At 36.8% G+C, this 481344-nt stretch overlaps 1 protein-coding gene, 1 non-coding gene and 2 pseudogenes across 11 annotated transcripts; 1 reads left to right on the forward strand and 3 right to left on the reverse strand.

Annotated features, from left to right (window-relative positions):
• The first annotated feature begins 114849 nt into the window (after positions 1-114849).
• Positions 114850-367001, forward strand: Rapgef2 (Rap guanine nucleotide exchange factor 2). Of its 10 annotated transcripts, none has more exons than XM_077803436.1 (31): positions 114850-114956; positions 203372-203442; positions 209156-209212; positions 223999-224082; positions 255019-255094; positions 256952-257119; positions 259518-259535; positions 313709-313840; positions 322795-322972; positions 328126-328262; positions 328913-329071; positions 335189-335341; positions 335638-335802; positions 336733-336840; positions 336938-337141; positions 337235-337343; positions 338055-338301; positions 346188-346345; positions 347133-347373; positions 349369-349752; positions 350942-351153; positions 351242-351365; positions 351959-351982; positions 353009-353232; positions 354792-354998; positions 357199-357351; positions 358084-358206; positions 359441-359666; positions 360144-360703; positions 363262-363567; positions 364949-367001. In XM_077803436.1, the coding sequence occupies exons 1-31, from the start codon at positions 114888-114890 to the stop codon at positions 364972-364974; spliced, it is 5103 nt and encodes a 1700-aa protein (XP_077659562.1). In that variant the 5' UTR covers positions 114850-114887; the 3' UTR covers positions 364975-367001. The 10 variants fall into 10 exon arrangements, with proteins under 10 accessions (XP_077659562.1, XP_077659563.1, XP_026251744.2 ...); XM_026395959.2 differs by having other exon boundaries at positions 114851-114956; positions 358084-358158; XM_077803437.1 differs by lacking the exon at positions 259518-259535.
• On the reverse strand, positions 129546-141015 carry LOC144257298 (heterogeneous nuclear ribonucleoprotein M pseudogene; annotated as a pseudogene).
• LOC144257281 (large ribosomal subunit protein eL30 pseudogene) lies at positions 316249-316728 on the reverse strand (annotated as a pseudogene).
• Positions 367002-471178: 104177 nt separating the features above from the next.
• Trnaa-ugc (transfer RNA alanine (anticodon UGC)) lies at positions 471179-471251 on the reverse strand. Its single transcript has one exon. It is a non-coding gene; the product is annotated as a tRNA-Ala (tRNA).
• Between the last annotated feature and the right edge of the window lie 10093 nt (positions 471252-481344).

Below are 481344 nucleotides of genomic sequence, written 5' to 3' on the forward strand. Positions count from 1 at the left end.
TTCTAGTGTTTCTTCATCCTGCAGCAAGTTTTCTTGGACATTTCATCCTCTTTTCACAAACTCAAGCCCTCATTTGCCAAGAATGAAGTTGGCTGCTCTTCGGTTAATAAAAATTAATAAATAAATCCATCCCATTTTCTATCTTCTTTGAAGTTTTCCTTCATGTCTGGGCACCAACTCTAGCAGGATGACTTTTAGCTATAATATTTAAAAGGAGCTGTTGTTATCTAATGTTGGTCATAATCCCTAACTCTTGCTCTGCTGTAGTAGCTACATTGTCATGGGGAAGGAAATGTACCATGAAAATCTGTATCATGAATTATGATTCCACATTTCTTTATTTTTGTGCCCTGGAAAAACTATGATTTTAAGGACAGTAGGCAGATCCAACTTCTACTCTCATCTCTCTTTGTCCTCAAATTACTTGCTCACTTATCTCTGAAATGCCATCTACAGTTAGAAATGTGGCTGTGGAGATTTCATTTTTGTTGTTTGTTTGTCGTGTGTGTGTGTGTGTGTGTGTGTGTGTATGTGTGTGCACGCATGTGCTGGGATGAAGCCCAGGGCCTCCTGCACGTTAAGCAATGAGCTACAACCCCAGGCATGAACGTGGTTTCAAACCCAATTAGTATAGGTAGAAACTTTTGCATTAAGATAATGCTGGTTTTGTGATCTGGGGAAATTTATCCAACTTCTGTGTTTCCACCTCCAAATCTGCTAAATGAAAATAGTGTTGCCTATGTTATAGCTTTATAGGAAGGAGAGAAGAGAATGCATTTTATACTCAGCTGAGAACCTCGAATATAATCCATACCTAACGGTATTATATGGGTTCATTTTGTTGTTGTTGTTGTTGTTTTTTAACTTGAGACTTTGTCTTACCTTTTGTTTCTTTGTTTACATCTTGGGAGCTTTCACTAATTAATGATTTATTTCTTACTGTGAATGGAATTCAAATCCTTTCTTCAGAGTTCTTTAAGATCCAGGGTCAGCAAACAGATTCTTCTTTTACTCTTCTACCCAACCATTAAAAAAAAAACAAAACCATTCTTTGCTCATAAGCCCTACAGAAAGAGGTTGCAGAATGAATTTGATCCAGGAGCTCTAGTTTGTCAATCTTACACATAGATGGTAGGAAGATGGTGGTCACTGAGCAAGTGGATGCCAGAGGCAGGAAGGAGCACAGGTAAGAGGATCTGGGAGGGTTTTCAATAAACTTCACCTCCTTCCAACATTTGAAAAAAGGCCCCAGCTGAAATGTGTAAAAATCTTATAGAGAAGGAGAAAATCCCATCTCTGAAACAAATGTCTCTTTCCAACATCTTCTCTGCATTTTCATTGTCTCATTTAATTTGTTCTTTTGCTGATTTCTTCATTTATTCAACAAATACTGTGAACAGACGCTGTCTGTCAGGCACGGTTATGAGTGTGGGGAATCTAGCAGTGCATGAGGTGCTGCCTTCAGAGAACTGACATTCTCTTTGAAAGACAGGCAAGAGAAGCAAATCTTCCTTCATTACCTTCTTCTGAAAGACTAAAACATCCTCCTATTTAGTCTAGGTTCTGTTTTTTCTCCTTTATAATCCATCTTCCAGGGCTATATATGCAACTCAGTAGCAGCACACTTGCCTAGCATGCACAAGGCCTTGGGTTTTTGATCTCTAGTGCCCCCCCCCACCCTCAAAAAAAAAAAAAAAGTCTACTACAGTTTGCACAAAGGCCTTAAACTTTTATTATTATCAAGACAAATTTTACAAAGATTATTGAGATTATTGTAAATGCTTCCTTTTCTTAAACCATCCTAAGTCAATATGAGACACCCAGCACATTGCCTTCATAGTAGCTTCATTTAATTTCTGTTTTCTTCTCTATATCATATTTAATAGGTCTGCTCTCCATTTGTGAGCTTCCAGAGAATAAGGACTATTATCTTATTTATCTCTGGTCATTCTTAATTGCCAGCACAGTGCTCTGAACATAAGAGATCCACACAAGAAATACATGTTGAATGGATATAGCAAATTGTTAATTGAACAAATGAATTAGAGAATTCCATCATAAGACTGAAGATATATAAACTCATGTTGGAAAGATGTAAGTGCTGTTTTAAATATCTAATGAGCCATTTAATTTTCAGAATTGTCTTAAATTCTTCTATTCTGGACTTTAAGGTAAGACCCCAAAGGGTAAAATCAGAAGAACTGCTTTTCACTATGTTCAATCATTCATTCATTCACTCATTCATTTATAACATTAACTTTACTAAGCCCTAATTCACATATCATCCATTTTTGTCCAAAAAATCATAAAGACTTTAATATTGCAATTGTGTTCTAAAATGTGTGAAGACAAACCAAGAATGACTTAACAATGAATTTCATTTGATATTACTGAAATAATAATACAAGCACTATCTGATTATATACAATCTGAAAATAATACTTCACCAGAAAACAACTAAAATGTTAATGCCAGCTACCAGCCAAAATGGCTTATGAAGTAGTCAAAAGAACTTAACCACTGTGTTAATCAACTTTCCATCCCTGTGACCAAAATACCTCACACAATCTGGAGGAAGAAAGATTGGTTTTTGGCTCATGGTTTCAGAGGTTTCAGTTGATGGTTGGGGCTGGTTCCATTGCTTTGGGCCTGAGGATGAGACACAACATCCTGGTGGAAGACATAGTGGAGGAAAAGGGCTCAGCTCATGGCTGCTAGTAGGCACAGCAGGGGTGTGTGTGGGGGAATCAGGAAGGTGGGAGGGGGCCTGGCACAAGATACAGTCCTCTAGGGCACACTGCCCATGACCTACTACATTTTCCACCACCTCCCAGTAGTCTATTCATCTATCTATGGATTAATCTACAGATGAGGTGAAAGTCCTCATGATTCAGTGACTTCCCAAAAGCCCGACTCGGTATTAGGGACCAAACCTTCAACACAGAAGATTTTGGGGGACACTTCATATCCAAACTATAATAACAACCCTCCAGAGAGTCTGGTCCATATCCACCTAACCTTGACTTACCAAGTAACCATCAATTAAAAGTCACAAATTTAGGTGGTGCATGCCTGTAATCCCTTGGGAGGCTGAGACAGCAGGATCACAAGTTCAAAGCCAACCTCAGCAACAGTGAGGTCCTAAGCAACTCAGTGAGACCCCATCTCTAAATAAAATATAAAATAGGGCTGGAGATGTGCTCAGTGGTTGAGTGCCCCTGGGTTCAATCCCCAGTACCAAAAATAAATAAATAAATAAATAAATAAATAAATAAATAAATAATCACAAATTCTTTTAAAATTATTAAGACTTTTAAACCTTCTAGATGTGCTGTATATTTTTAAATTTGCAAAACAACATATTTCCGTAGTTCTAGGCCTGTGATTATCAACTAGGGGTGATTTTATCATTCAGGGGTCCCTAACAACAACCAAAGACATTTTTGGTTATTACAACTGGGGATGTTTGCTCCTATGGTTCAAGGATGGTACAAAATACTCTACTACACACAGCAAAGTTTTCCTCCCTCTAACACAGAATTACCTGGCCCCAAATGCAATAGTCACAAGGTTAGGAAACTGTTTTAAATAGTCTAGAGCATGATACAACACGAAATACCATCTATCCAACTGACTGACTGCTACATGTTGGTGTCATAATATTTACCCAATGATAGCAAGAAGGCAGTATAGCTGCAACATTATATAGGCATTGAGAGAACATAGAACTAAAATAGAATCCCAACTAATTCTAACAGATCCAAACTTAAGTTGTTAACTATGAAAATAATATTGGCTGGGGCTGAGGGTGTAGCTCAGTGGTAAAGTGCTTGCCTAGCATACACTAGGCCCTGGGTTCAATCTCTAGCATTGCAAAGAAAACAGAAAACAAAGATGCATGTTTATAATACTGGTAACTTCTCAGAGTTTTTGTGGGATATTAAATTTTTAAAAAGTTTTTAAGAGCTTAGAACAGAGGCTGGAATTCAGTGGAATCACTGGCATAGTACACATTAGTGAGGAATGTGTCTTTCAATATGGAACCCAATATTAACAGAAACTAGTTTTCTTACAAAGCTAGCAATTTACATTTGCCAGCTCCATCTTCTGGACATAAAACATTCCTGTTGCAAAACCTGCCTCTTCTAGAGCCATGCCATTAGCTTGTTGTGATTTAGAAAGAGTCTTATCTTCATCTGACAGAAGCTCCGCATTCTATCTGTAAGCCCACTTGTGCTCTCAGATGAGGTGATTCTTTCTAGAGTCGAGGGGATGATTCAAGATGCTTTTCTACAAGTCCTCTTTTCAGGTGTTAATGAGAAAAGTGATTCCTGAAATCCTTCCCGTGAGCCATGCTTCAGAGAGGAACTGTCCCCACTATCCTGAGACCTGCTCTTTTGACCTATAGTGGCCTCTGTCCCAAAAAAAGATGGGTACTTTATATCCCAATTCCTTTTTCTCTATAGGGAACCGAAATTCAAATGACAGGGTTTTCTCATCTGAAACCAGAGGCCAGAGGAAGTAGAGCAATTACTTTCAGTTCCTAAAAACAAAAGACCTGTCAACCCAGAATTCTATATCTAGTATTTTTTCAGGAAATTAGGGGGAAATAAAATACATTTTCAGACAAAAAAAAATTTCAAATCATTTGTCACTTAGTAAACTAAATGTTACAGAAGTTCTCAGAGATAAAATGTTAAAAGAAAAAAATCTTGGGGCAGCAAGACAGCAGAGAGAAGGACAAGAGAAGGACAAGAGCTCATAGTAATGTTACTTCATTCTATAATATTGCCTCATGAGGCCAATCCTACATCTCAGTGACCAAAATGAAATATACCAAGGAAATAAATCAAAAGGAATCACATGGAATGTGAAAATGGGTATTTTTAGTAAATACATTTTGATAATCTGTTGACAAACAACGGCATAATTTGGCCATTGCAGATATGCAGTGCAGAACAGCTTGTCAGGGGAATCAAACCCAGGCACAGGTCAGAGGACAGTGCTGGGAATGTGGAACTATGAAATGAACTCTAATGGGCATATCTGACACATGTAGGTAGGGAGCAAGAGAGGACAATGTTAGAGACGAAATGCCTCAAGTCCTCATGTGAATAAACCTCTCCAGCTCTAACACTGACCACAGGATGGACTCGTGGACTGGAAAATTTTTAAATGCTACACTTAATCCAGTCAGTGCAATCACGCAATGGGTCCAACTGTTGACAAAACTGAATGACGTGGCTTGTCAAGTTTCTGAATGAGCCAAATAAACATTAGGCAGAAACTTCCTTTATGTACATGCATTAGGTTTTTTTTTCTCAAATGATAAACCTGTTTGTGGGTTACCTGAGTCACAGTTTCTAGTCAGAATGCTTCCGATACTATAAAGGGATTAATCTAACAATAAGATAAGTGATATGATAATCATGCATTGAATTATAGATTGGGAGTTGGAGTTATAAAGTATTAGAGAATCCAAGTGATGGCCTATGCCTGTAATCCTAGCAATTTGGGAGGCCGAGGCTAGAGGATCGAAAGTTTCAGGTCAGTCTCAGCAACTTAGCAAGACTCTAAGCAACTTAGTGAGACTCTGTCTCAAAATTAAAAGTAAAAAGGGTTGGGGGTGTAGCTCAGTGGTGGACAGCCCCTGAATTCAATCCCCAGTACCATAAATAAATACATAAATAAATAAATAAATAAGAAAGAATACACATAATGCTTATGCACATTTCAACCAATAGTTCAAATAATATTAGCACCTTATTAAGTGCCTAGTGCTAATTCAGTATGAACAAAGATCAATATGACATGGCCCCTGTTTTTCTGGTTTTCCGTACAATCTAAAAAGGACCATGCTTATCTTCTTTAGGACACATTTTCTGCTCTTTATAACAAACATTTATTTATTGTTTGATCTGTTTCATGCACATGCTGAGATTTCCTAGATGTTTCAGGAGTGCATGTTTCGTCTGCTTGTCAAGCCAACCCCTTTAGGAATTTGCACTATCCCAAGCTTAAGCTTGGTGTTATAGTTTGGATATGAGGTGGCCCACAAAAGCTCCTGTGTTCGAGCAGAATATGAACTGGTCAGATTATGAGAGCTCTTTGAACTTGAATGAACTGTACACAGGTGGGGTGTGGCTCCAGGAAGTTAGGTCACTGGGGATGTGACTTTGGGGTTTATATTTTATCTTTGGCTCCTTAGTGTTCTTTCTCTGCTTCCTGAATGTCATGCGCTGAGCACCTTCCGTCTGTCCTACCCTCCTGCCATGATGCTCTGCCTCATCTTGGGCCCAGAGTGGTGAAGCCAGTCAACTATGGAATAAGACTTCTGAGACTGTGAGCCAAAATAATCTTTTCCTCCTCTAAATTGTTCTTGTCAGGTATTTTGTTCACAGTGATGGAAATATGACTAATATGTTTGTTAATATTTGTTTTTAAAAAAGGACTACTTTATACCACTAATGTTGCTTATGCAATCCAAAAATATAAAATCCCATGTTTTTCTAGGTGAGTAAAGAAAGAAGGCAGGATTCAAAACTTTCTACAAATTCCAGGACTCCTTCTACTCAGAAAATAAAACTGATTCATTATCCTGATAAAACTTTACAACCAGGTGGCTCTTGACATATCTGTCTCACCAGAAGAGGAGATCCAAGTAGAAAATAAATCACGTTCTAATATTGTTTTTGACTGAGAATCTTTCTAGTATAAATATGCATAATAGAGTCTTTTTTGTTTGCTTGTTTTTGCAAGACTGGGGACTGAAGGCAGAGGCTCACAGTCTGGCCAAGTACTCTACCATTGAACTGCATCCTCAGCCCTTTTGATTTTTTTACTTTTTATGTTGAGACAGGGTTTTGCTAAGCTCCTCAGGCTGGCTTCCAACTTTTAATCCTCCTGCCCAGCCTCTCAAGTAGCTGGAATTATAAGTGTGTGCCACCACCACATTGGGAGTAATCAATTTTACTCTAAGATACTCTCATCATTCATGTGTCAGGGCTCTCGACATTACCATTAAAAAACAAAACAAAACAACAACAACAACAAAAAAAAAAACAAAGATTCGACATCGCCATAAAAAAAGATACACACACAAAGACATGTGTGTGTAAGACTAATAAAAGTATGTGTAAAACTAATAAAAGTAAAAGGAAATTTATTGCAAAATGGATTAAATAATAAAGGAAAATTGTGTTATATAATAAGATACTCTGGCATAGGAGGAATCCAGTGTTGCTTAATTCAGGAGCTCGATGATGGTTTCAGAATCATGAGTTCTTTCCACCCAAGTGTGCTGCATCCTCTGAACATGAGGTTGTCTTCAGATGAGCTCCCTTTGAGGTCCAAAGCAGGCCATCACAGTGCCAGCAACCATATGCAGATACAAAAACTTGCAACAGGGTGTGTGTGTGTCTGTTTTGTGGTGCTAGGGATCAAACCAGGACCTTGCACATGCTAGGCAAGTGCTCTACCACTGAGCTATGTCCCCAGGCCGGTACATCTGTTTTTAATCAGCAGAGAAGCACTTCCTAGAAAGCCCCAGATAAATTCCTCTCTCATTTCTGCCAGAATTGAGTCATTCATCACTTCCTAAAACCAAACACTGGCAAGAAGATTGGGATTTCAGTGACTAGCTTGCATGAATCAGGATTTTAATCCTGAGTCATGTGAGGTCAATGTAGATACCCACATAAAATGGAGGCTCTCTAAAAAGAGAAAGGTACACCAGCTTCTGGATTACAGCTTCCAATCATAAAAGAAAACACTTCATGGGAAACACACTCACATGGAATGAGTTTGATTCTACTTTTCAGTCCATTTTTAAGACCACATGAAGCTCAATGTAGTGGTGCACACCTGTAACCCCAGCTGCTTGGGAAGCTGAGGCAGGAGGATTTCAAAGTTCAAGGCCAGCCTCAGCAACTTAGGGTGACCCTGTCTCAAAATAAAAAGAGCTGGAGATGTGGCTTAGTGGTAGAGCACCCCTGGGTTCAATCACCAAGACCACAAAAACAATAAAATATGAAATTATTTGAAGTCACTAATATTTTTCTCCTTTGGTTCTTAATTGTTTTGCTAAAATATAGTTTGTTTGCCATTTGTACTATGATGCTTGAGGACATGTATTTCTATTATAATAATACAGAGACATCATCTTTTCCAAATGCAAGGGAGAGAGCAATTTAAAGATGTTCCTCAATAGTTGAACTCTATGATCTACAGGAAAAGCCACTAGACTTTTCTGTAAAACAGGACCAGAAAAATGCATATTTCAAGCGTACGGGCTAGACCATTTCTGTTGCAACTACTCAACCTGCCACTGTAGAACTAGAGTAATCAAACACAGTATTTAACTCAATAAAACCTAACTTATGGACACCGAAATTAGAATATTTTTTGATGTGCTTGGGATGGAACCCAGAGCCTTAAACATACTAAGCAAACATTCTACCACTGAACTACATTCCCAGCCCTAAAATTAGAAATCTGTATTCTTTACACAGGTGACAAATATTATTCTTTTAATCTTTTCCATAAATTAGAATGTGAAAAACTATTTTTAACCTTTCAAAAACAGGTGGCAAGCCAGATTTGGCCTAGGAGGAAGAGTTTTCCTAATCTCTGATCTAAATAAAGTGTTTGTCATATTTACAATTTATCTTATACTCTTATACCTCTCTCATGCCTATTTAAATATTTTTTTAAGTTGTAGATGGACACAGTACCTTTATTTTATTTATTTTTATGTAGTACTGAGGATTGAACCCAGTGCCTCATAAGTGCTAGGCAAGTGCTCTGCCTCTAAGCCACAACCCCTCATGTATATTTTAGATACGAAGCTTCTCTGTGTTCAATAGTTGACAACCTCACTGCAAAAATAAATATTTTATTTAATGCACAATTTTGCAGACTCATGAAAGAGTCTACTTTTTATAAACTTTATTTTTACCTTTTTAATATTTTGTTGAACCACATGTAGAATGCATGCATGTACTCTACACTGAGCTACATTTCCAATCCAGAGTACACTATTGTTTTTTTAAGAGTACATTTTAAATTGCCTAATAATGTCCTAATGAAGAGTATTGTTTTATTCTACTTTTCTGGTGTCAGTTTGACCTCATCTAATTTCTGACTTTGTGATAATTCGTTTTCTTTCCAGAGTTGTCTTAAGTGACCAGTGAGAAGATGCAAATATAAAATGGATTTGTCAATGCAATAAAAAATTAAAAAGTGGAGGGATACTAAATTACACAAAGAGATTGGAAATAATAACATGGTAAGAATTGAATTGGTTTCATCCACACTGGAAAGAGCTGAGAAGGTGTCTGCATTGCTCCTTTGCTACCCTGAATAATGATAGTAATTACCACCTAATCCAAAGAGAAAAACATAACTCACAGAGGACTGAGTGGAAATCGTTCTCTAAATTCTCCACTCTGTGGTGATAGGGGTTTAAATGTACCATTGACTTAATACTAGCTTTGCTTCAAAAAAGAGAAAAGCAAAGAAATTTACCACTTTAAACACAGGCTTCAATAGTAAAGAGTATCGCAATTACCCACAAGTTAAAATGTAATTTATTAAAATGATACTTTTTAGCCTAAATGAAATATGGCAGGCAATTCCCTTCTCTACTCCCTGGGTAAATAGTACATAAGAAAAGACTTATCTGTTTCTAAATGGCAGTAAGTGATTTCAATTTATGCCAGGGTAATTTACACCAGCTAAGTGGCATTTTTTAACCTTGTATATTATGTAATTAACAAATAAAATGACTAAAACTATGCTATAAGAAAAACATAGGTAAACCTGCTACTTGGTTACATTTAATTGTAAAAAGCAAGTACGCACAAGTATTCTTTAAATTTTTTGGTATCCTTTTTCTAGCACTTTCACCCTTCTTTTCTCAGCCAGGGGACTGGGTGTGCTTCCAGATCATTAGGAAGATTGAAATGAAATGGCCTTATTCATTCCAAGAATGGATTTCACTATGCTGCAGCACTTTAGATTTTAATATGGATTTGTGAACAGATGAAGTATCAGGTGGATAAAACCACATGACATCAGAGATTTATCAAATAATTTAAATTGCCTTGTCAGTCCATATCTGAATATCCTTACTTTGAAGATCTAATTTTCCATCCATGTGAACAAAACCTTTAGGACCAACTTACTAGTGATAGAAGTGAAAGTAAGGCCTGGTGGTGCACACCTATAGTCCCAGCTACTTGGGAGGCTGAGGCAGGAGGATCACAAGTTCAAGGCCAGCCTGGGCAACTTAGTGAGATCCTGTCTCAAAATAAAAAGTACAAAGGGCTATGGATGTAGCTCAGTGGTAAAGCCCTCCTGAACTCAATCCCCAGTACCCAAAAAAGAAAAAAAGAACACTTGGACAGGGAATACAGCACTTGGATTTTGGTCTTAGCCTTCCTGCCTTTGATAGACAGGACCTAGCAAAGATATGTCATCTTCCTTGGCTAAACTCAGCTTCTTTCTTTTTTAATTTTTAAAAATTTTTTTTAGTTGTTGATAGATCTTTATTTATATTTGTATGCACTGCTGAGAATCGAACCCAGTGCCTCACACATGCCAAGCAAGTATGCTACCACGGAGCCACAGCCCCAGCATCTCAGGTTCTTTTTTAATGGTCTCATTGAGGTATAATTGACACACAAAAAACTGCATATATATAAAGTGTATAATCTGTACATTTTTACATATATGTACACACATGAACAGAGTTGCTAGATAAGATACAGGATGCCCAGTTAAATTAGGATTTCAGATAAACAATGAATCATATTTTTAGGTTAAGTTTATCCCAAACATTACATGGTTTATACATATACTAATATTTTTATCTGCTATTCAAATTTAACTGGGTACCCTCTATGTTTATTTCCTAAATCTAGTGATCCTGTCCTTGGAACATCACTACGATCAAGATCAAGAATGTCACTCCCAAAAGTCTTATTATGACCATTTGTAAATCTTCTCTGATTCTTTGCCCTTTTTTCTATGTCTATGCATGGGAACTTTTCTACTCTTTGTTAGTATAGTTTGTATTTCTAGAATTTGACATAATAGCATTGTACGGTATCACTCTTTTTTGTTCAGCTTGTTACATTAATTTTGAGATCATCCATATTATAGCATGTACCAATAGTTTATTACTTTTAGTTCCTGAGTAATATTTCATTGTATGAATACTCAACAGTATGTTTACCCATTTGCCTCTTGATGGATTTTTGGGTTATTTACCACTTGGGGTTGTCACAAATAAAAACTGTTATGAATATTGAGTACAAATCTTTGCCTGGGGGCTGGGGTTGTGGCTCAGCGGTAGAATGCTCACTTAACATGTGCAAGGACCTGAATTCGATCCTCAGCACCACATAAAGATAAATAAATAAAATAAAGGTATTGTGTCCAACTACAACTGGAAAACAGATATTAAAAAAAAACTTATAAAAAATCTTTGCATGGACATATACTTTATAAATACCTAGGAGTAGAATGGCTGAATCATATGGTAGGTGTATTAATTTTTTTAAGAAACTTCTGAATTGAACCAATTGTTCTCAAAAGTGATTGTGTCAATTTACATTCCCAGCAGCAGTATATGAGAGTTCTACTTCCTCCACACTTTTGCCAACACTTGGTAGAGTTGGTCTTCTTAACTTTTTCATTCTAATAGGTGTATGGTGTTGTGTTAATCAGCTTTTTCACTGCTGTGACCAAAAGACCCAACAAGAACAATTTTAGAGGAGGAAAAGTTTATTTGGGGCTCAAAGTTGCAGAGGTCTCAGTCCATAGACAGACAACTACATTGCTCTGTGCCCAAAGTCAGGCTGAATATCATGGAGGAAGGGTGTAGAGGAGGAAAGCAGCTCAGGGCATGGCAACATGGAAGCTTAGAGAGATCCGTTCACCAGAGAAAAAATCTAAACCTCAAAGGCATGCCCCCAATGACCTACCTCCTGGAGTCACACCTTACCTGTTTACAATCACCACTCAAATTAAGTTATGGCTTTTATAACCCAATCATTTCACCTCTGAACTTTCTTGCATTGCCTCACACATGAACTTTGCAGGGACACAACTGGTGGTATTTCCTTGCAGTTTTAATTGCATTTCTCTAGTGACCAATCAGGTTAAGCACCTCATGCTTACTTTTCACTCGTGTATCTTCTTTAGTGAAGCTTCCAAATTTGTGTCCATACACACACACACACACACACACACACACACACTCACACACACTCACAGTGTTTGTTAACTGGTCCCTGTGTGAAAATATATTTCTTACTGTAGGCTGCAGTCAGAAAAGTTTGAAAGCCACACTGTAATAATGACCTAAATTATTTTTTCCCATCTTGGGTCCCTTGGTTGTACTCATCGATCACATCTATGCATTCAGTATTTCCCACTTCTTCAATTTCCATTTTCCTCTAAAGCTTCATTCTCCATGGAAGCACATTTTTGATCACCCCAGGAAACCATTGTTTTCTCTTTCTTCAATTTTTCCTTCTTCTGTCTACGATAGAGGGAAATGATGAAACATTTTATTTCTCCCCACCAAATTTCTATCACTCTCCATGTATAATTCACACTCTGGCCTTTCCCTCAACATTTTTGGGGTTTGCACTGGTTTATAGCAAACCAATTCCTGGTTCATTTGTTTTGTTTTATTGAGAGGCATCATGATGTGGAAAAAAAAAAAAAGAGAATGGGCCATAGTTCACCTGAATTCTGTATCACAATAGGCTTGTAACTTTCATCAAAATACTTTTGTTCTGAGATTCCTTTTCTTTACCTGAAAAGTGAAACTGTAGCTAACAACCTCATACACTTATTACAAGAATGAAGCAACAGTCTGGCTCAGTAGTGCACCCCTGTAATCTCAGCTACTTGGGAGCCTGAGGTAGGTGGATCAAAAGTTTGAGGCCAGCCTGGGCAACTTACTGAAAAAAAAAATAAATAAAATTAAATAAAATAATAAAAAGGCTCAAAATAAAAAAATCAAAAGGGGTTGGGAGTGTAGTTCAGTGGTAAAGCACCCTTGCTGGGATGGGGAGAGAGATAATTAAGCAAGATATCGTTTTTTAGTACGTGTACTTCATGTCTGGTTCTATACCTGGCATATATTATCATAGCTATTATCATATTACATACCTTCTAATCATTCCTTTTTAGGAATTCTAGGAGTGGCCCTACCAGATTATACATAATGATATTTGGGCATCAAACTTGGTGGTTCTATTTTTCCATGGTATCACAAATTTCATAAATTCACTACTTTTGTTTATACACAGTAAGTTTCTAGTTGTTCTTCAGTATAATTAATCCATTATTATTCGTCTTAATATTAATTATGCAACCCCATATTGAAGCTACCAAGTCAAGAATGTTTAATTAATACTTCCTTTCAGAAACTTAGTTAAAAAAAAACATCAGTTGGGGTGTTGAATATTTGGATGTTTCAAGATGATGTTAACCTGAGCTTTATTTACTTTTTGTGTTGTTGGGGATCAAACGCAGGGCCTTATGCATCTAGGCAAGCTCTCTAACACTGAGCCCCAGGCTAGCCTGGGCTTTATTTAAGGTCTACAACTGCAATTTCCAGTAGCCATTAGCCACATGTGACTCTTAAGTACTTCATATGTGGATAACCAAATTGAGATGTGCTCTAGTAAGTAAAATACAACCAATTTCAAAGACTTCATGCGAAAGAAATAGTACAAATTGTTCTGTTAATATTTTCAATATTGATATTATGAAATAATAATTTAAATATGTTGAATTAAACAACATACATTATTAAAGTTATTTTTCACTTGTTACAAAATTATCTCATCTGTTTAACTTTTTTTTTCCTTTTAATGTGACTCCTAGGAAATTTTGTACTATGTATGTAGTTCAAATTCTGTTTCTCTTTAACAGTGCTGGTCTAGAGTTTAGAAACTGAAATTCTATGATATATGAAGCTGGTGGATAATTATAACTGTGGCTCAGTAAGATTTGAAAAACTTGTTACAATGGTAGCAAGGGCTAGGTGTTTAGCATAAAATTGGCTAAAGAGTCAGAGGTAATATAGAAGAGATCATTCCGAAGACCAAAATGAAACTAATTTGAGCAACCACATTTATGCCGCAGGAAAGCCAGTGGCTTTAACTTATAGATAAATATCCCAAGCCTTACCAGTGCAATGTAATTTTCAACTTGTTACTCATCCATGAAACAGGCCCCCCAGGTTTCTGTAGCTAATTGCTCACAGTAGGATGCCTTCTAAAGTGAGATTGCACTCCCTCCAGTACATTTTGCACATGCCATCATCCTGAGAATTTCTAGTTTTTTTTATTATTATTCAACCTAATATTCATTTTTGGTCATATTAAGGCTTTGAACAAAACAACTGAGCGTGAAAGATGAATTGTGTGAAATACTAAGTGACAGAAACCCCCAGGATTTGTTTTGGTTGTGATCAAATGGTTACAAAATAATCTTTAAGTTTTTAAGTCAGAGCAATCATAGGCTGATAATAACATAATAATGATACATATATTCAAATATGTCTTACATAGCTATAAACCTCAGGGAATCACAGATGTTAGGAAATCAGACAAACATTGATAATGTCCACCTGTAGTGAAAGAGGGCTGAAGTTCTCTGTTTGAGAAACATAGCTCAAAAGAAGAATCTTCTCATCTTCCAACAAGGATAATTTAACTTCCTCCTTTCATATTTATATCCCTTTATTTCTCTCTCTTGCCCGATTGTGCTGGTTAAAATTTCAAGTACTATACTGAATAAGAATGGTGAGAGGGTTACCCTCTGCCATGCATTTTCCTATTTTTTTCTTTTTTCCCCTCTTGGCTTCGCCCTTCTTTTGATTTCCCTGTGCTCCCTTTTCTGGACCCCAGTCCAACCACCCGAGCATGAACAGCACGTGCACCACCAATGAATGATTTATGATGGTGAGTTTCTATGGGGGAAAAAAAAATAGGAAATCACCATCATCTTAAAACCTGAAGGCAGAAGTAGGATGCTGGGTTCAGCAAAACCAAGCTCTTCTAAACTAGTTTGGACACCATCTTGACCTGAGTTTGCCCTCCACTCTCATTTTTAATTCATTTCCACAGTAAAACTCCTGCCTATGCCATGACAGTTTACAAGTTCCATGGCAACCTCCAGAAAAAAAAATAAAATTAACGTGGTCAAACAAGACTGGGAGACAAGACTCTCGGAGATACAGCAGTGACTTCCTGAAGAATTCATATGTGTGTCCCCCCACCCTTTTAGTGGGAGAGGGGTCCAGGGATTGAATTCAGGGGCACTCAGCCACTGAGCCACATCCCCAGCCCTATTTTGTATTTTATTTAGAGACAACGTCTCACTGAGATGCTTAGCACATCACCATTGCTGAGGCTGGCTTTGAACTCTTGATGCCCCTGTCTCAGCCTTCTAAGTCCCTAGTATTACAGGTGTGAGCCACCTTGCCCAGCTGTTCTTCTCACTTATTAATCAACCTGACCCTTCCCATTTTATGAAAGTACATTACTCCTTTGTTGGCTAGAGGCAGGGCACTGACCTAAGAGCTCAGCTCCCGGTTCCTCCCTTCACTGCCCCAAGGACCTCTAGTGGGATTATTGATCTGCTCTAGAGGGTTAAAGAACTGAGATTTTGTTCCATGGAAAATGAGTAACAAATAGACACCCACCCTTGTCTTGTTCCTGATTTTAAAGAAAATGCTTTTAGTTTTCCCCATTCAAACCCCCAGTATAATACTGACTATGGGTTTGTCATATATAACCTTTAAGTTGAGGTTGGTTTCTTCTATTCCTAGTTTATTCTAAGCATTTATTTGAAGGGGTGTTGAATTTTATCAAAGGCCTTTTCTGCATGTATTGAGATGATCATGTGATTTTTATCTTTGATTCTATTTATGGGCTTGTATGATGCTTATTGATTTGCATATGTTGAACCATACTTGCTTCCACGAAATGAAATAAACTTGATCATGGTATATGATTGCTGCACCCTTTTTATTTTTTATTTTGAGACAGAGACTTGCTAAGTTGCTGAGGCTGGCTTTTTTTCTTTTTTTTTTTTGCATTTAGAGGTACAGAATTTACTTCAACTATTAAGGAGTGAGGTAGACGTTACAAACTGAAGCTTGTACATGTGCCAATCTTACTAACATCACTTGAGCACAGATGCATGTAGATACATATTGACGTCCAGTGCCTCAGGGTGGTGGCGTATCTTCTTTTAGTGTCTTAACACTTATGAGCTTGTATTTGACGTGAGGGGCATTTCAGCAAAGCTTTACACCAGGTTGGATGGAGTGGTTCACACTGTAATCCCCATGGCTTGGGAGGCTGAGGCAGGAGGATCCCGAGTTCAAAGCAATTTCACGATGCCCTAAACAATTCAGCAAGATCTTTAAGAAGAAGTGAACAAAACTCAGGAAGCTATAAAATCACTATATGTCAATGTGGTGCATCACTTTTGTAGCTCACAATATTACTTGGACAAGTAATATTTTCATGGTATAAAAACACCCCAGAGCACTTTGCACCATATTTATTCGTTTATGGCTCCTTTGGAACTTAAATTCTAGGACAAGGCCTTTAATTTTTTCAATGTTCTAGCCCAGTGACTATGGTGGGCTGCCGGAAGACACCAGCACTTGACAATCCCTGAGGCTGGTTTTGAACTTGAAGATTTCTTACTTTCTTTCTTTTTTTCTTTTTTCTTTTTTATTTGTAGATGGACAGAATATCTTTATTTATTTATTTTATGTGGTGCTGAGGATCAAACCCAGTGCCTCACACATGTGAGGCAGATGCTCTACCACTGAGCTACCACCCCAGTCCTTGAACGTGAAGATCTCTTGAGTCACTGGGATTACAGGCAGGCCCTTCCATGCCTGGCTATAGACGATCTTTTCAATGTGCTATTGAATTTGATTTGTTAGGGTTTTATTAAGAATTTTTTCATCCATGTTCATATTAAGGCTATTGGTCCATAATTTTCTTTTTTTGTTGTTATGTTATTATCAGGTTTGGGTATAGAGTAGTACTGATTTTGTAGAATGAATTTGAAAGCATTCTTTCTATTTTATGGGCTAGTTTGAGGAGCATTGGCATTAATTCTTTAAAACTCTGGTAAAATTTAGTAGTGAATTAGTTTGTTTCTGGGCTTGTCTTTTTTTTTTTTGGAGACATTTTACTGCTACTTCAAATCATTGCTTGTTGTTGATCTATTTAGTTTTATTATGAACTCTTGATTCATTTCCATAGGTCTTATATTTCCAGAAATTTATCCATTTCTTCTAGATTTTCCAATTTATTGGTATATAGTTTTTAAATATTTTCAGTTGTAAATGGACACAATACATTTATTTATTTATTTATTTATTTATATGTGGTGCTGAGGATTGAACCCAGTGTCTCACACATGTCTCTACCAGTCAGCTATGATCCCAGCCCTCAGTGGTATCTTTTGTAATAAACGCTTTTTTATCTCTAATTTTATTTATTTGGATCTTTTCTCTCTTTATTTTGGTTGGTTTAGCTAAATGTTCATAAATTTTGTTTATCTTTTTAAAGAACCAAAGCTTTGTTTCATTGATCCTTTGTACTGTATTGTTCTTTTAGTCTCGATTGCATTTATTTCTGCCTGAAATAAATAAAGATGACCTAAAAGTGAAAGAGGGAAGAGGAAGTGGAGCTGGAAGGAGGGGGTGCAAGGGAATAGAAGGGAGGGTGGACGTGATCAAAATATTATATGTGGACGTAGGGGAACACCACAGTGAAACAGTTAACTGGTATAATTACTGTGTATAAATAATTATAATAAAAGAGCAGAATTAGGGTTTGTAAGCTATTATGTTTAATTTTATTAAGTCAATACTTATCATTACTTTCTCTAGAATGCCAGAGTTGTTCTATGAAAGTATCGATGCTGGTGGTGTGTTCTTTTTTTAAAAGAACATATTTAAAAAGAATATATTTAAAATATAGTGATTATAACATAATAATAATCATGTGCCCAGTGCAGTGGTGCAGGCCTAAAATCCCAGCAGCTCAGGAGGCTGAGGCAGGAGGATCAAGAGTTCAAAGCCAGTCTCAGCAAAAGCAAGTCACTAAGTAACTCAGTGAGACCCTGTCTCTAAATAAAATACAAAATAAGGCTGGGGATGTGACTCAGTGGTAGTGTGCCCCTGAGTTCAATTGCCAGTGATGATGATGATGATGTGATTGTTTCCAGTAAATTATTTTAAAGAAATGCTATGTTGGCAATAATTAAGAATTCGAGAAACAATAAATGTTGGTGAGGATGTGGGGGTAAAGGCACCCTCACATTCCTGGTGGGACTACAAATTGGTGCAACCAATCTGGAAAGCAGTATGGATATTCCTCGGAAAACTTGAAATGGACCCACCATTTGATCCAGCTATCCCACTTCTTGTTCTATACCCCAAGGACTTAAAAACAGCATACTTCATTGATGCAGCCACATCAAGGTTTATAGCAGCTCTATTCACAATAGCCAAACTGTGGAACCAACCTAGATGCCCTTCAATACATGAATGGATAAAGAAACTGTGGTATATATACACAATGGAATATTACTCAGCACTCAAAGAGAATAAAATTATAGCATTTGCTGGTAAATGGACAGAGTTAGAGAATATCATGCTAAGCAAAGTAAGCCAATCCCCAAACACCAAAGGCCAAATGTTTTCTCTGATAAGTGGGTGCTGATCCATAATTGAGGGGGAGGGCATGGAATGAGTGGAGGAACTTTGGATTGGCTAAAGGGGAGGGTAAGGAGGGGAGGGGGCATGGGGTGGAATGAGATGGATATCATTACCCTAGGTACACGTATGTTTGCACGGATGGTGTGATCCTACTTTGCGTACAACCAGAGAAGTTAAAACTTGTGCTCCATTTGTGTACAATGAATTGAAGAGCATTCTGCTGTCATGTATAACTGATTAGAACAAATTAATTAATTAATTAATTTTTAAAAAGAAAGAAAATAAATGCTATTTTTAAAGTTTCCAGGATATTATATGGAGATTATCTGATATATGACTGCTTCATATTCCACAGACACATTGATAATAGGTATCAAATACCTATAACTGTGACCATTTTTAAAAAATCTGTAAAGTGGAGACAATAATATTTATACCACAGAGTTTCATAAGGTTAAATTAAATAATTTATGTAAAGAATTTATGGGCTGGAGTTGTGGCTCAGTGGTAGAGCACTCACTTAGCACGGGAGAGGCCCTGGGTTCGATCCCCAACACCACATAAAAATAAATACGTAAAGATATTGTGTCCAACTACAACTAAAAAATATTTTTTTAAAAAAGAATTTATAATAGTGCCTATTTTAAGCAAGTCAGTAAATGTTACATAATGAGAAGGAGGATGAACTGGTATATACATTCAACATGAACTGGTACATACATTACTCATCTATGGTCATGTTCTTGTTTTAATTTTAAGACACATTTATAAAATGAATCAAATGTTGGCTATTTATTTGAGCAATTGGCATATGAAACCACAGTTCATTGTCTGCTTTAATCCAAGAATGCATTTTATTTCCTGAATTCCATTCTTTCAACACATTAAAATTGAAAAAATATTTCTGTGGTTATGTTGCCAGGACTCAAGAAATATTCATTAAAACCATGAATGAAGTAAATCTGAGAAATATTGCATTAGACATTAGATCATCCAACATTTCCTTTCTGCCCTGCGTCTACAGCATAAGTTTACTGGCAAATGTCCAACAACTGGCTCTCCAGGGGAAAAGGAAGTTTTAGCATTTACTAGTTTTTATGGTATAAATATTCCCACCATGGCCAATTTCAAACTACCAATGTAATTTCACTGAATATAAAGTTGGAAAGAGATGCTGTTAATAATTGACTCTGTCAAGCAGGTGTAAGCCGACTCCCACACGCTACTCTTACAAACACTTTCCTGATTACAGCATGGTTCATTCATTCATTATATCACTGGTTCTCAACATGTGCTCTACTGACTTATTACATAAGCTCACCCAGGAATTTATTAAAAGTACAAAAATCTTAGGCTTTACCCACCTTATGTCTCGAAAACAGAAACTCTGATTGTGGGACCTAGCAATCTGAGACTTAACAATTCCTCTAAGTGCTTTTAATGTGATTTTAATTAAACCATAGCATCATACTATTGCAGTTGGTTCTGAAAGGGTGGACATGCCAACCTAGCAGCTTACATCATTAATTAGTGTACCAAGACTAACAATGCTGGTGTTCTGATTCTTGTTTATTAATAATTTTAATTGGGTTATTTTATTCATTTACTTATATGTAGTGCTGAGAATTGAACCTAGTGCCTCACACATATGATGCAAGTGCTCTACCTCTGAGCCACAACCTCAGTCCATGGTGTTCTGATTCTTAAAAGCATTGAATTGTGCACTGTAAAATTTCGAGTCATATATTTCTGGGATCACACATTGCTTGCCATGTTCATTGCAGCACTAGTCACAATAGCCAAGAAATAGAAACAACCTGTGTCCATCAACTGATGAATAAATAAAGAAAATGAAGCATGTACATGCAATGGAATACTATTCAACCGCACACACACAAAAAAAAAGAATGAAAGCCTTTCATTTGCAACAACGTGGATGGAACCAGAGATCATTATGCTAAGTGAAATAAGCCAGGCAAAGAAAGACAATTTCCGAGTGATCTCACTCATATGTGAAAGCTAAGAAAGTTAATCTCACAGAAGTTGAGAGTAGAATGGTGGTTACCAAAGGCTGGGGAGAACAGCAGGAGATGGGGAAAATCTAGGGAAATAGATACTAAGTTAGATAGAAACAAGAAGCTATTGCACAGTAGGATGAATATAGATGATATTAATGTACTGCATATTTCAAAAGCTGGAAGAATTTTGAAGGTTTTTGCAATAAAGAAATGATAAACGTTTGAGGAGGTAGATAAGCTTAACCTGACTTAAACATTCAATGCACACATGTATTGAAACATAGTATTGCCCAGTTAACATGTGAACTTTCATGTTTTATATATCAGTTAAAAATGAATTTAATTAAAAGGAAAAGAAAAAGGATATCAAGATATTGCTCTTGGGGGTAGGAAGGTAATTTTATGTTCAAATGTTCTCATGTTTTGGTTGCTGTTGAGAAGCTCTGAGAAGGGGCAGTTGGGAGCTACTGGCTGTGATCTCTGGTGACTTCTGCAGTGGAGACCCTGGGCAAACTTCCTGGGCTAACATTGACACATGTCCTGCTAACCCACTTGTCTTACTAGTTGATTGTTTGGAAGTCACATTAATGCAACCCCAAATTCATTTATACCCTCCACTGTATGGGCAGAGAAGTACATAGTTTCCGGCATGTTCTGGAACTTTGGACTGGTGCATCCTATAAAGGTCAATCTGGTGCCCTAGGTAGGGTTCTACCCCAGCACAAGTTCATCCAACTGCCAAAATATCTTCAGTAACAGCAGCACATTTTATTTTTGGACATGTCTAACTTCTGTTCCATGCTTTGAACTGTAATCTGGCTTCCTGTACAATTCATGAATGGGTCTGAATTCTGAATTCTAGTTAAAAATCTCTCATTGGATGCCATTTCAGATACTAGGAAGACTCACACTAGGCTCTTTTGCAAATCAGGCTTCTCCACTGTTTTCAGGTGTTCTTTATGTAATATGTTTCTAGGGCTCCATCATCCTTCCTCCTGATGCTCTTCAATTTATAAGTATTTCCCTTTAAAATGTGGCATGCACAACTCGAGTCAATGCTACGATATGGTCCAATCAAGGTAGAATCTGTTTGTTGAACACAGAGCTCTGTGATTATGTTAGTTCTGTCAACAACTGTGCTAAACTCTGGGTACATCTTGAGTTTATGATCAGCTACAAACTCCACACCAAACAATTACATAAGGCCTACTCCAATTGTTGATTATTAGCCATAAGTGTAAAGTTCATATTTATTCCTATTAAATTACAACCTTGTTTGGGGGATCTTTGCTTCTAAAAGAGCAAAATCCATTGTAATTCAAATTGTCATCTAATTTTTCACTCTTTCTTCCTCGTTGGTTTTCACCTTTAGCACATCTCTCTCTCTCTCTCTCTCTCTCTCTCTCTCTCTCTCTCTCTCTCAAACCACTGGCAAAAGTATTGAACAGGACAAAGTAACTCCTGCTCCTCTCTTTCAATCAATTAATAACATTAAAGGTTAAAACTTGAATGAAATGTCTAAGTGAAGTACAGTTAAACATAGACTTTCAGTTGCCAATTTTACTTTCCTCTGACTTTCAGCTGACATAGACTGAGAAATGAAAATCTGCAACCCCTGTCAATAATTCCTAGGAAACATTTAGGATGCCTAACAAGTATTTGATATTTGAAGTATAGATCCCCATTCTCTGCTGTGTGCAGAAGAAGATAGCTTGAGAATAGCACAGAATAATTTAAAGGCTGTTATGATTTGGAATTAATTGAAGAATTTTGAGAGTTATACTATAATGATAACCAGTATGAAAAAATTTAGATATTTTTGCACTTTGAGGAATTTTGTGTTTATAAAATAGTTCTTCACATGGCTTCTTAATTCTATTAAAATAATTACAAAGAAAAAAATATTAAAAGATCTTTTACCTAACACAGAAGAAATCTATTAGTAGCTAATTACGTGAAATGTGAAGCTAAAAGCCAATAACATCATGATCACAAATACCACAGTTCAATTCAGGCGTGGTCTCTGAGATGACATCTCATCTGATACTTTCGGAGCATCCAGAGAAAAAAGATTAGAAAATGTGCTTTCAGCAGACAGAGTGGAGGCACTGTGGGAGGGAGGGGAGTGACTTTTTTGCTTTTATACATGAATAATCCTTGCTAAACTAGCACCATTGCATGTGGATTGGTTCACTTTGGTTTTTTTTTTTTTTTTTTTTTTTTTGGCACTGCTGGGGATTAAATCAACAGTTTCACATTCACACATGCTAGGCAAGTGCTCCACTTACTGAGAAATACCCTGAGCTCCCTTGAAATAAATTTTGATAAATTTATTCTGACATAAAATGGTACCAATGATCCTACTTATTTAAACTTCCCCTTCAAAAACAGTCTTGTGTATTATTGTATTACTGCTTATAGGAAAGCAAATTAACTTTACAAATTTAAATATGCAGTCAATAGGCCCCCTTCTATAATTATTACTCAGTAACCACAGATTTCTCACAATAACCAAAATATCATATTTAAATGTCCTTAAAATGAGAGATTCTAAGAAATTGGAGCTCTGGTGCATTGCTGGTGGCAACATTAAGTGGTACAACTGCTATGGAAATTGGTATGCATTCCTCAAACAATTAAACAGAGAGATGACTTAAGACCTAGCAATTCCATTTCTCCGTGAATATCTGGAAGAAGTAAAAGAGAGGACTTGAACAGATATTTGCTCACCCAAGATCCTAGCAGCATTATTCACAATGGCCAAAAGGTATGGAAGCAACTTGAGAGTCCATTGACGGATGAATGAATAAACAAAATGTGGTACCGGAATATCTATTAGTTTGCAAAGGTTGCCATAGCAAAATGCCACAGACAGGGTGGCTTAAACAACAGAAATTTATTTTCTCATTTTGTGGAGGCTGAAAGTCCAAGATCAAGGTGTTGTCAGAAATGATGTCTGTTAAATCCTCTCTGCTGGCTTGTAGAAGGCCACCTTCTTGCTGGGTTCTCACACAGCCTTTCCTCTGTGCATGTACAGATAGAGAAAGCCCCGTGTCCCCTCATCTTTTTATGGACACCATTTCTAACAGATTAAGGTCCCATTCTTGTTACCTCATTTAACATCAATTACTCATAAAAGTCCAAGTACAGTCACATTGGAGGCTGGAGTTTCAACCTAAGAATTTGGGGTCAGGGAAGAGGCGGGGAATTCAGTCCATAACAATAGGCAATGGAATTAGACTTAAAAAGGAAGAAAATTCTGACACATGCTATGATGTGGATGAACCTTCAGCTCATAATACTAAGTAAAATAAGCCAGTCCCCAAAGGATTCCATTGATGTGAAGTTCTTAGAGTTCTCAGATTCACTGAGAAAGAAAGTAGAATGGTGATTGCCAGAAGTTGGCAGGAGGGAAAAGTGGAGAATTAGTGTTTAATGGGTGCAGAGCTTCAGTCCTGCAAGACAAAAAAGTTCTGGAGATGGATGATGGCTACACAACAATGAGAATGTCCTTAATGCCATATCTGTACCCTTGAGAAGGGTGAATTGTGTGTTAGGTTTGCTTTACCACAATATTCAACAAATGAGTAAAGCACTCTCAGATTATACCATCCATACTTTAGTGTGTGACCCCACAGAGCACTCATTCTCAATGGATCTATTTCTCCTAAAGCAAAAGGGAACACCCACACTAACCATGTTGCCATGTTGTGCCTTCAGGCTACAACCACCAGCCTGAGCCCCTGGTTTATGCTTTTATCGTGTTGTCTTTTCAAAGGCATTTGATGGGTATTTCATCATTTGCCTTTCCATACAATCTTAAATTTTTGGTGTGAATTGCAGCTTCTTTTTTTGCCCATGTATCATCACAGTGATGATAACTAAATTATAAATTTACTGAATTACGGAAAATCAGTTTGGGGACTTTCAAGTCCTGAAAGAATGTAAATGATTTAACCATATTGTCAGATGTTAATTGACTCTAAAAAAGCAGAAGTGGAAAGTCCCAGCCTGATTATGTCTTCTGTTTCTTTCCCTTCCTTGACTAATGTTCAAAAGTACGGAATGCCTGGGTCCTAACACACAATAAATATTTGTGAATAAATGAATACATGTGTGTAGGCAAACTATAAAAAGAATTCCCCACAAACCAGTCATGTGCAGACCGAGAAGCATCACATTTTGGGATAGTATTACATTATGGCAAGAATAATTTCCCTTCTAAAATACAGTTGATAATTTTCCATGTAGACAGAATTATTTTTCAGACACAGCAAAACATTTAGAAGTGAAATTTGATTCCATATCACTTAGTCCCTTCTGTAAATCAAAAAACAAGAAAAACTGGGGCAACTTCTGCATATCTGTCTTTTATGCCTTTACAACAGATTTTAATGCAAATGTTTCAAAATTTGCTAGACCAAGAGAAGAGAAAGAAGAGAACTGGGACAAACAAATTTAGATTTTGCAATGTTTTGCATTGGAATTTATACATAAATATGAATAATGTATATTTAACACTGACATTAAAAAACCTAGAATTTTTTTGCAATTAGAATGAATGGTTATAACTGTTTAAAAATTGTATTAAGTGATTACTCCATGTATACCATTATTACATTGATGGATCAGGAGAAGGCAAAAGGATATGGGTCCATCTCTCAAGGTGTATATAATCTATTAAAAAAATAGTCCTTTCTTTTTTTTCCTTCCTTCTTTCCTTTCTTTTGTGTTAGGGATTGAGCCCAGGAACACTACCACTGAACTACATCCCCAGCTGTTTTTAATGCCTGTTTTTTGTCTGCCCCTCCCTCCCCCAAACAAAAAAACACCAGTCTCCTCCTCAAACCTGAAATCCTCCTACCTCAGCCACCTGAGTAGCTTGGATTACAGGAGAGAACCACAGTCCCTGTGGATAGTTTTACCTGCTACCTGTAATCCCAGCCATACTGGAGGCTAATGCAGGAGTTTTGTAAGTTCGTGGATAGCCTGGACAACTTAATAAGACCCTGTCTCAAAATAAAATAAAAAAGGCTGGGGATGTGGCTCAGTGGTAGAGGGCCCCTGGTTTAATTCCAAGGGCTGGGGTGGGGGGGCAGGTGAAATCCCACAGTCAAATACATGTGAAAGGTGGGGTTGACAGTTTGTTAAATTTTTTTATATGAGAAATAGAATATAAAGCAGATTTCCAAAATCACAGCCAATCCATTAACTAGACCATTATGACATGCTATATTCTTATAAGAAAATCTCATAGTTCTCTACCTGCTTCAAAAGCTGATCATTGCTGGGCTGGGGTGTAGCTAAGTGGTAGGGTTCTTGCCTAGCATGTGATAAAGCCTTGTAAAAAGAAACAAAGAACTCTCAAAGGTAGTCCTTGCACAGATGAACAAATTAAAGTGATGACCCTGGACCAATTAGCTGAACTCTCTATAGCCCACTTATCATTCTGTTCACAAATTATATATATATATATATATATATATATATATATATATACACACACACACATATATATGTAGATAGATAGGTAGATAATTACATTTGCTTCATTGGGATGTTACTTTTCTGTATTAATTATTGTTGAGAAAAATGCAACCATTTCAAAATCACATATCTTTTTCTAGTATATACACACACACAGGGGATTCTGGGTCTTTTGTTCTCTTGGGGAGGCTCTCTAGATTGGCATCTCTTCTGTTATTTCTCCACCGTTTCTTTGGGGTTTCCTTGCGGCTGCAGCCTGGCTCCCTCAAGTTTGTTTGCCAGCTAAAAAGGCTAAAGTGGGGAGTCTTACTGTGCTTTCAATTTTGCCTTTTTTCTGAAGTCTATCCCCCCCACAAAGAGGCTGGGTGGGCAACAGCTGAGCCCCTGGAGGAAGGGATGGGTGAGATGCCTTCCCTTTGAACTTTCGGGGATTTGCTCCCATTGCGACTCACAATGCACCTGCAATACTTAACACTTTTCCATTTCTACTAGAAAGCAAATCTGCCTCTTCCAAAGGAGCATAAGTAATCAACACCCTGGTCAGCTCTGTGGGGAATGACGGGAGAGGAGGGGCCTGGGTGAATAAAACATGGATTGGATGGGAGGCAGCAGGTGGAAGCTCTTTATCTGAATTCTGTTTCTGTATGTTAGTCTCAGCAGTCCTTTAAAGTGATTTTTTAAAAATAAATCATTGAGAAAATAATGTTAGAAAAATTGGGGATAGAAAGGAAGGTACTACAGAGGACTCCTTTCCATCAACATACCCTATTCCACACAAAGAAGAAATAAGCAAAATTAATGAACAATTATGTGTTCCTTCTACATTGTCCTTTTATGCTAGGATAATTATTGACCCAGTTTAGGAATAAAAAGTTATCTAGAATGACTCGCTGGATAGGAGAACAATCAGTCAAACATGTCAGTTAGTGCCTATGCATAGTAAGATAAAGAAAAACGCCTGAGACTGCAAACTTCTCAAGGACTTGAGGACTTGTCAATCAGTTTAGTCCTTTATACTTGCTTTTTAGTGTCCTTTGTGTTAGGCTGGTCTTGGTGCTGAGACTGTATATGTCTTCTCTCCCTATCCTCCAAAGCAGGAACCAGCAAAAAAAAAAAAAAAAAAAAAAAAAAGAGAGATAGTCCCAACAGTTTTGGTCTCCCAGCTAGAGCTGCCCCCAAATAGGCAGCTTCACAGAACTCTGCCTGTGATGTACCCACTGTGGACAGTCTACCAACACCAACTTCCAGGAAAATGATTGAGATGCTGGGAAACAGGCCATAGGCTAGAACCAACATGGACTTGAAAATGGTTAGAGAGGGAGTCTTGGTCCCTGAAGATAAACAGAGAGGTAAGACAGAGCAAGCAGTGGCACTAAAATAAGAATCACACAAATCACAAATCATACTATATCTGTTTCAGCTGTGGCTTGGGGTGTTCAGGACAGAATCAAAGTGGGCTTGCTTTAAAGTTGTATGACTAACTGGAACACAGTTAGCTACACCCATGTAGCTCTCTTAACTCCTCCAAACTCCCAAATTGGGTGAATTCCAGTGGCTTCTAGTAAAAGCTGGTGCCTTTCAACCTGGGGTTTACCACCACCTGGTCTGACATCAGGGAAGCTGGAGAAGGAAGTGGAGGTTGCTGTGGGCATGACTGTAGTCCCCAACCACAGGGTGAGCCCTGCACACCAGAGACAGTGTGCTTGCCGGCAACTGCACCTGTGGCCTGCACCAGCCTTCTGAGCACAGAAATAATACATCTGCTGCTTCACTTCTGCCTTCCAAACCTCACAGAAAATGTTTCCTGTGGCCCAGACTATTCTAAAACTATATGGGGAATGGGATTCTGGGAATTGTAGTTCCAACTTAGCTCACATGACAACACAAAACTACCCTGTTCAAGTCATGGCAGAGAGTTCAGTTTAGCAATATTACTACGTTCTTCTTCTTACTTGTCCTTTATATGGATTTGACTCTAGTGTTAGGCAATATATATCGATCAATAATAGGAACTGAACAGATAGCTTATCATTGAACAAGGCAAAGAATATATTAAAAAATGAAAGATTTTATTTTAATTTTTGCCCCTAAGCAAGTAAAACAGTTCAGAATGTCCCCCTTGCAAAACTTAAGGACATCCCTGAATTACTGAGAACAATCTAGGATAACTTCAGAGCCTCCTTGGGTTTATAATGAACTCAACACATGGGCTTACGTGAGTTATCTTTAGTCAAGAGAAAAGAAAGAAAATAACATGGACCAACGGCCATGAACCTTAAACCCCAAATCATAGGGCAGAGATTCTCAGTCTCCCACATTGACTTGAAATTGAAGTTTCTTCACACTGGAGTTCACCCTTCATAATGTTCCATGAGCAGCAGGGAATTGTTTATCAAGGAATGATTAATGAGGTCCTTGATAACATGTAGATGCACATAAATAGCTTCTTACATTATAGTCTTCACATAAAACAAATCCACAAGGACACACCATGTTTCCACAGCATGCCCCCCAGAAGCAGATGTAGAGTTCACACAGCATTGTGCAATTTACTGCGGATTTCTCATTTCAGTCTTTATCTTCTGAGTGGTTATATGTTTAGGTCAATGATAAGCTTCTTTCACTTATTTTCGGCTCAACCCAAGGGAGTCTAAGATACTCCCTTTTTTTTGAGAAAAGGGAAAAAAACAATCTCTGAGATACGAAAGCGAGAATTTTGTTTGTTTTGTATCCATGCAGACAAGGCATCCCTCAGGGCATTTCTGAATCTCAAAGGGTTTGTGTGTGTGCTCGGCGCCTGCCTGCACACCCTGGAGGAGGGTGGCTATAGGGAAGGTGAGCATAGTTCAACGGTGGATCTTGTGTTCTAAGTGGCTACAGAATCCTCAGAAAAGGAAATTAATGTGATCTGCCACATCAATTCCTAATATTGTGAGATTACAGGTTTGGGAGGTTTTTTTTTTTTTTAAACATCTTTATTTAGCTCACATGACTAGCATATCAACTTTGTTCTGTTGCCATTTTGTGGAAAGAAGGCAGTGATAGCTACTTAACTTATAAATTGAGCTTTGAAAGACTCTAGAAATCTTTAAAGGAAAGAGATGTGGGAGGTATTTTTCCTTGCTCATAGCAGAGAATTTATCTAACTGAATGCTATCAGCATTTATTCACTAATCTTCCCTTAACTTCACATGGCTTTGTTTGCATAAGTTTTGACAACTCAGATTGCTAATTATCCTGTCATCAGTGCTATCATTCATTGAGGCTGAAAAACAGATTTCCTTTTCATATAATCATTTTGAAAAATAGTACAATGCATACTAATTTGAATTATACAAACATTCCCATCCTTTTCTTTTTTTAAAAAAAATATGGGCTTTTAAATTACTTTTTTTTTTTAATAAATGGTTAAAAACCAGGCACAGTGGCACACACCTGTAATCTCAGCTGGGGAGGCTGAGACAGAAGGATCACTTGAGCCCAAGAGTTTGGAGCCAGACTGGGCAACATAGCAAGACTCCCACTTCAAGGGGGAAAAATAGAATGAATGAATGAAAGAAAGAAAAAGCCTCTGATCTTAGAGGTAAATTGGATCTTGAAGAGCAATATTAGGTTTGGGGACTGCAGCTTAGGGATAGATCATTTGCCTAGTATGCGCATTGCCCTGGGTTTAATTCCCAGCACTGAAGCAAAAAAAGAAGAAATAGAATTGGAGCATGTGGGAGCTTCCAGGAGCAGAACATGTAGAGTTCCTATTGCTCTCAGATCTGCTGACTTTCCCACAATGTGACACATGTAAGTTATTTTCCTGGTAGGTTTTTTTTTTTTTTTGGTGGTGGTGGTTGGGTACCAGGGATTGAACTCAGAGGCACTTGACCACTGAGCCACATCCCCAGCCCTATTTGTGTATTTTATTTAAACACAGGGTCTCACTGAGTTGCTTAGCGCCTTGCTAAATTGCTAAGGGTGGCTTTGAACTCTCGATCCTCCTGCCTCAGCCTCCCAAGTTGCTGGGATTACAGCAACTGTGCCTGTGCTATCATGCTTGGTTTGGTGTGCTTCTTTACCATACAGGTTTCACAGTTCCAGAAGAATTAGCTCAGAATTTGGAGTACAGGGCCAGGCTTGACATTCATCAAAGTCTCCTGTAAGTGGTTGTTAGAAAAATTACATTTGGAGGATCAGTGCCCTAGATTTGGAATTGTGGTAAGTTCTAAGTTGCCTTCAGGGAAATTCTGATGGTTAATTCTGTGTTAAGTTGACTGGGCTAGAGGATGTTCAGATAGCTGGTAAAATATTGTTTCTGAGTATATCTGAGAGGGTGTTTCCAGAAAAGATCAAGATTTGCGTAGGTAGACTGAGGAAAGAGGTGCTTTCACCAATGTGAGTGGGCATGATCCAAGCTGTTAATGCCCCAGAGGGGGGCGGGGAAACTGGTGGTAGAAGGGTAAACTTGTGGAACTACATCACTGATTTCTGGTTCTCCAGCTTACAGACACAGATCACGGGATTTCTCAGCCTCCCTAATCACTTGAGCCAATCTCTCACAATAAACCTCTTTTTGTATATCTACATTTATCCTCTGTTTTTCTAGGAGATCATGACTAGTACAGAGAGTTCAGTGTTACCCATGATAGAAAGTCACAAAGGACCCAGAAACTGGATGTGGCTCACATTTTATAGCACACTGTCGTTTTTTTTTCCCCTGGGTTGCTACCTCCTCTCCCAGCCATGCACTGGTGAGTTCTGATCACTGTTCAGTGAACCTGGAAGCTTCTACATTTGTTCCAGCCATGTAGGCTTGCTGGCCCTGCCCTCAGGTCCCCTCTTCTCTGTTTCTGGGGTGGTTCACTTGACTGCCAAGACAGAAATAGAGCAGATCTCCCCCCCCTCCTCCAGGAGGAGGTTTCCTAAGGTTGTTGTAGGTACTTTTCAGAGCCAGGGTCAGGCATCTTCCTGATTAGGGACTCCATCCTGCTCAGGCTCTGCTTGTAAATGGAGTAGTTGGACTCCTTGGGGCATTAGGTTCAACCTTGAGACCAAGCAGAAGTCACCAGTCTGCTCATTTCTTCCCCTCAAGTCATTACATCTTCTGCACTCTTGCAGTTTCCCCAGAATTATCTCTATTTTAGAAGGTGCTGCCCCAAACACATGATCTGTCCAACGTGATGATTTAATATATGCTTTCATGCCATTTTTCTTGAGGAAGCGGATAATCATCTATCCACCTCAGCCTTTTTCTTGGGGTATATTTTTTCCACAAGGTGATATTGGTGGTCAAAAGGGCCTTTTAATAGGCACTGTGAAAGGGTTTACCTTTTCTGAGATAATTGCTGGCAATTGGCATTAGCAAGAGAGTGAGGCACTTTATCCTTTATCACTTGCTGTGAATGAAATTGACTAGGATCCTACGCAGCAGGTGTCAAGGGTAAAATGCTTCCTTGCCAGAGTTCAGCATGTGCTTTTCTCTTCTTGCAGGAGAGGGAGGAAAGGAAAGGGAAATGAACTGAAGGTAAACAAAGAGACACCCATAGTAAAAGATTTTCCACTACAACACCCTAATGAGATCTTTCTATTCTTCCTGACTATAGAATGACACTTTTCAACCAAGATTATATAAACTAGTGAGTAAAGTTTATAGGTAGAATTCTAAAATCTGCCATCTTTCCAGAAATTTTTTTTTGGGGGGCGGGGATTACCAGGGATTGAACTCAGATGCACTTGTCCCCTGAGCCACATGCCCAGCCCTATTTGTGTATTTTATTTAGAGACAGGGTCTCACTGAGTTGCTTAGCATCTGGCTAAATTACTGAGAGTAGCTTTGAACTCGTGATCCTCCTGCCTCAGCCTACTAAGCTGCTGGAATTATAGGCATGCACCATTGGGCCCAGCCAGAAAATATTTTTAATGGAACTTGTTTTTCTTTAATTTTATTGAGAGCAGGTTTACAGGAAAACCCAAAAGGCAGGTTGAGAAATTATTTTGTAGACTCGGGAGACTGAGTTTCCAAAGGATCCATGTTTTCAAAGCCAGCCTCAGCAACTTAGTGAGGTCCTAAGCAATTTAGTAAGATCCTGTCTCAAAATAAAACATAAAAAGGGCTGGGGATATGGTTCAGTGGTTAATTGCCCCTGGATTCAATCCCCAGTATTCCCTTAAAAATATATATGTATTATATATATATATATAATATATATATTATATTATATATATGTATTATATATATATTATATATATAATATATATATATATATATTGTGTGTGTGGGGGGGTATTTCATTACCAGCATGACAAATAATTTCATCTTCAAGGCCCTGTAGCCAGAAGTTTACTTGCATTGCTAGTGATATCTATCAGATGACAACAGTTAACACATATTGGAGCTTACCACATCCCAAAATGGCAAATACTCTGCATGCATGAACTCACATAAACTCCCAGCCACACTATGGAGTAGATATTTTCCTGTTTAACGGATAGTAAAACTGAGGCACAGAGGTGCAGTTAGATTTTCCAAGGTCACAACTATAAGTAAATGGTAGAGCCAGGATTGTTTAGATCCTTGCTACAATGTGTGGTTCCTGAACCAAAAGCAGTCTCACCTGGGTGCTTGATAGATGTGTAGATTCTCAGGCCCACATCAGACCTTTGTAATCAGAATCTGCATTTTAATGAGACTGCCCAGGTGAATCATATCCACATTAAGGTTTTAAAACCACTTACATAATCTTAGATTATTTCTTCCTCTACCCTTTAAAAACCTACTTATGACTTCAGACAAAGGGAAACAAAGTACACTTTGTTGGTTTTTTAAGAAAAAAAGAATGGGCAGGGCATGGTAGTGCATGTCTGTAATCCCAGTGTCTTTGGAGATTGAGGCAGGAGGATTACAAATTGGAGGCTAGCCTGGACAATTAGCATGACCCTGTCTCAAAATTAAAAATCTTTAAAAAGGGCTGGGGATGTAGCACAGTGATAGAGGGCTTACCTAGCATGTGCAGGGTCCTGGGTTGGGGTCTCCAGCATCACGAAAGAGAGGTGGGCGGGGGGAGAATGGGATTTTAACATTATTTTCCTGTCCTGTCCTTTTCCCAGCACCTCCCTCTCCCAGATCATCATCTTCAAGGGAAAAATTTTTTTTGAAAACAGTTGAATTTATATGAAGTAGGTACTATTGTACCCAAATTATAGTTAAGAAAATTATATTCAGAAAGCTTAAGGGAGAAAGCCAAAATTGATGTCTAATTTTCAGTTTTTCATCTTAAAGCAGGAACATCATTTTCATCTCTATTTCTTATTAGGTAACACAGTGCTTAGCACACAGAAAACAGTCAATTAATCTCTGTTTTTTTTTTCCACCCTAATGATGAGCACTTCACCTTGATTTTAAAAAGCGATAATAACAAAACCTACAAAGCATCAAGTTTGGAAAATTAAATCAAGACAAGAAGACAAATTCTCGTCCCTTCATCCTAGCTTACATAATAAAGGTGCTTGTTGTTCTCAAGAAAAAGAGATAATAATAATAATTTAAAACAAAAAGAGAAGTACTTGAGATTAAGACGAAGCTTTTTGTTGGGAACCCTCTTCTACAGGTTGTTTAAATGCTTTTCAAAGTAATGGCAACAAATCATATTGGTAATCATTTGGGTGGTCAACAATTTAAGGTAGGATTGATTTGAAATTGCAGGTACCTTGGATAAGCCCTTCATCCCAGCCTTATCTTACATGACACACACTTTCATCAAAATAATAATGTATCATGTAAGAACAATGCACGGTGGAAAATGAATAAGGACTGCATTAGGCCTGCCACTCTTGGTATCCTGGTAGGATTACCTGACATCTAATAGGCCCTTAGAAAGTAAATAAGTCAATGCAGCTGGATGCGGTTAAGCAAACTATGCTCCATTATCTTATTTTACATAAATGCTCATGTATTCCATCACAAGAACTTTTCCAACTAAGCTTTATTTCTTTCTTTTTCTTTTTCTTTTTGTGGTTCTAGGGATTGAACCCAGGGCCTGGCTCAGGCTAGGCAAGAACTTTGCCGATGAATACAATCCCAGCCCCTTGATTTTTTTATTTTTATTTTATACTATTGTTCTTGGTGCTGAGGACTAAACCCAGCACATGCTAAGCAGGAACACTGAGCTAAACTTTCAGCTTCTACATGTTTTGGGGTTTTTTTTTTTTTGGTAGTGGGGATAGAACCCAGGGGCACTCGACCACTGAGCTGCATCCCCAGCCCTATTTGTATTTTACTTAGAGACAGTCTCACTGAGTTGCTTAGTGCCTTGCTTTTGCTGAGGCTGGCTTTGAACTCGCAATTTTGCTGTCTCAACCTACTGAGCTGCTGGGATTACAGGCACACGTCACCACGCCCACCTCCTACATTTTTATCCTATCTGAATAGACCAACAATTTATGGTAAGGATAGATGTAAATCACAGAACAAATTATGAGTTGGCAAATGGCATGTTATGACAACATAATAAAATGCAGTTTAAAATAAATTAAAAAATATATAAATAAAATGCAATTTGGCCAACCCAATGTTTCAGTATCATTAAAATGTATAAGCTTTTGTCATGAATTAGTATTTAAAAATACATAGTAGTTCTGAGACTGGAGCTGAATTTGCAGCAGCATGGCTATTTTATTCTTTCTTTAAACAGGAAACCACTGGCAATTCAGTGTGAAGTCATTTTCTATTTTTAAAATAATTGAATTTGAGACATGACTATTAGTGTGACAATTTCACAGGACAAAAAAATGAGATGAATAAATGGATCTGAAACCCAGACTAATGGAGCAATACTTTTCAAAATTATGTATGCATTTATGTACTTGTCCTACCGCTTACAGTTTCATTCATCACATTGGTTTTCGCCATTTTCAATTGTAATATCCTCCTAACAAAAATCCTGTGCTATGACCACTCCATTATAAGGTGAGGTTCTGCAATATTCCTGGTTTTCATAATAACTACTTTTAGCAGATATATTATGGCTGACTATGTACGTTAATATTTTTATTTAGATACTAACCTGGATAAAATGCACATAAATACACCGCAGAAACAAGGGACAGACAGAGGTTCCCATTCTTTCTGATTCAGGCTTTATGAATCACTTAACTTCTATGAACCCATCTGGAAAATGTTAGGTTGAATTAGATTATCTGTTATTATGGCTTTTTATTTTTGTACTTTTTAGGTGGAGTCTTGATGTGTTGCCCGGACTAGTCTTGACCTCTTCAGCTTAGGTGATCCTTCTGCCTAAGCTTTCAGAGTTAGGTGTTGGCACTATAGGTGTGTGCTAACAGACCTGCCTATGTGCTCTTAAAATGTCCTATATTTATTATTCCACAAGTATCCTGGACCAAGTGGAAATTCATGAAAGATTTTTTTTTTTTTTAAAGAGAGAGTGAGAGAGGAGAGAGAGAATTTTTTTTTAAAATTTTTTAGTTCTCGGCGGACACAACATCTTTGTTGGTATGTGGTGCTGAGGATCTGAGGATCGAACCTGGGCCGCACGCATGCCAGGCCGCCACCGCTTGAGCCACATCCCCAGCCCTCATGAAAGATTTTGATTGATGTATTTTTTAGGGCCTGGGGTACAGCTCTGTGGTAGAACACATGCTTAGCATGTGCAAGGCCCTGGGTTCAATCCCCACCACCACACATACACACAAAATGTAAATTTTAATAAATATAATTTTTTTTAACTTTAAAACTATGTAGGACCTGGAAATGGGTCCTACACTTATATGTATATAGATGTTTCAAAAACATATAAACATACTGTAAAATATTTTTTAAATCTCTTTATAATTTTGTTTATAATATTAGATTTTCATAGTAAAATGGTAGATGTGGCCAAATTTCAATAATTGTTAAACATGGCTGACAGGTAAGTGGGAGTTTTTTGACATGTTATAAAAATATTCATAATGAAATGTTCAAAAGCTGAAGGGAAAAATAATTTATACATACTTCTTCAAAAGAAATAAAAGTGATTTTTTAACATATGGGGGGCTTTAAATACATACATATTGTTCATAGTATTTTATATAATCCTTCAAAGCTTTTGTCATTAATAAAAGTTAAACAACTATTTGTTCTTTTCATCTGTTAATTCTGTTCTTTGCAAATATACCACAAGAAAATAACAGAAAAAGGAAAAAAAAAGTATGCTAAAATATTCATGTGGCTTTATTAATGACAGTGAAATTTGGAAATTAAATATAAAATGTAGGCGAATATGAAGCTGATTATTATACAATGAAAGACCATAAATCTATCAAAGGGACAAGAATCTGAACCATGTAAATACATAACAAATAAACACTGACAAAAATTAAATTTTAAGTGTCAATTAAGATTGTTTTATAGTTGCAAATGAGAGAAAACCCAACCTAAATTGACTGAGGATAAAAGAAATTTTTTAAAAAATGGACAGAATGCCTTTATTTTATTTGTTTATTTTTATGTGATGCTGAGGATCCAACCCAGTGCCTCACACATGCTTGGCAAGCACTCTGCTGCTGAGCTACAACCCCAGTCCAGGCAAAGAGGAAATTTATTGGCTGATGGAAATGACAAATGTAAGAGGCACAAAAATTGTTTCAAAATGTATCACAGACTTAAATGAAAACACAGACTTCTAGAAGAGAACACAGGAGAAACAATATGAAAAGCATAATCTATGAGAGAAAAACTTGATGTTGCATTTTATTAAAATTAAGAACTTTGGTCTTTGAAGGACTACAGTAGAGGATGAAAAGACAAGTAGCTGACTGGGAGAAAATTTTTGCAAAACAAGGACTTGTGTATGCAAAATCTACACAAAATTTGTAAAACTTGGCAATAAGACAGTAAAAAAAAAAAAAAAACCCATTATATAAAGGACAAACATGAATAGATACCTAACCAATGAAAATATACAAAAGGCAAACATACTCAACATTGGTTATTAGGGGACTGTGAATTGAAACAATGTGATTCAACTACACACGGATTAGAATGATTGAAAGTAAAAAGAGAGAGAGAGAGAGAGAGAGAGAGAGAGAGAGAGAGAGATACCACATGTGGATAAAAATGCAAAGCAACAAGGACTCTTCTTTGTTGCTAGCGGAAGTGTAAAATGGTATATCTAGTTTGGAAAGCAGTTGGGCAGTTTATTATGAAGCTAAACATATAATCTACCAATCACACCCCTAGATATTTACCAAATTGATTTGAAAACATGTGTAGACAAAAGCGTGCACATGAAAGTTTATAGAATTTGTTTTTCACAATTGTCCAAAACTGGAAGCAACCAAGATGTCCTTCAATAGGTGAATGGATAAAGAAAATTGTGGCATATCTAGACAATTAAATATTAATTAATAAAAACAAATGAGTCATCAAGCCATGAAAGATATGAAGGATCATTGAGTTCTTACTGATGAGGGAAAGAAGACAATCTAATAAGACTCCATATTTGATTCTGGGTCTATAATATTTCTATGGTTTGGATACCAGGTGTTCACTGAAAGCTCCTGTTAATGCAGGAATGTTCAGAGGTGAAGTGATTGGATTAATAGAACTGTAACCTAATCAGTCCTTCCTAGTTTGGAGTAACTGGATGTTAAGTATGGGCTGGTGGGGTGGGCAGGAGGGCATGGGTCACTGGGTATGCCCTAGAAGGGTTCATCTTCTGTGTGGCTACCTCCCTTTTCTCCCTGGATGCCATGAATGGAGTAGTGCTCATCTGCCACATCCTTCCACCATGAGGCTCTGTCTCACTTTGGGCCCAGAATGATGGGGTAGGCTAACCATGGACTGACCCTCTGAAACTGGGAGAAAAAATAAGCTTTCCCTCTTCTAAGTTGTTCTTATTAGGTATTTTGTTCACAACATCAAAAAGCTCATTAATGCAGACATTCAGGAAAAGTGAAAAAAGTCAGGCAATCAGGGGAGAAAAGAAAGGAAAAAAATAAGTGAGGCACAGGATATTTTTAGAGGAATGAAACTATTCTGTATGATTGTACAGTGGTGGGTACATGTCCTTATGAATTTTCAAAAACTCCTTTACTTTATAGCACAAATAGTAAGCTTAAATGCATGTAAATTTTAAAAATTATTTAGGAGGTTGGGGGACTCCAGGAAGTATTTCAGACTAAGACAAGAATATACAGACACAGACTGTGACTGTGACTATATTACAAATGCACTAAACAATTTTGTTAAAGGAGCAGGGGGGAAAGTTGTTGACTTAAATAACTTAGGAAACGAGTGCAGTATGTAAGACTAAAAGCCAAAGGAATTGCAAGTAAGCACTGTACTCAAGCTGGTAAAGATTTTTCCCAAAGTGTATATGAATTACTAACTCTGATGGTACTGTACATGAAGACTTTAAATAAATAAGTAAATGGATGGTATATAGGTAGGAGTCATATTTCTTAATACTGGAGTGGGGCTTTACATATAAGCAAGGGGAAGAAGCTAGAATGATTCATAGAGATATGGATTAGAGTTGGGGACATGATCAAAAATTCACCTTGAACTTAATATAGACACTGATGGTTACACTTTGGAAATTTTATAGATTTGCATATACACATATATTTCCTTGCTCTGTCAGTTGAGAAGGCCTAAAGGAAACAAGAGTACGGTAGCAATTAGCACATCTTGTGTACAGACATGGGTTTCTAATCCATTCTCCAATAAAGGAACTAAGGCTCTGGGAGAAATGGCCACTTCTAGCACTGGGGCAAGAAATACACAAATGATCTTGGAGAAACTTCTAGTACCAGAAAGTAAGGAAGTGCTACCCCAAGCAAAGCAGATAAGCCAACCCACATTGATGGGAATACATTAAAGGGACATAGGAGAAAACTGACAGCTCTCAATGCACAAAGCTGCAACAATTTCCAACAAAATTGGTCAATCAGCATTGATTATAGCTCTAACAGAACATGAATATCCAGGAGTTTGTACTGATATAAACGATTAAATAAATTAATAGGATAGAAAGGACAATTCTCTCATGCAGATTATTTCCAGATATCCTGGAGATATATATATATATATGCTCTATCCTCAAGGAAAAGAAGCAAAACTCCCTCTCCTTAAGTATAGGCTGCCCATGGCAACTTCCTAAGAGCACAGTAGAGAAAGAGAAGAAAAAAAATGACCTTACAATGGAGAGACCCAACAAATACCATGTCAGCTAGGGGATCAAGTCAAAATCAATAGTCACAGATCATATTGACAGTACGTTTCTATGACATGATGAAAATGGCACTTTACCTCTATGATCTTTCTCCCAAAAAGTCAAAACCCCAATTTTTTTTTAAAGAGAGAGTGAGAGAGGAGAGAGAGAGAGAGAGAGAGAGAGAGAGAGAGAGAGAGAGAGACAGAGAATTTTTAATATTTATTTTTTAGTTCTCGGCGGACACAACATCTTTGTTGGTATGTGGTGCTACCACTGAGCCACATCTCCAGCCCCAAAACCCCAATTTAATCATAAGAAAAACAGCAGACAGATCCAAATTGAGAAGCATCCTACAATATACCTGATTAGTATTCCTTCAAAACTGTCAAGGTCATCAAAAACACCAAAAAGTCTGAGAAACTGTCAAAACCAAGAGGAACCTAAGGAAATATGACAACCAAATGTTACGCAGCATCCTGGAGAGAATTTTGGAACAGAAAAAGGACATTAGCTAACACTAATATGAATAAGTATGCATTTTAGCTGATTTTATCAATATTTGTTCATGAATTGTAACAAATGTGCCATAGATGTAGCAATTAAGGAATGCTGGGGGGTTAGCTCAGTGGCACAGTATGTGTTTAGCATGCACTAGGCTCTAGTTTCAATCCCCAACACCAAGTAAAATTAATAATAGTAATGATAACTGAGGAAACTGTGTGTGGGGGATATATTAGAATGCTCTGTACTAACTTTGTAATTTTTCTGTAAATATACTTCTCTACAAAATAAAGACTATTAAAAACAAGTCTCAGAGGTAGGGGAGGTCTCAGATGTAGTTTATTTCAGGACTCAACACCCAGATCCTCTCCTTGACTCTACTTCTTTCAGATTGGCTCCTACGTAGACTCCATTTGTTCCCAACCTCTATGTGGTTTTTAAGCAACTTCAGACACAAATTATCACTGCCGTTTAGCAGTGAGAGTAATTTTTTTTTTTTTTGGCATACTTCTCATCTTTGAGTCCAGTTGGGCCTGCTTGGCCTGACAAGGGTCCTGTGCCCATTAGAAGCCCTTCTGTCCAGGGAGATGAAGTGTAATTGGCTTAGTCAGAGTCATGTGCTCCATCTGTTCCAACACAACCCAAGAGTTGAAATAACCTTCTTTTAAGCAGACTCTCTGTGGGAAATGGGTGGTTTTTCCAAAGTTGAGAATATTACAAGAGCAAAGTAGATGAGATAGGTAATGATCAACATAAATCACAAATACCTACCATAAATATACATTTTATTATCTTTCTGTAATATTATAAAATATGCTTATATTTTGGAAAATAAAGAAGATAAGATGAAACTTAGTTTATGCCTTATGGACTTATCACAATTAGTCATATTCTAGTTTTTATTTAATCATAATTTCACACACATATACGGCCCAAATTATTTAAATTGAAAGATAAAGTACATAGGGCTGGGGTTGTGGCTCAGTGGTGGAGTGCTCACCTAGTATGCACAAGGCGCTGGGTTCGATCCTCAGCACCATATAATGTAAAATAGAGATATTATGTCCACCTAAAACTTAAAAATAAATATTTTTTTAAAAAGGAAAGATAAAGCACAGACCAACAACTTTATTAGGTTTAATGCACATCATGCTCAAATTTTTTTAATACCTTTATTTTGTTTATTTGTTTTTATGTGGTGCTGAGGATCGAACCCAGGGCCTTGCACACATAGACGAGCACTCTATCGCTGAGCCACAACCCCAGCCCCCATGCTCAAATTTTTAATCAAGCAAATATATCAAGTTTGTATGATACAAGAGGCTTAAAGCACTTATGAAAATTTGATTAAAAGTAAACTTTTTACTAACATCAAGGAGTTCTCCTTACACAAACCAAAAATGTCATGCTAATAAAAATGCAAAAATTGGCTCAGATATTTTGGCAACTTCAATAAAGATGTATTTATGGCAACAAGATACCAACACCAAACCAAATGAGCATAACCAGATAAACCCATGTAAATAAACACATGTAATTATTTCATTATTACCTCCCTTATATGAAAATCATAGAAGTGAGAGAGAGAAAAAGTTCAGTTCCCTCTGTGAGTATGTATACCAAGACTCTGTTTACCTGAAAAAATCATCCGTCTTCCCACAGTTGTAGATATTGGCTCCCGGTATGTTACAGATGCCATGGCTATGGTCTTAATTGTGCCAATGGAATTTCTTTCTCAATTTCTTCAGACTAATTAACCAGCACTAGTTAGAACCAAAGACTGTAGTTCTTGCTCTCCCTGTCCATGACATAGGCTGGGTGGTTGCTAAGGACTCTATGAGAACTTCTAACAGAGTTCTAGTATTCCAGTCTCCAAGAACAGTCAGATACAGACAGCAGTGACATTTCAGAAACTGCATTCAATGACTTTTCTTTGTCAATGTTGAGTTAGAAAAGACCTGTCCACAGCTCAATTCACAATAGCTAAGCTATGGAACCAACTTAGGTGCCCTTCAACAGATGAATGGATAAAGAAAATGTGGTACATTTATACAATGGAATGTTACTCAGCCATAAAGAAGAATGAACTTATGGCATTTGCCAGTAAATGGATGGAACTGGAGACTATCATGCTAAGTGAAATAAGCCAATCTCAACAAACCAAAGACCAAATGTTCTCTCTAATATGCGGATGTTAACTCACAATAGGTAAGAGGGAAGAGTTGGTGGGGAGAGGGGGAGTTTCATGGGATTGGACAGGGCAGAGTTGGGGGATGGGAATGGGAAGACAGTAGAAAGAAATGGACATAACTTTCCTATGTTCATATATAGGAATATACCACAAGAGTAACTCCACATTATGTACAACCACAAAAGTGGGAAGTCATACTCCATGCATGTATGATACGTCAAAATACATTCTACTGTCATGTACAACTAAAAAGAACAAATCAAAAAAAGGAATGTATACTAAAATACTAAAAAATACCTACTATTTTGGACTTCACAATTACTCTATTTTATATTTTTATATGTTCTCTCTAAATATCCTATTAATCATGTTATTAAAAATAATGTTTAAACACCCCATTCCCATGACTTGTTTTTACAAGTCAATTACTTTGTTTTCTCTAAAATAAACACCTTTTTAAAAATTACATTCTTATTTAAAGCACTTATAATTTTCCTAATTGCTGAGATTAGCACATTGAGTATTGAGAAATTTCTTAACTTTAATACTCTTTTCCCCCTGTATATATTAGGACAAATTCTCCTTTATTATATTAAATAAGTAGAAGTTATTCATGTTGATTCATAGATGAGCAAAATATAAGCCACTAACTTTTGAAACCATTACATTATTTGGACCTATGGGGAACTATTCAATCCATGGGAAAGGTAATCAGCTAACTAGAACCCTTAGGACTTATTTAAGAGTCTCCAGATGTTTAAAACATGAGTGATTGACCTTCTCACTACTGTTTAGGTCAGAGTTTTCAGGCCTTCCCAAAAGCTCATTTCGTGGAAATTCTTTTCTCTTCAATTAATATACTAAAACTAAATTGGAAGGAAGATAAAAATCAACAAATTATGCTCAACTTACCTTAATTTTCCCCCTTTATTATCTGTAGGATTCTGGCTGATGATCTGTTTTGTTTTTTACATTGGAATCTGAACAAAGTATTGTTAAATTGATGTTTATATCCATGGAATGTCGATCCACAGCACATCTGCATAATGGAAGAGGTGGATACCCATTAATTCCTACAAGGGCATCTTCCAAGCTCAGAATGGAGACCTTGACATAGGAAGGAACATTTTGTTGCCTGGCCAGGACCCTATGAGCAATTTAGTTTGGATTTTCTAGAAACCTCTAATGGAAACATCCTGGTGTGTTTTATTTATTCTGCTGAAGCTTAATTACCTCTAGAGTATATTTCTTAATTTCTCTTGGTATCTCCCTTCATTATGAATGTCCCCACTGTCTTAAACCATTTGTTAGCCTGTTCTTACAGAAGATCTCATGTATGATACATTGATAGAATGTTAAGAATAAAAGTCAATGTTGGACTGGGGATATAGCTCAGTTGGTAGAGTGTTTGCTTTACAAGCACAAAGCCCTGGGTTCAGTCTCCAACACCACACACATACACACACACACACACAAAGTCAGTGTTATCATCAAGTGAAAGAAAGAAAGAAAGAGAGAAAGAGAGAAAGAGAGAAAGAGAGAAAGAGAGAGAGAGAGAAAGAAAGAAAGAAAGAAAGAAAGAAAGAAAGAAAGAAAGAAAGAAAGAAAGAAAGAAAGAAAGAAAGAAAGAAAGAAAAGGAAGAAAGAAGGAAAGGAAGAAGGAAAGAAAAGACCTGTGCAGGTATTAATCTTAGATCATGCTTCTATCCCAGATAACCTGGAAGGTTCAATCACAAGTGTTTTTCGACATTCCATAAAGAATGTTCTGCAGGGATTCATGTAGGCAAAAACAAAACAAATATATATATATATATATATATATATATATATATATATATATATATAATATTTTATATATATAATAGTTTATATATATTGCACATAAAATAACAAAAAACAAAATCTGCAAACCATGGTTAAATACATTTGAAAATCACCAGTCAGATGAAATGCAAAAAAATTACATTAATAAAAATGACAATTTTATATATATTTCTTTCTAGCCTCACATTCTAATACTTCCTCAAACACACTCTACTTTGGTCATATCAATTTATTTGTGGCTCCCAATCCCTGCAATGCTCTTTCATTCTTCTGAGCCTTTACACATACAATTTGCTCTTCTTGTAATTTATTTATACAAATACTTCTTGTCCTCTGAAAGCCAATGCCCACATCTCTTCTTCCGGGAGGATGTCTGCAGATCTATGTAAGTATTTTCTTCTTCATTTGTCTTTAACCTCCATAGCATTGTGTTTAGATCTTTCTTTTGAACTTATCACTTAGTTTTAATTGTTTATTTATTTATTGGTTTTGTTTTGTTTTGCAATGCTGGAGATCAAACCCAGGGCCTTGCACATGCTGACCTGAGCTATATTCCCAGTCCTCTATTTGTTTTCTCTACTTTCTCACCAGACTCTGACTTCCAGAAGGTCATGATAAAAACATCTTCATTTATATTTAAATTTCCAAAGTCTTGTATGCAACAGATAGCTAATAAATGTTTATGGAATGAATAAATCAATGAGCAGGTAATTCTAGCCTGCTTAGAAACAATATCAACTGCCTGATAATCCATTAAATATCTGAAAAAATAATTTTGAGCTCACTAAATATATATATATATATATATATATATATATATATATTTTTTTTTTTTTTTTTTTTTTTTTTTTTTACTGAAACGTGTAATACTTTTGGTCTGTTGAGAACTACATAAAAACAAAAATACTACATTAACCACAGCGAGCTTTACTAGTATGGTAGGCAGAGAGATGCCTACCGACGTCCCCCTTCAAGGAAGAGCTTGTATCCCTACTGCAGGGAGGGCTGTCTCTGGTTATCAGCTCCCTCACAAGGGCTGCAGCTGCAGAGAGCTGCCTCCTCTGTCTGAGGTTAAGCCCTTCTGGCACAGTCTGTGTCCAGTGACCAAGTGAAATGGGGGTGGAGGCAATCATTCCAGGTAGCTATGGGAAACTTTTTCACCTCCTCGACAGTTTTTGTTGGGTCCCCCAACCCAACTTCTTCCTCAGCTCAATACGTCTTCCTCCCCTTTTCCTTCACATGGGTATAACTGTAATAACCATCTTGCCTCCCTCACACTTCCAGAGAACCTGACCTGAGACAGACAGCGTAGACACATACGCAAAAATGTACACAAATAGCACTTCTCTCCACCTTTCCCCGGCTTTTCTCCACCCTTTTGACCACTCCACCCTTCTAACGGGAAGCAGATTCTGTTTCTCCCATGTGGGCAACAAGGTCAGTCAGTCCTTGTGGCGTTCTTGATCATCTTTGGTCCTGATCCTCATCACACTCTTCTTTATGTGCAGAAGCTTCTGTAAGCTTTTTTATAATTAGGTGAGCTAATTATAATTACTATAGTCAAGGGCTCTGTATAGCTAATTGAAAGCATCCCTCTCTGAAAATTCCCTATTTGTGTGCTGGAACTCCCATCTTCCAAGGCATCTAGGTTGCAAAGTTCTTAGTAGAGGAGAGGAATCTGTTCATTTGAGTATGTCAGTTGTTGCAGTTTTGTTGTTGTTGTTCATCAGAGACACGGGTCTTGCTATATTACCAGGCTGCCTCCAACTCCTGGGCTCAAGTGATCCTCCTGCCTCAGCCTCCTGAATCACTGGGATCACAGATGCACACCAATGTGCCCTGTTGGCTTGTGGTTTTAATGATGCTGGAAAGAGAAAGGAAGGAGGAACCTTTTTCATAACTTAAGCAGAAAAAAAAAAGGAAGTCTTGGCTTTTGAGAGGGGACCTCTCATTAACCCATAATGGGAAGTGTAGTCTTCAGCCTCACAGGCTTAGGGTTAGCAATTCTGAGAGCCAAAAGAAAAAAAAGCTAAAAGAAATAGAGGAGAGAAACCAGAATTAGTTTTTCTCTACAAGAATATTCCACCAACTCGGTACATATTTAGATTCATTTGGGTTTCTTCTGTTTCACTGTTTTAGAAACTTAAAAAAAATAATTTTATAATTAAGGAAAATATTTACGTTGTTTATAAGTAAAATCCTCAAATAAAAGATATTTAGAGAAATCTAGTGTTTATCCTTGTTAACTCCATTTGCTCTCCTTTTTCTTATAATATTTCAAAAAATATAGCCACATATGCATTTATGATCATATCCTCACTTTTCTTAAAGAAATGGTGGAACAAACTTTTCTACCTTGTTTTTTTTTTCTTTTAATACATTGGAGATCACTCTGTAGCATTATGTAAAGAATTCTCTCTCATCTGTACAAAATGGTTAATTCTATGCATTTACTATAATTTATTTAACCAGTCCACTACTAATTATCATTTGAGGTATTTCCAATTTTTCGTTATTTTAAATAGTGCTACAAAATATAGCTTTCTGCAGTCTCCTATTTTTTGCAGACATCTTTGGAATAGACTTCTAAGAGGGATATTGCATATATAAATTGGAAAGGCATATATAATTTTACTCAGTATTGCTAACTCCCCACCAATGGCTGTACCACTTTGTAGTTCTATTCACAATACCTAAGAATGGCAATTTGCCTATTTTCACTGGTAGAATATATTGTCAAACTTTCTGACTTTGCCAATGTGATCAGTAAGAAATGGAAGCAAAGTAACCTACATTTCTCTCATCAACATCGTTGAAAATCTCATATGTTTAAGGGCTATTAGTATTATTTTTATGACTTTTTGATCTGTGTAGCTTTATCGCTTGTGTGTGTATGTGTGTGTGTGTGTGTGTGTGTGTGTGTGTATGTGTGTGTGCGCTTTAAGGTACTTGAAACTGAACCCAAGGCCTCATGCATGCTAGGCAGGCTCTCTACCACTGAGCTATACATCAGCTCTGTTTCTTGTGTTTTTCCTATTGGGTTTTGACTTTTTCATATGCTACTTTTAAGAGAAATTGCATAGGACTTTAACCCTAGCTACTCAGGACACTATAAAGCAAGAGAATTGCAAATTCAAGGCCAGCCTGGATAACTCAGACCCTGTCTCCAAATAAAAAATAAAAAGGACTGAGAATATAACTCAATGACAGAGCACCCCTGGGCAAATCCAAATACTTAAAAAAAAAACAGTGAATGAGCTAACATTCTAAAGAAGGACAGCAAACACATTGCAAATTACAATAAAATGTAATAAGAGTAATGACGGTTATAATAATATATTTAATAAATGGCTATTTTGTTCACAGAGTGGTGGTGCCTGAGATGGAAGGGGAGAGGCTCACAGTGTGGGAAGGCTAGATTTCTTTGAGGTGATATCTGAACAGTGTTTTCAAGAGTGAGTAGAAAATAGGCAAAGGGAGAGAGAGCCAGAGGGTGGGGTGGGCGGAGAAGGCATTTTAGGCAAAGGGAACAGCTTGAGCAAAAGGCTAGAGGGGAGGAATCACCAACAGCGCAGTACATGGCAAAAACACAAGCTGAGCACTGCTGCAGTCGTGACCAGGACTTTCCCTCACTGTGACAAAACCTGAGACAGACCAACTTATAAGGAGGAAAGTATTATTTTGGCTCACGATTTCAGAAGTTTCCGTCCATGGTCCGTTTTGCCTCATGTTTTTTGAGCCTGTGGCAAAGCAGAACATCATGGTGAGGAGTGTGCAGCAGAACAAAGTGGCTTACCTCATGGTGTCTGGGAAGCAAAGAGAGACAGGAAGGGGCAGGATCCCAGTGGCTCCCTCAAGGGCACCCCCAATGACCTAACTTCCTTCCATTGAGTGGAGAGTGGGCTTGAGGAGCTGCCTGGTGTCAGGGTAGTTTTGAAGTCGTCTGGGAAAGCCAAGATGAGGATGTGCACCTGAACCAAGTCCTAGGTGACAGGCAGGGAGAGACTCTTTGGGATCACGCACGTGCTGAATAGAGGCTGTAAAGAGTAAGGATGACCTCAGCTTCTCAGCTTGGTTCGCTGGCAAAATAAGACAGAGAAAGCAAAAGAGAAATAAAACTGAGGCCAATAAATAAAGTGATAGTATTAACTTTAATTAAAGCAATGAAATTAACAGGGTGTAGATTAGTTGAAATTAAAGTCCAAATGGTTATAAAATATTGTGACAGTTACTGAACTCATTTTTAGGGATCAAATATGGTCTCCTCCCTTGGCCACCAAATGCTTTTTTGTTTGTTTGTTTTTCTCCCCAGTACTGGAGATTGAACTCAGAGACATTCTACCACTGAGCTCCATTTTTTTTTTTTTTGAGAGCATCTCATTAAGTTACTGCAACAGACATTGAACTTGCAATCCTCCTTGACCCAGCCTTCTGAGTTTCTAGGATTACATGGCTGCACCAGATGCATTTCTGTTTGAGAAGATCACTGTTGTTAATGAATCCATAGTCTCTTCTAATGAAACTCAGGGTTTGACACAAATAAAATTGTGCTGTTATCTTGCTCTAATAAGTTAATAGCTATTTCAGAGTGAAAAATTACACTGAAGGTTGATGCAATCGTCCTTTAAAAATACCATTTAACACCAAAAACATTCACTGGAGTAAAGATAGCCTATTCAACAGATGGTGCTGGAAAAATTGGAACTCCACATGTAACAAAATGAAATTAAACCCCTATTTCTTACCCTGCACAAAACTCAACTCAAAGTGGATCAAAGACTTAAGGTACTAGAACAGAGACCCTACGCCTAATAGAAGAAAAAGTAGTCCTAAATCTTTACCATGTCAGCCTAGGATCTGATTTCCTTAACAAGACTCCTAAAACACAAGAAGTGAAATCAAGAATCAATAGATGAATGAATAAAAAAAAATGTGGCATTTATACACAATGGAATATTACTTAGCAATAAAAGAGAATAAAATCACGGCATTTGCAGGTAAATGGATGAAGTTGGAGAAGATAATGCTAAAGTGAAGTTAGCCAATCCCAAAAAACCAAATGCCGAATGTTTTCTCTGATATAAGGAGGATGATTCATAGTGGGGTAGGGAGAGGGAGCATGGGAGGAATAGACAAACTCTAGATAGGGCAGACGAGTGGGAGGGGAAGGGAGGGGGCAGGGGGTTAGAAATGATGGTGGAATGTGATGGTCATCATTATCCAAAGTACATGTATGATGACATGAATTGGTGTGAATATACTTTGTATACAACCAGAGATATAACAAATTATGCTCTATATGTGTAATATGAATTGTAATGCATTCTGCTGTCATATATAAATTTTTAAAATTAATTAAAAAAGAAAAAATGGAATTTTATGAATTAAAACCAAAAAGCTTCTTCTAGGTAAAGGAAACAATCAATAATGTGAAGAGAGCCTACAGAATGGGAGAAAACCTTTACCTCATGCACCTCTGATACAGCCTCTCCAGGAAATATAAAGAACTCAAAAAAACTTAACACCAAAAAAAAAACAAAAAACAAAAAACAAATAACCTAATCAATAAATGAGCTAAGGAACTGAACAGACATGTCACAGAAGAAGCAATACAATCAATCAACAAATATGTGAAAAAATGTTGAACATCTCTAGAAATTAGAGAAATGCAAATCAGAACTACTCTAAGATTTCATCTCACTTCAGTCAGAAAGACAGTTATCAAAAATACAAGAAACAATAAGTGTTGGCAAGGATATGGGGGAAAATGTACACTCATACATTGCTGGTGGGACTGCAAATTGGTGCAACCACTCTGGAAAGCAGTATGGATATTCCTCGGAAAACTTGGAATAGAACCACCATTTGACCAATCCTTGGTGTATGCCCAAAGGACTTAAAAATCAACATACTACAGTGACACAGTCACATCAAAGTTTATAGCAGTTCGATTCACAATAGCTAAACTATGGAACCACCCTAGGTGTACTTCAGCAGATGAATGGATAAAGAATGAAATTATGGCATTTGCCAGTAAATGGATAGAGTTGGAGAATACCATGCTAAGCGAAATAAGCCAATCCCCAAAAAAACAAAGTCCAAATGTTTTCTCTAACATACAGATGCTAATTCACAATAAGGGGGTGAGCAGCTAGGAAAGAACAGAATTGTTTTAGATTAGGTAGAGAGGCGTGAAGGGAGGGAAGGGAGAATGGGGGAAGGAAGTATAGTAGAATGAATCAGGCATTATTATCCTATGTACATATATGATTATAAGACTGGTGTGATTCTACATCATGTACAACCAGAAGAATGAGAAATTATCCTCCATATATGTATGATGTGTCAAAATGCATTCTATTGTCATGTATAACTAATTAGAACAAATTTTTAAAAATCAAAAAATAAATACCATTTTAACATTTGGGAAAGAATCAAGTTACGTATTTTAATGACATGAAAATGACACAAACTAGAAACTTTTATGATACAGTGCTGATCTACATTTCCAGATGAACATAGGTCAGAATTTACTAAAATTATGTAATATTCAGATATCCTTTTACTTGGGCTAGGGTTGTAACTCCATGGTAGAACACATGCTTAACTTTAAAGAAGGCCCTGGGTTCAGTCTCCAACCTGCCTCCCCACAAAATATGGCTCAAATATTCTCTTAGTAAGCACACTTTGCAAATTGGGAAGCTTTGTGAATCATATATGAGTGATTTTGCCTATTACTTTTTCTTTCTTTTCTCTCTTTCTCTTTCTCTTTTGTGTGCATGTGTGTGTAGTGCTGGGGAATGAACCCAGAGCCTTGTGTATGCTACACAAGTGCTCTACACTGTGCTACACACCCAGTCCTTTCCTGATACTTTTCAGTCCCAAATACTTTCATGCAATTCCTGTTTTCAGGAAATAATCTGAAAACATACCAAATAAAGTCACAGACTTGGTCTCAAATCCCAACAACCCTTCAGGTAACATTGGCAAGTTGCTTTCTTATACAATGAAAATTACTGTGCTGACTTATAGGCAAATGGGATATAGTATGTAAAGTGCTTTTTGCTGTCCCTAGCACATGGTATAAGGTCAATAAATTTACCTATAATATTAGTCTCATCACTGTCTTCTTCATCCTTTACCCTATTCTTTCCTGAGAAGATACATTAGACTAGGACACATTTAAATTGTGACCACCATCACTATACTTCTTATATTTGGATATGCAAGGCCAGCTTGGGAAAGGATCTGTAGTCTTTCTTCTCCTCCTTTAGCTTTAATTCAAATATTTGCACCCAGAGTAGAGGATTGCTAATCCCAGCCAGTCCAATCAACTCAGTTCCCCACAATCACAGTTAATTAATTGGGGATTAGAAAACATATAGGTGTTTTCTATAAAAACACAGTGTTAGAAAATTAAAACTACAAAATATTTCAATCACTATTTAATTACCCTAATTGCTATACTATCCATTAAAAGACAGTAAACAATTTAAAGCAGGTGTTATAGACGCGGTGAACAGTCGTATCTCACAAATGTGTGAATTATTATTAAACATGACCTTAGCTATGACAGATATTGAGCTGTTCATTTTTCCCATGAGAGATCTGATACAGGAGGTTAGTTGAGGGCTAACCAAAGATACTTGATCCCTCAAGAGGAAGGTCTAAGGACCCAATGATCCTGATTCTCAGTTCAGGGTGCTTTTCTCCCTATTTTTCCTTACAAAAGTACCTGTCATCTCTCTCTCTCTCTCTCTCTCTCTCTCTCTCTCTCTCTCTCTCTCTCTCTCTCTCTCTCTGTGCTGGGGATCAAACCCAGGGCCTTATGCATGCAAGGCAAGCACTCTACCGACTGAGCTCTATCCCCATCTCCCCTGTCATCTCTTTTCTCATTCATGGTGCTGTGGCTATCAAAAGCTCTTGGCAAAATGAATGTCTAGCAAATGTGGTTTGATGGCCATACTGACAAGAAGAATAAAAAAAAAAAAACCTCTTGGCATTTGCTCTAATGGTCTTTCTTCTGACACACAGTTAAATTTTCTGGCAAAGTCTTTTTCACTAATCAATGAGCAAATCTAACTGGGCACTTTCTGTGTGCCAGACACTGTGCTAAACACTTCCCCAGAATTCTTGTTATCTGCACAATAATGGTACGACATAGAGTTATTACTCTGATCTACTGGCAAGGTGAGTTCCACGGGTGAGTGTCAAAGTTTTGTCTTATTGTATGTCCATGACAGAGAATGTTGGTCCCCGAATCTGACTATTTTTGAGTCTTTGTAACTAAAACATAATTTTGATCTTTAACAAACATGTTTTTCAAAATGCTATTTTAACATGATTGAATTTTCCGTATGATCATGGTTAGAAACTTATTCCCTCTATGAGCTTTTGTAACTTCCCAGCCTGTGAGTGCAAACGAGGTGACAATGACATTCAATCTTAACTTTCCCACCCTTGTAGCTACAGGAAATCAACTTCCTTCCAAATTTTGTTGTTTTTTTTTTTTTTTCTATCTACCAGCACAAATCTCTGTGGGGTCCCAAATGCCCAGATTTCCTTTTCTATTCTCCTGTAAGATGTTCTGCAAGTATTTTGGCTTGTTTGGTTTGGTTGGGTTGGGGGTTGTTCGTTGATATTGTGTTTTTGTTTTGGTGCTGAGGAGTGAACCCAGAACCTTGCTCATGCTAAGTATGCGCTTTACCATTGGGCCACACCCCCTCTCTTCACGCATCACCTTGGCTACTATTCAAACATGTTTACTTAAACTGGTGAAGCGCCTCTCCACACTAAACATTGGTCAGATTGAAATTGCTCATCTCTTGTCACAGCTCACTAATTGCCACTGGGTTCTTAGCTACCATTCCATTCCTGATACTACCTTTCTGACTTAAGACTGTCTCAACAAGAAGGGAAGCAAGACCCTTCCTCAGTGAGATGCTTCCTTATAGGGTCACCATCACTTTCTTGGGCTCCAAAGGGCAACCCAAGTATGAGCTGTAGCTCTTTGAGATATTTAAGAAGCATAGTGCTGGCTGGTGGGGTCAGGTGAGGGAGTTTTGATCTGGAAACTCCTCCACTCCAACCCCCATGTCTTTTGTAGAATCCCCTGAGCCAGGCCATACTTTCTCCTTGCTCCTGTGCAGTTCTTTCTCGTTCTAGGAGAAATCTACCTGTAGAAATTTTCTCTCCTCCTTTATCAGCTCCCTGTTTTCTATCCCAGTCTAGTTCATCAGACATTTTTCCAAGAAACTCCCAGTGCTGAAACTTTGAAAGCAAGGAGTGCAATTGGCTGCCCAGAGGGAAGCAGAGAGGGGATGTTTCCTGAATACACACCCCAAAGCAACCCTTCTGACCTTAAATTGAATGACATCTAGAATGGATGCATATTCTTTCATACGCTCTTCAAAAATCCTACGCTCTTTGAAAATGCTTCCTTAACATCAATGTCTGAAGTTGATGTCCTGTGTTCATCCATCTTCCTGACACTAAGCATAATTTACAACAGTCTATGATCCAGGATTTGTTTTAGTTTCAGGCTACTGATGTTGCCATGAGAAGACAAAATTTTCTAATATTTGCCATTCATTGCCATGCCGTAGATGAGCATTTAAATGTATGGAAATTGATCCCTAAAGAGAATGATAATTACAAACATAAAATTTACTTGAATTGAATTATAAATTAATTTATTTTTTTAAAGAGAGAAGAGAGAATTTTTTTTAGTATTTATTTTTTAGTTTTCAGCGGATACAACATCTTTGTTTGTATGTGGTGCTGAGGATCGAACCTGGGCCGCACGCATGCCAGGCGAGCGCGCTACCGCTTGAGCCACATCCCCAGCCCATAAATTAATTTATAATACGGACATTTGGACTAGTCTTAAGGAAAAAAACTCTGATTTAAATATCTTTTTTTTTTTTAGCAAATTCAGTAGGATTTCAATGGGAAAATGAATTTTATTCTTGTATATTTAATTAGGATTTTTATTTTTTATTATTTATTTTTTTTAATATTTATTTTTTACTTCTTGGCGGACACAACATCTTTGTTTGTATGTGGTGCTGAGGATCGAACCCCGGCCGCACGCATGCCAGGCGAGCGCGCCACCACCCGAGCCACATCCCCAGCCCAAATTAGGATTTTTAAAAAACTTTTTATTTAAACTCTAATATCATATATAACATTTTACAATGTTCTTTTAAGAGGCCAGGAACATTTTGAGCAGAGGAACATGCTGACATTTGGGAAAGAAGGCACGAGTCTGGGACCTTCCTGGTACTGGAAATAAGACCATCGCCTCCCTTCCACCACACAACCTAGATGGGAGAAGTTCGAACAAAAGCAGGTTAAAATGTCATGTAATAAGGACAAATATGGTTATGGTGAGGAATTAATCTGAGGACTCTGGAACTGGAGGGAAAATAGCAAGATGAAAGAGATGAGCCCAGGTAGAACAAGGCGGTGAGGGAAGGGCAGCAGGGCACTGAGGGAGACTGTCATGAGGATTTCTCTAGGCTGCAGGAACCCAGGAAACCTGAAGAAAAGTCTAATTTAGGAAACGCAGAATTTTAAGTTATTTATTCCTCTTTTTATTTCTATTTTTTTCCTTGTTGTGGTGCTGGGGATCAAACCTACTACCTCAAGAATGCTAGGCAAGTGTTTTACCACTGAGCCACATCCCAGTCCTACTAACACATATTTAAAGGTAAAAATGGGGTAATAAATAGCACACAGCATTTCATTTGAAGTTGTAGCAGTGCACATCGGCAGGAAACCTGAAAATTTCAGATGTAGGCATTTGACATTAACATATAACAATTACCCAAACAAGAGGGTAGGCCCAAATGACCCTTTGTTAATTATTTAAAAATAAATTGTTTTATTATTATAAAAGTTTAAGTACTCAGGTATTTGACTGTTTAATCATCCAGATTCTTAACCCCAACCTTATCAATCTACCAGAGCTCAGGAATTTTCACGTTGATGAAATCATAGACACATTATTTATTCTGGAGGACTCACATTCTTAATATAAGTTGAAAAAAAAGTATTCTTATAACAGCTAATGCTGATTTTCTCTTAGGCGGAAAACTTACTTTATTATTTATAAGTTATTTAAAGTAAAGAAGGAGAAGCCCTTAGGGCATGGCCTAAAAGGAGCTGGCAAAACAGAGATAGTTTTAAACCATTCCCCCCAAAGAGGTAAAAGGAATGTGGAGATGAGGAATAGCAATCAGAGATAGAAAGGACTGGAAGGATAAGTAAGAAGGCAGGTTGAAGAGGACGGTAGGCAAGGACTGCACAAGAAAGGGGTATTCATTATCTATTGCTGCATAATAAATTATTGTAAAACTTAGTAACTTAAAACAACAAACATGAGGCTGGGGTTGTGGCTCAGTGGTAGAGCGCTTGCTCGCATGTGTGAGGCACTGGGTTCGATCCTTAGCACCATATTAATAAATAAAATAAAGGCATTGTGTCCATCTACAACTAAAAATTAAGAAAAAAAAAGCATTCACTATTTCTAGCTTGGGGTCTTTCATGAAGTTGCAGACAAGAGGCTGAGGCCTTATGTGAAGATTCAGTGGGCATGTACCTGATTCCAGGTCACTTATATGGTTGTTGGCAGGATTCATTGCCTTGTGGGATACTAAACCATGGTGTGCCTGTCCATAGAGCATCTCAAAGTTGGCAGTGGCTTCCTTGAGATGCAGAAAGTAAGACAAAGCACTCAAGAGAGAAGTCATGCCATTTTGTCACCTAATTGAGAGGCAAAATACAACTAGTTCTGCCTCATTCTATTTGCTAGAACTGAGTCACAAAACCCAGCTCACACTGGAGGGAAAGACATTATCCAATGTGTGTATGCGATTCATTCATGAATGCCACAGGACACAAGTATAGGAGGTAGGATCACTGGGGACCATTTAGATGTAGGCTGCCTGTTGCAGAGAGCCAATGAGAAATCCTCTTGTGTGGCTGGGGGAATTTAATGGTGGGGATGTTGAATAGTAAACTCTATACAGCTGCTTCATTCTCTCCAGCATCCAAATTGACTTTTGTACCTCCCAAGTGCTGAAAGATGACCTATCCTTAAAAGAGGAATGATGGGGTAGGGCTAGTGATAGGGATTTGGAAGTTATCCAGCCTTTAATATGTGCTTGTCTAATTCCAGTATTCTCTGAGGCCTTTTAGAGCATTGAACTTTTAGTGATAAAGAGTTCTTGGGGCTGGAGTTGTGGCTCAGTGGTAGAGCGCTTGCCTAGCATATGTGAGGCACTGGGTTAGATCCTCAGCACCACATAAAAATAAATTAAGTAAAGGTATCATGTCCATCTACAATTAAAAAAAAAGAGTTCTGTTAGACCACTTATATTATGGAAACTAGCATTTTATAATGTTAAACATATTATTCAGGTTTTCCTAAAACAAACGCCTACTCTTGTGTATTTTTAAAAGGTTTTAAAAATATTTTTTAGTTGTTGATGTACCTTTTTTTTTTTTAGTTTATTTATATGTGATACTGAGGATTGAAGCCAGTGCCTCACCCATGCTAGGCAAGTGCTCTACCACTGAGCCACAACCCCAGCCCTGCATTTTTAAGTTTTTTTAAACAGCTATTAAAAGTAGTTTGAATTATTGACAAACTGAGTAATCAACTAAGGAATAAATTTATTTATTTTTTTTTTTAAAGAGAGAGTGAGAGAGAGAGGGAGAGAGAGAGAGAGAGAGAATTTTTAATATTTATTTTTTAGTTCTCGGCGGACACAACATCTTTGTTGGTATGTGGTGCTGAGGATCGAACCCGGGCCGCACGCATGCCAGGCGAGCGCGCTACCACTTGAGCCACATCCCCAGCCCAGGAATAAATTTATAAAGTTAGTTAATCCTAAACCAGGCACAGTGGCACACACCTATAATCCCAGTGACTCGGGAGGTTGAGGCAAGAGGATTGCAAATTAAAAGCCAGCCTCAGCAATTAAGCAAGATCCTCCGCAACTTAGTGAGATTCTGCCTCAAAATAAAAAATAAAAAGGACTGGGAATTGAGCTCAGTGGTAAAGCACCCCTCGGTTTAATCCCCAGTACCAAGAAAAATAAAATGAATCCTAACAGAAAAAGAAAAAAAAAATCTATACATACACATACCTATATTTATTTATTTGTCTGTACAGGCTCATCTATTTTCGCTATATATGTATACATATACACAGAATATATATAATAATATGAATATGTATATATTATATACATATACATATTATATATATATATATATATATATTCTCTATATGCATACATATAGAGAAACACATCCTGCCCCTCTACCATAGTACCACCCATGAACCCTGAAGCCTCATGCCTCATGCATGCTAGACAAGCACTCTGCCATTCAACTACATCCCCAGCCCACCCAAGCACCTAAGGGACACTTTTCTTGCTAATTTTATATTTTTAAAATTTCCTCTGATTCTTTATATTTTATCTGACTTTGTTAAGGGGAAATTTTACACAAGATTTTGAATAAGAAACATTCTTCTCATTCCTGCCTGGTTCCCTTACTTGGCTGATTACATTTTATCTACTAATGCTTATCATCCATACTTAGAAAGCTGAGTCTCCATCAGCTCTCTATCTTGATCCCTTTATCTGCTGTGATACAAAGTCACATTACAACAGATTCTCGGTAATCTGAAAAACACCAAGATGCTCTTAGATAACTAAATACCCCAAGTAAAGTAGAATTCCCAGCATAACAAAACAAGCTCTGGGAAAGAGGAGAGAGGGTTGAGAAGAAGAAAAAGAAAAAAAGAAAAAAAGTAAGGCTGTCCAGCCCCAGATCTTTGGAAAGGGCTGCTCTCGGGGGTCTATAGAACCCAAGGGAGGAGAGGTCAAGAAGACGTCTTGCCTGCTGCTTGGCATTCTGAGACTTTGACCTTAGTCATCTGAGAATCTGTGTGTTCAGAAATTATTAAACCGAGTAAGAAGACAGGGTTTCCAACATGAGAACCGTGTAGCCACAGGACTTGGTAAGCACGACCTAGAGAAAAGCTCAGAGGAAAAGTAGAAGGGCTCCCATCCCCACCATTTAGAGAAGAGGCTACTTACCGTGGGGTGTGCTTACCTTCCCTCTGAGATGTTCGTTTATTCTCAGATGCTTTCTGCAGTCTGTAAAAGTACTGTTTTGCCTTTCCCTGGGCCACCTGAACCAACTTAAACATCGGATAGTCTCAGGCCGCGCCCAAAGCACAGCATTTGAGAACAGACGTGGCCTCTGTTTCAGACGAAGTAATTGACCATTTTGCACAACCACAGAGTGGGGGCGGGGGCGCCAGGGGAGCTTTCCTGAGCCTGTGCCGGTCTCGTGTTGCAGCCGGGCCACTGGCTCCTGCGCTGGGTGCGCTGGAATGTCTGGCCCGGGAAGTGCAGTGAAATGCCCTCATTGTGCCGCTCGCCCCGCGCATGTGTTCCCACGTAGCACATTCAGAATGCTCAGTTCCCTGGAAAATGTTCTAAAGAGGTTTCACAGTATTAGGCTTTGTCTTCTCATCTTTCACAAAGGCAGTCAGCCCTCTGTTCAGAAAGGGCTTTCCCTTCCATAGGCATTTCTCTTGGCGCAGAGCCACGTGGACGTGAGTTACCGCCATTGAGCTGCAGGGGAGAGGAGCCTAACCACGAGCAGGGGAGGGGACACCTCATCAAGACCCAGGAGGACCAGGGATTGAAATGACGACTTACAAAAATATTGTCAAAGAAAGTTATTCACAACGATAGCTAATGATATTGTTTTTGAAAACCCGAAATAATTAACCAAATGGGCAGAGTTCAAAAAATGACTTAAAATCAGAATATAGGGCTAGGCATGTAGCTCAGTGGTAGAGTACTTGCCTAGCATGTGGCAGGCTCTGGGTTGGGTCTTTAGCACCACAAGATGATAATAAAGTCATAAAATAAAAGAGTATGAAAACGGGCTTTTAGTTAACATAATGTGATTTGAATGACTTGAAATACAAGTGTCAAGCTTGGAGTGTAGTTGAGTAACAGAGCACTTATCTGGCCCTTACTAGAGGCCCTGGGTTCAGCTCCCAGCAGAGCCAAATAGATTTAACAACACTAATAAATAAATAAATGAATAAATACTGAATGTTGAGGTTATGTCAGATACATTAATGTTTACAAAAATTAACAATCACTGATTTCCACGAAAGAAAAGAATTTTCTGACTATTGTAAGTTTACAAAAAAAAAATGACAGGGATTTCAGAGAAGTCACTGTCAAGAAAGAGAAAGCAGCATCATTTGTCCCATTGAAGTGGATTCTATATTCAACACAGATTAGCTTATTTTCTAAAATTTGAATAAACAAGAAAACCCAGCTGAGCCAATTAAGCTCTTTTTAGTTCTCTTCTTTCTCTCCACTCGAGTCTCAAACATTTTTACTGATTTTCTCAAAGCATCAGAACACCTTTAGAAATGGTTGAGAAGAGGTAAGAAAGCAGCTTGAAACAGACAGATGAACACAAGATTCACAGAGAGTGACTAAAAGATGGTGTGCAAACCCAGTGCTGTTTTTCTTTTAGTTGAAGAAGGGAGAGTGGAGTCCAGGGCCTGAAGTATGCTAGGCAAGTGCTCTATCCCTGAACTGCAAACTGCGCCCCAGTGATATTAAACACAGCCACTGGGTTGATTTGGATGTAGGATTTTCAGTCAGCTTCTCTTGAAAATGTTTATTCTTCTGAAGGTTCTGAATTTTTCTGATTCTTTGGGAATATTATTCAACTGTTTCTCTCTCTCTCTCTCTCTCTCTCTCTCTCTCTCTCTATATATATATATATATATATATATATATATATATATATATATATATATATGTCATGATCTACTTTTCAATGAGTTAAGAGCCACATGAATTTTATGTTTGTCTGGAAAATAGAGTTGAACTTCCACAGATGTCCTGGAGTCCAAATGCATACTACATTACATCCCTGATATATACTGTCACAGAAGGGACCAAAAGTAAATTTCATATTAGGTAAGTCTTGGTAAGAAATGAGCATAAAGCTCCACAGTTATAAGGTAATCCTTTGGTAAGACATCATCAAGTGACTTAGACATTACTATGATGACCATAATGATAATGCATTAATAGAAGAACTTCCTGTGTCCACGTACTCTGGCCTGGGACTGCTCTTTTTGACCATGCTAGGGAAGCAGTGAAAATAAAGTGACCAATGACATTAATCAAACCTGTTTTATTTTGGCAGCATTCAGAATTAATTCTTCTCACTGGGTGGCACTACCACTGTTCCATTTTATTTTTTTGCCTGTTTGTGCTGACAACCCCTGTTAGGCTTGAGAAATGGGGTGTGACTCTCTAACTTTAGTATTTAATGGGGAGAGAATGGAGAGAGAGAAGTGTGATAGCATTTTAACAAATGTGTAGGAAGTTTCTGATGGTAGGAGTAGAAAACTTAAAAAAGGGAGGTTGGAAAAGAAGGGGAATGGGGTGAGAGAAAAGATCACTGTAACACAGAAACTGAAATCTCCAGCTTACATTCAGGTAGGCTTAAGATTAAATAAATACAAACACCTTCTTATTGTTTAACATCTGGAAGATGTTCCTAAGAAAGTGCTATTCTTTGCATTTTCTCACAGAAACATAAAAACGAAGTGGGGCTGTATATCAGAGTAGCAGAGTTTTAATAAATGTGGTTTGAATTATGTTCAGATGGATGCAAAGTGATGTTTTCTGGGAGAGGTGTCTAGTACATAGCTGTTTTTATTGCTTGAAACTTTAAGATTTGATATGGGCTTTTGAGGGGAGCTTCATCCTTCTTAAAAATCTAATACCAAGCTGCTCAGAAGAAAGGATTATGTCTGCCATTTCCCATAACTCTCCCCACAGTGCCTGGTACTTTGTACACAACAGGAACTAAGAAATATTGTGTCTAAATTACTGAAGTATCACATCTAAAGCATCTTCATTACCACATGCAGACCAAAAGGAGACCATTTACACAATGGTTATTTCCAAAATCCCTAGTTACTAATTAATGCAATTTTATCTAACATGAGACATAACATTTATTTAGAACAATAACAGTGATATCTTTTATTCTGTCATTCTCATTCTGCCATTTTTTTTATTCTTTAATAGCAAAATCATTTGCCTTTTATGCATTACTCAAGTTTTTGCTCCCAGCACTGTAAAACTGTCTACAGTGTCAGAAAAAAAATGTGTCAAGCTCTGGTACCCAGCTGGGTGCTGAAATACAGCAAGCCGTGGACAAGCTTATCACTTTTTTTTTTTTTTTGTAGCCTATTACTCTCCATTCATTACTATTTAATATTTTCTAAGAGTGCTGTCAGTTCCCATCCTTCCTTTTCTCTTCTTCACAGACAGCTCTGGGGCATGGTATCCCCCCATCCTTGTTTGCTCCTCCCTACCTTGCCCACACTTCCATCTACTTACTATCTGATTCGCCTCAGTTCTAGATGCTTAAAAAAAAAAAAAAAAGCATACTGCAAGTTTCCCTTGCTACCACTTTATTTCCCAGGTCCCCCACCAAAAATTGAAGATGACTCAGAGGGAGATTGACAGAAAAGAGATGACAAATCCAGGGGCAGCCATTCAGATCAGGTGAAGAGTCAGATGCAGAGAAAAGAGGAGGAAGGTAGCATGGACATCAGCAACATCACTTTTGTACTCTCTCTGGGACAACCCTGGAGAGAGCCAAGCACGCAGATACAAAGCAGAAGGCTCACACTGCTAGGCATGTGCACTAAGTTTGTGCAATGTTTGGATTTCTTTTCCTTTTCAAATAAACTAATAATAAAATATTAGATTTAATCTATTAATATAAATGTCTGACTTCTCTTAAAAAATTAGAATACCTAGGTCCACATTTCTTCATGACAATAATTGGCATGAGCTGAGTGGATTGATCCCCCCCTGAAAAAAAAAATAAAAACAGCACAGAGCTCTTGTACACAATAGATGTACAAGATCCCAGATGCCAAAGACTCTGCAGCTAGCCAGTTGTGCAGGGTGAAACAGACTGAAAATGATTTTAAAAAGTTTGAGGCTTAGAAATTATTAAATAAATGAAATATGAGCCTTCATCTTGTCTGAAAACGGTTTAGTGATGCTGCTGTCTGTCATCATGGGGTGATCATGAGGATCAAATTTTTAAAAAAGGTTTGAGTGGAAGTACAAAGTCTACTAAGTTGCACATCTAGTTTTCTTGGTCATTTTTTGCAGTTAGCATTAACTACTGCTTGTGCTCTCTTTCAAAATACAAATTTGCATGACTGGCCTGGTTAATATATTGAGTCACGAGTGTATAATAGTACTTTTGAGAACACAAAGATGGATGTGGACCATAGCCATGGAAACCAGCACCTTAAATCCTTGAGTTCCCTAGCCCACAATTTCCTGTTTTTATTGCTTTCAGGGGTCTTTTGTAGTTCCTGAAAGTTTGATGTGTTTGTGTCTGAGTTCCCTTCCCCCGCCATCCCACCTCATCATTTAATGCCACTCCTGGGATACATGGACCATACTATTCCCTTCTCAGTATCTATTCTTTTTTTTTAAGTTGTCAATGGATCTTTATGTATTTATATGCAGTGCTGAGAAATGTTTGCCTTACACGTGCTAGGCAAACGCTCCACCACTGAGCTATGACCACAACCCCTCAGGATCTATTCTAAACAGACTGAATCATGGGTAGAGCTGGAATAGATCAGCAGGGATTTTCTTTCTTCCTTCCTTCCTTTCTTTTTTTTTTAATTTTTAATTTTTTTCTTTCTTTCTTCCAATTGGAAACAAATTTATACTTCAGAAATTCTTATTCTAATCAGCCTATCATTTCAGCTTAAAAATTCCTTTTTTTTTTTTTTTTGACATACTGGGGATTGAACTCAGAGGCAATTTATCAATGAGCTATGTCCCCAGGCCTTTTAAATTTTTTTTATTTTGAAGATACAGTCTTGCTAAATTGCCCAGGCTGGCCTTGAACTTGAGATTCTCCTGCCTCAGCCTCCTAAGTCACTGGAATTACAGGCACCCACCCGCACACATGGCAACAATTTCTTTAAAATTCATATCACAAATTTCTGATGTTTCTGAGAAGCCAGGATAAGGTCTACATGTTCCTCAAACCCAGTGTAGCTCTCAATCCAGACCACATGGGGAGCCTTTTCCTCAGTGACCTTTGTGCTAGCATTTGTATCCACTCCTTTTCTCTCTGGCAGATACACATTCCCTCTGGGCACATGTTTGTGTGTTTTATATATAAATAAAACACATATATAAAACAAAATATACAAATAAAACATATATATATATACACATATATATACATATAACACCATATTGTTATATGAAATTATATATATATATATATTGGGGGGTGTACACACACACACACACACACATATATTTTTTTATTTTTGGTACTGATGAGATGCTTAACCACTGAGCCACAATCCAGCCCTTTTTATGTTTTATTTTGGGACAGGGTCTCACTAAGTTGCTTAGGGCCTCACTAAGTTGCTGAGGCTGGCTTTGAACTTTTCATAGTCCTCCCTCAGCCTCCAAAGTTGCTTCGATTACAGTCATGTGCCACCACCTAGCTGTGTTTAACATTCTTTACTGAAGAGTGAGCAGTTATCGAGAAGCATTAAACCCATAATAGAAAACAGCTTGAAGCATAGATTTTCAAAGTGCTGTTCCTGAAGGATGGCTGCCATCCCCTCTGGCCTGCTTCTGTCCTTCTCCAGTCAGGTTGCTAAATCCCTCTCCCCTTGTTAAGGTCCTCAGTACTTGTTGCCTTTTTTCCTACCCTGCTTTCACCACTTCTACAGAAAATGCTTCAAATCGTAATAATCTCTACAGCATATGCTCGGCTCCCACTGGAGTCAGCTTTTTAATCATTAAAGACAATATTGAGCACCCCAGGCAGAAGCAGCTGTATTTAACTGATTCCACTAGTGCAAGGCTTCAGCAGAAAAATTTGCATGAAAAAAAAGTCTTATTACCCTCCCCCAGTACACACACACACACACACACACACACCCAGAAAAGGAAAGTTTGTCTAAAGATCATCTTTAAAGATTTCAAAAATGTTGTAGACTAATGTCAACATTTGGATGTTTTTGGTATTTTCAGAGGGATCCTGAGGCTTTGAGATCTCCTTAAAGAAGGGCACACTGTCAGAATTAACCGAAGAATTCAGTTAGAAGTAAAAGCATGCATTGAACCCCTACTATACATGTATCAGTGCACGCACAGATGCATGGGGTGCTCTATAAGTGTTCTGATGACGCCAGAAGACCCTTCTTATAGTCCCCCTTTTAAGAACTTCCAAATACCACAGAAAGCTGAACCATATGAATTAAACTCAGATTCCAGAAGTTTGCATATTTTCAGTCTCTGTTACCATACACACACACACACACACACACACACACACACACAAATGTGAAGGGTGAGGTTTATATGGTGAGCTTTGGTATCAATTATGTTCTGATCAGGTTTTGAATTTCAGGGTGGATACCAGAGACATAGCGGGGATCTTTCTTCCCTCTCCCCCAGGATTGTGCAAATTTCAAGTGAAGGATAAAGAAGGCTTTTTCTGCAAAGCTTGGCTTCCAGCTCACAATGTAAATTTATGCCACTGATATAGAACAATACGCTATTCACACCTGTGTCAGACAGGGGAGGAGCCCCTTGTCTCAGCCTCAGTCCTTACCAGTTCACAATGATAACCAACGTCCCAGCACCTCCCCCCTCTTCTCCATCCTCATTTCCTTCTTCACTCCCAAAGGTATGTTGTATTTCATTGGAAAGTGCTTAGAGACCTACAGTAATATTCACTATATAAATAATAAATGGAAGGCAATAGAATTGGAATAGTCCTGGACCCGTAACTTTGGCTTACATCCCAAAACAGATTTAGACATGCAAAAGCTGCTGCTTTGACAGGGTGGTTTCCCCCCTTCTTCCTCCTCTAAAACTCATTTCATTTACTTACTGGGATTTTTTTGTGCCTGTTTGGAGCCTAATAGAAGTCCACAGCCTTCTGTCTCTATTGTTCTCACTTTCTGCGTTCACTGTGGAATGTAACTGTATATGAAATATGATGAGCGAAGGCAGAGGAAGGGAATAAGCATGTGGTACTATAGCATAGGATTAAACCAACAATACTTTGCTTACTTTGTGCCAGGTATTGTGCTAGGGTGACTGAGGTAGGAATACAAAGAACTTTGGGGCACAGCTCTGTTTCCAAAGGATGGGGCTTCTGCAAACTGATCTCCTCTGGAAAGGTAGTAGTAGTGGCACACAAGAAGTTCATTTCCATTGGGGAGATCAAATTGGAAAGCTTTCCTACTTAGGTTTCAGATGGGATTTTGGAGCTGTGGAGAACAAAAATTGGATGGGGGGGGGGTGGGAAGAATGATTCAAGATACAGAAACAGGAAAGCAATAGGTAGGTGTGAGGATCCGTGGCTGGTGAGGTAACAAAGATTGGGCCCAGATAAAAGAGAAAAGAGAGAAAGGAATTTATATTAAGGAAAGCTTTCATTCTGTGCTGGGCCCTTTCAAATGAATTTTCAGCTAATCTTCTAAACAGCCTTGTAAACCTGATAAGCACAGATAAGCAAGTTGCAAGGTTATGTTTTTTTTTTTTATTTAGCACATGGGTGTTCTTGAACCCAAGTCCTCTCGTGGGCAGCCTGGGCACTACCTTGGGTAATGTGGTTTCATGTATACTTTCTATTTCCTCAGATTCAAAACTTGGATTTGGAATTTATCTGTGGACAACTGGAGCCAGGGAAAGATTTTTTTTTTTTTCCAGTAAGGGAGAAACACATTCAAATCAGAAAGGAAAGAATCATGTTTAAAACATGCAGTTTGTATGGAAACCAAAGAGCCTCTTGCAAGGAGTGCAGATGGGACAAACCAGGAACAGTGATTTTCATTTACTGACTGCCCTTTCAATATACCTGATACCTGAGAATCTGATATAAGGTCTTAGGTCATTCTCTAACAATCTGCTATTAAGATGAGTTTTTTAAAAGTGTATTTTCTGCATTAGTTGAGATGATTTCCCCCCCTATATTTGGTTCCCAGATGATTAATTACATCAAAGACAACTATTCCATACTTAGTGCAAATTAAAATCACAAGGGCTGGAGGTATAGCTCAGTGGTTTAGCATGTGTTTAGCATGTACAAGGCCCTGGGTTCAATTCCAAACACACAATAAAATAAAATCACTGAAACATTCAGAATTTGAGCCCTCAGGCACAACTCATAGAGAATCTGAAGAATTGGAAAAGTAAATTGATCAATAATTTCAATAGTTAGTTTTTGGAAATTTAGATTAGGACACTACTTTAATTGGAGAAAACTATGTGCCCCAATATATTCATTATCTCATTATGCGGTAATTCAAAATGCACCAGAATGGCCCATTCATTTATGAAATAGTGTTGATTTATTAAAATGAATATTATCAGCACCATGTCAGAATATGGAAATATTTATGATGTAATGATTTATGAAAAAAGGAGAGTAAACAATTATAATAGTTAAAAGTCAGCATATGCATTAGTAACTATAGGAGAGTAAAGTGGAAAATGACAATTGTATTGGTTGGGCTTCTTTTTAAAAAAATTAAACTTCAACTGACACATAAAAATGTAGAAATTGTACATATTAATGAAATAACAATATTTTGATACATGCCTACGTTGCATTTTTAAATCAGGGTAAGCGTTTATCTCCTCAAACATTTGTCATTTCCTTTTTTGGGGGGCTACCAGGAATTGAACTCAGGGGCACTTGCCCACTAAGCTACATTTTTTGTGTGTTTTATTTAGAGATAGGGTTCACTGAGTTGCTTAGCACCTCACTTTTGCTGAGGCTGGCTTTGAATTCGTAATTCTCCTGTCTCATCTTCCTGAGCTGCTGGGATTACAGGCATGTGCCACTACCCCGGCTCAATATTTGTCATTTCTTTATGACAGAAACTTTAAGATTCCTTTCTTCGAGCTTTTTGATGTGTGCAATTTGTTATTGTTGTCTATGTTCTCTCTCCTGTGCAAGAGTACCTGAGAGCTTCTTGTTTTTGTTTTTTGGTAGTGGGGATTGAACCAAGGCTGCTTAACCACTGAGCCACATCCCAGCCATTTTTATATTTTATTTAGAAACAGTGTCTTGCTAAGTTGCTTAGCACCTTGCTAAATTGCTGAAGCTGGCTTTGAACTCACAATCCTCCTACCTCAGCTTCCCAAACCATTGAGATTACAGGAGGATGCCACTGTACAGCTCTTGTTTCTATATAACTTAATGCTTGTTTTTTTTTCTTTAATTCTTATTAATGTGTTCTGGACATTTTCTAGTGGCATTATTTTTTAAATGCCATGGTTGCAGGCAGAAGTAAATAGGGTGAACAGGAACAGAAACCCATTACTAAGAGCAATACTAGACAACATAACTGACGGTTTTATGCTAAGTTACTAGCAAAACAATACAGTTTTTTCCTTTGCTCTATTTTACCCTTGATCATGGAGTATTCATACTGTTAAACCAGAAATATTTGCTATTGAATAAAGGGAAGATGTGGAATTTCTTTACTCCTTTTTAAAAACATAAATCCCCACCAGGTGTGGTGGTACATGCCTGTAATCCCAGAGGCTCAGGAGACTGAGACAGGAGGATGGAGTTCAAAGCCAGTTCAGCAAAAGTGAGGTGCTAAGCAACTCAATGAGACCCTGTCTCTAAATAAGATACAAAATAGGGATGGGAATGTGGCTCAGTGGCCGAGTGCTCCTGGGTTTAGTCCCTGGTACACCCTCTTCACCAAAAAAAAAAAAAAAAAAAAAAATATATATATATATATATATATGTATATATATATATATATACATATATATATATATATAAAATAAAGAAAACATTTGCTTTATGTATTTTTTTGATTATCTATGTCTTCATCTGTCTGAATAGGTTTAAGAGCAGCTCTACCTAAAAGCAAAGAAATGGATAAGAGTGTTAAGGTCTCTTTTGGTTTTACAATCTATGACTATGGTTCTAGAAATGCACAGCTATTACAGTATAAAGAAAATAAACCACTACAAAGAAAATAATGGAAACATGGTAAAGTGGTGTATTTTTGTTAAAAGCATAATTATAATATAGAGAACAATATGCCTTTTTTATTTTAACTGGCACATTTATAAAAATGCAACAATACAGGAATGACTGAAATAATAACTTGAATAATATTTTACAAAGAACTTTCATACCCATTATCTTTACAGTTTTACATAAAGTAAAATACTGATCCACAAATTGCTGATAATACCCTTAATTTGCCTTCCCACTTTAATTGGAGGGTAATCATTACAACAAAAATATAGTAGCAAAAAAAAGTCTAAGTGCAAATGCCATTGTGATAGGTACTTTGCAAAATAATATATCTTGAACATAGATACAGTCTGAGTTTATGCTCTAAAATGGAAGGTATAAATGTAGACATAAAGCACAGCTTGATAAAATGAAAAAAGAAAAAAAGACAATAAATAGCATGAATTGAAGTTTGTTGCCAGTAGATGCATGTGAGATGCAGATACAATACAAGGTGACAGACAGGTCCCTGTGTAGTAGAAGCCTATCAAAGCCTATCAAAGTCTACTGTTGGTCACAAATGACAGAAACCCAAGTTTGCTGAGGTTCCATATCCTAAATATGTGTATGTGAATCTAGGAGTGATAAAATACAGAGTCAAATAACTTTCTACTACAGACAAATATAGACCTTGATAGGAGTTGATTTTAAAATGTCAATGAGTTTTGCAAAACCATCCATGGGGTATTGGAAGGGAGAAAATGTTGAGCAGGGAGGAAAGACCATCACAGGATTAGTTGTTAAGACATGGCAAACTGGCTCCTAAAAGATGGGACAAGGGAATTGGTGTATCATGCACCTGTAATCCCAGTGACTTAGGAGGCTGAGGCAGGAGAATTACAAGTTTGAGACTAGCCTTGACAATTTAGCATAATATTCAACAACTTAGCAAGACCCTGTCTCAAGACAAAAATTAAAAAGACTCAGGGTGTCACTCAGTGGTAAAGTGCCCCTGGGTTTAGTTTCCTGGTACCAAAACATAAATAAAATAAAATAAACAAATATATTAAAACACAGTGCACACATACTAGATAGGACAAGGAGCTGCAGTAGTATAGTCTCTCCCCGTGAGAGCCATGTAGAAGCTGAGGGAACTGTGCTCAGCTCTAAGAGCTGATCCTAGAGATTCTTTTGGGTAAGAGAGGTACCCTGGCAGGCATGTGACTAAGGTGAAGCAACAGGGATCCCATCAGGTGAATCCTGCCTTGGGCAGGATGTTCAAACTTTAGGCAAGCCTGACTGTGGACCACAAGGCACCAGCCATTAAGGGGAGGGGGCAAACTAATTTCCTGTAGGAATCTAATATATTTTGAAGTTTCCAAAACAGATTTCCAGTATTATCAGTCAGGTCCGATTAAGAAAATGAACTCAGGAGTGAAAGACTTGGTGAGGAGTCCAATCACCAGGATGAGACAAAGCAGGACGCCAATTCAGAGACCTAACGAGGAGAGGAGGGATGCGGCTCCCCAGTCAGTCTGAAGTTAATACTGAGCTCTAGATGGGGATCTTTGGACTTGCTGCCAACATCAGGAACTAAAGCAGAGCTAAGCCCAGAGTGATGTCCATGGCCCCAGCTGCTTTGGTGGATCCACTATCATTGGAGCCAGAACCAGAAGCCTGAAAGTTAGAAATGGAGAGCAAACAGGAATAACCATATTCTCCCAGACATTGGACGTAGGTCAGTGCTGTAGTTGGATCTGAAATGTTCCCCCAAAAAAACATGTTTTAAAGACTTATTCCCCAGTGCAGTACTATAGGGAGGTGGTGGAACCTTTAAGAGGAAGGGTCTAGGGGGGAGTTTTATGTCATTGGAAGGTACCTTTGAAGAGGATTGTGGGATGGTGGTCTCTTTCTCTCTGCCTTTGGCTCTCTGGCTGCTATGCAGAACACACATTCTGCCCTGACGTACTGTTTCACCATGAGCCCCAAAGCAACAGGGCAAATAGACCGTGGACTGAAACCTCTGAAATGTATTACTCAAATTTATTATTTCAAATAAATAATAGGCCTTTCTCCTTTTCAAATGTATTATCCCAGGTATTTTGTTAATGTAATGGAAAACTGACATCGTCAGCCACAATGGTGACTTGAACAAGGGATAGTAGGCAAAGATAGTGTAGCCCAGAAAAGATAAAGCATCTTTTATGGAAGAGACTGTTAACACTTACAAATTTTAGGGACTTTGTTGCAGGCAGAAGAAAGATGAAGACCACAGTGTCATCCTGGGATTTGATCCTGTGCAAAGTGAACCAAGAGATTCCCCTTCATAGAATAGAATTAAGCATATGTTACATCTGACTACTGACTATGGTGGACAAGTTGGAGGGAAAGAAATATTGAAAACAACCACAAAAAAGCATGGTACCCTGAAGTTGGGCCTCTGCTAGGAGAATCTCAGCACCCTCACCTCACATGCCCTCAACTGTGAGAGCTGGACCCGGACTATATTTTCCTTCCCTCTCTCCATCATAACCCAGAGGCCTCAGCCCTTCTTCCAGAGCACACAGACACTTGCCTCATCCAGAAACCAGGGACGCTGCTGGCCCTTGGTTGCATCCTGGTGTATTGGTCAATTTTTGTCACTGTGATCAAGATATCTGATAAGAAGGGAAATATTTTAGAGGAAGAAAAGGTTATTTTGGTCTCATGGTCTTCAAAGTTCAGTCGATGATTGGCCAATTCCATTGTTCTAGGCCTGAAGTGAGGTAGAACATCATGGAAGAAGAGCTTGGTAGAGGAAAGCTGCTCAGATCATCCAGGAAACAGAAAGAGAGAAGAAGGGACCAGATAGAGTCCAGGCCAAAACCCACCTTTCTTCAGTTACCACCCACTAGTCCATTTAAATAATTAATCCAGCAAATGGATTAATCCACTGATGAAGTTACAGCTCTCATCATCTAATCTTTCCTCCGCTGACCATTGCTATATGATCTAACAAATGAGCGCTTTGGGTACATTTTTAGGTCCAAATCAAAACACCTGGGACCCAGCTTTAGGGTGGGCAGGGAAAGATGTGGTAAAAGGTATCCCATTTGTCCCTTTAACTAAAGTAATGGTTTACTTTAAAGTAATGGTTTACTGTGTCAGTTCTATCATTTCAAGGTTTGCTTGAAATGATAGAACTGACACAGCAGGAACACCATGGAAACTGAGGGCATTGCTCTGGGAAAATTGCAAATGTCTTATCCTTGATGGGACAGCATAACCTGGTCAAGGGATGGAGTCGATATCAGCAGCTTCCCATATTGGTGGTAGAGAGGTTGGCAGTGACCACAGAAACCAGAGCAGCCCTTGTCAGCCAGAGCAGCAGGTGGCAAGACTGGTATGTGCAGAGAGATCTGAACCTCAGTGAAATAGAACTGGCTGCCAAGAAGAAACAGGTCTAGCCTGGCACAGTGTCATATGCCTGTAATCCCAGTGATTTGAGAGGCTGAGGCAAGAGGATCACAATTAGAGCGCAGCCTCAACAATTTAGTATCACCCTGTTTCGAAATTTAAAAAAAAATAAAAAGATCTGGGGGTGCCACTCAGTGCCAAAACACCTCTGGGTTGAATCTCCAGCACTCCCTTACAAGCACACACAAAGAGAGAGAAAGAAAGACAGGTCTACCTAGAGACCCTGCCAGAGAAGAGAAGGAGGCTGGTGAGTCCACTGTGAGAAGTTAAACCAGAGTCCATTTTCACTATCTTTAAAGCATCTTCATATGATGCTTAACAATGGAGATACATTCTGAGAAATGCATCATTAACTGATTTTGTCATTGTGTGAACATCTTAGAATGTACTTGCTGCAAACCTAGATGACATATCCTGCTAGACATCTAGGCAAAATGGTCTAGTCTATTTTTATGTATTTATTTATTTTTATGTTTTGTTGTTGTTAAAAACTAAGACACACATATTTGCCTAAGCTTAGCCAGGATCAGAATCCTCAATAATACCATCTTCCACCTCTCCATCCTGTCTTCTGGAAGATCTTCAGGGCCAGTCACATGCATGGAGCTGTCGTTTACCACAATCGCAATGCTTTCTTCTGGAAGATCTCCTGAAGGATCTGCCTGAGGCTATTTTATAGCAACTTTTTTTTTCTAATAAGAGGGACAATAAATACAAAAAACAGAAACAGTCATTTATCATCATCCTCAAGAATCATATATTATACATAATTGTATGTACTCTAATTTTACATGACTGGTAGCACAGTAGGTTTGTTTATACCAGCATCAGCACAAACATGCGAGTAATGCATTTTGCTAGGACATTATGACACACCTATGATGTCACTAGGCTATAGGAATTTTTCAGTTCGATTATAATCTTGTGGGATCATTGTATGTACAGTTCACCATTGATAGAAAAAATATTATGCATCACATGACCAGTTCTCTCTCCCTCATTCTCTCTCTCCCTCATACTCTCTGGAGATTGAACTCAGGGCTTTGTGTATGCTAAGCAAATGTTCTGCCTCTGAGTTATATCCCCCCTCCCCACAGTCCCCTGCCAAACTGCTATAGCTCAGAAATAAAGGTTTGTATGGGTTTCTACCTAAGAAAATTGGCCCTAGATCCCATATTAATTGCTTTAGTATTTGTCCTTTATTATTAATATGAAGATTTATTTTAAAAACCTACCATATGCTAATCATTATGATAGGATAAGGTATTTACATATGTGAAAAACAATGTAACTATCCCCCTTTGTTGGCAAAGGAATGGATCTTAGGAAGATTGACTGTGGTCTGTCTGAAACCCAGATCTAGTGCCTAATTTCCAAAGCCCAGCTTCCCCTACATTCCTTCTCTCTCTCTCTTTTTTTTTCTTCTCGATTTACTCTGTAAAGTGTGGCATCTCAACTCCTTGCTGCTTCACTCCTTTTGACTAGTCTTGAAAACTGCTTGTGACCCCTGTCTATGTTATTGCTCCATTTGTCTTTAGTTCATTCAGGCTGGTTGCATTTTAAAATGGTCCATCCCCCCAAAAAACAGTTGATAAAAATGTATCAAGGCATTATTACCACTTGGTTTAAGTTTAGCTCTATCTATGACTCAACCCCACAAATATAATTACAGAATAAGAAGGGTAGCTTTGCAATGCAAAGCTCCCATGCTTTAGTGTTAGAGACCAACAACAACAACAACAACAAAAAAAAACAGAGCAAAAATAGGAGGTTTACAAGATGTAATGAAAGCTTCACTGGCTCAGGAGGTTATTTGGCTTCGTTGTGTTCTAAAAATAAATAGAGAGGGTGGTATTTTCTGTGTGTGTGTGTGTGTGTGTGTGTGTGTGTGTGTTTAATTGAAGTTTATTCCTCAAGCTTTAGTTGCCAGTGGCTTATTTAGGTACTTACAGGGGTAATGTCAAAAGAGTGTTAACTTTGATAACTATGTATTATTAATGAGTTGATGAATAAGTAATGAATAGCAAGATGAACAATGAATGTTTTTGAATCAACAAAATTGGCTTGAGTAGCGGTTTAGAATAGTGATTGATGCTTGGGGCGGGGGGCGAGTCACTGGTTTGCATTCTTCTTATTTTATGGGGGCAAAAGAATCACGTGGAACCAGAAAACTGTATTCGATTATTTAAAAGTGCTTCAAAAGAATCGTCAGTAAAATATTTCTAAAAAGAAACTTATATGGAAACAAAAGCCATTTTTTTGGTAGCTTCATTGCAGTTCTCTCTCAATGTCCATCTTAGCATTTAAAAGAAATGTCTCCATTTCTTCCACCTTATCCAGTTTAGGAAAGTAGCAAGCCAAGAAGGGCTAGAAAAATTACTAAGGGAATTCACTTATCCAATATGGGTAATTTTCTTGGAATTCTTCATTGTTTCTTGTTTGAAAGAAATACAGATGCATATGTTTGTCTTCTTAATCTTACTTACAAAATAGTGACTGACAAGATTGTATAAAAATTATCAGTCGCTTTTCATGTTAATGTTTCCCTAACATATATAATATTTATAGTTTCTCTCACATTTTGAAATTTATGAAAGCTACATTAATTATATATATACACACATTATATATGTGTGTATGTATCTGTATCTATATATCTATATATATCCTTTTCATTACAATGCCTTAGTCTAATTCCATTGAGACTAGTCTGTTTCACCTGTGAAGTTATATAGATTTTTCAAATCAAGTTTCACATATGGAAAGGATACACGTGTGTATTGAGGTGATAAAAGTAAGCATTGATTAGCTCTCAAATCACATTAATGTAACACAACCTTGGAATTTCTATTTGGTTCCATACCTTTGCATCAATAATGCATGCAGTTATTTGCAAAGAGAATTTCACATTCCCGGGCAGAGCAGTGCTGGGGAAGAGTCATTTGGTCAGGGGACCTTTTACAATGTTTCACATCACACCTATTGGCATGAACTTACATAAATTTTCCCTTTTATTCTGGAAGGCCCCTGAGCAAACATCTTATTAGATTCTCTCTAAGCAGATTTTCTTTTTTCCTTTTTGTGTGGTTCTGGGGACTGAACTCAGGGCCTCATCTCATGCTAGGCAAGCATTCTACCACTGATCTATACTCCCAGCCCTCAGATTTTATTTTAGAATTCACAGCTAATTTTTTTTTTTTTTTAATACTAGGGATTGAAACCAAGGGTACTTTAACACTGAGCTAAGTCCCCAGCCCTTTTTCCATATTTTTATTTTGAGACAGGGTCTCATTCAGTTGCTGAAGCTGGGCTCAAACTTGCAATCCTTTGCTGCAGCCTTGTGCTGGGATTACAGGTGTGCACCACCGTGCCCAGCTCACAGCTGATTTTGAGTATTTGACAAGGAATAAAGATCTACCAGCAGCACCTGTTTTGGAGAGAAGGGGTGAAATGGAATCTATTCTTTACCTTCTAAGTAAGTGTCCTGAATATCTCTAAACAAGTTCTTCAAAACAAACTTTATAACATGAGGAAGAATATCTATTTATTATTCTTTGTTTTGTTTTGTTTTGAATTTTTTTTTCTTGGTATTGAGGATTGAACTCAACTCCTGAGCCATATCCCCAGCCCTATTTTATTTAAAGATAGGGTCTCACTGATTTGCTTAGCGCTTTGCTTTTCACTGAGGCTGACTTTGAACTTGCAATTCTTCTGCCTCAGTCTCCTGAGCCACTGGGATTATAGGCATTTGCCACCAAGGCCAACTCATTATTGTTTTATAGTAAATAAAACTGAGATTTTAAAAATCATTTATTTACCTAACTGGTTTTTAAAAAAGCTATTTTTCTCCATCCACATAAGCTTTATAACAGTTGAGGGTATTTGTATTTTAAAGGCTAACTACAGTTGCTTTCCTTCTTCTTTTGACCTGGTTGGAAGTAAAATTATGACATATCAATATGTACTTAGAAATAATTTAACTTCAAAGGGAATCTGCATCTTATATTCATTATAATTCAATAGGTTTTCAATGAAAACTTATCAAAGATATTAAAAAATAGAACTATTAGTTTATTAAAACACTGTGAAACATAGAAATCCCACTGGGGAAATTGGTTTGTATTGTCTTCTATGAGTTTCATCAGGTGATGAAAAATCATTTCAGAAAAAGATTGCTTGAAAATACTGGATTTAGGGAGTGTAGCTCCGTGGTGGACCACTTGCCCAGTACATGCAGGGTTCAATTCCCAACTCTTCAAAAACAAAATCAACAGCAATAACCAAACACAACCAAAAACAAACAAACAAAAAAAAAAACAGAATTTTAAAATAATGTTGATCTCAACATTTGTTGAAGGAATGAATCATTACTTCTTTAGTGGAAAAAAATGCTATGTCTAAATAAACAAGATGCAAACAATGCCTGTACATAGGTTATATATCACTTATGTAATCAGAATACCATTGACTTATGTCACTCATATAATAGTGAATTGTCCCCAGATCAATCTTTATGTTGCTACTTCTAGATTTCACCACATCCTCTGCTTCCCACAATCAAAACCAACATCCTGCCTGCTTTTCCCAAAACTGAAACTCTCTTATTTTCCTGTCTCCATATTTTCTGGCAAATTTTTCTCAGTTTCTAACTTCTACCTAATGAGTATACTTATAATAACTCCTAATACCAGTCCGATAGGTTTCTAGGACAATTGTATTGGCATGGTTAAAAATGAGATCAAGGGGTCTGGTGTTGTGATTCAGCGGTAGAGCACACTCACCTAGCATGTGCGGGACCCTGGGTTTGATCCTCAGCACCACATAAAAATAAATAAAGTAAAGGTATTGTGTCCAACTACAACTAATATATACTATATATATATCAGGGGCTGGGGTTGTGGCTCAGTGGTAGAGCACTCGCCCAACATATGTGAGGCCTTGGATTCGAGACTCAGCACCACATAAAAAAAATAAATAAATAAATAAAATAAAGGTATTGTGTCCAACTACAACTAAAAAATTTTTAAAATTTTTTTAAAATGAGACCAGAAGGCCAGACATGGTGGCACATGCCTGAAATCTCAGTGACTCGGGAGGCTAAAGCAGGAGAATCACAAGCTCAAAGCCATTCTCAACAATTTAGCAAGGCTCTAAGTGTGAGAACTTGTCTTAAAACAAAAATAAATAAATAAAAAGGCAGAGGATGTGGCTCAGTGGTTAAGTGTCCCTAGGTTCAATCCATGGTATGGGGGGTGGGTGGCTTGGACCAGATGGTTGGATGTGGTGGCACACACCCATAATCCCAGTGACTCAGGAGGCTGAGGTAAGAATATCACAAATTCAAAGTAAACCTCAGCAACTTAAGAAGATTCTAAGCAATTTATTGAGACCCTGTCTAAAACTAAAAAATAAATTAAAAGGACTATGGACATAGCTCAGTTGTTAAGCACCCCTGGGTTCCATCCCTAGTACTCCCCTGACAAAATGAGACCAGATTATTAAACAATCAAAAATTACTAAATAATTTCCCAAACGAACCATTAGATAACACTTTAAGTTTTTATTACTACATGTTTAGTATAACTCTGTCCCTCATAACTCTGAGAGTTATGCAGGTTATATGCAACAAGTGACTATAAATCTTTTCTTCCACCTCTATATGTTTTGTTCCTCTTCTCAGAACAAGGTAGTTGCCATAGAAACAATGACAATGACTATATTCAGCTAGGAATATTTGCTGTTATATGAGCCACATGTTATGTACAGCTCTTTCCTTCCTTCAAAATAAGACAGACAAGGACTGGGATTGTAGCTCAATCAAGTAGAGTGCTTGCCTAGTATGTGTTGGGCACTGGGTTTGATCCTCAGAACCACATAAACATAAATAAATAGAACAAAAGTATTGTGTTCATCTACAACTAAATTTTTTTTAATGAGAGAGATAATCTGAAGACTAACATTCTTTTTTTTTTTTTTAAAGAGAGAGTGAGAGAGGGGAGAGAGAGAGAGAATTTTTTTTTAATATTTATTTTTTAGTTCTCGGCGGACACAACATCTCTGTTGGTATGTGGTGCTGAGGATCGAACCCGGGCCGCACGCATGCCAGACGGGCGCACTACTACCTGAGCCACATTCCCAGCCTGAAGACTAACATTCTTAAAATATTATTTTATGCTTGCATTAATTCTCAGGATCATATATTGAGATTTTGCCATAGATGCCAGATGTTATTATCTCCAATTTACAGATAAAGAAACTGAGGCTATAAGATGTTAAATTACTAAGTATCACTTCTATGATTTGAGTATAGTTTAAGTGTGTCCTCCAAGTGTTCACGTGTTGAAAGTTTTTGTTTGTTTTGAGATAAATGTCTCTCTATGCTGCCCAGGCCAATCTCACACTACTGGTCTCAAATGATCCTAGCCTCCAGAGTAGTTGGGACTACAGTTGCATGCCATCACACTCATTTGTGTGTTGAAATTTAATTCCCATTGTACAATATTAAGAGGTAGAACCTTAATCTGACTATAGTGGTTCAATGTGAGACATTTGGGAGCTAATTAGGGTTAGATAAGTTATGAGAGTAGCACTCCCATGATTGAACACTGGTAGCTTTATAAGGAAAGAAACTGGAAGAGAAAGTCACACAATGGTGCTCTCTGGATCTTGCCATGTGATTGCCTGCAGCAACCCAGGACATTGCCAGCAAGAAGACTAACACTAGATATGGCCTCTTGGATCTCCAGAACCTTAAGCCCAAATAAATATGACTCTTTTCTTTAAAACGTATTTAGTCTGTTGCTTCAGTTATTAGCAACAGAAAAATGAACTAATAAAATCACTAATACTGGTATTCAAATTGACCGAGTCTGACATCACAATCTTCTCTACTCTATAGCCTCCAGTCATTAGTCGCTCTACATGTATTTTTTACTTCCTTCATTGTCCATTTCTTTCTCAATTTTTCTAAATAGCTTCCACTTTATGATCCCAAAGAATTGTCTGATTCAAAATTCTAAAATTATTTTAGCAAAGTTTAATTTTTGAAGCCCTCCAAAATCCCATTATATTTTACATAAATTTTAATTCACCAAAATATGATATTTAACTTGAGAAAAATTTTTGATAAAGCATCTATAAATGTTAGACAACTGATGTATATTTGATTTATAAGCGAGATCTGCAGAAAACAAAAATACACAAAATACAGAGTAACGAATATAGGAATTGTGGGTGCAAAGAGTTGCTGGTACAAGAAGGGAAATGTGCTTTGCTATATTTGGGGGTATGGATTTGAATTTCCCCATGATATGAGGCCTTGGGCCTTGTGATTCTACAAGACAAATAACTAAAATTAATACCTCTACATGAATACAGGACCATCAAAAGACAGTGTCCTTAGTAGAAGTATGGACTTAATTTTTAAACAAAGAGATCCAAAAGTTTTGTAAGGATAATTGTAAGTTAGATCCCCCCCCCAACACTTTCTCCAAGTGTTATTCCCACTAACACTTGGAATCAATAAATAAATTTTCAGCTTGGACCCTGAGTGCCAGCTCTTATCCTGGTTTAGGATTTGACTGTATACCAGAGGTGGCAACATTTTCTCTAATGAGCCAGCGAGTAAATCCTGTCAGCTTTGTGGGCCAGTCTCTGTTGCAACTGCTCAGTGCTGTCATTGTAGGGTGACAGATGCCATAGAAAGATGTAAACAAATGGGCATGTTTATGTTTCAATAAAACTTTATTTACAGTGGGGGCTGGGGATATAGCTCAGTTGGCAAAGTGCTTGCCTCACATGCACAAGGCCCTGGGTTCAATCCCCAGCACCACCAAGAACAAAAACAAAACAAAACTTTATTTACCAAAATAGAGGGTAATTTGTCAGTTCACACTAACTACATGAACTGGGGGCCCACAAGGAGAACTATTAATATAAAAACTTGTCCTATTCAATGATAAAAGTAGAGTTCCTGGATGAAGGAAATACAACCCTGTTCTGGAGGAACATTGTTAGCTGTGGATGTGAAGAGTTCCCTTGCTAAAAATGAACACATGTCCTTGATATAAACCATACCAGCTAACATTCTACCATGCACAAGAGCCAGTAGACACGATAGGAGGGTTAGGGTTCCCAAGATCTTCAGATAATAAAACTATTAGAACCTATAGAATAAATATAAATATGATTAAGGGCATTGAAGAAAGACTCTAAATTATGGGGAAAAGAATGAGTCAATGAAAAACCAATGTAACTTTGGAAGAAATCAAATAGAACTTCTGTGCATGGAAAATAATAGTAGCTGAAATTAAATATTGATAGAAGTGTTAAACATTAGAAGAAAGATTTGTTAAATTGGAAGTTAGTTCTGAGGAAACTACCCATAATATAAGAAAGACGAAGAGATAAAAAACATAAATGATTGAGGCTGGGTTGTGGCTCAGTGGCAGAGCATTTGCCTAGCATGTGTGAGGCACTGGGTTAGATCCTCAGCACCACATATAAATAAATAAATAAAATAAAGGTATTGTGCCCATCTACAACTAAAAAATATTTAAAAGAAAGAAAATATAAATATAAATTGGAAATGGAGAAAAAAGAAAAGATCTAACTTACAACTATCCTTATAAAACTTTTGGGTCTCTTTGTTTAAAAATCAAGAAAATGGGAAGAATACAATATTTTAAAAGATAATAGCTGAAAAGGTTTAGAATTGCTTAAAGTCAAAATCCTCAAATTCATGATTCTCAGTGAGCCCTGTGCAGGAAAAATAAAAAATACATTTTAGTAAGATTTCAGAACTAAGACAAAGAGATGGTTTTAAAGTAATTGGTGAGGGGCTGGGGATGTGGCTCAAGCCTGGCATGCATGCGGCCTGGGTTCGATCCTCAGCACCACATACCAACAAAGATGTTGTGTCCGCCGAAACTAAAAAAATAAATATTAAAATTCTCTCTCTCTCTCTCTCTCTCTCTCTCTCTCTCTCTCTCTTTCTCTCTCTCTCTTTAAAAAAAAACAGTTAAAAAAATAAAGTAATTGGTGAAAAAGATATTACCTACAAAAGAATAATAATTGTAATGACACCAGACTTCTGAATTATAACAATAGAAGCCAAAGACAATGGAATAATAATTTCAAAGTAGTAAGAGAAACTATGTGTCAGAATTCTGTATCATGTTGAAGAACCATTTGAGGGTGAGAAAATAATTTTTTCAGATCATTTAATACTGTGGATCATTTTATCCTTCTTAAAGCTCTCCCTTTTCCTTTCTACATCTCTGAAAATCCACTTCCTCATAATTATAATTCTGTTATTTTCCTCCTAATTGTGAACATTCCAAGGAAACTTATTCTTGGCTCTCTGCTATTCTTCATTGTTTTCAATTCTTTGTGACTTGCTGATCTGTGTTTCTTTTCCCTTTATCTCACTAAAAATTCAGTCCTGGATCATGAGGCAACAGGAAATGTCCAGTTGATTGTATGGCTAAAAAGTGTTTAAAGTAACATTCATTAATTTCCCTATGTCTCCTTGCTGCTACACTGGCTGACTTAGGTATCTTTTCCAATGTCTCATGTGTGTTTTTGCAATATTTTTTGTAGTGCTGGGGATTGAACCCAGGAATCTTGTGTACTATGGGCAAGCTCTGCTACTGAGTCATACCCCCAGCCCTCCAATGCTCCTATGTTCAATTCCATCACTATATATAGTTACCTAAAATTAAAACTTTTGAGTTATTTCCCCCTTTTTCCTCAATTTCCTGTATCTAAACTGTTACTACAGCTTATTAAATTTAGTCAAATTTTTAAAATTTACTTTTGTTATAACTTCATTTAATCTAGGTATTTTTTCTCTGTATTCCTGAACAGCTCAACTACCTTCTCATTAATCTCCATTATTCTGTTGTCCTCCTCTGATCCAGTCTTAAGACTGTTGCCAGGTTGCTAACATATCATGCTCTTCTTCGTATTCACTTCCTTTGGCTTTTATTTTTCTTAGGTAAAGTCCAGCTTTATCTCATTGGTGTTGAAAGGCCCCTATATTCTGTGCTTGTAAGGTTTGCTCATGGATGAGGCAGTTTATTAACCCAGTTTTATTTGTTCTAATGTTTCTTGTTGGAAGTTATCACCTGTCTGGCAACTTTTGGCTTATTTCACTTTTTTTCCATCCTTGAGTACTGGGGATTGAATCCAGGGGTGCTTTACTGCTGAGTTATATTCCCAGGCCTTTGTATTTTATTTTGAATCATGGTTTCAGTAAGATGGCCTTGAACTTGGAATCCTTCTGCCTCACACTCCCAAGTTGCTGGGACTACAGGTATGTGCCGCTGTACCTGGCCAGCTTCTTAAACTTTTTGAGGAAAGCTTCCAGAGCTCTGATAAATTCCTGCTGTCTTACATCTTTTATTGTAACTCTAGACATGGTGCAGCTTCCATGCTGGGAGCCAGGGAACAGGGGTGTGATTATAGTTTGAACCCACTTTATTAATGTCAGAGCTCTCCAGCATTCCCCTTATCTACCTCCCATATCTTAGTCTAGATCATTCTGCTTGTCTTCCTCACCACATTTTTTTGTTTCATGTCTTGTCTCTCATTACCACAGAACCTAGTTTTGCATTTAACAAAGGGATTTAAAGAATAAAGGCTTTATAGGAACTCTGTGCATGTGTGTACAACACCTTTAGCTAAGTGCAAAACCTGAACTTTCAGGATGCTTTAGTATAAAGGATTTCTGAAAAGTTGGCTGCCTAAAAGAAGGGAAAGTGGAGACTTTGTGGCCTCTCAAAGCACAATAGAGTTTATCTCTATTCCTCTATTGTCCTGAGTTTAGTGTCTCAAGTTTCTAACTAGATTGAATGTCCTTGAAGATTTTTTTTAAATGTCTTTCATCATTTTTACATCTTTTCCCCCTTTCTCTGTATGGAATTTCAAATACATAGAAGGTATTCAATAAATTCTTTTTTTTTTTTAGAGAGAGAGAGAGAGAGAATTTTTAATATTTATTATTTTTTAGTTCTCAGCAGACACAACATCTTTGTTGGTATGTGGTGCTAAGGATCAAACCCAGGCCGCACGCATGCCAGGCGAGCGTGCTACCGCTTGAGCCACATCCCCAGCCCGGTATTCAATAAATTCTGGTTAGTTCATAAATAACTGGGCAGCGTGTTCTAGTATTCTAGCATACCTCAGTGAATCTTCCACTTGAGCTGAGATGCAGCCTTTAGAAAGCTGCCTTTTTAGAGCTAATAATGGTACATCTCTAAGCAGACCTCTCATCTCCTGCATCACCTCCAACCTTGCTCCCTCCTAAAATGCATTTCCTGCTAATAAAAAATTAAATCCTAGCTCTGGCTTCTTTTACTTTCTCTAGAAATGCTTTTGAAATTAAGCAAAGGTGGGGGTCTTTAGGAAGTGTGGATTTATGTTTTTATTTTCTATTAAACATTAATGCACTTGATGAAATATCAGCATTTTTCTCATATCTTTTGGAAACTTTTTTTTTCAGTATAAAGATAATATATATATGTGTATATTTACTTTTTCAGTAGTGTTTTCCCCCCAATTCCTTAAGATGAAGATATCTGAGATATTTACTGCAAAGCAGAGTTTTTGTTTTGTTTGTATTAGTACTGGAGATTGAACCCAGGGACACTCTACCGCTCAGCTACATCTCCAGCACTTTAAAAAATAAAATTATTTTGGGATAGGATCTGGCTAACTTGCTGAGGCTAACCTTGAACTTGCAATCTTCCTGCATGAGCCTCTGAGTAGATGGAATTACAGACATGTGCCACCACACCTGGCTCAAAGTAAAGCATTCTTGACTAGCCATTTATATGTTGTCTCCATCCTGTTGTTAGACTTAGACATGACAAGAATGGCACCTGTCTCTTAAAGTCTACTGAAAAATGTGGAACTTTAAAATCAGGGATTGTATATTTACAGAGAATTCAGTATGTAATATTCTAAGCACGTTATTCTAAAAGAAAGCAGTAACTGGTAACCCCTCATGAAGCACCAGCCAGGAGGTAGAACAGTGTGTGTGCGTGTGTGTGTGTGTGTGTGTGTGTGTGTGACAACAACTAATCATGACAGAAAGACTCAGATGGGGAAAAGGACAGATGGTTCTTGTTACACTCTGCCCCTAAGTAGAAGTATCATTTCCTACCAGAAATAGAATGTGATAAAAAAATGTGTGAGAGAGAAAAACATCATGAGATAAAAATCTACAGTATTTTGTGCCATTAAATTGTTTAAACCTACCTGTAATGATAAGTACATTTAGAATACAGTGAATACCGTAGAGTAAAATTAAAAACTTTGAGCATAATAAATATCAATAGTCATCATACCACACTGGCAAAGATTGAATGTAAATATGCTTAAGTTATTTTTAAGGGACATGCCACTATCACTGTTATATTGTCTCGTGTAATCTTGATTATTCCATTCCAAGCTTTAGTTACTTTAATCGTTCACTGAACTTTCCTGAGTGATGATTAAGTTTAATTGCCAGATGACCCCCTAGGTATTTTCAAATGTAAAGCTGTCTGTATGGTTTGTGTATGGTTTGGCTCTGGAATGTTCCCCAGAGTCACTTGTGTGGAAGGCTTGGTCCCCCATGCTGCCATGTTCAGAGGTGGAGCTTTTGAGAAGTGATTGGATCATGAGGGCTCTCACCTGTCAGTGGATTAATTCATTGATAGCTGAATGGTCTGCTGGGAGAGGGTAGAAACTGTAGAAGGTGGGGCACTGTTGGAGCAAGTAGATTATTAAGAGTGTGTCCTTGAGGACTGTATCTTGTCCCAGGTCTTTTCCTCTCTCTCTCTTTCTCTTTCTGCTTCCCAACCGCATTGAGCTGACAGCTTTGCTCTGCCATGCCCTCTGCCATGATGCTCTGTGTCACCCCAGGCCCAAAGCAATAGAGCCAGCTGACTATGAACTGACACCTCTGAAACTGGGAGTCAAAATAAATCTTTCCTCTTCTAAGTTGTTTTTTCAGTCATTTGTCAAAGTGACAGTTTGAAAAAGCTTTAAATTGTTAATATCGGGCTGGGGATGTGGCTCAAACAGTAGCACACTCGCCTGGCGTGCATGTGGCCCGGATTCGATCCTCAGCACCACATACAAACGAAGATGTTGTGTCCACCAAAAACTAAAAAGAAAATAAATTTTAAAATTCTCTCTCTCTCTCTCTCTCTCTCTCTCTCTCTCTCTCTCTTTCTTAAAAAAAAAAATTGTTAATATCAACCAGATAATAGAAATGGTGAATATTTTGCAAACTTTGCAGATATCTCTTACCTTCTTCACATATAAGTTGCTTTTTTAATTAAATCCATTTTTTAACTGGTACTTAAAAGCATAAAAGTTATGCATTGTAATGAGGTATATATGAGGATTCAATAAAAGTATTTATTGTGCAATGTTTAAACATATCTATGTCCTCAAACATTTACTATTTCTTTATGGTTAAAAAGCTTCCAGAATCCCTTTTTTGAGTCTTCTGGAATATACAATGTATTATTACTACCTACAGTCACCCTACTGTGCAATAGTGCTGCAGGCTGCCCGGCCCCGGGCCGAGCGGGCTGGCTGAGCTCCGATCCTGCCGCTGTGCTGCTGTCGCCGAGCACTGCCTGCCGCACCCCTGCTGAGCGCTTCCCTGCTGGGCTGTCAGTGCACGCCGGCTTGCAATCTTGCAACCCGGTTGGGCACAAAAACACAAGCCAGTCAAACTGAGACAAAGTTTTATTTTGTGAGAGGCCGTGTGCGTCCCCTAACAAGTGGGTCCACCACGTGTGTTCTACCTGAGGGGGGGGGGGCTCCACTTCCCCAGGAACACCCTCCTACCATCCTTTCCCAACCAATGGGAACTCTCCCATTACAAGAGTGACATGAGTAACCTGAGTCCCGAAACGGGCCCAGGTAAACAGCAGGAGACAATTAGCATATGAATGTAACTTAACATAATCATAATTTGAATGGCTGGCTGGCAGTCACTAAACCCAAAGGTGCCTGTATCAATATTTTTGCTGTGGCTCCTAGCACAATAGCACACTGGAACTTCTTCCTCCTAACTCTAAATGCATAATATGGCAATATGTAATATAATACAGTACATGGAGAACAACAGTACTACATAAAATGTGAATATATATATGTGTGTGTGTGTGTGTGTGTGTGTGTGTGTGTGTGTATATATATATATATACCCATATACTCAGAATTTCTGAATTTCCAGTGTGCTGAGAAATAAGAGTGATAACTTTGTGTCAGAGAATATACATTTATAGGGTGATTATTTGTTTTCATGAATGTTCTAGAAGGAAAAGTTGCCAAGAAAAGACTCATCTTCTAAGAATGCTTGATGGCATGCTGCAACCATTCTTTCTGGGTCCACGCCAGGCCTTCGTGGTCAGCCATGATGATGAGCTCTACTGGCAGCACAGTTTTCAGAAAGAACAATATAAACAGATTCCATTTGTTGCCTATGGATTGGTTCCAAGGAACATTTTTGTTTTTGGATGATCAAAGCATGGTCTGATAGGCTAAGAATGCAATAATTGGTATAATTAGCCAATAATTTTGCAGCAAAAAGTTATTAGTGACTGCTAGCTTCTTTGCATGCTAATGGGCTTTTTTTGGGGGGGTGCTTTTGAAGTTTAACATTTGAACAATATATCTCAGAGTTATTCTGGCTTTAGTTGTTAGAATAATATAAAGGAGTTTGTGTTTAGGTTATGTCATCAGAGATTCCTTTGAGGTCACTGGGAGAACCTGTGTGTGGTTTCTGGAATCTCAGTTAATGTTGCCCAGAGTGAGTTTGTCCTTGAGGACAAAGGGCAAGAAGAGCAGGAGCAGCCTTAGATCTGCAGATTCTATTATTTTCACATTAAAAAAAAAAAATTTTTTTTTAAACACCTGCTACCTCTGACAGTAGAAAAGCAACACAGCTATTTCTTTTAAATGAAACCAAACATAGGGTACTAATGACAAACTCATTGTGAAAGAAAATGAAGCAATTATGTGGACTTGGGCCCTCCCCTAAATCCTGAAAATTAACTTATGAACATCCCTTTTATGTGAGTCATGGCCTCCTTCCTGTTAACATTTTCTACCTTTTAATTCTTTTCCCTTTTGTTGCTGTGAGGGAAGGAATTCTTTTCTCCTGTTGGCTCAGAAGAGAATGGAGGATTCCACTCCACTTCCCACTGGAGGTGGGGTGGAGGGTAATGTTAAAAAGTAGGGAGCTATTCCAGCACTCTGGGTTGCAGTGAGAATATCCCCATTCTCCCACAGGACTTACAGGGAACTAGAGTTCTATATCTGTTCTGAGAGTAAAAACAGAAATTTGTAGATTGAGGACAACTTAGATTTAGATGTCTTCCTTATCAAGACTCCCTTGGAGAGTATTTTTTAATATTCCCAAGCCTCCTTTTGGGGTTGTTTTTCCATCTTGTCTTTCCTGTTATAGTGTTCCAATGAAGATCACTGTTTGCCTTACGAATTGTTTTTTCAGTGTCCCAAGTTCTTCAGAGAAACCACTTCACCAGTAATAATACAAGTGCTCTGAAACTGAACTTAGAACTTTAGGGAAGAGATGTGTTTTGATTAATAAGTACAACAAAAAGGGATAAGTTGTGCTATTTCTAAATGTAGAAAGGAAAATGACTATTAATACTTGTGGACCATTTCCTATTGCTTCAAAGGTCTTGTTAACCTCACAATGGTGCTGCCAGGGAAGTGGGCAATGAGTATTGTCAATACATATTCAAATTGTTGTCATGGAGGATGCCCTGTTGGTGACCCATGGTACCTTTGTCCTTTTTGAAATCCACACAATGTCACACTAAGAGTGAGGCTATTTTGTTTAGGAAGAATAATTTTTTCTTCTATTATTCTACCTTGCATTTATTCAGGATCTCTTGAACTAAAAATAAATAAGTAAAATTCCACAATGAGTAAGATAGCCAAAATACTACTATTAATCATTGACATTTAACCAGATTTTTTTACTTCAAAAATGAGAAGAGTCAGGGTGACTATAGTTCCAACTCTCAGGAGGTTGAGGCCAGGAGTTCAAGAACAGCCTGGGCAACATAGGAAGACTCCATTTCAAAAAAGAAAGGAGAGAGAGAGAGAGAGAGAGAGAGAGAGAGAGAGAGAGAGAGAGAGAGAGAGAGAGAGATCTCCGCTCTCTGCATATCCCACTTTCCCAATCTAGTCATTTTCTACTGCAGGAAATACTTTGGACTAGGAATGTTTCCAAAATGTGTCCTGAAACAAATTGTATTTCAGTGAAGGATTTGTAAAAACTCCTGGTAATAAAAGTCTCATTGATTCTGATGCACATATGGGTCAGGACTTTTCTGCCTTTCTTCCCAGCATCACAGAATTCTTTAAAACAATTGGGATTCAGATCTTACAAACATATCCATTTTCAGTTTTGCTATTATTTTAACCAGTACTTTAGTCAATTTATAGAAACTCCAACTAGTTTGAGCAAAAAGGGAAAATACTTCGCTGCTGCTACAACAGGATACCATGTACTAGGTAATTTATAAAGAAAAGAAATTTGTTTCTCACAATTCTGGAAGCTGGAAAGTCCAAGATCTAAGGGCTGTATCTGGGATGGGCCTCTTGCTACTCTGGTGTAGGGTATCACACAGAAAGGAAAAGCGTGTGAGCTAGAGAGAAAATTTGACCCAAAACATCCTTTTTATCAGAAACCCATTCCTGAGATAACTAACCTATTCCCACAATAATGACATGAATCTGCCAATCATTTCATAAAGGCTCCACCTCTTCATTGTGTTCCAAAGGCAATTAAATTTCAACTTGGGTTATGGAGGAGACCTTCAAACCCCAGCAACACTATGTATGTACTGTATGTTTGCTCAGATAATGGTAAACACAGCTACAGAAGACAACTTCAAGGACCAGGGGCTCAGGTGAGCACTGGTCACCATGACTTCAGGACCTTCTTTCTCCTCAGGGCCATTTTTCTGTCTTTCCTACCTGTCTGAGCTCCAAACTTATTTGATGAGAGGAAGTATGGCTACTAAGAGTACCAAGATTACATTTATCTGCTCTTTGTGCAAGAAAATGAGAACCCCTTTACTTCTTTTTTTTTTTAAATATTTTTTAGTTGTAGTTAGACACAATACCTTTATTTATTTATTTTTATGTGGTGCTGAGGATTGAACTCAGTGCCTCACATGTGAGAGGCAAGCGCTCTACCACTGAGCCACAACCCCAGCCCCCCCCCTTTACTTCTAAATGGGGAATTTCTGGATGGAAAATCCTGGTGAGTCTAGTTGTGATTGCAACTTCACCCTGTGAGCTAATTACTACTCTACTAGTAGTACAATTGTCCCACCATGGTCCTGGGGTGGTTGCCCCAGCAAGGCACACTAGAATGGGGTATGTTTTGCAATTCCAAAAGAAACAGGAGGTTGACAGAGAAAAAAAAGATATTAAAGCCCAGAGGCAGATGATATTATCTATACAGTCTGTTTTATCATTTCTGTTAAAAATCTATACCAACCAGAGGGTCATGGGATCCTCATAATGTGAGCTAACACAAAACACTCATATTGGGTAACTGGAGGAGAACTTAATACAGAGACTATTTACAAGGGTACAAGGAAAATGAAGGGAAACCACAGTGATGCAATTCCCTGGGGCTAGGACCTTCCCAGGCCTAAATCTGGTCAAGAATGCAGCCCAGTTTCTCTCACAGTAACACCTTAGGGAAGGATGTGGAGAATGAGCTGTCCTCTCTCCCCCATTTCCAGCTTTGGTGCCCTATTGTCTGGACCTGTCCAGATAGCGGCGTACAAGTGAGTCTGCTGATGTAGTTCTTACAGGTCAGCCTACCACTGCAAAACCAGACTGAAAATGTCCAGCATGACCTTATGTACCAACAGACACACACTGTTACAGAAACAACTGTGTGAGCTGAGGATGTAACTTAGTGGTAGAGCATTTGCCTAGGTACGTGTAAGGCCCTGTGTCTGATCCCCAGCGCATATGCATAGGCTCACACAAAACCTGTGCAATTGAATATCAATAGAATCCTGTAAATATGATCATTTATGTAACTATGTCAATGAAATTATTTTGTTATTAAAAGGTTAACTTAAGTCATCAAGCATTGACTAAACAAAATAAAAAGGCTATTACTTCCCTCTAATGTTTTTTGTAACCACACTTTATTTTTTGTTTGTTTTTGGTACGGGAGATTAAACCCAGAGGCATTTACCACCCAGCTACTTCCTCAACCCTTTTTATTTTGAGACAGCCTTGATAAATTGCTAAGACTGGTGTTGAACTTGTGATTCTCCTGTCTCAGCCTCCCAAGTGACTGAAATTACAGGTATATGCCCCACTTTCAGTATTAAAAACAAATATTATTGCATTACATTGAATCATTTTGTAATTATGTTTCCATATTGATGAGACATTTCAAAAGTTCTTCAAGATGGCCTAGAAAAAAATTTTAAAAGACAGGGTGACATAGAGAGAGGTTAACTTGGACTTGAATTCTGTGAGAACCTTGATCACTTTAACTTCACATGTGCCCACAGTGGGTAAAACAAATCAATCATATGTGTGGATGAGGTATGTCATAAATCAATATTCTGTAAATTCCACCATGCATAAATCACTGACATTCAAATTATTTGATCTAATTAAAATAGTAGTAACTATTAAGCAGAGTATAAGATGACTTCCTTTTTTAAGTTCTAAAAGCTGTTTGGTATTTTATAATAAGTGCTTCATGTTTGCAGTTATGAATATGCACTACCACTGGCTAATTCTAAAAATTTTGCTTCATTGTTGATAGTAGAAAAAAACCTGGGGGGCTGGGGATGTAGCTCAAGCGGTAGCACGCTCGCCTGGCATGCGTGCGGCCCGGGTTCCATCCTCCAGCACCACATACCAACAAAGATGCTGTGTCCGCCAATAACTAATAAATAAATAAATATTTTTTAAAAAAGAAAAAAACCTGGTATGTTAGTCAGCTTTTTGTCACCATGACAAAATACCTGAGGAAATACATTTAAAGAAGGAAATATTTTATTTTGGTTCAGAGTTGCAAAGCTTTCAGTCCATGATCAGATGGCTCCATTGCTACAGGCCTGTGGTGAAGCAGAGGATCATGGTTGACAGTTTGGTGGAGCAGAGGTATTCACCTCATGGAGACCAAGAAACAGACAGAAAAGGACTAGAGAAATTCCCCAAGAGCATGCCCCCTAGAACAGTTTCCTTCAACTAATTCCCACCTCCAACAGTTTCCTCCCAATAGTTCATTCAGCTACAAATCTAATGGATTTAATCTATTGATCAGATTAGATTCCCCATGATCCAATCATTTCCCAAATGCCCTACCTCTAAACATTGCTACATCAAGAACCAAGCCTTCAACACACAAGCCACTGGGTAACATTCCAGTTTTAAACCATAATACCTGGCTAGTGAAACTACTATAATCAAGTGGTTAAGCTGGGGATGTAGTTCAGTGGTAGACAAGTTCAGTGGTAGCTAGCATGTGTGAGGCCTTGAGTTCAATTCCCAGCACTGGGTTAAAAAAAAAAAAAAAAAAAGTTTTTGCCACTAGCTAACTTTTAAGCTTTTAAACCAATAGATGCCTTCTAGTTACTTTAATGGAAAGATGGTATGATGATAACATTTACAGGGTTCTATGTACTATGTGCTTTACATGTGTTAATTATTTCAATGGTTATTGCCCCCATTTTACAACTCAAGAGAAGGTTATTAAAATCACACTTCTAATAAGTGCTAGAGGCCATTTTCAAATTTTGGTCTGTGTCATTCCAAACCTTGTCCAAATGGAAAAGGAATATAGACTCTCAATAGGTTGTGCTCCTGACCCATGATTTTGATACTGGTAGATATATTTATGCTGATATTATATAGTACAGAGTAAATTATAATTAATTTCATTGCTTTGAAAATTTTTATTATTTTCATTATAATTACTTCTCATTATTTTTGTAGTTGTTCTAATTTCTATTAGTTGAATTATTATTAGAATGTCCATGGAACAACCAGAATACTAAGAAAAAAAAAGCCTTTAAAATAGTGTTCTTATTTAAGTCTCTGAACCTAATACATGGTTACAATTTAAAATATGAGAAATGCAGGAGTTAAATCCAATTGTCTATTTTTTTTTTAAAGGACATCTGGGCATGTAACTCACTGATAAAAGTATTTGTCTTTCATGTGTGAGGCCCTGGATTTGATCCCAGTATTGAAAGAAAAGAAGGGCATATAAATAGTGACAAATAATTTAAATAGGTTCTTTTTAAAAAATATTTTTATTGGTTGTATTTATTTATTTGTATGCGGTGCTAAGAATCAAATCCAGTGCCTTACTTATGATAGGCAAGCTCTCTACCACTGAACCACAATCCCAGCCCCTTAAATAGCTTTTTTTTTTAATACTTTTATTTATTTTTCTTAATCCTCTCAGTTTTCTGCGGACACAACATCTTTGTTGGTATGTGGTGCTGAGGATCGAACCGGCCGCAGGTGCGCTAGGCAAGCGCGCTACTGCTTGAGCCACATCCCCAGCCCTTAAATAGCTTCTTAAAATACGTTTTTCTCAGGAAGCTTTTTCTATAGTGGAGTCAGGGTGTTCGCTTCTCTGGTTTTTAATCCAAAGTTAAAGTTTGGGAAGAGTTTTTTTTTTTAATATAAATTATTCTCATTATTTAGTAAGTTGAAATGCTATTGAAACAGCTGTATTAAGTAAAGTGCATAATCTTGGGGCTAGGATTGTGGCTCAGAGGTAGAGCGTTTGCCTAGCACGAGTGAGGCACTGAGTTTAAAAATAGAATAAAGATATGTGTCCATCTATAACTAAAAAAAATAAATATTAAAAAAAGAATGCATAATCAAAATTTTCTTTCATAGTCACTAAATTATTAAAACAATTCTCACATTAAATAGACTTATATTGCTACAGAAGACCAAAGTCTTCTTTGCTTAATCCACTTAAGACTTCATATTTGGGGCTGGAATTGTAGCTCAGTCGTAGAGCACTTGCCTAGCATGAATGAGGCACTGGGTTCTATCCTCAGCACACATAAAAATAAAAGATTGTGTCCCATTCACAACTAAAAAAATATTAAAAAATAAAAAAGACTTCATATTCAAACATGAGATAAAGAAATCTTAAATTACCTAAAAAGAATCTCTTAAGTGACAGAGGGCTGACTAATACAATGGAACACAACAAAACAAACCAACAAAGGGAGACCTCCAATCTAACCAAGTAATATCCTGTCAATTAAGCCACTTAGAAATGCAAACTAGTGCTATTGTGGTAGCAAGCAGGTGAAACTTTCGTTTTCTTTTTCATTTATGGAAGAAGGGATGTCATCAGGAGTATTGTTATTCAATTAGTATCTAAGAAAAAAAATCAAGCTTACCTTTAAAAATTATATTGGAAATGTGGAGGTAAGTACAGGCCTGGTGAGACAGATATTTGGTAATTAAATTTTAACTTTGATTTTTACTTCAGGTTTTTTGTTTTGATTTGTTTTTCTGCTGTACTGGAAATTGAACTCAGGGCCTTGCATATATTGTAAGCAAGCTCTCTACCACTGCACTATATCCGAAGATGTTTTTATTTAATTTGAGACAGGTCTTGCTTGGTTCATGTGGCTGTACTTGAATTTGGTATCCCTGCTTCAGCCTCCCAAGTAGCTGAGATTATAAGTATGCACTGTCATTACCTAGCTTTTCTTCCTTCCTTCCTTCCTTCCTTTCTTTCTTTCTTTCTTTCTTTCTTTCTTTCTTTCTTTCTTTCTTTCTTTCTTTCTTTCTTTCTTTTTTTGTTTTGTTTTGTTTTTGCTTTAAAAATTAAGTAGAAAGTAGGGAGAAAAACTAGAAGGAACAGAATATGAATTGTTTTTGTTAAATGAAGTTTCCAGTTATTATAAATTTTATTTCATGATTCCTGTCAACCATGAGCATGAAGTTTGCTTTAAATTCCAGACTGGTTGCTGGTCTGATAGTAGGTTTCCCGTAAATATCTGTTAAATAAATGAATTCCTGAACAGCCAGCAGGAAGCCAGAATAAAACAGGATGGCACTGTCTGTAGTGGCACAAGCCTATAATCCCAGTGGCTCAGGAGCCTGAGGCAGGAGGATTGTGAGTTCAAAGCCAGCCTCAGCAACAGTGAAGCACTAAGCAACTCAATAAGACCCTGTCTCTAAATAAAATACAAAATAGGACTGGGGATGGGGCTCAGTGGTCGAGTGCCCCTAAGTTCAATTCCCCTACCCCAAAACACACACACACACACACACACACACACACACACACAACAGGATGGCACTGGTTCTTTATCAATTTTTGCATTTTCAAGTGCCACAGCTGGAAGTTCCTACACGGATCCCACCCTAAATGCAAATAGTGTCCCAGCTAAGAGGCACCAGGGGCTTTAAGCACCTACTAAAATGCAGACTTTTTTTTTTTCAGATATTTTCTTACAACAAGTATTTTATTTAAATTGGTTAGAATTTTTTTTTTTTTTTTTTTTTTTTTTTTTTTTTTAGCTGAGTGAATTTGTGAGAACCTTCCAAAGCCTGGGTAAGACGTGGATAATGGCTGAGGGTGAGAAGGAGAGGAAAGCTCCAGAACAGTCTGGCTTAGACACCAAAGGAAAAGCAGGAAGTAAAAAACTAAACATATTACTTTATGTTAGTCAGCTTTTTGCCACTGTGACCAAAATATCTGACAAGAACAACGTAGAGGAAGAAAAATATATCTAGGCTCAAGGTTTCAGAGGTTTCTGTCCATGATGAGCCAGCTCCATTGCTGTGGATCTGAGATGAGGCAGAACATCACGGCAGGAGGGCGTGGTAAAGAAAAGTTTCTCAGTGCATGGCAGCCAGAAGCAGAGAGAGAGAGAGAGAGAGAGAGAGAGAGACAGACAGACAGACAGACAGAGAAAGGGAGACAAACAGAGAGGAAGCAGCTAGGGACAAGAAGTACCTTCCCACATAACTCAAACATTAGCTATTTCCCTAAACCAATATTTTCAAGTGATGAACTAATTTGTTATTTAAAAACCCACTGGACACATTAAAATTTGTTATGGTCCCTCACCAAATTAGTATGTAGAAATCTCACCCCCTGCCCATGTGATGTTATTAGGAAGCAGGGCTTCAAGGGAGGTGATTGAGTCATGAGAGTGGAGCCCTCTTGAATGGGATTAGTGCCCTTAGGAAAGGGCTTTCTTGCCCCCTCTATCCCCTGAAGACTTGACCAACAAGAAGGTGCCATTTATTTATTTATTTAATATTTATTTTTTTAGTTATATGTGGACATAGTATCTTTATTTTTTTATTTTATTGTTTTTTTAATGTGGTGCTGAGTATCAAACTCAGAGCCTCACGCATGCTAAGCGAATACTCCACCGATGAGCCCCAGCCCCAGCCCCAGCCCCCACGGCCCCTTTTTATATTTTATTTAGACACAGGATCTAGCTGAGTTGCTTGGGGCCTCGCTAGTTTCCTGAGACTGGCTTTGAACTCATAATCCTCCTGCCTCAGCCTCTGAGCCACCACCATAGCAAGCTATTTGTGTATCTTGATGTGCAAAAAGATTATATATTTTCCCTCTGGTATCTACAAGCATACAGTCTGGAAAAGATACCTGTGAATAGGCAGGTATCTGATACATGGGCAACAAAAATTTACTTGAGTCTTGAACTAATTCATAAATGGCAGTAAATTTTTGTGACATAGAGTAAACATAATAGAAGATTAGGATTGGAAAACCATTGTAGATAAAAAAGCAATGGAGGAAGTTTTACAACTTTCCTTAAATAGCTTTGAGATAGGATTTTATTAATATCTGATTGAAGAGCCATAAACACATGTACACATATTTACATATGTTCATATAAATATGTTTTAAACTTTGACAGAAATAAAGCAGAGACACTCCTTCAGCCCTATTTCTATTTCTACATATGTCTATACATACTTTTCTTTTTCTTTTTTCCAACTAGGAAAAAAGATCCTTGCATATGTTAGGCAAGATCTCTACCACTTAATCACAGCCCTAGACCAATATCTTTTTAAACATACTTTATATGCAGACAGAGGGTCTGGGGATGTGGCTCAGGCGATAGCGCACTCGCCTGGCATGCATGTGGCCCCGGTTCGATCCTCAGCACCACATACAAAGATGTTGTGTCCGCCAAAAAATGAAAAATAAATATTGAAATTCTCTCTCTCTCTTTAAAAAAAAAGTTTATTTGTTTATTAAAAAACAGAGATATGAAAAACTGTGTTCTATATGTGTAATAAGAATTGTGATGCATTAAAAATAAGATTTTATTTTTTTATTAAAAAATAAAAGCAATTTAAAAAAAATTGGGATATCATTGTAAAATCAGGTTTGGACACTCTTTTTTATTCTTATTAAAAAAAAGTGTCCAAACCTGATTTTTAAATATATTGATAGCATATGTGCTTGTTATTAAATAATCTTAAAAATGTGATTTTTTAAAAAAAAATTTAAATATTTTATTTTTTAGTTGTAGATGGACACATATCTTTATTTTATTTTTTTATGTGGTGCTGAGATCAAACCCAGGGCCTTGCGTGTGCTAGGCAAGCGCTCCACCACTGAGCCACAACCCCAGCCTGAAAATGTGATTTTTAATAGTGTAGTGATGTCATGCCTGTAATCCCAGTGGCTCCAGAGGCTGAGGCAGAAAGGATGATGGGTTCAAAACCAGCCTTAGCAACTTAGCAAGGCCCGAAGCAATTCAGTGAGACCCTGTCTCTAAATAAAATATAAAAAGGAGCTGGGGATGTGGCCAGTGGCTAGGTGCCCCTGGGTTCAATCCCTCGTACAAAAAAAAAAAAAAAAGATGTGCGAATAGTTGAGTACAGTGATGCACATCTATGATCCAGTGACCCAGGAGGCTGAGGCAAGAAGATTACAAGTTCTAGGCCAGCCTCAGCAGTTTAGCAAGGCCCTAAGCAACTTAGTGAGACCCTGCCTCAAAATATAAAGTAGAGGGCAAGGACTGGGGCTCAGGGGTAGAGCATTTGCCTCATGCTTGTGAGGCACTGGGTTCGATCGTCAGCACCACATAAAAATAAATAAATCAAGATATTAAATATATATTATTAATAAATAAATAAGTAAATAAAAAGTAGAAAGGCTGAGGATGTAGTTCAGTGTAGAGTGCCCCTGGGTTTAGTACTCCTTACTACCAAAAAAAAAAGTACTACAAAAAAAGAAATTTGTGTGGTATTCTGTTCTATTACTTTCATAGAATTCATTTTATTAAACCCTTTATTATTGAATATTTGGATTGCTACTACTTTTGTATTATTGTAAACAGTGTTGTAGGTAACTCTTCTTTACTTACAACCAATTTCTACAAGTGAATGATAAGTCAAGAAGGGTTCAAAATTCTACATGTCTAAAATGTTGGAGTCTAGGGCTGGGGTTGTGGCCCAGGAGTAGAGCGCTTGCCTAGCATGTGCGAGGCCCTGGGTTCAATCCTCAGCATCACATAAAAATAAATAAATAAAATCAAGGTAGCACGTCCAACTAATATTAAAAATAAATATTTAAAAAAATGTTGGAGTCTTGATTTTTCCATCTTCTGCCCTTCAGATCTGGTTGAGACTAACAGTCATTTAATTAACCTGGTTTACAGGAGAGTTCTTTAAGAGTTGTGCTTCCACTGTAATTTTTTTTTTCTTGTGGTGTTGGGGATTGAACCCAGGGCCTTATGCATGTGAGGCAAGCACCAACTGAGCTATATCTCCAGCCCTCCACTGTAATTGAGAGATAAAAACAATAAAGAAATAAAGCAGAATAAAAGATTTGTGTGTGTGTGTGTGTGTGTGTGTGTATGCACTGTGTGTGTGTATTTTAGATCTGAGGAATAGAAGAGCTGACCAAATATGAGCTTCGAAAAGAGGAAAGGACTCAACACTGGGAATTGGAAGTTAAGAAAAGGATTTGGTGATAATCTGGGAATGCTAAAATATTGTCTTTGAAAAAACAAATTTGGGGCATTTTAGAAAAAAAGATGTTCAAATACATTTTCATAAATGTTATTAGTCTGATAATAATGAGAAATGGAGTTGCAGAGACAATTCTGGCTGTTCATCATTAGGTTGAATAATCGATTCAATTAAACAATTCAACAGCTAAAGTACTTATGCATGAAATTAATTTTTTTTTTAATGGAACCCACAGCCTTCTACATGCTACGCAAGTGCCCTGGCACTGAGCTACATCCCCAACCCAAAATTTAACTTTTGGATCTCCTCACTGTTTTTTCATTTTCTCTTCTTGCCTGACAGTGTAATTGGAGTCTAATTTCTTGCCTCCTGCTATCTTAAGTTAGATTTCTGTTTAAGTGTAGTTTTTGATGTTTATTAATCATTTGGGAGATAGAATCACAATGGTGTAATTTTCTCCTTTAAATTGTGTGCTTAACTCTTGTCAATGTGAACACATTTTCTGTGTGCACATCAAAGTAAAACTGAATAGGCATGTCTTGGGAGATAAAATGCTGCAGATTTCTCACTATCAGAAATTGCCTTATTTCTTTCAGATTTCATTAATGCAGTGAGTCCCTGGTGCTTCGTAAGTGTAAATTATTATGTAATTTTGACATAAAAATCATCCTTTCTGAAGATTCATTAGACTTTGCTTAAAACTACAGCAGAGCAGTCATATTTTGAAAATATGTCAATTTTGTCATACTTATCCTGCTCATTTCTAGAGAAACTATGAAAACTAGGACAAGTTGATTTTAATTAATATTCTCATAATTCTCTCCAGAGTACATTGTAATTTCCATTACTTTTAAAGTGCTTCTGGAATCACGGGGGATAACATTCCCCAATTTAACTACATAATTATAAGTAAGTACAGTAAATATTAGTATGATATTTTGATTTAAGAATATTGTTAAAGCTACTGAAAGGTGTTTAGATAAAATACTAAGCATTAGGTCCTTTGTAAATACCACATTTTATGAATGTGTTTGCCAGGTTTTCAAGAACAACTTATAGGACAAAAAGTTTATTTCAGCTTATCGTTTTAGAGGTTCAATCCATAGTCAGCTGATCTTTTGCTCTGGTGCCAAGGTGAGGTGGAGCTCATGTAGGAAAGGTGTGATGGAGGAATTCTGTGAGGCCAGAAAGAAGAAAGAGTAAGGGGAAGCGGCCCCAAGGAAAATAAAACCTTGCAAGGGCATTGCCCACAGTGACCTATCTCCTCCTGCCACATCCCACCTACATAGTTACCACCCACTAGGTCCATTCAAACTGGGATGGATTCATTAAGCTACAGCTCTCATAATATTGTTTCTGCTCTGAACCATTCCTGCATTGTCTCACACATGAGCTTTTAGGGGGCACCTCAGATCCAAACCACAAAAATGAGTTTGTTAGCTATCTATAAGTTTAAGAATACAAATGAGAATTGAGTTATTCTTTTGTACAAAATAAGGAAGTACAGCATGTTTAGAGGAGAGGTAGAGTTTCAAAAGTTAGTGGTTTGGATAGCATGTAGAACAATCATTTAGTTGGATCTATGTAGGGCAAAGCTATCGCATGTATTTTGTGTTAAGAAACTTCTTGCGGGCTGGGGATGTGGCTCAAGCGGTAGCGTGCTCGCCTGGCATGCGTGCGGCCCGGGTTCGATTCCCAGCACCACATACCAACAAAGATGTTGTGTCCGCCGAGAACTAAAAAAAATAAATATTAAAAATTCTCTCTCTCTCTCTCTCTCTCTCTCTCTCTCTCTCTCTCTCTCTCTCTCTCTCTCTCTCTCACTCTCTCAAAAAAAAAGAAAAAGAAAACTTCTTGCAATCACGCAAACTAGAACAATGCTTGATACCTGGGGGTTAAATAGGGTTGCAGTCACCTTGAGTGTACTGGGAGATAACCATTATATATAAATATATATACTATATAAAAATCATATTTAATTTTTACTTTTAAAAACCATATGTTTAAACTTAAAAAGACTGTTTTGGCTGATGGCCCCTTCCACTGTGGTCCTTGAAGAATAAAAGATTCATATCACAGTCACAGCAAATAGCCCCATTCAGTTTCACAAGTTGCCCCTGGAGTGGCTCATGTGTCCCCAGATCGTGCTGGATTTTCTTCCCATAAACCCTTTTACAGCTAACTAGCACTGGACACAGACTCAAAAAACTTAAACATTGAAAATATTAGGTTGCCCTACTCCCATATTCAGTTCTCAAAGAAAAAACAAATACTTATTTGTAAGGTAGAGTCCAATTTCTAATTTTCCTTTTGATGAGTACCTCGATTATTTATTTTCTCTTTCCCTTTATTCATTGATCCCTTCTTTCCTTCCTTTCTTTTGATCCCTTTCAAAATATTTTAAAAAGAAGTTCTGCTTCTGCTATGCTAGTGTCCTAAATATTAGTTTAGTCTGTCTGTTTGGGTACTCAGCATACTATCCCCTGATGGACACATCACAAATGTTTCCAGTGTATGAAGGCCCTGATGAACCATCTCTAATATGAATCCCAATAAGGTGGTCTGTCTGAATCCCTTTGCTAATGTAATTCAGAAAGATTAGTCTCTTTCCCTCAAATATGAAAAATGAAAAGCTTAAGACCTGATTGGTAATAAAAGGTATCTTATAGACAACTGAGTGACTTTGAATACAGACTGAATTTTACATATTATTTAGTCAAATTTCTTGGAACTTATACTGATACTGTGATTATATAGGAAAGGCTAATGTCATAATGTAACTAGGTAAGAACTTGGGTGTCTTAGACTCTTGCTCCATCTTGCAAAAAAAAAAAAAATCTGCATTTGTACATACTGTATACAAAGAGAGACAAATGCAAAGACATTCTAGAGCCACAGGGGACAACGAAACAGTCCGCCATTTAACTACATAATTAACAATTGGTACAGTAAATATTAGCAGAGAAAAAGAGAAACAGAGAATGCAGATGTGAAAAAACATGGATATATATATATATATATATATATATATATATATATATATACACACACATACATATATATAGTTATTTTATTAATCCTCTACAGAAAAGTTGAAATATATATATATATATTAAATATAACTATATAACTATATATATATATATATTCCTCTGTAGAGGATTAATAAAATAACCACATAATCACTGAAACTAGAATATGAAGTATCAAAAGAATCACAGTTGATATTATATAATGTTGACTAATGTTTTTAAGAATCTATATGATATTTGAGGTATGCAGCTTTGGTTTTTAGAAAATTATCAAAGAAAGCTAACATGATTAAGATCATTAAAGATCATAAATAGTGACTTATTTTAGATAAGATGATTTATGAGTACACAAACACACAAAGACATAAACTAAATAGGTCCCAGAAGTCACTGGCCAAATGCTAGTCACTTCCATTTTTTTGTTTTGTTTTGTTTTGTTTTCTTTTGTGGTGCTGGGGATAGAACCCAGAGCCTCACACATACTAGGCAAGGGCTTTAACACTAAGATACATCCCCAATCCTTGATATTGTTTTTTCCTTCCACCACATAAGCTTTCTAGTAGCTCAGAACTTGTTAAAAATCAATGAAGCAGGGACTGGGGTTGTGGCTCAGTAGTAGAGTTCTTGCCTAGCATGTGTTGAGACACTGGGTTTGATCCTCAGCACCACATAAAAATAAATTAATAAAGGCATTGGGTCCATCTACAACTAAAAAATGTATTTAAAAAAATCAGTGAAGCAGGCCTGGGGACATAGCTCAGTTAGTAGAGTGCTTGCCTCATATGCACAAGGCCCCAGGTTCAGTCCCCATAACCACCAAAAAAGAAAAAAAAAAAAAAAAGAATGAAGCAGGGGGCTGAGGTTGTAGCTCAGTGACAGAGCACTTGCCCAGTATGTGTGAGTCACTGGGTTAGATTCTCAGCACCACCTAAAAATAAATAAAATAAAGGTATGTGTCCATCTACAACTTAAACAATTTTTTAAAAAATCAATGAAGTAATATTTCTTCTACTCTCCTGACCAATAAAATATATTTTTTCCATTTATTCATCCAGTTACTGAAAATTTAGTCATTGTCTATTCTTTGCCAGGACCCATATTAGTCTCTGAACATACAAAAATAAAAATGCATGTGTCCTGTCCTTAAGGAGTTCACAGTCAATTGGAGGGCAGACATTTGACACAGGAATAGAGTATAATAAAAAAAGTGTAGGCCAGGTGTGGTTGTGCATGTCTGTAAGCCCAGCGGCTTGGGAGGCTGAAGCAGGAAGATGGCGAGTTCAAAGCCAGCCTCAGCCAAAGTGAGGTGTTAAGCAACTCAGTGAGACCCCGTCTCTAAGTAAAATACAAAATAGGGCTGGGGATGAGGCTCAGTGGTGGAGTGCTCCTGAGTTCAATCTCTGGTATCCCCCCAAAAAAGGTGTTACAATAGTGGTACATATAATCTACTGTGGGAACACAGAGTAAGAAGCAGTAATTTAGCTGATATAGGAGGAATGAGGTGAAGAATCAGGTAATAATGATTCAATAATAAGTAATACAGTAACAAAAACAGTGATAGTGGTCATATACCAAACAAATCCTAAATGTAATTGTACTTATGGAGGGTTAGGTTGACAGAGGCCAAATTACCAGGCAAGGGAGGGGCCAGGGCATAACAGTGCAAATCTTGGGTGAAAAGATTTATCAAGCCTATCCGCCTAGAACATTTTTGCCATAGTCACAAGTTCCTTTCTCAGGTGCTTCCCATATGTCATCTAGATAATGTTGCTTCCATTTAAAAGAGGCCCTGAGGCTCACAGGAGGTATGTGATTTGCCTCTGGACAGGCAGCTTGTATGTGGCAAAACAGAACCTAGAGAAAAACTTGGGTGTCTCTGACTCTTGCTCCATTTAGCATGTAACACTGCCTTCCTGCACACGTTTGATTAGGAGGGTCTTGAAAGACCAGGAATTTCACAGGTGAACCAAGGAGAAAAGTGAATTGTAGGCAGGAGGAGAATATGCAAGGCATTAAGGAATTAGAGAGCTTGGCAAATCCTCATAGGCACAATTATTTGGAATAATTAGAGTAGAAATTATGTGGGTGGAAAGTGCTGGCAGACAAAATCAGATAGGCCTAGCTGAGCTGGAACAAGTAAGGCTCTTGAATATTGCACAGAGGGGCTTATATTTTAGGGGAATAAGTACTGAGAAACCACTAGAGAATTTTCAGCTTCAGAATCACATGATCAGATCTGCCTTTTAGAAAGATGACTGTGCAAAGGCCCAGACAAATTCTAACAAGAGTCCAGCCAGGACAAGGACAAGGGTCAAACAGGGGGTGGAGTCTGCACTTTGGCTGGAGGCACTAGGCAGAAGAAAGAAGTCCTAACCTTTTGCATGTATTCCTTACACAATTTATGAGACTTCCTTTGACATGACAAAATGTAAACACCTTTTCATCACCATCTTCAAAACCATCATGTAACATGTTCTTTTAAAGAACATCGAAAGGCACTATTTTGGTTCCGAATGGTTCTCAGGAAAGCAGTGTTCCCTCTGAAACTTTCAGTCATGCTGCTTCTTAGGAGGCATTTGGGTGGATGGGAGACAGGAAATAAGGTTCATAGGAAAGCTATCTGAACAAGGCCAATGGCAACAGAGTGGTGGTAGGGAGGACTGGTTATGATTCAACGTAACATGATAACTGATTGAACGCAGAGACTGAAAGTGAATCAGAGGTGACTCCTAGTTTTGCATGAGGAAATGAGTAGATGGTGTCATTCTCCAGGATAGGGGAATATTTGAAGAGGTTTTTGAAAGAAAGATGTGGAGTTAAATTTGAAGTTGTTGATTTTACATTTGGTTGTCAAAATTATTCTGGCACCATTTGTTAAAAAATCTGTCTTTTTTCTGTGGTATCTTTGTCAAAAATCAGTTGCCAATATCACACTATTTTGATGAATTTAGTTTTTTTAAATTTTTTTTAGTTATACATGGACACAATATTTTTATTTTGTTTATTATTTTTATGTGTTGCTGAGGATCGAACGCAGAGTCTCTCACGTGTGAGACAAGCGCTCTACCACTGAGCCAGCACTGATGAATCTCATTTTATAGTGAATCTTGAAGTAGGGTAATAAATACTTTGAAGAACTTCAACTTTATTTTATTTTATTTTATTTTATTTTATTTTAAATCAGAAGTGTTTAGCCTTTCCAAGTGAATTTTAAATCTTTTTTTCTTTCTTTCTTTCTTTCTTTTCTTGTTTTTTGGTGCTGGAAATTGAATTCTGCATTCTAGGTAAGTGCTTTAACTATTGAGCCCCATATGTTTTAGAATTATCTTGTCAGTATCTACAAAAAAAAAAAAAAAAAAAACCTTGCTGGGGGGCTGGAGTTGCGGCTCAGTGGTAGAGTACTTGCTGGGCATGTGTGAGGTCTTTGGCATTTTCTGATAATAATTACTGATTTTCAAAGAGAAAAATTGTGATTCATTGACTATAATTTTTCATGTACTAGGTATGGTCAGATTTTGGTACCCCATTCCAAAGATGACTTGCATATAAGAAAGAAGCTATAACACCTTTGGAAACCATGCCTACTTGGTGATTTTTGATATGGGATTCAATCATCTCCCAAATGAAGTATGAGAGGTAACTGTAGATCACAAGGGATTCATAATTCCTTTCTGGAAGAAAGCAAGAAAAGTGATTAGAACTCATATCCTTCCCCCGTCTCTCCTTATTCTCATTGGTTGCCTCTTGCTCACAGAGGTTAACCTGGTAGTTCATTCAATCTGTCTCCAGCTTTGCACGAGTTGACTCAATCCTGGACCCAGAATTCTTCATAAGAACCCCACTTCAGGGAAAGGACAAAAATTGTGCAGTGCCAACTGTATTATTTGGACACTGTTTTGTGCTTTGTTTAATGGAGGAAAGGGGAGAATTAGAACTCTTTCAAAAGAGGACCACTCTCTGATATTTGCAACTATCAGGATAGAGATTCATCAAAAACATTAACATGGACTATAAATGCTCTAATCAGGCAAAGAAGCTAAACTTAAACTCTGCTGAGATGTCTCCTACTGAGCTGGGCATGGCTGTGCATGTCTGCAATCCCAGTGATTCTAGAGGTTGAAGCAAGAGGATTGCAAGTTCAATGCCAACCTCAGTAATTTAGTGAGGCCGTCAGCAATTTAGCAAGACTTTGTCTCAAAATTTAAAAAAAATTAAAAAGGATTGGGAATGTATTTCAGTGGTAAAGCACTTCTGGGTTCAGTCCCAACTACAAAAAAAGAAAAAAAAAAAAAAGAAGAAGAAGAAATCTTGTTGGTCTGGGACCCAAATACCGGTGTAACTGCTGTTATTCCTTCTGGAAATTCTGAAATGTTATGTGTTCACAAGTGTTTGATGAAATTTAGACTGCAGAAATTGTGCCTTGAAAGTGATTTTTATTTTTATTTTTGGTACCAGGGATTGAACTCAGGGGCACTGGGCCACTGAGCCACATTCCCAGCCCTATTTTGTATTTTATTTAGAGACAGGGTCTCACTGAGTTGATTAGTGCCTTACCATTGCTGAGACTGGCTTTGAATTCAAGATCCTCCTGTCTTAGCCTCCCAAGCCACGGGGAGTATAGACGTATACCATTGTGCCCAGCTTGAAAGTGATTTTTTTTTTTAGTTGTACTTGGACACAATACCTTTATTTTATTGATTGATTTATTTTTATGTGGTGCTGAGTATCAAACCCAGGGCCTCGAACATGCTGGGCAAGTGCTCTACCACTGAGCCACAACCCCAACCCCTTGAAAGTGATTTATAAATCACTATAAAGATACCTGGGCAAAAGAAATGCTACATGTAATTTCTGCACAGATTTTACTTGGTTACTCAGATTTTAAGACTATACTTCACCTTGGGTGGGGTGAATTGAAGCCTCCTGGAGTACCTTTCTTTGGATTATTGTTGGCTAGGGCACAATGCAGTTTGGTTTAGTTTTAAATTTTTCAAAAAATTTGTGAATTGAAAATGTCACAAATATACCACCTTGGATGTTATCTTTGCACATAATTAAAATGGGTCTGTAATTAATTTTTTTTATTAAACAATTTTCTATATTTAGTCTTTGGGGCGCTATGCATATATTTATGTATATTAATAATTTGACGTTAATAATTCTGACATTTAAAAAGTGGGACAATAACACAAATAGATTTATGTTATGTATATCTTACTTTATGAGATGGATATAAACCTGGTAATAGGTTAAATATTTGTAAGAGTAAATTCTGGTTTTTCACTTATTAAATTGAGACAGAGATATCTTTAGACCCCAGCTCCTATTGTGCTCTGTGGAACATTGGAGGCTTTCTGAAGACTAGTAGTTCTGTTTGGTGATGCAAGCATTCTTTACATTATGAACATGCTGATCATCTGCAGCAAGGAACCACTCACCCAGATAAATTATTTAAAATTGAGCCTTTAAAAAAGTTTTTTTTTTTTTTTTTGGTGTAGTTAAGTGGATACAATATCTTTTTTTAAATATTTACTTTTTAGTTGTAGTTGGACACAATACCTTTATTTGTTTTTATGTGGTGCTGAGGATCAAACTTGCACTTGCTAGGCAAGTGTGCTACCACTGAGCCATAACGCCAGCCTGAGCCACAACGTCAGGCAAGCACTCTACCACTGAGCTACAGCCACAGCCCCCTATTAAAAAACAAAACAAAACAAAACAAAACAAATTAACTGAAGCTCACTTTGGTTCTCTAAGTTCAAAATGCTGTAAAGTTAGAGGTTGATTTTTTTTTTTTTTTTGGGTACTGAGTAATGAACTCAGAGTCACTCAACCATTAAGCTTCAATTTTAAAAATTTCTTGGGCTGGGATTGTGGCTCCAAGGTAGAGCGCTTGCCTAGCATGGGCAGGACCACATAAAAATAAAAGGCATTGTGTTGTGTCCATCTACACCTAAAAATAAATATTAAAATTTTTTTTCTTATTTTGAAACAGGGTCTCACCAACTTGTTCAGTTCACCCCCAGACTTGCCTTTCTTCTGTCTCAGCCTCTTGAGTTGCTGGGATTACAGTAGGTTGATTTTTTTTGTGTGTGTGTGTGTGTGTGTGATGCTGGGGAAGGTTGATATATTTTTAACCTAAAATCTTTCCTAGAAAACTGAGGGGCCTCTGTGACTAATGTAATTCCTTTTTGGAAGAAGGGAGAGATGAGAAAGAGTATTTACTCTTATTAATCTTGTTTTGAGTCATTGCCATATTAATCTAGCAAGAATGATATGACTAACCACGTTTAACATAGATAGAAACTTCTGCTCAGAGGTTACTTTCTTTACTCAAGGCCACTGAGTTAATGTGTATCATAACAGGTTTTCAAATTCAGTACTGTCTGGCATCAGTTTCCAAGGTTTTTCCACTATACCACTTAAATATTCAGCTATGCATGTTTAAAGCTAAATGTATTGACTGAACTGATAATACAGATTGTGTTTTTCCCCAAGTAGAAGTGGATAAAATTCTGTTACTGCAATCACTTTGATGCTATTTCCTTTGTGTCAATAGACCTGTCTGTGAGGCCTATGGCCAGGCTGGGGTGGAGCACTGTGAGTTTTTATTGGTCTATAACTTGGTCTAATTATCTCTGGATTCTTATAGACAAGCAATGACAGCAAAAACTCATTCCTCTTAGGTGAGATAAGCATAAGGTGAAACTAAACTCTGCTTTTAATGGCTTACCAGAATTTATCTCTGGAAATATTTATTTTATGTGATAAGTAAAATATTATTATATGAAGACTACTGGAGATAGCCAGGGCCAATTGTGATTACATCTCGAGGGCTTGGACAATTCTGTTTTCTTCTGAGCCATGTCCATATAGTATCTTAGTTTTCTAGTATGTGTCTCATCCAAAGTTCAAAGTTCCTCTCTTTTTGTCATTTGCTTGTGTTTTCTTCCCTGAGGTTTCTAACTCATACATTCTGCTTTGTCATATTTAAGGATTCCTCTTTTAACTCCCACAAAGGCAATTTTTTTTTCTTTTTTTGCTTGACTCCTTTAAATTTTTGTCTTGCAACATAATGGACCTTCTGATAGAAAAGTTAAAATAACAATACAAATAAAATAGCTTCCTCCTCTAAGAAAGCCCTCAGTTCTTGTTTCCCACGCCCTTGTTTGCCCTTCACTTCCTTGGCCTAATTTAGATTTGTAAACTCAATGCATAGGCATTTTGTCTTTGTTTATGTACACATCGTGCCTAGCTCTAGTCTTGGATTTAACAGATATTAAATAATCATGACTTTGGAATGGTGATTAGTGTTGACATTAAAAAAAAAAAATTACAGCTGGTCAGGAATACTGCTTTTTGTTGTCCTTGTTGTTGTTTGTTCAAATGACCTCAGTCTGATTTAACCCTCTTGTGGTAGACAGCTGCACTAGAGTACACTTGAATTTACCCTTGAAAACCACCTGGAGACCAGAGCTGGCAATAATTGCAGCTGATCTTCTGATGAACACTTACAAATTCTTGTACTGCATACCAGTTTGCTTGTGGAAGTAATTTCAGCGTGTATAATCACCTTCACATAACTGGAGAAACCCAGATATGATCTTATATAATGCCCCATCATGACAGGATTATCTCACTGGGTTAACTTTGCCTGCTTGAAATTGAAGTTTTTTTTTAATTAATTAATCTATTTTTTATTACTTGGGCATTCAAGTGATCCAGTGTGGGCCTTAAAAATCTATGCATGGAGTACTCTTATCAACTGTGTATGGCATTAATATTGTGAGGTTTTAACATGAGGTCTTTAATTTACCTGTTTTCTGGCTTAAAGAGACTTTAGCCTGTATAACCCCTTTACAGGTTCCCTTAAAATTTGTCGACTGAGGCTGGGTTTGTAGCTCAGTGGCAGAATGCTTGCCTAGCACATATGAGGCACTAGGTTCAATCCTGAACACTATGTAAAATCAAATAAATAAAGGTATTGTGTCCATCTACACTAAAAATATTTTTTTTTTTTAAAAAAAGAATCTTGGGGAGCTAGGGCTGTGGCTTAGTGGTAGAGTACTTGCCTAGCACATGTGAGGCACTGGGTTCAATCCTCAGAACCACACAAAAATAAATAAATAAAATAAAGATATATAAAGAATCTTGGGCTGGGGTTGTGGCTCAGTGGTAGAGTGCTTGTCTAGCATTCATCAGGTACTTTGTTCAATGCTCAGCGCTGCACATAAATAAATAAAGTTCACTGACAACTAAAAAATTTTTAAAAATTAAAAAAAAAGAATCTCATAAAAAAATTTGCAGACTGATTTTGGACCACAGTTCTGTGGAACAGTTTGTAAAAACAAATGCCAAACACTTGACAACAATAGGAGAAATTGACAGTGGATCTAAAGTTTAACAATGCATTTCCTTTTAGAAATAACAGCACCAGCTTTCTCACAATAAGGAAAATAAAGAAGGAGCTTCCATCTCACCTTAATATTTCAAAAGTAAACAAATCAATGGAGGAAAGTGGTTATGTCATTGTGAGGAATACAATAGTGTAACTCAATAGAACAGTTTTGTTAATGTTTGTGTATCCAAGGTAATAACATTAATAAATCAGGAGAAAATATTTTCTTTTTCTAGAATCAGTTCTCAAAGACCTACATGAAATCTATATTACTGTACTTCTTATCCATGTGGGAACATCCACAACTCTGAATTGATTAGGATACCTGTATAATCAAATTTAAGATTCCAGTTTAAATTGTGTTTTTGATACATTTCATCTAACTTGTTTCAAGAGCTCTGGCCTACTCTCCACTGGGACTCTCTGGAATGCAATTTGCAGGTAAATCCAGTATTACCTAGTGGAGCATGCTTACTGAGAAGAGACTGGGTCTGAACTACAGCCTTCCATTCTCCTGAGATTCTTACTGACTTGACTACAAGGGTAAGAGAAACTGAAAAACAATGCTTAAAAATGTGTCTTGTGGAGAGGAAAGCAAATCGTTTAAGGAATGTCTTTAATAGAGCTCAACCTCTCAGCAGGAAACCTTGCCTTGGGAGGGTTGTACAGCTGGAGAAAGTGGTAACAAGAGGAAGCTCTCCTCTTAGCAGGGCAGAGAAGCCTCCTGGATCCTTTCTATTACCCTCGCCCTCCTTTTAGGAGAGGTGAGTAATACAAACCAGTGTCTGGAACATGGGACATGCTCCCACTTGGCAAGGGAAGGGACCACTTTTGTGTTATTCACTATTGGTATTCCAAGCATTCAGATCAGTTCCTAGACTATAGTAAGCACATAATAAATATTTATTGACTGACTGACCAATAAGCACTCAATGTATTCATCAGTAAAATGATTCTCTACCTATTTACCATCTTTCCCTAATCTTTCTTGTGTTGTAGCTGGGTTCAGATTTTTTTTTTTAATAAAAATGACTAAAACCTAACCTACATTATATATTTGGGGATGTGTTAGATTTTGCAGTTGGAAAGATCAAACCTTTTAAAGTCACAAGTAGAATGGCATTAAGGCCAAAACTTGAAATGTATTTCTGGATCTAAAACTCAGTGGTTTATCTCTTTACCTTTCTCTGAATGATTTTCTAGGTAATTGGATTAATAAAGAACAAAAACTCTCTCATTTTTATACTTCCCTTTCTGAGGCAGCATTATAGATGGATTACTTTGATTATGAATTGTTGACAGTTTGGTTTAGAACAGTTGGCTGGCGGATTGTCAGATCTGGGTCAAATTCTGTTACTTCCATGTTGTAACTAGTATAGTGTTCATACGCAAATGTTGATAAAACAGCAATGCATGCCAAGTATCAGGTGTCTTAGATTCTGAGTGCTGATAGCATTGTTGACATAAGTAGATTATAAACCGAGGGGAAATTAGCTTTAATTGAAGTTAATTGATAGATTATAAGTGGACAGTGAGTCATTTTGTTGGTGGATAAGACATACTATTATGCCTTACCTGAGGTCACTGGTGCAATTCTGTATCACAGTAGAGTAGTCAGAGGAAAAAAAAAACAAGGAGTTGGTATGCAACTAGAATTCACAATTTTCTTCCTGAGCTCTAGTTGAAAGGGGTTCCTGCCCAGTGCCCATGCTTTGGAGGGTTCTCCTCTAGCTTCATCCCTCCCAGTGATGCAGGAGGCTCCAAGCTGTCTGAGCACCTACCCTGGACCTTACTACCCTCCCACTTCCAGGCTTCACTTGCCAAGGATGCAACTTGGCCTGAGGAATCACCAAGGGGTGGCTTTTATGAGGGATGTGGTATAGTTTAGATGTGCAGGATGCATTATCCTGTCTGAGCCTTTTTTGGGGGATGGAATGGAGCTGAGACAAGGAAGAAAAGGGGATGCAAGTTACAGGCCAGAAGTCGATATGCCCCACAGGGATATCAACCTAGTTAAATTGTAGTGTTTAGTATTTATAATAGAGTATATGAATTTTCATTTGTTAGTTTGCTTCAGACATTCCAAAGTTAAAAAGCAGGCCTGCAGGTAGGGTAAGTCACATAGCCTATTTTATTGTCAGTTTCCTCATCGGTAAACAGGGTGATAATAACTGTCCCACTAACCTCAAAGGGTGGAGATGATGAGAATGATCTTAAAAATAACTATCATCTGTTGAATACATACTATGGTTCAAGCCATATACAAGACACTTTGCATGCATTATATTTGATCCTCACAAATCTTCAGGGTGTACAGTTTTGGTTCACTTTTTGAAGAACAGAAAACAGGCTTAAAGAGGTTAAGTTTCCTCTTCCAGCTTCTCTCCCACTGAGACACAAGTGAGATAATGTATGTAACAAGCTCATACAAATAGAAGCTAATATAGTAGTTGCTAACTCATTTATCCATTCAATAAATTTTTGTTGAATGCCTATTAATGTATTGAGGATATACTAGTCAACAAAGGAACAAAAATCATTGACTTTAGAAGCTTACATAGGATGTTAGATGGTGTGTGGAATTAAAGCCAGGGTATGTGGAGTCATGGGGAAGATGAGATTTGAATAAAGATGTGATGGAGGTGAGGAAGGACATTTTATCTTTTGGCTGCTGTTCTGTGTGTATGTTTTTCTTTTGGTGAATATGGGTGGGGTGGGTGAAAGTGAAGAGAGACTCCAGTAGTAGAAGGAACAGCAGATGGAAAGCCTATAAGACAAGAATTTGCTTACTTTTCTAAAGCTCAGACCCTGGTCAGAGCTTTAGCTTTTACAACTGAGTAACAAGGGGAGCTAAGCAAAGAAGTGATTTGAATGAAGTGAAAAGATTCACTTTGGCTGAGGTGTTAAAAATGGTCTGTTGGAAGCAAGGGAAGAAAAAGGAAGACCAGGCAGGTGATTATTGCAAAGTGCAGGCAAACAGTAGTTTGGACCAGGATCACAGGAGCAGAGATGGTAGACAGAGATCAGAGTCCAGATACAGTAATTAGCAGTTTTTACTGTCCTTTACAGTGCATAGGAGAAAGAAATTCAGGAAGATTCTAAGGGTTTTTTACTTGTGTGATGACAAAGGTGTAGATGGCATTAATTGTGATGGTCAAGGTTGCAGAATGAGTATATTTTGGGCAGGAGAAAATGGAACCTGTTTGTACATGTTAATTCTAAATTGTCTATTAGACACCAGGTGCAGAGGTCAGGTTTATTTTTTTACTTCATTGGGTTTGAATTCTTTTTTTTCTATTTATAGAGTTGTAATGGTCCTTATGTTCCTTTGTTTTCAAGGTGGTCTTGGTTATATAGAATTTGATGTTAGTGCTCAACTGAGAGAAGAAAGAAATATTAAGAAGTAGTTTCAGCAAAAGTAATAAAAAAGGATCTATAGATATAATTTGTAACTTGAATTCAGTTTCCAAAAGACAGACATGTCTAAGAAGCCATGCAATATCAGTGCCACACACATGACTTAAGGATACCCAAAAGGTAGCTGATAATCAATTCCAAGTGTTTAAAATAAACTAGATATTGAAGAAGCATGTTTGAAAAAAATTTTAAAAAGTAGTGTTCATAAATAACTGTACTAATGGTTCTCAGTCTCCACACAGACATCAAAACATGAACTCATTGGTGCATAGAGCTAAACAAAAATAAAACTCTGAGACCAGACAACAAAATGATTTCTGATGCTTGGCTAATGACATATCTGCATCAGGGCTGACATCACATAGCTCAACCTGGCTCAAGGAAGGAAAAATAAAACTGCAGGAGCATCAACATCTTAGGAGACCTTGTTATCGTCTCTGCACCAAGGGAATCCAGCTTGGAAACTTGGGATCCAGAGAAGGAGCTATGCTCTGTCCAAGGCAAAGCCAGATTATTATTAGTAGCAATAAATGTTTCTGATTATGTCACAGAACTTGCTGTCCTGGTCTCTAACAACGGATCACCATTAAATCTGGCATGTTTGTGTGTCTGGGGGTGGTATTGGTTCTGTTGTTGAAATCGGCACGTTCCCATCTGCCTACTTTTGTGATCATGTAAGTGTTTGAAGGTGCCAGAATGAGCACGGAAGTTGGACAGGAACGTTTTCCCAGAAGAAATTACAAATAAGCAAAATCCTAAGAGGATTTATCGCCACGGAAGCAGCCCAGAGTCAACCCCTGGGTTCTAAAAGAATGCTCAGTATGGCCCAAGTTTGCGGACTGGCTTCTGCTCTCGGTCAGCTTTCAGCCAGATTGGTGAGGGCTGGCGCCAGGGCCATCTGCGAGAGGCGACCCCACGCTGCTGGGTCTCCCGGGACTGGATGCCAAGGATGGGTAGGGGCGCAGCGTGATGGGGGGCGGGTGTTGGGAAAGACAAGTCCCGCGCTCTCCTCAGTCACCAAGACTTGGCGGCGCCTCCTCTGGGCCAGTCAGTGCCGGGGTTAGGCCAGATCAGCTCAGGGCGCTGCAATTCCCTCGCGGCCCCAGTGCTGGTGTCACCTGGTCGCAGCCAAGGTGCTGCTAGCGAGCGAGGGCGCGGCCGGCTGGCGGGCGCGGAGAGCGCGAGGGGGCGGGACCGGCGCGACGGGGCCGCCCGCCCCCCCGATGATGCGGCGGCCGCCGACTGGCCTCCGCCTTGTCACTCACTGCTCACCATGGTTGCAGCACAAAGCAACAAGCCCCGGAGGCCGCTTCCTCCCTGAGGAGCGGCTCGGGCGGCCGGAGAAGGCGCAGGAGGAGGAAGAGGCGGAGGAAGAGGAGGGGAATCGCCGCTTCCCAAACACACTCTCCAAGGGGGCTGTGCGCGGCGCTCGACGCGGCCCTCGGACACCCTCCCGCCGCCGGGAGTCCGGACCTGGGCTACCCGCGGTCCCTCTTCCTCTGCTCCACCGCGCGCAGACGAGGAACAAAGTTGCCGAGGGCGACCCGGAGGCTGTAGCCCGGCTGGGGCTCTGGCCGCGGCGGCGCCGGCGCCGAGGCAGCTCCGTTCCGCGCGCGCCGATGGGGGTAGGCGGTGGCGGGGCCCACGACGGCGGCCGGAGCCGCAGAGGCGGCGGCGACGGCGGCGGGGCGGCGCGAGGGGATGCAGCAGCAGTCGGGAGGGACGGCCGAGCCCAGTAGACCGAGCCCAGGAGCGGCGGCGACTGCAGCCGAGGCGAGCGGGCTTCGCTGCGCCCGGACCTGAGCCTGACCCACCCGGTCCGTCCTGCAGACCAGCGGCGTCCAAGTGCCCAAGGACTGGGGACGCAGGAGACCCGAGTGCTTCGCGGAGACCCCTGGGCGGCGACGCGAGCCCTTGAGAGGAGGGGGCGACCCTCGCGCAGGGGGAGAGGAGGCTCCGCCTGCCTGCAGCCCTCCCCCTCGCTACTGCCGCTCGTACCTCCCTAAAAATAACTCGGGCCCGCTGGGGCCAGGAGGAGCCGCCAGTGTCCCCCGAGCGGAGCCTGGGGAGGCGTGTCGAGCCAGGGCCAGGAGGGAGCCGGGCGCGCCTGTAAACCTACGGAGCCAAGCGGCGAGGAGGAGGAAGGGGACTTCCCTGCTGCCTGGAGCGCCTCAGGCTTGACCGCAGGGACCCTCCCGGCCGCGCGTTTCGGGAGCTGAGCGCGGAGGGCGCCCACCGCGCCTGTCCCGCGCTCTCGGCCCGGGCAAGCCGCCCTCGCGCCCCGCGCAGCCGCCGCGGTTTGGCTGATTAGCCCGGGCGGGCCGCGCAGGGCGGCGGCGGCGGCGGCTGCGCTGGGCCGGGAGGAGGCCAGCGAGGGTGCCGAGCGGCCCCGGCCCGGCCCGCGCGGGGAGATGGCGTCCTACGTGGATAACAGCTTCCGCCAAGCGGTGATGAAGAACCCCGCCGAGAGGACCCCCCAGGTGAGACCCGCTGCCTCCGGTCGCCTGCATTTGGCCGGGTTTGTTTCTCTCAGGCTGCACCCTTTCTTCTCCTCCGCCACCCTGTCCTGACACAGTTCTCCCCAAGCACCCCACTTCTCACATCAGGACTTCCAGGCCTTCCCACCTCCGAGGCTTTTCTCAAGGGCGTCCTGGATTTATTTTTCCCTCCCTTTGCTATTCTTTATACTTCTCACTAGTGAGCTCGGATTGCCCGGCGACAGAGGGGTGTGTGTGTGTGTGTGTGTGTGTATGTTCACCTTCTCCAATTAGCTCCCCTGTTCCCCAGCAGTGCTCGGGACCTCAGAGTCTCAGCGGGTGGGGTCTTACCTTCCCTGTGCCAAAGATTACTCTTGCCACCCTGATTTCTGGTTCCCTTCCTTCCCTTGCATGTGGCTTTCCTTTAGACTTCAGTGGTGTTTGATAATGTGGGATAATGTGGGTATAGGAGGAAACTTGTAGGGTTCTGGGAAAAGTCCATGTTGAGCTTCTAAAGTAGAACATTGAGGTTTGTGTATTTATTTACTATTTTACTTTTTGGAAAAAAGATGCTGCTTTTCATTGAAGGGGAATCAGTTGAATAGTCAGTTTCAGAGTTTTTAGTTTCAATTGCAGATGTAACTGCAGAGCCCGCACATTCAACCCCCCCCCCCAAGGGCACCCTGCGGATACTTCTGGTGTTGCACAACCTTGTCAAAAGTAGACGAGTTTGTTAACCTTTCTATGTGTTTACCGCCAGGCTTCTTTTTCCTCTTACTTCAAGTGGAAGAATTGCTCGTGGGGTTGGATTTGGTCATCTCCAAGTTGGACTAGAGAAGGAGAAATTTTATAAAAATGTGGTGGTTTGATTTTCTTAGCTATAAGTTTCTGAGAGGATAATGACGCATTTTCCTAAGCATTGGGATGGTGACTACAGGGTATCCTTCTTGCCAACCTTCTTAAGGCAAATAAAGCTCTCCTGATCCTGGGACCATCAGATACATTAGGATCGAATGCTTGAAAAGAGTTGCTTTGCTTGTTAGGTGTTGGATGACATCTGTCCAAATCCAAATTGCTCTTATTTTCTGACATTGATTGTTCTTTAATGTGGGGAGAACAGAATAACATAGAATCTTCCGCTGGCTGCCATTGGACAAGCCCCAAGAACGGCACCTGGTACCATTTTGATTTTTTATTTTCTCTGATGGAGCTGTCACATCTGGGGGATCATGGATTGATATCGCATATTTACCAAACCTATGGAAAATGGGCCATAATTTTACAAGGCAATTTATTTTAGTGTCTCCAGAAAGTTCCTATTCTCAAACGCTGTTTCTGTGATGATCAAGCAATGTTCTGCTTTGATCTTGTCCCCCCCCCCCTTAGTGTTTCAGTGCCTCTCAAGTGCCTTCCTCCACCAGAGTACTGCTTTAAAATTTTCAGTTGCATTGGAGTCTTCTGCACCTGAAAATGCACATTCCTAATCTCAGTGGGAAGGAAAAGCAAATTTCAGTGAGACATTTCACTTCTTTTCAAGAATAGTGTTTGAAGTGCCAAGTGAAATCACACATGCTGAGAATATTAGAACCTAGCTGGGCTGGTCAGGAATGATGTCAGAGCCTTGTAGTGGAAATTAGAGATGGGGGAAGTGGTGTCTTCAGTTGATTAGTTAGAAGAATAACAATGCTTGAAACCTACTATCAGGTGGACGGATGGATCGGCAAACAAGACTGGAAGAGACAAAACCTCCACTGTGACAGCCTGTGTGGATTGTGCCAAGTAAATGAACTGTTAAACTTTCCTTTTCCCCTGCCAGTTGTATAGAATGGAGTAAAAACTGACCCAGCATAGAACTTGGCCTGAGTCAGAAGTAAGTGGGCCAGTTACTACTAATACCACACCATGAAACTTCCATTGACAATCTGAAAGCAGCACCCCTACCCCGCCCCCCACCTAACCTTCATAGAAAAGGTAAACACAGAAAAACTTACCAAACATTTTGAACATTCTTACTCGTCAGCCCCATTAACTTTGATGTTCATCATTTGGGTTTTACTTGCGCAGACCCCCCTGTTTGTTTATTGTTTTCAAGAGAAAGTAGCTTGAAATGTGAATGTTTTCCATCTTTTCCTGACTAGCCAGAAATAATCCATCTTTTAAAAGTTTGAAATTTAAGTAGAAAATAAATGCTTCTGGGAGTGGTGTTGTCTGCCTGTAATCCCAGGTACTCTGGAAGCTGAGGCGGCAGAAGGATGGGAAGTTTTTTTTTTAATTGTTGTTGTTCTTTTTAGTTATACATGACTGACAGTAGAATGTATTTTGACAAATTATACATACATGGAGTACAACTTCCCATTTTTCTGGTTGTACATTATGTGGAATTACATTGGAAATTGAACATGGAAAATAATGTCAAACCATTCTACTGTCTTTCCTATTCCCATTTCCTGTTCCTTTCTTTAATCCCTCTTTGTCAAATTGAGTTTACTTCTATTCTTCTCTGATCTACCCCCCACCGTTATTGTGAATTAGCATCCACACAGCAGAGAGAACATTCAGCCTTTGGTTTGGGGGCGTTGGTTTATTTCACTTAGCATGATAGTCTCCAGTTCCATCCATTGACTGGCAAATGCCATAATTTCATTTCTCTTTATGGCTGAGTAATATTCCATTGTGTATATATACCACATTTTCTTTAGTCATTCATCTGTTGAAGGGCACCTAGGCTGGTTCCATAGTTTAGCTATTGTGAATTGAATTGCTATGAACATTGATGTGGCAGTGTCACTATAAAATGCTGATTTTTAAGTCCTTTGGGTATGTATATACTGAGGAGTGGGATAACCGGGTCAAATGATGGTTTTATTCCAAGTTTTCTGAGGCATCTCCATACTGCTTTCCAGAGTAGTTGCACCAATTTTTAGTCCCACCGCAATGTATGAGTGTACCTTTTCCCCAACATGCTCATCAACATTTATTGTTACTTGTATTCTTGATAATTGCCTTTCTGACTGGAGTGAGATGAAATACCAGTGTGCTGTTTTTAGAATTTTTTTTTTGTAGTTGTAGATGGACAGAATGCCTTTATTTTATTTCTTTATTTTTATGTGGTGCTGAGGATTAAACCCAGTGCCTCTACCACTGAGCTACAGCCCCAGCCCCTATCAATAGGTGTTTAACAAAAAAAAAAAAAAAAATTAATTGATTAATTAATTTTTATGTGGTGCTGAGGATTGAACCCAGGACCTCTCATGTGCTGGCTGAACGCTCTACCGCTGAGCCACAACCCCAGCCCTATCAATGTGGTTTTCGTTTGCATTTCTCTAACTAAGCTCAAGGTCACCTATAACTAAAAAATAAATATTTAAAAAAAGACATTTTTTTCATATATTTGCTGACTGATTGTATTTCTTCTGTGAAGTGCTTGCTCAGTTCTTCTGCCCATTGGATGGCAAGTTTGAGTTTAGCCTCATCAACTTAAAATAAAAAATGCAAAGGGCTGGAGTTATGGCTCAGTGGTAAAGCACCCCTAGGTTCAGTCGCTCATACCGCTTAAAACAAACAAACAAAAACCCCTAAACTAACATATTAAAAGACTACTGTGCTTGTTAATGCAAAAGTGGAACTTTACACTTGCCTGTAATCCCAGCGGCTTGAGAGGCTGAGACAGGAGGATCAGGAATTCAAAGCCAGCCTCAGCAAAAGTGAGGCGCTAAGCAACTCAGTGAGACCTTGGTCTGTAAATAAAATACAAAATAGGGCTGGGGATGTGGCTCAGTGGTGCGTTCCTCTGAGTTCAAACCGCAGTACAAAAAAAAAAAAAAGAGGAGTGAGGTTTTTGTGTAAGTAGTGTCTAGTCTCATGAATACTGGAGAGTTAGAACTTTGTAATATAACCAAAGCAACCATGTTAAAAAAGCTTGAAGGACATGAATTAGGAAAGTTTTGCCGTGGTGTTTTCTTCTGTTTCTGAGGATAGATTCCATAAAGGAGTTTGTGGGATTCTCACAGGAAAAGGAAGGTGCTTAGAAAGAAAAGAATAAAGAAAAATGCATTTTTTCATTAAATTTAATTCTTTTTTCCCCCCTTTTCTTTCTTTCTTTTTTTAAATCAGGTCAGCCTAGTTCTTTTTCTTTACTCTGTGAAGTCAGTTTTGTATTTAGGTCAATCAATTGCCTAGAAGTAAACTCAATGTCACTTGTGTAACCTAAGAAGTTGGCTATAGGAGAATCTAGGGTGGGGAGATTCTCGGTAACTTTGAATTAAGAGCATTTCATGTCCACCTGGAAAACCAGAACCTACTCTATAGGCATTTTACTGGGAAGGGGCAATGGTAAGGAGAAGTATAGAAAACATTGTCATCTAAATTTTTAGCCAAATCATGCGTATTCAGATTCAAGAAGCTCTCACTGTTTCACCTGATATTCTGAGAGGACGGAAAAAACTGTATTTAATCTAGTGTTTGTCCTCTACTGTGAATTCTAGTTAATGGGGCATTCTGTTCTTAGACAACATACTCCCTTGAAAATAATGAGCAGGGGCTGCGGCTGTGGCTTAGTGGTAAAGCGCTTGCCCAGCATGCATGAGGCACTGGGTTCGATCCTCAGCACCACATACAAATAAAATAATAAAATAAAGATATCGTGGTCACCTATAACTAAAAAATAAATATTAAAAAAGAAAATAATGAGCAATAGACATTCTACTGATATTTTAAAATGTACCTCCGCTGAAAAACTGGACTCTTACTTAAGTAATTGCTTTATTCAACTATTTAGGTTTGTGTCTTTAATCACTTAAATGAGACCTGTGGTTACCAAAGCAATTTAATGAACTGAAAGATGTAAATAAATTACAAACAGCTTTAGATTTCAAGGCTTTATACAATAAAATAATTTTCTAAACTATTAACTTGTTGAGTTCAGGCCCTTTGAAATTGCTTCTTTGGAGTGTTTAAATAGCTTAATATTTTAGTTTTCCAGGTGAAACATATATTACAAAATTGTTTCCTCTACTTTAAAGACCAAATTTGTGTGTTTTTAGCTAATTGTAAAAGTTACTTTTAGATAGGGTATGTATAAAATAACTCACCCTATTTCCTGGTTAATATCTTACTTTGCCTTTCATCATTAAAAATTTTTTGGGCTATTGCACCATTTGATTTAGTTGCTAAGTCATGAATTTGTCAAGTGAGAGTTCCTTGGAGAGTACAGGGTTTAGTTCTTTGCAAAAGTCACTCCGTAGAATTCATCTTGAGTCATAATGAGAAAGCTGAAGGAAAATACCTTTAGCATAGAGAACTTTAAATTATGAGAATTAGTACAATAGAATATCTCTGACATATATTTAACTTTCAAATGTAGGGGAAGAATAATGTGTATTACAGTTAAATTTTCCATTTGAGTTTCTTTTTACCATTGTTTATATGAGTAGACTCATTTTCATTTGATAGCTTGTACTTTGATTATATTTTTACTTGGTTCTGGCCTGTAGTAATAATATTTATTTTTTAAGTAGTTTTTGTTCTTAAAACTACTAAACTATACACAGTTTGAAAAGCATATTTCCCAAAGAAATAATTGGTCACAAACATTTAAATTTCATAGAAGTGATATGTGAATTTGTTGGGTAAAAAACATACATTTATAACTAAAATACTAATTTTAAACTTTATTAGCATGTGGCTTTGAACAAGTGAGGACTTAAATTTATGGCAAAAATTAGTAACATTCTTTTGCAATATTAGTGAAAGCCTGAAAGTCTTCAAATAGTCTGTTAAACATTTAGTAATTAACAGTTTCATAATTAGCTTTGCATATCTTGGCTGAGGATCAAAATGATCCAGCTGCTGGTTTCATTGTGGTAAATGGGAGTTCACAGAATAGGACTGCCTTGTTTCCAACTTTTTACCTCCCTATCCAAGAAAGGACATAAAAACAAAACCAGTTATAACCTCTTCTATCATTTTATTAATGATCTTACTGTTTAATAAGCAAGAGAGGATACACTGCAACTGCCAAGCTCAAGTTCAGCCTCCCCCACCCTCCATTCCCATACTGGGAATTGAACCCAGGGTGCTTCACCAATGAGCTACATCCTCAATACTTTATTTTTTATTTTGAGACAGGGTGTCCCTAAGTTACTGAGGCTGGCCTTGAACTTTTGATCCTCCTGCCTCAGCCTCCTGAGTAGCTGGGATTATAGGTATGCACCACTGTACCTGGCTGAAGCTCAATTCTTGAAATAAAACGTTCTTTGCTTCATAAGAAAGCATTGTATTTAATTTTTTTTTATTGTGGATTTGCAAACAACTTTTTTTGGGGGTAGATTTTGAGGAATTTAAACTGCAATAAGGTCTTTCTTTTGGTGATATTTGAAATTCAGGTCAATCAAGTAATAGTGGGATATGCCTCAGATATAAGTTGACTATATGAAATAATTACCTGATAACCTTTTAGAAAACACAGAAAGACTGCTTCTGCTTGATGCATATGAAAACTTTAAGAAAGTTTTGTTATTTATTTTGTACATTTTATATCCAAATAACTTTGGAAACTGGCAGTAGTCAGTGGTTCCTTGATATGTGCATATTATAAGATATTTCCTTTCTTCATTCCAGTTTTAATGATTCCTTTATCTGTAAAATGATAATCACTTACTGATATTGTTTTATGGATCAAGTGTTTAGCTCAGAGCCTAATGATAGTTTGCTCTCCCTCCATCTCTTTTTCCCTCTCTCCCTTTCTCTCTCTCTGTACTGGGGATTGAACCCAAGGCCTTGAGCATACTAGGCAAGCACTGTACCACAGAGCTACATCCCCAGTTCTGAGAATTCTCTTTAAGACTGAGGTCCAGCTCTGGGGTTGTGGCTCAGTGGTAGAGCGCTCGCTTAGCATGTGTGAGGCACTGGTTTAGATTCTCAGCACTGCATATAAATAAATGAATAAAATAAAGGTCTATCTACATCTAAAAAAAAAAAATTGAGGTCCATGGAAGGCCCTGGGTTCCAGATCCCCAGTACTATAAAACAAAAAACAACAACAACAAAAATGACTGATGTCTATTCTTCTGGCTTGATGGTTGGATACCTCAGTTAACAGTGGAGATGGATTAGAAGTATTGCAGGAGGAGCTGGAGTTGTGGCTCAGCAGCAAAGCGCTCACCTACCGTGTGTGAGGTACTGGGTTCGATTCTCAGTATCATATAAAAATAAATAAATAAAAATAGAGGTATTGTGTTCAACTAAAAAAAAAAAAAAGAAATATTGCAGGAGTATCATCTGCTGAATGGGCTAGCTGAATGTGTGCATGTGGATGCCAACTACTCATTGTGCTAAACTGTGTTTGCATTATGCCAGCATGGCCTAATCATGGCCAGTGATAATGATGAACATTTGCTAGTTCACAGGGAAAAAAATACAAGTTGTTGATAATTTTCTTGATTTTTTTGAAAAAATTTTTTTTTTTTGGTGGTACTGAGGATTGAATCCAGGGGCACTCTATCACTGTGCTACAACCCCAGCCCTTTTGTAGGGGATCTTACTAAATTGCTGAGGCTGGTCTTGCACTTGCTGATGTCCTCCCATATCAGCTTCCCAAGTGATTGAGATTATAGATAGGCATGCACCACTCCCTGCACCTGGCTGATTGTTAAAAGATTTTTTACTTACACTATTTTTCCTTAAATCTTGATATCTTCTACTACATGTACATTCTAGGAATCCAATATGACGTATAAGTGCTCCTTGACTTATGGTGTGGTTACATCCTGACAAACTGATTTTAAGTTGAAAATATTGTTAAGTTGAAAATTAATTAAATGCACCTAATCTAACAAGCATCTATAACGAAGCAACACTCCACTGGATAGTATTGGTTGTTTACCTTTGTGATAGCATGCTGGACTGGGAGCTATGAGTTGCTTCCAAGTCTGTAGAAAGTACTATACCGCATATTGCTAGCCCAGGAAAATACTAGAAATCAAATTTTGAAGTGTGGTTTCTACTAAATGCATTTTAGCCCTTTCACACCATTGTAAAGTAAAAAAACAAAAAATAAAATAAAAAACCCACATCAAACCATTTTAAGTAGGGAACTATCTGTATCTGATTTATCATATAGTTATGCTAATATAATAGTATTTCTTTTTTTTTTTTAAAGAGAGTGAGAGAGGAGAGAGGAAGAGAGAGAGAGAGAGAATTTTTAATATTTATTTTTTTTTAGTTCTCGGCGGACACAACATCTTTGTTGGTATATGGTGCTGAGGATCGAACCCGGGCCGCACGCATGCCAGGCGAGCGAGCTACCGCTTGAGCCACATCCCCAGCCCATAATAGTATTTCTTAATGTGTAGTGGTAATGTGAACATTCTGTCCTTGGGAAGAGTTGAAGAATTAGAAAGTTAAGCAGGCAAAAATGAATGTATTTACATGAAGACTTAAATTGACTTGTGATGACACAGTGTAATAATTGTAGTGAGTTTTTGGAAATGGTTCTTTATGTCGCTATAATAAATATCTGAAGTAATTAACTTAGAAATGGCTTATTTTGGCTCACAGTTTTGGAGGTTTCGGTCAATAATTGGGCATACCTATTGCTTTTAGGCCTGATGCTGGCAGGAAGAGAAAGAGAGAGTGTTAGTTTGGGTGTCACTGTTCCTTTCAAGGGCATTGCCTGTGACCTGATGACCTCTCATTATTTTCCACCTCTTAAAGGTTGTAGCACTACCCAATAGCACCTCTCTGGGGATGATGCCTTTAGCATGTGGGCCTTTGGGGACCATTCTGCATTTAAAACTAATGCTGTAGCACTCCTCTGTATCATTTTTTTGTTTAGATGGATTAATTTATGTTGATAAATTAGGAAGAGAAGCAATTTGTAGTGCATATAATTGATTTTTTTGTAGCTTTGTCAGAGCTAGAGTATGTGTGTATGTAGTAAAAATATGTTCAATGGTTATGTCACTTTGGGAGAAAAATATGCAGATTGTCACATTATTTAAAAAATTTTTTTAGTTGTAGATTGTTACAATACCTTTTATTTTTATTTATTTTTATGTGGTGCTGAGGATTGAACCCAGTACCTTATACGTGCTAGGCAAGTGCTCTACCGCTGAGCCACAACCCCAGCCTTGTCTTATTATTATTGTTTTTTAGGTAGATACACCCAATAACTATTTTTATGTGATGCTGAGGATCTAACCCAGTGCCTCACAAGTGCTAGGCCAAGTGCTCTACCACTGAGCTCAATCCTCAGTACCAAAAAAAGTGCATGAGTGAGATCATACAATATGTGACCTTCAGGGACTGCCCATTTTCCACCCTGCATAAAGGTTCAGGCCAGGCCCCTGTCACATTATTTTAATGGTTAGAATTTTTATCTTTTCAGGGGGAAAAAAATCCCCCATGATCTCATGCTAATTAGCCACCACTTACTGAACTGTAGAATGTGTTTTTTGTGATATTTAGGTATTTCCTTTTCTCCTCCAGTCTGTGAAAGGAATTACCTTTGGTGTGTTGTGGTGTTGGTAGGGTTAGGGTTTATGGAAGTTTAGTCCTTGTGTTTTAAATTGTCTTGGCTCCACTATTTCTGTGCTTTCACATCCTTTGTGAATAAAAAGTATTTTGTAGCAGTTGTTGGTGACTTGAAGAAGACCTTTATTTTCTCATTGGAAGTAAACTCTTCCCTCCTGCTGTGGTTTCTCATTGCTTCCTTCCCACAAGTTGTAAATCATAGATTGCAGAGCTTTAGAATTTTTTGAATATTAGTATGAGCTAATGAACAGAAATAAAAATTTGCATTTTGCTCCTTTGGCCAAGCCGACACTCTACTATCAGGCCCTTGGCAGCTTTGTCTTTCTCTAGCCCATGGAGTTCCTTTCTATTCAACATAAAAGCTAATAATGAAAGAAGGAATCCTAAATAAGAATTAATCATTAGCTGGTCATTCTGGGGAAAACTGAAATAAACTTTCCTAGAAGCTAACAATCAGTGCACCTAAGAGGGTTAGGGGGCACTGTGGTGATTATCTGATTTCTCCTGAGAATTCATTCTAAAGACTCATTTTTGAAAAATATTAAACTTTGAGGTAATATAGCTTCACATGCAGTTGTGAGAGGTAATATGGTGATCCTGGGTACCCTTTACCTGGGTTTTCCCTTTATTAATATCTTGTAATAGTGCAGAATATTGACATTGATTAGCTGAGATTCAGTAAGATTCCAGCACGACGAAGGATTCCTCTTGTTGCCCTTTTATAGCCACATATGCTTTGTGGCTAACTTACCTCTCTGGCAATCACTGATCTGTTCTGCATTTCTGTAATTTTGTCATTTCAAAAATAATATATGGGCAGGTCTGGCATGGGGCTCACACTTGTATCCCAGCCACTCAGGAGGCTCAGGCAAGAGGATCACAAGTTCGAGGCCAGCCTCAGCAACTTAGTGAGATCCTGATTCAAAATAAAAAGTGAAAAGGGCTGGGGATGTGGTTCAATAGTTAAGCACCCTTGGGATTCAATCCTCAGTACCAAAAAAAGTACAGGAGTGAGATCATACAATATGTGACCTTCAGGGATTGCCCATTTTCCACCCTGCATAAAGGTTCATTACCTTTTGGCTAATATATCACTACTGTTGTCAGCGAATGGTTTGGCCTTGAGTTCCTAAAATAACAATAATATTGGGGATGAAGGTGGTAGTGCAAGGTGAGATGGATTTAAATAGTGATAGTGAAGAAAGAATTCTATAATGATGTTTAAAAAACATAGATCAAAGATCACAAGGTCTAGCATGAGCAAGAGTAGTGATATTTGTAAACCTTTGGGATATTTCAATATGTGTATCAACTGTCCACAATTTTTTGTTTTTTATAATAGTGGAAGTAGTAAAACTAGCTGTAGCTGTCATGATCTCTCAAAGAAATTACTTGATCTGTTCCAATTGAAGATTTTTTTTTTTCTTAATCTGAAGGAAGTCTAATGGATGCACAGTACTCTTCCCTGATCTGCAGGAGATGTATTCTGAGGCCCCCAGTGGATGCCTGATCCTGAGGCATCCTCTTTACTGAGCCTATATACTGTTACTTTTTTATGCATACCTATGATAAAGTATAGTTTATAAATTAGGCCCAGTAAACTTGCTGTGATAGCCCACAACTCTGATTCCACTACATGGGAGGCTGAGGCAGGAGCATCACAAAGGTCAAGGTCAGCTCAGGCAATTTAGTGAGAGCTTTTTCAAAATAATAGAAGACTGGGGATTGTAGCTCCAGTGGTAATTGCCTCACATGTGGAATCAATCCCTACTATAGCCCCAAATCAGAAAAACTAAGAGATTAACAAAGATAATAATAGAAAAATTATATTTTGTAATAAAATCGCCAGTACCACTACACTTACTCTTTGGGGCCATTATTAAGTAAAATAAGGCTACTTCAACCCAAGTACTGCAGTAACACAGCAGCTAATCTGATAGCCGAGAAGGCAATCAGACAACTAACAGGGGAGTTACAGCACCAGTAATGAGACTTACATTCTGTGTCTCCTGATACTGTGCACTGAGGAGGAAATATCTATGGTATACTTTTTCTTATTTTTGGCAGTGTTGGGGATCAAACTGAGAGCCTTGTGAATAGTGGGCAAAGTATTCCACCACCGAACTACATACTCAGCCCAACATTCTTACTAAAAAACAAAAAACAAAGAAGAACAACAACAAAAAATCAACCCAAGTGGAGAAAACATCAGACAGACTCAAATTAATGCAAAATAACTGGCCAGTTGCCGCAGTCTGGGTGGGCATAAGTAACCCAGCTGCCACGAAGCACTTGTAGGTTCAAAACAGCAACTCTTTATTGCTGAACTTCCCCAGCACTCCACACATGCTCCCTAGGAACACCCTCACCCTCCACCAGGGTCTGGGCGCGCTCTCCCTTGGAACCCCATGAGAACTCCACGGGAACTCCAAAGTGGCGGGCACCCGAGGCAACAAGAGCCGCCTGCCCTATTGCTGGACATTAAAAGTCAAATATACAATTGAATACACAGCTTAACATAACCATCATCATCTCAATGGCTCGCTGGCCTGCACCCACTCCCTTCTGGCAATATGCCATGCGTCATCCTGACTCAGCTGTGGCCCTCAACAGCCAGTATTCCTCAAAATTGTTCCAGAAATGCTGAGAACTATCACAGATTGGAAGAGACAAAGGAAATCTGGGATTCTGAAATTGATGTATTTTATTATGCTTTTTAAAATGTTGAACAATGGGAGGCTCAGTGAAGGGGACAGGAAATTTGTGAACTATTTTTTATCACTTTTTTAAATTTCAAAATTAAAAGGAAGCATAGCTTTTGGAGATTTTTGTTTTTGTTGGAACCCAAGGCCTCATGCATGCTAAACAAGTAAACAAGAGCTCTACCAGTAGGCTATATCCCCAGCCCTTTTTGGAGTTATTTTTGAATCTGGAAAAAGGCTACCAGATTATTATTTTTTAAAACTAAATCTTTCTCCTGATCTGAATAAATCTTAATCTTAATCTAAATGAAGAGCCAGAACCTTTTAGTTGAATATTTTGTATGCATTGGGCCATTGGTACAATGAATGAGGCTGCATATTAGTTGGAGAGAATTTAAAACACACACACACACACACACACACACACACAAACACACACAAGCTAATAAATAAATGGGTAAGGGAAGCTAAATTAATAACTTTTTAATTATTTATTCACTTTGTCCTTATCTGTATTTTTTAAATATTTAGAAGATGAATGTTTTGTACCAGTTTTCAATGTTTCATGATCCTGAATTTAAGTAACTAGATTATTTAGTATAAGAAAAAAAAAAAGTGTAGGAAGTAGAAAATTCCATGTTTATTAAGCAAAATGGAAAAGAAATTGGTTTTAGCTTAACAAAGTTAATCTCAGTGAAATTTGAATTGTATTGTGCCATCTCCTTTTAATTCCCTTTGAATTTAAAAATTCTTTGCTACTTTTGGTAGGAGGAGGGATGGAGGGAAGAGAATGGGAATAAGGGAGGGAGTCACAAGGGCGTGTTCAAAAATTCTAGTGTAAGGCTGCATTATAGCCATGGATGATGATAAACTGACCTGCAGATGTTCATTATTTTCACTTAGATTTTTTTAGAACATTATTAGGATCCAAAAAAGAAACTTAAAAAAAAAACTTAAAAAAAAAAATCAACTCAAGCAAAAATCTCTACAAATCTTTCCCCTCTCACATATATGTCTTTGCATTTAGAGTAAAGTCTCCATGCCTGCCCTCTGGATTTTTCACACACTTGTCTCCCCCAGTGGAAATACATGCTGTTTTTGTAAATATGTAACTTTTTTCTATAACTATAAAAATTGGTGTTGGATGATTGGACTTATTAAAAATATGGGATCTAACTATAAAAATATAAGCAAAGTGTTTATTAGTAAGAAAGACATAAATCATGTGTTTTTAATATTTTAAATTAATTTTTTTGTTTGATAGTTTTAGTAATAATTGCATTTGAGGGCATAAATGAAAAAGAAGACTCCTGGCCAGGTTTTGGGGTAACTGAAATCTAATAAGAAAATAAAAGGAAAGCTGTTTACACATAAGGTGTGGACTAAATCCCTTTAGCAGTCATTCAGTTGTTCTTTATGTAATTAACTACTGGAATGATGCAAGACAAAACGTTTCTGATTTTTTCTTCTCTAAGTTACACAACTTTTTCTTTTAGAGACACTCTATTAGGGAATGCTTGATCAAATTGTGAAAAATATTTGATGATTGATTTTGAGTTATTGAGAAACTGCTTAATCAAGTTTATGTATTTCCAATCAAATAGAAATGAGTATCAAAAACTGAGGAGTTAGAAAAATTTGAAATACATGTCCTAAGTGCCAAGAAGTGAGGTAGTAAGGAAGAATTTATAGCATTTCAAATTGTTTCTAATCATTCATTTCTGATTACCACCACCTTCTTTTCTTGTGGAGCTGGAAAAAATTAAGGAGAGCAAACTTTAAGGGCAAACATTTCCTGTCTGCCATAAACATTTTTTACACATATACAATGTACTTAGAGACCCCAAAGTTCTTTATTCCTAAATGTGAACTTCCAAACCTAGTCATCATCTAAGACTTATGTTGCAATGGTTGGGAATTCCTATCTTGATTCCATTTTTAAATCTATGTCACCCAGTTACAGAAAACTCTGTGGCAGGCAGCATGGTAAAACCATTTCACTTTAAAAGTCCTTGTTCCCACTTTATATATTCTGGAATATATAATTATAAATTAATCCTTAATTTTTGTGGTGTTCATAGAATAGTTTTTTTTTTAAAAATTTTTATTTTCACTTTCAGGAACTGGTATTTATTACCAAAGTCATATTCAATGTTAACAAGATGTACAACTACAAAAAAAAAATTGTGCACATTGCAGTTTCAATGCAAACAGACAAATGGAAACCTCAGTCATTTAAAAAGTAATTCAAATTACTCCAAAAAGCAACTACATTTTTTAAAACATGTTTATACATCCAGCCAACAAATGAAAATGGTTAACAAGAAAAAATACAAATTCAGAGGTCTGGTATTAATGTTTAAAAAAGGCACCTGCTGGGCTGGTATGGTGGCTCAGTAGTAGAGTGCTTGCTTAGCATGTGTGAGGCATCCATTGACAACTGAAAAAAAAAAGGCAACTGCTTATTGATTCGAACATCAATCTCTTGGCCACTCAGCTTCATGACATTCATCTGATGGGCTCTCTTAGCCACCTCTAGTGATTCAAACTTAACCACACTGCACACCTTGGACTTCCCATTCTTCATCTTGATGTCGGCGTACAGCACATGGCCACTTTTGTTGAATTTGTCCTTTAGCATCTTCCATGTAAAATCAGCATGGGGGATTTCTCACAAATATCCAGTAGGCCTTTCTGGCCACCCCAGGAGCGTGGCTTCCAGCTCTGTGGCTTCCAGCTCTGTCAAAGTTGCCACGTTCCATCTCAGTGGGCTGTCAAAGTTGCTACCATTGCCACCACCCATGGCTAGGTCCATGCGCTTAGTGCTAGTGCCCAGGGCTGGGCCCATACCTGGCCCATTCACTCCAGGCTGTTGGCATCCATTTGCTCCAGGCCTGTGGCCTTGTGATTCAGGCTGGCCCGCATGCCTACCAGTCCCACGCACTACATGCTCAGGCCCATGTGCTTACTGGCAGGGCCTGTATGCTCTACACCAGAGCCCGTGTGTTCAATTGTGTGGCCCACACGGTCACTCGACCTCAGAGCCAATGAGCTCCATGCTGCAGGCCATGTTGTCGTACACTCGATGATGGAGCCCATGCGGTCCATGACCAGGCCCCATGCACTTGATCGTGGTGCCCACTTGATCCATGCCTGGCTTAGGCCTGCACCTCTCAATGCGGTGAATCCTAAGGATGTTGTCTCTTCTTCTACCTCCTCCCTGCTTTGCAATGATCTGTTCTCTCCAGTGCATTACTTAGAATTTCATCTTTTAGGCCCATGTTTATTTATCCAAGATCCAAATTGCCACATGTTTTCCCTATCACGACCACCAAAAGGTCCCTTCCATTTTACTTATTACAAATCCTATGCCTTCCATTTCCATTCCTGCAGACCCTATGTTTTCCATTCCAATGTCTTTGTTTGGTGATTGGCCCTCCTGGCTCTAACCCCATGCTAATACCACCAAGTCCATGGGGAAGTTGCTGTGGATGTTCAGGATGGAAAAAGTCTCCCTTTGGTAAAGACCTCTCATCCATTTGTACTTGCAGTGGTCTATCAAATAGCGGTTGGCTGTTAAACATAGATAATATAGCTTGCATAGCTTCCTTGGACTTTTCAAAAGTCACAGTGCCTATTCCACAACTTTTCACATCTTTATCCTCCAGAATGTCTGCTTGAACTACCGCTAAAAATTTCCTTCAGTTTCTTCCAGCCAATTTTACATTATAATCCAGATTTGCTACAAATACTGTGCTTCCAAGTCTTCTATCCTGTAATGCAGTGGATAATCTCATTTGGGATGTTAGGATTATTTAGGCTACTGAGTGGGGTATTAATCATTTCTGGGCCACTTGTCCCAAACCCATCCCTACAGTTGTAGCCATCACATTTTGCATTGCTCTCCTAGCGTGTTCACCATCAGGATCTTCTTTAACATTCAGTGGTCTTCTGCTCAGACTATGCTTGTTTAGAACTTCAGTAGCTTTTTTCATACTCTCTTGCATCTTGAATTCAACAACAGCACATCCCTTTTTCTTTAACCAGGTCTTTAAGTGACTGCCATTTCACATCAAAAGGTATGTTTGTGATGAAGGTTCTGTATCTTTTAGTTGGGTTGGCATATGACTGAAAGCCATTGCCGCCTCTTTCTGTGTTTCTCTCCTTTCTCATCTCCTTCTGAGTAGGTCGTTCTTCACCTGTTGTGCTGGAGCCCTGATGCCGCTCTCTACTTCCATTTTGGACTCTGTTGCTGTCACCTCTGCCGTCCCTTCGAGCCCCGCAACCCTGTTTTGGGTTTATTTAGTGTATTTCTTTCATATAACTTGGTGGTTATGACTTTGGAGTTCAGTGCACTATCCTTGTGGCTGTGGGCAGGTAACTTAATCTTAGTTTAGGATTCAAGGCTTTTTAGACTTCATAGATTGTAAAAATTTCATAATACAGTGGGGCACTGATGTTGATTTGCTACATATTTGTTTTTCCAAAGGAAGCATGTTAAAATAAGTGTAAATTCAATATTCTTTATTTTATTGTTATAAAAATAAGGAGGTGATAATCTTAAAATAAGTGGTTGACTTTGTTTTACCATATTATTCTGTTTGATCAAAGATTGATGAGAATTTTACCACGGGTGGATATGGTAATGTTTACTAATCTTGTTGTGAAGATTAACTACATTAAGTTATATTAAAGTACTTAGCATAGTCTCTGGCATGGAGTGTTTAATAATATTTGCCCCTTTTCTTAGTACTTTTCAATAATTTCAATATCTTATTACTAAGATAATGTTTCATTATTAGTATATTATGATTAATTCACCACAGTGACTTAACAATATAAGTTGGTTAGATAGACTTGATTTATGGCATAGATTTTATTCGGGTTGCATTATTATGCAACTTACTAAAATTGCTCTATAGAGGCTTAACTAGGGTCTTATTAAGAATCTAAAGGAAGGCAGTGTAGAGTGGGGTTGGTGCACAGGCTTAAAGATGTCATTGAGAATGGAACTTGTACTTGGTAAGTAAGGTTAGTCTTCAAAGACACAAGATTGTGGTTACTCCACCAAGCAGGGAACAAAGGGGTGTTGGAAATCTTTTTCATGGTCAGAGGTTTGTCTTATTTTGCAAGAAAGCCCTTGTCTAGGTATTTGTTATTTGCCAGAGGTCCACTCCTGGCAGCGAAAAAGGTTGGAAATTGAGTATTTTGCTTTTAAGCCTCTATAGTGCAGAAATACAGGAAATTAAGAGATTAAGATTAATGTATAATGTGAGCTGATAGTATTTTGTCCAATTACTTCGCACAGAATATAGATGATTGCAATAGGTTATGCAGTGATTCTCAGGAGACTTTGAAAGTCTTAGTGGATAGAGCTACATTGATGTAACTACATTATGGAATCATGTGTTCAACTTCTTGGTTGACTTAGGTGTATGATTATTAATTTTCTGAACCTCAGTCTCTCTCTTTTTTAAAAATAGGGATACAAATACTAGTGGGTGAGCATTATGTATAAATATTTCTAAAATGTTGATATAACTTAAATATGATTTCTGTGGTAACTATTGTAAATGCCTCACCTGTTGATTTAAAATTTAAAAATACAGGCTTATAGCATTTTCTAAATTATTCCTTTTGTTTCAGATTTACTCTATTTAAAAAATTATAAACATGTTACTTCATTTTTTTCTAGTGTACTGATACTTCTGCCTGTAGTAATGCTTTGTCAGTTTTCTGAGATACTAGGATCTTAATTTATTTTTCCTTCCCAAAGCTGAATCAATACTTTTTACAGGCAAGTATACATTTGTATATAAAGTATATGTGTAAAAGAAAGCTGTTTAAATAGAGTTCTGTACTTTGTTGAATTCATACTAGCTTTGATACTAAAACTTTAAGTATGTACTTTGCCCTGTCTTAAAGTAATTAATATGTTTTATGTTTTTTCTTTCTGATAATATTCAAAGATTTAATAGATAAACTGCTCCTAATGTTGCATGGTGGGGTCAATAATTTGCCATCAGAAGCTAATTGCTAGAAATGTTACTTTGAAGAGTAGGGGTTATTTGGTATCTTTAAATTTGCTATTTTCACAAAGTATTTGTTTTGGTGGGAGTATAGCATGCTTGAATCTGAGTCTTAAGTTACTATCTTTGTTTCATTTAAAATGGATTAACTTGAGTTATGTCAGTTAGCCTCACTAAACTAAATTTATTGGGCTAGAACTTACTGTTCATCTTTAAACTCAGTGCTTGGCATACCTCTTAGTACAAAATTGGAAATGTTAAATGTTTAATGATTTGATCTTGCTTTTGAAAGTTGACGGATACAAGGAAAAAAGTAATTATATATTTCCATATTAATAGGATATTGAATAAAAACTGAAAAGGAGCAGTAATTTTTGGTTCAATTTCTGCAACAAGTGCTTCTTTATAGAAATAAGAAATTTTCTGGAACAAAGTTATTCATATTTGATAGGCAGTTTGGCTCCCTATAAGATTAATCACTTTGGTGCTGGTATTTTGAAACTGTCATTTATGTGATATTTTCACTGGTACTTCACATAGTGTGTGAATTCTTCCTCTGAACTCCTGTGATGTTTATTATTTTATGTGGGGCTTTAAAAATTATTATTTTGAGATTTTGATTATCATGAAGAATAATTTAAATAAATAATATACCTAACTTATGAAATCCAATTCAATTCTTATATCTAGACCCAGTTTATCAATTAATTGTTCTAAGTAGAGCCTACCTAGTCTTGGTGCTTTTTTAATATATAAGATCAATTTTAATTGTTGAATGATTTATCTGCAAATATATTAAATTAAGGGGTCCTGTCAGAATAGATTAATATGCTCCAATGAAATCTCATTGATGTACACATAAAAGTGTAGAAAAACAAGCTGTAATCAAACTTATTTAGTTTACTTCATTGTCTTCTACATTTTTTTGTTTTTTTTTGGTACTGGGTATTGAACCCAGGGGATTTTAACCACTGAGTACATCTCCATTTTTGATGCCAAGTAGAATCTCAGAAATCAGTGGGCTGGTGGTTTTCACAGATTTGAAGGACCTGGAGGTGCTTCAGGGTCCTCTGGGAGGCCTAGAAACTTGGAGTCCTAGCCACCACACTTCACTTTTGTTAGAAAAAGGAGACATTTTTACATTAAAAAAAATATGTTTGAAAATTCCCAGTCTAGTTTGGGCTCCAGAGTAAAGGAAATAAAAATCCAGGGTAGTGAATTTTTCTGTGTCACAAAGATGGATCCAGCAAACTGAAGATTTAATCCCTAGATCAAGGGTGAGCAAACTGTGGCCCTTGGACCAAATCTAGCAGCCTTGTTTTTGTATGTAAAGTTTTATGAGAATATGGCTACACTCACGTTTTACAGTCTGTGGCTGCTTTCATACCACAGAGCCTGAGGTGAGGAGCTGACTGAGCGAGCTGGCCCTGCAGAGCCTGCACAGCTTTGACAGGAGCATTTGCACTCTTTGATGCTTCTCTGTTAAAATGCTAATACCTTTGGTGGGGTGTGGGTGTGGGATTGTTTAGTGTTGTGTCCAGTCACACCACAGAGAAGTGTAAAGTTCCTTCCTGATATTTGATAGCAAGGGGAGTGGGCCAAACCTCATTATGAAAGTATATTTTATAATTTTGGGGGGCTGATTCTGTTACTACAGCAGTATCATGAACAAAAAAATTTGTTTTCATCTTGATGATTAATTATTTAAGTGTATGTATTTTCTCAGATATGTATTTGATAACCACAGAATTCTTTTGGAGTTATTTATAATGTAGTTTGGAACGATTTGACTAAATAGTTAACTTTCTTGAATGATGTGCTTTATGAAGTTTAGAAAATGTAAGAGACTGAAGATGGGTCGGGGTCTGGATGTGAAATTGCTCAAAACATGAAAACATCCTGACAATATTTTTCTTTCTCACTCATTAATTAATAATTAATAATTATTCTAACTCAGGTTTTATTTGTGCGTAAAAATGATTTTTAGGAAATGGCAGTAAGTTACTTCAACTCTTGAAAAAAAGTTGCTTTTTTTTTTTTTGTACTGGGGATTGAACCCAAAGGGGTGCTTGGCTACTGAACTACATCCCTAGTCCTTTTTGTTTTGAGACAGGGTCTAGCTAAATTCCAGAGGGTCTCACTAAGGTGCTGAGGCTGGCCTTGAATTTGTGATTCTCCTGCTATAGGTATGCATTGCCAAGCAGTGCCAAGGGATTGCAGTTGGTAGTCTGTTACTCATGAAAATTTTAGGAGCATTTCTTTGTGGTAAAGTCCTCATGTTGTATATTCATTTTTTGATAGCCGTCACATTTCATTCCTTGTTTACCTTAAGGCACAATAACTTGAGAAAAAAAATTTTTTTTTTTTTGGTTCCGCAGAAAACAAATTTGTTGCCTTAAAAATAAACACTGTGGCTGGGTGCCGTGGTGTATGCCTGTAATCCTACTGCCTTCAAGTCTGAGAGTGGAGGATTGCAAGTTCAAAGCCAGCCTCAGCAATAAGGAGGTGCTAAGCATCTCAGTGAGACCCTGTCTCTAAGTAAAATACACAATAGGGCTGGGGATGTGGCTCAGTGGTTGAGTACCCCTGATTTCAATCCCTGGTACCAAAAACAAACAAACATACACACACACACACACACACACACACACACGCACACACACACATACACACACACTGTGGGGGAAAAAGATACATTCACACATTGCTGGTGGGACTGCAAATTGGTACAACCACTATGGAGAGCAGTGTGGAGACTTCTCAGAAAACTCAGAATGGAACCACCGTTTGACCCAAGTACCCACTTTTCCTTTTATACCCAAAGGACTTAAAATCAGCATATTACAGTGATGCAGCCACAGCAGTGTTTATACAGCTCTGTTCACAATAGGTAAACTATGGAATCAACCTAGGGGTCCTTTAGTAGATGAATGGATAAAGAAGCTTTAAAAAAGAATGAAATTATGGCATTTGCATGTAAATGGCTGGAGTTGGAGAATATTATGCTAAATGAAATAAGCCAATCCCCAAAAACCAAAGGTCAAATGTTTTCTGTAATATGCAGATGCTAATTCACAATAAGGCAGGCGAGGAAGGTGGGTGTGGGGGGACTAGAGAAGAACAGAGTTACCTTAAATAAGGTAGAGGGGAGTGAAGGAGAGAGGAGGGGATGTGGGGGTGGGAAGTATAGTAAAATGAAACAGACGTTATTACTTTATGTATATATGTATGACTGCATGACCAAGGTGATTCTACAACAGGTACTATGAGAAAAATGAGAAATTATACTCCATCTATGTATGACATATCAAAGTGCATAAATGTATTCTGTCATGTATAACTAATTAAAACAAAAAAATTATATAAAATAAAAAAGATACTCTTAGCTGATTAAGGTGATATATTCAATAGTATAGGAAATAAAAAGACTGATCTTAAATTCTATTTATCCATCATTTTAGTTTCATACTTCTTTGATGCTTCATAAATAAATAATTTTAGTTTTTCATTTTTAGCAGGGATAGTGAAAACTTCAGAAAACACTTAAACTCAGTATGTAAGAAAGTTGCCTGCTTGGTAGGTAAATTTTCTCTGTCTTAGCAAGATTGCTAATATTTGATAGTGTGATGCAGCAGATAATTAGATATTTCTCTTGTTATTCTGAAAGTCAGTTTCTTCATACTTTGCATATATTCTATAAAAAGTATCTCGAGGTCAACTCTGGTGGTTACAGAAATTTGTGTTTCTCTTCCTTCTGGTTGGCTGACAGGCTCAAAAGTTTAATCTTCAAAAGTTTAAGAGTTTCTGGGCTGTCTGGTGTGTAGTGGGGAATCCCTGCAGGAGTTGGAGTCCAGGTAGTGGAAGTCAGGATAGTGCTGGCAGATAACTGAGGTAGTAGTGGTCAGATGAATGAGAAAGATGGAGAGTTCAGAAGAGGCTTGTAGTTCTTGAGGAGTGCCCTTCTGCTAGACTGGGTGCCTTGGACTAGTCATCCACTGTGAGATGGAAACAGGTCCACACCTGTTTAAATTGATAACAGACAAATGTGGGAGGAAGAGAGAGGGACCAGCAGTGGCATAGGAATGATGTCATGAAGTTAATGACTTTGTATTTTGTTTCCTTTTTTTGTGTGTGTGATTTTGAATGACAGTTGTGATGCAAATGCAGCATGTATTACTATTACTATATTTAACATTACAAGTATGATAAACATCATGTCCTAAAGTAAGTTTACATTGGTTGTAGAAAGCGAGGATAAAGTAAATGAGGAAATTTCCTTTGTCAGAAGTCAAAGGGGAGTTTGAAGCCTGTATGGATTCTTTTTCATTCCCCATCCCTGCATTTTTTGGGGGGTGTGGGGCTAGTTTGTCCCCTCCCCCATTGTCTCTTGAGTTCCAGATGAGAACTTCAGTTGATTTCAGGGCACAAGAATCTAATATTGGCTGTAATTATAAGCCTGTAATCTTGTGCTGAAGAGGTATCTTTACACAAAGCGGAATGAATAGGAGGGGACTTGTCCCAGCTTAGTTTCACTGTTATTTAAAAACAGCAAAAACAAAGCTCTCTTGTCTTAGTTATTTTTTTCTTCCTAAATATAGCTAAGGAAGGACTAGGAATTTTAGTAACTGCACCAAATTTCTCTTGGTGATATTTGCAAATACACTGGGGAGAAAAGAAATTTTACTCTACAAATAGCATTATTAACATAGTTTTATGAAACTTCTTAAATATTCTTGATACAGTATCTTTTCCCATCTGGTATTCCAGGCCCCAGTACCTGGCATATGCTAGGTAGGTGCTCTGCTCAGTAAATCAACATTGTGTTGTACTCAGATCCCCTCATTTCTATTTAGTTTGTAAACAGGCATTTTATCTCTACGTTATCTTTAAAATGATTATAGTCATATTATCTAAACCTTGAAATAACATACAGAGATAAATTGTTTACTTTTTATTATGTTGTTAACAATTCTCTATCTTGTATCCAAACACAAATGTGCATGGGTTTATAATCGGATCTCTTTGTAGTATGCCATGGAGTTGTCATTATAATTTGTATGTCTATGGCAATTAATTGTATCAATGTATGTCAAAAATTAATATTCCAGCAGGATTTTTGAGGTTAGATGTCAAATTATTTAGTTGAGAATTTGTTTTCATCACTGTTCAGAAGAGACACTGATAGAATTTGGCAGCAGTGTCTTGCCAGCAATGTGAGTTAAGTGTACCTTTATAGAAAATGCTAATGAGGAATTTGCTGCAGTTTATCAAAACCTGGCATTTGCAAGTGGAAATGTTCTTCATGTCTGCTTTTTTTTAAGCTACTTATCCTTTCAGGAGGATAATCAATTTTTATATTTTCATATATCACTGCAGTTATTTATGAAACCAAAGTTAATTAATGTAGTCTTCTGGAAGGGATTGAAAACTAATTTAAACTTTACTTCTCACATAATATAGCATTTTATGCATTTCCATTCGTGATTTTTTATTATTTATTTATTTATTTTTTAGGAAGGGAGTAAATGCTAAACATTGAACCAATTTTCAGGAGAACAATACCTACCTTCAAATTGGTTGAAACAAAATACAAATAGCATGGGGGTAGAGAAAAAAAATGCCTGTCCTATCCTATAAATCTTTGAAAATTGATGTAAAGTAATCTATCATTCTCATTAAACTGGGTGAAAGTTTTTAGGAGAAATAAGAAGAAAGAGCTCACCTCCATAACTTGGAGTCTGTCCATTAAATATGTATCTTCATAGTGATATAAAGTGACATCACGTTAAAGTTATAGTATTATCACTTTATAAGTAATAAATAACGACAGTATTCTTTATATATGAAATAGGTTGAAGATTTTGATTATAAAATGTCACTGTATCTTCTGTTGAGAATTAAAAAGAAAAAAAAAGCCTGATCTGTTCCTATCATCTGGTTTAGAAAGTTGTAAGAATTTTTAGTTGTCTTTTCAACTTATTAGGTAAACGTTTCCCCTTCCCTTATTGTGAAAATGAATTTATTAAAAAGTTTACAGGAACCTACACTTATCGTTCTTCCCCTCTGTTTTTAGGCTAGTCCTAATTTCCATTTCCTTTTCTCAGTTGATTATAAGATGAAAGCTGCAAGAATAAAAGTACTGTTGTGGACCTTTTTAGGATGGTATTTTAAGAGGCAAAATCTTATTTCTCATCATCAGGCCCAACCCATTCGTGTAGATGATAATTGTCAAGAATCATACTTGTAACCACAAAGAATAATAATCTTGCATTATCTTCTGGGTAAATTGCTGCTCTGTTTGAATTGATTCTGTAAAGAGGTAAGTGGAGTTTGGGAGAGAAAAAAAAATCTGTTTATTTTCCTTTAAAGGTCTTTTCTTCATATATAAGTGCTACCACCACTCTTTGGTCTTTATCAGTGCTCCCCAAGCACCTTCTGATGTCCTCCCCTTTACTTATACTAGTAATTCTTCATTTAATGCTGTTGTCCCTCCCAGACACCTATCCTGGTTGTTATTTAAGGACTAGTATAAAGGTTTCTTCCCACCTGAAGCTTCTTCTGGTCACTTGGCTTAGAGGTTGAATTTTCTTATGGGATTCTTACTGATTTAAGATTGCAGGTCTCTTTAAGAATCATTTATCCCTTAGTAATAATTTCATAATTCTTAGGTATGTATACACATCTGCCTCCTCTTTTAAACTGCACGTTTTTTCCCAAGGTGAAACTGTGTTATTGACTTTGGGTCTCCAGGACGTCTTTTAATATTTTAGCATTCCATAAATATTTAAGTGTATAAGTTGTGCTTTAGAGATTCTTAATATAGAATAGGCAGTATGGGTGGGGTCCAACACAATTTGCTACAGTTTTAAAAATTTAAGATGAAGATGGTGATTATTTGCAGTGCTCGGTTTCAAACCCAGATCCTTGTGCATGCTGGGCTAGTGCTGTATGCCAGAGTTATACCTGCAGCCCTAACCCCTATTTTTATTGTTTGAATGTAACATTATTCAGGCTTATAATTATCTTAAGGCAGAATCAAAATTGATTCTTAGAGTTGTCCAGTTAGGTGATAGTGATTTAAATTCTACTTAGTCACCATGACTTGGGTAAGTCACAGAACCTGAATTCTAGGCATTATTAATTAATATGTACTAGACTTGAGTTTGTTGCCTTAGGTTCTAATGCATGTATTTACTTTAATTAGATTCTGATCTTTTTATTTCATCTGTCTACAGCCTTCCTTAAATTAGGAGATCAATAAATATAACTAAGTATATTCACTGCTAGGACAATGGGAAGAAAAAAGCAAGATTAATAATGCCTTGGTTTCTCTTTTGCATCAGTTTCACTTTAATATTCATTTTGGGGCTTAATTATAGTGGGAAAGAGTAGCTGGAAGAGAGACTTTTGAACTACCTTGTATTCTCTTTTTGATCTTGGCAGTTTTCATGGGGTTTTAGTTTTTTCATTTGCAAAATGGTACATACTGCTGTTTGCTGTACCTACTTCTCGGGGTAGTTGTGAGCTTCAATGAGCATAATATATAAGAAAGTATTTTTGCAAGCAAAAAAGTCTACATAAGTGGAAGGCCTTACTATCCTGACATGTTGTATTAGTGCCAGTAGAAATTGTGAATAATTTATAAAGATGATAGGCTAGGATCCTTTTAACATTTGGTTGGTAGCATTTATAGAAGAATGACTGTTTTTGGCATGTGTATAACCATGTTTTTAAATTATTCTATTATTTGATTGTCTAGGTTAATACTTACCTGGAGCATTTTAGAAGCACAGGCTTCATGTTGAGTTTTGTTAAGAACTTTTCTTTGTGAAGCATTTTCAGACTTCAGAGAATCACTGTTCAACCCTGTATCCCAAATAGTTTGATTGTTTTATTTGGTGAAGAAACTGAACCCAAAGTGCTTTACTTTCGAAAGTAGCAAAGTCTTTCCATATGTGTAACATGCATATGTGTTCTATTCTAAGTGTGTTTATTAGAAGTCGTGTTTTTAGAATAAAAGATTTGGAATTGCATGATATGACTGGTTACCATTTTCTTTTGACTATTGAAATTTGTCATTATTTTGTATTTAAATTTGAATGCTGATTTGTGAGCTTAGGCATATAGGTAGAGTGCAGAAAATGTCTGATAGGAGTAAGAAGTTGGGATAGAAATCTCATGATTTTGTTCTGAAGAATCTGAAAAGGTATTTGAATTGTTTCAATATTATAAATTTTCACTACTGAAAGGTATGGCAATAAATGAATCTTTATACTTCTGATTTTATTGAAGAGGTACTTTTATGATGTAGTCCTTCTGAAAGTGCCACATTAGCTATTTTAGGTTGCTTTTAGTTAATGATATATAATGCCTTGAGTGTGTTGTCCCTTCTTCATTTTATATTTAGGGATAACATGGCTCAGAAAGAATAGCTGAGGAAAGATGTGGAAGAGCAGTTGACTTTTACTAAGTGTCCATTATGTGCTAGAAAGTTGACTACATGTTTTCCTATAATTCATTTTATTTAGTTCTTAGACCTGATAAATCAGAGTGAGCTATTTGTAAATTACCATTTGCTTAAGTACACATAACTGTCTTTCAGATTTCCTATTCTTTTCACTCTACTTCATTTATAATAAGATTGGTATAAATATCTATAATTATTGTTAATGAGGATTTTTCAAAATAAGTTTTGAGGGGCTGGAGTTGTGGCTCAGTGGCAGAGCGCTTGCCTACGATGTGTGAGGCACTGGGTTCCATCCTCAGCACCACATACAAATAAATAAAAAATAAAGGTACATCAACAACTAAAAAATACTTAAAAAAATAAGTTTTGATTTGCTTAGGTCATTTTCCTTTATTGGAAATACTCTGTTAGGTGACTTTTACTTTGGAGATAAGCTTCAGGTACTAAGCCTAATTTTGTTAAAATAAAAAAAATTTAAAACAATGGCGTTAGTATTTTTATTTTTATTTTCCAGTGCAAGGGATTGAATTTGGGGCCCCATTCATACTAGGCAAGTGCTCTACCACTGAGTTGCACCCCCAGTTCCTGGTCTACTATTAGTATTATTTTTTTGGTGATACTGGAGATTGAACCCTTGGGAATTCTACCACTGAGTTACATCCCTAATCCTTTATATTTGTTTAAATTTTGAAGCAGGGTCTAACTAAGTCCTCCAGTCTAGCCTCAGACTTGGAATCTTCCTGCCTCAGCCTCCTGAGTCACTGGGATCATAGGTGTGCACCACAGTCCTGGTCTACTTTTAAATTAAATCCCTATTAGCAAATAGATTACTGTCAATAACTGTAAGTTATTATTTTTAACTGTACTTTCTAAATAGCCTTTTTTATGTTTGATACGTTTCGGGTTGTTCTGTACTTGGAAGATTTACAGTTTTTCTCAGCAGAGGCACAGTCAGCACAACCAGACATCTGCTGGTTTGTCAGAAACAGAACTGGCTACCTCTCATTTCCATTCCTTGTGAAGCACAGATCCACTTTGTTAACACCTAAGACTGTGTAGGGACATAACTGGGATCCTTGGTTTTAAGTGCTTACTGAAAAAGCCAGGGGAAAAGTTTGGAGTCATATGGGGACTGTATGTAGCAACCAGGATCCTGATTTGCATGGGTGCAGCCTAGCCAGTAGGAGGGTAAAGCATGCCTAGCATTTTCTGACTGTTGCCATGAGGATAATGGCTTCACTTGTATGTAGCAAGGTTTGTCATGTGACCCCACTATTCAGAGGCACTAGTCGGACTAGAATTTGACCAAAATTAAAAAACATAAAGTTATACCAAGAACTTTTTATAAACTTGAATCTTCCACAGAAATACTATTTATCTGCAGTTACGTAGCTCTAACTTCATTTTATGATTATAACTTAAAGTCAACTACAGAGTGAAAGACAAAAACTAACTTCCTACATTTTGGAATTATGAGATCTCAAGGAGTTCTGAGTGATTCTGGAATCCTAAAATAATCCACCCAAAGGTTTTGGATGTGATGGATGTGTATCAGTGTTTAAATGATGTCTTTGAGTCCTTCTTTGGAGAGGATGTGTGATTTTGTCTGTGGCAAGAAATCCTATTTGTTTCTCTGGCTCTTCTACGACATAGAAAATGCCATTGTTAACTTAGGGCTAGGAAAACACAACACTCCCAAGACAGAAAGGTTTTTTAAAGGTGTATAAGTTCTTGGGCTTTTTTATCTGAGGTTTTTTTTTTTTTTTTTAATTATAACTTTTCCTTCCAAACCATTCTTTGTTCTCTATTTCTTATACTCCTTATTTTCTTCTATTTTTGTGGGGTGCCGGGTCATAAAGAAAGGTTAAGTACATAGTCTCCTACTGAATTACTCATTTTCTTCTGGTAATTGAAAGTTAACTTGCGTTGTAAGTGTACATGATCATGTTTTCTGTTTCTGGAATGTTTTCAGTGTTCAAAAATGATTATAACTTGTACCTAAACTATATGGTTTTTTAAATTAATGTTTTAAATATTATAGTTTTTTTTGCATGGTTTATACACTAAAAAAATATTTTTAAAGTATGTGGTAAAGAGTCTTACTTTTCCTCTGTGCCATACCTGTGTAATTTCTAGTCTCCTAATGATAGTGTGATGTTAGGTGCTTGTTTATTCTTACAAGGATTTAAAAAATATTCTTGTACAATGATTCTATACTCAGTAGACCCAAAAAACTCCACCAGAATACTTCTTGAGGTAATGTACAAATTCAGCAAAGAAGCAGGACATATTATTGACATACAAAAATCAATAGCTTTTCTCTATTCCAATAATCAGTCCACTGAGAAAGAAATCAGGGAAATAATTCTGTTCTCAAGAACTTCAAAAGGAAACAAACAAACCACAAAAAAACAAAAACAAAAAACTCTGGACAAAATATAAGAAGGTGAAAGACGTGTCTACAGGGAAAATTATAGAACACCGAAGAGAGACGAAGAAGACCTGAAAAGTTGGAATGACCTACTATGTTCTTGGAGAGGCAGAATTAATATTATCAAAATGGCCATATTACCAAAAGGAATCTACATATTTAATATACTGCTCATCAAAATACCAATGACATTCTACATAGAGCTAGAAAAAATAGTTCTAAAATTCATATGGAAGAACAAATGACCCAGAATCACCAAAGCAACTCTTGAATAATAAGAGCCATGCTAGAGACATTGTAATACTTGATCTCAAATTATACTATAGAGCTACAAAAACAGTATGGTATTGGCATAAAAACAGACATGAAAACCAATAGAAAACAGAGACATATCTACATAGACGTAATCATTTGATCCTTGACAAGGATGCCAAAAACAAACATTGGGGAAAAGATAGCCTTTTTAACAAATGGTGCTGGGGAAAATGGATATCCATACGTAGAAGAATGAACCTCGATCCCTATACAAAAATCAACTCAAAGTGGATCAAATAACCAGGAATTGGACCAGAAATACTATAACTGCTAGAAGGAAAATAGGGTTAATATTAATGTTTCACCATATTGGTGCTGGCACTGACTTCCTTAGTAAGACCCCCAAAGCTCAAGAAATAAAACCAATAATCAGTTAAGTGGGATATCCTCAAGTTAAAAAGGTTCTGCACAGCAGTGGAAACAAGAATGTGAAAAGAGAGCCTACAGAATGGGAGAAAAATTTTGCCAGGTTACTCTGGGAATTATATTAGGTGCATATATGATTGTTGCATAGTGATTCCTACTATTGTATGTAATTATAGTATACCTATAAAAATGAAATTCACAGGGCTGGGGTGGTGACTCAGTGGTAGAGCATTTGCCTGGCATGTGTGAGGCTATGGGCTTCATCCTCAGCACCACAAACAAACAAACAAATAAATTAAAAGGTCCATTGGCAACTTAAAAAAAGAAAAAGAAAAAATGAGATTCACATACAGATCCATACAAAATATATTTTAGTACCCTCAAGTTATATCTATGTATATCTACACACCTACTCCTTGATAGTTTAACATAAGATATAATTTGAAGACCTTTTTTTAATGTGGTGCTGAGGATCGAACCTAGTATGTGAAGAGCTCCCTTTTTTAAGAACATGTGTGTATGTTTAACCATTACTGAGTACTCACAGTACTGCAATGAATATCCTTCCAATGTGACCTGGTAAATTTCTGTTGGGCCAAAGAATGTTTGCCTTTCTAGTTTTGATAGTTATGATGTAGTGTAGAGTAGCAGTTTATAGTAGTACCAGCATTGTATTAGGGCTTTTTTTTTTTTGTGTGTGTGTGGTCCTGGGGATTGAACCCAGGGCCTTATGCATATGAGGCCAGCACTCTGCCAGCTGAGCTATATCCCAAGCCCATGTATTTTTTTAAAAAATATTTTGTTAATAGTAGATGAACACAATGCTTTTATTTATTTATTTGTTTATTTTGTGTGGTGCTGAGGATCGCACCCAGGACCTCACACATGCTAGGTAAGCTGCTAGGTAAGCCTTCTACCACTGAGCTAGAACTCCAGCCCCCTATTAGCCCCCCCCCCCCACCGCTTTTTTCTTTCTTTTTAAATATGAATGCTTCATGAATTTGCGTGCCATGGATCTTCTGTATTGTTTCATTGTTAATATATGTGCTACTGAAGTGAGCATTCCCTTTTTTCTTTATAAAGTTCCAATGAATTTGAATGCGGTGTTTTGCAAAACTCAGAAATGATTTCTATATGGGAAGATTTAACCTTTTTCTATTAAAAAACATTTTTGGGGCTGGGGTTGTGGCTCAGCGGTAGAGTACTTGCCTAGTGTGTGGGAGGCCCTGGGTTTGATCCTTAGCACCACATAAAAATAAATAAAAGCAGAGGCATAAAAAAAAAAAGATTAAAAAACAAAACAAACAAAAAAATATATATTTTTTTGTGATGCCCGTTATTGAATTCAGCGCTTTGCACGTCCTAGGTAAGCATTCTACCACTGAGCCAAGTCCCCAGCCCCTTTAACCTTTTTTGAGTATAAAAGGTCTATGAGTTTTAACCTGTGAAGAGTCATGTAAACATCACTACCACCACCACCACCACCACCACCGTAATCAAAATAATGACATTTTTCATCACCTTGAAAAGTTCCCATATACCTTTTTGTTAATGCTTTCTATCCAGCCTTGCATCTGGCAACCATTGATCTGATTTCTTCTATGGTTTGCCTTAAGATGATCACATAGTCTTCTTTTGTGTGATTCTTTTTCACTAAGTGTATGTATATCTTTTGAGAGTCAGCCATGCTATTGTTATGTATCAGTGTTTTTTTTCCTTTTTATTGCTGAGTAGTATTTCATTATAAGGATGTACTAAAATTTGTTTATTCATTCTCTAGTTGATGGAGATTTGATTCTTTTTTTTTTTTTGTGGTGCTGACGATTGAACCCAGGGCCTTGTGCATGTGAGGCAAGCACTCTACCAACTGAGTTGTATCCCCAGCCCTAGTTGATGGAGATTTGAATTGTATCTTCTAGTTTTTGACAATGAATGGAACTTGGAACTTTTAAGCATTCATGTGTAAGCCTTTATATGACATATGCTTTTATTTTTCTTGATAAAGATGCATGTATGATGTTGCTGGAATAAAGGGTACACGCACATTTAACTTTTAGAGAAACTGGCAAACACTTTCCCAAAGTTTCTGTGTTGTATTTCTACCAATTATGTATGAAAGTTCCAGTTTTTTGTATCCTAGTCAACATTTGAATCTGTCAGTTTTATTTTTTAAGCTATCTCATAGGTGCATAATGATATCTGTGTACTTTTAAAAAGCAGCTTTATTGTGCTGCAGTTCACATAAAAAGTTCACCTATTTAAAAGTATGTAATTAGTGTTTTTTTTTTTTAGCATATTCACAGATATATGCAGCCATTACCATTGTCAATTTTGGGACAATTCTTGTTCCCTTTCCCTGTTACCCCAAGTCTTCCATCCTCCTATTATATGCAACCGTCTAACTTTCTGTCTGTGGATTTTCCTTTTGTGGACATTGCTTGTAAATAGAATCATATAATATGTGGTCTTTTGTGACCAACTTCGTTTCATTTAGCATGTTTTCAGTACTTATCCATTTTGTAGTATGTATCAGGGGTTCATCCTTTTTGGAACAAATATTCCATTTTGTTCATCTGATCAATAGTTGATGGACATTTGTGTAGTTTCTACATTTTGACTTTTATGAATAATGTTGTTATAAACACTCATGTCCATGTTTTCATTTCCTCAGTGATTCACAATTAGCAGGATTGGGGGTATAGTTTTGTGGCAGAGCTGGTGCTTAAACATGTTCAAGGCCTTTGTATTTAATCCCCCACCACACAAATATTAGTGGGAAGAATGTTTTTATAGACTTATTTCCCATTTGTATCTCTCTTTTTTTTCTTTTTAACTTTTTTTTAGTTGTTGATGGACCTTTATTTTATTCATTTATTTATATGCGGTGCTGAGAATTGAACCCAGTGCCTCACACATGCTAGGCAAGCGCTCTACCACTGAATCACAACCCCAGTCCACCTTATTTGTTTTTTATGTTTTCCTGCAAATATCTATAGTCTCTTCAGGATCTAATTCAAGATACTCATCACCTTTAGCATTTAAAAAATGTTTTTTTTTTTTTCCCCTCAAGGTAGTGAGAATTGCTAAATATTCTGTATGTAAGTCTTTTATTAGGTTGAATGCCAAATGTGTCAGAGTTCTGCAAAATATTTTTTAATTGTAGCAGAACCGTTACTTATTCTAATGGTTGATGAAATACAAACCTGTATATTTTAATGCTAGTTTTATTTATATAATATTGAAGGTCTGTGGATTGTGTTCTAAGAACTGTTAAAATTTACATTTTTTTCAGTTCCCACCATAGTTTTTGTTGATATGTTCCAGAAGGTATTTTCTTTTTTATTTTTGTTAGTTGTAGATGGACACAATACCTTTATTTTATTTTTATGTGGTGCTGAGGATGGAACCCAGTGCCTTCCACATTTGAGGCGAGCACTCTACCACTGAGCTACAACCCCAGCCCAAAAGGTATTTTCTTATTGTTGAAATATTCCCTGTGTGATGTAATTTTGCTGAAAATACAGTGAAAGATCTAATGCAAACACAAGGACAAGGCTGCATATAGAGAGCCTCAAAGGGGCTGGAGTGTAGCTCAGTGGTATAGTTAGTACTTAGCATGCATGAAGTCCTATAGAAAAAATACGTAGAGGGTTAGGAACCTTTAGTATTGAAGCAGATGTTTTTATTTCTTTATTTTTTCTTTTTGTTACTGGGGATTGAATCTAGGACCTTACCCATGCCTGGTAAGCACTCTAATACTAAGTACTTTTTGATTTTATTTTGAGACAGTGTCTCACTAAATTAGACAGACTGTTGAACTTGGAATCCTCTTGCCTCAGTGTCCTCTACATAGCTGTTAGTAGCTGGGATTTCAGAGCATGGATTACACCATGCTCTGCTGTTTTTTTTTTCTTTTACAATCAGTGTCACTGCAGAAATATTTGTGCCTTAGATGATATCAATAAATATTCACTACTCCTTTGAATTTTTATAAATTATTTCGACAAGTGTTTATCAAAGGTCTCTTGTGTGCCATGTAGTGTTTTAGGGATTAAGGATATGGATGTGAACAATAACAAAAGCCCTTACTATAGAACATGGAGTTTATAATCTAGTGAGGGGAGCCACACTAAACAAAGAAATGTGTAGCACGTCAGATGTTAGATATTATAGAAACAAATTAAGCTAATGCCACATTTGGAAAGGTTCACTTGTAATGAAGTAGTATTTGGAGAAGGATTGAATGAAGCAAGGGGGCCAGCTTTGTGGTTAACAGAAAAGAGAGCATCGAGGATGAGGGTTTCTAGGTGGCATCTTTCCTGGAGAGGAATGGAAGCTTCAGGGCTACTGACAAATGGAAGGCATTGACCTCATAAGGTCAGCAGGGGAGGCCCAATTTTGTATGTACTTTGGCTTTTACTCTGAGTGTGTCGGGGAGCCATTGGCAGGATGTGATCATTTTTTTTTTTTTTTTAAAGAGAGAGAGAGAGAGAGAGAATTTTAATATTTATTTTTTAGTTTTCGGCGGACACAACATTTGTTTGTATGTGGTACTGAGGATCGAACCCGGGTCGCACGCATGCCAGGCGAGCGCGCTACCACTTGAGCCACATCCCCAGCCCCAGGATGTGATCATTGAAGTTGGGTTAAGAGCATGTAGTAAATGGAGGGAGTAACAATGGGGAGATCAGTCAGGGCTGGTACATTCAGCCCCTTGCAGTAAAAGATGTTAGAAGGGAGAAATGGTTGGCTTTGGATATACTGTGAAGGTAGAGCAGACAAGTATGGTGTGAAAGAAAGATAAGTTAAGGACCATTTCAGAGTCCCTGGACAGTTAGGAATGCTAATTATTGGAGAAGACTTCAGGAAGATCAGGTTTGATTAAAGTGTCAGGAAGTATAGATCCTGGAGTTAATTATCAGTTCAGTGTTAGAACTAGAAGAGTTTGGGATGCTTATGTTTAATGCTATTTTGGAATTTGCATGGATTAAGAAGCTTCCTATATTATTTTGTTTGGATTGCTATTACAAAATGCCATAGACTGAATGGTTTAACTAGAGAAATTTATTTTCTCATAGTTCTGGTGGCTGGACAGTCCAGGGTCAAGGTTCTTCTGGCCACTTCATTTTCTGGTAAGGGCTGGTATCCTGGCTCTACTTCCTTGATGTGAGTGTGCATAGCTTTTCTTCTGCAAGTGAGGGGAATGAGGAAGAACATGAGATCTAGTTCTCCTGAGTCTCTGTGGGACAACAGTTCCACCATCATCTCTCCCTCATAACCCCATCTGACTCTAATTGCTATTCCAAGTACCATCGTATTGGGGTTTAGGACTTCAAAGAAATATGAATTTTGGGGAAACAATATATGATACTTTCCTTGGTAGCATTTCTAAATACTGGGGTTGCTTTGCATTTCCTTTGTGAAAAAGAACAAAGAACATACCTTTTAGGTGTTATGCAAAAGAGCAAATTTGTGAAAAGTAAATGCAAATAAAGCACAGAGATTTGGGCAAGGCAGTTCACATTTCTGAAATTCCTGCATTGTACTGAATTTAAAAAGACTGGCAACTCATTAGATGTAAGCACAAAGAATAACTGTAATTCATAAAAACAAAAAACAAAAGAAAAACCTCTTCATCCTGATAGACTGATTTAATGAATTAAGAAATTGTTCATTTGTAGTTAGCATTCAACTAATGTACTACAGTTCTTAAATTTTTTTCTCAAGTAGGGTAAATGTGCCCACATATAGATTTATTAATTTGCTTACCATTTTGATGGTGTAATTGACTTTAGGAGAGACTGAATTACTAATTAGGATAATGTTAATGAATATGGTTTAATTTTACCACATAATGTGGCCTGATACATCAGCCACAGCTTTCTCTTGGGAGGTATTTGAATAAGAGATATATTCTTAGAAATTTTATTGGTATTTGTTGTATTCCACCTCTATACTGCTGAAATGGGCTGTGATCTCCAAAGGATAGAGATATATCTATATATTCACACATACATGCACATATAAAATGGGTATTTATTCACAAAAATCTGAACACATTGATGCAGAATAATTCCCTTTTTGCTAAAAAGTCTAGGTTTCATATTTTACTGTCTTCAAGTTATCTAGCTAGAGTTATAAATACTGATACAATTAGTTTGGGTATAGTTTTTATTTTTATTTTATTTTTTAGTTGTAGTTGGATATAATACCTTTATTTTTATTTGTTTTTATTTTTATTTTTTTTATGTGGGGCTGAGGATCAAACCCAGCACCTCACACGTGCTGGGCGAGTGGTCTACTGCTGAGCCACAAACTCAGCCCCTTGGGTATAGTTTTTAGTGCCCTACTGAATACAGTTTTCTCTCTTTCAGCTTTTGAAATTTAGGCAGGTGTGGAAGAGGTAAGAGTAATTCATACCTTAGCATGTAGGTCAAACCTTGTAAAAATTTCACTTTGTTCAAATCTCTTTGGTTTGAGTAAATAAATTCTACTGTATCAATAAGAATGGTCTCCCTTGTAGTGGGTTAATTGATTTAACATTTGGAAAGTGGATTTATATGAAGAAGTAGAATTTCAACTTGGGAATTTTTTTTTATTTTAAATTATGAAGAGAAGAGAATTTTGCATTTACATTTTGAGTTTGGATGGTTGAAAGGACTAGGAAATGCACTGTCATCTCACACCGTATCTTTCTTTGCTTGCCTCCCTGGAACATAAAATGGTTCTCTGAGACCGTTTGAACCAAAAATAGTAAGACCCGGGTCAGCAATCATATAGTCTATATTAGAGTTAGATTATATGCATTAAAAGGATACCCAAGAAATTGTTCATTCAACTAATGTACTACAGTTATTAAATTCTTAAATTACCATATTCTGGAAGGAAAATTCCAGAAATAACAAAATAGATAGTACAGAAGAGTACCATAAATTTTCTGTGAAATAAAAGTCTCAAGTAATTTGGTGCATTTGGTTAAGTGACATTTTTAGATAATGAGTGAATCTAGCATCAGTTGTAACTAGAGTTGTAGGATGTGCACATCTGCCACCAGTATATGGTACTGTTCTGCTAGGAACAGTAGTGCACACAGATGACTAAGGCATAGTGCAGGAACTCATGGTCCACTGAAGGTGGTACCTCTAGGAGAATTCATACAGTGGGTGGCAGCACTGTGGTACAGTGTGCCGTGGAGAAGGGTGAGAACTTTGGAGTGCACTATAGAATGACAGACTCCATAACTGTATGGTTGCTTTCCTAGAAACCTCTTCTGTTTAATTTCTTCAGTCTCATTTCAGGTTATAATTCTATAATACATAGGATTTGTAGCAGAGCATTTTATACATTGGAAAATACACATTTAAAGCATGGAATGGCAAAAGAAGATGCTGTGGAGGGCTTTTAGAGCCCTCTTTTACTGTGAAAATAAATGGGAATACTTCCAATGTTTTTCCTTAAAGGTTGTGTTGATAATTTTAAATCTTGAGATATAATTATTACAAGGATATTAAGCCCAAAATTATTCTAAAGTTCTTTTGGTAAATAAGATTTGTTAAAAGTTTTCCTTTGTTCAGTATTAGCAAGTGGATAGGGAACAAAGCAGGCAGATCTTTTGTCAAACGTAAACAACTTTGTATCCTGTTGATTAAATAGAAAATACCTCAGTGAATGTTTGTGCTAAAAATAGATTCCTTCAGGTTTTTGGTTTTGTCTGAATAGGGGTGGGGTCATTTCGCAGGAAGAAAGAAATCCAGTAAACAGGAATTGCGTGCTGAGAGATTTTGAAAGGGAAATGGGGGTTCATGTGCTTAGAGTTTCAGTTCAATAATGTTTCCCCATTATCAGTACCTTTATAAGAATGTTGGATTTAACGGGAAGTCCAGTTGGTCGTCTTCTCTATCACCATGATAAAATTATCTTTACTAAGATTGCATGTTGCAGATTAAAGTTTGAAAGTTATTTTGTATTTCACAGATTAGTCAGTTGTCATGTTCAGCTTTTAATGTTCTCAGCCTTTTGCACTGTAAGGGGCTACTTGTTTCATTTTTGGTAGAACTAGCTTTAGCATAGTGTGGTATGATTAATACAGATTCAGTAGTTTAATATAGCCATGTGTTTTCAACATTTATACATATATATGTGTTCAAGAAATTTGGGAAGGTGACAGGTGTAATATTATAAAAGCACTCCCCCTTCTGGGAAAAATAGCAAACAAGCCCGAATTTAGCTTTCTTTCTTTCTTTCTTTTTTTTTTTTAATCTTTTTTCAGTTATACATGGACACAATATCTTTATTTTAGTTTATTTATTTTTATGTGGTGCTGAGGATTGAACCCAGAGTGTCTCATGTGCGAGGCGAGCACTCTAGCACTGAGCCACAACCCCAGCCCCCCCCCCCAATTTATCTTTCTGTTTAAAGTAATTGTTGTTGGAAAATATATATTAATTCCTGCAATATTATCATTTCTTAAAACAATTTTGGGATATATCTTGTAATTACCAGATGTTAGGTTGTGTGGAGACAGCTTTAATTGTTAAAAATGTCAAAGAATTTGGGATTTGCTGCAGGTTGGGGAAATGGAGAACTACATAAATAAGTGTCTTGGAGAAGACTGTTCTAATTACGGGTTGAAACATGTGAAGAAAGTCTCAGTGAAAATTCTCTAGTAGACTAGGTAGAAAACAAAATAAAGATCAGTGTGTTATTTAGCGGGTAGGGGCTGGAAGGAGAGAGTTTAATATTGATAATGCCAATGTAATATCTAAGGAAAGATCTTGTACACATTGATGTTGAATCTTTGTACCTCAAAAATATCATCTAAATATATATTTTCAAAAATACAAACAACACTCTAGAACCTACTCTAAAATAATATGTAGTCTCCTTCTTAAATATCCCTCCTTATTTCAAAGTCTCATAACTTTTTATACACACGGGGGGGGGGAAATCTTTTTAATGCTAATAGCATATTTAGATATCTCTAATTAATTTAGTTATCTCCACAGTTTTATCTTTTTAAAAAAGTTATTTATAAATGTCAGCAGAATGCATTTCAATTCATAGTACCTATGTAGTACACAGTTTTTCATATCTCTAGTTGTACACAAAGAAGAGTCATACCATTTGTGTCTTCATACATGTACTTAGGGTAATGATGAGTTCTTGTCTTAAATTTTTCTGTGAGATGACTCAGAGGTCAGCCATTCTGACCAGCGGATATGCTCTTTTCCCCTAAGTACATGCATCATCATTTATCTTAGCAATACTGTAAGGGTGGGCATTTAGGATGTTTCCAGATTCCATGCCCCTTGAGTGGTAAGTGTCATATATGTGTGTATATGTGTTTCTGGATGTTTTTTTGTGGGTAGATGAATAGATTAGATCGCTAGTAGTAGAATGTTATATACACCCCTAGTGGAATTTTATAGATATTGTTTTTATTATAGATATTATATTTATAGATATTGTTAAATGGTTCCTTGAAAAGCCTGTACCACATTACAGTTCTACCAACACTATGTAAGAATCCATCCCAGCAATGGATTTTCATTCACCTTTCTGATTTAACCAACCTGAGAAGTGAAAAATTGTATCAGTGTTTCAATGACATGTCCTTGATTATGAGTGACATTGAACGTATTTTCATATGTTTATTGGCAGTATTAAAGGTAATTTTAACCAGTTTTACTCTTTTTTGTCTGTTAGAAATGTGTTAGGTAGAGAGGCAGGCTCAGTGAACAGCAGGATCCTGATAGACCAGATTAACATAACAGGAGAGAAGATCTCATCTTGATGCATCACTGTTGCTTGGGCAGGTGTGCAGAGTAGCAGACAAAGGATTCCCCCTGCCTGCTGAGTGTGTGGCTCAGTGTCTTTTGTTTGTTTAATTTTAATTAAAAAAATTTTTTTTGGTTTTAGATGGACGTAATACCTTTATTTTATTTGTTTATTTTCATGTGGTGGTAAGCATTGAACCCAGTGCCTCAGACATCTAGGTAAGCGCTCTACCACTGACCTAGTACCCCTGCCCTGACTCTTGCCTGTATAAAAGATGATAGGAATGGCTGTTTTATTCTTTATACAAAGAGTGCTATGTAGAACAATTTTTTAAATGACTTAATTTAGACATGTATTTTGTCTTTGACTAGGAAAGTAAAGAAGAGCCTAATGCCACTTAGAACATTCAATATCATGGTAATATCTTCCTTTATTCTTTCCTTTGTGTTATAGTCAGAAGTTAATAAAAATGAGGGATATTTTCTTATATACAGTGAATCTCAGTTGATTCCTGACAAAACCAATAAGCAATTTATTTGGAGTGTTTAAAAATAAGTTATGGGATGGAAAAATCCTACTGGTACATTGGCAAGTGGATGGGACCAGATGATCAAATATTTCAGTTCTATGTCTACATTTCATGAGTCAGTTTCACACAACAGCTGCTGTGGGGGAAGGGTTGATTTATCAGGATACTTTGATTTATTGAAGGAAAAGAAAAAGAAATGCATTTGGGTATGAAGAGGTAAAATTTAATGCTAACAAATGAAAAAGACCATTTAAAACAATTCTGTTAACTATTGTTTTCAGTGTTTTAAATTATAGAAAGTAATGGTTAATTTAAAAATTTTTCTGGTTTATAAATAATAATTAATAGACAGTACTTACTGAATTCTTTCTTTGTGTCAGGCCCATGTTAAATGTTACACCTGTGTTATGTAGTGCTGTGTTATGTACTGCTTTGCTTAAGGAGCTTGGGAAGTGCTGTGAGCTATCAGCTGGTACAGATGGTTGCTGGTGGCAGTGCTACAGACCAGGACCCTGCTCTTAAGGGCCGGTGAGAATGGCTACAGGTACCCAAGGGGAAAAAAATGTTAATTTGTAAATTGGACTTATTAAAATAACTGTTTAAGAAGTTAAAAACTGCTCAGTAGTACTTTTCAAGGATTAAGAAGAAATTGTTGTTTCTACTGTAAATACCCATTTTTTGTAGTTTTACTGATGACAAATGTTGGCATTTATTCTACTCTTATATTTGTTGCTGGAAATTGAACCCAGGACCTCTTGCATGCTCTATCACCAAGCTACACCTCCGCCCCTTGATTTGGATCTTAATCTTTCCTTGAGTCCCAAAGATTTGAGACTCTCACACTAATGGAAACTCATAAAAAGGAGAAGCACATAAAGAAAAAATAGAAATGCGTGTTTGGAAGGTCTATTTTTTCAATCTTAAGCTATATTCATGAAGAATTTATTTTCTGATACAAAACATTCCTCTGGACCCATAACTAGTTGATTAATAAAAAGAGGATTTGTAAAAACATATGGTACAGTTTAGTTTATTTTGACTCAGCTTGGATCAAATGCTGTATTTTTTTTTTTTTTTTAACAGCTGCAGGGGTATACATATGAGGCTTTGGGTAGGAGCTGGATTACATATTACATGGTTGCTTTAAAGTTATATTTGATGGGGAATGAGTTAGTTGGAGGTGTTTCTGGTGTTCTTTTGGAATGGCAGGGTGCTTTTTGGGGAAGGTATTTCCACTGACTTTGAACCAGTGCCTCCCTTGTTGACAGTCCATGTTGCCATAGTGATCTACATATTCTGTAACTGGTATTAGACAGGAATGTGGCGTTGGGTTGAGGACGTGTGAGAGTAAGAGTGCAGCCCACCCATATGTGCACAGTCAGTTTGCTCAAGGAAGTCACTTCACAGCAGCCAGATGCCCAGTGGTCTTTCTATAACCTCCGTTTCCCACATTCTTTTTCCTGTGTATGTGTGGGTGTCTGAGTCAGGAATAATGTAACAGGATGAGGACCCTTTTCCCTCAACTGGTCTTGCAGTCCTTCCTCTCATCCAGACCCAAACCCTATTGAAAATTTGGGGGTATCCTTCCAATCCATGTTTTAAGAATTCTCTTACACTCTGTCTACAGCTCCATAAACCACAGTTTTGGAGTTTAGGAACTCAAATATTTGCTGTATTTTCTTTTGATTTGGCTAAAGCTAGGTCATAAAAGTTATCAAGATAACCTTAATCTCTCAGTTCTTTCCAGTAGTCTCATTAGAGAATTTCAGTTTATCATTAGAGAATTTTGGAGGTATCCTCCAGTCATGCCTTTTCTTCATGTTATTCAACTTAGTGAAACTATGATACATATTGCCCAGGAGTTTGTAACCTGGCTAAGTTCCAGAATGTTCTTGATGATCTTTTCAAGATAAAATTTTCAAGAAGATTCTAAGCAATAACTTTACTCTTGCAAGAAGCTGCTTGTAGGTGCTGGGGATATAGCTCAGTTGGTAGAGTGCTGGCCTCACAGGAGGCCCTGGGTTCAATCCCCGGCACCAAAAAAAAAAAAAGCTGCTTACATCTTTGATGGATCTAGGATTGTTATTTTTTTTTTTTGTTGTGACCAAAATACTCATTTCAGAAGTTCAGTCCATGGTTGACCTACTTAGTTTTTCTGGGTTCTAGGTAAGAGAAAACACCATGGCAGAAGAGCGTGGCAGAGGAATGCTGCTCATATTGGTCAGCAAGAAGAGGGAGAGGCAAGCAGGGAGGGAGGGGGAGACAGAGAAAGAAAAGTACCAGGGACGAAATAAAAACCTCAAAGGCCATACCCTTCCTTCTTACAGTTAAACATCCAGTTAGTCCATTCAGATTATTAATCCATTAAATGGATTGGTCTACTAATCAGGTTATAATTCTCATAATCTCATCATTTCACTTCTGAACATTCCTACATTAACAGCTTTTGTGGGATACCTCATATCTAAACCATAACAAGGATTTTTTAATTATTATTTTTAAAATACCTTTATTTTGTTAACATTTGTTTTTTTGTAGTTGGACACAATAACTTTTATTTTATTTATTTATATGTGGTGCTGAGGATCGAACCCAGGGCCTTGCACGTGCGAGGCAAGTGCTATACTGCTGAGCCATAACCCCAGCCTCAAATACTTTCGTTTTATTTATTTATTTTTATGTGGTGCTGAGGATCAAACCCAGAGTTTCGCACACTCTACCGCTGAGCCACAATCCCAGCCCCATAACATGAATTTATAAGAAAGCACAGAAGCACAACTATCTATCCCCCTTTTTTGGTTTGAACCCAGGGGTGCTTAACTATTGAGCCACATCCTAGCCTGTTTTTTTAAATTATTTTTTTGTTCTTATTATTTATACATGACAGCGGAATGCATTTCGATTTATAGTATAACAGTGGAGCACAAGTTTTCATTTCTCTGGTTGTACATGATGTAGTCACCCATTCGTGTTATCATATATGCACTTAGGGTAATGATGTTCATCTCATTCCACCATTTCTCCTACCCGTCTGTCCCCTTCTTTATCTTCCCCAGCCTTTTTTTTTGTTGTTGTTTTTTGAGACAGGGTCTTGCTAAGTTGCTTAAGACCTCTCACTTTATTGCTGAGGTTGGCTTTGGACTTGGCAATCCCCTTGCCTCAGCCTCCTGAGCTGCTAGGATTACAGTTGTGTGCCATTGTGCCCAGCTAGTTATAACCTTTTAAATACTCTTACCAAGCTGTATTGATGGTTTACTTGTTAAACAATTTGCTTTCTTATATTTCTATTTCTTTAATGTCATAGTATTCAGAAAATAGTGGGAGAATTCAGTGTTTGTCCAATACGGTTGTCAGTGTAGGCCATGCCAGTGCTGACCCATGGAAACAGAATGCAAACCACATATGCAATTCTATTTTAAAACAATTTTATTTTTTTTGTTATACATGACAGTAGAGCCTATTTTGACATTTTTATACAAACATGAAGTATATCTTATTCTAATTAAAATGAGCCACACGTAAAAGTGAAATAGGTAAAGTTTATATTTTATTTAACCAGTATACATCCAAATATTGTCATTTCAACATGTTATCAGTATAAAAGCCTATTGAGACATCTTACATTCTTTTTTTCATACCAGCTCTGCAAAATCCAGGGTATATTTTACACTTAGAGCATTTCAAGATGGACCAGTCTCATTCCAAGCATCTCATTGTCACATGTGGTTGGTGGCTACTCTGTTGTAAAGTACAAGTATAGAAAGTGCATGTTTTGACAGGTGAGACAATAAGGATCAGAGTGGGTAGGGTTAAGGGGGGGTTTAAGGTACCTGGAGGAACCAGGGCTAAGTAGATCTAAGCCATCAGGTGCCATCTGGAATGGTCAGCAGGGACCTTGGATATCTTCTCCTACCAAAGATGTAACAGTGATAGTAGTGGTTTAGGTTCCTTAAAATATTGTGGGAGTAGGGCACTCGCAACTTGGGTAGCTGAGGCAGGAGGATCCCAAGTTCCAGCCACAAATAACTTTGTGAGATCCACAGCAACTTAGACCCTATCTCAAAATATAAAAAGGACTGGGGATATAGCTCAATAGTCAGGTTTCCCTAGGTTTAATCCCCAGTACTAGGGATCAGTGGGAGATCACAGGGAAACAATCAGGTTTATGTAACTGTGCCATATCTCATTCCCCAAATAAATGTCTTTCTTCCATATTTCCTGGTTATCTGAGTAAATTATGATTCAAATAATATGAGTGGTTGTTATATAATTCTAAATTTATCACTATAAAAATGAATAAGAGGGATGAGAATTAATCTACAAAATCCACAAAAGGTGGGATGTTAATTGTGTATTTTTTACACTTATGGTCTAATAAAACATACAGTAAAAAGTCTGAGGCTGGGGATATAGCTCAGTTGGTAGGGTGTTTGCCTTGCATGCACAAGGCCCTGGGTTCAATCCTTAGTACCCTGCCCCAAAGGAAAAAAAAAGTCTGAAATTTTGACTTTGAATACATTTAGATTAAGATTTTTTTCTTTTAAGGGGGTACAACCTAGGGGTTAAGGGTAGTTTTTGGTAAGTTGTAAAATTTAAAGGTCCAAAACTTTGAAGAACTCAGTAAATTATGGAGATAGCCACAAAAATCATTTGATGATTACTTACTGTGTGCCATTATTCTGATTATGTGTATGAAGTTATGCAATTCTCAGAAGAATCTAGTGAGGTAGGGACTCTATTGTCATAGTACAGATGAGAAAACTGAGGCATGGAGATAGGATCTAACATTCAATTTTGCACATAAAAGAAGAGCAGGAATAATTGGAACCCAGGCTGTTTGGATCCAGAACAGACACTATTAACAAGTATGGGGCTGACTTTTGTTTCTTTCTTTTCAGATTTTTTTTTTTTTTTTTTTTTGGTATTTAGCCATGTTTTTCCCCCATTACATAATTTTTACTGTGAAAATATTGGCATAACCTGAATAGAGGATAGAAAGACTCAAAATGCTGTACTAGTCTTTGTAGCTTTTCTCTAAATTCCTGAACTGCATCAGAATACAATTTTAGAAAAAGACTCACCAGCAACAACATAGATCTAATTTTTTAAAAATCTTCTCTAACTAGCCTTTTTTAAAAATATTTTTTAGTTGTAGATGGACACAATACCTTTATTTTGTTTATGGTAGTTTTATGTGGTGCTGGGGATTGAACCCAGGACCTCATATATGCTACGTCAGCGTTCTACCACTGAGCTACAACCCAGCCCCTCTAACCAGCCTTTTATTTTTATCTGGAACTATTTGTGACTAAACATTGTTGGGGGAAATTATTAGCAACATAAAGGAGACTGTTGTAAAGAACTCAGAGAACTTTTTTACAGTTCAGTAAGAAAAGCAGGCATCAACAGTGAACAAAGGGAAAAGAAAAATAACAAAAACCAAATGATCTACAGTGTATGAAGATATGATTTTCACTAGAAAGTTAGTATGTAATCTGCATGAAATGCCTTTTTCCCTTTTTTGAAATTGGAAAAATGTTGGAAAAAGAAAGATAGTATTCAGTTTTCCAAGGGGTTTGAGCAAACAGGCCAACTGACTGAGGTCAAATGGCAGAAATGTATTTCAGCATTACTTAAAGTGAGATGAAAAAAATGGTAAGAATTTAAAATTTTAAAATGATGGAGCAAATAAAGAATTTGGAATACAAAACTGTTGTATGGTTGCTCTTGAAGATTTTTATATATATGGTGGATGTCACTGTGGAAGCTGATTATAAAATGTGTACTGTAGTTTAATGTTTGTTTAAAAACATATTTATGTGCCCACCTGTAGGGCTCACACCTGTGCTTTGCTGCTCACTGGGTGTGTGACAAGATACCTCATCTCTTATAACTTGAGTTTTTTTCACAGAGATTTCATTACCAGTTTTCAGGTGTTGAAGTTAGATGAAAAGCAAAGGAAGATTTCTCTGTAGTGCATGGCATACATGCCTACTAAATGGCTTTCAAATTTTTCCAAAAATCTTAAATCTGGGGAGTAGATTGCTGGCAATTAAATTTTTCTTATTTTTTCTATCCATATTCACACTTTTCTACAAAAAGACATGTTTTGCAAATTTTTAAAAAGATGTTAGAAAATGCTTAATTTACTTTTAAGTTATAGATGGCAAAGGTAGAATAGGTGAGAATTTGTTTATTGCTTACTGAGCTGAAAAACTTAGAACTCACTCATTCGATGTTGAAAATAGCCCTTCAGGCACATTTATATTTAATAGCATTTGTAAAGAAATAGTAGGTTTTAACAATCCTGCTGATTGTTTATCTTTAAATAAAGTAGGTGAGAAGGCAAGGGTTAAAACAGAAGGAAATAAAAATTAAAAAATGGTAAATGCCAGTTATTTATATTAGTTTTTGGCAAAATTTCCAAATTTTCTTTTATTTTGAACTGGGAAGTATTTTACCCCTTAAGAAAGAGGAAGTCATGACCTGGGGATGTAGCTCAGGGGCAGAGCTAGTGCATACTGTACAAGGCCCTGGGTTCCATCCCTAGCACTGCAAAGAAAGTCACGCTGTCAGATGATTTATTAATTGAAGGGGTTGAATATAATAATGATATTTCCAGTTATTTTTTCTCATTTTATTTTCATGTTGTCTCAAAATCCTTGAAGCATCCATAATATATGGTGGTGGTGCATGTTTTTTTTTTTAATATTTATTTTTTATAGTTGTAGTTGGACACAATACCTTTTATTTTATTTATTTACATGTGGTGCTGAGGATCCAACCCAGGGCCTCGCACACACTAGGCAAGCACTATACCGCTGAGCCACAATCCTAGCCGCGTGGTGCATGTTTAATTACTACCTGTTGAATGATTCCTCTTTACATTTAAAATGGAATTGTTCTATTTTTTTTTTCATGGTTTTCGTGTAAACCAGTCCTGGGGTTGTATATACTTAGGCATGGGTATAGGAGGAAATCCAGGTTATATATTCCATTTTCTTAGAACATACATCTTTTTGTCCATTGGTTGCATTCTGGAGTGACTATCAAGAAGAGGTTCAGAAGAAACAAAAGTAAACCTAATTCTTATAAATACATTGATTTATTTTATACAGTTTCTCTCTGTACCTATTTACTACATTTGAGATTTTATAATTGTTTGTTGGTATGTTTTTGAAAGAAGAGTATTGTAGAGAAATTGCTTAATATCTTAATATATGTGGCTGATTCATCACTGTTGAATTTGTAACCAGGAGTGCTAGAACCATACCTGGAGGAAGATTATCTCATGCATCCAAATTAAACTTAAACAAGTCCCTCTCCTCATTGCCCATGGCTTTTTTTTTTTTTTTTTTTTTTTTTTTTTTTTGGTGAATCCTTGATTTTCTAATATGCATCATAGATCTAAGGAAGGACAGGGTAGAGTTAAAATTATAGTATTTCTCTTCCTTCTTTCCTCTCTTCTCACCCATTTTTTAAAATAAGAGACTGTTTTATGTGAATGGTGAAAGAGAACCAGGGAATTATTTTGATTGTTTCCTTAAACAAATAATTTGTGCTCTATCAGTGCTTAAATATTGCTTAAGTATTAGACTGGCTGGTATTGAGGGTCCAGTAAACACTTCATAGAGTGAGATAGCTTAGTATTGGGTAGATGTTTGTCCATTGTTTTAGAGCAATAAAAACCACAAGTTCTTAGAAGAGAAAGTTGCTATTACAAACAGATTTGAATTGAAAATGTAATTTAAAAACTTTATGAAGTGTCATAACACTGACATGCTTTTAAAACAGTTGGGGACAGGTGAAAGTTGGATATAGGAAATTGCTCCTTTAATCTTAGTTTTTTAACTTAAGTTTTTTTTGTCCTTTACTTTGCACACACTAGTGGATGGTTCACTGAGTAGTATTAAGTTATATTGTCGTTATTATTATTAGGAATCATTGTATTAAATTATTTGTAGTAGTTATATTCTATAAAGCCCCCCTGACTGTTGAAGTAATGAATTCATTAGTCAATTTTCTGTCACTATACCAAAATACCCGCTTTATAATTACATTATAAAGCAAAAGGTTTATTGTGGTTTACAGTCAGTTGAGTGGACTCATTGATTTGGGCCTGAAATGGCAGTGGCAGAAAACGTATGGGGGAGCACACTCATGGCCAGTAAGAACGGGAGAAGAGAAAGAGGCTGGGGACATGCCCCCAATGATTTGAGGACCACCCATAAGTCCCCACTACTCAGAAGTCTATTCACAGTACCTCCCAGTAGTTCCACTCTGGGGACCAACCCTTTCCTTTGAGGAACATTCAACGTCTAACTATAGCAGCGAATAATGAACCATTCCTCTTAGGGGAAATACAGGATTAGGTTTATGTATTCTCTCTCTGATCCATACATAACCTTGTTTTCTTTTTGGACAGCATGCCTTTATTTTTGTATTCGGTGTTAAGGATTGAACCCAGTGCCTCAGACATGCTAGCCAAGTACTCTGCCCGTGAGGCCCAGCCCTGTAACCTTGTTTTATGTGTGTCCATGTCTAAAAATACCTTCACTTAATATATGTGGCTGATTCATCAATGTTGAATTTGTAACCAGGAATGCTAGAACCATACCTGGAGGAAGATTATCTCATGCACATGTTTTCTGTTCAAGGCACCTCATAGCCTTCTTTCACTACTTCAGCACTGTGCTTGAGGGCCATTGTAAACAATGAAATCATCAAAGAAAGCACAGAAAAGGGGAAAATCAGGCACTGAATATACCTCAAAAAGGATTCTTGTTCATAGATGAGAACCAAAACAAGGAGTGCGTGTGGTGCCTTGTTCAGCCGAAGCTGGGAACATGGGTTGGACAACTTGAAGTTTTCTTTTCACATGTTCTTGAATGACCACAAAAGTGCCAGCGGTGTTGAATGTTGGAGTTACAAATCAATTTTAACAAGTAGGTGAATTCCCAAATATGGAATCCTTGAGCACTGATGATGGATTTTGGAATCAGGCACTGATCTGGAAGCTCAGTTTTCAGTCACTCAGCTCCTAATGTTTAGTTGATTCTGCCCACCTGCCATTTCTGCTCTGGTCCTGCTATTCTCCAACAAGCTTTAGTGTAAAGTGTGTGTGTGTGTGTGTGTGTGTGTGTGTGTGTGTGTGTGTGTAGGCTGCTGTCAATCTAGTAAGCAAGAAAATAGAAAGTGCCCAAGTAATGTAGTCTGGTAGTGAATAAAACTAAAGCTTAGCTGTAGAGAATTTACTACTGATTGTTCCCAAAATTGTTGGATAAATCAGAGATTTCTGTTGTGCTTACCTTTCCTTGTACTTTGAGTATTAGTGTCATTTATGATGGGGAGCATAAATACTGGATTCAGAAGTAGACTGGCTGTTCTGTATGCCACACAAATCTGCATGCATACAGACCATACTGCTTCAAGTATTTTAAATTCTGCCACTGAGTTTGGCTTCTCCTTTCCATGTGGTCTTAAGAGTTGCTCACAGCTGCAGTTCATGATGATGTGTTTCCTAAGGAGTCTAGTTCAATTGGTGCTTGTTGTGAGTTAGTGTGAAATTAAAAAGATGATTTGAATGTGGTCAAGGACCAATTTTGAACACAGCTTGTCAATTGATTATTAGGGAGGTTTTTAATTTTTTCTTTTAAAGACTGTCAGATTGATTTTATGTGAAAGCTTACTTTTTAAGATTAATAAACATGTATTAATCATGTGCTTAAAGTCCTGTGCTAGATTAATAAATATGTATTAATCATGTGCTAAAGTCTTGTGCTAGATAAATAATACACTGTCTTTTAGGAGCTCACAATCTAGTTCAGGACATAAAATATTTAAAAAATTTTTTTTTAGTTATAGTTGGACACAATACCTTTATTTTATTTATTTATTTTTATGCGGTGCTAAGGATGGAACCCAGTGCCTGGCCCATGCTAGGCGAGCGCTCTACCACTGAGCCACAACGCCAGCCCCATAATAAAATATTAAAAAATAAAATAAATAGCAAAAGTGTGGGCTTTTGGAAATAAATTGGACAAGAGGGTGTTTGAGGAGAGTGGAGTAAGAAGTAAATAAGGTCCGCATCGATTATTACTTTGTGGCTTTTAGTCATTGTGTGTTTAAAATAGGATATCATCTAAGTTTTGCATTTCAGGAATACAGTAATGTGTGAACTTGATGAGAGTGTTAGTAGGAGACAAGTTACTGCTTTCTCTGCAGGGATGAAGGCTTAATCTTCATGTTTGACAGAGTGGGGAAAACTGAGGAGGAACAAGAGTCCGTAGGTCTAGATCACTGAATATGGATAAGGAGAATCAGAAAGTAAGCTCTTAGGCCTTTACAGTAATGAATATTTCCTCTAAGTGTGTAAGTCATTCTCCAACTTTAATCTAAATCCAGAAATTTGGAGGCCAAATGCCCATGCTTAAATCTATGAAAGTCTTTTGCATTGTTCTATTTTTTTACTGTATCGTAAAACATGTTTTAGATTAATAGGTCCACATGAGTATATATATTTTTTTAAAGAAAATAATTTATTCTAGAATAATGTAGATTACAGAATAGTTACAAAGATAGTCTAGGAAGTTCTTCTGTAGCTCTCACCAAGTTTTTCTAATGTCAGTATCTTACATTATTATGATTAATTTGTAAGAACTTAAGAAGTCACATTGGTATATTTCTGTTGACTTTGTTCTGACCCCACTGGCTTTTCCACTAGTGAGTGTGTCTTTTCCAGGATAGCATGCAGGGTACCATGTTGCATTCTGTCATCATACCTCCTTAAAACTCTCTTTTGACCTGTGCTTCTCATTCTTAACGTGTTTTTCATGACCTTGAGAGGTCAGATATTCTGTGGGATGTCCCTTAACTGGGATTTGCCTTATGCATTTCTCTAGACTGCAGTTAAGGGTGTTTGGGAGGAAGACCACAGACATTAAGTACTGTTTTCATTACATTATATTAAAGGTGCATCCCTGTCGACATAACTTATCACTGATAATGTTGATCTTGATTACCTTGCCAGGTTGGGTTTGTCAGATTTCTCCACTGTAAAATTACCTTCCCTGCCACATCTATTCTTTGGAAGCAAGTTATTAAATTCAGCCTGTATGGGCTGGGGATGTGGCTCAAGTGGTAGCGCGCTAGCCTGGCATGCATGCGGCCCGGGTTCAATCCTCAGCACCACATACAAGCAAAGATGTTGTGTCTGCCGAAAACTATAAATAAATAAATAAATATTAAAAAATTCTCTCTCTCTCTCTCTCAAAAAAAAAAAAAAAGAAGTTCCTTAAAAAAAAAAATTCAGCCTGTACTTAAGGGGTGGAGGAATTAAAGTTTACCTTCTGGAGGAGGGCATCTAGGTAAATTGCAGTACTATATTTGGAATGCTTCTATAAAGTAGATTTACCTCATTTCCCACATTTTTTGTTTATTCAATTATTTATACCAGTATGAACTTAGATATATTCATTTTATACTTTGGGTTATAATTTAATAGAATATGATTTACTACTTAGGTTTTTTTTTTTTTCCCCTAGCTTGTGGCATTGGAGCTTCTTCAGGTTTGCTTCTATTTTCATTTGATGTGACTTTCTCCCCACCTACTGCTTCTTTGAGCAGGTTCTTAACTTCTCAGCACTACTAAATGCTCCAGGCTCATCTTGCATTTTCCCTCTCCCAGGCCTAGAGTCAGTGTAGGAACCCCTGGATCCTTTCACTAGAGAAGGGTATCTGGCTGCTGGGGGTGCTCATTGCCACTGGGGTGTTACCTCTTCTAGGCTTTCACAGGGCAGGGCCAGGAAGTAGATGTGTATATACAGACACACATAAGTAGAGTTTTGTTATGCCAAAGGATTTTCTAAGTAAAAATAGAGAATAACGCAGTTTTCTAATAACATTAGAGTGGTAGATCTAAAAAAAAAAAAAAAAAAAAAAAAAACCAACTAGCTTTAAAGTCTTTATTGTTTGTGTTGTTATCATCTAGTGACAAAGGTAAATCACAAGAATGTGTAAACTACTGTAAAGTACCTTTTTAGGTTTTTAAAAAAATTTGTTAGTTTATCATTCTATATGTTGTTTTTGTAATAACAATATGCAAAGAGTCCTATAAACCACTATATTTGTTTCTGGACTTGATTTCCAATGGGTCATAAACTCATGTATTATAATCTGTTTCAGATACTTGTGAACTTAATAGAACTATTTCAGAATTGTGGTATGAAAATTAAAGGCAGAATGCAGTACAAAGGCTGCAACATTTTAGGCAACAGTTTATGTTATGTTGCTTCCCTTTGGATTTTTTTTCCTCATGGTGACCTTTTGAGTAAAATTGCTTAAGACCTTTTTTCCCTTCCTTTTTCCTTTTTGGCAGTATGGGGGATTAAACCAGGGCTTTGCACATACGAGGCAAGTGCTCTACTATTAAGCCACAACCCTAGCCTGCTTTGATTTTTTTAATGTATTCTGTACATTGTTTAATTTTTATGTGTTAAAAGGAAGCTAAAAGTTATATTATCCTATCTTTCATTTTTTTATATAAAAATTGTATTAAGCTTAATAAAAGTTAAGTGTTATTCATAGTGCCCCCAAAAGCTGATATTACAATCAGTACTAAAATGCAGATATCCTGTTATTGTTCCCCCTCCACCTTATTATTACAGTGCAGTCATCTGATTTATTTTAAGCTTCATTAAATATTTTATTAGAATCTGATAGCCCCTTTTCATTTATTGTTCAATTAAAAGCTTAACCTTGTATTGAACAAAGTTTTAGGGACTGCTTGATACATGATAGGCACTGTGCTATGAAGTCTTATGTAAAATCTGCCCCTGAAGACTTACATCAGAATATTGTAAAGAATTGGTTGAGAAGCAGAGTTTAAAAGCATTTTAGTTTTGTTGCAGAATCATAGTCCATATGGACTATTAGACTTTAGTTATTTATGAACTTGTATTGTTTGTATTTATGGAGTGATCTAGGATTCACATAGCACTATGAAAAATGTGTATTTGCTCAAATGGTCATAAAAACTTTGTCCATATATATGTGTTACGCAGCATGTTTATCTTACTAATTCTGTTAGAATTAATATTAAATACATTTATGTTTTCTGAGAGCGATAGAAGAAAATGGCTTTTATGTACTTGGTGGTTGACAGGTTATAGGGTGTTGTTATTCTGAGATAATTTAGTTACTGAATTTAATGTCTCATTTGGTAGTAAAAGTTAATGCTTATGATTAGTTCAGAATAAATTTACATATTTTTTAGACCTAGGTGTAAGAATCAGCCAGAATAATCCATATCAACTACACATCATGGTCTTAATTTTTTGTTACTGTTGTTTTCATTATTATTTTTGGTTGAGACAGGAAACTATACAGAGTAACATGAATTAACAATAATTAATTCATGGTATTGGATTTCACACCAGGGTGTGTTCATGAAGCCTATTTTTAAAAAAAGAATTTTATTTTTATGGCCTTCATTTCCATTCTGGTTAGGAGGCACTAGGGCAAGATTCTTTGACATGTTGTTTAAAAAGCACAATAATTTATGAAAGTACCGACAAGAGAAAGTTACAGAAACTTAGACTAGAAACCTAGAAATTACCAAATGGATTCATGTATTTATGATTCATTTTGTAAGTATTATGCATCTCAAGTGTGTTCTTGGCTCAGTTTTCTATTTTTTTTTTTTAAATTTCTGGTGTTATATTTCATTGTCTTACCTCTGATTAGTCAGTGTATATTGGAATGTTGGCTAGGTGTCATTCACTTTAATTGTTTACACTTTTATATTGGTCAAATACTATATTCTTTTCTTTTTCAAAACTAGGGATTTAACCCAGGGGTGTTCTACCACTGAGCTACATCCCTAGTTATTTTATTTTGAGATGGGGTCTTACTAAGTTGCTCAAGCTTAGCTTGAACTTGCAATCTTCCTGCCTCAGTCTCCTGAGTCCTGGGATTATAGGTGTGTGCTGGGCTCTGATACTATATGCTTTCAATAATCTCTTTTATTTGTCTTAATAGACAAATTAAGACTTCTTAATTATATCACTAGCTTCATTAGCAGTCTAATTACCTAGTATAGTGTACATGAGTTTACTTTGATGTAGAATTTTGGAACAAGGTTGGGATCATCTAGTTCATTGGTTCCCTGACACTGAGACATCTGGAGAGCTTTAAAAAATTACTCATCCTGGGTTACTATCACATTCCCCATAGATTCTGATTTAATTGAGTATTTTTTTTTTTTTTTGATGCTGAGCATGGAACCTTACACACGTTAGGCAAGCACTCCACCACTGAGCCACAACCCCAACCCTGGCCCGAGACTTTTGAAACCCTTCCCCAGGTCATTCTAATGTGCCTGCAAGTTGGAGAACCATAGTTCCTTACACCGTGGACAAGAACAGTAAAATCCAGTCTTATTAATCAAGTAACTTCTATTTGAGGATACAAAATTATTATTAAAATTGGTAAATTTAGCATGACTCAAAATAGATGTTCATATTGGTGGTTTTAATAATTTAGAAATGTAGTTAATGAATGGAGAGGTCTTTATCCGAATCCTTTCTTTTTTCAGCTGTCAATGACTTTGTAAGGTGAGGAGTTTGAATAACAGGATAGGAATGGCTAGATTTTTCCTGGGGTAAATAGTGGCTTTCCTTGCCTCGATTCTCACAATTTCCTGGAACTGGATCATTGCTCACTCTTGGAGAAAATATCTAGAATGACTTATAGGTTATTCAAGGAAGGATATTGTGCAAATTTTCAAGTAAGGGATGTTCTAACTGAAACAGTTAACCTACATTGAGACGTATACAGTGCTTGGCATTATATGTAGTAACTGTTCAATTAATATTTGAGTGAGTCTTTAAATACTATACCAGCAAGGATCTTCAGTTTAACTGATTATTGAGGTAAGGAATCTGCCCTTTTATGAGTTGATTAGTTTCTTTAGTTTTTTTAAAAAAATTGGGTTTGGGCCAGGTGCTGTTGTGCTCACCTGTAATCCCAGTGGCCTAGGAGGCTGAGGCAGGAGGATTGCAAGTTCAAAGCCAGCCTCAGCAATGGTGAGGCGCTAAGCAACTTAGTGAGACCCTGTCTCTAAATAAAATACACAATAGGGCTGGGGATGTGGCTTAGTGGTTGAGTGCTCCTGAGTTCAATCCCTGGTACCGCCCTCCCCCCCAAATGGGGGTTGGGGGCTGGGGAGGTAGCTCAGTGATAGAGTGCTTGCTTAGCATGTATGAGGTCCTGGGTTTGATCCCAAGCACCACGAAAACCAAAACCAAAACAAAACAATAAAAAAATTGGAATTGGGTTGATGTTTTCTAAGGATTTTCTGACTCAAGCATCTTATTTATGATTCTATAACCATTGACTTATGGAAGTGTAATTTTAAATAAATGACATGGTATCTCCTAGCAGTTCAGAGAAGTCAGTGTTCTCAGACAGATAATTAGGAGATTGTCAGCCTAGAGTTGGAACTGGAGAAGCAGGATTCAGGCCGTTGGTGAAATGGCAAGAATCTTACTAGGTAGCTAGAATTGGGAAAGGACAATGACAGTGGTTCATTCCCTTCATAATCCTTGAGTTCTCCTAAGAGGTAAAAGAGATCAACCCTTACTGACTTAGGTTCCGTCTTTTGGAGTCCTTCCACTCATAAAGTTGACTTTGCTTTTGGAGAATGCATACTCTTTCTGTCACTGAACTCATATTTTAATCACTCCTTTCACCCACACTGCCTTGGTTTTTTCTTTTTTTTTTTTTTTTTTTTTTTAAATTTAGATTGCCTCAGAAATGGGTTACTCCACTAAGCACTTAAGAAAAGAACTAGTGGTTAGTGATGGATATTTTGGGGTGTCAAATTTACTTGATGAATTTTACAATAAACAGTTTCTGGAAATAGGTAGTAGACTGGGTTAATGAGTGACTAAAAAGATTTTGGAATTCAGAGTCTCTTACTTATCAGAGGAAATTGGTGACTTGCTGAGGTTCTCCGACAGTATTTAATTCCAGATCTCAGATTCCTGTCCATGCTTTTTAAGAATTTTACATAAGATCAAGTGGGTGTAGGTATTCTGTTTATAGAAATTGGTATAAGAATGATATGGGTACCTTAAGATTCTGTTTGCCGAGAAAGCCAATCAGTTGTATAACCTGTTATAAATATTTATAGTGTGAACCATTGAAAAGTGGGAGCTCATATATTTATTTAAAGCAATAATTTTTGGGTGTGAAAAAACATAGTATTTCTATATATTTGAAATTTAATATGAACCATAGAGATTTACATGAAGAAAATTTTAATTTGTATGGATGGTTATCATGATTCTTGAATTGGCAATAGGGACAATCTTAAAGTACAGTAGGAGACTGTGAGATTTTTAAATTTACCAAAAGTGCACATAGATGAGAAAAACTTGAGAAACTTAGCACTTAAAGCCAATATGGAATTCCGGTTAGCAGTTTTAACTTTCCATTTTGATTGACAGTCAGCTTCTTTCCCATTTCTTTTTACTTCTTTTTCCTTGTTTTGACAAGATCCAAGAGGATTAGAAAATTGAATGTTTTGGCATTTTTTTCTTCCCTGTGGCCTTGAACAAAGGTGGGAATATTCATTAATATAATTCTGTCTTGAAAAGAAATGCAGCTAATGGAAAGCAGATAATGTGCTCTTTGTAAGAAGTTTCCAGGTAGGGGGAACATAAGCGATGTTATCCCTTTCTCTAGTAGAGCTATTACTGGGCATTATTATGTTGTTATCCACCTGAATCAATTCTCTATTTAGGTCAGGAGAAATTCCTGGAATTAGTTTGGGCAGTATTGTAGATGTGACATTTCTGTGTGTCTCTTTTGATTCTTCCTCAAGGAATAAAACAGCACTGCTTTGTCTGTTGGCTGGCCTGTGCCACATTTAGTTAGTAAATGCATCCTTATGCTTCATGGTAGTAGACTGGGTTAATGACTCATTTGTAAAGTAAAAGCAATGTACTAATGGTGGACTCATTTAAAAAGAAAGTGTGATCTTGGAAAACAATTATTTTATTTATCATGTGTATTGTTACAAAGTGTAGAAAAACTATAGAATTCCTTTGAAAATCAGCCCCTTCTACCTTCTTTGCTCTGAAACCTTTGAGAAAAGTATACTTAATTCAAATACAAGGATTTACATTTCTCAGGCAATCAACAGTTTGCCAAGTTGAATTATTATTATTATTTTTTTAATATTTATTTATTTATTAGTTATTGGCGGACACAACATCTTTGTATGTGGTGCTGAGGATCGAACCCGGGCCGCACGCATGCCAGGCGAGTGTGCTACCGCTTGAGCCACATCCCCAGCCCCTTATTTTTTTTTTTTTGAGAGAGAGAGAGAGAGAGAGAGAGAGAGAGAGAGAGAATTTTTTTTTTATATTTATTTTTTTAGTTTTCGGCGGACACAACATCTTTGTTGGTATGTGGTGCTGAGGATCGAACCCGGGCCGCATGCATGCCAGGCTAGCGCGCTACCACTTGAGCCACATCCCCAGCCCATGAATTATTTTTTGTTTGAGTTCTCTTTCCTAGTTCTACCCAACTCTCTTCAACATTCTAATCTAAAATGCAGCCATCATCATCCAAATTCAGTAGTGTCAAACTCATAAAAGCCACTCATTGTGAATTGCTGTCTTTTATAGCACTATCAAGATGCAAAGTTAGGCAGATTAATCGTGACTGTTTGTAGGTTATCAGTCTTCTCTTTGGATAAAGTTAGTGGAGTACTAAGTCCAGCTTAAGTACTAAGTACTAAGGAAGTCCAAATGGTGATTATATGTATTAAAAATCATAATTAACAATCAAGGATAGGTAATACAGCAAGAATATATTCCAAGCTTGACAAGCAGGCTTACATGGAATTTTTAAAAAATGTACTTTGGCAAGACATACCAGCATATCCTTGAATGACCAGATAGGTAAGATGATTTTAAAGAGACCATTTTCATTTGTGTGCTGGAAAAGAAGTATGCATAAGACCTAATTGGAAGCACAAGATCTGTCCTTACTATGTAGGATACTGAATTAGAGGTTGGGAGGAAAGGACTAAAATTCTGTATATTTTATGCTGGAGAGATGAGTTTGTCGGGATGGTTAAGAATGCTAGATTAGCTCCTTCATTTATAAGCTATGTGATCTTAAGCAAGTTACTTAAATTGTCAAGGCCTCCTCTATCTGCAAAAGAGGGGGACAATGAAAAAACTACCTCGTAAGATTCCTGCTAGGATTGAAAAGGATCCTTTTCAAACAGGTAGCTTTTATGGGTTTGCCACTACTGAATCCATTAATTAAAATAATTGGCTGCATTTTAGGTTAGAATCTTGAAGAGTTGGGTAGGAATAGAAGGGCAAGTTATATACAAAAATTCCAGCTTGCTGATATAAAATTTTGATAAAAATAATAGTTATAATAGGTATGAATAGTGCCTATACAAGGTCAGTACTGAAATGTGTTAGTTTTATTAATATTATACGCTTTTCTCTTTTAACTGTGATGGTAAAACTATGAAGTCATTAACACCCTTTTTATAAGTAAGGCTCAGAGAAGTGTTTTTGTAAGGAAAGCTGAGATTAAAATCCAGGCTTTCAAATTCTCAAGCCAGACCACTATCACAATGTGTCTGTGTACCATTTGTTTTCATAAAAGGAATAACAAATATTTATATACATTTATTCTAAAATTCATTGAGCCAGGAGCTTGTTGCGATATTTAAGGTCCCATGTATTCATGTTTTCTCCTTACCTGGCTGATAGCATTGCTGGATGGTTGTGGTACTTTATGAGAGTTATAAAACTAACTTATTGTTGTAACAACAGTCATGAATTTTATCTGAAAAATATAAATTCTCATATTACAGGGCCATTTAATAGCACATTATCAAGTTTGGTGGAAATGAGATACTTTTGACAAGGAACCGAATTGTTCATGGTACAAATTCAGTGATTTCTTCAAATATTCCCTATTTTTGTTTCCCAGACTCACCTGGTTACAAAAATTACTTGAGAGTGGCAAGTGGATTTCTGCTTATGATCTAGATTCCTAGGTATCTAGAATTAATGATTTAGTTTGGCTAGAGAGGGAGCTCAGCAGTATGTGTTATCTAAGAAACGGAGTGACTTAAGTATAGTTGAGGGACTGTTTTCCCCTACTTGGCATGTAGCTTGGTTCATTGGTTATTTACTTTATTTGGCTATTCAAGAATCTTACATTGTCCATCCAAAGTGAAGAAAAGATGTTGCTCAGCTGTACTTTATTCACAAAAGGCCCTCCATTTGATCTATAAGTATCAACACACTTATGCAGATGCGATTGACTATGAGGTCAGGACTGCAACTTTGCCTTTTGTGGTAAGGATCTCACCTGGTGGAACTGTGTGATGTTGAATGAAACTTAAGCATGATAATAATAAAATGCTGTTCACTGGTGAACAACAACAACAAAAAGAGCCACTGTTTTCATTCACTCTTGTAGATATCCTAAAATTATGTATTATATTTGTTATTTTGTAGATTGGGAATCATAAGCTTATGACCTTTCAAAGTGATTTCAAAGGTTTCAGAGTCATGCCTTTGATTTCATTATTGTGCTTGGTCCCTGTAACCTATTTGTGAAAAGAAATTCTTCACCTGGTTTGTTCTTCAGGAAGGAGAGAAACTTTTATGAGATGACAACTTCAATTTTCCTATTGCTATGATTTTCCTTGTCTTTCAAAATATGAGGTTTCTGATTTTGGCTTTAAAAAAGAACCCCAGTGTATGTCTGCTGCTGGAGTTTCATTGGTGACAGCTACTTGAGAAATTTAGAGATTCCACCCCTTTTTCTTTCCTCTGTGTCAGTGGCAGTAACAAGCAGATTGGGTGGGGAACGGGGTGGGGGGTTAGAAGGAGTCCAGGTGGGGAAAGAGACAGGTGCAGTGGCAGTGATACATGAGTGCCTGTAGAAGCAGATGATGCCTGTGGTTCCACATTGAAGAGTAAATTTCTCCCAATTAGGTTGTTTAAAAGATTTGTTTTCTTTGGCATTTCCTGAGTAATATTAAAGTTTATAATACACCCTGTTTTTAATTGGTTCTTTTTCGTTATACATGACAGTAGAAATCCATTTTGATATCATTATAAAATCATGGAATATATCTTGTTCTGATTCAGACTCCAGTACCTCTCCTTCTCCTTCCCTCTCCCCACTCCTCCTCTCATCCCTCTATTGACCTTTTTGCCATTTACCCATAGTTTATAAAACTCTCTTTTTAAAGGAGATAAATATTAACTAGAAAAATTTAATCTCAAGAGTGTTTGAGCATACTTTATATACAGAGATGAAAAATTGTGCTCTATATATGTAATAAGAATTGTAATGTGTATTTAAAAAAATAAAATCAATAAACAATAAAAAGAATAAAAAAAAGTTTGCATTGCATTTTGTCAAAAGTGAGAAGAGAGAATTTCTGCCTATTCTCTTCCTGCCTCCCCCCACCCCACATGTCCAGGAACTGCAGTTCAGTTGTCCTTCATCTTCCATTGTTTTTCTGGGGATAGCATTATAGCTTAGTTATAATAATAGCTATAGGCTGTACTGGAACAAAAAGCAAAGGCAAGGGCTGGGGATGTGGCTCAAGCGGTGGCGTGCTCACCTGGCATGCGTGCGACCCAAGTTCGATCCTCAGCACCACATACCAACGAAGATGTTGTGTCCGCCGAGAACTGAAAAATAAATATTAAAAAATTCTCTCTCTCTCTCTCTCTCCTTTAAAAAAAAAAAAAAGCAAAGGCAAGCATGTTCCTTTCTTTTGGTTCTCCTTTATATGTCCTAGGCTGGAAGGATTTCAGGATCAGCTAGTTAACCTCCCATCTTCTGTGGTTAGTACCTGAACTATCTTTGTTGAGAGCACTTAAAAGTTTATCAGAGGTCATTCAATAATTACCTGCCCAAATCTCTCTGCTTTTAAGTAGCTGACACCTGACATTTACAGAGTTCCTTATTGAACATTTGTGCAAATGTTCTCTTCTTTGGGGAGAGACAGCAGTAATCACCAATAACAGCCCTTGGTGATTGTAACAACAACAACAAAATGCCCCAATTCTGAGTTAACTATAGCCACATACTCAGGAGAACAACCAAAAGTATCTTAAAAAGCAGGGCTGGCGGTGCAACTCAATGATAGAGCACTTGCCCTGCCTGTGGGAGGCCCTAAGTTTGACCCCAGTACCGAAAAACATAATCAAAGACAAAAAGCAAAACTACAGTTGTCTTTAAAGTACACAAAACTGTTTTTTTTTTTTTTTGGTTTGTTTATAGTGCTAGGATTGAACCCAGAGCTTCATGATTTTTAAATTTATTCCATTTGTGCAATATTAATTGAATCTTATTGGAAAGGATGAAATTTTACTAGTGTTTGCTAAATTGTACCCTGGAACTTGAAGGAACCAAAAATTGTCATTGGCTATCTGCTAGTAGCCCTTATTCACATTTGTTGTATTTGGCCATTTTAGAGTCTGGCTAAATTCCCTTTTTTCTTAGTTTGAACAGCAGCATTAGCTGTATAATTGCCAGTGTTTAAATGCTGTATATTCCTTATTTTATTGGATCTTCACAGCAACACTCTAAAGTGTAGGAACTACCCTCAATCTACAGATGTTGAAATTTAAGCTTAGAGATGTTAAGTAACTCTACCAGTGTCTCACAGCAAAATGGCAAAGTCAGGATTTCTGTGAGGGTCCACTGCCAAAGTCAGTCCTCCCAGTTGTTACTTTCTGCCATCACTGTCATGTGTAGTGGCTGTGTGCAGTATCTCCTACAGTTCTTTCCTGGATCATGAAATTGTTTATATTTTCCACAGCATTTCTTCATTTTACAGATAAAAGAATTCATAAACTCAGTTCCACTGTATGGTAAATGCCAGGCATCATCATTCTCTTGGGGAAATGTGTTGCTTGAATCAATATGGGGAAAATTATTTTTCTTTTAGTACCCATAACGTAGATATTTCCATAGAGTGATGTTTTTGCTGTCCAAGAGATTCTTTAATTAAAAAAGACATTTCTGAATCAAGTTTGATCACTGAAAAACTACTCACGCAGATATGGCAAATTAAATTTCAGTGACATTGTGTTTTCTGATCTTCAAAATCACATCGATTTGTTATTTCAAAAGGACACGTTCATTGGCTATATCATGAAGGAACTTACCATTTATTCACCATTTATTCGTTACTTTCTGTGGTTTATTTTGCCCTTTTGTTGACTACTTTCTCATGGCTTACCTTTTTTTTTTCTTTCCCAATTAGAATATAAGAATTCTACAACTTGACCTCTTCATTAGAAGTGAGGAAATAATTTTGATTGACAGGGTGAGCAAACAATAGTCTTCTAAACCAGTGTAGCAGCATCCTATTTATAGATAGAAGCAGCTGCATCCTCTTTCTTTACCTAGAGGAACACTGTTGTTCTGAGATCATCTGGTGAGTGATCCTGTGGGACAGTGTGAGACCGTTATGACACAGGTATTACTGATCTGTCTAATCAGGCTTTTACCCATTTGTAACAAAGGAGAATCTGTTTTAAATCTAATATCTAAGTATGAAATGTGATATTGATTTCATTAGTTACATTGTTTTTAATGGGATTATTTCATTGAATTTTGTTTGACATTACATTAGTATTTTAGTTGTATAAAGGCTTTAAAAGGTTATATCAAGTATAAACACATGTATCTTCTCATTTAAAAATCTTGTTTTATGAAATTTACTTTTTACCAAATTGATTCTCCCCTATTTTTCTTCAATAACTTTCATATGATTGTGAACACTAGCCAGTACTTAGGAAAGCCAGGCATGACCTTCATACTTTACCTATTTTATAGTATTCATTTCTCTCCCAAATCCAAAGAACAGTGTTTCACTTCATTTTACATATGAAGGGGGTTGATGTACTTTCCCAAGATCAAGAGACTAGTAAATTCTAGACCACCCCTAAACCACTGTCTTTCTGATTTTACATTCTTACTCACACCATAGGGATATCCTTGGTAGTGTTGGCACTGTAGCTAAAGGTGTTTGTTTCATTCACTTCCCATTTGCTATATTACTGCTTTTAGGATCTTAGGCTAGAGTCAAGTGCATAATCTTAATATTTTTTTCTAGGTGTGGCAAATATATGGATGTACATCTGCTACTTTGTGCTTTAAAGTAGTGACTCCAAAAGGCAGTGGACTCAGTTTAAGTGAATTTGTAATGTATGTTCTCTCTATATCAACCTGGACATTATCATTTTCCTCTTTCTCAATTAAACCTTTTATTTTTTCGTACTGGGAATTGAACTCAAAGGCACTTGACCACTGAGCCACATCCCCAGCCCGATTTTGTATTTTATTTAGAGACAGGGTCTCACTGAGTTGCTTAGTGCCTCTCCATTGCTGGGGCTGGCTTTCAACTGGTGATCCTCCTGCCTCAGCCTCCTGAACCACTGAGATTACAGGCCACTTGCCCGGCACAATGAAACTTTTTGAGTACAAGGCAGGAAGTCATATTAAAGTGGACTTCACGTCCCCATGTTAGGGTTCAAAAAGTAAAAAGCATTGTAATAATTCTTCTGTATATTGTTATAGGCTACATTTTCAGGCCTTTGTTAATTCCCAGTGGTAAAATATTTGGAATTAATTGAACATTAAAGTTCTTTAAAGATTTACATTGTGAATACATAGGTTTTTGACTGCTTTTGATTGCCAGTGATATGTTAACTTTACATGGGAGAGAAGGGAAAAAAGGAAGCATCTTAAATGAGGGCATTCTTCATGTGTATGTTTAAAGAAATTGGATATGATCATAAATGGGTTTCTGTAAAGCATTCTAAAGATTTTAAGATGAAATTGTTTTGGATAATTGATTATTCATGTGGATTAAAAGCTGTTAGTAGAGGGCTGAGGTTGTGGCTAAGAGAGCGCCCACCTAGCATGCGTGAGGCACTGGATTTGATCCTCAGCACCACATTAAAAAATGTAATAAAGATATTGTGTTCACCTATAACAAAAAATGAATATTATAAAAAACTGTTAGTAGAATTTAACTTTGTAATGAATTTCTTCTGTGAAATTAATTTCACAAAGCTTGTGATTAGAAGACTTCTCAACTGTATTTGGAGGTAGTTTTAAGAATAGTTAAATGAGGGCTGGGGATATAGCTCAGTTGGTAGAGTGTTTGCCTCACATCCATAAGGCGCTGGGTTCAATCCCAGCACTGCAAAAAAGAAGAGTTAAATGATACTTGTACATGATTTGTTGTTCTGTTGTAGGTTTTTTTTTTTTTTTTTAACAGTAAACTTTATTTGCCAGGACAGTTTTGTTTTTTTCCCATTTGTATGAATCAGGACCATCCTTCACACAATTTGAAATCCCTAAGCCATGACTAGAGACATATCTGGGATCCCTGAAGACAGGGTCCATTTGATTTGGCCACTTTGTTATTTACTAGGTTCCACAAACATTTATAAAATATACAAATGAACAAAACAATGATGTGAAAGTGTTCCTTAAATTGAAGAAATAATTTAGATTGTAAAGGCAGTTGTGATAATTGGTTAGTCACAGCCATAGTAATTGCTTATCTTGGATAAACAAATCAAGAAACTAATGATTGCTTTTATTAGTGTTTAGACTTTGTTTTTTTATTCGAGCTATGATAATTTAGATTATCTCTCAGATATAGTGTAAGCTTTTAAAGTCTTTTGGAGCATGCCTTATAAAATTCTAGAGAGAAAAGCCCTGAGAAAGCAGCATGGAAAAACTTGTAAGCCTTACGCTCTGCTCATTTGTATGGCATCTCTATCATAACGTTTTAAGTATTTATTAAAAATCTTGGCATCTTTATTGAAAAAAAACTCATCTGTGACAGTGGATGTAATTATTATTAGAAAATAATTTTATCTTCTAGGGACACATACCTTGAATCTTTACACTTAAAATTCAGATTTGTTGTTTGTATATCTTTATCATCTACATGTGAACTTGGTTGCTAGAACCTACCAAAATCCCATCCATATCTGCATAATATGTCTTTCCAACTGTCAAGATAGCACCTAAGGGTTTTGCTGGTATTTTCTCATTTAATCCTATGACAATCCAGTTTTATCACTGTTTTTTTTTTTTTTTTTTTTAAATGGAACTGATTCTCAGGTTAAGTAACTTGTCCACAGTTAAAAAACATGCAAGTGGGCTGGGATTGTTGTTCAGTGGTATATAGTGCTTGCCTAGCCCTGATGGGGCATTGGGTTTGATCCTCAGCACCACATAAAAAGCAAATACAAAAAAAATAGAGGTTAAATTCTTTTAAAAAATAAAAAACAAAAGCATGGGAATGACAGTTGTAGACTTTTTAAAAACTCAGCCTGGCTCTCGAGTTTTAGTCTCTTACCACTGTGCTCACATGCAAAGTATATTAAAATATACTTTTTAATAGTCTCTTTTGTTGTTTCTTATAACATTTCCCTCCAATCCTAAAACCCAGGGATGGAAAGAATTTAGGCATTGGACTATAATCTAGAATTTTCCTTTTGTTCTTTGCTACTCTCTTACTCCCAAACACCTGTTTGTTATGGGAATCATTTCTGATCACACCTGCTCCTCTTGCTGGGCTGTGTAATTTTTTTTTTTTTAAATATTGCACCGTACTATTCTAAAAAAGACAGTTGTTAAGTATTTATCCCTACTAAAAGATGTAATTCCTTGCAGTAAATGGCCCATTTATAGAGTGCGAATGGTTATTCCTATTCCAATAATTTTATGCATTATGACCTATTTTGGAGATTTATAAAATTGTGGCAGTTGTGACAGAAAGTTTTTACCACAAACCCTCGATAACATCCTTTTTTTCCTTCACATAATGAGAGATGATCATGGACACTTTATTTAATTTTTTTTGTGAGGCATAATCATTAAGTGTTGAAAAACATTTTGTCTTGATAGAGAATTAGATGATGTGGATGCTTATTTTTAGGGGGGAGGTAAAGTTGATTGTTTATGTTGATACAATAAAGCAAATAAGAAAGACTGTGAAAGCTCAACAGAATTGCAAGAGAGCATTTGAAATGTATGTATTTCTTTCACATAATCTATTACAGAAAATAGTTTGTACTTACATGCAAAAATAAAAGATCTGTTTAAGAAAATGATATTCACCCTACTGAAAATCCATAAATTAAATCAATTCAGTGTAACTATGGCATGTCAAGAAAATTGGTGTAGGCATAAAAATGAGAATTACCCTTTTTAGTGCATTGGGAGAAGAATTTGAATCGATGTGTTTGATTTGATGGGCTTACTATATATTAGAAGCTGTGCAGTTTTAAAAGATGCCAAGGAGGATATTTTGTAAGGTCAAAGAGGATCTGAAAAACAAGTGGACATATTACAACAGCAGATATTACATGAGTATCTGTATAAGTGTGAGGAAATAGTAGGACAAAGATGATATGCTTGAAGTTGGCATGAGCTCTGATGTTGTCATTTGTTTCTAGTGTAATTAATACTATCTTGGTTTATTTTAAGGTGTTTAGTAGTTTATAAATGATTTAGATTATTTTTTTAAAGTGATATGTTGTGGTTGAATTTTTCGTTCCTAAACTGCTACTACTGAACATGACCTTAATTTTAGTTTTTGCAAAAAGTGATTCTAGAAAACTTGTATCATAGATGAAACAACATGAGGACTAATTGTAAAGTTTCATAAAGCATGGCTTTATTTTTAAGGTTGCTGTGTAGTTGGGTGGGGTGGTTTGTGCCTATAATCCCTAATCCCAGCAATTTAGGAGGCTGAGACAGGAGGATTGCAAATTGAAAGCCAGCCTCAGCAATTTAGTGAGGTCTAAGCAACTTAGCAAGACCATGTCTCCAAAAAAAAAAAAAAAAAAAAAGACTGGGTAGATAACTACAGCATGTATCACCCATGGTAGGTTATTATTATTATTTAAGCCTTTTTCTTAAAGGGGGAGAGGGAGAATATGAATCAAGGAAGGAAGGAAGGAATAGGAGAATGAACACATACAAGAGGTGAATATGAGAATATCTCTATTTGAGATTTGTAAACTGTTCTATAGCAGATAAAAAATGATAACCTTGTTTACTGGAGTTTGTAGAAGTTAAAAACTGATTATCTTTCCCTTTGGTGAGTAAATTATCTACTGGTGGAGTTGTTATGGAAATTAGGAGATAACAGTTGTAAAACACCCATCATACTACTTGGCATATATCTAATTATTATTGTTTACAAATAAATTGCCTTTCATATACCTTGAATGATATGATACAAGAAAATGCTTTAAATGATGATTTGAAACAATGGTTTGAAACCAGTATTTTGGTTTGATGGATTACTAAGTTGTTGAGACATGACATCTCTACAAAAATAATAAATTGCACCCAATATCAAAACAGTAAACTGAATCCCACAGTTATAAAAATACAAATGTCTAGTGTACTTTGTGGTTTGGTACAGTTTTCTATTTTTGTATTAAACTAAAGAAAAAGAAAAAAGTTCTAAAATGTTGCAAGTGGGCAGAATGGTATGGAAAACAAGGTGTACTTTTACTGAAAATCTTTACCGTATAGACCTCTTGAAAATCTTTAATATTGGCATATGTTCAGCAAACTTAAAATGAAAAACCTCATAAAGAGCCTTCTATGTTTTTTGAAGGAATTTCTTTTTTTTTTTTGTATTTTTTGGGGAAGGAAGATAGTTCGTGGAGTAAGCTTATTTAATATGGCATCAGTTGCATAAAGCCAGCTGTGAGTAATTGTCTCTGATATTTGATTTCCAGCTGTTTTGTGGAACTGTTATTGGCTCTCAAAGTATTTGGATATTAATTAAATGATGATCATTATAAAGGTAGCCTGTTTAAAATAGTGCTGCATCAAATAACATTAAAATGAGTGACTTAGGGCTGGGGCTGGGGCTCAGTGGCAGAGTGCTTGTGTAGCATGTGTAAGGCACTGCATACAAAAATAAGGAAATAAAGGCTTAAAGGCATGCTGTCCATCTACAACTACAATATATGTGTGTGTTTATATATACATAAAGAGCGACTCAGTACATAGTTTTAACTTTTTCTGGTGTAACTGTTAAAATCAGCACACATTTTTAACTTAGAGGAAAATATGCAGATAAGATTGGCAATGACTTTCTATATATTTTCTCTTTCCCTTTCTCTCTATGTGTATGTACATAAATAGAATTAAATAAATCCCTTCTTTAAAATTTTAAAAGATTTTATTTGATACATAATAATTGTATATATTTATGGAGTGTGGTTAAAGGTTTTTGAAGCCAAGTTATCATTAATGAAAAATTCATATCACATCAGGTATAGAATTAGGTATTTTTATTTTACTATGTTGAATGTTGAACATAGGTCAGCTTATGTAAATAGTGGATATTTCAGTAATAAATAAAAATAACCCTACAGATAATAAAAGAAAGAAGTGAAAAGCAAAGTAATTGAAGAATGAAATAAGAAATTAGCACTAGGAGCGTGTCACATGTGGGTTAGTACTCTAGAGATGTAAGGAAAAGGGCAAAAGCATAAATCAAAACTGGACAGACCCTGAGAGGCTTTGGCAATAGACAGGGTGGTGGCGGGCTGAGGGCGGGAGAGGCAAGTGCTTCTAGGGGAAAGAGGTATTTATTTTGCAGATAATAAATATTGACCAGACATGCAATCCTATTTACCTTTGCCTCAGGACCTCAGTCTCATTACTTTGTTAATCTTTCTGGGCTTCTGAATCAGTCATACTAGAGAAGTTAGTATAGCTATTTTCTGCAGAGCAATTCTGCCACTCAAGTTCTAGGAAAAAAAAAAAAAGTTTCTTGACATTTCCTAAAGGATATGGGGAGTAAAGAAAGGTAGAAGGTATGTTTCCTTTCTGGGAGCATATGGTGTTTATTAAAGCGTGGTGTCCATATTGCCTTGTTACCATGGATAATTCATATGTATGTTAAAAATACCAACAAAAATTGAACATATGATAAGTTGCTTATGAATGATGAATGAAGGAATGTGACAGAAATTAGAGGAGGAGAGAGCCTAATAGATTGTATTGAAGAGGCTTATCTGAAGCTGAGGTGAGATGCCCATCAGGACAGATTGCAAGGAAGTGGGCAGCAGCTTCCCAGGTTGTTCAGGGAGGTTGGGCACGATGAAACTGTGGGAGAAGCTGGAATAGACCTGACATGCACGTGGGGAAAGTGCTGAATGCCTGTGTTTCACAGTTGAAATTTGGGGTCAATGGAAATACTCTAACAGGACAGGGAAACAGCCCCAAACAGTGCTTTGGGTCCCTTATTAAAATGTCATACATGATGAAAAAAGAGAATGCACTGAAACTGTTGATACCATTGAAAATAGGATGAAAAGTACAACAGGGGATTTAACAGGATTAAAAAATTCCTAAGTGTGTGCAGAAGTAAGGAAGGGAGGTGGGAATTGCTACAAGTAGCACAGAAGTTGAAGATGACCTGCTAGGTAGGTTCCATTGGACTAGCTGAGTGACACTTGTGCCTGCAGCAGAAATATAGAAGTCTAAAAAGTGTGGCTAGTGATTTTTGTTTTGTAAATTTACTCTGAATTTTAGTTACAATTTGAAGCAGTGCTTAGGTGCACCCAAGGGGGAGGATTGGCAGAGGCAGCACTGGCAGCCTTCCCCAGTGTTTCACACTCTCCTTCCTTTTGTTGTATTTTCCTCTTGTTATCACTGTCTATCATTTTTAGGCTCTATTTAAAAAAATATTTTGCTTTTAGTTGTAATTGGGCACAACATCTTTATTTTATTTATTTATATTTATGTGGTGCTTAGGATCGAACTCAGTGCCTTGAACATGCTAGGCAAGCACTTTACCACTGAGTCACAACCCCAGCCCCTTTAGGCTCTATATAATCATGTTTGTTCCATTAGATTGTCATATCCACAAGGATGGCAATTTTTATCTGTTTTGTATGCTGGTGTGTCCCTAGCATCTAGAATAGTGCTTATCACTATTGTTGGCAAGGAGAAAAAGAAAACAATATTTCATTTTAAAGAGGCCATTGGTGATCTTGGAGAAGGGAGTAAATTTAGGGAGTGAGGATCAGATTCCCAAAGGTTATGCAATAACTGGATAGTTGAGAAAACGCCTGAAAGAAATGTACCTCTTATTCCAGAATGTTGGCGGAAGAACAGAACTGTATCCATAGAGGATTTAGGGAGGATTGAATGAAGGGTTTCCAAGGTGGGAAACACACATTTGTAAGCGAAATGGAAAGGACAAAGAGAGCACAGTGTTAATCTTTTAAAAGTGTGGGTGTGTGTTGTTATTTCATTTGCAATTACGTATGCTTGAATGATTTGTAAATTTCAGAAAAGACAGAGAAGGGTGATAAAGGAGGAGTACTCCTGGATTTTTTCTGTTCTTTTTTAATTCTAGAAAGTTATTGACAGTGAAGGCATAATCAGCATGAAATTTTGATAGTTTGAGAGGAGAACTGAGGAGTTTGCTGTCTGTCAGGAAAAGACACCTCCCCCACCCCCCTTCACATTGCATCTTTTACCCACAAGGTAGTACTTCTTCTTTGGTAATACCTGTCTATTTGGTGGAATTCTCCCTGGCATGATAAAGCAAGGGTTTGTAAAAAAAAGTTATGTGTGGATCATTTTAATATGTATAATATTTCCTTTCATGAAAATCAAACCCAATGCCCTGCTTCCTGAAGAATAAGAAATATAACAGGTAGTATTTATTTACCTTAGATGAAGCCAATATTAAATTACACATCAACAAAGTAGTTTAATATGGTAGATTTAGTTGTGTAACTATCGATGGTTAGATTTTAATTTACTAACATTTTTCTAAAAATGAGGATCAACTAAAATGAAGAGAAATTTAAAAAATTATATAGGGCACTTTGTGTGTGTCCATGCATACACACTGGGCGTGCTTTCCTTAAAATTTGTCATGTTGCCAGGTAGTTTCATAGAAACCCTAGTGCCATTTTTAGAACTTGTCTTGGGGTTATTATCAGAGTTGCTTATGAATTCCACAAGGAAGTTCCTTCTTTACATAACTGTATGTTGTTTTTTGAGCTTGATTGGGCTTCAACAACCAACTCCTTCACCAAGCCCAACTCTAGGTGACTATGGAATGTTTTCAAAAGCCAAGTTTCCCTCCAAAGGGTAAAGAATTACCACTAATGATGATATTCAATAGAGTATGTGTGCAAATGTTCTTGAAGCACACATACCGCACGTGTTCGACAGCTAGAACGTTACTGTGAGTGACCAGGGGAAATGAATCCGTCAGCCTGCCCTTTCCCTTTTCCTTTTTTCTTCAGTTTGTTGCGTACTTGGCAGTTGACTTGAGAGGCAGAATGGATGCGGGGCAGTGGAGAGCCAGGTCCCACACGTGTTCAGCACGGCGTGGTTCTGCTAAATTGGAGTTTCCATCCAGGCATGTGCAAATTTATTAGTATATTTTGGCAGAAGCCATCACTATATTATGTTATTGTTGAGCTGTAATAAATTTAAATAACTCAATAAAAATGTACTTTGGAAATGACACCACTTCTCTAAGGAACTGATGTTAAATTTAGGATCTAATCATGTTTTCTTATGTACTTAGGTAGTCAATAAGAATTTGGGAAGTGAGACCGAGAGGCTATAGGTGTTTATGGTTTTTCATACAATAATGTACTTGGGAGGTAGTTAGAAGAGAAGAACATATATGATAGGGATTTTGATAATGGCTGGCAGCGATGGTGGAGTGGAAAGAAAGCATTTGTTAATTTTGGGAATGAGGAAATGTGACACCTGGCATCCATGATTCATATTGTATTTCTCTTTTGCATTACAGTCACTTGTGAAGATTTTTTTTTATCCTAATAAAGTTTCTATGAGGGCCAAAAGTGTGTTATACTAACCTCCGTGTCTCCAAGACTTTGTACAGAGTAAACCCTCAATACATTTAATTCATCGGTGGACTTTGAGTGAAAGGAAGGTATAAAAATCTGAACAGATTTTGGATTCCCCCTACCCGAATCTCTATTAAAACATTTTGTTTTAAATAGAAGTTGTCATTTATATTAGGAAAAGTAGATTTTGGGGGGTGATAGTGGTGCTGGGGATGAACCCAAGGCATTGTGCTTGCTGGGCAAGTGTTCTGTCACTGAACTAGATCCCTAGCCTTAAATCTTGTTTAATTAAAAGATTATTAGTTTTCAAATCTGGTTATTTTCTACTTAAAAAAATTTTTTTAATCGACAAGGTTGGGTATAAGGTGTAAAATAGGATGTTTTGAAATATGTAAAAATTGCTGAATTGAAATATGTAAAAATTGCTAAATTGAAATATGTATAAATTGCTAAATTAAAATATGTATAAAAATTGCTAGTTTGAGCTAATTAACACAAGTATTTCCTCACATACTTATTTTCTGTTATGAGAATACTTGACATTTAAAATTTTTCCCCCAGAGGTACTGGGGTTGTACTCGGGTCCTCACACTTGCTATGCAAGTGCTTTATCCCTGAGCTACATCTCCAGCTCTTTTCTTCTTTTTTGGTGCCTGTGTTTTAACCCTGGAGTGCTTAGCCACTGAGCCACATCTTCAGCCCTTTTTTTATCTTTAATTTTGAGACAGAGCCTCATTAAGTTGCTTGAGGCCTCGCTAAGTCGCTGAGGTAGGTGATCCTCCTGCTTTAGCTTCTCCAGTAGCTGGGATTACCGTGTGTGCCACTGTGCCTGGCCTCAGGGCCTCAGCCCTTTCTAAAGACTTAATATTTTGAGATAGAGTCTTGCTAAATTGCCCAGGCTGGCGTTCAACTTGCAATCCTCTTGCCTTAGCCTCCTAAGTAGCTGGGATTGCCACCATGCCCCAGCAACATTTAACATTTAATCTCACTGGTTTTCAAGAATATAATACATTGTTACCAACTATTGTCACTCTGTGGTAAAATAATGACAACATAGTGAAATTGGGTATCCTTTGACCAGTATGTTTTCACACAACCCCCTCCCTTAAGTCCCTGGTAACCACCATTTTACCTTTGCATATATTGTTGTTTTGTGGTATTGGGAAATGAACCCAGGGTACTCTCTGCATTTGTGAGTTTAACTTTTTCTAGATCCCGCATATAAGTGAAATCATGCAATGTTTGCTTTTCTGTGCCTGGCTTGTTTTACATAATGTCTTCCAGGTTCACCCATGTTGCTGCAAATGACAGGATTTATTTATTTATTTTATTTTTTGTGGTTGAATAATATTCTATGAGGTGTATATATACCAAATTTTCTCTATGCATTCACCTGCTGATGAACACTTAGTCTGGTTCTGTATCTTGGCTTTTGTGGACAATGCTGTTGTGAACATGGGAGTGCAGGTATCTCTTTGATATTCTGATTTCAACTCTTTTGGATACATACCCTGCAGTATGATTACTAGATCATATGGTAGTTCTATTTTTAGCTTTTTTAGGAAACTCCATACTGTTTTTCATTTACATAGTAATTTACATTTCTATTATCAATGTAGTGTGTTTCTGTTTTTTATTTCTACATCCTCATGAGCACCTTTTTCCTTCCTCTCTTCTCCTCTCCTCTCCTCTCCTCTCCTCTCCTCTCCTCTCCTCTCCTCCTTCTCCTTCTCTTCTCCTCCTCCTCCCCTCCCTCCCTCCCTCCCTCCCTCCCCTTCCTTCCTTCCTTCCTTCCTTCCCTCCCTCCCTCCCTCCCTCCTTCCCTCCCTCCCTCAGCCCTATTTTGTATTTTATTAGAGACAAGGTCTCACTGAGTTACTTAGCACCTCGCCATTGCTGAGGCTGGCTTTGAACTTGTGATACTCCTGTTTCAGCCTCCTGAGCCACTGGGATTACAGATGTGTGCCATCCCGCCCAGCTATCTCTCATTTTTTGATAATAGCTGTTCTAACAGGTATAAGGTCATATCTTATTGTGATTTTAGTTTGCATTTTTCTGATGGCTAGCATTATTGAGCATTTTTTCAACATGTATTAACCATTTGTATGTCTTCTTTTGAGAATCATCTGGTCAGATCATCTGCCTAGTTTTTTTTTTAATATTCAAAAAAATTTTTTTGTAGTTGTAGATGGACAGAATGCATTTGTATTATTTGTTTATTTTTATGTAGTGCTGAGGATGGAACCCAGTGCCTTACGCATGCTAGTCAAGCACTCTGCTGCTGAGCTACAGCCCCAGCCCCATCTGCCTAGTTTTTAACTGGATTATTGCTTTTCTTGCTATTGAGTTGAGTTTCTTGTATATTTTGGATATTTGGATATCCCTTATCAGATGTATGGTTTGCGAATATTTTCTCCTTTTTTGTAGAGTTCTTCTTCACTCTGTTGATTTTCTTTTTTATGGCAGTGCAGAAGCTTTTTAATTTGATATAATCCATTTATCAATTTTTGTTTTTGTTACCTATGCTTTAGGGGTCATATCCAAAAATTCCTTTTCCAGACCAAATGTCATGGAACTTTCCCTTATGTTTTCTTCTAGTAGTTTTGCAGATTCGTGTCTTTTTAAGTCTTCTATCCATCTTGAATTAGTTTTTATATATGGTGTCTGCTAAGGGCCCAATTTCTTTTTCCTGTATGTGAGTATCCAATTTTCTCAGTACCATGCATTAAAGGGACTGCACTTTCCTTGTGTGTTCTTGGCAGGTTGTCATAAATCAGTCCATAAATGCATAGATTTATTTCTAGCTCTTTTTTTCTGTAAATTGTCTGCTTCTTACACTATCTACTATTATAGTGTTTCAGCAGTGAATTTTACTTGAAAACTATAAATTATCAAAGAAACAAAATGAAAACTCAAATCCTATTCCAAGTGTTGCAGGAGGCCTCGGCAGCCTGATGCATTTTATCAGAGAATTATTGCTGCCTTCCTCCCTTACACTGTGACATCCTCCTTCCCTTAGATTTCTTTAAGTACCATTAAGAATTGAGTGATAATAATAATGATAGCTGATGGTTTGCAAAAAGAAAGTGCCTGCTGTGTGCCAAAGCACTGTTGAAGCACTTTGCAAATCCTGTTGTTTACCCCATTTTACACACGAAGAAACTGAGTCACAGAAAGGTTGAGTGACTTACTCAAGGTCAAGGAACTAGTAAATGGCAGAGGCTGTTCAGGACCCAATAGCGGGGCTCAAGTGATCCACATACTCAAAGCACTGTGGCTGGCAAGCAGAGTAGAGAGAGCAGTTGTCTTTCCTACCTGCCTTAAACATCTTCCCATACTTTCTTCAAAATTTCTATTCAGTTTCAAGATTTGATTCCACCATCAATTTCACATATTTCTATAATGGAAACAAAAGTCTCAATATTTTGGGGGACAGCCAAAACACCTCAAATGCTTTTCTCTGGGGGCTTCTGATATGAGCATAAGAACTGGAAGTAGATAATTTTGGAACCTTGCATCACCCACCCCCATGTGAGTAGAATTGTCAGTGCCAGAGACACTAGTGTTCAAGTTTTTGGACTTCAGTGACCTGTTCTGCTTTATCTTCCCTGACCACCATTGAAAAAGTAGGATGCCAATCTAAGGTTGGCAATTTATCATGTTTCTTCTGTTAAGAATGTTCCACAAGGGCTCAGGACATAGCTTAATAGTAGAGCACCGGCCTAGCATGTGTGAGGGCCTGGGTTCAGTTCCCAAGACCATAAAAGTAAAGACCACAACAAAAAAGGATATTAGACAAATCAGTGAACTACTGCTTAGAATCAACAGTTTCAACTAAGGATATTCTAAGAGCAAAACAAAAAGGAAGCTTATGATCTCAAGATAAAGGAGAGCTCTTTAAAGCAAACATTAGCTTATGAGGATCTCTCCACATTGTCCTTCTTTCTCATTTTGCCACACATTCGTGAAAAATTTCCTGTGGACCTACATTTGGAACCCCTGCCTTAGTCTTCTTTGAAATTGATCCTTTACCAGGTAAAAGTTTTTCTTTTTCCTCCTTCCTGTATGGACCCTGTGTTTCTAGCGTCCAGTAGCCGATGACAGACCCAACCACTCTTTATAACACTGGCTGTGAAGCAACTTTCATCTTAAGTTTTGCACAAGTTTTAGGAGATGTGGAGTCGGGCACCACTTCCCCATCGTTCCCTCTCCTTTCCCTTTCTGATTGCGCTGGCTTCTTTGCAGTGATGGCCTCTCAGGATGACCACTCTCAGTGTCCCAGGGCTCTGGGTGTCTTTGTGATTTCTGGAGAATCTTGGTGAGGACAACTTTAAGGGTTCCAGATGTGGAGGGTGGAATTTCAGAGAGCAGCTGTTAGGAAGGGCAGAGGGCCATTTGTTTGCAAATGTGAGGGACTCTGTCTTATATATGTACTCATGTATAAGTTTAAACTATGGGTCTGCAGGAGGGGGAGGAGAACGGTTATCAGTAGGGTGAGTGAATATATTAAATTTTGGCTTCAAAGGAGAGTTCAAAAGGTAGGATACTTGAGAAACTGTGACTAACCTATTCTTTCTAGTGGAGCATAAATTTCTTAAAAAATGTATATTTTAAAAATCCCTGATTTGTCTCCAGAATTTATTAATGTACTTTGTCTATAACCATCTCTCTCCCCCTTCCCCAAATGTTTATTTGGTAGTATGGTTGCACCATCCTTCTGTTGTGGATGAGGCTAATTCTGAATAGTACCTACCATTTCTTTAGCATCTTGACTCATTTCTAACCAATTAAGGGGGAAGGTTTTAATTGCATATGTGGGATAGTTTCATTTGCTTCTCCTGTCCTCTTGAGGAATAAAAAGTCTGGGAATAAGTAAAGCTATTGGTGGTTGACTCCTTGGTAAAATATTCAAGATAGGAAAAACAGATGTCAAATTATTTTTGTCTTTTGTCCTAGAAAAATGGCAGCAATGAAGTTTCTATATTTAAAACCCACTTCCATTCAGAGAGGGTGTTACTTCTTGCTAAAAGGCAATAAAGAGCCTGTGTCCTCAGTGACCTGTTCTGCTTTGCCTTTATTAACTGTCTGAATTCTACCATTGTAGGACTGTTGAGTTCAAAATAAGGACTGTTGACTGAACCTTTGGAATTAGGTTGGTTAGTTTCTAATAAACTTGAGGCTTCCTGGGGGTGATTTGTGTAGACTCCATGGATTGTTGTTGGAGAGTTTGGAGTTCTGTGGAGTGATATATGGTAGTCTGCTCCGCTTACCCCCTTCTCTGCAAGGTTTCTATCAGGCTTAACCAGAACCAGACTGTCCTTAGGAATGAGTTAAATACCAAGCCAAAGGTTTTCACTGAATTGTTAACAGGAGAATTTATATGGAGGTGTCCAGTTGATTTTTCCAAAAAAATTGAAATTACAGAGAGTCCAGGAATCATCTTATTAGAGGTGGAGTGTGTGTGTGTTTGGGGTTCTCCTTGTGTGTTCACAGTTGATTTACCTTTTTGGTGGTTGTACATAATTAGATCTTTAAAAATTAAAATGTAGTCACTTATTGCTTGCTAGTATAATGATGGAGAGCAAAAACTAGTGTACACAGTTTTCTAGTGTGTTAATTTACATATGTGAAATTAAAATTCAATTATGAATTTGAAATTTGAGAGATTAAAATAAGATAGTTACTTTAAATTGAAGGTGTCCTTTGTTCAGCCTGTTTTTGCTGCTGCAGAGATGTGAATTCTGGGAAGCTGTAGGGCTTGGTGGTGTAACCATTGTTCTGAAGGGGAAATACTTATACTGACTCTCAAGAACAGGAATTGTAGACTAATTTGGACACTTAGTATTAGATGTGTTTTTGGTGAAATATAAATTGTTGGTTTTTCTAATGAGAAATTTTAATCCTTGCAAATGATGCTCGCCTACGTGATGGTTTTCCCCAAGGACATGTAATATGTGTTCCAGATTGCTATATATAACTCTGCTCACTTAATAGTCCTAAAAACTGTCTAGTGACTTCTTTTGCAACTGTATCATTTAACTCTTGGCCTTTCTTCAGGAAGTGGTAAACTCTTTGAGAATCACAAGTGACATTTCATCTATCCCTTGGAATTCATGCAATGCTTTCTATCTCCTTCACTTCCTCCCCCTTGGCATGTGACTGCTCCTGGGGCTCTCTGACACCAATTCCAAGCAGAGGAGGACAAAGGTGTGTTTTGTTGTGACTCGGGAGGCCATTTTGTAATTTTCACATTGAAGAGGTAATTACTTTATCATTAGTTTCAAATTTAGGGATTGTTCAAAACCACCATTTAACACAGTTGTAAAGAATGCCTTTTTAGTGAAAAACACCAGAGAAAATTTTGGACAAACAAGGAGCAGCTTGAGTCTTTACCTTGACTTCTGGAATTCTCCTCCATGTACCTCATAAAGATAAAGCGCTTAAGAGCCTCAGGCAGAAGTAGTAGTACATCAGGGCCTTGTCTTGGGTGACTAGTAATGTAATTGCAGGTTTTCTTGGGCTTTTGTTTTTGTTGCTGTGGATTGAACCCAGGGCTTCATAACATCTCTTAGCTACCCCAACCCTTTTTGTGGGCTCTGACAGGTGATTTTGAATGGCATAGCAATTCTAGGGGATTGTTTTTATTTTGGGTGTGAATTAGTAAGCTGGGAAACAGTATTTAGCCTTTATAAAACTTAAGGTTAAAACAGCTATTTAAGAACACATTTAAGAATTTTATTGAAAGTCATACACTCTACCATGGATTTTTTCCCCCTTACATTTTTAGAAAGCATGTGACGATGTAACTGTTTGGAGTATGAGTGGCAGGATGTCACAAAACACCTCAACTGTCTAGTGATCTGACATTTTTGTTTAATTGCTCTAATGCTTTACAAAGTTGGGGTGGGGCAGCTGGTATAAAATAAAAATATCCTGCTAGTAATGGGCTAGAAATGAAAGTCCTAATAGGAATGCTGACTGGACACCCCCCGCCCCGCCCTCTGCTGCCCCTTTTCTTTAGGGTCATGAGGAGGAAGGAATCATCATATTCTGATAATCTTTTATGTTGTGTCACATGTGCTTGTGAGGCCAGTTTCTGTTTTGGGTTCCAGGAAAGGACTATTGGTTCAGTCTGCCACCTTGTGGCCATTTATAGAATTATCTCAGTTGGTATAGGTAGGTGATTGCTCTGGACACCAAGACTAAAAAACGTGTCTCCTCCTTTCCTTCTCTCACCATTATTCGGGAGAGTACTCACCTTTAGGTCCTGCACATTGCCATCCCACCAGGAATGTTGCCCTTTTCTTTCTTTGCCCCTGGATCATCTAGTCTGTTGCTAGATGCAGAGATTAGAAAGAGGTGGAAGAGAAGACTGTTTGTTTAGGGGTGCTTGTCTCTGATTAAGGATATAAAACATAATCCCCAGCCAGAAAGTGACCACATAAAGCACATGGGCAGGACCAAGTGTGAATGGTGAAAGCAGTTACAGCTTTAGTGGCCCAGGAAGGAGGTGGTCATTGCCAGTGTAAATGGGCACTTGGAGAAGCTCTCTTCACCAGGCAGAGAAGAAGGAGGACTGAGTGGTAGGGTCTTTGTGTTAGTCTGGGACCAGAGATTTGGCCATTGCATGGAAAGGGTGCAGGGGATCATTAGTGCTTGGGCCACTTTGGGAAGTCTGTGTGGGAAGCCTTGAAAGCAGGCAGCTTAAATGTGCTGCCCTGAGGAGCAGTGTGCTCTTTGGGAATAGCTTCCTCTCCCACACAAACAGGGCCCATCCTTAGGGAGGTTTTGGGCAGAAGTCACCAGTCTCTTTCCTTCATGTCCTTTAATGTGGCTTGTGAGCCTCCTGAAAATACATGCTCTACAGTATTGTGTGGGACTCAATTCTTCGAGGCACATTTTGGGAAATACTGCAAAAAGGGGCATTTTAGGAGGATTAACCTGATAATCTGTCACTGAACTATTGTAGTGAATTGCTTCACTGTGAGAAGTTTTCCTCAGATGATACTTTATGTTGTTTTCTGATATTCCCAGATCAAAAAATATCCAAGAATGGTGATAAAATAAATTAGGTCTCCAAAGGCAGCTTCAATAGTTCTGGTGTGACTTGAAACCAATGGGAAACCTTTTATAATTTTAAAATATTTGAAGATGAAAATGTTAATATTTTAAGCAATTTTTAAAAACAGAAAGTCTATGGGTTCAAATGTAAGTTAATAGAATGCATTCAGAAAAAATTTAACCCCCGACTCCTCCTTTTGGTGCTGGGGATGGCACCCTCCTGTGTGCTAAGAAGGCTCACTGCCACTGAGGCACACCCAGCCCTAAGACTTCATGTTAAGTATTATAAAATAGTTTTGGGTCTTAGAAGGTAAATTTATATCAGAGAAGAGAATATTCTAGCACAAACTATCTTAAGTATTTTTCCAACCAATATTTCTTGGAGGAAAACTTAAGTGGCTGTTCTGAAATTGAAAAATTTCCCGATTTCCCTCTTCCTCATTCTTAAGTATATGAGATTTCAAACCAGTGTCATTTAGAAATTATATTAATAACAGATGTGATAAAAACTATTCATTGGTTACATTTCTCTTTTAACCTGATTAAAAAATCTGGATTTAGGACTATGGGTGTAGTTCATTGGTAGAGTGTGTTTAGCATATAAGAGGCCCTGGGTTCAATCCTCAGCACCACAGTAAGTAAGTAAGTAAGTAAAAATCATTTAAAAAAGGCCAGATTCATAAAGCAGATAACTGAGGGAGCCCTTTACATATGCTATAAATAGTTCATTTGGCTTTTTTTTTTTTTTTTTTTTTTTTTGGTAGTGCTGGGAATTGAACCTAGGGCCTTGTGCATGTGAGGCAAGCACTCTACCAATGAGCTATACCCCCAGTCCTCATTTGGCTTTTTTGAAGATAGAGATTTATACTAAAAGAATGTATTGATTTGTGAAAATTCTGATGTATATATCTATTTCAGGAATATTTTAAATTTTATATTCTTAAGATTGCTAGTACTTGCATTCAGATCTTATAAATAAACTCATCTACCATTTTTTTAGGATCTGTAGGTGCCAGGTATGTTATGAAACCATAATTTTAGCAGCACTGTCTAGCCATGATGATCTTATTCACCTTGCTTTGCAAATATGATCTCAATCTCACACATAGGCCCTTTCTCACACACAGTGAGTGAGTGATGGGGACCAGGATTTGAACTCTGTGTAACTGTGAAACCTGTGTTCTTTTCATTACATTCTTCTTAAGGTAGCTCTTTTGTGAGTTTTGGTGAAGAAAATTTTGAGATCTCCTAAATAAAATGTTAAAACCTAACCTTCATGTCAGTAAACACAGAATTTGTAGAATATTCACCTTACCACCCCTTCCCCATTTGACTGTGTACATGTGACATAACCTTGGATAATCTAGGTTTTATGAAACCCCCTTATTAACAATGTTCCAGACGTAGCTCTCTAATTCATTGCTGGTGATTGTTTTGCCCAGGAGGATAAATTACATTTTGGTCTTTGTGAGTCCCTCTTTCTCTGATAGATGCTTAAGAGGGAGTACATTGGCATCAGTACAGCTCTTTTCTTGTGAACACTGTCACTTTAAGTGAGGTGCTCTTCTGTCTGTCTCCTTAAGTTTCAATCCATAGACTTTGCCACTTAGGTCTTGCCCTCCACAGGTCTGCTTATGTCATAGTCTTGGCTTCAGTTTCCTTGATGATTGAGAGTCTTTAAAGGAATCAACTTGTTTCCAAATATAATCCAGTCATATAATTTTGTATATAAAACACCCCCTCCCCCTTTTGTTACCAGGGATTGAACCCAGGGGCACTTAACCGTTGATTCATATTTCCAGGCTTTTTTATTTTTTAGTTTGAGACAGGATCTCATTAAGTTGCTTAGGGCTTTGTTAAGTCACTGAGGCTGGCTTTGAACTTGCCATCCTCCTGCCTTGGCCTCCAGAGCTGCTGGGATTACAAAACCTTTTTTAAAGGAAAAATAGATTAAAAAAAAGATATTCTTTCATGGTGTAATGCAAAATAATTCCCCCTGCCATTATTTTCTTATTGCGGTGAAGAATCCATAAAGGCAAGGCAGGAGGCCTGGCTTATGTGGGGAAAAGCAGGAAGCTGGGGAGCAGGAGGTAGAGGAATAGCTAGCTCTCTTCAAGCAATTCTTCAAAGATCATACTAAAATATACTGTATGTTGTTAGCAACATCTTAATGCTGGCAAACAGGTGAAGTTAGAAGCTAGTTCAAAGTGAATTACAAATTTTCTACCATGCTTAATGTGCTCTGAATGAACACTTGGAAGAAATTAGAGAAAGAGCCCAGGATGGCAGTACCATCCCTCTCTCATCTCTTTCCTGATAGAGGTATAGTATGTTTACAGATGCTGAGCGAGGGGGCTGACTTTGGTTAGTTGTGAACAGTCACTCTCCCAACATACTTGGAGGATGCTTTTGGGATGTGAACCTGGTGTACATTTGGGGCCAAAAAAGGAGGGGGGACTCTAGGGCTTTCCCTGACACCCCCCCCCCCCATGGGACAACTTCATTCCAATTGGCCTGTCATTCTGTTTGTCTACTGGGCTTACAGCAGTTTTATAATTTTAATCTGCTTTGAAATGGCATCTATTTTTGAAAAAAGGATGTCCTTCCCAGAGTAGAAGGAAAGGCTTATTGTTCTAAAAAAAATGTTGCTTCCTGGGTAGAGTAACATGTTCCTGTTTATACTGGAAGACTAGAAATTTTTTGGGGGAAATAGCTTACATTTTTAAAGGATCTTTTAAAATAGTAATAGTTATGTGAAATTATTTTTTGTGTGTGCATTGGGAAGTATAATTGGGGAGGTTAGAAATTTCTCATTTTGCATGTTATAGTTTCTTTACAAAAATGAAATTGAAACACTGACGTGATTTAACTCTAGCATTTTGTTTTCTGTAATCAAGTTTGTTAAAACATAACTTTGTTCTGTGAACATCTCTCTTGTTTGTGTAGAGAGAAAAAAAAACACATATAACTTTCTGAAGGCCACACAAGTCCCTGTATGTGGAAATAAACTCTTGCTCCACCCCTGGTTGGGAATTCCAGGGGTTTTGAGAGCAGGCTTCCTTAGCACCTCACTCTTATTCACTGGCACTGTTTGTTTTCTTGCTGGGTAGAAGCAATTCCATGCTAACAAGTAGATTGTTTTAACAATGGCCGGACACTAAAGGAGAGTCAAGGTCTGAGGCTCCATATGAGAAGTGAAGGAGAAGCAGCCAGTGTTACACTATGGGCCATGGGAGTCCCTGGGCAGGTAGAGCTGGGTTCCTCTGCCGCCTTTCACACCCTGAAGTCTCTTCCTGACATGCCCATGCATTTCCTTACCGTTTGTGGTCCCACCTGAAATCTCTTACACTTAAAGGTTTGCTAGGACTGTGGACATGCAGATGCTGACTGGCAATTCCCTGCAAGGTCTTAGGACCCCCACTGATCACGTAGCACGTGTGTGTGTGTGTGTGTGTGTGTGTGTGTGTGTGTGTTCAGATTCTGTTTTCGGTTTTTTTTAGACTTGGGCCTGGTGGGGGGCTTAGTGGGGGGTACTGTGAGGTTGCTGTAGAACTATTGATGGGAAGCATCAAAAGGCAGCCTTTGCCCATTTCAAAATATTGCTCAGTCCACCTTGTTCCTAGGAACAGAGGGAAAAAATAATCTCCTTTTTTGCCTTTCAGTGTAGTTGACCTAATCATTGGTAAACCTAATCTTTGGTTTCTGAGCTCTTGATTGAAGAAAAAGTTAAAACACAAATTCCTGCTCCTTTAATTTGTGTTCCTTTTCCTCATCTGTATAGTCAATTTTATTTAATTCCCTTGGGTCAAGAGCAGAGATTTCCTGAGCCTTTGGCATAGCTTCTCTGCTTTCCCCCTACATACCAGGCTTGTGATGATGGTCATATTCATAAGGCATAGTGAGATATTACTTGTCGTTGCCTGCCATCTGGATGATGACTTCTTACCTTTCTGTTAGTTACAGTTAGGAAACAGCAAGTTTAGACATAATCTATCTGCAGAGGTGCTTAGTTCAAGTTAGATATTGTTGCTGCCTGTTCTCCTAGTTTATAAACTCCTTGGAACATCAACCATTGGATGATTTACTTTAAAAATAATAGAAGAAACTTAGGACACGACTGTTGTTCATTTAAGAAGTTTATAGTGTTGTTTGATATTTAAGATACTCACAGAAGAGTTACACAGGATTTTCTTGTTGTGTATTGCTTTAGCGACAAACTTAAAAGTACTCCTCCGAAAGCATCATGACTATATGTGGTGCGGATTTTTTTTTTTTTAAATACAGCTATGTGCATGCAGAAGGAAAAACTGCTTTTAAAAACATTCATGCATTAATGTAGTATAATGTAGTCTGTCTTCTCCGTCCTTACCTTCTCAGTTAATGATACATGTGCTGTAACAACTTCCTGGCCCATTCCCTTAAGTCAGTACATTATACTCCATTGTTCCCTACATTTTTATTAACTAAACAATCTTGTTTGATTCACAAGCTAAGAAGTATTGGTAATAATTATTATTGATAGTTATATCTGTACATACAAGTTATACATTCATACTGAAAATTGTTAAATCTACTTATTATACAGACATGTCTTGTTATGACATAACTTTTTAGGAATATGACTCTGAAACAACTATGCATCTCCACAATGTTGAAGCATTAACAGATTAATAAAGTGCTGTTTGGTCAGAAACCAGCTTTAAACTTCAGATTTGCTGGGTTTAGTTGAAAGAAAGGAGGCTTTACCTCCAAGGCTGTGGTTCTCTCACTTCTATCATATTCCTTTTAGACTTCTCCCTCTTTTCCAGAAAGTGTTTTTAAAAATCCTATTTTTTTCTAATACTTATCCAGATATATTTTTTTTTTGGTCAGTGTAAATTTATTTGCTTGATGAATGTTAAGTGAATTGTTTCTTTTGAGTAAGGCTAGATAGCCTTGGACAGGTTATAAATAGGTTAAGTGTTAAGACTTATTAGAATTCTTAATAGAATCACAATATAAGGTCTTCAAAGAATGGGGGCCTTCTCTCTGTACTATTTAAAGACTGAAAGTAACATACAAATTTATAGTATTTAAACAAGAATATAAACTTCTAGTTATCTAGAAGCTCTTAGAAGTATTAAAGAAAACTTATTAATTGGGACATTCCTATTAGCTTTGCTTAATGCAAAGAGAACATTATGATTGGATTCTGGTTGATTTTTAATAAGAAATTAGTTTTAATAATGGACACTTTGGATAGTGGAAAAGGAATTGTTTCAGTTTCCTTATTTGCATTGAATTTATAGGTTTGTTTTTACATTTCAATCTTTAAATAACCTTAAAAAACTTGAAAATACCAGACTACAGATAGATAAGATGGAAAGCAATCAGTTTGTTTGAAAGTTGACCACCAGAGGGAGACATTTTAAACTCCTATTATTGATAAATTTTAAATTGGAGTGATTTAAAATTATGGGTCAGCCCCCCCCCCCTTTAACACATAAAAAATTTTAGGCTGCAAATTTTAATACCCTCTTTCAAAAATTTTAATTCCTTATCAAGTTAACTCTATGAATTGTTGTCTGTGCCCTTAATATAAAAATTTAAATTGAACCTAGAATTTCAGTAGTTTTTAGGTGTTTTCTTAAGGCTAAAGGTTTCCTTAACCTAAAGGTTTTCCTAATTAAAAGGATTGAATTTAATCAAAGAAACGACTTCTACACTTAAAAGCACAAAACATTGTTGAAAAAAGTTTAAAAAGACATTATAAATAATTGGAAAGGCACCCCAGCCTGTGGACCAGGAGGTGTGGTGGTGTTAAGGTGGCAGCACCACCTGAACTGATCTGCTGGTTCCATGCAATCCTTACAAAATCCTACCTGGCTCTCTTGTAGATATTAACAAAAAAATGCCTGATCCAAAAATTTAGATTGGAAATGCAAGGCATCTAAAAGAGGGAAAACTGTCTTGAAAAATTAGAATAAGTTTGGGACACTCATATATCCAGATTTCAAAACTTAATTGGAGAGCTGTGGTACTTACTGGTAGAGGGTAGACATATAAACCAATGGAGTACAATTGAGAGTCCAGAAATAAATTCTTAAAAAGAAATTTTTTTTTTGGTAGTTGTAGATGGACAGAATGATTTTATTTTATTTGTTTATTTTTATGTGGTGCTTAGGATCCAACCCAGTGTCTCACACATGCTAGGCAAGCATTGTGCCACTGAGCCCCATTGTGCCCCAGCCCGAGAAATAAATTCTTACATTTACGTCAACTGATTTTTTTGTTTTTCCCACTGAGCATATCGGTACAATTTGATGGGAGAAGGAATGGTCTTTTCAGCAAATAATTCTGTGACAACTTGACGTACACATGCAAAAAAGAATAAAGTTGGACTACTACTTCACACAGTACACAGAAACAACTCAAAATGGATCATAGATCCATTAGATAGGAGGAGCTAAACTACATAACTCTTAGAAGAAAATATAGCAAATCTTCATAACCCTGAGTTAGATTTCTAAGATGACTGAAAAGCACATGCAAAAAGGAAAGGGTGGAGAAATTGGACTTCATAAAAGTGAAAAACTTTGTCTTTCTGCAGGATACCATTAAGTAATTGAAAATATAGTTCATGAAATAGGAAAAAATACTTGTGTACGTTATATATTTGATAAGGATCTTGTATCCAGAATATAAAGAACTCTTCAAATTTGATAAAGAAATAATTAAAACATGAACAAAGAATTAGGATGGACATCTGAAGAAGGTAGATAAATGACCATATGCACAAATGCTCTGTATCTCTTGTCATTAGGGAAATGCAAATTTAAACAACAGTGAGATACCACTTCATGTAGGATGGCTAATAACAAAAAACAAAACAAAACAAAAAAAATCAGACAATAATAAGTGTTAGCAAGGATGTAGAGAAATCGGAATCCTCATACATTGGTGATGGGATTATAAAATAGTGGATGTGATTTAGGAAAGTAGTTTATTAGATCCTAAAAAACTTGGGTTGTCATGTGAGCCAGCAATTCCATTTGAATTGAAAATAGTGTTGAAAAACCTTACACATGAGACTTCATAGGAGTATTATTTGTAATAGTCAAAAAGTGGGGGAAAATCCAAGTGTTCATTAATTGATAAATGGGCAAACAAAAGGTAATACATATATCTACAATGGAATGTTATTTGGCAGTATAAAGGAAAGTACCTTGAAACATGCTGAGTGAAAGAAGCTAGTCCCCGAAGTTCTTGTATTCTGTTGTAAGGTTCCATTTACATGAAATAGCCAGAGTTGACAAACCATAAAAACAAAGTAGATGGATGATGGCCAGGAGCTTGGGGGAATGGGGAATGACTGTTAATGGATATGGACTTATATTTTGTGGTGGTGAAAATGTTCTGAAGTGAGTGATAAAATGATTGTACTAAACAAACCAGTGACTTGTTCACTTTATAAAAGGGTAAATTTTGTGGTGTGTAAATTTTCATTCAATGAAGCTGTTACTTTAAAAAGTGGAGGATTATTTTATCTTAAGTACCTTGTTTTAGACTATGACTGAGTTTTAGGGGAGGAATAAATATCCTTCAAATTCTTCTTATCACAAACTGTGTAATCCTGTACATTCCCTTGAGTCTTAAATACTGATTCTTTGCTGGTTTTTCATATATGAATGTAACATGACTTTGCATTTGTACCTGTTATGAGCATCCCTGCTGAATTCTTTTTTGTATTTAATACCATATTACCTTTTTTATTTTTGTTTTATTCTAAAATTTAATTTATTTTTATTTAATTTATTTTAATTTTTTTTTGTGTGTGTGATACTGGGGATTGAACCCAGGACCTCACTGAACTACATCCCCAGACAATAACAAGTGAACTATAAAACTCACCAGAGTTCTACAGTTCAAATTTATTTTGAGACAGGGTCCTGATTGACCTTGAACCTGCAGTCTATTTGCTATTCTGATATTAGTGTCATAACATAGGTGCTAAAGAATAACTTATGAGCAATTTATTTCAGTAAGTTTAATTTATTTTATATTTAAATAGGTTTTATGTATATCCCAAAGGCATTGTAACAGATGACATTTGTATGTCAGCTTTTCTTTTAATATTTACTTCTAATATTCAAGAAAATATGTATTTAAAAAAACTACTCATAGTTCAATTTGTAACTTATTTTAGAAAAGTTTTTCTTTGAAAAGTCTAATAATTTCTATTCTTTTCTTTGAAACAGGACCTGGAAATAGTATACTCCTATTTACATGGTATGGAAGCCTTATCAAACTTGAGAGAACATCAACTTAGGTATGTCATTTAATATTAATTTGATAATAATATAATATTAGAATTTTATGTTCATTTATTATTAAGAAGTAGGTTTAAAGAAAACTTATGAGAATTCTGCTTCATCTAGCTGCTGTATTTGACTTTATAAGTTTTACGAACTTGAATTAAGTTGTGTTCATATAATATTTTGACGTTCTATCATAGTGATATTCTTCTAGCCCCACCCCAGTTTTTGTCTCCCATCCTTAATAGTAATAAATATGAGTTGATGAACATGCTAAAGGGACAATATTTGCCATTCTTGGCAAATAAAAATATGCTACTTAGCACTCAGATTCATTAGAGATCAGAAGGCTTTTAATTATTTAAAGAATTCATTATTTTGGTGTGTTCTAGGTCTTTGTTTATGCTTGCAGGCTTCCTGCATTAAGTAGTTTGCCTCTTTCTGTAACACAGTTTATATCATACTTGGAACTATGTGGCTTTTTTATATAAAAATCTTATTACTTGTATTATACAGGGAAACAGCAGTTTTATTTATGATTAACTAAGCTTTATGATAAAGAATAGAAGTGATTCTGCCTTGGCTGAATAGAAAACAAAGAACTTTGGGAAGATGGATTACATATAAATGCCAACTAGGCATAAGGTCTTATCTCTTCCAGCTTTGGCTAGTTGTGATGCCAGCAATTTTTAATCATGAAAGGAATACTTTTTCTATATATTTCCCCTTTACTCTTTAAACACTAATTAGTTTGTGAGCATGTCCATTTCATATTTGGTTGTTAATTGGAAAAAATATCAAGAGAAATGAATGCTTCTAAAATTAAGTTTTTAATGAAAATCACTTAGATTGCAGATTAAATGTTTAAAAACTCATTGAAAGTTTTATTACAAAGGGCAAAACCAGTGGGATTTTAGAAGATGTCTCAAATTAAAGGAAGAGTATTTTTAAAGTACGTAACTTTCATTTGTTATTTTGTGATGACAACTTTCTTAATTAAAAAATTGCAGTACTAGTTGTTGATTTAAATGAATGCAGTTAATCTTCAAATGCAAATGCAGTGAGTTAATATGGAATACATTCCATTGTTCACATACAAGCACACATGGTTAATATTTAGATATGTTGATTATGTTTTTATATTGTGTGGTATAAAATTACTTAGATAATGGCAATTGTATGCAGTAGGTAAAGGATTTTTAATGCTTTTGGAAATTTTCTTGTTTATAAAATAGAAATAACAATACAATGCAGTTCCATTTACCTATCAGCCAGCTTTGAAATTATCAACTTTCTGCCATTTCAAAGGTAATTTTTGGTTAGAAATAAGAGATTAATTCAAGGGCATACCCTCATCCATTTATACCTTAGAAAGTGTTTTGGAACTTATACAGATTGTTTGTTGGCATGAATTTATAGGGAGGCACCTTTAAGGTATTTATCTTGTTCTGCTTCTATTGAAAAGTCATGCTTTTTAGAAGAAGATGAGTTGCCAACTGAAGTAGAGATACAGATAAATCTAATTACTTGGATAACTGTTTTTTGTTTTTATTTTTATTTAAAATTTTTTTTTGTAGTTATCGATGGAAAGTATGCCTTTACTCTATTTATTTTTACGTGGTGCTGAGGATCGAACCCAGTGCCTCACATGTACTAGGCAAGTACTGTGCCACTGAGCTACAGCCCTGGCCCTTACTTTTATTTTTATTTTTTTTTAAAAAGATTTTAACCTTTATTTTATTTATTTGTTTTTATGAGGTACTGAGGATTGAACCCTCACCCTTGCTAGGCTAGTGCTCTACCATTGAGTTACAACCTGAGCCCTGATAAGTTGTTTCATAATACCAACATTTCTGGAGAAATATGTACATCTCCTTTAGATAAATTATTTTTTAAAAAATTTACTGATTTTTCAAAATTAAGTTTTATCTGGGATTAATAGAGAACAATAGTCAAGACTTCCATATAGTACAGTTTTCCAATTTTAGAAAATAAAATGCTCTTAATCAAAACTTTCAGTCCTTTATTCAGTGTTAGGCACCATTAATATTCTACGAGGAGGGAAGAGGCTTCCATTTATGTGAAAGCTTTGGCTTTATGCATTGTTATGACCCACCCATGTGTCAGCAGAAAAACCGATTCTGAGCAGTTCAAAAAGGTGCTGCTGTCTTGCTGTAAGATTACATACTCTGTGCAACATAAAGGTCTTCAAGAACTGTGTGTTTTTTAACACAGTTCACATTTTTCTTTTTTTAATTATCTATCTATCTAGCTGGGTTTGTTTGTTTGTTTATTTATTTATTTATTTAACCAAGGATTGAGCCCAGGGGCACTTAACAACTGTGCTAAATCTCCAAGCTTTTAAATTTTTATTTTGAGACAGGGTCTCACTAGGTTGCTTTTAGCCTCACTATGTTGCTGAGGCAGGCTTTGAACCTGCAATCCTCTTTCTTCAGTCTCCTAGCTGTGTACCACCATGCCCAGCTTACTTAATACAGTTTTAACTGTTTTTTAAAATGTTTACCCCTTACTCCATATAGACTAGGAAGAGCATATTTGCCAAAGAGGAAGAATGCTATCCATGGGAGCAGAGATAAAACACTTGTAAAAAGCAGAATAATTCATGAGGCCATTTTAGTGTTTTTTCTTTTTTTGTGGTGCCTGGCATGGAACCCAGGACCTCATGTGTGCTAGGAAAGCACTCTATTACTGAGCTATGTCTCAGTCCTATTTATTGTTGGGGGAAAAAAAAGCCTGCTAAAATAAATAAATAAACAAACAAATATTTTTCTTCAGCATTATGGATTAGTGTAATTATTATTTTGCAATCACCATTAAATCATTAAGAAATGACCAAATTATAGTTGTTTCTTGTATACTTTTTTAGGAATTCAGAAAAGATCAGTATGCTTTTGCTAAAATATTTAATAACAAAAGCATTTGGGTACTATTTCATTTATTTAGGACATTGTCACAAGACATTTTATTGTGACTTTCTGATAGTATTGATTGAGTTTATTCTGAAAACAGTTACTGATTGCATTCCTACTCTGTGCTTGATCAAACCTATGTCAAAATGGGACTTATTTTGCTAGTGGGGCAGTCAAGACTAGCATAAATGGATCAGCATTGTTTTATTTGTATGTTAGTGTGTTGGCGATGGTAAGAATGGATGCTGGGCTGCTCTGACTTTGGGATCAAAAGAATTGAAGTCAGGGCATTTGTGGAGAAATTTCTGCAGTGTAGAGGTGCCCTGGATGTTTTTTTGTGGGAACAACCCACAAGGGGAAGGTATGTTTGTGCAGCGTTATTCAAGGCACAGTAATTAAGTATACTGTAGTCACCATAGTAAATAAAGTAGGACTTGCACTCAAGGACAGGGAGTTCAAATCTTTTTTCTAAAGAGTAAAAGGTGAGATGATCTGATGTAATCTGATTTAATTAAAGATGTGAGAAAGCTGATTTAATGATTGGAAAGATCTCTGTGGAAGTTATGTGGAGGATGAGAAACAGGCATGGAAAAGTAGAAGCAGAAGTCTTCACTGGTAGTCTTGGTAAGAGATAATGATGGGATAATGTTGGCGCATTCTAGGTTTTACCAGAGTTGACAGCGTGGTCAGTTCTGGGGGATGGATTTTGGAAACAGGTGTTGATAGAGACAAGACGGGAGAAAAACATAGGAGACAAGGATGATGACTTCAAGGTTGTGGCCTAAATATTTGGGTACTAGTTTTGGGAAAGCAGATTTTTGGGAGAAATTCAAGTTCTGTTTCAGACACTTGAACATGAGATAACTATTAAAGAGTCAGTACTCAAGTGGCTACATCAATAGGCTTTTAGATGAATGGACTGGGAATTTGGGTATGAGGCATTGCGTTTGACATCATCAAAATAGATTAAATATCAGATTTAATTTGGGTGGAGATTACTTGGGTATAGAGTAAAATAGGGCCCTGGACATGGTGACATTTAGACATTTCTCAGGTAGAGGAACGGCGTAGGGAGAATCCCAAGGAGACAGAAGATAAGACTAGTAAGTTAAATGGAAAACTAGGAGACCCAGGACAGGAAGCTTAAAGGAGATGATGCTGTAAGAAGAAAGGAATCATCTACTGCTGCTGAGAAGTGGAATTCATGTAAGGACAGGTAGGATTTTTAGGTAATAGGAATACTTTAGAGCCTCCTGCTTCCGAATTTCAGGGACCAAATGATGAGGTGTAGTGGGGAGAGAGTAAGAAAATGGAGACAGTATACATAGACATCTCAAAAAGGTGATTTTTTTCTTTAATGGGAAAAACAAAATGTAGATAATATCTGGAGGGGGAGTGGAGTCAAGAGAAGAACATGAACCTGCACAACAGGTGATGCTAAGTTGTGTTTGTATGTTATCAAAAGTGATTGGTAGGGAGAAAGGGGAGGGGGAGGGGAGAGAGGGAAAGAAATAGGTGATAATGCAGGAGAAGGAAACAAACTGATGAGAGGAATGAGATCCAGTGTGGATGTGAAGAGGCTGGGCAAGGATAGGACATAAGGCCAAGCTCGCCACTTAGTTTAAGGCCAGATGTTTTTACACCTATCACTTGTCACTATCATCCTTTCCTATCAAAAATTGTGGTTTGACTTTCTGAAGAAATCTGTATGTTCAATTATGTGCATACAGGTTTTGCTTTTGCCTCCTGAAATTAAGTGAGGTTCAGCTGAAATGTTTTGAGGAAGGAATTGAGGATGAGAACCTCTGAAGCATTGTTCTGGAGCAGTACAGGTCCCAGTGTATAAAGACAGGGAGTTCAAATCTTTTTTCTAAAGATTAAAAGGTGAGATGATCTGATGTAAATCTGATTTAATTTAATTAAAGATGTGAGAAATCTTTGCTGTGGGACCAAAGAAGGAGGCACCTTAGACAGATCCAAGGTTGCACAGAGTGCACAGAGCGCAATTTATTGGGGCCATACTGATAGAAGTATGGTTCCTGGCTATAGCAAGAATAGTGGATTTCCATAATTTGAATCAGAGGTCCTTTCTTATAAAGTGGTCAGAGCAAAAGTGACTTTATCAAGCCAGAAAGTCCCTGGTTTATTTTAAACCAATCTCGAGTACATTAGGCTAATATCAAGGAACAGTCATTCTCTGATTTGCATTTCTTTGTGTGTGTACTTGTTGTGAAAATTTAATTGGGATTAAGATAATAGAATACTTCTTGAGGATATTGTTCATAATGTAACTTTGAGTATTTAAACATTATTCATATTTTCATAATTTCATATTTTCCCCCTTAGGGATGAGTCATTTGAAATAACAAATCCTTAAAGTTCTAAAGCCTCCATTTAGCCGTTGGTCATAAAAATACTTAGTTAAAAAAGCCTACTTTTGTTTGGATGAGTTGTGAATGATGTCATCACTTTTTAATTTAATAGATTTTTTTCTTTTTAACTTTTGGGTTCCCTCCATACTCTGTTTATCATAGGGAACATTCATTTTTCATATGCCATATGCATATAATCTTTTCCCCCAAGTAAATATGGTGAAGTTGATATTTTATTAGATGTTTTGTTTTCTACCATATCTTTACAAATTTTATTTTATTTGCTTGTGTTAACCCAGGTACTAGTAATACTCATTTTGAGGCTCATAAATGATTGTGGCAGGCCATATAAAATAATCTTAACTTTCAACACTATATGGTTTTTAATGACAGATATTGAATTCATGTTTTCATCTCTCTTACAGGTTAATGTGTGAAACTGTGAGATATGAAAGACACGAAGCAAATGAAGTTTTATACTAGTAGGTGTTTCTTTTCTGTTTATACAATGTATCATGTGGTGACTAAATTTCCTTACAGAAGAGTATTAGTAACACCCGGCTAAGTCAACATTACCTTATTTTTGTACTAACCTATAGTTTAGAAATGTGAGACATTTCAACTGTTTCCTATTGTGAAATGGAAATTTGCAGTTTGTTTCATGATCAGTTCACATTTGTATCTCTCATGTATGTATTAGATACATTATTGCATATTTTGACATTTTCATCATGATATATGAAATAGTGCACAGTCTTTCCAACAAAACAGATTAACACCCCCCACCCACCAGGTGAGATGCAAAGATAGCACAAATGGCATGTTTCTGCTTTCAGAAACAAAAAATAAGCTGCCTACACCTCTTTGGGTATAGTTTCTCTTTTAAGTAGTACTGATACCCCTTTCAAGATGTGTAATGTAAAATGACAGTCAATTTTTATAGAATGTGACAAACATACTGAATAAATATTGGCATATTAAGGATATATGAACTGTGTTTACTAGACATACTGTTGGGCTGATAATGTTTGTGAAAACTGACTGTTATTCTGTTGATTTTTCTTCCTGATTATCAAAGCACTTACAATAATTATTCCTTTCCAACCATATTATAGGGAAGATTTATTGCGATAAATAAAACATAGCTTTTGTCCTTGAAGAGTTCATGATCTGTTGGGGGGTAGAAAAAGAACAACAGGTAAACAACAAAAACTACAAACTGAAATATCTGTGAAAATATAGGTATGTGCTAAGGGTTGGAGAAATGCAAGGAGGGTAGGGGAAGTGAGCAGCCTTTGATAAGTCGTGGCCTTGTATTAGGCCTTGGAGGTGAGCCCTGCAGTTCAGAGACACTTCTGTCATAAGCAACAGTATAGACAGGCACACAGGTGGAAGGAGCCTTGATTGATATTTTGAAAGCTGTAGCAAGTTTAGTGCCACTGGCCTATGTAGCCAGGGTGATCAGTCAAGAGAAGAGGCAGACCACAGTTGTATTTACCTGTGAATGTGTTGATTAAAAAATGGTCTCAATTCTTATTGATTCTTTAAGTAACTTTACAAATGAGTTTTTTCCCCTTTGAAATAACATTTTTTTTTTAAAAAGGAAAATTATAAAAGCTTACAGTATTAGAGACAATGGTCCCCCAAGTACTTATCATCCAACATTTCTACTCATGGCCAATTATGTTTCATCTTTCTTCAATTTTGGAAGCAAATTTTAGATATCAATTTATCAAAATAACTCAATTATTTTGATATGTATCTTTAAAAGATACAGACTTAAAAAAGCTAAGTACAATATTATCATCAAATCTTTAAGAATAACTTTAAAGTATCTTGAATATTTTCAAATTTGTTTCATAATTTATTTATACTTTATTTATTTTAATTAAGCCCAAATGGGAGCTGGGGTTGTGGCTCAGTGGTAGGTCTCTCAACTAGCATGTGTGAAGCACTAGGTTCAATCCTCAGCACCACATTAAAATAAATGTACTGTGTCCATCTACAACTAAAAAGACATTAAAAAAAAAAAAAAGAAAGATCCAAATGGGATTGTGCTTGTTGGTCATCTTTAAGTATCTCTCATTTTTTTTTTTTTTTGGATACAGGGGGTTGAACCCAGAAGTGCTTTACCTTGGGGCTCCATTGTCAGTCCTTTTTATTTTTTGAGACAGGTTCTTGATAAATTACTAAGGGTCTTTACTGAGTTGTTGAGTCTGGCCTCGAATTTGCAATCCTCCTTCCTCAGCTTTCTAAGATGCTGAGATTATGGCAGTGCAGCAATGCACCACTGTTCCTGGCCTTAAATCTCTTTAAGTTTGGTGGTTGGTTTTCAAACAACAAAGTAATGTGACCAAATGCCTCCCAACCATATCCGTACCCTCCCAGGTATTACCTATGACTACATGAAATAGATTAGTGGATAGACAGGGGGATCAGTGAGGCGGAATCAAGGTGGTATATGCTTGACCTGAGATAAAAACTGAGTGGTTGGGGAGTTGAGTGTGGATTTTAGATGTAGGATCTAGGACATTTTTTAAATTGTAAGTTATGAGACTGTGACATCTAGGAGCTGGTCATCAGGCAGTTGCCATTGAGCACTTAAAACAATATAACACCAAATAAAAAAGAGTAAGAAATAACCGAGAGGTTATTGGTAATGGGAAAACTAGCAAGAGGCAAATGCCTTTAACATGCTTACTCTTGAAGATATTAGGATGTAGATAACTTAAAACCCTTGTTGGTTTTGGGAGCAGTAATGGATACCACTGGAATGGGGGTGTGTAAACATGAAGTGTGGAAGTCTCTGATGAAAGTTATTGACATCATTGAAGTAGTACAGAGGCAATGATTGTTAACATTATCATTTTTGTCCTTGCCCTCCGAAACTTGGTTTTGGCAGTGTCAATGATGACAGCTGGTGGCAACTGTTTCTTTTGTTTCACATGTTCTTAAAGTGCTTTGTGTAAGTACTTACTCTTTATGGATATCTTATGAGGTAGTCATTACCATCACCTGGATTTTACACATGGAGGAACTGAGGCTTTGAGAATATAAGGAACTTGCCTCAGCTCTCACTACCTCAAGTGGAACCTGGGTTTGAGCCCCTAGATATTGTGATTCTGTGGCCTCAGCTCTTATCCCAGTCACTAGCATTTTCTGTCCTTTTTCATGCCCTGGCACCATAAAAATTATAAATTATATAAATGTTGGGATAAATGCACAATCTCTTCCTACTCTCATCCTCCCTAGGATGGTGGAATCCAGAACCCACCAACAGCTCTGTCTACAATTGACATGATTCCTTAACAGTTTCTATTTATTAATAATTTTAATGAAGCTGGCTTATACTGTCTTTAGATATAATCTGTTTTTTTAAGTCAGTTTTGACAGTGCACATGAACTATGTTGATAGATACTCCTATATAGAATGCATTTGACTCTGTAGCTAGACTTGATTGTAGAGGTTGTTCAGATTTATTTGGTTAGAATTAAGTGATCAAATGTAATATGAAATGAATTGCATTCTGCCGTCATATATAACAAATTAGAATAAGTAAATAGTTTAATAAAAAAAAAAAAGAATTAGGTGACCATGTTAGTGAGCAGTAAAAAGTCTGGATATTCAGTGAATCATGGTTTTGTAAGACCAGAAATTCTCAGAGACCAGTCATAGATTCATGTAATCTGATTCCTAGTATTTGGCCCATCTTGTGATGAAGGGTAATTGAATTATCTACTTCTATGATTCTTGAACAGACTTGCTTCTGCTCTTACCAGTTTGTGTCAGTGTAGTTTTAAAAATTAAAGAACACCCGGGTTTGTGGTGTATATAAATCTGTGATAACTTAACAGTAGTATCCTGCTTTGGGGACCTATTGGTATTACCTCATGAGGAAGGAAATGACTTGTTTCTTCTTGTTCTCCCTTGAGCTTGGTTTGAAGCACACCATGTAGCCAGAATATCAAAGAGTTTTAGTCTTTGGTTTTATGACCAAGAAATGAGTAGTCATTTTCCTTATTATGTTTCAGTGCTTGTGACTTCTAAGTCTATGGTTTTAATGATTTTGCCAGGTAAATATAATACTCTTTTGATCCTCCTCTGTACCTTATTTTTCTCATCTATAAAATGGAAACAATAATAGCTCCTATGCTGCAGGGTGGGTTGAGGATAAAGTACAATAATATGTACAAGCTACTTAGAGCAGTGTATACATAGTGCCTTAAAATGTCAGCTACTGACATCATGGTCGTCATCATCATTGTGATAGTTTACAGTTTGATCCTCCAGTTTTTTAGCTGCTTTAAACTTTAGTTAGGAGAATTGCAACAGTGAGGCACTAACCTCTGTGGATGTTATTGTAATAACACCATGACAACACGATGATAAAAATGCCACTATAAACTGTATCAAGATTTGAGGGGGAGTTATAGCTTTGATAAAATTGCATTTTTCAAGATTGAGAATTGCTCTTTTAGAATTGGATTGTATTTGTTTGCCTTAGAAAGTTAGATTGGAATTAGTTGCACTTCATACAGTGGAAGTCTGTCAGGTATTTTTTGCCTTCATTTCATTTATTATCTAATATAGGTTAGATATTTTACTGTCTTGGGAAGACTAAAGTGGATAACATAAATTCTTAACCTGAGGGGCCTTAATTTAGAAGTGTCTTTAAGAATTTTGAAGTTAGGTACATATATATTTAAAAACTCTGGATAAAAAATAGTAAAAATTACAACCTACTATCAAATAAGCAGACAAGTTGAATATTCTTAGAACCTGGCACTATCTCATAGTACAGCCCAAGACTGAGTTCAGAAAGGTGTCTCTTCTCCTTTAGTCTTTCCTTAATGTTTCATACTATGAATATGTGTAACTCTGCCCCAGTGTCTGTTTTCCACATATGTATCTGACTGAATGTTTTGATTTCCAAAAGACTTTTCATAGAACTTTGTTAAGGGGTTTAATCCTCTTTATTCCAGGAGAGGAAATTGTTCCTCCATAAAAGAGCTGCATTGAGGCCTCTTCATTCTTTTAAAGCATTTTCACTTAGACCTGTAACAGTGCAGTTTTGAGGTTGGGGCCTCAGCTGAGTTATCATTGCTTTTAGCAGTCTTTTCACCTGTTGACTTGGTTTTCTGTTTCTAAGGCAGCTCCCAGCTTCCCTCAAGGCTGCTAACATGTTACTGTCCCCTTCATGCTCTTCCTCAGATGCCCCAGTTTATCTGCATTTGCCTCTTGTCTCACTCATGCGCGGAGGAGAAGAGATGTGTAAAGTAGCTGTGCCTCTTCTCACTGTGTTTCCATCCTCTTTCCTCTTGTCCCTTTCCCTGCAGACTGTAAGTGGGCCACAGTGTCTTCCACCATTGGCAAGTGTTCCTTTGACTCCCTTGTTCATCCCCACCGATTGTGCTATTCTATTCTTGTTCTTTGGGACATGGCCAAGGTTTTAATTTATGTTATAGTCTTGTTTTTGAATTGTTACAAAAGTCCTTAATCTACTACGTTGTTTGACTTTGTGTCCTTTCTTTTCTTATCCAGAAGGATGAAATGCTGTTTTGACATATCTTTGCTGTCCATGTTTTCATCATTTTAGTGTGTTTCTTTGTGTGTATGAAGAAAATGGTGAAACCAAGATTTTAATTTATTTGAAAAGATAATCTTTAAAGAATTAGCCTTTGCAGAGAATCGTAGGACAGGGTATTAATCATCAAACCTGGCATGTTACAATATACATGATTACTCTATGTCAGTTTGAAAATTCAAGCATACCCACGTATACACACTTTGAGAATTGTTTTATATATGTATGATGCTACCTCAAGGCTTCCTGACAATTGATGATATTATATTTACTATTAGTTTTTATCTGAAAGTGTTTTATTTTTGTGGTGAACCAAAGGATAGTTTAAATAAAATCATAAAAAAATGTGATCAGTTTGTAAATTCTAAGAGGGTGGGGGACTATGTTTGTATCCCAAGTTTACATTTGCCATGCCTGTCACAGACATTTGCATTTAATCTGTTCTTTGCTATTAATTTTTTGAATTTTTTATTTCAAAGGAAGGTGCTCCTGTGATTGTAGACAAAGACCTTTGCTGTGGTCTGCCTTCCTAGTAAAATGGCTGGTTACATGTCATTAGGTTTTAGATTCTTTATCAGTTTTCTGTAAAACTACCTAGTGAATAAAAACCTCTATTAAATTAGTTTATAGTAGATACATGTGTCTTACTTTATATGCTTTCTGATAAACGTGGGCTAGTGGTGCTACAAACTGTTTTGCAGAGACACCTGTTTTCAGTGGAGTTAGGTGGATTGGCTTTGAATTTGACTCTCTGGGTGTGTTAAAAGTTATCTTTAACATTTCAAAGAGCTGGATTACCCCAGGTGTGGAAAGAATGGATTTCTTGTGAGGATGAAATTTTAATGCCTACGTCTCAAAGACTAATTTGTAAATTAATTTCACCACTTCATTAGTAGTTTCGAAAAAAGTCAACTTTTCAGATTTGATTGCTCCTTAAAATTTGATGTTTTCCTTGAGCTCTTGGATATATCCCTTCACCCTCAGTATAGATGAATCATTGGTTTGCTGTAATGTAATAAATATGTAATTTGCATTGACTATTTTTTTTTTTTGTTGTTGTTGTTAAAGAAAACCTGATTGAATAACTTTAGCTCCTGGGGTAACACTCCATTCCATTTTTAAATGAATTCTGTGAAATTTAAGAATGAGTTCATGAGTTCTTCAGTAGTTTATATTGTTCATTCTGCTGGTTAAATTAGTTGTCACCATTTAAAATTAAGTGCACTGTCAGCTGTGTCCCCTGTTTTCAATAGAAAGCTGAAATGTCCTTACTATTTTAATCAATCTTCAGAGTTCTTACGTATTACTGATTTACCCTGTTTGTTGGTTTCAGGTCCCTGTAATTGACTTGCTACTGATTGCAGAATAAGGATTTTCTGAAAAACTTAAATGTTAAAATGGCACTTCTTTTTCATCCATTTTTCATTTTAAGTGTGAAGTACATTTCCATACAATTTAGTGCTTTTAAGATGTAGAACAAAATTGTCCTCTACTTCAAAAATGTTGTTTTCATGTTTTTGGCATTTTTATATGATTTACATATATATATATATATATATATATAAACTTTATGAATGGTATTATAATAAATATTGCTTTTCTGAAGTTAAAAAATGTGAATAAATGCCAAAGCTTCTAACTCTTGGTCAGTTCTTTCTGACCGTAGTAAAAATGTGTGTAACATTTTCTGTTCACTGGTCACTGGTGCTTTGATTTCCTTGATGTTTTTCTCTACTTAGTTACTGGAACCTTTCTTCAGTGTGTGTGTGTGTGTGTGTGTGTGTGTGTGTGTGTGTGTGTGTGTATAACTCAAAACTTGGGGACAGTAGCCCTACAGTGATAACTTTGCCTGCCTTTCTCCCAGATACCAGTGTCTTGGTAGTTTTGAAGTGGTCCACAGTGGAGTGGTATTTTGGACAGAAGAGCTCGAGCTTTCTGTCTAAAGCAGCCCCTCAGATGGTGTGTGGTTTCACTTGTTCCTATCTCTGTGGTGCTGAGTCGCCCACCAGCTCTTTTTTTTTTTTTTTTTAGAATTTTTTTTAATACTTATTTTTTAGTTTTTCGGCGGACACAACATCTTTCTTTGTATGTGGTGCTGAGGATCGAACCCGGGACACACGCATGCCAGGGGAGCATGCTACCGCTTGAGCCACATCCCCAGCCCGCACCAGCTCTTCTTGCATGGTCTTCCCAGCCACTGTTTCTGGACTTCTCACCAGTGTTCATGTGACATATTCCTCTTCACAAAGTGATTGTGGTCTTTTTGCTCATCTGTGTTTTAATCCCTTGTTCATATTACCTACATGAAGCACTCAGAGGTGCTTTCTCATTCTTCAGCCCCTTCTGGTTGTGCCAAGACTATGTTATACTTACCCTGCTTAGGTGGGAGGGTCCCCCTCTTGCTAAAGTGGGAGGAATTCTCTCTTGCAGCCCCAGCACCCTTCTCAGTCCTCACTTTGTCAGGATCATCTTGAAAAATTATTAACTTCTGGTCCCAAATTGCTTGGATTTTGCAGTACATTTATTTCAGCTTGCCCCTCCCTCCCTTCCTCCCTTCCTTCCTTCGATTGAACCCAGAGGCACTTAACCACTGAGTCACATCCTCAGCCCTTTTTTATATTGTATTTAGAGACAGGGTCTCGCTGAACTGCTTAGGGCCTCACCAAATTTCTAATGCTGGCTTTGAACTTGCGACCCACCTGCTTCAGCCTCTGGGGCCACTGGGATTACAGGCATGCACCATTGCACCCAGCATTCAGTTTTTATTTGTCATTTCTCCCTCCAACCCAGAGACTTAGATGAAGGTGTTGGTGGTGGCCAGTTTTGAGTTGAAGGAATGATAGGCTCAGTATCTGGTGCCCATAGCCATCTCTGGCTCCACCTTTGTTCTGTCATAACTCTCTTCTCTTTCTTGCCAGTCCCCCTGCCTTCATCAGGCTAACCGTCTGGCTAGGCTCTGTTTAGGTTCTTGTATTAACAGCAAAGTAACTTTCTAACAAGTTGCTTTCTTGTCCTCTAGCAATCTTTTCTCTCTTTCTTTCTTTCTCTTTTTTCTTTTTCTTTTCTTTTCTTTCTTTCTTTCTTTTTTTTTTGGTACCAGGGATTGAACTCAGGGGTACTTGACCACTGAGCCACATCCCCAGCCCTATTCTGTATTTTATTTAGAGACAGGTTCTCACTGAGTTGCTTAGCACCTCACTTTTGCTGAGGCTGGCTTTGATCCTCCTCCCTCAGCTTCCTGAGCCGCTGAGGTTACAGATGTGTGCCATTGTGCCTGGATCTAATATTCTTTTTGACTGACTTATTTATTAGCTTTTTAGTTCTTCAACCTCCTTATCAATTTGAACTTGATCACTGTATTTGCTTCTTGCATCAACATCACACGTATCTTTTATGTGGAGGCATCGCCACCTTGTGGGCATTTAGGATATTGCTAAGGAACTTCATGAAGCCTGGCTTCATCTCCCCAGTTAATGGTGAGTTGAAACTCACCTCTTTGACTCTCAGGCACCTAAATATGTTCTTGAAGTTGGTGTTTATTCAGTTCAATAGTTCTTTATTAGGAAAATATCTGAGTGCCAATCAAGAATTGTGTAGTATATATTTCATGGGAATAATAAAGAGAAATAATTAAAACACTCTCACAACTGTTCCATGTGAGTATATTAAAGTGCTTTGGGAAGCTAGGAGGAAAAAACTCACATTACCTGAAAGGTGCTCAATCAGAGAATCGTGCTTTATAAGCACAAGGGTGTCATGATCTGATTTACCCAAATAAATGATAACTAGGTTAACCTGGAACTTGAAGGATGAATAATAAGTTCACCAGATAAAAGGTACCATTTTTGAGAAACAGGAACATCAGATTTGTTCAAAGGCCCTAAGGTAAAGTTTGAAACATAGGAAATGTATGGGTCGGGCCAGAAAAGTTGTAGGTTGACCCTTTCAGAGCTGGTTGTAAGAGCCGAAGGGGGATGAGGAGAACCAGTATGTTTTTGTGCAAGGTACTTCTTGCAGTAATATGCATTAAAGTCAAAGTAACTTTGAAAAGAAACTGTTGATAATCCCCATTTTACATTCTAGAGACAAAAACCTCAGAATTTGACTTCACTTAGATCACATGAGGGCAAGAAAAAGAGAATATGTATTCTAAAACCCGTGCTCTTCTGGTACCACATTGCTTCTTTCACATGCTGTGCCAAGAGATTTGGACTTTCTCTTGCCAGAGAATCGTGTTTTGTAAGCACAAGGGTGCCATGATCTGATTTACCTAAACAAATGATAACTAGGTACAACACACAGTTGTTGCCTAAAAGATAGAAAAAGATACCTCAAAAATAGGAAGTCATTAGAGAAAATACACAGCTGAGTGAAATTAGATGTGATAAGTGTTTTGGAGTTTGAAAAACAGTGAGAGGTTTTTCTTAAATGAGTAGGGTCTGAGCCAGTTCTTGAGGTACAGTGTGATGTAAGAGAGTGGGGAAAGGCAAGATTGGCAGATTGGCAGAGTCTGGAAAGGGCAGATAGGAAAGTGGCCAGCCAGGAGCAGTAGGTTACCCTAAGGTGTAGCAGAAAATAGGGTGGGAAAGTGTGGGATCATATCATGTTTGCCTCTTGCCCATCATTCCAAGCATAAACTTATCATACCTATGTAGACATGGGATGATGCACCATAGAGACAATATAGTTTTGATTGCTTCAGACGATTTCTATGTGATTATACTGGAAGGTGAATTGATCCTTTTGTGATAGTCTATTTATATTTTGCTTGGCTTTATTATTTTCCTTCCTGTGGATGAGAAACAGAACAGGAACCTTTAATAAGAGGGCCTTGCATGCACCTGGGCTTTCCTGGCTTTCTTTTGTGTGTTATAGGATGGGATGTATTGGAACAAGTCAGTTGTCCATTGCAGTTCTTTTACAAATTGTGGGTCTTCTCTCAGTGTGTCTCTGACAGAGCGGAGAGAATTGCAGAGAACTGCTTTGCTACTTTGGTCTCTTTCATCTTAAGATTTTTCTTTTCTACCCATTACCAGTGGTGTCAGATTTAGGTTATTTGGATGCCCAGTGAGGATTCTTAAGGATTTAGCTTTTGCCGTCTTGACAACCCTTGAAGGCGTTGCTTAGCTCAACATTCTGAAACGTAAAACAACTCTTAAAGAAAAATGAAAATAGCACTGATTAATAATACATATGTAACTAATTGCATGAATATTGATAGTTTTAGTTGTTTTTTTTTCCCCTTCCATTATTTCCTGTTGGGGCCTGATAGTAAGACTTTTTCTGGAGGGTTTTCAAAGTTTTTAAGGCTCATGCATAGCAATCCCCTAGGATGTTTGTTTGAAAGTCACTTTAATGGATTGCCCATCTAATAATCAGAAGATAGAGGTGAGATAGGTAGAGTTAGGGAACATGCCTTTTAAATTAGCATCTCAAGTGATTTGGAACCACTGGATAGAAGAGAATCTCAGTGATAGTTCTGGGTGATAATAATTATTATTGTTATTACTACAACTACTACTGTTGCTACTGCAGTAGTGTCTCATTGCTAACCAGCTTTGTTGCCTGTGCATCTGCAAGGAGGATCCTAATTTCTTACCCTTAAAGTATAGAAAAGCGTGCTGCTGCTGCTACAGTACTGAGTACTATTCTTATAACTTAAGTTTCATCATTTTTTTTTTAAAAGGTCACCATTTTGCACAGTAAAGATGCAGTAAAACCCCTCTGGTAACAGCTGCACTGTGGGCAGAGAGTCTTTAAAAGGAAGTGGGTTGTACCCCACAGTGAAATACTGCCTGCTTCAGGCATTGTTGCAAGTGAAAAAAAGTGAACACCGTCAGCACAATGCTTTCTGATCAAGTCAGGAGAATCTCCTGGACTAAGTAAAGCATTTGGATGGTGGCATCGCACAACAAGGAATTTTCAGATAGAAACTAAATGTGAATTCTTTAGGGAATGGGTGGGAACAGAGGGCAGGAAGATTTTTCTAACTTCAGCTATTTCCAGAATACCTTCAAAATAGGATCCACATTTTTTGTATTCTTAATTTTAATTAACTTACAAGTATAAAACCTGAATCCTTAAGAAAGAGAACACAATAACAAAGAAATTATGATTACTATACATGGCATGAAGCAAATACTCAGCAAACTCAGTAAACATTTATTGGTTGAATGATTATGCTCTGCAAATGCTTATCTAAGCAAATATAACTCCTACTAATGACTTTGGAGTCTTGGGAAGAGAAACAGCCCAGTTCTGTTAGTCAGCTTTCCAGTGTCCACAAAGGAGATCTCAATTTGATGTCTTTTGAAAAAGTTCCGTTATTGTAAGAAAATACTGAGGTGCACAACTTCAAAAGCAGAAGGGTTTATTTTGGCTCACAGTTTTGGTGTAGTCTTTTTGCTTTTGGGCCTGTAGTGAGGCAGTTCATTCTGGTGGTGAGCACATGGTGGAGGAAGCTTTGCACTTCATAGTGGCAAGGTTGCAAAGAGAGAGAGGGAAAGACTGGAGTCTGACAGTCCTATTCAAGGGCACACCCCCCAGGACCTAACTTCCTTCCCCTGGGCGCAGCCTCTTAAAGGCTCCATCATTTCCCAATAGGACTGCCACCCTGGGGACCAAGTTTCAACATAGGGGCCTCTGGGGATACTTCTCCAAACTATAGCACTGTCTATCAGATAAATAAAGTTATAATCAGTGGTAAGGATTGAGAGGGCCCTTTTCTTACTTTTTGATTATCAAATCTTTTTCATAGCTTTCCTGACCCAAAGAATCAAATCTAATTATAGGGTAGTGAGTGGGTATTCAGCATGCCAGAATATTAGCTATCACAATATTGCATCTGTTTTGAACATTTGCTGCCTGTCACTTGACGTGTGTTTTGTGATTAGTCTCAGGACAGCTCAGTTTATAAACTTTGCACTTATTTTGTTCATGTCAATTTGCCTTTAGAATTTTATTTTTTTAAAGATGAAACTAAAGTTATAAGAATAGTACTCAGTACTGTAGCAGCAGCAGCAGCACGCTTTTCTATACTTTAGGGGTAAGAAATTAGGATCTCTCTTGCAGACACACAGGCAACAAAGCTGGTTAGCAATGAGACACTACTGCTTTGATATGAACAAAATAAGTTCAAGTAAGTTCCCACCCATTCCCTAAAGAATTCACATTTAGTTTCTGTCTCAAAGTTTATAAACTAATCTCAAAACACACATCAAGTGACAGGCAACAAATGTTGGAATAACTGAAAAGCCAGTTGATGTTATATTCTCCACGTCACAGTCAACCTAGACCTTGTTGCCTTTTGTTGTTCTTTTTAATGTGGTAATACTGTGAGTTGTCATAGGACAATTATTATTTTCATTAAAGGATCATTGTTTGTTTAATCCTTGCAGCAGCTCTCGTAACTTACCCAAGGCCACATACTTAATAAGTGGTAATCTACTTTAGTTTCCTATTTTTAAAGATTTTATTTCCCTGCACCTCACTTTTGGTGATAAAGAGAACATTGTAAGAATAGATTTCAGTATATTCATAGAATATTTTTCAATGTTTTATTATCTAAAATTTTTTAAATGAGTTTTGTGTTTGGCAGTTTTTTGTTTTTTGATTTTTGCATTGGGGATTAAACCCAGTACCACTGAGGTACATTCCCAGCCCTTTTTTATATTGTGACAGAATCTCACTAAATTGTCATGGCTGGCTTTGAAGTTGCCATCCTTTCGGGCTTCTGAGTTGCTGGGATTACAGGCATGTGCCACCACTCCCAGGCAGATTATACTATTTTTACATGGCATAAATCAGAATTTAATGATAGTGCTGCTACCTTCTATTAAGAAAGACAAGTACATTTTCCCCCAACCAGGTACATAAGTGATTGCTGGTTGCAAAAACCATTGATTAAAGACTGTGTGTAAAAGGACATAAATTATTGTGAAGTACTTAGCATTTTCAGTGGAGATAGCATTTTACTTTTATTGTTCCTCATTGGAACTAAATTCTGTTTGACAATTTTCCCTTTTTGCCTTGCTTAGAGGACTAAGTATTTATGAATTTGGTTAAGAATGAACTTGGGGAAATAAGATGATCCAATGCAGATTTTACTCTGGAAGTAGATAGCACAGTAAAAATGATTAGGTGATAGTTGATTGGTCTTATTAATAACTTAATTATTCAGAATTGCAAATAGGATTTAGTGTCCTTTAGAAGCTTTTTGGAATGAATTCATTTACCAAATGGAAAATAAAAAAGAACTTGTCAGAAATTGCCAAGGACACCCTTGTAGCACACATGTGATTCACTGGCTAAAGAGAGAAGCAGAGTCTGCAGCTTTCAAGATATATCTAAAAAGAAATGGGGCCCTTTCTACTTCTTGCACTGGCCAGAATGTAGATACTGAGGTAAGGTTTGGAGCTGCCACTTTAGAATATGAGGTGGGAGTCCTGGGTTGAGGATGACCAAGCCAAAAAACAGAAGAGCTGGCTTCCTGGCATCATGGAGCCATTTCTGTCTTGGACTTTTAGTGCTAACACTGTTAGGTGTGTGTGAGAAATGAGCTTCCTCCTCCTTGGTTCAACCACTGTGTATTCAGATTTCAGTTTTTATAGTTACTAGGCTCGTATCCTAACAAATAAAATTTGACAAACCTGACTTTATAAAATAAAATTTAAAAAAAGATAAAATAAAATAATCTATACAGGGCAAAAAGCATCACAGAGTCAAAGGGTAGTTTTTATAAAGTAATCCCAGATAATATTAAAAAAAATCTCATAATCACTAAAAAACAGGGTAAACGTTATAAGCTGATTCATAGAAATAGAAATGTCTTCTGAACATAAGAAAAGATGCTATTTATAATAAAAAGGAAAACAAATAAAAAATAAAATGAAACTAAAGATCATTTAACCCAAGCAGTTTGGCAGAAATCTAAAAGTTGGAAGAAAGTTCCAGTGTTGTGGTGCCTGTGGTCTGCTCCCCCAGGCCTGTTCTTACCACCTGTTTGACAGCTCTGGCTCACTGCTAGGCCACACTCATGACCCTCAGCAGCCGTGGGGGAGGTAAAGGGAGGAGGAGGGGAGGGAAGGGAACGGGGTAGAGGTAACGAAATTAGACCAAACTGTACTCTCAAATTGTGCACATATATGAATATATAACAATGAATCCCACTATTATGTGTGATCATAATAGACTAATTCAAAAATTTAAAAAGGGCTGGGGGAAGAGTTCAGTGGTAGAGTGTCCCTGGGTTCAATCCCCAGTAATAGCCCTTCCCCAACACAAAAACAAGACTGGAATTAAATATGTGTAGGGAAATGTGGAAACTTAAAACTTGGTGTATTGGGGAAAGGAATGGGAAATCTGAGTTATACCGATATCTCTTTGTATTTTTTGTTAACTGAAGCAAGTAGAAGTATTTCCTGTTTAAAAAATTAAAATAAAACTTGGAATTCTATTCTGTTCTAACATAGAATATACAATATCTTTTACTTATTTCAGGTATAAAATTAAGGTTTACAAATGATTTTAGTAGTTGAATAAAGTACTTTTATGTACATGTTTTATATTATTCTTTATAATTCTAGAAGTAACATCGATGCTGCACTTTGTGTTACACATTTTGAAAAAAATCATTTTGTTGATGTTGTAGACAATTGTCTGATTATGTTACCTTTTCTTTTCAGTCCTGATGATATTGGGACCTGCTGGTATATCCTTCTCTCTGGTTCGGTGTTCATTAAGGAATCCATGTTTCTTCCAAGAAGCAGGTATTGTAGACAATCTGTAATGATGTGTGATGCTTGAAATTCTCTTGCAGAGTTGAGTTCTTTTGCCAGATTCTTCTACTGATACAAAGCAAGGCAGAAATGCTTATATTGTGCTATAAGCAGTCTTTGAATCTAACAAAGGACAAGAAAAGAGAACATGCCGGCAGCATGTAAATTTGTTACATGACCATGTTAACTGTCTTTTTGGGCACATTTGTTCCTTGGGAATGAAATTGCCTTCAAGATGGCTTAAGTAAAGAAGAGTTAACTTTAAAAGTATAGCAGGCAGTCTCATAAGCATCTGAAGAGAGGCAAAGAAGGTTCATTAAGACCACATGGGACTAGAAATGGAAAGCCAGGAACTGTCTTTGACTTCTCTGCTTTTCAGAACCATATGGTCTCTCATTTTTGCATCTGTCTGTGGATTGGCTTCCCACTGAAAGGCTATTAATTTCTCTCTCCCTGTGACTTTGGCTTGTATGTGCTGACTGTTGATTTATGACCTTGTGTCCCTACTGTTTACACCATTTGACTGTAGTGTTTGTGTCCTTTCCTTGGATTCCTTGGGATGCAGTCTGACTGACTCAGTTTGGGGCAAGTATATACCTGTTTTCCAGGCGTCTAAGGCCAGGGACTCACCTATCAGAGCATGGCCACCTGTGTTCAGGTTAGCTACTGATTTTCAGTGGTTGCTTTTTTCCTCCTAATTGTGTGTGTTTTCACAAGCAAGTATTTTTATTTTACATTACTGAATATTTAAATTGACTAAATTTATTAAAAGTATTGTGATCCCCTTTCACCTAATTTCTCTATAAAAATATTTAAATATGTTCTGGATAAGTAATTTATAATGGATTAGGGTTAAGAATTTACAGATGAAAACAATCTTTATAAAAAATTAGAGTCAGTGAGAATAGGGAGAGGTAGTTTTTCACCGAAGCCGAGGATTGGTCTAGGCGTGGCAGCAGAAGGGAATGGGATGGGCCTTTCGGGGCCAGAATGGTAGTCAAGAGTGCCAGGGACACATGGCATCTAATTAAAAATCTTCTCTGGTGTAATCCTCCTGCTTTTTTGCCCTTCTACTTCTCCAAGGTCAGGTTGGCAAGTGTTATTCTCCCATGAGGGAGGGAGCTCTATTGCCTGTTTGTTGTTCTTACAATAGCAGTAGTTGTTATAATGAGAATAGTGTGGCTGGTAGTAGTAGTGGTAGTAATAGTTGTAAGAGCAATAATAAAATGATGATAGCATGATAGCTAAAGCTTTTATAGTGCTTCAGATTTGCCAGGCTGATTTATTTATTTATTTATTTAAAATTGTCAACAGACCTTTATTTTGTTTATTAATTTATTTGTATATGGTGCTGAGAATCAAACCCAGTGCCTCACACATAGCAGGCAAGTGCTCTGCCACTGAGCCACAACCTCAGCCCCATGCCAGGCATATTTAAACTGCTTTGTATAATTTAAGTAATTTAATTTCACTATTCTCCTTTGAGATAGGCAGAATTATTACCTATATCTTATCGATATGGAAACTTGTGTGTAGGGGTTACACTCTTAGAAGTCTGCCTAGAAAGTCTGAGTGACCCTGTGAACTAGCTCCTATACCTCTATGAATTCTGCTTCCTAGAGGAATGGAGAAATGAATAGCAATACTCTTCCTGTCCTTCAAACACAGAACCTACTGTTTTGTTCCTTGCAGGTTCTGAATGTGGAAGGTGGAGGCAAATAATATTGAATCACTGGAATATTTTAAGCATTATATATAATTTTGGTTTATAAAGCAATAATAATTACTATATATTTTCAAAGATAAAGGAAAAACATCACTTAAAATCCTCCTGTTCTTTTTCTCTTTTTATTTTTTTTTCTTTTCATTTTTTCTTTTTTTTTTGTGTTTTTTCTTTTTTTTTATTCTTTTTTTTTTTTTTTTAAATCCTCCTGTTCAAGATGATCATTCTCTAATATTCTAGTGCTGCTTTTCTCTAGACTTTGTTATGTGGTCCACATGCTTAAGATCATACTTTTACATATAAATTAATATCTTGCTTCTGTCAGTTAAAGAATATGTGTGTGTATATATATATATATATATATATATATGTGCATTGCCTCATAAAAATTTACTATAAAAATTTATTCTTTGTGACTTTTAATGCCTAGTTAAAGATTAGGTAAGTATTTGAAGTTTTCACAATTTAGTTAATAATTTCAAAAGGTAAATGTTTTATTCTTTTTATTATAAATAATGCTGTAGTAAATGTGGTTTGGAATCTATGCATCTTAAGGACAACACCAATTAGTGACTTCATCATCATCTTGAGACAGTGTCTGTTGCACAAATAAAATCCATAGACAGAAGCCCTGGAGCAGGGTAGGAGCCTGCGATGGCTTCCTACCAGCCATCATCAGCTAGTCAAGTAACAGCTTGTTCTAACTTCTGGAAAGGGAACTCAATGTTCAGAAAACTGCTGTTCTAGAAGAAAGAGGACTTGCAGTTCAGCCCTATTTCATGAGCACATTGGACTCTGTCTAATTATTTTAAAAGATGACATAAGTTACAATGTCTCTGGCTGGATGCCAAATGCTTGAAAGTCAGTACTTTAATGGGATGAAGGAATGGTATTTCAGACTGAATAAGCCAGTACTATATATAGGTTATTCCTTCATGTTGCACCTGGTGACATTTGCTCTGTCCGAGTTGTTTGTTTCCTGTGGGGTTGTTGCCTTAGGAATGATTCTGAGATTGTTTTAATAAGAGAGTCAGTCTACTGGTACTCCATTAAAGGTTAACATTTGTATCTATGTATATAGAAAATATAGACGTTCAATATGGACTAGGAGTTGCTATCAGCCCAGTTTTATAAAACAGGTTTACAGATGATTCTGTACATTTACCTTGTTTTTTTTTTTTTTTTTCATATAAGTCTGGAGGTTGGTTATTGGTCTATGTAGTAAGTAAACTGAACGTTCTCTTGTCAATGTCAATTCATTTTACCTTAGGCAATTAGTCCACCTCAGTTAGTTTTGAAATAAAAGTATCTTTATCAACATTTTTATATTTTTAATTAATTTCTCTGAAATTATTTTGATGCCCGATTTCATCAGGTGACAAGGATGCTATACATTGCAGAAAATCTGTCATTTGGCTTCCACATCTCATTAGCTCTATTGAAGTGGTTGGTTGATATTTAAATCAACAGTTTGTTTTCTGTCTGGATAGATGAGGGTTATTTTGGTTATGTACCTTTACTTTGATTATTCATACATAAATATTGTTTCTGATAAGACTTACAACATTTATAGAGCCTATGAATTCCAGTGCGACTCTCAGTGACCGCTTCCTTTCTACCCTACTTCAAGCAACTTGTAGTGATATGTTGTTTTTATGAGTTTTATTTTAAATCTTCTAGAAATTTGTCAAGTTTTGAATTATAGATGTTTGTACAAGTAGCCATAATGTCATGTATTTTATGTCATTGCATATAATCTTGCCTTAACATAGAGCTAAACTCATATTTGAAGTACCATTTGTATTCTTTAAGCAGTGTCCACTTTACAGTTATGTTTTTCTTAAAGTGTGTAAAAAAATGAGTTCAGTTTCTTTGCATCTATAGAAAGATTACAAACAAAAATAATTTAGAACTGTCGGGTGTAGGTTTAGAGGGAATGTTTTTTGTAGATGAATCCAGAGACAGTGTAAACTGTGTAGGTTTTTTCAAGCCTCTAAGCAAAGCAGGTGTAGGCACTATGATATGCCCACTGTGTGCTACCCAATTTTATGAGTATAGTTTACATCTATCATCCTTGTAAATTAATGATTGACAGGCAGAGAATAGTAAGGCAAGGAAGAGTATTTCCTTTCTAACTTTTCCCTCCCTCCTTCTCTTCTTCCCTCCCTCCCTCCCTCCCTCCCTCCCTCCCTCCCTCCCTCCCTCCCTCCCTCCTTTTTTCACTGGGAATTGAACCCAAGGACATTTCACCACTGAGCTACATCCCCAGCCATTTTACCTCTTCTTTTGAGACAGGGTCTTCCTAAGTTGCCTGGGCTGCCCTTGAGCTTGTAATCCTCCTGCCACAGCTTCCTGAATGCCTGGCTTCCCCTGATTTGTTTTTTATTTTATTTATTTATCAGATACAATGTCTTTTTTATTTATTAATTTTTATGTGGTGCCGAGGATCTAACCCAGTGCCTCACCCATGCTAGGCAAGTGCTGTACCACTGAGCCACAACCTTAGCCCCTGATTTATTTTAAAGGCACTGTTTACAACTATAGTGGGGCTGGCTAGAAAGCAGTAGATGAGAATTATAAAAATTTCAGGTTTAGAAATTATTTTCTTTTTTAATATAGTTCTTTAGTTGTTGATGGACCTTATTTAATTAATTTATTTATATGAGGTGCTGAGAATTGAACCCATGCTTCACACATGGTAGGCAGGTGCTCTACCACTGAGCTACAACTCTAGCCCCTAGAAATGATTTTCTAGTGTACTTTTGGCTTATGTTACAAATGTGTAGGATATTAGTAATGTTTATTGTCCCAACATACTCTAAATCAGTACATTTAAAGAACTAAATAGAAATCATTGCATACTTTTACAGTAGTTTATTGTATAAAGAATTAAAATGTTTCAGGAGATAAAATTCCTAATTACTCTGAGTTGATCATTACACATTGTATACATATATGGAATTATCACTCTGTGCTTCATAAATATGAAATTATTACATGTTATTAAAAAAGAGAAAGTGTTATATGCTTTAAATTTTTTTTAAATTACTCCACTGTTGAGGCATCACAATACCAGACCTTAAACTATACCATAAAGCTACAGTAACAAAAACAGAATGGTATTGGCATCAAAATAGATATGTAGACCAGTGGTACAGAATAGAGGACACAGAGACAAACCCATATAAATATAGCTATCTCATATAGACAAAGGCACCAAAAACATAGATTGGAGAAAAGATAGCCTCTTCAACAAATGGTGCTGGGAAAAGTGGAAATCCACATGTAGCAAAATGAAAGTAACCCTACATCTCTCACCATGCACAAAACTCAACTCAAGAGTGGATCAAGGACCTGAGAATTAAATCAGAGAGACTGCACCTACTAGTAGAAAAAGTAGGCCCAATTCTTTATCATGTAGGATTAGGCCCCGACTTCCTTAATAAGACTCCTAAAATGCAAGAAATAAAATCAAGAATCAATAAATGGGATGGACTCATACTAAAATGCTTCTTCTCAGCAAAAGAGACAATCAATGAGGTGAAGAGAGAGTCTACATTTTGTGAGCAAATTTTTGCCACATGATGTCAGACAGAGCATGATATTCTCCAGGATATAAAAAGAACTCAAAAAACTTAACACCAAAAAAAAAAAAAAAAACCCCAAACAAACCAATCAATAAATGGTTAAGGAGCTGAACAGACACTTCTCAGAAGATGATATACATTCGATCAATAAATATATGAAGTAATGTTCAACATCTCTAGTAATTAGAGAAATACAAATCAAAACTTGCCAGTGTCTCGGCTGGCACTGAATCACGAGCCACCACACAGCTTTGTAGGTTCAAACAGCAATTCTTTATTCCCGAACTCACACCGGCCTCCAACAAACATGTTCTGGTGCAATCTCCAATATGCCGCCGCCCCCAATCACCTACTCCACGAGGCTTTTTCCAAATCCCATTTTAATCTCACGAGAACTCCACGGGAACAAGCAGCAGGAACACCCTAATCCCAGCAGCAATAATCTTCAACCTCCAACTTCCCTAAAACCCCTATTGTCTTAAACCGGGAAACGCCTTAAACCGGGAACAGCCTAAACCCAAGGACCAGGATACTTCCTCAAACCTGGATCCACCCTCGATCACCTTGAGCAGGGTCATCTTTCTCAAACACACATGCAAGGTCGCAGCAAATTTCCAAGGCAAGTCCATTTAACATGGGGTACGCTGGCAAGGAAATATCGATGCGTCATACGTACTTGGCAATAACCCTCAGCAAAAACTACCCTAAGTTTTTATCTCACTCCATTCAGAATGGCAGCTATCAAGAATACAGACAACAATAAATGTTGGTGAGGATGTGCAGTTAAAGGCACACTCATACATTACTGGTAGGACTGCAAATTGGTGCAACAAATCTGGAAAGCAGATGGAGATTCCTTAGAAAACTTGGAATGGAACCACCATTTGACCAGGTATCCCACTCCTCTGTCTATACCCAAAAGACTTAAAATAAGCATACTATAGTGACGCAGCCACATCAATGTTTATAGCAGCTCAATTCACAATAGTTAAACCATGGAACCAACCTAGATGCCCTTCAATAGATGAATGGATAAAGAAACTGGTATATATGCACACTGGAATAGCACTCAGCATTAAGAGAGAATAAAATTATGGCATTTGTAGGTAAATGAATGGAGTTGGAGAATATCATGCTAAGTGAAGTAAGCCAATCCAAAAAACCAAAGGCCAAATGTTCTCTCTGATATGTGGACGCTGATCCATAATTGGGAGGGGTGGAGGATGGAGGAACTTTGATTGGAAAAAGGGTAGGGAAGGGAAGGGACAGGGCAGAGGGGTAGGAAAGACGGTAGAATAAGAAGGACATCATTACCCTAAGTACATGTATGAAGACATAAATGGTGTGACTCTACTTTGTGTACAACAAAACATGAAAAATTGTGCTCTATATGTGTACTATGAATTGAAATGCATTCTGCTGTCCTATATAACAATTATAATAAATTTTTGAAAACTGTGAAAGGCACAGGTGTTTCACACACACCCCCCTAACATCTTCACCCTTTCTCACTCTTTACTGAATGTACTAGTAGCGTCCAAACCCCAACCAAACCCACCTCCATGCCTGCGCTACACAGATGAAAGTTGCTATAGAAATTTTAAACAAAACATAAATCTATGACCATAAATAACAAAAGGGCTGTTTCACAGCCTACCCTCTTTCAAGGCTTCTAAGTATCCACCATAGAACTCCCAAATCTACCAATCCACTTATATATCTTACTTTAAGACCATGAAACAAGAAGTGTGTTCACTCTTTTAAATGTAAACAACTCCCAGCGGCTTGGGAGACTGAGGTAGGAGAATTGCAAATTCAAAGCCATCCTCAGCAAAAGCAAGGCACTAAGCAACTCAGTGAGAACCTATCTCTAAATAAAAATATAAAATAGGACTGGGAATGTCACTCAGTGGTTGAGTGTCCCCGAGATCAGTACTCAGTACCAAACACACACACACACACACCCATTTGTGGATTTCACCCAATTCTGCAAGTACCTTTTCTCTTTCCTATATCATCCATGTATCCTTCTCTACTAGATTTCTTTCAAGACACACTAGCATCCTCTGATTTTTTAAAATATATATTTTTAGTTGTAGTTGGAAAGAATACTTGTATTTTATTTATTTATTTTTATGTGGTGCTGAAGATTGAACCCAGCGGCTTAAAGAAAATCCTTCTTAATTTCACCAACCCACCACCCCACTTTCCTGCTCCTCTTTACGAAGGACTTTCTTGATATGATGAAATTCTCTGTTTCACCAATTCTTATCTGTCTGGCTATCTCTTCAACCAGTTCCAACACTCCACCAACTCCTATGGGTTCCACATCATTAAATGCAAAGGTTATATTTCTATTCTCATGTTATTGAATCTTTCTGTGGCATTGAACGAATGACCCCTCTTCCTTATTGAAACATTTTATTTCTTGGCTTTGATGACATGGGAGCTGGACTTCCAAGCATCACACTCCAAGCAGACATATAAAAGGACCTCACCTCATTCTTATGGTATAAATGAGTAAGACGGAGTATATAAGCAAACAAAGAAATGCAGGAAAGCAGCTTAGAACACAAGTCGGGATAAAGGGCTCATTAATACTAATTCAACATCAAATTGAGGAATCTCTTGAAGAGACATAACTAACAGTCTAGGGTAACGGCTAATTTTAGAAATCAGTTCTGATATTGTGCTCATCACCTACAATAGCTCTTTTGGTAAACAATTCTCCTAAGATATGAAGTTGTTAGGATACTATCCCTTGCAGGGGTGAGGGCTTTAGATATTAATATTTTAAAGAAGCAATACATTGAGTGCTCCTTCTTGATAACTATCTGTTAAACTTAACCTGTGAAGTAGAATGCTTGTGAAACTCAATACTGATCATTTTTAAAAAAATCTGCCTCTGGATTAGGTGTGGGGTAAATAAGTAGAGAAAAATGAAGGAAAAACAGTCAAGTCCTAGAGAACCAATCAATACATTGACTCACACATATAAACATGTATTTATGCATATGTGTATATTTTAATCTTATATATTCAGTTATATTCATGTTTATACGTTAAATTGAACATTTTAAAGTTTATGACACAAAGGCATTTCTATATATCAGTGACAAATCCTCTGACAAGGAAATGAGGAAAACCACCCCATTAACAATATCCTCAAAAAAATAAAATACTTAAGTTTATGACAAAAGTTTCTCTTAACTCCCTATTTTCATTAACTAACAAGTACAATCTGGAATCACTTGGCTTTTGCAAAAATAATGTGATAAAAAGAAAATGCCTGAGATAAGTAGCTTTTACAAAACATGCTAGTCCTTACTAATTCTGCCACCATCTACTAACTTCAGTTCATTCTAATTATTAATTTTTTTTAAGTTTTACATTTTCTCGAAAAAAACAACTCTGAATAATACTGTCCATAAAGATTGCTTTTAAGAAGCTTAAGTTATGATATCCTCTCACAATGAATGGGAAGATATGTATGACCAATATATGTTCTAAAACTCATCAAGGATAGTTTTAAGGTGGTCCATAGATGCTTTCCCCATTCCCCATTTCTTCAAGAACCAGTCCTTCACTACCATTATACTTGAAGGTAAATCTTAACATACAGCTTCCAAAACACTACTCCTCACTTCTCTTTATACCTTTGGCCACATTTAATGTCCAATAAAATTACCCCTCTGTAATATAATTCATTACAGAGTCATTTTAAAATGCAATACTGGATCTCTAGCAAATCATCTGACATAATAAATTTGTGCTTTTTCAAGAGTGATTGTCAAACCCTAAAGCTCTTTAGGGTTTGAAATATAAAACATTTAAATTGTCTTCAAATATCTACCAAGTAAATACAGACTCACTTGTCCATTGTTATTACTTTAAAAAAAAAAAAACTAGCAAGTTCTCAGAGCAATCAATTAACTTATCATGTAGAACTGGCAGGCAGAAAGTAGGCCTGCGATTTTTAAACTGAAGTAGCTCATTGTTTGTCATATGAAGCATAATGAGAATAGTATTTCTGCCTCTCAGAACTGATTAGTTAAATGTCTTGTTTCTCCACTTATACTCATTATAGCTGCCAGCTCTAATTTTAAAATCTGATTATTAAGACGACCATAGCACAATTTTAATTTTTAAATTGTAGATATATTTGGTATCAGTGAAGGAAAAGCATTAATTGTAAATGGACACAGTCAACATAGTATAAACAAATGATGTGTGCATTTTTCTTTTTTCTTTTTCTTTCTTTCTTTTTTTTTTTTTAATACTGGGGATTAAATCCAGGAGCTACATCCCCCAGTTCTTTTATTTTGAGACGGGATCTCACTAGTTACTTAGGGCATCAGTAAGTTACTGAAGCTGGCCTCACACTTGTGATTGTCCTGCTTCAGTCTCCTGAGTTGCTGGGATTTCAGGCATGTGCCACAGCACCCAGCTTGATGTGCACAATTCCTCCAACCTCCTGCCAATGTTACTTGAAACCTAATTTACCAACAGTCCTGGCTTTCCAACCAAGTTATGCAGCTTTGTAAACTAGACCACTCATCACTCCCTAAACTGCCCTTAATTGTAGATAAATTGATTCCATTCTTTTGTCTTCACTAAATATTTTGGTAATGTATAGATTGCCTACCCTCAATGCCCTCTCTGTACCACCTCTTATTAATTCTTTACTATGTCTAGATTTTCTTTCTAATCACTTTCCAATAGAGCAGATCATAAATACAATTCAAAATCCACCTCCAGAGAGCTACCTTTTATTCTCCCACACACATTAAAATATCCCTAATCTTTGAAATGATTTTACATTCTGCATGGTCTTTACTACATCAGTACTACCTATTACTACCTACATCAAGGACTACCTATTTGATGACACCTAGGAAATTTTTTCATGTATCATATACAACTGCCTCATCTTCCCCCAACATATAAAGTGACACAATAGGAAGGGCAGACCATCTTGCTTCCTTTGTGCACGTCAGGACTTAACATAAAACCACACAGCAAGCACTTAAGGAAAATTTCAATTCATGTTTGACTTAAAATGGAAAAATATGCCTCCAAGCTTGAATTCTACTATCTACCAAAACTGTTTCAGAATGAACAGAATAACCCAAAATACGAAATGGGCGCGCAGACCAAACTTTAATTTTGATGGCACTTCACTACAGTGCGAGGTATAGACATAACTTCTTAGACACTCAGAATAAGCAGATCACTGTGCCTACTTGTTCTCTTGCCCAATATAATCTAGTCAATTTGACCCTAAAGCCCATGCACTAGAAGCCAGCATTGTCTGCAAAGGTCTTTTTTCTAATCTCTCTGGTGCTAGCATGAATTATAATCCTTCTTTTGTCACCTTTCAAGTTCCTAGGCTTGCAGCTAGCCTGGGCTTGTTTTTTCCTTCAACCTCATAGCCTCTACACTGGCCACAGAATAAATAGGAAGTAAACAGACTGCTTACCAATAGTTTCATATAAAAGACATAGAAAGTTTTAAACTATCAGAGCAATAAAGATGTTATTTTTTTAGGACTAAATAAGGTATGCATGATCATTTCTATTAAAAGGCACTTTTTAGAGACTTCTATCATAGATTTGATTCTTTTAAGAAAATCACATTTTTAAAAGGGTGATTTTCCCTCCTAGGATTGTGAACACCATAAATTCAGAGAAGAGTCTGTCTAATTATAAAGGTCCATGTCTTAAATATCTAGTACACTATTTTGGTCTTTGGTGTATTTGGGATTTTTTGTTTCTTTGTTTTGTAAATAGATTTTAAAATGACAAATAAATGAGTAGAAAAATACTGCAACTCCATGAGCTAACACAGAACATGAATAAACTATCCTGCCCCCATAATCCTGACAACAAGTTTAGAAACAGACTGAGCGAGTCTTTAATATCTAAATTAGAATTCTCAGCCCTTCACAGAAGTCAATGACAAAAATATAACTCAAAGTTATTAGATTGTGACTTTATTACAAAATAAAGCTTCAGAATTAACAGTGAAGCAATTTTTTTGATGTTTTAGAAGTATTTATTTTCAGATGGATTTATACATTCTTATTGACTTTTTTTTTTCATTGTACACAATTGCAGCACAACTTTTCATTTCTCTGGGTTGTACATGATGTTGCATCATACCTTATACGCTGTCGTACATGTACCTAGGATAATGATGTCCATCTCATTCCACCATCTTTCCTGCCCCCCATGCTTCTACCCCACTCCTCCCCCTCCCCCTTGCCTTTGCCCAATCAAAGTTCCTCCATTCTCCACCCCTCCCAATTATGGATCAGCGTCCACATATCAGAGAGAACATTTGGCCTTTGGTTTTTTGGATTGGCTTATTTCACTTAGCATGATATTCTCCAACTCCATTCATTTACCTACAAATGGAGTAGCTTTTATTTTTTTATTTTATCATTGATTTCTAATTTCATTTCATTATGATCTGATAGAATGAAGGGTCTACTTTTTTTGTATTTGCCAAGAGTTGCTTTCTGGCATAATACATGGTCTATTTTAGAGAAGGATCCCATGTGCTGCTGAGAAGAAAGTGTATTTGCTTATTGATGGATGAAATATTCTATATATGTCAATTAAGTATAAGTTATTGATTCTGTTATTGAGTTTTATAGTTTCTTTGTTCAGCTTTTGTTTGGAAGATCTATGCAGTGGTGAAAGAGGTGTGTTAAAGTCACCCAGAATTATTGTGTTGTGGTCTATTTGACTCTTGAACTTGCAAAGAGTTTGTTGAACATGGATGCTCCATTGTTTGTGGCATATAGATTTATAATTGTTATGTCTTGTTGATGTATGGTTCCCTTGAGCAGTATGAAATGTCCTTCTTTATCCCTTTTGATTAACTTTAGCTTGAAGACTGCTTTATTTAATATGAGTATGGAAACCCCTGCTTGTTTCAGCAGTCCATGTGAGTGGTCTGTTTTCTCCCAACCTTTCATCTTCACTTTGTGGATGTCTTTTCCTAAGAGATGAGTCTCTTGAAGGCAGCATATTGTTGGGTCTTTTATTTTAATCCAAACTTGCCAGTCTGTGTCTTTTAATTGGTGAGTTTAGGCCATTAACATTCAGAATTATTATTGAGACATGATTTGTGTTCCTGGTCATTTTTGTTTATTTTTGGAATTTAACTTGACTTGTTTTCTCTTTGATTAGTTTTCCCTTTAGTGTAATACTCCCCTCTTCTGATTTTCATTGTTGTTTTTCATTTCCTCCTCATGCAGTATTTTGCTGAGGATGTTCTGTAGTGCAGGCTTTCTAGTTGTAAGTTCTTTTAAGTTTTGTTTATCATGGAAAGTTTTTATTTCATCATCAAATCTAAAGCTTAATTTTGCTGGATATGAGAGTCTTGGTTGGCATCTATTTTCTTCCAGGGCTTTAAAATAATGTTTCTGTCACTACTGCTTCTGCCTTTGTTCAGGTGTCACCTGCTCTATTAAGGTAGCTCCCCAAATGCTTTTGGTATTTCTTCCATAGTGCCATGATAATTGTTAAAAAGCACAGAATTTTTCTTGTTGAAATCTTGTATAATGAGCCTAAAGGGCTTCCCAGGCTTAGTGAGTAAAAAGGGAAGCTATCACTCTTTACACACAATTATACCAAATGTTCACAATTATACCAAATGGATTACTGCCTGGGCACACCTTTGCCTGGGCCTCCCCTTTGCTAGAATCTTTACCTCATTGTTTCCACCTTCTTCCCCACTCCACCCATCCACCTGTGAAAACCACGTACTTCATATTCTTTGGGGATCCTACCCATTTATTTCTATCAGAATTAATCACTCCATATCCATACTACAATGTAAGATTTTTCATGGGCATGAATTGTGCTATCTTCACTTCTTCAGCATCTGCACAGCAGACAATTTAATAGGTTTTGGTTGATTTCTATGGATTCAGGATTGCATTTTTAACCTTGATTTATTTTTTTACTTTAATCAAGTTTTAAAATTTAATTTTATTTAGAAGAACCTCCTAGTTTTACAAAGTAGTGGCGTTTGTTCTGACAAAATCATACACGCATGGAATTCACTTTCTATCCATTTATCTGCAAGTGCCATAATTCCATTCTTCTTTATAGCTGAGTAATACTCCATTGTGCATATATACCACAATTTCTTAATCCATTCATTTGTCAAAGGACTTTGTTGATTCCATAGTTTAGCTGTTGTGAATTGTGCTGTTATAAACTTTGCTGTGACTGTTATCACTATAGTGTGCTGATTTTAGTTCTTTTGGGAAATACCAAGGAGTGGGATAACTGGTCATATGGTGGTTCCATTCCTACCCTTTGAGGGAACTTTGTACTACTTTCCAGAGTGGTTGTACTAGTCTGTAGTCCCACCAACAATGTACAAATGTACCTTTACCCCCATATCCTTGTCAGCACTGTATCATTATTTGTATTCTTTTTTAAAAAAGCATTTATTTTTTAGTTATAGGTAGATACAATATATTTTATTTTTATGTGGTGCTGAGGATAGAACCCAGTGCCTCACTCATGGTAGGCGAATGCTCTACCTCTGATCCACAACCTCAGCCCTCATTATTTGTATTCTTGATTGTTGCCATTCTGATTTGACGGAGAGAAAATTTTAGTGTAGTTTTGATTTGTATTTCCTTGATTGCTAGAGATGTTGTACATTTTTTCATATATTTGTTGGCCATTTGTATTTCTTCTTTTGAGAAGTTTCTATTTAGTTAGTTCTTTTGCCCATTTATTGATTGGGTTATTTATTTTTGGTATTAAGTTTTTTGAGTTCTTCATATATTCTAGATGTTAATCCCCTGTAGGAAGAGTAATTGGCCATGATTTACTCCCATCCTGTTGGAGTAAACCTTTTCACACTTTTAATCATTCCTCCTCCTCCTCTTCTTCCTCCTCCTTCTCCTCCTCCTCCTCCTTCTCCTCCTTAATTTGTTGGCATCTACTTATTGATTATTTAACCTGTCCCCTTTAAAAAGCCCTTTAGAAAAAATATTTTCAGTGACTAATGGTTTACTTAATATTTGGTTAACATAGAGGATAAGAATTAGGAAAATGAGGTAGCAAGACAATGGAAGACAGAATCTGTTGAAGTTCTTGAGAAGTTGATTCTGATTGACTAGTGCAGGGGTGCCAAAGAGGGAAAAGGCAAAAGATGTCTTGCTAGATCTCAGTCTGCTTTACTCTGTTAATTGCAACTCATTTGGTTGCATAAAACAATTGCATAAACACAATAAGGGCTACGTTTTCCCTCATGAAGAGGAAACCTGGAGGTAGGCAGTCCAGGATGGTATGGTGGTGGTTGCATGGTGTGAGAAGTTATAGGCTTCTTTTTTCTCTACCTAAATCAGCACATGGCTTCCATTTTCAGGGTCAATTCATGGCATAGATGCTGCTGGCTTCTAGTCATTATATCTGCATTGGAAACCAGAATCAGGGAGAAAGAAAGTTTTTTTTTAAGTTTCCATCCAAGTCAGAAATCCTAGAGGCAACATTTGTCTTTGTAGCTCACTGTCCAGAATGTATTCATATGGCTAGCTCAGGGTCCTGGGACATGGAATCTATTATTTTGCAATGTTGTGGACCCTGTTTAAGAGCAAAACAAAACACAAAGCCAATATGAAAATAAGTTTCTAACAAGAAAGGAAAGAACGGACAGTGGAGTAGCCAACCATCAGTCTCGATTGTATACATTCACTTTATTTTCCCCTCTCATTCTGTGGCATGTTAATTATTTCTGTTAGATCATTCTTTTCCTCTGCTCTTGCTCACACTCTTCAGCTCAGCCACACTCCCTCGAGTCTCATATCACCTGTAATTCCTATTTGTCTTACCAAAAGTTGACTCAAATTTTGATATTTTCATAGTGTATGTCAGGCAAGATATATGTTAAAGACTTTAAGAAATGCTGGGAGAGAGTTTCAAATAAGTCAGAGAAAATTAGGAAACATACCAACAAAGGGCTGGGTGCTGAAGCGCATGCCTGTAATCCCAGCAACTCAGGAGGCTGAAGCAGATGGTTTGCAAGTTTGGGCTTCTCTCAGCAATTTATCAAGGCCCTGACTCAAAGGAAAAAATAAGGAGTGCTGGTGATGAAGCTCAGTGGTAAAGCATCCCTGGGTTCAATCTTAGTACCAAAAAACAAAGTCAACTTGGCTTGACCAGAGTTGATGATAAGGAACAGAAAGTTTAATTGCACCGGATGTAAATATATCCCATTTTAAATTTGAAATCAGATAGGTCTATACATTAAAGGAGTTGAGTGAAACATGTAAAAAAGAGAAAATGGGATATATTGGGTATTGGTTGTACCTCCTGCTTTAGTATGAAATGTCTTTATCCTGGAAAGCTAGCATGATTTTCAGCATAATTTAAATCCCTTGTTCCACTTTGAAATCGTATTCTGACGTGATAACCTGCTGCACAGAGCAAAACTGTTCTCTAGAGAGGGAGTTCAATTGCTGGATCAAGTTGGGAATTTGGTTGCTATAACTACAGCATCACAGATGTGCTATACATATAAATATAGGCTTTTGTGGGTCTTTGGAGCACTGGCGTTTTGTAGTGTCTTAACAAAGTAAGTACCCTTAAAGAGAAGGACTTAAGTTTTGTGTGTGTGGTTTATGCAATATCCAGGTCATCTGATGCTGAAAGTCTTCAGTCAGGGAATTGTCACATATGATCCTTGGTATAAATAAGTGTGTGATAATTCATCCTGGAAGTCCTAATTTACAGGGTTGTTTGGATTTCTCTTACAGAAATAAGTGTTATTATATTTCATCAAAGTCTTAAAGTCTGGTATTTGTCAATGAAATCCAATATTATTTTTCTCCAGTAAGTGTTAGAATTCTTATCGACTGCTATGTGCAAAGGAACTCACAATCCTTGTTTGCACCACAGTTAATTTTGGAGGAGGGGTAGAGGGATGGGTGAATCACTGTTTTACCTGTATAAATTTAAGGTATGTCTTAAAAAATATTAATGTTTAGCAATTAAATTTGTTTTGAAGGAAGCATACTTTCTGTATTGGGGACAGTAACAGGAAATGGTGAGTTAAGGATATTGTTTAAAGACAGATTGATACATGAAGCAAACTATACTCCAGGAAATTGGAATATCTTTATTAAAATAAAAATTTCCAATTAATCATAGTTCTGGGGACCTGTATTTTATTTTATCATGAGTTGAATTATGTACGTATCTTAAAGATAACAAAATTATGATTGAATGTTAGAGAAAAAGACTTTTTATATTCAGTTTTTTTTTCATTGTATTGTAGATTGTTTAAAAGCACTAGTTGAAATAAATGAAATGAAGAAATACCTTAGATATGTATATCATTTTTTGGGGGGGTGAGAGTTTAAATATACAGGTCTTAAAACTGTACTTAATATTTATCACTGATTAGAATATAAAACTGTAAGTTCAGAATATTAACATTATTTCCTTAGATGCTTCTTAGCTTTTGCTAACACATATAGGAGTTACTTTTTTTGTATTTTTGTAATTAAATATAAAAATAGAATTTCTGGTATTGAACATTCACGTAATGTTACATAAGCTACATGCATGTTTCCTAGCTATAAACTGGTTAGTGTATTAGTGTCTAACTTCATTAAGATAACTGGTGTATTTCATAAACATTTTCAATTAATAAAAAATTAGAACAGTGGTCAAAATATTACTTTCCTGTGTTTTTAAATATTATTATTACTTTTTTATGGTTCATTAAGGTGAACCCCAAAGTAAGATTATTTCATTTCATTAGTTTAAATCATATGTATTCTGAGTTAGAATATATACATATTCTAGAAAAAAGTAAATTTACATAATGAGACTTACATTAGTGTTTTCTTCTTTTTCTTCCCTTGATGATTGTATAAGTCAATAATAATAATTCAGAATCTTAAGATTTAGTTTACTACTTTGTCCCCTGATCTTGAATTTTAAAATATAGTTTTGAAAACATAGACTTAAGATTTGTCCTCAAATAACGTTTTTCAGGTTTCATAGCCACTGTACCATTTAAGTGAACTTTCAAGAACTTTTATGTGTAGTTAATTTGATTAATGGATGCATCAATGTGGCTAAAACAGTTTTTAAAAAATCATTGATAATGTCAGGATATAAAGTAATTATAGTCTTTGAAATATAGTGGAAAAGAGCTTACCTGATTACCACTCAGGCTCATGAAGTATGAATTTGCCTGTGATACATAGCTTAGAAAAGATGTTAGAGTCTTTGTATTTGACAATAAAGATGGCTAGAAGGTTATTTGGGGCACATATGAAGATTATATTGAAGGTAATTGCCTAGAATAGAGGTTTCCAAACCATTCAAGTTCCTGGATTCATGTGACATAGCAGGGGCTGAATACTAAGTCCCAGGCCATAGGGAGTTTTGATTTACTCCAGGGTTTGAAGCTTAGACTCTTTCACATTAAATGCTTGCAAACAGGTGGTCCATCAGATTTGAATTTAGAGGCTGGCCTAATGACTTTCAATCACATGAGTAACCATTAAAGGTAGATGAGTAGAATGAGAGGATTCATGGAGTATTGGGTTAAGTTGAGACCAGAGGTAGGAGCCTTATTTCAGTGGTTTTGATGTGTTAAGCACCCAATATTGTCATCAGAATAGAAATTGGTGGGTCACATGGAAGAGTAATTTAGGGATAGAAACTGATGGAATTTATTGACTGAAGTTTATAGACAAGGAAGAAGAAGCCAGGCATGATTCCACTGCTTTGAACTTGGATGTCTATAGCGTGATGCTGCCTTTGACAACTGTAATCAAATAAAAAGGATGAATATCAGTTTGAAATGAAGAGACTTGATTTTAGGCATGTTGGGTTACATTCACTGATAAAACAGATGGGAACTCTACAGACCTAAAGGGATAATTTGGGATTGGGGACACCTGAAAAAGATTGGCCATATGTGGGTAGGTAGAGAGGGGGTTAGATAAATAGGGAGAATATAGATGAAAATAAAAGATGGTTATAGCTATGTTGAAAGGTAATAGAACAGACTCAGACAACTTTGAAGTTTTGCTTTATTGCCCATTCTTGGATAAATACCTAGGAGTGGAATTGATGGGTTATATGTAAGTGTGTGTTTAACCATTTTACGAATGGCCAGTTGCACTGTTTTCCATATATTTTGCACTCATAATAATAGTTTATGAGATTTCTGGTTGCTTCACATCTTGTCCAACAAAGTATTGTCAGTTTTCATGTTAGTCATTCTAGTAGGTCAATGGCCATATTCTGTGATTTTATTTTGCATTTCTCTGAAGACTACTGTGTTGAGGTGTTTTTGTTTTTTTTTTTTTTTTGTTTTTTGTTTGTTTTTTGTTGGTATTGGGAATTGAACACAGTGCCTTGTGCATGCTAGGCAAGTACTTTACTACTACTGAGCTACATTCCCATGTGCTCATTGACCATTCATTTATCTTCTTTGGTGAAACATTAGTTCAAATCTTATACCCATTAAAAAAAGTTGGATTATCTATCTTATTTTTGAGTTGTTAAGCATTCTTTTTTAAAACATTTTTTTAAAGTTTTTGATGGACCTTTATTTTATTCATTTGTTTATATGTGGTACAGAGAATCAAACCCAGTGCCTCACACATGTGAGGCAAGCACTCTACCACTGAGCCACAAACCCAGCCCTGTTAAGCATTCTTTATGTATTCTGGGTACAATTCATTTGTTTAATATGTTTTGCAAATTTTTATCCCAATCTGTGCTTTGCCTTTTTCTTAACTATGTCTTTCTATACTGTCAAAGTTTTCACTCATAGTTTGTATTTTCATGCCCTATTTTTTTTAAATCTCCTTTTAATCTGAGGTCATAAAATTTTTCTTATATTTTTTCTTCTAGAAATTTAATAGTTTTAGCTCTTCCAATGTAGGCCTGAGATCCATTTTTTACTTTAATTTTTCTGAGTGTTATGAAGTTTCCTATTCTGCATGTGATATTCAGTAGTCCTAGAACAACTCATTGAAAAGAACATTTATTTATCCATTGAATTGCCTTGACACATTTGTTAAAAATCAGTGTTATTTTTTTGGGGGGTGGGGAGTACTAGGGATTGAATGCAGGACTGCTTATCACTGAGCCACATCCGCAGTCCTTTTAAAAATATTTTATTTAGAGACAGGATCTTGCTGAGTTGCTTAGGGCCTCACTAAGTTGCTGAGGCTGCCTTTGAACTTGTGATCCTCTTGCCTCAGCCTCCTGAGCTGCTGAGATTACAGGCATACACCACTGTGCCTGACCTAATGTAAAAATAGTTACATAAAATATTTAACTATAAAAATGCTTGTTTAGATCTATTTCTGAAATCTTTCTTCTGTTACTCTACATATCAATTATTTTTTTAATTTTTAGTTATACATGACAGTAGATTATATTTTGGTAGAATATAAATACATAAAGTATAACTTATTCTGTTAGCTTCCCACTCTTATGATTGTACATGATGTGGAGTTACCTTGGTCATGTATACAAGGGTAGCAAAGTTATTACCTATTAAGTCTATTGTCTTTTCTATTCCCCTCCTCTTCCCTTCCCTTTGTTTTCCTTTGTCTAGTCCAATCTATTTCTATTATTCCCCTCCCTAACCTCCTTGTTTTGGGATTACATCCACAAAGCAGAGACAACATTTGGCCGCTTGGGGGGTGCATTGGCTTATTCACTTAGCATTGTAGTATCCAGTTCCATCCATTTACAGGCAAATGCCGTAATCCCATTCTTCTTTATGGCTGAGTAATATTCCACTGTGTATACATACCACATTTCATTATCCATTCATTTGTTGAAGGACACCTAGGTTTTTTCCATAGCTTGGCTATTGTGAGTTGAGCTACTATAAACAAGGATGTGGCTGCATCATTGTATTATGCTGTTTTTAGGTCCTTTGAATATAGACCAAGGAGTGGGAGAACTCTGTCAAATGGTAGTTCCATTCCAACTTTTCTAAGCAATCCCCATACTGCTTTCCATAGTAGGTTGCAGTAATTTGCAGTCCCAACAATATACATATCAGTTTTTACACCAATATGTACTATATTCATTTGTGTAGCTTAAGAGTACTTTTTGAAATCATATACATATTATAAGTTCCAACTTTGTTCTTTATCAAAATTGTTTATCTTCTATATCTTTGTTTTCCATATAACTTTAAAATTAGATTGTTGGTGTCAAGAATGCTTGTTAGGATTTAATTGGAATTGTGCTAAAGCTTAATATGAATTTGGAAAGAATACTATCTTAACAATATTAGCTTTTCAAATCATATACCATGAACATGGTATATCTCTTCATTTAAGTCTTTAAGAATTTCTCTTTGAAAGGCTAAGGTTTTGGGGATAGATTTTTTTGTATCCCGTGCACATCCTTTATTACTTTATTCCTAAACTATTTTTTGATGATAAATAATAGGGCTTTACTACTGTGATCTGTAAGGAAAGCTCTAAAACAGGTTAAATATTATTACTAGTGTTACTTTTGGGAAGAATTAGAAGGAGCAATCATTTATCTACAACACATTTGATTACTGTGAATTAACCAATAGACATTTTAGTGCTTGAGAAATTATTATTATTAAGAACTTATTCATGTGTGTGAATTTATGCTTTTCCTTTCTTGGAAGTATGTTTTTTTCAGTGTTCAGTAAGTATAAAATATACTAGTCAAGTGACCTGAATTTCTGTTTAGGTTTTATCTTTAAAATAAAACATGTCTACTATATATATATATATATATATATATATATATATATATATATATATGTATGTATGTATGTAGAAGTTTTGGTTCTTCCTTTTTTAAAAAAAAATATATATTTTTAGTTGTCTGTACCTTTATTTTATATGCAGTGCCGAGAATTGAACACAGTGCCACACACATGCTAGGCAAGCGCTCTACCACTAAGCTACAACCCCAGTCCTGCTTGGTTATTTCTTAATAATGCATTTGTTAATTTTGCTTCTCTAATGAATTTTATAAAAACTAGGTCATTTGTAGGCAAGATATTGGAGCCAAACCTTCTTGTCTATTCAACTCATACATGGTCAGCTTTGCACAATGCAATGATGAACATTTAACAGAGGCATTTTGGATAAGGCATGTGTCTACATGCTGAAGGGAAAATCTGTTATGGACCATAACTTTTGTATAAACCGTCCAGCTGCCATCTGTGTTCAAAGCACTGTGATCAGCAGAGACCTGTTTGTGCCACTGTGTAGACTGATAGCAGCAGATCAATTTAGCTGAGCTGTTCTCTAGTAGTTCAGTCACGAGGACATAGACATTACCAAAGTGTAGTCCTCACACCCACTGTCCTTTGCTGGTTTAGTTTGTGGCAAGAGGGAAAAACTGTTTGCTCTCTTCACCCCAGTACAGCTGAGGTAAGAGCCACCTTTTTTTCTTTTGAGGGGGAAGCAAGAGCAAAAGCAGTCTCTTTCAACTTTCCCCTTGCTGTGTTGATTCAAATTTATGCTAGTCTATACCACAATAATCCCTCAGGCCAGGTATACAATTCAGCATCTTTTTTGGTGGAGAGCAACCAGTTTCTAGCACAGCTTTGGTGAAATTTAACAACAGAACTGCATTGTGAACACATCTAAGCATTTGACCTTGAAGACTCATAGGACAGCAGACATTGCAGATTTTCCTACTTGTCCTTGACTTACAAGAGAGTAGATAATGAATTAATAGAAATTGATAAAGAGTGTCTGTCAGGCAGCTGCTGAGGTCATGAGACTGGTATGCGGAAAGAGTGCCCATACAACATGCGTAACACATAATGCAGCCAGGAGGGGTGGGTGGGTCATCGAAGCAGGAAATTAGCCGTCAGAAGGAATGTTGGCTCTCTACAAGCTACAGCAGCATGGACTCACCAGGAGAAAACACACGGGGAAATGGGGAGTGCTCAGTGCTGCAGAGAAGAGAGCTCCTGTAGAAGGTGGCAGCACTGTTGCTGTTACTGTTGCTTCAAAGATATTGAAGACAGTGCAGGTTAGATTTTTTTTTTTTTAAAGAAACTAAAATGCTAATAGTGTAAATGTCAACTGTATGGTACTTCTGTTAATTAAATAGACAACAAACTATTAAGGAATGAACTAGAGGTGGGGGAAATGCAGCTACGAGGCCTTGCTTGTCATATTTTTTTCTTGTGATCTATTTTTATAAGTAAAGGTTAAATGTGGAGATTCACTTCGTAGAGGAGCAAAGCTCTGTTAATATGTGCTTGGTGATGATTGTTGGGATATTTCTTAGTGAACCTTGAAAGGAATTTAGAGATGCTTAAGTGTGTATCCAATTTTCCAAATACTTCTGAAATATTAGCTGGTTAAAGTCTATTCTTTAGAAGAAGTTGTAATTTACATTCATACATGTAATTTGTATGTATACTTGTTATGTATATGATTTTTGTTTTGAAAAGCTGTTTTTTTTTAAACTGAGTGAATCAAAAGTATTTTAAAAGATTAAGTGTATTTTTATGACAAGTCTTTTAACCTACATTTCTTTTATACCTCTATTAAAATTTATTCTTGTATATCTTGCTTTTGAGAATGGAATTGACAGCATCAGCAGTTACTTGTTAAGAATATTTTCCCCCCGATTTAATTGCTACTGTGCTTTCCAAAGATAATGGTATGGGGATTTTTTTTCTAAGTCCTAAGCATATTTGTTTGATCTTGGTTTAGGAACATTAGTCCAGTCATTTACTTAGATTTTTAAGATTTCTTGAAATGAAGATATAAAAAATTGATACCAGAGTGTCACACTTTTAACCATTTTGTGAATTTGGATCACCTACCACTATAATCTCAGCATGATTGTTGTATACTCTCTTGCTTTCTGTAGCCAGACGTGAATAAGTTTACATTCCAGTTCTGAGAAGTTGCATTCCACTGAGTAGTTCTGAAATACAACAAAAACATATAGGCCCGTAAAAGGGGCAAATTTAGGGACATTAGGGCTTCTGTGCCGAGTGCCTGCCTTTCATGGAAAACTCAACACCCATCGAAAATGCTCTTGACTGCTTAGGTGGGGAAAATGTGGTTACAGAAACAGTTGGCCATACAGCACCTACAACACCCAGCCCAGTGTTTCATTACTTAAGGGTATTTGTGAAAATTAGGTGAAATGTAATATTCTCAAACATTTGTGCTTTCTGGTTATGGGTTTTGAACTTGAAGGCAAGTTTAGCAGGCTATTAAAAATCTTTCCCATTTTACTTAATGTGGAAGCTAATTAGTCATTGTTGGTTTGCATATTTCTGGGTACTACAAATCATGCCATTTTCGTCTGTAAAAATATTTAATTTACTGGTTAACCTACTTATTTTGCTGGGAGTGGTCTTTTTATAAATCCTTTGCTGGTAGGCTTAAATATTATTATTTTTTTTGATGTGACATAGAGCCAATAGATTGACAAATATGAATCTGCAGCCCTTGTAGTTGTCATGTTATTGTTGTTAAAAAGAAGATGATAAGGATGTTCTGAAATTACATTGGGATTGAATAGTTTTAAACCAAGTGGTATGCTGTATTTTACAGCAAACAATTTAGAGGGGTTTAAAATAGACTATAGAAGTTAGATTTTCAAATTGTGTAGAACCAGAAGACTACAGACATTCTTAAAAACATACCATATATGTTTCCTCTTCACCAACCCTCTTCTGACTTTATGGCTAACAGCTTTTCAACATTCAGGCCAACTCTCTGATAACTATTACCTTCATCTGTTTTTTTTTTTTTTTTTTGCTTTTGAAATGTATATATCGATTTATATTTGTGTCTTATGTACACATACATGTGTGTGTTCACACAGACTGAAACTACTAGAAGAGTGAGATGACTTTTTAATTCAAAGTTAAAAAATAAACTGTTTAAATATGAAGGTATTTAACATTTTAAGATAACTTTGTTTATCTCAGTATGTAGTATTATGAGTGCTATTTCAAAGAAGCAGATGTCCTACCAACTAGTTGAAGTTCTGTTACAGCTGCCTGAAGAGGCTTTGACTGTACAGATTGGACATTCAAATCTTTAACTGTGACAGGGTAACCCTAAAGCCCTTGTGTGATTTTGCTGAATTTGAATTGCTTTCTGAATGATAAATGCTGATTTGTCTTTTTCACTCAACTAGCTAGTAAGTGAGCCTAGCCATTGAGAGTTCACCTCTTAGTGAAATTCAGTTCTCAACTTGTCATTGGATTACAGCTGTTTGCGTGCTCATCTTGTTAAATGCAAACCACTTAAGAGTGGGACCTGAATTTATTTATTTATTTACGTAAACTGCATTGATTATAGGGTTTGTGTTGGTAACATTGACTCTGTGTTATTATATGTCCAATGAACATTTGGAAAAGAAACAAGCGGCAAAATAATATAGATGTAAGAAATAAAATATGAAAGAGCAAGAGCGAGAGTGAGTGAGTGAGACACCAACTTGACCTTAATATGTGACCATAAATAAAGAAAAAATGAGGTAAATTCTGGGTGAAAGACAAATGTAGGTATACTTGACTTTTCTGAACACTCATTTAAAATACTTGTGGTATTTTTATCTCTTGCTGCTTCTTTCCCCCACAAGCTCTATCATTTCATTGCTAAATGACCATAGAAATGAGATTGTTTCGGGGTTTCTTAGTGGTATAGTTTACCAAGCTTAACTCTTCCTTAGTCCTTAAGGTTTGTTATTTGTTCATAGTGCAAACCTTTTTGTCCTACTTTTTCACACTCAAGTCCTAAAGTCTTGCTAAGGAATCCAAAGCCACCAAAACAAATATCCTCTTGACAGTTTCTCTAATCAGATTTATTTATTTTTATTGTGGCAAAATATATGAAACATAAAATATATTATTTTAAGCCTTAAAAATGTACAATTACATGTAGTCTATGATTCATTGGCGTCAGTTACATTCACACTGTGTGAACCCAGCAACGATACCTGCTTCCTGAACTTTTTTAGTAACTCCAAACAGAAGCTCTAACCATGAAGCATTCCCCCCAACTCCCAGTCTTTGGTAGCTTTTCATCTACTTTCTTTCTAGATTTTTTTTTTTTTTAGAGAGAGAGAGAGAATTTTTTTTAATATTTATTTTTTAGTTTTCGGCGGACACAACATCTTTGTTTGTATGTGGTGCTGAGGATCGAACCCGGGCCGCACACATGCCAGGCGAGCGTGCTACCGCTGAGCCACATCCCCAGCTCCATCTTTCTAGATATTTTATGTAACTGGAATCACATGGTACTTTTGTGATTGGCTGGTTGGCCTTAGTGTAATGTTTTCAAGGTTCATCCATGTTGTTGCATTTGTCAGTTTTCCCATTCCTTTTTAAGGCTGAATAATAATCCACTGTGTGTATATCACACTTGGTTTATGCATTCGTCGTTGTTAGATGCTTGGGTTGTTTCTGTGTACCAGGATTTTTGTGAATAATGTTGTGGTGTACATGGGTGTTTGAGTCCCTGTTTTCAGTTCTTTTGTGTATTTATCTGGGAGAAGAATTGCTGGGTCATATGACAGTTCTATGTTTAGCTTCCTGAGGATATGCCAGACTGTTTTCCATGGTGGCTATGTGCTGTTTTGCATGCCCATCGGCAAAGTGCAAGTTCAAAGTTTCCTATCTTTTTTTCTTTCTCTCCCTCCCCACCCCCACCCTTGTTCTTTCTTTCTGAATTATAACCATCCTAGTTTCTCATTCTTAGTTTCATGTGTGAGATGGGATTATTTTTGCTTTTGACTTGTGTTACCCGAATAACTAAGGAGCAGCTTTGCATGTGCTTGGCCTCTTGTGTATCTTCTTTGGCAAAGTATCTATTTAAATCCTTTGCACGTGTGCGTGTGCATGTGCGTGTGCATGTATTGCTGGAGGCTGAGCCCAGGATCTTACACATGATAGGCATGTGTTCTATTATTGAAATACATTCCCAGCCTCCTTTGCCACTTTTAAGTTGGATCGTCTTTTTGTTGTTCTATTTAGGAATTATCAAGTATTCTGGAGATTAAGTCCTTATCAGATATATGATTTGCAGATATTTTCTCCTGTTCTGTAGGTTGTCAGTTTCTTGATAATGTCTTTTGGTGCACAGAGGTTTTTTCTTGTTTCTTTCTTTTTTTTCTTTTGATGCAATCCAAAGTGTCAGGTTTTTTTTTTTTTTTCTTTTGCTTTTCATGTTTTTGCTGTACATCTAAGAATTCATTGTCAAATCCAAGGGCTCCTGGGTTCCATCCTCAACACCACATAAAAATAAAATAAATAAAAACAAAGGTATTGTGTACAACTAAAAGAAATTAATATTTTAAAAAATCCAAGGGCTTGAAGATTTACTCATATATTTTTTGAGTTTTATGGTTTTGGTGCTTATATTTAGGCCATTGATTCCTTTGAGTTAATTTTCATGTATGGTATGAGGGAGGGGTTCAACTTTATGCTTTCTCTTGTAGAAATCCAGGCATCTCTGTACCATCTGTTGAAAAGACTGTTCTTCCTCATTGGGTAGACTTGTCAGTAATTATTGGCTGTAGATACATGAGTTTATTTCTGGACTGCAGTTCTATTCTTTTGGCCTAAGTGTCTACCCTTATGCCAGAACCACATTGCTTTGATTGCTGTAGCTTTGTAGTAAGTTTTGAAATCTAGAAGTGAGTCCTTTGACGTTGTTCTTTTTCAAGATTGTTTTGGCTTATTAGGGCCCCGTGGAATTCCATATGAACTTGAGGACCCAGCTTTTCTACTTGTGTAAAAAAAGTAAAAAAAAAAAAAAAAAGTATGGACATTTTGATAGGGATTATGTTTATTCTATAGATCGCTTTATTATAAGGTTTAATAACAAAAAAGAATGCTGCAGTTGATAGGATTGTCTACTTCTCATAGTGGCAAAAAGGAACAGAAAATGATCCCATTTAGAACAGAATTTAGTTACATGCTTTGGAATAATTCTTACCAATTTTTTATTTTTAAAAAACCAAAGCAAAAAGTACATTTGTAGCTGTACTTTTAATTTAATAAGACATTTTCTATTGGTTATTCAAAACATTACAAAGATTGCAGAATCACATTGGTTACACATCCACATTTTTACATAATGCCATAATAGTAACTGTTGTATTCTGCTACATTTCCTATCCTCTACTATCCCCCCTCCCCTCCCCTCCCATCTTCTCTCTCTACCCCATCTACTGTAATTCATTTCTCTCCTTATTTTTTTTTCCCATTCCCTTCACAACCTCTTATATGTAATTTTGTATAACAATGCGGGTCTCCTTCCATTTCCATGCAATTTCCCTTTTCTCTTCCTTTCCCTCCCACCTCATGAGTCTATTTAATGTTAATCTTTTCCTCCTGCTCTTCCTCCCTGCTCTGTTCTTGGTTGCTCTCATTATATCAAAGAAGACATTTGGCATTTGTTTTTTAGGGATTGGCTAGCTTCACTTAGCATAATCTGCTCTAATGCCATCCATTTCCCTGCAAATTCCATGATTTTGTCATTTTTAGTGCTGCGCAGTACTCCATTGATAATAAGACATTTTTTAATTGTATAATTTCTAAATTTTATTAAATCATCATTTTAGAAATTTAAGTGATACCAACTTGCTGTTAATAAAATGGGTGAAATGTTATTCTAATTTAGTTATCTCTGGTCTTCCAGAAGGCCCCATGGATTTCCTTAATCTTTTTTTTTCCCCTTTGGGAACTTTTCTAGGAAAATACCCTATCATAATCTGAAATGGTTTTTTACAAGGATATGTATAATAGTTTTTTATTTTGATTCCATCTTTGTTTGTCATATTGAGGCTTGTCTTTATCATTTTATTGTGTAAGCAACTTACTATGTTAATGCCTAGAGACTCTACCTATTTTCCAGGAATGGATTTGTTGGTGTATTTGTTTAGAACTTGCCCAAAGATTTTTTTTTAATTTAGCAAATAATTATGTTTAGTTACTTTTGTTTATGTACTTATTGTTTCAAAGAATCAAAAGTGTTCTTTGGATTCAGTGAATTTCCTTGCATAGTCAATCCCTTTCCACCTTGGCTCCTGGTCTGTAAGCTAAGAGAAGTCAGAGTCTCTGTCTTCGGTTCAGGGATGGCTGTGCATTTATGACTTACACCTTGGCTCTTTTGTGGCTACAGCCTCCTTCTTGGTTCCTGGTTGTGTTTGGAAAAATAGATTTTGGCTTGCTAGAGCTTCCTGGTACATTTGCCTTTTCCATTCAGCATATTCAAGAAATTAATATGATGGAATCTACAGTTTCTCTTGTTCACATTTTTGTGTGTGTCTGTAGACCTTGAGTCTTTCATAGTTGCAAAGAGTTTGTCAGGTTCTATTGCCCAAAAGGTCCCACTGGAATATTTTTTCATAGCACATTTTAGAGAATATAAACTTTTCATCCTTGAAGTAATAGTGTTAATGCAACCTGAGCCATGACTTCCTAGTCATAAAGTTCTTTTGAGTTAGTGGCTAATTGTTATAGAGTATTTACAGCCTCCTTTCTGAAGTAGGGAGTTGGTACAATAATTAGGCATAAAATAAAGCACTGCCATATAGTTTTACTTCTGTGAATATTATCACGGTTTTGTTGCTAAAATTTGTAAACAAGTCCTTTCCTGTTTTTATTCTTTATCAAGTATTATAGGGTCATTATATGCATTACAAACATTGACTTTTTTACTACATTAGATTTTAAAAATGATAATCATTCAGTCATGTTTATAAAATAGTATAGGCCTATAATAAAAATAGGACAGAAAGTACTGTCTCACAATCATGCATTTTTTATATCTACTTATTTACTTGTTTATTTATTTATTTTTTGGGTGCTGTGAATTAAACCGAGGACCTCATATTTTCTGTATTCTACCATTAAATATGTGCTCTTCCATTGAGCCATACCATAATTTTAGCCCCAGTCATGTGTTTTTAGGTTTTAATATGATTTTATGTAGTAATTAACTTTAAAATTATATGTTTACCTAGTCATTTAACAGAATTAAAGGCACGAGAGCATGAAATCTATTATATATTTTACTAAAACTTTGAGATTATTTTAAAATTTGTAGTGTATCAATAAATTATAAGCCATATTATAAAAAATTAAATTGCTGCTAGGTAGACTTAAAATCCAGAAACAGGTTTTTATGTGTATTATGGAACTATGGAATTTTAGATTGCATTTAATTCTAAACTAAAAAAAAATATTTAAATTTTGGACCCTTTTAATTGTACAAGAAGCAATGTGACCAAGAAAATAGGTTTATTATATTTTACTTGGTGGAGTTTTTCTACTCTAATGCATATGTTGTGAGACTATAAATTTGTAAATGTATATATGGATATTTTTCAAAGGATTTTTCAAATGTATTACTCTTGATTCTGGCTTTGATTTCTCATAGAAGTAATTTTTTGAGTAGGAAAGGAATTAATTGATCACCTAGTGTGATAATTTTATAAATGAATAAAATTTAGTATACAAAGTTACCAGGTGGTTTGCTAGATCCTAAATGATGGAATGAGAATGTTGGCTTTTCTGTTTTTTCCTCTTTCTGACTTTTTTCATTATAATCTGGCTTTTAATACATGAAGTGTTGTGTATCTCCTTGATACAGAAAAAACAAGAATTTCCACAGAAGTCACTCACAATGCCCAGTTAATTAGAAAAATTGCTTAATAAAAAGAGTCTTTTGAAAAAACTTTTTCTCTAAGTTCATTGAAAATGATTACTAAAATGTATACATAAATGTTAAATCAGATCTTAGCAACACAATTATTTTCGTTGATTTTAAAACAAAACAAAACAAAACCTGTCATCTTTTTTTTCCTGGAGGGAAAGAAGAATTTTTTGAAGAATGTATGAGTGAGGGATAGGTGGTTCATTAATGGAGAAAGGAAGTCAGGACTACATAGCTGCACCAGAATTCTGTTCTTGATCCTAGTTTGCATATGCTTATGTCAGAAAGAATCTTCAGTGTTAAGGTGCGTGGAGGTCCTGTGTCTGAGTTCACTAACGTGAATATTTTAACTGTGCACAATCAATTAAATTGCTTTCTAGTTAACAAAAAGCAGTATTGAGTATTTTTTCCTTAAAAAGTTAAGGAAAAGTCGATTTGAAAATTTAGAAAAATACACTTTTTAGGTGAAAGAAATGTGTAACTTGAGAAAGTTATAGAAGAGAATTACTTGGATTTTATGTTTCCTGGGCATTTTAGTAATTTGTCTTTGAGGTATTTCCCATCCCTAAGGGAGTTTTCTAAAACTTCACCCAACTGAGAATGATTTGAAGAAACCTAACAGAGAACACATTCATATCAATTCTTCTTTACTTACATTATTAATTTGAAAGCATTACCTTGGAATTTTCCAGAAAAGTACATGACTGAAACTTAAGAATTGGAACACTTCCTTGTGTTTCTGTATTAACAATAAGATAGTTCTCTTTCTACTGTGTGTAGTTTTTGTAATTTGAAAAACATTTCAACTTTTATTTATTTGGATAATCGACTTAAATTCACAACTCGTATTTCTTAAATCTCTGATGTTTTCCCTAACTGATTTTTTTCCCCCTTTCTAGTTTTGGCAAGCGTTCTGCAGGAAGCTTCAGGCGTGGCTGTGAATGCATTGTTTTAGAGCCTTCTGAAATGATCGTGGTAAGATTATTTCTGTGTATTTTCCCCCCAAAATTTTTATGGAGTAAAGGTACTTTCATAAACTAGTTATAATAATATTGTATTGTATTTTAATATCCTAGGATGTACATTCACATCTTCTATGTGAATTTGAGTTCATAATCATAATATTATAATTATTTACAAGATTCAGTTAAATGTAAAAAATTGAAAGTTGAAAGGGACATGTACCTAAATGGTTGATTCTTGAACTTTACAGGTCAACCTATGATAATGTCACTTAATTGAAATTTGGGGAGAATGTTTGAATTGTATTATTTACTCACTGAACATTGATTGCAATGAATGAATTACTTTAAATGGATCACAGTGATATGTATTCAAAAAACAATTGAACATAAGGAAATCACTCTAATTCCTTTTTGTAATTGAAAGATAGCTAGGAACTACTGTGCTAATTAACACTCTGTTGACATCTTTATCTCTCAATTGTGGAATTAAAAACATTAGATTATACACAATGTTAAATTAGGCATTGGCATGTAATTATTTTCAGTAAAGTTTAAAAAAGCATGTTCTACTTCTTCCTTACTATATAAAAATGGTTTTAAGATAGGATAATATATACTCTTAAAAAAATCAACTACAAAAATGAGATGAGAAAGGATGGGGCCTCCCAGCCCCAATATTCAGTTGACATTGATATCTCACTGCCCCATCCAGAATTCTATCTGGGAAGGAAAACCTTGTAAAATAAGTGGTGGCTTAGTAAAAATGATGATGGAAGCTTTTAAATTCACATTTGATAAAGCATTTGGTAGACAAATCTGGATCTATTTTTCAGAGATTTGAGGTTCCTCCCTATACTGTAGGAGAGAAGGCCCATCAGAAATAAGAAATTCCTTGCTGAAGCTAGTGAAAACTTCGGGTGAAATTTCATGAAATTTACTCTTAAGTGAGAAAGTGCGATGGCAATGAGTAAAGATTTAGGATTGGGGAAAGTGTGGGCAGATAAATAGGACTTTCCAACATTGGTTCTTATAAAGCATTCTAGATATTTCCTTGAGACTTTGTTCTCCATGAATGTTAGTTTGGAATTTTTCTGAAAAATTTTTGGTCTTTGAAATTCCTTGAGTATTTAATCCTTGCCTATATTATACAAACTACTGAGTTTGCCACTGCAGGAACAGTCTCGGAGTCTAAACCTGTCTTTTATGTGAGCAATCACATTTTCAGTGTATAGCTACGATGAAGAATGACCCATTGTAACTTTTGTTCACTATTAATCTATTCATCAAAGTTTCTAAAATGTTTAAAATGAGGATTTTTTTTAAAGCAACACTATTTATAACAAAAAAAGGGAAGCCATGCAATAAAAGTAGGAATTGAAACCCTTAATCTGCTGAAGCCATTCTACTAGCAGACATGGTCGAGTCACTTGGGATTTGGGGTTTTTACAGATTTACTCAAATACATCAGATTTTTTTGTGTGCTTTAGTGAAGACAATGCAAGTAGTTGCTTTCATAATGTGTGGTAATATATCCGGTGAGATCTTTCACTAATAAATCAGTACAAAGATTACTGAAAATATCCTTCCCTTTGAAACTACAGGAAATTCAAGAGTTACCCATATTGTCTTCAGTGGAACTGAAAATGCCTCTTCATAAAAGCAAAGTTACTCAGAACCGATTAGTTTCAGAGAAGTTCAAACATACTTAAAATTTGTCTAGGTAGTTTGTCAACAAATGCCTTTGCAAAATGAATGAATGTAGACTTTCTGTAAGTTTCAAAAAATTTTTTATTTTTATTTTTGTCTCTAATACTAATATGGAATGTCATGTTGGGAGACATGAAGTATCTTGGGGGTTTTATTTCAGGTGGACTATATGGATGAAAATGAAGAATATTTTCAGCGTCAAGCCTCCCATAGACAGTCTCGAAGAAGATTTAGAAAAATCAACCAGAAAGGTGAAAGACAGACAATTATTGACACTGTGGATCCTTACCCTGTGGGCAAACCACCTTTGCCAAGAGGCTATCATACGGTAAGTTATACAAGTGTAATATTTTTATTTATCTTTAGGGTTTTTTGTTGGGAGTTTTGTTAAATGACATTTAAAATTTTCCATTTTTGATGAATAATTCTTTTCTATAATATACTTATCATCCAAAATGCAAATTTTGCTGGAAACACACATGATATGAATAGATTTAAGAGAAGTGTTGAAATAAGATGTCAAAAGACACTGTTTAGCTCTTCTATTTCTTAAAATGTTCTCTGAAGATTAGTTTTGTGATACACATATACAGTTGTAATTGGTATATTTTAAAATGCCTTACCTTAATCCAAAATTTTAGCTTTCTCTTGTGCACACCCCCCTCCTATGACTGATAGCCTACTGTTTTAAATTTTATTTAAAAAGTAGATATGTAAAAATAACATTAATTTTCATAGCTTTTCACACTATTGTGAGAAAATTATCTGAGATTCTTTTTAATAAGTAGACAAAGATAAGAATAATTTGAAATGATGATTTTTTAATTTTTTAATTTTTTTGTAGTTGTAGATGGACAGCATACCTTTATTTTCTGTGGTGCTGAGGATTGAACCCAGTGTCTCACACGTGTAAGACAAGTGCTCTGCCACTGAGCTACAGTCCCAGCCCATGAAATGATGATTTTTAAAATCTTAATGTGAACATGCTCTGAAATGTTTTATTTCATAAAATTTAATAAATAAGTTGTTTTTAATGTTTGAGGGAACCATGACATGCATGGATAATGAGTGCTTTGTACAAGATCTCTATAAAGTCAGTTTAGAGCCTTATTTTTCTTATCTTTGGTTTTTCAAAAACAAAATAGCTTGATTTATTGGATATGTCAAAATCAGGCAGAAGATAGTTTATCTGTGCATGTAATGCTGCCATACAAGTGATTATTATATAGGAAATTAATTAAAAATAAATACATGAAAAAAGGTAAATGATGACTACTTTCTGTTTCTCAGTTGTTTTTCTCTTCTTTCTACAACTAAGTACAAATACAAAATGTGTAAAATAACGTACATAGATTTAAATTATTTCTCAAATTTTAGTAATGTTAAGTAGTATAAGTAGTATATTTAATTCCTATGCTCCATATATTCTATTTCTTAGAGAAATATTATTTAAATGTTGTATTTCAATATTTAATGTTATTTTGACCATCAGCAACTTGCCTATTTCTTCTGCTGCCCATGCACTATTTTAATTTAACATGAATTTCATAGTTGAATCATTTCATTGAGTTCATTTGGACAGGGCTGCTTTTGCTCATCACAAAGATAGCTTTGTTGGTCTGTTGGAGGGACTTTGATATTAAAAAGAAAAAAGAAAACTATGAACGGTTTTTTGTTGCCATTGTTAATAAAAGAAGGTAATATTTTTAGTGTTGATTTAGCATCATGAAAAAAGGAAATATTTATTAAGAATAGCTGTACATATTAATAGTACAATATAGATCATAATATTTTAGCCCACTACTATATTGTTAATATAATTCTGGTTTTAGAATTGTTTTTCCAAATTTATTTCTAAACTGAGAGTGTCATAGGGAGTGTGAATTACTTAAAATTCAGTGTTAAAAGTTTAATTTTATGGTCATATTTGTCACATTTAAGTTGAGAGGGTTATTTTATAACTGTTTCTCCCTTCCACCCCATTTTTCCCCTGTTGTGGAAGTAATGAATGCTTCATTTATTTTTCCTATAGGACTCCCCCTTCTTGCTCTATTTTTAAAAATATATAGCTTTTTATATTGCTGCAACATCTTTTAATTGGTTTTTAGCAATATATTACAGATACTTTTAGAGATAAGTGAATACTAGGATGAAAAATTTAATTTGATTACTAATTGATCATATGCCAGTTTACTAATATGTGATATGTTGGTATTAATTTTACTAAATGAGTTAAGTTGGGAACAATATAGCATTGGATTATCTTTTGGAGGTACAAATTACGTCTTAATTTTATTTGGATGTTCTTTATTATTTAACCTAAATACCTAATTTTAATATAGAAAACAGCAAAATTTTGTTTTGCATATTTGATACCCCATGGTAAAAAAATTAAGTGAATATTATTATTATTTATTGGTCTAATTTTCTTATTCTCAACAAATATTTCTTTGAAAGTAAATGGTTAATAGGGTGAGACTGAGGGTGGAAAGTTCTTTTAAAAGAATTGCATGAGTATACTTCACAGGTGACATGAAGTGATTGCAAGTGCATTTGAACTGCATGGCTAAAGATTGTAGGGAGCATTATACACAGCCAATTCTATATGGTCATTCTTAACCTGATTTTAACATTATCTTCATTTTGGCAGATGTAATATAGCATGTCTGATAATGTTCATCTTTTCCTTTCCTCCTCTATGGCACTCATTTCATTTTGGCTCAAAGGAATGCACTAAATCTCAGGTATTGTAATATGTGTGTGATCTTCTAACACTAATCTTATTTGTAAATTTGCATTGTAACTAATGAGTTTATAATATTGATGTCTTTGCTTGGTCTTGTCCTTTTTTTTTTTTTTTTTGCCCTGATTTAGTAAAATCTCTTGAAACTTTATAATGATCAGTGGTTAGGTGATAGCATCAGTTCTTTAATTTGTACTGATCGAGGATGAATTTTGTCTACTTTCTTTGAGAAAGAATACAAGTGCAGCCTACTTATTTTTAAGAATGAATGGAGCACTGTTTTTTACTAACTTGCTTTACAAATAAAGAAAAGAGAAAAAGACACAGAGACATAATAGAATTTTGGGCTATTTCAGTGAAAACATAAAATTTCTTAGGAATTTGCATTTTTAATACTTATAGATGAAAACTTTAAAGTTCAAGAATCCCAATGTGAGAGCATTTTGGGAGCTCACTTGGCAAAATTTTGCTCACACAGAAAAAATTCTTAGTCAAAAGGAAACAAGTATTTCAAACTTCCTGTATTTTCTTATTTGTACTTTGCTTTTAACCTGATGTCATGCTTTTCATTCCACATTACAATCAAGAGGCCTGTAATAATATTCTTGCTCATTTCTTTCATGCCAATACATTACTAATCTATGCTTTTCAGCGTTAGTCTTTCTAAATTCGGGGTCAAATTTGAGGTTATCAGGGAATTTGGAGTTAAGGAAGAAAAACTGATTTATCTATGGAAAGTAGTTGGTTAAGTAACGAGAAACATTTTTTTTAATTGTGTTTTAGTGTAGGGAGACAGGATCATGAATAATTTAGTTTGCAACAAGGAAAGCTATCATTAATATAGTATGTTTGACTACTAATATGGTAACCTTGCTTAAAAGCATGAACTGTTTGTATAGTTTTCAACTTAAAATGAGGCAACTTCTTTATGTTTTACAGAGATTACATTTAACATTCTACTGGTGGCATGATTGCTAAATTGTTTTTTTAGAAGCACTTCTAATTTTTAAATGATGTAGCAAACCTAAAATTTTTTGATACAGTTTTAAAATCTGATAATTGTATAATTTCTAAATTATATATAATTTTTAATTGATCAGTGTTTTAAACTTTCATTTAGAAAGAATAAGTCTTAAAATATATAAATTAATGTTTTAAAAGATAATTCATTCTATAATTGATCCTGTATTTTGGCATGAAAAATTAGTCTAATTCTGATATAAAACTTGAATTTAATGCACTATGATATATACTTGCATACTGTTTTTAAAATTAGATGTGTAGCAATAGTTGAAGGAAGATGAAAATCATAATGATTTTTTTTCAAAAACAGGAATACTCATGTAGTTATTATGGAATGTTTTCAGGACTTTTTCAAGGCAATTATGTGATGTTTGCAGAGAGAATAAGCATTTTAAATGCAGTGAGGTGGGAAGATTAGAGATGACTTTTATTAGCATTTCTTATATTTTGATTATTGGAGGCAATGACTATATTTAAAATGGCCAAAAAATTGGCTGTATCATGAATTTTCAGTCTTATAGTGACTCAATTATAGAGACAGGTAAATAGATAAGGTACCTAGCAGGGGCAGAAGATTTGGGATCAGTCTCTAAAGGGGCTAACTTGGGACTTAGACAGGCAATGATTTATCTTCTATTAATGTTCAGAGTAGGGTAGGTTTATTTTATCTATAATTTTAGGCCTTCTTCTCTGTGTTTGTGGGTAATTTACTTTAGAGGTTTATGTGTGTAGGAAAATTTGAGTTCCCTTATAAAAATGGGGAGGAGAGGTATTAGAACCAAAGGTGTTAGACCCTTTTAAGGTTACCTCACTGGAGTGATGTGGGAACCTGGTATGTACCACTTCTGTTGCCTTTTATTCTTCCTTTTATTTGGGGCGGGGGGTACCGGGGATTGAACTTGGGCACTCAACCACTGAGTCACATTCCCAATCCTATTTTTTTTGTATTTTATTTAGAGATAGGATCTCACCGAGTTGCTTACTGCCTCACTTCTGCTGAGGCTGTCTTTGAACTCTTGATCCTCCTACCTCAACCTCCCAAGCTGCTGGTATTACAGGTGTGCGCCACCATGCCTGGCTTTATTCTTCCTTTTATATAATGAAAAAACAGTTCTTTCCCTTCCTGGATTGGAAAGAGCAAAAATTGTACAGAGAGATATTAGACTGAAGAAAATGTGCCTGGGCTGTGGAGGTTGTGTGTTCCAACTGACATATCAGACTTCCTGGTCTGGCTGGAAAGCTAAATGCTCTCCACACGGATCAACTCTTTACCTGCTTCCTACTGTTCCCCCAAATATGCTCAGTGCAAAATTTTTGAAATAATGAAAACCCATTAGTCATGTAAAACGTTATCTCCCACACTGCTTATTAGGCTCCTTTTCTAATATAGGAAAAATACTTCAGAGAACTGTTTAATAAATATATATTGATTTTTTTCAGTAGGCTAGGTTACAAGTTCTTGGTTGGGTAGATAAAAGTAAAAGAAAATATCATATAAATTAATATAAGTTAAATTGAATACAATATAATATATTATCATAATATTTTTATTATCATCAGTAGTGATACACTATAAAATGTGGTACCAGTGTGATAAGAACAATTCACATTTGAGGCTTTTGAAAATCAGTCTCAGTTTTATAAGATCACTCTTCATAGTAATATAAGACAAGTCCTATTTCTTATAATGGCTACATAAAAATAACAAATCCTAGGGTATACCTTATGTATCTCTGAAGTAGTTTTTTCTTTTAGCTTTTCTTTTATGTGGTGCAGAGGATTGGACCCAGCGTCTTGCACGTGCTAGGCGAGCGTTCTACTGCTGAGCCCCAGCCCCAGCCCCTTCTTTTAGCTTTTCTACATTTTAAAATTTAAACTTATTTTTTAAACTACATAAAAACAAAAAAGTACATATTTATGGGATACCATGTGATATTTCAGTGTATATTTTTATTGTATAATATTTAAATCAAGGTAAATATATATCCTGTTTTCTTAAACATATCATTTCTTTATGGTTTTTGTTTTTCTAGATAAATTTAAGTTGGTTTCTTCAGTTAAAGATTTTTTGGTAGGTTTGGTTAATTTAAGAAATTGTTTATATATAAAATAAATGAAAAAAAAAACTAGAGCATTTAATTTCTGTGATTATGTATATTTATTTGACATTAGACTATTTGGCTTGAGCTTTTGTTCTTAAATTAGAAATAGGCAGCATATTCACTTATGTCATGGCTTTGTTTTGTCACTTAATATATAGTTGGCTATATTTAAATTTTGTGTGTGTGTGTGTGTGTGTTACTAAGGGTTGAACTCAGTCTTGCCTTGTACATGCTAGGGAACCAGTCTATCTCTGAGCTACAACCCCAGCCTTGTTACTGAACTTTTTGAAATCTCCTTAGTTTAATTAACTATTTGCTACTTAGTAGTAAGAAGATGTGTTTTCAGTAATATAGCAATGATTTGTATATCTAGTAAATTTCCTAGAATATTTCATATATTACCTCAGTTCATTTCTCACCTGACTATAATTTATTCATGTGATATTTAACCGTATGTTTTTATGTATACAAGAAATTCTTTAAGTATAGGGAAATGTCTTAGTGATTTTAATATTTTCATTCTTCTAAAATTTAAATTCATCAAGCATTTGCTTCCTTAATTGAACCTAAAGTATTTGTCTTTAATGGTGTCATTATGTCTCTCTGTGAACTGGGAGTTTTAGAAAATTCATGCCATTTTTTCTTATATTATGTAGGAAAAGCTTAATATTTTAATTTATATATTTTTACTTATTTAACAAATATTTATTGTGTACCCACCATTTTTCAGGTCTGTGCCAGATTATAGTGATACAAAGGTTAATAAGACTGACAAACTTCTGTCCTCACTGACCTTATAGAACAACATGGACTCCGTATAAATAAAATTATAGGGAAGAACTTTTAAGTATAGAGAGGTACATATATGGGACACCTTGAGAAATCAATAATGGCTTCCTGAATGACTTTTTTTTTTTTTTTTTTTTGTACCAAGGATTGAACCTAGGGATGCTTAACCACTGAGCACATCTCCAGCCCTATTTATGTTTTATTTTGAGACAGGGCCTCACTAAGTTGCTTAGGGCCTCACTAAGTTGCTGAGACTGGCTTTTAACTTGGTCCTTTGGCCTCAGCCTCCCAAGTTGCTGAGTTTACAGGTGTGTGTTTACTGGCTGCTTGAATGATCTTTAATGTCTTAGCTGAAGGAAAAATATTTTGCACAGAAAGAATCCCATTTGTTCAGAGATGTAGATGTTGCACGATAAAATGATTTTTGGCAGCTCTGTTGAAAGTCGAACATTTTCATGAGGACTAAGAATGCCAGAGTGCCTAAATCATAGGTATGTCATGTTGAGATCAATATTTTGGTAAACTTACTTGATTTCAAGATGGAATAGATCTTGGAGAGTTAGGATGACAAGGTGGTACTGAAGACCTTCTTAAGTAATGGGAATAGAAATGGTGGCTAGAACATGGCCATTGGAGTAAGAATTCAGAGGAGGGGAGTTTCAGTGGTATTTAGGGGAAAGAAGGTGGAAATAATTATTCTTCAAAAATAAAACTGTTAAAAAGTTCTAATTCATTTCTTTCTGGTGATCTATTCTGTGACCAGTTCTTGCTGTTTCAGTAATGTTTAATGATTTTAACCATATACCAATACCAATAGATGAATTTGAAACCAATTGTTCTTTATCTAGGAAAAAAGCTCAATAGAAATGTAAAAACTTAATTAGGCAGTTAAGAATGGGATAAAATGGGGTATGGAGAGAGTGTTAGAGTATATATTTTTTAAAAACCCCATAAATTTTGCTAGATACTATTTATTATGTATTATGTACATATTCCTGATGTTTTATATTTGCATTATAGCGTCTTAGAGGAAGCAGAAATATCCTTTGCTTTTCATGCTCATTATCAGCAGGTTTGCTGGCTTTTCTTCACCTGGATCATGTTGCATTTTAAAAATCCTGCAGAAAACTCCCTATGGAAAGGTCTCTGAACAATAGGTGAATGTAACAGTACTGTGCCATGTGTGCTGCAATTCTGGCAAAATGCAGCATGTTACAGCTGCTGCAGTGGTCTCAACCTCCTTGGTTTGGGAGGACTATTTCTCTGTCATGCAGTTATAATCAGGTATTTATATTGATTTAATTTGTATGGATTGGGAAATTACACGATGGAGCATGGCTAGACATTGAAATGTAAATCAGGAAATAATTTAAAACATAAAATGATTTCTCTCACGCTATTAACAGCATGCATTGCAAATTCATGCAAGGCAGTTGAGAATAGTATGCAGTGTGCTGTTTACCCAAGTTTCAGCTTCTGTTGGAGGATGTCTATTTTTATAGATTACATCATCTCTGCTACAGAACTACGGTGTCCACTGGGATTTACTGTTCTTTCATTCCCTTTTGAAAGAAAGCTTGTATTGATGTCATAATTGGACCTATCTTTTGGTTGCACTTGGAAATGGAAAGTAATAAGGGTGTTGTGTAGCAAGTCATGCAATATTTCAAGCAATTTATTTGTCAAAAAGATCACTGCCACTTTGTGCTGCCTCTCATTGTGAACATGGGTAGCTCTGTGCTTACGCATGTTTTAAATATACTTGGCTAAAATTTAGCTTTTAGTTGCAAAAGCAAAGATCCTTTTCATCTTTTACGGTTTCATTTCTTATCATGTGATTTCTTTCTTTTTTTTTTCTTGTCATGAGATTTTTCTAGGGTTACATGCTGATTTTTTAAAAAAAAGTCTCTTTGGAAAAATCTACTTTGATATTCAGACCTATTTTATAACAGTACTGAATTGATCTTTTTTTACAATTAATATTATAATAAATTATCTATTTTTACTTTTTGGAATGTTGAGTGATTAAAGAAGTATCTTAATTATTTATATTAACATAATTTTAAAAGTCCTACTAAATAATCTGCTTATTTATTTGTGTAAATTTCCCTCTTATTCTAAAAGGTGTAGTCATTCCTGTTATATCTCAATAATACCTTTTTAAATTTTTGTCTAATCAGGAACAAACCTCTTACTTAGCATTTTTTTAGTCTCACTTTATGTTATATTTTTAAGTTGACATAAAGTTTACACAAAGAGAACACACGGCTCTTAAGTGTATGATTTAGTGTACTTTCGTAACTATAAACATCCATATAACCACCACTCTATAGCTTAGTATTTTTTAAAATAATAGTTTTTTTAAGATCAGTTGTATATTATACAATTCGTCTATTTAAAAGCTATATCTCAGTGGTTTTCTGTTTTTGGTAAAAACCCCCAAACATTAAATTTAGCGTTTTTTATGTGTACAGGTGGTGTTATTTAGTATATCAATAATAAACTTTTGAGTGGCTTGAACATACCTGTTTTACTGATGTATCTAGCATTCTTTGTGATTGATAAAATTACACATAGGCTAAAAATAACTTTGAAGGTATTTTGGAAATATAATTTAAAATCTATTGACTGGGAACCCTTAATGAATAACAGTTTGTATTAGAGCAGTTTCCTCTATCCCCTTTAAATCTTCCTTTCTTGTATTAAATGGAAGATAGGCAGTAGTTGGGCATAGTAAAGAATGGAATAATGGGGCTAGAGGAGAAATAATGAGGCATGAGAGTGGGCAAAATCTGCAATATGAATTGCTGATTTGTTAAGTGGTGGAGTAATTCAGGTAAGTGGTAGAGTAGTCCAGATGGGAATGGCTTAAGGATGAAAAAGAAAATATTCAGATGCCTATGAGGACAGTAGTGATCATATCACATGTGGTTTTAGTACAATATAGAAGGTGTTGGGGAATGAAAATAAATATAGTTAAAATCTCAATATGTAACTATTCCTTTGTGCAAATTATCACTGTACTTTTACTTTCTGTCCCTTTCTTTGTGAAAAAATTTAAATGTGAAAAAAATTTTAAAAAACTTTGGAATATAGAGGGAAAGATGTGGAAAAAATATTACTTTGACATTTGTTAATTTATTAAATAAGCACGCTCCCAGCCACCTGGGATGTTGAGATTACTTGGATTCTTGATATTTTTGATGATATTGGTGCCTTTAACAATGGGCATTTCTGATGAGCACTTGGTAGCTCCAGTTATTTCTCTTTGGTATGAAATTTTGTCTAACATTTGGCACATACTGACGTTAGTTAGGCCAGAAGAGCAGCTAACCTTTCTGCAAGTGGATTAAGTTGTCAATCAGAAGACTCCTCTGAAATGGGCATTTAAGGACAGTTGATGACAGTGGGTTCATTCAGGGAACTAAGAGATTGATTGTTTTCTAGTTGCAGCAGTTCTCAAACTTTTCAGTCTCAGGACTACCTTATACTCTCAAAACTTTTTGAGGGCTCCAACAAGCTTTTGCTTATATATAAATTATCTAATCATTGTTTACCACATTAGAAATTTAAAACAAGAAAATTTTAAGTATGCATTTATTCATTAATTTAAAAAGAGTAATAAGGCCAGTTTACATTAACATAAGAGTTCTTTTAAGGAAAATTATTATTTCATAAAACAAAAAAAATTATAAGAAGAGTGGTAGTGTTTTGTACTTCTTGTAAATATTTTAAATACTTGGTCTAATGGAAGACAGCTGGATTCCCACACCTACCTGTGTTCAGTCTATAGTGATGTGTTCTACTTACTGATTGAAGTATGTGAGGCATATGAAGAAAATCTGGCCTCACATGGGGTAGTTGGAAAAGGGAAGAATATTTCAACAGGTTTTTTTCCTTTTTTATTTTTATTTTTTTGTAGTGTAGATGGACAGCATACCTTTATTTTATTTCCTTATTTTTATGTGTTGGTGAGGATTGAACTCTACTGCTAAACTACGGCCCCAGCCCTCAACAGTTTTTTTTTTTCAACAATAATTGTGAATATTCTTTAATATTCTACTTCAAAATTTGACAAGCGGTATGTTTTTAAAATTAGGTGCAATGAGAATTACAAAACCATGTCAGTGAACTGTCTTACTTTCTTTTATTAAAACCCATTGGTCTTACACATTGAATGTTTGTACTCATGCAGGATTTATAATATCATATATTGGTCACTGAGTTAGCAAACTTTGAATTTTGATACATTATATGATATAAAAAGATCACATTTGTTGAAATCACCACAGGTCTCATTTTAAAAAAGGTCTTAATTATTAGGAAAATGCCAAACTTGTGGTGTTAGATAGAAGTTTTCCAAAATTTGAACTTTCACTTGAAAGCTTATATTTTACTATCAACAAAATACCATGAGCTGTTTTCCTTTAAGTGAGAAACTAACTGTTCCTTTTTAAGAAAATATCAGATTTGAGATGTAGCTCAGTGGTAGGGCATGTGTTGGGTTCAGTCTCCAGCCCCAAAAGAAGAAAAGACAAAAGAAAGTATAGGGAATATATGCCAGATACCTACTTCTGCATAATCCTGTTAGTAGTAGTCATATATAACTTGTGCTGCCACTGTCTTGATATGTGCTATGAAGTCAGCCTAGTTTACCCAGTTTTGCTTTTCCATGTGAGTGTAAATGTTAGCACAATAAAACTGGCAAATACCTTAGTATTGTTATGAAAATAGTTTAACCTCAGGAAAGTCTCAGGGATCCTCAGGCCATACTTTGAGGACCACTCTTATAGCTGTGGTTCTGCAAATTTTATTTGCATGGTATGTTAAGGTTGTCTAGAGAAACAGAACACACACAAACACACACACGCAGAGGGGTGTAGTGATATTTTAATTGATTTTAAGAAATAGTTATGCTTTTGTAGAGGCTTGGCAAATCCAAAATCTGCACCTAATTTAGTGCTACTCTTTAAAATAACATATATCTATATATCTGTATACATATCTAATCTCTTTCTCTCTGTTTATAAAACTTTTTACATTACCTTATATAGAACTGGCTACATCATTTGTGAGGCCCAGTGGAAATGAAAACATGGGGCCCCTTGTTCAAAAATTATTAGGAACTGAAAGATGACATCAACAAAGGATTAAGCCAAGCATAGGGCTCTTTTGAATTCAGGGACACAAATTGTATGCCTATGAATTTGACAGTTTTGTTTTTGTGTGATCTTTTTGTCCTTCTATACTTCCTTTTTCTTCTTGCTGTTTAACTTACAGACCATAGAAAAAAATAAGAAGATTCCAAGCTAAATTTGGATGGAATCAGAATTTCAAAATGCTTTACATTAAATAATTATGTTTCAAATATATTAATTATATTGAATGGGTACTAATAATCCATTTCATAGTTGCTCTGTACATGTTTTAATTTAATACTTATCATTTCTTATGTAGGTCATTTTCTTCTTTAGGAATTTTATTTTATTTTGGCTTTCCCCTCTGTAAAGTTCTTTGAGTACCTTCACCTTTTACAGTAATTATGAGCTGTTATGTGGACTTGTGACAGTATTAACATTTTTTATGCAAAATATTATGTGATATACATTTTTCATCATACCTATAAAGTATCTGTTGGGTAATCTTTAAAAATGGGGTTTTGGTTTTATGCCGATTAAGTAAGATAGTTAAAAATTTTTTTATTTTTAGTTGTTGACAGACCTTTATTTTATTTTTATGAGGTGCTGAGAATTGAACTCAGTTCCTCACACACGCCGGGCAGTGCGCTTCCACTGAGCCACAGCTCCAACCCCTAAAGTAAGACTAGTTTTAATCCCTGTCCCACAAAAAGATTATCATCAAAATAATTTTAAAAGCATTCTTTAATGTTGATGTTCAGGATCATCTAATTTGTTACAGATTGTTCTGGTTAGAAAAAAGAAAAATTAAGTCAATCAATAATAAAAACTAACCAGAAATGTCTGTCTTCTCTAAAAATCCTCTTACTATATTTCTAGAATTCTCTCTTTGTTTTCCTATACTTTGAATATCTCATTTTCTCTTTTTCACTGACTCCTTTTTTTTCTTTTCTATCCAAATAAAGATGCTGCCTTCAGGCTTTTTCTAGCCACTCTTTCTGCCTATGTTAAGACATCAATGGCTAATTTCCTTTGTCATCACAAAGTGTGGCTGGCCACTTAGGATTGTGCCCTGCTGTTCAGTGTGATTCAGTAATCAGAAACTAAAACAGAATAAACACCTGAGCACATAGAGCTGCCTTTAGAAGGAGACTGGAAATGTCTCCACACCTGTGTTTGTCATGGTGAGCCTCCCTTGATAAGAACTGAAATAGCCACATGAATTTTCTGAGTGGTAAACTGTCACCACAGGCTCATGCCTCATTCTCACTCAGAGAAATTTCTCCTTTAACTAATTGCCTCATTTTCTTCCAAACTCTATTTTTGCTTCTTTGTAAATACCATGTTTTGTATGAGATTGAGTTTAGTAGTCATATCTTGCTAGTATTTGTTTTTAAATCTTAAAAGTCTGCTGAATTGAGTGGCATATATTTTAAAATTTTGATCCAACAGATTTTTATTTTGCTTCATGCCCTGGAGAAAACATTTATTTCCTGTTAAACATAACCCATAGGAGTTATGTTTAAAGTACATAGGAGTTAATAGTTTAAAGTACAACTCAATTTGTATGAATAGTCATAATAATTTGAATAGCATTGAAGGAGAGGGAGAAATTAGATGTGTGATTTGGGTTTTGTGTGTTTATTAATTTATTTAGAAGAAGGAAGACTGAACTTTGTCATCTTAAACTCTCACATGGCCATATTGGTAGGCTGAATTCTTTTTCAAGAAAATATTTTAAAAATTTCTGTGGCATTTAAAATATTTTCTATGTAGAAACAGTCTTCTATTTTTAATTATTTTCCAAGCTAATTTACTTGGAAGCATCTCCTGTCTGGAATGTATTTAATTATAACAGAAGGGAAGGCAGTCCTATTCCTGGTAGTGGAGTCCATTGATTAATGCTTCCATTTAAAAATTATTGCCGTTGTCTTTTAGAGTGAAGACTGTTGAGCCATTTTGAACACTTATGTATTTTGATACTTATTCCCAAACATTAGGTTGTTGAGACATGAAAACGTGTTTGTTAATTAATTTTCTGGCAGGATGTAGCTTGCTGGTGAGCTTGAATTCAGCATACATGAGGCCCCTGGTTCAATTTCCAACATCAAAAATAAATAAATAAATAAAAATTAAATTTCTGAAACCGCAGAGTCTTTGAAAGCAGTTACTGTCTTGCATGTCATTGTTTGTACCTTTTGTGCAACACATAATAGGTTTCAGTAGTATCAAAGATTTGTGTTCATGCCTTTGGATCAGATTAGCCAAATTAACATTAATGTTTCTCTGAGTGACATTATAGATCCACCTACATGAACAATTTTGTATGAGACTATTGGCACAAGTACACTAGTGCCAGCTTTCTATACAACATTAATTAAATGGGTTGGCCAAACCCTGAGCGTATCATACTTTTCAGAATATTTTGGAAGAGATAAAGTAGACCCTATTGACCATATATGATGAACCAGTCTGGTAGATGTTCTGAACATTAGAGGATGGTATCTTCCCTTGTTAGGAGATACTCACTCAGATGCCACAGAGGTTAAGTAATGTGTTCTAGTCACTCAGATAGTAAATGTTAGAGTCAAATATAGACATAAATCTTTTCCATCCCCAATCCATGAAGTTACTTATATAAAAAAATGAATCTAACATATTGCTTCTTATGCTATTTAAACTTGAAATTTAATCTAAGAGAAATAAAGAGCAAATAATTCATCCACTTTGGATGACTACTGTTTAAGTACTTTTTAAAGAAATAGGCTGAAGCATAGAATATCCAATGTAAAGAAACAGTTACTGAATTTTATCTGCACAGTGATAGGCTTTGGTTGATTTATTTTTTTGATGGAATCAACTGTTTTCCCTTTAGGACCATCAGTAAAGTACAGCTTTTTTTCCTTTTTTTCTTTTTTAATCTTTTTAGTTTCTTTCCACTGGCAAGTAGTACTGTTTCCTGACAAAAGGATGATCATGAAATTATTGCACGTTCAAATTTAGGCCTACTAATATTATATATAGAAAACAAAAATCTCTTGCATAGACCTTTTATAGGCTTGAACCTTTAATGAATTGAAAACTTATAGTTAGTTGTCTAAATTTAGTTACAGCCTTGGCAGTTCGGGGTCTCTTATTTTTCCAAATGAATTTCATGATTGCCTTTTCTATTTCTATAAGGAATAATGATGGGATTTTAATTGGAATCACATTGAATCTTTATAGCACTTTGGCCATTTTTGATATATATATATTTGTAGATAGACACAATACCTTTATTTTATTTGTTTATTTTTATGTGATGCCAGGGATCGAACATAGTGTGTCATGCATGCTAGGCAAGTGCCTTACCACTGAGCCACAACCCCAGCCCAGTTTGGCCATTTTGACAATATTAATTTTGCCATTCCAAGAGCATGGGAGATCTTTCTAAGTTCTTCTTCAGTTTCCTTCTTTAGTGGTCGGTGGTTTTCATTGTAGAGACTTCCACAATGTCTTTCACCTCTTTTGTTGATTCCCAGCTTTCTTCTTCTTCTTCTTTTTTTTTTTTTTTTGAGGCTATTGTGAATGGGGTAGGTAGGTTTCCTAATTTCTCTTTCAGGGGATTCATCACTGATGTATAGAAATGCATTTGATTTATGGGTATTGATTTTATATCCTGCTACTTTGCTGAATTCATTAATTCTAGAAGTTTTCTGGTGGATTTTTGGATCTTCTAAGTTGATGTATACCCAAAGGACTTAAAATCAGCTACTGTAGTGATGCAGCTACATCAATATTTATAGCAGCTCAGTTCACAATAGCTAAACTGTGGAAGCAACCTAGATACCCTTTAATAGATGAACGGATAAAGAAACTGTGGTATATGTACACAATGGAATATTACTCAGCATTCAAAGAGAATAAAATTATGGCATTTGCAGGTAAATGGATGGAGTTGGAGAGTATCATGCTAAATGAAGTAAACCAATTCCAAAAAACCAAAGGCTGAATGTTCTCTCTGATAAGTGGATGCTGATCCATAATGGGGGGTAGGGGGGATGGAGGAACTTTGTTTGGGCAACGGGGAGGGGGCATGGGATCCGGAAAGCTGGTGGAATGAGATGGACATCATTACCCTAGGTACCTGTATGACTGTACATATGGTGCAATGCTATATCATGAACAACCAGAGAAATGAAAAGTTGTGCTGCAGTTGTGTATAATGAATCAAAATGCATTCTGCTGTCATGTACCTAATTAAAATAAATAAATTAATTTAAAAATTAGTTACAGCTTTTAGAGTTGAAAAAATACCTCTCAGAAATTGTTTGCTTCTGTAATAGAAAATATTGGAAATGTTTCGGTGATATGTGGAATGATATTGAAAATAATCAAGTCATTTTAAGGAATTTAAATTTTTAATCAAATTAGGTCAAACATACTTTTGAATAATTTATTACTTATATTAAGAAAGCCACCTTTCTCTAAGTTTGGTAAATTTTATTTATTTATTTTTTTAATTTTCCTTTTTTTTTAGTTATAGTTGGACACAATATCTTTATTTTATTTATCTATTTTTATGTGGTGCTGAGGATTAAACCTAGTACCTCACATGTGCTAGGTAAGTGCTCCACTGCTGAACCACAACCTCAGCTCATATTTTATTTTATTTTTTCAGGTAAAGATGTTAAAAGGAAAACTTTCAATGTCCAGTTATCACTATCATTTCTTTCCTTCTTTTTAAAGTAAGGGTATTTTGCCAGGTATGGTACAACATGCCTATAATCCCAGGAGCTTGGGAGGATCACAAGTTCCAGGCCAGATCCAGCAACTTAGTGAGACCCTAAGCTACTTAGTGAGATCAGGCTCAGTGGTAAAGTGCCCCTGGGTTCAACCCCAGTAATCCTCACCCCTCGAAAAAAGTGAGATTATTTTAGTATTACCTCTTCCCCTGTCAAAATACAAACAAAAGTCTTAGGATAAAGCATAGCTTCTACCAGGAAGTCTTATCTCAGGATGGATATGTTCCTATTTATGTAGTCTCTCTTTTTCTAACATTCTGTACAGCATCACCCTTTTCATCCTCATTTTGGTACCAGCTGATATTTGGTAATGGATATGTTAGGTAAGACCATGTTAAGAACATGAAAAGGATTTTTAAGAATCCCCCAGGTAAACCACTTAATACAGCTTATTTTTCTATAAAGTCACCAATATTCAGTCTCTGCTTTAAAAATTTTAATTACTGTGAGTACTGGTATTTGAAAGATTCCTTTGTATAATATGTATCACTTGCACCTTAGTGTTGGCTACAAAGTAAGAGCTTAATAAATTATAGCAGTTACTACATTTATAGGGAAGGGCTGATTATTAAGAAAGTCTTCCATAATCCTGGCATGGTGGTGCACACCTATTAGTCTCAGTTATTTGGGAGACAAGGACTCTTTTACTCAGTAGTTCAAGGCTAGCCTGGGCAACACAGTAAGACCTTATTTCAAAAAAAAAAAAAAAAAAAAACGAAACAAAACCCTTCTTCCTTATACTTAGTTGAAATCTGCCTCTCTGTAATTTTAATTCATGATTCTGTATCTCTTTTAAATGATCAATGTAAATATGATATAGATACTTAAAATAATTCTACCCCTCCACACCTGTTCTCTGTGTTAAACATTCCCAGCTTTTTCCTTCCTTCCTTCCTTCCTTCCTTCCTTCCTTCCTTCCTTCCTTCCTTCCTTCCTTCCTTCCTTCCTTCCTTTCTTTCTTTCTTTTTTTTTGGTACCTGGATCGAACCCAGGGGTGCTTAACCACTGAGCCACATCCCCAGCCCTATTAAAATTATATTTAGAGACAGGGTCTCGCTAAGTTGCTTAGGGCTTCATTAAGTTGCTAAGGCTAGCTTTGAACTGTCAATCCTCCTGCCTCAGCCTCCTGAGCCACTGGGATTAGATGGCATGCACCGCTGTGCTCAGCTCATTCCCAGCTTCTTATAGCTTTCTAAATACCTCGTCCATGTTTTCTCCCATTAGAGTGCCATATGTACTCATCATTTCTTTTAAATTATGAAGTCCAGAGCTGGTTGCTAATAATTTACATAAAGTCTTACAAAACCCTACAAAGTAGATTGCACTATGACTTCCAGTCTTCCTTGCTGGGGACAACATATATCTGGTAAAAATAACCTGAGATTAGATTAAGGTCAGAACTTGTGCATTGGCAGGTATAGGTAGAGCTTTAGTAGGTCAGTTTTACAGATAATCACTGCCTTCCATTTCTCTATGAATTGTTTCTTAAGCCACATCCCCATTCCTGTACTTATACAAGGGACATTTTGGTAGTGCACATGTAGATCTTTATATTTTTCCCTGTTAAATTTACTAGTTTTGGCCTACTCTTTTCATCTGTCAAGTTATTTAAAGCCTCAATTTTTTTCAATAAGCAAATTAGACATTTTTTTATGGTTACCCAACCCTCCAGTGTCTGCTTCCTCTTGTTAAAGACTAACAGTATTTCACAGGTTATAAGTGGAATCACTTTATGCATTTATTCTTTGTTTGAACAGTTGCTGTATGTCAAGTACAAGGGATAAAGCTTAATACATCATTAACAATATCAGATAAACAAAATACTGTATGATCCCTGACCTCAGCTGACTTATTTCATTTTGTAGTGCAACATTTCCTGTTTTGTTAAATATTTAATGGTTCATTATGCTTGTGCAAATATATTACAAGGGAATATATTACATGGCAAATTAGTAATAAAGATAATAATTCTGTGCATTTGCAGTGTTGCTCTGTGAAATATAGTAGGGAGACCTGTTTTAAGTCCTTGTCCCTAGAAAAGACATTGAAATGATTTGCAGCCAGTTTTCAAGGATTCTACCTCTGAAACCTGTGCACTACAAAATGAAGTCTGACCTTTTCTTAAAATAGGTTCTAGGAAATGAAGTAAGCTTTGTTTAATCTACTGTTAAAGTCTCATTTTTCAAACAAATGCATTTATAAAAGCCCAATGTTGGAATAACTCACTAACTTACAGGTTTCTTTATTTTATTTATTTGTCTGGATATCTCCAAATTGTGTCATCCTTTAATCTTTCTCTTCCCATGTGCTTGGTATATTTATGGAACATTTATTAAGTTAAATTGCTACATTAGTTTTCCAATTATGAATCATATGCAACTAAACAGTTTACTGTCAGGCGGAAATAGCTTAAAGATTTCTTTGAAAGTATATTTTGAGCATATCAGGGTAATCTTTATTTAGGTGCTCCATTAGTTTTTTTTTTTTTTATTAGAGCTTTATGGTGCTCCATTAGATCTTTCTGAAGCTGAACGTTAACTTGAAGTTTTCTAGTATTTCCAAAGTACATATTTAGATTCAACTTAGTTGTTTATTCTAGTTTTACTGTGTTAGGAGATTTGTTGGTTTCTTTCATATTTCGTAATTAAATTATTTTTAATGATGAACTATTTTATAGATTGACTCTGTGTCTACTTTTTCTCTGAGATACACCAATGGGGGGAAGAGATTATATAACAATGTAGAATGGAGTTAAGGAATGCCAGAAAAAGTTTGTCAGATGGTCAACTTTCACTATTTGAAAGAAATTATAGTATTAGTGGGGTACATTGGCTTTAGAAAAAAAGGGTAAAATATCTGATCATCCTTTATTTTGCTTAACTGATTTGGTGAATTCATACACAAAAATAGTATTTTAAATGTCATTTATTGGGGAAAAAATCAAACTTTTGGATTCTCAAATTTGTAAAATTTCTTAATTCGGGGTATCAAAGAATAACTTATTTCTTGCTCACCCATCAGTTTTCCCCAACTTCTATAATTTTTCCCTTGGGATAGAGATAAGAGAAAAGAAACCAATTTATGACTATTAAGTGAAGTAAGTTCTATTTTGTATTCTTCTACAGTGCTAACTTTATAGTCTTATACAGTATTTTCTAATAAAAGAGTGTATTATTTTGTTTCCCTTGTTTTTTTTAAAAAAATTTCATTTTTATTTATTTTATGTTTATGAGATAATGAGGACTGAACCCAGTGCCTCACATACTAGGCAAGTATTCTGCCACTGAGCTACAGCCCCGGCCCTCCCTTGGGTTTTGATGAAGCTTAATTAAATGTTTATAAAACACAATAAGATCTATGGATAAACACCATATAACTTCTAAATATGATTAATAATTACTAAAAAGAACAGATAATTTTTCTCAATTTTATAGTTTAGAAAGTAAACAATTTAGGTAGAAAAAGTATGAGAGAATACAATAGTATTAAATTTGGCATGGAAAGCCTTTATATTAAGTAATTTCCTGAACTATGTAATCCCATCTTTTGAAGTATTATTACCGAAAGTTTAGAATATTTGGATGTTCTTGATGCAGAGTTGTTACTTGGCTTCTTTCTTTCGAGTCTATATAATGCTACTTGCTAAATCTAGATGGTTATTGAAGGGAGTAAATATTTTGCAAGTTAGAGCTACTTACACATTAGTGTGATTTATTCTTGCTTATATAAAATTTATAATATTGGATTTTTCTAAACCCTGAGTTTATATTTTATTTCTTAAACAGTGTCTGGCATATTATAACCTGGCATAATTGTGTTTCTATGTACAAGATAATGTGGATTAAAGAACAGTATCACAGTCCTGAGTTTTAAGATATATAGGTTGTAGGCATGAAGCCAGGTTGCAAAGAGAAATCACACCAGGTCACAGCACAGTACAGCATCTGTGCCTGAGGATGTGTGATTTTCTTACTTCATCTATCAGGTTCCCCCATTAGGTTCATTTCCTTCTTGAGAGAAGTGACACATTTTTTTCTGGAAAGAGGCAAGTAATGGGAAATTTTCACATATAAGGTCATACTCCATCAGAGCATGGGATCACTTTGATTTAAGCTTAGAGAAGAATTTTTTTTTTGCACATGGACATGTTGGGACATGGACTAGATGGAAAATGTGGAACTTGACTATGTAGTCTTTGCCATCTATTTTTCTTATTGGGGTAAAATATATGTAACATTAAAATTTGCCATTTTAACCATTTTTAGGATACAGTTCAGTAGCATTTAAGTACATTTCCATTGTTGTGCAACTATCACTGTCATCCATCTCCAGAACTTTTTCATCTTCCCAAACTGAAACTCCATACCTACTAGACAATAGCTCCCCCATTTCTCCTTTCTCCGTCCCTAGCACCACCATTCTACCTTCTATCTCTGTGAATATAGTGTTTAGTCTTTTGTGACGGGCTTATTTTGCTTAGGCTAATGGCTACAGTTTATCCATATTGTAGCATGTAACAGAATTTTATTCCTTTTTTGGGCTGAATACTGCCCCCACTTAATATATACACTACATTGTATTTACATATTCATCTGTTGATGGATGCTTGGGCTGTTTTCACCTTTGGGTATTATTTGCTTTAAAATTATTTCTTGTGTCTATTATAGAAGAAATATTTGGGATTTTGACAGGAACTTATCTAGAACATCAAATATGGTCTTGACAGTATCCATTTCCAGTCAGTGGAAATTTCATTCATTTAACAAAAATGTAAGTGCCTGCAATGTGTACTGTACTCAGTGCTGAGAGAACAGTTGTGCAGAAAAATGTACGTCCTAATGTCTAGCTTTCATTGAACATTAGGGTACATGGGATGGAGCGGATGAACTGCTTGAATACTCTCATGACTAACTAAAATCACAACTGTAATAAGTGAGAGATGAATACTGTTGTGATAACCCTGAGGGCATTTTACCAGTATGTTTTTTGGGGCAGAAGGGGAGACTGTCAGGAAGGGAGGGAGAAGGAGAATTTCAGACAGAGGAAGTAACATTTACTAAGGCCATCTTGCCCATCAAGGAAGCAAGAGAGCCCTAGGACCTGGCATGAAGAGTGGCTTGGGTGTGGTGTAAGTCTGGAAAGTGTGCAAGGCTTGCAGAATGTTGGGGTTTGGCCTTTAAGCTGAGTGCAACAGGAAGTTACTGAAGTGTTTTAATTTTAAAAGTGGTGCTGTGAATGAAGATGAAATGATCAGACTTTCATTTTTAAAGGATTCCAGGAGATAGTATGGTAAATGGGTTGGATGGAAGGGTTAGAATGACTCTAGACCACTTAATGAAGGAGACTTTTGCCGTTCTTAAAGCAGAAAATAATGGAGTGGTATGATAGCAGCAGAGATGAAGAGAAATCTAAGTTGGAGAAAAAATTAGAATTTAATTTACAGATTTTGTGATGAGTGGAAGCAGGTGTTAGGATAACTCAATTATCCTTAACTGAGTATGGATGTATCAGTTGTGCATTAGGATCACAGTGGACCTTCATTTGTGGAATCTGCGGGATAACAGGAAATAGTGAAAACCAAAGCAGGTGATTCTTGATTGTGAAGCGTGGGAAAGAGGTGAGACTGCAGCATAAGGAAATGTGAGGTATAGGAAAGACTTCTGTTTCTGTTGGCTTTTTGAAATGAGAGACCAGAACTTTTAAAAGTTAATGGCGATTATCTCTGGTTGTGGAGAAGTGGTTAAATATGTGTGGGAGAAGAGGGACAGCGCATGATGGGAGTCTAAGAAAAAGATGGGAATGGGTGACAAAAAGAACCTAAATCAGGGAATGGTTTCCTTTAGGGATGAGGACAAAGGAAAAAAGATGATAGAATGGGTGCAGTCTTAAGATAGACGAGAAACATAAGTTAGCAAGCACTGACGGTTGCAGAGAACATTATCAAAGATGCTAAATTTCTATATCTATTTTCTATTCCTTATACCATTTATAAATCTGAGTGAGAGGAACTGACCAGTGATTCAGAGAATAAGTGTCTTTATTCCTTATCAACTATAATGTACTCTTTTAAATAAATCTACATATGTAGGTAAAATTAAGAGTTTATGGTAGAATAATGTATTCTTACTGAATTTCAGCACTCAACTATAGAAGTTTGGTTTGCTTTTTAAAAAAACTGGGTGGATTTATTTTAATATTATTGACAAGGCAGTATGTGCGTGTGTGTGTGTGTGTGTGTGTGTGTGTGTATGGGTGTTTGTGAAAAATCACCTCTAAATTTACACAAAGCTTGCTAAGCATGCATTTAAATTTTTTTGGTAGATGTTCGTTTATTATAGTACAATGATATTGAGGGTGGGGTAAAGGTCACATTGATTCCTTTATCCTCACCTTGGTGAAAAATCATATTTTAGTTCAAAGCTGTTCAAGTAAGTCCTTGCTCCGATTTCCCACCCTGTCTTCAGTGATATTATTTGGAGTCAGCAATCAATGGATTCCATCCCTCTGAGACTTGCTTAACCTACAGCTGCTGATATAATACAGGCAAGAGCTTGTTACTTTATCTGAATTGTCCATCGCTACCTTAATGAGTGAAATGGTTAAGTAGAGGAGGGGGCGAGCCTTAAGGAATGTGTGTACCGTTTGAGCTGAATATTTCAGTGTATATAGGGAGAGGGAGGGTGAGAGAGAAATCCACTTACATCACTAGAACTGCATCGAGTGTGAGCCTTGCAGGTTAAGAGACAGACTACAGTGTCTTGCTTTCTGCAGGAAGCAGCAATGCTGTTTGTTTCCTAAGAGGAATTTTTTATTTAGAAAAGGAAGCTTTCTCTCTACCCAGGAAATGGCTTTCCTTGTGCGTTGCTATGCCAACTGCCTGCAGCCATGGTCCTCCAAAGTAAGCACAATAATGTAATTATATTGGTGTATTGCATTCAGACTCATGATTCTTGAGATTGTGTGTGTGCATGTGCTGTGTTTCTGTTAGTGACTCTCTTGCTAGCAGGCATGCTTGTGTTGAGTGTGAGGGACAGACATCATTAAATTAAATGTCCATCAGTGTCATGCTGCTAAGATTAATTGTGCAAACTTGGTTAGTGGAGTGGGACAGAGATCACTGGTCACCACTCTGTCAGCATCATTAGCAGCTAGGGAGGAGGTCCCGATTCACACGCTCTGCCCTGATTTTTTTTTTCTCTCTTTCTTTCTTTTTTCTTTTTTTCTTGGTTGGAGGGGTCCGTATGTGTGATTGCAAATGAAACAAGAGTGTTAACAATGCTTGGCTGAATGCTAGAGACTGGTTCTTATACCACCCTGGCTAATATAATTCTGTATTAAGCCTTTTTGAGAGGAATCTGTGTGCAGTCAGCCATTTTAGCTTTTTTTTCCCCCCTTCTTTTCTTTTGCCTCTTGTTCTTCAGTCTCAGAAATGATCTTGTCGTCTTGGAAGACTGAGAGCTGTATGAGGTTTTCTCGGTCTTGCCATAGCCTGAGAGGGTTAGAGTTTCAATGTTATAAAAATGGAGCCGAGCACCGTTGTTCGGATTCCTTTTCTGGTCTACAAGTGTGAAGGGTTTTTTAAGCTTACCAGTAGTGACACTTTAAGCTGCAGCTTGGTTTTCCCTCCTCCCTCTTTTTTTTTTTTCTTTCTTTTTCTTTTAATTTAATGCTGTAGAGGGTGACTTGCCTTCGTGAGAGATTGGTACATGATGTGTAAATTCAGTTCAGCATATGTTTCTTCATTATGAAACCACTAGCAGCCCCAGCTAACCATGGAGTTATGGGCCAGCAGGAGAAACACTCAGTAAGTATCACAAATGCTGTGTGTGCTTGGGTAGCACATCATAGAGATCTGCTTTACAATGGGGATTGTTGCTCTTTCTCTTCAGGAAAAACAGTTTTTGTAGAGGGTATAATAATCTGCTTGGAGGAGGGAGGGTGAGTTCCAACTGGCTTGTTCTTCCAATTTTGCTGTAATTTAAAAAATATTTAAGCAAGACCAACAGTTTGTTTAAAGAAAAAGCATTGACATTGAGAAATATTGGATAGACTGCTTTTTATAATCAGAAACTAGAGCTTTTAGTATCTGAATAGTTTCAAAAAATGTTTTTTGTAGTTGAATTTAATGAAAGATCATGAGAGAGGTTACTGGGAATGGGAATCTGTAGTGAGGAATTCACATGTAGGTTGAAAGGAGGGATAGGTTTAGTTATTGATTTGGTAAGAAAACGATCAGTGGGATTCATCTGACTACTTAACATGTATTAATGGGTGATGAAAGCACAGAATTTTTTTTAATGCCACACAAAAAATTACTGCTTCTGTATAATTGCTCCCATGAGTCAGCTGTGCGATTGTCGTGCTGAAGTCCCACAGGCAGCCACTGCTGTTAGTGAGAAACACTTTTCTTTGCTAGCACCAGGTCAGAGCTCCAGTTCCAGGAACGTGAGCTCTCACCCTGCTGCTTTATGTCACCAGGCTGCAAGTTTTCTGCCATCATACAAATTCATAGCACTGATATTTCCATTAAATCTCACAATGAAAATATTTGTGATTAGGCAGAACGTATAGTATTTTTGAAGTGTCTTGCATACCTAGCATCCAGTAGGTTATTACGTTAGGGTATAGGAATTGTCTTTTACGTATTCTAAAAAAAGGATGAGATGTTAAATTTCAAAAATGAGGATAAATTGCTGAAGCTTTGAATATTTGTAAATAGGAGGCTATGAATTTAGAATATTTAGATGCTTAGGTTTATGAGTGTGGTTTGATTTCAAAAGTATTAACTATATACAGTAGCTTTCCTTAGATGAAGTAACCTGAAGGCATCACCTCCCCTTGTGAGTGAGCCCCGGGATATTCTTGAGGAAGGTGCTGGCCTGGTGGCATGTTGCGGTACTCAGAGCCCAGCCCCTCTTAATGAGGTTCTTGTGGCACTTCACTAATTAAATCTCTTTGGATCAGATCCAAAAAAGGACCAGCCTATACTTAATTTCACTAATGGGAAAAGTTGTTACAGAGAAGTTCCATTGTAGTTTGATTTTATTAACAGGATCTTTAAAATTAAGCCCTTCTGCCATAGTGATTTCTTCCAGGTAAGAGTAGTAGTTAGTACTTAAGAATCTTAGAAACAAAATTTAAACCACAGGCTCCCTCTTCACCTTGTGTATCATTTCTGCAAATAGAAGGACAGTATAAATAATGTAAATTAGCAAATAAATAAAGTTATTAAAACTACTCACTAGCAGAGGGAGGGAAAGTATTACTAGATTTATGAGAACAAGAGCAGTCAAGACAGGTAGTATCAAATAGTGTATGAACTAGAGCGCCTGGTATCATATTCTGTAAGCACATGTTTCCTGATAGGGTTCTTCATATCTCACTAAAATTTAAGGTAATGATATGAGAAAGTAAAACTGACCCTAATATAACTTTGCATCAAGCAACTTCTAGAAAACATGAATGATATTTCCACAATACTGTTGAATACTAAAATTTGCCTCCCCAGACTTTCATATGTGGCACAGTTGGCAATTGTGGTCTCTCTTCTTGTTGACTAGGCATTGTGATCTAGACTTTGCTGTTGTCAATTAGACCTTTAAATTGTAATTATATGTGAGAAGTTGAATAAGAGAAAATGACTCTGGCTCTCATAAAACAGGTGACTCAGTCAGCAGTTGCAGTTGACTTGAGCAAAATGGAGCAAGAATGTCTCTCTTTCACCCTGTGAAACTTTTCAAGAAGAATGTCACAGCTAATTTCAAATAAGCCAAATTTACCAAATTTACAAATATTTATATTTTCACTTCTTTGAGAAATTTGTGACTTTTTAAGCAGCTTTGCTTGTTTTAGTACAGAAAGGAAGGTGGTACTAAAAATACATTAAATTTGGGAAGCTTTTTGTTGTTGTTATGACTGGGTTTAAGAAGTAAACTCTTTTTATATTTTGTAAGAATCTTTCAGATCTTGTGGGCTTCCATTTATTTTTTTTAATCTCATTCAGTGCATTATAAGTATACAAGCACATAATAAGTATACAGTAAATACTTTCTCATTTAATTGAATTTTTGGATAATATTAAGTTTCATTTGATGTTTTATGCCCATTAAACTAGCGAATTTTACATATTTCATCATGCCTTCTTCTGTCCCCTCTCTATCCATATATTCTCAGTTGATAATACTAAGATAATCACAGAAGTTTTCCCAGCACTGGGCTGTATTTTTATTGTTATGCAGGGGTTTTTGGTTAGTCTTTAGAAGAGTCTTGTGGTTTCGTGAACATAAACATGTAAAAATCTTGTGAGTTTCTGAAAATTAAAGGAGATTGTTAGCACTTCTGAAATAATATTTCTGTATTTTTCAAAAGACAACAAGAGACCACTTGTTGTACAGACTATAAATTGATGCTATATGAAAAAACGTTTTATAGGCTCCATAAGTAGGGGGAAATATTGGAATAGTATTAAAAGTCTCAACTTTTTTTCTTCCTGTTTTTTTAAACCCTAGAACCTGTCTCTTCCCTTTTTGTCCATTTCAGATGTCTTTAAAAATCTGTGATTATGATTAGGGATCACTTTGAAAATTTGTAAATTTTTTTTGATTGTCAGATATAGTTTTTTTATTTTTGTAAAAATTTTTTATTAGTACATTAGAATTATGCACAATGTTGAAATTTATTGTTACGTATTTATATACACATACAAGATGCTTTAGTCAACTTTATTCCCCAGTAGTTCCCCTCCCCCCCCTTTCCTCTTCTCTACTGATCTCTGTTTTGTTTTCATGAGATTCTACCAGCCACCCCATGCTTTTTTTCCCTTCAAGCTTCCACATATGAGAGAAAACATATGCCCCTTGACTTTTTGAGTTTGGTTTATTTCGCTTAACATCATGTTCTCAAGTTCCACCCATTTCCCTGCACGCACGCAACATACTTTCATTCTTCTTTATGGCTGAATAAAACTCCATTGTGTATATATACCACATTTTCTTTATCCATTCGTCTGTTGATGGACACCTAGGCTGGTTTCGTAGTTTAGCTATTGTGAATTGTGCTGCTACAAATGTGGGTATGCATGTATTGCTATAATGTTCTGACTTTAATTCTCTTAGATAAATATTGAATGATGCTATGACTGGGAAACTTAACAGTTTTTGATTAGATTCCAATAATTGAATTTGATATATCAAACTGATAACCTGTTTTCCAGTTTTATATTTTGGTACATTATTGACTTCTATATTATGCTATATACTTATAATAAAACATACCTCAAGTCAAGATTAAATAATGATAAGAAAAGGTGGTATACATAAGGAATTGCCTTCCTTAAATGTTGGGAATGAATTGCAGTAGCTACCTTAATTATTGAGCTCTTATTGTTTAGAGGGCATTGTGTTGCATTTTACCTGACTTAAATCCTACAGTAAACCCCCACGTTTAGAGATGAGGAAAGCTGAGATTAAAAAGCAGTTTTTCTTAGAGACTTATTACTCATAAATAGTAGAGCCATCAGTTGAAACCCAGGTTTGTTTAATGTCATAGCTCTAGTTTTAACTGCAGGCCTATACTACCTCCCTTACTCAGCCAAATTCAGTCAGAGTGAGATATGTAGAGTATATATAATTGAGGTAGTTGGTATTAACCAGTGGCATACATGGCTTGAAAAATTGCTTGCTTGTCCACTATTCTTTTTTTTTTTTCTTGGTGTATGTGATGATATTCCAGTCACTGTTGCTATAAAAGAGCAACATATCAATCAAAATTATTTTATAAGACTTGTCATTGCTTGACTCAGTCAATAATGTAGCTGTCCTTTTTGAAATTAATTATCTTGAAGTTTGAGTATGGGTGATCAGGAAAGGATGGCATTTAGCCTAGTCCTTTTTTTGTTTGTTTGTTTGTTTTGTTTTTAAGAATTGGTGCATTGTTTTTCTTATTTATTGATTTTTTTAATGTGGTGCTGAGGACTGGACCAAGCGCCTCCCGCATTCGAGGCAAGTGGTCTACCACTTAGCTGCAACCCTGGCCCCTAGCCTAGTTCTTTCTTCCCTTTTGCTTTTCTGTTTGACTTCTACCATGTACATTTTCTTTCTTTCTTTTTTATCATGTACATTTTCCTATTTGCTGTTTAACTCTTTCATATTGTTGATCCACATTGGTTTAATCCATAGATGTGGGACGTGAAGACACAGAGACAAAGTATTTCTACTTTTTTTTTTTTTTTTTTTTTTTTAGGTTTTGATATGTTGCACAGGTTGGCCTCAAATTTCTAGACTCAAGTAATACTCCTGCTTTTAGCCTTTCTAGTAGCTGGACAAACAGGCACATGCCCTCACACTCTGTTTGCTGCTTAACTTTTAAACACACTTCAAGCCTCAACTTTTTCATTCTGTTTCCTTTACAACATCTGGTTGCCTGGGCTCCACTGGAAGCAATGAGCCTTGCTATTTTGTCTCCTTTTTGTCTGCCCTAGTGAACTTTGTATATATCATGGAGCCCAACTTTTAACTCACAACTACCTCTCTTAAGACCATGCTGTAGATGGATCACAAGTTCAAAGCCAGCCTCAGCAATTTAGCAAGGCTACTGTGTATAACTACAAGCATCAATTTCATCATTCACAAGTCCCTTAACCAGAATGGATGAAATTTCACTTAACCACCACTTAAACATACCACCATCCCAACTATCCTTTTTAAATTTAGTCTAATTATAAGCATTTCATTTTCTTTTCCCATTTCTTACCTTCTAATGTTCTTCGTTTGACTCTGACTTGTTCCTCATCTCATAATTTATTTCTGTTGTCTCTCAATAGTAATTCAGTAGCTTCTTAATATATAATGTTTACTTTTATTATTACTCTGATTGATGCTTTGAAATAGGTTTGGTCTTTGCAGGTAGATGAAAGGTCCTATCTTGAATAGATTTTCCCCCTCTGTGTACCATGTGTTTAAGGATGTGATTGGAATTTAAAACTATTGATCAAATGTTAAAAGTTCAGGTTACAGAAGACTTTTCAAAGCTTGACCAATACCATGTGAGGACCCAAGGCAGGAAGATGTAAAAGAATATGATGACACAGAAGGTAATGAGGAAGAACTTTGAAGCTTCACTGCTGGATTGGACTGGGCTAGAGAGAGGAAGGTCTGTCCAGGTGCTGAAGTAGAGGACACAAGTTAGGGACTATGAAGACCCAGCAAAGGAGAACAGCCTCTTTCTCTACCTCCTGTCCCTTTATGCGTTAATTAGACTGAAGTTAAGAAACTTATTTTTTTTAAAAAATTGCTCCTATGCTACCATGAAAACTTGACCTTTGTCTGAGAGCATTGGCTGGAGTGTCTCATGATTGATGCATTTTCCTTAACAAGGTAGAAATATAGCACCAGCAACTTGCTACTGATGCTAAGTTGTGTACCTCTTTTGGGTTATGAATCCACTTCTTTATCTGATCTCTATTTTGTCTATTGTAACAGATACATTTCCTGAGATTAAATAAACTTATCTTGTGAGGAGGTTTTCCACTGTGCTTGCTTGTAGAGAGGCCTGAGAGGAAGCAATATCCTATTGTTTTAATCAAGGACAAGGTCATCTTGCCTTGGATTTGGACCAAGAAACCCTGGCAACAAATAATAGATCCTTTTAGCTCTGTTAGAAGTGAAGAAATATATTTAGAAACTTGCCAAGACATTACATACACTGTTTTCACATGTAAGATTGAAAAGCTCAATCCCATCCTAGGACATACTAGTGATTTTGATTTATAGCCCACAAAAGTATATGCTTTATGGCTTTGCTTTAAATATTATTTAGTAATGATCCATTGAAAATAGATTACCTAAAAATAAATATTAGAGAAAAAAGAGAATTCTCAAAATGTATTGTTAGAAGCTCTATTTTTTTCTGGTTTAACATTTAAGCATCATAAGATCACTAATCGTAATTTCTCATTAAAAAATATTTTTTAAAAATGAAAATATACATGTATATTTGCCACTCTGAAGTATACAAAGATGTGATGTGGCAGTGCACACTCACAAAAGTGACATTGCATCACACAGGTGGCCCTATGTAGGCTCTAGGCCTTGTACTGTCTTACCTGCTAGTATGGAAGCTCGAGTGACACAGAACCAGCCATTTGTCATCCTCTGCCCCATCTTCTGCCTTACGTGTAGTTATGTCACATTCTCTCTCTGGTGCGTGTATGATATAATAATTTTATTTAATAACAGTCTGTGGTGTATGCCATCCCCTATCTGTGTTCCTTTTGTACTTTGAAGTCACTATATAAATATTTTGCACATGCTTCAGGTCTCTTCATATTCTATTAATACACCAGATCGTCTTTTCTAACTTACATTCCATGTTCATCATAAAGGCTCTTTTTTAGAGACATCTTGGGCATGAATTAGCCTTACATTTATTGATGGACAAAGAGTCTGAAAAATTCCTTTACATAAAATATTACATATTTTTATGTAATAAACACTAGCAAGATACATTATTGGTTTATAATATTGACTTGGGTTAATGAGAAAATGGACCATGCCATCCTGCCCTGTCTCTCTGTACACATTTCATATATACGTGCATGTCTGTATAAATAAATGTAAGTAATCCATGGTCTTAATTCATACTTGGGCTTGTAGTAAAAGCTAAAATTTTGCTTAGCTTGCTGTTTAAGTAAAGGTTAATTTGGGAAATTACATGTCATATCTCTTGTAAATATTTTATTTTCCTACTGCCTTACATTAGAGATCTTAAAAATTCAGATCATAGAGGGGTACCTTGTTATTGGATATTTTCAGTAGGTCAGCATTCCATTAATTTTTCTATAAGTGCTAGAATATAGCATCACTCTTTTCATAATAAAGGAAAACAACAGCAAAAAAGCTGTGGAGTCGTCACTTAATATTCCTACCCCGAGAGAGAGTGAGAGGGACAGAAAGAGAGATTTTTAATCTTCTAAAGTATTTTGAATAAGTGGAAACACCCCTTTTTTTTTTTGTTTTACTCAGCAATTAAATATTTGAAGAAGTTAAGTGGAAGTGTTGCAGTATATAGTTTTTATGAGTGTTGTGCAACTGAGAGCACTGTATTTTTATGATAGCGAAAAGCAGATTCCTTGGGGTTCCCTCTCAGTGAGGGCTGCCAGGGTTCTATAGTCTCCAGTCTGAAGTGGAGGGTGAGCAGGGCTGGAGGAGGTTGGCAGAAGTTGAGTGATGAACACAGTTCATACCCAGGACCTAGTGATTGAGAATGAGAAGGAGGAAGTATAACTGATTTACCTTTTTTTCTTAAAAGCATACTTTTGTTTATTTAAATGACAATAAAAATATGAAATATTATTGAAATTAACATAATTTGTTGAAACAAATGCCAAAATCATACTGCTTTAGAGATAACATTTACTTAAATATAAAATATTTAATAGTTACTTAAATATAAAATGATTGAATGATTTTATGTAGAAGAGATATGCTTTTACTTGTTTTGGGTTTGAGTTAAAATTATTTAGGCAGTAGTTTGGTCTGTGACTTGTCTATTGTTAGTCTTGTGCATAATTCATTATTTAAAAAAATGTAGCTATGTGTTCATTGAAGAAAAGATTTAAAACCATTGTTAACATTTTGGTGTAAATCCTCTTATTAATGCTTTTATATCATACTGTGTTGTAAAATCTGAATGTATTTGTTCTAGATCTTTTCTCAAAATTGTATATAGAAGAAATATTTAAGGACAGCTAATATAAGAGATATACCTTATAACTATAATGAAGTTTCTATCATAAGCTTTGTCTTCTTTGTAGTTTTAAAGTTTGACATATATTATTTGCATATTATACACTAATATAGCATAATACTTATGTATTTTAGAAAGAAATATAATTAAGAATTTCATTTAGTGTTAGAATTTTATCCTACATATGGGCAAGATACAGCATAATTTTAATAAAGCTTTCTTTATTTTTATGATTGTGTTTTTCTTAAAGCTTAGGCAAAATTTCAATATGGGAAGTGAATATTAAAGTGTCAAAAAAAACATGAAGTGAAAGTAGAAGTATCTTAGCTAAAGAAAATATGGCATATGTCATAAGCTTCCTGTCTTTCTCTCTTTCCCCTGTGAATGATGAGCCTTTTATCACTAAAATCTATTGGGCATATTCTTGGATTTCTTTTTTACCTCTCATTACCCTTTTTCATATCCCCTCCCTTGAAGAAAGCTTAACAACTTGATACAAGAAAGAATTAAAGCATGTCCCTGTTGAACAGCAAACTTCACAAAAGTTGAAAGTAGTGATAATAAATGAAATGTTCATTTTGCTCTAGGAAAATAAATACAAATAACTGTAATTGTGTCCTTTACATTTTTTTCAAGAGAAAAGCAACTTAGTCTCTTTCTATTAATAGAAAAGGAGAATATAGATTATAGTTCTTAAGAAAAGTGTACTCAGTGTTAGCTGAATAAAATGTCAAAAGTTAACGTGTTTGGGTACTTATTAAATGTGTGGCTTATCAGAAAAAAAGAAAATCTATGTTGATCTTAAAAACACGTAGGATAAAAGAAATGTTTTTACAAAGAATATCCTTTGGTGCAGCAACATTTTGAAATCATTGTAAATATAAACTACATATGGAGATTAAAAAAATGTCTTGCAATATATTAGTTACATTACTGTCCTGAGAAGTTTCATTTTGTTTTGAAATTATACATTGTGCTTATTCGCTTTGTGAGTGAGATGAGAATATTAATAATGAAACAACAGATTGCGCATGTTTTCTTGTGGTTTTTCTTCAGTGTTCTATAAGAAAGAAATACAGTTTGAAAATTCTGCATCTGATTGTAGTATATATTTAAATGCTGGGTGAGTTGTATGGACAAAGAAGTACATAGCAATTCACAGGAGGAAATATTACATATAATTTGAACAATACACAAAGAAGGAAATAAATCTTGAGATATACCACAGACAAGGGCAGTACATAAGCAAAATGTGAAGAAAAAAGGAAACGGAATTTTTGCAGGGTCAAAGGAACAAGCCAAAGCATTGAATGGAAAGTGTTTTTGTGCAGTTGAGGAGCAATGAGCAAATCAACTTGGCTAAGGGAGAGGGCAGCAGGAGAAAAGTTGGGTTGATGAGAAGGGTCCAATTGCAGAAGCTTTGAATGTCATGTCAAAGAATCCTGTGGATACATGTAATAATTAGAAAACTATTAACAGTTAAATGTCATGAGAGAAAGTTATATGGTGTGATTGGGGAACCTCTGTGGTATTGTAATGTTCATGAGCATGTGTTTTAGGGTAACTGGTAGAACCAAAATGTCTTTCTCTCTTGATCTGGACATATTGACTAAATCATTTTCTCACTCCTAGCTAGATTGTGTGAGCAGGTAGAAGGATCAAGAATTTTTTGGCATTATTATCCTTAAAATTTTGATTTTTTTTTTTTTTTGTGTGTGTGTATGTGTGTTGTGATGGGGATCAAACCCAGCATCTTCTGCATGCTAGACAAGGCCTCTATTAGAGTTAGACCTCCAGCCCATTGACTGTATATATATTTTAATGAAAATATCACTTCATCAACTTTTATGCACTGTTTATTGCTTCCCTCACTTTAAATGAAGCAATAGTACTTTATTTTTATTGCCTATAAAGTGGATCCCAGTCCAAAAGTATTGAGATTAAACAAAATCTCAGAATCAGTTAAATGTGGTATTAGCCATTAATATAATTGTGGGTTTATCGTAATGACATTTGCATGTTACAGCAATAGTAGTTGCAGGTGTAGTAAAACTAGATATTCAATTACCCTTGTCAGTTTACATAGCATAGGTTCTCTGGTCAAGGAAAACTCAAAGGTCAGGAGTCACTTGTCTTGGTTATTGGATTGTGAATTAGAGTTGACCCATGTCTTAGAGCTGTACACAGAATAAGTAGTAGGAGACAGACCTGCTGATATGTGGGCCAAGTGATACGTGTGAGGCTAATGGAGGAATGTTTGGGTCACTTGGAGCCCACCAGGTAGATGTGAGTGGATCCATTGTAACAGATGGATTTTTGAAGATTTTTGAAAAGCATACCAGAGTCATCCAGAACAGCCAGAATATAGGGTTTGAAGAAGCTCAAGCTGAATTGATGTTGAAGATGACCTCCTTCTGTACTGATTTAAATATTGTGTGCTTATAATTTACATGATGCTATCATTCCTTTCCCAAAGGAATCTGAATGTTGAAATATATTGAAATAACTACCTCCTAAGTTTCCACAGAAACTCTTAGCGTTTAGCAATGGATGGGGTAATCTCATTTAGAAAATAAAACTACTCCTAGGAACCCATCCCTTAAGATAAGCCAATTTAGGAAATAGTCTGTTATTCCCTGTATCCACTCACATCTATCAGGTGGGCTCCAATTTGTATATGTTATTATGAATGGTGAAATTTGAACAGTTGTAATGTTTGTGAAGAAAGTTAAGTGAAGAGAAGAGATTAGTGAAGCTTATAGCATAGTGTTCAGAGGACTCCTGAGCCAGAATCTTGGGTTTATAATCTGGTTTTATGATCCACTTGCTGGTGACCCTATTGCATGGATTCTTCATTGGAGACCATAGGGTCGTGTGAAGATTTAGTGAATTAAAACCTATAAAGTGCTTAGAGTAATGTGTGGCTCATGATAAGTACAATTCTTATGTTTTAGGTATTGTTCATCTCCATTATCCAGGAGGTCGGAATATTAAGTTTCACACAAGGGAATCAGGCCCAGCAGGTTAGATATTTGCCTTTTGCAAAGATGATATGCCCTGAAGTTGATTTGCCTTTCCCCCTCCAATCTTGTACTCCAGGCAACCTTCTGTTTATTAATTCCATATTATTAGGGTTACAAAGTAATAGTAATAATGTCACTAGCTAAAATTGAAGGTTGCTTATGTTCTAGGCAATGTTCCAAACACCTGTATTTATCACATCATTTAATCTTTAGAACATTGCAAGTGTGTTGTCCCATCATTCTACATAAAGAAATCAGGGCATAAACAGGTCAAGTAACTTTCCCCAAGTCCCATAGCTAATAAAGAATGAAGCCATGGGCAGTCTTTTCTTGTACATGCAAACACACAGAGATGTGCACCTGTCCAGACACAGATCTGTTTTGGAAAGTTGCATGAGAGGTCTGTAAACTTTGCTCTTAAGTGTATAATTGTAAAGAAGGACAAATCCTTTTTTTTCTGTGTCCTGTGGATTATAATTCTTATCAGGTTATCCCTCTACATTGAGTTGGTTTTCCTTAGTATTGGTTTCAGAGGGATTTCATACGTGTGATATAGTAACTACTATCATCCTTGCCATAAGATGCAGAGTAACTTTACCTTGATTTTGATGGAAGTATACGCAGTCTATTTTTTTCCTCCTTCAAGCTAGGCCTGAATTGCAAGAGCACGGTTTTGTTTTGAAGAACTCTTTGCGTCTTCACGTGCAAGTTTTTCTCTTGTTGATTTAAGAAAAGGTGGTCAGCCAGCTTTATATGAGACTTCCCATCTATATGGTTCTCCAGAAGTCTTTTACAGTATCCTGTTTTTAGACTTGAATTTAGAAAAGAATACTGATTTGGCTTCTGTGTCTGGGTAATATAGTTGTTCTCTTGTAGTTTATAAGGAGCTAATTTTCGTATGTACTTAGCCACATTGTGTTAGCCATTTAAATTGCAGATAGGTAAATAATGAGACCCATCATTATTACAATTTTGACATTTCTTTAATGCCCATCAACCATAACACATATGGTTGGGACCATAGAATATAATTATACTTTTTAGAAAACTGTATTGAAATATATTTTCACCTAGCTATACCAGAGTGACCTGCAGTCCAATGATGATGGTCCTTCTTGCATTAAAGACAATCCTTTATTGGCAATGCCAGTGGCCCTGGGTTCAGTGTTCATACATAGAAGAGAGTGTAAGTAAGTAGTAATGGTGGGTAGGGTATTGCAGTAGGCAGGATTAGAGTACCCACTTCTAGCAGGATGTTTCAAATGCCAGCTTTGGTATGTTACAGTGAGATGAAAAAATATGTTGCCTTCAATTGATTTGTAATAAAGTTGTTGAATGACTCAAGTGTCACCCTACACCTGAGAGCAAATTGTATTATGAGGAAATCCCACAGCATAGAAGGACTCATTCACAATGCTCATTACATATCCTCTCCCAGCATGCCAGTAGGGATATTCCAAGCACAATTCTTAGAATTTTTTCAGCATAATAGTATGGAGGAACCATTTCAACCAGGTGGGGTTTTGTTTGTTTTGTTTTGTTTTTGTCTATAAAAATATAATATTATATATATAACAAAATACTTTATGTTCAAAGATGTTGTTCAGAGTCCTTGTTCTAATGTTGACTACCTGTGCAAAAAAATCATTTAAATTTTTGAAGTTTCTCTTTTCTTCAAAATGGAGATTATAGCTGGGGTTGTGGCTCAGTGGTAGAGCGTTTGCCTAATACATGCGAGGCCCTGGGTTCGAGCCTCAGCGCCACATAAAAATCAATAAATAAAATAAAGGTATAAAAAATTTTAAAAATTGGAGATTATAATACTGTTCTGCCTCACAAGAGTGTTTTGAAGATTATTAATAGTTAACAGTAATAGTTAAAATTATTTTATTTAGTACATATGTGTGTGTGTGTGTGTGTGTTTTTCTTAAATTGTCAAATAATATTAGGAGCAAAGTGGGAATCTTCCTGTTTTATAAATGAAAACTTGAGGTTTAAATAAGGAAAATGCTGAAAGAATTCATGTTTTCAGAATCCTTTTACAAAGTGTAAAGCCCTATGTGAATGCCAACATTAGATTATAATGTTCTTAGCAGATCTCAAGGCAAAGCACTTGCCTAGCATGCTCAAGACAGTGAGTTGGATCCTCAGTGCTACAAATAATAATACCCTGGAGTCATTTATGTGCCTCAGAATCCTGTCTCTTCTCCACAAGTGTGTAATACTAAGAAGATTGCTTAAATGTTTGGAACTCTTTTTCGTGGTCTGAGAAGTGCTGTTCATGATGCATACTTCACAAATGGTTCATAGAGATTACATGCGTGGTGCAGGCTCTGACAACCAGGGGCATTCATGAATTTGGTTCATGCTTTTCCAGTTAGAAATGTTTCCTTTTCTTAGTTTTTAATGTTGATGGTGATTCAGAGATATTTCTTTATCTGACTTTAAGGTCATAAGAATTATTTGTTGGGCATCTTAGATCAATTATGTTTTGCTTTTAAGGTCCTTCATTAACTTTTTTTTTAATAAATTGGAACTGGTTTGCAAAATAGCTCATAAAAGATCATAGCTGATATGAAAAAATCCTGTTAATTTTCTTTCTAAGTACTTCAACATTTTCCCCCACTTATTAAGTGATTTTGTGCAAGTAGAGCTGCTTAGTAAGACCTGTCTTTGTAGTCATTTCGTGTGTGTGTTTGCAAGGAGGTATTTTTAGATAGTTTAGCTGAACAGCAATCTGACGTCTTTAGAGGAGACATCAGTTCATTATGTGGATACAAATTCTATGCTTTCAGCTTTTATACACCAAGTCTTAATTTAAATCTGTTCTTCTTGTCTGTTCTAACGGGAGAGACTATATCATGGTATGTATTCTGTTTTCTTCCTAAAGCTAGCTTTTCTAGTTAACCTTTGCTGAGAGAAGTGATCAAGGTAGAAATGTCTATATTTGCTCCCAACTTAATATGGATTATAGAAGCATGGAATTTTGGGTCACATTTAAATATGCCATTATACATTATGCTATACAGTGTTTTGCAGTGTGAATCAGGGAATTTAAAATAGTCATTATGGGGCTCATAAATGCTGTTTTCTTTGAAGAAGAAAAATGTAAAGGCCAGGATGTGGGAGTCCTGTACTTCTTAACTGTACATATTGCTTTATCGGTCCAAAAACAAACAAAAAAAAAGGCTTTTGCTTTAGATAACTTAATTCCAAACATGTAAAAGGAATGTGGTTGTTTGGTTTCTTGTTGCTGTAACCACAGCGTTTATGATGATATCTTCTTTTATCTGGTTCTTCTCATCTCTCTGAAATACTGGGAGAAGAAACTCTGTGGCTTAATCAAATTAATGTTAGTTATTTGTGATACTTGTTCTCAAAAATGGTGCCTTTGGTTATTAATAAACATAGAACTGTTTTTTTTCTAATTTTACTATACCTAATTTGGAGAAACTATTAATTTTCAAATATATGCTCTTTATTCATGTCCCCAAATTTAAAAGTTATATCTACTACATGTCCAGATGTCAAAGCTTAAGTGGAAACTTGTTGTTCCGATGTGTTGTCTGCATAGTGTGAAGCATCCAGGATTTAAAGAATGTCTTTTAATTCAGTTATTTGATAATATGTGACTCTACTATAGTGTTACTGGTATTTAATTATGTAGTGCAGTGCCTCATATTTTACCTTATATTGCAAATATGAAGCATTATTATGGAAACATGAGTTACTTAACACAAAAGAAAGGCTTATCTTGGAGAGTCGGGTTAATAATGGACATCTATCTGAAGGTGTGGAGATGTTTCATTCTGTAGCCAAAAAAGTAAGTGTTGTGTATGATATCTAGATAGATCTTTGTCTGAGAAGGATCAAACAAGACATTTTTATAGTATGAAAAACACAAAGAGGAAATCCTAAAGCCATGACATTTTTAAAAAGCTCTTTCTTGTTCTTAAAAATTAGTGGTGTTATGTAACCATTTAAGAATTTAGCTGAAGCCTGATATTAAGTGACTCAGATTCCTAGCTTCTTAATGATGCTTCTTTACTGTGAAATTGAAGCAGTTGCCAGAGTCTTAAGCCATGAGTCCATTCTCCATCCCCCTCCCCAAATTTGCATGCAAATAAAAAAAATCCTGAGAATCTATGCCAAAAGAGATGTTAGCACAGAAATTTTCATGTGCTAAGTGTAACATATTTGATTCTATGCTGTTTCACAATGAAATCATCTGTATTTCAATTTAAGAAAAGTGACCAACTTCATTCAGACTGAAGTTTCTTTACCGAAAAGTAGCACTGAAACTCCAAAATCTAGCTTCATTTAGCTTCTTCTCTTATTTCCTATTGCACCTCCACCACACAACAATTGTTCTTTTAGAGTTGTTTCCCCTAAGTCAACCAACTGAGAAAGGCACTGCCTTTTCACACAGCAGCACAATAACATACCAACTCTATTAGCCAAGGAAGTGTTCTGGAGGCCAGGCACTTCCTTGTCTGAGTGCTGACTTGGACGGATATGCTTACCTAAGCTCCTTCTCATGCACATTACTCCCAAGGATACCTTCAGGAATTATGAAATTGAACATTTCAAGAATTTTACCTGGTAATCCCTGCTACCTGGGGAGGAAATATTAAGGGTGTCACTGAAACACAGTCATTTGCATGGAGGTAAGTGAAATGTCCTCCTGGTGGAGAATATGAAGGTGTTCATTTCAGTAGACACTCCATTCTCCTCTTTGTGAAACAAATATAATTAAATATTTGGAGATTTTTTTTAAAAAATTCACTTCAAAATATCTTACAGGTTCGAACCATTATTAACTGGAATATATATGCTATGTAAAGTTCATGGCAGCTGTGTAATTTATCACCTTTCCCCTCTTTTCACCATATTAAGTCAGTCATTTGCCTTATAATTAAAGATAACTTTCCTTAATTAACTCCTTTTTTCATTCACTAGAGATTATTTTTCACCTGCATGACTTTTCATTTTTTTAAATATATATATATATTTTTTACTTGTGGTTTGACATAATACCTTTACTTACTTATTTTTATGTGATTCTGAGGATCTAACCCAGTGCCTCACCCATGCTAGGTGAGCACTCTACCACTGAGCCACAATCCCAGCCCCATGACTTTTAATTTTTATACTTCAGCTTTCCATAAATAGTAGAAAACATTAGGCTAGAATTAGTTGTGTCACATAAGAATATGGGCATATATCTAGTTTATGTGAAGACATCTAGTTTATTAGCACTAGAGAATCACTGATACCAGATAGTACATGACCTTCAGATGAAGAAAAAATATAAAAAGAATCAAAACGTGTCTAATTTGCTTGGTATATTTTGTTACAGGTGTCTTGATTCTAATTTTTGAGTGAGTTCTATGAATTGAAATATAAAAGGAAGGATTTCTTCCTGAGGAGGCTTTTTAATCTGAATGATAAAATTGAAAGCATTAATGGACAGAATTTATTTACAAAGGCACAGTAATTCAAATGACAAATGTCCAGCTAAGTTCATTTTTCACCTCAGTTTTAGTATCAAGTATCTATATTTGGAAGAGACACTAGGTATTTCTCAAGTTCTGTAAAAGATTCTATGAGCAAAAGTCTAGATGTGTAAGTAAACTTTATTTTAAAATTTAAATGAATTCCCACTTTATGTTCCTGTGGGGCTATTTGTTAGCATGTAAAAGTAGTTCTTTTAAATAGTGGCTTAACTCAAAAGGAAAAGCAACCTGAGACCTTTTATCTCTTGTTATCCTATCTGTTTATTGATTTCAAGAATTACTATTCTAGCTGGGTATGGTGGCACATGCTGCCTGTTGCCCCAGCCACCAGGGAGACAGAGGTGGGAGGTTCACTCAAGTCCATGAGTTCCAAATCAATCTGGGCAACATGCCAAGACCCTGTCTAAAAGAATCACTATTGCATTGCAATATGAATCAAAATATCCTTTTCTTCATCACTAGAGTTATTTTGAACATCATTTATTGTTATATTTGTATGTGTTAACATGTAGACACTTAATAAGTGTGTGAAAAGTTTACGAAGTTTGGCCCCACGCACCAGATATCCATTGGGTGATTATAATGAAATTCAAGACTGTATGTTCAGTTGTGTGCCAGTGATTTTGATGTGGGTGTGGTCATCTCAGATTTGACATGGTCAAATATAACTTTTGAGTGTTCCTCTAGCCACTATCCAGCAGTCAGTCAAGCAGTCAGCAAATTCTCATGGTTCCCCATTTTTGCAATCTCCCATTAGTGGCATCAGCACCTATTTAGATATTGAAACCCCAAACTACAAATTATCTTTGACTCCTCAGGTTGCCCAAATCTCTGTGTTCTTCTGTGTCTTGCTTTTTCTACCCTCTACCCACAGATCATGAACTGATGTTGTTTTCATCTCGTTGCTACCTCTCTGGTGTAAGCTCCATTGTCTCACTTGGATCATTCCAGCTGATTTCTAATGTTCTCCCTTCTCTTGCCGTTTTCAAACAGCAGCCAGACTTTTCATAAAATATAAATCCAACTGTGCCATTTCTGTGCTTTTAAAACTATTCAGTGACTCTCGGTTGCACTTGGAATAGAATCTATACTCCTTGTTAAATTATTCATAAACTAGCCCTGGCTTGCTCTTCTTACCTCATCTTTGCCACTATTCTTCTCACTCACTCTGCCATCTCCTCCTTGACCCTCCTTTTATTCACTGAAAAGACCAAGCATTGGAGCCTTTCCACTAGTTGTTTCTTTTGCATGGAATTCAGTCTGTGATCTGTACCTGCCTGGCTCCTTGACTCTCTCAGATCTCAGCTGGAGGATTTCCTGGCAGGCCAATTCAGAGTTGCCATTGGGCATTTCTGTTGCAGCCTGTTTTAATTCTCTGCAAGAAGCTCTTATTGTGCTTTAGTTTGCTGCTGTTGATATTTTTTGCTGCTTTTGTTTTAGACCTGTCTGTTGGAACGTAAGCTTCACCAGAGCAGGCACCTAATCTATTAGGAAAATTATCACTTATCATCACTGTATCTTGAGAGTATAGGATGTGTTTTAACATTTTTTTTAAAATCTCTTAATAAATACTTATGGGAAGTGTGAGAGATGGATTAATGAAAAAGAACAAAAATGTAGTTATAGACAAACATGTTGATAAGTTTAGAATTAATAGATCATTGTTTTACCTGAAGAGGATTTTTTTTTCCTCGTGTGGCTAAATTTAAATGAAACTTAATGGCATTTAAAGGCCAAAGGTTATAAGTAGCCAGCAAACATTGACCACTGAATATTCCATTAGCATCCTGGTTATGATGCAGTTAACTTTCGTAAGTTTTTTACAAGTCACATGATCCTGTAACATTTAACATTTACGTCAAAATGGAAATTTTTTTTTACCTAACCAGCAAAATTTTCTTGCATAAGCTCCTTAGGAATTGTAGATGATATGAAGTTTTAGAAATACAAACATTTTACTTAGAATGTTAATATGGGTTATATTGAAGATTGAACTGTCTTTGAAGATCTTCAGTGTAATCTAATGCCAAAACCCAGGTAAATTTACTTGCTTATCTGCTGAAGTGATAGGACCTTGACCTTACAATCTTATGAAAGTTTATAGGCTTCTCTAAGAGCACTCACTATTTTAATGTGTATATATCACAGAATTGAGGTTGAAAACTATTAATTGTTTTTACACATCACAATTAATCATTAAGGATGAATTCCAAGTTACTTCTTCTTTAAAGTATTTTCTTTTAAAAGAAGTCTTAAAATTCATGATACAGGGCCAGAATGTGACTCAGTGGTAGAGTTCTTGTCTAGCATGCATGAGGCCCTGGGTTTGACCCCCAGCACTGCAAAAACAACAACAATAATTTGCATTGTAGAAAATGTGAAGACTGTTAGGTTAATTTTTTTTCTGTCATATAAAAGTAACACCTGAATTTTAGCTTTAGTAGTACCACAACTAGTTCACCTTTTGTTAATTTTCTGCAATTGTGAAATGAGGAGGTTGTGCTAAATTCTGGTAGGTCCATCTGCTATTATATAAAAACTTACATTTGCCTAATACTTTATATTACTAGAACTCTTCCACATCTGTTCTCCGTTTGTTCACACAACTATCCACTTAGGTAGGTAGGTTAGATCTTATATCTCCTGCTGGTAATTTGAACTACATAATGCAAATTTGAACCAGTGAATTTACTGGTGAATAAATTGAACTGCAAAGAATTGAAACGTTTTTCTTAAGGAACACAGCCAGTTTGGAATGAGCCGTATCTTTTTTGTACAATTTCAGATTATAATCTGTGACCTTCTTGGTGATATTAGGCACCTGGTAAATAAGTAAGTTAAAAAGTACCGTTCTGCAATAACTTGAAAGTTTTTACAATCTGACGTCTTATTCCAGTGGAAACTTGGTTATCCATCCACATAACTGATGAGTAAAGTACTGTAGCAATCTTTGACACATAACTGATTACCTTATGGTGCTTTAAATAGATTTTTAACTTTTTTGAAAAAGCTAAATAGCTGTATCCCGAGGCCCCTAAGGTGTCCTTACTTTTGAAAGACTGTTTGTTTGCTATAGTCCAGGCAACACATTCATTTCATTCTAACTTGTTTTCCAACTTTTCCTCTGGCCCCTTATGACAGAACAATGTTATAAAACCTAGCTGGGTCTTGGTAAGTGCTTGCTTGAAAAACCCAGTGGCTTCTCATGGCTCTTAGAAAGTATGCCTTAGTAGGCTTAGTCCCAGCTGCCCTGACCTTGGGCTGCTCAGCACTTCTCACTCTGCACTGCAGTGTAGGAACTCTGTGCAGGCCCACAAAGAGCAGAGTAGATACTCTCCTCTTACCCATCCTCCCTCTCTGCCTTCCAGTTACCTGGAAAAGTTCTTGAACTCTCCTTGTTCTCACTATTTTTATGTAAAGCTTTCTTTGCAGATCTGTTTAGCTGGATTCTTTGTATTTATTCACTTCTTACCTTCCAAGCTGTAAGAACAGTTTTCCCAGATTGTGCATTTTAAAATAAAAGCCTCCCCATTCCTAACCACCACTGCCCATTACATACCCTCCTTCAGTCATGTATTTATAGTACTTATTGATATCTGAAATTATTGTGTTTGTTGTTAAATTTTCCTCTTTCCACCCTCAAGCAGGGGAAGCAGGGCTTTTGCCAGTCCTAATTGACATTGCTAGATCCTATAATAATGGCTGGCTTGTGGTTGGATGTAAGTAAATACCTGTTGAATAAACAAATGGATGAATAAATATTACAGTTCTGAGTAGAGTTCATACCCTCTCTATCTTCTCCGTTGCTGTTTGTAAAGTTAGGAAGTTAAAACTTTGTGAGTTCAGAAGTTTTGTTCTTAATTTCTTTGTCCTGGCTTCCAGGAAATCTAAACTAAATTTATTGCTTAACTACAGTCAGTTAGTTTATTTCTTAAATGGAATGAAGAGAAGTTCATTTTTCTTCTTCCGTGCGTGGTTATTTAATTTCATTCTGTAATGCTACCTATAATTGCTGGTGGAAGGGGCAATGATAGAGTTGGTGTGGGAGAAAATACCGGGGCCAGGCAGTCCTTGTTCAGTTTCTCTCAGACTCAGTATCCTAACTCAGTTAAACCAGGGCAAGGAGTTCAATAAGTTGTTTATTAAGCACTTTCTATATTTTAGGCATAAGTGTTTGAAGATAGGACAGAGTGATGAAAAGGTATACTCATTTATAGAGGGTATTGTACTATTAAATCGGCAACTGCTTTAAAGGGTGTCTGAGGCAGGAGCATCACAGGAGCATCTTAAGGAATTTCGAAGTCTTCCAGGAGGGGTCAGAGGAGAATTAGCCAGAGATGAGAGTGTTCTTCCAGGGGGAGGGAACAACACACACATTGGAAAGAGATATAGAGTATGGCACTTGAAATAACTAGAAATCACTTGAGGGAAGAGTTGAACATGAAAAGGTTTGTGGGGGAAGACAATAGGGTACAGTGGTTAGGCCTGTTAACTTTTTCCTGATTTTGGTCAGTGAATTTTCCTATTATGTTTTAAAAGTTTACCGACATTACAAGGAAAATTAGAGATTGTTGAAAGAAGCAAGATAGAACACAGTAGTGCAACAACATTTGAGTGCATTGGGATAGTGTTTGTAAATACTCTATCAGAGTACTCTCACACACGGTAGAAGTGTGGTTAATTTTATAAGTTTTAATAGAGTAATGGAATGTTAAAAATGGGTATTAATTTAGGAAGAATCTACTTTCTAGGGGAGTTGCTCAATTGATCATGTAAATAAATCTTTCTAGATGACTGAGAAGGTCATGAAAAATGCCGGATCATTTTGACAGAAGTGAGAGTGTTAGAAAGGAGCCTCCTTATGAGGTACTGTGTGCTTGACCTCTTAGTAATTCAGACTGTTCATTTGACATGTCTAAGGTTTACCAGTCTAGAGGGAAAGCCAAGGAAAGATGAAGGAGAAGGAAAAATCTGTGATACTTTTTTCATCTTATGAGTATATATTCCTGCTGGCCTTGGGCAATGAGTAATGCAACATAAATGTTCAGTCAGTTCTTTTATAGTGTCCTGCAGACAGAGCCAAAGCTGCAAAATGATCTGTTGTGCCAGGGTTGACATAGTCCTTGAAAACAAATGTGAAACTAAATGACTTCTCATTAAAGTTCTTGGAAAGAAATGCTAAAATGAATATCTTTATTGTGGAAGTAAAACGAAAGGCTGGTACATTAGACATGTAAAATTAATACCTAGCGTTTTTTATCAGCAACTTAAGAGGGGTACATAGACTGATTTTTTAATTTAAAGGTTATTTTCTAGCTAAATTGTAGTACTCGTTACTAAAGTAGTAGCACCTATGGTGGTGTTTGAATGAAGTCTACAAATGGATTAGAGGCCGGATCTGAGAAGTCATTTAAAATTAAGATAGTTTTGTGTGTAACTTTACAACATACACTTTTTTTTTTTTTTTTTGCCAGTACATCAGTGGTAACTTTTAATTGATATAGCTTCACAGAGATGCTGCCATTCCTTAGGATAAGCTATGGTGTTGTTAATATTGGATGTTGACACGTTGTAATACACATGTTTTTTATTTAAGTTATGTGGAATCATTCTGAAAATTTTCTTATCAAAAAAGTGATATTCACACTAAAATCTTTAGAATAAATAGGAAAGCAAAAAACATTTAATTGTCCATAACTGCATCATGCAAATACAGCCATTGTTAATATTTTCTTTACACCCTTACACAGTCTTTGTTTTGTATGTGTGCATAGTTTATGAATATAAACTTGTTGGAAGTTGATGAGGAGCATCTTTTGTATGACCATTATTCTATTCTCTACTTCAATGAAATTAGCTTTTTTAGCTTCCATGAGGTACAAGAATATCTTGATGCATACATTGTGACTATTCATGAAGATTTAAGGTAAAACCCCAACTCTTTACCATAGTTTCCCTTTGTGATTTTACTACAGAATATTTCTGCCTTGCTCCCGTCTGGTCTTCTCAGAGCATGTGTTGACCTCCTAGCTGTTCCTCACATGCTAAGGCTACCCCTGCCCTTGGAGATGACATGGCCTGTTGCTTGTATGCATTTCTGTGAGGTCAGGCTTGCCTTCCACTCAGATCTTTTACTCAGATGTTACCTTAGCAGTGAGACCTTCTACCCTCTATACCCCGTATCCTGTTTTACTAATTTTTGAGTTATTACTGTTATATGACATTCTTATTTATTTATTTAGTGGCCTTCCCCCCAGTTTCCTGCCTTGTCCATCCCTCCCCCAAGCTAGCATACAAGTCTTGGATCATGAAGATCAAGTGCATCCATGCTTCTTTTAGTGATAATTTTTCCTTAATTTTCTATTGTTTTAAAAAGATTGTAGCTTAAATTTCAATAGAAGGATGTACTTTCAACCATCTTATTCATAGATTTTATGTGTTATCAAACTCTTTTGACCAACTAAGTAGGTGGCCTTTAGACTTAATTTGCTCTTTAAACTATTAAGTTATATGATAGAAGTACATGAGATCTATTATGCATACAGTATGTTTGTATATATTTTTTCATGAAGATAGTTTGATTAGAACTGTTGCTTTGGGAAATAAGTGAGGTATGAGAATCAGACACAATTTTATTGGTATCATGTCTTAGAGAGGCTGTACATCCCTGGCTATCTAGTCACTGTCTGTCACATCCGTTTCTTTTAACTGTTGCTGTGGGTAGTATTTTTCACCACTGGACAGTTTTCTTGTTATTATCTCTTAATTGTTTTTCTCCATATACTAGGTGTTAGACCTACGAGAGCATGGGCTTTGTTTTATTTATTTATTTATTTATTTATTTATTTATTTATTTATTTATTTATGTTTATGTGGTGCTGAGGATCGAACCCAGTACCTCTCACGTGAGAGGCAGGTGCTGTATCACTGAGCTACAGTTCCAGCCCCAGCATGGGCTTTATTTTATGGCTTGGTTAGCCAACCTGGAGTAGTATCCAGCAAATTGTCTCTAAGTAAATGTTTCTAACTAGATAATTAACTAAATAAGTAGATGGACTCTGGTATTCATTTTATTGCAGCCAACCACAGTCTAGGATGTGAAATGGTAGATCGGTACAGAGCCCTACCTACTTTTCCATGAGGAAATGAAGGGGTTTAATATTTCACTGTGGAGGATTTTCCACAACTATGGGGAAAATGGTCATAGTTTTTGTAAAAGTTAAGATATTGCTGTTTTACCAAAACTAACAGAATGGTTCCAACACAATAGAATTTTATTCTCTTTTGCATAAAATCCAATGGGTTTGATAGGCAGTTCCACTCTAAAAAGTAATTCAGAGTTACAGGCCTCTTCCATTTTGTGTCTCTCTTCTGTTTAACCTTCAGTGCAAAGATCATGTTGTCTTCATCAGCAACTCTGTTTAATGGAAGGAAAAAGATCATTCAGGGTCTCATGTGGAAATTGTCATAAGCAAGGTATGGAAGTGGCATGATCACTTCCAATTGCTCCTAGTCCAAAACTTAATATGTTAGCACATATGTAACTGTAAGGGAGGTTGTGCTCTGGTCTGTATGTAGTCTGAAGCACATTTACATTTAGGTAAAAGATAGCACTTAACTCTTAAATAGCTAAAAATTATCATGATTAATGTTTTAAATTCTGAGTGAGTATTTCTCCCCATATCAACTATAGTTAGTGGCTTCTCCGTATCTATCTTGGGTGGCCATCTTGGGTCAAAATATTTTGGAGGAAAAAGATTACATGTATATAGAACATATACAGACATTTTTGATTACTGTTTCAGAAACATTACTGTATAACAACTATTTAGGTAGCATTTACATTATGTTAGGTATCATAAGATAGTTTTGTGTGTAACTTTACAACATACACTTTTTTTTTTTTTTGCCAGTACATCAGTGGTAACTTTTAATTGATATAGCTTCACAGAGATGCTGCCATTCCTTAGGATAAGCTATGGTGTTGTTAATATTGGATGTTGACACGTTGTAATACACATGTTTTTTATTTAAATTTTATTTATTTTTATTTAAATTTTTATTTAAAATTGAGATATGATCTAAAGTATATGGGAGGATGTGATTAGCTTATAAGCAAATACTGTGTCTTTTATATAAGGAACTCGAGTATCCTCAGATACAGATGGATGATTGTATTTATTTTTGTTCAAAATGAAGGCAGCTTAAAATCTTCCATGGGTGGATCCCATAAGAATCTTATTTTTTGACTTTGAACACTCATTTCCCCAACTCCGTACTCTATTGAGCATTTTTTCAGCAGGGATAACTAAGCACAGTCCCTTTGGAGCTCATCAAAGTTGTTGTCTAATTGGTTGTAGAAGCTGTCTGCTGATATTACCAGCAACTCCTCCCTCTTTAGGGATTGCTGCTGCTATAGTAGCAGTCCTGTGTGGTTCTGGAAAACAAGAAATTGAGAACTCAAGTTTTAGTAACTTTAGAATACTATATGGATTAGATGGTATAGTTGCCATGATATACTTGTGGTTCAATTACTATTTTTTTTTTAAGCATGGATTTTAGAGCCTCTTACATGGGGGTTTGGGCAAGTTTGAGTTTCACTTCTTCAACAATGAAATGCAGCATCTGGGCTCTATCTAAGTATTAGTACAGACAGACAATGTGTAAAATTTTAGTAGGTTTCCCACTACATAGTGTTTGCCCCCAGAATAATGGCGGTTATTATTACAAACATTAAAAGAAAGTGTGCAGAGGAGTTTGGGATTTTGAGTAGATCAAATGCTAACCAGAAGATGATTTTTAAAATCACTCGGCTCTGCCAGTTGTTACCTTTGTTTTTTTTTTTTTTTCTTTTAAATCAAAAGTTCTCACACTGAGTGATCTAGAGATTGTTTTGAAATCTCTCAGAGGAATGCTTGCTTTTCCAATGAGTGATTGTAGATGGTTGACAATCAATTGAAAAGGGAAAAGGATCACATGCTCTGTGTGTATGTATGCATGCGTATGGTTGTGCATGACAACATCTTTCTACCAGTTTGCTAATTTCAGTTGTTTATTTTTCTCATCAAGGATCCAAGGTATTCTCTTTGTGTTCAAATTATTCCCATTTCACAAATATGTGAGTTCACTTTCAGAAAGCTTATAATTTGCCCAACTGTGGCCAATGAAGTTTAAAATTCTAATCCAGAAAAAAACTTGACAGTGGTGTTTCTGGATTGGTAGAGGGTCAGGGTACTACACACTATCACTGAGTGTCCCTTACCCCAGATGCTTGGGACCAGAAGTGATTTGGATTTCAGGTTGTTGTTTTTTTCTTTTTAATACTTTAGAATGTTTGCATATACATGATGAGATAACTTGGTATAGGACCCAGTCTAAATACTGAAACTCACTTATGTTTCATATAAACCTATATACACAGTCCGAAGGTAATTTTATGCAATATTTTTTGTATACCTGTACTTGGATTTTGACCTATCTTGTAAGATTGGCTGTGGAGTTTTCTACTTCTGGCATCATGGGTTCCAAAAGTTTCAGATTTTTAAATACTGAAGATTTTGTATTTTTAAATTAAGAATGCTCAATCTATTCTGCATTTCAGTAGCTAACTCCAACATAAAGGCTTATGTTTGGACAAAAACCTGTGTGAAATTTCATGAATATGTGCCATATCAAAACCTCTCTGTTATAGTTCCTTCTGAAACATTATCATGATGTAGGAAAGTAACAAGGAACTGTGGAAATGAAATAGTCACCTGCCCACTCCAAGGTAGTGTTTCAGTCTCCTCTAGAACAAATCAGTATGGCAGGAATAAAGCTTTGTGGTTATTCTATGACTCATTTTTAACACATGGCAGGGCAAATACATGACTAATTTAAAGGAATTTGCAGTCAAACATAAGAAGACTACACACCTAAAAGCAAAAACTACTAACATTTTTATCATCACTTTGGACAAATTCTGAGCAATGAAAATTTTTCTATAAAATAGTATTTGGCTTATATGCATATCATGAAAGGAGGTAATTTAATTTGCAAAATTTATCATTTTTTATCAGTGAGCTCCTCTCCACATAAATCTAATTTATTTGAAATTTAATATATAGGTTTTGGGGAATTTAGGTGTGATAGTGTCAAAATAAGTTCTTGAGGATCTTGGTTGGAAAAATAATACAAGGAATGAAAAAGGAGAGAGGCATCTGTAAGGTAGAGTCTGTAGGTCACAGAAGTTATCTCTTTACACTATATTCATTTCACAGAAGATGTGCACAAAAGTTGATTTACCTCATCCAAGGTCACTTGACTTAGGAGGCAGTAAGTTCACGTATGTCTAACTTGAGCCTTATGTCTTTTGAGCCTGGTAGAAAGCTAAAAGAATGTTCAGTTCCTAAAAATTATTATTTTTTTGGCAGATTTCTCTAGTAGATGGAAAGCAAACATTTTTATAGAATTATTCCTTTAAAGTATGATTATATTGACACTTAAAAATGTGTCTAATGTAATATAATGAAAAAATGATGTATATCTGTCAGTTTAGTATCTCATGACATATTTAGTAAACTTTTTCTTCCTGTCATTACATATATTTATGAACACAGAAAATTTATTTTGTACAAAATATTTCTCTTCTTTTGTACAATACTGACCAATGAATCATTCAAGGACAGGTGTTGTATAGGGCATATGTTAAGGATTATAAGAGATGTAGATTGCTTCCTGTGAATAATAGTTAGGAGTCCAAGTGTGTACTTTTTCAGGTATTCTTCAAGAAATATTATCTAAAGAAATAAAAGTCAATCATATTATTAACTGGTTTTAAAATTATCTACTAAATTCCTAATCAAGTTGTATGTGGAAACAAGTTAAAGGGTATCAGAATTAGTAGTATCTGAAAAGATTGTTAGTAAAAAGGGGAGAAAAAAAAGAGAAAACTATGTATGTGCACACATGCACATGAGCACATGCATTGAAGGCAGGTTAGAGAGAGAATATGAATTGCTCTTTGAAACTCTGAGTACCAGAGCAGGCAAAGGATTTTGTCTGTAGCTGGATGACTTTTGCCACTAAAGCCCTTTCTGAAAATCGCTCAGTCACCCACTACTATCTCCTCTTGGATTCCAGCCACAGGAGCTATAAGCTGAAAAGTAGTGCCTTGCACTCTAGCCCATGATAATTGATAGTTGACATACTTCTTAATGATCTCTGTGCACCATGCACTTCTCTAAGCCCCTTACAACCTTTCACTCACCTATCCTCACAGCACAAGCTTTCAAAACCCAATGGATGAGTGGTAAATGAAAATAGTGTCTCATGTTTTCACTAAAATCTCAGAAAAAAATATGTCCAATAATTTACTGAGTCCACATAGCTTAAAAAGAAATATAAATAGTGTACACAAATGATGATATGGTAAAAGCAACATTTATTTGGATTGATTCTTAGTGATGTATCATAATATTTAGTTTTGATATTTAATTCACACTAGGTATTATTATTCAGAAGAAGCCACTTGTGGAGATTATAGATTTCAACCATCATTCAAGTCTTGTGTATTCTGTTGTAACTCAATTACTTGAAATAAAAAGATTCTGAGGTTAGTTTGGGAAATTATCAGTTATATATCAGTGTCAGTGGATGATGGCAGTACTTTCTGGTTTTGTCTTATTCTTTTTGAACTATTGAATTTTTCAGTGATCCTAATATGATAGCCTGCATTGTGGAATATGAAGCTCTCTTTTACGTAGAACACCTGTTGGTAGTAGAATCCCACGAACTTCTGTGCTTTCCTAGTTGGATTTGGGGTCTGTGCCACAGATACTGGGCCAGATGAGTAACTTAGGGATTCTTGGGGGATAAAAGCATTTGGAAGGAGGGCAGCTACCATTGTCTGTACATCTCTAATTTTAGGAATTTTACCAATTTACCAAGATATTTATTGCATTTATGTTCAAAGTAGAGTCCGTTAGCTAGTAATTTTATAAATGCCAACCACTAAATTAATATCATTGATTATCAAGAGTCTATTTATTTATGAGAATTAAACCATATGTAGAGCTTTATTTTTTAAAGCTAATTTTTATAGCATCCCTGTTTGTCTCCTCAAATAAAACAAGCTATTATACAAGCTATTATACAAATATATTATGCAACTATGATTAATTTTAGGCTTATGCTTGTAAGTGGCGTTTAAGCCTATGTGGGCATAAGCATTAATCAAAATTAATATAATCTTAATTAAATACATAATCTGATTTAAGAATTTGACTTAAAATATTACTTTTTAAAAAATATATATATTTAACAGTGTTTGTGGTTAAACTATGAGTCAATCATTTGCCTAACAGTAGGTTACTAAAGATGTGATTCACAAGTAATATTTTTAGGACTATAGTTTGCTTGATCCAGGAAAAATTCATATAATCAAATATTAAAACCTTTAAATAACAATGAAAAATACAAATGAGAGATTGATTTGCATTGTGTTAATGATTACTGGGAAATATATTGGTGTTAAGATCAAAATGTGTTAATTTCTATTATTTAGTTATTGTTTTATTTTCATTGAACAATTACTGTATATAGCCCCAGGTTCATAAAATATTCTTACTTAAGAGTTTCTGTTACAAATAGTGGTTAGAGTCACAAGATAATACCCAGTCCTATTTTTCTGAAATTTAACTAAATAAGTTAGCTTAAATCACTATGGGGTCAAGTCTAGAACAAAGTTTGGAATAAATGAATCTTCTCCTTGTGGCTTTTTTTTTTTTTTTTTAAATCCCTTATGCAGACCTGGAGTTACTGTCCTGCTAGGGGTTCTCTGTTACCTGATGTCCTTTGGTTTGGATGTAGAGCTTGACCTGTTTAATCTCCCTGTCCAACTTCCATAGGGCTTGTTTGCCTCTTAAAACCTGCAGTTTTCATAGGCCTTGATTTTGAGCTTCTTTTCCATCTGAGTGTTACGGCAGGACCAAAACAGTGCACTTTAGGCCTTCCCCTGATGGTAATGCCTGTTACAGCTTCTCCCTTTCTATAACCTTGACTGATGTAAAATTTAATAATAGTATTGTTATCCTGATATAGAAGTATTTTATTATGGACCAGGCGTTGGCTCACTTGCCTACCTTGGGTGAGGCCCTGAGTTTGATCCCTAGCACAACCAAGAAGAAAAGAAAATTAAATTAATGCTAAGTTATGAATACATTTAGTCCAAATTTAATATATCATTATTTCATGCTATCCTATGAAGAACATAAGTGGTGGAAGGGATAAAAGCAAAATGTTTTTAAAAAGTAGGTTTCTTTTCCTGTTGTTTGTTAACATCTATCACAATGACTTTTGCAGTTGTATTAAGTCACATTTCGAATTGGAAACTTGTTATTCATCTTCCTATTCCCTGCCCCTAGCCAACTGTCCAGAAATAACAGATTTTCAGTATTTATTAAATACAATTGAGTTTTTAAAAACAAAAATATTTGTTTATCTTCTGACGGTCTTTCTCATTCTGAAATTCTGATGTTTGTGGTGAAAAACAGACACAAGTGAGTCGCTGTGGCATGTGAAGGCTGGGCCTGAGTTGTAGGGTTCTTACAGCTCCTAATGCTCACCTTATAGGGAGTCCTTAGGGAAGATGACCAGGTGATGGATGCTGAAGAGAAGAGGTTTTTGAGACTTGAGTAAATAATCATTTATTGAGTAAAAATTCATTAGATGTATCTTTAGTTGACATATTAAGTTAGTTTTTAAAGAATATCACAATGCGTGGGATGTGTCAACCTGAGTCACATCTATAGTAGTCACTAGTAATCAGAGTGCTGCTTGTAATTACGTGTATCAATGGTGTCTTTCAAACTCCCTGAGCCAAAGTAATGTTTCCTCTGTTGCCTTCTGCAGTAAGTGACTGAACCAAATGGAAGTGCAGCTAGGATGATGAAGGATACATATCTCAGGCTGTGGACATATTATTTTAGTATCTGATAACCATCATTTAGCTCCATAATTAATCCTAACCATTAACACATGTCTGCAAACTTCTGTCTTCAAATTGTTCCTGAAGAAATCCTGTAAATATTTTCACTATTCTATATTGTGAATAAATCATGTAAATTCTGAATATAGAGGTATTTGGAATTGTTATTTTCCTAAATTTGGTATGATATTCTACATCTTCAACAATCAGTTTAAAAAGAAAACACACTTTTGGTGAGATGATTCCTGTTTATAATGACATATTTGACTGAATATCTCACTTCTCCAAGCTTAACCAACATAAGGATTTTTTGTCTATTTCATTTGGTATGTAATCATATGTCCCCTAATAAGTTCATGCTTAAGTTTTTTATATACCTGTATCATAATATTAAAAATAATATTTTTGAACAGGTTTATATAAATATTATTGACTGTCATGTATTTAAGATGGGGGTGGTGTAATCTATTCATAGAGCTAGTTCTGAATGATTGTAGGATATAAATTTGCTTGTTTGAAACAATGATCATTGTCATAAATCCGAATCATCTCCTATGTGAGCCTCATTCTAAACCATGGAATAATGTCATATTTTTGGAAAGGGAGAGAGGGTTCAGGTCAAAGGAGAGGCAGGAATGTTATTAAGGTAAACCCTTATTTAGCTTTTAATAATTAGTCTTTATATTAATTATTATTTACTAGCTAAGTAGATTCAGTATGCAGGCAGGAAAGTGGATGTTGCCTGTATTTAGAGATGCCCTTAGCATATATTTTAAAATATTACGTGTATTATTAGCCAGTAGTGTAAATGTAATATGACTGATAAATGTAGCTTCCTTTAAATTGAAGGGAGATCGGTAGTGTAGAGGAAAGAGACCAGGGGAGAGAGAGAAGGGAAGGAAAATGGGAAATGCTGGGGAATTATATTGGCTAAATAGTATTGTTATATTGTGTACATGTACAGATATGTAACAGCAAATCCCACCGTTATGTACAACCATACTACATCAATAAAAAATGTGGAAAATCAAAGACAACAGTAAAAATAATTGATAGTCTTGTACAATGGTACATACCTGTAATCCCAGTGACATGAAGTGTGAAGCAGGAGGATTGAAAGTTCAAGGCTGGCCTCAGTAACTTATAGAAACACTGTCTCAAAATAAACAAAAGCACTGGGTCTGTAGGTCACTGGTAAAGTTCCCCCCGGGATCAATCCCTAGTACTCTCCCCAAACAAAATAAAACACAAAATGCAGCAGTAATAACTGATAAGAGTGTAAGATTCTTGAGGGTAATGTTTTCTTCCAGTCTTACTGAGTAGCACATAGTACTAGAAAAGGGTTCCTGTAAAGATCTGTTGAATGAACGAATGTGTGAATGTTTTCTTTTAAAATTCGTTTTCTCTGATTTATGTGGTGTGGACCAAGCACCTAAAGAATGCTTAGTGAATCTGTTTCTATTTTGTTTTAAACATGCACAAGCAGAAAGTTTTATTTATGTTTATGTGTGTAGATAGAATTGAGAAATTATGGATGATATTTACCCAAGTTCTTTGGTCTTGTCTCTGTTGTCCTCCCTGGAGCCCAGTATATAGTGTATGACAATACATTTTATTGATTTTAAGATGCTTGTTTTGTTTTGTTTTTCTGTTTGTTTTTAACTTTTAACTCATTTGGGCATAAGAGAACCTCAAATATGTTTTCTTATCTAAGCTGTTTCTTGCCACAAAATTGCATTAGTGATTGCTAATAAATAGTAGTAGACTAATTTGCTCATTGATTTGTAGCTTGAAAATTGTACTTTACTAAATTAAATGTTTACCAAGTTGATCTTAATCACAAACCACCTATTTAAGTAAGCATTGAGTTTAATATTATTTAAGGTTCTCTGTATGCCCACAACTTTAAAAATTTATGATTTTTGGCTAAAAAAAAAAACAACAGTGTTTAGTAATTTGCAAACTTGAAAAATGAAAGATCTTCCCTAATAACATTTTTTGGCTCAATAATCTGGAACAGAATAAAGTATTATAGTTTTAAATGTCTTGATTCAAATTGTAATCCTAGTTTTTCCTGCTCCTTCCATAGCTTCCTGCAGATTTCACAAAACTACACCTTACTGACAGTCTCCACCCACAGGTGACCCACGTTTCTTCTAGCCATTCAGGATGTAGCATCACAAGTGACTCTGGAAGCAGCAGTCTTTCTGATATTTACCAGGTGAGTGAGCATATTCCTTATCATTTGCTTTATTTTCATCTGGTCTAAGGAGTTTCATGATTCTCAGTTGATGTAATTTATAAAGTAAGTGTATATGTGTGTATTATGTGCATGTATGTATATAAAATATTGATGTTTATGCTTCACACAGACATACAGTGTGTTTCAGGAAGCAGAACTACTGTCAAATTGTACTGGCCTGTGTTATTACCAGTTATCAGAATTTTAAATGGAGTGGTAGCAAAGGAGTTTTTTCTCTTGAAAAATGTTTTGTTTGACTGTACATGTAGGTTTATGACTCTTACTTGATTTAGAAACTGCAGAATTGTGCTTTTATAAGTAAGTTTTTTTTCTCATTAAAGTCTTATAAAGTATGACAAAAGTAAAGGATTAGTTAAGATCATATCATTGAATTATATTTTTAAAAAATAGCCTACAGATTTTTTGTGTGTTCAAAATAAATTCTTTGCTATTGTTGGATAGAAAAAATTTAGAACTATGAGACTTAAAAGATATCTTAAAGGCCAAATAATTTTCATTGGTGAAGAATTGTTCATTGGCAGCCGGGTGTGGGTGTGGCGGTGCATGTTTGTAATCCCAGCGACTCTTGGGAGGCTAAGGCAGGAGGATCACAAGTTCAAAGCTAGCCTCAGCAATTTTGCAAGGCCCTAAACAACGTAGGGAGACCCTATCTCAAAAAAAATTTAAAAAATCATTGGCTTATAATATGTAAATTTTGGAAAATGATCAAAATATAATGAAAATAAAGACCATTTGGGGAACTTTGGAATATATACTTTTAATATTGGATTTTAGATGGTTTCAAACAATAAGACTATTTTACTAACTTTACCAAGGATAATTCTTGGTTCTATAGGTGTTGTCCTGTGAATTGACCATAAAAAGTAACTTTCTGAATATTATAGTTGTTTGGAATTATTAACATATTCAGGCAGTGCTACTTTTTTTTTATTACTAAAAGTAAACAATTAGAATACTACGTATGAGACATTTAAGTCCTAAATTTAGTAGATCTTAGAAAATAAATTTTCTTTTATATATTGGGTGCATGCTTTCTATAATTTCATAGCATTATAGAGAGTTGATTAGCAATTTTATATTTTAAACAGCTCCAAATGCATTTTTTAAAAAAAAGTTTTGTTAGCCACAAATGCAACCATTTGTAAATTCTTATGATTAGAATTTCTTTATTATTTTGCAATAAGAAATATAATCTTGGGGCTGGGGATGTGGCTCTAGTGGTAGTGCACTTGCCTTACATGTGTGAGGCACTGGGTTCAATCCTCAGCACCACATAAAAATAAAAAAGATATTGTGTCCACCTAAAAAACTAAAAACTAAAAAAAAAAAAAAAGAAAAGAAAGAAGAAGAAGAAAAGAAATATAATCTTTGCCTCTTTAAAGTGACTTTGCAAATTTCTACTTTGATCCATAAAATGTCAGTTTGTCATTAACTCATTAGGAGGTAATTCCACTTCAAATCTTAGAGAAGGCATTGTATCAGGGCAAATCTACCTCACACATGTTTCTGGAAGGAGATTTTAAAAAATCATTTATTCAAAGTTCCCTTATATAATGAACAATATGAGTATGTTAGCTTATATCAACTGAGACACCATGGTAGAATCCTTGTCCTTAAAACTTTGAGATGGTTATTATATAGTTTAAAGATATATAGTATGAATATAATTGAAGCTATAGCAGTTATCACCATCACTGTTCTCTGCAAATATATGCAAAGTTTAGCAAAATCCCTAGAACATGGATTTATAAGAATATGGTGTCTTTTTATATAATTTATTGGGAGCATATTCTGAGGGAAATTCTAGTCTTCCGTGTTGTCACTTTGAGTAGTTTAGATAAATTCATGAAGGAATTCTTGATGGTATTTCTGCTTTCCTAGCTATCATCAGAATGTCTGAACAAGAACATAGGTGTGAGTTCACATTGGACATTCATCTGATATAGTTGGAGCTTGCAGCCTGAAGTCTGAACTGATTACAGAGGAAGAAGAGGATCCCTGTACTTCAGTTTGATTCATTTAGTTGAGTTGAAGGCTATTCCTTTTTTACTTGATGCTTCCAAAGGAAAAATCCAGCAGGTCATGGTGGCACATGCCTGTGATCCCAGTGGCTTGGGAGGCTGAGGCAGGAGGATCATAAGTTCAAAGCCAGATCTCAGCAACTCAGCAAGGCCTTAAGCAACTAGGAGACCCTGTCTCAAAACATAAAAAGGGCAGGGGATATGGCTCAGTGGTTAAGTGCCCCTGGTTTCATAATCCCTGGTACCAGAAAAGGATGTAAAAGAAAAAAATCCATATGTATATCTAAATATGCAGTTATTAACTATGCAACACTTAGCCTTTGATAGTGATTCTCTCTTTTTTTTTTTTTTTTAAAACACACTCTGCCAAGTTTTATTAAAGAAAAATTTTACACGTTTTACTTTTCACCAGTCTGTTCTGGCATGCTTCTAATGATATCAGAATCACCTGGATCAATGATAGACAGTGTGCATACTCTGTAGTATTTTCCACATGCTGTGCCCAGTTCAATATTATTGCCACTGTAGTGATGGACACCAGTTTTGGCCAACATGGCATAGTACTCTATTTCAGATTTCCTCAAAGTTGGACAGTTGTTGGCAAGGATGACCAATTTCGCTTTGCCCTGTCTGATCATCTTCAGAGTTTGCTTGTACCCCAGTACATACTTTCCACTTTTCATAACAAGCTGAAGCCGAGAGTTGATCGACTCCAGGGACTTTTTCGTCTTTTTTGCGGCCACCATCTTCCTGCCTTAGATGCAGGACGGCCCCCAACCTAGAGCAGCCGTCAAGATGGCCGGAGAGCTAGAAAGGCTGATAGTGATTCTCAATAGACAATTTCTGTTATCCTCGAATCAGAAATTCTTAAGGTGAGAAGTTTTATACTTGGTTCCACTTCCAATCTCAAATTTGAATCGTTTACTAATTTACTATCAATCAAGCATCCAATCTGTTCTTGAATAATTCCAGGGATGAAACACTATCTCCCATGTACAATTCTGGCCTAGGATTCTTTGGGCACATAGAGATTGAAATTGAACACTACGTACAGGAAAGAAAAGAGTAGAATATTGCCGACAATGAGAGTAGCAGAAATCAAGAATAAAGGGGATAGGAAAGGCATCAAAATACAATAGACACTAGTATGGCAGTATGTATAAATGTGGATGTGTAACCAATGTGATCCTGCAGTCTGTACACGTGGTAAAAATGGGAGTTCATAACCCACTTGAATCAAATGTATGAAATATGATATGTCAAGAGCTATGTAATGTTTTGAGCAACCAATTAAAAAAAAAAAAAGAAGAAGAAGAAGAAAGTGAGATGACAAGGGAGTAGACTTAGGAGAAGAAATGCCTGTTTTAACAAGGACACATCCTGATGGGTTTGCAGTAGGGAGTTTGGGAATTGAGGGAGTCCTTGTCTTACAATTTCTGTTTTCTCTCAGAAGAGTTCATTTGTTGAGAATGAGAAGGTTGCCTAGTTGAATGACAGCTTCAAGAAAGCAGCAGCTCATTGGTCTTGTCTTTGTTTTTTTCCTCCACAGCCTAGTAGAGTGCCAGGAAATTGTAGGCATTTAGTAAAGCTGTGTTCGGTGAATATAATTGAAATAATAGACTAGGGGATATAAGCTGGATATGAAAGGAAATTAAGAGAGATGTGAAACTTGGGCATAGACGATAGTAAGTAGTCTTAAAAAGACTGAAGGCCCTGCTTAAGTTGAGAGAGGGTTACCTTAGAGGCTGAAAAAATAGGAGATTGGTGGAAGAAAGCTGAGTGCCTCTTGGTGATGTGAGACAGTGCCATTTCCAGACATGATTAAATAGTTTAATGGTGTGACTATCAGTGAGTGGCTTAGGTGGACTGAAAATATTTGTACAAAAATAGATCCACAGAACAGAGTTTAAGCAAACTGGAACTCATATAATAATGTAATATATACTTCAGGAAACAATAACAGAGAAAATAGTGGATTATTTAATGTCACATTTTGGGTGGGGGTTATATTCTCCTTTTATGTCATAATTAAGATAAATTCCACATAAACTAAGGAGTTAGCAAATTCTTAATGTTATAATGATCAGAACATTTTAGTAATTAAGTGATCAACTGAGACAAAGATTTAGTCAGAATGTAAATAATTTATGCAACTTAATAAGAAAAATGCTTAATTTATAACATGAAAGTAAACATTCAAAGTACAGAAGTAAATGATTTATAGAAGAGAAAATAGAAATCTTTGTATCTTAAAATATTTAGAAATTTTGTACCTTAAAATATTTTAAATATGTTAGTAATTGACTAGAAGAGGACTTAAGTATGAAATATGACACTATTTTGCCTATGAAGTAAACACAGATTTTCTTAAGTGTTTACTTTTACACAGTTATGATGAGATTGTAGTATTAGGAAAGCAATTTAGCAGTTTACATTGAGAACTATAAAAAATTGTCTTTTTATGTTGGCCAAATTATATTGTTATATTATATGCCAGTATGAATATACATATATAATATATCAATAAAAAGTATGGAATTTCTTTCTTTATTAGACATGAATTTTTGAAAGACAATGTTGAAGTGAAAAAGAATGATGATATTAAATTTGGAAAAATGTGAATTTGATACACAAACTAGGCTTAATAGAAACATGTTTATTCCTAAATATATTTTTGTACTTTCCACATATATATATGTTATGTTCCTACTCACTTTATTGTCACTTAACTTAGCATCAACATTAGCATTCAGTATAACTTCCTAGCCTAAATTTGTATCAGGATCTGGCTTAAGAGCTAGTTGGGTTAAATATATATGTTTGGAATTCTGTACAAAATTTATTTAGATCAAGGGTACTTACTAAGCAACCCTTTTCTATATGACAATATGTGTGACATTTAATAAAGATATTTTTATAAAATAAAAGGTGTAGAATTTTACTTTTGTTTTAGTTAAATTGACAGTTCACTAGAGCTGTGTGGCATTTAAAATTTCCTGTTTGTTCTTTTTCTTGGTATTCTTTTAAAAATGTCAATTAAAATGGTTTTAAGAACTATATTCACAATAACAGAATATATTTAATCTCTTTTGATTTATAAATAAGTCATAGGGCATTGAGCATCAATATGATAAAATTGTTATATTTTTAAGAATATTCCTACTTAAATACTAAAGGGCAACTAAAACTATGTTATAGACTATATATGTATAAAGTAAATTAATGTAGGACAGGAGTAACTTGCCTAACAAATACTGGTTTAGTCAGCTTTTTCGCTGCTGTGACTAAAAGAACTGACCAGAACAATTTGTAGAGGAGGAAACGTTTATTTGAGGGCTCACAGTCTCCAATGAAGGCTGGCTCCATCCCTTCAGGCTGAAAAATCACAGCTGGAGAGTGTGGTAGAGGAAAGAAGCTCATATCATGATCAGAAAGCAGAGAGGATCCACTCTCCAGATACAAAATATATACCCCATAGTCATGCCCCCGTGAACCACTTCCTCTAGCCATACTCCACTAGTTTTTAGTTATCACTCAATCCCTAATTTGCTGATTAGGTTAAGGCTATAACCCTGTCATTTATTCTCCAAACCTTCTTGCATTGTCTCACATATCAGCTTTTGGGGGACACCACACCTAAACCATAACAAATACATAAGCCTTTCTTCTTGCTCCTGAGACAAATGTAATCAGATACCTTTTAAACAAAAATTGTATGAGTGTAGAATAAAAGAGTTTAAAAACCATCATTAATCTTAAAAATAGAAAATAGCAAGTATTTTATGTATATTTATTGCAAATGCATATTTTTAAACATTATATTTCTGACTTAGCAAAATGGAAAACATTTTGTTACTGCTTTATCTTTTTATTTCATAAATACTATTAAGAAATCTGGGCATAGTATTTAGTATTTTGTGTTGATCAAATCTGACATTGAATCTTAACAATTACTATGTATTGTTTACAGTTAGCAACTTACTAATTTCCTTGTGTTTTCTCATCTGTTAAGTAAGGGTAATAATGTAACTTGCCGAATTGATATGAAGATTATCTCATATATTAAAAGCATCAAATTTAGTGCTAGATATGTGGAGGTCATTCAGTACATAATATTGTATGAACCATTTGGCCAGAACTTAAAATGTACATTTAATCAGAAAGAAATTTGTTTAGTGGGGGCTGGAGTTGTGGCACACTGGTAGAGTGCTTGTCTAGCATGTGTGAAGCACTGGGTTCAATCCTCAGCACCACATTAAGAAAAAATAAATAAAAAAGTTTAAAAAATTATTTACAGGTACACAGGGAGTTGGTGTTTAATGCTTTTTTTTTGTCAAACTCTTCAAATATAAATTGTGCAGGGCTCATTGCTGATACAGAGAAATATAGAAAGTATGTAAGGGCTACAGAGAAAAATGTATTCCCTCTAGGATGATACTTATGATTTAAGCTATACCTGAAATCTTTTCCCCTTGTTGGATCTAAAAGTTGTCTTTTGAATGGTGAGAAGCTATAGCTCCAGTTGACATGTAGGTTCATGGAGATTAGGTGACTTTGCTGAAATCACATAATGAAGGTAGAGGCGAGAATTGGAGCACTAAACTGAATTTCTTTGTTCCTTCAGCAAATATAAATTCAGTAAATACTGTGTTCCAGGATCTAGGAGTTTAGGCCTCTTCCCCTGGAGACCAGCTTTTGTTCCTTAACCTTTCACCTCTAGTTGGTCTCCAAACATCTTCTTGTCTTTCACAAAAATGGTGGTTGACACTAGTAGATTCCTGAAAAGTTGCTTATCAAGGTCTTTTAAAATGTATTATTTAGAGAATTCTATAATATTTTAAAATAAAATGGAAGTTTTTTCTTAGCAAAAGCATTTTTCCAAGTTACTGGTTTAATAAATGTTATTTTATGAATAGCTTATTGTTTGTTAAAGAATGGATTTAGCCTTTGTTCCTCCTATGTTCCCCCTCCCTTCCTCACTGTGAATCAGCCTTCTTAGATCAGAGAAAACATTTGGCATTTGGTTTTTTGGGATTGGCTAACTTCATTTAGCATTATCTTCTCTAACTCCATCCATTTATCTGCAAATGCCATGATTTTATTCTCTTTTATTGCTGAGTAATATTCCATTGTGTATATATGCCACATTTTTTTTTATCCATTCATCTACTGAAGGGCATCTAGGTTGGTTCCACAGTTTAGCTGCTGTGAGTTGTGCTGCTATGAACATTGATGTGGCTGTGTCCCTGTAGTATGCTGTTTTTAAGTCTGTTGGATATAGACTAAGGAGAGGGATAGCTGGGTCAAGTGGTGGTTCTATTCCCAATTTCCCAAGAAATATCCATACTGCTTTCCATATTGGCTGTACCTTTTTCCCCACATCCTCTCCAACACTTATTATTGTTTGTCTTCATAATAGCTGCCATTTTTCTGCTGTCATATATAAATTTTAAAAATTAGTTTAAAAAATAGGCTTAAAAAACAAACCCAGGAAAAAATGAAGCAAAACAATAAAATAATATTAAAAAACAAAGTACAAACAAAAGGAACAATTAAAATTTTTTTAAAAAGAATGGATTTAGCAAACAACTATGTTCAAATGAAGTGGAAGGTTCACTTTGGAGAGAAGAAAACAATTAACACAGTGCTGTGGTACATTGTTAAGTATTTGGTGTTTAGTTAATTATTGTTATCAGGGTTGATATTTTATATTTTTATATTTTAAAAACATCTTTATATATTTTTTCTGATTTTTTTAAAGTTATTGATGGACTTTTATTTTTATTTATTCATTCATTCACATGGGGTACTGAGAATCAAACCCAGTGCCTTTCACATTTTTTCTTAAAGCTTTTTATTATCTTTAAAATCATTCAGGCTTTGAATTGAAATTGGTAAGCTTTTTCATGCACATTTTCTACAAAGTTAACTTTACAATAAGATATTTTCCAGAGTTTAGTATTTTTGTTAGAAAAATACATTTGTGATGTTCAGGACTGATATAGATAACATTTAATTAATTTCATTCTCACTATATATAAGCATTTAGTGAGTTCTATGTATATAATGTCAGTAAGACTCTGTGTGAATGTGTGTGTGTGTGTGTGTGTGTGTGTGTTTTATTAAGATGATTATAGATTGACCTGAAAAGATAACTGTTCTAGGTTTCAGATAGCCCAGCAGAATAGACCATCTTGAAATAAGTGACTCTGGTGACTAAGAAAATATTTAGGTGTTGGTGTATGTCTTTTTAAGTTGACATTTGGTTGATACTGTAACCAGGTATGTTGATAACTGAGAAGACAGAATGTGTCACCTTTAGGCATATATCATCTCCTATACTGTTTATTGATGTATACTTTGAGAGTAGTCATTTTAACTAATTGTTACTGTTTGGTTTTTATCAAGTTACCTTTGACTTGGGGTTTGTTTCTCCTCAAAAGGCTAAGAAGGGAAGGTCAGTTTAGTCTACTTGGCATTAATAAATTCATATCAGTTCTTCTGGAGGAAAAAGTGTTCAGAATCAATGAATTGTCACCCTTTAGCTTATAGTTTAAGCTGTTCGATTTGAAAAATGAAATGAAAACAAGCACCACTGTTCTTTATTCTACTATGTTTCAAAGGTTGTATGATGGCTCAGATAAGAAATACAAACTTCTGAGATGAAAAATCAGTCATCCTAACATTTTAGTATGAATGATTTTGTTAAAGTAGTTTTTTTTTATAGTGTCTACACAGATAGTTGTTGAATGTTGAGTCCTTCTAACTTAGTTACAGAAAAATGAATACAACAAAACTGTCTTGAACTATAATTGTTATTATCTGTTTGGGTCCCCAAAGATTGATTTACTTAAAATAGTTTTTAAAGTATTTTAAATGTTCGTTTTTAAGGCCACAGAAAGTGAGGCTGGTGATATGGACCTGAGTGGGTTGCCAGAAACAGCGGTGGATTCCGAGGACGATGATGATGAGGAAGACATTGAGAGGGCTTCGGATCCACTGATGAGTAGGGACATTGTGAGAGACTGCCTGGAGAAGGACCCAATCGACAGGACAGATGATGATATTGGTAAGTGCAACCCACAAAATGAATCTAGGAGCAGTTAAAAACATTTAGAGTAAAACTGATATAATAGAGTGCAAGTCTAGTGAGCTTTAAGAAGTCATTAATTTATGAATTTCCTTTGTATAAATGTTGGTAATGAATGCTTTTCCTTTGTATATACTGTATTTGTTCGGAAAAAAGAGAAAGTCAGTGTTAGTCAATACCTTCAGAAGTCTACATATAATACTGTGATTGAAACTTCCTAGTAAAATCCTTCCATGTAACTTCTTTCATAGCTTAATTTATTACACACATGTATACACACACACACAGAGCTAAATTTGTCTTCCCGGTAGTATTATTTCCTTTAGTTTTCTTCTAAGCACTGTTTCTGTGTTTTTTGTGTGTAAATGTTGGTCAATGGAAGTTAGTAAATTTTCATGTCAGTGAATTTGCTTCTACTCTGGTTCCATGTGAAGGAAGTCTGAGTGGATGAGGATAGTATGTCAGGATAGCAGGACATGCACTGTGAGGGTTAAGACTCTCTTTATATGCACCCTAGAATTAAAAGATCTAAGCGACTTCATATCTACCTTTCCACATGAGCAAGAGTCAGTTGTGTAAAAATGGCTTTGTATTTGAATATGCCCCAGACTCTTGGCTTTTTGCTTAATATATTAAGAGTAAGAGCAACTTCTGTTGAGAGTCATCTCCCACCAGAGTTCTGGAATCCATAACCACTCTTGCCTAAGCCCAAATGGTCTGTCCAACCACTTGCCCAACTCTTTAGGTCAATATGTATTTGAAGAGAAATCTAAAGAACTGAGTTTGTGGGATTAGCTATAGGAAGGCGTGGGTATAAGTATGTGTGAGTAGTTTGTAGTATTACATGTTTTAGCGGGACAGACATGTCTGTGGAAGAACTTTGACCATTTAAAATAGATATGAGATAGGGAGTAAGAGGGATAAAATATGGAAAACCAAATCCTTGAATTATTTATGTATAATTTAATTACAGTCATTGATGGGAGTTGCTAAATCTCTGTAGATGAACATCATATGGTCGTAATTATCCATCCATTCATGCAGCTAATGTGGTAGAGCGTCTTCTGGGTGCTGAACATTTCCTAGCTCTGAGCAACTCCATAGTGAACAGTACAGAGAGGTCCTTGTTCTATCGAAGTCTGTTGGAGAGACAGAGCAAGTGAACAGGTCAAACACTGCAGATAGTGGTGAGTGCTGCGGAGGAGAATTTAGTGGAGGTGGAGGAGTGAAGTGAGTTCTCAGATTCATCCACTGAAGACCAGGGGTGTGGTGTCCCTGTTATGTATCAGGAACCAATGTGGTCATCTGATTTCTAGTGTGTAAAACTGGCTTTTTAATATTTCTGTTCTTTGTCCGTAAAAACTTATTTTGTTTTTTAAATTCTTGTATTGTACTTGAAAGAATGAAAATGGAAGTGTGTTCAATTTACCATCTTAATTCAGAACCCTTGCTTATAGTTTTTTTTAATTAGATAGAATATTGCTTATGAATAGGTTCATTTGGTTGGAAGTCATCTTTTTGTAAGCAAATATATCTGCTCTATTTAATCTATTTTTTAAATAGCTGTGGAAGAAAATGCTGATTATTAAAATATGTGCAGGATGTCTGTTATTCCTGGAAATATAAGGCTTTCACTTTGTATTTGAGAAGGCTCCTATCCCAGAATTCTGGAAAGCAAGAAGTGCTTATTCTTACAAATAAATGCAAAAATAATTTGCTTGCTTGTTTTCTTTGTTTTTTGTGGGAGTGGGGAAGGGTACTGGGGATTGATTGAACTCAGGGACACTCAAGCACTGAGTCACATCCCCAGCCCTATTTTGTATTTTATTTAGAAACAGGGTATCATTGAGTTGCTTAATACCTCACTTTTGCTGAGGCTGGCTTTGAACCTTCTTTTTTTTTTTTTGGAAATTGGGTCTTGCTAAGTTTCCCAGGCTGGCATTGAACTTGTGATCCTTTTATCTCAGCCTCCTGAATAGAAGCTGGGATTAAAGACATGTGCCACTGCTCCCAGCTATACTCAATTTTTGAATTTTTTAAGACCATTTTGTTTGTTTATTTTTATGTGGTGCTGAGGATCAACTTCAGTCCCTTATACATGCTAGGCAAGCACTCTACTACTAAGCTACAGTTCTAGCCCCTGAACTTTTATTTTTGGTTTTGAGGGCTTGATATATTAAGGTAGAAGAAGAATGGCTTTGATCTCTTTCAAACAGTTCTTTTCCATCCTGCTTCATGTACCACCAAAACCTCTAGATATTAAAAAAAAACTTAATATTATTAAGACTTTTTAAAATACAGAATTGAATCAAGCAAATCAAGATAGGCTCATTTTCTGAATTGACTTCAGTTTCTGGTGTCTATACTTTGATTTGTTTTTTCTTTGTGTTACAATGACTACTAACAAAATTTTTTAAAAGATTAATAGTTCTCATAAACAAGAACATCCCTATCCTAACAAATAGGATATGTTATAGTAGTATATCATTCTAATAGATTAGAATATAATTCTAATCATTTTTTCTAAAAATATTGAAAAAGCTGCCCTGCCCCCTCCCCCATGGCTTCTCCGTTTTATTTGTTCTAGGGACTACCTTAGTACTCATCCCAAGTTCTCGGTTCTTGGCTACCTCATCCTAGTTTGTATAGTACTCATGGCATTATCCGAGTTTAGTTTGAACCAAATGCTTAAATGGCCAAATGCTTTAAATTTATTACATTTTTAAATATCAATGATAGAAAAATTATTTTTAAAAAATTGCTCCAATTCTCCACTATAGTTGTATAGATGAGTTTTCACAAAACCAGTGTTTGGATATTTTTGAATCCTTGAGAGCCTTAAAAACTATTCAGGTAAGCATTTATGTCATCTTGGTTTTTCTACTGAGTTTGAAGAACTATGTACATCTACTATTATTAGATCTTTCCCATCTTCTTTATTCTTATAATATGTGATATACAGTTATTTCTTATCTTGTTATATTGTTTTAATGCCAATCACTGGTCATATGTCACAGATTGATTGCATGACCCACTAATAAAATAAGAACCTGTCAGAAACAAGAAACATGTTTATGCAAGGTACTTTAAAATCATTGTAGCAGATATTAGTGGAGATAATTCACATGATCTGCCCACTTTTTCTTTTCTAGTCATGTATGTGGTAATTATTTGACTTCTGGTATTCTGAACATATCTTAAATTCAATTTCTTACATATAATTAACTTCTGGCCTCACATTTTCCTTAAACCCATTAACCTTTGCTTGCCCAAGGAAATTTAACAACTGCTAGGAGAGGAGAAAGGTAAAATGTGTGATCTACAGGTTATAAATGTGATAGCTTATGGTGAGGGATGAGGGATGAGGGATGACTGCTACAGAAATTAGGCTGGAAACACCAGAACTGTGATGTGCTGACCAGAGGACCATGACTTTTTCATTTGCTTCTGTGTTCCAAATGAAAAGGTCAGTACAGTTGTGAAATAGTGATTCCTACCTTTCATATGGATAGATATAGGTCATCTCTTATAGTAGTATTCAGAATCTCTCTTCTGCTGCTCCTGGAAATAAATATATTTTATGGCACAACTCAGATACACCTACTTATTTTCAGAAATAAAACCGTTCACTAAACAGAATTTATTCTTTTTATGAGTGATGTGCTTTAATATTTTTATCATCATCATCTTTTTTTAATACTGGTTGCAACAGTAAATTCATTTTCTGACACACAAATCTAGGTCAGGTTGAAGAACACTGTCCTACTGCACAGAATGCCTGGGTGCCACTTATTATTATTCTCCTGATTATCAGAGCCACCTTGTGTAATGCACCATGTAGGAGGAGGGATGACGTAGAGTCTAGTCAGAATGTGACATTACCCAGCTGGGCAAGAGGAAACCACTCAGTCTGTCCTTCTGGAAATGTAATATTTTCACAGATTATATTTTTCTGTTTTACTTTTTCCCTAGCAGTTAGCAAAATACATCCAATAACATAAAATTTGTTGCTCAAACTTAACAGAAGGTATGTACAAAGTACAGTTAAATTGTGTTGGCGATAAGAAAAATGTAAAGTTTTTATTTAGCTGAGAGGTCAAATGATACCATGACTGTAATTATGACAACAATAGCAGTTATTTTTATTGAATATTTACTCTGTGACAAGTACTTTATCAATGCATTTAATTCTCACAGCTATTCATGAAGGTAGATATATTACAAATGTGAAAACTGTGTCTTAGAGAAATTTACCAACTTACCCAAAGTTAAGAGAACTAGGAAGAATTCAAATGTCATGACGTTTGTGCTCTTCACTACTATCCACAGAGTCCAGAGTCCATGTTTCTGCCACCTTCTAATTATATGTGTCTGAGCCTCAGTTTCTTCCCTATGAAATGAAAAATAATACATGTACTTCACAGGGTCATGATGAAGAATGAGGAGAAAATCTAGTAGATAATTAGAAGAGCTACTTACTAATAGGAAAAACATAACAAAGAATAGAGATCATAGGATTCGAGGGACTATGAAATCATCTGCCTATACCAAAGTATAAGCTATTTCTCCACAGCATTGCCAGAGGAAGAATGATCGAACTTTCTTTTTTGCCCATCTGTGGGATAAGAAATGGTATATCAGTTCTTATTTCATTATATGTTGTAAATATTTAATTGATTATTTTTTATAGATTTGTCTAATCCACAGAAACTCTCCCTTGAAATATTTTTGAATTAAAGGTAGTTATTTTGCTATTTAAAACATCCACCTGACCAAAAAGGTATTAGAATGGAGTTGCACCTTACTAGAGACTTCTCAGAGCTTCATTTTATTTTGGCTGTAATAAGCCTTATTCAAGAAGATAACAGCTGGGTTTCAGTTGGAATTTCACATTTTAACTTCAGTTATTTCTTCGGTGCCTTTAGAGTTTGGGTTACAGCGCCATGTTCATGGTGACAGAAATCTTTATGTACCTACAGAAAATACGGTTTTTATTCAAGATACTTAAAATGAGTCTTTCAGTAGGCAAAATTGTGTGGCATTTACAAAGAAAGAAACCTAGAGCATTCTTTTTGAAGACTCACTTTTAATAAAGGGTGCTGTTTTGATCAGGAGTGTCTTTTGCTTTTCAGAACAACTCTTGGAGTTTATGCACCAGCTGCCTGCGTTTGCCAATATGACGATGTCAGTGAGACGAGAGCTCTGTGCTGTGATGGTGTTTGCAGTGGTGGAAAGAGCAGGGACCATTGTGTTAAATGATGGTGAAGAGGTCAGTAAATATTCTTCCCTTTTTAAAAGCTTGTTTGAGGATCTCTCAATTTAGCACTTAGACAAAACCCAGTTTTTATATTTTCCTTGACAGAAACCAGCAGTAATAAGTTTGAATAAAGAATTATGATGTACATATTTTGTCACAGCATTCTAAATCCATTATTTTATTTTTCATTATATATAGTATTTCATACAATATTGATAGTTTTTTTTTTTTATGGTGTTGCAGATTGAATCCAAGGCTTCACACATTAGGCAAATGCTCTACCATTGAGCTATAGCCCCATTAATGTTTCAGTTTTGCAACTTATGATAAATGTAATGCTTTTTATCAGGATAATATGATGTTAGGGCAATGGTGATCATTATATATCATTTACATGTGCTTTGGGGTACAGAGGAAACTCTTTTCCTATGTTACTTTTGAGAAGAATATCCAAACATGTAGATATGTGGTTGTGTATAAATGCTTATTCTGTAACTTCCTAAAGAGCTGATATCACTTAAGTTATTTGTTCCATCTTTAAGATGGATGATCTACCAAGCATTTTTAGGTACCATTCTAAAACTTTCAGCTGTGACATCGCAATTCTACTTCCTGCCTTTTCTCTGTTTTTATATTTGTTTGTTTGTTTATTTATTTATTAGCTGGACTCCTGGTCAGTGATTCTCAATGGTTCTGTGGAAGTGACTTATCCAGATGGAAAAGCAGAAATATTATGTATGGGAAATAGTTTTGGTGTCTCTCCTACCATGGACAAGGAATATATGAAAGGAGTGATGAGAACAAAGGTGGATGACTGCCAGGTATAAAATATATTTTTTATTCTTTTTTTACTTTGTTCTTTATAGATATACATGACATTAGGATATATTTTGACATACATACATGGAGTATAACTTATTCTAATTAGGATCCCATTCTTGTGATTGTACATGATGTGGCGTTACATTGGCTGTGTATTCATATATGAACACAAAAGTTACGTTCTATTCATTCTAGTGTCTTTCTTATTCCCATTCTCCCTCCCTTCCCTTCATTCCCCTTTGTCTAATCCAGTAAACTTTTATCTCTCCCCTCCACACACACACTGTGTTTTAGTATCTGCATATCAGAGAGAAAATTTGACCAGCTTATTTCACTTAGCATGATAGTCTCCAGATTTCATCCATTTACTGACAAAAGTCATAAAATCATTGAATGTTATTCTTAATGGAGAACACTTTTATGCAATTTGGTATTTTTCTGCCTATATTAATATGTCATCTTTAAATAAGATTTTAATGTAAAACTATTACTTTTCACCTTATGCTTCAATAAATTATGAATCTCTCTCGAGCTTACTTGAAATGCACAGAACTGTGTTCTGTTTTTTAAAGGGTATTCTCTAAATATGCATTTTAAATTTTCCATCGGAAGTTATTAGTAATCTATACATTGATTTGACAATAAAATGCATATTATGAAAAACTCAAAAGTTTATAATTAAAGGTAACACAGTACAGCTATACAATGTTATTATTTAAATTTATACAACAAAGTAATTGATTTCAGAAGAGACATGGAAGTTAATCATAGTATGAATCAGTGGAAAGACTTGCTAGTAAAAAATAATTGCTAATACAAAGAAAATACTGGGTAGCAGAAGAGAAATGGCATTTGTATTGACAGTATATTAATATTCTTTCTTTAAAAGCATTTAATAATAAGCTAGAGAAAATATGTGAACAAGTGTGAAATTTAATTAGATTAATTTAAATGGGAACTTCTATGTTAGTGAGGAATAAATTTAAGATGCTTTTACTCTAAAGTGTTTATAATTTATGTAATGTCTTCTAAAAATTACTCTTTGAAAGAAAACATTTTAATGTAAATAAGGCAAAAAGATTTTATTTGACCTCAGACTAATGTTAAGGGCTCGTTATATTTATTAGTCTGCATTTTGCTTGACATCTGAATGTAGTTTATTCTGAAAGAACATAATTGTATTTATTTGCTACATGCCCACACCCCTTTTAAAAAAATTTTTCAGATAGAGTCTTGCTAAGTTGCCCAGGCTGATCTTGAACTTCCTGCCTTCGCCTCCTAAGTTGTAATTACAGGCATGTGCCACTGTGCCTGAGTCATAATTGAATTTTTATTTAGTCAGATCAATGTACAGTAGTGTCATTTATTTAAATTTTAAGCATTTTGCTTAAACTAAAATGAAATAAAAATACATGACTCTAAATAAAATAAGCCTTTCTACAGAATCAAAATAATTTGCCAGATAATTACTTGAGTAAGCATCATAGAGGGGAAAAAAAGAGACCATGAATTCAAAGTTTTAAATACATAAAATATGAAAATAATTCTAAATATAGTCACTTCTCAATTATTTAGTATAATAGAGGAAAACATAATGGGTAAATTCCAAATTCTTTATTTAATATGAGAATGTACATTTAGGAAGGATTATATGTGATATTTCAGCCCTGGAATTGTATTCCAAAAAATAATGAAGACAAGGGAGTAAAGACAATCTAGAAAAAGTATTAAAGATTTCTCCATCTTGTTATCTTTTATTAGTTTCTCCCTGAATCCTTTCTTTTCTGTTTGGGATTTCAATAACAGTTGAGTTGGAGTCTGTTTCTTAGAGGCCAAATAGAAGTTATTTCGTTTGTGAGAGGTCAGCAGGTACATCAGTACACCTAGTTGGCTAAACTACTTTTATTAGAAATGTAACCATGGAACCTAAATGATCTTAAGAGGCATATAAATGTTTTAGAGTAATTGGTAAAAATGTTATGTGACTGAATATTACAGAGTATGTACATGTCAGATACCATTAAGTGTTTATCTTGGAGTTCTGGGAAAGGAAGAGGAGGTAGGTGTTATGTTAGAGAAGAGAATCTTATCTATTTGTAGAACAAAAAAATTAGTAGGAAATCCAGAGTGATGGCAAAGTAGACCACAACTCAAAACAAAACTCTGATTAAGATTTATAGACTCCTGTAACTCCTAATGTGCAGTTCTCAGAAATATGTAGAGGGTCAAAGGTGAAGTTCCTTCTGGAGAAAACTCTTGTCTTCTGCTCTGCTCCACTCCATGCCACTGTAAAAGGAACATGTTAAATCAGAGGATTCACAAATCACTCCTGGACATTCACCAACCCATCTGTTCAGCCTGACATTTTATCCTTAAGAATACAACAGGGAGTCTGGGGCTATAGCTCAGAGCACTTGCCTAGCTCTGAGGCACTGGGTTTGATCCTGTACCACATAAAAAATAAATAAAAATAAAGGCATTCTGTCCATCTACAACTACAAAAAAAAAATTTTAAAAAAAGAATGTAATGGGTGAATTAATTTAGACATTTTAAGTGCTTATTTGAGTTAGGATTTTAAGTTATTTCTGTTAAAATGTCCTGTATCTGTCAAGAAAAAGAAAAAAATAATAATTTTAGCTCTTCCTCTTGGAAACAGTAAGAACTAGTAAGAACTATAAAATGACCTCCATGGTTTCTGTCATTTTACTGACCACATTATAGGAAATCAACAGCTATTGTCTGTAATGAACAAAAGTGGTGATATGTTTTGCAAGAAAAAGAACTTTGCTTAGGATTGGCCCTAACTATCTATCATTCCAGTGGGGTCCAAAATAAATATCCCGTAATGCAACACCTGGTTGAGTTCATGTTAAGCAAAAGAAAGACAGTAATGAGTGGATTAAATTTAATGTTTTTTAGGATCCCCTGATGTGTTTAAACTTGTGTTTTGTTTTGGATGATTCCTTCGAGTTCTCCTCTTCTAGTTGTTTCTCTCTGGTGTCTAGTCCTTTTCCTTTGTTTAGTGTGAAGAACAAAGTTTAGAGCTTTAGACATCCTGTGGTACCTGGTAATTGGTATTGGCTTTCAGCCTTGACCTGTGCAGTGGTTAATTCAGAAAACTGGATGAGGGCCAATGGGGGATTAGAAAAGACAAACAGAGGGCTGGGGCTGTAGTTCAGTGGTAGAAAGAGGTCTTGCCTGGCATGTATGAGGCACTGGACTGGGATCAAGGTTCAATCCTCAACACCACATAAATATAAACAAATAAAGATATAAAAAATACAATAACATTATTTTTAAAAAGAAAATAAAAGACACACACAAAGAGGGGAAAGGCTGGGGCCTGGTGGGCATTATGCTCTGGTAGAAATGCAGTGACCAAGAACCAGCTCAGTATGTTTATTATATAGGTTTTATCATCAAAAGGATTTCTTGAGAGAAAGTTGCTTCAAAGCATGTAGAACCAAGATTGAAGACTAATGGCCTAGTTATAATTATCAACTTCTACCCTAATTCTCTACCGTTAGGTAGTTGATGCCTTTGGCAGTTGGTGTCTGACCTTTAAGAACCGATGATTCTGTGACCAGTACTGAACCTTTGATGTAGGGTGACATCCTATTGGGGCAGTCTCTCTTGGCAATTTTGCACAGAGAGTTCAAAGAAGAAGCATTGCTTTAATCACTGCTCCCAACAGCTTTTATTCCCATACATACCTCCTCCTTTTCTTTTTCCACTCTCCTTTGTCCCCTTCTTCCCCTCTTCCTCTTCTACCCCTGCCCCTTTTTGCCTTCTCTACTTCCTGCCCTTCACCCTTCAATGGGGAGCAAACACTTGGATACCTAATTTGAACAATTAGATGTGAATTTTTCTTACAAGAGTTTGAGTTTCAATATATTTAACCTCTTAAGGTAAATCTGCATTAGAATCATCACTAAAGCAATTCACAAATTTTTAACTGTCTTCATACCACTTTAAAATTTACCTGATAATCTCATGTTAGAGCTATAAATTTCTTAAATCAAAAATAAGTTGCTAATAAAAAGGGTAAATGTTTTCAATTAAGATTCACTTTTTAGATACTAGTTCTGTATGACCATATTAGAAATTCAGTTTTAAGGGTTTTTTTTTTTCCCCCTTTTTTTGGCTGGTATTTCAGATTGTTACATATGAAATGCCAAAATGTCTATCTAGACACTAAGAATTTCAAATCAAATTCATTCTAATTTCCTTAAATCTTTAGTCAAGAAGATTAATTTTAGTACATTCCTCTTCAAAAAGGGTTTTCTTTCATACATCTATCTACTTATTCATTTTAATTCAGGGATACATTTCTTTTTTAGAAGATAATGAGAAAATGATGATTTCATTATGTTCTGTAAAACTGGATGTAAGAACGAACCCCTTAAATTTTTTGGAAATAAAACCTTTCTAAATTTCCCATTTAGAAATTGCTTCCCAAATTTGGGGAGCAATTTTGCTGCTATGTAAAAAGAAATAAAGATTTTTTTTTTTTAGATAAGTTACCAAGGGCTTGTAGAAAGTTACCAAAGGCTGTGTATTTTAAAACGTGTACACTAATGGTGAGTATGATAGAAATGGAGTATTTAAAATTTTTAAATTCAACTATTTATATTTACTTATACATAAAAATCCTGGTTTTTTTTAAAGTTTTAACTTTTTACTCCTAAATGCTTAACAAAAAAGTTAGATGATTATCAGCTGACTTAGTGGGAGGAACTTGGGATTATAGTATGCTGTTTGTCTTCTGAACTGCTGTTGTATTCACTAATGGAACTACTGACTGCAGAAAGTGTAGAAAAGCATAATAAATAAAATGAGAGTCCCATGTGATTTACATTGCTCAGAAATATTGTTAATATTTTATATACTTCCCCCCAAGATTTTGAGGTGCATGTATAATTTTAAAAAAAAAAATTAGTCAGCATGAAATGATGGAGCATTTCCTCCTCTATACAGTAGGGATGATAGTACTGCCTTCCTCATCATATGATTAGGAGCATAAATCGAGAAACTTCCTGCAAGGCTACCATAATATGGGGATGGTGATGATGTTATCATTATGATTATTTTTAACAATTATTGTGTGTGTGTGTGTGTGTGTGTGTGTGTTTGTGTAGTACTAGGGCCTCAAACATGCTAGGTGAGTGCTCTATCACTGAGCTATGTCCCCAGTCGTTTTTACATATTTTGAGATGGTCTTGCTAAGTTGCCTTCAAACTTGTGATCCTCTTGCTTCAGCCTCCCTTACAGCTGTCATTATAGACATGCACCACGATGCCTGTCTGGTATTACATCTTTTAAAAATTTTCATGTAATATCATCAACAGTAAGCCAGAGCTCTAAATGTCTTTGAAAATATGATTTTGGATGATTGTATCATATTCTATCTTATATACTATAATTGAAACTTTTCTTTATTTTTTAAATCTTTTTCATGTTAAAAGAGAAAAAGAAATTTACATTTTTTCATCCCCAGATGATTTTGCAAATCAGAATAAATCACTCATACTTTAAAGAACACAGTGATTTTTGTTTTCTGAAGTATCCATTCTTGTCTCCTCACTGGCCTCCAGTTATGTAATACACAGTTTCTATAATTTATTCTTAACTTTATTTAAAACTACTAAGAACTTTAATTGCTTTAAGCCACAAGCTCTGAAATTGTAGTTTACTTTTAAAGAGCAAGGATTACCCTGTATAGAAATTACAAGGAATAATGATTTGAACTATAACAAATATATGATTTGTTGTCAGTCATCCTAGATTCCCCACTTCTCCCCTAATGTTTTTTACTGTGAAAGAGGCATGTTAAAAAGAACTCTTTTAAAAAGTTTCATCTTCAGATTTTTTTAATTGTTAGGATTTTTATGTAAAATATATATAAATATTCTAAAATTGAAACTTTTCTTGACCAAGGAAGAAATACATTAAAAGTAGAGAAGTCTGATTAAAGTTCATTACTGCATTAATTTAGAAAGTATAAGAAAGACAGGGAAAAATGTCAGTATTAAATAATTAAAGCACTGAATTATTCGTACAGCTAGGACTTTTGCAAGCACTTTATCATTAACATGTGACTTATGTTTTATTCCAGTTTGTCTGCATAGCCCAGCAAGATTACTGCCGTATCCTCAACCAAGTAGAAAAGAATATGCAAAAAGTTGAAGAGGAAGGAGAGATCGTTATGGTCAAAGAACACCGAGAACTTGATCGAACTGGAACAAGAAAGGGCCACATTGTCATCAAGGTAAGACTGAGAACTGTCCTCTTTCTAATGGAGAGGAAGTTTGGAGTAGTCGAAGATATGGCAACTAAAGATTTGTGGGTTTTTTGTCCTTTTTAAAAATTTTTCCATTTTTAAGCATCATACCTCTTAATGATGGTCATCACTTATAATAAAAAGTCTTTACATATTCTGATTAATAGCAGTTTCTTAATTATCCCTATTACTACCTGCTTGGTTTTATGTTGAAGAGTTGAAATCAAGGTATCATATAAATGTTATTTATTCAGGATAATGATTAAACCTTTTATTTGTTACAGGGCACCTCAGAAAGGTTAACAATGCACTTGGTGGAAGAGCATTCAGTAGTAGATCCAACCTTCATAGAAGACTTCCTGTTGACCTACCGGACTTTTCTTTCTAGTCCAATGGAAGTGGGCAAAAAGTTATTGGAGTGGTTTAATGACCCGAGCCTCAGGGATAAGGTTGGAAATACAGTTTACTTCAGCTCTTAACTATGTAGTACTTTTTAAATATAAGCTTAAAGATACATTTGTCCCACCAGTTAATGTTCAAGTTAATGGAATATGAGAATATAATTTTAAGGAAACAAAAAGATAAGGTGATCCAAATATTAGTTTTTATTATGTATTTTAAAGTTTAGCCCTAGAAATGTTTTTTTTTTTCTTCTTTAAATGCAAAGGCCAAAAAGTTGGTCACCAAGTGTTTATATGTTGAGAATATGTTAAAATATAACCAAACATTGGGATACCATGAGAATTTGCATTTTCTAGTCTAGTAGATATTGTAAAAGAAAATTATAAATTTTAAATTAGCACCAGAGCAGCTTTACATTACAGCCATCAATGACTAAAGTCTCCACTAATATAATTCTAAGCAGAACCTCTCCTGCAGCTCTGGAGAGATTTTTCAAGGCCAGATTGAATGATAAACTACATAAACTAGTCTTACGTCCTTTCTTTTACAACTCCGATTCCTTACAGATATTTCTGGGCTTAACACTATATTTGACTTATCTAGTCTGTGTTTTTACTTTTATTTTTTAGTTTCTGTCTTTTGTATTAACCTGTTTTGGTTTTATTGTATCTGTGCTTTTATTTTGACTTATTTAAAATATGTTTTGAAAGTAAGGTTAGATGTTAATTGAATACCTTCACAAATCCACTGTGTCTCCTGGCAAAGCAATATATAGTCTGTATTTAAGGTACACATATTTTTTTCAGAATATCATTCTTATCTGAATAAAATTCTTGTTGAAAGTTTTATTGTTATTAGTTTATTTTTTTGTTCAGTATCTTTAGGTGAATTGAAAATTAGATATCTTGTTTGAAATTAATCACTGATCTTTAGCACTAAAAACAAGGAAACTTAGTGAAACAAATTTTTTTTTTTAGGTTACACGGGTAGTATTATTGTGGGTGAATAATCACTTCAATGACTTTGAAGGAGATCCTGCAATGACTCGATTTCTAGAAGAATTTGAAAATAATCTGGAAAGAGAGGTAATAGTTGTGGTTGTTATTATTTTTTTAAGATTAGCTTTCAGTTCATTTTTCCCTCCTGTCTTGAATTAACACCACTCTTCCTAAACCCTTATAGAAAATGGGCGGACATCTAAGGCTGTTAAATATTGCATGTGCAGCTAAGGCAAAAAGAAGATTGATGACATTAACAAAACCATCCCGGGAAGCTCCTCTGCCTTTTATCTTACTGGGAGGCTCCGAGAAGGGATTTGGAATCTTTGTTGACAGTGTTGATTCAGGTAGCAAAGCAACTGAAGCAGGATTGAAACGTGGGGATCAGGTATGATATTTCTCAGTCCAGATATAAGGGAGATTTTGGTAATTTTCTTTCAATTTAGTCAGTAATATGCTAATTTTATAATTTCGCTTTTAGATACTAGAAGTAAATGGTCAAAACTTTGAAAATATCCAGCTGTCAAAAGCCATGGAAATTCTTAGGAATAACACGCATTTATCTATCACTGTGAAAACCAATTTATTTGGTAAGTATTTTTGCAGACTTTCATTTTTCTCCTTTTTTAAAAAAGTTTAAATCTTAAACAAGAAAGATATAATTTATATAAGTAATATTTTGAACATAAGCATCAGAGTACTTGTAGTAAAATATATAAATATAGAATTCATTTTATAAGTATATAACTAGATCTAAATCAAAATCTACTGATTTGAGGACCATAAAAATTATTTTTTTAATCTGTATTTATTTGATAAATGTAATTTCCCTTCTGTTGATAAATTCTAAAATACCTATAGATTAAAAGGTTTACTGTTGCTGGGCACCTATATCCCTGCGATATCCCTGCAACTTGGGAGGTTGAGGCTGGAGTATCTTGAGTTCAAAGCCAGCCTCAGCAATTTAGTGAGGCCCTAAGCAACTCAGTATAACCCTTTTCTCTAAGTAAAATATAAAAAAGGACTGGGGATGTGGCCCAGTGGCTAAGTGTTTCTGCATTCTATCCTGGGTACAAGGGAAAATAAAGAAGAATGTTTACTGCTGTTCTTAAATTTACATGGATAGAACAACATTACAAAGTAGATTCTTGGTACTAGTCACTGGAGTAGTATTTTTCTACAGGATTTTAATAGCTGAAATCTGTATTTGTCTTGTACTCCCAAGTTCTACAATTGCCTTGGCCTTGTCCAGTTTTCTTGTAATTGGCATTTTGTGGTGTTTCTCTTTCTATATATTTTAGTGTTTAAAGAACTTCTAACAAGATTGTCAGAAGAGAAAAGAAATGGTGCCCCCCACCTTCCCAAAATTGGTGATATCAAAAAGGCCAGTCGCTACTCCATTCCAGATCTTGCTGTAGATGTAGAACAGGTGATAGGACTTGAAAAAGTAAATAAAAAAAGTAAAGCCAACACAGTTGGGGGAAGAAACAAGCTAAAGAAGATACTTGACAAGACTCGGATTAGTATCTTGCCTCAGAAACCATATAAGTAAGTGTCTACAAATTTTTTGTGCATTATTTTATTATCTTAAAAGGATATGCTAAGGTAGTGATGTAATTTTTGCACATTAGTCTAATTTCTCAATGTTTTAGGCTGAGCTATTTTTAGAAGTAATATGAAACAATCATGTTCGTTTTAATCCTATTTTTGCCATTTTCCTACCCCTGATTTTCATTAGAGGTGGTTTAGAATGTTCTTATTTGAACTCCCCCCCCCCCCATGAACTTTTGAGAAGGGTGTGCTTCCTATCTCCCTTAGGATTTGGAGCTTTGGCCACTGAACCTTTGTTTCTGGCTGTCTCCTCCACAGCATCTACCCTTAAATCAAATCACTTCTTCCGGTTGCCTCTGTTCACCCCTGCCATTCTATTTCCCCTTCACTTCTATTTTCAGTTGTTTAACCATTGCCAAGGCATTAATAACTGAGCACAAACGTCTTCCCAGTTAGCTCTGTAGTCAGAATATCAGGTGTATTCTTGAATTTCCTTTTGGCTCTTTACTTATGTGAGAGGTTCAAGCTAGACAAAGTTGCAGGCGTTCCCAACAATTCTTTTTAGCTTTACTTATTTGCTTATTTCTTTCTTAATTTGGTCCTTGAACCTAGGGATATTTTATAAAACTCAATTACCATCAACCATTTTTTTAATGTTAAGTAACTCAGTATGCTATGTCAATTATTATATATTCCTCAAAGTACAATAATATAAAAGATAATAAATTGAAAAGATGTAGGTTAGTATAGTTCTATGATAACTTAATGGATCTAGAGAAGAGCAATAAATACAGATATTCAGGACTGCAGCAAGCATTTCTTTTTTAAAGAAAATTACATTTCAGATAAAATTTTCATGTACAGGGCGAGATGATCAAAAATTTATCATTGATGGTTTGTATGTCAGACTTGTATTGCCCCCATTGAACTATAATGATCGGGCATTTCTAAAGAAAACTTCTATGGTAAAGTTATAAGGATAAACAGCGAATGTGATGGTTTTATTTATAGACTTGACTAAGTTACTAAGAATGAATTAGGACAGCTGGTACAGAGAATAGGAATCAATTTTTAAAGTGGCCCCTCTCGGTAAAAAAATAAACTAAGTACAGAATTATTAGGAGCATAATAATAAAAAAAGATCTTAGAGTCATATTGGACCATGCGTTAAATATGAACCCCTTAAAAAAATATATTAAACAGAAGTCAGCATGACCCTGGCAAGTATTAATAGAAATGTGACATGTTAGAACTGGGATGTAATACATCCACAGCACAGGATCTTGGCAAGAATACAGTATGAGAATACTCTACATAATTTTGTTCTCTGTGTACTTGGAAAGACATTCAAAAGCTAGTCAAGGAAAAAGAGAAGAGACAATAATTAGATGTGTTGGCTTTAAAACACTGAACAACATCTTAAGTAAATATGTGGTTTAAGTAAATATGTGGTTTGTTTAAATACTTTTTTATGAAAATTATTTGAAATCATGTATGCAGTGCAATTGAAATTGAAAAAATAAGATCTAAAGGTGGGCTCGGCAAACAGTGGGATCTATTATATTCTAATAGATTTTATTTAATACTAGTTGCTACTTCAGCTTTTCTCTTCTAGAAATCATAATGTTCTTATAAGTTTTTTTTAAATTTGGTTTGGTTTTATTTTTGTGTTTTGCAGTGCTACAGGTAGAAGGCAGGGCCTGTACGTGCTAGGCAAGTGCTTTATCACTGAGCTATGCCCCTTCCCTGTGAAGATTTTTAACAACACCATTGAACTAGAAAATTACAGAAATCATCTAGTTAAAATATACGGTATTGGGGCTGGGTGAGGTGATGCACTCCTGTAATCCCAGTGGCTCAGGAAGCTGAGGCAGGAGGATGGCAAGTTCAAAGCCAGCTTCTCAAATGCAAGGCACTAAGCAACTCAGTGAGACCTGTCTCTAAATAAAATATGAGATAGAGCTGGGGCTGTGGCTCAGTGACTAGTGCTAAGAGCCCCATAGTTCAATCACTGGTATCGCCCCACGCCAAAAAATACTGTGTTGGTCTGGGGGTGTAGCTCAGTGGTAGAACACCTGCCTAGCACATGTGAGGCACTGGGTTCAGTTTTCAGCACCACATAAAAATAATAAAGTTAATGTAAAATTTAAAAAAAAATACTGTGTTGTGTATATATATATTTTTTTAAAAAACATCAGTATTGTAGAAGCTAAGGTGCTGGATACTAATAAATTAGTAAGGATGGACATGGAAAGATAATGTGCATAAAGAGGGAAGAAAAGGGTATGGCATAGCATTATGGAATTCAGATTTGATTTCCAGGTGAGTAGAGAGGAAAACTGATGAACCCAGAGCTAAACAGGAAGAGTCAACAGACTACAAAATCAACGAAGACCAAAAAACTGTTTCAGTAACAATGAAAGAGTTAGGGAGGTCAAACAAAAAAAGTGTGTGCTCAGAGGGCCATTCTCTCTCCCCCAACTTTCTTCCTCCTTTCTTTCCTTCCTTCCTTTTTCTCTTTCTCTTTCTTTCTTTCATTGGAGGGACGTTTCAATCTTGGATCTCACATATAAAGTAGTTTTAGTCCAAGAGAACCCCTATCTTGGATAACAGAGATATTAGTAAGTAATGGAGAAACTGTGAGAGTGGAAAGTTAGATCACCATGTGAGGTGTTAAAATGTTGCTGAGAAACATGTGCCTGGAATATACTAGTATTCATAACTATTTGTGCCAGGAGTGTCCCAGTTAGCCATGCCTTGGCCTGAGGACATAGTAATCATTAAATGCCATATATTATACCTAATATTTTTGACAAATAGTGCTTTTATATGGTTGAAAAATAAAATCCCACTGATGTAGATGGGGTGTGGTGGTGCATGCTTGTAATCTCAGCAACTTGGAAGGCTGAGGCAGGAGTATTGCCAGTTTGAGGCCAGACTCATTAACTTAGCTAGAATTTGTCTCAGAATGAAATGAAAAGGGATGGGAGTTTGACTCAATAAAAGAGCATGTCTGGGTTCAATCCCTAATACCACAAACAAAACCCACCAATGTGAAGATTTCTATTTTTCATAGAATGTTAATTAAAAGTGTCTTTATGTATGTGCACATGGCCTATATGTGCTTAAATAGAAATTTAATTTTATCCTAGATTTGCCTATCAATTTGGAAGAACTTATACTGCAGTTATCTTATTTACGAAGCCTTGTTTTTTATTCATTTTAAAAATTTATATATGACAGCGGAATGCGTTACAATTCTTTTTTTTTTAAAGAGAGAAGAGAATTTTTTTTTTTGAGAGAGAGAATTTTAATATTTATTTATTTATTTTAGTTTTCGGCTGATACAACATCTTTATTTGTATGTGGTGCTGAGGATCGAACCCAGGCTGCACACATGCCAGGCGAGCCTGCTACCGCTTGAGCCACATCCCCAGCCCACAATTCTTATTACACATATAGAGCGCAATTTTTGACCAGATGTATACAAAGTATATTCACACCAATTCATGTCTTCATACCTGTACTTTGGATAATAATGATCATCACATTCCACCATCATTAATAACCCCATGCCCCCTCCCTTCCTCTCCAAGCTCTCTGCCCTATCTAGAGTTCGTCTATTTCTCCCATGCTCCCACTCCCTATCCCACTATGAATCAGCCTCCTTATACGAGAAAACATTCGGCATTTGGTTTTTTGGTATTGGCTAACTTCACTTAGCATTATCTTCTCTTAACACCATCCATTTACCTGCAAATGCCATGATTTTATTCTCTTTTATTTCTGAGTAATATTCCATTGCGTATATATGCCACATTTTTTTTATCCATCTATTGAAGGGCATCTAGGTTGGTTCCACAGTTATGCTATTGTGAATTATGCTGCTATAAACATTGATGTGGCTGTGTCCCTGTAGTATGCTGTTTTTAAGTTCTTTAGGTATAGACCAAGGGGAGGGATAGCTGGGTCAAATGGTGGTTTCATTCCCAGATTTCCAAGGAATCTCCATACTGCTTTCCATATTGGCTGCACCAATTTGCAGTCCCACCAGCAATGTATGAGTATACCTTTCCCCCCACATCCTCTCCAGCACTCATTGTTTTTTTTTTTTTAAATATTTATTTATTTTTAGTTCTTGGCGGACACAACATCTTTGTTGGTATGTGGTGCTGAGGATCGAACCCGGGCCGCACGCATGCCAGGCGAGCGCGCTACCGCTTGAGCCACATCCCCAGCCCAGCACTCATTGTTGTTTGTCTTCATAATAGCTGCCATTCTGACTGGAGTGAGATGAAATCTTAGAGTGGTTTTGATTTGCATTTCTCTAATTGCTAGCAATGATGAAGATATTTTCATATATTTGTCTCTTCAGGTCCTTGGCCCATTTATTGATTGGGCTATTTGTTTTTTTGGGTGTTTAGCGTTTTGAGTTCTTTATATACCCTAGAGATTAGTGCTCTATCTGATGTGTGAGGGGTAAAATGGGAGCAAATGTTCCCAAGATGCAGGCTCTCTATTCACCTCATAGATTATTTATTTTGCTGAGAAGAAACTTTTTAGTGTGAGTCCATCCCATTTATTGATTCTTGATTTTAATTCTTGTGCCACAAGGAGTCTCATTAAGGAAGTTGGGGCCTAATTCCACATGATGAAGATTAGGGCCTACTTTTTCTTCTATTAGATGCAGAGTCTCTGGTTTTATTCTTAAGTCCTTGATCCATTTTGAGTCGAGTTTTGTGCCTGGTGAGAGATAGGGGTTTAATTTCATTTTGTTGCATATGGATTTCCAGTTTTCCCAGCACCATTTGTTAAAAAAGCTATCTTCTCTTCAATGTATATTTTTGGCACCTTTGTCTAATATAAGATAATTGTAGTTTTGTGGGTTAATGTGTGTGTCCTCTATTCTGTACTATTGGTCTACGGGCCTGTTTTGGTGCCAATACCATGCTGTTTTTGTCACTATTGCTCTGTAATATAGTTTAAGGTCTGGTATAGTGATGCCGCCTGCTTCACTTTACCTGCTAAGGATTGCTTTAGCTATTCTGGATCTCCTATTTTTCCAGATGAATTTCATGACTGCTTTTTCTGTTTCTATGAGGAATGTTATTGGAATTTTGATCAGAATTACATTAAATCTGTATAGTGCTTTGAAAGTATGGTCATTTTGATAATATTCTGCCTATCCAAGAGCAAGGTAGATCTTTCCATCTTCTGAGGTCTTCTTTGATTTCTTTCTTTAGGATTCTGCAATTTTCATTATATAGATCTTTCACCTCTTTCATTAAGTATCTTATTCTTTTTTTTTTGAGGATATTGAAAATGAGGTGCTTTTTCTCATTTCCCTTTCTAAGTATTTACCACTGATATTACAGAAATGCATTTGATTTTGGGGTGTTGATTTTATATCCTGCTGCTTTGCTGAATTCATTTATTAGCTCTAGAAGTTTCTGGTGGAGCTTTTAGGGTCTCCTAGGTATAGAATCATATCATCAGCAAATAATGCCAATTTGAGTTCTTCTTTCCCTATGTGTATCCCTTTAATTTCTTTCATTTGTCTAATTGCTCTGCCTCTAGTTTTTCAAAACTATGTTAAATAGAAATAGTGAAAGAGGGCATCTCTGTCTTGTTCCAGGTTTTAGAGGGAATGCTTTCAATTTTTCTCCATTTAAATTTATGTTGGCCTGGGGCTTAGCATACATAGCCTTTATAATGTTGAGATATGTTCCTGTTATCCCTAGTTTTTCTAGTGTTTTGAACATAAAAGGATGCTGTATTTTGTCAAATGCTTTTTCTGCATCTGTTGGGATGACCATATGATTCTTTAAGCCTGTTGATGTGATGAATAACATTTATTGATTTCCATATGTTGAACCAACCTTGCATCCCTGGGATGAATCCTACTTGATTCTACTAGCTTTTGGATATGTTTTTGTATTCGATTTGCCAGAATGTTATTGAATTTTTGCATCTATGTTCACTAGAGATATTGGTCTGAAGTTTTCTTTTTTTGAAGTGTCTTTGCCTGGTTTTGGAATCAGAGTGATACTGGCCTCATAGAATGAGTTTGGAAGTGCTGCCTCTTTCTATTTCCTGAAATAAATTGAAGAGTATTGATATTAGTTCTTCTTTAAAGGTCTTGTGGAATTCCGCTGTGTATTCATCCAGTCCTGGGCTTTTCTTGGTTGGTAGACTTTTGATGGTATCTGCTATTTTGTCACTTGTAATTGATCTGTTTAAATTGTATATATCATCCTGATTCAATCTGGGCAAACTATATGACTCTAGAAATTTGTTGATGCCTTCCATATTTTCTATTCTATTGGAGTACACATTTTCAAAATGATCTCTAATTATCTTCTGTATTTCTCTAGTTTCTGTTGTGATACTTCCTTTTTCATCACGTGAGTTTTCTCTCTCCTTCTCTTCGTTAGCATGGCTAAGGGTTGATTTTCTTCTTTTTCTAGGGTTTTGAGATGTAATGTTAAGTCATTTATTTGTTGACTTTTTCTTTTTTTAAGGAATGAACTTCATACAATGAACTTTCCTCTTAGAACTGCTTTCATAGTGTCCCAGAGATTTCGATATGTTGTATCTGTGTTCTCATCCACCTCTAAAAATTTTTAAATTTCCTCCTTGATGTTTTCTGTAACCCATTGTTCGTTCAGTAACATATTATTTAGTCTCCAGGTGTTGGAGTGGATTTTATTTCTTACTGTATCATTGATTTCTAGTTTCATTCCATTATGATCTGATAGAATACAGGGTAGTAGTCTATATTTGCTAAGAGATACTTTGTGGCATAATACATGGTCTATATTTTAGAGAAGGTTCCATGTGCTGCTAAGAAGAAAGTATATTCTCTCATTGAAGGATGAAATATTCTATATATGTCAGTTAAGTCTAAGTTATTGATTGTCTTATTGAGTTCTATAGTTTCTTTGTTCAGCTTTTGTTTGGAAGATCTATCTGTGATGCCTTGTTTTATAACCCAACCTTGCATTTTCTTTCAAGGTGTTTTTAAAAACTAGTTAGAATGTAAATTTGTTTATAATCTAGTTATTTTTGCATCCATATTCTTATTTTTTGATCTTTGTTTTGAAAGCACTGATCCTTTAAGTAATAATGATATAGAAAAATTATCCCATAGAAATAATTTTTATATATTATTAAATCATGTTATAAGAATTATCCACTGCAATCGTTTTTTATAAATAGAAATGAGTTTGAAAAACATCAGTAATAACCGGTGCTTTTCAGGGAACTTAAATGTGTAATTAGAAAATTTGAGCAGAATCAAAGTGAGTCATTGGAGTTCCATTGACTTTTCCTTGATCCTAGAAAATGCCACCATGCACCACTCTTCTTTTATGCTCTGTATAATTAAGAAATAATACCTGTCAGGATTTCCTTACATTTGACTGTATAATAATCTCATTTTCCCCTTAAAATATTGGAGAATAAAATTCTGTTCATTCTGCTCACATTCTTTAGTTCTTGCAAATAGGACCATAAAACTGCATCATTTTGTCACTGAACCATTGGACAAGTGGGACTGAATACATTCTTTTTAGTATGCTTTTTCCTAAGTTCATTCCCACCAAAAACTAGAACTCATATTTTCTTGAATATATTTTTTGACTGAGAAACTACTGATATTGGTTATGGGTTTTTCTAGTGAAAAAGACTTTAGAGAAACATATATATACTTAAGAAACCGGAAAGTAAATTGGATACACTTAAGCAGTAGTGGCTTTTGCAATTTTCAAGTAAATTAATGACATTTTTTACATTAATTGCAAGTTTAATGGGATGTGGCTTACTAGTGGTCTATAATACAGCTTTTTATCTTGCTAATAATTCACTTTTTCTTCTTTCCTCAGTGATATTGGGATTGGTCAATCTCAAGATGACAGCATAGTAGGGCTAAGACAGACAAAGCACATCCCAACCGCCTTGCCCGTCAGTGGAACCTTGTCCTCCAGTAATCCTGATTTGCTGCAGTCACATCATCGCATTTTAGACTTCAGTACTACTCCTGGTGAGCACCTCCAATACTGCTTTTGTTTTCTCATTGTCATCTTTTTCCATCTTTGATACCCAGATGCAAAGAGTCAGGGTGAACCTTAAATTCCAAACCTTTGGTACCAGTTCTCATCATATTCTGCAGACTGTTTTGATATGGCTACAGGAAATTTAATCTCTCTGAACTTGTCTCCTCTTTGATAGAATGAAGAATAATACATGACATGCAGTTATTACTAATTCATATCAAATAAATAAGAATAGGAGGTATATTTGAGGTCACTGTTGGGCTCTTCAGTATAAAAAAGATCAACTTTAGATTAAAAATTTTCTTTCTTTGATACCCACATGACAGTCTTGTGTATGTGGTACTATGTACTGATGTGGTTTTGTTTGTCTAATCATTTAATTATCTATAGGGGAAGATGTGTTTTTACATTGTAGTGTAAGAATGAAGCTCACAGACAGTTATTATCAACAGCCAACATATAATCAGTAACTCCTCAGGCTTGCCCTGGAGAATACCTGCTGATAAAACAGTGGAGGGAGCTTGATGTAAAGTCTCAGATAAGACCCTGCTGCTCTCTTTGGATTTGTGCATTCACAAAGAGATTTTTCTAATCAATTTTTGTTATTGCATGTTCCCACATACCTGACTTTTCTAGGAGCTTCATCAGTCTTTGAAGAGCTCTGGTAAGGAAGAGGTCAAAGTTTATCATCTTTTCTAGGGAACTTCTTTCCAGATTACTTTGCATGACCATATCACTAAATCCTTTCTATTTATGTGGTTTTCTTTCCTCCAGATTTGCCAGATCAAGTCCTAAGGGTTTTTAAGGCTGATCAGCAAAGCCGATACATCATGATCAGTAAGGATACCACAGCGAAGGAAGTGGTCATTCAGGCCATCAGGGAGTTTGCAGTTACTGCCACCCCAGATCAGTATTCACTGTGTGAGGTCTCAGTCACACCCGAGGGAGTCATCAAACAGAGAAGACTTCCAGATCAGCTTTCCAAACTTGCTGATAGGATACAACTAAGCGGAAGGTATACGCTATCTTATTGGATTTCTTACCCCCTTTCGAAACCCACATCAGAGTGTAAGAGATGAATACTTTAAGGGTTTTTTTAAGTGACTAAATATCCTGATAGATTAAAAACAAAGCACCCCACAATGAATTGCTCTATCAAAGTAAAGGTATACACTGCTGGCCCTCACAAGGAGCTCTTAAGCACTTATTCAAGGGCACGGTGACCTGAAAGTTATTATCAACAGCCAACATACAAAGAGTCACTCCTTAGGCTTGCACTGGAGAATACCTGCTGATAAAACAGTAGAGGGAGCTTGATGAAAGTCTCAGAGTAGATAGACCCTGCTGCTCTCTTCTCTTTGGATTTGTGCATTCACAAACAGATTTTCTAATTATTTTCAGTCATTGCATGTTCCCACATACCTGACTTTTCTAGGAGCTTCATTAGTTTAGGCAGAGATATATATGACAGTGTTTTTGGCAGAATTAACTAACTCTGTCAAATGAGGCATTGTACATTACAGAAAGCACCCCTGAGCTCTGGAACCAAACTTTAGTTGCTACAGAGCTTGGTCCCTTGCTGTATAAGTGCCCATATCACATGTTACGTGCAAGAAAACATTGTGCTGATTTTGTCATTCTTTTCAGTGACATTTTTACTGTTGGAGATATGTAATTTTGCCCTCAAACCACAAATAACTAAAAGTTGAAAAAAGTAGTTAAGTTTTGGCTCTCATATAATTACTGGATCCTATACTGAATGAAAATTGAGTTGTCACAAAAATAACATTTTTCTGTTTTTCTAGCGGAATGTTCCATTGTGCTTGACTTTCCCGTGTTATAGATCTAAGCTATGATTTAATTCACTCAAAATTTGTTTTATAACTTTCTTATTCCTCACTTTTATTTCCAACCTCAACACTAGTGGATAGTTATATTTTAGGAAGTTGGTTTTTCTCAATTATCACTTGAATGTACATTGATATATCTATAATCATGATGGAGTTGTTCACATCTCCAGGGAGCTGCAAGTTCATGATCCACATTCATTATTCAAGAAAATTATATATGGGCTTCGTGAGTAGTCAAAATGGAGAGCATGTCAAAAGCCCAAGATACATTTTTCTGCTATAGATGTTTTGTGAAATATGCAAAAGACCAGCTTAATGGGACCTCCACTTTTTCTTTATTTTTATAATTTTATTTAGAGAGAGCATCTGCCCACCCTAAAAAGAGGAAAGGAAGGAAAACTGGAGGGAGGAAGGAAATAGCAAACAGCAAAACCTAAATGCTGTTTTCAACAAGTTGCTTAAAAGGAGATGCACTAGCTCTGAGTTCTTGTCCCTGCACTGACATTGACAAGTCATTAATCTATAGATGACTCTGTTTCCTATTCTAATAGGGATATCACCTGTCCCATTTACCTATAGGGTTTTCATGAAAATTCATATATTTAAAAATTAAAGTCTGTTTTAGGATTTTTCTAGTCATAATATCACTTGAGTGAAATAGCTTTTAGGTTTCTTAGGAATTTTAATAAAATAAGTAAAACTTGAACTGATTTAATTTGGATCCATCAATCGTCAGATTCTCTTTTCACTCCGGGAAAATGGAGTGAAGCCTTGGGTCTGATCTTTCTTGCTTCCACCTGTAGAGCCTGTACCCTTATTTAAAATGAAAAAAAAAAATTTTTTTTGAAAAGCTATTTTCTGTCATCTATAACCAAAAGGGTAGAATGATTTAGAAAGCAGGAAAGGAATAGTGAAAAAGAATTAAAGTCAGTACAAATGAAATCCCATGGGATTCCTTCCTTTCCATTTCTGAACACTGGGTTCTGTGATCTGGCAGTTGATGCAGCAACTGCACTGTCCATCTTGGTTCAAAAGAATTCTTCCTTAATTCAATTCTGTATTCTCTCAAGCTTTCCCTAAAAAGTAGCTTTGTTCTTTTACGGATGTCATGAGACTTCTGCTTAGGCTTGACTACGTCTGACACACTTCTGCTTTCACAGGTATTATCTGAAAAACAACATGGAAACAGAAACACTTTGTTCAGATGAGGATGCTCAGGAGTTGTTGCGAGAGAGTCAAATTTCCCTCCTTCAGCTCAGTACTGTGGAAGTTGCCACACAGCTCTCCATGCGGAATTTCGAACTCTTCCGCAACATTGAACCTACTGAATATATAGATGATTTATTTAAACTTAAGTCAAAAACCAGCTGTCACAACCTGAAGAAATTTGAAGAAGTCATTAACCAGGAAACATTTTGGGTGGCATCTGAAATTCTTCGAGAGACAAACCAGCTGAAGAGGATGAAGATCATTAAGCATTTCATCAAGATAGCATTGCACTGTAGGGAATGCAAGAATTTTAACTCAATGTTTGCAATCATCAGGTAAGAGGGCATATCTGTCTTAAGATTCAGTGCATGTTACAGATTAGAAACAATCTCGTCCAGGGATACCATATAATTATATAAAATGTGGTATTTTATAAATGACTCACTTTTCTTTCTTTTTTTTTTTTTTTAAATACCATGCTGGTAATCAAACCTATGCTAGACTGTCATTGACTCATAATGAACAATTCTTTTTAAGATAACAATACCCCAAAGAATTATCAAGATTAAATGATACAGTGTATGTGAAATTCCATTGGGCATCATAAAGCAAAAGCTCAATAAATGTTTATTTTCTTCCCTTTTAATTGTTTTGATTGAACCTGGAAGAAAGTGCAAATGAAAAGAATTAGTTATTTTGATGTTAAATGTGACTATAAAATTAGTCATTTTTTTCTGCCTGGAAGTTTGATCATGCTCTCATGACTACTGTGTCTTTTGGTTTATTTTCTTACTATAGAATATTTTCCTGCTCTGTTTTATAAAATGCTTGCTATGTGCCAAACACTGCTATATTTGGAGGAAAAAGCAACAATGCTTTTATTCTAGTGGTTTTGCTGATGGTATGTTAGTCAGCTTTCATTACTATAACAAAATAGCTAAGATGAATACCTACTTATGAAGAGGAAAGGTTTGTTTTGGCTCATAGGTTGGAAGTTTCAGGCGGTGGTCATTTGCCTCTATCGCTTTTTAGCCTGTGATGAGGCAATAGCATGTAGTAGAGCAAAGCTGTTCAAGTCATGGTTAGGACATGAAAAAGAGGAAAAGAAAGAATTCATGGTCCCACCAGCACCTTTTTAGGATACACCTCTGTGACCTAAGACCTCTCATTAATCCCTGCCTCTTAAAGACTCCCTCTAAAACTTTCCAGTAGTGCTAATGGAGTAGGGACCAACCCTTTAACCTATAGGCCTTTGGGGGAAATGTAGAATCGAAACTCTAGCAGATTATAAGCATATCAGGAGAGTATAAAGGAAAGAATAAAATCCATTGTCTTGGCCCTGACTCTGCTTTTATCTGTCATTCTTATTACCCAAGTTTCCTATTCATCCTTCTATAAATTGCTATACATGTAAAGCATACATGCAGGTTTATTTGTCAGTAAATATGCAGTGCATCATTTTCCTTCCTTCACTTCAGAAGAGATCATTTAATTGTATCCCACTTTTCTTTTTTCCCCTCTCAGTGGCCTAAACCTGGCACCAGTGGCAAGACTTCGAGCTACCTGGGAAAAACTTCCCAATAAATATGAAAAGCTATTTCAGGATCTCCAAGACCTATTTGACCCTTCTAGAAACATGGCGAAATACCGCAACGTCCTCAATAGTCAAAACCTGCAACCTCCCATAATCCCTCTATTCCCTGTTATAAAGAAGGATCTCACATTCCTTCATGAAGGTAAATACAAGGTAGAGGAGTTCTGTCTTTACTTGTAGAAGTAGAATAAATGCCATGTGATTTCTTTTTTCTCTTTTGCCACTTACAGGAAATGATTCAAAAGTAGATGGGCTGGTCAACTTTGAGAAGCTAAGGATGATTGCAAAAGAAATCCGACATGTTGGCCGAATGGCTTCAGTTAACATGGACCCGGCTCTCATGTTCAGGACTCGGTGAGTGAGTCACCTCCAGTGGCACATGTGGGACTAGAGAGGTTTAAAGCTTCCCAGTGAATGAAGAAATTTTGTATATTTATATTTGCAGTATTGCAGAAATTATATTAGGGTGTACCAAGTATCACCGTCAAACTTCCATTCGGCAACAAGTGAACTTTTGACTATTAATAAAAAGTTTGTCCTTTGTGGATATTTTTAACTTAACATTAATCACAGATATTTATTTCCTATTTTTTAGAACAATGACTTGTACAGTTAGAACTTATAATGGGTAGCATGTACTAAAATATGTAAATATCCTAAACAGGATTGTATCAGTATCCCACATACTAGATTTAGATGTCAGCTTAGTCAAAAATGATTAGAAGGCAAAAGAAGTCAGTCTTCTAGAATAAAAAAATGTAACTGTATTTGTCTTTTGAACCAGAGAAATGTGTCTAGTAAAGTGGTGCGTGTGAGATGATATGCAGTTTAACATTTGTGGGCTTCTAGAACTGCTTATCCAGAAGTCTAGTCCTTTCTTTCTGAGCTTGTGATCTCTCTGTCTCTTTCTACACCCATGCTTCAATCTCCATGGCTCTCACTTACAGGAAGAAGAAATGGCGGAGTTTGGGGTAAGTGGTGGAGAACTTGCATACCCCCACACAGTTCTTGCTCAGCTCATTGCATTATTTTCCTACCTGCTGTATTTTCTGATGCTTTGCATTTTTTTTTTTTCTTAACCCTCTTGCTCTAGCAGAATTTCAGATGGCAAACTTACTTCAAGTTTAATCTTCTGGGGCTTATGCTTTTGAAGTCATGATCCTTGAGAGCTGTGAAATGATTGATGATTGTTTTGTGGAACTATGGGCCAGACATACTTCTGAGCTCTCAGAGTTTTAATATAATTTGTTTCTTGAAATAAGGAAAGCCCAAAGAAGTGGGAGGGGAAGAAGGATATTAGGAAGAAAAATTGTGCAATTTAAATACTATTGCACAGATACTTTAGTACATATGCATAATATAAAATGTGCCCCCTGGTGTTAAAACCAAAGTTTTTACTGCTCAACTAACTACTGTTTTCATTCTATATAAACCAATCTTTTTAAAAAATAATTTTTAACAATTCATGTGCTAAATAGTTTCCATACGTAGATGTTTACATTTGCATGATTGTTGTATTAACAGATTGACCATATTACTATAAACACTTACCACATTCAACCCAAGAAATAAGAAAACAATTGTGAACAGTGTGGCTAATTTTGTTTGAATCTCTATAAAACACCCTTTTTAGGAGAAGTAAAAATAGTGTAAGTCAATGATTGTAGCTGTGAAATCTTGCATGAGCTTTCATATATAATTGTTTGCTGGCTTCTATGAAAGAATGTGAATGCTCTGTAGAGGAGAAAAGTAGAATTTCCTAGTTGAATCAGAACAAATGCCAAACACATATATTTATGTATATATTGTGTGTAATTCTTTTTAACTAAAAACATTTATAAATCTGTATGATTCTATATTCCATTTAACTGTCTACTTACTGGAATGAGGCATGTGACCTTTCAAATGTAGAATATGTATATAGTTTTTGGCAGTTTCCAGTTGATAAAATAACCCTATGCTAGAGTGAGTTGCATATGTACCTTTTCATCTTTCAGGTCTCTCAGCCAGGGTAGTACAAATGCAACAGTGCTAGATGTTGCTCAGACAGGTGGTCATAAAAAGCGGGTACGCCGTAGTTCCTTTCTCAATGCCAAAAAGCTTTACGAAGATGCACAGATGGCTCGAAAAGTGAAGCAGTACCTGTCCAATCTGGAGCTGGAGATGGATGAGGAGAGTCTTCAGACATTATCTCTGCAGTGTGAGCCAGCAACTAACACATGTGAGTTTTTTCTGGAAATGGTTACAGACTCTGACTGTAATGCGGGTTTGTCTCCTGTGCAGTGACATGGGTGGTGACAAGATAAGGCCTAGTGCAGACAAAGAAGCTGCCAGTCCTCGGGTGCACTAGCCTTTCCCCTGTGCTTGATGAGGCCTTTGTGTCCACTTGAGTTACTACATGGAAGACAATACTGTGGACTTATTCTAGTTTGCTCTGGTTTCATTCCATCATAGCCAGTACTCATTTAAGGGACACAAGGGCCGATGCAGCTCCAATTTGCATTCCTTGTTTTCTTAGCAGTGGGCAACCTGAGGGGTTGGGGCTTGTCAAGTCAGAGGAGCACCAAACTGGATGTTGCACTGTGCCTTTTATATCCACAGCCCGGACATTTCTCAGCCACAAATTTAGCTGTCATTTGAAGCAATAATTCTACTACACAGTGAGCCATAACTTAGCCTGAGGTGTATGTAGGTCCTCAGCATTTTAAAAACCTGTCCTGACTATGAGCCAGTCTTGATAATAGAGTATGTCTGTAGTTAGTCCCAGCTACTCAGGAGGCCTAGGCGAGAGGATCATGAGCCCAGGAGTTCTAGGCCAACCTGGACAACAAAGCAAGATCCATCTCTTAAAAATAAAAAAAAAGGAGCTAAGAATGTAGTTGAGTGGTAGAGTACTTGCCTAGCAGGTATAAGTTCTTGGGCTCAGTCCCCATCACTGCACAAAAACAAATAAAAATTGAAATCTGGCTAGGCTAGACATGGGCTGGTTCTGTTTTTATCTGTATCTGTATTTATAAAACAAAGGCATTTTTCATTTAGGACACTTTGGAGCCTTCTATGGACAGGTTTGAAAGATAATCTACAGAATTTTAATGTTAAAATAGATGATTTTAGAAGATTCACATAATTAGATTTACCCAGGACACTATTAGGCACTTTATGTCATGATGAAGAGCTTTTCCTCTGAAGGCAGAGTGGTCTGACTTCAAATCTTGCTTATTCCTCTTAGCAATAATATAACCTTGGAAGAGTCACTTTGAGTTTTCTCATCTTTAGCTTCTGAACATGTCAAACAGGGGAAGCACATGTCATTGGATTGTTTTAGATATTAAGATTATATGCACAAAATTTCGTTGTCCTGTTAAACTGGTTTGCCTTCTGTCTACCATGGAATTATACACTTGATATAATACGTAGGCACTATGGATTATTATTTGTTTACATAGATCATTCTCCATAGCAAAATTTGAAAGTAAATATGTTACAGTTAATAGCATTTATTAAATTAAAACTTAGCTCAGATGTGTCAAAAAGTTTTGGATGTCATTTAAAAAAATAATTCCTGATGATTTGCCTGTTGTAGCCTTTATCCCATATATAAAACACAATATCCGCATTTCTATTTTTATTTTTAATTTGGTGTTTTGATAGCGTAAGCATCTTTGAGATTACTAAAGATGGATATTTTAGTGTTCTAACTTCAGAAAATACTCTTGTAGTTCTACATAGCTACTAACAGTTTCCATTCTTTGTACAATTTTCAAATCAAACAATTACCAGTGCCTAAGAATCCTGGTGACAAAAAGCCTGTCAAATCCGAGACCTCCCCAGTGGCTCCAAGAGCAGGGTCACAGCAGAAAGCACAACCCCAGCCACCGGCGCAGCCACAGCAGCCACCACATAAGGCCAACCAAGGACTGCAGGTTCCTGCTGTGGCCCTTTATCCGTCACGGAAGAAGGTGCCTGTGAAGGATCTCCCACCTTTTGGTAAGTGATAAAACTCAGTTTTTCTCCCCCTCCCTTTCCTCAAACATGAGGTTTATTATAATTTTTTTTAAATTAGCACTTTATAGTTATACGTAGTAGTTGGGTTCATCCCAACTTCATTTTCTTATTTGGTGCTATTCATTGCCATGCTTTCCAGATTAGGAAAAGAGATGTCTATCTTGACTAACTTGTCTGTCATATTTGAGTTTCTCTGTGATAATTATCTCCTAATCAAACATAAATATTCAGTAAGTTAAGCTTTACTTTTGACAGTAAGAAGGACTGTTTGTATACGTAGTGTCTTATTTAATCACATTTGTCATGCAAGGTAAGGGAATAAAATGAACAAGTTATGCATTTACTAACTTATTTTTTTCCAGCACTGAAGTGGTTTTGTTCATATTATGACTTTTAAACTAGTTTTGCCTTCTGATCAATGAATTGCAGAAATTTAATCAGAATATTTTAAGCTTTGTCATTTGTCTGGAGGTGATTTTTTTTCTTTTTTTGGGGGGTTACTGGGGATGGAACCCTGGGACTTTGGCATGCTAGGCATGAAGGCGAATTCTTATTTATTGAATCACTGATTCTGTAACTTGGGAGCAGTGAGAATACATCTAATGCCTGAATGTTAAAGAGCAAAATCATTTTTCATCTTTCCTATCAAAAGTAACTCATCTACTGGCTTAGTACCTTTATATAAATGTAAAACAAAGTAACTTTATAAAATGTATTGGTTCTTTTTTCTATATGTATGTAGAAGGAAACAATGTTAATAAAAATGAAGACTTTTTTAAAAGTAAATGGATAGTAATGTGTTTGTTTAGATAAAATTAGATGGCAGTAATGAAGTTCCTGCACTCTGAGTTGGACAGAAGTAATGTGGTGGAACTCTCACGGACTCTATCCTTACCCGTTCCTCTTGATCAGCAAATGTGTGTTAAGTTTTGGAGGAATGTGAGAAAAGGACACTTGACATCTGTCATCTGTCCCCTTTCAATTATTTGTTTTATTCTCCCTATCACAAACAAATCAAATTACATGTTTCTTTATTGCTTTTGCTCTCAACAAACATGTATTCCTAAGTCCCCTGCGGGATGACTTCTATGTCCTCTTCTGTGCCGAACTTTTTGTTTGGATCATCAGTCTTTCTTTTAGCTAAAAAATAGCCTGTTAGCCATATTCAATATAATGTAGGTGTGCCTGCATAAAAGCTCTCTCCCATTTCCAAAGAGATATCTCAAAATACTTTAGGTCCATTTGAATTTATTTATGAACTTAAAAAATGTGCTTGAAATATTACATGTCATCTTATGTATTTAGTGTAACCTATTTAAGTGACATTATATAAAATAGTAACTTAAAGATTTTTCCCCATTCTAATTAATGAAATAATTTATTTTTTTAGTCGTAGTTGGACACAGTATCTTTATTTTATTTTTATGTGGTGCTGAGGATCGAACCCGGGGCCTTGCACTTGCTAGGCAAGCACTCTACCTCTGAGCCACAATCCCAGCCCCGAAATAATTTCAAAGTAAAATTTGACTTTCTTATTTCTTATTTTTGTGGAGGGACCCACTTTACATCCTCATACTACTAGATCCTGCACTGGTTCACTCCCTTCTTCTGAAATCTTTTCGTGGTCTCTGTGACACAATGCTTTCATGAAGTGTCTCCTGCTCCTCTTTCATGTGCTTTATTTGAGTAGTAAGGGCATAGAATTCCTTTCATTCACTATTTTAGACAGTTCCTCTTAACCCTTGGCCCTTTACTTTTCTCCCATCATTCCCACTTCTCCAGAGCTAACATTTCAAACAATACCAGATGTTTCCATCCTAAACTTTGAAATAACTGGAGTTGAAATTGGCTGTGCCGCTTTCATCCTAAATTCAGATGTTTTCAGATTGTCTTTTCTTCATTGTTGAATATGAATGATGACTACTTTAAGGTTTAAAATATAAAGTAAAATATCAAAAATAATCTCTTTTTAATAGTTTAGAAGCTATTGGTCAAAAACAAAACTCCAAGTATCTCATGCTCTTGGTGATCTGTTTATACCATGAGTAGTGATGCAAAGAAAAGTTAGATCATAAGTAAGTTGAATCTTACTGTAATAGTAAATCTTAACACAAAAATGCTTTTTAGTCATTAGTGTTTATTTTCAGTCTTGAAAATGCATATCTAAATTATTTTTTTATAGGTATCAACTCTCCACAAGCTTTAAAGAAAATTCTTTCCCTATCTGAAGAAGGGAGTTTGGAACGTCACAAGAAGCCAGCTGACGATACAATATCAAATGCATCTTCACAGCTATCTTCTCCTCCCACTTCTCCACAAAGTTCTCCAAGAAAAGGTAGAAGTATACAACTTGCTCTTTTCTTTTATCAAACTCTATACTTTTCAGTTATAATAAATTCTGGAATTTTTAATATTATATTATTCATTTTAAATGATTCCTCATGATGTTCACTGGATTTTTTTCCCTCAGTGTATAAATTGGGAAAAATATTGGTATTTCTTTTTAATATTATTCTTATAATAAATAGAATTAAATTTATAACTATTTGGAACTATTTCTAAAATTTTTTATTTGGCCAAGTGTGGAAAGAATTCTTTTACATTAAAATTCCATAAGACTAAATTTGATTACATAAAATTTAATACAGAGAAGTGCTCTTGGAAAGCATAAAAAATCTTATATGTTCCTGATTTATTTTTTTCATTGTGTTAATATGGGTCTTGATTACCTTTTTTGTTGCTGCTTTTTAAAGAGACTACCTTTTAGGCAATCAAAATCTTCTCCTTATATGGATACTTTCTTATATTAAAATAGATGATAATTTTCTTCCACATAACTCTCTAGGTTCCTTCCTTCTCTTCCCTTTAATTGAAAGGGAGGGTGGGTGTCAGTCAGTAGTAAAAAGCTAAGATCTAAAAGGTTAATTAATTATAATATTTTACTGACTCAACAAATAACTGCTTTTCTTTGTAGACATTTCAGGCTTCTGTGCATTTGGTGTGGGTGTCAGTTCTAGGGCCCTTGTGAAATGGATATATCTAAATTCTTTTCTCATCCTATTGTTAGGTGGCAGTGGCAATCAGCTGAGATCTTTTGGCTCCGGGCAGTTGGACTTAACCAGTTCCTCCTCTTCTCTTGGAAGTGAGAACAGTAACAAGAATAACAATGCACCACGGACCTATGGGATAGGTGGGGTTTTTAGAACCAAAAATGGGGTGGGAAAGAGAGGAATCGTCTCATTAGTTGAAGAAAATGAGAAAATTCCTCCAAGTGTCAGGTGCTCAATCTAAGTGATGATTTTTCTGGACAGAGTTTTTTGGTTTTTGTTTTTATTTTTTTGAGCAGACTTTTCAGGGAAGATTTAAATCTTGTTTATCAGAATTTGTAGTGTGTGTTTATAAAAAGATATTTCATATATGAACATGTTCAATCTTTTCAAGACCTGTGTAACCTTTAAAAAATAAATCAGGAAGTACCAATTTACTAAATGGATGGAAACATACTTCAGTTGGGAGCATTTAAGTGCTCTAGAGATATATATACATACATACATATATATATATTTTTCAAACTAATGTGAGATCCCTAGTCATGTATATATAGAAAAGATAAAAATAAGTACTGAGATTTGTTTTTTTCTTTTCCATTAAAAATATCAAGACAAGCTTCTTCCTTTGTGACTTTCAGAAATATTTTTAGTAACAACTAGAGTTAAGGGTGCTTTTGGGATAACAAATGGACATCTGTTGAGGCATTTTACAGTGATGGTCTGAAGAAAAGTACACATTACATCCTAAACAATTGACTTTTCATGTGATTCAGCTGATACATTATTAATGTTGAAAAACTGAATGGCAAAAATCCAAAGAGATATTCTTTAGATCTTATTTCTTATTCTTTTTGAAGACTATTTTCAGTTGAATTTTCTCTGCTGTACTTATACTCTAAAAGTTGAAAACAAGATTACTGATTTTACAGTTGGGGGAAAAAAATCAGTTGTAGTTGTTGTTGTTTCCCAGTACTGGGATACAAATCCTGGTCTTGGGTATATGCTGGGCAAGTGCTCTATCACTGAGTTATATCTGCAGCCCAGTTTCCTTTTGTAGTTTAATGGTAGTATAATTCATTAAGAATAGTCAAATAGTGCCATAGTTCCTGCATCTTTTCTGAGCTTCTATAATTGTGTGTGTGTGTACGTGTGTGTGTGTGTGTGTGTGTGTGTGTGTCCCTCTCTAACCTTTGATTAGATGAGCCCCATCAGTAAAAATTTACTTTAATCTTTTAGTCACTTGGTCAATCAGTGGTGATATCCATGCATTATTTTTTTTTTTTTTTTTTTTTTTTTTTGCTTCTATTTGATGGACTTCAGTCTTATGTTGTAAACCTAGAGTGTCTAACTAATGTGGTTTTGTTTCTCGTGCAGGTTATACTTTGGCTCCCAGTGGTACTGTGGATAATTTTTCAGATTCTGGCCACAGTGAAATCTCTTCACGATCCAGTATTGTCAGCAATTCTTCTTTTGACTCGGTGCCAGTCTCGCTCCATGATGAGAGGCGCCAGAGGCATTCTGTCAGCATTGTGGAAACAAACCTAGGTGTGGGCAGGACAGAACGGCGGACCATGATTGAACCAGATCAATACAGCTTAGGGTAGATGGCTTTCCTTAGCATTCTTTCACATCCCTTCTTTCATGTCTCTTTTAAGAATGAATCCTTTGTGGACTGTTAAGTACCATCTTCTTTTTGTTGAGCCTATTGCTTTTTAGTTAAGCTGCTTCTTTATTGCATGAACACTGTGGCTTTGTGTGGGAGGCGGAGGGTGATGTTTGGCTGTATACCACTTCCTTGGTATAAGCTGCCTTCCTTAAGTATCCAGATGGTGTTGAACCATCCTTAACCTTGCAGGGAAAATGTTCTTCTCTAGCAAGTCATTGTTCTTTTTCTCTTTGCACTTATTTTATAGTAATGACAAAGGTAAGAAAACTGGACATGGCAGAACTGTCCACTATAATGCAGTTCAGTGGTATTTTCGGCCTCTTTCTGAGATGAGAGAAAGCTATCCTTCTAGGGAAAAAAAGATATTGAAATCATTCACTGTTTTCCTTTTCATCTGTTTTGTCCATTTAGATCATATGTGCCAATGTCTGAGAGCCGAGGCTTATATGCCACAGCTACAGTAATTTCTTCTCCAAGCACAGAGGAGCTTTCCCAAGACCAGGGGGATCGTGCTTCCCTCGATGCTGCTGACAGTGGTAGGGGAAGCTGGACGTCGTGCTCAAGTGGTTCACATGATAATATACAGACCATCCAGCACCAGAGAAGTTGGGAAACCCTTCCGTTTGGCCACACCCACTTTGATTATTCAGGGGATCCTGCAGGTTTATGGGCCTCAAGTAGCCATATGGACCAAATGATGTTTTCTGATCATAGTGCAAAGTATAACAGGCAGAATCAAAGTAGAGAGAGTCTTGAACAGGCCCAATCCCGGGCAAGCTGGGCATCTTCCACAGGTTACTGGGGAGAAGACTCAGAGGGTGACACAGGAACAATAAAGCGAAGAGGTGGGAAGGATGTTTCCATAGAGGCTGAAAGCACTAGCATAACATCTGCAACCACAGAAGAAACCAAACCTGTGCCCGTGCCTGCCCACATAGCTGTGACACCCAGTACTGCAAAGGGGGTCATAGGTAAGTTTAAAAACTGGGAGTCTTGGCACATATGGATCATGGCTGTAATCTGATTATTTCAAAAGTCAAAAGTATTTTGTGGGTTGTATTTTTTTTTTTTTTTTTTTTATTGAACCCCATGGTGTTTAACCACTGGGCCATTCCCAGACCGCCACCTTTTTTTTTTTTTAATTTTTTTAATTTAGAGACAGGGTCTCACTAAGTTGCTAAGGCTGGCTTTGACCTCATGATCCTCCTGTCTCAGCCTCCCAAGCCACTGGGATTATAGGTGTGCACCACCATACCCTGCTATGTTTGTGGTTCATTTTGTTTGCTTTACAGGGCTTCCAAATTAGCACTGAATTCATGATTTTTATATGAATGGTGTGGTTAAGAGCCCAGCTGCATATAGTAAAACATTCAGTAAATTTGAGCTCCTAGTATCAGTCTACTGTCATTATGGATATTACCTAAATTTTTTTCTTTTAGCTGGAAAATTATCAGAATAGATGCCTATTTTTCACAGGGAAGGGATTTTTTTTAATTGAAAATCTTTTAAATGTTGACCCTTAAAATATATTTAGAACTTTATCCTTTGCATAATAAAACCTTTTCATTAGCCAAGCATGGTGTGGTACACACCTTTGACATTAGCTACTCAGGAGACTGAGACAGGAAGATTGCAAGTTTGAGATAACCTGAGCACTTGGGAAGACCCTGTCTGAAATTAAAACTTAAAAGGGGCTCATGTGTTGCTCAGTAGTAGACAAAATTGCCTAGCATGTGTGAGGCCCTGGGTTCAGTCCCCAGCATGGCAAAATGTCCTTTCATTGATTTTTGTTATGTTGTCACACTGTTTCTGTGCTCAATGAATTCTGCACACTAGAGCAAGGCAGAAATTGCTTATCATGTAAAAGACTAAGGATTCAGGCATTGAACTCGGGCAGAAAGGGTTGGAATCCGTGTTTTGCTACTTTGTACTAGCTCTCTGATACTGGACAAAGAAGCTCTGCCTGTTTGTTTCCTCATCTATAAAATGAGTTTAGTAATCTCTGCTTAATAGAGTTAGTGTGTGGATGAAAGAAAATCTATGAAAAGTACTCAGAACAGTGCCTAGATAGAATATTCATAAGTAACAGAAAGATGCTGCTGCTCCTTCTGATGCAAAGTGATCTGGAATATGGGCATTATGGGCATCACTTTCATTAGTAGGAACATTGTAACTATTTTGCCTTACAAATAGTTGTGAGTGGAGGTCAAATTTAATAACCCTCTAAGATAAATAAGGAGATAACAGTAGTTATAGCTTTCTATCACTGCAACAAAATACTTGAGAAAATCAATTTAAAAGAGAAAAGATTTATTTTGGCTCACAGTGTAAGTTTCAGTCCATGGTCACTTAATTATATGGGGGGCTGTGGTAAGGCAGATGGGGAAGGTGTGACAAAGCAAAACTGCTCATTTCTTGGCATCCAGGAAGCAAAAAATGTGAGAGAAAGGGACTGGGGACAAAATATTCCCTTCAAGGACATGCCTCAGTGACCTACTTCCTCCAGTGAGACCCCGTGTGCTAAAGTTTCCAGTAATGCCATCACCTAGAGACCAAACCTTCAACCCATGAGTCGTTAGAGAACATTACAGATTTAAACTGTAACAAGAGTTAAACATATTCTTAGGTTGATCTTTGTCAAGTGTTTTCTGTTGATAAATTCATTCTCAGAATTTTTATTGAAAAGAAAGGAAGTATGATTTTTAGTTCCTAAACAGTTGAGTCTAGAAAGTTCAATAAAACTTTAGTTTTACTTGCTTTTATAGATTTCATGTTGTAGGTCATAGACATTAACTAATAAAAAGATTTGCAGAAAAATAAATACCTCATAGTTTTAGTTTCAAAATTGGCATCCCTCTTTCTATACTACTTTTTCAACTTTATTTTAATTCACTGTTTTCCAGTGAAGCCTAGAGACTTGAAAGTAACATGGAATTGACTCTCAGGTTGATAAAAGCAAACCAAAAACGGAATAGACTAGTTTGTCTCTGGGGCAGGGAGAGAGAGAAAGAAAGGTAATTTTCACCAAGTACAAACATTTTCCAGTCATAATACTATGTACCTTTTATGTTCTTGCTTTGCTTTAATCTGAGCAATAAATCCAAGGGTTAGGTGTTCACCTAGTTAACACTTCTTACTATTTTATAGGCACAAGCAGGTTTTTGTTGTTGTTTGTTTTTTATAGTGCTGAGGATTAAACCCAGGACCACACAGGCTCAGAAGGTGCCCCTAACAGTGAGCTACAGCCCCAGCCTTACAATATTTTCTTTAAGTGGTCTGTTTGTGCTTAAACATATTTAGATTGCTAGTAGCTTCACTGACCACACAGAGGTAACTGCGGTGGATATTTGCTTTAGTTAACATCCGTTTCCTGGCCAGCCTCACACCTGGCTGGTCAAACCAGAACACATTTGCTGCAACACTGTATATGGTGTTTTAATAATAATTATTTTCATGTTTTATAAACATTTGTAGTGTGAAGTAGTCTTCCACAAAATTCTTAACAGCTGGTACATTGTTTCTGCTGCAGCACGAAAGGAGGGCAGGTATCGAGAGCCACCCCCAACCCCACCCGGCTACATTGGAATCCCCATCACTGACTTCCCAGAAGGGCATTCCCACCCAGCCAGGAAACCTCCGGACTACAACGTGGCACTTCAGAGGTCTCGGATGGTTGCCCGGTCCTCGGACGCTTGTGGGCCCTCGCCAGGACAGCAGCCACCTGGGCCCCCGACCAGCAGCAGGCCTGTGAGCAAACCTCAGTGGCATAAGCCCAGCGAGTCCGACCCACGCCTCGCCCCTCGCCAGTCTCAGGGCTTCTCCGCCGAGGAGGATGGTACATGCGTCTTCTTAAAACCTTTGCAAGAAAGGGGAACTTGGGCTCCTGTGAGGCTCCAGGGGGACTGGTGCTCTGACCTGTCCTCAGCTGTGTCCCTGCAGAGGCCACACAAGGAAGAATCCAGGTTTAGGGTTAAAGCTTTGGAGGGCTTTCTTCATGTGAGATGTTTCTGGGTTCTCTCTGCATTTTTTCTAAGATTACAGGGGGTCACTTGTAATAAAGCGTGCAGGTGACTGGATATCTTTACTAGATTTTTTTTGTTGGTTTTTGTTTTCTGTGGAACTGGGGGTGGAACCCAGAGCTTCCAGCATGTGAGGCAACCACTAAAATACCCCAACCTGCATTTCTTTCCTAATTCTTAGTAAAATGAAAGTACTTCTGTGGCTCTATTTTAAGGTTAAAAATTAAACATCTCACAAGTTTATACTGTGAGAATTTAAAGGAACATTTTGAACTATAAAACAAGGATGGTTCAAGTTTTCTGTGGAAAATGTCACATTTGGACTTTCAATGAGTTGGCTACACTTGGAGATGAAAGACATACTTCTCTCTTTGGACTTCTTTTTACAAATTTAAAAACCTACCTGCCTCTCTTGGATCGAGTACAGGAGGGAAATCATATTCTCCCACCTTCTCTTTATCGTTTTGTTTCCAGTTTAACCTGTTTTATTATGCAATCATTATAGAAAAAACGTGAAATACAATAAATGAACACTATTCATAATCTGCCACTTGAAGATGACCACTATTAACATCTTTTTATAGACTTCTTAATGTATGTGACTGTGTATAATTTTTTTGAATTTTTTGTTTTTTTAGTTGTAAATGGACACAATACCTTTATTTTGTTTATTTATTTTTATGTGATGCTGGGGTCGAGCGCTCTACCGCTGAGCCACAACCCAGCCATGACTGTGTATTATTAAACAACACAGTCTGGTAGCTCAGTGGTAGAGCACTTGCCTACCATGTGTGATGCACTGGGTTTGATTCTCAGCATCATATATAAAATAAATGCAATAAAGGTCCATTGACAACTAAAAAAGTATTTAAAATAAAACAAACACGGCACATTATGTTTTTATAACTTTCCTAAATGAATTTATTACTCATAATTTTGCATCTAATAAACATAACAGTATATGTATTGTTAGTATATTTGTGGGTGTGTGTGTATGAACATATGCATTATATATCAATTTTTAAGCTTTTAAAATTGTTAATTGCCTAAAAAACAGACAAAGGTTTTTGATGAGCTGAATATGTATACATATGTACGATTTGTTTTTATTAGTACATCAGTGATGTATTCTCTACAGCATAGGAAATTACTTGCTTGCTCATTGATTTGTTGTTTTCTTCCCTGCCTTGTTTGTAGAAGATGAACAAGTGTCTGCTGTTTGAGGCACAGGCTGTCGTGGATCCTGAGTGACCACCTAAAGGAGAGCACAAGAAGACGCCCCCAGCACTGGGGCCATGGAACTCACATCCTGAGGATGGTGGACCAGTTTGCCTCCTTCCCTGCCTTAAAAGCAGCATGGGGCTTCTTCTCCCCTTCTTCCTTTCCCCTTTGCATGTGAAATACTGTGAAGAAATTGCCCTGGCACTTTTCAGACTTTGTTGCTTGAAATGCACAGTGCAGCAATCTTCAAGCTCCCACTGTTGCTGCCTGCCACATCATACAGTATCCATTCCAAATTCCAAGATCATCACAACAAGATGATTCTCTCTGGCTGCACTTCTCAATGCCTGGAAGGATTTTTTTAAATCTTCCTTTTAGATTTCAATCCAGTCTAGCACTTGGTCTCGTTGGGATAATGAGAACAGCTAGCCAATGAACTACTTGGGGCCTTTAACCCACCAAGGAAGACAAAGAAAAACAGTGAAATCCTCTGAGTACAGTGCTTGTCCACTTGTTTACAATGTTTTTTTTTTTTTTTAATGAATTTAAAGATTGTGTTTAGAGATTAAATGTTATATCCATTTAATGATTACAGTATTATTTTGAACCATAAGTAGGGTTGCCAGCCTGGGTTTCCAAAACAAAAACAAAAAAACCAAATATGCCGGACAGGGTGTTGGCCACACAAGAAGGGAAGAGAAGACCTGGTTTGTGACCCTGTCTTCCCATGTCCTTCTGGCCTCACCCTCAAAGTGCCCTATCCTGGAAGTATGAAATGTTAGCCAATTACTTAAATACCAAGGCACCTCATCCACTCCTTCCCCAGTGGGTGGGGGTCTTTTGTAAAACTGTTTGCACATGGCCAGGGGAGGGAAATAGGACTCGTTGTGTCCTGTGTGAGCCTTATGGAGGCAGGGCAGTGTCATCTGAGGGTGTGTCCTGCTCCATTGAAATGGATGGCAAACCCCATTTTTTTAAGTTATATTTTGGGATTTTGTTAATTTAGAGATTTAGGATATTTGTGTTTTTATTTTTTAAAAGAAACATTTATAACTGGATAGCATTGCAGTGAAAGCAGCTTGGGGTGTTGGAGCTAATGCCAGCTGTTAATACTGCTCTTTCAAGACAGCCTCCCTTTATCAAATTGGCATTAGGGAATAAATAAGTCTTTAAACATAATAAAAGATCAAAAGTCTGGTTAGATATGCCAGCCTTTGCAAGGTGGGTTAGTCACCAGAGACTAACCTGTAAGTGGCTTTATGGATGCTGCGTAGAGAGAAGTCTAAGTGTAGCAACCATCTGCTCACAGCTGCTATTAACCCTATAATGACTGAAAATGACCCTTCCACTCTATTTTTGTGTTGTTTTTGCACAGACTCCGGAAAAGTGAAGGCTGCCAATCCGAGTAGTACTCAAATGTGAGGAACTGCTGGTCTTGGATTTTTTTTTTTTTCCATTAAATTCAGCTGATCATATTGATCAGTAGATAAACGTAAATAGCTTCAAATTTTAAAAGTCGAATTGCAGTGTTTTTTCACTGTATCAAACAATGTCAGTGCTTTATTTAATAATTCTCTTCTGTATCATGGCATTTGTCTACTTGCTTATATATCACATTGTCAATTTATGCATTTGTAATTTTACATGTAATATGCATTATTTGCCGGTTTTATTATATAGGCTATGGACCTCATGTGCATATAGAAAGACAGAAATCTAGCTCTACCACAAGTTGCACAAATGTTATCTAAACATTAAGTAATTGTAGAACATAGGACTGCTAATCTCAGTTCGCTCTGTGATGTCAAGTGCAGAATGTACAATTAACTGGTGATTTCCTCATAACTTTTTGATACTACTTGTACCTGTATGTCTTTTAGAAAGACATTGGTGGAGTCTGTATCCCTTTTGTATTTTTAATACAATAATTGTACATATTGGTTATATTTTTGTTGAAGATGGTAGAAATGTACTATGTTTATGCTTCTACATCCAGTTTGTACAAGCTGGAAAATAAATAAATATAACATAAAGCCTTGTGAATATTCTTAATGAATTGTGCATGCTTTTTATTTCTGAAATAACAAATCTTCAGTCTCACTACCAGAGCTTGAAATCCAGAGGCATAAGAGGCTTAACTTCTTGCTTGGTATAAACTGTCTGATAGCCTATTTCTTTTAAGGAAGCTTTCTGTTGATTCAAAGAAATTAATATCATTAATGTTATTAACACCAACATATGCATCTTCAGATTTGGCACTGCTTCTTAAGGCTCAGTAAAAAATGAAGATATCAAAATATATTTGCATTAAACATTGTCTTTTCTCAATCTTCCCCCAAAAATCTGTATGGGACAAAAATATTTTGATTCCCAGTATATGTACTGAGAAGTAGGACCTCAGAGAACAGAAAATTATTTTTCAGGTTCATGATCACTAAGAGTACAATTTAGCTATTGATTGTGAACTTCTAAATAGAATATATTTTGTCTATGAGGGTTTGTTTTCTGTGATGCTGGGGAGGTACAGCCTCACGCATGCTAGATAAGTGCTGTACCACTGAGCTACATCTCCTGCCCTCTGTGAGTTCTAATGGTGAATCTGGATAATATTTCAATCTATCAAAAGGACACATATTTGGAATGGAAAAATCAGTTAAGCAGCAGCCTGCTTAAATATATTTTGAGATCAAGGACTCATTTCTTAACCTCAGGCAAGGCATAAAAAAATTATTGCACACTCAATAAGTCTCAGAAGCTGGAAAGGAAGCATTTTTCCATTAGAAAGGTGAGAAAGGCTAAAAAGGGATCAGGGGAGGGGAACTGCTCACTGGCCAAATGTAAAAATCTTTCTGAGGCATTTGCACTATTTTGCTGATTTTTGAAAATCTGGCCACCAAAATAATTTGAAGAATTAAAGCAGAAAAAAAAAATGTTGCCATTTGCCATTCCAGTAGCTTTACCTATACCTTTAAAAAAATGAAGTTACTATGCACATACCTGGGTTGTTAGAGGCTCAATCTTCCCTTCCTTCCCTCTCTTCCTCTCTCCATTCATTCGTCTGTCCTTCCTTTTTTCTTCCTCCCTCCCTCCCTCCCTCCCTCCCTCCCTCCCTCCCTCCCTTTCTACTGAGCATTGAACCTAGGGGTGCTTTACCACTGAGCTACATCCTCAGTCCTTTCTCTTTTTAAGACAGGCTCTAAATTGCTGAAGATAGCCTCAAACTTATTCATTCTCTTGCTTCAGCCTCCGGAGTTACTAAGATTACAGTTGTACACTACTGTGCCCAGCTTTTTATCTATCTTAAAACACACAACTAGCAACTCCCCTATTCTATCATTCAAAAAGCTTAATTTTCTCAAAACTTTTTTCCAAAAAAAATCATAAGAACCTGATGTTTTGGAAAATAGCCTCTTGATATCACTTTTTGCATTCTATTGACACTAAGACAATGAAAGATCAGCCATGATTTATAATCCTATTATGTATTATTGCCCTTCTGTATTTTAAGTTACTTACCTCTTTGTGGCCGAAGAACTGTCTCCAGGGTTTCAAGAAATAAGTATTTGCCAATTGTAACCAATAACAGTGACAAAATGTAATCTGTGTTAATAGTGAAACTTTGTCAAGGATTTCTTTCTTTTTTTGGTGGTGCTAGTGCTGGGGATTGAAACAGGGCCTGGTGCATGTTAGGCAAATGTTCTACCACTGAGGTTCACCCCTCATACACCCAAGTTTTAGGAATACGGTAGAAAGTTTGGGTGAGAATCTGATGTTCTCTCTAATCAAAGAGGTAAAACACCTGGGTGTGTGTTTTTATACAAGTTAAATCCCCACAAATATTTTCCTCAGCTTCTCTCCATTTTCCTATTAGAAAGTGCACATTTTACTTTAATCCATATATTAATGTTTCATCTTCATTTCACTGGTAGTTCAATGTTCATAAGTGATTCTAACCTCTGAGTGAGGAGACATTTATCAACACTTCTTGGGTCTATGTATTTCTTTATACATTGTCACATCAATGTTATAGGAAGCTCTTCTTGAGTCCATGATATTCTCCTTTAAAAATGGCTTGCTCAGGGGCTGGGGTTGTGGCTCAGTGGTACAGCACTTGCCTCACAAGTGTGAGTCACTGGGTTCGATCCCCAGCACAACATAAATTTAAAAAGTAAACAAAACAACTATTAAAAACTAGCTTGCTGAAAAAATAAAGGTACAGGCTGGGAATATTGCTTAGTTGGTAGAATGCTTGCCTTGCATACACAAGGCCCTGGGTTCAATCCCCAGCACAACAACAAAATAAAGGTCATGCAGCAACCCATGAGTCAAGTTGTTGATGGGTAAAGCACCTGATCCTGTGAAAATTCACTAACAATATTTAAAGGAGCAGAGATTGTTAAAGGAGGCAATAATAGACTGCAAATGAATAGGGAAGACAGCAACCAAGACCAACATGTCATGTAAGACATTAAAGTGAATGAAAATTTACCTAGTTGAGAATGAAACAAAAACAGTGACTGGACTTGAAAAACAATTTGTGAATTGTACTTTTATTGACATACATGTTTTAGCCAAGTACAAGGCAAGCACAATAAAATTCCTGCCTCCCTGTGAGATTATTCTTATTGCCCAGTTGGTTTTTATAATGCTACTGCTGTGTAACAGCAAAATTGATAGAGATGTTTGAAACACGGTGTAAGGTTAAAAGCTATTAGAAAAGGCTGCTTTTCATGGGCAATTAAGATTATAACATGTTTTTATGATGGGAGAAATATCTAAGCCTAGAATAAAATACATGAAGTAAATTTAATGTCAGAAACAATAAATTTTATCAAGAAGGGAAAAAAGTGAAATACATTTAGCCCAGGGTACTCAATGCCTCAACAAAGCAAAATTTCATTTTTTTTCTTCAGATAATTGAATAAAATTTAAGGAAATTTCAATAATATTATCTAACCTAAATACACTGTGAGCCAGACAGGAACCAACAAAGTAAGCATGTCACCAAATAATTGAGGTTTTCCTTAATATAGAATGGAATTTTTTTTCACATATGCCTATGAAAATTAGAATCATAGCATTATCACTTTGGGCATTAAGAAGAAAATGTGTGTAATGCTTTTAGATATAGCTGGGGGCTCATTTCACTCATATTGTACACTTAACTGTGGCGTAGCCTCTTTGCCAGATGTTGGATATTTATGGATTTTACCAAAGTGAACTGAGGCATCTCCAAGTTACATTTCCTTATTTTAGGGGAATGTTCCCCATGGCTCAGGCCCCAGGTAGGATCCCATTGCCTTGATTGCAGCAGGATGAGAGGACATGCCTGGCTCAACAGTTGCCAGCAATCTGTAAGGTGCTTCTGCATGAGCACTGTGCCTAGCAGAGAAATAAAACCTACAGACTCATTGTGTTCTCTTTGGGGGGATTTCTGTGCAAAGTCAAAGAAGTCAGTATGCAGGAGCCATGCAACAAGAGAAGCTACAAATAAGCAGAAATTATGAATGAGAAGCCCACTTGACCAGGTCAAGCATGTGGTTAAGCAAAGGCAAGAACAGTGGCAAAAGCTTAGCACAGCAGACAGATGCTGTGTGATCTGTCATCCAGGCTCTGAACAACTCCCTGCAGTTTGGCTCTGTGACCTGTTCTTGTCCTTCGTGAAACTAGGCTAAAGAATGAGAACAGTATGTTGTATGTCCTGTAACTATTCTGTTCTCAGCATCCACAAACAGTGCCTGCAGGATTGAAAAGGCTTTTTTTTCGGAGGGGGGGGTGGTAGCAGGGATTGAACTCAGGGGCACTTGGCCACTGAGCCACATCCCCCGCCCTTTTTGTATTTTACTTAGAGATAGGGTCTCCTTGGGTTGCTTAGCGTCTTGCTTTAGCTGAGGCTGATTTTGATCCTCCTGTCTTAGCCTCCCGAGCCGCTGGGATTACAGCATGTGCCACAGCACCCAACTGGAAAGGTTTTTAAGAAATCAACGTGTGAAGCAACTTCATGCCCAAATTACATAGATTAACTGGATACCCGAAATCAGCCAATGCATGTATCACGCATCAACGGTTTGTTGTGGTTAATATTCAGAAGTAAAAATATAAATCTTCACCTAGCAAGGTTTTGAGATTGACCAAAAGGAGCAAACAATAAAGAACTGAGAATTCAATGATGTGTGGCTACAGAAATTCACAGGGGTGAAAACTCAATACAAACTGAACTATCCTTAAGAATGTGTTAGACAAAATACCTGAGATAATCAATAAAAGAAAAGGTTTACTTTAGTTCACAGTTTCAGAGATGTCAGTCCAGGGTCACTTGGCTCTGTCATTTTGGGCCTGGAGTAGCACAGTACATCATGGTGGGAATGCGTGGCAAAGGCGGACTGACTACCTCAAGTCAGCCAGGAAGTGTGTGTTGGGGGCGGTGGGATGTCAAGCGCTTAATATCCTCTTCAAGGGCACACCCTACCTGACCTAACTTCCTTCCACTGGGTTCCACCTCTTCCACCTCCCAAAAGTTCCACAGACTGACAATGAAGTCTTTAACCCATGGGCTTTGGGTTATTTACAGCAAAGAAACTTCAGGTGTACATCACAGTGTCAATAACACATACAATGAACAAAGCAAGTAGGAAGTGGAACAGGCATGGCTATGGGACAATGAGAAGATATGTTTGATTAGAAGATACTGAGAAACTGGTTGGAAAAAAGTAGGGGAGAGAGATTACCTAGGACAAAATGTTTACACAGAGGTTTTATTTATTCAGTTTAGGGGTCCACAAATGTTCAAGGAAAAAAAAAAGAAGGAAGGCAGAATCTTTGATGAGATATGGTATGAAAGGATGAGTTGATCTGGCAGGATTATGCAGGATGGAAAGATGAGATGAGGGAAACAGTGAGCTGGGAAACTGCTCCCATAATCCAGGCCTAGGCTGATAAAGGCCCAGAAAGTGTGGTATCAGGGGAGCAGGGAAGAACAAAAGCAATTCACAGGGGAAAAAAAAAATCAATGGAATTTGTGTCCAATAGACTATGAGAATTAGGGCTGGCGCTGTAGCTCAGTGGTAGTGGGCTTGCCTAGCATGTGTGAGTCCCTGGGTTTCATCCTCAGCACTGGGGTGGAGGGGTGGGTAGTAGAATATGGGAATGAGAAGGTAATGTCAAAAGGAAAAAAAAAAAGACTAAAAACGTCTACTCTGTATGCTTAAGATAAAGGAAATACTGATAAAGATAAGGAAGGTGACACTAAGGTAGGGAAAATGACACTAATTTTTTTAAAAGGTCAAGAACTATTCTTGCCCATAGGATTCAAAGTTTTCAACTATCCCTATTATACTCCCTGCATCCACAAGGAAAAACTCTGGATATCCATGAGAAAGGGGGCTTTCTATCCTATTCAGGCACAATTACTGGTAAAGCCACACAATTGACTAACTGCATTTTCCCAAAACACATTTGATTCATTATATCATTTCATCTTTTTTTCTTTTTTTAGGCTACAAATAAAGGAGGACTGGCACTACATCTAACCAAGCTATTTCTAGCACAATGGAGTCTATGGTTACTTTTAAAGGATAGAATTTGTGTGACCCTGGATCAGCTGGTTAGTTTTATTATAGCACTTCAGATAGTGAAAGTGTAGAAGCATCAAAATAGCCAAGCAGATGTGAACAAATAGAATGGAAAGAGCCAAACAGGGAATACAGGGTTGGGGGGGAGGGAAGTTTAGGATACGGCCCGGCAAAATTTTAGCTACTTCCAGTGCAAAGTTAGGCCCAGAGAAAGTAGTTTACAGTGTGGAATAGGTAATTTCAAAGACTCACCTCAGAAAGTGGCCCCCACCAGAAGCAGTAGGATGAAAACTGCCCCAGCCTGCTCTTGAGAGAACTCTGACGTGGTCTCTTCTGCCATCGACTCTCCTGACAAGACAAGACAGTGGAGACTTGGCCTTCCATCGTGCCCCCTGTTAAACACAAGAGAGGAGCAGAAGTTCAAGTCTTAGGATTTGACCAAGCCTGCAGGATACAGGGATCTGGAAAAGTAGCTTTGAGATGTCAAGTAGTCCTCCCTAATCCTGTTGGCCTTCTTTGATTTGTACATTTGAATCCTGAAGTTGAGCTGCTTGGTTTTGATTTTTCACCAAGCAGTGGCTGGAATTTCTTTCCTTTTTAAAAATTTTTTGCTGATGGAACTCAGGGCCTTGTGCGTGCTACGTCAGCACTCTTCCACTGAGCTATACTTTCTACCCAAAGATGTGAATTCCTATGCCTCAGTTTTCTCATATGCAAAATGGATAAAAAGATGGTACCTACCTCAAGAGCTCCAAGGTATGGCACAGGGCAGGTATTCAAAAAATGATAAGCTGTAGTTAGATTTTCTAAAATACAAGGTATTTTTCCAAAATATTATGTACATATTGATAATCTGTGTAGTAACATATGGTAAAATATATATATATATATATATATATATATAACATACCATGAACAATATATATATATATTTTTTAAATATTTATATATATATTTTTTAATATTTATTTTTTAGGTGTAGATGGACACAACACAATGCCTTTATTTTTATGTGGTGCTGAGGATCGAACCTGGGTCCAGCACTGCTAGGGGAGTACTCTACGGCTGAACCACAATCCCAGCCCTGGTAAAGTATATTTTTAATCTTATGACTTAATAAAGCAATTAGTCAAAATTTTTATTATTTTTTTTATTTCTATGCAAGTCTGATAGCCTGCAGCAGTTTGTCATACACTTATACCTCTATAATGTTCATTTCTCATATCCATCTTTACCGGGTAGAAACAATATGGTATAACCATTTTCTTGAGAACAAAAAGTGTGAAGTCAGGAATAAATTTTCCCTTTAAAAAGCAAATTAAAAAAAAATTAAGATGTAGTGGTGCATCTCAGGGGAAGAGTGCGTGCCTATCATGGGCAAAGCCCTGGAGTTCCATCTCCCAGCCCTGGAGCAAAAGAAAACAAACCACTCAACCTTATTTAAAGCAAGTTATGAACCCAAACATTTAAACCTAGAAGAAGCTTGCATATTATACCCTCTTGATGCTTTAATAGAATGATATGACATATTTATGACCCAGGAAATTAACCAAGATATTTATTTGCTTATCAATTGGGTTGAGGGAATAGCATTGACTAGAATTATTTGTGGATTTCTGCTGTTATTTTTTTGAGCATTTGATGGAGGGGTTCTGATTCTGGGAATGTGAGAATAACTTATACTGGAACTTAATGCTCATAACAATTACAAATGCTAGACAAAATATAAAATGCAAATAAACAAAAAAATAGTTTGGATGCCCTGGAGAGCTGCCAAAAGCAGACAGAAATTGGTAGGGTCACAATTCTTAGAAAGAAGGGAAGTCAAAAGTGAGCCAAACTCACTCTTCCCCGAGGGTCCTTCCAGCCCATATAGGCCATGGGGAATAACAGCTCAGGCATAAAGCAATAGTCACAACAGTTTCGGGAGATAGATCAGTGTTGTGTCCAGAGGTAAAACAAGACCCCACAGACCAAGGTGATGAACTTGCATGTTGACTGCATGTAGAACAAAATTCAATACTCTTCAGAGGAAAGTATCATAATCCAGGTTCTCTACAATGTTGTTACTTGTTATATGATTGCTATATTTTGGGCGGAGTTTGATCATCCCTCAAAGATCCATTGTGATTGAAGATTCATCATGGCTGGGTTCACTAATGCGGCCATCAGGAAGCCATGAAACATCTGAGAGGTAATGTCCTAACGGGAGGTCCTTAGGTGTTATTTTTTGAATAAGAATTGTCCCCCAAATGCTCCTATTAGTACAAGAATATCCCAAAGTCAGTGATTGAATTATGAGAGATGTAACCTAATCAGTCCATCCTAGTTTGAGATGGGTGGTAACTGTAGTCATGTGGGGTGTGAGTAGACAGGTGTGTTGCTGGGGTATGGAAGGATACATTTTCCCTAGGCCCTTTCCCCACTTTCTCTCTCTCTGCTTCCTGACCCTGCCATGAGCTGAGTACCTTTCCTCTGCTGTGCCTTCCCCCATAATGTGCTTTCTCACTTTTGGTCCAAAGCAATGAAGTCAGCTGTGTATGGACTGAGACTTCTGAAACTGTGAGCCCCAAACAAACATTTTCACCTCTAAGTTGTTCTTGTCAGGTATTTTGGTCACAGTAATACAAAAGCTGACTGAAACAGAAGTGCCAGTATTGGGAAGTGTTTTGGCTTAGATTTGATGTGTTTTACTCAAAAGCTCATGTGTGAGACAATGCCAGAAGGTTCAGTGTCATGAGCTGTCTGTGGGCTGTGTGTGGACTATGTTGCGCATAGTAGTTTCCTGAGGGGATAAGTCTGGCACTGGGAACTCCCTGGGACACTCCCAAAAGGGATTGACCTCCTGATGCAGGTGAACTTCCCCCTCATGCTCTGCCTATGATCCTATACAACACCTGAGAGGGGTGTGACCTGCCAGGATGTCAATCAACCTGCTGAGGGCAAGACATCACAAAGCAAGACGCAGCCCTTGAAACCTTACCCAATAAACCACCAGAGCCATTTTATCTTTTTCTAGTTCAAGAACCCATGTGTACTCGATCTATCAGAGACTTTGCTTTTGTAAATATATTTCTGAGTGTTTGTGTTTTATTATTTGTTAATTATTTGAGATATTAAGATTTAGGGTATCTTGGGGTCCTCTGAGCAGAACCGCCCAATGAGACACTGGCTATCTTCCCCCTGAAAGTTCAGAGGCAAAGTAACAAGATTTTGAGATTCTGAGATTATCCACTGATATAAATTTACTAGGTGGGGGCTGGGGATGTGGCTCAAGCGGTAGCGCGCTCGCCTGGCATGCGTGCGGCCAAGTTCGATCCTCAGCACCACATACCAACAAAGATGTTGTGTCCGCTGAAAAACAAAAAAATAAATAAATAAATAAAATTCTCTCTCTCTCCTCTCTCTCTCAAAAATATATTTTAAAAAAATTTAAAATAAATAAATAAATAAATTTACTGGGTGGTAACTGTAGATAGGTAGGATGTGGCTGGAGTAAGTGGCTCACTGGGGCTGTGCCTTTAGGGTTCATATTTTGTCCTGGGTGAGTAGAGATCTCTCTATCTCTCTGCTTCCTTGTTGCTAGGTCCTGAGCTGCTTTCCTCCACCATCCACTTCTGCATAGTGTTCCGCCTCATCTTGGGACCAAAGCTATGGAGTGGGTCAACTGTGGAATGAACCTCTGAAACCATGAACCAAAATAAAAATTCCTTCCTCTATGTTGTTCTTGTTAGTCTGTTAGTTTCAGAGATGTGACTAATTTGACTATGCGATTCAGAAGCCTTTGAAGCTGGTTTGCTGGGGGGAGGATTTTGAGGAGTTTAGAGATGCAAACTGGAAAGACTTTAGAATGTTGTAAGTAGAGCTTAATGGGTGATTTTTGTGGGAGTTCAAAAAATCAGAATGCTGATAGTACTGTAGTTCGTAGTCATTTATCATGTGTTCATATTTTAATCATATACATGAGAAATAATGTCCCCTATTGAAAATCTAAAAATATGACTATTACCGCCTTAATAAAGAGAAAAAGATCAATAAAAAGAACAATTGATTTTTAAATATTTTTGGTGATATTTCTGGTATCTAATAGAAAGAATGAAAATAATTCTTAGATTCATTTTAAGTTAACTTTTATTTTATTTATTTATTTTGCAATACTCGGGGTTGAACCCAGGGCCTCACACACATACTAGGCATTCACTGTACCACTGAGTTACACCTCAAGTCCTTATTTCATTTTTTGGAGACAGAGTCTCACCATATTCTTCAGACTGCCCTCAAGCTCACTATCCCCCTGTCTCAACCTCCCAAGTAGCTGGGATTACAGGAGTGTGCCACCAAGCCTGACTTAGATTCCATTTTTCTTTACTGAAAGAATAACTTGTTTCTAAGATTTGAGTAAAATCTGGCAAACATTTTTTTTTTCAAAATGAAATTGACACATACAGTGAAGAGCCCTCATGGAGCAGAAGAGCCCCACTCCTTTGAAATAGTAGTAATTAAGCATTAATGGGAAGTTAATAAGAGTTAATGAAGCTCATATATTGAATATTTCTGATAGTAGCAAAAGAACATGTCCTTTAATTCCCAGATAAACTTAATTAATTGAGGATTTAACTATATAATTTTGCCCATGATAGCTGAACCCGGAGTTGGCTTGGTTGGAACTCAGACTGGTTTTCCTCTTTGATTTCAAGTGTCACTTAAGTCAGCTAAATGTTATGGTCCCCAAGCCATTTAAATAGCTGTTTCCTTTTACTCCCATAGAATGTGCAACCATCAGAGTTCCCCAAATCAGAGAATCTTTGTTGGTGGGGCACAATAGGCTGAACGTGCTCCTTTTATTTGACATTGCATTTCATGTGGTCAGCTCAGGAAGCAGCAATTTATCCATGAAATTATATATATAGTGTATTTGTGTGTATGCGTATGCGTGTGTGTGTGTGTGTGTCTATGTGTGTGTGTGTGTGTGTGTGTGTGTGTGTGTGTCTGTGTGTTTGTATGATTCATGTGCACAGTACTGTGGATGGAATTCTGGGCCTCCTGAATGCTAGGCAAGTGCTCTATCACTGAGCTATATGTCCCAGCCCTAAGTATCACTACATATTTACATATACTTTAAATAATTTCCCTTCTAGACCCTGAAGGGAACTTTTCACTTTTTACACAGGCCTTGAATTTCTGAATTAATCTCTCACAAATGGCTTAGTAAGGTGTTTTCCTTCCCCACTTACGGCTCTCCAGGAAGTTGCTACTTTACACTTAACATTGATCAAGGTGGCATTTCTGCTGGAGGTCATGTCGCTGCAGCAGATTCTGTGACTAACCCACACACCTTCTTGTCTCTGGATGTCAGGAAAGCTTCGCTCTCTCTCAATACCCTCTGTTCAATGGATAGGAAGACCCAACCCCCTAGCCCTGCAGTGAGGGAGCTGGGCTTCAGTGAGCTTTAGAATGATTTTCAAACCAGAATCTTATATGTGTTTTTGGAACAAAGTGGGAAATAATACAGATTCATCATTGCATTGTTCTTTTCTCTACTGAGTATTTTAAAAATTTTTTTTTTCCACCACAAAATAGTTCTTTCTTCTCCTCTCCCTCCCCTCTTGTCTTTCCCTGCCCCCCTACTATCACCACCCACCCTACCCCAGGAAATTAGTTTCTTTTTTAGTTGGTATTCTTCTATTATGATCCCCGCCTAATTAAAGAGTTGTTCTCAAAATAGAAACTTTTAAATGAGCTTATTTCCATCCTCAGGCTTGTTATGAATCCTCTATTGCTAAATCATTAGGCTTTTTTCAACCAAATCTTACAACTTATGTCAAGTTCATGGGTGTGGTTTTTGGCTCAAGTTCTTTCTACATCACCAGCTCCATAAAAGCCTTGGAGAATGCTTTTTTTGTTTTTTTTTTTCCAAAATGAAATTGGCACATACTATTAACCCTCCCACTTAAAAAAAAATTACTCAAGGTAATGGCCATCATGGTTTTGTGCCCAGAGCTCAGAGGAGTTCCTAGATGGGGAGACCTTGACTCAGGACAAGTGAGGTCCTTGGCATACATGATGGGAAAGAATTTCAGCTTACAGCAGCAACACAGACAAAGGGTTTTTCCCCCCTAAAAAATCAGGGGCACATTCAAAGGAGAATGTGGGCCATCTGCAGAAGGAGAGACCATGGTCTCTAGGTGTGGGATGTTAATATTTATAGAGGGATGGTTGCTAGGGGCTGGACTAGAGGTGGAATCAGGGTGGAGTTACACAATTTGGTGCCAGTTTTTCCAGTGGACTGCCCTTAAGTTCCTTTCTTCAGGCAAGGACATGGGTTAGGGCACAGTCAAGGATGCAAGCCAAGGCTGGGTGGCTCACAAATGCTTATTTGGCGTTTCAAAGGTTCATGGCTGTTTCTAGCATTCCAACAGTGCACCAGCACTTCTCTTTTGAGACTCAGTCTATCTTTCCTTTTATGCATCTCCAAATTTCAGTCTCAATTTCATTATTTCATAACTTTCTAGCTTTTGTTCTCTGTGAAGTTCATGGCAGTGCAAAAACTTCAGTCAATTTGTTTGATGTGGCATAAGGACTAGGAAGGAAGTAAATGATATGTGTGTTTCTTTGTGAGCCCAGGTGAGGACGTTTGTGTGTAAATACAAAGGGAAGGGATGAGAAAATTGATGAAAAGGAAACAATAAATGCACACAGTGAGTGCAGTTTTACAACGAAAAAAAATTTTTTTCAATGTACTCCACTTTTTAAGCTATTTTTATCAGGAAACCAGAAGTCATCTGAAGAATATTCTTTCTTTAAAACATTGCAAACCATTTTCCTGGCTTATTTCTATATGGCAACAACCTTATCCCTGAAAATGAAATCAATTGTCCATGGGCATCCTTAAAGGATTATTTCTCTCCTGACAACTTCTAAGATATAAGAATGTGAATGATTCAAATTTTTCAGTCTTGCTAACTCTTTCTGTTGTTCCAGAATAAGCACGCGCTTTGGAACCAAAGCAGCTGAAGAGGTCCTCAGTTACTGGTTCTTGAGATCACACTGGAAGATCTCATGTCACTTAGAGAGGCAGGCATGAGTTTACTAGAAGAGATATAAAAAGAGAAAGAGCACACAATCTCTAGGGAGACAGTGGGCCAGAGAGGAGAGGGATGGTGTCCTCCAGTTTTAGTGAGGGTCCCAAGGAATATTCTAGAGAGTTCCACCAAGGTTTACCTCTTGACTTTTGATTGGCAGCAGGAATGCTTCAGAATTCCAAGTCCTCACTATATGTGGTAAAGATCTAAGGCAACTCTGGGTCACCTTGGTCCATGTTGACCATGGGAACTTGTTCTTACAGATTTTATGATTGGAGGCTTGGCTCCTAATAATCATTTCTCTCTGAATTCTGGAATCTGGTCTGTGTAAAGGTCACAAAAGTCCCCTCTTTCAGGGTAAATTGAGTTCTCTTTATCAGCAGGATTGTTTGCTGAGGAACATAACATACTCTATTAACTTAAGCCAGGCAGGGCTTAAGGGAATTGCTTTTTAAAGAAAGCATGTGGGGGTCAGCACAGTAGGGCTGGTTTATATAAAGCTGTTCATGGAGCTTGAGGTTGTAGTTCAGTGGTACAGCATGTGTTTAACATGCATGAGGTCCTGGCTTCCAGTCCCAGCACCAAAAACAAACAAAAAATAAACCAAAAAAACCATGTATGAATGTCTGTCCAAAAGCTCTCGGGGAGAGTAGATTGACTTTTATGCTTTTTTATTTTTATTTTTTGTCATGTGCAGGAAGTCTGTATGTATTTTGGGCTCCTTTTTTCTCTGCTGAAGACAAAGCTTGCATTCAGTGGTTAGAAGTGTTCTCTGAGCCAAGCTCCCCTCCACCCCAGTGTGGCCTTTTGGCACCCAGTGATTTCCCCCAGATGTTCTATTACTGTACCTGGCCCCAGCCAGACTGGCATAGCCAGAAATGTCTTCCTTCTATTACTAATGCAAAGTCTCAAAATCATCTCTTTGGAATCTGAAACCCTTAGGGGAAGAGTTCAAGGACAAATATGATAGCAAACTTAAATTTCTTCTTTTGTTCTCAAAAAGCATTATTGATTGAGACAAGCCAAAGCCTCAGGAAAATAGGGAACACAGTGCATGATCATCTGCCAAAAGAGAGAGATTGGTGGCCATCACTCACAGAGCTCAATAAAGGAGCAGGAAGTGGTCCTTCATTTTGTGCACAATGGAGACACATCCAGTGTGCTGGTGTGCACACCTGTAGGGATGCAGCCAACTTGAATTGCATCATGATTGCCCTTGAGTAACCTGCTCTGTTTTCCTTACATAGTTTCCTAGCATAACCCAAACAGTTATAATTGTATTTGGGGGCTTTCCTTTGATACAAGAATGTGGTTGATGCCCTTGATATTAGCTTGAGATAAACCAGGTACATTCTGGCTTGGATGTAGTCACTATATATTATAAGCTGCTTAGTTCTGACCCAAATTGTGAAGCTCCACTGGTCCTGTTGCCACCCATAACCATAATTCTGTCAATAAGTCCCCAATAAACTGTATTTTGTGTAATCCTGGATGTCTGCTTCTTCTTTCAATCTCACAGCACCTTCTCACTGATTCTCATAATCTGGAGTCAGGTTTTTTCAGAACAATGCTGAACCTCTAGTGGTTTGGGAGCTGGTAAGGTGGGGAGGGGATGAGCACTAGTGTTTGGTGTTAGAAATCAAAGGCGCCATGAGTATATCTTGGATTGCTCTTCCTTTTATACTCTGTGTATGAGTTTGATGCCATAGCCTGGACAGCTTAAAAAGTATAAATTAATTTTCCTATAGTTCTAGAGGCTGGAAGTCCAAGATCAAGGTGCAGCCTGGTGTGGTTTCTCTGGAAGTCTCTCTCCTTGACTTGCAGATGATTTCTTTTTGCTGTGTCCACAAATGATCTTTCCTCTGTGATACATTTCTAGTATCTTTTCCTCCTTCTCTTCTTCTTTTCCTCCTCCTCCTCCTCCTCCTCCTTCTTCTTTTTTAGTTGACATATTATAATTATACAAAATAGTGAAGTTCATTCTGCCACATTCAAACATGAACATAATTTGATCAATCTAGTTTCCCAATACATCCCCTCTGCTGACCTCCCTTCTTTTAGTATTAATATTTATTATTAGTGCATTATAATTACATACACAGTCAGGATTCACTGTGGTATATTCATATGTGGACATAGTATAATTTGGTAGATTTAGCTCCCCAGTACTTTCCCATGCCTTCCCTTCTTCCTCTTTTCATCCCCTTCTTTACTCTATTGGTATCCTTTCTATTTTTGTGACCCCCCCCCCACACACACACCTTTAAAATTTTTTTTTTTTTAGTTGTAGATGGACACAATACTTTGTTAATTTTTATGTGGTGCCAGGGATAGAACCCAGTGCCTCATGCATGCTAGGCAAGCACTCTATCACTAAGCCACAACCCCGCCTCCTCCACCTTTTTAAAAATTTCTTTTCTTTTTTCTCTCTAGCTTCCACATTTGAGAGAAACACATTCAACCTCTGACTTTCTGGGTCTGGCATATTTCATTTAACATGATCTTCTCCAGTTGCATTAATTTGCCAGCGAATGACATAATTTCATTCTTCATGATGGCTGAATAAAACTCCATTGTGTATACATACCACATTCTTTATCCATTCATCTGTTGTGGGCACCTGGGCTGGTTCCATAACTTGGTTATAAACACTGGTGTGCATATATCACTACGGTATGCTGATTTTAGTTCTTTGGGATAAATACTAACAAGTGAGATAACTGAGTTATATGGTAGTTCTATTCCTAGTCTTTCAAGAAATCTTCATACTGCTTTCCAAAGTGGTTGTACCAATGTTCAGTCCCACCAATAATGTTTAAGTGTTCTTTTTCCCCACACCCTCACCAGCAATTGTTCCTGTTTGTATTCTTGATGATTGCTTTTCTAAATCTCAGGGTAGTTTTGATTTGCATTTTCCTCATTATTAAAGATGTTGAACATTTTTTCATATATTTGTTGTTTATTACTTTTTTTGAGAAATATCACTGGATATTTTAGTCATTTATTGATTGGATTTTTTGAGGATTTAGTGTTAGAATTTTTTTAGTTCTTTATATTTTCTGAAAGTTGGTCTTTTTTCAGAGTAACTGGCAAAGATATTTTCCCCATTCTGTAGGCTCTCTTTCCAGCATCTTAATTGTTTGCTGTGCAGAAGTTTTTAAATTCAAGGATGTCCATTTACTTGATTCTTGGTTTTAATTCTTGAGGTTTAGGAATTTTTTTAAGGAAGTCGGTGCCTGTGCCAGTTGGAGTGTTGAGTTATGTTTTCTTCCAGTTCCTGTAGTATTTCTGGTCCAATTCCTAGATCTCTGATCCAATGTGATTTAATCATTTGTGCATGGTGAAAGACAAAAATACAGTTTCATTCTTCTACATATGGATATCCAGTTTTTCCATCACCATTTGTTATAAAGGTTATATTTTCTCAAACATGTTTTTGGCACCTTTGTCAAGGATCAGATGACTATATCTATATGGATTTGTCCTCAAGTTCCATTCATTTTCCTGCAAATAACACAATTTCATTCCTCTTATGGCTGAATAAAACTGCATAGTGAATATGTGTCACGTTTTCTTTATCCATTCATCTACTGATGGACACTTTGCCTGGTCCCATAGTTTGATTATTGTGAACTGTGCTACAATAAACATGGGTATTGCTATAATATGCTGACTTTAATTCCTTAGGATAAATAATAAGGAATGGTATAACTGGGTCATATAATGGTTCCATTCCTAGTCTTTTGATGAATTCTTTCTATTTTGTTCATGTGATGAATTACATTTATTGGTTTGCATATGTGGGACCAACCTTGCTTCCCTGGGGTGAAATGAGCTGTACAAAATTATCTAACGTGTTTTTGAATGCAGAGTGCTAATATTTTATTGAGAATTTTTGCATCTATGTTCATCAGGGATATTGATCTACAGTCTTCTTCTTGATATGTATCAGCATGATGCTGGCTTCATACAATGAATTGGGAAATGTTCCTTTCCTTTCTATTTCATGAAGCAATTTGAGGAGGATTAACATTATTTCTTCTTGAAAGGCTTGGTAGAATTTGGCTGAGAAATAATCTAGTCCTAGGATTTTCTTGGTTGGAAGGGTTTTTATGAGTTTCAATGTTGTTGTTTGGTGTTGGTCTGTTTATGTTTTCTATATCCTCTTTGTTCAAACTGGATAGGTCATGTCTGTTGTTATGGTTTAGATGTGAGGAGTCTCCTAGAAGCTCATGTGTGAGTCAATGCAAGAAGGTTTAAAGGATAAATGATTGGGTGATCAGAACCCTAACCCAATCAATGAATTAATCCTCCTAATACGATTAGCTGAGTAGTGACTGAAGGTGCTAGGATATGGCTGGAGATTATAGGTAAGTGCCACCATGTGTGGCAAAATTCCAGCTTTCAAATGAAATGAGGATTATAGAAAATGTGAATGCCACTCTAAACTTGACTTCTTCCCAAGAATTTGATGAGGTCAATGAGATATCATAAAGAATGTGATATTTTGACATTATAATAAAATGCATCAACAAAAATGTTGAGAATTGCTGCTGTAAAGTTTAGGTTGGGTTCTTGACCATTTTGATCCTTCCTTACTTAAAAAAATAGGCTTAGATTATATACAGGAAAATTTTGCATTTCTGTACTTGAAAGAGGAGCAGCTAAGCTGCTAGGATGAATTTCAAAGCTGCCTGTGGGCATCCATTGTTATTGAAAATAAGGTAAGACCCATTTATCTGTTAACAGCATAAATATAGGATTCTTGGGAAATTTAGTTCTATTTTTCTTATAGTTTCAATTTAAGAGAAAGATCTAGTACATTCAAAATTCACATTGCTTCTGGCTTTACTATATTACAAAGAGAACAGTTTCTGAAATCCCAGAAATTCCTGGTTTGAATCTGGATCTCCCTCCTTTCCATTGCATGATTGTGAGAAATTTATGTCTCTGAATCTCCAGAATAACCTACCATGATGCCTGTTTCCTGGTTTATAAACCAAACCCTTCTGACCCCTCTTATGATGGGTGTTGGCCTGTTTAAGCAGTTGAATATGGCAGAAGTGATGGTAAATTCCAAGGTTAGTTTATAAAAGTCTGCCACTTGTCAGGAGCCCTTGCTTGTCCTTGGATCAGAGCTCTGGGAAAAGCAGCTACCCTGCTAAGAGGCCACTTAGGCTCTCTGTGGAGAGGCCCATGTGGGGAGAACTGAGACTGCCAAGAGCCATGTGGGTGAGAACTTGAAAGCAGATGTGATAGCCCCAGCCAAACCTTGAAATGACTTGTGCCCTGGCTCACAATGTGTCTGAAATATCAAAGCGTCCCTGAACTAGAACACTCAGTGAAACTGCTCCCAGGTTACTGACCATACAAACTGTTGTTTTAAGTTACAATTTCTTGAGGGTAGTTTATTGCATAACAATTGATATTTAATGAATAGGAGTACTTAAACATTGCTGTTTTTTTTTTTTTTTTGAAATGTGTCCTAAATTTTCCAGCAATGTTTTTCCCCTAGAATCTGGTAAAATATTGACTCCGTTGTCTGCATCTAAAATAGAAATATCAGATCCACTAAAGCCAAAAATTCTTTCCTTGAAATAAGGCAGAAATTTGTGATCGGGTGCAAAATTATAGAGGTTACAGTTTGGATCCTAAATATCCTCCAAAGGCCCTCCAATGCTGTTCCCCCAGCAGGGTGCATTGGGGAGGTAATAGAACCTTTAAGAGGCAGAGCCTTGTGGGAGGAGCTTAGGTCATTGGGGATGTGACCCCAAAGGGGATTGTGGGGCCCAGTTCCCTCCTCACTTATTTTGACTTTCTGGCTTTGAGGTGAGGGCTTTTGCTCTGCCATGTGCTCCTACTACCTTTCCTCAGGCCCAAAGGCACAGGAACAACCAATCACGGACTGGAACATTCAAAACTATGAGCCCAAATAGGACTTTTCTCCTCATATTTCACCATCCTCACATCAGTATTTCTCTGGTTTTGGTTGCCTAGAGTTTGTTCTGCAGTAGACTTATCAGGAAAGCTCCCAGCCTCAGGTATTTTTGTTGAAAGCTGACTACAACATGTCCTTTTAGGTTATAGTTAGGTTATAGTTTCCATCTATTTTGTGAACTTGAATTTCTGGCATTATTCAATAGTATACAAGGATTTAATCTTTACATAATTCACTTTTTTTCTGTTAATATCAACTTTGAGATTTGATACAATCCTTTTCTGTGGCTCATTTGTTAAAGAAAGATGAATGAACCAGTATCACTTTTCTAATTTCATGATTCTAGAGCTTTCTTTTGTTGTTTTTAACCAAGTGACAAAAAATATAGCAGTGCCTTGCTCCTGGGTTTCCTTGTTCTCTGTCCTGCTCCCCCACCTTATTAGGACCTTCCCTTTCCTTTGTCCTGGTTTTTCCTGTCCTACCCAATTAGGATTCTGTGCTCAGCATTTTCTCTTTAATGCAGGTCTTTGTCATGTAAATTTGGTTTGGTTTGTTACTTTCAAGAATTCATAGGCACAAACCCCCTACAGATAGGACACTCTCAAATCTTCCTAGGACCCCTTTGCATTTTTCTGCAGTTAGTGTCTGAATAGTTCAAAATACTTTCTAGAGTATCTGAGAGTTTAGAAGTACTTAGGAAAACTTAGGAGTGTTTCATCTTTGGATTTGTTCTCTTCATTGTTCTGTTTCTATTAGTTTATTTATTTTCAAGTTAACAGAAATAAGTCTTTGTTAAGTAACTTTTAATATCAGACAAATAATACTCTTATAATTCTCATGACAGCAAATATATAATATCAATGCTTTGACCATCTTAAGTTAAAGGCCCTTTGTCACAAAAATATATGATTTTAAACTTTATTCAAATAGAATTTATAATCCCTATGATGCCCCTACATTTACATAACAATAGTAAAATTAGCAAGCACTGAATTATATTGATAATTTATCATTCTTAGTTTGTGGTTTTTAGAAACAGTACATGCATGTAATATATGTCAATTCCTTGGCTTATTAGTTGCAGTGTACAATGCAGCAAAATACAAAACACCTGCTTCATGAACATTCCTTCATATCTGCAAAGCGTCGGTTAGAGATTAGCTTCAATACTGATATTTAACTATCCTATAAGCAATTAGCATTACATTGTAGTATGCCATCAAGGCAACTTTTTACTAGAAAAATCAAAATAAAAACCATTATTTGTAAACTTTTACACAAAATGTAACTCTTCAAGGGGAAATGAAAAGTAAAATTTGTCTATTTACTATTGAATATGCATAGAATTTCAATTTTTGTTATACTGAGAAAAAGAGTTATTTTGTGTTGGGAAAATAACATTTCAAAAAACAATTAGTAGAAAAATCGACCAGTATAATGTTTTGTCCTTCGGATACCAGCACAAGATTTGGGAACATCCTGAGAGTGAAGTCATAGATATCCATGGGTGAAATGTACAAGTTCATTTTAAAGAAATATTTCCTTGTGATCGGAAATAGTTGTGATATGAAGTAAACTGATTGGAGGTTGTCACACACAACTGTTTTCGTGAATTATGCCAAGGGCATTATTGTCTCCTTCTCCCTCCCCTACAATACTAAAAAATAAAAATATATTCATCGAGTTCAAGACAAATAGTGACAGGGACTCCTGAAAGTGTTAACAAAACACAGGAAGAAAAAGAAACGCATATTGTGATGTATATAGGAAACTGTATATAGCTCAATGAAGAGCAGGGTTTCTATTTCAATGATACTGATATCAGCTTTGAAGGTGGCACTCTTGGCTCTGCATGGCTCTCCTCCAATCCAGTTCCTCCTAGCCATGAAAAAATGATATCTAATTTTAAAAATGATTTTCCAGTTCTTTTGGAAGTGTTCCATGGACTCCTACTTTGGAAGCAATAAGCTGGCTTATTGGACTAAAGGTAGCAGAGGTAACTTTTGGTTTGGAGATATACTACCATCTGTAGTCTCAAGAGATCTTGCAGTTGACTCTCCTGCCTTTGACTCTTTACCAACATCTGTTTTGATTATTTTTATAGAAAATTTTACAGAGGTTCAGAAACTGTTCTGCCATTACTACCCAGTTCTCAGAGTGGGCACCAAAAATTTCCCTGGAAATAATTTTAAGAAGCATTTGTGTCTATTTATTTATTTTTTTGAAATTAGTTTATGATGCAAATTTAAGAACAGAGACAAAGGTAGAGAAGATAAATATATTGATACTTACCATCCACTCATTTTTCACAATTAGTAACATATGACTGATAAGGAAAAAATTCTGAGATTTTCTAAATTTAATTACAAAGGCCAGAGGAGGGAGGAGAAGCAAGATAAAAGAAGTTAATTAGTTAACAGCTCTCGGGCAAACAAAGAAGGAAACTGCTCCATATCCCTGAATATATGTTGAAATCTTGATTCAGAACCCTGAAGTGTGGACAATCAAGGTGCTATTTGCATTCTGCATACAACCCCAACCAGTCAAGGAGCTGCAAATACTTCTTAAGGCTTATCCTCCTATTCCAAAACGTTGATCCCTTTGAGTTGTCCCTTTCCTCTTACCTATAGCCAATGTAGGTCCAATGTAATCAATGTTTATGTTCTTTTCCCTTAATTTTCCTTATAAAATACTCTGGCTTTTTAGATTGGTGGAAGCTTTTCCAGCTGCTGGTAGCTGTGGACACTTGTCCCAGGATTGTTCCCTTCTTCTTGGGTAGCATTTCGTGACTCAGTAAACCCTTTGAGTTCAGGGATTTCTTGGTTGCAAAAGTTTTGGTTTAACATAACTAATCTTATTTCATTTCAGCATTATATATTTCTGTTTTCCTCATAATGGACTATTTTGAAGAAAATTCCAGATAGCATGCCATTCACTTCTATTCTCTCCTCTCTCTCTTTTTTTCTTTTATTTTCTTCCAGTACTGGGGATCAAATCCAGGGGTGCTCTACATCCGAGCTAAATCCCCAGCCCTTTTTATTTTTTATGTTCAGACAGGGTCTTGCTAAGTTGCTGAGGTTGGCCTCAAACTTGCAATCTTCCTGCCTCCCAACTATCTGGGATTACAGGTATGCACTGTAAATTCCTGGTTTCAATGGTTTTTGAATGTCAAATTTTATTCATATTTCATTATGCATGTTTTAAAATGTTTTCCTTTTTCTTTAAGCTGTCATGACTACTATTTTTGAATAACAAACAACCACAAAGCTTTCTGTCATGAATAAGTTATTTTTTTTCCTCAGTGTCTTCACTCACAAATGCATCCAGATCAAAAGTATAGGGAGGCTTGGTTCAAATGGCAAATTATATAATGCCAGGCTGTGATGTTTCATGGCTTTACACAAGTTGTTAGTACACAATGGGGTTTTGCTTTCACAAATCTTGGAATAATTTGGCCTATGGATGGACCACAGAACTGAACTAATTAGGAAGAGGTGTATTCTTAGAGATTTATGAAAAGAGAATAGTCAAACAATGAAAACCAAACCAAACCAAACCAAACCCCAGCCATCTATACAGTTTTCACATCAGAAAACCTGAGTCTACCTAAAATTCCCCCTTTTTCTTTATACAGCACAACCTCTAGCCCAAAGTTCCTTCCCAATTTCCACTTTCCCTACCTAAGCTCAGGACTTCATTTTTTTTTTTCCTAGACCCTGGCAACAAGCTTCTAATTTCTTCCTTGATCTCAAATCTCATCCCTTGAAGTTGGTCCTTCAGAAACCACTAATGTGATCTTTCTTCAGTGTGCATCCATTTGACTCTTTTGTTAAGATGTACTTAGTGACCTCTTATCATTTAAGGCTAAATAAAAACTCTTGAAATGACAAGGTGCTCATGATCTGGATACTATTTATTTCTTTAGTCTCTTTTTTTCCTCTTTACTGTGTTTCCTTCAGTGTTCTAAATCATTCTGGACTCCTTCACTGTTTTATTTTGTTTTGTTTTTTCCAGGCAGAGTTGCCTATGTGCCTCCAATTCCTGCACTCGAGCAGTCCTCTTGCTTCAACTTCCTGCATAGCTGGGGCTACAGGTATGCTATGTGTTCTTATATGTTGTTCTTTTTTCCTTCCCAAATATCCCCACACCTTGCCAGTAAACTCTTACAATCAAGCCTTAGCAATGTCTGTTCTGACTTAAAACCCAAACCCAAACCAAAACAAAGAACATGGCTTATGAATCAAGAAGAAATTGAACTATTATTTTAGACTTTAAATGTCCTGCTCATATCTCTTATTTCATTCATTCCTCAAAAGTTTTTATGAAGGAATTTGGGGTGTAGTTAAGCAGTACAGAATGTGCTTGGTTTGTGTGAATCTCTGGGTTTAATTCCCAGCACTAAAAGACAAAACAAAACAAAAACAACCCAAAACCTTCATGAAGTACATAAGGCAGGTACTGTTTTCTGTGGATAAGTAAACGGAGTAGAGGCATCAGCCAGTAAGTGGCAGAAGTAGGAGACACTAGAAAGTTCCAGCAGGCATCATTATATTGTCCTCCATGAAAGCCTTGCCCCAGTGCTGAAGGAGGCAAATTTGCCCTTGCTTCTCATACCTCCCTTTGGGAGTTCACAGAAGGAGAGACCTTCGTTATGCAGATTTTTGACCTTTTTTCTTTTCTTCTTCTTCTTCTTTTTTTTTTTAAAGCTGTCTTGACCACTAATTCTGAATAATAGGCAACTTAAAGGCTTTTTATTGGGAGAAAGTTATTTATTTATTTTTTCCTTACTGAATTCACCCACAAATGCATCTAGGTCAAAAGTTTAGGGAAGCTTAGTTTAAAATGGCATTCATGTTTTGTTATGGTGATTTTTAATTTTTAAATACATAAGTGATTGAATAGTGAAATCCTGCTCAGTGGTTAGAGGTCATGAGAATTCCTCCCAATCTGAACAGTTTTAAATTATTAGATGGCCACTGGCTTACTGAGAGTGGGGTTAGGGATGCAGTGTCTGACCTTCACCTACCCTTGAACTGGAATACAATCTACATTTCCAAAGGCTCCAAGAGTTTCAATTTGAATTTCTATGGTGACACTTGAAAAGACTGATCATTTACCCTGAATGAAGAGGAAAGAATGAGGGTGAGAGGTTATGAGCAGCCAACCCTGGCAGTGGGAGCTGACATTCAACTAGAATAGTCCCCAAGAATTTCCGATGTTTCTTGTTGCAATATTTAACTCATTTTTGTATTTACATTTGATAAACAAAAGTTTAGACATTCAAGTGTTACAATGTCTGCTGTCCTACCTGCAAATACCAAGATTGATTTAAATGGGAAAGATTTTCCTTTTTTTTGCCCCCTGCAAATTGTTTTCCTCCAAGTTGTAAGAACAATTTAAGGTTTTCAATGAGTGTTTTGGTTTTTTTTTTTGGAAGATACATGAATAACAAAACTGATTTTGGAATTCTTTTTAAAATTTATGAGATTTTTTTTTTTAGAGATTTATTTATTTTTTTTAAAGAGAGAGTGAGAGAGGAGAGAAAGAGAGAGAGAATTTTTAATATTTATTTTTTAGTTCTCGGCGGACACAACATCTTTGTTGGTATGTGGTGCTGAGGATCGAACCCGGGCCGCACGCATGCCAGGCGAGCGCGCTACCGCTTGAGCCACATCCCCAGCCCCAAATTTATGAGATTCAATGTGACATTTTGATAACTGTATACACTGTGGAATTTTTAAAGTATTTTTAAATTATTAGGCAGATTAACATATACATTGGGGATGGAAATATAGCTCAGTTGGTAGAGTGCTTGCCTCCTATGCATAAGGCCCTGGGTTCTAATCCCCAGCACCATTTAGAAAAACAAAACAAAACATATACATCGCCTCACATATTTATCATTTTTCTGTGGTGGGAACATTTAAAATCTACTCTTTTCAGAAATTTTGAAATATACATCATTATTATTACCATAATTATTTTGTAATAATATACAAAATAGCAACAATATACAAATTAATAACAGTAAATATATTACTACAGTAATATTATTATTTTGGTAGTAATATACAAAACAACAATAGTAATTATATTATTAATATTAATAATAGTATTAATATTATATAATAATATATTATAATATTATTATACTAATAACATAATAATATTACAGAGGCTCACACATACTAGGCAAGTGCTCTTCCATGGAGCTACAGCTCTAGCATGTTTTTTTATTTTATTTTTTTGGGGGGTACTAGGGATTGAACTCCGGGGCACTCGACCACTGAGCCACATCCCTAGCCCAATTTTGTATTTCATTTAGAGACAGGGTCTCACTGAATTGCTTAGAGCCTTGCTGTTGCTGAGGCTGGCTTTGAACTTGTGATCCTCCTGCCTTAACCTCCCCAGCTGCTGGGATTACAGGTGTGCATCACCGCACCTAGCTCCCGGCACATTATTAATAACATTCACCTTGGAAAGAGTAGGAAAGAATATCTACTGTCCTACCTTCAAATACCAAGATTGATTTAAATGGGAAAGATTTTCCTTTTTTTTTTTTTCCCCTGCAAATTGTTTTCCTCCAAGTTGTGGAGGACTTATTATACTATCTAACTTAAACTCAATCTACTTTCAAAATACACTTTGCCTTTTCAGATTATAATCTCTTTTGGGCAGTGACACATTTGTAATTTATAAGGTGTCAAAAATAAACAGATTCATGTAGGTGAAAAATAAATGCCATGGCTTCCTCAGACTTACAGTCATTCCTATTGAGTAACATAACCTTGAGTAAATAATTAAATAGAGCAGATTTTTTTTCAAGTTGAAATGGAAGAGAATTTGGCTATTTAGGAATTGAAAATAAAACGGCAATTGAATTCCTCAGAATTATGTGTGAGAAATGCTGTAACAGTCTTTCTTGAGAAAAAATACATAAGGAAGAAGTATGTTAGAAGAGACCTCTTGTGTTTATAACAGCTTACTGCAGTTTTATTTAAAACATCTAACTGGGAAGATGGAATAAAAATCTTTTCTCTTGTGTTCCAATAACTATAACTCAATAATAGGACTAAAAACCCTGGACATCACATAGGAAACAAACACGAAATGCTGATATGTGAAGAAAAGAGGGCAGATAGGTTAGAGACTTAGGGCCAGAGGGATGAATTCCCTTCTTTGAGTTTTCTTTTTGACTTATGTGGACTTGCAGTGAAAGAAGCTGGACACCTAGAAATGCCAATGAATCAATGAATGTAGGCGAGACAAATAAATAAAAAGATAACAATAAAAAAATAAAAATAAAAACAAAATTAAAAAAACAAAACCAAAAGCTCAGCAACACAAAATACTCCCAAAGTCTGTTGTTTCTAGTTGAAGGACCAAGAAATGGGTAATCAGGGAGACCGAAAATGATTAGACAATAATTTCTCGGCTCCAGTCAAACATCACAAAAAATATTGAAACCCTACCCTTCCTAAAGTCAGCAAAAGATGAGTTGGAAGCCCAGACTTCCACTATTCCCAGGCTGTAATGACAGTGGTACCAACCTTCCCCTCCAGTCCCCTCATGGGCTGGCATCAGAGAAAGCCGAGTTGAAAGTTTCATCCCTCACTCGTGGTATCCATGGAGATGACATGGTGTTCCACACCTGCCCAGCAGTAACCAAGTACCCCTGTCCCTCCTTGCTGGAGTGGTTTCAGAGGAGAGCTACTGGAGGCTGACTTTCATCTCAGCTACTCCTTCCCCCTGCTGTCAGTGGAAGCCATCAGGGAAACAGACACATTTCTGGCCCTGCCAGCCAGGGCAAGTAGCAGTGGAGGCTGAGTGTGAATCAGAAACTCTCACACCCACCTAACAATAATGAGTAGTCCTTCCCCTAAGGTGTTGATGGATGTCAAGTGGCATCCTGAAATTCTATCTTATCTGGCAATAATGAGGTATCTCACTCTCCACTTCCACTTTCCCTTCCAAGAGATTTACATATGATCTCAAACTCCATCTAACCCCTAAAATGTCCAGGTTTCAATAGAAAGTCACTCATACCAAGAACCAGAGGAGGGATGGCATTGATGAGTAGATGCCAACTGAGACAACAGAAATGATACAATTACCTGATAAAGGTCTCAGGGGAATCATCATCAAAAGGCTTCAACAAGCATTAGAGACATGCTTGAAACAAATACAAGACAGAAAGTTTTAGTAAAGAAATAGAAAACACAGAAAAATGTAATGTAATGTTTAGCATACAATAACAAAAACTCAGTGGATGGACTCATCAGTGAGGAGACAAAGGAAAGAAACAGTGAATCTGAAAATGGGATAATAGAAGTTATACAAATTGAACAACAAAGTAAAATAGATTGAAAAAAAGTTAAAAAAAACTTTGGGAGTTATGGGACTATAACAAAAGAGTTAGTAGTGTTGTCATCATATCTTGAAAAATGAAGGGACAGAGAATGGAACTAAAAAAGTACTAGAAGGAATAATGGCTGAAAAATACCTAAACCCACAGATTCAGGATGCTGAGCAAACCCCAAATAAGATAAATTCTAAGAAATTAACACCAGAAAACATCATGATCAAACTTCTGAAAATTCAGAGATAATTTTTTTTGAAAAGCAGTGAGAGAGAAAAGACACCTTAGTTATACAAGAAAAACAATTTGAAGACAGTAGATTTGTCATGAGAAACTATGAAGGCCAGAAAGAAGTGACAATATTTTCAAAGTGATGACAAAATAAGTATAAGTTGGCTCTATACTCCTGGACATTGCACATCTGTGGATTCAATTGACCACAAATCAAAAATATTAAGAAAATTGTTCAGACTTTTTGCCTTGTCTTTATTTCCTAAACAAGAGAATAACAACTATTTACATAGAATTTACATTTTGTCAGGTATTGCAGACAATTCAGAGGGATGTAAATAATACAGGAGCATGTGTGTAGATTTTATATAGGCACTACACCTTTTTATATATGGGACTTGAGCATCCATGAATTTTGGTATCTGAGATCCTGGAACCAATCCCCCTTTGGATGCCAAGGGACAATCATACTGTCAACATAAATTCCTAAACCCATCTAAGTGTCCTTTAAGAATGAAGAAGAAATCAAGGCATTCAGCTGAAGGAAAACGAATACGATTTCTTACCAATAGACTTAACCTAAAAGAATGGCTTTAAAAAGTTCTCAATACAGGAAGGAATGAAAAACTGAAGACCGAAGCATTAGATAAGAAGAAAGAATGATGAAAAGAGTAGACATATGGGTAAATGCAAAACATTTCCCTTTCCTCTTGAGTTTGCCAGATTGTGTTTGACAGTTGAAACAAAAAAATATAACACTTCCCTATGTGGTTCTTAATGTAGGTAGAAGAAATATTTAATCAATTACATTATAAATATGAAGGACAGAAGGACATAAAAGATTAAACTTCCATACTTGACTCAAACTGGTAAAATGTTGATACCAGTAGATGTGATAAATTATGTATACATAACAAATACTCAGCAATCACTTAAAAAATCTATAAAAAGTGTACAATCAAGAACACTATAGATAAATCAAGGTGGATGTTTTAGTTAGTTTTTTTTTTCACTGCTATGGACTAAAAGACTCAATCAGAACAACTGTAGAGAAGAAAAAGTTTATTTGAGGATTCATAGTTTCAGAGGTCTCAGGCTATAGGCAGCTGGCTCCATTCCTCAGGGCTTGCAGTGAGGCTGAACTTCATGGTGAAAGAGTGTGGTAGAGGAAAGCAGCTCACGTGATGTTCAGGAAGCAAAGAGAAACTCCACTGGCCACATACAGAATATATATTCAAAGGCATACCCCCAGTGATCCACTTCCTCCAGCCACAACCTACCATTCAGTTACCATCCAGCTCATCAGGGGATTAATTTACTGATTGGGTTACGATTATCATGACCTAATCATTTCTCCTCTAAACCTTTTTGCATTGTCTCATACATGAGTTTCTGGGGACACTTACATCCAAACCACAACAGTAGAATATTAAAATATGATTAAGTAACCCATAAAAAGATAGGAAAGAGAAGACAGCAAAATAAAAAACAAGAGAACAAACAAATGGCAAGTTATATATAAGGTCTAACATGAATAATTACATTAAATGCTCAATTATATGCTACATGCTGTCTATAAGAAACTCACTTCAAATATAATAATCTAGGCAAGTTGAAAGACAAAGGATGGGACAACTTATATCATGCAAACATTAAGCAAAATAAAGCAGTACTTACATTACAATCACATAACATGGACTTCAGAGAAAAGAAAACCACTAAAGACAGAGAGGAATAAAATATAATAATAAAAGGGTAAGTCCATCAAGAAAACAGCAATCCTGAATGGGTATGTACCACAGAACAAACACTCAAAGCACATGAAAACAACAACAACAACAACAACAACAAAAGAAAACTGAAAGGAAAACTAGGCAAATTCACAATTATGGTTGGAGTTTTCAATACCCTCCTCCCAACAATTGGTAGAAAAAGTAGGTTGAAAATCAGCAAGGATATAAAAGAACTTAATACCCTTTATCAACAGGAGTTAATCAACATTTATAGAGCAGTTCACCCAACAGTAGAATAAATGTTTTCAAGAATATACTTCTTCTAAGAGTTGTGCTAGAGGAACCAGAGAACTGGGCATGTAGGTCAGTGGTGCAGTGCTTGCCTATCATGTGCGAGGCCCTGAGTTCAGTCTTCATAACCATAAAAAAGAAAAAAATTATATGAAACCAAAACGTATTTACAGCATTAAATAATTTTAGAAAATTAATAAAAATATGAGTTGACTTACCCATAATTCATTAGCGATAGAGCCAACATCTATACAAGACTCCTATATTAACTGTTTTGCATATTTTCCCCACTGAAATTAAGAATGCTGAACCACCTTGCTGTTTGTTAGTTTGTACTGGGAGTAGAACAGAAATTTTGGAGCAGAGGGAAAAGCTAAGTCCAAATTTGGGTCAGAATAAAAAGAAGAGACTAAAGACATTTCCAAGAGCAATAAGGACATCATTAAAATGCAAAAATACAGCTTCAGAAACTGTAAATTTGGAGTACTCATATTTATCTGAAGTTGTAGCAAAAATTTCTCTAAGCCTGGCAATGTCAAGCTGTGTAGGAAGACAAAATGGGCCAGCAGGACAGGACCATGGAGCCCTTGAGTTTTATCCAGCACGTTTCTAGTGATCCAGGCCATGCTGTAAGCACCAGATTCCATTTTCCCAGAGCCCAGAACTGTATGAGCTTCAGTTTGGGTACAACAGACAATTAACTGGCCAATAATGTGTGCCAAGTGGTAAATTCACTCAAAAGTTCATGCTAGTATATATGTGTGTGATGCACACACAACCTCTGTATGTCAGCATCTCTCTTGTAGGAAGTGGTCTTTTGCTTGCGGGAATGCTGAGGGGCCTGCCCTTCCGGCATCGACTGTGCGGGGCTTGAGGGCATGGAGAAACTCCTCTAGAGATGGTTTCAGAGAACACCATCTGTCTTATTGCTCAGCAAAAATATCTTTTATAGTGGGTATTTACCAATTTACATGTAACAGTCACGATAGGCCAGAGGTGATACAAGACATATCATATTATGGGAGTCTAGACATGAAGAGTTCAGAAACTGCCATGTAGGCTGCCCTTGGTACCAACAGGGGAATAACTTCTTGTCAAAGGAGCAAGGAAATGGCACTTGCCAGTGTTCTGACAGCACTCTGTCCCCAAACATGGTGTTCTATGTTAGGACTTCTCTGCTGCACACTGAGCAAGATAAGCATTCCTCCATGAGGGTCCAAGGTCAGGCCCTGCAGCACAGTTACTATGTTACTTTAATTTTTTTTTAGTTTTGAAGGTTTGGGGAACTCAGAATTGTACAGAATGATGGCTATTGCAGCCTACAGAAATTTTTATCTGTCAAGAATACACTAGGGCTAGGGTTGTGGCTCAGTGGTAGCACATTTGCCTGGTATGTGTGAGGCACTGGTTTCAATTCTCAGCACCACATATAAATACATAAATAAATAAATAAAATAAAATAAAATAAAAGTCTATTAAAAAATAAAAAAGAATACACTAAAAGTTATTTAGTAGGCAATATTCTAATATTCCAAATTGATGTTTCTGTGCTGCCTGTTTAAGAGTAGACATGAACTGTAATAAATAATACATTTTGAGACTTTTCTGTGTACCAGGTACTGTCCTAAGCATGTTACATGTAGAGAGTGACAGATTGAATTCTCGCACTGTAAAGTGGATTCTATTATTCTCTCCAATTTCTCAGATAAAGAAACCAAGGCACAGGAGATAAGCGCTTGCTGAGGTTGCGGATAGAAAGTGGTAGAGCTAGAATGTGAACCCAGCCAGTCAAGTTCCAGAGTCTGTGCTCTTAATCTTTGCCCTCTGGGTAATTAAACAGCCAAGTTGGAACTGCTGTGTCCAGAAAGGTTGCACAAAGGATATTCCTTAAAATTGCCTTGATACCCATAATTTCTAAGGCAATAGAGAAGATTTCATTATCTATTTATCTATTTATTATTTATTTTGCAGTACTGGAAATTGAACCCTGGACCTTGTGTATGCTAGGTAAGTGCTTTATCATTAAGTGACACCCTCCAATCCTTGGGGAAGACTTTGAAAGTTATTTTTCTTCAAAAATTAGGCTATAAATAAATAAATTTTTTTAAAAAATCAGACTATTGGGCTGGGGATGTGGCTCAAGCGGTAGTGCGCTCGCCTGGCATGCGTGCAGCCCGGGTTCGATCCTCAGCACCACATACCAACAAAAGATGTTGTGTCCGCCGAGAACTAAAAAATAAATATTAAAAGTTCTCTCTCTCTCTCTCTCTCTCTCTCTCTTTTAAAAAAAATCAGACTATAGATAGGCTTCTAACTGTCTTAACAATGTGAGTCACATAGGCTTAAAGCAGAAGTAACAGCCAGAGAGTATGAATTTTCAATTTTGAAACTTGTAAAAACAAAAGGATGGGTTTCAGTACCGTGTCATATTCCTTATCCCCCTTTCTTTTCTCTGAGTTCAGGTAATTTTTTTCTCTTTCTCTGAAAGAACCTCTTCTTCTTTAGTATTGTTTGAACTTGGCTAGTTGTTTCCCGGTCTTCATAGTTGTAGTCAGTGGGACTGGACTGTTGAACAGTACAGGAGAAAATGAGAACTACTCACACAGGCCAAATCCCTACATATAACACAGAGGCTTGGTGGAGGGAAAGGGCTGGAGAGGAAGAGAGATGCTTAGGCAGGGGCTTCAGTGTGAACTTCTGGCTTGGCATACGAAAGGATCTTGAGTAGCTGTAAGGAAAGAGAGAAATTGGAATAGGAGAGGGAGAGCTGGGGGCTGAGTTGGGATATTTGAGAAGAGTTTCTGTGAAAATTATAGTAGTATAGATGGACAGGCACAAATGTAAGCAAGTATTCCAACTTGATGTATCTATAGGCTGAAAAATGGAGACTTCTACGATTAGAAAGAATCTGGAGAACTTAAAAAGAGAGAGAAGATAATAAAAAAAAACGCAAAATACTTTTAAGAGTGTTATGGATTCCTAGAAAAAACTGAAATATCAATATTTCAGGGCTTATTATTTATTGTTGATTCTATATGATTGAGTTAATTATAAGAATGTATATTTTTCTCATTTTGCAATACAAGTTCAGTAACTTTTATTAACTTTTCACTGGTTTACATATGTCCTGATTTAAGCAACCCCTTTGGCCATTCCCACAGCTGTGTAAAATAAGTGGATCTCCATTAAAAGGTTGAAATAGCTTGGTATGGTTGGCACACACCTGTAGAATCAGCTGTGGTAGGGGGGATTGTTTCAATCCAGGAGTTAAGAGACCCAGTCTCTTAACAAAATCAAAATGAAATTCTGTCACATAAAATATGAAAATCAGGTAAGAGGCAGCCCCTATAGCCTGGTTTTCTAATTCAGCATACACCTGTCTGAATGTACTACATGCTACAATCATCTAACAGATAAACTAAGATGATACTTTTATAATACAAATGATAAATGTCTATAGGAAAAAATGTAAACTTTGTAATTTTACAGGTTTCTTTATTCACATAATCTTTTTTTTTTTGCTTAATTCTCTAAGTCATCTTTTTCAAATAAGAGAAAAATGAAAATCCGGCTAAGAATATATATCTACTCTTGGATGAAGAGTGAATGCTTAGGAATAGATTTGTTACTTCAAGAACTGATTTGTGAAAATAAACTTTAAAAGCTATGAAATTGAAAACTGTATTGGATCCTTTTTACTTGATGGAGTCAGGAGAGTTTGAAATGGAAGAAGCTTTGGATCACTTACTCTTATTATATTGTGCTTTAGTGGAAATGAAAATATACTACCCTAAAAATCATGCTTTTATCATTGTCATTTAATCTTTTGAACAATTGAATTACTTACTTTCTCTTAAATTTTCCTAGGATTAACAATCTGACTCTCAGTGGAAACTTTTGTGATGTGGTCTTTCAATCCTAGAGTATCTGGTCATTTCAGTAAGAGAACAGTTTTTCAAAATTCAGTCCTACGTGTGAGAAAAGATAACTTTTAATGTTATCTGAGAATCCGCATACTACCAAGTAACACTGAATAGCTCACGGATGGAAGCATGATCATTTTACCTCCAGAGACTATGTCTGGATACAATGGTAGATGGTCCATGTAATAGACATTGCTTGGGTGTGACACAGGTGTAGCAGACATGTTAATTTTGTTTTACCATCATCTACTTCTTCTACGAATTATACCTTTATTTTGGGAAGGGACACCACCCCTCTTTATTAGGTGGCCTGGACCCGATGCTCATCCTAGGTTTAAAGGAGAGGATAAGAGTCAGTTCTGGAAATCAGTGTGTCATAGCCCTTTAGTGACAATGATTGTATCAGTTATGTATTCAGGACTTCAGCTGGATCAGGGAGAATCCTCCCCAAGATCTTTGCTGAAACTTCTGGGGAAAAGGCATTGTCTTCCTCTGTGGGCGATGCCAAGTTGATTCAAAGACCAGCACTTTTGATAGCTTGTGTGTGTGTGTGTGTGTGTGTGTGTGTGTGTGTGTGTGTAAATACTTAGCCTTTGCCTGAGGAAAAAACAAAAACCAAAGGAAGCAAGTCAAAGAGATGGAGCAAGTAAGATAAAGGGGCTGAAGTTCTTTAAGATGTAGAGGCAGGGGTGCAGCATGGTGGTAGAGCATATTCATGAGCTCTGTATTCAATCCTCAGTATTAGTAATAACACTCATAATGATAATAAATAATTTTCAAAACTCCTGAAGGTGTAATTGGGTACTTGCTTACACTTGTGCCTCAGCCCATCCATACTCCTATAATTTTTTTTAAGAGAGAGTGAGAGAGTGAGAGAGAGAGAGAGAGAGAGAGAGAGAATTTTTAATATTTATTTTTTAGTTCTTGGCGGACACAACATCTTTGTTGGTATGTGGTGCTGGGGATCGAACCCGGGCAGCACGCATGCCAGGTGAGCACGCTACGGCTTGAGCCACATCCCCAGCCCTCCTATAATTTTTTGAGCCAACACATTCTTAAAAATTGAAACCAGTTTAATTTTGGTTTCTTTGGCAAACAGGAGTCCTGATTGATTCAGTTAATTTTCTGACAATTGAAACAATTGGCCACAAAGAATGGACAGGAAATTAGGGGGACTTGTGGTTCTAGATGGGTGAGGTTGCGGAAACTGAGATTAAAGGACAGAGATTCAAATTAGCAACTAAAATAGTGTAGGCTGGCAGACAAAAAAACTTGGTTTTGTCAATTGGCCCATATTGTAATATATAAAATAACAAATTTTTATTTTTAAAAAAGTGTAGGCTGGTCCACATTATTCAAAATGAATTCAAAGCCATATATATTAGGCTGAATTATAGCACTTCACCCCCGCTAGGCATATTTACTTCTTAATCCCCAGAAATGGTGATTGTTACTTTATCTGGTGAAAGGGGCTTTGCAGAGGTGATTGATTTAAAGATACTGAGTTAGGGATGAGATACTGTATTATCTGCATGGTCTTTAAGTAACTCTGAGGGGACTTATAAGAGGGAGGTATGAAGATCAAAGGAGGAAGAAGGTGATAGGAAGACAAAAACAGCTTAGAGTGATGTGACTGTGAGCCAAAGAATGTCAAGGAAGTTTCTAGAAGGCAGAAAAGATAGGGAATAAGTTCTCCTCTGGACACTCCAGAAGGAACTAACCTACCCATATAAGACATATTTTAGACTTCTGACCTCCAGAACCGTAATAGAATAAATTTGTGTTGAATCACTGAATTTTGGTAATTTGTCACAATTCCAATAGGAAACCGATACAGCATGCTAAGTTAAATGGATATCTTGAAATGGATCTCCTAATATTGAAAAATATCTTGCCTTTTGAACTTCTAGTGGCCTGTAAAGGGGAATCAGATCTCCAAATATGGCTGGCCCTTAATCTCTGAGGTAATAGAAAGACACTTTCTAATTAAGAGTAAAGAAGGGGATTTCCCAGAGAGTTGGCCTATTTAAAATGATCATGGGGTTCAGATTACATCATGGTGCTCATGATCTAGACACCTAATTACATAAGATGGGGAGCATTAGGAAGCTTTCAAAGGAAGGTAAACTGAATCTTCAGCCAAGTTAAAATGTTGATGGACAAAATGTTAAACTTCCCCCCAGGAGACGTGTGTCAGTCAGGAAACTATTTCCTGTCAGTTGAAACATCTTTTTATAGCTGGGAAAAACCTGGGAAAATCAACTAGGGAGCCATGGAAAAAAAGGTTTCCTTATTTACTTTGGCTTTTTGAAAAGTTCTTGGTCTTGAGCAGAAGTTTGGCTCTGGGGAAAACACACTGAAGGGCAATTAAAGATGTCCCAAGTGGACTCCGAAGAAGTAGCCTTGCCCGTTGCTGTATATGAGAGTTTTGAGATAGAGAAATAAGTGGGAGACTGGGGAGTGCCCCAGGCCTGTGCTCTAACAAAGGGCAATGTGTTTCTGTTGCACCTTTGTGTGGCCTGTGAATTGAAGTGAATTTGAATGCCATCTTGTTTAAAGTGACTTATCCTGATTTGGAGTATCTGGAGATGTGGAAGGGACTGAGAATTTAGGCCTGTTTGCATCATTTATGCAGGCTTATCTTTGCTTTAAGGTCTTCTGGAGAGACACAGACTGGTTTGATTGCCACTTAAAAATAGCTTCAGCACAAAACACTTGGACAAATTTGGAGACCAAGTTTTCACCTTAAATTCCCAAGTTATGGACCTCTAGGGTCAGACACTCACTGAGGGGAACAGTTGGAGTGAACCATTATGGTCCATGGAGTAGACATTGGAAGGAAAGCATAAAGGTTTCAGATATTCAGTTTTCTGGTATCACTGGAATTTTGTTTTTCTTTCTGATTAATATTTTTCAAGGGAATAGTTGGGGATGGTGGTGGTAGTGGTGGTAGTAGGTGTGGGACTGAGGAATGGGATTGTATGGGGAGGGGAAGGGGGAGATAGAGGACTCTGAGGCATGAACTTAAATTTAAAACTTGTGACCAGGAATATACTGGAGCTAGACTTAGACCGTTGAAGAACAACAATGAGTTAGCTTTCTGTCACTATGACAAAATACCTGAGATAATCAAATCAATAAAGGAAAAGGTCTGGCTCATGGTTTCAGAGATTCTAGTCCATGGTCACTAGGCTCTGTTGCTTTGGGCCTGTGGTAGCACAAAATATTGTTGTGGAAGCCTGTGGCAGAGGCGGCTTATTCCCCTCATGGTATCTGGAAAGTGTGCAACACACACACACACACACACACACAGATAGACAAATAGACACCAGGGCTCCAATATCCATTTCAAGGCTATTACCCCCCCTCCCCGCCCCCAACTAACTTCCTTCCCACTAGGACCCACCTCTTAGAGGTTCCATCAACTCTCAATAGCATTGTGGGCCTTTGATGGGTCATTCAAGATCCAAACTATAGCAAGCAAATAATAAAGACATCTCCCTAAAAATAGTTACTGTTTATCAGGTGCTTACTTGGGAGAAGAAATGGTCTTTTATCTGCTTTACAAATCTTATGTACTTTGCACTTTTCACACAAAGTGCTATTGTTATTATTTTATTCCTATCTGACAGGTAGGATATGGCAGCAAGTAATGTCCCAACACACCCAGCTAGTAAATGGGTGAATTAGGATTGCCTTGGGTGGACTAGTTCTAGGGCCACAAGGAGAGAAATGGGAGGGAAAGAAAAGGCACCACCCCAAAATAAAGACGCCTCCAAGCAAGGGGGTCTGCCCACTGAGGTATGTTCACTGTGAAGGGCATGTCTGTGCTTGAATGGAAGGTGGAGGCAGGGCAGGGTGACTCACCCCCGCCTTCAGCATGGCTCTGGGGAAGCCCACTCTCTGCAAGTTGAAGGGGTCTCTCCTGCCAGCATGGAGTGTGGTGTGGTGAGGAATCTGAGGTGCAGGAATCTGGTGAAGATGGCCTTGCCCTGAGGGCTGAAGCTCAGTGCAGACTCAAACATCCTTTTTTGGCAGAGATGGGGTTGTCTAACTCCCTGTGGGAATGTGATTCTGTTTGCAGTAAAACCAATTTGAATTAATTTAGCAAGTGTCAATTTTTCCCTCTGAACTGTGTAGAATACTGTTCTAAAATTAGACTAACTAGTGAAACCTTCATACAGCGCCTTTTTTTTTTTTTAACAGATTGAGATAATGTTTCATGCAAAGATGCTGTTGGGTGAGGCAGCCCTTTTTAATCACAGTCCAATTTGCCCTGAGGATTCTGCTGTACCTCCAACCTTGTGGGGACCGGCCCCAGGGGCATTTCACACAAGGGCTGGCTGTGTGCTCACCCTCTCCACCTCCCACCTCACTGGATACACTTTCTCTTTGAGAATTGCTGCTAGAGATGTTCCCACTTTCAAACTCCTGAGAAATAGGTTGGAGTAAAGTGGAACCTTTGGAGGTGCCATGTGATTGCTTTGAACCTAGGATCTGCGTTTCCAAGGCAGGCAAATTGGCACTTACAAGACAACTGAGTGGGAAAGCCCTGGCTGGGGCTGGGGAAGAACATGGATCAGAAAACAGAGGCTGAGGAGGGCTTTATTCCAAGGACATCAGAGATAAGTCATTTATGCTTATATAAATCTGTAGGATACGTGAAGGCGTCGGCCTGGCTTGTCAGCATTGAGAAAAGGTCACTGGGTCTAGATGCATGTGCCTGGCACAAGTGCATAATGCTGACAGTCACTGCCTGTAGGAGTCGGCTGCAGGACAGGGGTCACAGGGGTCACAGTCCATGGAGAGTCAGAGTTCTTAAAGTCCCTGAAAATGATGGTTGGTGGTGGGGGCCAGCGAATGTCAGGGGCCTTCCTGTCCCTTACGTGTCTCTCTCTGAGTTCCCTCTTCCTGTCCTGCGCCACCCACTTCTCTTCCTGCCCTGCCCTCCGCTCTTTTCTTGCCTTCTGTCCACCCCTCCTTTTATCTGCTCTGTTGATTTTCTTTCTCTCATCCTGTCAGTATCCACTAGCTAAGCATAGTCCTCAATGTCCCTGTTTTGTGTTACTTCGCTCAAGTAAAATGCTGTTTTGTTCAAAGTAACAATCCTGCCCAGTCCCCGCCCTTACTACCCCATCTTTCCTCTATTTTTACTCTTCACAGCTGGCATCAAAGCTAGGGCAGGGATGTGAAGAGCTCTCTGACCCCCTTCTCAGCCCAAACCCTACTCTTGAAGGGACTGAACCCAGCACCAGTTCTAAGGGCTTTGATAACCAGGCACCATCCCTCCCTCCACCATCCCTTTTTCTTTACTACAAAATGGCCTAATGGACCAGTGCCCCAAAGGAGGCTGTAGTAAGCACAGCTATCCGCATTCCCAGAGGACACCACTGGGCAAGTCCCCTCAGCACTCATGTGTCTCCTTACCACCGTCATTACTGAGGTCCTAGTTCTCAAGGTCACCTTCCATCATTCTGACTTACTTCCATAAGTCTCATAACTTTTCTCTCATCTGACTCATGTTCCTACCTCTGTCAGACCCCTGGAAGTCCAAGACTGTCATTGGTAAAATTTCCTTTTGTCAGTCTCATCTGAGAGCATGTCCTTCACCTTCTTTTTTCTAACTCTGAGCTGTGTTACTCAGAGCTACTGGGCTCTTACATGGCTACTGAGCACTGAAATGTGGCTTGTCCAAATTGGGATATGCCATCATCAATGGGTTTTGAAGACTTTATAAGAAAAAAAGAACTTCGAACATCTTGAAGGATATTTAGGTGGCTGTAGGATTCTATGTTGAAAGTTCCTTTCTTTGAGTACTTCAAAAATATCATTTCATGGGCTGGGGTTATGGTTCCGTGGTAGAGCGCTTGCCTAGCATGTGTGAGGCACTGTGTTTGATTCTCAGCACCACATTAAGTAAATAAATAAATAAAATAAAGATATTTTTAAAAATGTTGTCTCATTTCTTTTTGGCCTCCATGGTTTCTCCTACTATTTTTATTATTTTAGGTTAAGTGAAATGCATTATTAAAATTAAGTTTACCCATTTATTTTCATCTTTCAAGAAGCCACCAGGTAGTAAATACTTTAAAATTACACATGTGGCTCACATTGTATTGCTATATGGGACAACGCTGCTCTGGATGAGATCTGGCTGCTCCCTGAAGGTCCAGCAGCTTCACCAGACTCTCAAATGGTTCTTTTCCAGGTCCTTGGCTCAGACTAGACATGTAAGTGGAACAAGTAGCAAGCAGGTCCATTCTTTTTTCTAATATATTGTTATAGCATCTCTACATTTCACGTGACACTCATCCATCATTCTCTTGGTTATTCCCTTCCTCTTTGCCCATAGACTCATACATCAAAATAAAAATGATTTCAAGTGTCCCATCCTTTGAAGTCTCTTAAATTTATAAACGATTCCCTGTAGGTTCCCAATTTCAATATTTCTTTGATTCCATTGGCACTTCTGACTAATTGATTCTATCACCTTTCCACTTACCCAGTTGAGAGTCTGTGTGGTTCATCATTAAAATTATTATCTTGCCTACACCTTTAAGTTTTTAACTTTCTTATACTTTCTGACAAACCTCTGAACCCAGTTGTGTTAGTCAGTTTTCCATTACTGTTACAATTGACATAAATCAACTTATAAAGAGGAAATGTTTATTTTAGTTTATAGTTTCAAGGTTTCAGTCGATAGCCAGTTAGCCCTGTTGTTGTGGGTGCATAGTGAGGCAATACATAATGGAAGGAGTATGTGGTACAGGAAGTTGCATACCTTGTGGTAGCCAGGAAGTAAAGAAAGAGGAAGAGGAGGTCCCTGTAGCCTCCTTATAGACTTGCTCCAAGCAACCTTTCTTTCACTAGGCCCTACCTTTTAGTTTCCACCAAGCTGGTCTCTATTCCTTCAATACATGGGCTTTTGGGGAAACATTTAAGATGCAAATGATGGCACTGGTCAAATTTGGCTCTCAATGTCTACAAGCCAAGCAGACATCATGGCCAGAAAACAAAAAACAGAAACAACAAAAACCAACCAAACAAAACCCAGTGAACTTCTCTCTCACTCTAGGTTTGTGATACCAAACCTCAAGTGGTCCTTAGCATGACCCATCTTGTGAAATATCTCCTGTTCACTCCCTCACTTTCCTCACACTCCTTCACTGTCCTCTGAAATATTTCAGCTTACACTTCTTTTCATAGTACTGTGAAAATAAAATTGATCACTATTAATCACTCAGTGGTAGAAAATTAACCAGATATGCAGCCATGTATAGTCTCTGCTTCCCTTTCACATATGAATTGACCCTACTATTATCTGAAACCTATTTCTTACCTGTGCCCCCTATTCTATCCTCTCTCATCTAGTGAAGAACTAAATTTCTTTGATTCTCCTTTCTGTCTTTTATTATGCCTCTCCTACCCCACTTATCAGCATAAAAATATAAAATATATTCTCTTAGAATAAATAGATACATAGCAGCCACAAAAGAAAGTGTTCTGGACTTTATATTAGCTTCTAATTACTGCATGAATTTTTCTGACCACCCTTTCTGGTAGTGCAGAGGATTGAATCCAGGTCCTCACTTGGGCTAGGAAGGCACTCTACTGCTGAGCTACAGTCACCATCTCCTCCTCCCTTCTGTAGCAGAACTCCTGGAAGAAGTCATCTATACTCTCTGCCTCCACTTCACCGAATAGGCTCTCTGGAACCGCTTCTATCAGATATTCAAGCCCACTAGTCCACAGCTATTGCCACTGTCAGCAACAATGTCAATGTAGCTTCTTCTAATGTTCACTTCTCAGTCATCTTGCTTGGCCTCTGGCAGTATCTGACCTGATTGTGTGTTCCCTCTTGGAACACTATGGTCACTTGACTTCCAGGGCTCCATTTTCTTGGTTTTCTTTTTCCCTCCCTGGTTGCTCTTTCTCAGCTTCTTTTTCTGACTTCTCCTCCGCTTTCTCACCTTTAAATGTTGGAGGGCTCACAGACTCAGACTTTAGATTTATTTTCTTTTTTGACACTGATTTTCTCTTAGATTATCTCATATAGTTCTACGGCTTAAGAGATCTCTTTATATGTGCTGAAACTCTCAAGTTTACTTCCCCAACCTAGTAGACTCTTTGGAATTCTAGGCTCATAAAGCTAACTGTCCATTCTTGAATCTACTTGATTTCTTCTAATAGGGATCCTCTCCCCTGATTTACTAAGATATGATTGACAAATAAAAATTGTATATATTTATGGTATATAATGTGATGTTTTGATATATGTGTACATTGTGAAATGATTAAGTCAAGCTAATTGACTCTAATGGTGATCTTGATTATTATATATCAAACACCATACTCTTCATTTTACTTTTCATTTTTTTCCAAATCCCTTCCCCCTACAATGACCCACATATTAACAAATGGCATCATCATTCACCTTGTTTATCCACCCTTTCTAAAACTTGGAATGGGCCTGGGGCTATAGCTCAGTGGTAGAATATTTGTCTCACATACATGAGGGAGTCTGGATTTAACCCCCATGACTGCAAAAATCAATGCCAAACATAACACAACTTAGAATGGATGCCTTTTCTTCTGTGACTCATATATAACCCATTGTCATATCTGTTAGACTATCTTCAAAATACCATACATCCTCTCCATCTCCCTACTACTACCTAGTCTAAGCTACCATCTTGTTCCTCCCATAGTCTCCTGGATTTTGTTCTATTCTCCTCTGTCTATTCTCCAGGAAACGGATGGATTGATTTACTGAAATGCAATCTCATCATGTCATGATAGGCTCAAGTTAACTAGCTTGACTTAATCATTACATAACCCTGTTATGACTATCCTCTAGCTCCTTGTGGTGGTAAGTTGTACATGTCAAGTTGACCAGGCCATGGAATGCCTAGACATTTGGTAGAACAGCATTCCACACAACATTGCTTCTGATGAAGGAACTTGATTCACAGCAAATGAAGTGTGGCAATGGGCTCATGAACAGGGCAGAAAGGCCGACCCTCCTGTGAGTAGTAGGGAATTCCTCCTAACTGCGTTTGAGTTAGGACATGGCTATTTTCCTGCCTTTGGACTTAAATTGGAACACTGGATCAGCCTGGATCTCAAGGGTCTGAACTATACCCTGGCTGTTGTGATTCTTTAGGTTCAACTGCATCTATACCATGGGCTCTTCTGAGTCTCTAGCTTGCAGATAGGAGATTGTGGAACTTGTCAGCCTCCATAACCATATAAACCAAATAAACCAATTCCTCTGTGTGTACACACACACACACACACACACACACACACACACACACAGAGAGAGAGAGAGAGAGAGAGAGAGAGAGAGAGATTCTGTTAATTCTGTTTTTCTGGAGAACTTTGATCTATACACTTATAATGAAATAACATGCCACTCCATGGGCTAAAAATCTCTCCATGCAGGTTTGTAGAGACCTCTCCAACTTCTGCCTTCTTCACCTTATTCACTATGCTCCCACTACTCTGCCCTTCTTATTTCTTAACGTGCCAAGGGTTTTCCCACTCAGGGTCTTTAAACTTGCTCCTCCCTCATGTCTTTTAAATATACATTTTTTTTGGTATTGTCTTTATGGAGAAGTCCCTGCTAAGAGAAATTTCCTAGCCACCATATCCAATGTCCTCACTCTACTTTTATTCTTAGCACTCATTTCTTCCTTGCATGTTATTCTGCTTTTAAAAATATTTAGTTGTTTGTTTTCTAGTAGCTCATAATTACCATGGAGGAAAGACTTTGTCTATTTTCCTTGGCCAATGTGACCCCTTGCCAGGGAGCTTTGAGTTATTTTCCCATTCCTTATTTCTTGGCAACAGATGTTGCTCATGAAAGCTACAGAAACAACAAACTGCTTTTACTTATCGCAAGTGATAACGTTTACAGCCAACCCAATTCAAGATTTTAAACACAACCATTGCCTCCTTAGCAGCACATTTAAAAAAAGCTAATTAAGCACTTCCATAATTCCCTGGCTTGCATGCCCCAACTCTATGTCCCTTTTAATTTACTAAGCTGACTGTATTCAATTTTTGAACAATTTCCCTAATACACAATTTAATCAATTACTCCAGAGCAATGTTTTTATAATTATCAGGCCAGCTGCCAAAGAAGCATTAAAAAAAGGTTATCATCCCTAATATAATTGTGCTCAGAGAAACTTCCCAGTGTTTTCCTTATGATAAAGTATTTATTTATTTTTTGCTTTGAATTTTGGATCACTTCATATTGTGGAAAATCCATGGGTTCTACCATTAGTGATCAACCTGTGTTCAGGACCTGTCATTCAAATGCTGCATGACCTTGTCTGGTTGCTAAACATCTTCAATATTCAATTCCTCATCTCCGAAAGTGGAATAAGAATAATAGTACTATCCACTTCACAAAGATGTTAGGATAATTGCCTTGCTTCACCTGTAGGGAAAAGCTGTTTGAGAAAACTTAAGGAAGCATATAAATGTTTGCTGTTACTGATATGTATATGGGACGTGATAGAAGCTCAAAAGATTTTCTGGATGATGAATGATACAGTTATGCTGATTTCGTTACTCTTGAGGACATGTAGGTGATGGTTGTGTTGACTGAAGGTGGAATTAACCAAGGAGAGATATGGGGCTTTTTATTGAAGGACTCTTAACGTTGTCTCTTTTCCCTGCTGTTCAATCCCACATAGTCATTTTATTTTATTTTGATGGTACTGGAGATTGAATTCAAGAATGCTTTACCACTGAGCTACATCCCCAGTCATTTTATTTTGAGATACAGTCTCACTAAGTTGCTGATGTTGGCCTCAAATTTGCAATCTGCCTGCATCACTCTCCCAAGTCACTGGGGTTACAGGCACGCAACACTGTGCCTGACTCTACCTTTCCATTTTAAATGATCCAGAGATAAATCTGAGGTAAAGGGAAATATCTATTTTGCAGAAACCTGTGAATTTTTAGGTAAGAACAAAAATGCAAATGAGATCTCTTTCTCTTCCCTCTCTCTCTCTCACACACACACAATCACATAATTTTTTTTGCATATTATTGATTCTTAATCTTGATTTTCATTGATTTAAAATTATATATTCTATCTTCTATCTTAAACCCATGAGTATTTTAATGGAGATAATAAAAATCAAAACACATAAAACAAACAAAATATCAAACTGACCAAATGTGTTCATGTGTTTGTGCTGGAATTTCAATTTTATTACAAGGACTGAAGAAATGGATTTCATCATTGTCTGTGTTCAGTTTATTTTTGCTGCCAGTGATTATCAAATGATCTATCATGAATTTCCTTCACCCTTAATTTTTTATTTTATTTTACAGGTCTGTTCTCTGATTAGTTGCTGTTTTGTAACCTTGCTATTGCTTGTCACTCTGACATAAAATATAAGCCATTATTTATTAAAAATCTATTTAAACAATTCCTTCCCCCTGAAATTCTGTGCTAGTTAGATTTTTATCACAGTGACCAAAATAACCAACAAGAACAACAGGAGGAGGAAGGTTTATTTGGGGTTACAGTTTCAGAGATTTAGTACATGGTTGGCCAAGTCCATTCCCCTGGGCTTCAAGTGAGGAGGAACCTCATGGCCAAAGGTAGTAGTAGAGGAGGGCCACTCCATTCATGGTAGCCAGGAAGCAGAGAGAGAGGAGGGACAAATGGGTCATAGGGAAGATGAATCCTCCAGGGCAGCCCCTGCCCCAGTGAGCTACCTCCAGCTATGCCTCACCTACCTACAGTTACCATCTAGTCAGTGCATTCAATAGGGATGGACTAATTAGGTTACAGTTCTTCTAATCTAATAATTTCACCTCTGAATAGTCCTTCAACACAATATAACTTGGGGAACATCTTATATCCAAATCATAACATCCCACTCCTGGCCCCCAAAAGCTTCTGTCCATTTCATAGTACAAATGCATTTAGTCCATCTCTAAGAGTCCCATAGTCTTACAGTTCCAGTATTGACAAAAATTCAAGTGCAAATTCTCCTCTGTGACTTAAGGCAAACTCTTGATTATGAGCCCCTATAAAAATCAAAGCAAGTTACATATATGCAATGGACATTGGCACAGAGTAAACACTCCCATTCCAAAAGAAAGGGGTAGGGGCTGAGAGAGAAGGGATAGGGCCAAAGCAAGACCTAAATCAAGAAAGAGAAACATTTTTTTTGTAGTTCCATCTCTTGTATCTCAGGTATATGGTGGCAAGATTTGATTTCCAAAAGGATTGGGCAGCCCGGCCCCTTTGGTCATGTTAGTTACAGTGTAAATGGTTTTCTTTTAGCCTGGCTCTCTCCACAGTCAGCAGCTTTTCTTGGTAAACAGTCTCCATTACTGGCATCTATTAATTACTAGGGTCTCCATTCCAGCTTCACCTTCATCTTCACAACTTAGGCACTACTCTGACTCCGACCCTGCTATACTTTGTCTGGGCTCCCAGGCCTTTTTTTGAAATCTTGGTGGAAATCTCCATGATCCCATAACTCCAAAATCCTGCATACCTGTAGAAATCAGCACCATGTGGATGATGCCAGGGTCTGCTGCCAGCTTGTGTATTAGCCAGGACCCCTGGGATCATGACTTTAGCAGCTTCTGGGTGCCTGGATAGTGAAGCATGGTCAAACAATTTCCTAGGTCCCCCTCTGCAAGTAGAGCTTCCCCATGATCTCTTCTCAAAAATAATTTTCCCTTCTGTACCCTGGAGCCTGCAATGGGTATGACATGGAAAATTCCTGAGATGTCCTCAAGTCATTATTCCTATTGTACTCAGCATCTCTTTAGTGGTTGTAATGTCCTGAATAACCACACCTTTCTTTGGCCCTAGTCTTCCATGTACTTTTCTGGTTAAACAATGAGTTTTTAAAGTCCTTTAGCTCTGCTTTATGTTCCAAATTTTTACAGTACACTTGGCTAAAAGCTGCCAGCAATACCCATACTACCATCTGAATGCTGTACTGCCTTGAAATTTCCTCCACCAGATTAATTAATCCATCACTTCAAAATTCAGCCTCATACAAAGTCTCAGGACATGAACAAAATGTAGATAAGTCCTCTGCCAGAATATAACACAAGTGGTTTCTAGTCCAATTCCCAATAACACCTTCCCTCTGAACCCTCATGAGACCGTTCCTATAGGCATTCAGGTCTTCTGAGTTCCCACCAGAACTGTCCATTAAGCTTCACTTACAATATTCTAAGACTTTCCCAGCTTGCATCTCCAAACTTTTCCAAACTCTTCCTACAAACCATTTCCAAAGACTTCTGAACCATGAGTTCAGGCAGTCACAGCAACAACTCTAGGTTGTTGTGTTAGTCAGTTCTGTGTTAGTCAGCTTTCTGTTACTGTGATCAAAACACCCAACAAGAACAATGGAGAGGAGAAAATGTTTATTTTGGCTCTGGATTCAGAGGTTTAGTTCATGGTTGGCTAAATTCATTGTTCTAGGCCTAAGGTAAGGCAAAACATCATGGCCAACATTTTTGCCATCATGGCCATGGCAAAAAATCATGATGCTTCATTCATGGCAGCCAGGAAGTAGAGAGAGGAAAGGGAGGAAGGAAGATGAACCCTTCTAGCACATGCTTCCAGTGATCCACCTCCTCCAGCCATGCCTCACCTGCCCGCAGTGATGATATAGTGAGTTCATTCAAACTAGGATGCCCTAATTGGATTATAGTTCTCACAGTCCTATTATTTCACCTCTGGATATTCCTGCATTAACACAGTAGTTTTGGAGAATACCTTATATTCAACCAACACTTCCTTAAATACACGCACGCACACATGCACACACACACACACACACACACACACACACACCCCAGAAGAACCTTAGATACCTATTTAGCATAGAGCAGCAGGGTTCCTAAATGAATAAATCATAGTTCTTTGTGATTCACTCTGACAAATATAAAACTATTTTAAAATATTACCTAGGTCAGAGAAATTTTCAACATGACAGGAAAAACAACCCCCCAGAACCTGAGAAACTGGAAGTAGATGCTCACGGGATGGGGAAACACAAACCATTTGAAGAACTGAGGACTTAACCAGCCTCCACACAATTCACCCTGAGAGGTGAAACAGGGTCTGTTTGTCTTGCAAATTGTTGACCATCTTATATCAATTCGTAGATACCCAGTGAGATACTAGTCACATTTTGTCTCCAGTTTAGAAATTGACCATACAAGCAACGAGAACCTTTGTAAGAAAGTGGGCATTCTGAGCTGACAAGTAATAGGTTCAAACTGCTTTTTCCAGAACAGCTTTCCTACTACAACAAATGAGATCCATTGCTATTGAGTGAGCTCAGGAAGATGGCCCACATGTGTCTGAAACCCTTGGCGTCATTCTGCTGACTTCTCTTTGCACCTGGACACATTCATGCTGTTTATCAAGTGGGGAAAACAGAATCCACCTCTGTTATTCCAGTCTCTAACACAGAGGTGGGGTCTGAAGTTTCCTTTCCCTGGTGGGCCTAAAGGTGACCCAAAATGCCATATGCCAGCTTTGATAGCTCTCTGGGAATATCTTAAAACATCCTTGGAAAACTTGGTGAGTGTTCTTTGCCTCTAAGTTTCCCTGATTATATAATTGTTCATCTTATGAACCATATTTAGAGTGTGCATGCTCCACAAAAAAAAAAGAAAATGCATTGAAGGCCTTCGCTGCAGAATTATGAGGAACTCATCAAAGGCTGCCAGTTTCACATTCTGTCATGCTGTCCTCCTTGGGATGAAAGTGTTATAGAGGAGGTGGCCATCTGGTCCCTGTGAGCATGACAGATGAAAACCGAGCACTACGCAAACAGATATGTTGTATTTCTAAGATACAAAGGGAAGAACTTGGTCTTTCTGCGGGTTGATTAGAATGTTAAGGCAGGAGCTTAAATTGAAGAGATGGCAAAAGCTCTGAATGTACGAGGGCTGATATCTCAAGACTTTTTTTTAATATTTATTTTTTAGTTGTAGTTGGACACAATACCCTTATTTTGTTTATTTATTGTATGTGATGCTGAGATCAAACCCAGGGTCTTGCATGTGTAAGGCAAGCGCTGTACCACTGAGCCATAACCCCAGCCCTCAAGACTTTTTTTTATTCATTAAATCCATAGATACTCCCTAAGTGTCCTCAGTCAGGGCACTACAACTGGGAATAAACAAGTGTCCTGTTCTCATAAGACTTAGAAAAGATTACTTCAGATCATATGCATCAAAGGTAATAGTTTTGCCTCTTCACTATGAAAGTCTTTCAAACATAATATGAAAAATGTAGGGATCATAAGGATGGTCTGCCTATTTTATTTTTAAATCTTAATAACATCCAGCTGATGGTTGGAACTTGTATATAAAAACGTTAATTAGAAAGAACAGCCAACTAATTAATTTCCTGGGATTTCTAGTGGGGTAGAAGTTTATGACTGTTAATTTAAAAAAGTATAATTTTAGTGAGACATTGTCATGGAGTACACACCTATTCGTATAATTGATTAATTATCCTTAAATTAAAACAGAAAATGTTTAGTTCTTTGGGGAAAGATAACTTTTGTTTTAAAAAAAAAAAGAAATAAAAGCTTTTTTTGTGGTGCTGAAGATTAAACTCAAGTCCTCGTGCATGTTAAGTTCATGACGTACCAGCCTCTTGTCTCAAAACAAACAAAACAACAACAATAAAAACATGGGGTTCAAATCAATGGAGAATAATGTGAATACATCTGCCTTTCAGTTCCGCTTCTTCTACTTTCTAGTCTGCTGATTGTCTAGATTTCTAACATGATTCCCGTCTCATTTTTTTACAGCAAAATTTTGTAATCATTGTGCCAATTACATATTCATACCCTACTTTCTGAGCTAACATCAGTTTCCTTTCATTTACTCCTTTTCTAGAACTGAATTTGTGCAGATGGCCTGGACTAAGTAGCTCAGGTGACTCAGAATTTGATGATCAGGGGATTATAGCATCTGATGTATGTATCAGCCAGAAAGATTTGTAAAGGGTCATAATTAGTGATCACTCGTTTGGTGGAAACTAAGAGAAGTTATTTAGAATTCAAAATAAGTTTGTCATTTACTAAAAACTTCCCTGCAGGATGGAAAGAAAGGAATGCTCAGTAACCATTAATTGGGCAAACATCACACCAAGATCCTTCAGGGGTCAAAATGGCAGTCTGTCTTGTTAGGTACAAGTATAATCTAGGACCCACTATGAGGACTGTCTTGTCACCAGCAGGGGAGAAAGGGCTTCATAAGGCAAAGGTAGAAGAGAAGGAAGCTGGCGAAATTCAGCAAGGGAATGTGAACTTGTAAAACTAGGTCTAGTACATTCCAAAAAGCCTATTTGAAAGTGGGTACTGATAATGCTTATCTGAAAAAGGTTACTTTTTTTTAAATAGCAAAACTGTCATCATATATTGTTGTTTTGAGATTTTAGTTTTAACTCTTGCATGTAGTATCTTGTTATTATGAAAGTGCTACAGTTTGGACTTGGAATGTTCCCCAAAGGCCCAATGTGTTAAGGGCTTGGTCACCAGCCTGTGGCACTATTATAAAGTGGTAGAACCTTTAGAAGAAAAGGTCCAATGGGGGAAAAATTTGGTAATTGAGAGTGTATCCCTGAAAAGGATATTGGGATCCTGGCCCTCTCCTGTCTCTCTCTTTGCTTTCCAGCAGCCATGGGGTAAACAAGCTCTTGTCATACCACCATATGCTCAAAGCAACAGAGCAGACATGAACTGAAACCTTAACAACTGAGCCAAAATAAACCTTTCCTCTTTTTAAGTTGATTATATCAGGTATTTTATTATAGTAATGGAAACATGACTAATACAAAGGGCTTAATTTCTTTATCATTAGGCTTTTGAGGGGAAAACCATTTAGTTGTGCTGGTATTTAGTCTAATCTGAATGTTGAGGTACTATGTGTCTCATGGCTTTCAAGCTCCTATGAACTTCATCTCCCTGTAGTACTTAAAAAAAAAATCTTGAGTTTTTATCTTTAGAGACAAAATCTACACCTGAGCTATATAGGAGACAAATAGCCAAAAAGCATACCCCACTTCAGCTGGTGGGGCAGTATGCATTGGTTGATTCAAGGACATAGGAGCGGTAGTAGGTATGCATGCCCTTCTCTGAAGATAGTACTCTAGGGTACTGCAAGGCATAATGGGAGAGGGACTTGGACCTTTGAACTCAGGCTTGTTAAACTGCATGATTGGGGAAACACCATGTCTGATCAGGGCAATCATACAATAGCAATATGAGGAAGCAGAATCTTGGGCCTAGCCTTATTCTGAGAGTTTAGTGTTCATAATTGGGGAAACACCAGCTTTCTCTTTAGTATGGTCCGGGGCCTGGTATTCAAGTATTATAAACATGGACATACAATGTAACAAGATGGTAGTAGTGGGTTTTCGACATTACCTTCTATGGTTGTGGAAATACCTGCTTTCTGCTGACACAGTTGGGAGTCTGGTGTCCAAGCTTGTTGTTGATAAGAATTAATTGCTTTCAGCACAGGTTGCATAGCTAGGTTTGCAGAAAGCCAATTCCCTCCCCCGGAAAACCAGTTGCAGGAATCAATTTGGACAATCCTTGTGTTATAAGTAGAAAATGTTTGGTCTACAACTTAGGGAAAAGTGACTTGAGGTGAATGGAATGAGAATTTTCCATTTGTTCAGTAACCCTTGCTCCATCCACAATTGACAGAAAACCCTTTTAATGTGACAAAGTTTTCATCAAGGGACTGTGGATAGAAGTAGCATTTGACATTTGTTGGCACAGGTCTTACAACGTGGGGCTTACTCTTTCCCTTTCCATCAGATTCTGGAACCACGTGATGGCCATGACTCAACTAGGATCAAACAAATGAAAACAAAGCTCTAGATGGAAAAACAAAATTAAAGGAACTTAGATCCATGGAGGGCCCTGCAGAATAATCCCTGCTAAGCTGGAACTATTACCTCACAGGGAAATAACCTTTGTTATTCTTCAGCCCACCGTATGTTTGGGTCTCTATTGAAGTTGTTTGAAATAAGAAAGGAAAAAAAAATTTTCCTCTATCCTCCTAGATTTTTGCCTGAAACCTTTAAATCAGATAGACAAGAGAGAGATAAATAGGAGGAAAAACAAACAGCTGCTTACTAATGGGTGCTTCAGGATTACAGGTGATGAGTTACTCAATGAGGTGGTTACAGTTTGGGTTTATGTGGCATCCTTTTTTGGTGAGACAAACATAATTTCAATTTAATTTATGTTTATACGTATTTATGGAGTATATAGGGTCTTAACACAGGACTAATAGAAAAGTACAAGACAAAGGGAAAGGATTGAGTTTTTAGAACAGGAAGTCATGTGAAGGTAAATATATGGGAGAACTAATGGAAGATGAGGGCTAGTTTGCAAGATTTGCTCTGCAGATTTCTGTGGTGCCATCTCTGAGCTGATAAGGGTCTGCTGTTGTTTCTGGTGACGAACTTCTTATTCTTCCTGGTAGAGAGAGGAGAGAAATAACTTTATGAAATTTATGTCTTGCTTTTAGGCAAATAGGGAAGGGCAGAGGGCTTATAAGAGAAGTATCTGCTTCTTTTTGATTTTGAATTTTCAGCACAAAATAGTCCTTATGCCAAAGTGACATATTTTGGGGTAGCATATTCTGCTACCCTTCTTTGAAAACAGTGAAACAGTGAGAATCCAAATAGCGCAGACTGGAAACTGGTGATATTTGTGTGTATCATGGAAAAATATTTGCTAAAATTTTTACTTGGAAGACAGACTATCTTCTTTTGGGGAAGGGGTTGGAAAGAACAGAATATGTATTTTTGGTTCTCTTTGAATATTTCAGCAAGAAAATTTAATAGAGTTAAGCTCAAGCAAGAAACAGTTTATAATGAGAGATGTAAGGGATCGTGATGAGTCTAGAGATTTGGATCTTCATAAATTTGGGAAGGCCAACTACTTCCAAACTCAAAGGCCTTCTCAAAGATTCATGTAGACTTTTTTCCCCTGAAAAAACAAAGGTATCCAGGTTTGTGGAAAAGACCAGTTTACCCAAACCTATTGTTTCTGATGGTCTCAAGAAAGCCTTCATTAAAATGAAGGAGAAAGGCCAGGGTTCAGCCCAGAGGCTAAGAAATAAGCAGGTTAGAGAAATACGACTGGAAAAGAATGTTGAGTATGGATATTGGCACATGTACTATATTATAAAAATATACCAGAAGCTTACTAAGATTCGAAGGATATATTGCCAAGGAAATGACAAGCTTAGTGAAGAGGAGAAATATATTTTTTCCTCAACCCTCATAAGTTTGTGGCTGAGACAGACTGCGTGAGGCAGTTTTCCAATACTGTAATAAATATCTGAGGTAAACTAACTTACAAAGAGAAAGGTTAGTTTGGTCATAGTTTTAGAGGCGTAGAGGCCATGATCCTAGAACCTCTTGCTTTGGGCCTTTGGCAAGGAACCATGTGGTACAGCAAATCTGTTCATCTCATGGAAAAGAAGTGAAAAAGAGAAAAAGGAATGGGCTGAGGATCCCATCATCCTCTTTGAGGGCACATCCTGAACGACCTGAAAACCTCCCAGTAGGCTATACCCGCTAAAGGTTCGACCATCTCCCAAAAGTGCCACACTGGGAACCAAGTCTTTGGGGGACAATTAAAATCCATGGTACATGCCTCATAACAAAAGATAGATTAACAATTGAAAAATAAGCAAGTGTATTAATGCAGGCAGTGTACATGGAAGGTAGGAAAAAAAATCACCCCTAAGTGGTAGCTTAGAAACCTGCTTAAATAGTATTTCATTAACGAAAAATACACTTGAGAAAGATAACAAATAAAGGAAAAGCTGTGGTAGGTTCAGAGATGGGAGAACTGTGGGAAGGTAAATTTATGAAGGAACACCACCTCTAGATTCTTCTGGATTCACTACCTCTGGGCTAATAATCAAGTATTATAAAGAATTTACATCTAGTCTTTAGGTGGGGAAAGTGTGTGTGGGTGGGGAGGGTGCGAATAGAAAGACCTTTTGTATTTGTGGATATCTTGCTCTTAGGTGGAGAGGAAGCAGAGTTCCCCATTTTAATTGTTTTCAGATCAGCAATTTTTATATTTTTTGGGGAAAGTAGTTTGGTAGCTTATTATTTCTCAGCCCCAAACCATTTTCAAAGTAGGTCATAGTCTCTAACACCCATTTTAGAGTTGTCCCTAGTATTAATGGACAACCAGGCATCTTCTACGGTGCAAATCTGGGTGAACAGAAAAAAATATTATTTTAACATAGCAAATTGGGCTGACAAGACAACTTACTTTAATGACAGAACTAAGTTCTGGGATTTTCTGCCCAGCAGGATTTGATAATTTCTGTGCACTAGTGACTTCTGCTTGTTTCCTACTTTTAGCTTTACCAAGTGGGAGTTTCATTGTGTGTTTTTGTTTTGTTTTGTTCTTGCACTATAATTCTACATTGGGTGAGGGTATGGGGTAGAGCAGAGTACCTGAGTAGATTTTTAAAATCTCTTAATTTACCTAAGCATGGAAGCATATGCCTATAATTTCAGCCACTGAGGAGGCTGAGTCAGGAAGATTGAAAGTTTGAAGCCAACATCAGCAATTAATCAAGAGCTAGCCTAAAAAAAAAAATAAAAAGAAAAGAAAATGGGGATTTAGGGGTGTAGCTCGGTGGTAGCACTCCTAAGTTTGAGCCCCAGTACCACACAAAATAAATTCTCTTAATTTATAGGTACTTGAACTCAAAAGGTCCTCAAAGAATTCTATCTGTAATTTCTGGACTTTGATTCAGTAACTGGTGGGACTTTCAGTTTCTCCTTTGAGGAAAGGTTGTGTTTTACTTGAGGAAGGTAAGATGCATATGGATGTGGAGATATCCAGAGAGGTGAGCTCTGGCAGAGACCGCCAGGTCTCTATCAATGTTATCCATTTCATCACGGAAACACAGGTATGGTGTGTCTTGTGGCTGACCTGTTAAACCATGTTCTCAGCCTTCCTTACCATTAACAATGACCATGTAACTGTTCTACTCAGAGGAACATGAACCATTTTGGGTCAGTACCTCCTCTATCTTCTGATTCCCTTTCTTATTTTCTGGACACTAGTCCGAAGCTTAATTCAGCTTTGACTGTGCAGACAGCAGCAGTGGCCTAAGGGATTAGGGAGCAAAAAATACAAAGAAAACCAAGAACATGAGAGACTCTCCCCAAACTGGACTGATCCCATTTGGGCCATTATTCAAGAATATAAGAAATTAATTTGTTTTTTTTTTTAAGTAAATGTATGATTTGATTCTTTGCTATAACAGCTTAGCCCCCATCCTAAAAAATGTAGTCCATATGTCATTCATACAAGGAACATGTGTGAAAAAAATATGAGAGTAATAGTGACTGTAGAATAAAAGTTTAGGATGGCATATAGCTTGAAACAGAATGTATGGGTATGTGTGTGTGTGTGTGTGTGTGTGTGTTTGTGTAAGCACATACATACATTAGTTTTTGATTATTTATTCTTCTAATATCCTTTACCAGAACTTTCATGGGGTACTTATTATTGTATTTACTTAACCCACAGTCTCCTTAATAAATGATAATCTCCTTCCCAAATCCAACACTTCAGTGCTCATATTCTGTGTCTCATTATAGTGTCTGATCCTCCTGTCTACATTTCCTTTATGAAGAATTTCATCTTTAATTATGTTATTTTGCTTTTTAACTACACAACAGTCCCTATCTTGCCTTTATGGCTATCCTTTGAATGAGAATCTTTCTCAGGGTCTGTTGTTGAATTTTTCTTATTACACAATTTCTCTGGTCATTCATGTTCATCTCCCCCTTCCTCAGATATCAGGTATATGAGGATGGTTCCCAAACCTATTTCTCTGTCTCGTTTATCTCATGCATTTCAAACTGCTTAGCATATATTTCCATGTAAGTGTTCATCTCGTAGATCAAACATAGATATTTATACATTTGACAGATTTTAAAGGCATCTGTTAAATAGTAGACACTGTGCTAGACATTGTAATGACAAGTAAAATGGGTAAGATCCCTGCCCCCTGAAGCTTTTATTCTATGGATTAGGATTAACTAAAGGTCCTATGGGAAGGGAACAGAAAGTCCAAGGCTCTAAAGGTCAGGATCTTTCTAGCAGAAGGGGGGAAGTAATGTAACATGTAAGAAGCAGGCCCAGGATAGACGTGCAGGACTTGTAAGCCATTTTAAAATGAAAAGCCATTAGAAATATTTTAAGCAGGCTTGGTCATCTTTACCTTGAAAAGATTACTGTGGCTCTGAAAAATGGATCAGATGTTTGGAGCGCAATGACAGATAGATAATGGCTATTTTGGTGATTTTGTGGGTAGAACTGACAGGATTTGGTGAGAAATTGAATATGGAGAGGAGGGTGGGAAGTGTCATGAATCATTGCAAGGTTTCTGGACTTGGACAATTAGAAGGATGGTGGTACCATTCACTGAGATGGGGACTATTGGAGGAGGACCAGGAATAAGAGCAAAGATAGTGTTAAATAGTCAGTTGGACATATGGATTGATACTTTATTGTATCTGGGCTGGAGATGTAATTTGTAGTTTTATATAATGATGAAAACAAGGACACAGATGGCATTTCTTAGGGAAAAAAAAGTGTATAGTGAAAAGAAGCAAGGTCAAGAGACAAACTCCAAAAACTAATGGCTAAGTATTGGAGATGGAGCCAGAAAATATGGCCAAGAAGGAGTGGCCAAAGTAGTAGGAGAAAAACCAGGAGTGGAAGACAATGTTTTCAGAAAGAGGAAATACTCAACACTCTACATGCAGCTGAAGATATTAAGGAAGAAGTCCAAAAGAGTCAAAGGATTTATTGAAGTAGAGGCCTTGTGACCTTAATAGTATAGATGAATTGATGGGGTGGAAGCCAGACAAGAGATACCTGAAAAGTGAGTGAGAAAGAACAAAAGGAGACAGCCAGAATATGTAGCTCTGTGAAGGAAGAAGAGACAGGGAAGAAGCAAGAAGGAGATGTGGGCTCCATGGCGGTTTGTCTATTAATTTTAAAGGGAGCTCCTAGGCCATGTTTAAATGTGGATGGGAAAGATCCAGTTAGGAGGAAAATGGAGAATTCATAAGTTTTCTGAGATGGCTGTGCTTTGAACCCCCAACTCTCTACTCTTCCATAGTCCTCCCAGATTACCACGTAATGGAGATTTCTGTTTCAATTCAACCAATAAAAATCTTGGCTATAGGTGTAGCCAAGATTTTAATTGGATTCTTTCACTTTTTACCCAAATAGAAATTAAAGCTATTTACTGAGAATGAAAAAAAAAATTCTGTAAATGTGTGTGTGTGTGTGTGTGTGTGTGTGTGAGAGAGAGAGAGAGGGGGGGGGGGCGGGAGAATTCAGGCATGTTTGGAAAGGGGTGTTAGTAGTAAGGTTCAAGAGACTAGGGAAGTATTCTAGATATGTCACTGCATAATGACCACCTCGGGATTTAGCAGTAGAAAACGCAGAAAGTCAAGGGTTCCATGTTTTCTCTGGTATGTGGAAGCCAGAGAGGAAAAGGGAAAAGAAAGGTGTGTGTGGGCGAGAACAGAGGCAAGGAACCACAGGGAAAAAGGAGGAGAGGGAAAGGGAAAAAAGGATTTAGTGGTAGAATCATTTTATTGTGCTCACAACTCCATCAACCAGGAATTTAGACTGAACACAGTAAGGAAAGCTTGTCTCTAGGATGTCTCAGACTTCAACTAAAAAAGATATGAAGGCTGGGAGTAACTTGATGGTTGTGGTCTTCATTTTATATGCCTGACAGTTGCTGAGACCTCACCTGGATCTGTAAACCCATGTGGTCTCGTTTCATATGCCTGGTCTTCCTCACAACATGGCGGCAGAGCTGGAGACCAGTGGAAGGTGTGGTGTCTAAGACCTGGCTGCCACTGGCACAGCACCACTCCCCTTGTATTGTACTGATGAAAGTGTTCAGACGTAAGGGCGGAAACGTAGGCCTGTGGAGTCAGCTTTCCATTGCTATGACCAAAACACTTGACAGAAATCACCTGGAGGAGGAAGAGTTTATTTGGGGCTCCTTGTTTCGGAGGCCCTAGTCCATCATTGCTGACTCCATTGCTCTGGGCCTGAGGTGAGGTAGAACATGAATGGTGGAAGGATCTGGTGGAGTTTCCTCAATTCATGCTCAATTCGTGGCAGCCTGGAAAGAAGGGAGAGAGATCAAGGCCCCAGGGACAAAATGTGAACCCCAAAGACACATCTCCAGTCACCTACTTCTTCCAGCCACACCCTTCTTGTTTATAGCCACCACCAAATATAGTAGTCTTTTCAAATTATGAATCCATCAAATGGTTTAATCCACTGATGAGGTTATAGCTCTCATAATTTAATCATTTCACCTCTGAATATTCCTGCATTGTCTCATATATGATCTTTTGGGGAACATAGTAGCTCCAAACCCTACCAGGCCCTACCTCTGATGGGGAAAAAAGTGAAAAAATTGGGGAGCATTTTAAACATGGAAATGGGAAGTTTTGAAACAGGTGGTTTTGGAGAGTCGATGATTGTGTACAAAGTAGAAATGCAGAGTGATTCAGAATAGCTTTATTTTTCATAGCTTTTTCATACTTAGTTCCCAAATTTATATCGGCATCCCTTACACTTATTTGGTATCCCTTAAACTTCCTGTGACCTTCCATGTCTGCCTTGTTGATATCCTTTCTATGGTGGTGGGTATCAGAAAGTCAGACTTAACTGCTTACTGCAGAAATCACAGTGAATGCGTACGGCTGTCATATTTACTTTTCTTCTCTTAATTCCATCCCTCTTTTTAAATCCTTATTAATGTCTATTTTTTATAGGGCACTGCCAATTTGTTTTATGAGACAGAAGCATGAACCAATACATAGCATATCATTTCCCTTCTTTCTAGAATTGTCTTATCTCTATCCAAGCTTGTTTTAAAGCTTCAAATCTCATCTAAACACCATCACCTCTATGAAGCTTCAACTGATTTCTTTATTTCTTCCTTTTTTTTTTTTTTTTGCTGCTCTAAAAACACTTGTGTTCTTAAGTACTTGGATTTTTTTCCTCAAATTTGTCTGTGTGGTATAATCAGCTGCAAATCATTTATGCAATGTAGATTTCAGGGGCATATCCCAAACCTGCTCAATCATATCTCATGGGTATACAGTGATCAACAATCATCTAATTGTTAACTGGCTGATAGACATTTGTGTATGCATCTTTAAGATCATTAGGTGCTTAAGTCCTGTGTGTGGTTTGGGTGCCCCTCCAAAACTCATGTTGAAATTTAATTGCCACTTTAACAATATTAAGAGGTGAGACCTTGAAGAAGCGATTGAGCCGTGAGAGCTGTGTCATCTGAGTGGAGACCAGTATTGTGAGTTACTTACTGTAGGAGTGGATTCCTGATAAAGGGTGTTTGATCCTGTTTTCTTTCTCTGTCTCAATGTGCACTCTTTTGCCCTTCTTCCATGTTTTAACCCAGTACAAAAACTCTTGCCAGATGATGGTGCTTGGGCTTTTGAGCCTCCAGAACCGTGAACCAAATAGATTTCTGTTCATTGTAAACCACCCAGCCTGTGGTATTCTGTCACAGCAACAGAAATCAGACTAAGACAAGTCCTCAAGATCAGAGATCTTCTTTTATTTCATCTTCCACAGTACTTAGCAGAGAGCCTAGCATATAGTAGATGTTCAGTACATTTTGTGGAGCTTGTCTCTGTCTTTTCTTAGAATTATTGACATCTAGAGACTTACTTAAATTCTTTCTTTTTCTTTCTCTCAGATTTCTATCAGGTGTCACCTGATTCTGATCTCTCCTTTTTTTCTTACTTAACCACTTGGGGGCCTGACCATCACAAGTTATAACACGGACAAATGATGTGTGTAGATGGGGTGTACATTCAGATTAATAAAACTGTGAAGTAAGTTGGCATTTTGCTGATGTTTCAGTGAACTGTTATAAAATCAGGGAATCAAAAGGGTTTTTCACATTTTTAAAATGTTGAAGGCAGCATTTCTTATAATCTTTAAGGGGAAAGTGGAATAAGTAGAACTCCCAGTGATTATGTTGGTATGTGTGGGTTTGTCTTCTTTTACAGAAGGGTGAGAAAGAGCACAGAAAGGTTTAGCAACTCAGGAGGTCAGACTAAGCATCCAGTCCCTGGGATTTTGCTCAATTTGCTTGTGGAGGCAGCTTAAAACAGTCTATAGGAATAAGGGGTGGAGCAGAGACAGTCTGAAATGGTTTTTTTTTTTTTTGTTGTTGTTGTTTGTTTGTTTCAATTCTGGCTAATCAGTAAACAATTGGATGAAGATCACAATGCCGTGTTTAAAAAACAGTTGATTTCGTATGGAAATAGTTGATGCTGCTGCTAACGAAACATGAGTGTTGCAGCGGGAAGATCTTTCTGGGAAGCAGTGATTTTGTCCTTGCACACCTGCCTAATATGGCTGATAGTCGTCGCCACAGACCCTTCCTCCCTCTGCCCCCCACCTTAAGGCTTTGTTTGCAGCTCCTTTAAATGCCAGGCATTTGTGTTAAAAATAGCTGTTCCATTTTCTTGTGACTCCACCCAGGTTAGTCAGCCTGCTTCCCTGGCTTCCCAGGAGGCCATATTCACATTAAGGTTTTGTTAGCAAGTCTTTGTATTATTTCTTCTCCCCTCCAACTGCAGATGACCCACATTGCACTTCCTCTCCAGGGCTGCAGTGTAGTTAGTATGCAGGGTTCCTAAATAGCACTGAGTAGAATGGATGCCAACAGCTGCATTCAGCTCCAGTGGCAGGGGCTCTTTGAAGGAGTGGGCGCCAGAGTAAACATTTCAACTGGAAAAATGTCACTGCTGCAGGAAGTAGCCTCTTTTAATCTTTTAAAAAGATTCAAAGACCTTGCTTGAGAGATCAATGTGCAATGCCAGGTGAAAGGGAAGCTGAAACAATGAGAGGTTACTAGACAAAGGAACAGGAAGAAGCCTGGAGGAATTTGTAGTCCTGATCCTGAGAAGCACATTTAATTTCCTATGTCATTATCACAGATATCAAGATGCATCTTTTAATTATTAGGTACATTTAATATGGTGGTTATGATTCTTCTCTCCCCTGCTTCCCTTCCAGCCCCCACTGCCATTATTAAGGTGAAGGTAATGGTTTACTCCTGAGCCATTGTGAGCTAAAAAGGAGAATTTCTGAGCACACAGACTTTCTTTTTTTTTTTAACAGCTTTATTAAGGTACAATTAAAATACTCAATCCTGCACATATTTAATGTTTGCAATTTGATGAGTTTGGACATATGAATATACTCGACACCATTACTCTAATCAAAGGAAATAAAACATCACCTCAAATTTTCCTTCTGTAGCTTTGCTTGTGTGTCTGTTTTAAGAATGTTTTACATGAATTCTTCCCTCTTATATATATATATGTGTGTGTATATGTGTATATATATATATTTTTTTTTAATTTCATTTTTATATTTTTTGGGTACCTGGGATTCAACTCAGGGGCACTCAACCACTGAGCCACATCTCCAGCCCTATTTTGTATTTTATTTAGAGACAGGGTCTCACTGAGTTGCTTAGTGTCCCACTTTTGCTGAGGTTAATTTTGCACTCAAGATCCTCCTGTCTCAGCCTCCTGTGCTGCTGGGATTATAGGCATGTGCCATGGATTAAGTGCACAAGGTTAAATTGTTAAACCAAGGGAAAACTGATTAAACCCTCTAGCTTCACTTGGTTTTAGCTACTTGCTTTTACCATCAGTTTTAGTGGTCCTATAGCTAAACAGTGTCCTCATATCAGCTTTGCTTTGCTATAGTTAACACCCCTGCCATATGAATCATCATGGGAATGGCTGCCTAACTTGGTTTTCAGGAACTCAAAGACTGCTTTCAACTTGAGATCCTCCTGCCTCAGCCTCCCAAGCTGCTGGGATTACAGGTGTCTGCTGCTTTTGTCTATCTCAAATTGGTTAAAACCTGATGGTTTTAAGTATCTGGTTTGCAAATAGCCATTGGGTTCACTTAAAATATATATATATATATATATATATATATATATATATACACACATATACTTTTTTAGATGTTGATGGACCTTTATTTTATTCATTCATTTATATGTGGTGCTGAGAATTGAACCCAGGGCCTCACACATGCTAAGCAAGTGCTCTACCACTGAGCCACAACCCCAGCCTATCACTTTTGACATCAGGGCTAAAATTCCATCTTGAGAACATGCTAATACAACCATTTTCTGAACATACATCCTGTGAAGACCATGTTTGATTATGCATGTGCCAACTACAGACTACTGCACATTTTCCCACTCCTTTCTCCCACTCCTTAGTGAGCATTTGTTCTGATAAATACCCTAACCCCCATCCTTGAGCAGGTGGATTTGAGGTTGACTTTCCTATCTCTGCAGGATTTGTCACCTCCTGAGTAAACTGTCTTTTGCTAAACTTGGGGCTTCAGTGATTGGCATACTGTACAGAGGGCAAAACGGTCCTGGTGTGGTAACACAGGCACTACTCTAGAACTCACTGGAATTTTTTATGTGTTTATTTATTTAAATGAATTAATTTATTTTTAATTAGGTATATGTGACAGCAGAATGCATTTTGATTCATTGTGCACAATTGCAGCACAACTTTTCATTGCTCTGGTTGTACACCATGTAGCGTTGTGCCATATGTGCAGTCATACGTGCACCTAGGGTAATGATGTCCATCTCCTTCACTCACTGGAATTCATACCCACTGAACAACTCCATGCCCTCTCCCAACCCTGGCAACCACTGATCTATATTCTGCATCTATAAGTTTCAGATACCTCACATAAGTGGAATCTTATAATATTCAGAAAATCATTTCTAAGAAAAAATCTAATATTTACTTGACTTTCAAAGACTGAAGCAAAAATTCGAACTGTTCATTGAAAAATAGAATAAATTCAAGGGGAGAAATGGGGAAATACTCCTTCAGTATGACCAAACCAGCCCCTCCCATAGATACAATCTTACTCGAAGCCACATCATAATCAGAAGATTGGGTGGTGGGTCTCCAGGTAGCTTCATGAATCCATTTTTGCAAAATAAATAGGCTTAACAACAGACCTGTTGGTCATTTTTGCTTCATTGGTCCTTGTGATTTTCCTTTTTGTGTTTTTCCTTTCCAGGCACCTCTGCTGTCCCTCCTTCCCTTTTCTTCCTTTTTAGTATGGGGGATTGAACCCAGGGATGCTATAACCACTGAATTACATCCCCAGTTCTTCCTATATTTTATTTTATTTTTTAAAAAAATTTATATGTATACATACATTTAAGTCATTGATAGATCTTTATTTATTTATTTATATGTGGTTCTGAGAATCGAACCCAGTGCCTCACACATGCCAGGCAAGTGCACTACCCCTGAGCCACAACTCCAGCCCCCCATATTTTACTTTGAGACAGGGTCTCAAAGTCACCCAGGCTGGCCTTGAACTTGGTGATGCTCCTGCCTCAGCCTCAGAGTTGCTGGGATTACAGGTTTGCACAAGTGAGGCTGGTTTCTGCTATCCCTTTCTGATGAATTTATTTTCTCCTCACTGTATTTACTGTTGAGAGCCATAGCCGAGTTGGGATGGCGCATGGCATTTTGCCAGAAGGAGTGGTTGAGAGGTGACTCCAGCAAGCCTTTAAGAGGATGATAATTAAGTTATAATTGCTGTGACTGGATGATGCTGGATTGAAACAGGCTATGTATTGAGTTGTAGATGGACCCTGCTGTCCGGCAGTAGGGCGGCTTCGGCAATAGGGTGGCTCCAGGATTAGGGCGGCTCCTGCTGCCTTGGGAGCCCGCTACTTTTGAGTTCCCCTTGAGTTCTCGTGGAGCCTGGTGGAGAGCTGGGAGAGTTCCCAGGGAGTGCACGTGGAGTGCCGGTGGAGTTCAGGCAATAAAGGAGTTCCTATTTGAACCTACAAGTGCCTCGGCAGCTCGGATATTTTGTGCCCAGCCAGACTGTGGCAATTTACTTTTTTCCTTTTTTTGAGAATCCATGTACACAGTATTTTTAAAAAAATTTTAAATTGAATTTTAAAATCTCTGGACACAATTATTCTAACTGTAGGTGCTAATCCTTTTAAAGCACTCTCTCTTAAAAAGAAATGTGAAGTTGTAACACATATACACTCATACACATATGTATACGTATACAGGAATGTTTTTACTCTAGCTACATTTAAGAATTACGGGTTTGAGAGATACTCTAATTCTTTATGGTTTCCATTAGATTAAACATGTTATATTTTTTCCATTATATTAGACAATTGATTTTCAACCTTGGATGTACATTCAAGTGACCTGTCTAACCTTCCCCATTTTCTTTCCCTAATGGAAAAATTATTTTTAAAAAATTTTATTGGTTCTTTCTAGTTACATGACAGTAGAATCCAGTTTGATATAATTAGATAAGCATGGAATATATCTTATTCTAATTATCTATATTAATATATCTTATTTGAACCCCTCCTCCCCTTTCTTCACACCCTGCTCCCTTACATTTGTTGGTATTTCTGCCATTTACCCATAGTTATTTTTATTTTTGTAAAATTAATTTCTTGTGGATGTACACTATGGTGAGATTCATATATGTACATATATGTGTATTCATATATGTACATAGGAAACATGTCAGATTCATTGCACTGTATTTCCTTTTCCTATCCTCCCAACCCCTTCCCTTCATTCCCCTTTGTCTAATCCACTGAACTTCTATTCTTCCCCTTCTCCCTCCTTTTTGTGGGTTAGCTTCCATATATAAGAGAAAACATTTGACATTTTTTGGGGGGGATTGGCTTATTTCACTTAGCATAATAATCTCCAGTTCCATTCACCTACTTGCAAATGCCATAATTTTATTCTTCTTTATGGCTGAGTAATATTGCATTGTGTATATATACCACATTTTCTTTACTCATTCATCTATTGAAGGGCACTTAGGTTGGTTCCTTAGCTTATTTATCATGAATTGAGCTGCTATAAACATTGATGTGGCTGGGCCATTGTAGTATGCTGATTTTAAGTCCTTTGGGTATATTCTGAGGAGAGGGATAACTGTTAAATGGTGGTTCGATTCCAAATTTTCTAAGGAATCTCCATACTGCTTTCCATAGTGGTTGCTCCAAACTGTGGTCCCACCAGAAATGTGTGAGTGAACGCATTTCCTCACATCCACATCATTTATTATTACTTATATTCTTGATAATTGCCATTCTGACTGGAGTGAGATGAAATATCAGTGTGGTTTTAATTTGCATCTCTAACTGCTAGAGATGTTGAACATTTTTTTCATATATTGTTGACCATTTGTATTTCTTCTTCTGTGAAGTGCCTGTTCAGTTCCTTTGCCCATTTATTTATCTATTTATTTATTTACTGCCATTATTTTTTTTTTTTGAGTTCTTTGTATATCCTGGAGATCAATGCTCTATCTGAGGTGCAGGTGGCAAGGATTTTCTTCCATTTTGTAGGCTCTCTCTTCACCATTCCCATTTCTTGATTCTTGATTTTACTTCTTGCACTTTAGGAATCTTATTGAGGAAGTCAATTCTTAAGCCTATGTGATGAAGAGTTGGGCCTACATTTTCTTCTAGCAGGCACAGGGTCTCTGGTCTCATGTCTAGGTCCTTGATTGAATTTGAGTTGAGTTTTATGCAGGGTGAGAGATAGAGGCTAAATTTTGTTTTATTACACGTGGATTTCTGTTTTCTCAGCACCATTTGTTGAAAAGGCTATCTTTTGTCCACTATATGTTTTGAAACCTTTGTCTAGTATGAGATAACTGTATACATGTGGGTTTGTCTCTGTGTCTTCTATTCTGTACCATTGGTTTTCATGTCTGTTTTGGTGCCAATACTGTGCCATTTTTGTTACTATGGCTCTGTAGTATAATTTAAGGTCTGGTATTGTGATGCCTCTTGCTTCACTTTTCTTGCTAAGTATTGCTTTGGCTATACTGGGCTTCTTATTTTTCCAAATGAATTTCACCACTGATTTTTCTATTTCTATGAAGAATGTCTTTGGAATTTTAATGGGAATTGCATTAAATCTGTATAGCACTTTTGGTAGTATGGCCATTTTGACAATATTAATTCTGCCTATCCAAGAACATGTGAGGTCTTTCTATCTTCTAAGGTCTTCTTCAATTTTTTTTTCTTTAGCATTCTTTAGTTTCCATTGTAGAGATCATTCACCTCTTTTGTTAAATCCATTCCCCCATTTTTTGAGGCTATTTTGAATGGGATGGTTTTACTAATTTCTTTCTTAGCTGATTCATCATTGGAATATAAGAATGGAATTGATTTATGGTTGTTAATTTTATATTCTGCTATTTTGCTGAGTTTGTTCTAGAAGTTTTCTGGTGAAGATTTTTGGTTCATCTAAATATACAATCATGTCATTGGAAAACAGAGATAGTTTGAGCTATTTTCAAAAGTTATTTTTGTACATATTATGATAGGGACTATACATTTTTATGCCAAATTTCTTTCACTCAACACTGTCTGTAAGATTCATCAGTGTTGTTGAATGCGGCTATAGATCATCAAATCTCATTAGTGTATAGAGTTCCATTATATGATCAGACTACAATATGTCTATCCATTAGTGGGCCTTTGGGTGATTTCCAGGTTTTGGCTATTCTGAGTGCTGTTATGAACATTCCAGTGCATGCCTTTTGGAAATTCTATGTATGCATTTCTATAGAATACAGACCTAGTGGCGAAACTGATGGGTCATAAGGTATGCCTATGCTCAGGCTAAGTGTATGTAAAGTATTTTATTTAAATGAATATCAGACTGCATGTCTGGTCTGCTGAAACTCTCACTGGCTTTCTTTTATGGTTTCAGTAAATTGCATTGCAAACCGCAAGGGCTGTAGGAGTAGTCTGTATCGGATTTCCCAGTTTCATTTCAGGTCACACTTGAACTCAGTCATTTTTTTCCCCATTCAGTTGTTTTGCTAAATGTAGCTCTGCTTGTCCCTCTGTTTGCAATATCCTTATTGCCAGACCCTCTGCCATGCATAGATAGCCCACACAGCTCAGATCCTAACAGAGGTTACTTTTCATTCTTCAAATGTCACTTTTCTGGAGAAGCCTTGTCTATGCTTAGACATGTAAGCACCTCCATTTTATTTTCTCTAATTCTATCAAATTTCTTCATAGCATTGCAATAAATTTGAAAGTACCTATTATTTCCCCCTCTTCTTTTGGTGATGGGGATTGAACTCAGGGCTTTGTTCCTGCTACTCTACCACTGAGCTACGTTCTAGCCCTCAAACTGTATCTTATTCTAGTCTTGAGGTACTTTAAAAAATAACCATGTGTATGTGTCTTGATATAATTAGTTTGGTGTTTTTAAAAAGCCTCCCAGGCTTTAGAGTATATATAATACATTGGTCCACGCACATCATTACAAATAAACATTGAAGATGTAATACTACAATTTTTATCAATGGATATTTGAAATAAAAAAAATTTGGAGCCCAATGGACCAGCCCATGCAACACCTCATTTTATGTATTATGGAACTATGGTGCACAGAATCTGAATTATGTTAACTGTTGTGTAACTGGTTCCTGCTATAGTTGGGACTACTCCAGTTTCAAGTTCCATTGTTCTTCTCCTGTAAGGCAAAATCTGGATGTTGCATATTCCAATATTTGTGCACGTCTGTCTCTCATTGGATTGTAAGATCATGAACTGGAACGGTGTCTTTGTATTTTCCATAGCACCTGTTATATATATATATATATATATATATATATATATATATATATATATATATATATTTTATTGGTTGTTCACAACATTACAAAGCTCTTGACATATCATATTTCATATATTAGATTGAAGTGGGTTATGAACTCCCAATTTTACCCCAAATGCAGATTGCAGAATCACGTACCTATTATATATAATTCCTTGCTTATAGCAGACTGTTGGTAAATGTGTTGAGAACAAATAATATAGCCATTTAGAACATTTATATGACACCAATATGGTATGCTTCAATGAGCTGTTTTCTGATATTTCATATCTTAAGCCCTGACATTGCATTATTTCAGAATCTTTATATACTAAAGAGCTCAATCAGTTTCAAAACCTTGAAGCCAAAGAGGTTTGAGGATCCTTGAAAATATAATATTCTTTCTGGAGTATTAAATATCAATAACAATTGGGATTATCTTGGCCTATGGTCAGACATATGATTGACTGGTGCCAGAAAATAGAGTTTCCTAAATCAGGAAGAATTTTTGGTTATTTCAAGAACTATAGATTACTATGTACTTAATGACATCACTTGACCCACAGTGTTTCTCAAATTCAAATGAAAAAATTTCTATACGGTAAAGAAGTTTCTGATTGTTTGTTATATAAAAGAGGGGAAAACACAATAAGTTCAAACTCCCAAAACATTTGTTTTAAAATAATAAGGTAGTTCTGGCTCTAGGAAATTTCTGTCTGGGGGAATCTTTCCAAATAGAGTGAAAAATATAATTATCAGTAAAATCCAAGAAATGTTGTGGTTAGGAGTAGTAAGCTAACTATTTTTACCTGATGAATGGAGTTTATATTTTTAAGAAGTAGAGTTCCTGGTAAATTTTCCTCTGGCAAGATTAACACCTATTAGAACATAAAGGATTAGAGAAAAAACTATGATAGCATTAAATTAGTTTTTTTAAAAAAAATTCGCAGTAGATAGAACATTCCAGAAGGAACCCATTTCATTAGTGTAGCAATCTAGTCCAGAGACATCTTCTTTAACGGATTAAGGAACAGTACTCCTGATTTGATGATTTGCTGAGGCCATAGGTTTAGTGTTATATGAGATGGGTTTCTTTCCCAATGTTTTGAGCCAGCCCTCACAGGCTTGAGATGCAATATCTTGTTCTCTGGTATTTTTGTTTTGTTCCTGCTAGTATTGACAAAATGCTGAATTCCTCACAAACAATTTTAGTGCCCAAGGGCATGTTTACTGGGCTCAGTCTTCCAGGTGTATATTAAGACAGTTAAATGCAATCAGATCTTCCTGCACAGCTTCTCAGGGCTGCCTTCCATGGGGGTTGTGGCGTGGCTCAGTGGTAAAGTGTGCAAGTGTGAGATGCTGGGTTCAATCTCCGGCACTGTTAAAAAACAAACAAACAAACAAAAAAACTCAAGTGACAATACAAAACCAACTACCTCAAATCCATTGCTGAAAAGAGATTATAGTATTTATCTGTCTCCCTCTCTACCTTCTTTTTCCGGTACTGGGAATTAAACCCAGGGGTGCTCTACCACTGAGCTACTTTCCCATCCCCAGCTCTTTTTATATTAATTTTTAATGTTTATTTTTTGCTACTAGGGATTGAACCCAGGGATACTTTACCCCTGAGTCACATCCCCAGTTTTTCATGATTTTTTGTTTTGAGACAGAACTCACTAATTTGCTCAGGCTGGCCTCAAATTTGCAGTACTCCTGCCAGCCTCCCAAGGAGCTGGGATTACAGGTTTGCACCACCATGTGTAGCTTAGCAAACGTGTTTTCATTTATTTTTGTAAATTTCTCATGAGCTTTCTCTTACTCTCTACTGATCTATGAACGGGCCTTTCTCTAAACACTAGTTCATTAAAGCTTTATGAATTCTCTGTCTTTGTATGATCAGGAACAAACACACTCGGACCTCATCTTAGGGCAAAGAATACATCTGGGCTGTGGGTCCTACTGTTCATCACAGAAATGCTCAAAGAGTTGTCCTTCAGATGGTGAAAAATCCAACTTCCGCATGTGCTCATCTGCTTCAACAGATCTAGTGGAATTTTAATTATTCACCATGACAGGTAGTTATAAAATTGCCCATTCCCTTATCCATTTGAATACATAAACTTGATGACAGTTTTAAAATATTTAATGTTTAGATGAAAACACATTAGATGCATTAATAGAAGTTTACCATTTGTAGGCTGCATTCCCTTGGGGGTACCTTTCCTCTCTAGAGGTATATGGTAGCTTCTCCCGGGGACCAGTCAGCAATCACTGGCAGGGAAGAACAGATTGCATATTGCTTTTTCGTTTGTTTATATTTACATAGACAACAGATCCACATGGTTCCAAGTTTAAAGCATACAAAATAGCATGCTGTAAAAAGTTTTCATTCCACTCTTTTACCAAACTTCCGGGCCTGTTCTTGTCCTGTTCTTGTACATCTTCCAGTGATATTTTATGCATATGCAAGCATATATATTCTCCCTTTCCTCCTCCACAAATGGTAGCTGATTACATACCCTATAACAAACATAGCTTAAAAAATATCTTGAGGGCTGGGGTTGTGGCTCAGTGGCAGAGAGCTTGCTTAGTACGTGTGAGGCACTGGGTTCGATTCTCAGCACTGCATATAAATGAATAAAATAAAGGTCTATTAACAACTAAAAAATTTTTAAAAAAATATCTTGAATTTCTTTAGTATTAATACTTAAAAGAATCTCCTGAGGCTGGGGTTGTGGCTCAGAGGTAGAGTGCTCGCCTAGCATCTGTTAGGTACTGGGTTTGATCCTCAACACTACATAAAAATAAAATAAAAATATTGTGTCCATCTATAGCTAAAAAATAAATATTAAAAAAAGAATATCCTCATTTTAATGGCTCCAAAGTATTATTTTATGGATATTCAAAAGGTTATCTAGCCAGGCCCTTACTTATTGACAAATACATAGGGTAGTTTTATTTTTTTTTCTTGTTATAAGCTGTGATGTAAACTAACTTGTACTTTGGTCTTTCCCTATGTGTGTGAATGTATCTGTATGATAAATTGCAAGTAGATTTGATGGATGAGAGGGATGTGTTTTTAAACCTTACTAGATATTTAAAAATCATCCTCCACAAAAATTATACCAATTTAACTGCCACTAGTAATTTATGAATATGTCTCTTCTCCATGTTCTTGTTCACATAGCACATCTGCAAGTTTTTCTTCTCTGCCAATCAGACAAGGGAATAAGTTGTATCTCCCTAGAGTTCCAATTTACATTTAATTTTAAGTGAGGCTGCATGTTTTACTAGCTTTCTGTTGTCATATAACAAATTACCACAAATTGTTAAAACCTCTACATTTTCAGGGATCACAGGTCGAGGCACAGATTAGCTGTATCCTCTGATTGATTAGAAGATCAAGCAGATCCATTCCAATATTGACGGACTTACTGTCAAAACTCACTGCTCATCTGGATCAAACCTCACATCCTATTTCTAGTAGGACTGACTGAGTTCTGTTAGCACTGTGATTGCTTTAGATCCACTTCAATAACCTAGGATCAACCTTAAGTCTCCTTTGCCATGTAATATAGTCACTGGTTCCTGGGATTAAGGTGTATACCTCTTTGATGGGGAACAAATTCTTCTTACAACAGGAATCTATGTTTAGCTTGGTTTGGTTTACATCCCCACCACTATGATTGGTGAAAGTAGGTATATGACTGGAAGCCCCAATGGAATCCCGGTAATTTAATAAGATGGATGGTTCCTTAAAAGAAATTGAACACAGCTTAAAGTATTTTTTTCTATCATAATCCCATCTCTATTCAAAGTCCTACAAATTATTTTTTGATAAACCAAACAAATTTTGCTTTTTGTATATCCAAGTGGTGATTGGTGATTCATTGCACTTTCAATATTCAACAACACACACCTGCTAATTTTGGTAGTAGCTGTCTTTGCTGGTCATGCCCCTCAGATGATCAGTGGGTCACAGATTACTTGTTAAATTATATTAACAGGGCTTGTTTCTGAATTTTGCTCATCCAAGAGTTCTGACACAATTTCTTTATGAATGCATGTTTATCTCATGCTTATTTACCATAACTTTCAACTTTTAAAAATTTCTAAAATTGTGCTTTGTAGTGAGGGTATTGATAATACCTCCTCTGTTCTCATAGTGTATATTAGTTTTATAGGGCTGTTTATTCAGAAAAATATGTATTTATTTCTCTGGGGATACAGAGTGAATTTCCACAAATATTCCACTTCGGGAGATGATGAGAATTCTGTCAGAAAATCATACAACTAGGGAACGACCCTGTTATAGTTTTGATCTTCAATGTCCTGGAAAGGCCCAGATGCTAAAGGCTTGGACATCAGCCTGTGGTACTACTGGGAAGTGGTGGAACCTTTAAAAGGTGGGGCCTCCTGGAAGGAAGTTGGGTCATTAGGGGTGTGACCTTGAAGGGGATACTTGAACTCTGGTCCTGGTCTCTCTCTTTTTCAGCTTCCTAGCCACCTTGAAGAGAGCAGCTTTCCTTAGCCAAGTGCTGCCTGCCATGATGTACTGCCTTGCCAGAAGCCCAAAGCAACCATATTTATATTTGACTCTCTAAAAATATAATACAAAATAAACCTTTCCTCTTTATAAATTGTTTATTTCAGCCATGTCTCTTTCTTTTTCAAAATGTCTCTGTTTTCAGAACCAAGTCATTCATTCATATATATATATATATATATATATATATATAAATGTCACATAATTGTCTCACGTGATTATACAGGCTGGCAGATCTCAGAGTCTTCAGGTTGTAGTAGGCAAGCTGGAAATTCAGGAAGATCCACAGTTTCAATCCAAGTCCAAAGGCAGGAAGTATCAACACCCCAGTTTGAAGGTAGTCAGGCAAGAGGAATTGTCTCCGTGGTGGTGGTGGTGGTGGTGGTGGGGGGGGGGTGTCAAGTCTTTTTTGTTCTGTTCAGGTCAGGCTTTCAACTGATTGGATGAATCCTGTCCACATTATCCAATCTATTGATTGAAATGTTAATCTCATCTAAAAATACCCTCGGATAAGCACCCAGGAATGTTTGACCAAACTTATGGGGGCTCTATGGCCCAGTCAGGTTGACACAAAATTAACCATTGAGTTTGTCATGACAAAGTGCCATAGACTGGATGGCTTAAACAAGAGAAATATATTTTCTCACAATTCTAGAGGTTACATCTGCAAGATCAGGGTACGGTTGACAGAACTCTGTTCTCCTGAGACTTCTCACTTTGGCCTGTAGATGACCGTCTTCTCCCTTTATCTTCACATAATCTTCCCTCTGTGTGCCCAAACTCCTCTTATAGGACACCAGTCTTCTTAAAGGACAGCAGCCACCACTATAAACTCATTTGCCTTGGTTACTTCTTTAAAGGCTCTATCTCCAAATATAGGTATATTGTGAGAAACTGGCGGTTAGAACTTCACTGTTGAATTGGGGTTGGGAAAGATCACAATTCAGCCCAAGAGACAGGGTAAGTGCCATGTGTTGATAAAGACATGCAAGAAAGTCATAGCAGTAGGATGTCATTTTTGGACATTTGGCTACAGGGACAAAATGCATCTCTAAAAATATAAGCCAAAATAAACACAGCAGCAAATGTCCAACTTAATAGGTCATGCAGAGTGTCATAGAAAATCTATAACAAATGTTATCCAGGAACACAGCAACAGCATCAAGCAGTCCAATACAGAATGCAGGCACTTCCTAGGGGTACAACTTAATGTCTTCAAAAGAATATAGAAATAAGGATGACAGGATTACTCTGAAAGAATTAAAAATAAAATATACTGATGACTCATCTGAAGAAATATATGCAAAACAATCTTGAGGATATAGATCTCAAGATTAAATTTTGACTAATGTTATCAGCATATTTCCTCTTTCCAATCCTAAAAATATGATACCAGTTAAGGAAGTGGGGAAAATTGATCATTCATGGAAACAGTAAAAACAACATCAAAAATAACCTGTTTTAGGAGCAAATGTTGGCAATTACCATATAGTTCCACTTGGGGTAGAGGATGTCTTGATCCAATGACTTGAATTGTTAGTTCTTTTGTCAGATAATGTCCCTTGTGTTGAGATGGATGCATTATTTTTTAGAACCTAGTGGTTTAACATTCAGTTCTTCTTTTTTTTAAATTTGGTACTGCAGTGCTCCACCATGAGCTATGTCCTCAGATCCTTGAACTAACTTACATATATATCCATGAAACTTTTGATTGCTTGAATAATTTGGCTACAGGGACAAAACACATTTGCTGGATAATAGGAAGTCCTGAACATTTCTCTGAATATATTTCTTGCTGGAAGTTAACAAGTCAACATACTGTTTTATATGAAAGTTTTGTTATTGTTAGGTGGTTTCCTTGAAATTGACCAATCGTGAGACCTGGAAAAGTCAACCTTGTGGGATGAACTCTGAATCTTTGTTAATACACTAAAATAGTATCACTCTTTGTGGCTTTGTTTCAGGAAGCTAGGGGGAACTTTTTGGCATTGTTCCAAGATTATCAAACCATTTATAGTAGAATTTCTATGAAAATAATGAGAGAGTCTGGTATTAAAATTGGAAACCATCAGTAGGTCAGGGACTCAAACACTGGTACTATGTGCTTTAGTGCATGTATGTGTATAAATGTACAAACACAAGTGTTTCTTCATGGTATCAGGAAACAAGAGAGAATCTGGATGAGAATCACAGGTGTGCCAACAGGGAGAAGAGAATAAAAAGGGCAACTTTAGTTAATATTTATACTGCAATACTATGTCTGAGACATTTTTCTTTCTTTTTTTAAAATTTGGATTGAACCAGTGGCACTTTATCACTGAGCTACATCCCCAGCTCTTTTATTTTGAGACAGAGTCTTGCTAACTTTCTGAGGCTAGCCTGTTCAAGAACTGAACAAGTTCATTGCAATTCTACTGCCTCAGCTTCTCTAGTTGCTGGTGTTATAGGCATGTACCACTGAGTCCCGCTGTATCAGTCATTTTTTCTAAATACTTATACACTTATTACATTGAATTCTTATAAAATTCCATGAGGTAGGTATTATTAACATCTTTATCTTAAACATAAAATTGAGGCACTGAGAGGTTAAGTAAATTACTCAAGGTCAAGTAGGATTTAAACCCAGGAAGTCTGACTCTAAAGTCTGCTCTGAACCATTATATAACCATCATGACAAGACCATATAAGAATTTCAGTCACTATAAAGTGATCACAGAGCTAGCATCTGAAATTACTTATCCCTGATGGTGTGTAGTTCATGCCCTCCTTCCTCGGGAAAGGCAGCTAGCATCTCTAGCATATATTGCCACTCTATCTATACTAGACTTTGAGCTGGGCACTTTATATTGTTCCTTAATAATTTGGGGCTAGTGCTACAAGGCTCATAGTAAATGGATCAAACCCCAGATGATGATGTTAATAATAAATTCTGGTATTACAAATATATAGTGATGATAGCTAAAATATCAGTTAATATTTAGTGAGAGTCTTTTACATGTCACGTAATGTTCTCAGCACTTTTTAAAAACTATGATCTCACTATATCTTTCCCAAAACATGAATTAAGGATGATTTCTTCCTTTATTTTTAGGATTGTTGTCTTTTGCAGTTTTATCATTTAAGCCATAGAAATATTAGAAAATCAGGATGCTTTTGAAAGTGGTGGAGATTAAATGTGCAAGTATTAAGTGGTAGATACTGTAAACTGCTATGAAAACGAAGAATTGTTCAAGTTATCTGCTCTGATTTTCTTGTACATGGAAAGTACTCAAAGACTGGGAGGCAGGAACACAGTCTGCCCTATCCCACTGGATGATGCTGGCAGCCTCAGCCTCAGCCATCTGGCATGGCAATGCCAAACTGACACCTAGCTTAGGGATAAGAGGTGGGAGGGAAGGCAGAGCTTCCAAGTACATAATCCCCAAATCCCTAAGGGAAATCAAAATGTTATCCTGTGTTTTTTTTTTTAAGTGATAACTTCTTTTTCTCCCTGCAAAAAAAATGAAAATTATGTCAACTTAAATGAAAGTTCCCAGTCCAGTCCTATCCATTGGCCAAGTCTAGTTTTGGCCACCTGAATCTTAGTATCTTCCATGGGTCCTACTTGATGCTGCCCCTTCTCAAAATTTGAATGGTGATTCCCTTCTACCACGCTGGTTTCCCAAGTGGTGCATAGAGAACTTCCACAGACATTTCAGAACTTCAGTAAGTGATGAAGATTCTCTAAGGAAATCATTCAGCTATGGAAGGTCCCCTTTGACCAGGCCATTTTACTTTCAAAACCTCTTTTATAGTTCTACAAAATTGTTGTTCTATAGCTTACAAAGTCAAACTCCAAATCTATGAACCACCATTCAGCTCACTATCTGGTCATGCAGTCTCCTAGAGATGAGCGTACAACCAGGAAGTGGTGGTGCATTTAACATCTTGGGAACCTTTGAGCTACAGGAAACCAGAATTCCCTTTCCAACTTTACTGTCCTGAAATGTGTTTTACATGACAGGGTGCAGTTCCAAAGGAGTTGCACTTAGCTGTGGTCAGCTCAAAAATACATACTTGTAATGGTTTTCCTTCCTTCCCTGCTTCCTTCCTCATATTGTTCTTCTCCCATCTTTTTTTTTCCTAATAAAGAAATAAATAGTGCACAAAGACATGTCTATCACAGTATCTCTGCTTGTAGGAAAACCTGGTTAAGACATCTTAACTTCCACCAAAACAAACAAACAAACACAAATCCCACAAACTCATATTCAATCATAATATTATTTGTTTGAGACCATATGAGATTACTGAATGAGCTAGGGGCTCAAAGTCAACATTGTATGGTTCTGAGTTCTGGCTTCACTATTTACAGGAGGCATAACCTTGCTCTGGTAGAATCTATGGAGAAACTTGAACAAATGTAGTTCCCCTTTTCTTGGAATTGGATATTGAGAGGTTAAAATCTATAATTTCCAAACTCCAATGCAACTAGAATTCTGGATGTGAGTTAGAAAGAGTTGTGAAAGGTTGAATTGAACCTGAAACCATCTTCCTCCTCCCTCTTGGCTTCTCTCTCTCTCTTTTTTTTTTTTGTAGTTGTAGTTGGACACAATAACTTTATTTTATTTTTTATATGTGGTGCTGAGGATCGAACCCAGGGCCTTGCACAGGCAAGGTGAGCACTCTACCTCTGAGCCATAACCCCAACCCCTCTTGGCTTCTCTTATGGGTGAGCAAGACTAAGTGTTCCTATGACTATTCTCTTTTATCCTGGGTGTTGGGAGGCAGTTCAAGGTGGAGTGATCTGAGTGTTTCCTATCTCTAATCCTGGTCAAAATCAAATGAACATGAAATGTTTTCAATTGGCAAAGGACTATCAGTTAGATAAGCAGCGAATCCAAACATACAACTTTCAATAACTCTCAAGGAACAACAGCTGAAATGGCCCCAAGACAGGAGTAATTGCAAAAGTAAATATGAGCAATAGCTTAGCTCTTTTGCAATAATGCTTCTTACCAGGAATCTCATATTCACTCTATTATCTGATACTATATGACCTTGGACCAAGCATCTGGACTCTCTGATGCTCAGTTCCTCACTTAAAATAGTAAAAAGATGCGCCCAAGCTAGTGATGTCATGGGTATGAAAGTCTATAGAATGTGTCTACCTGTGTGTCTTTGGCTATGTGTTTGTCTGTACTTCTCTGCATTTGTGTGTGCATGTGCTAATCCATCTGTGTGGGTCTACATATGTGTTCCTATATGTAACTTTCATGTTTGTAGATAATTTCACTGTGTGTTTGTGTGAGTTTTTATGGACATGTGACTGTGTTCATGGCTGTGTGTTTTTGTGTACATGTGCTACTATGTATGCATATCTATCAGTGTTATGGATGTGTCTATAATGTACACCATGAAAAGTGTTTGCCCATGTATCTGAATATTTGTTTGTGCATGGGCTGTCTCTGTTTCTCTACTTGCATGATTTGGGGTGCGAACATTCAAAGTTATGACATCAGCACCTCTTATAGAAATATACAAAGCGCCCTCTAGTGTTAAATAGAGAATGTGTCTCGTCACCACAACAGTAAGAGCCTGAATTGCCTCAAATAAATCTGGCTTGTGGGCAATGTTTTCAGGATTGTCCTTCAGAAGCAGAGGATTGTACCTTCCAGGAAAGGGCACTCATATAATAGAGGACTTTGCACAGAATCTAACCCACAGGAAGCTGCTTGCTGGTGTGAGGTAGAAAAATATATATTCTGGGGATGGGGACAGGATCACCAGGGAGCTATTAGGAGACAGGAGTGAAGGAGTCAGTAAAAAAGTTGCATAATCAGATTGCAGCAGCCTTTAAATTTGAGGGTCTCAATACTTGAGAAGCTGAACCTAGAATATATATATATTTTTCCTGTATGGCTCTATATACAGAATGTTGGGGCGGATTGCATCTTGACATTGGATGTGGCAATGGTTTAATGAATATGACACCAAAGTCACATATTGCAAAGTAAAACAAATAAATTGGGCTCAATCAAAGTTAAAAACTTTTGTGACCAAAGAACACTATTAATAGAGTGATAAAACAACACATGGAGTGTGAGAAAATATTTGCAAATATAAATCTGATAAAGAATTAATACATTAATTAATTATTAATAAATAATTATTAATAAAGAATTCCTACAATGCAACAGTAAAAATCCAAATGACCTAGTGATAGAATGTGGAAATAGACAAGATAAGGATGCTTACACTCCTGACTTCTTTTCCAAATAGTACTAGAAATTCTAATCAGAGCAACTGAACAAGAGAAAAAGTTCAAAGGCATCCTAATAGAAAAGGAAGTGAAATTGTCTACATGCAATAGACAACTGGAATGGCATCAAACTGAAAAGCTTCTACATAGCAACCAATTAATAAAGTGAAGAGATGACCCACGGAATGGAAGAAGATATCTAAAAACCATACATCTAATAATGGGTTAATATTACTATATAAAAGGAACCCAAACAACTCAATAGCAAGAAAACAATTTAAAATGGGCAAAGGACCTGAATAGACATTTCTCAAAAGAAATGGTAGTACCACATATCAAATGGCCATCAGGTTCATGGGAAAAAGCTACATATCACTAATCATTAGGGAAACACAAATCAAAACCACAATAAGATATCACCACATAACAGTTAGAATGGCAATTATAAAAAAAGAAAGGTTAAGTACTGGCAAGGATATTAAGGGGGGAAAAAAGAAACCCTTGAACACTGTTGGTAGGAATAATAAATTAGTACAGTAATATGGGAAATGGAATGGAAATTCCTCAAAAAAATAAACATAGAACTACTATATGATCCATCAACCCCACTTGTGGGTATATATACAAATGAACTGAAATCAAAATGCTAAGAGAGGTCTGCATCCCCATGATTGCTGCAGCATTACTGACCATAGCCAAGACAGGGAATCAACTTCAGTGTCCATCAATGAATGAATATTAGCCAACTTTCCATCATAACAAAATGCCTAAGATAACCAATTCATAAAGAGAAACGTCTGATTTTGATTAACAGTTTTGGAGATTCCAGTCCATGATCTGGAAGACTCATTGCTTTTAGGCTTCTGGAGGGGTGTTGAATGTTAACAGTGGGGACAGCGTGGCAGAGTGAAGCTGCTCACCTCATGGCAGGGATCATAAAAGAACAAGGTCAAACCCCCAATGACCTGAAGACCTCTCACTGGGTCCCACCTCTTAAAGTTTCTACTCCCTCCCAATACAGCCTCCCTGGGCACCCATCCTCCACAGGTGGACCTTTTGGGAACATTTAAGATCCAAACTATAGCAAAAAGATAAGGAAACTGTGATGTACACATATAATGAAATACTGTTCTGCCATAAAAAGAAGTAAACTCTGTCATTTCCATTGATATAAATGAACTTGGAGGACATTATGATAAATGAAACAAGCCAGGCACAGAAAGACAAACACACATGATCTTGCTTATGTGCGGAATCCACAGAAAGAAAACCTAGAGGGCTGGGGTTGTGGCTCAGCGTAGAGCGCTCGCCTAGCATGTTCAAGGCCCTGGGTTCGACCCTCAGCACCATGTAACAGTAAATAAATAAAATAAAGGTATTGTGTCCAACTACAACTAAAAAAAATATTAAAAAAAGAAAATCCAGAGAAGTAAAGAACAAGAAGGTAGCTACCTGAAAAGGGGAGGAGGGGAGAAGAGTGGAAATTTGTTGGTCAAAGGGTACAAAGTTTCAATTAGACAGGAGAAGTAAAATTTTGATATCTATCAATGAGGAAGACATTGAAGGAATTATGTTATTCTGGTCATAAGAAAATTAAATTTAATGACTTAACAAAAAAGTCATCTATTGCACTGCAGGGTAATGATAGTCAAAAATAATGCATTGTATATTTCAAAATAGCTAAAGGCTGGAGTTGTAGCTCAATGGTAGAGCATTTGCCTAATATGTGCCAGACTCTGGGTTTAATTTTAGTATTTGCCTCCACACACACAAGTAGTGGCCAAAGTAGCTAAGAGAATAAATTTTGAAGGTCTCACCATACACACACATACATACACACACACACACACAGAGTGGTAAGTGAGGTGATAGATGTTAATTAGCTTGATTCAATCATTCCACATTATGTACATATATCAGAACACCACATTGTGCTTCATAAATGTATATAATTATGATTTGTCAATTAGAAATAATATTAATAAAAATGAATGAGAGTTAATAAATATGTCTTCAAAGAAGGTACAAACAGCCAATAAGCACATGATAGATGCTCCATATCACTAATGCAAATAAAAAACCATAATGTGATACCATTTCATATCTATTAAGAAGGTTATTACCAAAGAAACAGAAAATAACAAGCGTTGGCCCGAATGTAGAGAAACTGGAAGACCTGTGCACTGTTGGTAGGAATGTACAATGGGTGCAGCCATTCTCCACCTCCTCCCCACCTCTGGAATAGAAAATGGTATGTCTGTTCTTCTATTAAATCTCTAAGTACAGTAACTTGCTGTATTAACAGACCAAAAAAATGAAAGGCATTATGTCCATATCCATAGATGCAGAAAAATTATCCGAGAAAATTCAATATCCATTCCTGAAAACTCTCAGCCATGTAGGAACAATAAAGACCATTGTGCTTGAAAACAACAGAGAAAAATCATTGAAACAAAGAGCTGTTTTTCTGGGAAAAAATAATTATAATGAATAAACATTAAGCAAGATTGACAGATAAAAAAGATAGAAAACGGGGTGGGGATGTAGGTCAGTGGGAGATCACTTGGGTAGTATATGCAAGGCCCTGGGTTTCATCCCTAATACTGCAAACAAAACAAACAAACAAAAAACCAATCAAACCCCCCTCCAACAACAGAAAATATAAATCATTAATATTAGGAAAGTAAGTAACAGGCAGACCACATAAGTAATAAGGAGATTATAATAGATCCTGTAGCCACTTAGAACTATTATTAAGGACATGGTATATTCTTAATCTCTACCCTGTTGCTATAAACAAAATACTCAAGGCTGTGAAATTCATAAAGAAAATTAGTCAATTTATCTCATGGTTCTGGAGACCCAGGAGCATGGCACTGGCATCTTCTCACCTTCGGTGAGGGCCTCATGCTGCATCAACCCATAGTGGAAAAGCAGGTACATGGGGAAGAGCGCATGTACTCAAGGGCACAGGAGGCCTGAGCACTTAATAACCTGCTCTTGTGGTAACTAATGCAATCCCTGGAGTACTACCCACCCCTGCTAGGCAGGCATTAGTCTCTTCTGAGGGTGGTGCCCCATGACCTAATCACTTCCCACTAAGCTCCACCAAGTCTCAGGACTGCCGCTGCGGTCACTGCATTTCAACACGAGTTTTAGTGGACAAACCACATCCAAGTCATAGCAAGTAGAACAGGTATACATTCATAAATTTGACAACATTGAAGAAATGAACTCATTCTCCTATAACCATAAATTTCCAAAGGTTAGCCAAGGTGAAATGGACAACCTGACTAGTTTTTTTTAACTATTTTGTTTTAGGTAGGTTGCTTTGGCAGTAGTGAGTGGAAAGAATTAAAGAAAGGCAAATTTGTGATAAAATTAATTTAGCAGCTATTGCACAGTTTGAGAACAGATGAGGGCCTGAACTTCTGCAGTGGTAATAAGAAATGAAAGGAGAAATGGAATGGGGGACATTTTTTTAAAAAAAATATTTTATTTTATTTTTTTTAGTTTTCGGAGGATACAACATCTTTGTTGGTATGTGGTACTGAAGATTGAACCTGGGCCGCACGCATGCCAGGCGAGCGCGCTACCGCTTGAGCCACATCCCCAGCCCGACATTTTGAATATCAGCAAATTTATCTCTAAATAAAATGCAAAATAGGGCTGGGGATGTGGCTCAGTGGTTGAGTGTTCTTGGGTTCAATCCCTGGTACCACCCCCCCAAAAAAAAAAAAGTTTAAGAAGAGTATTCAATAATGATTAAAATTTTTATGACAAAATATTATTTCCCTAATTTAAAAAAAGCTGTACATTACTTAAAAAGTTTTTTTTTTTTTTTTAAAAAGCTAAGACTAGAAAGAACCACATAATATTGAGTCGTTTTTTTGAATATTGAAAGTTTGACTCCATGGAGTTACTCCTTTTTCTCTTATAAATCTACCTAATTCAATACATATCACTATAATAATAGGGAAATGCTATTAAAAAATTCAAACAACTTCCTTTTACCTCTAGGGAAAAATAATGTGGCCGCGGTTCCTGTATGGCACAGTGGTTGAGCACATAATAGGCTCTCAATAAATCCAGAGTTTGTGAAGGCAGGTGCTTTAGATTTTCTGCACTTTCAAGCCTGTGGCCAGATCTCATCAGACAAAGCCATGCTACAGCCCCATGGCAACTGCAGCAAGCCCCAAGCCTGGCCTTCGCTGGGCCCTTTGGCAGAATTCTTTTCTTGTTAGTGCTCCTCTCAACCTGATTGGGCAGGTATTAACATATCCCTTTGAAAGTGAGACCTGGGACTCAGTTCCTGTGACTTACTCAGCACCTGGCAGCCAATGTCAGGTGCAGCCTCAGTAAACAGGAGTCAGGATGTGGTGCCGAGAGTGAACTCTATCCACTGCCCATTGGGAAAGTGGTCCCTCGTCTCCAGCAGGCCAGCTTCGTGTGCATCTCGGAGGACCTCGCATGACACCTCCCACAGGATCCTCCATGCCTGGCAGAAAAGGCTGCATGGAAGACTAAAGCGTTCTTCAGAGTGTCCTGAAGGGTCCCCCAGAGCCCTCTCTGTTGGGCTAAATGAAGTTTTGTTTCCCTGGAATTAAAGGAGAAATGCCTATCATTATTTTAGGGTGAAGCCCAGTCAAAGGTGGTTGAAGCCAAAGAAAGGCTCAGCTGTGGCCCTGCCTTTAGGTGTGGCCCCGTACCTGAACCACATCCTGCCCGCATGTGGCCCCTCCCCTCGGTGTGGCCCTGGCCAGCCCTTGGACACATTCTTGCTTTTCAAGTGCTGCTGGACCATTAGACCAGGCATCTGTTGCTGTGGCTCCTTCATTTTCCCCAAGGGTTATTGTAATGCTTTGCATCTGGAATGTCCCCTGAAGGCTGTATTGAAAAACTGGTGCCCAGAGGTGGCTGTATTTGGAGATGCTGAAACTTTTAGAAGCTGGGTCTTAGTTGAAGGAAATAGCCACTGGCTGCCTGTCCTTGAGGAGATATTGTGCCCCTAACCTCCTGTTTTTTGCTGTTTTATCCCTTCCTACATGCCATGAGGTGAGCAGCTTTGGTCCACACACTTCTCCTCCGTGATGATGCTTTTCACCTCTCACTGACTTGCCCAGGGCAACTTCCAGTTCTGCAAGCTCCATTCATAGAAAACACAATATACTGGTGTATCACCTTTTTATTTTATACCACGTTTTTATTGTACCTTTTTTCTATGTTTAGATACATTTAGATACATAAATTCCATTGTGTTACAATCCTCTACATTGTGTTCAATTCCTGTATTCAGTTCAATAATGTGCAGTACAGGTTTGTAGCCTAGGAGCAATTGCCCATGTAGCCCAGGTATTCAGTGGCCATGACAACTAGATTTGGGTCAGTACAGTCTTTGATGTTTGCATAAAAATAAGTCGCTGTCACAAGTGACGTGTGACTGTAATTCCATAAAGACTATGGTTCCTCTGTAGAAGCCCAGCACATCTGCTGAGGTGGTGGTGTTGGGCAGGCATTTGAGAAAAGCAAAGGTTTGAAATAGTTTGCAGGAGATTGTGCTGGAGAGTTGGCTAAGGTCATAATGATGTAAGCTCCATAGTGTAAAAGTAAGCTCAATGTAATAAGTCCTCATGAAGTATATGTGTCATGAATGAATGCAGTCTGATAAGAATGATGTTTGGCCATCAGTTGCAGAGGATGAGTTTATGATGTTGTCCATATTCTTATACATAATCTTACTAGAGTGTAGCCTGAAAAAGAGAATTTAGATTTTGCAAGGCTGACATGATGACAGGAGATGTTGGTTAGTTGATGGAGCATTAAATCTGTTGTGGAGAAGGAAGACAAGAGACTGCCAATGGACAGAGAGAAAGTGGAAGGATCAGTGTCCAGGAAGTACTGACAAGACTGAATAATTGGCCTGTGGCCATAAACTGAAAGGACTGGTGATTGAGCTCGGAGGGACAGATAATACATGGTATTATTTCAGCAGGCAGAGCTGTCGCTGGTGAATGAGCTCTAGGTTGTGGCCATAGCTATACTGGGGTGGATGCAAGGAATTCTGAGGTGGTTTTTAGCCAGCTTTTCATTGCTGTGACCAAAAGATCTGACAAGATCAACATAGAGGAGGAAAAATTTATTTGGGGCTCAAGGTATTGGAGGTCTCAGTCCATAAACAGTCAACTCCATTACTCTGGACCCAAGATGAGGCAATATCAAGGCAGAAGAGTGTGTCAGAGGAAATCAGCTCAGGACATGGCAACAATAAAGCAGAGAGAACTCTGCTCACCAGTGACAAAACATAAACCCCAAAGGTATGTTCCTAGTGACCCATTTCCTGGAGCCACACTCTACCTGCCAACAGTTAATCCATATCAGTGGAATAACCCACGGATAAGGTTACAACTCTCATGTCTAGTTCTTTCACTTCTGAATGTTCTTGATTGTCTCATGCATAAGCTTTTGGGGGACACCTCATATCTAAACTGTAACAGAGATGATTAGGTCTAAATCTGGGAATTGAGTTGATAGCTTATTGGATGGTCCTTTACAAGGACATAAAAGACTCCTCAATATCTTCATCCGCTTTGAAATCCCTGCTCTCAACCCCATGCTGTCTCTCTCCCCACTTGCTGGTGTGGCTGTGGGCCCCAAATCAGGAACTAGGCCACTAGAAAGGGCAGTAGTGGATGTCTTTTTTTTGGTCACCCATCCTTTATTCGCCTCTGTAAATTGTACATCTGTTGGTTTCTGCGAAAACCAGTGGGAGGTCCTTAGGTCACTGTGGTATGCCATTGGAGGGGAGAGTGGGAGCCCAGTCCCTTCCTTTTTGTCTTGCTCACTCCATGACCATGAGATAAGTGTATTTGCTCTCTGTCAAGCTCTCTGCTATGATGTGTGGCCTCATCACAGGGCCAGAGGCAATGGGTCCAAATAAACCTTATCTTTTTATAGGTTGATTATCTCAGGTAATTGCGATAGGGACAGAAAACTTACACAGACACCTTGGAATACATGTATTATAACATTTAAAAATGCATGGGGAGAATTATGAAGTTTTCTTAGACTATTTCAAAGGAGTCCTAAGTAAGGGAGAGTATATCATGTTTGTGAAAGTGTATCAAGTTAATGTTCAAATTAATCCAGAAATCTAATGCCATGACAATTACAATTTCAGCATGTTTGTGGCACCTGATAAGCTAATTGTAATATTCATACAGAAATTCATAGCTAAAAAGAGACAAAACAAAACAGAAGTAGAAGAACACAGAGAAAACTTGGTATCAATCTGTAACAACATGGTGTTGGAGTAAGGATAGACACATAGTAGAACAGAGCAGAGCATCCATGGGTACAGCAAGATATATTAGCAGATATAAGCACAGTCTTCAAGTGGTAGTTTATGCATATGAAAAAACTTTTTGGTCTCACATCATACACAAAATTTTCACATGACTTAATAATAAATATTAAAAACAAAACTTTAAAAATCAAAAAAGAAAATGGAAAACCATTTCACAGTCATCACATTGACAAAAATTTTAAATATTTGAAGATATCAAGGATACATGAGGATATGGAATAGTAACTCCTCTGTACTGATGTGAGAATTTATATTAGTATGGTCCCTTCTATAGTTTGGATCAGGAGTGTTCCCCCAAGGCCACATGTTGAAGGCTTGGTACCCTGCCTTAGCACTGTTGGGAGGTGGTGGAAGCTATAGGAGGCAGGGCCCAGTGGATGGAAGTTACCTCAGCTGGGGGGCGTGCCCATGAAGGGGATATTAGGACTATGGCCTCTTTAACTCTCTCTCTCTCTCTCTCTCTCTCTCTCTCTCTCTCTCTCTCTCACACACACACACACACACACACACACACACACACACACATATCCAGGCCTCTATGAAGTGAGCAGACCTTGTCTACCACACTTCCTGCCCTGGTGAACTGTGCGACCACAGGCCCAAAGCAACAGTGCCAAGCAACTGTCAACTGAAACCTCTAAAAATATGAGCCAAAACAAATCCTTCCTCTTTTAAGTTGTTTATCTCACATATTTTGTCACCGCAATGGAAAGCTGACCAATATCACTCCTAAGTGTGCAAAATAGGGAAACTCTTAAGTGTATATAATGGGATATATTTAGGATTGTTTCTGTAGCACTATTTGCACTAAGAATAAAATGGCAACATCCTAAATAACTTCTAAATGTATTTTCCATTTATCTTTTTATTGGATTATTGAAAATGAAGTCGGGTGTGGTGGCACACACCTGTAATCCCATCAGTTCAGGAGACTGAGACAGGAGAATCAAGAATTCAAAGCCAGCCTCATCAATGGTGAGTGCTAAGCAACTCAGTGAGACCCTGTCTCTAAATAAAATACAAAATAGGGTTGGGATGTGGCTCAGTGGCCAAGTGCCCTGGTACCAAAAAAAAAAAAAAAAAAAAAAAAAAAAGAAAAGAAAAAGAAAATTATTATTATTTTTTAGGCATTTATATGTTGTTATGTAGTTTAGATATGTGGTATCTCCCCAAAGCTCGTGTGTTCGAACAATGCAAAAAAGTTCAGAACATTAATCAATCATTTCATTAATCCACTTGAATGGATTAACGAGGTGGTAACTGTAGGCAGATAGGGTATGGCTGGAAGATGAGGTCACTGTGCGTGATATACCTTGGGGTATATATTTTGTCTCTGTGAGTGAAGCTTAGTCCCACTCTGCTTCCTTGTTATCCTGTCTCAGCTGCTTTCCTCTGCCACTCCCTTCCACCTTAATGTTCTGCCTCACCTTGGGCCCAGAGCTAGGGAGCTGGCTAGAGCCTGAGAACTCTGAAATCTCTAAAACTGTGAGCCCCAAATAAACTTTTCCTCCTTTAAAATTGTTCAGGTCAGGTCTTTTTGTCATAGCAACAAAAAAAATCTGACTAAAACATGTTTATATTAAAAGTATTAAAAAGGACTTGGAGATGAGAAATACCAAATTTAGTATTTATCTCTGAGGTAGGAAGCTGATATAATATAAAAAAATATCCTAGGGTGGTTGTGTTATACTGTATTAGTCATGTCTTATTTTTTAAGCTAGGTGTGGGTACATAAGTGTTTACTTTTATTCTTTATACTTTGTTTTATATATTAAATATTTAATTGTGAATAAGATCTCTGTATTCCAAAGATACATAAACATTTTTTCTCTTTCCAAATTGCTCTTTTATTGCTTCCTAGCTCTCCTTTCTTATGGCTCACGCCCTCCCTCTGGTGGTATCTTGCTGCAACTGCAGATTATTTCCTTGCTTTGTGTTCAACAGAAGTGCTGCAGGCTTTTAGCTCTGCCTTTGTGTTCTTTGTGATGTAAACCTTCCACTCTAAGACCTTTTATTCTCAAAGTAAAATGATAAATATTTCTCAAAAATCACTTAAGAGACTTCATGGCTTCATCTTTCTCTTAATGGAACAATTTAAGTGAGTGGTTACAGTAAAACTGTGGGATCAGGGAGGTTACTTATAGTTTAGTTTTATTTTGAACAATGGGAACAATATTTGCATTAACATGAATTTAACAATAACCAATTTACCTTGCTTAAGTCCTTCACCTGTTTTTTTTTAAATGACATTTTAAGCCAATTCTTCTCTTTCATTTTCCCTCCACAACAGAGAGCAAATATTCACCATTTTACATATTGTTCTTATACATGTTGAAATCGTCTGCTAAATATCTCCTATTTCTTGCTTCTTTGAACTAAACAGTCCTTGAATATATTGGTCACAATATCTATTTCCAAAGCTTACATATTATTGTACATTATTCATTGAGCTTGCCTTAAGTTTGTCCCAAGTGCTATGTTTTAGGAAGCAAAGATTACAAACACAGCCCTGTATTTCACTAAGATATTCTTAATTTCTCTTCTTTAGTTTCTAAAGTACCATAATATAACACTTGTTGCATTTTAAACTTAAACTTGGCTACTCTGAATACAGTTCGTGGTGTAGACATCATACAGTTAGACCAAGCACAGTTTATCACAGAAAAAAGTGGTCTGTCCCAGATGTTTGATTGCTGGTTTCCCTTGCTGCTCACAAGTAATCTTGCTGTCAAGTCTAAGGAAGTCTTCTCCTGTCAGTTCAGAAACTGTTGAGAATTTTTTTCCGTTCAAAAGCCCTTGAGAGGAAAATACTGAGCTGATGACAGAACACTTTTTTTTTTTTTTTTTTTTTTTTTTGGTGAATTGTGGTAGCTTTTCTTTCTGGAAATGAGTGGTACTATTTATACATCTTGGGAATATACACTCTGTGAATTTTGACATTTGAAAAGGAATGTGAAAAGTCACTTATAAAAAAAAAAGGAGTCTGAATAAGTAGGAAAGAACTGAGAAGGAAATGCTCCATGTGGTAACAGGAGGAAGAAGTTTGTGGAAATAGGAGTGAATATCAGGGAGAGGATTGGAGAAGATGGAGACTCCTGATATCTACATTATGTAATATTTAAGCAGTTAATCTAAAAATATCTTGGGTCATTTTTCCTTTTGGCAGTTTTCCCTTTTTAATCATTTTCAAAATGGTGTTTAAGAAAAAAAATGAATAAAAAATAGTGTCTCAAGGTCCGTGTACCTTCCCTGTGAATATTAGAGCAAAAAAAACAAAGGATGAGTTTCAGGGGTACCTTCACATTTGGGAAGAGATGAGGGGGATATGAACACCTGCCCTTAGGCATGTTGGGGATGTTGACAAGGCAGGGACCACATTCTTTCTACGGACACTTCAGAGGGATAGCTGATGATTTGAAGGACCTCTGGACAATATGTCACCTTTCTGATTCAACTGTGGTCTGCTGTCCTTTAATTCCCATTTAGATTTCATTATACTTTTACAGAAAGATGAAAGGATGCTCTCATCCCCCCACCTCCAGGTATTTTCCCCATTTTTTGGCCCAGCTAACCTCTTCTCCTTCAGGTCTGAGCTTGAATATCATTTTCCCAGAAGACTTGCCATTCTTCCTACCCTCAATCTCAGATCAGGAGCATATGCTAAAATTGCTCAGTGTCTCTGCTGTTTTTCTCACTGGAGCTGTTGGCAGTTTGAATATGCATATTTATTTGTCTCTCCTAGTGGACTACAAACTTCATAAAGGAGGAGCCCACATCAGTTTGGTTCAGGGCTGTGTTCTTCACCTGGTACTGTGCGTGGCACATAGTAAAATTCAGTAATACATCGAGTAAAGGAAGAACAGTTGGGCTTGGGGGTGCACTCCTGTAATTCCACTAGCTCAGGAGTCTGAGGCAAGAGGATCTTGAGTTCAAAGTCAGCCTCAGCAAAAAATAAGGCGCTAAGCAACTCTAAATAAAATATAGAATAGGGCTGGGGATGTGGCTCAGTGGTTGAGTGCCCCTGGATTTAATCCCTGGTACCACCCCCTCCTACACAAATACAAAAAAAAGGAAAAGCAGCAACATCTATGAGAATGTTGAAGAGTGCATGAGTGTAGATACATATTTCACCTCTTTTGAAACCCTCATCTGAAGCCATTTTGCAATTATACCATTATGTCTCCTAAAAGAGAAACTCCGTGCCTGTCTTTAGTCAGTGATGTATGGGGCATGGTCGGTGTACATCAAAGGCTTTCTGAAGCATCTGAAATATGACATCAGGATAGAAGGCTTTGTGCTGAGAGCATTATCAACCCCCTAATTCCTGCAATAGATATTTGCTGACAGGCTCATCTTTTTAAACCATCCCTTTCATCTTGTTTTCAAACTGGAGAACACACTATCGCTTCCTCTTGGACCATCGTATTAAATCATAAGATTGCAGCGTGGTAGGATGGGTAAACTTGCCAGCTGTCTCACTTTTTTCTTTTGATAGATGAGGGGTTCAAGATTCAGAGAGGGCCCAGAGACTTTACAAACCACAAAGCTGGAGAGTGAAGGGGCTCAGGAAATTCTCTTCTCTGGCTGCTCAGGTTGTCCCAACTCTGATCCTGCTCTTCTGACTAACCTCATTTTTCAACATGCCCCTATGCACAAGCCAGGCTGGTTTCTGGAGAATGTCATTCCTTGGTGTCCTCAGGAAGTTGGATCCAGGATCCCAAGTGGATATCAAACACCGAAATGCTCTCAAGTCCCTTAGATGATAAAGTATGCGCTTGTAACCTAGGTACATACACCCAAATACTGTTTATTTATTTTTTTTGTGGTACTGGGGATTGAACCTAGGGGTGCTTTGCTACTGAGCTACACCCCCATCCCTTTTTATTTATTTCTATTTTGAGATAGGTTCTTACTAAGTTGCCCAGGCTGTCCTTGAACTTGTGATCCTCCTGCCTTAGCCTCTGGAGAAGCTGGGATTACAGGCCTGTGTTGCTGCTCTTGGCTCCATATACATTAAACCATCTCTAGATTACTTATCATAATATCATCATACCTAATATGATATAAATGCTATGTAAATAGTTGATGTACTTTATTGTTCAGGGGATAATGACAGAGAAAAAAACTATACATATTTAGTACAGATACGTTATTTTATTTTATTTTTTGCTGAATATTTTCCATCCAAGCTCTGTTGAATCTGGGGATGTGGACTCTTTGTAGATATGGAGGACTGACTGTATTTACTCCAGTGCATGCTATTGATCATGCTTTGGCCTTTGTTATTTCTGTGGTAATCTCCCATTTGGGGCCCCTTGTCAGGCTTCCTTGTCCTTGTAAACTATTTCTTTTGTACTAGGGATTGAACCCACTGGTGCTTAACCACTGAACCCCATTCCCAGCCCTTTTAAAAAATATTTTATTAGAAACAAGAGTCTTGCTGAGTTGCTCAGGGCCTCACTAAGTTGCTGAGGCTGGCTTTGAAGTCACAATCCTCCTACCTCAGCCTCCGGAGTCACTGGGATTACAGGCATGTGCCATTGCACTCAGCTCTCCTCGTGAACTTGAAGCAGAGCTCTGACCATGTCACTTTCCTGCTGGAAAAGGTGGACATTATCTAAGGCTTAGACTCTTAAGCCAGGAACATTCCGTTCTTCATGACCAGCTCTTACAACTTTTGTCTTATTTTCTCTCATTCCCTTTTGAACACTCTGCTGTAGCTCAGCTAAATAAAAATGATTGTCTATGCATGCCGGGTGTCTTATTATTTTAAAATATGGGTTTCTCTTTCTTGTTGAGTCCCTATGTCAGGAATTCCCAGTGAGCTCCACTTTGTCATCTTTCATGTTCTTCCTACATCCTATTCCTCCACAATCACCAACCTATATAGATGTTTGGATAACTAATTGTTTAGCCAACTGTGTGTGTGTGTGTGTGTGTGTGTGTGTGTGTGTGTGTGTGTGTGTGTGGAGAGAGAGAGAGAGAGAGCACGGGCAAGAGAGAAAGAGAGCGAGCGAGCTCACCTTTTCCTCCTGTCTCCCACAAGCCTGCACTTATCTGTGCAGCAGGAACAAGTCTTTCTCATCTGAATTCTTTCTGCGTTTTCTCTGTACTTATGTCTTATCTGGTGTCATGGTTATAATTTTGTCTTGTATTCTCTTTGAGAATGTAAATCTCTTTGAGGATCAGTATTTAACTCCTGTTTCTTTCCCTCTGCGTTGCCTGTCCTCTAATGCTTTAGACATCGCTGATATTCGATAAATATTTGTTGAGTAAAGCTGTTGAGTGAGTGATGGGTACTCAAATATTTTAATTTGCTACATCCCTTGGGCATGTCTGGAGAGTACACCACAAGCTAGGACTGAGTTCATGTCCTTCTTCAGGGACGTGGAAGGATTCCTGAGAGGGAAGAATGTCTGATTGTGTCTTGCCCATTGTGAGAATAAGGTCTTCTGGGTTGGCTCTTAGAAGGTTTTCTGCTGTTTGAGGACTGAGAAACAGCATGCCTGTCACTGTGTCTCCTTTGTGGTGGGAGTAAGTCCCACCCTCCTCCAATTGCTCTCTGTCCCTGTTCACTACAGAAACTTCATTTGTACGCTGAGCTTTATGTTTGTTTATTAGCATCCTTGTTGGTCACGAGAGCATTTCCTAAATATTCAGGGAGAGAGCAATGAATGGCATTGGGTGAGTGACTGATCTCTCCAGTTCTGTGAAGTAATGTCTGCTCACAAAGCTGTGTCTACTATCCTGTTTGACAGCAGAAATGAACCTTAATTTTGTATCTCATCACTATTTGGACAAATTCCTTGTATTCTATTAAATATATCAACCAAGTCACCTTATGGAATAAAATATTTAAATAGTTCCCCAAATTTATCACACACAAGTGCTTTCTCCTATAAGAAACTGTTTGCTGTGTAATGAGAACTGAATCTACCCTGAAGCAGCAGTTCTCAGTCTTCTCTGATATAAGAGTCACCTGGGGACCTTTAAAAACATCCTAATGCCTAGGCTGTCTCCCCAGCACCACTGAATTAGAATCCCTGATGATTCCACAGAGTGGAATATTAAGCATCCTGGCACTGGGAGGCTTACCTGGTGTCTTCCCCAGTGAAGGGTGATGGGTAGCGATGGTAGTTTGCTCTAAGCATATATCTTGGTTTCTTTGCATCATGTATAACCAGCACTTACACTCCAGTATTTTACCTAATATTTTGTCCCAGAGTCTCTGTCCAAGATTAGTCAATGTACAAGACTAAGTAGATTCTTCTGTAGGAAGACCCTAACTTTGAAGGTAACACTTTGATTTAAAGTGTTTGCCCTGACTCTTCTGGACAGTTTTTCTTTCTGTTTTGCCTCATTCTTCTCATTCCCTTAACTGTAAGATCACTCCTCTTTGGAAACTGGTTGCCTAGGCAAGAATATGTTTTTTCCCCCTTTTAAAATTACCTTTTGTTTAGTTTGTTTCCTTTGGTTTATACCTTTTATTATATTGCCCTTAAAAGTTCTTCTGTAACATGTGGTTTCTTTCATTTTCTTATTTAACTTTCAAAGTTTTGTTTTCCATATTTATCTTTAATCCATATTCGGTGGCCTCCATTCTTTCTGGAAGAAATCCAAACCTATCTTCTTGTACAACACTGGTTTCCATCAGCTCATCCTCTTGCCTGTAACTCTTCTCTTGAGAGAAAAGTCCTGAGAATATCATCTTTTTTTTTTTTCTGAAACATGTGAGACATATTTTTTACTAGGATCATGACTTTATGTCTATTGGAAATTGTGACCTCAATCAAGTCTCTAAATTGCCTTAGTCATCATGAGTAGACATTTTTCTAGTACCAGAGTATCTAGAATATTCTTCTTGGAATAAATGTTTCCATCATGGGTTCCACCTGGAGCCTCCAGAAGGCTTAGCTCCATTATGAAATGTCATACCTGTGGGTATTGGAATCCACTACATCATTTTCAGGACATGAATGGGGGGCAGCAGGAATTATACAGACCAAATAGTTCTAAAAGATGGTAAAAAAACAATTCAATAAGAGAAAATAAAATGTGGTAGGAAGGTAAAAGAGTTTAGAATGTTTAAAATGTGAACAGAGAGAAAGCTGTTAAAAGATGCAGCAAGCAATGGCAATAAAGAGGGTGGAGAAAAAATAAACAAAAGAAACAAAGTAAAGAAGGTGAGAGAGAGAGAGAGAGAGAGAGAGAGAGAGAGAGAGAGAGAGAGGGATAAGAGAATTTGGCTATTAGAGGGAGGAAAAAGGTGAAAAAAGAAAAAAGAGACATGAATCAGCAAAGAGAAAAAAAAGTGAACAAACAACCCCCCCAACTCTCAAAAAAACAAGATTAAGAAAATAACAATTAGAAAAATTGTAAAAATTAGGAAAAACCCAAATGTGTATGTGTGCGTGTGCATGTGTGTATAAATCCATGAACCAGTAGGCTGAGCAAGAACACCAAAAATCAAAACCAAAACCAAAAACCAAAACCAACCAACCAAACAGAAAAGCCAGGAAAAATAATTCTAAATGAAAAATCAAAGAACTGTCTCCACTGAAGAGGTCAAAACTATTGACGAGGATGGCTGATTGCTGCCCATGTCTGCTGTCCTTCTTTCCACTTCTTCTTGGGCTATGTACCCCTTAGAGAGAGCAAGGGCTTGGGTTGTTAACCCCTTCCTCTTTTGGGGTTGCACACTGAGCTGCCAGCTGGAGTGGCCTAAAACAGAAGCTGGTTGAAACAGCTCTTAGCTTCCCCTCTCACCTGTATAAGGTAGTGGGTGGAGTGGGAAGTACTGCGGTTTTGTTGGGACCGACCAGATTAATGTAATCTGGGGGTTCTGCAGAATTTTATGAAGGGAGTTCAGAAGGAGGCTGAGGCTTAGGTCTAACCAGGCATTTGGGACTTTGTTGGGTGGTATTTGCTCTGGAGATATTGGTTCAGCATGTCATTAGGGCCAGTCGGATGCTGATCTCTGCTGAGTGTCTGGATCTCAGGGGCCTCCTGTGACTTCTGTCTACTCATAGGAGATGGGAGCCAACCCTCTACAGGTCTGGCCTGCTCCGCTGCCCAGCAATGAGGCCTTCCTAGGTTCAGTCTCCAAGTGTAATCACACACACCTGATTAGTTGTCCGGCCCAGTGCAGCTGGCCCCATGAGGGGCCAGACTTGGAGTGAAGAGGGTTTGCCCTCCCCTTCATATTTCACAGAGCACTCTTGAAATACCACTTCATGGTGCAGCCTCCGGATCAGCTAAGTTCAGGCTGCTTTTCTATTCTACGGGTTTGCTCATACCAAATTTGTCTGTTGTATTTTTCCCTCTGTTGTGTTATCCCTCCCCTCTGCTGTGTTCTGGTGCCACTGCTGCCTCGGCAGACTGGCTTGGCTCCAACACACTCTGTGCTATCCTTTGTTCAATGCACCTGAATTTCTGAGTCTCTAAGAGTCTCCGGCTGATATTGAATTCCAGTGAATTCCTTCTTTCAACCACCTCGCTAAGAAGCCGTCCACCTGCTGCTTGAATAGGAGCCACAGAGCAACTGCAAATACAGCCCGCCTCTCATCTGCCTTCTTGAATTGCTCCTGTGTGTATCGGTATCTTTTCCCTTTCTAGATAGTTTCTGATTTCCTCAGGGCATCCATATTCCACGTAGAGGGCTAGGAATTTCAGGCAATTAATTGGCATGGGTTATTTTTTTCAAACCCCAGCTGCTTTGGGCCTGTGGTGGTCTATCATGGCAGAGAGAAAGCACTCACTCCACGGCTGTGAAGCCAAGAAGAATGAGGAGGGGTTTGGAGACTCATGGTACCCTTCCTGGGCGCTCCCCCAATGACCTAAAACCTCCTCCTACTCCTCCTTCCGTACAACATTTCCACCACCTTCAAGTAGCACCAAGCTGGAGACCATACCTGTAACACGTGAGCCTTTGGGGAACATTCCAGATCCAAAATGTAGCACTCATGGTCTGCTGGACTGAGAAACCTGTTTCTTAGTCAGTCTGAAGGTTTTCTGAAAGAAGTGGGGTCAACTTCTGCTTTATCATGCTGGGGTGTTGGGATCTAGCTTTATCACCTTTCAGGGAATTCTGTAAATTTAATTTTTGAGACTTCATACAAATAGAAGGATTTGGGAAGGCCCTTATGTTGCTTGGGAAGTACTTGTTTAATATTTATCATGACCATCTTTGCTTTCCTTTTTCATCTGCTATATAGCTTCTTTGCTCATCGTAGTACCAATTATTGGTCCTTTTGGATTTAGAAATAGATTATTTGAAACTGGGCTTTGTGCCAAATATTCCCTAATAAAATTATATTTAACCTCAAAGACCTTATCTCAATGGTATTATGATATGTGTGTACTTTCCTGTAGGTGGGAGGTAACATAACATAATAGAAAATTGGGAGCCAGAACATCTCAGATCCAGTTAGTGCTACTTATTACCATTCAGAAGCAGCTGGGGTAATCTCCCCTAACCTTAGGTTCCCCATTTGTAAAATAATTTCTAACTTCTCATGTTCAAATGCTTGCACCACAAGTTTCCAAGCCTACGAGGGGGAAAATTAAAAGACCAATACAGTGTAATAAATAGCTAAGTAGCTTAAGATTTTAAAGTGTGCCTGCCTGAGTTTCGTGCCACCAATTCCTGGACTCTAACTTTTAGTTCCCACTGCTATGTAATGGATTGTTCAGAAGCAGATGCTGAGAAGAAATTTGGCGTGCAAGATATATTTAGGAATCAACACAAGTGAAAGGAATGGGAAGCAAGTATGATTGGGCACAGAGAGAATGGAACGATGATGCAGGCCTTTCAAAGTCTCGCCCAACCCTGTGGGGAACTTTAGAAAGTGTGTTATGTGTGCACACGTACACACTCACGTACACACTCATAACTCTGCCAGGGCTGTTCATGGTTCAGGCCTTTAAACAGTTTTGTGATTCATTGTTTGATGAGGGCTTCCCTGGAAAGGATGTGAGAAAAAACCATGAAGGAGGTGACAGTCGAAGAGTAAGTCCTTTCTTGAAGAAGGATCTTGGTGGTACATTTCCCCCACAGCTACCTGATCCTTCCATGCTTCGATTTCCTCATTTGCCAAGTGGTGATAATAATGAACTCACCTCTCAGAGTGTTGTGATGATTAAGCAGATTATTATATGGGGTGGGGAGAGCACAGATTAAGGTCTTGATATATATTACTAATGATGATGGTGATGATGGTGACCATGACAACACTGCTGTAGAATTTTCCAGCATTCAGGAAAGATGAAACCCACATAATTCAGTGGTTCTCAAATTTCAGCCCGTGTCTGAATCACTTGGAGAACTTGTTAAAACACAGATTGCTATGCTGTACTCCCAGAGTTTCTGACTCAGTTGATCTTGGAAGAAGGGTGAGAATTTGCATCTCTAAAAAGTTCTCAAGTGATGCTGATGTTGCTGGTTTTGACATCAGACTTGGAGAACCACTGGTCTAAACATTTCCTTTCTCAATCGAGATCAAATGTGATAGTGATTGGCCAATTTCCTGTAGTTAGTATGCAGCAGAAATGGAATTGGATACAGAATTAACATTCCTAGTCTGCTGCTCTTCCCACTGAGATAACATCTACATTTGTCACTTTGGTATTGGAATGCTTTCTTCCAAGCTGATACTAACTGCAGAGGTTACAAATATTTTATTTTTACTAAGATTTTTCAAATGTGATTGATAGTATAGGCAACACCCGAGTTGGTACCTTCATTTGTGAATTCTTCCAGGCAATTACTTTTATAGAATAATTCCTAGAGGAACATTTCTCTTTTCCAGTGGTCCTGGGGATATCTGAAATAAAAGAGAAGTGTTTTTGTCGTAAAGTTTAATTAAGAAGGTTAATTAAGAGAAAATACCATACAGCGTGTATCAAACTTTAAAGCAGTTTGCAATTGGAACTCACGAGAATTCCTGGATCACTTGAGACTGCGTAGTCTGTTCATGCACCTGCAGAGGCAGAAATGCTGTGCCTTTTTCAGGCTGTCATCTGAGATAATGGGACTGACTTGCTTCTACCCAGCTTTTCTCTGTCCTTCCTGCCCTTCATACTGAAAATCCCTCCCAGGGGTCAAGAGCTCTCTATTTATTCTCTCCTAGGCTCACCCTTGCATGCGGCAAGTGCTGAAACTTAGAGACAATCTGTACTGCATTTTCTAAATTGCCATTTCCTGTTTCTGTTGACAGAAGACAAGCCTCCTCTTTGTCTAGGCTCAGTCTTGACTGTCTTCTGAGACACCATGTGGGCTTTGCCATCTTGAAACCCTTGGTCATGGTTCTGTGTCATGGAACTCTAGGCTGATTTTGCCAGGAGGTGGGGGAACAGGACTGTGTTCTGAGGATGTCATCCTATGTTTGTTTTCACCTCTTCCTGAGTTAGAAGTTCTTAATTTCTTCTAAAGAGTTACCTACACTCTTTTAGAGACATTCTTCCCCAGTACCCCTTGAGGACCTTGTGCTACACATCCTCCCGCATGACACAAGATGGATCTTTCCAGTGAGCATGAAAAAAGGCATAAACATGTATTTTAGTTAGTATTGTTCAGCTTCCTACTTAAAATCAGAGCACATGGTAACTGAGGAGTCAGGGGGAATAGTTGTAAAATGAATTAAATGGCCCAAGCTGGAGAAGGGGCCTGAGAATGGAAAGAGCAATCTTGGAGAGCCCCTATAGTCCTAATTGACACTTAGCCATTTTGGCTTCAGTTGGTTCATTTTATTTTTTTCTCAATTTACAATGTTTACAAAGAGGAACAAATGATAAGAGAGATGATTGCAAAATTTGTGGGACTGGTACAAAATGAAGATGCAAAGCCCTTATTAGAAAATGATAAAGAATTTAAGACAGTGGCAAAAGAACATTAAATCAAGCTTAATGCACTGTCTTTTCTTTCTTTCTTTCTTTCTTTCTTTCTTTCTTTCTTTCTTTCTTTCTTTCTTTCTTTCTTTCTTTAGCACTGGAAATTCTACCCAGGGCCTTGCACATGGTAGGGAAGTGCTTACCAGTGAGCTACATCCCCAGATTTTTAAATTGTATTTTGACATAGGGTCTTGCTGAATTTGCCAGGATGGTCTAAGACTTGTAATTCTCCTGTCTCAGCCTCTCTAGTAAGTGGAATAGAGGACAAAGCTTGTGGGACTACCTGGGAAGTCCAGTCCAAGGTGGCATTTTAAGTATGGTCATTGTGTCTTTAGAGTTAAATTATTTTTCCTAATTTAGGTTGTGATATCCAAATCAGACCTTTCTACTGCTCAACTTCAGTCACCTTGACTTGATTTACTGTGTTGCTTTGGCCTTAAAAAAAACAACCTAAAATGTCTTTAGGGAAGAATATCATCCATAGAATTTTAACTATTCTCCAGACCTAACAGTAGAAATAGTTCTTCAGAAAATAAGAGTATAAAAGATGAGGATGGGGATCGTCTGACGAAGATCTGTTCAGATTGTTACGTACCTTAAGCATGTTAAAGGAATTTTAAGTTCACTTTTGATCTGAGCTCACCAGGGAGGAAATCAAGACCAGGATTGAAGATTGAGGAACTGATCATTATAAACACAGCCTGTGACACAGAGATACCTCTGAACTGCTGTGTTGGGACAGTGCACAATGTGCTCTGAGTCAACACAAATTGACCAGAATTCTTACCTCAAAAATCCAAAGCAATTAACACATAGGCATTAGGTCTTCTCTAACAAGCACTTAAGAAATGCCAAAAATCAAGGGACAAGTGAAGAATCGGGAAGGTGATTGAATGGCAGATGGTGAGCATCTCTTGCTTCACAGTGCCCAACAGAGTCTGCACCCCAGTCCTTCTCAGACAACTTCCTTTTAGAAGTTGAAAAGTGAAAAAACAAAAACTACTGGTACATAAGTTAATTCCACGGTCTAGCAATTTCAGAGGGTGCTGGTGTAGTGTCTTGATGTGTTTTACAAAAATGGTAAGATTAATTGTAAAGGGCACCTGAGATAGTACATCTTGATTCTATTCATCTTATTCACCAGTCATGTTTGTTATAGCATTTTAAAAAAATAGTCCACATAAACTACAGATGCTCCTTACCTCCCCAATTATAAAATAATTTCAAAAACAGTTTTATAGGGCTGGAGGCTGGAGGGCAGGTCCAAGATGGCTGTAGTTGGGCTCCCTTACTGAGGCTTTCTATGAGCTAAGTTTTTAGTATGTAGCCAAGGTCATGAACACCCTGATTCTGTGTATGTAATCAAGGTCATCAACATTTACTTGTGAGCATTCGCTCACTTACATAACCTGTTGGCAATGTGCCTTCAATGTGCCTGCAAATAAAAATGGCCAATGGAAGTGACTCAGGGGGTAAATGAACCTGGAGCTGGAGGCTGGGTGCTGCTCCCACCTCTGAATGAAGAATGTCTATTATCCCAACTGCATCTTGCATCTTCTTCCACCTGCTGGGACCCCAAATCTGTTTTCCAGGGTCTGAGCCTGCACCCTGACAGAGGCATAGCTCAGTGGTAGAGTACTTGCCTACCATGTGCAAGGCCCTGGGGTCAATCCCTAGCACCACAGTAAATAAACAAAAACAAAACAACTCCCCCATTCCAGTTTTATAGATAGAAAAACAAGGTGCACAGAGCTAGCTTGACTGTTCCATGACCTACTTTCTGAACCAGAACTTTGATTTTGTTTTTCTAATTGCACAAGTTGCAGAAAAAGAATAAAAGGAGTGGCCTAATATACCATTTGGTTAGGAGATGAAAAGACGGGTGCCCATCTGAAATATTCTTTGAATTCCTTAAGGCTATTAAATATTTCAAAAGGAGAAATGTGGAAAGATAAAAGATATCCCTTAATTGGGGGTGGGGAGAAAGAGAGGCTTGGAATTGAGCAGTTCTCAGAAATTAAGCTTTTTCCTAGTCAAAAAAGCCTCTACTCTTTTTGTTTTACTCCAAGTGTGATTTATTTCTTTGGTAGAGCCTTATTAGTATTCTTGGTTAAAAGGAAGAAAATAAACTTTTGGAGTATCTTCACTGAATGATAAGACACTGTGACTCCAAATGTTTCAAGAGCTAAACGAGGTAACAGGGCTCCCTGGTGTGGATTGTGAGGGCTGGAGTGCAGGGAACCGTCCGTGTACAATGTTGGAGCCACTGGGCAGGAAAGCCTAGTATCAGGAACTCCCAGTAGGAATCCGCTGGTTGGAGAATGCCGGTTCATGTGGCATACTACCTAGCTCACTCAAGTTCTAGCATAGCGCCAGAGATGGGAAGTACTCACTGGAGCCACAGAGCCTCCTGGAGGTGGGTGTGGCTTGACAAATGCCAATCAACCTGTTTACTGCAAGAGAAGCAAGCACTGAACCAAGATTCCTCCCACTGTAACCTTATCCCTGTCTTTGATGTACTCCCCCTTAAATATTGAGAATCGGGGCCTCTTTTTCAGTTGTTCAGTTCCAGTTCCTATCAGGACTGGAAGACCCTTCAGAGGCTCCCTTTTTATATCTAATTTCTGGCTCTGTATTTATTTCTTACTGCTTATTTCAGACTTTTTATTTTCCCAGGCAGCTCACATCTCCTGGGCGGGAACCTACTCTGTCGGGGTGCTGATCCCCTCGATACTGCAGTATTCCCTAACTGGCCACTTTGGCCAACTCTGGCAGTTCTTTTGTAATTTCATTTCATAGGTCATGTTTTCATCTACCCAGTTTAAGGACTGGGGGCAAGTATAACCTGTGACTTCAGGTCTACCTGTGACAACAGCTTAAGCAGCTAAGGGAGCATCCCAGGGAGGAGGGGTGTGTAAACGCCAGCATATTTCTAAACAATGGTGCACGTTTGGCTCTTCAAGTAAGAAGTCAGAACCTTCATTTGTCTAAGAGTTTTGCTAATGCAGAACTCTTACTGTCTCCTTTCAGCATTTTCTACAGAAAGCCAACAATATGGCAAGTAAAACTTGGGGTACATTCAGCGTCTGCACGAAAAGGGACAGGCTTGGAATTCTGAGACCATTGATAATGGCCAACAGAAGATTTAGAAGCCCACAATGGAAAGCCAACTTTGTATCTTCAGGATTTTATTTTAATTTCTTTGCACATACAAAATGCTGACCCTCAGGAGTGAGAGCTGTGGAACTGGTGATGTTCACAATATGCCTTTGTCTTAATTTATTTTTGATCCATATGACTCACTCATTCCTGTGTGGCTTCTGGATTTTGCTATTCCATCCAGCCACATTAGTGATATTGTGTAGAAAGCTCACAGTCCAGTGATTTAATCCAGATGTGAGAGTTCAGCCAATTGAATTTCTTATTTGTATGCTACATTTAAGAATTAGAAATTTGAATTTGATTAAAAAAGGTGTATGACATTATCATTATCTATTTTAATCTTGAAGATGAGCAATGTAGTTATTTATTCTATGATTATGTGCTTTTAGTCTATCTTTGAATCTAAAGCTCACTGAAATTTTGCTTTAAAGAGTGAAGGAGAGATCAAGCATCATTTTATAGTGCAGATATGTCCAACTTAATGATGGTTCAATTTATGATTTTTTGACTTTACAATGGTGTGAAAGTGATATGCATTCAGTAGAAACTACATTTTGAATTTTGATCTTTTCCTGGGCTAGTGATATGTGGTAGATAGGTACTCTTTGGTGACACTGGGTCCCAGCAGTGAGCCCCAGCTCCCTGTCAGTCACATGAATACCAGGGAAGGCAACTGGGACTCTCCAGTCCTTAAACTGGGTAGATGAAAACATGACCTATGAAATGAAATTACAAAAGAACTGCCAGCAACATTTTTGGATTCAGGAATTAAATAAATTACAAGAGATATTCAACACTTTTAAATATATATATAAAAATAGGCTTTGTGCTACATGATTCTGGCCAATTGTATGCTAATGTGTTTTAAGCGTGTATAGGGTAGGTTAGGCTAAGTTAGGATGTTTGGAAAGTAAAGGGTATTAATGCATTTTTGACTTACTGTATTTTCAACTTATGGGAGATTTTGCAGGATATACACCCATCATAACTTGAGGAGCAACTGTGGTTACTTTGTTGTGTTTGTGCCAGTTGCTTTATTCAGTTTGGCGGGGTTTAGTTGTTTTGACCTTCAAATCATGACTCCTCCTGTAATTAAAGCCTGGGTGCTCTAGCTCTTCTGGTTCAGCTGCTTTGATTGCAGTAATTGGCAATTAACCAAGGCGGAGCTCTCCTAATTCCCTGAACCCACTACTTTTAAAGGTTTAATTTTCCTCATTAATCTTATCCTCTTTCTAACCAGCAAAACTTCTGTATGGTGGTAAAATCCCAGAACACTGGCTTCCTCCTGGGAGGGACAACAGAGTGGCATGATGGAACTTTCTGAGACTATGACTATATTCCTTCTCTGTAGTGGTTTGGCTTAGAGAGATAGATACAAGCACTGCCTTTATAGCCTCCCAGAGAGCTGCCTAATGCCTAAAGGACTAAGTTTCAGTCTGGTACCTCCTTCCCTCAGCCTGAATAAAATCATGAGGCATTTCCTCTAGAGAGGCTCTGCTGGCATCGAATTCTCATTCCATCTTTTAAAAACATGAAAATGTCCTTATTTCATCTTTGTATTTGAAGAACATTTGCAGGGAGACGTAGAATTCTTAGTCGAGAGTGTTTTTCCCCCAGCATTTAAAATATGATGGTCCTCCACTTCTGTTTGCTCCATGGTTTCTGATGATAAATGCTGGAAATATTTTCTTCTGTCATTTCCCCTTGGCTATTCTCCTAGTTTTCACTTCACTCTAGTTGTCAGAGGTTTGGCTGTGACGTGGTGAGGCTTGGTTTTCTTTGTATATGTCCTGCTTGGGTTTTGCTGAGCTTCCTAAATATGAACATTTATGTCTTTCACCAAATTTTGGGAAGCTTGGGGGTATTGTTTCTTTAATAAACTGAATGCTAAAAACTGTCTTATCTCTCCTTGAATTTTATTTGCATCTGTTAGACATTTAATGTTGTCATCAGGTCCTTAAAGTTCTGTCCACTTGTTGATTTTTTCTTTACCGTGTTTTACTTGTTTACATTGATTGGTCTTTAAGTTGCTGATTCTTATCTCCATTGTTTCCATTCTGTTGTTAACATATTCATGTTTTAACTGTATTTTTCATTCTAGAATTTTCATTTGGTTCTTTTTTTATTGTTTATATTTCACTGTTGAAAAACCCTATCATTGTGAACATATATTTCTTTGCTTTCTCCAGCATAACTATAACAAGTGTTTTATAATTCTTATCTGCTAATTGCAACTTCGGGTCATCTCCCCAATAATCTTATTTTTTTTTCTCTTAAGGGTGAGTCATATATTCCTTTGAATGTCAATTAATTTTGGTTTTATTGTAGACATTATTTATTGTATTGTATAAAATCTTGGCTCTACTAGATCCTGGGTGATGCAATATTCCTATTAGGAGAGGTATTTATTTAGAACTGGGGTTTCACTGTGTTACCGGGGCTGGCCTTAAACTCCTGGGCTCAAGCAGTCCTCTGGTCTCAGTCTTCTAAGTAGCTGGTACTATAGGCACATACCACCTGCAGCTTCAGACAGTTTATTTGCTGGGACTTAGAACTCACTTTTGGTGGCAGCTCAAATTGTACTTCAGTTAATTTTACTCAGCTGCACTGCTTTGATTCTCTCATGCTACCTTCCCAGGGAGGCTGGAGATTTTGGCAGAGATCATGTATATAACTTGGTGTAGAATGAGTCCACTTTATATTGCTATAACAAAATCTCAGAGCATGGGCACTTTATAAAGAAAAGAGCTTTATTTAGTTCATGGTTTTGGAGACTGAAGATCTAAACAGCTTTGTGTCAGCTCGGGTGAGGGCCCCTTTTCTGTATCATGGCAGGAGAGTATGTGAGATGGAGAGATCATGTGACAAGACAGGAGGACAGAGAGCAGGGAGGACAGTATACTTGTTCTTTTATAACATCCTTCTTCTGTGAACTAACTGGGGTCCTAAGAGAACTAAGAGAACTTTATCCATCCCACAGTGACCTCATTACCTTGGACTATGTACATCCCACTTCTTTTTTTGGTGGTGCTGGGGTTTGAACCCAGGGCCTTGTGCATGCAAAACAAGCACTCTACCAACTGAGCTATACCACCAGCTCTTACATCCCACTTCTTAAGCTTCCACCTTCCAAGACCACCACACTGGGGATATGCTTCCTTAGCATGAACCTTGGGGGACACACTCAAACCAGGCTCTGTCACAGCTCTTGTTTTCTTTTCCTGAGACTCCCCTCACTTTCCACTATATGCGATTGTAATGAACACTGCCTGATTTTTTTCCTGTCTAGAAATATGTCATAAATACAAGAATTTTTATGTCAAAGTTCTAGTCACTTCATGTGGCACTACTTTCATTCTGTTTTCAAGTTCAAAATCATAAAAATTATAAGCACGACTGTCTAGTGCTGGTTTCTTCCAATTTTTCTCTTCTTTCCAAAGTTTTTCACTCTATGTGCCCTTAGGTCAGTATTTCATTGTATGTTATTCTAGCACAGTTAATAGCTGTTATGTGTGGGAAGATCATGTCCAATAGGAGCTTACTTAGCTGGGTCGGGATGTGGTTACTAATTTTGAGAAAAGCTTGATAACCATGATATTTTCAGAGTTTAGGACATTGAAAATCTTAACTCAGTTATGGATACATTCTAGACACACAATAACTACTTGTGGGCCTGGGGATATAGCTCAGTTGGTAGAGTGCTAGCCTGGGTTCTATCCCCAGCACCACAAAACAAAACAGAAAAACTACTTTTAGGTTGAATCAATTAAACTGATATGATTAATTTTTCACTAAGACAGAAGGTTGTTTGACCTAACTAAATACATGGACTGACTTTTGTTATTCTGTTAATCCAGTTTCTGCAACTGAGGAGAGGAAATGATGATTTCTACATTGATCTCCATGGTTTTTGCTCAGTGGACTCTTCCTTCACTTAAACTAACATTTTCTGCAGACACCTGCTATTGTTTCTCAGCAGCACAAATCAATAAGCTTGGTAAGCTTGGAGAGAAATATACCATCAGTTTTGGAACAATAAGATAAACACTCTGTCCTTGTTCCTAAGAAGCGGACTTCAATGAATCAGGTCACTTGGGTAAATAAGACTGCTTTAGCTTCTAGTAAGATAATAGAACAAATGTAGAAAAACAACCATCCCCATTTAAGTGTTGTAAGGAACATGAAATATGAACAGTAAACAGTCTATAATTATGAGAAACTAATTTGATTGCCTTTTCTGAAAATAATTCAATTACTAAAGGAGTAGTCAAAAGAAATAGAACAGATGTTTGATCCAGTGTCTCATAAAATGTTTTACTTAGCTACAGACAAATGAATTAAAATAGATTTTATGGATGTCAATTCAGTAGCAGCAAGGCTATATAGTAGAATCCCAAATTACTTGGAAGATTTATATTTGAACAATACTGTATAATGTGGAATGGAGAAAGTTTATGAAAAATCAGAGAAAGGAATTAGCCACAAATAATTGGAAACCATATGTTGCTCCCAGAGATATTTAAAATATAAATAATATTTTAAAATATTGACTCACTGGAGTATTTATTCCATATGGTCAATGGAAGAAGGGGGCATGGAAGCTCTGATGGCTTTTAAATGTACCCGTGAATTCTCTGATAGTCCTCCTTTTCAAAAAGTGAAGAGGCCCCCCTTCACACCTTCCACTCCCTTCTATATAAGAAAAGGTGGAGCCAATTATGATGAATTACTCTCAAATCCAGGTCATATGAAGCATCACTGCTTCTGCCTTACTCTTGCTGGGTCCCTCAATCCAGCAAACCCAGCATGTCAAGAGAACCTGATGGAATCCTGCAGAGAGATTTGTTTTAGTTTGCTTTTTTTTTGTCTCTGTTACTAAAAGACCCAACCAGAACAACTGTAAAGGATGAAAGTTTTTTTTTTTAGGGGCCTATGGTTTCAGAAGTCTTAGTCCATAGAAGACCAGCTCCATTCCTTGGGGGCTCAAGGTGAGGCAGAACATCATGGCAGAAGAGTGTGGTGGAAGGAAACAGCTCACACGGTGATCAGAAGCAGAGAGAGAGAGAGAGAGAGTCCACCTGCCAGATACAAATACATACCCAAAACCACACCCTACACAACTTCAGTTGCCACTCAGTTACTACCTATCAGGGGATTAAATCACTGATGGGGTTAAGACTCTTACAACCCAATCATTTCTGCTTGGAACCTACTTGCATCTCCCCCACATGTGCTTTTGGGGGACACCACATCCAAACCATAAGAGATGATGGGGAGGCACTGCAGCCTTCTGTAATAACTGGCCTCACTCAGTAGCCATGTAAGTGAACCTTGGTCAAGCCTGGGTTCAGTCAAACATTCAGACAATGTCAAACCTGTAACATAATAAATAATAAGGAAGACACTTAATATACTTGCCCAAAAAAGAAATTCTGTTCATGACTTCTCTTTGAGGACTCTTGTATTAGTTAATTCATGTTTTTATAACAAAATACCATAGACTAGGTAGTTTACTGAGAACTGAAATTCATTTCTCACAGTTTTGGAGCCAGGAAATTCCAAGCACAAGATACCAGTAGATTTAGTATTTGATAAGGGCCCACTATTCCCTGGTTCACAGATGGCACTATCTCACTGTAACCTCTAAGAAGAAGGGATGAGGGTGCTCTCAAGAGTCTCTTGTTAAAATGTCACTAATGCCATTTCTAAGGGCTCTCCTATCATGACCTAATAACTCACCAAAGCCCTACCTAATACATTCTGTGCTGTTTTGGATGTAGTTTAACTCTGTTCCCCCAAAGTTTCTTATGATTTGGGGCTTGGTCCTGGGGTGGTGGTATTAAGAGATGCTGTGGAAATCTTAAGAGGTAGGGCATAGTGGGAGGTCCTTAGGTCACTGGGGACATGCTTTTGGAAGGTAGTGCTCATGTGACTCCTTATGTTCTCCTGAGAGGTTGTTGTAAAAGGAGCAAGCTTGGCCCCACCCAGCTCTCTCTGTTCCTGGTTTGAGCTGTAATCACTTGCTTGGCTTCACAGATGCATCCACCATTGCTGTTTGCTATGAGGTGATGCAGCTAAGGGGTGGTTGTCACTGAGCAGCCTGTGCCATGCCATTTGGACCTCAGGCTCCCAAACTGAGAGCTAAATAAACTTTTTCATCATAAGTAGCCTAGCTCAAGCATTTAGTATAGTGTCAAAAAATTGACCAACACATTGGAGAATAAAATTTCAACATACAAATTTTAGGGGGACACCACCATTTACTTTCTAACACCCTTACATTATTTTGTCAGTCCATCTTTAACTCATTTTGGTTTTTCCCCACAATCCTACACTGGATGTGCTGGTGATTTTTCAACTTTTAAATGCACCCTCTTCTCCTGAAGATAAACGGAGATGTGCATTTATAGGAAATAAAACAGCAGAACCTTTTCTGGCTCCTTGGGTGGGCGTGCAGAGACAGACAATTCCACACCTGACACCTGCTTCCTTTAATACACTTCAGGGTCTTTGCACTGCATCTCTGAAAACCCCTTCAAAATCACTTCAAACCACTTCAGACTTTTCAGGGCCAGTAAATGCTCCCATGGCGTAAATAGTTGTTCCTGTCAAATTGGTTGGATTGTCTTAGGGGAAGATAATATTAATGTCTTTTCCCCTCAGAACTTACAAGCAAAAATTCATTAAGGCAATGGGCGAGTCATAGAAACATATTTCTCTGGTGTGCTTCTGTTGTCACATTCCTGGAAGCAAATATCTCTGATACTGAGTTGCTGGCATAATGAAAATCTAAGACGAGGTGGTGCATATCCCAGGTGCCAAGGGCTTCGCTGCATCTCTCCAGGTACTGAGGGCTCATTGAGTTTTCTCATGCTCTTACCAGCTGATAATAGGGTCATTCTTCTCCAGGTCCCAGTGGCCACTGAGACCTGTTTGTGGGAAGCCACTGTGTGACAGGCTCAAGAAGAACCTGACAAGGGCAAGCCCTGAACGGTAGAGGACTGCGATTTACATTTGCTGTGTGCCTTGCCTCCAGGGCCCAGCTTGATGCTTCAATCCCAGAGGCTCTTGAAAAGCAAAAGGCAGCCACAGGCGAATAGGGGAAGCAGAACAAATCTGTTAAATGCAAAGGTGTTTACTCTGCATCCTGCCCTTGGAAATGCTGGAATCCCACTAGGGGCCAGAAGGGAGCTTATAGAAACATATTGTGAGCAGAGCAGACAGAATGTAGTGATTTTCAAAAATCTGCTGTAACCTTCTGGTTCATTTTGTTTCCCTGAGGGGAAGAGAGTGGGAGTTTTTCTATTTGTCCTTACAGAGGAGTTCACATTCAAATAAAGCTCTCCGGGTGAATGTGTGGAGAGAGTGTTTCTGTTTCCAGTGTGAGGATGATTTTCGAAACCAAGATGTGTTGATTGGTGATGGAGAGCATGCTTAGCCAGTCTCCAGGCAATCTATGCACCTGCTGGAACAGACTTACTTTTGGATGATGCGAAATGAGCTGTTTTGACATTCACGAAAGTAAATGCCTAGTGATTAAGAGTACAGACTTGGGAGCCAAACTGCCTGGGCTTCCCAGTATGGGACCTTGAGCAAGTCATTTAACCTCTTTGTGCCTTGGTTTTTCCTAATCTTTGAAATGGAATAATAACAATATTTATTTCATAGGGTTGCTATGAAAGAGCCCAGATTTTTATACCATTTGTTACACACAGACATTACACATACACAAAGGTACACAAAGATGTTATTGTAGTTTCGTCATCGTCCAACTTTTTGACCTTTGACAAGCCCCTTAACTTATGTGGCTGTGCTCAGTCCTTCATCTGTAAAATACAGGGGGTCAATCACGCTCTATACTAGTAGAACAGGCTGTGATTCTGTCATGATGCTTGGCATTGGTGGTAAATATATGAAGAATATTGTGGACATGACAAACAGAGTCCATGTTTCTCTAAAAGCGGGTATGGATGATTCAAGTGTCTTTCCATTCTCCTAGTATTTGAAAGCTTGGGAGGTGTGAGGAGAAACTGGGATGCAGGAGTTAATCTGCACAGGCGTCTGCCACCACTGTGGATAACCTGGCCAATGTTAAGATTAGGAAGTATCTATCCTTTATCGTAAGAAAGGAAGAGCCAAAGATTTAAACATAGCTGGGAAGCTTAGCAACTATCCAGGTTGAAATGAGTATGTAGTTGAGTATGGGTTGTTAAGACAACTTTCACTGATACCCTCTGGGAAGGAACTGTGAAATAAATCAACTGAGCTGGGATTTTTTTTAATGTGCTATTTTTTATTGATTTTTTAAAATATAAGACCGTGGAATGCATTACAATTCATATTACACATATAGAGCACATTTTTTCATATCTCTGGTTGTATACATAGTATAGTCACACCAATTTGTGTCTTCATACAGGTACTTTGGATAATAATGATCATCACATTCCACCATCATTTCTAACCCCCTGCCCTCTCCCTTCCCCTCCAAATCCTCTGCCCTATTTAGAGTTCGTCTATTCCTCCCATCTGAGCTGGGATTTAAAAAAAAAATATTTTTAGCAAGGAAAAATTCCACAATATTTGGATAATTCACTTTTTTTTTTAAATTGGAGAAAGTTTATATTTTCAAGTTGGATGGAAAAAAAAAAAAGATATAGCCAAAGGGCCATACTATTTCACTGGAAAAAGAATAAAGTATTATCTTTTATGATGTGTAACTTAAATCAATTCTGACTATCTTTTAAGATTCTTGGGGCTGGGGATGTGGCTCAAGCGGTAGCGCGCTCGCCTGGCATGCGTGCGGCCCGGGTTCGATCCTCAGCACCACATACCAACAAAGATGTTGTGTCCGCCGAGAACTTATAAATAAATATTAAAAAAAAAAAGATTCTTAAAAATATATCTATTTTTCCATTTCCACTCTCCCTTTATTCTTTAGTTATAATCAGAGGTGTGTTTTAAGAATGACCTTGGCTTTTGTTAGTGGCTTCCAGCTCTCTGTGAAGAAAAGAACAGCCCTGGAAAGGGGCCAGGGAGAACCAAGAAGTCAGTGTTGATTTGCAAATATTTTCTCAAAGGTTTAAAGGTCACCAAAGTATTAGAAAGTGGAAGAAAGGATCAGTTAAAAGAAAGAGCATCAACAAGAAAAATGAAAACATTAAGAGAGAATACACAGAGAAGCAGAAAAAATTAATTAAATTCAAGTCTACGAAAGGGTCAAGATGTTACAAGAACCACATTGAGTAGAGAGACTTTCAGAGGGGATGAGACATCCCAATAAATAAAACACAGGAGTGTGATGAGACTTAAAGTGGATAAGGCTGTGAGTTTGCTGTTTTCTAAACAGTCTGATGTTCAAAGCTTAGGCAAGGTCGTTATCATTAGAAAGTCATGGAGACCTTTTTCAAAAAAGTCTGGGATATTGTATTCAGTTTGAGGCATTTCACTGCCAGGAAGATGAAGGCAAACAGAGATGGGAATTCAGAGTTAAACACACAAATGCACACACACACAACAAAAAAACATCTCAGGGTTCAGGGAGGATTGACTTTTCAAGGGAAAGTGTGAATAAATAGAATAAATAATAGCTTGGTTTGCAACATCTAAAGAAAGGCGGTGATAACAGTGTATGTGTCTAAAATTTAACAGTGCAAAACCACAAGGTAACAAGTGGTGTCTCACTTAATTCCCATAAATTTATTTACTAATCAGTGGGATTCTATCTTTCACATTAGTAACATTCACTAATAATTAGCACATGGTCATTTGTTGTATATATGAAGCACGTGTGTGTGCACATACATCTATGCAGCTATTAGGCTAGTAAGTATCCTACCTTCCCTCTTCTTTCTCCTCCTCCACCTGCTTCTTTTTTTTTTTTTTTGCCATGCTGAGGATTGAACCCAGGGCCAGGTGGACACCAGGCAAGTACCCCACCATTGTGCTAAGCCCCCAAGCCCCATTTTCTTGTTGGGTTCAACTCTGAGACTATTGAAAATGGAATTTCCTTTATTTTCTTTAAAGAAATTTAAGAATCAACACTTGATAGGCTGAACTGAAGCTTGCTCGTCTCTGCTCTGGCTAAAGTAAGCTGCAGTTAAAATCCCACAGGGATATCTAATACAATCGTTTTGAAGGTTCGTTCTTGCCGACAGTGAATTATTGAGTAGAGTGGGGTGGGGAGGTGAGATATTGCTAGTCTTTACAATACTTAGGGAATTAGGTAGATGCTATCGCTTTACTCTTGCTATGAAATAGATGAGAAACTCCGTAAAAGAAACTGGGATCCACTGAACTAAATAATTTAACATATAGGAACAGGTGAGAGGCTCAAAATATATAGATTTAATATGGTTGCGGCTGAGATGGGGCTGCTTTCTCCCATTTCCAACTTATTATCCAGTCACTCTTTCCTTACCCTATTTTAAGCTCTTTTTTTTTTTTTTTTTTTTGCATAGTAGGTGCCCTAAATAAAAACTTATTCAATAGATAGATGCTAATGGTTTTACAGACGGAGTGGTCCAGGGAGGATAAGCTGTGGGTTTTTAAAGCGGTGGGATGTTTTTAACCTTATTTAAAGTCTTTTCTGGCTGTGTAAGCCATAGATTACCTTGTGCCATGGTTGGGTAGCTATGTATGTTCAATCAATGGGAGCACTGGGCCGAGGAGTTAAGCAAATGTTGTTTTGTGCTGCCAGCTGGGCCTCAAAATGTAGCAGTCCCCGTGTTTATTACCGACGCGTCTTTTTCAAGAAAATATAAAAAAAATTCATCTTCTCTGTCAGCACGAGACCACTGGATCATTAAAACTCACCAGCACAGAGTGTTAGCAGACAAAGATGTTACCCTCAACTATGAATTTAATCATTGCATGAGGAGGGGTTTTTCAAAACGATCTGGGATTAATGTAATAGAGATGACATTTAGTGCACAACAGGTACCAGAGACGCTATCACAACGAAGTGAGGTGAATCGAATTTGGGAACGTGGCAGTTAACAATCTGATAACTGGAAATAAATGTGCAAGGTCCAAATTAGAAATGACTGTAATGCCTCCTTGTGGCCAGCAGGGGTCACCCAATCACCAGAAAACTAGGAGGAGGCTGGAAAGTTCTCAGCGGAGAAGGGAAAGGGCTCCCAGGCGAGATAGCAGGACGCCTTAAGGAGCCGAGCTGAGAACTCCCTCAATCCTACATTAACCCTGAAAACCAATCATTTGCTTCCCAGAGTGATATTTTTCTTTGGGTCAAGGAAGAACACCTCCAGGCCATCTCTAGGGCACTGCTATGCGTAGGGGAGTGAAGAATAATGGAGTCAGTTGGGGCAGGAATTAAAGAGAGTGGATGGAAGACCCCCAAGGGGGAGAGACTCCCTTTGAGTTCAGATGCTATTGATCTAAATTCAGAGACCCAGAACACAGAGCCTGGCCTCCAGTCAGGCTTCCTTTGCCATGTTCAAGTACAGAAGATTAAAAAGAGTCCTGACCCCTTATGTTTCAAAGGCTTTTGCCAAATACATTTTTAAAAAATGGTTAAAAAAAAGCTCAGATCACCAGGTTTTTCCCCCAGTGATTCTTCCATTCTTCTTCTAGCTGCCTATAATACTTCATTTGCTCTTTAGTGTCTGCCTTAAAAACCCGGGTGCCTCCGTGGATTCTTTGGATTCCTGAACCATGGTTTGAGAAGATCCTTAAGAGGATGTGTTAGTAATAAAGTTAGCTGCCAACATTATCCAGAACACCCATGTGTCATGTTTAGCCCTAAGATCTCATTGACCCTAGTGTGTCTGAAAACCTGCAAGAGTGGACACTGTTTAAGGATGGTGAAACCCAACTTCACAGAGAACAAATGAGCCCCAGTTTCCCTGATGCAAATTCTTAACACTCATGCTTTTGGACCTTTAAGTTTCAGACTAGAGGAAGCAAAGGAACATTAAAATTCAACCTTTCCAATGCTGAGATTCTTTCTGTGGCATCTCCTTTTGTTGGTCACCTTGCTATAGTTATATATTGCTTGATGGGTACTCATTCTGTCTGGTCAGCTCTGCAAAAGGGTTCTGCCTTCTCATTAGCCAGAAAAAAAAGCATCTGATAACTGGTCTTTTCCATCTCTTGGTGCATGTTCTGCATCAGCACAAGGAGACTGATCTCTCTTCGTGACAGTTACGCATACACTTGGCATTCTAAATTTCTCAAATCTTCTCTTTGTTAAATACACTGAGATCTCTCAGAGGTCTTCGTTTTATTTTTTAAAACATGGCATTATTTTCAATTCTTTCTCCATCTGAGTGAATCACATTTGTCCATGTTCTTCCTGACAGGTGGTTCCCAGAGCAGAGGGGTCCAGTTGGCCAGAGATCTGTCACCTCCATCCCCAAGTCACCTTGTTTCTATTAATGCCCATATTCTAAGAACAAATTGTTATTGTCTCTTAATTCTTGTGTATTTTCTTTTCACTTCCCAGAAATGATATTTTTCATTGGGTCCTTATAATCAGACAAAAATCCACCACTATATGATGAAAAAAAACCTTACTGACAGCATGTGACAAAAGGCAATACAATTTTTTCCTAGGCAGTAATTTCTGTGGTAGCCAATGGCAGGATTTGAGTTTCCAAAAAGTTACTTGACTTTTCTTTTAACATCATGTGCCGATCTTGCTTTACGAATTATGCTGAGTACTTCAGGCTGGGTTGAAGTGATAAGTCATTTTTATATATACATCTATAGCTTAAGAGTTTACCACTAAATTCCTAGCTAGTTATCTCTATACTTTTATGATAACTCATATTTAAATAATATGAATTATTTAGATAGGTTACAAAATAATATGCTAGATTCATTGCCTTCTTATGAAGAGTTAATTATAATTTTAAAACTCCTCAACTATCCCAAGAGAATATTTTGAACAAGTTGGAAAATAGAATGCAATAGCGTATCGTACAAAGTGGAGGCTGACTTATGTGTCTGTTTCCTTTCTAAGGGGTTTCTAGAATATTATCTGCAAACAGTCTGAACTAAGGAGGCAGAAGAGGTCAATTCAAAGATATTCCAGTCATTTTATAGACATTAAAAAACACCTTGCATTATCATTTTCAAATTTCACAAGTCGACAAAATCTATTTGCACATAGTTGTACCCAGATTGCATTAAATTTTAATGTAGTTAAACTCTATTTGAATGTATGCC

Source organism: Urocitellus parryii, chromosome 10 (assembly GCF_045843805.1).
Source record: "Urocitellus parryii isolate mUroPar1 chromosome 10, mUroPar1.hap1, whole genome shotgun sequence".
Lineage (NCBI taxonomy): Eukaryota > Metazoa > Chordata > Mammalia > Rodentia > Sciuridae > Urocitellus > Urocitellus parryii.

Bases quoted from the DNA above. Each gene is read 5' to 3' on its own strand.
- Rapgef2 (XM_077803436.1), top strand. From the start codon at position 114,888: ATGGCGTCCTACGTGGATAACAGCTTCCGCCAAGCGGTGATGAAGAAC. The intron at 328,263-328,912 runs GTCAGTAAATAT...TTTATTTATTAG, and splicing joins TGTTAAATGATGGTGAAGAG to CTGGACTCCTGGTCAGTGAT. The intron at 360,704-363,261 runs GTAAGTTTAAAA...TTTCTGCTGCAG, and splicing joins TACTGCAAAGGGGGTCATAG to CACGAAAGGAGGGCAGGTAT.